General features: G+C 45.9%; 20 protein-coding genes, 5 long non-coding RNA genes and 1 pseudogene across 31 annotated transcripts in view; 8 read left to right on the forward strand and 18 right to left on the reverse strand.

The window, feature by feature from the left end:
* Positions 1–9,226: 9,226 nt before the first annotated feature.
* Positions 9,227–60,838, reverse strand: LOC117042194 (annotated as a pseudogene).
* On the reverse strand, positions 30,793–39,613 carry LOC117042201 (oocyte zinc finger protein XlCOF6-like). Its single transcript, XM_033141726.1, has 4 exons — positions 39,412–39,613; positions 39,120–39,246; positions 34,163–34,246; positions 30,793–33,469 (listed from the first exon to the last, which is right to left on the reverse strand). Exons 1-4 carry the CDS (start codon positions 39,484–39,486, stop codon positions 31,344–31,346), a joined length of 2,412 nt encoding a protein of 803 aa, XP_032997617.1. The 5' UTR covers positions 39,487–39,613; the 3' UTR covers positions 30,793–31,343.
* Positions 46,970–48,132, reverse strand: LOC117042239 (gastrula zinc finger protein XlCGF49.1-like). Its single transcript, XM_033141770.1, has one exon. It carries the CDS (start codon positions 48,130–48,132, stop codon positions 47,368–47,370), a length of 765 nt encoding a protein of 254 aa, XP_032997661.1. The 3' UTR covers positions 46,970–47,367.
* An 8,476-nt stretch (positions 60,839–69,314) lies between the features above and the next one.
* LOC117042247 lies at positions 69,315–101,137 on the reverse strand. Of its 2 annotated transcripts, none has more exons than XR_004426064.1 (3): positions 101,062–101,137; positions 71,675–71,752; positions 69,315–69,615 (listed from the first exon to the last, which is right to left on the reverse strand). It is a non-coding gene; the product is annotated as an uncharacterized LOC117042247 (long non-coding RNA). The 2 variants fall into 2 exon arrangements; XR_004426063.1 differs by lacking the exon at positions 101,062–101,137 and adding an exon at positions 72,979–73,037.
* A 3,304-nt stretch (positions 101,138–104,441) lies between these two features.
* On the reverse strand, positions 104,442–105,887 carry LOC117042229 (gastrula zinc finger protein XlCGF7.1-like). Its single transcript, XM_033141757.1, has one exon. It carries the CDS (start codon positions 105,649–105,651, stop codon positions 104,650–104,652), a length of 1,002 nt encoding a protein of 333 aa, XP_032997648.1. The 5' UTR covers positions 105,652–105,887; the 3' UTR covers positions 104,442–104,649.
* Positions 105,888–122,159: 16,272 nt separating this feature from the next.
* Positions 122,160–134,676, reverse strand: LOC117042240 (zinc finger protein 91-like). Its single transcript, XM_033141771.1, has 4 exons — positions 134,639–134,676; positions 133,728–133,850; positions 131,116–132,533; positions 122,160–123,526 (listed from the first exon to the last, which is right to left on the reverse strand). Exons 3-4 carry the CDS (start codon positions 132,383–132,385, stop codon positions 122,418–122,420), a joined length of 2,379 nt encoding a protein of 792 aa, XP_032997662.1. The 5' UTR covers positions 132,386–132,533; positions 133,728–133,850; positions 134,639–134,676; the 3' UTR covers positions 122,160–122,417.
* Positions 134,677–144,391: 9,715 nt separating this feature from the next.
* On the forward strand, positions 144,392–148,572 carry LOC117042214 (zinc finger protein 226-like). The gene is made up of 3 exons (XM_033141743.1): positions 144,392–144,463; positions 145,122–145,199; positions 146,431–148,572. Exons 1-3 carry the CDS (start codon positions 144,430–144,432, stop codon positions 147,912–147,914), a joined length of 1,596 nt encoding a protein of 531 aa, XP_032997634.1. The 5' UTR covers positions 144,392–144,429; the 3' UTR covers positions 147,915–148,572.
* A 2,354-nt stretch (positions 148,573–150,926) lies between these two features.
* LOC117042228 (gastrula zinc finger protein XlCGF17.1-like) lies at positions 150,927–156,385 on the reverse strand. 3 transcript variants are annotated; one of them, XM_033141755.1, is made up of 2 exons: positions 156,256–156,340; positions 150,927–152,588 (listed from the first exon to the last, which is right to left on the reverse strand). In XM_033141755.1, exon 2 carries the CDS (start codon positions 152,435–152,437, stop codon positions 151,418–151,420), a length of 1,020 nt encoding a protein of 339 aa, XP_032997646.1. In that variant the 5' UTR covers positions 152,438–152,588; positions 156,256–156,340; the 3' UTR covers positions 150,927–151,417. The 3 variants fall into 3 exon arrangements, 2 of the variants coding, with proteins under 2 accessions (XP_032997646.1, XP_032997647.1); XM_033141756.1 differs by lacking the exon at positions 156,256–156,340 and adding an exon at positions 156,113–156,180; XR_004426056.1 differs by lacking the exon at positions 150,927–152,588 and adding an exon at positions 154,803–154,933 and having other exon boundaries at positions 156,256–156,385.
* A 19,794-nt stretch (positions 156,386–176,179) lies between these two features.
* LOC117042215 (zinc finger protein 709-like) lies at positions 176,180–179,052 on the reverse strand. Its single transcript, XM_033141744.1, has one exon. It carries the CDS (start codon positions 178,994–178,996, stop codon positions 177,413–177,415), a length of 1,584 nt encoding a protein of 527 aa, XP_032997635.1. The 5' UTR covers positions 178,997–179,052; the 3' UTR covers positions 176,180–177,412.
* A 9,533-nt stretch (positions 179,053–188,585) lies between these two features.
* Positions 188,586–203,475, reverse strand: LOC117042241 (oocyte zinc finger protein XlCOF6-like). The gene is made up of 3 exons (XM_033141772.1): positions 203,443–203,475; positions 200,261–202,054; positions 188,586–189,825 (listed from the first exon to the last, which is right to left on the reverse strand). Exons 2-3 carry the CDS (start codon positions 201,900–201,902, stop codon positions 188,870–188,872), a joined length of 2,598 nt encoding a protein of 865 aa, XP_032997663.1. The 5' UTR covers positions 201,903–202,054; positions 203,443–203,475; the 3' UTR covers positions 188,586–188,869.
* A 19,168-nt stretch (positions 203,476–222,643) lies between these two features.
* Positions 222,644–225,766, forward strand: LOC117042996 (zinc finger protein with KRAB and SCAN domains 3-like). Its single transcript, XM_033142618.1, has 3 exons — positions 222,644–223,109; positions 224,740–224,907; positions 225,746–225,766. Exons 1-3 carry the CDS (start codon positions 222,693–222,695, stop codon positions 225,764–225,766), a joined length of 606 nt encoding a protein of 201 aa, XP_032998509.1. The 5' UTR covers positions 222,644–222,692.
* On the forward strand, positions 224,811–465,562 carry LOC117042197 (zinc finger protein 658B-like). Of its 2 annotated transcripts, XM_033141718.1 has the most exons (6): positions 224,811–224,869; positions 226,146–226,231; positions 227,724–227,850; positions 230,068–230,942; positions 447,864–447,870; positions 463,284–465,553. In XM_033141718.1, exons 2-6 carry the CDS (start codon positions 226,187–226,189, stop codon positions 464,825–464,827), a joined length of 2,598 nt encoding a protein of 865 aa, XP_032997609.1. In that variant the 5' UTR covers positions 224,811–224,869; positions 226,146–226,186; the 3' UTR covers positions 464,828–465,553. The 2 variants fall into 2 exon arrangements, with proteins under 2 accessions (XP_032997609.1, XP_032997610.1); XM_033141719.1 differs by lacking the exons at positions 224,811–224,869; positions 226,146–226,231; positions 227,724–227,850; positions 230,068–230,942; positions 447,864–447,870 and adding an exon at positions 459,194–459,258 and having other exon boundaries at positions 462,966–465,562.
* Positions 317,066–323,402, reverse strand: LOC117042997 (zinc finger protein 154-like). The gene is made up of 5 exons (XM_033142620.1): positions 322,728–323,402; positions 321,974–322,088; positions 321,753–321,826; positions 320,118–320,271; positions 317,066–318,778 (listed from the first exon to the last, which is right to left on the reverse strand). The coding sequence occupies exons 1-5, from the start codon at positions 323,208–323,210 to the stop codon at positions 317,574–317,576; spliced, it is 2,031 nt and encodes a 676-aa protein (XP_032998511.1). The 5' UTR covers positions 323,211–323,402; the 3' UTR covers positions 317,066–317,573.
* Positions 342,391–374,419, reverse strand: LOC117042191 (zinc finger protein 850-like). Its single transcript, XM_033141710.1, has 5 exons — positions 372,836–374,419; positions 357,988–358,903; positions 357,190–357,921; positions 344,209–344,922; positions 342,391–344,142 (listed from the first exon to the last, which is right to left on the reverse strand). Exons 1-5 carry the CDS (start codon positions 374,375–374,377, stop codon positions 342,893–342,895), a joined length of 5,154 nt encoding a protein of 1,717 aa, XP_032997601.1. The 5' UTR covers positions 374,378–374,419; the 3' UTR covers positions 342,391–342,892.
* LOC117042246 lies at positions 345,036–349,130 on the reverse strand. The gene is made up of 3 exons (XR_004426062.1): positions 349,008–349,130; positions 347,322–347,406; positions 345,036–345,305 (listed from the first exon to the last, which is right to left on the reverse strand). It is a non-coding gene; the product is annotated as an uncharacterized LOC117042246 (long non-coding RNA).
* On the reverse strand, positions 359,375–365,961 carry LOC117042244. Its single transcript, XR_004426060.1, has 3 exons — positions 365,914–365,961; positions 364,030–364,113; positions 359,375–359,588 (listed from the first exon to the last, which is right to left on the reverse strand). It is a non-coding gene; the product is annotated as an uncharacterized LOC117042244 (long non-coding RNA).
* LOC117042248 lies at positions 374,449–400,193 on the reverse strand. The gene is made up of 3 exons (XR_004426065.1): positions 399,982–400,193; positions 398,137–398,221; positions 374,449–374,696 (listed from the first exon to the last, which is right to left on the reverse strand). It is a non-coding gene; the product is annotated as an uncharacterized LOC117042248 (long non-coding RNA).
* On the reverse strand, positions 407,916–409,778 carry LOC117042223 (oocyte zinc finger protein XlCOF6-like; the record flags this gene model as incomplete). Its single annotated transcript, XM_033141750.1, has 1 exon — positions 407,916–409,778. A coding segment is annotated over one exon (1,863 nt), but the record flags the coding sequence as incomplete, so codon positions are not given.
* Positions 410,064–414,916, reverse strand: LOC117042243. Its single transcript, XR_004426059.1, has 3 exons — positions 414,842–414,916; positions 412,988–413,072; positions 410,064–410,220 (listed from the first exon to the last, which is right to left on the reverse strand). It is a non-coding gene; the product is annotated as an uncharacterized LOC117042243 (long non-coding RNA).
* Positions 433,080–442,900, reverse strand: LOC117042233 (H-2 class II histocompatibility antigen, E-S beta chain-like). Of its 2 annotated transcripts, XM_033141760.1 has the most exons (6): positions 442,777–442,900; positions 440,192–440,461; positions 436,696–436,977; positions 436,454–436,564; positions 433,956–433,979; positions 433,081–433,448 (listed from the first exon to the last, which is right to left on the reverse strand). In XM_033141760.1, exons 1-6 carry the CDS (start codon positions 442,880–442,882, stop codon positions 433,435–433,437), a joined length of 807 nt encoding a protein of 268 aa, XP_032997651.1. In that variant the 5' UTR covers positions 442,883–442,900; the 3' UTR covers positions 433,081–433,434. The 2 variants fall into 2 exon arrangements, with proteins under 2 accessions (XP_032997652.1, XP_032997651.1); XM_033141761.1 differs by lacking the exon at positions 433,956–433,979 and having other exon boundaries at positions 433,080–433,448.
* Positions 443,832–446,635, forward strand: LOC117042234 (HLA class II histocompatibility antigen, DR alpha chain-like). Its single transcript, XM_033141763.1, has 5 exons — positions 443,832–443,943; positions 445,229–445,486; positions 445,627–445,911; positions 446,255–446,396; positions 446,526–446,635. The coding sequence occupies exons 1-5, from the start codon at positions 443,847–443,849 to the stop codon at positions 446,527–446,529; spliced, it is 786 nt and encodes a 261-aa protein (XP_032997654.1). The 5' UTR covers positions 443,832–443,846; the 3' UTR covers positions 446,530–446,635.
* Positions 465,563–473,384: 7,822 nt separating the features above from the next.
* On the forward strand, positions 473,385–482,274 carry LOC117042209 (oocyte zinc finger protein XlCOF6-like). The gene is given in 3 exon segments (XM_033141738.1): positions 473,385–473,483; positions 479,827–481,764; positions 481,766–482,274. Coding segments are annotated over 2 exon segments (1,860 nt in total). The 5' UTR covers positions 473,385–473,483; positions 479,827–480,001; the 3' UTR covers positions 481,863–482,274.
* Positions 482,275–496,771: 14,497 nt separating this feature from the next.
* On the forward strand, positions 496,772–511,407 carry LOC117042597 (zinc finger protein 729-like; the record flags this gene model as incomplete). The annotated part of the gene is made up of 2 exons (XM_033142133.1): positions 496,772–498,088; positions 509,539–511,407. Coding segments are annotated over exons 1-2 (3,132 nt in total), but the record flags the coding sequence as incomplete, so codon positions are not given.
* Positions 511,408–540,081: 28,674 nt separating this feature from the next.
* Positions 540,082–558,728, forward strand: LOC117042196 (zinc finger protein 420-like). 2 transcript variants are annotated; one of them, XM_033141716.1, is made up of 4 exons: positions 540,082–541,661; positions 557,262–557,766; positions 557,852–558,033; positions 558,120–558,728. In XM_033141716.1, exons 1-4 carry the CDS (start codon positions 540,221–540,223, stop codon positions 558,677–558,679), a joined length of 2,688 nt encoding a protein of 895 aa, XP_032997607.1. In that variant the 5' UTR covers positions 540,082–540,220; the 3' UTR covers positions 558,680–558,728. The 2 variants fall into 2 exon arrangements, with proteins under 2 accessions (XP_032997607.1, XP_032997608.1); XM_033141717.1 differs by lacking the exon at positions 540,082–541,661 and adding an exon at positions 552,873–552,962 and having other exon boundaries at positions 557,013–558,728.
* A 7,312-nt stretch (positions 558,729–566,040) lies between these two features.
* Positions 566,041–569,108, forward strand: PFDN6 (prefoldin subunit 6). The gene is made up of 4 exons (XM_033141765.1): positions 566,041–566,184; positions 567,699–567,769; positions 567,853–567,977; positions 568,868–569,108. The coding sequence occupies exons 1-4, from the start codon at positions 566,121–566,123 to the stop codon at positions 568,986–568,988; spliced, it is 381 nt and encodes a 126-aa protein (XP_032997656.1). The 5' UTR covers positions 566,041–566,120; the 3' UTR covers positions 568,989–569,108.
* Positions 569,109–573,364: 4,256 nt separating this feature from the next.
* Positions 573,365–573,585, reverse strand: part of RGL2 (ral guanine nucleotide dissociation stimulator like 2) — a 12,394-nt gene continuing 12,173 nt past the window's right edge. Inside the window, 1 exon segment of the mRNA XM_033141754.1 lies at positions 573,365–573,585. This exon segment is cut by the window's right edge and continues 40 nt beyond it. Coding sequence (XP_032997645.1) covers positions 573,414–573,585 — 172 coding nt within the window. The 3' untranslated portion in view covers positions 573,365–573,413.

Consider the following 573,585-nt stretch of genomic DNA (forward strand, 5'->3'; position numbering starts at 1 on the left):
GGTGCTGGAGGAGACTCTTGAGAGTCCCATGGACTGCAAGAAGATCAAACCTATCCATTCTTAAAGAAATCAGCCCTGAGTGCTCACTGGAAGGACAGATCCTGAAGTTGAGGCTCCAGTACTTTGGCCACCTCATGAGAAGAGAAGACTCCCTGGAAGAGACCCTGATGTTGGGAAAGATCAAGGAGAAGGGGACGACAGAGGACGAGATGGTTGGACAGTGTTCTCGAAGCGACTAACATGAGTTTGGCCAAACTGCGAGAGGCAGTGAAGGATAGGCGTGGCCTGGTCCATGGGGTCACGAAGAGTCGGACACGACTGAACGACTGAACAACAACAACAACAACAACAACAACAACAAGCAGATTCATATTTCTCTTCTTCTTTAATACTTCAGCATGAATTTGATCTGTTCTTGAAGACGAACCATATCTTGGTACAATATATAGTCGTACATTCTCCTCTTGGCTCTAATAAAAACGTTCCAGTGGTCACATTAACAGTGCAGGAGAGGGTATTTTTGTGTTTAATGTGGTGCAACATGATTTTTGTGGTGCAGGTTGTGCCCCGGGCTATGATGTGTGATTTTCCGGTGACTTCTGGGTGGCCCAAAACAAAAAGGGTGCGGATCAATGAGGATCCGTGCTTCAGAACCAGGTTTTGGGGCCGTGGTATCACCACGAAACGGTGGATCCGTGTTTTTGTGGTGCAGGCTGTGCCTCTGGCTATGATGTGTGATTTGCCGGTGAGTCTGATGTGGCGCAGTGCAAAAGGGTGCGGATTCGTGAGGATCCGCGCTTCAGAACCCCGTTTTTGGGCCATGGTGCGGCCAGGAAGCGGTGGACCCGTGTTTTTTGTGGTGCAGGCTGTGCCCCTGGCTATGATGTGTGACTTGCCGGTGAGTTTGATGTGGCGCAGTGCAAAAGGGTGCGGATTCGTGAGGATCCGCTCTTCAGAACCCCGTTTTTGGGCCGTGGTGCGGCCAGGAAGCGGTGGACCCGTGTTTTTTGTGGTGCAGGCTGTGCCCCTGGCTATGATGTGTGACTTGCCGTTGAGTTTGATGTGGCGCAGTGCAAAAGGGTGCGGATTCGTGAGGATCCGCGCTTCAGAACCCTGTTTTTGGGCCGTGGTGTCTCCAGGAAGCGGTGGACCCGTGTTTTTTGTGGTGCAGGCTGTGCCCCTGGCTATGATGTGTGACTTGCCGGTGAGTTTGATGTGGCGCAGTGCAAAAAGGGTGCGGATTCGTGAGGATCCGCGCTTCAGAACCCCGTTTTTGGGCCGTGGTGTCACCAGGAAGCGGTGGACCCGTGTTTTTTGTGGTGCAGGCTGTGCCCCTGGCTATGTTGTGTGACTTGCCGGTGAGTTTGATGTGGCGCAGTGCAAAAGGGGTGCGGATTCGTGAGGATCCGCGCTTCAGAACCCCGTTTTTGGGCCGTGGTGTCGCCAGGAAGCGGTGGACCCGTGTTTTTTGTGGTGCAGGCTGTGCCTCTGGCTATGATGTGTGATTTGCCGGTGAGTTTGATGTGGCGCAGTGCCAAAAGGGTGCGGATTCGTGAGGATCCGCGCTTCAGAACCCCGTTTTTGGGCCGTGGTGTCGCCAGGAAGCGGTGGACCCGTGTTTTTTGTGGTGCAGGCTGTGCCCCTGGCTATGTTGTGTGACTTGCCGGTGAGTTTGATGTGGCGCAGTGCAAAAGGGGTGCGGATTCGTGAGGATCCGCGCTTCAGAACCCCGTTTTTGGGCCGTGGTGTCGCCAGGAAGCGGTGGACCCGTGTTTTTTGTGGTGCAGGCTGTGCCTCTGGCTATGATGTGTGATTTGCCGGTGAGTTTGATGTGGCGCAGTGCCAAAAGGGTGCGGATTCGTGAGGATCCGCGCTTCAGAACCCCGTTTTTGGGCCGTGGTGTCGCCAGGAAGCGGTGGACCCGTGTTTTTTGTGGTGCAGGCTGTGCCTCTGGCTATGATGTGTGATTTGCCGGTGAGTTTGATGTGGCGCAGTGCCAAAAGGGTGCGGATTCGTGAGGATCCGCGCTTCAGAACCCCGTTTTTGGGCCGTGGTGTCGCCAGGAAGCGGTGGACCCGTGTTTTTTGTGGTGCAGGCTGTGCCCCTGGCTATGATGTGTGACTTTCCGGTGAGTTTGATGTGGCGCAGTGCCAAAAGGGTGCGGATTCGTGAGGATCCGCGCTTCAGAACCCCGTTTTTGGGCCGTGGTGTCGCCAGGAAGCGGTGGACCCGTGTTTTTTGTGGTGCAGGCTGTGCCCCTGGCTATGTTGTGTGATTTGCCGGTGAGTTTGATGTGGCGCAGTGCAAAAGGGTGCGGATTCGTGAGGATCCGCGCTTCAGAACCCTGTTTTTGGGCCGTGGTGCGGCCAGGAAGCGGTGGACCCGTGTTTTTTGTGGTGCAGGCTGTGCCCCTGGCTATGATGTGTGACTTGCCGGTGAGTTTGATGTGGCGCAGTGCAAAAGGGTGCGGATTCGTGAGGATCCGCTCTTCAGAACCCCGTTTTTGGGCCGTGGTGCGGCCAGGAAGCGGTGGACCCGTGTTTTTTGTGGTGCAGGCTGTGCCCCTGGCTATGATGTGTGACTTGCCGTTGAGTTTGATGTGGCGCAGTGCAAAAGGGTGCGGATTCGTGAGGATCCGCGCTTCAGAACCCTGTTTTTGGGCCGTGGTGTCTCCAGGAAGCGGTGGACCCGTGTTTTTTGTGGTGCAGGCTGTGCCCCTGGCTATGATGTGTGACTTGCCGGTGAGTTTGATGTGGCGCAGTGCAAAAAGGGTGCGGATTCGTGAGGATCCGCGCTTCAGAACCCCGTTTTTGGGCCGTGGTGTCGCCAGGAAGCGGTGGACCCGTGTTTTTTGTGGTGCAGGCTGTGCCCCTGGCTATGTTGTGTGACTTGCCGGTGAGTTTGATGTGGCGCAGTGCAAAAGGGGTGCGGATTCGTGAGGATCCGCGCTTCAGAACCCCGTTTTTGGGCCGTGGTGTCGCCAAGAAGCGGTGGACCCGTGTTTTTTGTGGTGCAGGCTGTGCCTCTGGCTATGATGTGTGATTTGCCGGTGAGTTTGATGTGGCGCAGTGCCAAAAGGGTGCGGATTCGTGAGGATCCGCGCTTCTGAACCCCGTTTTTGGGCCGTGGTGTCGCCAGGAAGCGGTGGACCCGTGTTTTTTGTGGTGCAGGCTGTGCCTCTGGCTATGATGTGTGATTTGCCGGTGAGTTTGATGTGGCGCAGTGCAAAAGGGTGCGGATTCGTGAGGATCCGCACTTCAGAACCATGTTTTTGCGCCATTGCAGCCTCACGGAATAGTGGAAACGTGATTTTTTTGGTCCTGCCTATAGATTAGTATTTGGTGTAGAGTATCATGGTGGTTTTATTTTGTTTCAATATAAAAATCATATGAATTCATGTGGATCCATGCCTCAGATCTATATTTTTGTGGTGCAGAACCCCGTTTTTGGGCCGTGGTGTCGCCAGGAAGCGTTGGATCCGTGTTTTTTGTGGTGCAAGCTGTGCCCCTGGCTATGATGTGTGATTTGCCGGTGAGTTTGATGTGGCGCAGTGCAAAAAGGGTGCGGATCCATGAGGATCCGTGCTTCAGAACCCCGTTTTTGGGCCGTGGTGTCGCCAGGAAGCGGTGGACCCGTGTTTTTTGTGGTGCAGGCTGTGCCCCTGGCTATGTTGTGTCATTTGCCGTTGAGTTTGATGTGGCCCAGTGCAAAAAGGTTGAGGATCCGTGAGGATCCGCGCTTCAGAACCATGTTTTTGCGCCATTGCGGCCTCACGGAATAGTGGAAACGTGATTTTTTTGGTCCTGCCTATAGATTAGTATTTGGTGTAGAGTATCATGGTGGTTTTATTTTGTTTCAATATAAAAATCATATGAATTCATGTGGATCCATGCCTCGGATCTATGTTTTTGTGGTGCAGAACCCCGTTTTTGGGCCGTGGTGTCGCCAGGAAGCGTTGGATCCGTGTTTTTTGTGGTGCAGGCTGTGCCCCTGGCTTTGATGTGTGATTTGCCGGTGAGTTTGATGTGGCGCAGTGCAAAAAGGGTGCGGATCCGTGAGGATCCGTGCTTCAGAACCACGTTTTTGGGCCGTGGTGTCGCCAGGAAGCGGTGGACCCGTGTTTTTTGTGGTGCAGGCTGTGCCCCTGGACATTATGTGTGATTTGACGGTTAGTTAGGGGTGGCCCAATGCAAAAAGGGTGCGGATCCGTGAGGATCCGTGCTTCAAAACCAAGTTTTTGCACCATATTGTCGCGAGGAAGCCATGGATCCCAGATTTTTGTGGTGCAGGCTGTGCCCCTGGACATGATATGTGATTTGACGGTGAGTTTGGGGTGTCCCAATGCAGAAATCATGAGGATCCATGAGGATCCGTGTTTTTTAAACAAGTTTTTGCACCATTGTGGCCCCACAAAACAGTGGGTGCATGATTTTTTTGATGCTACATATAGACTGAGATGTGGTCTACAGTATCATGGTGGTTTTTTTTCATTTGAATGAAAAAATCATATGAATTCATGAGGATCCGTCTAGATCCGCCTTTTACCCTTTTCCGCTGCCACCCGTTTGAAGAGAGTAGGACTGACTTCTGAGTCAACATGCACAGGGTGGGGCTGCAAATCCCTTTGTAGTTAAGTTGCACTGGGGGGGCACCCTTTTGTTGTTTGTCTGAAGTGTCTTCGCCCCCCTCCTCTCCCCCCACCATGGGAGCCTCGCTTGATCTCTGCGCTTCAAATGCAAGCCCTCCTGGGGGAGGAGGACCCCACTTTGCAAAAGCATGGCCTGCATCCAGCCCCCCCTCCCCACTGATTCCCACAGAGAAAGGGCGGAGCCCCTCCCTGCTTTCCTCCCCCCCCCATCCTCCCGCCTCCTTTCCCAGCCGCCCTGTTTGTAGATTCAGGAAGAGGGAAAGCAAATCCTTCTCCCACCCCCAACTCCAAATAACCCCCCAATATGCGGCACCTCTTTCTCCTCTTCTCCAAGTCCGCTTCTCTTCCGGGAATGAGGATGGAGGCCCCTCCCCTCCAAATAGTCTTCCCCACCCCCACCCCCCCAAAAAAGAAAAATAAATTTCCTGCCTCTCTAGGAAGCGGAGCTCATTGACTCAGAGGGAGGGGGAGTGGCAGGAGATCCGCCTCCCCCTCCCTGCAAACAGAAATTCCCAGCCAGCAAACTCTATACAGTATTCCCACTTATTTAGTGATTAATTCATGGGTTCAATTCCTGGCAGCGCCAGGGAAAGACGACCCCCCCACTCCCCAATTTCTGAAAAAGCCTCTTCCTGGGAAATGTTTTAGAGCAGGAACTTAAGACAACCCTAAAGGCTGGTCCCTTGTCATTACATTGCTTTCCTCGCAAGAAGCGGGCCTCTTTTAATATGGGGACAGCAGTCACGAAATTAAATGACGCCTGCTTCTTGGGAGGAAAGCAATGACAAACCTAGACAGCATCTTAAAAAGCAGAGACATCACCTTGCCAACAAAGGTCCATACAGTTAAAGCTGTGGTTTTCCCAGTAGTGATGTATGGAAGTGAGATGTGGACCATAAAGAAGGCTAATCGCCGAAGAATTGATGCTTTTGAATTATGGTGCTGGAGGAGACTCTTGAGAGTCCCATGGACAGCAAAAAGATCAAACCTATCCATCCTTAAAGAAATCAGCCCTGAGTGCTCACTGGAAGGACAGATCCTGAAGTTGAGGATGAGATGCTGCGGGAGGCAGTGAAAGTGTGCTTGGCATGCTCTGGTCCATGGGGTCACAAGGAGTCGGACACGACTGAACGACAACAAGGCAGACAAAATTCAAGCATATATGTGAAAATTATAGTCTTGCCAGTCTGCAACATGAAAGTTGCCACAGAGGGGTGTGATAGATATTGTGGAGCATGACGCAGGTTGTAGAGGCTGGCAAGACTATAATTTTCACATCTATGCTTGGATATTGTCTGCCTTGGGACCTTGATCTGTTTTATGTGGACCTCGTGTTACATATTGACACATGTTGATGTCATACATTTGCAGTTGAATAGTTGTACCCATGTATTATTATGTTTGAGTTCTATATTATATCTGTTTATATGTAAAAATGATGGGAAATTGAGATTACTTTATCAGCCGGTTACGATCTTTTTGTGTTTGGTATAGTGTTGTTCATGACCTTGGTTCTTTTGGGTGTTAATCACCAAATATTTCTATGCACAATATATCTATAAATCAAAAGAATAGATGAGGGTTTCAAGATTGCCTTGGGCATATAAGTAGGTGCTTTCAGTCTTTCTGTGTCTTCATGGTTCCATTATTGCAATTATAACAGTCGGGGGGGGGGTTATGCTGCTGTGGCTACAATATTAATCTAACTCTGCTTCCAAAGCAACACCCCCAGTCTCAGCTCCACTTTGTGCAACTCTCCATCCCCAGAAACAAACATTCCCAACTCCCTCCAGCAAGCACCAAAACCAGCTCACTCTCAGTCCATCCTCATTCAGAAGCAACACTCCAGACTCACACACAGGGGAGCAGCAAGGTAAATTGGTACCCGGGGGCAAAAATGTTTTGTCAACCTCCCCCCCCCCGAGGCATAGCAAGTTCAGGTGGTACCCAGTGCGGAAAATTTTTTGTCACCTGCCCCACAGATTCCCACCCCCCTGCAAAAATGGTTTTACGTTATTTCATATTTTCTAACAAAGGAATAATAACAAGTAATAATAATATAAAACTTTTATTTATATCCCGCCCTCCCCGGCCGAAGTCGGGCTCAGGGTAGCTAACATCAGATACATAACATTGGTATAAAATCAAACAAAAATTAAATTACGTCCTAAAAACATCTCAGAATCAAATTAAAGTCTAATTAGATGGCTTTCCACAGGGTTAGGTTTGGGAACACTAAGTCCTCCACTTAACTGAATTTTCAGCCTTCACAACATAGGAAACAGCCAAGTAAACAGCTATTTTGGTGGAGGAGGGTCAAGATATTAACCGATATGCATGAAATTTCATATATAATCCCTAGTATAGTATGATAAGACCTTTGGAAATTTTGTTCCTTGATTATTTGTCAACCCTTCCATTATGGAACCTGGGTTGGACATCCCCCTACGCCCCCCTTTGCTACGTCCCTGCTCACACACTCCTCCTCCATTTAAACAGTATATTAAATATTATATTATGCTTACTATGGTGAAATGTTACCTTCATTACTTTAAATACATGTCTAGACAACATTACTGTTAGAGATTTCAGAGTTGCCTACGTGCAGAAATGGAGCTGTTATCTCTAAGCAATTAAGTAATTAACTAGTTGGCAGAAAGCCCAGATCTGCTCTCTCTCAGACCCTTAGCAATGACCTTGTGATTGGTCAGTGGAGTTCCTGATAAGACTCAGCTCTGTGTGAGAGCTGTGTGGTTAGGGTGTGTTAGGTGTTAGTGTGTGGTGTTAGGTTGATGAGAGAGAGAGAGACAGAGAGGAAAGATTTTATGTTTTGTTTCTTTTATTTTGTAAAGTCTGTACATAGTAACTTATGGATACTAGTTGCTTCAATCAATAAATACTGTATATAGTTATCCAGTGAGTTCCTGAGTTCCTGCGTTGAGCTGTCTAGTCAATTCCACAACAGCCAGAAGCTTCCAGAAAAGTCTGCGTCTAACTCTGCGGTGTCCAGGAATACGTTATACTCCTGACACTAAATCTTAAGAGGTTATGGAAGTTCCAGATTGTGGCTGGTGATTGGCGGAAGCTGGTGAAGCTGTGGACGCGTGGAACTGCGCAAGACAGACAACAGCTGCAGCGTGTCAATACTGTGGATTCCTGTGTTCTCTCTCGGAAGCTGTGAGTAGCTGGTTCCTGGGTTGTTAGGAAACATTGCTCTCAGATGGCTTCTCAACCGTTTCAGATGGCGTTTGAGTGTCTGAATGACCACAATTACTTGCTATGGTCTGAGCGTATGCAGGCTGTGTTACAGAGGGAGCATCTCTGGCAGGCAGTAAATAAGCCACCTGCAAAGCCTGATGAAGAAGAGCAGGACAGAGACCAAAGAGCAAGGGCCACCATAGTCTTGGGGCTGGAAGACTCTCAGTTACCGCATGTGAGAGGGATTAAGTCGGCAAAAGGCGTGTGGAAGGCGTTGAAAGACCTTCATGTGCGTGAAACATCATGTTCCAAACTGTTTCTTCACAAGGCGTTGTATAAAGCAATGTTGCAGCCTGGAGTTACAATGCAAGATCATTTGCACAGTTTGCAGATGAAGTTTGCAGCGCTTCAAGAAAGAGACTGTGTATTAGACCAGCAGGAGAAAGTGTCTATAATTTTAAGCTCTCTTCCTGAAAGCTGGGACAATCTAGTCATGACTTTTGAAGTGATGAAAGAAGAAGATTTGACTGTTAATTACATAACTGGGCGTTTGCTGGAAGAATGCCAGAAGCGGGAGGACAGGTCGTTAGTTACAGAGGCTTCGGCAAGCGGTCGGCTTGTAAAGAATGCAAGCAGCGTTCCAGAAGGGAAGCAACAACAACGTCAGTGTGCGGTGTCTGGTGAAGAGTCTGCTTATGCTGTGCGTTGCTGCTATCGCTGTGGGTCCACGCGGCATCTGAGAAAGGGGTGTCCGGAGGCGGCCAAGCAGCAGCAGCGACAGGAGCAGCAGCAAAGACAGAAGAAATTCTTCAAACGCACCAAGTCAGCACAACTTGTGACTGCCGTGGTTAAGTGTGCTGATGAGAAACAGACTGTCTGGGTGGTAGATTCAGGAGCGTCTCGACACATTGTAAATTCAGAGAATGTTTTTGTTTCTAAGGGCCAAACACAAAGCAGTCAGGTAGCTTTAGCTGATGGGAGAACTTCTGAGGTACATTCAGGGGGTTCTGTATATGTTCCTTGTCTGTGTGAGTACCTGGAGAATGTGCTGTATGTACCATCACTAAGAAGCAATTTAATGTCAGTTGATTGTTTGCTTAAAGCTGGGTTTAAAGTTCATTTTGAAAACAACAGCTGTATTATCAAAAAGAATGGTGAGATTCTTGGCACTGCTAAGCCAGAAGATGGTTTGTTTAAACTTAAAGCTGGTTCTTCAGTTGCAGCAGTGGTCAGTAATTCTCAACCTGTGTTAAGCAACAAAGCTATGCACAACAACTGTTTACATTTACTGCATAGGAAGCTAGGCCATGCTGGATGGAAAAGTGTTTTAAAAATGCCTGAGTTAGCTGATGGATGCAAGCTAGAGAGTTGCAATAAGTATTTGGACTGCAATATATGTAAGAAAGTCAAAATTTGCAGAGTTCCATTTCCCAGGAGTGATAGAGTGAGTGACTCACCACTACAGCTTGTTCATTTGGATGCAATTGGTCCATTTGCTGTAAGCAGGGGTGGAGCGCGTTTTTCTCTAACAATTGTGGACGATGCAACACGTTTTTCTTGGCCTATCCCATGAAACACAAGGGAGATGTATTTACCAAATTCAAAAGCTGGGTAGCATCAGTGGAGAGGTTTTTTTCTGTCAAGGTGAAAAGAATTCAGAGTGATCGAGGAGGTGAATTCATGTCTAATGCTTTCAGAGATTGGTTGCAGAAACGTGGTATTGGGCATGGGAAAAGTAATGTTTTTAGTCCACAGGAAAATGGTGTTGCGGAACGCAAGAATAGATCGTTGCAGGACATGATGCATTCAATGTTGGAGGATGCTGGGTTACCTATGTCTTATTGGGCTGAAAGTATGTTAACTTCGTGTTATATTCAGAATAGGCTGTTCCATCAGACAATTGGTACTACTCCTTATTTCAAATTGTTTGGAAAGAAACCTAAGATAGATCATCTACATGTTTTTGGTTCTAAAGCGTGGGTACAGATTCCAAAGCAAATGAGAAAGAAAGGGGAGCCTAAGTCTATGCAATTAATTTTTGTAGGCTACCAGGAGTTTTCAAAGGGTTACAGATTTGCTGAAGGTATTAATGGAATTGTGATATCTAGAAATGCCAAGTTAGAATTCATCAAGGGACTCACACGGGGGAGAAACCAATTTCCGGTGCTGCTTGGAAAGTCCCCACACCATAGACAGGGGGCTTGCTGAGAGGACGGCTCAGTTGGCGAACGGCTCGTGGGCCGGTAAAACGGCTTTCGTGGGCCGCATCCAGCCCATGGGTCGGAAGTTGCTGACCTCTGCTCTATCCACTTCCCGAGCACTTATATGGTTTCTCCCCTGTATGAGTTTCTCGATGTTTTGTAAACGTCCACTCTGAAGCTCTTTCCACACTCCATGCATTTAAATGGTTTCTCTCCTGTGTGAGTCTGATGGTGTGAATTCAGGTTTCCACTCCTACTGAAGCACTTTCCACACTCCATGCATTTAAATGGTTTCTCCGCTGTGTGAATCCATTGATGAATTCTAAGTTTCCCACTCTGACTGAAGCTCTTTCCACACTCCATACATTTAAATGGTTTCTCCCCTGTGCGAGTGTGTTGATGAATTCTAAGGTGTCCACTCTGACTGTAGCACTTTCCACATTCCATGCATTTAAATGGTTTAAATGGTTTCTCCCCCGTGTGAGTTCGTTGATGAATTCTAAGGTCTCCGCTACAAGTGAAGCTCTTTCCACATTCCATGCATTTAAATGGTTTCTTCCCCGTGTGAGTCCGTTGATGAATTGTAAGGTGTCCACTCTGACTGTAGCTCTTTCCACACTCCATTCATTTAAATGGTTTCTCCCCCGTGTGAGTCCGTTGATGAATTCTAAGGTCTCCACTATAAGTGAAGTGCTTTCCACATTCCATGCATTTAAATGGATTCTCACCTGTGTGAGTCCGTTGATGAATTCTAAGGTGTCCACTCTGAGTGAAGCTCTTTCCACACTCCATGCATTTAAATGGCTTCTCCCCCCAGTGAGTCCGTTGATGAATTCTAAGTGTTCCACTCTCAGTGAAGCTCTTTCCACACTCCATACATTTAAATGGTTTGTCCCCTGTGTGAGTACGTTGATGAATTCTAAGGTGTCCATTCTGACTGTAGCTCTTTCCACACTCCATGCATTTAAATGGTTTCTCCCCTGTGTGAGTTCGTTGATGAATTCTAAGCTGTCGACTCTGAGTGAAGCTCTTTCTACACTCCATGCATTTAAATGGCTTCTCCCCCGTGTGAGTCCGTTGATGAATTCTAAGGTATCCACTCTGACTGAAGCTCTTTCCACACTCCATACATTTAAATGGTTTCTCTCCTTTGTGAGCCCGTTGATGAATTCTAAGGTGTCCACTCTGAGTGAAGCTCTTTCCACACTCCATACATTTAAATGGTTTCTCTCCTTTGTGAGCCCGTTGATGAATTCTAAGGTGTCCACTCTGAGTGAAGCTCTTTCCACACTCCATGCATTTAAATGGCTTCTCCCCCCAGTGAGTCCGTTGATGAATTCTAAGTGTTCCACTCTCAGTGAAGCTCTTTCCACACTCCATACATTTAAATGGTTTGTCCCCTGTGTGAGTACGTTGATGAATTCTAAGGTGTCCATTCTGACTGTAGCTCTTTCCACACTCCATGCATTTAAATGGTTTCTCCCCTGTGTGAGTCCGTTGATGAATACTAAGTTTCCCACTAGTAGTGAAGCTCGTTCCACACTCCATGCATTTAAATGGTTTCTCCCCCCTGTGAGTCCGTTGATGAATTCTAAGTGTTCCACTCTCAGTGAAGCTCTTTCCACACTCCATGCATTTAAATGGTTTCTCCCCCGTATGAGTCCGTTGATGAATTCTAAGGTGCCCACTCTCAGTGAAGCTCTTTCCACACTCCATGCATTTAAATGGTTTCTCCCCCGTGTGAGTCCATTGATGAATTCTAAGTGTTCTACTCTCAGTGAAGCTATTTCCACACTCCATGCATTTAAAAGGTTTCTCCCCCGTGTGAGTCCGTTGATGAATTGTAAGTGTTCCACGGTGAATGAAGCTCTTTCCACACTCCATGCATTTAAATGGTTTCTCCCCCGTGTGAGTCCGTTGATGAATGCTAAGGTGTCCATTCTGACTGAAGCTCTTTCCACACTCCTTACATTTAAATGGTTTCTCACCTGTGTGAGTCCGTTGATGAATTCTAAGGTTTCCATTCTGACTGTAGCTCTTTCCACACTCCATGCATTTAAATGGTTTCTCCCCTGTGTGAGTCCGTTGATGAATACTAAGGTTCCCACTAGTAGTGAAGCTCGTTCCACACTCCATGCATTTAAATGGTTTCTCCCCCGTGTGAGTCCGTTGATGAATTCTAAGTGTTCCACTCTTAATGAAGCTCTTTCCACACTCCATGCATTTAAATGGTTTCTCCCCCGTGTGAGTCCGTTGATGAATTCTAAGGTGGCCACTCTCAGTGAAGCTCTTTCCACACCCAATGCATTTAAATGGTTTCTCCCCCGTGTGAGTCCGTTGATGAATTCTAAGTGTTCCACTGTCAATGAAGCTCTTTCCACACTCTATACATTTAAATGGTTTCTCCCCCGTGTGAGTCCGTTGATGAATTCTAAGGTGTCCACTCTGACTGTAGCTCTTTCCACACTCCATACATTTAAATCGTTTCTCCCCCGTGTGAGTCCGTTGATGAATTGTAAGTGTTCCACGGTGAATGAAGCTCTTTCCACACTCCATGCATTTAAATGGTTTCTCCCCCGTGTGAGTCCGTTGATGAATGCTAAGGTGTCCACTCTGACTGAAGCTCTTTCCACACTCCTTACATTTAAATGGTTTCTCCCCTGTGTGAGTCCGTTGATGAATTCTAAGGTGTCCATTCTGACTGTAGCTCTTTCCACACTCCATGCATTTAAATGGTTTCTCCCCTGTGTGAGTCCGTTGATGAATACTAAGGTTCCAACTAGTAGTGAAGCTCGTTCCACACTCCATGCATTTAAATGGTTTCTCCCCCGTGTGAGTCCGTTGATGAATTCTAAGTGTTCCACTGTTAATGAAGCTCTTTCCACACTCCATGCATTTAAATGGTTTCTCCCCCGTGTGAGTCCGTTGATGAATTCTAAGGTGCCCACTCTCAGTGAAGCTCTTTCCACACCCAATGCATTTAAATGGTTTCTCCCCCGTGTGAGTCCGTTGTTGAATTCTAAGGTTTCCATTCTGACTGTAGCTCTTTCCACACTCCATGCTTTCAAATGGTTTATCCTCTCTATTTTCACACTCCATGTATTTAAATGGTATCTTCATTATTCGTATTGAACATGGCCCACCAGAATTCTGACTGCCTTCTCCATTGACTTCTTTCAACCAGGGGAACGGGGAGAAAATCCTATTTGTTTTCTAGGAAGAGAACAGAGGAATATTACACACATCAATCATCTCATACATTCTCTCCCATCCTCCATATGCTCCAAATTTTTAGGAAAGGCAAATGAAATAATTGTAATGCAACATCAGCCTTTCATAACCCTTAATAATCGTTAATGAACCAACATTATCGCAGGATACGGTTGAACTGTGGGGTTTACTTTTTATAAAAAGTGGTTTCTCAGAGGAAAGGGAGCTGCTGTATGTCCCTGAACCTGCTCACTATTCATCAGGGTCCTAAGTCCATCATGAAGTTCTTCATCCTCTGCACAATAATCCTCGACCCCCTGCTGAGTGTGGGCACCTTGGATTTATAGTGTTAGGGTCTGGATACCAATCATAATCCCTGGGAAATTTCTCCAGAGCCCTTAAGATCCACCAACCCCCAAATAACACTGAGCCCTAGAGCAGCGGTGGCGAACCTATGGCACGCGTGCACAGTGGGCACACGGAGCCCTCACTGCTGGCACTCGCACTATCGGCACTGTGGTTTTGTTGTTTTTTACATTTGTGCTCCCGCTCCTCCCCATGCTACTGCAGGCATACGGAACTTATTTTTACTTTTTTTATTATTTGCTGGTAGCCAGCGATTGTGTTCTGCGATTGGTCTCTTTCCGATTGGGTGTAACAGCGTTCGTTATTTGACCCTCATGATTTTTTTCCCTGCACTTTTTCAGTGCTGTGTGGTAGTTCCCAGCTCCCCCCCCCCAACTCCAATCCTCCGCAGGCCTCACCTGCCTGGGCTAGGGGTGTACCTGGGCTAGGAGGGCACGCCAGGCCCAACCCAGCCTCACCCATTTGCCATGGTGACGTTGCTGGAGGGAAGGAGGGAAGAAGATGGGAGGACCACGCCAGGATCAGATCATGGGCAGGGCAGGCAGGCAGCAGTGGCTGTTGGGTTGGCTGGCTGGGGGGTGCACTCCCTCTCCTCCTGGCCGCCGCCGCTCACCTGGCCTCAGGGCTGCTCCATCCTCCTCATTGCAGGAGCCCGAGAGCGAGCGAGCCAGCTAGCCAGGGAGCACGCCTGGCGAGAGTAGGGAAGAGGGAGGGGAGGGAGACGGCAAGAACTGCAGCGACCCCCACCCCAAAAAAGGTCAAAAACATTCGACACTTTGTGATGAATAAGTGGATTTTCGTATGCAGTTTGGGCACTAGGTCTCTAAAAGGTTCACCACCACTGCCCTAGAGGAACCTTCTATGCTGAGGTGAGGCATTTCTGACCCTCCAGATGTGGTTGGGCGTAAAGTACCACCGGCCCAAGCAAGGATGGCCCATGGCCAGGGATTATGGGAGTCCAATCTAGTGGGACGCACTTTCCCCTTCTCCCCCCTCTTCTGAAAATGCTGAATATCTGTATTTCATTTCCTCCTTCTTCAATGATCTCCAACATCTTCCTGATGCACTCCAGCCAACTGCTCACATTCCCAAATCACCCTGCACCATTGACTTCCAGAGGCTGCTGTATTGAGTCTTAAACACTGGCAATGGGACAGCACCTTCCACTGGAGGAGAGGACAGAGGGTTAAATCAGGACTGGCCAAATGACACTCAGCTCAGTCCCCTCCTTGCTCCTCTCTGCATCTGCTGCCCAAGGGTGGAGCAGGCCCTGAGAACAGCCTTATCTCTGCCCCCAAAATACAGGAAACATGGCTAAAAAGACCTTGGAGTCTCACCGTGGAACAACAACAACAGGTTGTAAGTCAAAGCAAAATAAAAAAATAAGAAATTCCTTCAAGTAGCACCTTAGAGACCAACTAAGTTTGTTCTTCATATCAGTTTCGTGTGTATGCACACTTCTCCAAATACCATGCATGCACATGAAAGCTCATACCAAGAAGAAACTTAGTTTTTTTTATTTTGCTTTGACTATGGCAGACCAAACACAGCTACCTACCTGTAACTGGTTGTAAGTCAGTTTGGGCTGCCCTGGGCAATAGAAAGTGACTAATAGATTCAAAAATAAATAAAAACAACAATTGTAGTAATAATTACACAGGCTGGGAGGAAGGGAACCCCACACATTTCCATAACAATCTTCCCAATCCCTTCAATCCCACAGATTTAAGAGATCTGATATAGTGGCAATAATCCTGATGGAATGGAGAGAAGGAGTTGGGCACAGTTATCTCTGGGCAGGAACCCTTTCGATGCTTCTCCACAGAAACACAGGCATGTGAGTAAGACTGTAGATGACAAAAGCCTCAAAGGGCGGAAATAATAAAGTGGGCATCCTCCCTGTCCTCTTTCCCCCAATGGTTAGACTGGCTATAATAGCCCCCAGCGCCCCATGCAGCAGCTGATCTGGGACTTAAGGCAGGGCAGGGACTGAGCTTCAAGGGAGGAGAGGGTGGGTGGGTGGGTGGATCGGGCCTCCTGTTCAGGGATCCCCCTGCTCCACTCCTGAAGCAGATTCCTGGGCAGGAGGGAGAAGTCAAGGCAGGCAGCCCCCAAGTCTCTCTCTCTTTCTCCAAGATGGCTTCCCTCCCTCCCTCCCTCAGCCCCCCAACTTCCTCTGCCCTCCTCCCTTTGCCCAGAGGGGTCCCCCCCCCCGTGGCTGCCGCACCCTCCCAAGGGCTCCCACCTCTCCACCCGGAGGGGCCTCGCCAGGTGAGCAGGGAGGGGGCGAGGAGGGAGAGGGGGGGTCCCTATCCAGGCCTCTCTCGCCTCCTTTAACCCTTCCATGGCCTCCCTCTCTCCGGTTCTCCATACAAAGGGGACCCTCCAAGGCACAACTGGGCGCGGAGCCAGGATCGCGGCTCCCCAGGGATTCCTGCCAGGGGGAACCCGGGACTCGCGGAACTGGGGCCTGGGTTCAAGTCCAGCCCTTGGGGGAAGGCCTCCCATTTCATTCCCGCAAAAGCGCCGGGGGGGGGGGGGAGAGAAGGGCAGCTGAGCATCTCATGACTCTTCTATTCCGATCTCCTTTCCTGCAATACAAAGGGCTGGGGGGTCTCCAAGGACGCGCCCCCTCTGCGGGAGGGGCTCCTTTGTCCCAGCAGCGCCTGAATCAGCCCCTCCCCCGCTCGACTGACCCACAGAAAGAAGGGGGAAGGGGAGCACTCCCCTACTTCCTTTCATCCCCCCCCTCGCCCCAAATGCTGCCCTCCCTTCCCAGCTGCCCTGTTTACAGATTAAGGGTGGGAAAAGCGCATCCTTCTCTCTCTCTCTCTCCCCCCCCCCACATTATATAGATATATTTTGCACCTTTCTTCCCTCCTCCTCCTCCTCCGTAGACCCGCTCCTCTTCTGGGAATGTGGATGGAGGCCCCTCCCCCTCCAACCTTGGATCCCCCCTCCCAACTTTCCTGCCTCTCTAGGAAGCGGAGCTCACTGACCCTTGGGGAGGAATGAGTGACGCCTCCCTCCCAGAAGACACAAATCCTCCTCCTTCCAAATCAGTTATTCTGTTTCTTTCCTGAGAAGGTCCCAGGTTCGATCCCCGGAGACAGCAGGGAAAGAGACGCCCCCCCCCCTCCGACCTCCGGAAAAGTCCACCGGGGCACGAAGGTGTCACAGCTTACATTCCCCCCCCCCTTTTATCTCTTTTAATCCCTTGCTGGGAGGCGGGGGTCCGGTCATTTCCACACCCATTTCCCAATGTTGGGGGGGGGCAGGGCCGTGGGGTAAGGTGTCCCCGTTACAACAGCCCTGCAAAGTAGACCGGAGTTGTGGGGCTTGGAAGAGTGATTTACGACAACCTTAAAGGGTAGTCCACTGTCGTCATTACGGGTGCCTTTTGAAAATAGGGGCTGGTGTTTGAACTTGAGCTTGCTAATAATAATTTATTTATTATTTGTACCCCAGCCACTCTGGGGCGGGAGGGGCGCAGCTCAGTGGCAGAGCAGTTGTACCCCTTTTTTGGCTCCCAGCTATGAGAGGGAGACCCCCTCCTGACTCGAACCAGGATCCTGCAATTCAGGTCAGGTAGAGACGCCACTTGGGTGGGGGAGAGAAAGAGAGGGAGTTCATGGAAGGGTTAAAGGACGCGAGAGAGGCTTGGATAGAGACCCTCCTCTCTCTCCCCCCTCCCCGCCCCTCTTGGGAGGCCCCTGCACATGGGGTGGGTGGAGGAGGAAGTTGGGGGGCTGAGGGAAGAATGGAAGCAAGCAGGGAGGGGTGGGAAGCCCAGCAGGACTTTGGCAGCGGGGAGACAGAGAGAGAGACTTGGAGTTTTAGAGTGTCATCTACATCCTGGGGCTGCCTTGGCTTCTCCCTCCTGGCGAGGAATCTGCTACTCCTCCCATGTTCTTCGACAGAGGGATCCTTGAAAAGGGGTTGTCCACTTCCCCCACCCCCTACATGGTTCAGGTCAGCTGTTGCCTCGGAGATGCAGGACTTTGCATTATACCAAATCCAACCATTGGACCACCTGGGAGAGGAGAGGCTCCCATCTCTCAGGCTTCAGCTCTTATTTCCACTGCATGGTTGATCGAAGGTGATGATGGATGTACAGCAAGCCAGAAATAGGGGTGGAGGATGCTATAGAAATGCATTCAGGATTTATATATTGGTAAAAGGTAAAGGACCCCTGGGCGGTTAAGTCCAGCCGAATTTGACTATGGCATGTGGTGCTCATCTCCACTTTCGGGTCGAGGGAGCCAGGCAGCTTTCCAGCTCATGTGGACAACTTCCAGAAGAACTACACAAAATCTACAAGGAGACTCACAGTAATGAGCTCCAGTCCGAGTTCACACTTTACATCCACGGACTAGTGGGAGACTGGTAGTGTTGCTTTGGAAGCAAATTGGTAAAAATATGTCAGGATGCTGTCAGCGACTCCCAGCTGTTTCCCAGGAAAGTATAAAGACAAGGGCAGATTTCCTATTGTGCTTTTTTTATTATTCAGTATTCACAGAGAGGGGCTATAGAACCCAGCCTCTTGGAGAATGGCTTTTATTCACCCTGAAAGCTCACACACTCTCACACAATGTCTACTATGCCATGGATAACTGTCTAGATCAGCTCATTGAAATTGATTGACTGTCAAGTGACTCCAAGTTCCAGGCGAATAAGATCCTTTCCTGGAACTTTGCAGGATGGAAGGAAAAGGCCAGTGAAGTTTACTGGGAGCGGCTGCTGAGACCATATAACACCGGTCCTGAAAGACCTACATTGGCTCCCAGTACGTTTCCGAGCACAATTCAAAGAGTTGGTGCTGACCTTTGAACCCCTAAATGGCCTTGGCCTAGTATACCTGAAGAAGCGTCTCCACCCTCATTGTTCAGCCTTTAGACTCAGATCCAGCTCCGAGGGCCTTCTGGCAGTTCCCTCACTGCGAGAAGCAAAGTTACAGAGGACCAGGCAGAGGGCCTTCTCGGTAGTGGCACCTGCCCTGTGAAGAAATAAACAACTATCTGATGTTTAGAAGACATCATAAGGCATCCGCGTTTAGGGAAGTTTTTAATGTTTGATGTTTTTAATATTCTGTTGGGAGCCACCTATTATTATTATTATTGGTGTTATCGAGTCTTTTGATATCATATTGTTAGAGGAAAGGTGGGCTCATTATGAAATCTGTTTGGAGGGGTAGAAATCATTTTCCCTTTTAGTCCACAAATCCAACATCATGGGCCCGTTAGGGATTAACCTTTATTTGTGCAAGGGAGACTAAATTTAAAGTGAGTCCCCTCCAGACATGGGATAACATTGCCCAGGCATTTCTTTTGGGTTTTTAAGATTTAGTCCTAATCATACTTCATGCATTTATTCCTCCTCGCTCTAACAAGCAGAAACTATTGGGCTACTCAAACCAACTCACTTTATTTCTTGAGGAATTAGAACTGGAATCCTACACCATTGACTTGTTAATGGCAGGTGATTTTAATGCAAGAGTGGGCAAGGGCAATCTTGAACTTGTGAGGGAGCTAGGATCGGACACTGAGGACCCCTTGCCTAAACGTTTCTCTGACCCGTCATATTCTAAAGACTCCTATATAAATGACACTGGAGTCGGTCTTGCCAAACTGCACATGAGTTTTGGCAGAGTGATCTGGAATGGCTCATTGCCAGGCAACCCGGCCAGGGGAGTTGACATACGTTTTTGGAAGAGGAAATAGTGTGATGGATTAGATCCGAGGCTCCTCTGCACTGAGAAACCAAGTTGAAACCTTCTGTGTGGGGGAATGCATTGAGAGCGACCACCTTACTGGGAAGGTAACAAACTTGTACTAAATTTGGAGAAGTTAGAAATTATGGTCTTACATGGAGAGCTTTTATGTGGGTGATAAGTGGAGACACCATTCAGCTCGTTAAGTAGTTTAAATGCAGAGGCATTAATTTTGATTATAAGGCTGACTGGGCGACCCACACAGAACCACCATTAATGCTGCTGTTCTTATAACAGGGAATTGCACAAGATGACCCTTGGAGTCCCTTTCAACCCGACAGTTCTAGGATTCCAGAGCCAATCCTGCTTTCTAAACAGCACTGTCATGCTCTACACCTCCCAACTCTCCATTCCCAACTCTCTCTGCCAAAGAACAAATATCAACAGAGTCTCAGCACATGTTCACTCACGGGTCACATTCTGAGCATCCCTAACAGTACAATGTATCTTTCATTAAACTAATTATTATGAGACATTACCTTCATTGCTTTAATACATATATGTACAATGTTCCATACAAACACCATAACATCAAATACACTCCATGCATTGACAATTGATTTCTCCCTATATCAGTTTATTGATACGAGGGACAAAGTGAAATATGTGTTGAAAACAAAGCACACTCCATATGTCTAAATGGTTTCTCCCTTGTGAGACTCCAAAGATGTATATTAAAAACTCCATTATAATTCAAACATTTTCCACACTTCTTCCATTTAAACAGTTGCTTCTGTGAGATAGTTGATGTTTTATAAGAGATACACTCTTACTAAAGCACTTCCCACAATCCATACATTTATATGGTTTCTACACTGTGTGAGTTTGTAGATGTACATTAAGGTGTGAACCCCGACTGAAGTGCCTTCTACACTCCATACATTTAAATGGTTTCTCCCTGGTGTGACTTTGTTGGTGTACACTGAGTTTCCCACTACAAATGAAGCTCTTTCCACACTCCAAAAAAATTAATATGGTTTCTCCCCTGTATGAGTTCGTTGATGTACAGTAAGCTTTCCACTTTCACAAAAACTCTTTCCACACTCCAAACATTTAAATGGTTTCTCCCATGTGTGAGTTCGTTTATGTTTTGTAAGAGCTCCACTCTCAATGAAACACTTCCCACAATCCATACATTTAAATGGTTTCTCCCCTGTGTGAGTTCGTTGATGTCTTGTAAGAGCTCCACTCTCAATGAAACACTTCCCACACTCCATACATTCAAATGGTTTCTCCCCTGTATGAGTTTTTTTATGTCTTGTAAGTTTTCCACGTTCAATAAAACCCTTCCCACAATCCATACATTTAAATGGTTTCTCCCCAGTGTGACTTTGTTGGTGTACATTGAGTTTCCCACTACAAATGAAGCTCTTTCCACACTCAAAACATCTATATGGTTTCTCACCCGTGTGAGTTCGTTGATGTACAGTAAGATTTCCACTTTCACGAAAACTCTTTCCACACTCCAAACATTTAAATGGTTTCTCACTCGTGTGAGTTCGTTGATGTACAGTAAGTTTTCCACTTTCACGAAAACTCTTTCCACACTCTATACATTTAAATGGCTTCTCACCCGTGTGAGTTCGTTCATGTACAGCAAGTAATCCATTGTGAGTGAAGCTCTGCCCACACTCCATACATTTAAAGGGTTTCTCCCCTGTGTGAATTCGTAGATGTATAGTAAGTTGTGAACACCGACTGAAGCTCTTTCCACACTCCATACATTTAAATGGTTTCTCACCTGTGTGAGTTCGTTGATGTACAGTAAGTTTTCCATTTTCACTGAAGCTCTTTCCGCACTCCATACATTTAAAAGGTTTCTCCCCTGTGTGAGTTCGTAGGTGTATAGTAAGGTGTGAACATTGTCTGAAGCTCTTTCCACACTTCAAACATTTATATGGTTTCTCCCCTGTATGAGTTCGTTTATGTTTTGTAAGAGCTCCACTCTCAATGAAACACTTCCCACAATCCATACATTTAAATTGTTTCTCCCCTGTGTGAGTTCGTTGATGTCTTCTAAGAGCTCTACTCTCAATGAAACACTTCCCACAATCCATACATTCAAATGGTTTCTCACCTGTGGGAGTTCGTTGATGAATAGAAAGTATTCCATTGTGACTGAAGCTCTGTCCACACTCCATACATTTAAAGGGTTTCTCCCCTGTGTGAATTCGTTGATGTAGTGTCAGATTTGAAGCTTCACTGAAACCCTTCCCACAATGCTTACATTTAAATGGTTTCTTCCCGGTGTGACTTTGTTTGTGCGCAGTGAGTTTCCCATTGCAAATGAAGCTCTTTCCACACTCCAAGCATTTATATGGTTTCTCCCCTGTATGAGTTTGTTGATGTACAAGAAGAGTTGCACTCTCAATGAAACCTTTCCCACACTCAATACATTTAAATGTTTTCTCTCCTGTATGAGTTTGTTGATGTTTTGTCAGAGCTGCACTCTCAATGAAACCCTTCCCACACTCCATACATTTAAATGGTTTATCCCCTGTGTGAGTCCGTTGATGTATAATAAGGTGTGAACACCGCCTGAAGCTCTTTCCACACTCCATACATCTAAATGGTTTCTCCCCTGTGTGAATTTGTTGATGTAGAGTAAGCTTTCCTCTTTCACTGACGCTCTTTCCACACTCCTTGCATTTACAGAGTTTCTCTCCTGTGTTAGTTTGTAGATGTGTTCTAAGGTGTTCACTCACACTGAAGTACTTTACAGATGGCCCATCAAAATTCTGATTGCCTTCTCCATCACCTGGTTCAAAGTGGGACAGAAAGAGAATATTGTTAGGTATTCAAGGGACAAGAGAACTTAGTATCCTGTTCAAGAACACTTAGTATCCAGTTATACCTTCAACTCCCATGTAACCCTGAGCACCAAAAGAAACTTTCTATGCTGAGGTGAGGCCCTCCAGATGTGGTTGGACTCTAAGTACCATCAACCCAAGCAAAGATGGCCAATGATCAGGGATGATGGGTGTTGTAGTGCAGCAACATCTGGAGAGACACACTTTTCCCATCTTCCCCCTCATGTGAAATTGCTATGCCTCTGTATTCAGATTTCTCCTTCCTCCTTGATCTGTAATATCTCACTGATACATTCCAACCAACTGTTGTTGCTGTTGTTGTTTAGTCGTTTAGTCATGGACCAGAGCACGCCAGGCACTCCTCCAACCAACTGTACACGTTTTTATCCAAAAGGGCTCTAATTATATTCCTACACACTGAAATGAGACATACAAAATTACAATCTCACAGCAAAGTGGAAGTATGTACCTCTCAATTGGTCCAGGACAACATCCCTGTATGTTTCTGTTCCAAGCGACGAGATGAGTTCAGACTTGAGTGTCAGAGACTCTGCTATGCAGAAAAAGTAAAACAGAAGTGCTGTTTATGTCATATGTGACTGTAAAAATATTCAAAAGTATTAATCTTGTGATGTAAAGAGCAAATTATCTGGTGGCCCATTAAAAGCTAATAAATGACATGGCCCAGGAAGCCTCATGGCACCATTATTACCCAATGAATCCTCTTTGTATATTATACACAGGGTTGTTGTTTTTTGCGAATTCATACCATAGTAGCTCATGCCACCATTATTAACCTGTGAGTCTCTCTGTAGATTTTACATGGGTTTTAGGGGGAAATTCATACCACAATATAAGTTTATGAAGCGTTACCGACTGACAAAAGTACAGAGTTGTTATAAACTACAATCTTCAACATCAACTTCGCTGGACTGGTCATGTTGTTCGGATGCCTGATTATCGTCTTCCAAAGCAACTACTCTATTCCCAACTTAAGAATGGAAACAGAAATAGTGGTGGACAATAAAAGAGATTTAAAGACGCTTTCAAGGCAAATACAGTAAATAAAAATGAAGGATAAGCACAGAAAATTTGGCTCCAAAATTTGGCCTTTACCAAAGGTGTCATGGACTTTGAAGAAGCACAAACTCAGGACAAAAGGGAGAAGCAAGTTAAGAGGAAAGCACATTGGGGAAAACCTCACTGTGATTAACTCCCGCCTAGAAATCTATGTTTCCAATGTAGATTACGGATACACCGTTAAGACCGTGTTCATGGAAGACAATCTTTCTTGGCTATGAGGATTCGCCAAAGAAGACACAGCATGAATAAATGGCTCAAACAGCAGATTCCCACCTCCAACGTCTAACAGCCAAGAGGAATAAAAATGTCCCCTTACCTAGAGAGGCCACCATCTCATAATTCTCCTCCATGACTTCCTTGTGCAGAGCTCTTTGGCTTGGATCCAGCAGAGCCCACTCCTCCTCTGTGAAAAACACAGCCACATCCTCAAAGGTCAAGAGGGCCTGGAAGAAGAAGAAGAAGAAGACAGAGCTTCTCTTAGATCCGCATCATCCCCACTCAACACAGAGGGAGGCTGGGTTGTCCCATCTGTGCCTCTTCCCTCCTCCCTGCTCCCATTGCTCTTTCCCTACCTGAGGAAGCTGCCTGGCTCCTCTTTGCACTCCACCTCTAAGAAGAGACCGTTCAGAGGGGGTCTCAGAGGCCATTGCATTGCCAGTTGATAGGACGGAGGAGCAGGAGGCGTAAACTGGGCCACTTCTGGGACTTTCTCAGCTGTTGCAATGTACTTAAATGCAGAGAGCAGCTCTTTAAGGAGAACAATGGAGAAGATATTATAATAATATTATTATTAATATTGAAGATGTCTCAGACGGATTTATTTAGGGTGGGAGACATTTAAAGAGACAGCATATCTTTTACATATTACAAATACCAGTACTCTGGATACGTAATCTTCGGGTTGCGACAGCGGCAAATCTGGAAGTATTTCCCCGGTTTTCGCCCCTCGCACATGAGCAGAAGTGCTTTATCGCGCCGCACACGTGCGCAGAAGAGGTGCCTCTGGTTACGGATTTTTTGGGGTGCGCACGGACCCCTGGAATGAATTAAAACTGTAACCAGAGGGTCCACTGTACTCATAAATTCTAATTACAAAGGCAGGGAACTGAAAGGATGTAATCCTTTCTACAGGAACTTTATAATACTATAAGCTGCCTCAGTCTTTAGGGGACATTCAGCTTCGGTTTATAAAGTTCTAGGATCAAATCCAAAACTCTTAACGAAGCTTCGCAAAAAGCATTACGGTCAGTACCTCTGCAGACCTCGCTTTTCCCTTCCTCCAAACAGGCATCCAGGAAATCAGTTTTTGACCTTTTGATATATTTAAAATAAAGAAAATAAGGGAAACTCCTTTATTTGTCGTTGGAAGAAAGTCACATCTGTAGGGCACCAGGGTGCAGAAGCTCCATCCAAGTGGAGCAGATGGAAATATTTAGAGCACTCTATGCGCTAACATGGATTGTAGTTTAGGGGACAGAGATGAAGTTCTGTAGCTTATTTCCCCCTAGTCATTCATCTTAGGAACCTGTGTGTGTGTTTGTGTGTGTACCCTTTTATCTTCCCTACACTGTGAGGAAGGACAGGATGAGAAATAATCAGGGGGTCCAAACTTCCCACAGGGCATCTCTCCTGAGCATGGAGATATGAGACTGGGTCTCCCTGGTGTAAGCTCAGCACCCAAACTGCAGGGTGGGGAACCTCAGACCAAGGGGCTAGATTGGTCCTCAAGTCCTTTCTCTCTCTCTCTCTCTCTCTCAGGAATTTCCCCGGTGCCACACCCTCTTTCCAACGCTTCCCAGCTGCCTCCTGGGGGGCTTTCATGTGGCTGGAAAATATCCCTGGAAGGCAGGCAGCTCCTGGACAAAAAGTCAGCTGCATAGCTCCACCAACTCTGTCCTCTGGCCCTGCCCATTAATGGAAAGTGGCCCCTGTAAGGCTGCTCAGGAGCGAATGTGGCCCTCAGGCTGGATAATGGTATCCACCCCTGACCCAAACATTAAACTGGCTGTCATCCTCGCCCACTTTGCAGGGTTTGTTTGTGAGCATTGCCCAGGTGGTGGGCTTTAGATCACCTATAGAAGGGATGTCCAACAGGTCGATTGTGATTGGCTACTCAATCCCCTGGAGGTTCTGGTCGATCGTGGGCTCTTTTTCATTTGCAGTGGCATAAGAGCATCCAGTCCTGCCCCCTCGTCCCGTCCTCCCTTTGCACATGACCACTTGAACGGAAGACGGAGTTTTCGCTCAGCGTCAGATTTTTTCCTTAGTGATCTTTTGGTGAGCAAATTTTCCCCTTTTCCCTTTACGAAATGTCAGCATTTTTGTTGTTGTTGTTCAGTCGTGTCCAACTCTTCATGACCCCAGGGACCACAGCGTGCCAGGCATGTCTATCATTCACTGCCTCCCACACTTTGGCCAAACTCATGCTAGTTGCTTCGAGAAAAATGAAAGGCACAAATACAGGATGGGTGACACCTGGCTTGAGAACAGTACATGTGAAAAGGATCTAGGAGTCTTGGTAGACCATAAACTTGACATGAGTCAACAGTGTGATGCAGCAGCTAAAAAAGCCAATGCAATTCTGGGCAGCATCAATAGCAGTATAATAGCATCTAGATCAAGGGAAGTAATAGTACCACTGTATTCCGCTCTGGTCAGACCTCACCTGGAATACTGTGTCCAGTTTTGGGCACCACAGTTCAAGAAGGATACTGACAAGCTGGAACATGTCCAGAGGAGGGCAACCAAAATGGTCAAAGGCCTGGAGACGATGCCTTATGAGGAACGGCTTAGGGAGCTGGGTATGTTTAGCCTGGAGAAGAGAAGGTTAAGGGGTGATATGATAGCCATGTTCAAATATAGAAAAGGATGTCATATAGAGGAGGGAGAAAGGTTGTTTTCTGCTGCTCCAGAGAAGCGGACACGGAGCAATGGATTCAAACTACAAGAAAGAAGATTCCACCTAAACATTAGGAAGAACTTCCTGACAGTAAGAGCTGTTAGACAGTGGAAATTGCTGCCAAGGAGTGTGGTGGAGTCTCCTTCTTTGGAGGTCTTTAAGCAGAGGCTTGACAGCCATCTGTCAGGAATGCTTTGATGGTGTTTCCTGCTTGGCAGGGGGTTGGACTGGATGGCCCTTGTGGTCTCTTCCAACTCTATGATTCTATGAGAACACTGTCCAACCATCTCATACTCTGTCATCCCCTTCTCCTTGTGCCCTCCATCTTTCTGAGCATCAGGGTTTTTTTTTCTAGGGAGTCTTCTCTTCTCATGAGGTGGCCAAAGTACTGGAGCCTCAACTTCAGGATCTGTCCTTCCAGTGAGCACTCAGGGCTGATTTCTTTAAGGATGGATAAGTTTGATCTTTTTGCAGTCCATGGGAATCTCAAGAGTCTCCTCCAGCACCATAAAGTCAACATTTTACTCTCCTCAAAAGAGCTCAACCACTTAAGACGTGAATTGCGCAAAAACGGGACTTCCTCCAGTTTTGGGTCACAAAAGCAGCACAGCAAACCCCCCCCCAACTGCCCCCGTATGGGAAACCGAACCAGACTCTTTCCTTTGTCCCAAAGCAACCTCAGCCTAGGATTTCTGAAAGGGGAGCTGGGAGGGCCTCCCCCTTCCTTCTCACATCAGCCTCTTTCTTACTCAGGAAGCTCCGGAGGCCAATATCCCTGGACACTGTCCAGGGGCTTCAGCAGCTGATTTCGGAAGGGGGGCAGATCAGGGTCCTGGAGGAGCTCTGCCCTCCCCTCCCGCCCAGACCGGCTGCCTGCACAGGAGGCAGAGCCTGGGGGGAGCGGTGGGGGGGGGGGTCAGGAGGGGCCAGCAATGAGAAGGGAGATGGAAGCTGTTAAACAGTGAGGAGCATCACTAGGTGGAATGGGGCTGCCACCCGTTTGAAGAGAATAGGACTGACTTCTGCGTCAACATGCACAGGGTGGGGCTGCAAATACCTTTGTAGTTAGGTTGCACTGGGGGGGGGACCCTTTTCTGGTTCATCTCAAATGTCTTCGCCCCCTCCCCATGCCCCTACCATATGGGAGCCAGGCTTGATCTCTGCGCGTCAAAAAGGATCTTACATTGCATACCCTGTTGGGGGGGGGAGGACCCCACTTTGCAACAGGATGGCCTGCATCTAGCCCCCCCCCTATTCCCACAGTTAAAAGGACGGAGCCCCATCCTGCTTTCCATCCCCCCCCCCAAATCCTCCCGCCTCCTTTCCCAGCCGCCCTGTTTGTAGATTCAGGGAGAGGGGAAGCAAATCCTTTTCCCACCCCGCACCCCAAATAACCCCCCAATATACGGCACCTCTTTCTCCTCTTCTCCAAGTCCGCTTCTCTTCCGGGAATGGGGATGGAGACCCCTCCCCTCCAAATAATCTCCCCCCCCCCCAAAAAAAACCAAACTTCCTGCCTTTCTAGGAAGCGGAGCTCATTGACCCAGAGGGAGGGGGAGAGGGAGGAGATCCGCCCCCCCCCTCCCTGCAAACAGAAATGCTCTTCCTAGCCTGCAAGCTTTATATTCCCGTTTATTTAGGGAGAAATTCATGGGTTCAATTACCTGCAGCGGCAGCGAAAGACGACACCCCCACCCCCTATATTTCTAAAAGGCCTCCTCCTGGGAAGGGGTTTAGAGTAGTAACTTAAGACAATCCTAAAGGTGGTCAAGTGTCATTTCAATGCTTGCCTTTTGTAAAAAGCTGGAGCTGATGCAGAAAGGTAGGCTTTGTTATGGGGGGGGGGGTGCAGCTCAGTGGTAGAGCAGTTGCTTTGCATGCAGAAGGTTTTGGATTCCTATTTTCACGTTTGGTGGTCCAAGTCTTCTTGGGGAAAGTTTTTTTTTTTTTAATCAGACCTCCAATAAACAATCTATCCGTCCGAATTTGGCATTTGCCTTAATATAACAATATTTGACCCCATATTCTAGGCTTCAATCGAAAGTATTAATTTCCTTTCTGTTCACAGCAGCTAGACTGCAGTTATTGCCCAACGATGGGAGGAAACCTCTAAAATAACATTACTAGAGTGTTAGTTACAGGTAGGTAGCCGTGTTGGTCTGCCAGAGTCAAAACAAACAAACAAAAAATCCTTCCAGTAGCACCTTAGAGACCAACTAGGTTTGTTCTTGGTATGAGCTTTCGTGTGCGTGCACACTTCTTCAGTGTGGTTGGAGCGATCATTCTGTGGTATTATGGCAGTTATTTATACCCTGCCCATCTGGCTGGGTTTCCCAAGTCACTCTGGGCAGCTCCCAACAGAATATTAAAAAGACAATTAAAAAATCAAACATTTAAAAAAATTCCCTAAACAGGGCTGCCTTCAGATGTCTTCTAAAAGTCAGATAGTTGTTTATTTCCTTGACATCTGATGAGAAGGCATCCTACAAGTCAGGCGCCACCACCGAGAAGGTCCTCTTCCAATGAGGGAAATGCCAGAAGGCCCTTGGAGCTGGACCTCAGTGTCTGAGCTGAATGATGGGAGTAGCAACGCTCCTTCAGATATACTGGACTGAGGCCGTTTAGGACTTTAAAGGTCAGCACCAACACTTTGAATTGTGCTGCATAATGGGAGCCAATGTAGGTCTTACAGGGCTGGTGTTATATGGTCTCTCTGGCTACTCTCAGCAGGCATATCAGATGGAACTGGTAGACACCTGCCCTGGACACACAATTGACCTGTGCTTCCATGGACAGCTGTGAGTGCAAAATGACTCCTAGGCTGCACACCTAGTCCTTCAGGGGCATAGTTACCTCATTCAGGATCAAGGTATATTGATCATAGCAGCGATCAATCCAGCAGGCACGGGAACAGTTCTAATGAGTTCAATTAGTCTTTATTTACAAACGTAATTGCAGAGCGGTTCTCACATACAACCATTCCACCTCAAAGATGTCCTAATCTGAATCCTCACGACTCCGCCCCAACAAGATCGGCACCAACAACCCTTACGCCTGCATTTGTGTTTCCATTGTTCCTCAGGCTGATAGGGTTAATTGGCTCTGCTTCAGCCCTTCCCTTCCCACTGATACCAGAGTTCCAGGTCCAGAAGGGAAGGGGGGGTTGAAGCTGTGGGGTGTCAGCTAGGAAAGTTGAGTCTTCTGCCTCATCTGCACGCTCACTCTCCAACGTTGCCTTGTCTACTGGGTCCTGGGGAGCCAGGTTCCTTACACAGGAAGTCCTCCACACGTGCCCACCCTGTCCCACAAAAACAGTACTTCCATCTTGTCAAGATCCAACCTCAATATGTTAGCCGCCATCCATCCTGCAACCGCCTCCAGACACACAGGAACTTTACCACCTTCACTTGTTCTGATTTAAAGGAGAGGAAGAGCTGGTTATCATCCGGTGTCAGGAACATGGCCCCCCAAGATCGCAAGGCAAGAGTTCAAACTCAGAAATCAACTAAATAAACAAGGGTCAGACTCTTTCGGGACATGGCCCAGGAGGAAAGAGTGGAACCACTGTATAACAGTGCCCCGAGCTCCTCTAGACAGTCCAGAAGGATGTCATGGTTGATGGCATCAAAGGCTGCTGAGAGATCCAGAACGAGGAATGAGGAAATTGCTTTCACCTTTGTGCCTAGCCCACCAGAGACCATTGACCAGTGCGACCTACACAGTTTCAGTCCCATGATGAGGCCTGAATTGGAAGGGATCCAAATGGTCCACATCCTCCAGGCATGCCTGGAGTTGTTCAGCAACCACCCACTCAATCACCTTGCCCAAGAATGGAAGATTTGAGACTGGGCAATAGTTGGCCATATTGGCCAGGTCCAAAGATGTTTTTTTAAGAAGCGGTTTAATAAACGCCTCTTTCAGCGGGTCTGGAAAGGCTCCCTCACAGGGGGAAGCATTCACCACCTCGCAGAGCCCATCACCCAGCCATTCCCAGTTCACTTTAATGAGCCAGAATGGGCAAGGTTCAAGGAGACAGGTGTCCAAGCAGCCTGTCCACATCCTCGGAGGTGCATCATTGGAACTGATCCCACACAACTTGACTAGATAGACTCTAGCACCCTCCTGCCCAGGCCCTGATCCCATGGTGGAGTCTACCTCTTTCCAAATCTGAGTGACTTTTATCTGCAAAAAACTTTGCAAAATCATTGAGGTCCTTACCAGGCCACGATGGCGCAGGTGGTTCTGTTAAATTGCAAAACACCTGAGTCTCCTGCTGCTGTTGTCTGCAGATGCAGTAGAGGTGGTTATGAAGGTCCTCTTCACCGTCACTATAGCCTCTTGGTAGGCTCAACATTGAGCTCTAAACCATGTCCAGTCCACAGAGATTCCTCTCTCCACAGGGAAATGACTCTCCTGAAACCACTGGCAATGCCCGCATTTCCTTGTGCCACCTTCCCTCCCCATGTTGGTTGTTCCCCTCAGAACCTCTTTATTCCGGCGGCCACCAGGGATTTCATCCACCTAGTTGTTAAGGTAGCCATGAATGAGAAGGTATTGTAAAACAATGAATTTATAAAATATAAACAACACAGGACATAAGACGATGGTTTCAGTCATTTTGTGTTTTCATTGTTCCTTTATTGCAATTATAAAAATGGGCTTTATGCTGTTGTTCTTATAACAGGGAATTGGACTAGAAGACCCTTGGAGACAACTCTACAGTTCTAGGATTCTATAACTAATCCTGCTTCTTAAACACCACTTTCGTGTTCCACTTTTCACAACTCTCCATTCCCAACTCTCTCTGCCAAAGACCAAATATCAGCTGAGTCTCAGCACATGTTCACTCCAGGGTCATATTCTGCATATTCCTAACAGTACATTGTATCTTTCATTATTCTTACTATTATGATGCGTTACCTTCATTGCCTTAATATGTATATGTACAACTTTCCATACAAACACCAGAACATCAAATACACTCCATGTATTTACAATTTGTTTTTCCCTATATGTTTGCTGACATGAGGAACAAAGTGAACTTTGTGGGGAAAACTTGGCACACTCCATACAACTAAATGGGTTCTACCCTGTGAGAGTCGGTAGGTGTTTATTTAGAACTCCGTTATAAGTGAAACACTTTCCACACTCCTTCCATCTAAACAGCTGCTTCTCTGTGAGACCGTTGATGTTTTCTAAGAGTTCCATTCTCACTGAAGCACTTTCCACACTCCAAACATTTAAATGGCTTCTCTCCTGTGTGAGTTCGTTGGTGTCTTGTAAGAGCTCCACTCTCACTGAAGCACTTCCCACAATCCATACATTTAAATGGTTTCTCCCCAGTGTGACTTTGTTGGTGTACACCGAGTTTCCCACTACAAATGAAACTCTTTCCACACTCCAAACATTTATATGGTTTGTCCCCTGTATGAGTTCGTTGATGTAGAGTAAGGCTTCCACTCTCACTGAAGCACTTTCCACAAACCATACACTTATATGGTTTCTCCCCTGTGTGAGTTCGTAGATGTACAGTAAGTATTCCATTGTGACTGAAGCTCTGCCCACACTCTATACATTTAAAAGGTTTCTCCCCTGTGTGAGTTCGGAGATGTATAGTCAATTTCGAAGCTTCACTGAAGCACTTTCCACACTCGATACATTTATATGGTTTGACCCCTGTATGAATTCGTTGATGTCTTGTAAGTTTTCCACGACAACTGAAGCTCTTTCCACACTCCATACATTTATACGGTTTCTCCCCTGTATGAGTTCGGTGATGTACAGTAAGAATTCCTTTCCGACTGAAGCTCTTTCCACACTCCATACATTTAAATGGTTTCTCACCTGTGTGAGTTCGGAGATGTATGGTAAGTTGTGGACCTTCAGTGAAGCTTTTTCCACACTCAATACATTTATATGGTTTCTCTCCTGCATGAGTTCGTTGATGTACAGTAAGAATTCCATTCCGATTGAAGCTCTTGCCACACACCGTACACCTGAATGGTTTCTCCCCTGTGTGAATTCGTTGATGTACAGTAAGCTTTCCCCTATCCCTGAAGCTCTTTCCGCACTCCATACATTTAAATGGTTTCTCACCTGTGTGAGTTCGTAGATGTATATAAAGGTGTTCAGTCACATTGAAGCACTTTCCACACTCTAAGCACTTATATGGTTTCTCACCTGTGTGAATTCTTAGATGCACGCTCAGTTTTGAACCTTCACTGAAGCTCTTTCCACACTCCACACATTTAAATGGCTTCTCCCCTGTATGAGTTCGCTGGTGTACAGTAAGGCTTCCACTTTGACTAAAGTTCTTTCCACATACCATGCATCTAAATGGTTTCTCTGCTGTGTGAATTCGTTGATGTCTTGTAAGTTTTCCACTTGCACTGAAGCTCTTGCCACACTCAATACATTTAAATGGTTTTTCCCCTGTATGGGTTCGTTGATGTATAGTAAGGTGGGAACACTGACTAAAGCTCTTGCCACACTCCTTACATTTAAATGGTTTCTCCCCTGTGTGAGTTCGTAGATGGATAGTCAGCTGGGAACTTTCACTGAAGCTCTTTCCACATGCCATACATTTAAATGGTTTCTCCCCCGTGTGTGTTTGTTGATGTTTTGTAAGTGCTCCACTATCACTGAAACACTTTCCACAAACCATACATTTAAATGGTTTCTCTCCTGTGTGAATTTGTTGATGTCTTGTAAGTTTTCCGCTTTCACTGAAGCTCTTCCCACATTCCACACATTTATATGGTTTCTCCCCCGTGTGTGAACGTTGGTGTACACTAAGGCTTCCACTACAAATGAAACACTTTCCACACTCGATACATTTAAATGGTTTCTCACCTGTGTGAATTCGTTGATGTCTTGTAAGTGCTCCAGTTTCACTGAAGTTCTTTCCACACTCCAAACATTTATATGGTTTCTCCCCTGTGTGAGTTCGTTGATGTTTTGTACATGCTCCACTGTCACTGAAACTCTTTCCACACTCCATACATTTAAATGGTTTTTCCCCTGTATGAGTTCGTTGGTGTATAGGGAGTTTTCCACTACAACTGAAGCTCTTTCCACATTCCATACATTTATATGGTTTCTCCCCTGTGTGAATTCGTTGATGTACAGTAAGAATTCCATTCCGACTGAAGCTCTTTCCACACTCCATACATGTAAAGGGTTTCTTCGCTGTGTGAGTTTGTAGATTTGTGATAAGATGCTCACTCACACTGAAGCACTTCACAGATAGCCCTTCAGAATTCTGACTCCCGTCTCCATCGTCTGCTTGAGAGTAGGGGAGAATAAAATCTTGTTAGGATTTCAAGGAAGAGAACAAGAGAACTTAACACACAGTAAGACCAATCACCACCTTCTCTTTACACAACTGACCAGATTTTCAGGAAAGGAAATAATTCCTAACAATAGTTTCATAAACTGTTAGTATCTAGTACAACCTTCAGCTCCCAAGTAACTCTGAGCACAAAGGAACCTTCCATGCAGAGGTAGTAGCCAGATATGGTTAAACTCAAAGTACCATCAGCCCAAGCAGGCATGTCCAATGGCCAGTGGTGATAGGAGTTTCACCACTGCAAATGCAAATATGCATATGCAGTCCATTTTCTCCTTCCTCCATGATCTATACATTCCCTAACCTTGCACTATTTTCTTCCTGAAGCTGCTCTGTTGTGTTTCACTGTCAGAACCACCCACCATTTCAGTAGCTGTCATTTAGTTCTCAACTGATCTTCTCCCTCCGCCTTTGGAAATATTTATCTGAATCCAAGTGGCTGGGAATCATGAATGGGGAGAGAGCTTTGGTACTCAGGCCCTGTTGATGGGATTCTCCCTGGTTGGTCCTGTGTGAGAAGAGGATGCTGGACAAGATGGTCCCTCATTCTGATCCAGCAAGGCTCTTTTTATATTCACTGAAATGAAGCAAACAAACCTGTAGTGTCACAGCAAAGTGGAAGCACCTACCTCTCCATTTGTCCAGGACAACATCTCTGTATTTTTCTGTCTCGAGCAAGGAGATGAGCTCGGACTTGGGTATCAGAATCTCTCCTGTGTGGAATAAGTAAAAGAGACCTGCTATTTATGTCATAAGGGACCCAGGTGGCGCAGTGGGTTAAACCAAAGAGTCTAGGGCTTGCTGATCAGAAGGTTGGCAGTTTGAATCCCTGCAACGGGGTGAGCTCCCATTGCTCGGTCCCAGCTCCTGCCCACCTAGCAGTTCGAAAGCACGTCAAAGTGCAAATAGATAAATAAGGACCGCTCCAGCAGGAAGGTAAACGGCGTTTCTGTGCACTGCTCTGGTTCGCCAGAAGCGGCTTTGTCATGCTGGCCACATGACACAGAAGCTGTCTGCGGACCAACGCCGGCTCCCTCGGCCTATAGAGCGAGATGAGCGCCGCAACCCCAGAGTCAGACACGACTGGACCTAATGGTCAGGGGTCCCTTTACCTTAATTTATGTCATATGGAAAAATATTCAAAAAATAATCATCTTCTGGAGCAAAGAGAAGAAAATATCTGGTGGCCCATTAAAGGCTAATAAACATATTGTGGCCTAAACTTCTATGGGCTGCAGTCTGATGATGTGCACTGTGGACCAGGAAAACTCAAGACACCAGATCCTGCCCTACCTTCAATTTCCTCCTGCTGCTGCCTATTTATTCAATGTATATGTTACTTTTGGGAGTATGAGAACTCAACACAACTTATAATATTTTAGTCCAAAAACAAAACAAAAAACATACATAAAAACCAGCATTTAAAATACACATTTGGGGGGAGGACCCTGCTGGCCATGGAGTAAGCAGCAGAAACTGAGAGCTCCCAGAGAAAATATTTTAAAAGATGGATTTCTTACTCTGAAGAACAAGTATTATGAAGCAAAGAATACAGGTTAGTCCTTAAGAAACTTTTCAAGCAGGAATATAATCTGGAGTAGTGAAATAATAAACACTACTGCAGTGGTACCTCTTGTTTTCGAACGTAATCCGTTATGGAAGACCATTTGAGTTCTGGAGCCAGAAACCCAGCAGCTGACAGCTAGGCCTCAGGATCTTGCACTCAGTGGAAGCCGCACGGCATGTTTGACTTTTGAGGCGTGTTCAAAAACCAAAGCATTAACTTCTGGGTTTAAGGCATTCGAAAACCAAAATGTTAAGTCAACGGAGACGTTTGAAAACCGAGGTACCACATGGATAATGAAATAAGGATTTTAACCTTAAACATTAAAGGGCTGGGGTCAATTAGGAAAAAGAGGATAGAAACATTACTGAATAAAGATAAAGCAGATATAATATTTTTTTACAGGAAACTCATCAGATGAAAGAATTATGATGGCTAGGAAGTGGAAGGGTCAAGCATAATATAAAATGGAAGAATGGTATAGAGAGGTGTAGGATACAGCTATTAATGATAAATTAACATGTGCCATTAAGGTAAGATGAGGAATATGCAGGAAGAATGATTCTGAGGAGATATGGAGGGTGTGTGTAGAATTTGCAGTGTTAAAATGGAAAGGGGTCAAACTTGGATAATTACAATGGAATGGTCTCGGTGGTGGGGTGCACATTTTTATTCTTATTTATTTATGATTATTACTTTGTCAAAATAAAATGAAAAATAAATAAAAATATAAAACACATTTTTTAGCTTCCCCACTGTGCACCTTCCCACAGCTTTCTTGCCCCGGGGCTCCCTGTCCATGAGTTTCTCTACCTGGAGCCAACAAGCAAGGCCAATTCACATGACACTGTTGGGATGGAGTAGTTCTAAGACAGGTAATAATAATAATAATAATAATAATAATAATAATAATAATAATAATAATTTATTTATAACCCGCCCTTCCCCGCCAAACCGGGCTCAGGGCGGCTAACACCAATAAAATCACAAGAAAAACATAAAACAATTCATTAAATTGTTCATTAAATAAGGTAGAGGTATAGAGCCTCTCCGTTTTGTGAACATTTTTGGAGTTTTTTATTTTGCTACCGTAGCGGATCCAACCACTTATCACCAATTAATAGTGCGGCGGACTCACCCCGTTAACTGCCCCCCATTAAATATTGCGCACATACCTCACTGCATGCCAATTACACCGAGTTTTACCATTTACCATGGGTTATCGTGGGGGAGGGGGGCTTTTCTGAGGGAAAGCTTAGTGATTAGAGTCTCAGGCAGGAGTTGATCCAACAGACAGGAAAAGTTTCACTAAATAAAAAAAAGAGGTTGTGGAACCAAGTGGGTCAGGAGATGTGTTCTTTCGAGTAGAACTTATTACTAAAACTAGACGTAAAGATGTCACAAGCTTAAACACAATACTATAGGCACAGCTCTTCTTAAACTTCAGTTGCTAAAGAAATCAGTTGGTACACTTCAGGCAGGTGTTCTGGTTTCCAAAATAGGTGGCAAAATGCTTGGCTCATTTTCTGTTACTTGGTTATGAGAGGTGGTTCGGTTAAATAATACAACACAGCTTCCTTCACTGATCCATGCCCTGGTCCATGAGCAAGGGGGCACTTTCCCTCTCTAAGCAACCCCACACCTGAGGTAATTCCAAAATGGTGTAACAGACCCAGGGGGTCCCCTCCCCCCTTGAAGAACTGCCCCCTCCTGACTGGAAGGAGACCCAGGGGGAGCCTGAATTCCCCCAGGATCTGCTTCTCCTGCCTCAGAGTCAGCCCTCCCAGGACAAGACCTTCCCCAGACCCTCCACTGGCTCTCCCTATCCAAGCTGTAAGGGTCTTTCCTCTTGCTTAGGACAGTCTCCTCAGGGTGGGTGTTCAACTCAAATCAGAACCAGTTCTGCCTCAGACAAATCCTATCCTCCTCCCTAACTCCCACCCACAAAAAAAAAAAAATCCCTCTCCATCTTCTCTCGAATCAAACTCTCTCCCTCAGAAATGGCTGCTTTTATTTTCCCTCCAAAAGTGTTGTTGGCCAATCAGAGAGAGGCTCCATCCCTCTGGTGGAATTTCTGAGGGACTGAATGGTCAGACTCTGGTCCGGCTCTGCCGTCCATCACAACTGCCTTTTTTTTTCATTTTCATTTTTGCTCGAGCGGCATTTTAGACATACAGTACGGACAAAAGGGCGTGTGATTATTCCAGCACCCGCCTCGGTGGTAATACCAACGTAGCTATCTCTCATTCATTCCATCTGCAAGCTCAAAATACCATAATTTTTGCTCCATAAGACGCACTTTTTCCCTCACAAGAAGTAAGGGGAAATGTCTGTGCGTCTTATGGAGCGAATGGTGGTCCCTGGAGCCGAATTGCCCAGGGGCCAAAAGAGGATCATGCTTTTTATTTTACAAAGAGAAAAGGGGGTGTTGAAAGGACCCCGCTCAGCAGCTGATCAGCAAGAGATCGGGAGAGAGATAAGAGTCCCGGCTCCCTCTGCCCCCCCCCCTTGCCCAGGCCTCCGTTGCTGAATGTGCCTGCAGAGGGAGGCTGTTTGTTTCCCCAGCCACATGTAACTGGCTGATTAGATTATCTTTCTGCAAACTGTAGAAAGGGCTCCTTAAGAATCTGCAGAAATGTGAGTTGAACCCCATAAAAATGGGGCTTTTCCTCTTGCTTTTCCCCCTTTGCAAAAAAAAGCTTTGCTTTCCCCCCCTTTGCAAAAAAAAAGCTTTGCTTTCCCCCCTTTGTTAAAAAGCTGCACAAATCTGAGCTGATCCTCAAAAAATCAGGGCTTTCCCCCTTTCCTCCTCTAAAAACTAGGTGTGTCTTATGTTCAGGAGCATCTTATGGAGCGGAAAAATACGGTAAACACAAATGCGAAACAGGAGGCATGGAAATGGATAAAAAAGGGGAGAACTAGACGTGCCAATCAGGGCTGGTGCAGCTTCCTCTCTGTCTCTCTGTCTGTCTGCCTCTGTCTCTCTCTCTCACACACACACACACACACACAAACACACAGCAATGACTGCAGACTGTAGCAGCTGCAGCTAGGCAGGGTGCACAAGCCACCCGATTTCTCTTCCCCTTCTCCCCTCTTCTCAGCGGGTCCCCCTCCATCGAGGAGTGTCCCTCACATCTACAGAATTTCCTCAAGCAGCAACCCTGCCTTTTCCTCAAGCAATTTCAAGGAGGACGGGGTGTGGGCAGTGTGTGTTTGTGTGCGTGCGCGCGGACGGGATTCATGACTCTCTTGAGCCAGCCCTGCAGGGAGGGTGTCTACCTGAAAAGGCGGCGGAGGCAGTTGCTGTGCCCCCTACCCTTTTTCAGCGGCTTTAGCGAGAGAGGTGGGGCCATCTGTTGTGGGTGCTTTAGGGAAGTGTTTTCATATCTTTACAATGTTTTCTCAGATATTCAATAAATGTACTCCAATCTGATTGAACCTTTTTGTCTCTTTGATTTCTAATTCTCCCTGTCATTTTTGCTAATTCTAGATATTCTAATAATTTTATTCTCCAATCCTCAATTGTTGGTAGATCAGCTGATTTCCATTTTTGTGCCAGTAAAATTCTGGCTGAAGTGGTGGCATATAAGAATAGTCTTTGATCTTTCCTGGCAATTTCATTCCCTATTAACCCCAACAAAAAAGCTTCTGGTACCTTTGGGAACGCATATTGTAACATCTTTTTTAACTCATTATATATTGACTCCCAATAACTTTTAACCTTCTCACAAACCCACCACATATGGTAGATTTTATTTTTAATATTCTGTTGGGAGCCGCAGGGTATGTATAAATAAATAAATAAATAAATAAATTATTGGGGTTTCCTACAATTCTACAAGATGGAGGGAGGGGAGAGGAGGGTGGCAGCTCTCCCGCAGCCCTGAAGAATAGAGAGTATCTCACTCACATGGGATTTGGGGGGAAGGAGAGGAGGAGGCAGCAGTTGTCACTACACGGCATGAATAAATGGCACCTCCAACGTCTAGCAGCCAAGAGGAATAAAAACGTGCCCTTACCTAAAGAGGCCACCATCTCATAATTCTCCTCCATGACTTCCTTGTGCAGAGCTCTTTGGCCAGGATCCAGCAGAGCCCACTCCTCCTCTGTGAAAAACACAGCCACCTCCTCAAAGGTCAAGAGGGCCTGGAAGAAGAAGAAGAAGAAGAAGAAGAAGAAGAAGAAGAAGAAGAAGAAGCAGCAGCAGCAGCTTCTCTAAGGTCCCCATCATCCCCACTCAACACAAAGGGAGGCTGGGTTGTCCCATCTGTGCCTCTTGCCTCCTTCCTGCTCCCGTTGCTCTTTCGCTACCTGAGGAAGCTGCCTGGCTCCTCTTTCCACTCCACCTCTAAGAAGAGACCGTTCAGAGGGTGTCTCAGAGGCCATTGCGCTGCCTGTAGGCGATTTGGTGGAGGCGTAAACTGGGCCACTTCTGGGACTCTCTCAGCTGTTGTCACGATGTACTTCAAGGCAGGAACAATAGAGAAAGGCAGTTTTATTTAGGTTGGCAGACATTTACACAGATGGCAGACCTTTGTCTGGGGAACAATATTAAGTAGTGCTGGACAACTTCTGGAATTGGCAAAACGTGCATCAAACTACACATTTTTTAACAATCCTTGCATTAATTGCACATGTCTCCAGACCTTTAATTCAAGGTCACCCAGGAGCTGCGTAGCAAAGTGTGGCTCTCCCTGGTCTAAGCCCAGCACCCTAACTGTGGGCTGGGGAACCTCAGTAGCAGGGGCCAAATCCAGCCCTCGAGGCCTCAGCAATCTCCCAGGCCACACCCCCTTTTAAATCACTGCCCTGGATCCTCCTATTGCATGGCTGGAAAGGACCCTTGGAATGAATGTAGCTACTGGACAAAGGTCAAATTTGCACCCATAGCTCCACCCACTCTGATCTCTGGCCGCACCCATCAATAGAATGTGACCCCTGGACGACTGTTCAGGAGGAAATGTGGCCCTCTGGCTGGAGAACACACCCACACTAGTTACAACAGCTATATTTTACTGAGACTGACCCACCTTACAGGGCTGTTGTGCTTTCATCCCCCCCCCCCCATTACTAGGCCCTCCTGAGGTGAGGGTGGCAGCAAGAGAGGAGAAAGACTCTCAGGACCCCTCCACTGGGCCAATCCTGAAAGAGAAGCCAGACTGTGCTCCCCCCTCGAATCCATTTCTGTCCCCAGAAATTCCAGTTGGGGAGGGGACTTTTAATTCCTCTTCAGTCTCTGCCCTGAGGCTATTTGAAGGTCCCCTAAGAATCTAATCAGTTTCAAATCCTGACACCCTCCTTTGCTGAGTAGGAGGGAAACGGATCAGGTGCTTTTCCAGGCTCCAGGAAATCCAAAATGAGCCTCTTCACCCTAGTTTTAGCCCACCTTGCAGGGTTCCTGTGTGAGCATTGCCCGGGTGGTTGGCTTTAGATCAGCTACAGTATTATAAGGCCCTCCTGGCAACCTGGATGGGGACGAGGCCAGGCAGGAGTGAGGCTGGCAGCACCAGCAGAGAAAGCCCCTCAGCACCTCTGCGCTGGGCCAATCCTGCAAGACAGGCCAGATCTCCCACCCCTGGGTGCTTTGAATCTCCTTCCGACAAACTCCCAAGAGGATATCTGGAGAAGCCTCTTTTTGGAAAGAAACAGCATCAAAGTCTGCGCAGGGGGGAGAGATTAATCTCCTTCCCCCTCTTTCCTTCAATTGCAGCTGGGGAGATGGCATTTCTTTAATTCCTCCAGTCTTTGCCTTGAAGCTTTTTAAAGGGCTCCTGAGACCTTGATCAGTTTCAAATCAAATCCTGCCATCCATGGGCCCATTTCCCTTGCCAAGCAGGAGGAAAACTCAAGAGGTGCTTTTTCAAGCATCAGGAAATCGAAAATGCGCTTCTTCCCTAAGGTTTTGGGGCACAAAAGCAGCACAGCAAACCCTCCCCAACTGCACCCCCCCTCCAACATGGGAAACCCAACAAGGGTCTTTCCTTTGTGCCAAAGCAACCTCAGCCTGCCGGACTAGGATTTCTGAAAGGGGAGCTGGGGGGGCCTCCCCCTTCCCAAGAAGCAAATCCTTGTTTCCTTTTGCTTCCTTCTCACAATAGCCTATTTCTTACCAAGGAAGCTCCGGAGGCCGATTTCCCTTGACATTGTCCATCTCTCACCCCCCCACCCAACTCGAAATCTCCTCCCTCTCTCCCAATCCAGAGGCGACTCTGTTCTCCAGCTGATTGCACTCCCGGATCTCTGCCCCATTGAGGCAGGGGCTTCAGCAGCAGATTTCAGAGGGGGGCAAATCAGGGTCCTGGAGGAGCTCAGCCCACCCCTCCCGTCCAAACCGGCTCCCTGATGCAGGAGGCCAAGAGGGGGGGGCTGTGTTCCAGGCTGAGTGTGAAGAAATACATAAGAATGGGTTAAGTGGCCGGGTCTAAGATGTGGGGGCTTCACCTGGCGACTTTCAGTGCACAGGTGCCAACTCCCTGGGCACCCACCCAATTCCCCATAAAAGGGCCAGGCACCCACAAATTTCGGTGCCAGGGCAATGCACGATGCATGGCACCCACAGCCCCGGGGACCCATGGTCGTGGGGTGAAACTGGCACAACTGGTTCAGTGTGGCATAGGGGGCGGGGGGGTCAGGTGGCATAGGGGGTGGGGGGGGAGAGCCCTTCTCTGGTTCCTTTCAGGCAGCAAATGTCTCCCCCTCCCCCACAAGGAGGCTGGTTGATCCAAGAGGATCCTGCAATGCAAACCTTGTTTGGAGAAGGGGGGCCCTCCACCCCACCCCCAACCCCCCACCCCTTGCATCCAACTGCAGATTGCCACTCCTGGTTCCCAGAGGGAAAGGGGGGAGACCTTCCTTGCTTTCATCCCGCCCCCCCCCCCCGCTGCCCTGTTTGTAAATTCAAGGGGAGGCAAATCAAATTATTCTCTCTCCCTGCACCCCAAATCAACCCCCCCCCAAAATGTTGCACCTTTTTTCTCTCCTCTTTTGCAGGCCTCCTTCTCTTCCGGGATGTGCATGGAGACCCCACCCCTCCGACATTGCCTCTCCCCCCTCCCGCCCTCCTCCGTCACTTCCGGCCTCTCTAGGAAGCGAGTTCATTGACCCAGGGGGAGGGAGAAAGGACACCCCCCCCACCCCGCGCGCCGGTCTTGGATCCCAGTGTCCCTCAGCCTTTTTCCAACCATGGCCCCCTCCTGACCTTCTTTCCTTCCTTTGCCCCCCACCCGTGCTATTTAAACGTTTTGCTTGTACATAGACCATTTTAATTTATAGTTTTTATTTATAAATCACTGCGAAACACGGCCACTTTATGCTTTCTTTTCTTCACTTCTCACTTCCCTCTGTGCCCCCCCCCCAGTCTCGTGCCCTGGCCCCCCATTTAGACGATCTTCACCTGTGGCCCCCTTGGAATATCCATATGCCCCCCCCCTTTAGAAACGCTGCTCTAGTCTTTAACTACCTGGGAGTAAACCCCATTGAATTCGGTGGGACTGACTTCTGAGTAAGACTCTTGTGCAATCCTAAGGGTTTTTACTCAGAAGTCATTCCCACTGAGGGCTCACTGAAATCAGCCCTGAGTGCTCACTGGAAGGGCAGATCCTGAAGCTGAGGCTCCAGTACTTTGGCCACCTCATGAGAAGAGAAGACTCCCTGGAAAAGACCCTGAGGTTGGGGAAGATGGAGGGCACAAGGAGAAGGGGGCGACAGAGGACGAGATGGTTGGACAGTGTTCTCGAAGCTACATTCATGTGTTGTATCTTCTGTCTTGTTGTCATGTTTTTATTCTTCCAGTTAGTTCATCAGTATCAGCCTCTTGGCAACCATTAGTGTGCAAAGAATCCATTTTTATTGTCCTGTTGTCAGCTTCCATATAACACTGGTCCTAAAGGATCTTCACTGGTTCCCAGAATGTTTGCGAGCACATCAAAATGTTGGTGTTGGCCTAACCAGCCTTGGCCCAGTATTCCCAAAGGAGCGTCTCCATCCCCATCATCCAGACTGGACAATGAGGTCCTCCTCTGAGGGTCTTCTGGTGGTTCCCTCACTGTGAGAAGTTACAGGGTAGCAGGCAGAGGGTCTTCTTGGTAGTGGTGCCCTCCAATCAGATGTCAAAGAGATAAACAACTACAGTGGTACCTCTGGTTGCGAATGCCTCTGGTTGCACACGCTCCGGATTACAAGCTCCGCCACCCTGGAAGTAGCCACTCCTGGTTGCAAACTTTGCCCCAGGATGTGAGCAGAAATCGCACACATGCAGCAGGAAGTGCCATTAGCAAAAGCGTGCCTCATGTTACGAGCGGACCTCGGAATGGATTCTGTTAGTAACCAGAGGTACCACTGTACACAACTTTCCAAATACATAGTTCTGTATCAGGAAGCATTTAATAATTGATGTTTTGTGTGTTTTTATTATGTCAGAAGTTGTCCAGAGTATCTGGGGCAACCCAATCAGATTATTATTGTTAGTAGTAGTAGTAGTAGTAGTAGTGCTTGTCACAAAAGCAGTAGCCCTGGGGTAGCCACATGATGCTTAGGAGTCAAAATGGTCCAACCAGGGGATTCACTGGTACCTAAAGCATCTTTTCTTTCCAAAAGTGTTCCATTATTCCACCAGAGTTGTGTTTGTGCCACAGATGGAGAGGTAAGGGTTAACTTCACACACGTGGACCCCTCCCTGTGTCCTATCGGTTGGAAGGAAGTTTCTTGTTGGCTGTAATAGTAAAAGACCCTGATGTTGGGAAAGATGGAGGGCACAAGGAGAAGGGGACGACAGAGGATGAGATGGTTGGACAGTGTTCTCAAAGCTACTAACATGAGTTTGGCCAAACTGCGGGAGGCAGTGAAGGATAGGCGTGCCTGGCGTGCTCTGGTCCATGGGGTCACGAAGAGTCGGACACGACTGAACGACTGAACAACATTGAATCCTGATTGCAAATCTGGAGGGAGCCTCTCGCCTCTCTACCTTAAATGCCCTGAGGTGATTGCACCCTTATGGCAGTTCATGGATTTGTAGGAAGTTCTCCTGTGGTTTCTCCCCTCTGGGTGACAATTTGGGGAGAATTAGGCATGAGCTTCCAATGATGTATTTTATACACTCTCCTGTCACCTGCCACTTGCTTCTAGATGCTCTGGCAAAGCCCACACTGCCCTGTTGCCACCTTCCCACCTCATGCAAGATGCACAGCTGTCAGGAAAGCCCCCTCCCCACTGCGGCCGGCATTGCGGCAGGCATCGCAGGAGCTTTTAGAGTACACCTTGTTTACGAGCTCCTCCTCCCCCTCCCCCAGCGGGGAAGGAAAGGGGGAGACAGAAAGGCTATGCAAAGGCTTAGAAGGGGTTGGAGAGCCGGAACACCACCGGGAAAGCAGAGATAAAGGTCAAGTTCCCACGCTACGTGGTCGGTCACAGAGGGGGAGAAGGAGGGGCTTCAGGCTCCCGAAGTTGCTTTGTTGGAAGGGAAACCAAAAGAGTTCATTCCTGGACACTGATGAGTAGGGAAAGGACGTTTTGAGACTTTGCTTTGCTGTATATAGCTTGCACAATGAAGAACTTAGTTTTTAGAAGTTCTTTGCCTTGGACTGTTACTCATGAGCAACCACTAAGCGTCCTTACAACAGCTAAGAGCCGAGACTTTCTTCCTTATTCCACTAAACATCCCCTTTATTCCTGCTGCCACCAGAATTTTTTTCTGAACACTTTACTCTTCACATTGCATCATTATTAATGTATAAACTATAAAACATGTATGAGGGCTTCAGGATTACCAATGTTATGGATTACCAATGTTATGCAGAGAATGCCTTCAGCCTGTCTCTTATTTGTTGCTTTATTGCAATTAAAACAATGCGTGTCAGGCTGCTGTTCCTATAACACTAGTTTAACCAACTCTTTTTGCAAACCAACACCACGTGTCTCACACTCCCCATTTCACAACTATCCATTCCTAACTCCAAACATCAACTTTCCAACTCTCTCGACCAAAGACCGAAATTCAGCCGACTCTCAGCCGATACAAAGCAACTTATACTTTACTAAGTATTGTGAGATGTTACCTTCATTACTTTACTACATGAATGTACAACTTTACATTGAAACACCAGAATATCACATACACAGAATGCATTTAAATTTGATTTCTGCCTATAGGAACCTGTTCATCTCAAGGAAGAAGTGAACTCTTGAGGGAAAAAACTTTCTACTCTCCATACATCTAAATGATTTCTCCCCTATGAGTCTGTAAACATTTTGTATGTACATTATTAAACTGAAGCACTTAAGTTTCACATATGGCGGGGTCGCAAAAAAAGAAAGAATTTTTGGGATATGATATACGAGGAGTGGGAGAAAAAAAGTTTAAGCAAACCTTTATTTAAAAAACCCAGCAGCTTTCCCTTTGGGTATTTTAGGTTCTGATATCCTGAACGAAAAAAGAAATATTACTATAGGCCACAATGGCACCAAGAATATTAATAGCTAGAAATTGGAAAAGTGAAATAGTACCAACAAAAAAGGAGTGGCAGGATAAACTATTTGAAAATCTCGAGTTGGCAAAAATGACAGATGCAAATAGGAGACAGCCCAAACAAAAATTCCAAAAGGAATGGGAAACTTATAGATATTATCTAAAAAAGAGTGTCCCCAAATCAAAACCTGGATTAGCTTTATTTTTTTGCACACGACAGTTATGGATTATTAGTATAGTACAGTGGTACCTCTGGTTACATACTTAATTCGTTCCGGAGGTCCGTTCTTAACCTGAAGACCACTTTAGCTAATGGGATCTCCCACTGCCAGAGCACGATTTCTGTTCTTATCCTGAAGCAAAGTTCTTAACCAGAAGCGTTATTTCTGGGTAAGTGGAGTATGTAACCTGAAGCATATGTAACCTGAGGTACCACTGTATTGGATAACAGTCGAAATAAAGGAAGGATAAAAGGAGCATTTTAACAAATAGATAAAAAGGACCTGCTTACAGGATGACAGAATTTTTTAGAGAAGAAAAGAAATTGGGATGAAGAATATGGTGACATAAATCCATACGTAAGAATTTATGGTTGTATGTATGTATGTATTACTTTTCTTTTCCTATCTTGTTTTGGTTTGTTGTCATTTTATTATTTTGGTTTTCTATTGTGTGTGTTTGTCTATTAAGTAAGAAAATTAATTAAAAAGCATTAAAAATAAATAAACTGAAGCACGTTCTGCACTCCTTTCATTTAAATGTTATTCTCCCACTGAGATTTTTTGTAAAGTTTCCACAATGACTGAAGCTCTATTTAATGGCTTCTCCCCTGTGAGTCTGTTGATGTTTTCTAAAGCAAACAGTATGTGTGAGGGACTTTCCACACTCTATACATTTAAAAGGTTTCTCCCCTGTGTGAGTTCGCTGATGTATTTAGTGTTCCCTTCTGACTGAAGCTCATTCCACACTCCATACATTTAAAGGGTTTCTCCTGTGTGAGTTCATGGGTGCATTCTTAGTGCTCCCTTCTGACTGAAGTTATTTCCACACTCCATACACCTACATGGTTACTCCCTTGTGTGAGTCCGATGATGATTTCTAAGTGTTCCACTACAGATGAAGCTCTTTCCACATTCAATACATTTATATGGTTTCTCCCCTGTGTGAGTCTGTTGATGTTTTCTAAGTGTTCCACTCTCAGTGAAGCTCTTTCCACACTCCATACATTTATATGGGTTCTCCCCTGTGTGAATTCGCTGATGTTGTCTCAAGTTTCCACTGTGACTAAAGCACTTCCCACACTCCATACATCTAAATGGTTTCTCCCCTGTATGAGTTCGTTGATGTACAGTAAGGTGTCCATTATCACTGAAGCTCTGCCCACACTCCATACATTTATATGGTTTCTCCCCTGTATGAATTCGTAGATGTGTTGTAAGAGTTCCATTCCGACTGAAGCTCTGCCCACACTCTACACATTTAAATGGTTTCTCCCCTGTGTGAATTCGTTGATGTACAGTAGATTTCCACTTTCACTGAAGCTCTTCCCACACTCCATACATTTATATGGTTTTTCCCCTGTATGAAGTCCGTACATGTATGGTAAGTTTTCCATTTTCACTGAAGCTCTTCCCACACTCCATGCATTTAAATGGTTTCTCCCCTGTGTGTGTCTGTAGATGTGTTGTAAGACCTCCACTGTGACTGAAGCTCTTCCCACATTCCATACATTTAAATGGTTTCTCCCCTGTGTGAGTTCGTTGATGTCTAGTAAGGTGTGAACACTGTCTGAAGCTCCTCCACATTCAATACATTTTAAAGGGTTTCTCCCCTGTGTGATATCGTTTGTGTATAGTAAGGTGTGAGCACTGAAGGAAACACTTACCACACTCAAAACATTTAAATGGTTTCTCCCCGGTGTGACTTTGTTGATGCACAGTGAGTCTCGAACTACAAATGAAGCACATTCCACACTCCAAACATTTATATGGTTTCTTCCCTGTGTGAGTTCGTTGATGTCTTGTAAGAGTTCCATTCTCACTGAAGCACTTCCCACACTCCATACATTTAAATGGTTTCTCACCTGTGTGAATTCGTTGATGTACGCTAAGATTTCCGCTTTCACTGAAGCTCTTTCCACACTCCATACATTTAAATGGCTTTTCCCCTGTGTGAGTTCGTATATGTATCGTAAGTTTTCCATTTTCTGTGAAGCTCTTCCCACACTCCATACATTTAAATGGTTTCTCCCCTGTGTGAGTCTGTAAATGTCTTGTAAGATCTCCACTGTGACTGAAGCTCTTTCCACATTCCATACATTTAAATGGTTTCTCCCCTGTGTGAGTGCGTTGGTGTTTAGTAAGGTGTGAACATTGTCTGAAGCTTCTTCCACACTCAATACATTTAAATGGTTTCTCCCCTGTGTGAATTTGTTGGTGTTTTTTGAGGGATATACTGTGACTGAAGCTCTGCCCACACTCCGTACATTTAAAGGGTTTCTCCCCTGTATGAATTCGTAGATGTGTTGTAAGAGTTCCATTCCGACTGAAGCCTCTTCCGCACTCACACATTTAATGGTTTCTCCCTGTGTAGTTTGTAGATGTGTGCTAATGTGTTCATTCACCCTGAGTAATTTACAGATGGCCCCTGAAAATTCTGATTGCCTTCTCCATCACCTGGTTTAAAGTGGAGAAAAGAGAATATTGTTAGGTATCTAAGGGACAGAGAACTTAACACACAGCAAGACCTATCAGCACCTTCTCTAATTTTGACACCTTAAGCATCCCTCCCTTCCTATGTACTAAAGTTTTAGGAAAGGAAAGGAAATCTGAAAATACTCAAGAACCCTTAGTATCCAGTTCTACCTTCAAACTCTCATCTAACACTGAGCACCAAGAGAAACTTTCTATGCTGAGGTTTGGCATCTATGGCCCTGCAGATGTGGTTGGACTCTTAAGAAGCATCAACCCAAGTAAAGATGGCCAATGACTAGGGATGATAGGAGTTGTAATGCAGCAACATCTGGAGGGACACACTTTCTCCATCTTCCCCATCCTGCGAAAATACCATGCCTCTGTAATCAGTTTTCTCCTTCTTCCTTGATCTGTAATATCTCGCTGATACATTCCAACCAACTGTACAATCACCTAAACCTACACCAGGATGGTGGAAAAGATGGGCCCTCATTCTGATCCAAAACGGGCTCTTTTCATATTCTTACACACTGAAAGGAGACATAAAAAGTTACAGTTTCACAGCAAAGCTGGAAGTATCTACCTCTCAATTTGTCCAGGACAACATCCCTGTATTTTTCTGTTCCAAGCGAGGAGATGAACTCAGACTTCAGTATCAGAGTCTCTGCTATGTGGAATAAGTAAACCTAAGTGCTGTGTTAGTAGTAGTCAGGGGGATTTGATTTAAATCAAACTGATTAACTCACGATTTAAATCACTAGTCAGTAAGGCTCAGGGTGGATTTTAATTTAAAAGATATGATTTTAATAAAAAATTCAAATTAAATAAAAAATTTGAATTGAATAAAAAAATTCAAATTTAAAAATCTGATTTTTAAAATTTAAATCAGTTTTTATTTAAATCCACCCTGAGCCTTATGACTAGTGATTTAATCATGATTTAAATCAGTTTGATTTAAATAAATCCACCCTGGTAGTAGTAGTAGTAGTAGCAGTAGTAGTAGTAATATAATAATAAAACTTTTATTTGTATCCCGCCTTCCCCGGCCGAGACTGGGCTCAGGGCGGCTAACATCAAACATATAACATTGATATAAAATCAAACAATAATTATATTATGTCCTCAAAACAAGTCATGATCTAATTAAAAATCTGAATTAGATGGCTTTCCGCAGGCTTAGGGTTGGGAACAATAAATGCTCATCTGGCCCAACTGTGTACGCTGATCTTATATGGGCCTGTGAGGAATGCTGGGAGGCCTCTTTTGTACTACTTCTTATACAAAAAGAGAAGGGGAGTCAGGCTGAGCCCTGGTCAAAGGCCTGGCGGAACAACTCTGTCTTACAGGTCCTGCAGAAAGATGTCAAATCCCACAGGGCCCTGATCTCTTGTGGCAGTTTTCCACCAGACTGGGGCCAAGGCCAGCCTAATCTCCCTGAGGCCCGGGATCTCCAGAATATATTATTTGCAGACTGTAAGGTCCTCCGTGGGCATACCAGGAGAGGCAGTCCCATAGGTACGAGGGTCCTAGGCCGTATAGGCTTTAAAGGTTAAAACCAGCACCTTAAACCTGATCCTGTACTCCACGGGGAGCCAGTGCAGCTGGTATAGCACTGGATGAATGTGATCCCATGGTTGAAGACCCCGTTAAGTAGTCTTGCTGCAGTATTCTGCACCCGCTGAAGTTTCTGGGTCAGTTTCAAGTGCAGCCCCACGTAGACTGAGTACAATAATCAAGCCTGGAGGTGACCGTCGCATGGATCACAGTGGCGAGATCAGGGCAAGAGAGGTAAGGGACCAACTGCTTAGCTTGGCGGAGATGGAAAAACACCGCCTTTGTAGTAGCTGCAACCTGCGCTTCCATAGAAAGGGAAGCATCAAAAACTCTTGACAGAAGGCGTTGGCACTAATTGCACCCCTGCAAGAGATGGGAGTTGGTGGTAATACAGTGGTACCTCTGGTTACGACTTAATTCATTCCAGAGGTCCGTTCTCAACTCAAAACTGTTCTTAACCAGAAGCACTCTTTTGCTAAAGGGACGATTCCACTCGCATCCCAGGGCAAAGTTCGCAGTCAAGAGACCTACTTCCAGGTTAGCGGAGCTCGTAAGACGAAGCTTTCGAAAGAAGGACGGTTTGTAACCAGAGATATTACTTTATATGACTCTAAAAATATGCAAAAATATTATTCTTTTGAAGCAAAGACAATAAAGTATCTACTAACTAGCCCATTAAAAGCTAACAAATGATGTGGACCAGGAAATCTCATGCCACCATTATTAACCTGTGAGTCTCTGTGATTAACCTCACTGTGATTAACTCCCGCCCGGAAACCTATGTCCCCACTGTGGAAGGATGTATGGATCCAGAATTGAACTCAACAGTCACTTATGGACACACCGTTAAGAACGTGTTCATGGAAGGCTTGACTATGAGGATTCGCCAAAGAAGAAGACAAAACAGGAATAAATGGCTCAAACAGCAGATTCACACCTCCAACGTCTAACAGCCAAGAGGAATAAAAATGTGCCTTTACCTAGAGAGGCCACCATCTCATAATTCTCCACCATGACTTCCTTGTGCAGAGCTCTTTGGCCTGGATCCAGCAGAGCCCACTCCTCCTCCGTGAAAAACACAGCCACCTCCACAAAGGTCAAGAGGGCCTGGAAGAAGACAGAGCTTAGATCCCCACCATCCCCACTCAACACAGAAGGAAGCTGGGTTGTCCCATCTGTGCCTCTTCCCTCTTCCCTGCTCCTGTTGCTCTTTCACTACCTGAGGAAGCTGCCTGGCTCTTCTTTCCACTCCACCTCTAAGAAGAGACCATTCAGAGGTTGTCTTGGAGGACATTGCGCTGCCCATAGGTGATTCAGAGGAGGAAGAGGCGTGAACTGGGCCACTTCTGGGACTCTCTCAGCTGTTGACAAGATGCACTTCAATGCAGGGAGCAGCTCTTTAAGGAGAAAAATGCAGAAATTATTATTATTAATTGAATTTATATTCTGCCCTATACCCGGAGGTCTTGGCGGTTCATAGAAAGGCAGGTTTATTTAGGGTGGGAGACATTTACACAGATGGCATACCTTTTTACAAATTACCAGTAATAATAAATCAGTACTTATAAATTCTAATCACAAATGCAAAATCCAAACACAGACTATGAAACATATATGAAATAGTTAGTGGAAAACCAACTGAACTATGTACCCCAACTTTGGGATTGTTAATTATTTTTATAGATTAAAATGCTAATTAGAGATATCAGGAATTCATTCCTTGAGATGATCACAACAGAAACAGGAAGTATTTACTTTTGGTGCAAGTATTTGTGTCTGTCTGTCTGTCTCTCTGTGTATACACACACACACACACACAATATTTCTAAATAAAAGGAAGCAGGAACCAGCTTTCCTTTGGGTCCCTTCCAAATAGTGCAAGGCAGGGAACTAGAAGGACTTAATCTTTTCTACGGGAACTTTATAATACTATAAGCTGCCTCAGTCTTTAGGGGACATTCAGCTCCGGTTTGCAAAGTTCTAGGATCAACTCCCAAACTCTTAATGAAGCTTCGCAAAAAGCATTACGGTCAGTACCTCTGCTGACCTCGCTTTTCCTTTCCTCCAAACAGCCGCCGAGTAAACCAGATTCTGACCCTTTGATACATTTAGAATAAAGAAAATAAGGGAAACTCCTAAATTATGGGAAGAATTTGCAGTCAGAAGAAAAGCAACATCTGGAGGGCCCCAGGGTGCAGAGGTCCCATCCAAGTGGAGCAGATGGAAATATTTACAGCACTCTATGCGCTAACACGGGATGCAGGTGGCGTTGTGGTCTAAACCACTGAGCCTAGGGCTTGCTGATCGGAAGGTCAGCAGTTCGAATCCCCGCGATGGGGTGAGCTCCTGTTGCTCTCCTGCCCACCTAGCAGAGCCTGGGGGGGAGAGATGGGGGGCAGGAGGGGGGCAGCAGTGAGAAGGGAGATGGAAGCTGTTAAGCAGAGAGGAGCATCCCTAGGTGGAATGGGGCTGCCACCCCTTTGAACGGAGGTGGACTGATTCTGAGTCAACATGCACAGGGTGGGGCTGCAAATCCCTTTGTAGTTAGGTTGCACTGGGGGGGGGGGGCTTTTCTGGTTCATCTCAAGTGTCTTCGCCCCCTCCCCACCCCCCCACCCTGGGAGCCAGGCTTGATCTCTGCGCGTCAAAAAGGATCTTGCAATGCAAAACCTGCTGGGGGAGGAGGACCCCACGTTGCAACAGGATGTCCTGCATCCAGTTCAGTCCCCCTCCCCACTGATTCCCACAGGGAAAGGGTTGAGCCCCTCCTTGCTTTCCTGTCTCTCTCTCTCTTCCCCCCCCTCCTTTCCCAGCTGCCCTGTTTGTAGATTCAGGGAGAGGGAAAGCAAATCCTTCTCCCACCCCCATCCCCAAATAACCCCCCCAAATATGCGGCACCTCTTTCTCCTCTTCTCCAAGTCCGCTTCTCTTCCCGGAATGAGGATGGAGACCCCTCCCCTCCAAATAGTCTTCCCCCCCAAAAAAGAAAAACAAATTTCCTGCCTCTCTAGGAAGCGGATCTCATTGACCCAGAGGGAGGGGGAGAGGGAGGAGATCCGCCTCCCCCTCCCTGCGAACAGAAATTCCCTTTTACAGGTGGGTAGCCGTGTTGGTCTGCCACAGTCGAAACAAAATAGAAAATTCTTTCCAGTAGCACCTTAGAGACCAACTGAGTTTGTTCTTGGTATGAGCTTTCGTGTGCATGCACACTGAAAGCACACTGTGTATCTGAAGAAGGTTGTAAGGTTGTGATGCACCATCTTCTTGGTCATACTTCCCCCTGTGTGGCTACCCATCTCTAGGAAGGTTAGAAAACGTTGAATAGGGCAGTGTTTTTCAACCTTTTTGGGCAAAGGCACACTTGTTTCATGAAAAAAATCACGAGGCACACCACCATTAGAAAATGTTAAAAAAATTAACTCTGTGCCTATATTGACTATATATAAAGTAATTCTCTTGAATAGGAATCAAATAAACACAAAGAAAGAAAGTTTTTATAATTACTCTATTATGAAATAGTAAGTAAACAGAAATTCTTCTCTCCGCTGCTGCGCACACTGTGCTTTGGCGGGAAGGAAGTCGGAAGATGATGTCAAAAAACCCACATACCCCCCATACCCAGGACACAGTCGGTGCCCGCAAAAGAAAAAAGATTTTTTATGGAAAATTCCAAGAAAATACACGTCCTTAATAGTCTTAAGCCAATTTCAGGCTATGTTCACTTCACTTGCCAAACTGCACTCCCACTGAACCACAAAAGGAGGGCTGCAACCATCATAAACGCAAGTTTCCAGCATCCATGCTGGCAGCTTATGGAGGGGGCGGGGAAGGGCCCACGTCAAAGCGACGGCAAGGAGGAAAATAATACTATTATACCGACACCCTGTATCAACGCAAAAGATTTCGCCTAGTTTTTCTGTCAATCTAATTGGATGTTATAGCCGAGATACTCAAAGCAATTAATTAAAAAAAAACTGCATAGGAAGCGCACTTCACATACTTCGGGGCACAAAAGTTTAAGCAGGCGCGTGTAGAAGGAGAAAGGGGGAGGCCACCGCTCCTTTATTAGAGGCTCCTGGAAAGCGCGCCAACGAGCAGGCAGCCGGCAGAGGAAGAGCAAGCAGCGGCAACTGCCCTTCGCGCCCTCCGGCGCCGCTTCTCCGCCCTCGCACCGCCCTCCCTCCGCCGACGGCTCCGCCAAACGCACCGCCGCGGTGCCGCCCTCGCGGCTTCTTCCCTCGACCAGTCTGCCCATCTCATCGCTGCCGAAGGCGAGCGAAGCAGCCCTGGGCGCCGCCATCTTTGGCGCCGCCTCCATTTTGCCCGCGCAGCGTCAGTAGCGCGAAGGGCGGGAAAACAAACCCCGCCAGGTCCGGCCACAAGCCCCGTCTGCCGTTACCCAAGGGGAGTCCCTCCTAGGCGCCGCGAATTTAGCTAAGCGGGGCCTCGAAAAGAGCCAAAGAGAGGCGTCACTGCGGTCTCTTCTCCACCCGCGCCACTCACCTCCACCGTAATGGCCATACCGCGACATCTTCACCCGAGTAGGGGGGGAAATCCCAACCGTCTCCACGGCACACTAGGCAACATCTCGCGGCACACTAGTGTGCCGCGGAACAGTGGTTGAAAAACACTGGAATAGGGAGCCCATCATTTGGTGAGACTACCTTACAATAACAGAAATCATCAAATATTGTTTTAGAAAGAGCGGGTGTGACACCTGATCCTCTACTTCCAATTTATTTTATATGGTTTGCTAGAAAAGGATCAAATTTTGCAGTAAGTAAGTAATGAACCAAATATTTCCTCATCTCTCTGAAAGGTAAACCACGCTCTGCCAGAGTTATTACGACTGCCACAACTCATTCAAGAACATGTTTCCAGTTTTATGTATCTGTTCTGCTAGTTGATAGTCAATTGTTGAGCCATGTTTGCTTCTTGTAAGATATGCTTCTGAAGCTGTTCTATGGTCTTCAGAGATTTCATGACTTTGAACTAAATAGGTGTTGCGCCAATCAGAAAATCTATCTGACGATAATGGTGTGGAAGAATTTGAAGAGAGTTTGCACACAAAACAGTATACACGACCAGTTTCTGGTAAATAGACTAACATTCTCTGAAGTATTTTTCACCATTAGCCCGTTTGGGATAGAACAAGCTCTTGAACAATATCTGTCTTGGTTTGCAAAAGACCTCTTTGACTTTTCAAATGAACCACCTGAGTGCTGACACTCTGGCGGACCTTTTTCTACCCAGTATGCAATGTCATCTTTGCTTAAATCACCCCATAGCCCATCATTCTGTTTGTATTTTGATGTTGAATCTTCTGTGCTTATACTACTCTCTGGTTAGTCTGAGTATTTCTTGCTGCAGTCATTGAAGCAGATTCTATAGAACTAGATGAACCAGGTTCTGCATCAGGAATGGGACAAATATCACATGGCTGACTTGCTGTGGTATAGGCTTTGGGTTGATCAGGCTCCTTATCTGTCTTTCCCTTCAACAAAGTGCAAGGATCATGGCAATGAAAATAATGAATAGGGTTGGGGCAACGTGTGGATCCAGAATTGGTCTCCACAGTCATGTACAGACTCATTGTTAAAACGGTGGTTATGGAAGACAATTTTACTCGGCTACAAGTGATTGCCGAAGAAGTATCTGTCTTTGTAAAGAAGCTATCTAATTTTGGTAATTTGCTAAGCTCTTCTTCAGCTTTCTGCTTCTCTTTCCTCTTTTGAGCTCCAGTTTTGTAACATCTGGTTGACATTTTAAAAAATGGAAGTAAAATATTTAATATAATTATAATATTTATATATAGTATTTTAGTAGCAAGTGGGGATAACAGGGAACTGTACTAGTAAATAATAATAGGTCTACTAAATAGTAGTAGTAGTAATAATAATAATAATAATATAATAATAATAATAATAATAATAATAATAATTTACTTATACCCCTCCCATCTGGCTGGTTTTCCCCAGCCACTCTGGGAGGCTTCCAACTGAATATTAAAAAAAATATAGCATCAAACATTAAAAACTTCCCTAAACAGGGCAGCCTTCAATTGTCTTTTAAAAGTAAAATAGTTGCTTATTGCCTTGACATCTGCCTGGAGGGAGTTCCACAGCACAGGCGCCACTACCAAGAAAGTCCTCTGCCTGGTTCCCTGTAACCTCACTTCTCACAGGGAGGGAACCACCAGAAGGCCCTCGGCGCTGGACCTCAGTGAGGTGGAGACGCTCCTTCAAGTATACAGGACCGAGGCCGTTTAGGGCTTTAAAGGTCAGCACCAACACTTTGAATAGTGCTCGGAAACTATTGTACTGGGAGACAATGAAGATCTTTCAGGACTGGTGTTATATGGTCTCGGCGGCCACTCCCAGTCACCAGTCTAGCTGCCGCCTTCTGGATTAATTGCAGTTTCCAAGTCACCTTCAAAGATAGCCCCAAGTAGCGCATTGCAGTAGTCCAAGCGGGAGATAACTAGAGCATAGGGGTCTCAGCTTGCGTACCAGATGGAGCTGGTAGACAGCCGCCCTGGACAAAGAATTAACCTGCACCTCCATGGACAGCTGTGAGTCCAAAATGACTCCCAGGGCCACCTGGTCCTTCAGGGGCACAGTTACCCCATTCAGGATCAGGGAGTCCTCCACACCAGCCCTCCCCATCCCCCAAGAACAGTACTTCTGTCTTGTCAGGATTCAACCTCAATCTGTTAGCCGCCATCCATCCTCCAACCGCCTCCAGACACTCACACAGGACCTTCACCACCTTCATGGTTCTGATTTAAGAGAGAGGTAGAGCTGGATATCATCTGCATATTGATGGACCCAGCCCAAACCCCTGATGATCTCTCCTAGCGGCTGCATGTAGATATTGAAAAGCATGGGGGAGAGGACGGAACCCTGAGGCACCCCACAAGTGAGAGCCCAGGGGTCTGAACACTCATCCCCCACCACCACTTTCTGGACACGGCCCAGGAGAAAGGAGTGGAACCACTGTATAACAGTGCCCCCAGCTCCCAGCCCCTCAATAAATAAAAGATGAATATTTTTCTAAAGTAATTTTGTAATGAGATCAAAATAAATAAATTATATATTACATGAAATCAATCAGTAGGCATAAGACTCATACCCTTAGTCTATGCTGCCTGATCATCAGTCTACAAGCACTCTTTAATATTAGATAACAGGTACAACAGCTTGACCTACAATCAACTGTGCTGCACTGCAATCTGCATGCTAAATGTTGCCATGCAACCAGTCCATGCAGAATGTAGGCACCCTATATATAGAAATGAGCAAACCAGTGATTTTAGGGAGCAGGCCATCAGGTGCCTACACAACACAAAACACTGTTGCTGTATGTAGGTTTTATTTTATTTGTTTTTTATCTTATATTTTGGAAATGTACATCCATTTTTTTTCTTCACATTTTTTGGGATGGCCTCAAGATTGGGGCCATAAGCTATAGCTTGTTTAGCTTATACGTAAATCCGGCACTGTCTGTGAGATGGTTGATGTTTTCTAAGAGTTACACTCTTACTGAAACAGCTTCGACAATCCATACATTTAAATGATTCCTCGCTTGTGTGAGTTCGTTGATGTGTTGCAAGAGCTCCACTCTCACTGAAACTCTTCCCACGATCAATACATTTAAACGATCCATTCATGTACAATAGGTATTCCATTGTGACTGAAGCTCTGTCCATACACTACATCCAAAGGGTTTCTCTCATGTGAGTTTGTAGATGTATGGTCAGATTCGAAGGTTCACTGAAGTTCTTTCCACACTCCAAACATTCATACGGTTTCTCCCATGTCTTGTAAGTTGTCCACCTTCACTGAAACCCTTTCCACAATCCATACATTTAAATGGTTTTTCCGGTGTGACTATGTTGGTGCACAGTGAGTTTCCAACTACAAATGAAGCTCTTTCCGCACTCCAAACATTTAAATGGTTTTCCCCTGTATGAGATCGTTTATGTCTTGAAAGAGCTCCACTCTGACTGAAGCACCCCACAATACAAACAACTATGGTTTCTCCCCTGTGTGAGTTCGTTGATGTTTTGTAAGAGCTCCACTCTCAATGAAACCCTTCCCACACTCCATACATTTAAATGGTTTCTCACCCGTGTGAGTTCGTTCATGTACAGTAAGTATTCCATTGTAACTGAAGCTCTGTCCACAATCCTTACATTTAAATGGTTTCTCCCCTGTGTGAGTTCGTAGGTGCGTTGTAAGAGCTCCACATGAATGAAACCCTTCCCACACTCCATACATTATACGGTTTCTCCCCTATATGAGTTCGTTGATGTATTGTAAGTTTTGCACCTTCACTGAAACCCTTCCCACAATCCTTACATTTAAATGGTTTCTCCCTGGTGTGACTCTGTTGGTGCTCAGTGAGTTTCCAACTACAAATGAAGCTCTTTCCGCACTCCATACATTTAAATGGTTTCTCACCCGTGTGAGTTCGTTGATGTACAGTAAGTTTTCCATTTTCACTGAAGCTCTTTCCGCACTCCATACATTTAAATGGTTTCTCTCCTGTGTGCGTTCGTTGATGTTTTGTAAGAGCTCCTCTCTCAATGAAACCCTTCCCACAATCCATACACTTAAATGGTTTCCCCTGTGTGAGTTCGTTGATGTTTCGCAAGAGATCCATTCTCACTGAAGCTCTTTCCACACTCCAAACATTTAAATGGTTTCTCTCCTGTGTGAGTTCGTTGATGTCTTGAAAGAGTTCCATTCTTACTGAAGCTCTTTCCACACTCCATACATCTAAATGGTTTCTCCCTGTGTGAATTTGTTGATGCATGGCAAGTATTCCAATTTCACTGAAACACTTCCCACACTCCATACATTTAAATGGTTTCTCTCCTGTGTTAGTTTGTAGATGTGTGCTAAGGTGTTCACTCACAATGCAGTATTTTACAGATGGCCCCTCAAAATTCTGATTGCCTTCTCCATCACCTGGTTTAAAGTGGGAGAGAAAGAGAATATTGTTAGGTATTCAAGGAGAAACAAAAAACTTACCACACAGCAAGACCAATCAGCACCTTCTCCTCTTTTAACACCTCCAGCATTCCTCCCTCTCCTATGTACCAAATTTATAGGAAAGGAAAGTAATTCTGAAAATAGGCTCAAGAACCCTTAGTGTCCAGTTCTACCTTCAACTTCCATGTAACACTGAGCAGCACAAGAACCTTCTAAGCTGAGATGAGGCATCTATGACCCTTCAGATGTGGTTGGACTCTGAGTACCATCAACCCAAGCAAAGATAGTCAATGACCAGGGATGATGGGAGTTGTAGTGCAGCAACATCCAGAGGGAGACACTTTCCCCTCCTATGAAAATGCTGCCTCTGTATTCAGTTTTCTCCTTCCTCCATGATCTGTAATTTCTTACTGATACATTCCAACCAACTGTACACATCACCTAACCTGCACCAGGATGCTGGAAGAGATGGGCCCTTGTTTTGATCCAAAGGACTCTTTTCATATTCCTACACACTGAAAGAAGACATACAAAGGTACAGTCTCAGAGCAAAGTGGAAGTATGTACCTCTCAATTGGTCCAGGACAACATCCCTGTTTTTCTGTTCCAAGTGAGGAGATAAGCTCAGACTTGAGTATCAGACCCTCTGCTATGTGGAATAAGTAAAATGTGCTGTTTATGTATATGTGTCTATAAAAATACAATATTAATATTTTGAAGCAAAGACTGCAAAGTATCTGGTGGACCATTAAAAGTTAATAAATGATGTGGACCAGGAAACCTCATGCCACCATTATTACCCTGTGAGTGTAGATTTTACATAGGGTTTTTTTGGGTGTGGGGGGTTCATACAACAATATCAGCTTATGAAGTTACCTACTGACAAAAGTACAGCGTTGCTATAAACTACAATCTTCAACATCAACTTTGCTGGATGCTCATGTTGTCGGATGCCTGATTATCGTCTTCCAAAGCAACTACTCTATTCCCAATTTAAGAATGGAAAGTGAAATACTGGTGGACAATAAAGAGATTTAAAGACTCTTCAGGGCAAATATATAAAAATGAAGTATAAGCACAGAAAATTGGGCCCCAATTGGAGAATAGCCTTTACCAAAGGCGTCATGGACTTTGAAGAAGCACAACTCAGGACAAAAGGGAGAAGCAAGCTAAGAGGAAAGTACGTTTGGCAAACCTCACTGTGATTAACTGCCGCCTAGAAATCTATGTTCCCAATGTAGAAGGAGGTCTGGATCCAGAATTGGACTCCACAGTCACTTACGGACACACCGTTAAGACCGTGTTCATGGAAGACAATCTTACTTGGCTATGAGGATTCACCAAGTAAGAAGATATGACACGAATAAATGGCTCAAACAGCAGATTGACTCTTTCAATGTCTAACAGCCAGGAGGAATAAAAATGTGCCCTTACCAGAGAGGCCACCATCTCATAATTCTCCTCCATGACTTCCTTGTGCAGAGCTCTTTGGCCGGGATCCAGCAGAGCCCACTCCTCCTCGTGAAAACACAGCACCTCCTCAAAGGTCAAGAGGGCTGGAAGAAGACAGAAGAAGAAGAAGAAGAAGAAGAAGAGAAGAAGAAGAAGAAGAAGAAGAAGAGAAGAAGAAGAAGAAGAAGAAGAAAAAGAAGAAGAAGAAAGAGAAGAAGAAGAAGAAAAGAAGAAGAAGAAGAAGAAGAAGAAGAAAACAGAGCTTCTCTTAGATGCCCATCATCCCGACTCAACACAGAGGGAAGCTGGGTTGTCCCATCTGTGCCTCTTCCCTCCTCCCTGCTCCCGTTGTCCTTTCGCTACCTGAGGAAGCTGCCTGGCTCCTCTTTCCACTCCACTGATAAGAAGAGACTGTTCAGAGGGTGTCTTGCAGGCCATTGTGTTGCCAGTTGATTGGATGGAGGAGCAGGTGGTGTAAATTGGGCCACTTCTGGGACTCTCTCAGCTGCTGCCACGATGCACTTCAATGCAGGGAGCAGCTCTTTAAGGAGAACAATGCATAAATTATTATTATTATTATTATTATTATTATTATTAATTGAATTTATATACCGCCCTGTTCTCAGGGCAGTTCACAGAAAGGCGGAATAATTTAGGGTGGGAGACATTTACACAGATAGCATACCTTTAACAAATTACAAATATCAATACTTATAAACTAATAAAATTCTAATTACAAATGCGAATTTCAAACACTTATTATGAAAAAATATATGAAATAGTTAGTGAAAACCATCGCCCCGCTGTGAGGCATGAAGGCCGCTCCCTGAAAGGCCCTTTCCACCTGGTCTAGGGGGCGAGGCCCAAACACACCAGCCCTGCCCATCAATGGAAAGTGGCCCCTGGGAGGCTGCTTAGGAACAAATGTGGCCCTCAGGCTTGACAACTGTCTCCTCCTCTGTTCCAAACACTAAACTGGCTGTAATGCTGGCCCACCTTGCAGGGTTTTTGTGTGAGCACTGCCCAAGTGGTAGACTTTAGAAGACCTATACAGTGTTATAAGGCCCTCCTGGCAACCTGGATGGGGACGAGGCCAGGCAGGAGTGAGGCTGGCAGCACCGGCAGAGAAAGTCCCTCAGCACCTCTGCGCTGGGCCAATCCTGCAAGACAGGCCAGATCTCCCACCCCTAGGTGCTTTGAATCTCCTTTCCGACAAACTCCCAAGAGGATATCTGGAGAAGCCTCTTTTTGGAAAGAAACAGCATCAAATTCTGCACTGGTGGAGGGGATTAATCTCCTCCCCCCCCAACTTTCCCCATGTCCAGCTGGAGCATTTATTTAATTCCTGCCTTGAAGCTTTTTAAAGGGCTCCTCACATCAGCCTCTTTCTTACTCAGGAAGCTCCGGAGGCCAATTTCCCTTGACACTGTCCATCTCTCACCCCCCACCCAACCCGAAATCTCCTCCCTCTCTCCAAATCCAGAGAAGACTCTTTCTCCAGCTGATTGCCCTCCTGATCTCTGCCCCACTGAGGCAGGCGCTTCAGCAGCAGATTTCGGAGGTGGGGTAGATCAGGGTCCTGGAGGAGCTCATCCCTCCCCTGTCATCCGAACCTGATGCTGGAGGCCGGGGGGGGGGTGTTCCATGCTGAGTGTGAATAAATACGTAAGGATAGGTTAGGAGGCTAGGTCTAAGATCGGGGTGGGGACATCACCTGGCGACTTTCAGTGCATAGGTGCCAATCCCTGGGTCCCTAAGCAACCACCCAATTCCCCATGAAGAGGCCGGGCACCCACAAATTTCAGTGCCAGGGCAGCGATCCCTGCATGGCACCCAAAGCCCCGGGGACCCATGATCGTGGGGTGAAACTGGCACACCTGACTCAGTGTCATGGTCAGGTTGCATGGGGGTGGGGTGGGGGAGCGCCCTTCTCTGGTTCGTCTCAGGCAGCAAAATGTCTCCCCCCACCCATCCCGAGGCTGGTTTATCTCTACGCTTCAAAAGGGATCTTGCAATGCAAAACCTGTTGGGGGAGGGGGACCCCACTTTGCAGCAGGGTGGCCTTTATCACGCCTCCCCCACTGATTCCCACAGGGAAAGGGAAAGGCCCCTCCTTGCTTTCCTTTCTCTCTCCCCCCCCACAAATCCTCCCGCCTCCTTTCCCAGCTGCCCTGTTTGTAGATTCAGGGGGGGAGGGAAAGCAAATCCTTCTCCCACCCCCATCCCCAAATAACCCCCAATATGCAGCACCTCTTTCTTCTCTTCTCCAAGTACGCTTCTCCTCCGGGAATGAGGATGGAGACCCCTCCCCTCCAAATTGCACCCCACTTTTTGCAGCCGATTGCAGATTACCACTCCTGATTCCCAGAGGGAAAAGGGGGGAGACCTTCCTTGCTCTCATCCGCCCCTAACCTTTCCCCCCTCGCCCCTTTGTAGATTCAGGGGGAGGAAAAGCAAATTCTTCTCCCTCCCTGCACCCCAAATCTCCCCTTCCCCTGAAATGTTGCACTTTTTTCCTTCTTTTGCAGGCCTCCTTCTCTTCCGGGGATGCGCATGGAGACCCCACCCCTCCGACATTGCCTCTACCCCCTCCCGCCCTCCTCCGTCACTTCCTGCCTCTCTAGGAAGCCAGTTCATTGACCCAGGGGGAGGGGGAGGGACAAGAGATTGCCCCCTGCTCTCTCTGCAAACAGAGACTTAGAAATATAGCGGGAAGGGGTTCTCGCCCCCCCTAGGATCATGGAGCCCAGTGTCCCTCAGTCAGCCTTTTCCCGACCATGACCCCCTCCCGACCTTATTTCCTTCCTGTGCGCCCCCCCCCCCGCCGGTAGAAATGTAGCTATCTAAATGTTTCGCTTGTAAATTTATAGTTTTTATTTATAAATACAGTGCGAAGCACGGGCACTTCTCTGCTTTCTTTTCTTCACTTCTCACTTCCCTCTGTGGCTCCCGAATCTCGTGCTGTGGCCCCCCATTTACACGATGTTCACCTGTCGTCATGTACTGATATCACAACAGGAATATCCATATGCCCCCCCCCTTAGAAACGCTGTTCTAGTCTTTAACTACCTGGGAGTAAAACCTATTGAATTCGGTGGGACTGACTTGAGTAAAACTCTTGTGCAATCCTAAGGATTTTTACTCAGAAGTCATTTAATTATATTATTATTATTATTATTATTATTAGTACCCCGCCCATCTAGCTGGATTTCCCCAGCCACTCTGGGCGGCTTCCAACAAAAATCAGATACAAAAATATCACACATTAAAAACTTACCTAAAAAGGGCTGCCTTCAGGTATTTTCTGAATGTCAGGTAGTTGTTTATCTCCTTGACCTGTGATGGGAGGGTGTTCCACAGGGCGGGTGCCACTACCGAGAAGGCCCTCTGCCTGGTTCCCTGTAGCTTTGCTACTCGCAGTGAGGGAACCGCCAGAAGGCCCTTGGCGTTGAACCTCAGTGTCCGGGCTGAACGATGGGGGTGGAAACGCTCCTTCAGGTATACAGGACAGAGGCTGTTTATTTGAATTGTGCTTGGAAACGTACTGGGAAGCAATGTAGATCTCACAGGGGTGGTGGTCCTGGAGTAGGCTGGCAGACTACCTATTGGGAACTACTGCTTTAGCGCTCTGACTTGAGGAGCCTGACCAAACCTTTCCCCACATTGTACACCCCTGTATGGTTTTCCCCATGGGTGTCATTTTGGGGGAAATTAGCAATGAGTTTGCAGTGAAGCATTTTGCACACTTGCCACATTTGATTTGAGATGCTCCCACACTCCCCTGTGCCACCTTCTCATGTCGTGCAAAACATGTAGAGAGAGGTCTTTTCTGGCTCTCCCACTAAACACCCACTTTATTCCTGCTACCATCATAGATAATGTCTTAGCCCTCCCCATAGCCAAAAATAGCAATTTACTTATAATAACACTATAAGGGTTTCAAGATTACCTATCCTAATACATACATGGTTACTAATAAAGGTAAAGGTACCCCTGACCATTAGGTTCAGTCATGGATGACTCTAGGGTTGCGGTGCTCATCTTGCTTTACCGGCCGAGGGAGCCAGCATACAGCTTCCGGGTCATGTGGCCAGCATGACAAAGCCACTTCTGGCGAACCAGAGCAGCGCACGGAAACACCGTTTACCTTCCCGCCGGAGTGTTACCTATTCATCTACTTGCACTTGACGTGCTTTCAAAATGCTAGGTGGGCAGGAGCTGGGACTGAACAATGGGAGCTCACCCCATTGCGGGGATTCGAACCGCCAACCTTCCGATCGGCAAGCCCTAGGCTATGTGCTTTAGACCACATTGCAACTAATAACCCACTACATTTTGTATGAACTCATTCCCAATATCAGTATATATGTCCAGACACAGTCTGTATCTGCAGTCCGTTCATGTGTTGCATCTTCTATCATGTCCTGTTTTTATTCTTCCAGTTACAGGTGGGTAGCCGTGTTGGTCTGCCATGTTGTTGTTGTTCAGTCGTTCAGTCGTGTCCGACTCTTCGTGACCCCATGGACCAGAGCACGCCAGGCACGCCTATCCTTCACTGCCTCTCGCAGTTTGGCCAAACTCATGTTAGTAGCTTCGAGAGCACTGAGCACTGGTCTGCCATAGTCAAAACAAAATCGAAAATTCTTTCTAGTAGCACCTTAGAGACCAACTGAGTTTGTTCCTGGTATGAGCTTCGTGTGCATGCACACTTCTTCAGATACACTTCTGTTTCAGTGTATCTGAAGAAGTGTGCATGCACACGAAAGCTCATACCAGGAACAAACTCAGTTGGTCTCTAAGGTGCTACTAGAAAGAATTTTCGATTTTATTCTTCCAGTTAGTTCATCAGTATCAGCCTCTTGGCAACCATTAGGGTGGAAAATACGGTAATCCTTTTTTCTTGTCCTGTTGTCAACTTTCATTTTCAATTTTGGGGGATTGTTCAGCTGTGATTCTTAAATCATAGGCATTGACACTGTTGTTTGGAGTGCATGGTTGTGAATTTTCCTCGATCTTTTAGTTTCATCTGATTTTTAACCGCTTTGAGGGTTTTTGCAATCATGCAGTGTTATGAAATAAACAAACAATCTAAATATAATTGTTATTCTATTTGCCTTGCATCCAAGAAAAAGGTCCCAAGTTCACACACACCCTGGCATCTGGGAGAGACCCCTGATCTGAAATCCCAGGTTGCTGCTGCCAGTCGGTAAAGACATTCCTGGCCTAGATCAACCAATTACCTGACTCCCTAGAAGGCAGCTTCCTGTGCATTGGGGCTGCTGTTCTGTACTTTCCAGGAAAAAAATGGTTGGACTTTTGAGGCCTATCACAGCATATTAATCCCAAATCAAGGTGCTGCAGTGGCTCCTGTGTGGGACCTAGGCCACCTTGGGCCACCTGCTGTGTCTCAGCCTAGCCTACGTCACAAGATGGTTGATGTGCAAATAAAAAGGGAGCTGGAGAAGCGTCCAGGTCACCTCTACTTCCTTGGAGGAATGGCAAGATATGAATGCAGTTTAACAAAAGGCTAAAGCAAAGTTGAGGCTCCAGTACTTTGGCCACCTCATGAGAAGAGAAGACTCCCTAGAAAAGACCCTGATGTTGGGAAAGATGGAGGGCACAAGGAGAAGGGGACGACAGAGGATGAGATGGTTGGACAGTGTTCTCGAAGCTACTAACATGAGTCTGACCAAACTGCGGGAGGCAGTGGAAGACAGCAGTGCCTGGCATGCTCTGGTCCATGGGGTCACGAAGAGTCGGACATAACTGAACGACTGAACAACAAAAGCAAATTTTAAAAGTCCCACCCAGCTGCTCACTGCCAGGAGAGCTCTGAAACGGTGGTTTTGGAGTTTAATTTGGCCCTGCTCCTGGATGGAGCCCAGAGCCAGGATGCCCAGGTTCTCACAGTGCCCAGGAAAACATTTGCACAGTAAAGCTAGTGTGCCAACCTTGAGGTGTCTGATTTGGTCACAGTGACATACACCTTAGGGACTGTCTCCCGCTTGGATTACTGTAAAATGCTCTATGTGGGGCTGCCTTCGGAAAGTGCTCAGAAACGTCTGACTGGCTCTAGGAGCTGCAGTCAGTTTGCTTAGCAGGCTGGTTATGTATCCCCTTGTAGGAACCTACCCAGGTTCTGAGATGGTTTGGGGAAGCCTTTCTGCTGGTCCTGCCACCCTCACAAAGGCGCTTGGTGGGAACGTAGGAGAGGACAAGACAGAAGCACTTTTTATGGGGGGCAGGGTGTGTGGGGTACTTCCTGGTCCTGAATGGGGTAACTGTGCCTCTGAAGGACCAGGTGTGCAGCCTGGGAGTCATTTTGGACTCACAGCTGTCCATGGAGGGGCAGGTCAATTCTCTGTCCAGGGCAGCTGTCCACCAGTTCCACCTGGTATGCCGACTCACAGTGGTCCCTGTTCTGGTTACCTCCCGCTTGGGCTGCTGCAATGCACTCTACGTGGGGCTACCTTTGAAGGTGGCTTGTAAACTACAACTAATCCAGAATTATTTGCAACCCTCTCAGCCCAAAATCACTTACCATCAGCACTCCAGAATCAAACCCTCCCTACAGGACACTTTAAGATTGTGAGAAGTTACCTTAATTAAATACTTAGAATCATAGAATCATAGAGTTGGAAGAGACCCCAAGGGCCATCCAGTCCAACCCCCTGCCAAGCAGGAAACACCATCAAAGCATTCCTGACAGATGGCTGTCAAGCCTCCGCTTCAAGACCTCCAAAGGAGGAGACTCCACCACACTCCTTGGCAGCAAATTCCACTGTCCAACAGCTCTTACTGTCAGGAAGTTCTTCCTAATGTTTAGGTGGAATCTTCTTTCTTTGTAGTTTGAATCCATTGCCCCGTGTCCGCTTCTCTGTGCATAAAATTTACAAACAAACACCAGAACCCCACATATATACCTCATGAATTTAACACTGATTTCTCCGTAACTGAGTTCCTTGATGTGAAGGAAAGAGTGAACCCTGAGGAAAACTCTTTCTATGCTGCATGCATTTAAATGGTTTATCCCCTGGGAGAGTCCATTTATGTTTCCTGTAGGCTGCCCAGAGTGACTTGGGAAACCCAGCCAGATAGACTGGGTAATTAATAGTAATAAATAATAATAAATAATAATAATAATAATAATAATAATTCCTAAGCACACTATAATAAGTGAAGGACTTTCCACACTCCTTTCATTTAAACGGCTTTGCCTCTACCATTCTATGACTCCATTAAATATCTGGAAGGTTGTCAAATGGAAGAGGGAGCAAGCTTGTTTTCTCCTGCTCCGGACAGTAGAACTTGCACCCATGGCTTGAATATACAAGAAAGGAGATACTGACTAAATATCAGAAGGAATTTTCTAGCAGTAAGAACAGCACGGGCACTTTAGTTGAGATTCCTGTACTGCAGGGAGTTGCACTAGATAAACCTGTGGGGACCCTTCCAACTCAATAATTTGAAGATTCTATTTAAATGCTTTTCCCCAGGAGAGTTCGTGCACACAATGACTGGAGGAGTTTGTAAATAATACTCGTGCTTCAACTGTTGCCAGCCTGACAAGTCAAGATTTATTTTCAACGAATTGCGTAAGGCAGATATTTTTCTCACAAACAGCTAACCAGATACTGTGGTCAATGGCATTAAAAGCCACTGAGAAATCCAGCAGAACCAGGAAACAGCTTTTACCTCTGTCCTGAACCCGCCAGAGATAATCAACCAGCGCCACTAGGGCAGTCTCAATCCAATGACAGGACCTGAAACCCAATTGGGACAAATGCAGTCCAAAGGGTCCATATCCTCCAAATGTGCCTGGATTTATTCTGCAACCAAACATACATTTAAATGGTTTTTCCTGTGTGAGTTTGCTGATGTCTTCTAAGCATTCCACTATTAGTGAAGCTCTTCCCACAATCCATGCATTTAAAAGTTTTCTCCCTGTGTGAATTTCTAGATGTACATTAAGGCTTCCACTCTGACTGAAGCACTTTCCACACTCCATACATTTATATGGTTTCTCTCCTGTGTGAGTTTGTAGATGTTCATTAAAGTTTCCACTCAGACTGAAGCATTTTCCACACTCAAAACATTTATATGGTTTATCTCCTGTATGATTATATTGATGCATTCTTAGCGATTCTCTATGACGGAAGCATGTTCCACACTCCATGCATTTAAATGGTTTTTCTCCTGTGTGAATTCGTAGATGTATGGTAAGTTTTGCCCTTTCACAGAAAGTCTTTCCACACGCCGTACATTTAAATGACTTTTCCCCTGTGTGAGTTAGGTTATGTCTTCTAAGGTTTCCACTACGATTGAAGCTCTTTCCACACTCTATACATTTAAATGGATTCTGCCCTGTGTGAGTTCGTTGATGGTTTCTGAGGTCTCCACTCTGACTGAAGCTCTTTCCACACTCCATACATTTAAAAGGTCTTGACCCTGTGTGAGTTCGCTGATGTCTTTTAAGTCCTCCCCTCTCACTGAAGCCCTTTCCGCACTCCATACATCTGTATGGTTTCTCACCAGTGTGAGTGCGATGATGTGCATTAAGGTGCTTACTCAAAAGGAAGCTCTTTCCGCACTCCATACATTTAAATGGTTTCTCACCAGTGTGAGTTTGATGATGTGCATTAAGGTGGTTACTCAAAAGGAAGCTCTTTCTGCACTCCATACATTTAAATGGTTTCTCACCATGTGAGTTTGATGATGTTTCTAAGATCTCCACTATGACTGAAGCTCTTTCCACACTCCATACATTTATATGGTTTCTCACCTGTGTGAGTTTGATGATGTGCATTAAGGTGGTTACTCAAAAGGAAGCTCTTTCCGTACTCCATACATTTAAATGGTTTCTCACCCCTGCGAGTTTGCTCATGTATACAGAGGACTCCACTTTTTTTGAAGCATTTCCCACACTCAAAACCTTTATCTGATTTTTCTCCTGTATGAGTACATTGATGCATTTTCATCGAATCTCTACGACCAAAGCATTTTCCACACTCCATGCATTTAAATGGTTTCTCCCCGTGTGAATTCTCTGATGTCTTCTAAGGGCTCCACTCTGACTGAAGCTCTTTCCACACTCCATACATTTAAATGGTTTCTCCCCAGTGTGAGTTCCTTGATGTTGTGCAGGCGTTCCACTCTCACTGACATCCTTTCCACAATCCATACCTTTAAATGGTGTCTCCACTATTTCAGTTCCTTGATGTGAACTAAGGGTGTTCATTGACTGAATCACATTGTTATCCCACAAATTTAAATGATTTTTTCGTGACTCCTAATGAAAGTACAGATTGCTCTGTCTGTCTTCTCTATTGCTTGCTTTGGAATAGGCAGAAAGGAAATCCTGTAAAGATGAAACAAAAGGATATAGCCACATTTTTTAGGAAATGAAATAATGTCAGATAATAGCATTGTATCAACTTTTTATAAGAATAGAATAGAATAGAATAGAATAGAATAGAATAGAATCTTTATTGTCATTGTCCCCTAGCGGGAAACAACGAAATTCCTCAGTTGCTATATCAACTCAAATAAGGCTCTCCACATAATTTAAAAAATACCGATAAACACAATACGATACAGGACAATATAACAAATAAAATAAGATGACTTCAGAGTCCAGAGTTTCCATTTAGGGCTTAAGAAACTGTTCTTAAGATGGTTCGTTCTTGCCTTCATTGTTCTGTATTTCCATCCCGATGGCAGAAGCTCAAATAACAGGTGACCTGGGTGCGATGGGTCTCTTGATATATCTAATGCCTTTCTGTGGCACCTGATGGTATAGATACGTTCTAGGGTAATTAATCAATTATTCCAGCTACAGCTAACCTCTGGTATGGTTACAGGTGGGTAGACGTGTTGGTCTGCCATAGTCAATACAAATAAAATAAAAAATTCCTTCCAGTAGCACCTTAAGAGACCAACTAAGTTTGTTCTTGGTATGAGCTTTGTGTGTATGTGAAGAAGTGTGCATGCACACGAAAGCTCATACAAATAACAAACTTAGTTGGTCTCTAAGGTGCTACTGAAAGGAATTTTTTATTTTGTTTTGTTTTAATCAATTATTGTTAATAGTGTAGCTTGATCTTAGATACAGTGGTTCTCTAAAACTGTCTATTTAAATAAAGAGCTTCCTCACAGGAAAGGAGCTGCTCTCTCTCCATGAAAATGCCCTTTATTTCTCAAGTTCAGAATTCCTAATGACTTTTTTTGTCCTAATCCCTTAAATCTGGGGTGGCCAACTCCCAAGAGACTGCGATCTACTCGCAGAGTTTAAAAAAAATGGCAGTGATCCACCCCCCTTTTTGGGGTTCAGGTCAAAGTTGTTGAGCTTTTTTAAGGGGAGCCAGTGATCTACCACAGATGTCCGGTGATCTACCAGTAGATCACAATCTACCTGTTGGACATGCCTACTTTAAATGTTTGGTTGCAAGTTTCTTTGGGTTGCCCTGGTAAGGTAAAGTCAACTAATAAAGTCAATTAATCATAACAATGGACTGCAACAGACATGTCCAACCGGTCAACCAGGATCAACCAATAGATCATTCAAGTGATACTGGTCAATTGTGGGATTAAGCAAAGTGGGGAAGGAATGTCAACCCCCCCCCCGTTCCTGGGGCTGGGTCGCTCCGCCATTGCAGCAGCAGCAGCAGGGAAGGCTGGGCAGGGTGGCAAGAGCAAGGAATGTCCCCTGACCTGGTCTTCCGGTGGTACCAGTGGCAGGGAGGAAGGAGGGAGGGCAGGGCGATACGTGTCAGCTGTGAAGCTCACTTTAATGGAGAGGAGAGAGAAAGGGCTGGCTTCAGCGGGAGAGAGCTGCTTAAGGGGGAGGGAGGCTGGCTTGGGAGGGGGGAGAGACGACTGGCTCTCCAGAGAGAGAAATTTTGCCTCCCTTTAATTCCCCCCACTGAAACTCCCACCTACCACATCTAGTTAGCCACCTCCTTCCACCAATGCACCCCACTCCTCATTCCTCCAGTGACAATGGGTAGCTCAGTGCCAGTTTTTTTATATTGGGAGTAGACCGCAGTCTGTTGGGAGTTGGACGTGCCTGGACTACAGGAACCCCAGAATTTCAGCAGCAATCTTCCCGATCCCTTTAATCCCACAGACATGAGAACTGATACAGTGGTTAATACTGGAAATCTGGTGGAATGGAGAGAAGGAGTGGGACGCAGTTATCTCTGCGTAAAGGTAAAGAAAAAAGAAGGTATCTCTGCATACAACCTGCATAGCAATGGGCAGGGAAGGGCAGACTGGAGGCAATGTCTCTCCGCAGAAACATAGGCAAATGGGTGAAATTGAATGTGACAAGCCAAAAGTGGGTCATCCTCTCGATCCAGCAGGGCTTTTGATACGTTTTTACGTAGTGAAATGTCTCACTGCATACTCAAAGGGCTTACCTCTCAATTTCCCCTTCACGTTTCTGTATTCTTCTGTTTCAAGCAAGATGTGCTTAGACTTGTGAATCAGAGTCTCTCCTGTGTGGAACAAGTTAAAGAGAGGTGCTGTTTAGATCAAATGTGACTGTCAAAGTATTCAGAAACATTCATCTTTTGAAGAAAAGACAACAAGCACCTGGGGGCCCATTGGAGGCTAATAAACGTATAACGGCCTTTGTGGACAGAGGCGAATGCTGCAGATTGTGGACCAGGAAAGCTCATGCCACCATTAACCTGGGAGTTTCTTTGTAGGTTTTGCCTAGTTGCTTTGGAATTTGCACCACAATATCAGCTCACGAAATGTTACGGACAAAATTACAGCATTGCTATAAACTATAATCCCACCCACTCCCGTTCTCACACACAGTGTTTGTGCAATTCGGCAATCTCACACAGCGCGCCTGTAATACTGGCAATCCTTGCCCTACATATGGACCTGTATGTGTGTAAAGCCTCCAGTCACAGGCACTGTCTATCCTGATAATGGGTCTTTGCCCTTGAAGCACCCAAGACTGGGAAGATGCATGCATTTACAGTCTATGGGTGCTGATGGATTGTATCTCATCTTGTAAATCCCTCTGACATCGCCTAAACCAAAAAAAGGTATAGAAAGGCTCTCCTTATGTAAATTATATACAAATCCTGAAAGAATTTCCATAGCACCTCCAGCCATTTATTTTTTAATAGTGGACCACATTATCACTGGCAATTAGCCATGCTGAAAGCCTGGGAGAGGCAAACTGATTTCTGGCCCTTGGTGGAAGAGGATTCCAGAAGCAAAGACCCGCTCTGGGCAACCCTCTCTCCTTCCTCTCCGGAACTTCCTGCCCTTTCCTCTCCTCTCCAGCTGGACCAATGGACTGGCTTGGTGCAACGCAGAAGCAGCCGAGTCCCGCTTCCGTAGCCCCCAGCAGCAGCTGGCCTGGGGCATGGGGGAAGGAGAGTCCAGCTTCCAGGAAGGAGGGGTGGGTGGGGAATTGGACCCCCCCTCCCATTTTCAGGGATCCCTCTCTCCAAGGCAGGTTTCTGGGCAGGAGGGAAAAGCCAATTCAGCCCCTCCGGAGATTCCCCTGCCAGCGCCCAAGTGGGAGACCTTCCTTCCAATGGGCAGCGTCTCTTTCTCTCTCGGCACCCCTTGCCAATGCTAGTCGGGGCTTTCCTCCCCCAGGGGGGCTTCCCTTCCTCCCTCAGCCCCCCCCCCAGTTCCTCTGCCCCCCCGTCCCTGAGTCTCTCCTGCGCCCAGAGACCCCCTTGGCACAGCTCACCTCTCGCCCTGCGCGAAAAATTTCCCTCGAGCGCACCGACCTCTCCATCCAGAGGGGCCTCCCAAGACGAGCAGGGAGGGGGGGAGGAGGTAAGAGACGGAAGTGGGGGAGGGAGGGGGTCTCTTTCCAGGCCTCTCTAGGCCTCTCTCGCTTCTGTAACCCCTTCCATAGACTCTCCTTCTCTCCAAGCAAAAGAGGTGCGCCTCGGCACACGCGCGCAGCCAGGAGCGCCCCGAGGGATTCCCCCCAGGGGGAAACGGGGGACGCGTCCCGAGGGGCGCTTGTTAGGGGGCCTCCTTTGAACCCCCAGCCCTGTTTGGTGATGGGGGCCCTCATAGGGATGGCCTTGGTGGGCATCTCAGTTCCATTCCCGCAAAGGCGCTCAAGGGGTGCAGGGCAGCTGAGCATAGATTGGCCGACCAGATGGGCAAGATGATTATAATAATGATAACAACAATAATTTTATTGTTTGTATGCCGCCGCCCACATGAATGGGTTTCCCCAGTCACTCTGGGTGGCTCCCAACCAAAAATAGTAAAAAGACATTACAACATCAGACACTAAAAACTTCCCTAAACAATACCTTCCAAAAGTTGTAATTCTTTATATCCTTGAGATCTGAAGGGAGGGTGCCACTACCAAGAAGGCCCTGTACCCGGTTCCCTGTAACTTCGCTTCTTGCAGTGAGGGAACCGCCAGAAGACCCTTGGAGGAGGACCTCTGTGTCCGGGCTAATCGATGGGTGGGGGTGACGTTTAGGCCTTTAAAGGTCAGCAGCAACATTTTGAATTCTACTCATACTGGGACCCAATTTACCTCTTTTAGTACTGGTGTTATATGGTCCCAGTGGCCACTCCCACTCACCAGTCTTGGGCCGCATTCTGGAATAGTTATAGTTTCCGAGTCGCCTTCAAAGGTAGCCCCACATAGAGAACATGATAATAAATCAGTAAATTGCAGGAGAGAATAGGAAGGTCATTAAAGCAGAAGATAGCAGGGAGGTGAGATTTAACTCCTGACATCAGAACCCTTGTTGTTTACTAGGGTTTGGGGATCAAAGAGAGAAAGGAATTCATCCTGAGATTAACACAGGGATGCAAAGGTAACATTTGATTTGCTCTAGTGGCAAGACACGAAATTAGAAGACGCCTGCTTCTTGGGAGAAAAGCAATGACAAACCTAGACAGCATCTTAAAAGCAAAGACATCACCTTGCCAACAAAGGTCCGTATAGTTAAAGCTATGGTTTTCCCAGTAGTAATGTACGGAAGTGAGAGCTGGACCATCAAGAAGGCTGATCGCGAAGAATTGATGCTTTGAATTATGGTGCTGGAGGAGACTCTTGAGAGTCCCCTGGACTGCAAGAAGATCAAACCTATCCATTCTCAAGGAAATCGGCCCTGAGTGCTCACTAGAAGGACAGATCCTGAAGTTGAGGCTCCAGTACTTTGGCCACCTCATGAGAAGAGAAGACTCCCTGGAAAAGACCCTGATGTTGGAAAGATGGAGGGCACAAGGAGAAGGGGACGACAAAGGATGAGATGGTTGGACAGTATTCTCGAAGCTACTAACATGAGTTTGGCCAAACTGCGGGAGGCGGTGAAGGATAGGCGTGCCTGGCGTGCTCTGGTCCATGGGGTCACGAAGAGTCGGACACGACTGAACGACCCTGAACAACAACAACAACAAGTGGCAAGACACTTGCTCTCTGGTAAATGTGACCTGCCAAGTCAGAGAAATGGAGAAGAAAAAACCAGATGGATGGTTAAATGTCACCGTTTTTCTTTTTCTTTGTTTGTGAAGGAAATAAAGGAAAATTTAAATGAAAACCAGATGCAGGGAATGTAGAATTGCACAACATGTAGACACATGTAGAATTGGATCAGAAATCATATTGCTAACTAGACCAGCAGGGAACACATTCACTCGACTGGACCACACTACGGGTCTAGAAATGCACTTGTTCTACCCTCAAAATGTCCAGCCACGTATGATTCTCATAGTAATTTACATGAATGCAACAACTTTCTTGATGTCCCTATATTGGGAAAGAAATAAGAGAAAATTCATATTCCTGAGATAGGTCTTGGAAGCACCAAGAGGAAAAGGAGAGGGAATACATTTTGTACCAATAACCTAACAATTAATAAACCATATATGATCATAAATTCTAACTAAGCAAAAATAGAAGACCTTAACAATCTTAAATAAACAAAGATCAGCAATATCAAAATGAAATTAGACTACCTTATATCAGGAAAATCTTGAATAAGAAATAAACACACAACAGCAAAATGAAATAAAATTATAAAGTACAAACACAATGTTTAAAAAGGTCATAATCAATAAATTGATGCATAATATGAATCACAGCAATCAATTGAACAATGATAAATTCTGATCAGTTGTAACTAAAAGAAAGTCTTTGACTAAAAGTCTTTTGGTTAAAAGTTTTTTTTTTTTTTTGCCAAAAGTCTTTTATACCTCCCCCATACCCTAAAAATTGATTATCCTATATGATTCTGGAAACCATAAGTATGCATGCCATCCAAACCTATTATCATGACCTTCTAAATCGAAAATATCTACACTCAGTCCCAAATCCAGCAGATAGAGGATGGCACTCTAGGCTTGATTGGTTACAGCTGGAGATGCAAATAAAGGGAGGAAGTTACAGGCTGCAATTCCCCTGCAGGAGGAAGAACACCCATAACACTGTGAGATATACTGTGCTGGAAAGATGAACGTAAATAGTTTACATATACAGTGGTGCCTCGCTAGCCGAAAATAATTCGTTCTGCGAGTGTCTTCGTCTAGCGATTTTTTCGTCTAGCAAAGCACCAAGGCAAGTAGCGGTTTTCGCGCGATGGAAATTTTTTTTTTCCATCTTGCGAGGCAGCCCCATTGACAATTTCGTCTTGCGGGGCAGCCTTCCAGTAGCGAATGCCTTTTGTCTAGCAAGTTTTTCGTCTAGCGAGGCATTCGTCTAGCGGGGCACCACTGTAGTTGTAACTGAAATGCTTGTGAACCAGTCAAGAAATAAAGAAGCTCTTGAATGAGTATTTGAACGTGTCTCTTGTTCTTGGCGTCTGCCGTCAGGAATAAACTCTGCTACAAGCTGTTTAAAGTGGTTTTATTGAGAAGCCACCACACAAGCAGTAAAGCGCAGTAGAAGTGTGTGGGCGGTAACCTCTAATACTAAATCTATAATACAAACACTAGAACTCCACCTAAAACACCTGCACTTACCACGGAATTTCTCCCCTACGAGAGTACATGGATGTTTTGTGAGCACTCCATTATAAGTGAAACACTTTCCATACTCCCATTTAAGTGGTTTCTCCTGTTTGTTTTTGTTGGTACTTTGTAAGGCTTCCACTACGAAATAAGCTCCTTCCACGATCAATATATTTTATTTTATTTAAAAAATATTTTTATTAAGTTTTATAGAAACAACAAACAACAAAAACAAACGAATACAAAACGATACAATAAAGACAAACCTATAATAAAAACTAAAAAGAATTATTTATGTCACTTATTGCTCTCCTTTACATTGTATATTGACTTCCTCTCGTCTCCCCTTCCTGCGTTCCTTGTCTATCATCTATAGCAGGGGTGGCCAACTCCCAGAGAGTGTGATCTACTTTCAGAATTAAAATCTGGCAGTGATCTACCCCTGTTTTGGGGGGTTCAGCTCAAAGTTGTTGAGCTTTTTTGGGATGAGGAATGCCCCATTTTTAAGGGGTTTGGCTCAAACCTGTTGAGCTTTTTTAGAGAGGAGAGGCAGGTAACCTTTTTTGGGGGCTGCCCCAATACTTTTCTTACAGGGGACAACAGAAACTTAAACTTTTAGAGATTTTTGGAGAGGGTTGCATAAAAGCACTCCCAAATCTGTCCGCCGCACAAACTCCTTTACCCACTCCTTTTACCTACCTATCAAGATTTCTTAAAAAATACATGCCTTTGTCCATTGTTAGTGTGACGTCCGCGTCACCAAACTGTTTGATATCAGGCGAGTACTGTGTCAGGGCCAGCTTCAGGGAATCCTTCAGGTTTGAACGTTGCTTACTCTTCATCATTTTTAAATATGAAAATGCAGATTCACACAAATAAGTAGAACCAAAACATGAGTGTAAATTTCACTGCATCTTCTCAAATTTGGAAATTTCTGTCTAGGCACAAATTTCCAAAATAATGATTCTTCTGCACGGGCCCTCAGAAAAATGTCATTTTTCAGAGTTAATATCTCATTTTCAAGAGATGTTTTGCACAATGAGTAATTTGTACTGATAATGACTACAATTTTTTAAATGTCCAAATCAGATATGAATGGAAATGACATGTACTCTACAATTAATTTATTTTTTTGGGAAGTCGCCAAATTTTTTTTCTAACTCCAGAATAACAGAATCAATTTTGGCCACATACCATATTTTTCGCTCCATAAGGTGCACCTGACCGTAAGACGCAACTAGTTTTCAGAGGAGGAAAACAAGAAAAAATATTCTGAATCAAATGTTGTACTAACTAAACTATTTAATAAACTACCAGTATATCAGAATAATATTTCAACAATGTAAAGTGAACAGCAGTCAACAGTGGCATTAAGAACCACCATCACTGTCATTAACAAATGAGGAGAGACTTATCCCCTAGTAAGGGGCGGCAGACAGTGGAAATATATGAGCTTCCCACATCGAGTCCCTTAGCTCTAAGGACAGTATGGTTTGGACCTACACAATTATTTAATAAAGGCAAAAGAAGTGGGACGTTCTTCTTTTTGTTCATTACAGAGAGCTCTGGGGGCTTTCATATGAGGGAGGAATGAGGGAGAAATCTGATTCAATTTCCATTTAAAGTCAAACCTACCTACCAGTAATTCACACCATCCCCAAATGTTCATCTTGCTGCTGCTGCTGCCGCCTCCTCCTCCTGAGTAGTAATAAATGCTACCGTACTTTCACAGAGGGAAGACTGGGGAGTGGGGTGGGGGAGAGAGATGCTGCCTGCATGGATGGAAGACTGGGGTGGGGGAAGGAGATGCTGCCTGCATGGATGGAAGACTGGGGTGGGGGAGGGAGATGCTGCCTGCATGGATGGAAGACTGGGGAGTAGGGTGGGGGAGGGAGATGCTGCCTGCATGGATGGAAGACTGGGTGGGGGAGGGAGATGCTGCCTGCATGGATGGAAGACTGGGGTGGGGGAGGGAGATGCTGCCTGCATGGATGGAAGACTGGGGTGGGGGAGGGAGATGCTGCCTGCATGGATGGAAGACTGGGGTGGGGGAGGAGATGCTGCCTGCACGGATGGAAGACTGGGGAGTAGGGTGGGGGAGGGAGATGCTGCCTGCACGGATGGAAGACTGGGGTAGGGGAGGGAGATGCTGCCTGCATGGATGGAAGACTGGGGTGGGGGAGGGAGATGCTGCCTGCATGGATGGAAGACTGGGGTGGGGGAGGGAGATGCTGCCTGCATGGATGGAAGACTGGGGTGGGGAGGGAGATGCTGCCTGCATGGATGGAAGACTGGGGTGGGGGAGGGAGATGCTGCCTGCACGGATGGAAGACTGGGGAGTAGGGTGGGGGAGGGAGATGCTGCCTGCATGGATGGAAGACTGGGGTGGGGGAGGGAGATGCTGCCTGCATGGATGGAAGACTGGGGTGGGGAGGGAGATGCTGCCTGCATGGATGGAAGACTGGGGTGGGGGAGGGAGATGCTGCCTGCACGGATGGAAGACTGGGGAGTAGGGTGGGGGAGGGAGATGCTGCCTGCATGGATGGAAGACTGGGGTAGGGGAGGGAGATGCTGCCTGCATGGATGGAAGACTGGGGTGGGGGAGGGAGATGCTGCCTGCATGGATGGAAGACTGGGGGGGGGGGAGGGAGATGCTGCCTGCATGGATGGAAGACTGGGGTGGGGGAGGGAGATGCTGCCTGCATGGATGGAAGACTGGGGTGGGGGAGGGAGATGCTGCCTGCATGGATGGAAGACTGGGGTGGGGGAGGGAGATGCTGCCTGCACGGATGGAAGACTGGGGTTGGGGGAGGGAGATGCTGCCTGCATGGATGGAAGACTGGGGTGGGGGAGGGAGATGCTGCCTGCACGGATGGAGACTGGGGGCTAGCCATCTGGCAGGCGTGCAGGGAAAGGGGAGGCTGCTGGCTTTGTGGCTGGCTTTAAAGCAGCAAAGGGACAGGAGCCGTTTACGTGGGTAAGAACTCTTGCCTTTGCCGGCAAGAGGGAGGCGGGACCATCCTGCGTAACACTCACACACTCACACACAGAGTGTCCAGCTCCGTTTCGGGAGAGGAAGGAGCTCTCCCTCTAATTGCCCATTGTTATTGAGAATTTGGAGTGGGAGAAAGATAAGAGTTGGAGAGCTTTTTTATTGGGGGAGAGCTTTATTCCCCTTTTAGCCTGCCGATCACTAAGGAACCCAAGATCTACCCGCGATCGACCAGGAACTTCCTCGCGATCGACAGGTAGATCGCGATCGACCTGTTGGCCGCTCCTGATCTATAGTAATTTCTTTACATCTTAAAAACCTTATTTTACTATATATCTAATCACTAGTCTTATCTATTATCTTAACTCATTTTCTCACAATTCCCAAACACTTAATCAAACTCTAAATCTAGTCTAACTTATCTTCCAAGTTATATCTAATTTTCAATAATACAATTAATTTTTTAAATACAATTTAAATTTCTTCCACTCTTCTTCCACCGCATTGTCCCTCTGGTCACGAAGTTTCCCGGTCTTCTCAGCATACTCTATATAGTCCATCATTTTCATCTGCCATTCTTCAATCGTTGGTATTTCTTCTGTTTTCCAGTTTTTAGCTATCAAAATTCTAGCTGCAGTTGTGGCATACATAAATAAAGTTCTATCACACTTTGAAATTTCCTGGCTTAGGATGCCCAGTAAAAAGGCTTCTGGTTTCTTTTAAATGTGTTTTCAACACCTTTTTCATTTCATTATAAATCTTTTCCCATATAAATCTTTGGGCACGTCCACCACATATGGAAGAAAGTTCCTTCTGTTTGTTTGCATTTCCAGCACTTTGCATTTCCATTACTTTGCCCATGATAATTTTTTGCCAATTTAACCGGTGTCAAGTACCACCTATACATCATCTTCATGATATTCTCTCTAAGCATATTACATGCTGAAAATTTTATATCAGTTTTCTACAATTTTTCCCAATCCTCCAACATGGTGTTATGCCCCACATCCTTCGCCCAATCTATCATTGTTTGATTTTACCATTTCATCTTTTGTATGCCACTCAAGCAATAAATTATACATTCTGGATAATTTTAGTCTTTGGCTCTAACAATTCCATGTCCAACTTGGATTTTTCTGACTGAAAACCAATTTTTTTATCTAACTTAAATAGCTCATTAATCTGATAATATTGTAACCAATCCGTAACACATCCTTTCAATTGTTCATATGATTTCAATTTTAAATGTTCTCCTTCTTGTATCAAAATGTCACTATATTTTGGCCATTGTCTATCCATATTTGCTCTTTTGTGGGCTTTTGCTTCTAACAGTGACAACCATCTGGGTGTTTTCTTTTCTAACAAATCTTTATACTTCATCCATACCTTGAACAGAGACTTCCTAATTATATGCATTTTAAAACCTTTATGGGCCTTAATCTTATCATATCAAAGATATGCATGCCAACCAAATACATTATCATGGCCTTTCAAATCTAATACATCTGTATTTTCTAACATAAACCAATCTTTCAACCCACAACATGATCAATACATTTTAAAGGTTTCTTCCCAAGTGAGCCCGTTGATGCTTTGTAAGGCCTCCACTCTGGCAGAAGCTCTTTCCACACTCTGTGCATTTAAATGGTTTCTCACCCGTGTGAGTTTGATGATGCATATTAAGGTCTCTGCTCTCACTGAAGCTCTTTCCACACTCCATGCATTTATATGGTTTCTCCCTTGTGTGAATTTGTTGATGTCTTCTAAGTGTTCTACTCTTAGTGTAGCTCTTTCCACACTCCATGCATTTAAATGGTTTCTCACGCATGTGAATTTGATGATGTCTATTAAGGTGTCCACTGTAACTGAAGCTCTTTCCACACTCCATACATTAAATGGTTTCTCCCCTGTGTGAGTTTCATGATGTGTATTAAGGTCTCTGCTCTCAATGAAGCTCCTTCCACACTCCATGCATTTAAAAGGTTTTTTCCCCTGTGTGAGTTCGTAGATGTCTTCTAAGTGCTTCACACCAACTGAAACTCTTTCCACACTCGGTACAGTTATATGGTTTCGCCTCTTCGTGAGTTCGTTGATGTCTTCTAAGTTTGCTATTATAAGGAAACTCTTCCCACACTCTCTACATTTAAATGGTTTCTCCCCTGTGTGAGTCCTTTGATGGCTTATTAGCTTTCCGCTATCAATGAAGCTCTTTCCACACTCTCTACATTTTAAAGGGTTTCTCCCCTGTGTGTGTTCGCTGATGTCTTTTCAAGTTTCCACTCTGATCTGAAGCTCTTTCCACACTCTGTACAATTAAATGGCTTCTCCCTGTGTGAGTCCGTTGATGATTATAAGCACTCTACTCTGACAGAAGCTTTTTTCCACACTCCATACATTAAATGGTTTCTCCCCTGTGTGAGTTTGCTGGTGACTTCTTAGGCTCCTACTATGAGGGAAGCTTTTCCCACACTCTATACATATAATTGTTTTTCCTCTGTGTGAGTCTGTTGATGTTTTAGAAGCCGCCGACTCCCACTGAAATTCCTTACGGACTCCATACGTTCCAAATGTTTGTCCACTGTGTGCGTTCGTTGATATGCGTTCACTGACTGTAGTACATTCTACATTCCACACCTTTAAATCGTTTCTTTGTTATTCCCAATGACATTTCAAGTGGTCCCCCAAAATTCTGATTGCCTTCTCCACCGTCTGCTTTGGAGTGGGGGGAAATTAAATCCTGTAAGTAAGAGAACAAAGGAATATAACACACATCCAATGCAATCGGCACCTTCTCTTCTTTTAAAATCTCCTGCATTCTTTCCTCTGCTCTCTATCTTCCATTTTTTGTGGGAAATGAAATAATGATATTAGATTGTGCAGGGCTTCCAGTTCCGCCCTGTCTTAATGGAGGCAGACCCCACAACAGTGGGAGATCATTGGCGAAGGAAAAACAAGGATGATTGAGGGTAATTATCCTTGCAAATCCCCCCTCCCCGAGACAGGGGGAAATGGGCTTCACTCATAGTCCATCTTATAGCATCGCTTTTGCTCCAGCATGGAATGTGGGGGGCAGGCAGGCACTGAGTGCAAAAGCAATTTGCCTGCCGAAACTCCAATGCCGCCATTAAGAAGCAGAGGTTCTCCTGTTAATTAGAGCATAATTGGACTAGAGTACAGGTACGTCCTCGAAGAGATGAGATCATAAACTGCAGAATAAACCAACTGCAAGGATTAAGGTCTGAAGTTGAGATAAGCATTCATTCAGTGCAAAGACGTTGGGGGGGGGTAGGGGAACCTATGGTTATTAAAAAATTTATTGTCTACATTTATGATTTGGCAACCCTCCTCTGAATGTTAGTCAAATTATATTTGTATAATTTGGATGGAAGAGATTGGATTATAAATATGGAATATAACATCAAACAGAGCTGTGTGTGTAAAAAAAGAAAAGGGGAGGGAAGCTTTATTTTGCAAAGAGTTTACGATGGAACTTAAGAGTTGACTCTTCCCCATCCTTTATTATTTACAGAGTGAACTGAATAATGATAAGAGGACTTGGAATTTAATTGGAAGTATAATTGGTCATATACCTTCAGTTGGAAGGAAGGATGGAAGGAGTCTGTTAACTGCCAAGGAACTGATAAGGTTCATTACTGAGTCATTTACAGTTCGACAGATTGCTCTTCTTCCCTGATGAGAGGGGAAATGGTGAAAACTTACTGGTAGCCAGTGTAGTCGGACCAGTATTGGTGTAATATGCTCAGACAGTCTTGCTCGGTGAGCAACCTGGCCTCTGAATTCTACACCAGCTGAAGTTTCTGAACCCTCTTTAGAGGCAGCCCTACATATAATGCATTGCAGTTATCTAATCTTGAGGTGACCACAGCAATTATATTTATTAAATTTATTAATCACACTTCATCTGAATATCACGGAGCAATTATAATGGCGTATAACTCCCCATCAGTCCCCTGAGCAGTAATGGGTAGGGAATGTGCCGCCTTATCTCATAGTAAGGACACAGGAATAATAATAATAATAATAATAATAATAATAATAATAATAATAATAATAATAATAATAATAATAATCTATATAAATATAAATGTTCTCATTGCGTGTTTGTCCGAAGCACCCTTGCTGTGTAACCGCTGGATCAAATCGCAACAAATTAGGACACAGCGTTCCATTACGATGGCAAAAGGATCTGGCATAATAAAAATTCAAAAAAAACCACGCCTGATATACCTAAAATAAAGAAGAAACACAAAAAAATTGGCGAGCCTATTAGAAGTCACCAGCAACAGCACTGACGTCACAACCAGCAACCAATAGAAAGGTGCCACCCAACTCCCGAGGCGACAACTTACAGCCGCTGCCTCAAATGACTGCCTGCCATTTGCGGCCTAACTTTCAGCGGCCTAACTTTCAGACGCTACTTGAAAGGGGGGGGGCAAAAGAGGGTAATTGAAAATGGGGGGGAGAAGGGGCAGACGGACGTTGAACGGGGGGAATGGAAAAGAGGGTAATTGAAAACGGGAGGGCGGAAAAGAGTCTCCGTTGTTGTGTGTCCTGGCTGAGGGGGGAAAACAGAAGACGGATGGCCATTGGTCAGCGATGGTCTAGTTGAGATTACTGCCTTGCCCCAGGGGTTTGGCTAGATGACCCTCAGGGGTTCCTTCCAATCTACAATTCTCTGGTGCAGGTTTGTGCAGGGTTTTAGGTACAAGTTGGATGCAAGGGGTGCATAGGATTGCAGCCCATCTTATTCACCGTCGGCTCGGGAATAAGTCCCACTGAACATGAGACTAGATTGCTGCTGTGCAGTCCTGTTTCTTAAATAAATGTCTTCCTTTTCAGATAATACAGAGCATGGTGAAATCACAATAAATAAAACCTCCCTTCAGCAGTTTCAAACACTACTACAGGTTCCACATAATATCTGTACTGCATTGTTTATTGTGGCAGCACCTGCACTTTGGAACTCCCCGCCTATTGCAACAAAGCACGTGCCTTTGCTAGACTCTTTTCGGGCACCTGCTAAAAGCATTCTTTTTGAGGCAAGCATACCTAGATGCTCAGGAAGTTGAAGTAATTTTAATCTTAATATTTTACCTTTTGTATGTTTTAAAGCAGGATTGTTAATTTTTCTTGATTTTACTGCTGTGGTGTTTTTAGTTTTGTTTTGTTTTGGTAAAACACTTTGCAGGTTCTTTAAAATAAATGTTATTAAATAAATAAACAATAAATGTAAATAAAACAACACAAGCCATAACAATAGTCCATCCTGTAGATTTAAGTATCTCTCTATAGTTGCCTACTTGTTATCAGAGGCCCAGTATCCACATCCCTTTGTAAAAAATATTTAAAAAAAGTAAAACCATTTTTGCAGGCAAACAAACAAACAACAAACACAACAATGAGGGGGTGACAATAAATTTTCCGCTGACCTTCCTACACCTCTGATGGGGGTTTGTAGAGGAGCATGGGGATTGCTGGGTGTCCCGGGGGCAGTGGTGGAGGAAGCCTCTGTGCTGCCTGGGGTGGCGGCGCAGAGGCACCCCCCCCCGGGGGGCGGGGCACGACACGTGCGTCATGATGTCACGACACGTGTGGATGCCGCTGGAAGAGGGGTAAAGGTAAAGGGACCCCTGACCATCAAGTCCAGTCGTGTCCGACTCTGGGGTTGCGGTGCTCATCTCGCTCTATAGGCCAAGGGAGCCGACGTTTGTCCGCAGACAGCTTCTGGGTCATGTGGCCAGCATGACAAAGCCGCTTCTGGCGAACCAGAGCAGCGTACAGAAACACCGTTTACCTTCCCGCCGGAGCAGTACCTATTTATCTATTTGCACTTTGGCGTGCTTTCGAAATGCTAGGTGGGCAGGAGCTGGGACCGAGCAACGGGAGCTCACCCCGTGGCAGGGATTCGAACTGCCGACCTTCTGAATCAGCAAGCCCTAGGCTCTGTGGTTAACCCCACAGCGCCACCTGGGTCCCCCAGGTAAAGGTAAAGGTAAAGGTAGAGGGGTAAAGGGAAGCAAAGCAGGCATGTTCAAGTGCCTGCTTTGCTTCCCCTTGTTCCACCTTCCAGGGGCTTTCCCCCCCCCCCCCCGGCAAGTTGCTCTTAGTCAGGGATCAGCAAACTTTTTCAGCAAACTTGTCCCTCAGACCTTGTGGGGGCCGGACTATATTCTTTTGGAGGGGGGGCTAGGAAAGAAACGAGAGGGGAAATTGGACCCCCCACACACACACTGATTTTCAGGAATCCTCCTCTAGGCCAACTTCAAGGAGTGGCAGATTCCTGGGCAGGACTGAGAAGCCAAGGCAGCCCGTCCAGAAACCCCTTCTCTCTTTCTTTCTCTTCCCCCCCCCCAATCATTGGCTTGGCTTCTGTTACGGAAATTACCGGGTCGAGAAGGCTCAGCTCCCGGTCCTACGGAGGAAGCCCGTGGTTCGCTGCGGAAGGCAATGGAGACCAGCCGGAGATTGGAGCAAAAGCAAAGGAGTTTATTGCGCAACAAGGTTCAGGAGGATCCGAACCCCGAACAAAGGGTGTCACGGACTTTTAAAACTTCCCGCCATTGCCCAGAATACACAGCGAAATACATCATAGAAACGTCAGAGATGGGGAGGGGAGAGAGGAGGTTACAGTAAAATTTACATAGGGGAAAAACAAGTTTTGCATATCAGGAAGGATGGCAGGAAACGGTGAATGGATCTAGGGTGGGTGTAATACACATTGAAGGTTTCTTCTGAGTCAGGACAATAGAAAGCTCCTAGGAGGATGTCTGCTGCCATGGTAGCTGATGGATGGGTGCTTGACTGGATTATCGGGAGGGGTGTATCTCCTCCTGCGGGACGTGACTCGCTGCTTAGGGGATTATGAAAGCCACTGAGTGGAGAGTCCAAAAATTATGCAGTATCGAAATAATATACTTCTGATGATCGGAGGATGGCGGGGACCGAGGGGTTAGAAAGGTTATTTTACAAGGAGCAAATAGACACCCGAACCAGGCAAATCGGACACTGCGTTCAGGAGTTGTGGATTTTTTACAATAATAAATATTTCGAGCTGTCAAAATTGGGCCACCCAGCGTCTAAATTGTCCATTTGATACATTGTTGCAAGTTATAATTAATAGTTTCCCCAACTGGTTACATTTTGGTTTCGATTCCATTGTTCTCCCAGCAGGGAGCCTGTCAAAACCCACTTAGTGTTCAGTCAAGCGTGAAGGTGATGATTGAATCATAGTAGCTGCGCTGAACGTTCCATTTTGCAGGCTGAGCCGAATGCATGCTCCTGATTGGCCGGCTTGCCGTTCATTGAGAAAATGGACGATACGAGGAGCGCTTGACAGGAGCTTCTCGGAGGGTTTTCGGGGCGCAGATCGGAACATTTTGGGGTATGCCCTTTATCGCGAGGGCTTGTGTGGTGCTTGTGCGACTTATGTGAAGGGGTACCCGCTCATCGTCGGGGGGGGAAAGGAAGAAAAGAGGCTCCCAGGTCCCGCACTCGGCAGCGTGGGAGTCCGGCGAGGAGGCTGCGCAGTGGGGGAAGGTGGCGGCTGGAAATTTTCCTTAACAGTCCCGCACTCGGAGATAAGATTTGTATCGGGTTCGAAGAACCACAAATCCTTTTCTCCGCACCTAACTTTCGAGACTTGGTACTCACCTTCCCCACGCGCCTCGGCTGGTCGTATTCAGGGAGAGCGGGCCGGTCATGGTTAGATGCCAACATCGGGTGCAGGCACGGTGGGTTGTCAAAAGCCAGCTGATCGGAGAGTATGATGAGCTGTCACACGGCTGTCAAAGTAGCAGGTAGTCACACTGGCGAGCTGTCAAAGGTGGCCAACGAGGAGACAGGATGTGCTGTCAAATAGCTGTCAAACAGCTGTCAAACGGTAAGCAGGTAGACCAAGGCAAGCTGTCAAAGTGGTGAGTCCGAAAATGTGGTGAACTGTCAAAAGGCTGTCAAACGGCAAGCAGTCAGAATAGGGCAAGCTGTCAAAGCGGTAAGTCCGAAAATGTGGAGAACTGTCAAAAAGCTGTCAAAAGCTGTCAATAGCGGCAAGTCCAAAACACGGAGAGCTGTCAAACAATTGTCAAAAGCTGTCAATAGCGGCAAGTCCAAAAACACGGAGAGCTGTCAAACAGCTGTCAAAAGCTGTCAATAGCGGCAAGTCCAAAAACACGGAGAGCTGTCAAACAGCTGTCAATAGCTGTCAATAGCGGCAAGTCCAAAAACACAAGCAGGAACGATGCCTGAAGACTTGGGAACGGTGACACAGGGACTGGGGCGCGGTAGACAGGATCTGGGGTACAACGAACAGGAACTGGGGTACGATGAACAGGAACTGGGGTGCGACGAGCAGGAACTGGGGTGCGACGAGCAGGAACTGGGGTGCGACGAACAGGACTGGGGTGCGACGAACAGGAACTGGGGTGCGACGAGCAGGAACTGGGGTACGACGACCAGGAACTGGGGTGCGATGCTGGGGTGCGGTGAACAGGAACTGGGGTGCAATGCTGGGTGCGTTGCTAGGGTGCGTTGCTGGGGTGCGTTGCTGGGGTGCGACGAACAGGAACTGGGGTACGACGACCAGGAACTGGGGTGCGATGCTGGGGTGCGGTGAACAGGAACTGGGGTGCGATGGGCTGTACCCCCGGGTATACGAGGGGTGGGAATTGAGCGCAGTCCAAAGGGGAAGGGCTTCAAGGTCCTGTTGGGGCTCTCCTTATGTTCTCAAGTTGGAAGGAGGGGCTGAACGAATTGCGGGTTAGTTTGAGCTGGCAGAGGGGCACGGAAAGGATTTGGAGGGTACGACCCTGCGGTTGGTTGGGCCACCGAGACCTGGGTGCCTTGGGTTGGCCAATTCCCTTGGGGATGAGGTGGCACCATTTGCTGGTTCTCATACTCTGGGCCCAAGGGGGGTGCGAAGGAAAGGTGGAGTAGGTGAGTTTCCTCTGGGGAATGGGTAAGAGTTGGTTTCAACCCATGGGCTCCCCGGGTATAAATATGGGCAGTTTCGTCTTAGGTGCCCTGGTTGAAAACACAGATGACAAAGGCCAGTGGATGGGCCCCAGGGTCGTGGCATGGATGGGCTTGCATTCAATCCTCCCCCTCTTTCTCGCCCCCTGCCTCCTCCCTGGCCGGGAAACCCTGGAGCTGGGAAGCAAGGGGTTTCCATACTGAGGGCAAGCACTCCCTCTTCCTCTGTCCTGGTGTCCGTCCTTTTCTTTTCGTCTCGATTGTTAAAGACGGATTTTGCAATTGATAATATCTCACTAAAGGTTTTCCCGTCGTAACCCACTAGGAGATTCAAAGTTTTCCTATGTCTGGTGTTGCTTGGTCCTTAAAGAAACCCTTTACTATTATCTCGTGGTGAGGATTTTCAGGGTCTATTCCACCCCACGTTTTTATGGCCGCCACCAACCGAGAATAATAGTCCGAAGGGTGTTCATTGGGTCCCTGTATTACAGTCTGGACCCTTGTCCAATTTATGGTGCGCTGTCCTGAAGCCTGATACCATCTAGGATGGCCCTTTTAAACAAGTTCAGGCACCAGATACCATTTGGGGTATTATAGTCCCAGGCAGGGTTGGGTTCGTTCCGGAGGTCTCTAGGTGTTAAAGCCTCCACCCCTTGAGGTCTCCCTTCCTGGTAATTATCTTGATTTAGAGCTTCCTCAGCCTACTCAGGATATCAGCTTTCTCGGCCTCATTAAATAGAGCGTTTAGGAGCACATGGACGGTCAGTCCAAGAGGGATGATGTGAGGAGAAGATGGTGGATATTTGCCTATGGCATTTGTCAGGATCGTCTCTTAGAGAGGGCATCGTGTTAGCCCAGTTAATCAGATCGGCAGTACGGAAGGGTTGATGGGCATAGATCATACGTGGGGCCCCATCCGGGACCGTCGGTGGTATGGGGAAAGCCCTCAGTGGCATCTGGAAGGAGGTCGCCTGGTGACTGTTTCCCCCATTGCCCTTGGTCTTTGCTTTGACGGACTGTCGGTGAACGGATGGGGGGTAGGCGCTATGGTCGCTGACAGGAGATGGAGTGGAGTCGGGATGCATAAGCACGCCGGGCCAACACTACAGTCCCTTCCTGGCCGGCGGGGTGAACCAATGCCTGGCCATCCTGAGCCCTCGCTTGGTTATTGGGACTGGCATAGTTTTCAAGTCCCCGGGGCTGATTCTGCGTCAGGATTTTATTCTGGGCTGAAGGAGCAGTTGGGGCTGGCCCGGGACGATTATAAGAACGTGCCGGGGCCTGATCCATGGAGTCCTCATTCAAAGGTTCCTCATAGGGGGGTGGCGCATGACCTTCCTTCGGTTTCTTAAGATCTTTTCTAGTGGTTTCAATCGTGGGCATCTGGAGCGACAGGGACGGCTTTAGAGTCTTAAGGACTTGATTCACAGTCTCGAAGCCTTCAGATAATCAAGCTGACGAGGCTTTTCTTCCAGTAAGAGCTTCCTTAATGTATTTAGTTGATCCTGATGGAAGGATCCCTCCGGTGGCCAGCGGAGTTCAGATGGTACTCTTTCAGTAAAAGACGGCCAGGAATTCCTACAAAGATCTTGCAACTTCTGTCTAGACAAAGTCTCATGGTCCGGAACTATCTTCCAATGATCCATGACAAGCATGAGGGGAGAGTCGGGTTCCGGCTGGGTAAAAGAAGGCTTCCGTGAAGCCTTCTTTCCCAGTGGAAGTGCGACCCTGCTTCGAAGCCTTGGCACCCATTGTTCCTTGGGGTTTTAAGAGGAACCTGGGTTTTGGAAAGGAGGGATGGGAAAGGTATCTTAGTAAGTCGGGTTTTCTTGCTAAGGGAGTGGGACAGGGGGGTTTCTTAACATAAGCAAAATACAGTACACGACGTTCCAATAATCTAGCCTGGTCCCTTGCGTTCACTAGTTCGGCTAGCGGGGCGGCTGACCAGGGGGATCTACTATAAACTACCTCTTCCTTTCCTTTTTCTGGAGCTCCCTTTTCCTCTTCCTTTCTCTTCCGTTTCTTCTCATCTATTCCTATTTCTCAACCCCCATTTCCACCCATTACAGGGTACCCCCACCTGGCAACCTCCTGCCTATCGTTAACAGCTAAGGAAGGGAACCCTACTGGACGCCTGCCACTGCAGTGCCAGATCGGGCAGCCCTTTAAATAGAGTTAAACGGTCCGGAGAAAAACCTCCCTTGCGTTCGGAAGCGGGCTCACGCACGACCAGCGTGTTTTACATGGCCCGACGGGGCGGCTGAGGTTTAGGATAGTGCAGAGAAGTCCTTTGCCCCTGGCAGCTGGCAAAGTAGAAAAAGAGCCCAGTCCCTTGCGTTCGTTAGAACCAGCTAACGGGGCGGCTGACTGGGTATTGGAGAAAAAGAGATAGAGCTCAGGACTCCCCTTTCGAGTTGAGCAGCAGTCCACGGGACAGACTGAGAGACAGGCAAGAAATGATAGGCAAGAGAGCAGTAGATTGCGGGTTGCCAGGCTTACCTCCCCCTCCCCCCCAATCACCAGTGCACTGGATTTATACTTACGCGTCTTCCACCGCGATCCGCTGGATCGTTGGAGACGAAGCCGGCTGAACTTTGCCTTTGCTCCCCGGTTGGCTCCCCTTGAGACCTGCAATTACCGCCCGGAGGTATGGCCAGGGATCCGTCGAGTCTCCACGGGAGAAAAGGGTCCCGTTGCCGGCTGAAGGCTCGGTGGGGGTCCCCAGCCACCACGGGAGAACGCAGGTCCCGGGTTTCGGCACCAAGACTGTTACGGAAATTACCGGGTCGAGAAGGCTCAGCTCCCGGTCCTACGGAGGAAGCCCGTGGTTCGCTGCGGAGGCAATGGAGACCAGCCGGAGATTGGAGCAAAAGCAAAGGAGTTTATTGCGCAACAAGGTTCAGGAGGATCCGAACCCCGAACAAAGGGTGTCACGGACTTTTAAAACTTCCCGCCATTGCCCAGAATACACAGCGAAATACATCATAGAACGTCAGAGATGGGGAGGGGAGAGAGGAGGTTACAGTAAAATTTACATAGGGGAAAAAACAAGTTTTGCATATCAGGAAGGATGGCAGGAACCGGTGAATGGATCTAGGGTGGGTGTAATACACATTGAAGGTTTCTTCTGCGTCAGGACAATAGAAGCTCCTAGGAGGATGTCTGCTGCCATGGTAGCTGATGGATGGGTGCTTGACTGGATTATCGGGAGGGGTGTATCTCCTCCTGCGGACGTGACTCGCTGCTTAGGGATTATGAAAGCCACTGAGTGGAGAGTCCAAAAATTATGCAGTATCGAAATAATATACTTCTGATGATCGGAGGATGGCGGGGACCGAGGGGTTAGAAAGGTTATTTTACAAGGAGCAAATAGACACCCGAACCAGGCAAATCGGACACTGCGTTCAGGAGTTGTGGATTTTTACAATAATAAATATTCGAGCTGTCAAAATTGGGCCACCCAGCGTCTAAATTGTCCATTTGATACATTGTTGCAAGTTATAATTAATAGTTTCCCCAACTGGTTACATTTTGGTTTCGATTCCATTGTTCTCCCAGCAGGGAGCCTGTCAAAACCCACTTAGTGTTCAGTCAAGCGTGAAGGTGATGATTGAATCATAGTAGCTGCGCTGAACGTTCCATTTTGCAGGCTGAGCCGAATGCATGCTCCTGATTGGCCGGCTTGCCGTTCATTGAGAAAATGGACGATACGAGGAGCGCTTGACAGGAGGCTTCTCGGAGGGTTTTCGGGGCGCAGATCGGAACATTTTGGGGATGCCCTTTATCGCGAGGGCTTGTGTGGTGCTTGTGCGACTTATGTGAAGGGGTACCCGCTCATCGTCGGGGGGGGGGAAAGGAAGAAAAGAGGCTCCCAGGTCCCGCACTCGGCAGCGTGGGAGTCCGGCGAGGAGGTCTGCGCAGTGGGGGAAGGTGGCGGCTGGAAATTTTCCTTAACACTTCTCAGCCCAGGGATGCTCCCATTCACCCCTCAAGTCCCCAACTCTTCTCCAGAGTCTCCCCTATACCCAACGCCCCACCCCCTGGCACGGCTCGCCCCTTGCCCTGCTTGAGGGTGGGGGCCCTGGGGGGGGGGCTTTCAAAGGAGACGGTGCAAGGGAAACCCTGCAGGGTTTGCAGCTGCATTGTATGGACCCGAGCCCCTCCATATGGGTCCCAAGACGAGAGCTTTATGGGGAGGGGGGCTCTGCCCCTTTCTCTCCGCCCTAGTCCCAGGACAGGGGATTTTCGGGGTGGGGGGAAACAGAGAGGGGTCTCTATGTCCTTTTCCTCTCCCTCCCTCTTCCCCCCCCGAATCTTTACCTCTTTCTCCACTCTCGCACGTCCCTCCTTCGCTATTTCCCCTTTCGGAAATCTCTCGCTTCTCAAGGGCTCCTTCTGCCCCACTTTCTCCTCCCCCTTCCTGGAGGAGCCCCTTCCTGCATTTGCAAGGGAGCCGGTAGAGACGGCCATGCCTTCAGCTTCCTCCTCTTTGTGACAGGTAGGTAGCCGTGTTGGTTCTGCCATAGTCAAAACAAAATAAAAAATAAAAAAATTCCTTCCAGTTGCACCTTAGAGACCAACTAAGTTAGTTCTTGGTATGAGCTTTCGTGTGCATGCACACTTCTCTGTGCATGCACACAGCCATCTGTCAGGAATGCTTTGATGGTGTTTCCTGCTTGGCAGGGGTTGGACTGGATGGCCCTTGTGGTCTCTTCCAACTCTAGGATTCTATGATTCTATGATTCTCCTCTTTGTGAGTGATCGCCAAAGAAGACGACGACTTTCACAACAGGAAATGTCTTTCCTCCAGACTGCTGTGCCTGCACTTTCGACCCCTTACTTCATGCTTGCAGGCAATCTTTGCCAGCAGAGACTACTTGTGCGTTTATGATTGCATGTGGGGGTTGTACTGTGTCGAGGGCAGCTGTCTACCAGCTCCACCTGGTACGCAGGCTGAGACCCTCCCTGCCCACAGACTGTCTCGCCAGAGTGGTGCATGCTCTGGTTATCTCCTGCTCGGACTACAGCCATGCAGTCTACGTGGAGCTACCTTTGAAGGTGACCCGGAAACTACAACTAATCCAGAATGTGGCAGCTAGACTGGTGACTGGGAGTGGCCGCCGGGACCACATAACACCAGTCTGGAAAGACCTACATTGGCTCCCAGTACATTTCCCAGCACTATTCAAAGTGTGGTGTTGACCTTTTAAAGCCCTAAACGGCCTCTGCCCTGTATCTGATGGAGCGTCTCCACCCCCATCATCCAGCCTGGACAACGAGGTCCTCATCTGAGGGTCTTCTGGCGGTTGCCTCACTGAGAGAGGTTACAACAACTATCTGACTTTTAGAAGACACCTGAAGGCAGCCCTGTTTAGGGAAGTTTTTAATGTATGGTGTTTTCTGTTGGGAGTGGCTGGGGAAATCCAGCCAGATGGGTGGGGTATTATATTATTATTATTATTATTATTATTATTATTATTATTATTATTATTATTATTATTATCATCATTATCATTATTATTATATCATCATCATCACCTCTGTAGTGGGTGGCGCAAGGTCCCCCTAGTGATCAGGGTTTTCCAGGTCCAACACAGGAGGCACTGCAGCACCTTGACTTGGGCATTAATGCATTAACTGCTCTCTCCCAACCCCTCCAGCAAAACAGGAACAAGCAGAATGTAGAAGGGTCACCTTCTTCCACTGCCGTTTTTTCAGGGGTCTCTTTCGCCGCCGCTGCAGCCTTCTCACTAAATAAACGAGATTACGTCGAAAGTGGCAAATTGGAGGAGAGGGGGGTCTCTATGCACATCCCCAGAAGAGAAGCAGGCCAGCTTTCCTCTCCCAGGGATACACAGGACCGCACACACCCATCTCGCATTTTTGCTTCTCTTGAGTATAATCACATGACCTCTAAGATTGAGAACATCATTAAATGCCACTGGCATATTTTAAGAGACATTCCTGGGTGTGATATACCTCCTGTATTTGCCAAACGACGGACTAGATCCTTTAAAGATACCTTAGTACACACAGATCTTAAACTCACTTCAACACAAGTTCTTTCCAATCCTCCCCCGCGGTTTTTATAAATGTGGACATTGTGTTTCATGTAGGTTTGCGTTACAGGTTAAGGAGTTCACTAACCTGGAGGGCTTTAAATTTACAGTACAGTCCTTTGCCACATGTGCCACGTCTAAGGTGGTTATGTCATGAGATGCCCCTGTGGTCTGTTGTATGTGGGTTGTACACTTAGACCCATTAAAGTTAGAATTTCGGAACATCGTTCCAGAATAAGAAACAATGTACAGTAACTGATGCTCCTTTGGTTGCACATTTCATTGAAGCATCCCATATGGATGAGGATTTGTAGGAGAAAATTCTCTTACAAAAGGAAACCAGATTATCTTTTTATTAAACACATTATTAAACACCTTCGGGTCTCAATACGGATTTGGGTCTTAAGAAATGACTGGTATTATTAGTAGCCTTGCAGTATTGGGGTTTCATTTCTTGGTGTCATCACTTTAAGAATGATGTAAGTTAGAAATTAAAAGAGACAAGATCGCTATTTATGTACGCCATTACAGCAGCTAGAATTCTTGTAGCTAGGAAGTGGAAGAATGAATTAGTACCGACAATCACTGAATGGCAGATGCTTATGTTAGACTATTTACAGCTGGCGAAATTGACGGGAGAGTTAAGAGGAGAAATGAACAGAAAACCTTTGGAGATGTAAAATATTTAAAGAATACGTAAGAATATATTGTAATAACAAGGCGATATTAGCAGAACTAGAGTGATACTTGTAATTAAAATAAATACTAAACAATACTGAAGATAGATGGAAGAGAAATAAAGATTAAAAACTGTGCGGGGAAAACAAGGATGAAACGAAAGTACATTAAGAAAGATTGGAAGACCTGTATCTGAGAAGTTTGGTTATGTAAACCAATTTTATTCTCCCCCCCCCCCTTAAATTTTATTTGCTTTCTGTACCTTTTTATTTTATATATTTTTTTCTACTTACTTTTCTTATTTGTACTTATTTGTACTGTAAGTCTTTTTAAATGTGTAAAATAAAATCAATAAAGATTTTTTTTTTTAAGAAAAAAGAATGGTGTAACTGTTGGCTAATTGTATACGCCTGGATGGTTTTTTGTATAAATCACTGCTTGCAATACTAGCGCATTACACAGTTCTTGGAATACCGTTGTAGTACAAGATTAGAAAGCTGTGTTTGGTATGCATAAGCATCTTGTAAATACTATATGTTTATGACTTGAAGTCTATTATTTCCAATGCAATAAGATTATAGCATTTCACTTATGTATATTATTCAGATCCGTTATGTTGATGAAATAGAAAGGCACAACAGAAAGAGTATTGTGAAGGGGTTTTGCAAACTTTGATATACTTGCGGTATTCCTTGTTACAATCTCTTGGTGGTATGTATTAATAATATTGAAATATATTACTTTTTCGACTCACTTATGTATAAGAATAGATTTTCAACCGCATCATTTCATATCATTTAGGTCTCAAGCTGCTGAAGAAGCCGAAAGGCGAAACAGGTTGATTTTATTATGGAAAACCTTGTTCTGCTTACAGCACCTTATGCACTTCTTATTTCATTTTATCGGATCCATATGCATTGGATTCCTCTTTGTACATTTGTTATAACTCTTTATATGTATTTATGTGACAGAGTTGTTGAGTGTCACTGTATTTTACTATATTGTTCACCCCGGTGTGGAAATAAAATTAGATATTACACGCAATATTCTCAGCAGGTTACATTTATTGTGGTTTATGCTTGCGCTGTACATAACCTAGGTTTGTTGTTGGATTGTTGGATTTATTCTGCAAAAATACATTTAAATTGTTTTTTCCCCGTGTGAGTTTGCTGATGTCTTCTATGCGTTCCACTTCTACTGAGATTTTTCCACAATCCATGCATTTAAAAGTTTTCTCCCTTGTGTGAATTTCTAGATGTGCATTAAGGCTTCGACTCTGAACAAAGCACTTTCCACACTCCATACATTTATATGGTTTCTCTCCTGTGTGAGTTTGTAGATGTACATTAAGGCTTCCACTCTGACTGAAGCACTTTCCACACTCAGAACATTTATACGGTTTCTCTCCTGTATGAGTTTGTAGATGTGCATTAAGGTTTCCACTCCGACTGAAGCACTTTCCACACTCCATACATTTAAAAGGTTTCTCCCCGTGTGAGTATATGATGCATTCTTAGCGATCCTTTATGACGGAAGCATGTTCCACATCCAGCATTTAAATGGTTTTTCCCCCGTGTGAATTCGTAGGTGTATGGCAAGTTTTGTCCTTCCACGGAAGGTCTTTCCACACTCCGTGCATTTAAACGGCTTTTCCCCTGTGTGTATTCGATTATGTCTTCTAAGAGTTCCTCTCTCTCTGAAGCTCTTTCCAACTTTATGCATTTAACTGGTTGTTCCCCTGTGTGAATTCGCTGATGGATTTTAAGGGTTCCGCTATCACTGAAGCCTCTTTCCACACTCCATACATTTAAATGGTTTCTCCCCTGTGTGAGTTCGCTGATGGATCTTAGCATTCCACTATGGCTGAAGCTCTTTCCACACTCCATACATTTAAATGGTTTCTCCCCTGTGTGAGTTGGTTATGTCTTCTAAGGTTTCACTACGATTGAAGCTCTTTCCACACTCCATGCATTTAAATGTTTTCTCTCCTGTGTGAATTTTATTATGTCTTCTAAGGTCTCCACTTTGTCTAAAGCTCTTTCCACACTCTATGCATTTAAATGGTTTCTCTCCTGTGTGAGTTTGCTGATGTATTCTAAGGGCTCCACTCTGACTGAAGCTCTTTCCACACCCCATACATTAAATGGTTTAGTCCCTTTGTGAGTTCCTTGGTGTTTTGTAGGAGTTCCGCTCCCACTGAAGTCCTTTCCACAATCCATGCCTTTAAATGGTGTCTCCACTGTTTCACTTCATGATGTGAAGTAAGGGTTTTCACTAACTGAATCTCATTTTACATTCCACCAATTTAAATGGTTTGTTCGTGATTCCTAATGAAAGTATAGATTGTTGTGTCTTCTCTATTGCTTACTTTGGAGTAGGGGCAAAGGAAATCCTGTGAAGAAGAGAACAGAGGAATATAACACACATCAAGTGCCCTTAGTACCTTCTCTTACTTTGGACCATCTCAGACTTTTCCCCTTCTATGTTACTTTCTTTTTTTTAGGAAATGGAATAATGTCAGATAACAGTAACGCACCATCAGCTTTTAATAATCAATTATCAACTACTGTATCTACTCTGGTATTGCCAATTTAAATACAGCAGGTACCTTGGTTGTCAAACTTAATCCGTTCTGGAAGTTCCAAAACCAAAGCGTTCCAAAACCAAGGCCCAATTTTCCCATAGAAAGTAATGCAAAATGGATGAATACACTCAACTGGAGGGACGAGGAACGGCGTGGGGTTTGTGTGGGGAAGGAGGCAGCTACCTGGATGCAGGAGAGGGGAGTTTAAGGGGGGAGGAAAGGGAGGCAGAATTTCTTCCACCCCCATGCCCAGCACTCTCCCTTCCCTGCGTGTTTTCTGTCATTTCCCACACTCCCCATTCTCACTGGAAAGTCCCAGGTCTTCTGTCTCCACTTTGGGCAGCATAACAAGGTGGCTGAGCATCACCGGCACAGTGGCACTGGAGTGCGGAGAGGAGGTGGCTGCTGCTCTCAACTGCGCTCCTAGCTGCTGGAAACTGAGCCAGGTGGGATGGAGAGTTCATTGCAAGCGCCCGATCCCCGCTCAAGAATGCGCTGCCTGCACTGCCTTGCCTGAACCTCCCTTGGAGTCAGGCTTGGGACTGGAGGAGGGAAGGAAGGCGAGGGGGCGGGAAGGTCAACCTGCCCAGCATGGTTCTCCCACCCCCAACAAGACCTAGAATCATAGAATCATAGAGTTGGAAGAGACCACAAGGGCCATCCAGTCCAACCCTCTGCCAAGCAGGAAACACCATCAAAGCATTCCTGACAGATGGCTGTCAAGCCTCCGCTTAAAGACCTCCAAAGAAGGAGACTCCACCACACTCCTTGGCAGCAAATTCCACTGTCGGACAGCTCTTACTGTCAGGAAGTTCTTCCTAATGTTTAGGTGGGATCTTCTTTCTTGTAGTTTGAATCCATTGCTCCGTGTCCACTTCTCTGGAGCAGCAGAAAACAACCTTTCACCCTCCTCTATATGAGATCCTTTGATATATTTGAACATGGCTATCATATCACCCTTAACATTCTCATCTCCATCTCTGTGTGATGGGGGAGAGTCGCCAACTTCAAAGTCTCCCTCCTCCGGAGTCACTTCCATTCTGAGGAGCGCCCAGTGGACCGGCCCCCTGCTGAAAAATTTTGCTGACCCCTGTCCTAATTCCTTAATGTTTGGTTGCAGAAGACTCTTTGGGTTGCCCGGGTAAGATAAAGCGAATAACAAATTCAATTAATCATAATAATGGACTACATTACAGGAACCCTTGAATTTCAGTAGCAATCTTCCCGATCCCTTAAATCCCACAGACATGAGAATTGATATAGTGGTTAATACTGGAAATCTGGTGGAATGGAGAGAAGGAGTAGGACGCAGTTATATCTGCGTAAAGGTAAAGAAAAAAGAAGGTATTTCTGCATACAACCTGCATAGCAATGGGCAGGGGAGGGCAGACTGGAGGCAATGTCTCTCCACAGAAACATGGGCAAATGGGTGAAATTGCAGACGACTAGCCAAAAGTGGGTCATTCTCTCGATCCAGCAGGGCTTTTGATAGGTTTTTACATAGTGAAATGTCTCACTGCATACTCAAAGGGTTTACCTCTCAATTTCCCCATCACGTTTCTGTATTTTTCTTTTTCTAGCGAGATGTGCTTAGACTTGTGAATCAGAGTTCTCCTGTGTGGAACAAGTAAAATAGAAGTGCTGTTTAGGTCATATGTGGCTGTCAAATTATTCAGAAACATTCATCTTTTGAAGAAAAGACAACAAAGCACCTGGGGGCCCATTGGAGGCTAATAAACGTATAACGGCCTTTGTGGACAGAGGCGAATGCTGCAGATTGTGGACCAGGAAAGCTCACGCCACCATTAACCTGTGAGTTTCTTTGTAGGTTTTGCATAGTTGTTTTGGAATTCACAGCACAATATCAGCTCACGAAACGTTACAGACAAAATTGCAGCATTGCTATATACTATGATCCCACTCACTCCCTTTCTCTCACACACAGTGTTTGTAGATAAGGCAATCTCACACACCTTGGTCTGCATATGCACATGTCTGTGTGTAAAGCCTCCAGTCACAGGCATTGTCTATCCTGATAATGGGTCTTTGCCCTTGAAGAACCCTAGACTGGGAAGGTGCATGCATTTACTGTCTATGGGTGCTGATGGATTTGTGTCTCAGCTTGTAACTCCCTCTGACCCCGCCTAAAGGCTGTCCATATATAATTATAAACAAATCTTGAAATAATTTCCATAGCAGCTCCAGCCAAGTTTTTTTGAGTAGTAGACCACATTAACACCGTCAATTAATCGGAACCAGGCAGAGGGCCTTCTGGGTAGTGGCACCCGCCCTGTGGAATGCCCTCCCACCAGATGTCAAAGAGAAAACCAGCTGTACTAGACTTTTAGGAGAAGAAGAAGAAGAAGAAGAAGAGTTTGGATTTGATATCCCGCTTTTCACTACCCGAAGGAGTCTCAAAGCGGCTAACATTCTCCTTTCCCTTCCTCCCCCACAAAACACTCTGTGAGGTGAGTGGGGCTGAGAGACTTCAGAGAAGTGTGACTGGCCCAAGGTCACCCAGCAGCTGCATGTGGAGGAGGGGAGACGCGAACCTGGTTCACCAGATTACAAGTCTACCGCTCTTAACCACTACACCACACTGGCTCTTTGAAAGCAGCCCTGTTTAGGGAAGATTTTAATGTTTAATAGATTATTGTATTTTAACGTTCTGTTGGAAGCTGCCCAGAGTGGCTGGGGAAACCCAGCCGGATTGTCGGGGTATAAATAAATCATCATCATCATCACCACCACCATGCAGCAGAACTGATGCTTAGATCTGAAGCCTGGGAGAGGCAAACTGTCTATGGGTGCTAATGAATTGTGTCTCAGCTTGTAAATTCCTCTGACATCGCCTAAACCAAAAAAGGTATAGAAAGGCTCTCCTTATGTAAATTATATACAAATCCTGAAAGAATTTCCATAGCACCTCCAGCCATTTTTTTTAATAGTGGACCACATTATCACTAGCAATTAACCATGCAATGGATTTGACACTTAAAACTGAAAGCCTGGGAGAAGCAAACTGGTTTCTGGCCCTTGGTGGAAGAGGATTCCAGAAGCAAAGACCCGCTCTGGACAACCCTCTCTCCTTCCTCTCCGGAACTTCCTGCCCTTTCCTCTCCTCTCCTCTCCAGCTGGACCAATGGACTGGCTTGGTGCAACGCAGGAGCATCAGAGTCCCGCTTCCGGAGCCCCCAGCAGCAGCTGGCCTGGGGCATGGGGGAAGGAGAGTCCAGCTTCCAGGAAGGAGGGGGGTGGGGAATTGGACCCCCCCTCCCATTTTCAGGGATCCCTCTCTCCAAGGCAGGTTTCTGGGCAGGAGGGAAAAGCCAATTCAGCCCTTCCGGAGATTACCCCGCCAGCGCCCAGGTGGGAGACCTCCCTTCCAATGGGCAGCGTCTCTTTCTGTCTCGGCACCCCCTGGCAATGCTGGTCGGGGCTTTCCTCCCCCAGGGGGGCTTCCCTTCCTCCCTCAGCCCCCCCCCAAGTTCCTCTGCCCCCTCCGTCCCTGAGTCTCTCCTGCGCCCAGAGACCCCCTTGGCTCACCTCTCGCCCTGCGCGCAAAATTTCCCTCGAGCGCACCGACCTCTCCATCCAGAGGAGCCTCCCAAGACGAGCAAGGAGGGGGGGGGAGGTAAGAGACGGAAGTGGGTGAGGGAGGGGTCTCTTTCCAGGCCTCTCTAGGCCTCTCAGCTCTCTCGGTTCTGTAACCCCTTCCATGGACTCTCCTTCTCTCCAAGCAAAAGAGGTGCGCCTCGGCACACGCGCGCACCCGAGGGATTCCCCCCAGGGCGAAACGGGGGGGAGCGAGTTCCGAGGGGCCCTAGTTTGCGGGCCTCGGTTGAACCCCCAGCCCTGTTTGGTGTTGGGGGCCCTTATAGGCATGGCCTTGGTGGGCATCTCAATTCCATTCCCACAAAGGTGCTCAAGGGGTGCAGGGCAGCTGAGCATAGATTGGCCGACCAGATGGGCAAGATGGTTATAATAATGATAACAACAATAATTTTATTGTTTGTATGCCGCCGCCCACATGAATGGGTTTCCCCAGTCACTCTGGGTGGCTCCCAACCAAAAATAGTAAAAAGACATTACAACAGTGGAATTTGCTGCCAAGGAGTGTGGTGGAGTCTCCTTCTTTGTAGGTCTTTAAGCGGAGGCTTGACAGCCATCTGTCAGGAATGCTTTGATGGTGTTTCCTGCTTGGCAGGGGGTTGGACTGGATGGCCCTTGGGGTCTCTTCCAACTCTATGATTCTACTTGGAAACGTACTGGGACCCAATTCACCTCTTTTACAAACGGTGTTACATGGTCTCGGTGGCCACTCCCACTCACCAGTCTTGGGCCGCATTCTGGATTAGTTGTAGTTTCCGAGTCACCTTCAAAGGTAGCCCCACATAGAGCGCATTGCAGTAGTCCAAGTGTGAGGTAAGCAGAGCATGCACCACTCTGAAAAGGCAGCCTGCAGGCAGGTAGGGTCTCAGCCAACATGCCATGATAAAATGATAAATTATATTATTATTATATTATTATTATTTATTATTAATTAAATGTTTTGAAGACATCTGAAAGCAGTCCTGCATAGGGAAGCTTTTAAAGGTTTAATGTTTTATTATGTATTCATAAGTGGCTTGGTATAAATAAATTGTTGTCGTTATGCCTTCAAGGATAAAAAGAATAATAATAATAATAATTTTTATTTGTACCCCGCCCATCTGGCTGAGCTTCCCCAGCCACTCTGGGGGCTCCCAAACGAATGTTAAAACAATACAGCGTTAGGTATTAAAAACATCCCTTAACAGGGCTGCCTTCAGATGTCTCTTAAAAATAGTCAAAACAAAATAAAAATTTCTTTCCAGTAGCACCTTAGAGACCAACTAAGTTTGTTCTTGGTATGAGCTTTCGTGTGCATGCACACTTCTTCAGATACACTGAAACAGAAGTCACCAGATCCTTAAATATAGTGAGGGAGTAGGGAGGGGTATTACTCAGAGGGTGGTGGGAATGGGTGATAGGCTGATAGGTGTGGAAAACCTTAAAAATAGGATAGCTGCTTATTTCTTTGACATCTGATAGAAGAATGTTCCACAGGGTGGGCGCCACTACCCAAAAGGCCTCTGTCTGTGATTCTTCAAAGGAGATGGTGCAATGCAGACCCTGCAGTTCTGGGTTCCATACTTGGCAGCTTAGATTGCGGTCATCCAGGTCCCTGCCAATGGGTAGCAGCAGAGGCGCTTTTTTTGAGGGGGGGGTGAGTCCCTTTGTCTTTTTCTTCCCCTCCTCCCTCTGACCACCACCTTCCCACATGCAGGGTCTTATTTTTGTCCTCCCTTGTCACCCTCCTCCCTTGTTTACTTTTCCAATTCCCTTTATTGCAATTTATACATGTGGGCAGAATGTCCGCTGTCACCCCTCCTCTCCTTTCCAACACCGCCCACCCCACTTCCTTTTTTTTATTTTATTAAACAACAAAATCATACACATAGCTCAACATAACACATGACAATTTCAAAACACACAAAAAAGAAAAAACACACACACTGACCCATACATAATTTAACAATACTAAAAAAATAATCCTAAAAAGAGGATCAAAGACAAACAAAAAGGGAGTAAAGAAGGAATGGAAAGAGAAGGGGAGGGGAGGCAGAAGAGAAGGGAAGGAAAAAGGGGGAGAGAAAATAGAAGAAGAAATAAGAAATCTACATTAAAATTACAACTTACGACATTAATACAATATACAAATACATAAGTTTGACTTCCATTTGCACTCTTTGTTCCTTTATCTTAACCCTTTTTTCACACAGTTCTTGTTACATCCAATTTAGTCTTATATTTCTTTCTAGTGATATATTGATATTCCGTACATACACAGATTTCACCTTCCTATTGCTAAGAAATTTTGATGTTGTTGTACTGGTTTAAATAATCTGTAAAAACTTCCCATTCCTTTTGTGCCTTTTGATTGAATTGACCTCTCATTCTTCCCGTCATTACTGCTAGCTGCATATATTCTGTCATTAAAGCTTGCCAATCATATATTGTGGGGTTACTCTCACCCTTCCAATTGCTTGCTAAGAGAATTCTGGCCGCTGTGAGGGCATACATTGTTAATTATCTTTTCTCTGTCTTGATTTCTGGTGGTAATATTCCCAGAAGGAAGGTTTCTGGCTTTTTCTTAATAGAGATTTTCAAAAGCCTTTTTAATTCATTATGAACCTTTCCCCAGTATTCCTTAACTATATCACATTCCCAACACATGTGGAAGTCCTGTTGCCCAGTCGCCCAGGAAACATCTGATTTAGGGGGAACACTTCAGGTTTGTTTTGGACCACGGGGGCCCATAGAGCTGCGAGTGGAAGAGCAGCCCCTGCCTTTGTTGCACGGGGGAGGAATATTTTTGTAGAAATTTCAGCTTTTCTTAACACAGGCAAAATGGTACTGTTGGCAGTGTTTACAAACTGTTTTTTATAAATGCTGTGATTCAAGGACTGGGAAAATATAAGCATTTTCCCGTGACCTGCTTCCCAGGGGGAAGCAATGTTAAAAAGCGTGGGGAGAGGACGGAGCCCTGAGACACCCCCTAAGTGAGCGTCCACGGATCCAAACGCTCATCCCCCAACACCCCTTTCTGGAGACGGCACAGGAGGAACGGAACCACTGCAGAACAATGCCCCTAACTCCCAACCCTCCTAGACCGTCCAGGAGGATGTGTCAGGATATGTTTGTTGGTCAATTCAATTCGCTCTCTCTTGACTGCTGAGAGGTCAAGCTGAGAGGCGAAAGGTGTGGGGACTTTGTGTGGATGATGACTGGAGGAGTTTGTAAATAATACTCGTGGCTCAACTGTTGCCAACCTGACCAGTAAAGGTTTATTCTCAACGAATTGGGTAAGGTATATTTTTATCAGAAATAGTTAGCAGGATACCATGGTCAATGGCATTAAAAGCCACAGAGAGATGCAGCAGAACCAGGAAACAGCTTTTACCTCTGTCCCTCACCCAGAGATAATCAACCAGTGCCAACAAGGTGGTTTCAGTCCGATGGCAGGGCCTGAAACCCAACTGGAACAAATGCAGTCCAAATGGTGGATATCCTCCAGATTTGCCTGGATTTATTCTGCAAACAAACATACATTTAAATTGTTTTTCCCGTGTGAGTTTGCTGATGTCTTCTAAGCGTTCCACTTCTACTGAAGCTCTTACCACAATCCATGCATTTAAAAGTTTTCTCCCTTGTGTGAATTTCTAGATGTACATTAAGGCTTCCACTCTGACTGAAGCACTTTCCACACTCCATGCATTTAAAAGGTTTCTCCCCTGTGTGAGTTTGTAGATGTACATTAAGGCTTCCACTCTGACTGAAGCATTTTCCACACTCAAAACATTTATATGGTTTATCTCCTGTATGAGTATATTGATGCATTTTCAGCGATTCTTTCTGTCTGTAGCATTTACCACACTCAAAACATTTATATAGTTTATCTCCTGTATGAGTATATTGATGCAGTCTTAGCGAATGTCTATGACGGAAGCATGTTCCACACTCCATGCATTCAAATGGTTTTTCCCCTGTGTGAGTTCGTAGATGTATGGCAAGTTTTGCCTTTTCACGGAAAGTCTTTCCACACGCCATACATTTAAATGATTTCACACCTGTGTGAATTCGCTTATGTCTTCTAAGGTTTCCACTACAAGTGAAGCTCTTTTCACACACCATGCATTTAAATGGCTTCTCTTCTGTGTGAGTTCGTTGATGGTCTGTAAGGTTTCTACTATCAATGAAGCACTTTCCACATTCTATGCATTTAAATGGCTTCTCCCCAGTGTGAGTTCGCTGATGTCTCTTAAAATTTCCACTCTGACTGAAGGTCTTTCCGCACTCCATACAACTAAATGGTTTCTCCCCGGTGTGAGTTCTGTGGTGTGTATTAAGGTGTTTACTCATAAGGAAGCTCTTTCCACACTCCATGCATTTAAATGGTTTCTCTCCTGTGTGAGTTCGCTGATGGTCTCTTAGCGTTCTGCTATCGCTGAAGCTCTTTCCACACTCCATACATTTAAATGGTTTCTCCCCTGTGTGAGTTCCTTGATGTTTTGAAGGAATTCCACTACCATGGAAGTCCTTTCCACAATCCATGCCTTTAAATGGCGTCTCCACTGTTTTCAGTTCATTGTTGTGAACTCACTGTGCTCACAGACTGAATCACATTGTACATTACACATATTTATATGCTTTCTTCATTCCTAATGAAATCTCTGATGGCTCATCCAAATTCTGACTGACTTCTCCATCACCTGGTTGGGAGTTGGGAGAAAGGACATCCTGTTAAGAGTTTCAAGAAAGGGAACAAAGCAATAGCACCTTCTCTTGTGTTAACATTTGCTTAACATTTCATGCATGCTCCCTTCTCCTGTGTTCCATTTTTTTTTAAAAAGGAGACCCAGCCCCCCCATTATGCAGGAATCATTTGTCCCACATGGGTCTCCAACTCACAACCCTGAGATTAAGAGTCTCATGCTTTACTGACTGAGCTGAGTTTGAAAGCTTTACTTCCAGGAACTTGATTTAAATGTTGCAGAAAAAAATAAACGATACATTGCCTCAGGTATGCAGGCCTCTTCTTACCCACTGTGGTCTCATTATAAGGCCCTGCAGCATACATTTGCCAAAAACTAGCTTTTCCACAAAAAAAATTAATTCTTCCTAGGGTTTCCCCTGAGATATTGCTGATTTGGCCAAATTCTCTCACGGTGCCATTTTTACACCCTAAAACCAAGGACGTGTGAGGAATTTTCTTGATATATGGGAAGTCTAACTTTGTCCCTCTCTTTCCTGCTTGCTGCATCTTCCGCAACACCTGCAGAAATTTGTGTCTGCCTGCAAAACAACTCAACATTTTGAAATTCTATGCAAAGACGTGATTCAGCTCCAAGGAAGGAAGGGGGGGGGGGGTCACTTGGACCCACCCCCTTTTTCAGGGATTCATCTCTCCGTAAACATGGACCACAGTCAGATTCCTAGGCAGGAGGGAGAAGCCGAGGTAGACCCCTCCAGACAAGGGTGCCAACTTGAATAAAATATTTTGGGGGGAGATCTGCATAATTGATCACATGACACAGCGTGCATACACCATTTGAATGACAATGCCAATCAACTCGGGGAGGGAGCAGCCTCCTCAAATATTTTATATGGAGGGGCGAAGGGACCTCAGCTCTCCAACAGTACAGAAGATGGAGACGTCCCTCCGAAAGGCCACGTTTCCCGTTCTGTGTCTTCACCCCCACCCCCAGCAAGCTCGAGTGGACTATCTTGTTCTTGCCCCAGGGATGCTCCCCCCCCCCAGCATCCTCTGCCCTCCTCCCTCCCTCCCTGAAGCTCTCCTTCGCCCAGAAACCTCCTTGGCACAGCTCACCCCTCGCCCTGCGCGCCAAGTCTCTCCCGAGCGCGCCCACATCTCCATTACAGGAGCCTCGCATGGGGGGGGAGCAGGGGGGGTCTCTATCCAGGCGTCCCTCGCGTCCTTAACCCTTACGTGGACTCCCTCTATTCCGTCTATGCAGCTGAAAGGGACCCCAGCGCACCACGGACGCGCCTCGCAGCACGAGCGGAGCCCGGAGCGCCCCGAGAGATTCCTGCCGGGGGGGGGGGGACACCGGCCGACGCGTCGCGAGGGGTCCGGAACCCGCAGAGGGGCGTCAGGGTTGGGGTCCCGGTTCGACTTCCCTTTAGGGTGGTCGCAAGCAACAGCTCTCTCCCAACCCCTCCAGCAAACAGGAAGAAGGGGAATGCGGAAGGGTCACCTTTTTCCACCCCGTTTTTTCAGGGGTCTCTTTCGCCGCCGCTGCCGGGGATCGAACCTGCGGTCTTCTCACTAAATAACGAGGTTACATACAGCTTGCTTGCGGGCATGGATTTCCGCTTGGGTCTATCGAGCTGCGCTTCCTAGAGAGGCAGGAAGGGTTTTGGTGTTTTTTTGCAAGGGGGAGGGAGGGAAAGTGGCAAAGTTGGAGGGGAGGGGGTCTCCATGCACATCCCCAGAAGAGAAGCAGGCTTTGAAGGGGAGAAAGAGGCGTGGGAGGAGGGTGAAGGATTTGCTTTTCCTCCCCCTGAATCTACAAACAGGGCAGCTGGGGGGGGAGGATTTGGGGAGGGGAATGAGAGGCAAGTAGGATCCGTAGAGTGGGGGTGGTTAGGATCCAGGCAATCCGGCTGCAAAATAGGGCCCTCCTCCCCAACAGGGTTTGCATTGCAAGATCCTCTTTGAAGAAGAGAGATCAAGCCAACATCCCTAGGGGATAGGAGGGGGCGAGGTGGGGGGGGCTGCCTGAGACGAAACAGAACTGCAATTTCCGCCCTCCCTTCCCAGGTGGGCGGTGTTTGCGGCACCGGGCAGGATCACCTGGCCAGGTACCCCTTCCCCCCCCCCGGCTCAGGTCTGCTCTTGGCCTGCCTCCGGCCAGGACGGGACAAAAGGACAAAGGCCGGGGGCGGGGTCAAGGGCCAAGTAAAAGCGGCATAGCCGCCCAGATTTCCTCCCTTTTCAGTTTCTCTCCCGCAGGTAGGTTTGCAGCCCCATGCTGTGCAAGCTTACTCAGAAGTCAGTCCTACTCCATTCGAAGGGGTTGCAGCCCCCTCCCACCTAGTGATGCTCAGTTGCTCTGTTGAACAGCCTCCACCTCCCCTCTCACCACTGCCCCCTCTTGCCCCCCCGCCCCCGCCATTGCTCCTTCCAGGCTCTGTCTCATTGGGCTCCTGGTGGAGCCGGCTGCCCATTGCGGAGAGTCTGCTTTGGTGCAGGGGAAACAGCTGGAGAACAGAGACGCCATTCAATTTTGGAGAGGAGATCTTGAAGTAGGTGGGGGGGGGGGTGAGAGAGAGGGACAGTGTTAAGGGAAATCAGCCTCTGGGACTTCCTTAGTAAGAAAGAGGCTTATGTAAGAAGGAGGCAAAAGGAAACAATATTTGCTTATTGAGAAGGGGAAGCGAATTCCAGATGATGTCTACCTTTGCTTAATATTTCTTCCCCAGTCAAAAGTATGCCATCTACGTGAATGTCTAAATCTGTTTTCTCCATTGTTCACATCAAAGACCTGCTCCCTGCTTTGAAGGGCATCTTGGCAACAGGTGAGAGAGTCCCAGAAGTGGCAGCGCAATGGCCTCCAAGAAAGCCTCTGAAGGGTCTCTTCTTAGAGGTGGAGAGGAAAGAGGAGTCAGGCAGCTTCCTCAGGTAGGGAAAACAACAACCAAAATAATTTATTATTTATACCCCGCCACTCGGGGGGCTTCCAACAGAACATTAAAATGCAATAATCTATTAACATTAAAAGCTTCCCTAAACAGGACTGCCTTCAGATGTCTTCTAAATGACAGATAGTTGTTTATTTCCTTGACATCTGATGGGAGGGTATTCCACATAGCGGGCACCACTACTGAGAAGGCCCTGTGCCTGGTTCCCTGTAAGCTCAGTTCTTGCAGAAGGCCCTGGCGCTGGATCTCAGTGTCCGGGCAGAACGATGGGGGTGGAGACCCTCCTTCAGGTATACTGGACTGAAGCCATTTAGGGCTTTAAAGGTCAGCACCAACACTTTGAATTGTGCTCAGAAACGTGCTGGGAGCCAATGTAGGTCTTTCCAGACCGGTGTTATGTGGTCTCGGCGGCCACTCCCAGTCACCAGTCTAGCTGCTGCATTCTGGATTAGTTGTAGTTTCCGGGTCACCTTCAAAGGTAGCCCCACGTAGAGCGCATTGCAGTAGTCCAAGTGGGAGATAACCAGAGCATGTACCACTGGCGACACAGTCCGCGGGCAGGTAGGGTCTCAGCCTGCGTACTGGATGGAGCTGGTAGACAGCTGCCCCGGATACAGAATTAACCTGCGCCTCCATGGACAGCTGTGAGTCCAAAATGACTCCCAGGCTGCGCACCTGGTCCTTCAGGGGCACAGTTCCCCATTCAGGATCAGGGAGTCCTCCACACCTGCCCACCTCCTGTCCCCCCAAAACAGTACTTCTGTCTTGTCAGGATTCAACCTCGATGGGAAAGAGCAACGGGAGCAGGGAGGAGGGAAGAGGCACAGATGGGACCACCCAGCTTCCCTCTGTGTTGAGTCAGGATGATGGGAATCTAAGAGAAGCTCTGTTTTCTTCTTTTCTTCGTTTTTCTTCTTCTTCTTCTTCTTCTTCTCTTCTTCTTCTTCTTTCTTCCAGGCCCTCTTGACCTTTGAGGAGGTGGCTGTGTTTTCACAGAGGAGGAGTGGGCTCTGCTGGATCCGGGCCAAAGAGCTCTGCACAAGGAAGTCATGGAGGAGAATTATGAGATGGTGGCCTCTCTAGGTAAGGGAACATTTTTATCCCTCTTGGCTGCTAGGCATTGAAGGAGTGAATCGGCTGTTTGAGTCATTTATTCATGCCATGTAGGAACAAGCCTTTCAACATTCAGCATAAAGGAGTCGCTCCACCCCCTTCATCATTTCGGTTGTCCATTTCCAACCTCCTCCAACTTTATAGTATTCATTTAGAGGTAAGGCGCCCAGAACTGCACACAGTATTCCAAATGCAGTTGCCAAGAGATCTGGCTCTGCTTCAGTAAGGCTTAAAGTCAGAGAATTGGAAGGGACCCCGGGGTCATCTAGTCCAGGGACAGATGTTAAATTAACCAGCCTGTCACTTCCATTCCTTTTTCTAAAAAAATAAAATGAAAAATGGTTCCACTGGCTACTTTCCAATCCTCAGATATGTCCAAGGGACAAATTACAGTGGTACCTCAGGTTACAGACGCTTCAGGTTACAGACTCCGCTAACCCAGAAATAACGCTTCATGTTAAGAACTTTGCTTCAGGATAAAACAGAAATTGTGCTCTGGCAGCACAGCGGCAGCGGGAGGCCCCATTAGCTAAAGTAGTGCTTCAGGTTAAGAACAGTTTCAGGTTAAGAACGGACTCCGGAACAAATTACCGTATTTTCCGCTCCATAAGACACACTTTTTCCTCCTAAAAGTAAGGGGAAATATCTGTGCGTCTTATGGAGCAAATGGTGGTCCCTGGAGCTGAATTGCCCAGGGGCCAAAAGAGGATCATGCTTTTTATTTTACAAAGAGAAAAGGGGGTGTTGAAAGGACCCCGCTCAGCAGCTGATCAGCAAGAGATCGGGAGAGAGATAAGAGTCCAGGCTCCCTTTCAGCCCCGCCCTCCATTGTTGAATGTGCTGCAGAGGGAGGTTGTTTGTTTCTCCAGCGACATGTGACTGGCTGATTAGATTATCTGTCTGGAAACTGTAGAAAAGGCTCCCTTTCCTTTAGAAGCTGCAGAAATGTGAGTTGAACCCCAAAAAACGGGGCTTTCCTCTTTGCTTTTCCCCCTTTGCAAAAGGAGCTTTGCTTTCCCCCTTTGCAAAAAAAGCTGCAAAAATTTAGCTGATCCTAAAAAAACAGGGTTTTTCCCTTGCAAAAAAGCTGCAAAACTTTTAGCTGATCCTCAAAATCAGGGCTTTTCCCTTTGCAAAAAAAGCTGCAAAACTTTAGCTGATCCTCAAAAAAACAGGGCTTTTCCCTTTGCAAAAAAGCTGCAAAACGTTTAGCTGATCCTCAAAAAACAGGGCTTTTAGAAGAGGAAAACCAGAAAAATATTTTTTTCTTGTTTCCTCCTCTAAAAACAAGGTGTACCCTATGGTCTGGTGCACCCCATGGAGCAAAAAATACGGTAAGTTCTTAACCCGAGGTACCACTGTACATACCGAATATAAGCCGCACCTGCAAATGGCCACATCATTAAAATTCAAGGGGGAGGGAGAGAAAAAAAGACAATACCCAAATATAAACCGCTCCCTTATCCCAGATATTGTTTCCCCACATGTTCAGGGTATTACAGTCTGGTTCTTCCATTGCTCAGCTATCACTAATTGTGCCCACTAGTTCACTGCGACACAGGGTGGAACCAAAGTCTATGGGACAGATAATCGTGTATATGGGACAATTTTTTTGGCTAGCGAACACCACAAATCCAGAAGTGACTGTTCCGGTTCTTTGGAACATCCGCCGTGACTTCCAATTGACTGCAGGAGCTTCCTGCAGCCAATCAGAAGCAGCGCCTTTGTTTCCAAACATTGCGGATGTCGAATGGACTTCCGGAACGGATTCCGTTCGACTTCCGAGGTACGGCTGTATTTCCTTTTAGCTTACTCTGAGTAAGGCTCCTGAAAAAGGCTAACAACAGTGGTACCTCTAGTTACCTGAAGGAGCGTCTCCACCCCCATCGTTCGCCCGGACACTGAGATCCAGTGGCGAGGGCCTTCTGTCAGTTCCCTCACTGTGAGAAGCAAAGCTACAGGGAACCAGGCAGAGGGCCTTCTCGGTAGTGGTGCCCGCCCTGTGGAACGCCCTCCCATCAGAGGTCAAGGAGAAACAACTACCTGACATTCAGAAAATACCTGAAGGCAGCCCTGTTTAGGGAAGTTTTTAATCTGGATATTTTAAACCGGAGGTCCGTTGGCACACAATTTCCGTTCTCATCCTGGGGCAAAGTTCTCAACTCGAGGTAACTCTTCCAGGTTAGTGGAGTTAGTGGAGTTTGTAACATGAAGCGTTTGTAACCTGAGGCGTTTGTAACTCGAGGTACCACTGTAGTTTATTATTATTACGGTATTTCAACACACTTTTAAGAGTACCTGTTTCCCTGGAGTTTCTTACTTTAGTTTAAAATTTGTCAGTGACAAATTTTCAAGTGATGTATCTGGTCCGGATATGTGATCCCTTTTCATTGGATCATAGAATTGTAGAGTTGGAAGGGACCTCAAGGGTCATCTAACCCAACCCCCTGCAATACAAGAATCTCAACTCAAGTATTCATGACAGATGGCCACCATCCTCTGCTTAATAAAATCCAAGGAAGGAGAGTCCACAACCTCCAGAGAGTCTGTTCCATTGTCGAACAGCTTACCATCAGAAACCTCTTCCTGATTTTTTCTTCGGAATAATATTATTATTATTTTGTATCTTGGATTTGAGGTCAAAGGTATATGCATTGATTTGAAATGGCTTTATATTTTGTGGCCCAAAGTGACTAATATTGTCTGTCCCTGAAAGATCAGACCTCAACTCCTGTTGGGAAGAAAGACAAGATCCATTTCTCCAGAATCCCAAAGAAGGGGACGTATCAGCAGGTAGGTGCTTAGTTGAGACTGTAGGATATTCAGAAGCTAACCAGATTCAGCTAAGGAGGGAGAGAAGTAGGGAGACATGCTTGAAAATGGTAAATCAGAGAAGCTGAAAACTGGGCTTGGGACTGCAATGGGAGTCTGATTCTACCTTGCAATTTGAATGGCATTTTTTTTTCTGCCTCAAAAACAGGTAATGGGCAGAAGGAGAGAGAATGAGCCATCCATGGCGTCTGTAGAAAACATGGAGCATGAAGCACAGAAAGAGACCTTTGTAAATCAACAATCAACCGAAATGTGTAGGAAATATGGGAAGAACTGGAAAAGAACTCCCTACTACTCAGGACACTGGTGTCCATGTATCACGATCCACAGGAAGAATGCACAGGAAGTAGCAGTGTAGAGTGTGGAAAGAGCTTCAGTCAGGTGGGAAGTGGAAGCGTTAGTTACATCAAGGAACCCAAACAGGGGAGAAAATTTTAAATGCACGGAGTGTGGAAAGAGATTAAGCAGTGCTGGTAACCTTGTCAAGCATAAAAAAAACCCACACGGGGGAGAAACCGTTCAAATGCATGGAGTGTGGAAAGAGCTTTAGCCAGAGCGGAAACCTTATTGCACATCAGAGAACCCCACAGGGGAGAAGCCATTTAAATGTATGGTGTGTGGAAAGTGTTTCAGTCTCAATCACCATCTTATGTTACATCAAAGAACCCATACTGGGGGGAAACCACATACATCCATGGAGTGTGGAAAGAGCATCTGTTCAAGTAGTGTCCTTATTGCGCATCAAAGAACCCACACAGGGGGAAATCCATTTAAATCTATGTTGTGTGACAAGAGTTTCAGTCTCAATCACCATCTTGCTATTCATGAGAGATCCCACACTGGGGAGAAACCATTTGAATGTATGGTGTGTGGAAAGAGCTTCAGCCAGAGTGGAAACCTTACTGCACATCAAAGAACCCACACTGGGAGAAACCATTTGAATGTATGGTGTGGTAAGAGCTTCAGCCAGAGTGGAAACCTTACTGCACATCAAAGAACCCACACTGGAGAGAAACCATTTGAATGTATGGTGTGTGGAGGAGTTTTAGTCTCAATTCTTATCTTACTTTACATCAAAGAACCCACACTGGGGAGAAACCGTTTGAATGCATGGAGTGTGGAAGGGCTTCAGTTGTAGGAGTGGACTGACTGTGCATCAGAGAACCCACACTGGGAGAAGCCATTTTTTGTGCATGAAGTGTGGAAAGAGCTTCACTTGTAGAGTGCCCTTACAGTACATCAGAGAACCCACACTGGGGAGAAACCATTTTGTGCATGAAGTGTGGAAAGAGCTTCACTTGTAGGAGTGCACTTACAGTACATCAGAGAACCCACACTGGGGAGAACCATTTTTGTGCATGAAGTGTGGAAAGAGCTTCACTGTAGGAGTGTACTTACAGTACATCAGAGAACCCATACTGGGGAGAAACCGCTTGAATGCATGGAGTGTGGAAAGGGCTTCACTTGTAGGAGTGCACTTACAGTACATCAGAGAACCCACACTGGGGAGAAACCATTTCAATGTACGGTGTGTGGAAAGAGTTTTAGTCTCAGTTATTATCTTACTTTACATCAAAGAACTCACACTGGGGAGAAACCGTTTTGAATGCATGGAGTGTGGAAAGGGCTTCAGTTGTAGGAGTGGACTGACTGTGCATCAGAGAACCCACATTGGGGATAAACCGTTTGAATGCATGGAGTGTGGAAAGGGCTTCAGTTCTAGGAGTGGACTGACTGTGCATCAAAAAGCCCACAGGGGGGAAAAACCATTTCAATGCCTTGAGTGTGGAAAGAGCTTCTGTCGTAGGGATAAACTTACTTTACACCAAAGAACCCACACTGGGGAGAAACCATTTTTATGCATGGAGTGTGGAAAGGGCTTCAGTTGTAGGAATAACCTTACTTTACATCAAAGAACCCACACTGGGGAGAGACCATTTTTATGCCTTGAGTGTGGAAAGAGCTTCTGTCGTAGGAATAACCTTACTTTACATCAAGAACCCACACTGGGGAGAAACCATTTAAATGTATGGAGTGTGGAAAGAGCTTCAGCCAGAGTGGAAACCTTGCTACACATCAGAGAACCCACATAGCAGAGAATGGAGTATGAAAGAGCTGAAATGTACTATGATGTAGGTTTTGTTCCTGCTTGGTGAGAAAAAAAAAACTGTCAACAGTGAGTTCTAATGGAACCAAACTGCCCAAAGTACAATGTATGGCAACTATGTTTCATCTTAGAGTTACGCAAAGTAATCAATGCCCATTCACAGCCACCATAATTGATTGTAAGGGGAAAGAAGAAATTCCTAGCACCGCTATGTTAAGTGCCTGAGGTGGTATCCTCACTCTGCCTAATGTTTGAGGTCAGCCCTGTTTGCAATTTGGAATGGTACACAGATTCGATGTAAATCCAAGAGGTGGAGAAGGAGAGAAGAGAATGCGTATCCACATGGTCAGAGGTGTGGCTAAAGGCACGGTCACAAGTATCACAAGGCGACTACAAGCAACGACTGATTGACATGCATTTGATATGTGCATGACTGCACAGGCATGCTTCGTGATGAGCCGGAAGTGGCCAGAAAAGGGGGCAAGAATGGGAGGGGGCAGGCTTATGAGTGCTTCACCATCATACGCCATTTGGGAGTGGCCTGTATTTGGAGTCTTCTGGTGGCTTATGATGTCTAGTGGGAATGTGATATATTTGACTTTGACTGTACATATTGAAAAAGAGCCACATGCCACATGCCACTCCCCCCAAAGGGAAGGGGGTGCAGGACTTAAAAACCTGAGCTGTCCTAGCAACTTTATCCCCACCCCTTTTCATGACAGGGTCCATACTGCATCTTCCATACCAGCGGGAGATTGGCAATTAGCTGTATTACTCTGTATTACACACTGGAGAGCCAGTGTGGTGTAGTGGTTAAGAGCGGTAGACTCGTTATCTGGGGAACCGGGTTCGCGTCTCCACTCCTCCACATGCAGCTGCTGGGTGACCTTGGGCTAGTCACACTTCTCTGAAGTCTCTCAGCCCCACACACCTCACAGAGTGTTTGTTGTGGGGGAGGAAGGGAAAGGAGAATGTTAGCCGCTTTGAGACTCCTTCGGGTGATAAAGCGGGATATCAAATCCAAACTCTTCTTCTTCTTCTACTCATTAGTACACTAGAAATATATGCTTGTGAATAGGCTATGCTTAGTCGAGGTATAGAGCCACAGCAGTCTGCTTTCTTTTGAAATCTCTTTAACCTTGGGTCGTGGTGGTGTTTTGTTTTGTTTTGTTTTGGGGCTTTTGGGTGTCCTACCTTTTATTCTAAATAAAGTTCACAATCTAACCAGCTCTTCAGTCTGTCCTGTCTGTATCTGAAGAAGTGTGCATGCACACACAAGCTCATACCAAGAACAAACTTAGTTGGTCTCTATGGTGCTACTGGAAGGGACTTTTAAATTTTGTTTAATCCCTGTGATGGGCAGTGCAGGATGCTTGAAAAATGTCAGAAAGGATAAAATATAAACTACTAATAGATGCTAGAATCATAGAGTTGGAAGAGACCACAAGGGCCATCCAGTCCAACCCCCTGCCAAGCAGGAAAAGAGAGAGAGGCGATTTCGTCCTGCCAAATTTGAAACTTTATTATGAAGCATCCTGTATCTGCTAGATTCGGGACTGGATTACATTGAAGAATGTAGATATTTTAGATTTAGAAGGTCATGATAATAGGTTTGGATAGCATGCATTTTATGGTTTTCAGAATCATAAGACAATCAATTTTTAGGGTATGGGAGAGGTACAAAAATCTATTTGAGCAAAAAACACCTAGGTGGCTTTCCCTTTGGAGGCAATATCCCTGAAAAAAAAATTGAATAAGGGAAGAAATTGGCTGACATATAAAGATCTGTTAAGTTGAAAATCAGATTCCAAAAACAGCTTCTAGAAAGCAATATGAAAATACTGTCAAAAATGTCTAACTTGCTCCTGGAATGGCACACAAAAGATGAACAGGTTAAATCGGTAATGATACACTGGGCAAAGGATTTAGGACATAACATACACCTGGCAGATCGGAAGAAGCTTTGGAAAACAGATTTGAAGTTTACAGCATGTTGTATGCTGAAAGAAAATTATATGAAAATGATGTATTGGTGGCATTTGACTCCTACTAAGTTAACTAAAATGTATAGAACAAGTTCAAATATCTGCTGGAAGTGTAAGGAAAAGGAAGGAAACTTTTATCATGTGGTGGACGTATAAGGTAATAAAATCATTTTGGGAAATGGTATATAATGAATTGGGGGAAAAAAGTTTAAAATAACATTTGTTTAAAAAACAGAAGCTTTTTTAAAAGGAATTATAGGTACCGAGATCCCAAAAGAACAGAAAAGACTCTTTATGTACGTGAAAACTGCTGCACGGATGCTACTAGCCCAAAGATGGAAGGAAGAAAAAAATCCCAACCAGACTTTAAAGCACACTTGGAATGAATATTGTTATTAAGACCCATGTAAGGGAAGGGGGCAAGTCAGGAGATTCAGAGAATCTCAACAAATGATTATATAATATTTTAGTGATAAATTTATATTTGTAAAAACCAATAAAAAAGATTTACAACCCCCATCCCCCCAAAAAACAACAGATCTGAAGAGGGAAAGAACCCCCAAATATCTTCAAAACCTGTAGCACGTGGACCTGGCAATTTTGCCAGAGAACCCACTCTAAGATAAAGTTAAGGAATGGTGGTGACAAAAGGGGGATGGAGCTATAAGGAGACCCAAGTTCTTTCCAGCTGGAGCAAGAAGAGGCCCATTGACTTCTAAATCTAAGGGCTATTTATTCCTTCTTGGTCAAGACATGCAGAGGGAGAGAATCCTAGAATCCTAGAGTTGGAAGAGACCCCAAGGGCCATCCAGTCCAACCCCCTGCCAAGCAGGAAACACCATCAAAGCATTCCTGACAGATGGCTGTCAAGCCTCCGCTTAAAGACCTCCAAAGAAGGAGACTCCACCACACTCCTTGGCAGCAAATTCCACTGCCGAACAGCTATAACTGTCAGGGAAGTTCTTCCTAATGTTTAGGTGGAATCTTCTTTCTTGTAGTTTGAATCCATTGCCCCGTGTCCGCTTCTCTGGAGCAGCAGAAAACAACCTTTCTCCCTCCTCTATATGACATCCTTTTATATATTTGAACATGGCTATCATATCACCCCTTAACCTTCTCTTCGTCCAGGCTAAACATACCCAGCTCCCTAAGCCGTTCCTCATAAGGCATCGTTTCCAGGCCTTTGACCATTTTGGTTGCCCTCCTCTGGACACCTTCCAGCTTGTCAGTATCCTTCTTGAACTGTGGTGCCCAGAACCGGGACACAGTATTCCAGGTGAGGTCTGACCAGAGCAGATATAGTGGTACCATTACTTCCCTTGATCTAGATGCTATACTCCTATTGATGGTGCATTGGCTTTTTTAGCTGCTGCATCACAGGGGAGGGGGATCTAGAGATGAGCAGCTTCTACCACTTACATTATTTTGTTCCAGAGCTCCTTCCAATCTTCACCTTGCCCAGCTTGCAAATTAAGAATTTGAAAGAATATCCTCCTAGTGAGCCGTGATGGGAACTTTTTTGCCTTCAAATTCTCTGGATGGCCCCCATTCAAGAGTTGCCTAGATTGTACCTGGCAACTGAACTTCCATTTCTTGACTCCTTTGCGAGGCGTGAGGGGCTGAGCATATACCTGATGCAGACTTGCACCAAGGGCAAACAGAGGAGTTCAGGATGGAGCCTAATTGTCGTATTAAAGGTAAAAAGGACCCCTGACAGTTAAGTCCAGTCGCGAATGACTCTGGGGTTGCAGCACTCATCTCGCTTTACTGGCCGAGGGAGGCGGCGTTTGTCCACCCCACAGACAGTTTTTCCAGGTCATGTGGCCAGTATGACTGAGTCCGCTTCTGGCGCAACAGAACTCCGAAACCAGAGTAGTGTACGGAAATGCCATTTACCTTCCTGCCAGAGCGGTACCTATTTATCTACTTGCACTTTGACGTGCTTTCGAACTGCTAGGTTGGCAGGAGCAGGGACTGAGCAATGGGAGCTCACTTCGTAACGGGGATTCGAACTGCCAACCTTCTGATCAGCAAACCCAAGAGCAGGCGTCAGCAAACTTTTTCAGCAGGGGGCCGGTCCTCTGTCCCTCAGACCTTGTGGGGGGTCGGACTACAGTGGTACCTCGCAAGACGAAATTAATTCGCTCCACGAGTCCTTTCGTTTTGCGATAATTTCGTCTTGCAAAGCAAGTTTCCCATAGGAATACATTGAAATTTAATTAATGCGTTCCTATGGGCAAAAAAGGTCCATTAAAAAAAGTCCGGGGGAGCCGGAGGGAGGGAGGGAAGGAAGAAGAAGAAGAAGAAGAAGAAGAAGAAGAAGAGAAGAAGAAGAAGAAGGAGGAGTTTGGATTTGATATCCCGCTTTATCACTACCCGAAAGAGTCTCAAAGCGGCTAACATTCTCCTTTCCCTTCCTCCCCCACAACAAACACTCTGTGAGGTGAGTGGGGCTGAGAGACTTCAGAGAAGTGTGACTAGCCCAAGGTCACCCAGCAGCTGCATATGGAGGAGCGGAGACGCGAACCCGTTTCCCCAGATTACGAGTCTACCGCTCTGAACCACTACACCACACTGGCTGCGGAGTGACTCCCAGCTCCGCAAAAAAGAGAAAAGCGCCCCGACATCTGCGCCAAGGACTGAGCGAGGCATTTCCTCGGAAGCAAAGCCGCTTTACTAGAAAGTAAGCCCCTCTCTGCGTTTCAGCAAGCGGCAGCTTCTGCTCGCCTCACTGCCTCCTTCGGCGCGAGGAAAGCCTCTGCCGGGCTTCCCGGCACTGTCAGCTCTTCGCTCTGCTTCTCCCTCCTCAGCTGCCGCCGCATCCCCTCAGGCTGCATCCCCTCAGGTTCCCTCCGAGAGCCGCGCTTCGGCTTACAGTGGTACCGCACAAGACGAATGCCTCGTTTTGCGAGTCACGGCCATAGAAAATTTCGTTTTGCGAGTCACCTAAAAAAATCGCAAAACCCTTTCGTCTAGCGAGTTTTTCGTCTTGCAAGGCATTTGTCTTGCGAGGTGCCACTGTATATTTTTTTTGGGGGGGGGGAATGGACGAATTCCTATGCCCCACAAGTAACCCAGAGATGCATTTTTAATAAAAGCACACATTCTACTCATGTAAAAACACGCTGATTCCCAGACCATCCGCGGGCTGGATATAGAAGCCAATTGGGCCAGATCTGGCCCCTGGGCCTTAGTTTGCCTACCCATGCCCAAAAGGCTCGGTGGTTTAGACCACAGTGCCACTGTTAGCATTTTCACCCCTCCCATTCTGAGAATGATTCAGTGTGGAGAGAAAAGGGGGGAGGAACTGTTCTTTGATCTTGTGTTTCTAACTCTAATTGAGTGTATCTCTGCTGTAGATAAGGTGGCTGAGTGAGGACTTCTAACTCACGCAGTCTGTATATGCTGTAAATACGATTTAGCTTGTAGAAATAAAAGAATGATTACTTCTAAAACCATCGGAGCAGAACTGCATCTGTTTATTGTTGCTGAGTTGGTGCTCATAGCTAACAGTTATGAGTCCAGGTTTCTGGCTTATGCAGAAGGTGTTCCAGTGGTGTGGGGACTCAAGACGTGGACAGATATACCTAGCATAAATCCACAGTATCAACCACCTGTCGTATTAAGTCATGCCAATCCTTTATACCCATGCCATGGGCTGCATCCACACAGATATAAAACACACAAGGGGGGGGTGGGACACAATGAAAGTTCTGGGCACCACAGTTCAAGAAGGATACTGACAAGCTGGAAAGTGTGTTTAGCCTGGAGAAGAGAAGGTTAAAGGGTGATATGATAGCCATGTTCAAATATATAAAAGGATGTCATATAGAGGAGGGAGAAAGGTTGTTTTCTGCTGCTCCAGAGAAGCGGACACGGGGCAATGGATTCAAACTACAAGAAAGAAGATTCCACCTAAACATTAGGAAGAACTTCCTGACAGTAAGAGCTGTTGGACAGTGGAATTCGCTGCCAAGGAGTGTGGTGGAGTCTCCTTCTTTGGAGGTCTTGAAGCGGAGGCTTGACAGCCATCTGTCAGGAATGCTTGGATGGTGTTTCCTGCTTGGCAGGGGGTTGGACCTGGATGGCCCTTGTGGTCTCTTCCAACTCTATGATTGTATGAAAAGCTCCCATGCAATTTAACATTGACTTTGGGTTTCTGCTCTACAGTGCAATCTGGTTTCATATTTCTATAACACATTTATAACGTTATTATTGACCATTATATCCGAGTCCATGCCTTGGAGAAATAAACCAAAGGATGAGTTCAGCTTGAAACATCATTTTTACATCAAATGTTACACTCAATACTGTAAGATACAACGTTCCTTTCTTTAAACACATTTACACAACTTTACATATTGTTACAAAAATCGGGTGCCTGCTCCTCTCTCTGCCGAGTGTTGGCAACAGCCCACAGGGTCTGTTTTCCTTTGAAGAATGGAAGACACGGCAGAGACTGTTGTGACTTTAAGAAATGAGGTTTTATTGACCTATTTACACCTTCAATCTGCTTTGAGGGAGTCCAGATCTTACAGCATGGTCCTCTGGACCAATGGATCCCAGCTGTTCTTACTGGTTCTTCTTCCTGGCAACCCCTGCTCCCAGACTCCCTTTCCCTGTCACCTCAAAAACACAGTTACCTGGGCAATCTTTAGAACAGAGATGTCCAAATGTGATTGACAGGTGGACCATCGGTGCGTTACATGTCAATTGCAGGATGACAGAAAGTGATCATTAAATGTAACAGAGCCCCAACCCCATTGGTATATTCCTCCCGCGCATGATCCACTGCTTACACTCTCTGCCGTTGCAGCGTTACCTCCAGCGTTTTTTGCCCCCCAAAAGCTACAAGTCTTGCAACTCGCCCCCCAAAAAAGTCTCCCCCCCAAAGAAGCTCAACAACTTTGTCCTCCCCCCCTTCCCACCACCCACCCCATGCATGCTCCCCCTCCCTCCAATGACAATGAGTAGATTACTGCCAGTTTTTTTTAATACTGGGAGTAGATCGCAGTCTCTTGGGAGTTGGAGGTGCCTGCTTTAGAACATCTGAATCCTCCGTCTGAAAGAGTCCTCTCTGGTGGTCCAACAACTCACTTTGTCACGTTAACAGGTTTCCTCTTCACTAAGCCAGACAGGAAATCCCTGTCTAGCACAGCTCTGCAGCTTCGATTTTAAACCATATTCCAATCAGTTAAACCCCTGGCATTTATTCCTTTCTAGGGTTTAGTGGGGTCCCCCTCCAAAATCTATTATACAAGCACCAGAACTCCACATAAACCTCCTGCACTTACAGTTGAATTTCTTCCCTACTGTGGACGTTTTCTGAGCACCCCATTATAAGTGAAGCACGTCCCATACTCCTTCTATTGAAGCTGTTTCTCGAGTTTGTTTTCGTTGGTACTTTGTAAGGCTTCCACTCTGAAATAAGCTCTTTCCACCATCAATACATTTACAGGTTCCTTCCCAAGTGAGCTCGATGATGCTTTGTAAGGTCTCCACTCTGGCAAGAAGCTCTTTCCACACTCGATGCATTTAAATGGTTTCTCACCTGTGTGAGTTTGTTGATGTATATTCAGGTCTACACTGTGAATGGAGCTGTTTCCGCACTCCAAACATTAAAATAGTTTCTCACCAGTGTGAGCTCGATGGTGTATTTTAAGGGTTTCACTCTTATGAAAGCTCTTTCCGCACTCCAAACATTTAAATGGTTTCTCACCAGTGTGAGTTCGATGGTGTATTTTAAGGTTTTCATTCTTAGTGAAGCTCTTTCCGCACTCCAAACATTTAAATGGTTTCTCACCAGTGTGAGTTCGATGGTGTATTTTAAGGGTATCACTCTTATGAAAGCTCTTTCCGCACTCCAAACATTTAAATGGTTTCTCACCAGTGTGAGTTCGATGGTGTATTTTAAGGGTATCACTCTTATGAAAGCTCTTTCCGCACTCCAAACATTTAAATGGTTTCTCACCAGTGTGAGTTCGATGGTGTATTTTAAGGGTTTCATTCTTAGTGAAGCTCTTTCCACACTCCAAACATTTAAATGGTTTCTCACCAGTGTGAGTTTGACTATGTGAATTAAGTTTTATACTTGTACTGAAGCTCTTTCCACACTCCATGCATTTATATGGTTTCTCCCCAGTGTGAGTTCGTTGGTGTATTTTAAGGGAATCACTATGACTGAAGCTCTTTTCACACTCCATACATTTAAATGGTTTCTCCCCTGTGTGAGTTCGTTGATGTCTTGTAAGGTTGCTACTATGACTGAAGCTCTTTGGACACTCCATACATTTGTATGGTTTCTCGCCCGTGTGAGTTCGGTGATGTATATTCAAGTCTACACTGTGAATGAAGCTCTTTCCACACTCCATGCATTTATATGGTTTCTCACCTGTGTGAGTTCGATGATGTTTTCTAAGATTTCCACTATGACTGAAGCTCTTTCCACACTCCATACATTTGTATGGTTTCTCGCTCGTGTGAGTTCGGTGATGTATATTCAGGTGTACACTGTGAATGAAGCTCTTTTCACACTCCATACATTTAAATGGTTTCTCCCCTGTGTGAGTTCGTTGATGTCTTGTAAGGTTGCTACTATGACTGAAGCTCTTTGGACACTCCATACATTTGTATGGTTTCTCGCCCGTGTGAGTTCGGTGATGTATATTCAAGTCTACACTGTGAATGAAGCTCTTTCCACACTCCATGCATTTATATGGTTTCTCACCTGTGTGAGTTCGATGATGTTTTCTAAGATTTTCACTATGACTGAAGCTCTTTCCACACTCCATACATTTGTATGGTTTCTCGCTTGTGTGAGTTTGGTGATGTATATTCAGGTCTACACTGTGAATGAAGCTCTTTCCACACTCCATACATTTGTATGGTTTCTCCCCTGTGTGAATTCGCTGGTGACTTCTTAGGCTCCTACTATGAGGGAAGCTTTTCCCACACTCTATACATATAAATTGTTTTTCCTCTGTGTGAATCTGTTGATGTTTTAGAAGCCGCTGATTCTCACTCAAATTCTTTACGTACTCCATACCTTCCAATTGTTTCTCCACTGTGTGCATTTGTTAATATGCATTCACTGACTGTAGTACATTCTACATTCCACACCTTTAAATCGTTTCTTTTTATTCCCCATGAAATTTCAAGTGGTCCCCCAAAATTCTGATTGTCTTCTCCACCATCTGCTTTGGAGTGGGAGGAAAGTAAATCCTGCAAGGAAAATAACAAAGGAATATAACAGTCAGGACACAGGAATACTCTACCCAGGCCTCTCTCACTATCCTTCCTTCTTTGGAGTGGGTGGCCACTGGCCAAGGACTCCTGGCTCCCCACCCCAAGGGAGAGGCCCAACTGTGTTTCAACAGGGAAGATCTGCAACACTGGAAAAGGTGTATATTAAAGGTGCAGATGCCTGCTTGTGGGGAAGAAGGGAAAGAAGAGGACTTCAGAGAGAGGAGGCGGAACTAGGGATGTTTCACCAAGATTCAAAAGGTGAATGCAAAGAAGAAGCCAGGCTTCAAATGGGGGCCAGTGTACCTGGCTCCCTTTCCGATTCAGAACCTGAGAGACACTCCCTTCTGGAATATCCCCAGGCCATCTTCTGGAATAAGCCAGACATCTTTGGGGATATTATACAGTCTTTCATTTAGTGTGCGAACCTTGGATTTATATAGTTCTTCGAGTACAGATTTCAGTCACAATCCCTGATTCAGTCATTATACACCTTTAGGAACCAGGCAAAAACGTTCCTTTTTAAACGAAGCCTTTGGTTGATCTCATTGACATCCAACACACGTTTAGAATGTGGCTGGTTTTTTTAGGGGGTGTTATTGGGTCACTGATTTTGGTTTGATTTTATATGTTGTGGTCTTGCTGTGAACCGCCCTGAGGCCTCCAGGTATAGGGCGATTTATAAGTTGGAATAATAATAATAATAATAATAATAATAATACTGTAATAATAATAATACTTTTGAAGACCCTTTGGTATCCATTTCCACCTTGAACTCCCAAGTAACACTGAGCTCTGCTGAGGTTTCTCTGAAAATACTAAATATCTGCATTCCGTTTTCTCCTTCCTCTGTGATATTTAACATCTTCCTGGTGCATTCATCTACGTCAGCTCTCTCTCTATTTTTTTATATATATTTTTTGTTTCCCTTGTCATTTATTACTCTCCCCTTTGCCTCCAAAGAGGTAGGTTAGGCAGAGAGCTCAGGGCTGAGGGGGGAATATAACCCCCTGCCTCCCAGGTCCTTGTCAGGCACTCATTCTTCTCAGGCTGGGCTCATTTATTGAATTCACAAGAGGCTCCAACTGCTGTGTACTAGAAGCCTCCTAAAGCAATCTTAGAAGTATTGTTATTACTCTTATATTTATCTAGTTCCCCACCTTTTTATCCTGACACGGACTCCTCCGTCACCTCTCCTCTCCCGGTGGACCAATGGCCTGACTTGGAATAACAGTAGATCACACCAGTGTCTGGAGCTCCTACCATTGGATGCAGCAGCTTCCCTGGAACAAAATGGGGTGGGGTGGGGAGGGAAGGGGATTCAGCATCCAGGGAGTATCAAAGGAAGACAGGGGCAGGTGGGGGTCACAGGGTGGCATGGGGGTTGCTGGGCATTTCGGGCGCTGCAGGGGGGCGGGTGCCACTGCCCATCCCAGCTAAGGAAGTTTGGCGGAAGTTCCCAAAAAATGCCCCGCCCCAGCTACTTGCGGGGGTTGCTACGCCACTGCTTCCTGGAAAGAAGCGGGAGGGGAAATTGGACGGACACCCCCCCCCCACAGATTTTCAGGAATCCTTCTCTAGGTCAGCTTCAATGAGTGGCAGGTTCCTGGGCAGGACTGAGAAGCCAAGGCAGCCCCTCCGGAAATCCCTCCACCAGCGCCCCAGATGGAGGCATCCCCGAAAAAGGCCACGTCTCTCTTTCTCTCTCCCCCCCCCTCCAATTATCGGCTTGGCTTCTCAGCCAAAGGGATGCTCCCATTCACCCCTCAGGCCCCCCCCCCGACATCCTCTGCCCCCTTTCTTCCCCGGAGTCTCCCCTATACCCAAAGCCCCACCCCCCCCCAGGCACGGCTCGCCCCTTGCCCTGCTTCAGGGTGGGGGTCCTTGGGGGGGGGGTCTTCAAAGGAGACGGTGCAAAGGAAAACCCTGCAGGCGTTGGGACCCCGCTTTGCAGCTTCATTGCATGGATCGAGCCCCTAGGACAAGAACTTTATGGGAGGGGGGGGACTCTGCCCCTTTCTCTCCGCCCCCATCGCTCCCTCCCCGCCCTTGTCCCAGGACAGGGAAACAGAGAGGGGTCTCTATGTCCTCCCCCCCAATCTTTACCTCTATCTCCTCTCCTCTCTCGCCATCCGCGTCCCTCCTTCTCTATTTCCTCCTTTTCAAAATCTCTCGGTCCTGGGGGGGGGGGGCTCCTTCTGCCCCACATCCTCCTCCCCCTTCCTGGGAGGAGCCCCTTCCTGCATTCGCAAGGGTGAAGGACGTGAAGGCCATGCTTTCGGCTTCCTCCTCTTTGGGCTCCCTTGCGTGGTTGCCCAACTGCACGCCCACCCCATTGACCAGGGTGGGATGGGGGGGGGCCTTGCAGGAGGAGGAGCGCCGGATCAAGACCCTTTGGGCCCTGAAGGGGAACACAAACAGACCCCAAACTCTGCAGACAGCATTTTCCAGCCGCTGCTTTGACCACCGAGCAGGGAGGGGAGAGGTGCTCTAGGGCTGAAATCCTCCTTGCAGGATTCCCAAAAGGGGCATCTGGTTTCCCGCTGGGAGGGCAGGATTCGGGACGAGATGGGAGCCCTGGCCTGATCCAGCTGCAGGGACCTTCTTGTGTTCTGTGTGTGCGCATGTGTGGGCGTGTTTGTGTGTATCCACTTTCAGTAAGAATCCCTGGGCCTTTTCTGCAAAGAGGACGAATCAGGTGTGCATCCATCCACCTCCCTTCATGGGGTGATATTACAGAATAATAGAATCCTAGAGTTGGAAGAGACCCCAAGGGCCATCCAGTCCAACCCCCTGCCAAGCAGGAAACACCATCAAAGCATTCCTGACAGATGGCTGTCAAGCCTCCGCTTAAAGACCTCCAAAGAAGGAGACTCCACCACACTCCTTGGCAGCAAATTCCACTGCCAAACAGCTATAACTGTCAGGAAGTTCTTCCTAATGTTTAGGTGGAATCTTCTTTCTTGTAGTTTGAATCCATTGCCCCGTGTCCGCTTCTCTGGAGCAGCAGAAAACAACCTTTCTCCCTCCTCTATGTGACATCCTTTTATATATTTGAACATGGCTATCATATCACCCCTTAACCTTCTCTTGTCCAGGCTAAACATACCCAGCTCCCTAAGCCGTTCCTCATAAGGCATCGTTTCCAGGCCTTGGACCATTTTGGTTGCCCTCCTCTGGACACGTTCCAGCTTGTCAGTATCCGTCTTGAACTGTGGTGCCCAGAACTGGACACAGTATTCCAGGTGAGGTCTGACCAGAGCGGAATACAGTGGTACTATTACTTCCCTTGATCTAGATGCTGTTATTCCTATTGATGCAGCCCAGAATTGCATTGGCTTTTTTAGCTGCTGCATCACAAGTTTGTGGTCTACCAAGACTCCTAGATCCTTTTCACATGTACTGCTCTCAAGCCAGGTGTCACCCATCCTGTATTTGTGCCTTTCATTTTTTTATTTTTTATTTTGGCCCAAGTGTAGTACTTTGCATTTCTCCCTGTTAAAATTCATCTTGTTTGCTTTGGCCCAGTTCTCTAATCTGTTCAGGTCATTTTGAAGTGTGATCCTGTCCTCAGGGGTATTAGCCACCCCTCCCAATTTGGTGCCATCTGCAAACTTGATCAAGCCCATCATCCAAGTCATTGGATGTGTCTGTGTGTCTCTCTTTCCCCATCTGTCCAGCAGCTTCCCTGTCTGCTCTCTCCCCCCTCCCTCCAATCCTTGCATTGCATTACCCTTCCTCCAAAGAAGAAGAAGAAGAAGAAGAAGAAAAAGAAGAAGAAGAAGAAGAAGAAGAGAGGGTGGCAGGAGGTGGGAACGGGTAGGGCATTTGGTCTGGTGAAGCCACATCCTTTTCCCAAGGGGAGAAGCCCTGAGGCGGGGAGGGTCCGTATCCAGCAACCTCTCTCATTCCCTCTGTAGTAGCAATGGCTCCTCTGCTGGACCTGGGAGACCAGAGTTGGAGCCCAATCACCGGGTGACCCTTGGGCCAGTCGCTGCATCTCGGCCTCCCTCACAGGGTGGCTGTTCTGAGGGGCGAACTTCCTGGGAGAAGCCCCCTTCCAGCGGTCGCGTGGCAACCGGATATGACGGCGCTGCCTTTGGCTTCCTCCTCTTTGAGGAAATTCCAAAATACAACAACAACAACAACCCCGTTTTCCGGGAGGGGGAGGGGAAACTCTCTTGTCCCTCCCCTCTGACTCTGGGTCAATGAGTTGCGCTTCCTAGAGAGGCAGGAAGTTTTTTTGGGGGGGCGGGAATAGAGGTATTGTTGGAGGGGAGGGGTCACCATGCATATTAACAGAAAAGAAAGAGGGCTTGCAGAAGAGGAGAAAGAGGTGCAGTATATTTTTTGTTGGGGGTGGGGGGGGTATTGAGGAGAAGGATTTGCTTCCCCTCCCCTTGAGTTTACAAGCAGGGCAGCAGGGAGAGGGGTTTTTTGGGGGGGGGGCGGAATGAGAGAAAAACAGGGAAGGTCTGTAGGGGGTGGGAGGGGGGCTGCAAAGTGGGGTCCCCCCCACAAAGTTTGCATTGCAATATATTCTTTGGGGTGGTGAAAACAAAGACCCTTCGGTGCCTGAGAACCAGAAAAGGGCTCCCCCCCCATGCAACCTAAATCGGATACTGAACAGTCACAAGGTGACAAGCAGACACCCCCCCCAAAAGGTATTTTAGACTCAGCCTCTTAATCCACCCCCTCCCTCCCACCACTCCTTGGAGTCTCATGGTCGAGCTCGCTGGGGTGGGGGGAGCGGAGAAAGTCTGCTTTGCTGCAGTGGAAGCTGCCTTGCATGGGGGGGGGGGAATTGGGTCTTCTCCCTTTCAGAAATCATAGATGGGGGGCTGGGAGACTGGGAAGAAGAACTACCTTTTGGAATGGGAAATGAAAGAAGAACAAGTCAAGGCAGTTATGGTGAAATGGGCACAGGATTTTGGGTACAACATATATATGGATCAATGGGATAGATTGTGGAGGGTAGATATTAAATGCACAGCATGCTATAACCTCAGGGAAAACACCATGAAGATGTTATATAGATGGCATCACACCCCCTTGAAACTCGTGAAAATGTATAAAGGAGGCTCACCGATTTGTTGGAGATATAAAAAAGATGTGGGGTCATACTACCATTGGGGAATTCTGGGATAATCTCTATAACAAATTTAAGAAACTACGTATTTAAACTCACCTTTTAAAAAACCCAGAGATCTTTCTTTTAGGCCATGAGAAATTAAAAAAGACATAAGACCACTGTTCATGTATGCCACCATAGCAGCAGGAATCCTTGTGGCAAGGAAGTGGAAAAAACGAAACAATACCAGCAAACAGCAATTACAGACTGGCAGATACTCATGTTCGAATATTTACAATGAGCAAAACTGATGGGAAGAGTTAGAGGAGTATTGAAGCAGAAAATTTTGGGGAGAATGGAGAATATTTAAGGAATATATAAGATCATATTGTACTAATCATGCCATATTAGCAGAAGTTTTTATTTTTATTTTGTAAATAAAAACACAAAACAAATACTGTTTTTTGGAGTAGACGGGAACGATATTAAAGAATGTAAAACCGTGCAAAAAAAATGACAGTATAAACAGTATAATGAGAATGATGGGAAGACTCATTTTGTCAGAAGTCTTTTTTATTCAAGTGTTTATTAGGCAGATTACACTTTTTATGTACATAGATCCACTTTTTCTTTTTTTGTACTTTTACTTTTCTTTTTTCTTTAATTTTCTTTTTGTAGTATGAGATTGTAAATTCTTTGTATATATGTGTAATTTAAATTAATAAAGATAATTCTAAAATAAAATAAAAAACAACAACACAGTTACCTGGGCAACCTTTAGACCAGAGATGTCCAACCAGTCAACTGAGATTGACAGGTGGACTGCCAGTGTGTCACAAGTCGATTGTGGGATGACAGAAAGTGATCATTAAATGTAACAGAGCGCCACCCCCGTTGGTATATTCCTCTGCCGTTGCAGCGTTAACTCCAGCGTTTTTTGCCCCCCCAAAGCTGCACTAGTCTTGAAACTTGCCCCCCAAATCCTCCCCCAAAGAAGCTTAACAATTCTGCCCCCCCCAAAAAAATCAACAACTCTGCCACCCCCTTCCACCCATCCACCCCATGCATGTTCCCCCTCCCTCCAATGACAATGAGTAGATTACTACCAGTTTTTTAATACTGGGAGTAGATCGCAGTGTCTTGGGAGTTGGAAGTGCCTGCTTTAGAAAATCTGAATCCTCCGTCTGAAAGAGTCCTCTCTGGTGGTCCAACAACTCACTTTGTCATGTTAACAGGTTTCCTCTTCACTAAGCAAGCCAGGAATTCCCTGTCTAGCACAGCTCTGCAGCTTTTAAACTATATTCCAATCAGTCAAACCCCTGGCATTTATTCCTTTCTGGCGTTTAGTGGGGTCCCCCTCTAAAATCTATTATACAAGCACCAGAACTCCACATAAACCTCCTGCACTTACAGTTGAATTTCTCCCCTACGTGGACTTTTTCTGAGCACCCCATTATAAGTGAAGCACGTCCCATACTCCTTCTATTGAAGCTGTTTCTCGAGTTTGTTTTCGTTGGTACTTTGTAAGGCTTCCACTCTGAAATAAGCTCTTTCCACCATCAATACATTTACAGGTTCCTTCCCAAGTGAGCTCGATGATGCTTTGTAAGGTCTCCACTCTGGCAAGAAGCTCTTTCCACACTCGATGCATTTAAATGGTTTCTCACCTGTGTGAGTTTGTTGATGTATATTCAGGTCTACACTGTGAATGGAGCTGTTTCCGCACTCCAAACATTAAAATAGTTTCTCACCAGTGTGAGCTCGATGGTGTATTTTAAGGGTTTCACTCTTATGAAAGCTCTTTCCGCACTCCAAACATTTAAATGGTTTCTCACCAGTGTGAGTTCGATGGTGTATTTTAAGGTTTTCATTCTTAGTGAAGCTCTTTCCGCACTCCAAACATTTAAATGGTTTCTCACCAGTGTGAGTTCGATGGTGTATTTTAAGGGTATCACTCTTATGAAAGCTCTTTCCGCACTCCAAACATTTAAATGGTTTCTCACCAGTGTGAGTTCGATGGTGTATTTTAAGGTTTTCATTCTTAGTGAAGCTCTTTCCGCATTCCAAACATTTAAATGGTTTCTCACCAGTGTGAGTTCGACCATGTGAATTAAGTTTTATACTTGTACTGAAGCTCTTTCCACACTCCATGCATTTATATGGTTTCTCCCCAGTGTGAGTTCGTTGATGTATTTTAAGGGAATTACTATGACTGAAGCTCTTTTCACACTCCATACATTTAAATGGTTTCTCCCCTGTGTGAGTTCGTTGATGTCTTGTAAGGTTGCTACTATGACTGAAGCTCTTTCCACACTCCATACATTTGTATGGTTTCTCGCTCGTGTGAGTTCGGTGATGTATATTCAGGTCTACACTGTGAATGAAGCTCTTTCCACACTCCATACATTTGTATGGTTTCTCCCCTGTGTGAGTTCGCTGGTGACTTCTTAGGCTCCTACTATGAGGGAAACTTTTCCCACACTCCATGCATTTAAATGGTTTCTCCCCTGTGTGAGTTCGTTGATGTCTTGTAAGGTTTCTACTATGACTGAAGCTCTTTGGACACTCCATACATTTGTATGGTTTCTCGCCCGTGTGAGTTCGGTGATGTATATTCAGGTCTACACTGTGAATGAAGCTCTTTTCACACTCCATACATTTAAATGGTTTCTCACCAGTGTGAGTTCGACTATGTGAATTAAGTTTTCTACTTGTACTGAAGCTCTTTCCACACTCCATGCATTTATATGGTTTCTCCCCAATGTGAGTTCGTTGATGTATTTTAAGGGAATCACTATGACTGAAGCTCTTTTCACACTCCAGACATTTAAATGGTTTCTCAGCAATGTGAGTTCGACTATGTGAATTAAGTTTTCTACTTGTACTGAAGCTCTTTCCACACTCCATGCATTTAAATGGTTTCTCCCCAGTGTGAGTTCGTTGATGTATTTTAAGGGATTCACTATGACTGTAGCTCTTTCCACACTCCATGCATTTAAATGGTTTCTCCCCTGTGTGAGTTCGTTGATGTCTTGTAAGGTTGCTACTATGACTGAAGCTCTTTCCACACTCCATACATTTGTATGGTTTCTCCCCTGTGTGAATTCGCTGGTGACTTCTTAGGCTCCTACTATGAGGGAAGCTTTTCCCACAGTCTATACATATAAATTGTTTTTCCTCTGTGTGAATCTGTTGATGTTTTAGAAGCCGCTGATTCTCACTCAAATTCTTTACGTACTCCATACCTTCCAATTGTTTCTCCACTGTGTGCATTCGTTAATATGCGTTCACTGACTGTAGTACATTCTACATTCCACACCTTTAAATCGTTGCTTTGTATTCCCCATGAAATTTCAAATTGTACCCCAAAATTCTGATTGTCTTCTCCACTGTCTGCTTTGGAGTGGGAGGAAAGTAAACCCTGTAAGGAAAATAACAAAGGAATATAATAGTCAGGACACAGGAATCCTCTACCCAGGCCTCTCTCACTATCCTTCCTTCTTTGGAGTGGGTGGCCACTGGCCAAGGACTCCTGGCTCCCCACCCCAAGGGAGAGACCCAACTGTGTTTCAACAGGGAAGATCTGCAACACTGGAAAAGGTGTATATTAAAGGTGCAGATGCCTGATTGTGGGGAAGAAGGGAAAGAAGAGGACTTCAGAGAGAGGAGGCGGAACTAGGGATGTTTCACCAAGAAGAGATTCAAAAGGTGAATGCAAAGAAGAAGCCAAGCTTCAAATGGGGGTCAGTGTACCTGGCTCCCTTTCCGATTCAGAACCTGAGAGACACTCCCTTCCGGAATATCCCCAGGCCATCTTCTGGAATAAGCCAGACATCTTTGGGGATATTATCCAGACTTTCATTTAATGTGCGAACCTTGGATTTATATAGTTCTTGGAGTACAGATTTCAGTCACAACCCCTGATTCAGTCATTATACACCTTTAGGAACCAGGCAAAAACGTTCCTTTTTTAACGAAGCCTTTGGTTGATCTCATTGACATCCAACACACGTTTAGAATGTGGCTGGTTTTTTTAGGGGGTGTTATTGGGTCACTGATTTTGGTTTGATTTTATATGTTGTGGTCTTGCTGTGAACCGCCCTGAGGCCTCCAGGTATAGGGCGATTTATAAGTTGGAATAATAATAATAATAATAATAATAATAATAATAATACTGTAATAATAATAATACTTTTGAAGACCCTTTGGTATCCATTTCCACCTTGAACTCCCAAGTAACACTGAGCTCTGCTGAGGTGTCTCTGAAAATACTAAATATCTGCATTCCGTTTTCTCCTTTCTGTGTGATATTTAACATCTTCCTGGTGCATTCATCTACGTCAGCTCTCTCTCTATTTTTTTTTTATATATATTTTTTGTTTCCCTTGTCATTTATTACTCTCCCCTTTGCCTCCAAAGAGGTAGGTTAGGCAGAGAGCTCCAGGGCTGAGGGGGGAATATAACCCCCTGCCTCCCAGGTCCTTGTCGGACACTCATTCTTCTCAGGCTGGGCTCATTTACTGAATTCACAAGAGGCTGCAACTGCTGTGACTAGAAGCCTCCTAAAGCAATCTTAGAAGTATTGTTATTACTCTTATATTTATCTGTTCCCCACCTTTTTATCCTGACACGGACTCCTCCGTCACCTCTCCTCTCCCGGTGGACCAATGGCCTGACTTGGAATAACAGTAGATCACACCAGTGTCTGGAGCTCCTACCATTGGATGCAGCAGCTTCCCTGGAACAAAATGGGGGGGGGGAGGGAAGGGGATTCAGCATCCAGGGAGTATCAAAGGAAGACAGGGGCAGGTGGGGGTCACAGGGTGGCATGGGGGTTGCTGGGCGTCTCGGGCGCTGCAGGGGGGCGGGTGCCACTGCCCATCCCAGCTAAGGAAGTTTGGCGAAGTTCCCAAAAAATGCCCTGCCCCGGCTGCTTTCTTCCTGGAAAGAAGCGGGAGGGGAAATTAGACGGACACCCCCCCCCCCACAGATTTTCAGGAATCCTTCTCTAGGTCAGCTTCAATGAGTGGCAGGTTCCTGGGCAGGACTGAGAAGCCAAGGCAGCCCCTCCGGAAATCCCTCCACCAGCGCCCCAGATGGAGGCATCCCCGAAAAAGGCCACATCTCTCGTTCTCTCTCCCCCCCCCTCCAATTATCGGCTTGGCTTCTCAGCCAAAGGGATGCTCCCATTCACCCCTCAGCCCCTCCCCCCAACATCCTCTGCCCCCTTTCTTCTCTAGAGTCTCCCCTATACCCAAAGCCCCACCCCCCAGGCACGACTCGCCCCTTGCCCTGCTTGAGGGTGGGGGCCCTTGGGGGGGGCTTCAAAGGAGACGGTGCAAGAAGGGAAACCCTGCAGGCGTTGGGACCCCGCTTTGCAGCCGCATTGCATGGATCGAGCCCCTCGGACAAGAGCTTTATGGGAAGGGGGGGGACTCTGCCCCTTTCTCTCCGCCCCCACCGCCCCCTCCCCAGGACAGGGAAACAGAGAGGGGTCTCTATGTCCTCCCCCGCCCCAATCTTTACCTCTTTCTCCTCTCTCGCCACCCGCGTTCCTCCTTCGCTATTTCCCCCCTTTCCGAAATCTCTCGCTCCTCCAGGGGCTCCTTCTGCCCCACATCCTCCTCCCCCTTCCTGGGAGGAGCCCCTTCCTGCTTTCGCAAGGGAGCCGGACGTGAAGGCCATGCTTTCGGCTTCCTCCTCTTTGGGCTCCCTTGCGTGGTTGCCCAACTTCACGCCCACCCATAGCTGTCAAGTCTCCCTTTTTTGTGGGAAACTCCCTTATTCCAAGCCGTTTCCCGCAGCTATCCCTTATTGTTGATATCCCTTAAATTTCCCTTATTTCTGGGAAGGAGAGTTGGGAGTCTGGGGACTCCTTGGGTCCCTGAATTTCTCAGCCCTGCCTGCCTACCTCACAGGACTGTTGTGGGGATTAAATGAGGACTAGGACCAGGGAGCTCCTTGGAGAAAAAGGTGGAATATAAATACCTAATAACAAACAGACAGACAGACATATATATAAAGAAGAAGATAAAACAGACAAATGTTTCTCGGCAACAGGTGCTCCGATTAAGCATTGCTGCCCCTCACTGGAGGCAGAGCAGAGCCAACCTGGCCAGAAGCCATCAGTGGTCCTCTCCTCCTGCATGAATTTGCCTAATCCTTTCCTAAAGCCATCCAGGTTGGTGGCCATCGCTGCTCCCTGTGGCAGGGAGTTCCAGAGGTTAACTGTGTGCTGCGTGAATAAGTGCTTTCTTTTCTCTGCCCTGATTTCTCTTTCCTGGGAGCTCTATCCTGGTGTAAATTAATTTGTAGCCCGGGGGGATTACAGCGGCGTGGACTGTGTCCCCGAGAACTGTAGACTGTCTCCAGGATGGGTGAGGGTGCTGATCCCTTATTTTCAAATCCGAAACTTGACAGCTATGCGCCCACCCCATTGACCAGGGTGGCATTGGGGGAGGGGGTTGCAGGAGGAGGAGGGCCGGATCAAGACCCTTTGGGCCCCGAAGGGGAACACAAACAGACCCCAAACTCTGCAGACAGCATTTTCCAGCCGCTGCCTTGACCACCGAGCAGGGAGGGGAGAGATGCTCTTGGGCTGAAATCCTCCTTGCAGGATTCCCAAAAGGGGCATCTGGTTTCCCGCTGGGAGGGCAAGATTCGGGGCGAGATGGGAGCCTTGGCCTGATCCAGCTGCAGGGACCTTCTTGTGTTCTGTGTGCGCGCGGGTGTGTGTGTGTTTGTGTGTATGCACCTTCAGTAAGAATCCCTGGGTCTTCTCTGCCACGAGGACGAATCAGGTGTGCATCCACCTCCCTTCATTTTTTGGGGGGTGTGTGTGTCTCTCTTTCCCCACCAGCAGCTTCCCTGTCTGCTCTCTCCCCCCTCCCCCCAATCCTTGCATTGCATTACCCCTCCCTCCAAACAACAACAACAACAACAACAGGTGGTGGTGGTGGCAGGAGGTGGGAACGGGTAGGGCATTTGGTCTGGTTAAGCCATATCCTTTTCCCAAGGGGAGAAGCCTTGAGGTGGGGAGGGTCGGTATCCAGCAACCTCTCTCATTCCCTCTGTTAGCAATGGCTCCTCTGCTGGACCTGGGAGACCAGAGTTGGAGCCCAATCACCGGGTGACCTAGGCTTGGGCCAGTCACTGCATCTCGGCCTACCTCACAGGGTGGTTGTTCTGAGGATTTAAAGGGAGTGGGAGAACCTCCCCTCGGAGGAAAGGGGAGCTAATATTTTTTTCTGCATCGCAGGGGATTGGACTAGTTGACCCCCTGGACTCCTTTATGAATACAGATAAACTCAGCAAAAAAGAAAAAAAGAAAAAAAGAAAAAAGGCCAACCCAGCTGTGTGCAAAACAAAACAAAAAATAAAAATAAAAATCCTTCCAGTAGCACCTTGGAGACCAACTAAGTTTCTGTAGCCTAACAATTCTTCTCGTTCAATTCTTAAAGACTAATCTTAGCATGAATTTTCAAATATTCTTTAAATTTCTTCCAATCTTTTTGTACCGCTTTCCAACTCTCAAGGTTGGCACCTGCTTTATTATGCCACAATTCTGTTCTGGAGCTCCTTCCATCTTCACCTCGCCCAGCTTGCAAATTAAGACCCCATTCGGGAGTTCCCTTGGTGGGAAACCGTGTTTGGTTGGGGGGGGGGGCTTCAAAGGAGAAGGTGCTGCAGGTGTTGGGTCTCCGCTTTGCAACAGCAAACTCTGTCCTTTTCTCCCTCCCACCCTCTCCCGGCATATTTACCTCTTTGTCCACCTGTCTCCCTCCTTCCCTCTCCAGATTGCCGGAAAAAATATCAACAACCTCAGATATGCTGATGATACTACCTTGATGGCAGAAAGTGAGGAAGAATTGAAGAACCTTTTAATGAGGGTGAAAGAAGAGAGCGCAAAATATGGTCTGAAGCTCAACATCAAAAAAACTAAGATCATGGCCACTGGTCCCATCACCTCCTGGCAAATAGAAGGGGAAGAAATGGAGGCAGTGAGAGTTTTCACTTTCTTGGGTTCCATGATCACTGCAGATGGTGACAGCAGTCACGAAATTAGAAGACGCCTGCTTCTTGGGAGAAAAGCAATGACAAACCTAGACAGCATCTTAAAAAGCAAAGACATCACCTTGCCAACAAAGGTCCGTATAGTTAAAGCTATGGTTTTCCCAGTAGTAATGTACGGAAGTGAGAGCTGGACCATAAAGAAGGCTGATCGCCGAAGAATTGATGCTTTTGAATTATGGTGCTGGAGGAGACTCTTGAGAGTCCCGTGGACGGCAAGAAGATCAAACCTATCCATTCTCAAAGAAATCAGCCCTGAGTGCTCACTAGAAGGACAGATCCTGAAGTTGAGGCTCCAGTACTTTGGCCACCTCATGAGCAGAGAAGAATCCCTAGAAAAGACCCTGATGTTGGGAAAGATGGAGAAGGGCACAAGGAGAAGGGGATGACAGAGGATGAGATGGTTGGACAGTGTTCTCGAAGCTACTAACATGAGTTTGGCCAAACTGCGAGAGGCAGTGAAGGATAGGCGTGCCTGGCGTGCTCTGGTCCATGGGGTCACGAAGAGTCGGACACGACTGAACGACTGAACAACAACAACAACTCCCTCCTTCCCTCTCCAGATATCCCCCTCCCACTTTTGAAAACTCCTGTTTTTCTGGAGGGGCGAACTTCCTGGGAGAAGCCCCCTTCCAGCGGTCACGTAGCAACCGGATATGACGGCGCTGCCTTTGGCTTCCTCCTCTTTGAGGAAATTCCAAAAAAACAACAACAACAACCCCGTTTTCCGGGAGGGGGAGGGGAAACTCTCTTCTCCCTCCCCTCTGACTCTGGGTCAATGAGCTGCGCTTCCTAGAGAGGCAGGAAGTTTTTTTTGGGGGGGGGGAAGAGAGGTATTGTTGGAGGGGAGGGGTCACCATGCATATTAACAGAAAAGAAAGAGGGCTTGCAGAAGAGGAGAAAGAGGTGCAGTATATTTTTTTTGTTGGGGGGTAGGGAGGTATTGAGGAGAAGGATTTGCTTCCCCTCCCCTTGAATTTACAAGCAGGGCAGCAGGGAGAGGGGGTTTTTTTTGGGGGGGGGGCGGAATGAGAGAAAAACAGGGAAGGTCTGTAGGGGGTGGGAGGGGGGTGGAAAGTGGGGTTCCCCCTCAACAAGGTTTGCATTGCAAGATATTCTTTGGGGTGGGGAAAACAAAGACCCTGAGAACCAGAAAAGGGCTCTCCCCCCCCCATTCAACCTGAATCGGATATTGAACAGTCACAAGGTGACAACCAGACACCCCCCACCCCCCAAAAAGGTATTTTAGACGCAGCCTCTTAATGTACCCCCTCCCTCCCACCACTCCTTGGAGTCTCATGGTCAAGCTCCCTGGGGTGGGGTGGGGGTGCGGAGAAAGTCTGCTTTGCTGCAGTGGAAGCTGCCTTGCATGGGTGGGAGGGGGGGGAAAGAGAAATTGTGGGGGGGGGGAGGGTTTTGCTGTGCTGTTTTTGTAGCCCCAGAGCTGGAGGACAGAGTCTCCTCTGGATTGGGAGAGAGAGAGGAGATTTCGAGTTTTGAGAGATTGACAATGTCAAGGGAAATCGGCCTCCGGAGCTTCCTGAGCATAGCTGTCAATTTTCTGATTTGAAAATAAGGGATCAGCACCCTCACCAGTCCTGGGGACAGTCTACAGGTTCTCAGGGACAGTCCACACCGCGGTAATCCCCCCTCCAGGCGACAAATTAATTTACACCAGGAAAGAGCTCCCATGAAAGAGAAAAGAAAGCACTTATTCACGCAGCACACGGTTAACCTCTGGAACTCCCTGCCACAGGGAGCAGCGATGGCCACCAACTTGGATGGCTTTAGAAAAAGGATTAGGCCAATTCATGCAGGAGGAGAGGACCATTGATGGCTTCTGGCCAGGTTGGCTCTGCTCTGCCTCCAGTGAGGGGCAGCAATGATTAATCTGAGCACCTGTTGCCAAGAAACATTCGTCTATTTCATCTTCTTCTTTATAGATCTGTCTGTCTGTCTGTTTGTTATTAGGTATTTATATTCCACCTTTTTCTCCAAGGAGCTCCCTGGTCCTAGTCCTCATTTAATCCCAACAACAGTCCTGTGAGGTAGGCAGGCAGGCAGGACTGAGAAAGGCAGGGACCCAAGGAGTCCCCGGACTCCAACTCTCCTTCCCGGAAATAAGGGAAATTTAAGGGATATCAACAATAAGGGATAGCTGCGGGAAATGGCTTGGAATAAGGGAGTTTCCCGCAAAAAAAGGGGAGACTTGACAGCTATGTTCCTGAGTAAGAAAGAGGAAGGAAGCAAAAGGAAAAAAAGAATTTGCTTCTTGGGAAGGGGGAGCCCCCTCCCACTCCCTTTCAGAAATCATAGATCATAGAATCCTAGAGTTGGAAGAGACCCCAAGGGCCCTCCAGTCCAACCCCCTGCCAAGCAGGAAACACCATCAAAGCATTCCTGACAGATGGCTGTCAAGCCTCCGCTTAAAGACCTCCAAAGAAGGAGACTCCACCACACTCCTTGGCAGCAAATTCCACTGTCAAACAGCTCTCACTGTCAGGAAGTTCTTCCTAATGTTCAGGTGGAATCTTCTTTCTTGTAGTTTGAATCCATTGCCCCGTGTCCGCTTCTCTGGAGCAGCAGAAAACAACCTTTCTCCCTCCTCTAGATGACATCCTTTTATATATTTGAACATGGCTATCATATCCCCCCTTAACCTTCTTTTCTCCAGGCTAAACATACCCAGCTCCCTAAGCCGTTCCTCATAAGGCATCGTTTCCAGGCCTTGGACCATTTTGGTTGCCCTCCTCTGGACACGTTCCAGCTTGTCAGTATCCTTCTTGAACTGTGGTGCCCAGAACTGGACACAGTATTCCAGGTGAGGTCTGACCAGAGCGGAATACAGTGGTACTATTACCTCCCTTGACCTAGATGCTATACTCCTATGGATGCAGCCCAAATTGCATTGGCTTTTTTAGCTGCTAAATGGGGGTGGGGGGGTGGGGGGCTGGGAGACTGGGAACAAGAATGGGCAAGTCGGTCTTAAGCACCTTCCAGGTGGTCTCAAGGCATGGGCTGGAGGCATTAAATAAATACCCCCTACATGCAGGAGTTGGTAAAGGGCAGCTGAGGGACAAGGAATTTGCTTTTAAAAAAAAAGCATGTTAATTACAGACAAATCTGTAAAATAAGCAGCATGTAAGAGCGGATGAACTGGAATATATCTGAGAGAGCGGGACACAAAACAGGTTTCTTTTGGAGGGGGGAAAGTGCATTAAATTAATTATAACTTGGCTTTGACATCTTAATAAATTTGAAAATGAGTTAAAATTAATTGGCAAAACACACACACACACACACACACACACACCCTCCTCGAAGAACTGGCCCAGCAGAGGGCTGGATGACGGTCTTTCCCTCTGTTGCTGCTGTTCACGTTCCAGACCGGCCTCCTCCTGTCTTGCCTTGAAAGCCTCCAGGTCAGCCAGGAGGACCAGTGCTCATAACAACAACCCTGTACGGTGGGCCAGCATGAGTAAAATGTGGTGCTTAAAGCATGGGGTGGGGTGGGGTGGGGTGTCCTTCAGCCAGGAGGCCACATTCCCTCCTGAGCAGCCTTCCAATTGATGGGTGGGGAATCGAGGGCTGGATTTTGTGGCATATGTCAATCAATTCAACATTCCGTGGGATGACTAACTGCCACCCGTGAATCTGTCCGTTGGGTCGGTTGGTCAGGTTAGTCTGCTGCCTGCTGGTTGTAGATGCATTGATGGAGTCTCTCGGTTTATATATCTTTTGTTTTGTAACCTAAACATGTACATGAATGAATCTGTCAGTAAATTAGTTTGTTTTGGTTATTAATCAGATTAAAGGGATTGACAAATCAAGAAAGGACGAAGGACTCAAACGAGTCGGCAATCCGTAACTCTGCAACTATATTATAATAAATGTTCCAATGAATTTGACCACTGGGTCTGGTGTTCCCCACCCCACAGTTAGTGTGCAGGGCTAAGACCAGAAATCTCCTCTGCAGTCACCGGAATGCCCCCCCCTTGAGTGCTGCTCCCTGCTTTCCCCCCTTTAAATTCTCCCTCCCCACCCCCGAAAAAGTTGAAAATAGCAAACATAAACTTAACTCCCCGTCAACACACACACACACACACAAATGTGTGTCCTTATGGGAGAACATTTTTCTAAAGTGTCGGGTGTGAATATAGTGGATGCCAAGGCAGTTGACGGTCTTTAGAGTAAGGGATGAAAAGTTACCCTGTCACAACGAAATCATCCCCAGTACTTCCTTTTTCCAGCAAATGCTTCAACTCCTTTTTGTCAGGTTGTGGTTTTTTTTGGTTTTTTGTTTGTTTGTTGTTGTTGTTCAGTCGTTCAGTCGTGTCCGCCTCTTCGTGACCCCATGGACCAGAGCACGCCAGGCACGCCTATCCTTCACTGCCTCCCGCAGTTTGGCCAAACTCACGCCAGTCGCTTCGAGAACACTGTCCAACCATCTCATCCTCTGTCGTCCTCTTCTCCTTGTGCCCTCCATCTTCCCCAACATCAGGGTCTTTCCCAGGGAGTCTTCTCTTCTCATGAGGTGGCCAAAGTACTGGAGCCTCAGCTTCAGGATCTGTCCTTCTAGTGAGTACTCAGGGCTGATTTCTTTGAGAATGGATAGGTTTGATCTTCTTGCAGTCCATGGGACTCTCAAGAGTCTCCTCCAGCACCATAATTCAAAAACATCAATTCTTTGGCGATCAGTCTTCTGTTTGTTTGTAGATGACCATAATTTTATTAGTCTAGATTTTCAAGATAGCCTACAAAAGAGAACAAGAATATAACACAGATCAAAAACATAAGAAGCAAAAGCAATTATCGTAGCAATAGAAAAATGCAAAAAGCAGTAGGTATAAAATCTGTGGGTTTTTTTTTTAGAAAGTTCAATAGTCCAGATTTTCTGTTTCCATTGTGATAATTGCAAGTGTTCCAGAGATTTCCCGTTTTGAGCAATGAATTGTTTAGCCCCTGCTGAAATGAGTTCTTTGTATTTCATATTAGCATTTTCATCTTTAAAAATAGTTAACAATTCCAAAGTTGGGATACGTAGGATTTTTTTTGTTTCGGGATCAAGCTTATTTCATAAACAGTTTCCCCCCAAAATGAAAGTCCTTTGTGGCATGCCTGCCACATGTTTCGTTGTTCCAACCCCCTTTCACTCTCTCCAGCAGAGACGGAATATAGCTTTGTTCTGGACAAAATGACGGGAAGAATCCGGGAACTGTGGGACCAGAAATTCATCAAAGACTGGTTAAAGTTTACAAACTATTTAAAAGACAATTTACAATTGACTATATGCTAATAGGATTTCAAGAAGTTTTGTAGTTAATGTGTAGAAATATTATTGTAAGTATGGTAGTTAAAGTAAGAAGGAATTTTATGATAATGTAAGCAATGGTCGATTAAAGAAGTATAATACCAAGATATGATTCCGAAAGCCATGTGGAGGGATTGAGGGAAGTCACGGCTTTGCAAGCCAAAGTGGAAAATGTATGAAAATGTTTGATTTAATTTTATATTGTAGTAGTATAGTGTAAAAAATAATAAAAATAATATTTAAAAAAAGGAATATAGCTTTGTTCATATAGCTACACCTCAGGGGTGCTAGAAGCAGCAGTGTAGGAGTTTAAAGGGGATTTCTTTTATGTGTCCATATACTGACTTCTTTTTTTTTTTTAAAGAATTTATTGGTTTTTCCATAACAAACAACACTCCAAACACCTTCACCAACATTAACCCCAACACTTACCCACCACTATGACTAAACACATACAAATACACCAACGATTTTTCTTCTTGTTCCAAAAAAAAAAAAAAAATTCTTGTTCAAATCATCATTATTGACTTCCCCTGCTTTCTCTCCTTCGGCTCCTATTCCAAGTTTTACTTTAATAACTTCATATCTCTGAAATTAAATTCATTTAAAAATTCAAAACTAAAGATTCTCCTTAAAATCTTGTTTTTTAGTTTACAATAATATTTCACTTCTTATCTTGGATAAAATCAAATCATATTGTAACTTCATATAGCTAATAACAAAACTTCATATCTTAACATATTATTCTTCCTCTCTAAACATATTGTTAACATATCTTAACATATTATTCTTCATATCTTAACATATCATTCTTAAAACAAATCTTATCTAACATCTTCTTTCCCTTAAACTGCTGCTAATAAAAGAAAAACAAAATATCTCTTTTATAGTCCAAAAACTTAAAAAAAGCTTGACACACCGGCTTCAGGATACCAATACAGTTCATCCTATCCCACTTCTAACCATTTTCCCTTTCCATCTTACATCGGAACCACTCCTCGAATTGTCCTCTTTTCTTATACATCCACAGATCCAGACACAGTTCACAGCGGTGTGGATTGCTGTGGACTTCAATGGGTTTGTTATCCCACAGTCTCTGCCAGCTGGCCTCTTCGATTACTGTCCCTAGGTCTGATCTCCAGGTATGTTCCACCAAGTTGGTTTCGCCTAAATGAATACCACCAACTGTTTCAATACATTTTTTGATAATACGTGTTTGGATTCTGCATTTGTATTTGCAATTAGAATTTCAGCCGAAGTTTAAAGAGGCATGTGCTGGGTTTGTTAGAAAAAATGTGTGATTTGATGCATGTTTAGCAAATTCCAGATGTTGTCTAGCTTTACTTAATATTCGTTCCCCAGTCAAATGTATGCCATGTGTGTAAATGTTTCCCACCCTAAATAAATCCGCCTTTCTGTGAACTTCTCTCAGACCTCCAGGTATAGGGCAGTATATAATTTCTAATAATAATAATAATTTCTGCATTATTCTCCTTAAAGAGCTGCTCCCTGCATTGAAGTGTATCGTGGCCACAGCTGAGAGAGTCCCAGAAGTGGCCCAGTTCACGCCTCCTCTTCCTCCTCCTCCATCCTTTCCACTGGCAACAAAATGGCCCCCGACACACCGTCTGAACAGTCTCTTCTTAAAGGTGGAGTGGAAAGAGGAGCCAGGCAGCTTCCTCAGGTAGGGAAAGAGCAACGGGAGCAGGGAGGAGGGAAGAGGCACAGGTGGGACAACCCAGCTTCCTTCTGTGTTGAGTGGAGATGATGGGGATTGAAGAGAAGCTCTGTTGTCTTCTTCTTCTTCTTCTTCTTCTTCTTCTTCTTCTTCTTCTTCTTCCAGGCCCTCTTGACCTTTGAGGAGGTGGCTGTGTTTTTCACGGAGGAGGAGTGGGCTCTGCTGGATCCGTGCCAAAGAGCTCTGCACAAGGAAGTCATGGAGGACAATTATGAGATGGTGGCCTCTTTAGGTAAGGGCACATTTTTATTCCTCTTGGCTGTTAGACGTTGAAGGTGTGAAACTTTAGGTCAAATCCTAGAATCATAGAGTTGGAAGAGACCCCAAGGGCCATCCAGTCCAACCCCCTGCCAAGCAGGAAACACCATCAAAGCATTCCTGACAGATGGCTGTCAAGCCTCTGCTTAAAGACCCTCCAAAGAAGGAGACTCCACCACACTCCTTGGCAGCAAATTCCACTGCCGAACAGCTCTTACTGTCAGGAAGTTCTTCCTAATGTTTAGGTGGAATCTTCTTTCTTGTAGTTTGAATCCATTGCCCCGTGTCCGCTTCTCTGGAGCAGCAGAAAACAACCTTTCTCCCTCCTCTATGTGACATCCTTTTATATATTTGAACATGGCTATCATATCACCTCTTAACCTTCTCTTCTCCCTAAGCCCAGCTCCCTAAGCCGTTCCTCCTAAGGCATCGTTTCCAGGCCTTTGACCATTTTGGTTGCCCTCCTCTGGTATTTGCAACTTTGCTTTCGCCTACTCGTGTGGTGCCTCTTTATAGGCTCTGGTTACGTAGTCCCTTCCTTCTCTTGTTTTTGAGGTTGTGGATACAGATTAATTTGAAACGGCTGGATATTTGCAGCCAAATGTAACCAATATTGTCTTTTTCCTTGGCAGAATCGGACCTAAGTGCCTGTTGGGAAGAAGGACAAGATCCATTTCTCCAGGATCCCAAAGGAGTGGAGATCTCAGAAGGTAGCTGCTTAGATGTGTTGTGGGACCCCTTTTCCTCCAGAAAGAGAGGGAGCACAAGCCTTCTGCCTTTATGTCCTGCTTCTGGGCTTCCTCTCACAGTATCTAGTTGGCTTCTGTAGGACTAAATAGACCAGGTGGGCAAATGCAGCCTTCAAACGCTCTCCAGCTGGCCCTTGGGGCTATCTTCTCCCTGGCCATCTCCCTCCCCAGACCATGACCCATTACCTGCCCTGCTTCACATCCTCCTTGAGTCCTTTTTTCCTGGCTGGGTTGTGTCCTTGAAATCTGCTAGCCTGACTGGAGGACAGAGGGTGAGTTTTGTAGTAACTCTGCTTCTCCCCGAAAGCGACATTGAATAGTAATATTTTTATTTATTTATTTATTTATACCCCTCCCATCCGGCTGGGTTTCCCCAACCACCCTGACTGGCTTCCAGTACATACAAAAACATCATAAAATGTTTTACATTTGTTGTTACACCCCATTCCGCCCCTGGTCCCCACAGAGCATGAACATGCACACCTGAAAGCTGCAAAAATTGACCATGTCTAGGAGACCTTTGGCCTGGTCCAGTAGGACTATTCTTCTAAGGACCAGAGATGTCCTTCAGGCTTGAGTTTCCCCTTCCTTTGTGCTGAGATATGCCTCAAATTAAAATATCCTCTGTGGTGCCACTGAGCTGAGGTTAATGTACTGTGAGATTCTCTTCACAAGCGCCCATGTGCCCTTCTGCTATCCCTCAGCAGGAGGGCTAAGATCTTGCCTTTCCCTGCTTTTTGGAAGGGAGCCATGGCAGTAGTAGCCGTAGGAGTGTCTGGGCATTTTGCACTCGGAATTTGCACTGCCTTCTTTGAAACCGTTTCCCAAACCAGACTTAATCGCTTGGGTGGAAGGAGAAGATCCAGTTGGATGGGACTCTGAGAAAGGGGAGAGATTGGCAGGGGGTTGGACTGGATGGCCCTTGTGGTCTCTTCCAACTCTATGATTCTATGAGATCAGCAGACACAACTGTGCTCAGTGACAGCATGTGGAAGGTGGAACAGGAAGGGACGCGTGGAGCTGTAGCATATTCTGAAGCTAACTTCAGATTCAGCTTTGCAGGAAGAGAAGGGACATGCTTGACAACAGTAAAATTGGAGAAGCAACGATCTGGACTCAATGCATAATGAGCATGTCGGCTTCTGCCATGCAGTGTGAATGATATTTTCATTTTCTCCATCTCCCTAAACAGGTGACAGGCAGAAGAGCAAGAATTATGGGGAGCCATTGATGGTGTCATCAGAACATGTGGAGCATGAAGCAGGGAAAAAGACATATGTGAAGCAACAGACGCCCCGAAAGCATGTAGGAAACATTTTGAAAAATGGGCAAAGGAAATCCTCTACTACACAGGACATTGATATCCATGTCACCCTGAATCCACAAGAAGAATGTACAGGGAGCAGCAGTGTGGAGTGTGGAAACAGCTTCAGTCAGAGTGGAAGTGTTAGTTTACATCAAAGAACCCAAACAGGGGAGAAAGCATTTCAATGCGCAGAGTGTGGAAAGAGCTTAAGCAGTGCTGGTAACCTTGTCAAACATAAAAAAACCCACACAGGGGAGAAACCGTTCAAATGCATGGAGTGTGGAAAGAGCTTCAGCCAGAGCGGAAACCTTATTGCACATCAAAGAACCCATACAGGGGAGAAACCATTTACATGTATGGTGTGTGGGAAGAGTTTCAGTCTCAATCACCATCTTACTTTACATCAAAGAACGCACACTGGGGAGAATCTGCATAAATGCATGGAGTGTGGAAAGAGCTTCTGCACCAGTAGTTTCCTTACTGCGCATCAGAGAACCCATACTGAGGAGAAACGATTTAAATCTATGGTGTGTGAAAATAGCTTCAGTCTTAATGACCGTTTTACTCTACATCAAAGGATCCCCAGTGGGGAGAAACCGCATAAATGCTTGGTGTGTGGAAAGAGCTTCAGTTGTAGGAGTAACCTTACTTTACATCAAAGAACCCACACTGGTGAGAAACCCTTTAAATGTATAGAGTGTGGAAAGAGCTTCAGCCAGAGCGGAAATCTTACTGCACATCAAAGAACCCACACAGCAGATAAACCATTTAAATGTATGGTATGTGGAAAGAGTTTCAGTTTCAATTACTCTCTCACTTTACATCAGAGAACCCACACCGGGGAGAAACCGTTCAAATGCATGGAATGTGGAAAGAGCTTTCGTGCAAGTAGTGTCTTAATTGTGCATCAGAGAACCCACACGGGGGAGAAGCCATTTAAATGTATAGAGTGTGGAAAGAGCTTCAGGCAGAGTGGAAGATTGACTGCACATCAGAGAACGCACACTGGGGAGAAACCATTTAAATGTATGGAGTGTGGAAAGAGCTTCAGCCAGAGTGGAAACCTTACCACACATCAAAGAACCCACAGAACAGAGAAACCATTTAAATGTATGGTGTGTGGAAAGAGTTTCAGTCTCAATTACTATCTTACTTTACATCAGAAAACCCACACCGGTGAAAAACTTTTTGACTGCATGGAGTGTGGAAAGAGCTTCAGTTGTAGGAGTGCTCTTACTGCACATCAAAGAACCCACACAGCGGGGAAACCATATGGATGCATGGTGTGTGGAAAGAGCTTCAGGCGTAGGAGTAACCTTACTTTACATCATAGAACCCATACTGGGCAGAAACCGTTTAAATGTATGTAATGTGGAATGAGCTTCAGCCAGGGTGGAAATCTTATTGCACATCGAAGAATGCACACAGCGTAGAAACCGGTGTGAATCCCAGAGGTGGAGAAGCAGAGAAGATAAAGCTTAGCCACTCAGAAAAGTAAATGGGCTCCCCATTCTGCCTAATATTTGGGCCGGCCTGGTTGTCATTTGGAGAGTGTTTCATTGTGAATACGAGATGTGGAGAAAGAGAGAAGGCAAAGTTTAGCCACTTGGTCAGAGGGTCAGTGAAAGGCATTGGTCTGCTGCCATCACCGTTTCCTTTCAGCAAAACAGAACTGCATCTTGCCTATCACCCGTCAAGTAGGGTGCTTCCTTGGGAAATGTAATACAACTGACTATGGCTTTCTGTGTAGAGAAAGAACCACGTGCCACTCCCTTCAAAGTGTGTGTGCGTGAAAAATTATGAAACCTGAGATACCCTAGCAGAGTGTCCCCCAGCTGCCTTTACCACCAGGAAACTGGTCATCCTCTGGGCTACTCATTAGTACACTAGAAATCGTATATTGTTTGTTGGTAGGCTATGATTAGTCCTTCTGCAAAGCGGCAGCACTCTGTTTTATTTTGTAATCTGTTTAAGCTGTTTACTTGCTATCCCCTTACCTTTCATTCAAAATAAAGTTTCACAATCTGACCAGCTCTTTGCTTTGTCCTATCACTGAAGCTTTTCTGAGTACCAGCTTTTAGTCTGCTCCGAGGAACAGTGAATATCAATTCTAGATTCAGGTAGGTAGCCGTGTTAGTCTGAGGCAATCAAAATGAAAAATTAGTCCATTAGCACCTTAGAGACCAACGTAAGATGAAAGATGATGTTGGTCTCTAAGGTGCTACTGGACTATATTTTAATTTTTTATTTCAACTGAATTATCGATGTAAATGATGCTCAGATTAAAACAGCTGTATGTGTAGCCTTCATGTTACAACTATTTCCTACTTTTCACATGTACAAATGACCTACAAATCATATTTCCTTTCATCAGAAAGAGAAATCGCCTTTTGGCCATTGTGGAAATAACCAATCATTTTGGATGCATATCATATAATTCTCTTCAAAGGAGAGATGGGCTGTATATATTGCCACCTTTGGGCCACTAACTCAGCCTTTTCTTGCTGAGAGAACCAGGCTTGCGACAAGGAAATTGGTCGTTCTTTCTCAACTCTGCAATTGGACAACTTGGAATTCTTTTGCATTGATTTCTTAGAATATATTTTTTATATGTGTGTACTTGCATTTTTATCTTCTGAACTGTCGTGAGATCTGTGGATGAACAGCAGTATACTACTACTACTACTACTACTACTACTACTACTAGCATTTTAAATAAATCTATTAACCAAGGTTATGTGACTGAAATCTTCACTGAAGCCTGTATATTCTGTGTGCTGATATGAAGAAGAAGAAGAGTTTGGATTTGATATCCTGCTTTTCACTACCCTAGGGAGTCTCAAAGCGGCTAACATTCTCCTTTCCCTTCCTCCCCCACAACAAACACTCTGTGAGGTGAGTGGGGCTGAGAGACTTCAGAGAAGTGTGACTAGCCCAAGGTCACCCAGCAGCTGCATGTGGAGGAGTGGAGACACGAACCCGGTTCCCCAGATTATAAGTCTACCACTCTTAACCACTACACCACACTGGCTCTCTATGGTGGGTGTAAACCCCCCCCCAAAAAAACCATTTCTGAAATAAAGTTGGTACTTTAACCAAACGATAAGGTGACACAGTGCTCTAAGTCACTTCTATCACTGACTATAGAATTGTAGAATTGGGAGGGATCCTGGTGGTCATCTAGTCCAACTCCATGCAATGCAGGAATCTTAACAAAAGCATCCCTGAGAGATGGCCCTCCAACCTCTGCTCAGAAACCTCCAACGAAGGAGAGGCCGCATGAGGGAGTCTGTTCCACTGTCAAACAGCTCTTACTGCCATAAAGTTTTTCCTGGTGTTTAGTCAGAATCTCCTTTCTTTTAACTTGGAAGTCATGGGTTCAAGTCCTACCCTCCATCTTCCAAAGGGCAGCCCTTTAGATATCTGAAGATGGCTCTCATATCTCCCCTCATTCTCCCCTTTTCTAAGCTAAACACACCCCACTCCCTCAACTGCTCCTCATAAGGCTGGGCTTCAAGATCTTTTAAAGTCTGCACATTTTCCAGCTTGTCAATATCCTCTTCAAATTGTGGCACCCAGAACTAGACACTGTGCTCCAGGTGTGGTCTGACAAAGGCAGAACAGACAGGGACTAGGACTTTCCTTGATCAGGATGCTAGACTTGTGTTGATGCATCCGAGAACACCATTAGCTTTTTTTGCTGCTGCATCACACTGTTGACTCACGTTAAGCTTGTGTACTAAGACCACTGGATCCTTTTCACGTGTGCAACTGGCAAGTTAAGATAGCCATGGGCAACTTACACCCTCCAGTAGCGATGCCTCATTGCCCTCCATATGGTTGCATCAGGAAGATTTTGGGCAGCATGTGACGACATTCTCAAACAAATATGTGCTCTATTTATTTATTTATTTATTTATTTATTTTATTTGCCCATAGATCTCAGGGTGGTTCACAACAGAATAATACAAGAAAAAAACCACACAAAATAAATCATAAAAATGAGCAATAAACACCCCGCTAACCAAAAACACTCCCTCCCCATATGCTTTCGAACTGCTAGGTGGGCAGGAGCTGGGACCGAGCAACGGGAGCTCACCCCGTGGCAGGGATTCGAACCGCCGACCTTCTGATCAGCAAGCCCTAGACTATGTGGTTTAACCCACAGCGCCACCTGGGTCCCTTTTTGGTAGCTTACTAGGAGTCAAATACCACAGGTACATCATTTTTATATAATTTTCTTTCAGCGTACAACATGCCGTGGATTTCAGATCTGTTTTCCACAATCTTTCCCAAAATGCAATCTGAATGGTATGCCTCTCTCCTTCCTTCCTTCCTTCCTTCCTTCCTTCCTTCCTTCCTTCCTTCCTTCCTTCCTCTCTCCTCAGCCCACCATCATTCACACCAGCAGATTCACACTCCCCCCACTATCTAACAATATATTACAAATTATTAAACTTATTGTTGTGAGACATTACTTTCATTGTTTTAACACATCTATGTATAGCTTTACATGGAAACACCAAATATATCAAATACACACCATGCTTCCACCACCGATTTCCCCCCATAGGAGTCCGTGATGTTATGGGAAGAGCAAAAATACTCCCCACACTCCATACAACTAAAAGGTTTCTCCCGCATGAGAGGGCAGCGGGTGTTTTGTAAGCATTCAGTTATAACTGAAGTGCTTTCAGCACTCCATCTGTTTAAACGCTTTCTCCTCTGTGAGTTTGATGGTTTGCAAGGCTTCCACTCTTAGTGAAGCTCTTTCCACGCTCCATACATTTAAATGGTTTCTCTCCTGTGTGAGTCTTGACAATGTTTTGTAAGAGCGTCACTCGCACTAAAGCACTTCCCGCACTCCAAACATTTATGTTTTCTCCCCCGTGTGAGTTTGTTGGTGTTTTGTTAGACTTCCTTTATCACTGAAGCTCCTTCCACACTCCATACATTTAAATGGTTTCTCCCCTGTGTGGCTTTGTTGATGTATTCTAAAATGCCCACTTTGACTGAAGCTCTTCCCACACTCCATACATTTAAATGGTTTCTCCCCTGTATGAGTTCGTAGGTGTATATCAAGATTTCCACTATAACTGAATCTCTTCCCACACTCCATACATTTAAATGGTTTCTCTCCTGTGTGGGTTACTTGATGTATTCTAAAATGTGCACTTTGACTGAAGCTCTTTCCACACTCTGTACATTTAAATGGTTTCTCCCCTGTGTGAGACCGTAGATGTAAATTAAGATTTCCACTATGAATGAAGCCTTTCCCACACTCCATACATGTAAATGGTTTTTCTCCCGTGTGCGTTCGCTGATGCGTTATGAGAGACCCACTGTGACAGAACCCCTTTCCACACTCCATACATACAAATGTCTTTTCTCCCGTGTGAGTTTGGATATGTGAATTAAGACTTCCACTATTAGTGAAGCACTTTTCACACTGTGTGCATTTAAACGGTTTCTCTCCTGTATGAGTTCGTTGATGTAAAGTAAGTTTTCCACTACAACTGAAGCATTTCCCACACTGTATGCACTTAAATGGTTTCTCCCCTGTGTGAATTCGTTGATGTACAGTAAGGTTTCCACTATTATTGAAGCACCTTCCACACTCCAAACATTTATATGGTTTCTCCCCTGTGTGAATTCGTTGGTGTTTTTTACAGGCTCCATTATTACTGAAGCTCTTTCCACACTCTGAACATTTATATGGTTTCTCACCCGTGTGAGTTCGACGATGTACAGTAAGGTGCGAACTATGATTGAAGATCTTTCCACACTCCATACATTGAAATGGTTTCTTCTCAGTTTGAGTTTGACATTTTGCAAGAGTTCCATTACCACTTAAGCTCTTTCCACACTCCATGCCTTTACACGGTTTCTCCATTGTATGAGTTCACTGATGTGATAACCGTGCAGACTGACTGAAGCGCATTCCACGTGTCTAAATATTTTCTTCATCTAAACATTTTATTGGTTTTCCCCAATGAAATTGCAGGTGGCCCCTCAGAATTCTGAATGCCTTCTCTGTTGCCTTTCTGGGAGTGAGAAGAAAAGAAATTCTTGTTAGTGTTTCAAGGAAGAGAAAAAGAGAACATAACACACAGTAAGCCCAATTAGCACCTTCTCTTATTTTAGCATCTCCTAGATCCTAACCCCTCCATGTCTCCCTGAGGAAGACTAATTAGGGAATATTCTGCATGACCTTCTGCCCGTGCTGTAATATAGGAATATCTTAGTGGAAATTCCCTGTCCAGGACACTCTCATTATCCTTTCTCCTTTGCGCTGGGTAGCCAAGGTCTCCCGGACGTACCATCTCTGCTCCAACAGGGAATATGTGTGGCACTGAAAATAGTTAATATTAAAGATCACTTGTAAGGATGAAATGAATGAATATTACTTTAGAGGGAGGAGGTTCAAACAAGAGATCATTTCCCCCTGGCACCATTTCTTAGCCCGGGCTGTGCTTCAGAACGTTTGGTACGCTCCATTCCAGAGTATCGCCAGGTCATCTTCTGGAATGTAAGCCATACATCTTTTGGGATATCATCCAGACATTCATTTAGTGTGGGCAATTTAGATTTTGTAGGGTATGGTATTTATAATAATCCCTGAAAACTGTCTCTTAGTATTCAGTTCTGCTTTCAACTCCCAAGTAACACTGAACACCAACAGGAACCTTCTATGGTAAAATGCAGCACCTCTGGCCCTCCAGATGTGGTTGGACTCCAAGTGCCAATGGCCAGGGAGGATGGGCGTTGTAGTCAACATCTGGAGGGCTGCACTTTCTCCATCTTTCCCCTTTAGCCAGACATGCTAAATATCTGTATTCCGTTTCCTCCTTCCTCCATGATCTGTAACATCTTCCTGATACTTCCCAACAAACCATACAAATTACCTAATCCTGCACCATTTGTTTCTTGAGTCTACTCTGTTGTGTCTACACTGTCAGAACAACCCACCATTTCAGTAACAGTCCTTCAGTTCCCAGCTACTAGCAATCTTCTCCTTCCACCTTCAAAGGTATTATTTGTCTGAATTGCAGCTGCTGGGAATCCCGAGAGGGGAGGGAGCTTTTGCACTCAGGCTCTGCTGGTGGGTTTCTCCTTGACTGGTCACTGTGAGAACAGGATTCTGGACAAGAAGGGCCATGATCCTGATCCAGCAGGGATCTTTCTATGTTCCTACACACTGAAATGAGACACACAGATCTACAGTCTCACAGCAAAGTGGAAGGACATAACTCTCAATTTGTCCAGGACAAAGTCTCTGCATTTTCCCGTTTCATGGGAGGAGTTGAGCTCAGACTTCTCTCTCAGAGTCTCTCCTACGTGGACTAAATAAAACACGAACTGCTATTCATTGTCCTGTTGTAAAACATTCATCTTTTGAAACACAGACAACGAATATCTAGTGGCCTGTTAAGAAGAAGAAGAAGAAGAAGAAGAAGAAGAGTTTGGATTTGATATCCCACTGTTCACTACCCGAAGGAGTCTCAAAGCGGCTAACATTCTCCTTTCCCTTCCTCCCCCACAACAAACACTCTGTGAGGTGAGTGGGGCTGAGAGACTTCAGGGAAAGTGTGACTTGCCCAAGGTCACCCAGCAGCTGCATGTGGAGGAGCGGAGACACGAACCCGGTTCCCCAGATTACGAGTCTACCGCTCTTAACCACTACACCACACTGGCTCTTATTTGTTAAAGGCAAATAAGCATATTATGGCTTATATTTTTGTAAACATTCAGATGATATGCACTGTGGAACACGAAAGCTCATGTGACCATTGACCAGTGAGTCTTTGTGAAGATATTTTGGTCTCGGTATCAAGGATGCACCACAAAATCTGCTCATGAAATGTTTCAGACTGAGAAAATTACAGGGTTGCTATAAACTGCAATCCCACCCACCAACTTTCTCACACACCTCAGCTGTGATACCGGCAATCCTTGGCCTGCATGCAAACCCTCCAGCAATGGGGATTGTCTATCATGACTTTGGGTCCTTTACCCTTGAAGCCCACCAGACTGGGAATGTGCATACATCTATTATCTTTTGATGCTGATGGATTGTATTGCAGGTTGTAACAGACTCTACCAATAACAAGAAGTAATAAAGCTTTCAATATATCAATGATCTATGAGTCCTGAAAGCATTTCCATAGCACCCTCTTCCCATATTTTTGGACTGCTGTACAACAGCATCAATGATCAGCCATGCATTGGAAAGTGAACACTGCTACTTACCATGATAGTTTCCTTCTCTGCAGGGAGGAAGGGGGTCCCGTGTCAGTTGTCAACACCCCCTCTCCCCTGGAAGGAAGTCAAACATTCAAGATGGGCAAGACGACCCCCTCGCCAGTTCAGTTTGTGCTTAAGCAGGTAACTGTATAGCAGGAAATAAACAACAGAACAGGAAGAAAAAGGAGGACAACTTCTTAGGATAAAGGGACTCAGAGGTCCCACAGTGGGACATATTCTGGGGAGCTTCCTAAAGGTCCCTGTCAGGTAGTCCAGGTAAAGAACAGAAAGAAGCCCTGGTAAGAAGAGAGGAAGAGTAAGAGAAAGGGGGTGGGACAGGAGGCCCCTGAGCATTAATGTGTGTGCGTGGGTTAAACCACAGCGCCTAGGGCTTGCCAATCAGAAGGTCGGCGGTTCGAATCCTCACGACGGAGTGAGCTCCCGTTGCTCTGTCCCTGCTCCTGCCCACCTAGCAGTTTGAAAGCACGTTGAAGTGCAAGTAGATAAATAGGTACCTCTCCGGCGGGAAGGTAAAGGCGTTTCCATGTGCTGCGCTCTGGTTCGGCAGAAGTGGCTTTTTCATGCTGGCCACATGACTTGGAATCTAAGCGAGATGAGCGCCGCAACCCCAGAGTCGGGCACAACTGGACCTAATGGTCAGGGGTCCCTTTACCTTTAACCCTTAGCTCTTGGTTCAATGGTTTCCTTGTTACAGAATGGAAAAATGCAATTGGTGGAGGAGCAGGTGGTGGTGGGGGAGGCAAATGCAAGAACAAAGGGAATTCTGTTCCCAAAATGCCGTTCCACCTACTGGCAATGCTGGGCTTGGCTCCCCCCCCACATGCTTCCATGGCTCCCTCAGCCCCCCAACTTCCCCTGCCCTCCTCTCTCCATCCCCGAAATACCCTTGTCGCAGCTCACCCCTCGCCCTGCGCCCCGAACAGCAGGTAAAACTCTCCATCCAGAGGGGCCTCGCAAGAGGAGCAGGGAGGGGGGGCGAGAGAACAAGGGAGGGGGGGTCTGTCTCCTGGTCTCCCTTGCTTCCTTGAACCCTTGCATGGACTCCCTTCTCTCCATCACTCCTGCCAAAAGGACCCGACAAGGGATCTCCTGCTAGATTTGGGACCTCAGCTCGGACCCCAGCAGGGCAGGTGAGCATCCCTCGGCCCTCAAAGAGATTGCGCAATGGAATCCCTGCGGGCGTTTCCTCTGTAGGGAAGACATCGTGCACCCCACACCGCGCTGCACACCCCATAGTGAATTTGAAAGTGGGGGGGGGTGATCTCTTCTTGGTGGGGGGTGGGATTCAAAGTGCAATGCAAACCTTGCAGGTGTTGAGTCCCCCACTTTGCAGCTGGGATGCATGGATCTGGGCCCCTGCGGAAGAGTCCCAGGAACGGCTCTTGTGGGGTGTGTGTGTCTTCTTTCCCTCTCCCCCTCACTTCCCCCCCCCCCTGCATCCTTTACCTCTTTGTCCTCTCCGGCCGCTTGCCTCCCTAAATCGTTAATCCAGTTTTCATTCCAGCAATAAATAAGTGGGGGGGCGGAGACGTCTTCCTCCACCGACACACCCCTCCTCCCTTTTCTAAAACCTCCCGCCTCTCCAGGGACTCCTATTGCCACCCGCCTTTGTCTTGATGAAACTTCCGACACTTTGAGTGGCGTGCCGACACTTCGGGTTCCCCTTTGAACGCGCGGGCCCATAGAACTATAGTTGCAGAGCAGCCCCCGCCTGCATTTCAGGATCTTGATGCGAGTCAGGCTTGTGCAAAATATGCATAGGGGAGGGGAGTAAACCTGTGCAACCTTTCCCCCAAAAAGGGGGTGGGGTTCTTTCCCTGTCCAGGATTGAACCTGGTTTCTCCTTTTGCATGCAAAGCATTGAATCTGAGACCTTCTGCATGCAAGAAGGATCTGGTGACTTCTGTTTCAGTGTATCTGAAGAAGTGTGCATGCACACGAAAGCTCATACCAAGAACAAACTCAGTTGGTCTCTAAGGTGCTACTGGAAAGAATTTTCTATTTTGTTTCTTCTGCATGCAAAGCAGCTGTTCTGCCACTGAGCTGCGCCGCCCTATATAACTTCATACACCCCCCTTTTTTTATAAAAAAGTGTGCATTATAACAACTCTGGACTACCCTTTAGGGTTGTCGTAAATTACTGCCGCTGCCCGGGATTGAACCTTGCACCTTCTTGCAAAATAAATGGGATGATAAGACCTTGTTTGCAGCGGGGAAGGGAATTTCAGCTCGCAATGCAGGGAGGGGGAAGAGTGGGAATCTCCTGCCACCCAACTCCTCCATCTGGGTCAACGAGCTCCGTTTCCTAGAGAGGCAGGATGTTTTGGAGGGGGGGGAGGCAGTCTGGGAGGGGTCTCCAACCATATTCCCGGAAGAGAAGCAGCCGCGGAGAGGAGGAGGAGGAGTGAAAGGTGCGGGTAGGATTTGCATCTGCAAACAGCGCAGCTGGGGGAGGAGGAGGGAAAGGGTTTCATGAGGGGGGGGGCGTGGGGAATGAGAGGAAAGCAGGGAATTGGCTCCCCCACCCCTTTCCCTCCGGGCTTGCCTTTTGCAAGATCTACGTACTTGGAAGCAGGCGAAGACATTTTGGTGCAATCTGACTGGGGCGCTGAAACAGTCGCCAGGTGACAGCTTACTCCCCCTCCCGCAGTGACCAACTTGCATAAAATACTATTTTTATATATAATATAATCGATCACAAATATTTCACTCGGGGTTTGCTCCTACGCTCTCAAACGATGTTTTGTGCATCTCTGCACACTGGGCAGCAGGTTTGGACCCCTTGCGCACGTTTGCTCGGAATTAAGCAAGTCGTGCTGAGCTCGGGGGGGATTGCAGCCCCCCCCATCCTGGCTAGCGATGCTCCGGCTTTGTCTTGCAACCCCCCACCTCCTGCCACCCCCTCATCACCCTATGACCCTTTCCTTCCTTCAGCCACTGCCCCTTCCAGGCTGCGGGGGAGGGGAGGAGATTGGTGGGGGGGCAGGGGGGCTGCTGTTGTGCAGTGGAAACAGCTTCACAGGAAGGGACATGGGGGGGGGGCGTTTGCTGTGCTGCTTTTGTAGCCCCAGAGCAGGAGAATACAGACACATTTGCGTTCCCAGAGAGGGAGGGGATTTTGAATGGGGAGGTGTGGGTTTTGTGGAATGGACAATGCCAGGGAAGATTTTTCATGTGTTTTGATTTGTTGGAAGCAGCCCAGAGTGGCTGGGGGAACCCAGTCAGATGGGTGGCATATAAATTTATTATTATTATTACTATTATTGGTTAGCCATGTTCAAATATATAAGGTAAAAGGATGTCATATAGAGGAGGGTGAAAGGTTGTTTTCTGCTGCTCCAGAGAAGCAGACACGGGGCAATGGATTCAAACTACAAGAAAGAAGATTCCACCTAAACATTAGGAAGAACTTCCTGACAGTAAGAGCTGTTCGACAGTGGGATTTGCTGCCAAGGAGTGTGGTGGAGTCTCCTTCTTTGGAGGTCTTGAAGCAGAGGCTTGACAGCCATCTGTCAGGAATGCTTTGATGGTGTTTCCTGCTTGGCAGGGGGTTGGACTGGATGGCCCTTGGGGTCTCTTCCAACTCTATGATTCTATGTGTTGGAAATATAAAGAAAAAGATTCTATGGTTTTTGGAGCTTCTTTAGCAAGAAAGAAGTGTGAGAAGGAGGCAAAATGAATCAATGATACTTTTGGAGGGGGAGTTGAGGGGGGAGGCAAATGGGGAGGGGTTGGTGCATTGCTCTTGTTGGGAGGACTCGGCGTGTGCCACTCTTGAAACCTTTGCAGAGCTTCCTCTCCACGAACTGCAGTTATTACTGCCAATTGCCTGCTTCCGGGGGGTCCCCTCTGGGACTCCTTTGGTCACTAGAAGAAAGGGCACTTTTCACTTGCTTGCGCCCTCAATGTCTGTCTCTCCTCTCTGCATATCATTCCTGAATTTGGGACACCTCTGGGTGTGTGTGTGTGTGAGAGAGAGAGAGAGAGAGAGAGCTTGGAAATGTTTGCATTTTTGCCTTGTGTGTATAATACCAATCTTGCTATATTATTTTCTATGTTCTACATCAAGGTAGAGGTGGGTTCGAAACTGTGCTCGGGAGGAATGCCCTGCAGCCTGTTTTGACCCCCTGGTGATTTCTCAGCCTGTTTAACCTCACTATGCTGGAATCTTAAACAGTTCCCATACCCCAATTCTCTTAGAGGAACCCCTGGAGGGCTATAAGTCGCTAATCTTCCTATCTCTGCCCCCTAAACTACAATCTGTGTTTGAGCTGAGATGGAGCCCCTGCACCCTGGTGCCCTCCAGATGTCAGCTTTCTTCCAACCAGAGAGTCTTGTCAATATTTTAGGGCTTTTCTTTATTTATAAATGTGTCAAAAGGCCAGAAAAGGGATTTCCTGGATGGCTGTTTTGGAGCAAACAATGAGTGAGTTCTGCAGAGGTACTGACCATAACGCTTTCTGTAAAGCCCGATTAGGTAGCTTATAGTATTAGAAAGTTCCTGTATGCCATCATTCCCATTCCCTGTCTCTCCCCTGCAGGTCCAGGGATGGCTTCTCTGGAGAGCTGCTTCCTGCTTTGAAGTGTGCTCTTCTCAGGCCTCCTCATTCTCCTTCTCTCCAACAGGCAGCCTGATAGCCACAGAGACACCTTCTGGAACATCTCTTCTTACAGGTGCGGTGGGGAAAGGTGCCAAGCAGCTCCCTCAGGTAAGGAAAGAGCATCGGGGGAGGGCAGGTAGGAGTTGGTTGGGTATTATTTATGATTAATGATTGAATTCATTAGTTGCTTTATCCTGCCCAGGGCCACCAAAAGCAACCGAGAACCAAGAAACCAAACAGACAGGGATGAGGGGGATCTAAGAGAAGTTGTCTTGGCTTCTTCCAGGATCTGGTGACCTTCCAGGCCCACTTGACATTTGAGGAGGTGGCTGTACATTTCACGGAGGAGGAGTGGGCTCTGCTGGATCCAGGCCAAAGAGCTCTGCACAAGGAAGTCATGGAGGAGAATGGCGAGATGGTGGCCTCTTTAGGTAAGGGCACATTTTTATTCCTCTTGGCTGTTAGATGTTGGAGGTGTCAAGCAGCTCTTTGTGCCATTTATTCATGCAGAGTAGGAATAAAGCTATGTTAAAGCTATATAGTTAAAGCTATGGTTTTCCCAGTAGTGATGTATGGAAGTGAGAGCTGGAGAATGCTGGCTGAATGCTGGAGAAAGAAGGCTGATCGCCGTAGAATTGATGCTTTTGAATTATGGTGCTGGAGGAGACTCTTGAGAGTCCCATGGACTGCAAGAAGATCAAACCTATCCATTCTGAAGGAAATCAGCCCTGAGTGCTCACTGGAAGGACAGATCCTGAAGCTGAGGCTCCAGTACTTTGGCGACCTCATGAGAAGAGAAGACTCCCTAGGAAAGACCCTGATGTTGGGAAAGATGGAGGGCACAAGGAGAAGGGGACGACAGAGGACGAGATGGTTGGACAGTGTTCTCGAAGCTACCGACATGATTCTGACCAATCTGCGGGAGGCAGTGGAAGACAGGAGTGCCTGGCGTGCTCTTGTCCATGGGGTCACGTACACGACTAAATGACTAAACAACAACAACAACACCAAAAGGAATAATTTAAGAAAAATAGCCCGCTTGGATCCCCATTTTTGCAGATGTAGCTTTGTTCTCCGAATAAGCATCTATATATTCACGCACATGCCCCTTGTGATAGTGGGGACCACAAGGCCCTCTCCTGCTCATGTTGCGTGTCTTTATATGATCTGGATATGGTAATCCCTCATCTTTGCCTTTGTGGATGTAGATACGGATTGATTTGAATTGACTGAGAGTTTTGTGGCCCAAAGTAGCTAATAATATCTCTTTCCTTGGCAGAATCAGAACTCAGTTCCTGTTGGGAAGAAGGACAAGATCCATTCCCCCAGGACCCCAAAGAAGGGGAGACCTCAGCAGGTAACAGTGATGGGGGGGGGGCTTTTGCTCCAGGAAGAGAGGGAGGAGAAGCCTGATGCCTTTATGTCCTGCTTCACATCCTCCTTGGGTGCTTTTTCCTGGCTGCTTTCTTTCCTTGAAATCTGATGGGAGGGGTGGCTAATACCCCAGAGGACAGGATCACACTTCAAAATGACCTTAACAGACTAGAGAACTGGGCCAAAGCAAACAAGATGAATTTTAACAGGGAGAAATGTAAAGTACTACACTTGGGCAAAAAAAATTAAAGGCACAAATACAGGATGGGTGACACCTGGCTTGAGAGCAGTACATGTGAAAAGGATCTAGGAGTCTTGGTAGACCATAAACTTGACATGAGTCAACAGTGTGATGCAGCAGCTAAAAAAGCCAATGCAATTCTGGGCTGCATCAATAGGAGTATAGCGTCTAGATCAAGGGAAGTAATAGTACCACTGTATTCCGCTCTGGTCAGACCTCACCTGGAATACTGTGTCCAGTTCTGCGCACCACAGTTCAAGAAGGATACTGACAAGTCAAAGGCCTGGAAACTATGCCTTATGAGGAACGGCTGGGTATGAGGGAGCTGGGTATGTTTAGCCTGGAGAAGAGATGGTTAAGGGGTGATATGATAGCCATGTTCAAATATATCAAAGGATGTCATATAGAGGAGGGTGAAAGGTTGTTTTCTGCTGCTCCAGAGAAGCGTACACGGAGCAATGGATTCAAACTACAAGAAAGAAGATTCCACCTAAACATTAGGAAGAACTTCCTGACAGTAAGAGCTGTTCAGCAGTGGAATTTGCTGCCAAGGAGTGTGGTGGAGTCTCCTTCTTTGGAGGTCTTTAAGCGGAGGCTTGACAGCCATCTGTCAGGAATGCTTTGATGGTGTTTCCTGCTTGGCAGGGGGTTGGACTGGATGGCCCTTGTGGTCTCTTCCAACTCTATGATTCTATGATTCTTGCTTGCCTGGGTAGACGACAGAGAGGAGGATGGCCTGATCCAGCAGGACTATTCTTCTAAAGAGCAGAGGTGTCCTCCAGGCTGAGTTTTCCCTTCCAATGTGCTGAGATATTCCCTCAAATTCAAAATATCCTCTGTGGTTCCCTTGAATTGAAGTCAATGTAATGTACAGTGAGATCCTCTTCCTGGGTGCCAGGTGGATTCTGCTGTGTCCACGTGTTCCCTCTGCTATCACCTCAGCAGGAGATTTAAGATCTTGCCTTTCCGTGCTTTTGGGAAGGGAACAATGGCAGTAGTAGCAATAGGATTGTCTGGGTATATTGTACAGTGGTACCTCGGTCCGTTCTTAACCTGAAGCACTACTTTAGCTAATGGGTCCTCCTGCTGCCGCTGCACCACCAGAGCACGATTTTTTGTTCTTATCCTAAAGCAAAGTTCTTAACTTCAGATTCAGCTGGAGAGAGAGGGAGGGGGACAAGCTTGAAAAAAGGTATAAGCAAAGAACTGAGATCAATGTGTATAATGAGGGTCTCTGGTTCTGCCTTGCAATTTGAATGATATCTTCTTTTTCTTGCACAAAACAGGAAATGGGCAGAAGAGCGAGAATCACAGAGAGCCATCTGTGGGGTCATCAGAAAACGTGGAGTGTGAAAAAGCAAAAGAGAAATTTGTAAATCAGCAATCACCCCAAAAGCATGTAGGAACCATGTTGAAAGATGGGGAAAGGAAATCCTCCACTCCTCAGGACATTGACGTCCATGTCAACCTGAATTCACATGAGGAATGCACAGGGATCAGCAGTGTGGAGTGTGGAAAGAGCTCCAGTCAGAGTGGAAGCTTCAGTTTACATCAGAGAACCCAAACAGGGGAGAAAGCGTTTCAATGCATTGAGTGTGGAAAGAGGTTAAGTAGTGCTGGTAACCTTGTTAAGCACAGGAAAACCCACACAGGGGAGAAGCCATTTAAATGCACGCAGTGTGGAAAGAGCTTCAGACAGAGTGGGAACCTGACCGCACATCAAAGAACCCACACAGGGGAGAAACCATTTACATGTATGGTGTGTGGGAAGAGTTTCACTCTCAATCACCATCTTACTTTACACCAAAGAACCCACACAGGGGAGAAACCACATACATGCATGGAGTGTGGAAAGAGCTTCTGCACCAGTAGTTTCCTTATTGTGCATCAAAGAAAGCACACTGGGGAGAAACCATTTAAATGTATGGAGTGTGGAAAGAGCTTCAGCCAGAGAGGAAACCTTACTAAACATCAAAGAACCCACACTGGAGAGAAACCATTTAAATCCATGGTGTTTGGAAATAGTTTAAGCCCCAATTGCCAGCTTACTTTGCATCAAGAAAACTACACAGAGGAGAAACCATTTAAATGCATGGAATGTGGAAAGAGCTTCAGTCGTAGGAGTAAACTTACCTTACACTTAAGAACCCACACGGGGGAGAAACCATTTAAATGTACAGAGTGTGGAAAGAGCTTCAGCCAGAGCGGAAACCTTACTGCACATGAAAGAACGCACACAGGGATGAAACCATGTAAATCTGTGGTGTTTGGAAAGAGTTTTGGACTCAGTCATCACCTTACTTTACACAAGGGAGCCCAAACTAGGGGAAAACGGCATAAGTGCATGGAGTGTGGAAAAAGCTTTCGTGCGAGTAGCATCCTTATTGTGCATCAAAGAACCCACACTGGGGAGAAGCCATTTAAATGTACAGAGTGCGGAAAGAGCTTTAGCCAAAGCGGAAGCCTTACTGCACATCAAAGAACCCACACAGCAGAGAAACCATTTAAATGTATGGTGTGTGGAAAGAGTTTCAGTTTCAATTACTACCTTACTTTACATCAAAGAATGCACAGTGGAGAGAAACCATTTAAATGTATGGAATGTGGAAAGAGCTTTCGTTGGAGAACTACACTTATTTTACATCAAAGAGCCCACACTGGAGAGAAACCATTTAAATGTATGGAGTGTGGAAAGAGCTTCAAACAGAGTGGAAGGCTTACCGCACATCAAATAACCCACACAACAGAGAAACCATTCAAATGTATGGTTTGTGGAAAGAGTTTCAGTGTCAATTACTACCTAACTTTACATCAAAAAGCCCACATTGGGGATAAACCATATAAGTGTATGGAGTGTGGAAAGAGCTTCAGCCGGAGTACTACACTTATTGTACATCAAAGAACGCACACTGGGGAGAAACCATTTAAATGTTTGCAGTGCGGAAAGAGTTTCAGCCGACGGAGTACACTTACTGTACATCAAAGAACACACACCAGGGAGAAGCCCTTTGAATGTATGTCGTTTGAAACCAGAAGCTTTATAGAACATCATAAAACAGACACTGGGGAGAAACCATTAGAATGTAGGGAATGTGGAAAGAATTTCCGTTGTAGAAGTGCCCTTACTTTACATCAAAGAACCCACACAGGGGAGAAACCATATGATTGCATGGAGTGTGGAAAGAGCTTTAGTCGTAGGAGTACACTTATTGTACATCAAAGAAGCCACACTGGGGAGAAACCATTTAAATGCCTCGAGTGTGGAAAAGCCTTCAGGCATAGCGGAAGCCTTACTGCACATCAAAGAATACACACCGGGGATAAACCTTTTAAGTGTATGGAGTGTGGAAAGAGCTTCAGTCGGAGGACTACACTTAATATACATCAGAGAGCCCACACTGGGGAGAAACCATTTAAATGCGTAGAGTGTGGGAAAAGCTTCAGTTGTAGGAGCGCACTTACTTTACATCAGAGAACCCACTCTGGAGAGAAACCATTAAAATGTGTGGAGTGTGGAAAGAACATTCAGCGGACTACAATTACCTTACATGAAAGAATGAACGTTGGGGAGAAACCATTAAGATGCATGGAGTGTCAAAGAGCTTCAGTGAGAGTGATGACTTGACTGCATCCGGGAACCAACACAGGGGAGAAGCCTTCCAAGTAAATGGAATATGAAAAGAGCTGCAGTGGGAGCAGCAAACTTAACTTCACACAAGATAATTCACACAGAGAGAAAAACAAATGAAATACATGGAATGTGAACAGCACTTTGTTACCGACGGAAGGCATCACTGCACAGGGAGGAACCAAAATAGGGAAGAAATTAGAGTGTAGAAACAAGCATCTTGTGGCACCCGAAAATGCATTATGATGTAAGGTTTCATCTTCCTTAAGAAAAAGAAGAAATTGCTAGCACTGCAACTTTTAATTGCCCAAGGCAGTCTCCCCTTTCTGCCTAATGTTCGGCCCGGCACCTACTTTATATCAAAGAACCCATACTGGCCAGAACCATTTAAATGTATGGAATGTGGAATGATCTTCAGCCAGAGTAGAAACTTTATTGCACATCAAAGAACGCACATGGTATAGAAACCGGTGTAAATCCCAGAGGTGGAGAAGCAGTGAAGACAAAGCTTAGCCACTAAGTAGAATACAGTGGGTTAACAACTTAATTCGTTCTGGAGGTCCGTTCTTAACCTGAAACCGTTCTTAACCTGAGGTACCACTTTAGCTAATGGGGCCTTCCACTGCCGCTGTGCCAGCGCCACGCAATTTCTGTTCTCATCCTGAAGCAAAGTTCTTAATCCGCGGTACTGTTTCTGGGTTAGCGGAGTCTGTAACCTGAAGCGTCTGTAACCCGAGGTACCACTGTATTAAATGGTCTCCCCATTCTGGGAAATGTGATTGGATCTCCATGTACAGAAAGAGCCACAGGCCAGTCCTCCCAAAGAGAGAGTGGCGCCAGACAGACCTTAAAATCTAAGCTACCCAATCAGCTTTCCCCTCAGCCCCCTCCATCACTGGGTCCACACTGCATCTTCCATACCAGCCAGAAAGTACACATTGGGCTACATTTTAGTACACTAGGAATACTATATTGTTCGTGGGTGGGCTGTGATTAGTCCAGGTGCAGAGCTGCACCGCTCTGCTTTATTTTGTAATCAGTTTAACCTGTTTTCTTGCTGGCACCCGATCTTTTTATTATAAATAAAGTTCACAATCTGACCACCTCTTCAGTTTGTCCTGTCACTGAACCTTTTCTTGAATGCAACATTTAGTTTCTTCAGAAGCACATAAAATATCAGCATAAAGGGTGTTTAGATCAAAACAGCTGCAGGTGAGGCATTCATATTAGAACTATTGCTTTCTTTTCCCATATACAGATGTCCTATGAATCAGATTTCCTTTGATCCGAAAGAGAATTTTTTGTCTCTGACAAATGTGGAGATAACCAAACATTTGGGATTCATATTACCAAATTCTCCTTAAAAGGGGAGATGGGCTACTCATTTTGCCATTTTGGTAACACCAACTCAGTCTCATAAAGGATGCTTACCATAAGGCACACTTTTTCCCTCCTAAAAAGTAAGGGGAAATCTCCAAGCGTCTTATTGTGCGAAGGCTCCCTGTCAAGCATGTGGGATGTAAACACAGAGCAGTCAAACACAACATTGCTAGAGTGGACATGAAGGTTTCTCAGTCCTCCAGCCTTAACTTCCTGTTTACCTGGACTGAGACAACTTCCTCTATGTAACTGGAGATGGGTGTGGTTTCACCTGGGGAGGTTTACACAAAGCCACAGGAAGCAGACCCTATCTTTCTCTTTTGCATCGTCTTTTGAACAAGCAACATCAGCCAAGAGAGCACAAAGAGGCTTTCCTCCCTTATGGAGTTAGCTTCTACATGTAAATACATTTATCTAAGCCTGCCTGCCTTTTTGAGACTGTATTATAACTCAGGATGCCTGTAAGTAAACTCATTTATATCTTATAAACAGTACTGTGTTGTGTCTTTACTTTTAAGAGGGAAGAAGGGAAATATACCAGGAATATATATTTCTTATAGAGGCTTTAGCAAGCCTATGCAACCATTTTCTGCTGTGTTTTAGAAAGGGAATGGAACTCTGCTAAGTTTGGAGCTTGTTAATACAAGCTGGGATGAGATATATAAAGTAATATATCATCATCCACACCCAGCCACCCGCCGCCCCTTCCCTGCTCCGTGAAGCAGCCCTGTTTAGGGAAGCTTTTAATGTCTGATGAATTATTGTATTTTAATATTGTGTTGGAAGCCGCCCAGAGTGGCTGGGGAGGCCCAGCCAGATGGGCGGGGTATAAATAAATTATCATCATCATCATCTCCGCCTGCCCCCGCCTCTGCCGCATTCAGTGAGAAGTGGGGGGGGGGCGGAGGGATGCTGCTGGTTCTTCCCCGCCAACCCCGTCCGCAAAAACAAGCCTGCTTTCACGAACGGGGTTGGTGGGGAGCGCGCTGGTGGTGGCGGGGGGGGGGAGGAAGATCAGCCCAGTAGTGTAGCGGTGCTACCGGGCTCCCCCTGCCTCCCCTGCCGGTGTTGGAAGGGGGTGGCGGAGGCAGGGGAAGCCCGGTAGTGATGCTGTAGCGATGCTACCAGGCTCTCCCTGCGTCCCCTGCCCCCTTTGCTGAACTGGTCCCTCTGCTGTCGCTGCTTCCTCCACTCCCCCTCCAGTGCCCCCCTCCCAGCCTTTCAGAGGAGGAAAACCAGAAAAAATTTTTTTCTTGTTTTCCTCTAAAAACGAGGTGCGCCCTATGGTTCTGTGTGCCCTATGAAGCAAAAAATATGGTAGTTGCATATTTTTCAGGTAGCTGCTGAATGTGTTGCCTTGTGTGATTTATGGGGTGTCACACCACCCTTAAAGCAGCTCGGAGACCGAGGAAGGCGTGCAGGACGTAATGGAGGAACAGGTCAGTAGAGTCTCCACCTACCTCTGCCCCACTCTCTTGTAGAACCAGGAGGAGCTTGAAAAGTGAAGAGCAGCTATGACTTCCATAGTTTCAGGCTTCATGTACGCAACCCATCAGGGGAGGAGGGGAGGGGCTCCACTGTTGCTGCATGGTGAGCTCCCATTCCTCTGTTCCAGCTCCTGCCAACCTGGCAGTTCGAAAGCATACCAGTGCCAGTAGATAAATAGGTACCACTGTGGCAGGAAGGTAAATGGTGTTTCAGTGTGCTCTGGCTTCCATCATGGAGTCCCATTGCACCAGAAGTGGTTTAGTCATGCTGGCCACATGACTCAGAAAAGCTGTCTGTGGGCAAACACTGGCTCCCTCAGCCTGAAAGGTGAGATGAGCACTGCACCCCATAGTTGATTTTGACTGGACTTAACCCTCCAGGGGACCTTTACTTTTTAGAAGAAGAGGAGGAAGAGTTTGGATTTGATACCCCGCTTTTCACTACCCGAAGGAGTCTCAAAGCGGCTAACATTCTCCTTTCCCTTCCTCCCCCACAACAAACACTTAGTGAGGTGAGTGGGGCTGAGAGACTTCAGAGAAGTGTGACTAGCCCAAGGTCACCCAGCAGCCTAGGACTGCAAGAAGCCAAGACAGTAGGAACCAATGGTTACTGGCTTTCCAAGGAGTGAAGATGAATCTAAATTGTAACGAACCTACCACTCACCTGTCTTGGCATAGCTCAGTTGGCAGAGCATGAGACTCCTAATCCTAATCTCAGGGTTGTGGGTTCAAGTCTCACAGTGGGCAAAAAGATTCCTGCATTGCAGAGGGTTGGGCTTGATGACCCTCGGGGGTCCCTTCCAACTCTGCAGTTCTATGATTAACCCCAGTCAATAATGTGGGGGACTCACCTGGTAACTGCCCCCTATTAAATATAGTGTGCACATCTCACAGTATGCCAACTACAAAAAAATTCTACAATTTACCAGTTTATCTTGTAGTGAGTGAATATCGTCTTGGGCAGAAGTTGAACAAACAACAAGCAGAGTTTTATTGACAAAAAGAAGTTTTTGAAAGAAAGTGGGTCAGGAAATGTGTTCTCCTGGGTAGAAGTCAACTTATTTACTTAAACTTTAAAATGTCTTAGGCTTAAACACAGTATTACAGTTACAGCTTCTCTTAAACTCTCTTCACACAAAAAAGTTGTTATACTTCAGTTTCTGTTACTCAGTTATGAGGCGTTTCAGTGAAATAATACAACACAGCTTCCTTCACTGATCAATGCCCTGGTCCATGAGCAAGGAGCAACCCCACTCCTGAGGTAATTCCAAAATGGCATGACAGACCAGGGGGGCCCCTCCCCTGCTTGTGACTGGCTTGGGGGGGTCTTCTCTCCCTACACGAACTGCTCCTCATGACTGCAAGGAGATCCCAGGGGAGCCTGAATTCCCCCAGGATCTACTTCTCCTGCCTCAGAGTCAGCCCTCCCAGGACACCCCATCTGTAGACCTTCCCCAGACCCTCAACCGGGTCTCCCTCTCCAAGGGTCTTTCCTTTCAGCATGGACAGTCTCCTCAGGGTGGGTGTTCAACTCAAATCAGAAACAGTTCTCCGTCAGGACTTCCGGTTTTGCCGCCACCGCGAACGAACGCGCTCCGCGAAAGCTGCAAGCTGGAGCGTTCGCCACGGAGTTTTTTGGGGTGCTGTGAGGGCTGCACGACCCCGAAAAGGCTTGAGGGGGTGACCCTCAGCCGAAGGATCCAGCGGCGCCAGAAGGGAACCCCGAATTCTTTTGCTTAGCGGCAAGAGAGCGGAGGGACTCGGCGCGAGGATTAAAACGACTTCTGGCGAAAAAGCCTCGGATTTCGGAGCGGAGAAAGAGCGGTAAAGCTTCCAACTTTATACCACCCCTAGATCACTACCTAATCGGCGTAATTTATAGACTGTAATAATAAATCCTGCCGATTAGAGACTGGATTTCGAAACTGAGGGGGGAAAGGGAGAAAACGGAAATTATCCTTAATGTAACTGACTTCACTACAGACAATTAAAGGCTCAATCGATAAAACGGACTAAATATAAGAGAAATACTGCGGTAAACCTCTCCTTTTTCCGATAAGTATAAGGCGAAAAGGAAAAAGAAAGAAAGGGAAATAAAGGAGAGTGAAAGCGAAAGGAGAGAAAGACGCTACTTTTGTGAGACCCAGCAATCTAATGCTGACAAAGGACGAGGAACTTTCTGGTCTTTAATAGGATCTAAAGAATTTTAAAAGAGACTCTCTGGTAAAAAATAAAGTATTATACCTACGAGAGGCAAAGATGGAGCAGCGTGGAGTCGCGATGGGAGGGGAAATGTGATGAGAGGAGGTAGAAGGAAGTGAGCAACAAAGAGGCAGAGAAAGACCTTAAAGCAGAAGCCCAGCAAAGAAAGGGAAACCTCCGAGAACAGCGACATCAGTGGCCACCAGTGGGACTGCAAGGAGAAAGAAATAGAAACAAAAAGGAAGATAAGACAGCGACACAAGTGGCAAGAGGAGTAACTGCAGGCTGTTAAAAACTGGTGAAAAGAAATAAATAAAAAGAAATTAAAGGAATAAAGAAATCACAGGAAAGAGGATTGTATAATGACAACAATTAAAAAATATAATACAAGAAGAAACTCAGGTACAGAACAGGATATGGAAATTAAAGAGCTGATCCTGAGTCTAAGAGGAGACATAAGAGGGGACATAGGAGAAATGAAGAAAGAATTTAATGACTTAAAAGTGGAAGTAAACAACAACATGAAAGGAATTGAAGAAAAGCTAGATCAAATGAACGGAAGAATAGAGAGCAACACCAAAGCAATTACAGAATTGAAGACGCAAGTATTGGAGTTGACAGAGGAAAACAAGGGACTGGTAAAGACAATACAGGACAATAAAAACAAAATACAGATTTTGGAGGAGACTGTAAAGAAAGCGTTTAAGGAAATTAAAGAGTGTAAAAAGGAGGGAGACAGGGCAAGGAAGGAAAGGGAGGAGTTTAAAATAACGCAGGAGGCAACTTGGGATGCTATGTCGATGTTACAAATGCAAGTTAAGGGGAATGTTCTCAGATTCAGGGGTGTCCCAGAAATACCAGAAGGAAACCTGCAAAAAATAATTATTAAAGAGATAGCAACATGGTTAGAAATGCAAGAGGAAGTAGTGACTGAGGGTATAGAAACGGTGTTCAGGGTCAACTCCAAGAAAGCGAAAGAAAACAAGTGGCCAGGAGACTGCCTGATCTCTTTTGAATCAAATAAGCTGAGAAACCAAATCTTACAAACTAGAAGGAGAAAGATTCTTAAGATAGAGGGAGGAAACATAATAGTGCTGAAGGAAGTTCCTCCTCGTTTATTGAGAAAAAGAGAGAGGTATCAACTTCTTACAAGAGCACTGAAGGCAAAGTCTATTGCCTTCAAGTGGGAATATCCTGAAGGGATATCCTTCAATTTCAAAGGGAAAAGGAGGAGGTTTGATACACCAGAAGATGCTGACCTCTTTTTTGAAAGGTACAGGAAGGAATTAGGAGGTGAGAGACTGCAAATAGGAAAAGAACCCAACCCAGAGACAACGCAAGAAGAAAGTAGCTCCGAAAGTGAATAGAGAGTTTTTAACATAACAGTGTGCAGTTCAATACAATAAAATGAATCTTAAAATATTATCATGGAATGTGAATGGTTTAAATAATAAGGTAAAAAGGAACAGAATAAGACACGTACTACTGAAACAAAAACTAGATATTATTTGCTTACAAGAAACCCACATAAAAAGAGACCACAAAAGAATATTAATAGACCCAAAACTAGGAGTTGAATTTATTGCAGCGGATGAGAAAAAGAAGAGAGGGGTAGTGATTTATGTAAGAACCAGCCTAGAGCCACAATTAATCTATGTTGATGAAGAGGGAAGAACGGTTATTCTCAAGATTAATTATAGAGGCGAGCCAATATATATTATAGGAATATATGCACCAAACGGGAAGAAAGTAGAATACTTTAAGAAGATTGAATCTAAATTGATGGAATTTGCCGAAGGGAAAATGGTGATGATGGGGGACCTAAATGGGGTAGCCAACCCGCAATTAGATAGAACGGGGAAAGGAGATGGGAAAAATCAAGGAAAATTGCCACATATATTTTTTAGAATGATGGAAAAATTAGACATGAAAGATAGCTGGAGATTTCAAAACGAAATAGAAAGAGAGTACACATATTTTTCGAGTGCAAAAACAACTGCAAGCAGAATAGATGCGATTTGGTTGTCAATAGAATTATTGAATAGAATTAAGGAAATTAAAATAGAACCAAGGATATTTTCAGACCACAACCCAATGCTACTTCAACTGAGACCAGAATGGTCAACAGGAATAAGAAGATGGAAATTAAATAACGATTTGTTATATGATGAAAAAATTTTAGAAGGTGCAAAAAAAGAATTGGTGGAATTTTTCAAATTAAACAATGATAAGCAAACTGAACAAGGAATAATATGGGACACAGGGAAAGCATTTATCAGAGGCTACTTCATAAAACAGAATATCAGGAAAAAAAGAGAAAAGAAAAAAGAAAAAAAAAGAATAATTGAGGACCTGAATAAAAAAGAAAAGGAATTATATAAGAGTCCAAAAAATGAAAAATTAAGAAAAGAGATAAATATGTTAAAAACAGAATATAAAACCAAAGTAGAACAGGAGATGGATTGGAATTTAAAAATTTGGAACCGAAATAAATTCGAATTTGCAAACAAACCAAGCAAATTCCTTGCTTGGCAATTGAAAAAAAGAAAAAATGAAAAAATGATAAACAGAATAAAGATTGGGGATAAATATATAAATAAACCACAGATGATAGTAGATAATTTTCTGAAGTATTATGAGGAATTATATAAGAAAAAGGAAGAAGACAGTAAAGAAATAAATAATTACTTAGAGAAACACAAATTAGAGACTATTATAGAGGAAAAAGCAAAAGAAATGGATACCCCAATTACAGTACAGGAGATCAGAAATGTAATGAAGAAATGTAAACCCGGGAAATCACCAGGACCCGACGGATTACCGATAGAATATTATAAAAAAATGGAAGAAATAATGATAAACCCATTAAAAGACTTAATGAATCAAATACTACTTAAAGGAAATATACCAGACTCATGGAAAGAGGCATATATTACACTTCTACCCAAGCAGGATGCGGACCTCGACCTAATGAAAAATTACAGACCGATCTCTCTCTTAAACAGTGACTATAAATTGTTTGCAGGGGTGATTGCAAATAGATTAAGAAATGTAATTAAAGATATTGTGCACCCCAACCAAGCAGGATTTATACCAGGCAGACAAATCTCAAATAATATAAGAAATATAATAGACCTTTTGGAATATTTAGAGTTTAAAATAGACAAAAAAGCAGCATTGCTGCTGCTGGATGCCGAAAAGGCGTTCGACAACGTCTCCTGGGATTTTATGAAAAGACACATGGAAAAAATCGGACTTAAAGAAAACATGAGGAGGGCTATAGAGGCAATTTATAACGAGCAAAGAGCGAGGTTAATTATAAATGGGAGCGTAACGGATAGCTTCCAAATATCCAAAGGAACCAGGCAAGGGTGTCCTCTTTCGCCCCTGCTGTTTATACTGGTATTAGAGGTCCTACTAAACAACATCAGAAAAGAAAGAAAACTAAAAGGAATCGTAGTGGGAAAGAATACCTATAAGGTGAGGGCATTCGCTGACGATCTAATAATTACGACGCAAGATCCGAAAGAGAATATCCCGATAGCATTAGACATAATTAAAGAATACGGAAAGGTGGCAGGACTTAAAATAAACTATCAAAAAACTACCCTGATGACTAAAAATTTGGACAAAATTGAAAAGGAAGAACTGCATCAATTAACGGGGCTGGAAATTAAAAATAAGGCTAAATATTTAGGAATAAATATAACACCCAAAAGTATCAATCTCTTTGATGACAATTATAAAAAAGCATGGAGAGAAGTAAAGGTAAATATGGAGACATGGAACAAACTAAACCTTTCATTGTGGGGAAGAATATTGGTAGCTAAGATGAGTATCCTCCCAAAAATGCTATTTCTATTTCAGGCGATACCAATATTGGGGGGCATGAAAGTCTTTAAAGAATGGAAAAAGGATTTAGCAAAGTTCATATGGAACGGGAAAAGACCTAGGATTAAGTACGAGCTGCTGACTGATAGGAAAGAAAGGGGAGGGTTTGCTATGCCAAACTTGGAGTTATACCATGCAGCCGCAGCACTAAACTGGATAAGGGATTGGATAACTCTAAAAGATTATGAACTATTAGATCTAGAGGGTGTGGAAAACAGATATGGTTGGCACTCCTACCTACTATATGAAAAGGTAAAAGTCCACAAGGGTTTTTTGAACCATCTAATACGGAAGTCACTGTATTTAATATGGATAAAATACAAAGGAATTTTGGAACCCAAAATCCCCTTGTGGACATCACCTATAGAGGTGATAACAATCAAAAAGACAAATATGGAGGGAGGGAGGGCCACTTATCGAATGTTATTGGAAGAAAAGGAGAACGAACTGTATTTGAAAAAATATGAAGAAATCAAAGAACACTTAAATGATTGGCTGCAATATTTTCAAATCTATCAAAGATTTACAATAGACAAAAAAAGTGGTCTGGCAAAAGAAAAATCAAGATTCGAGAAAGAGGTACTCCAAAGCAAGGGGAAGTATATCTCAAATATTTACAATATATTGTTAGAGTGGGACCTAAAAGAGGAGGAGGTAAAATCTGTTATGGTGAGGTGGGCCCAGGATTTCGGGTATAACATATTAATGGAGCAGTGGGAAAGATTGTGGCGGGAAGACATAAAGTTTACCGCCTGTTACAACTTAAGGGAACATACATTGAAAATGATGTATAGGTGGCATCTCACCCCGGAAAAAATAGCAAAGATGTACAGGAATGGATCCCCATTGTGTTGGAGGTGTGGAAATGAAATTGGGTCATATAAGCACATGTGGTGGACGTGTCTAGAAATAAACAACTATTGGAACCAGATTTATGAAGAACTGAAAAAATTGACAAAAATTAATTTTAAAAAAAGACCAGAAACATTCCTACTAAGTATTCTACCAGAGGAAATTAAAAAAGAGAAAAGAGTACTATGTATGTATGGTACCACAGCAGCAAGAATGCTAGTGGCTAGAAATTGGAAAAGTAAGATTATACCATCCATAGCCGATTGGCAAAATTTAATGATAGAATACTTACAGTTGGCCAAAACAACGGGCAAAATAAGAGGACAGACGATCCAGGAAGTTTGGAAGGAATGGAGGGTATTTAAAGAATATTTAACGGAGAGTGGTTTAACTGAAATCCTAAAAGCAGACCTTGATTGAACCTAAAAGATTAAGTGGAGAATACGAGAAGATAGTAAGAGTAAAAGAATAAGAATTATAGCTGTATGTTATGTTAAAGAATTTAATTAAGAAATACAAAAAGGATAATTGGAAGTTTTGAGACTGAGTGTTATGAAGTGTTGTATGATAGGTGAGAATAAGTGTGTACACTTGAAGGATGTTTGAAGTATGAATGTAATGTAATGTAAATATGTAATGTATGTGTGTTCATGGCTGAAGAATTTTTAGTTGTTATGATTTTAAACAATAAAGAGATTAAACATGAAAAAAAAGAAACAGTTCTCCGTCAGACAAATCCTATCCTCCGCCCCCCAACTCCCATTTCCAAAAAATCCCTCTCCATCTTCTCTCAAATCAAACCCTATCTACAGTAACTCTCTCCCTCAGAAACGGCTCGTTTTATTCTCCCTCCAAAATTGCTGTTGGCCAATCAGAGAGGCTCCATCCCTCTGGTAGAATTTCTGGGGGACTGAATGGCCAGACTCTGGTCCGGCTCTGCTGTCCGTCACACTTCTGCTGGACAACAACCAGTAGAGGTCAGCTGTAGGGAATTTCTGTCCCTGACCACAACCACCAGACCTACTAAAGGTCAATACTTTGTAAGGAAAACTTCAGGAATCTGGAATCTCCATGTATCTACATCACCTTTGGGTTTCACAATATAGCAGTTCTAAGAGCAGAGGTGGGAAAAACAGGAGTTTGCCTGTGAGAGGGGATTCCAGGAACCAGGAACCACTTCAGACAAGGCCTTTCCCAGGATGGAAAGAAAGTGAGGGAAATCTGACAAAATAAAATTTAAAATTTAAAAAATTCCTTCCAGTAGCACCTTAGAGACCAACTAAGTTTGTTCTTGGTATGAGCTTTCGTGTGCATGCACACTTCTTCTGATACACTTCAGTTAAGTGTGCATGCACACAAAAGCTCATACCAAGAACAAACTTAGTTGGTCTCTAAGGTGCTACTGGAAGGAATTTTTTGATTTTTTTTCTTTTGTTTTGACTACGGCAGACCAACACGGCTACCTACCTGTAACTGGAAATCTGACACTCCCTTATCCCTTTCAAAATAGTTTATTTCAGGCTTTAAGATATGGGGTAAGAATTTCCTTCCAAACCACCTCTCAACGGCTCATGGCCAGGTGAAGGAATGACACCTCAAAGAAAAATGAAGGCAAGAGATAGGAAAATTCAACGTCTGGAAGGGACTCAGTTTATTGAGATATAAGCTATTACAAATCGTCAGCGACTCCAAACCGTTCATTTTAGTACAACATTGAGAGGGGTTTTACAGAAAGGTACAGGCATTAGCTAATAGAAGTTATATATGTATGGGAAAGTCACAGGTCAGGGAGCTAAAATGGTTCTTCTGTCCGTTATTTTGGATATCCGGGTGTCTGACAACTAGGGAAGTAGAGTCTGTCACATAAATTTTCTATTTCTAAACTTTTTAAACAGTAGTTTGAAAGATAAGCAGGTGGGAGTCGGGGTTGAGAAGTCCACGTAGCCTAGAAACTATTAGAGCACTGATACCTATCTTCCGTCACAGAAAGGAAGATGAAGGTATGATAAATATACATATGTTCCATTCACTGTTAAGTTATATGACTTCTGTCATATGCTAAATGGGTTAACTAATTTCACAACAGACACACCAGTCCAGGCTCGACTTGACAGGTTGCAAGATGTGGGGGCAGATACAGAAGGCAGATCCAGCCCCACCCCAAAAAGAAAAATGGCTGCAGCAGCTGGTGTGGAACACTCTTTACCTCCAAGACTTTTTAATGGATCCTTCTCTAGGAGGACTTGGAGGAGCCACAGACTCTTGGGAAGGAGAGAGTAGCAAAGGATGCCCCAGAGCCCATCTGGAGAACTTATTGACAGCACCCAAAACAGAAACACCCACCAAAGGTCATGTTTCTCTCTCCCCACCACCTTTTTTCCGCCACGGTTGCTTTTATTCATCCAGAAAAGTGGGGTGGGGTGGGTCTCTTTCACAGCCCCTCTGGACATCCCTGGAACCCTTGCTTTCTTTATCCCTCTATTCCTGCTGCCACTGGAAATAATGTTTTATCTGAACATTGTGCCCTTCAGATAGCCAAGGATGAGGAAGGGTTGTAACACTTGAATACATGGGTACAAATTTACATGCAGACACCAGAACTTCACATATACTCTATGCATCTAACAGCTGATGTATATTAAGATCTGCACTCAAATTGAAGCTCTTTCCACACTCCCATGCATTTAAATGGTTTCTTCCCATGTGAGTTGACTATTGTTTTGCAAGTTTTTCACTCTGACTGAAGCTCTTTGCACACTCCATATATTTAAATGATTTCTCTCTGGTGTATGTCTGTTGATGTTTTCTATGTGCTCCACTATCAGTAAAGCTCTTTGCACACAAAATCCTCACATTTAAATGCTTTTTTAATGCTGTGAATGTTCTCTGTGTCTTTATAATGTCCACTTTGACCAAGGCTCTTTCCATATTCCATACATTTAAATGGTTATTCTCTGGTGTGAGTTTGCTGATGATTCTTAAGATGTACACTTCGATGGAAGCGCTTTCCACACTCCATACATTTAAATGGTTTCCCCTTTGTGTGAGTCCTTTGATGGCTTCTAAGGGTTCCACTATAACTGAAGCTCTTTCCACACTCCATACATTTAAATGGTTTCTCCCCTGTGTGAGTCCTTTGATGGCCTCTAAGGGATCGACTATGACCAAAGCTCTTTCCACACTCCATACATTTAAATGGTTTCTCTTTTGTGTGAGTCCGCAGATGGCATCTAAGGGATTCACTATGACCAAAGCTCTTTCCACACTCCATACATTTAAATGGTTTCTCCCCTGTGTGAGTTCTTTGGTGTCTTTTATAATTCCCACTTTGATTGAAGCTCTTTCCACACTCTATACAGTTATATGGGTTCTCCCCCGTGTGAGTTCTTTGGTGCAGTCTAAGGTGATGACTATGACTGAAGGTCTTCCCACACTCCACACATTTAAATGGTTTCTCCCCTGTATGAGTTCTTTGGTGTGTTTTATAATTTGCACTTTGACTGAAGCTCTTTCCACACTCTATACAGTTATATGGATTCTCCCCTGTGTGAGTTCTTCGGTGCAGTCTAAGGTTTTTGGTTGAAGGGAAGCTCTTTCCACACACTATACATTTATATGGTTTCTCCCCTGTGTGAGTTCGTTGATGTAGTCTAAGGGCTCCACTATGACCAAAGGTCTTTTCACACTCCATACATTTAAATGGTTTATCCCCTGTGTGAGTTCTTTGGTGTCTTTTATAATTTCCACTTTGACTGAAGCTCTTTCCACACTCTATACAGTTATATGGGTTCTCCCCTGTGTGAGTTCTTTGATGCAATCTAAGGTATCCACTTTGACTGAAGCTCTTTCCACACTCCATACACTGGAATGGTTTCTCCCCTGTGTGAGTTTTCTGGTGTAGTCTAAGGTTTCCACTTTGACTGAAGCTCTTTCCACATTCCATACATTTAAATGGTTTCTTCCCTGTGTGAGTTCGCTGATGTATTCGAAGAGGCCCACTTTGATAGAAACTCTTTCCACACTCCATACACTGGAATGGTTTCTCCCCTGTGTGAGTTTTCTGATGTGTTCTAAGGTTTGCACTTTGACTGAAGTTCTTTCCACATTCCATACATTTAAATGGTTTCTTCCCTGTGTGAGTTCGCTGGTGTATTCTAAGGGTATCTTTACGACCAAAGCTCTTTCCACATTCCATACATTTAAATGGTTTCTCCCCTGTGTGTGTTTTTTTATGTATTCTATAATTTCCAATTTGACTGAAGTTCTTTCCACACTCAACACATTTAAATGGTTTTTCCCTTGTGTGAGTTTTCTGATGCAGTTTAAGGTTTCCACTTTGACTGAAGCTCTTTCCACACTCCTTACATTGAAATGGTTTCTCCCCCTTGTGTATTCTTTGATGCATTCTAAGTGCTCCACGCTGACTGAAGCTCTTTCCGCATTCCATACATGGAAATGGTTTCTCCCCTGTGTGAGTTGGTTGATTTTTCGTAACAGTTTTGCTCGAGTTCAAGCTCTTTTTGCACTCCATAGCTTTAGATGGTTTCTCTTCTGTGTGAGTTCATTACAATAGTACCTCTGGTTAAGTACTTTATTTGTTCCAGAGGTCCGTTATTAATCTGAATATGTTCTTAACCTGAAGCACCACTTTAGCTAATGGGGCCTCCTGCTGCGCCGCCAGAGCACGATTTCTGTTCTTATCCAGAAGCAAAGTTCTTAACCTGAAGCATCATTTCTGAGTTAGCGGAGTTCTTAACCTGAAGCGTATGTAATCTGAAGCGTATGTAACCTGAGGTACCACTGTACTGAAAACTCGGTGTGTACACTGACAGAAGCATGTTATGTACATTTTAACTTTGTCTTCATTATTCTCAATGAAATTGCAGGTGTCTCCTCAGAATTCGGATCGCCTTCTCCTTTGGGGGGAAAAGAAAATCCTTTTAGGGTTTCAAGGAAGAGGGAAAAGGAACTTAACACAAAGTTAAATTAATGTTTCTCTTTCAAATGCTGCCAATAATAGTTAAATTTGACTGCTTTGATAACTGGAGAAGAGATATATTGCGATTCATATGGCAGAAAAAGCCACAAATAAAATTTTTGCTACTAACAGATAAAACCCAAAGAGGAGCTTTTGGCCTTCCAGATCGGAGATTATATTATGAAGCAGCTTGCTTTGAATGGTTAAAAGATTGATTACCTTGAACAACTCAGAAATCTTAGATCTGGAGGGCTGGAACAACCGCTACGGTTGGCATGCGTACTTGTTTTTACGAAAAAGTGACTGTCCATAAAGATTTTCTGAATCACATAGTCAGGAAGTCATTATATAAAGTATGGACAAAATATAGATGGCTTCTAGAATCAAAAATACCAAAATGGGTGTCACCTTCGGAGGTTCTAACAGTTAAAAAAAGGAATACAGAAATAACATGGCCCACATACCAACGACTAGTAAAGGGAAGGGATGGTGATATAAGATTAAAATTTTATGAAAAGGTTAGTAATCATTGTAACAGCTGGTTACAATATCACCAAATAGCACATAGATTTGATCAGGATAAAAAAAGGTTTCAAACAAAAAGTGTCAAAATTATAAAGCAAACTAATACAACCCAGAAAGAAGACCATCTCTAGGATGTATAATTTTCTGCTAGAGTGGGAACTGAAGAATGAAACTAAAGAAGTAATGATAAAATGGGCAAAGGATTTTGGTCATGCAATTGAAATGGAAAGGTGGGAAAGTCTGTGAAAGGTTGATATGAACTTCACGGCCTGTTCCACAATAAAAGAAAATATGATGAAGATGCTCTGTCGCTGCTACATTACCCCAGAAAACTAGCTAAGATCTATATAAAGCAATCAAACCTATGCTGGAGTTGTAAGAGGGAGGTGGGAACCTTTTACCACACATGGTGGGGATGTAAAATTATAAAACGATTCTGGAATGAGATATATGAGGAGTTAAAAAAATTATTTAAAATCTCATTTATTAAAAAACCAGAGTCATTTTTGTTAGGTTTAGTATCTAATGACATCCCCAGAGATAAGAAAAATGTATTCCTTTATGCGATGGCAGCTGCCAGATTACAGATAGCAAAAAAAATGGAAGGGGGAGAAAATCCCATCATTATCTGATTGGCAAAGTAAATTTTGCGAGTTTGTAGAAATGGCAAAATTGACAGCAAGTATTAGATGACATTCAAATCAGAAAATAATTAAGGAATGGGAAGGAACGAAGGAATACATGAAGAAATAATGCTCTGGAATTGATATATTAGTGGATAAGGTGTAAAACATGCAGAGGAAAATAAGAAAAGAATAATAAAATGAATTGGGTGATAAGTAAACAAAAATCAACACAACTAAAGGGTAGAAAGGAAAACATCGAGATCACGCATGGGTGAGGGGGAGTGGGGGGGAGGTGGGAAAGTGGGAACGTACAATTTTATTGATACAAATTTTCTAACTGTGTTGATATTAAAGGAAATAGAAATTAAAACCAACGGTGCTTATTTGAATCCCAACCAGGGTAACTTAAGCAAGGGATTAAGGTTAGAAAATGTAATTCAATTTTGAATTTGAGTGTGGTATTTTTGAAATGTGATGTTTGTATGTGATTTGTTTTTTTGTGACCTTGAAATAATAATAATAAAGGCACTTAACACAAAGTGAGCCTAATTAACACCACCGTCTTTTTTGAAAAGCATCTCCTAGATTTACCCTCTCCTCTCTATCTCTCCCTGGGGAAGTATGGCCCCGGAATGGGCCACCTGATCTCATGCCTGTTTTGTAATACAGAAGTATCCCAGTGGAAATTCTCTGTCCAGGAGTCTCTCACTTTCCTTTCTCCTTCGGGAAGGGTGGTTAAGCGAATATGTGTGACACGGAAAAAGCTGAATTTGTCAAGCCATTCAAAGGAAAATATCATTTGGAATTACCGGTATATACCAATTGTATGGAAACTGTGAAAAGTGGAAGAAAACTGGAAGTACAGAACTCTCATTTTCTCCAGGACAACGTCTCTGTATTTTTCAGTTTCAATGGAGATGAGCTCAGAGTGGTGTATCAGAGTCTCTCCTAAGTGGAATAAATAAAACAGAAGTGCTATTGATGTCCCTTGTGATTGTTAAAGTATTCAGAAATATTCATCTTTAGAAGCAAAGGCAAAAGTATCTGGCAGCCAATTAAAGTCCAATAAAGATATGATGACTCTTGTTCTTGTGGGCAGCAGTTGGATGATGTAGACAAGAAAGCTCATTTCACCATTAACCTGTGAGTCTCTGTAGATTTTGCAGGTTTACTTCAGAAACTGTACCAAGGACGTACCACAATTATTAGCACAAGAAAAGTTACAGCTAGACAAAATCACAGGATTCCTATAAACTATAATCCCACCCACTTACTCTCTTACAGTTTGTGTGATTGGCAAGTTGACACACCTTACTTGTAATACTGGCAATCCTCGTCCTGCAACCCAGTCAGATGGGCAGCATATAAATGAACTGTTATTGTTATTTGAATGCCTACATGTAAACCCTCCAGCAATGGGCATTGTCTATCATGATCTTGGGTCCTTTACCCATGAAGCCCACTAGACTGGGAAATTGCATACATCTATTATCTTCTGATGCTGGTGCACTGTATCACAGCTTGTAACTCACTCTACCAAAAAGAAGAAGTAATAAATATGATTTCAATATATCAATGATCTATGAATCCTGAAAGCATTTCCATAGCACCCTCTTCCCATATTTCTGGACTGCTGTACAACAGCATCAATGATCAGCCATGCATTGGAAAGTGAATACTGCTTCTTACCGTGATAAGTTCCTTCTCTGCAGGGAGGAAGGGGGTCCTGTGTCAGTTGTCAACACCCCCTCTCCCCTGGAAGGAAGTCAAACGTTCGAGATGGGCAAGACGACCCCCTTGCCAGTTCAGTTTGTGCTTAAGCAGGTAACTGTATAGCAAGAAGTAAACAACAGAACAGGAAGAAAAAGGAGGACAACTTCTTAGGATAAAGGAATTATTCAGTGGTCCCACAGTGGGGCATTTTACCCTGGGGAGCTCCTAACGGTCTCTGTAAGTGTCATCTATTGTACCCTATATTGATCCAGAGCAGATCTCCAATGTATAGTTAGCAGAGTAAAAACTTAAACACGTTGTGGGATTCCCAGAAAACAGACCAGAGGCATTTCTTTTTCATTCAGCAGAGCTTTACTGATACTGAAGGCAAATGAGCATAATGGTCACAAATCCAATACATTGAGTATTGACACTGTCCATAAGAAGTCCAGTTGCAGCAGACTTACCAGTAACTTAAACTTACAGTAACTTATAATATGACTAAACTTTAACACTAAGCATACAATGTCCAAACTGCGAGAGGCAGTGAAGGATAGGCGTGCCTGGCGTGCTCTGGTCCATGGGGTCACGAAGAGTCGGACACGACTGAAACGACTGAACAACAACAAGAACAACATACAATGTCCCAGGGCTACCCACTTTAAAGTTTGACCTCCTGCCAGTACAGAGGTGGACAAGGACCACCCACACGGAAACCCCTTCCTGCACTAACCTGAAACTCAAAGCCTGTGTGGAGGGGGGAGGTAGTTTCTGGTAACTTAAGGAAGGTCTTTCCTCCCAGGATCTTCCTACCTTTGCTCTTCTCCAATGGCTGGACTTGGTAGTCCTGCGTCTGGAGCCCCCTGCGTCTTCTCAGAGCATCTAAGGGGGAGGGGATTCGGCTACCCGGAAATAAGTGGGTGGGGAAATGGGACCCCCCCCCCCTTTTCAGGGATCTCTTCCTGTCCCTCTATCAGAGTTAGATTTCTTGGCAGGAAGGGAAAAGCTAAGGCAGCCCCTCCCGGGATTACCCTGCCAGAGCCCAAGATGGAGACATTTAAAAGGCCACGTGTCCCCTTCTCTCTGTTCGGCAAGGCCCCCTCCCCGGATACTTCCATTGATCCCTCAGCCCCCCAACTTTTCCTGCCTTCCTCCCTCCGCCCAGAAACGCCCCCCCCCTGGCACCGCTCCCCCCCAGCGCCCCCACCTCTCCTTCCGGAGGGGCCTCAGCAGGCGAGATGGGGGAGGGAGAGAAAAAAAGGGGGGGTCTCTATCCAGGCCTCTTTCTCGCCTTTTCAGCCTTCCCATTGATTCCTTCTCTCCCCCCAGGAAGAGGGGGGGCTTCAAAGCAGGATGCGTCCCGGAAACCCTGTTTGTCCCTTTCTCCCCCCCCCCCCGGTGTCCCCATTCCCCCCCCCCCCATCGCTGCATCTTTACCTCTTCGTCCTCTCTGCGCATCCGCCTCCCTTCCTCGCTCTCCTGAAGTCTTTTCCTGCAATGGAAAGAGCAGGGAGGGAGGAGTCAGTCCAGCGACGCCCCGCCCACTTTCTAAAGCTCCTCCTTTTTGCCCATAGAGCTACGGCGGGGAAGAGCAGCCCCTCCCTCCTATGCTCTGATGGGAACCCGCACTGAGGATTTGCATGGGAGGCGCTGCCTGGGTCCAGTGGGGGGGGGGGGCATCTCCTTTATGATTGAGAGGGGGGGCCAAGTTCTTCCCTATTCAGTTCTTCCTATACTGGATGCTCAGGGACCCTCCCAGTATGCAAACTACAAAAAGATCTCACCAATTTACTGCACTTCATCTTGTAGTGAGTGAATAGAGACTCAGGCAAAGGTTGAACAAACGACAAGGGAAATTTTATTACCAAAAAGAAGTTTGTGAAAGAAAGTGGGTCAGGAAATGCGCTTTCGTGATGTGTGCAGAAGTCAACTTATTTTCTTAAACTATAAGCTGCCTGAGGCTTAACCAGAGTGTTACTTAGCCTCTCTTTACTCAAGTACCAGCTGCTATACTTCAATTTCTGCTACTTAAGTTATGAGAGATGGTTCAGTTAAATAATACAACACAGCTTCCTTCCCCGATCAATGCCCTGGTTCACGAGGGGCACTTTTCCTCACGCCCCCCCACTCTCTAAGCACCCCTAATCCTGAGGTAATTCCAGTTTGGTCTAACAGACCCAGAAGAACCCCCCCCCCCCTTGTGACTGGCTTCAATGTCTTCTCTCCCTACACGAAGTAACCCCTCCTGACTGGAAGGAGACCCAGAGGGAGCCCGAATTCCCCTAGGATCTGCTTCTCCTACCTCAGAGTCAGCACTCTCAGGACACTCCTGTGGGAGCCAGCATGGTGTAGTGGTTAAAAGCAATAGACTTATAATCTGGTGAACCGGGTTCGCATCTCCTCTCCTCCACATGCAGCTGCTGGGTGACCTTGGGCTAGTCACACTTCTCTGAAGTCTCTCAGCCCCACTCACCTCACAGAGTGTTTGTTGTGGGGGAGGAAGGGAAAGGAGAATGTGAGCCGCTTTGAGACTCCTTCGGGTAGTGATAAAGCGGGATATCAAATCCAAACTCTTCTTCTTCTTCCCCAGACCCACAACCTCCTATCCAAGCTGGGAGGGTTTTTCCTTTCACTATGATCAGTCTCCTCAGGGTGCATGTTCAACTCATATTCAAACCAGTTCTCCCTCAGACAAATCCTATTCTCCCCCCCCACTCCCACAAAATCCCTCTCCATCTTCTCTCAAATCAAACTCTCTCCCTCAGAAATGGCTCCATTTATTTTCCCTCCAAAAGTGCTGTTGGCCAATCAGAGAGGTACCATCCCTCTGGGGGTATTTCTGAGGGACTGAATGGCCAGACTCTGGCTCTGCTGTCCATCACAGGTGTGCCAGACAACAAAGCAATACAGGTCAGCTGTAGGAAATTTCTGTCCCTAACCATAACCACCAGACCTACTAAAGGTAGGATTTGGGAATCCCAATGTATCTATATCACCTTGGATTTCATGACACTGCAGTTCTAAAAGCAGAGGTGGCAAAATCAGGAGTTTGCGTGTGGGAAGAAGAAAGTTTTGGGCTCCTTATGAAAGGGGATTCCAGGAACTAGGAGCCACTTCAGATAAGGCCTTTCCCAGGAAGGAAAGGGGTGAGGGAAATCCGAAACCCGCTTTTCCCTTTCGAAATAGTTTTATTCCAGGCTTTAAGATGTGGGGCAAGAACTACCTTCCAAACCACCCCTCAATGGCTCATGGCCAGGTGAAGGAATAACACCTCAAAGAAAAATGCAGCCAAGAGATAGGAAAATTCAACGTCTGTCAGGGACACCGTTTATTGAGAGATAACGTATTGCAATAGCTTCAGCGACTCCAAACTAGAGGTTCATTTTAGTACAACTTTGAGAGGGTTTTTTGAGAAAGGTACAGGCATTAGCTCAGAGAATATATACATGTAAGGGAAGGTCACAGGTCAGGGAGCTAAAACTGTTCTTCTGTCCGTTATTTTGGGTATCCTGGCATCTACTCGTCTTACAATTTACATTTCACTCACTTATTGTCCATATCCCTGACAACCAGACCTTTAGAAAGTCCTTAGCATACTATTACAATAGCTCCCAACGCCCGGGAAGAAGACTCAAGGGAAGTAGAGTCTGTCACATAAATTTTCTATTTCTAAACTTTTTAAACAGTAGTTTCAAAGATAAGCAGGTGGGAGTCGGGGTTGAGAAGTCCACGTAGCCTAGAAATTATTAGAGCACTAATACATATCTTCCGTTACAGAAAGGAAGATGAAGGTATTAAAAGGGACATATGTTCCATTCACTGTTAAGTTATATGACTTCTATCATATGTAAATGGGTTAACTAATTTTACAACAGACACACTCTTTCAGTCTCGACTTGAGAGGTTGCAAGATGGGGCAGATACAGAAGGCAGATCCAGGCCCCCCAAAGAGAAACATGGCTACAGCAGCTGGTGTGGAACACTCTTTCCCTCCAAGACTTTTTAATGGATCCTTCTCCAGGAGGACTTGGAGGAGCCAGAGACTCTTGGGAAGGAGAGAGTCTGGAGAAGTTATTGACAGCACCCAAAAGAGAAACACCCACCAAAGGCCATGTTTCTCTCTCCCCCCACCACCTTCTCTCCCCCACGGTTGCTTTTATTCATCCAGAAAAGTGGGGTGGGTGGGTGGGTTGGGTCTCTTTCACAGCCCCTCTGGACATCCCAGGAACACTTGCTTTCTTTATCCATCTATCCCTGCTGCCACTGGAAATAATGTTTTATCTGAACATTGTGCCCTTCAAAGAACCATTGACGAAGAAGGGTTGCAACACAATTAGTTTATCAATTATAAAAACTACAGAAGGGCTTTATGCACATTGCTTCACACTTTCTGTGTCTTCTGTGTTCATTTAGCGTATGCTCTTCAATCTGAGCAGGCTGAAAGCAAAGGGTAAGGTTACGATAACTTCCATCATAGAGCTTCAGTATGTTGATGTCAACGTGGTGTGTGCACGCTCAGAGGATGACCTCCAAACTATCCTAAATATCTTTGCAGAAGCTTAGGAATATCTTGGTCTGTCGCTCAACATCCCAAAAACCAAAGTGCTGCACCAGCATGTACAAAATAATCCCTCTGCAGCGCCACAAATCCAACTCAATAGTGTAATGTTGGAAAATGTCGATCACTTCTCCTATCTAGGCAGTTATTGTTCCACATGGGTCAACATTGATGCTGAAATCCAACATTGCCTGAGCTTGAAATGCAGAGTGTTTGAGAACCGGGACATTTACAGGGAAACCAAAATGCTTGTTTACAAACTTATTGTACTACCCACCTTACTCAAAACAAAATAACAAATAAAAAAATTCCTTCCAGTAGCACCTTAGACACCAACTAAGTTTGTTCTTGGTATGAGCTTTCGTGTGCATGCACACTTCTTCAGATACACTGAACGCACACGAAAGCTCATACCAAGAACAAACTTACCGTAGTTGGTCTCTAAGGTGCTACTGGAAGGAATTTTTATTTTTATTTTTTGTTTTGTTTTGACTATGGCAGACCAACACGGCTACCTACCTTACTGTATACTTGTGAAACATGGGCCACTTACAAACACCATCTCCAGCTTCTCGAAAGATTCCATCAACGGTGTCTCTGAAAAATCTTACACATCACTTGGGAAGACAGGCGAACTAATATCAGTGTACTGGAAGAAGCAAAGTTAACCAGTGTTGAAGCAATGATTCTTCAACATCAACTTCGTTGGGCTGGTCATGTTGTGCGGCCGCCTGATTATCGTCTTCCAAAGCAACTACTCTATTCCGAACTTAAAAATGGAAAGCGTAATGCTGGTGGTTAACAAAAGAATTTTAAAGACTATCTCAAGGCAAATCTAAAAAAGTGTAGTATAAACACCGGAAACATGGGCCTGCGAGCGCTCCAGTTGGAGAACAGCCTTTAACAAAGGTGTCATGGACTTTGAAGACACTCGGACTCAGAACGCAAGGGAGAAATGTGCTAAGAGGGAGGCACACTTGGCAAATGTCCCCACTGTGAAAGGACATGTGGATCCAGATTTGGCCTCCACAGTCACGTACAGACTCATTGTTAAAACCGTGTTTATGGAAGACAATCTTACTCGGCTACGAGTGATCGCCAAAGAATAAGAATTACAACCATGGGTGTTATACGGCTGTTCCTGTACAACCAATTTAACCATCGCTGCTTACAAAGCAACACGACTTTCACCCTTTTTTCCTCAAAGCTCTATTAGCAACCACAAAACCCCAACATTTCCAACTCTCTCAACTGAAGACTGAACTTCAGCTGACTCAAAGAGCATCAGCATTCCCACCAGAATTAGAGATTAACGCTCTCTGCAAACTGCAAACAGTTCATGACATATTATAATGCATTTACTATTGTGAGACATTTCCTTCATTACTTGAATACAGGGACATGGGTGGCGCTGTGGTCTAAACCAAAGGGCCTAGGGCTTGCCGATCAGAAGTCGGCGGTTCAAAACCCCGCGGCAGGGTGAGCTCCCATTGTTCGGCCCCGGCTCCTGCTCACCTAGCAGTTCGAAAGCACATCAAAGTGCAAGTAGATAAATAGGTACCGCTCTGGCAGGAAGGTAAACAGCATTTCCATGCACTGCTGATTCGCCAGAAGTGGCTGTCATGCTGGCCACATGACCCAGAAGCTGTACGCCGTCTCCCTCGGACAGTAAAGCAAATAGAGCGCCACAACCCCAGAGTGGTCCGTGACTGGACGTAATGGTCAGGGGTCCCTTTACCTTAACTTGAATACGTGGGTACAACATTACATGTAGACACCAGAACTTCACATATACACTATGCATCTAACAGCTGATATATATTAAGATCTACACTCAAATTGAAGCTCCTTCCACACTCCATGCATTTAAATGGTTTCTTCCCATGAGAGTTCACTATTGTTTTGCGAGGTTTTCACTATGACTAAAGATCTTTCCTCACTCCATATATTTAAATCCATATGCTCCACTATCAGTAAAGCTCTTTCCAAACACAATCCTCACATTTAAATGCTCTTTTTTCTGGGGTGAGTTCGCTGATGATTCTTAAGGAGTACACTTTGACGGAAGCACTTTCCACACTCCATACATTTAAATGGTTTCTTTGTGTGAGTTCGTTGATGGCTTCTAAGGGTTGCACTACGAGTGAAACTCTTTCCACACTCCATACATTTAAATGGTTTCTCCCCTGTGTGAGTTCTTTGGTGCCTTTTATAATTTCCACTTTGACTGAAACTCTTTCCACACTCCATACAGTTATATGGGTTCTCCCCTGTGTGAGTTCTTTGGTGCAGTTTAAGGTGTTGACTATTACTGAAGGTCTTTCCACACTCCATACATTTAAATGGTTTCTCCCCTGTGTGAGTTCTTTGGTGTAGTCTATAACTTCCACTTTGACTGAAGCTCTTTCCACACTCCATACATTTATATGGGTTCTCCCCTGTGTGAGTTCTTTGGTGAAGTCTAAGGTTTTTGGTTGAAGTGAAGCTTTTTCCACACTCCATACAGTTATATGGTTTCTCCCCTGTGTGAGTTCGTTGATGTATTCTAAGGACTCCACCATGACTAAAGGTCTTTCCACACTCCATACATTTAAATGGTTTCTCCCCTGTGTGAGTTCTTTGGTGTGTTTTAAAATTTCCACTTTGACTGAAGCTCTTTCCACACTCTATACAGTTATATGGGTTCTGCCCTGTGTGAGTTGCCTGATGTATTCGAAGGGACCCACTTTCATAGAAGCTCTTTCCACACTCCATACACTTGAATGGTTTCTCCCTTGTGTGAGTTTTCTGATGTAGTCTAAGGTTTCCATTTTGACTGAAACTCTTTCCACACTCCAAACATTTAAATGGTTTCTCCCCTGTGTGAATTCGTTGATGTATTGTAAGGTTATCACGGCGACCAAAGCTCTTTCCACATTCCATACATTTAAATGGTGTCTCCCCTGTGTGAGTTCGCTGATGTATTCTATAATTTCCACTTTGACTGAAGCTCTTTCCACAATCTACACATTTAAATGGTTTCTCCACAGTGTGAGTTTTCTGATGCAGTTTAAGGTTTCCACTTTGACTGAAGCTCTTTCCACACTCCTTACATTGAAATGGTTTCTCCCCCGTGTGTATTCTTTGATGCGTTCTAAGTTTTCCACGCTGACTGTAGCTCTTTCCGCACTCCATACATTGAAATGGTTTCTCCCCTGTGTCAGTTTGTTGATGTTTCTTAAGAGTTTCGCTCCAGTTCAAGCTGTTTTTGCACTCCATAGCTTTAGATGGTTTCTCTTCCATGCGAGTTCATTATTGTAATTCGGGTCGCCTTCTCCTTTGGGGGGAAATAAAATACTTTTAGGGTTTCAAGGAAGAGGGAGAAGGAACCTAACACAAAGTGAGTCTAATTAACACCACAGTCTTTTTTAAAAAGCATCTCCTACATTCTCCCCTCTCCTCTCTACAGCTCCCTGAGGAAGTATGGCCAGGGAATGCGCCACTTGATATCATGCCTGTTTTGTGATACAGAACTATCCCAGGAGAAAGTCTCTGTCCAGGACTCTCTCACTTTCCTTTCTCCATTTGGATGGGTGGCTAAGCGAATATGTGTGACTCTGAAAAAGCTGAATTCTAATGGTCAAGACTTTCAGAGGAAAATATCCTTATATACCAATTGTATGGAAGCTGTCAACTGGAGAACAAAATGGATTATGTTTCCTAAGGGTGGCCAAGAGTCTGATACTGATGAATTAGAGGAATAAAGATATGTTCCCCCTTAATCAATAATAATAATAATAATAATAATAATAATAATAATAATAATAATTTATTATTCCTCCCATGGCCATCTGGCTGGGTTACCCCAGCCACTCTGGGCACCTCCTAACAGAATTCTGAAAACACAATAAAACATCAAACATTTAAAACTTCCCTAAACAGGGCTGCCTTCAGATGGATTGATGATATGACAACAATCAGAAGGGATGGATGGCTTGCTTATAGACGTAGACTTTGTTTGGAGAAATATATTGACATGTGGAATGAGTTCATAGAGAATGTAGTACATTTCTAATGAACATATATATAGTAGGCGAATAATATTATGGTATTTTTTGCACATTTTTCTCTTCTCTCCCTTTTATCACTTAATTTCCTATAACTGAAATTATTTCAGTCAGTTACTTCCCAGCTACCAGCATTCTTCTCCATCCACCTTCAGAGGTATTATTCATGTGAATCCCAGGGCGTGGGAATCACGGGTGGGGAGGGAGCTTTTGCCCTCAGGCCCTGCTGGTGAGTTTCTCCTGGGTTGGTCACTGTGAGAACAGGATGCTGGAAAAGAGGGGCCCTCCTGTGTTGGGTACTGGCATAAAAACTAGGTCAGGTGTTCTCAGAAAACCACTAACTATGTTAATTATCTGTATGAGGAGAGTTTTTTGGAGTTGCCCACCACCTGCAAGGTACAAGAAATAAAGTCATTTGGCCAGCACAGTTTCCATGGAAATGGAAAAAGTGAAACTGAATTAAAGAGGAGAGTCTGTGCACCATGACTAGCTGATTCACACTTTCCATCTGGATTGTGGCTGTTTCAGGACTGAGATTTTCAAGCATTCAGATGTAATTTGACAATAGTAAACCATTCTACTTGAAGCCCGGAATGTCATGTGGATCTCTACCTCTCCTTCGTGCTTCAGTTTCCTGCGCTCTGAATGCTGCTGCCAGTGTGAACTTTGCTGAGAGGCCAGTTTGGGAAAATAATAATGGACCCAAGTAGTCAGCGAATTATGAGCGAAATAACCATATCCTTTCATATCCTACTAATCTGGAAGGGCTTTTTCTATGTTCCTACACACTGAAATGAGACACACAAAGATACAGTCTCACAGAAAAGTGGAAGTACAGACCTTCCAATTGGTCCAGGACAACGTCTCTGTATTTTTCTGTTTCAATGCAGATGAGCTCAGAGTGGTGTATCAGAGTCTCTCCTAAGTGGAATAAATAAAATAGAAGTGCTATTAATGTCCTATGTGATTGTTAAAGTATTCAGAAATATTCATCGTTAGAAGCAAAGCCAAAAGTGTCTGGCAGCCAATTGAAGTCCAATAAAGATATGATGACTCTTGTTCTTGTGGGCAGCAGTTGGATGATGTAGACAAGAAAGCTCATTTCACCATTAACCTGTGAGTCTCTGTAGATTTTGCAGGTTTACTTCAGAAACTGTACCAAGGACGTACCACAATTATTAGCACAAGAAAAGTTACAGCTGGACAAAATCACAGGATTCCTATAAACTATAATCCCACCCAATTACTCTCTTACAGTTTGTGTGATTGGCAAGTTGACACACCTTACTTGTAATACTGGCAATCCTCGTCCTGCAACCCAGTCAGATGGGCAGCATATAAATGAACTGTTATTGTTATTCAAATGCCTACACGTAAACCCTCCAGCAATGGGCATTGTCTATCATGATCTTGGGTCCTTTACCATTGAAACCGACCAGACTGGGAAATTGCATACATCTATTATCTTCTGATGCTGATGCACTGTTTCACAGCTTGTAACTCACTCTACCAAAAAGAAGAAGTAATAAATATGATTTCAATATATCAATGATCTATGAATCCTGAAAGCATTTCCATAGCACCGTCCACCCATATTTCTGGACTGCTGTACAACAGCATCAATGATCAGCTGTGCAGTGGAAAGTGAACACTGCTACTTCCTTCTCTGCAGGGAGGAAGGGGGTCCCGTGTCAGTTGTCAACACCCCTCTCCCCTGGAAGGAAGTCAAACGTTCGAGATGGGCAAGACGACCCCCTCGCCAGTTCAGTTTGTGCTTAAGCAGGCAACTGTATAGCAAGAAATAAACAACAGAACACGAAGAAAAAGGAAGACAACTTCTTAGGATAAAGGAATTATTCAGTGGTCCCACAGTGGGGCATTTTACCCTGGGGAGCTCCTAACGGTCTCTGTAAGTGTCATATATTCTACCCAATATTGATCCAGAGCAGATCTCCAATGTATAGTGTTATGTATTGGGTTTAACCCATGTTATGATTCTAACCAATCGTAGAAGGGTAGGTGGACGAAACTTCTAATGACAAGCACTGTCAACCGTCAACTGTCAACTGGCACTTCTTGCTGGGGCTTTCAGAGTGTGTTCTTCCTTAATATGGGAGTGAGCTGTTGAATAAACGAAGTTACATTCAGGGAAGTTCTGACTTTCCCTGAATATTTAATATATAGTTAGCTTTACTGCTACTGAAGGCAATTGAGCAGAACGGTCACAAATCCAATACACTGAGTATTGGCACTGTCCATAAGAAATCCAGTTGCAGCAGACTTAACTTAAACTTACAATAACTTATAATAAGACTAAAGCTTAACACTAAGCATATTATGTCCCAGGGCTACCCTCTTGAAAGTTTCACCTCCTGCCAGTACAGAGGTGGGCAAGGACCACCCACACGGAAACCCCCTCCCTGCACTAACACAAAGCCTGTGTGGAGGGGGGGGGGTAGTTTCCGGTAACTTAAGGAAGGCCTTTCCTCCCAGTATCTTCCTACCTTTTCTCTCCAATGGCTGGACTTGGTAGTCCTGCGTCTGGAGCCCCCAGAATCTTCTCAGAGCATCTAAGGGGGAGGGGATTCCGCTACCCGGAAATAAGTGGGTGGGGAAATGGGACCCCCCCCCCTTTTCAGGGATCTCTTCCAGTCCCTCCAGAGATTCCCCTGCCAGCGCCCAAGATGGAGACATCTCTTCCAAAAGGCCACGTGCCTCTCTCTCTCTCTGTTCGGCAGGGCTCCCCCCCCATGCTTCCATTGATCCTTTAGCCCCCCCCCCAACTTTTCCTGCCCTCCTCCCTCCGTCTCCCCTGCGCCCAGAACCCCCCCCTCCTTGGCACCGCTCACTCCCGAGCGCCCCCACCTCTCCATCCGGAGGGGCCTCACAAGGCGACATGGGGAGGGAGAGAAAGAGGGAAGGAAGGAGGGGGGGGTCTCTATCCAGGCCTCTCTCTCACCTTTTCAGCCTTCCATTGATTCCTTCTCTCCCCCCAGGAAGAGGGGGGGCTTCAAAGCAGGATGCGTCCCGGAAACCTTGTGTGTCCCTTTCTCCCCCCCCGTCCCCATTTCACCCCTACCCTCCCCCCCCCACCGCTGCATCTTTACCTCTTCCTCCTCTCTGCTGCCCATCCGCCTCCCTTCCTCGCTCTCCCGAAGTCTTTTCCTGCAATGGAAAGAGCAGGGAGGGAGGAGTCAGTCCAGCGACGCCCCGCCCACTTTCTAAAGCTCCTCCTTTTTGCCCATAGAGCTACGGCGGGGAAGAGCAGCCCCTCCCTGTGCTCTGATGGGAACCCGCACTGAGGATTTCCCCAGGACTTGCATGGGAGGCGCTGCCTGGGTCGAGTGGGGGGGGGATCTCCTTTATGATTGAGAAGGGGGGGGCAAGTTCTTCCCTATTCAGTTCTTCCTATACTGGATGCTCAGGGACCCTCCCAGTACGCAAACTACAAAAAGATCCAATTTTCCAGAGTTTATCTTGCAGTGAGGGAATAGAGACTCAGGCAGAAGTTGAACAAACGACAAGGGAATTTTTATTTACACAATGAAGTTTGTGAAAGAAAGAGGGTCAGAAAATGCGCTTTCGTGTGCAGAAGTCAACTTATTTTCTTAAACTATAAGCTGCCTGAGGCTTAACCAGAGTGTTACTTAGCCTCTCTTTACTCAAGTACCAGCTGCTATACTTCAGTTTCTGCTACTTAGTTATGAGAGGTGGTTCAGTTAAATAATACAACACAGCTTCCTTCCCCGATCAATGCCCTGGTCCATGAGGGGCACTTTTCCTCACGCCCCCTTCCACTCTCTAAGCAGCCCCATTCTTGAGGTAATTCCAAGTTGGTCTAACAGACCCAGGGGATCCCCCCCCCCTTGTGACTGGCTTGGGGGTCTACTCTCCCCACACAAACTGCTCCCCCCCCCCCGACTCGAAGGAGACCCAGGGGGAGCCTGAATTCCCCCAGGAACTGCTTCTCCTGCCTCAGAGTCAGCCCTCTTAGGACACTCCTGTGGGTAGACCTTTCCCAGACCCCCAACCTCCTAGCCAAGCTGGGAGGGTCTTTCCTCAGGGTGGGTGTTCAACTCAAATCAGAAACAGTTCTCCCTCGGACAAATCCTATCCCCCCCCCCCACTCCCACCTCCAAAAAACCCCCTCTCCATCTTCTCTCAAATCAAACTCTCTCCCTCAGAAATGGCTCCATTTATTTTCCCTCCAAAAGTGCTGTTGGCCAATCAGAGAGGCTCCGTCCCTCTGGTGGAATTTCTGAGGGACTGAATGGCCAGACTCTGGCTCTTCTGTCCATCACACATCTGCCAGACAATAAACCAGTAGAGTTCAGCCGTAGGAAATTTCTGTCCCTGACCACAACCACCAGACCTACTAAAGGTCAATACTTTCAGAGGAAAACCTCAGGATTTGGGAACCCCCACATATCTACATTGCCTTGGGTTTCACAATATAGCAGTTCTAAGAGCATGCTGTTAAGATGCTGCACTCAATATGCCAGCAAGTTTGGAAAACTCAGCAGTGGCCAGAGGATTGGAGAAGATCAGTCTACATCCCAATCCCAAAGAAGGGCAGTGCCAAAGAATGCTCCAACTACCGCACAATTGCACTCATTTCACACGCTAGCAAGGTTATGCTTAAAATTCTACAAGGCAGGCTTAAGCAGTATGTGGACCGAGAACTCCCAGAAGTGCAAGCTGGATTTCGAAGGGGCAGAGGAACCAGAGACCAAATTGCAAACATGCGCTGGATTATGGAGAAAGCCAGAGAGTTCCAGAAAAACATCTACTTCTGCTTCATTGATTATGCAAAAGCATTTGACTGTGTCGACCACAGCAAACTATGGCAAGTTCTTAAAGAAATGGGAGTGCCGGATCACCTCATTTGCCTCCTGAGAAATCTCTATGTGGGACAAGAAGCTACAGTTAGAACTGGATATGGAACAACTGATTGGTTCAAAATTGGGAAAGGAGTACGACAAGGCTGTATATTGTCTCCCTGCTTATTTAACTTATATGCAGAATACATCATGCGAAAGGCTGGACTGGATGAATCCCCAACCGGAATTAAGATTGCCGGAAAAAATATCAACAACCTCAGATATGCTGATGATACAACCTTGATGGCAGAAAGTGAGGAAGAATTAAAGAGCCTTTTAATGAGGGTGAAAGAGGAGAGCGCAAAATATGGTCTGAAGCTCAACATCAAAAAAACTAAGATCATGGCCACTGGTCCCATCACCTCCTGGCAAATAGAAGGGGAAGAAATGGAGGCAGTGAGAGATTTCACTTTCTTGGGTTCCATGATCACTGCAGATGGTGACAGCAGTCACGAAAACAGAAGACGCCTGCTTCTTGGGAGAAAAGCAATGACAAACCTAGACAGCATCTTAAAAAGCAAAGACATCACCTTGTCGACAAAGGTCCGTATAGATAAAGCTATGGTTTTCCCAGTAGTAATGTACGGAAGTGAGAGCTGGACCATCAAGAAGGCTGATCGCCGTAGAATTGATGCTTTTGAATTATGGTGCTGGAGGAGACTCTTGAGAGTCCCGTGGACTGCAAGAAGATCAAACCTATCCATTCTCAAAGAAATCAGCCCTGAGTACTCACTAGAAGGACAGATCCTGAAGTTGAGGCTCCAGTACTTTGGCCACCTCATGAGAAGAGAAGACTCCCTAGAAAAGACCCTGATGTTGGGAAAGATGGAGGGCACAAGGAGAAGGGGACGACAGAGGATGAGATGGTTGGACAGTGTTCTTGAAGCTACTAACATGAGTTTGGCCAAACTGCGAGAGGCAGTGAAGGATAGGCGTGCCTGGCGTACTCTGGTCCATGGGGTCACGAAGAGTCGGACACGACTGAACAACAACAACAACAACAAGAGCAGAGGTGGTAAAATCAGGAGCTCGCCTCTGTGAGGAAGAGTTTTGGGCTACTTTGTGAAAGTTCATTCCAGAAACTAGGAGCTGCTTTGGAGAAGGCATTTCACAGGAAGGAACGGGGTGAGGGAATATCTGACAGCCTCCTCATTTCACACGATCTTAACCTTGTGTCTGTAGCTGACTGTGAAGGCCAATTCTGGATCCACACATCCTTCCACAGTGGGGAACTGAGGCGTAGTTAGGGGGCAGGGGGCAATTCTGGATCCACACATCCTTCCACAGTGGGGAACTGAGGCGTGGTTAGGGGGCAGGGGGCACTGAGTGCCAAAAAGTGGAGGGTGGCACTTACCACACCTGAGATACCGTGTTTCCCCTAATATAAGACACCGTCTTATATTTCCCCCCTCAAAAAAACACAGTATGGCTGATTTCCAGGAGATGTCTTATTTTAACCGCTCCGCGTTGGTACGCTGCATAGCCACGCCTATCCAGGCCGTCTTATTTTCGGGGTATGGCTTCTATTTCACAAATGCGTAGAAATCCTGCTACTGCTTATTTTATGGCTATGTCTTATTTTAGGGGAAACAGGGTACAGATCGCTCCTGGGAGTGAAGCGGTGGCTTGGGCATAGGCAAGCTCCGCGCTGTCAGAAAAAGCAACCCAGGTCTGCAGGGTGCTGGAGCAGAACAGGCCTCAGGCACTGATATTCTCGTGTGCCTTGCCCTGCTCTGGGTCCCCCAGTGGCTAGCTACACCACAGGTAGGAGTTGGTTGCGATGAGGGTTTGCCATACATGTTTTCCTCTTAGCACACTTCCCTCTTTCATCATGAATTTGAGCGCTTTCCAAGTTCACGACACCTTTGCTAAAGGCTGTTCTCCAACTGGAGCACTCATAGGTCAGAGTTTCCCAAGTGTCGGTGTTTATACTAAATATTTTCAAAGGTTAATGTCCAAGGGAGGGAATAACACCTCAAAGAAAAACAGAACAGAGGGATAGAAAAGCTCAATGTCCGGAAGAGACTCAGTTTATTTTCAGATAAGCTGTTGCAATAGCATCAGCGATTCCAAACAACTTTGAGAGGGTTTTTCAGAAATGTACAAGCATTAGCTCATAGAAGTTATACATAAGAAGGAAGGTCACAGGTCAGGGAGCTGAAACTCTTTTTCTGCCCATTATCTTGGGTGTCCTGGTGTCTCGGAATTTTAGGATTATCGTTTCACACACTTTTTGTCCGTCTACCATTCCTTAGCATCCCATTCCCATAGCTTCCTACGCCTGGAAAACTCAAGGTGGGAACAGTTGGTCACATAAACGTGCTATTTCTAAAACAGTTGTTAGAATGATAAGGGGATGGGAGTGGGGAGTTCAGAAGTCCACATAGCATAGAAATTCTTACATTACATAGATTCCATCACAGAGAGTAGTTGCAGATATTACAAAAATACATAATTTCATTCAGTGCTAAATTATATGAAATCTATTGTTTGCTTGTTAAATGGGTTAAGTAACAGCCTCCAGCACAACATGATCCAAGGGGAAAGGGAGATTCGTGTCCACCACCATCGCGCTGCCTGCTTCAAGCTGCTACTTGAGTGGCTCTGACAGTGACGGTCTCAGATCTTCTGAGGCACAGACGTGCAGCCCAGCCACAGAGAGGAGGGCCTGGGTGCCGGGGCTCAAAGCTTTCTGTCTTTAATTCTTTTTTCCTGCTGCCACAAGAGACAATGTTTTATCTGAACACTGAGTCCTTCAAATAAGCAAGAATGAGGAGGAGTTGTAGCACAATCATCAATTACAAAAAGTATACAGGGGTTCCAACATTTACTTTATGTACATAAGAAGATTGCTTCACTCATTCTGTGTCTTATCATCATCATCAACCTTTTATTGGCATCAAACAAACAAACATACATACATACATACAAAACAGAAGCGGATTAATACTTTCACAGTTGCACAAACTATGTGTCTTATTTGTTCATTTAGTGTAATTACAACAATAGGTGTTATACGGTTGTCCGTTTACTACTAATTTAACCAACCATGCTTCCAAAGCATCACGACTTTCACCCTTGGGTAGCCGTGTTGGTCTGCCATAGTCGAAACAAACAAAAAAAGTCTTTCCAGTAGCACCTTAGAGACCAACTGAGTTTGTTCTTGGTATGAGCTTTCGTGTGCATGCACACTTCTTCAGATACACTGAAACAGAAGTCACCAGATCCTTAAATATAGTGAGGGAGTGGGGAGGGGTATTACTCAGAAGGTGGGAATGGGTGATCAGCTGATAGGTGTGGAAAACCTGTTGACAACTAATTGCAGCAGTTAAGAGTCGTCAACAGGTTTTCCACACCTATCAGCTGATCCCCCATTCCCACCACCCTTCTGAGTAATAAAAAGTAAGAAAAATTTTCTTTGATCCCCCCTGAAGCCGTAAATTTCCAGTAATCCCTCAGCGATTTCCCCCATTGTTTTAACTGTATAGTTTTCCCCAAATCAATTGTCAATTAATCATTGTCTCCTTCACCATTTCATCCTTGACTTCCCATTCAAGCAATAGATTGTACATTTTAGAAATAATTTTATTATTTTGTAATAAATGTATTTCCAAAAAAGAAGGTTCATCCAGGAAGCCTTTTTGTGTCCTGTCCTTATTAAACTTACTATTTATTTGATGGTATTGTATCTATCCCGTCAAATATTGTTTAATCTCTTCATATTTCTTCAGCCTGAGCTTCCCTTCTTTTCCCTCTAATAAGTCTTTATACTTCCCCCAGTTACCTTCCGAATTTGCCTTCTTCACTGTAATAATTTCAATGGGTGACAACCAATTGGGTGTTTTTGGTTCACGAAGATTTTTGTGCTTTTCCCAGACTCTCAAAAGGGATTTTTTAATAAAGGCTTTGTACCTTCACTTTATCTTCCCCCAAATAGGCATGCCATCCATGCATTTAAATGGTTTCTTCACATTCGAGTTCAGTAATCTTCTGAGAGGTTTTCACTCTAACTGAAGTTATTTTCATACTCCATAAATTTAAATAGTTTCTCCCCTGTGTGAATCCACTGATGTTTTCTAAACGCTCCACTATTAGGTAAGCTCTTAGCACACACAACCCACACATTTAATTTCCTCCTCCCATGAGTTTGTTTGCTGATGTCTTTTAAAATGTCCAAATTAACTGCAGCTCTTCCAACTCTCTATAAATGAGTTCATTGATGTATTTTAAAATGTCCACTGACTGAAGTGCTTTCCACACTCCATTCATTTAAATAGTTTCTAGCATGTGAGTACGCTGATGTCTTCTAAGGTTTCCACTTTGACCAAAGCTCTTTCCACACTCCAAACATTTAAATGGTTTCTCCCCTGTGTGTGTTCGCTGATGGTCTCTGAGATGCCCATTATTACGGAAGTTCTTTCCACACTCCATACATTTAAACGGTTTCTCCCCTGTATGAGTTTGCTGATGGCTTCTGAGGTTCCCATTATCAATGAAGTTCTTTCCACACTCCAAACATTTAAATGGCTTCTCCCCTGTGTGAGTTCGATGATGTTTTCGAAGGTCTCCACTCCAACTGAAGCTCTTTCCACACTCGAAACATTTATATGGTTTCTCCCCTGTATGAGTTCGCTGATGGGTTCTGAGGTACCCATTATCACTGAAGTTCTTTCCACACTCGAAACATTTATATGGTTTCTCCCCTGTATGAGTTCGCTGATGGGTTCTGAGGTACCCATTATCACTGAAGTTCTTTCCACACTCGAAACATTTATATGGTTTCTCCCCTGTATGAGTTTGCTGATGCATTTTAAAATTTCCACTTTGACTGAAGCTCTTTCCACATTCCATACATTCAAATGGTTTCTCCCCGGTATGAGTTCGCTGATGGGTTCTGAGGTTCCAATTATCACTGAAGCTCTTTCCACACTCCAAACATTTAAAGGGTTTCTCCCCTGTATGAGTTTGTTGATGTACTCTAAGGGTTACACTATAACAAAAACTCTTGCCACACTCCATACATTTAAATGGTTTCTTCCCTGTGTGAGTTCGATGGTGCATTTGAAGGGTTCCACTTTGACTGAAACTCTTTCCACATTCCATACATTTAAATGGTTTTTCCCCTGTGTGATGTCTTTGGTGTAGTCTAAGATTTTTGGTTGAAGTGAAGCTCTTTCCACACACTATACATTTATGAGGTTTCTCTCCTGTGTGAGTGTGCTGATGTATTCTATAATTCCCACTTTGACTGAAGCTCTTTCCACACTCCAAACATTTAAATGGTTTCTCGCCTGTGTGAGTTCGCTGATGGTCTCTGAGATTCCCATTATTACGGAAATTCTTTCCACACTCCATACATTTAAACGGTTTCTCCCCTGTATGAGTTTGCTGATGGCTTCTGAGGTTCCCAATATCAATGAAGTTCTTTCCACACTCCAAACATTTAAATGGCTTCTCCCCTGTGTGAGTTCGATGATGTTTTCGAAGGTCTCCACTCCAACTGAAGCTCTTTCCACACTCAAAACATTTATATGGTTTCTCCCCTGTATGAGTTCGCTGATGCATTTTAAAATATCCACTTTGACTGAAGCTCTTTCCACATTCCATACATTCAAATGGTTTTTCCCCTGTATGAGTTCGCTGATGGGTTCTGAGTTTCCCATTATCACTGAAGCTCTTTCCACATTCCATACATTCAAATGGTTTTTCCCCTGTATGAGTTCGCTGATGGGTTCTGAGTTTCCCATTATCACTGAAGCTCTTTCCACACTCCAAACATTTAAAGGGTTTCTCCCCTGTATGAGTTTGTTGATGCCTTCTGAGGTGCCCATTATCACTGAAGCTCTTTCCACACTCCAAACATTTAAAGGGTTTCTCCCCTGTATGAGTTCGTTGATGTAGTCTAAGCTTACCACATTCACTGAAGCTTTTTCCACACTCCAAACATTTAAATGGTTTCTCCCCTGTGTGAGTTCGTTGATGTCTTGTAAGGCTTCCCTTCGTACTGAAGCTCTTTCCACACTGCATACATTTAAATGACTTCTCTCCTGTGCGAGTTTGTTGATGTTTCATAGGAGTTTCACTCCAGTTCAAGCTCTTTCTGTACTCCATAGTTTCAAATGTTTTCTCAACTGCTTGAATCACTGCTGTTAACTAAGTGCATACACTGGCCGAAACATATGACACACATTTTAATGTTCTCTTCATTATTCCCAGTGAAATTGCAGGTGGCCTCTCAGAATTCTGAATGCCTTCTCTGTTGCCTGCTTGCGAGTGGAGAAAAAAATTCTGTTAGCGTTTCAAAGAAGAAGAAAAACGAACTTTTTCATTAAACATCTCCTAGATCTTCCCTCTGCTCTGTCTAGGACTCTCTCACTTTCCTTTCTCCTTTGGGGTGGGAGGCTAAAGGAATATGTGTGACAATGAAAAAGCTGAATTCTAATGGTGAAGACTTTCAGAGGAAAATATAAGGATTGCATGTGAGCTGTCAACTTGATAACAAAAGCAGATTATGGGTTTCCTAAATGTGCCCAAGAGACTGATATTGATGAACTGGAGGAATAAAGATAAGTTTCTCTTTAATTAATAATAGCTGTTTTTGTTTTTGTTGTTGTTATTTCTACCCTTGCCATCTGGAAAATTGACCACGCTTTTGGGTGTGTGTGCAGGGAGGCACCCCCCCAATCAAGCAAATAAATAAAAATACTTAACTAACTGAGCAATTGTGTCACAGACAATTCGGTTCCATCCCGCCCAACAAAAAGTGCGCCCCCTATAAATACTGCCTACTCCCATGCCCTCTGGAACCCCCCCCCCCCCCGTCAGCCAGCGCCCAGGATGGAGAAATCTCCCACACCAAAGGCCACCTCTGTCTCTTATCTGTCTCTCTCCCCACCTCCTGCCAATGCTCGGCTGTTCTTATCTTCCCAAAGTATGCTTCTATTCATTCCTCAGCCCCACCCCAAACATAAACCGTCCCCCTACTTCCCGGAGTCTCCCCTGCGCCCTTGGACCGGCTCCCCCCTTGCCCTGCGTGCCCAAGGTGTCCCCAGCGCGCCATCCTGTCCATCTGGAGAGGCGTGGCAAGAAGCGCAGGGAGGCGGGGGAGGGAGAAGAAGAAAATGGGGGCGGGGGTGTCTCTATCCAGCCCTCTGTCGCTTGCAAGGAGTAGACCCTCTCTCCATCTCTACCGCCAAAGGGGCCCCACGGGGAGCGGGGTGGAGCACGGATGCGCCTCTTACACACGCGGAGCCAGGAGCGCCCCAGTGATCCCTGCCCGGGAGAAAGCGGAATCCGCGGCGTCGGCGTCACGTCTGAGGCCTCGGTTCCAACACAGCCCTGCTTGGGTACGGGGGGGGGGGGCTCCCGCAAGGACCCCCCTAATGGTGAGCATCGCATTTCAATTCCGGCACAGGCTCCAGAAAGGGGGTGGGGTGCAGGGAACCAAAGCATCTCTCGCCCCCTCCCCAGGAATAAAACGCCTGTTTGGGGGGGGGGGGTGCGTGAAAGGAGATCGTGCAATGGGAACCCTGCAGGTGTTGGTCCCCCCCCCCCGCTTTGCAGCTATATTGCATAGATCCAGGCCCCTGTCGCTAGTTTTTTTTGGGGGGGGGGTTGTCTCTTTGCCGTCCCCCCTTTGCTGCAGCTTTACCTCTTTGTCTTCTCTTTCTCTGGCCACCCGCTTCCTTTGCTCGCTATTCCGATTGCCTTCCTTGCAATTTGAGCGTGGAGGGAGGGTGTGCCCTCCCCCTTTTAAGACCTCCCCCTGCTCCCTATTCGGATGGGAACCTGACGTGACGGTGCTGCCTTTTGCCTCTTCCTCTTTGGGCTCCATTGGGAAATTGCAATACGCGCCCCCCCCCACGCTCCATTTACAGTGGGGCAATTGCTGCAGGCCGATCGAGATTAAAATTGGGTGTTGGGTGGGTGGGGGGGAACTCCCCCCTGTGAAGCAGCTCCCCCCCCCCCCGCCTGCACTGAGGGTTTGCACATGATTGGAGTCGAAAATAGGGTTGGGGTCCTATTTCCACGCCGGAGATCGACCCCGGGACTTCCCTGTACATGCAAAGCAACGGCTCTGTCATTGAGCTGCCCCCCCCAAAGGAGCTGACTCTGACCCCTCCAGCAAAACTGGCAGAACAACGGCGGCCTATTTTGCGGGGCTGTTGCAGCGGGGACACTCCCCTTGGAAAATGGGTGTCACAGTGGCGCGATCCCCCCCCCCATTTTTTTTTTAAAACAAAGATAAATGTAAGCTTGTTTAACCTTCATGTCCAGGAGTAGCTTTTCCAGAGGTGGGGTCTGTGGGTCTCTTTGGCTGCTGCTACCGGGGATCGAACCCGCGACCTTCTCACAAAAGAAAGGGGATTTTTGTTTGCGGGGAGAGGGGGGGGATCTCCTGCCACTCCCCCCCTCCTCTCCCAGGGTCAATGAGCTCCGCTTCCTAGAGAGGCAGGAAGTTCGTGGTGGGGTTGTAGAGGCGAAATGGGAGGGGGGGGGGTCTCCCTGCACATTCCCAGGCAAGGAGGAGGTCTGGAGAGGAGAAAGAGGTGCTGCGTATTTTGGGGGTGTTTCGGGGTTGGTGGGGGAGGGAGATAGGGTTGCCAGGTCTGCTTCCAAAAAATAGTGGACAAGCGGGGAGGGGGGGGGGTTTAAATTATTTTCTTACAAACATTTTAACACGTATATTAAAATACCATTTCATCATAAAGCTTTTGAATAAAAAAATGTCCACTATTTTGTGGGGGAAAATAGTGAACATAATGTGAAAAAAGTGGACTGTCCACTCAAATCTAGCTAATGGCTCAAGTAGGGAAGTTTTTAAACTGTGATATTTTAAATGTATTTTAATGTTTGGTGGAAGCCACCCAGAGTGGCTGGGGAGACCCAGCCAGATGGGCGGGGTACAAATAAATTATTATTATTATTATTATTAGGGAGACCCAGCCAGATGGGCGGGGTACAAATAAATTATTATTATTATTATTATTATTATTATCATCATCATCATCATCATCATCATCATCAAATAGTGGACACCTGGCAACCCTAGAGGGGGAGGAGAGGGGAAAGATTGTTTTCCTTGCACCTGAATCTGCAAGCATCTGGGGGGGGGGGAGGAGAAAGGGAAAGGATTCCCTTTGCAAAGGAAAGTCTCCCCGCTCCCCCTTTTCCCTCTTGGGATCTGTAATCCGCCTCCCAAGTGGATCACGTTGCTTCGGGAAGCACCGCTGTGCAGAGCCCAGTCTCATGCATGCATGTTTACTCAGAAGTAAGTCCTACTCTGTCCGTCCTACCTATCAGCGCTCACGTTTACATCTGCAACCCCCTCCCCTCCACTCGCCCCCTCCCTCTGCTCCTTTGCTAAAGCCCCCTGGGGGGGGAGACAGCAGCGGGGAGGAAGGCTTTGGCGCAGTAGAAGCAGCCTCCTATATGGGCGGGGCGGGATGGGGGGGCTTGATTTTGAATAGGAGATGGGGCTGAGGAGCAGACAAAATGTTAAAGGAAATCGGCCTTAGACTGATAAGATTCGTAGAGTTTGGAAGGGACCCCCAAGACTCATCTAGTCCAACCCCCTGCAATGCAAGAATCTCAGCTAAAGCATCCAGGACTGATGGCCACCCAACCTCTGCTTAGAAACATCCGAGGAAAAGAAGGAGAGTCCACTACCTCCTGAGGGAGAGGGTTCCACTGTTGAACAGCTCTTATTGTCAGGAAGTTCTTCTTCCCGGTGTTTAGCGGCAATCTCCTTCATTGTAACTTGGTGCCCTTGGTTCGAGTCCTACCCTCCAGAGCAGGACAGAAACAAGCATGCACACCAGTGTGGTGTAGTGGTTGAGAGTGGTAGACTCATAATCTGGTGAACCGGGTTCGCTTCCCCGCTCCTCCACATGCAGCTGCTGGGTGACCTTGGGATAGTCACACTTCTCTGAAGTCTCTCAGCCCCACTCACCTCACAGAGTGTTTGTTGTGGGGGGTGGAAGGGAAAGGAGAATGTGAGCCGCTTTGAGACTCCTTCGGGTAGTGATAAAGCGGGATATCTAATCCAAACTCTTCTTCTTCTTCTACTCCTCCACATGACAGCCTTTAAGATATTGGACAATGGCTATCCTATCTCCTCTCAGTCTCCTCTCTTCCTGGCTAAACATAGCCAAGTCCTTCAACCATTCCTCAAAAGGCTTGGCTTCCAGACCCTTGATCATCTTGTCCTTAGCAAGAAAGAGGCTGCTATTGGAAAGAGTCAAAGGGAACCAAAATGTGGGTTTTTGGGGAAGGGGGGAAGTCCCCCAGCTCCCCTTTAAGAACTCGTAGATAAGGGGGGGGGGCTGCTGGGCTGTGGTTTCCTTGGAACAAAAGAAAGGGTCTTCCTGAGGTTGCTCATGTTGAGGGGGGGAGGCAAATAGGGAGGAGTCCCTGCTTCAAAACAGGGAAGGGGCAAATTTTGGATTTCCTGGAGCCTGAAAAAACACCAGGTCAGTCTCCCTCCTGCTAGGCAAGGAAAATGGGTGCATGGATGGCAGTATTCGAAATTGATTGGGATCTTTTAAAAGCCTCGTGGCAAAAGACCGGAGGGATTAAATAAATGCCCAATCCCCAGTTAGACTTTGGGGGGGGGGATTAAATATATTATCTCCCAGCTGATTTTGATGCCGTCTCCAAAAAGAGGCTTCTCTAGACATCCTCTGGGAAGTTTGTTGGGGGGAGAGGAAAGCTGGCGTGGGTGGGCATGGGGGAGGGATCTGGCCCCTATTGCAGGGCTGGCGCAGCAGAGGGGTCTCCTCTATTGCTGCCAGCATCATTGCCTTGGAAATATTCAGGTTGGCAGGAGGGCCTCGTAATGCTATAGGCTGAGCAAGATGCTCTCAGCAGCCCTCCAGGCCTTTTTTTTTTTTGGCATCCCTCAGCAACAAGCAAGTGGTGGGTCCTCTGCGTGCAGAAGACAGAGAAATGCTATTGGGTTACAGGAGAGAAGGCAGAACTTCTCGGCGCCTACTTTGCCTCTGTCTCCATCCCAAAGGAAAGTGATGCCCAACCTGGTGATAACAGAATAAGTGATGCAAAGAGGGAGCTGCAGGGTTCTAAAGGAGCTTGCGGATGTAATTTCAGAGCCTTTGTCTATTTATCTTTGAGCATTCTTGGAGAACAGGTGAGGTCCCTGCAGACTGGCTGTGGGGAAAGGTTGTCCCCATCTTCAAAGGAGGAAAAAAGGAAGACCCAGGTGACTACTGACCGGTGAGGTTGACATCGATACCAGGGAAGCTCCTAGAACAGATAATTCATAGAATCATAGAGTCATAGAGTTGGAAGAGACCACAAGGGCCATCCAGTCCAACCCCCTGCCAAGCAGGAAACCCCATCAAAGCATTCCTGACAGATGGCTGTCAAGCCTCCGCTTAAAGACCTCCAAAGAAGGAGACTCCACCACACTCCTTGGCAGCAAATTCCACTGTCCAACAGCTCTTGCTGTCAGGAAGTTCTTCCTAATGTTTAGGTGGAATCTTCTTTCTTGTAGTTTGAATCCATTGCTCCATGTCCGCTTCTCTGGAGCAGCAGAAAACAACCTTTCTCCCTCCTCTATATGACATCCTTTTATATATTTGAACATGGTTATCATATCACCCCTTAACCTTCTCTTCTCCAGGCTAAACATACCCAGCTCCCTAAGCTGTTCCTCATAAGGCATCGTTTCCAGGCCTTTGACCATTTTGGTTGCCCTCCTCTGGACACATTCCAGCTTGTCAGTATCCTTCTTGAACTGTGGTGCCCAGAACCGGACACAGTATTCCAGGTGAGGTCTGACCAGAGCGGAATACAGTGGTACTATTACCTCCCTTGATCTAGATGCTATACTCCTATTGATGCAGCCCAGAATTGCATTGGCTTTTTTAGCTGCTAATTCATATTATTATTTTTGCTTTTTGCCCATTTCTGACAGTCCTCTGCTGGCCCCTTGCTCACTAGAAGGAAAGGCACTTTTCACTTGCTTCCACCCACAATGCCCTCTTACCCTTCAGTCCCTCCTCCCTATATATTATTCCTGAATTCTGGACATCTCTGGGTGTGTGTGAGAGAGAGCTTGGAAATTTGCATTTCTGCATGTGTTTATAATATCAATCTTGCCAGGAAAAATACCGAACATTTACTACAAATAAGGAGAGAGGTGGGTTCAAGCCCGTGCTTGGGAGGGATGCCCTGTGGTCAGTTTTGACCAACTGGAAGTTTTCTTTTTCCCCTTTTCCCTTTATTGCAAATGTGTCAAAAGGTCAGAAAAGGGGTGGCCATTTTGGAGGAAACTAAAAGAGAGGTCTGCAAAGGGACGGAGAGGCTTCATAAAGTGCTTTTGGAATTGATCCTGAAATGTTACTGTCTTGAGTAGCTGCACAAAGCCAAGCTGAATGTCCCCTAAAAACTGAGACAGCTTATATAATATTACAAAGTTCCTGTATAAAGGAGGACATCCTTCCCATTCCTTCCTCTCTTTGGGAAGATAAAAGAGTTCACACACAAACGTACATTCCTTAGAGGAAAGGCCTGGGGCGCCATAGTTCATCTGCTTGTCTCCATTCCGCAAACTACAATCCCCTAAAAACTGAAGCAACTTTTAATATACTGATGTTCATGACATCCTTTCCTGTTCCCTGTCTTTCTCCTGCAGGCCCAGGAATGGCCCCACTTGAGAGCTGCTCCCTGCTTTGAAGTGCATCGTGGCAACACCTGAGAGACTCCCAGGAGTGTGCCAGTTTACGCCTCCGTTCCCTCTGTCCTCCACAGGCAGCGCAATGGCCTCAGAGGCACCAACGTTTGGACCGTCTCTTCTTAGGGGTGGGATGGAAAGAGGTGCCAGGCAGCTCCCTCAGGTAGGGTAAGAGCATCGGGTGTGGGGAAGAGAGGGGAGAAGAGGAAGAGAGGGGGGGGACAAACCAGCCTCCTTCTGTGTTGCGTGGGGGATTTTTATTATTTATGTTAGTGGATTTATCTTGCCCGGGGCAGTCCAAAGAGGCTTACGACCAACCAACGAAACAGACAGGGATGAGGGAGATCTAAGAGAAGTTATTTCTTCTTCTTCTTCTTCTTCTTCTTCTTCTTCTTCTTCTTCTTCTTCTTCTTCTTCTTCTTCTTCTTCTTCTTCTTCTTCTTCTTCTTCTTCTCCTCCTCCTCCTCCTCCTCCTCCTCCTCCTCCTCCTCCTCCACCTCTTTTATTCTTCTTTCTTCTTTCTTCTTCTGCTCCTCCTCCTCCTCCTTCTTCTTGCAGGCTGTGGTGACCTTTGAGGATGTTGCTGTCTTTTTCACAGAGGAGGAGTGGACTCTGCTGGATCCAGGCCAAAGAGCTCTGCACAAGGAAGTCATGGAGGAGAATTATGAGATGCTGGTCTCTCTAGGTAAGGGAACATTTTTATCCCTCTTGACTGTTAGATGTTGGAGGTGTCAACCAGCTCTTTGTGCCATTTATTCATGCGGAGTAGGAATAAATTAAGAAGAATAGCCTGCTTGGATCGCCCTTTCGGCAGATGTACTCTACGATATTTGCAGCTTGGCTCTCTGAAGCAGCATCCATATATTCATACGCACATCCCTTGTGGCAGTGGGAACCACAAGGCCCTCTCCTGCTCATGTTGCGTGTCTTCATAGGATCTGGATATGGTCATCCCTCCTCTTTCCCTTTGCGGTCATAGATACAGATTGATTTGATATGGCCAGGTGATTTGTGGCCTTCTCGGTAGTGGCACCTGCCCTGTGGATCTCCCTCCCATCAGAGGTCAAAGAGATAAACAACATCCAGACTTTTAGAAGACATCTGAAGGCTGCCCTGTTTAGGGAAGTTTTTAATGTTTGATGTTCTATCATGTTTTAAATATTCTGTTGGGGGCCACCCAGAGTGGCTGGGGAAGCCCAGTCAGATGGACGGGGTTTGTTGTTGTTCAGTCGTTCAGTCGTGTCCGACTCTTCGTGACCCCATGGACCAGAGCACGCCAGGCACGCCTATCATTCACTGCCTCCCGCAGTTTGGCCAAACTCATGTTAGTAGCTTCGAGAATACTGTCCAACCATCTCATCCTTTGTCGTCCCCTTCTCCTTGTGCCCTCCATCTTTCCCAACATCAGGGTCTTTTCCAGGGAGTCTTCTCTTCTCATGAGGTGGCCAAAGTACTGGAGCCTCAACTTCAGGATCTGTCCTTCTAGTGAGCACTCAGGGCCGATTTCCTTGAGAATGGATAGGTTTGATCTTCTTGCAGTCCATGGGACTCTCAAGAGTCTCCTCCAGCACCATAATTCAAAAGCATCAATTCTTCGGCAATCAGCCTTCTTGATGGTCCAGCTCTCACTTCCGTACATTACTACTGGGAAAACCATAGCTTTAACTATACGGACCTTTGTTGGCAAGGTGATGTCTTTGCTTTTTAAGATGCTGTCTAGGTTTGTCATTGCTTTTCTCCCAAGAAGCAGGCGTCTTCTAATTTCGTGACTGCTGTCACCATCTGCAGTGATCATGGAACCCAAGAAAGTAAAATCTCTCACTGCCTCCATTTCTTCCCCTTCTATTTGCCAGGAGGTGATGGGACCAGTGGCCATGATCTTAGTTTTTTTGATGTTGAGCTTCAGACCATATTTTGCGCTTTCCTCTTTCACCCTCATTAAAAGGTTCTTCAATTCCTCCTCACTTTCTGCCATCAAGGTTGTATCATCAGCATATCTGAGGTTGTTGATATTTTTTCCGGCAATCTTAATTCCGATTTGGGATTCATCCAGCCCAGCCTTTCGCATGATGAATTCTGCATATAAGTTAAATAAGCAGGGAGACAATATACAGCCTTGTCGTACTCCTTTCCCAATTTTGAACCAATCAGTTATTCCATATCCAGTTCTAACTGTAGCTTCTTGTCCCAAATAGAGATTTCTCAGGAGACAGATGAGGTGATCCGGCACTCCCATTTCTTTAAGAACTTTCCATAGTTTGCTGTGGTCGACACAGTCAAATGCTTTTGCGTAGTCAATGAAGCAGAAGTAGATGTTTTTCTGGAACTCTCTAGCTTTCTCCATAATCCAGCGCATGTTTGCAATTTGGTCTCTGGTTCCTCTGCCCCTTCGAAATCCAGCTTGCACTTCTGGGAGTTCTCGGTCCACGTACTGCTTAAGCCTGCCTTGTAGAATTTTAAGCATAACCTTGCTAGAGTGTGAAATGAGCATTCTTTGGCACTGCCCTTCTTTGGGATTGGGATGTAAACTGATCTTCTCCAATCCTCTGGCCACTGCTGAGTTTTCCAAACTTGTTGGCATATTGAGTGTAGCACCTTAACAGCATCATCTTTTAGGATTTTAAATAGTTCAGCTGGAATATCATCACTTCCACTGGCCTTGTTGTTAGCAAGGCTTTCTAAGGCCCATTTGACTTCACTCTCCAGGATGTCTGGCTCAAGGTCAGCAACCACACTACCTGGGGTGCATGAGACCTCTATATCTTTCTGGTATAGTTCCTCTGTGTATTCTTGCCACCTCTTCTTGATGTCTTCTGCTTCTGTTAGGTCCTTTCCACTTTTGTCCTTAATTGTGGTAATCTTTGTACGAAATGTTCCTTTCATATCTCCAATTTTCTTGAACAGATCTCTGGTTTTTCCCATTCTGTTATTTTCCTCTATTTCTTTGCATTGCTTGTTTAGAAAGGCCCTCTTGTCTCTCCTTGCTATTCTTTGGAAATCTGCATTCAATTTCCTGTATCTTTCACTATCTCCCTCGCATTTTGCTTGCCTTCTCTCCCCCGCTATTTTTAAGGCCTCATTGGACAGCCACTTTGCTTTCTTGCATTTCTTTTTCATTGGGATGGTTTTCGTTGCTGCCTCCTGTATAATGTTACGAGCCTCCATCCACAGTTCTTCAGGCACTCTATCCACCAAATCTAAGTCCTTAAATCTGTTTTTCACTTCAACTGTGTATTCATAAGGAATTTGATTTAGATTGTATCTTACTGGCCCAGTGGTTTTTCCTACTTTCTTCAGTTTAAGCTGGAATTTTGCTATAAGAAGCTGATGATCAGAGCCACAGTCAGCTCCAGGTCTTGTTTTTGCTGAGTGTATAGAGCTTCTCCATCTTTGGCTGCAGAGAATATAATCAATCTGATTTCGATGTCGCCCATCTGGTGATGTCCATGTGTAGAGTCGTCTCTTGTGTTCATCATCATCATCATCATCATTATCATCATCATCACTTTGCTTGGCAGAAACAGACCCCAGTTCCTGTTGGGAAGAAAGACAAGATCAATTTCTCCACGTCCCTAAAGAAGGGCAGATATCAGAAGGTAGGTGTTTAGCTGCATTTTGGGGTCCTTTTTTCCTCTGGAAAGAGAGAGAGCAGAAGCCTGTTGCCTTTATGTCCTGCTTCCTGTCAGCATCTAGTTGGCTCCTATAGGACTTTGGGACTAAATAGATGGGGGGCAGCCCATGGGACTCTTCCCCCCCCCCAGTCACCACTGTCCCCAGGCCATGACCCATGACCACCTCTGCTTCACATCCTCCTTGAGTCCTTTTTTCCTGCCTGGGTTGTGTCCTTGAAATCTGATCGTGTTTCTTGCTTGCCTGGGTGGAGGAAGGAGAAGGGTGTGTGTAGAAACTGCTCCTGTCCAAAGGTTGCATTCACATTCATTGTTAAACCCAGTTCTGCCTCTGTAGAAAGCTGGCTGCACAGGGTCCAACAGGGTTTTCTTCTAAAAAGCAGAGATCGCATCCAGGCTGCGGTTTAAATTTAAAATAGCCTCCACATTGCCTCTTGAGATTAATGTACAGTGAGATCCTCTTCACAAGTGCCAGGTGGTTTCTGCTGGGTCCATGTGCCCTTCTGTCCCTGAGATGGAGTGTTAAGATCTTGCCTTTCCCTTATTTTGGGAAGGGAGCCATGGCAGTAGTAGGGCTTGGCATGTCTGGGTATTTTGCACTCAGAATTAACTGGCTGCTTTGAAAACATTTCCCAAACCAGACTTCATCACTTGGGTGGAAGGAGACAATTTAATTGGATGGTGCCCTGAGAAAGGGGAGAAATAATCAGACACAGCAGTGTGGGGTGACAGCTTGTGTGAGGTGGAGCAGGAAGGGAATCATGGTGTCGTCTTGAGAAATTAACCTGATTCATCTGTGCAGGGAGATAAGTGGGGGACATGCTTGAAAATGTTAGAAGAGGCAGAGAACTGGGCTTGATCCTCAATGAAAGTCTCTGCTTCTACCTTGCAATTTGAATAACATTTTCTTTTTCTTCCACCACCCCCCCCCAAACAGGTAATGGGCAGAGGAGAGAGAATTATAAGAAGCCATCAGGAAATGTGAAGCATGAAGTAGGGAAAGAGACATTTGTAAATCAACTGTCACGCCAAAAGCATATAGGCAGAAACATTTCAAATAATGGGAAAAGGAAGTCTTCCACTACTCAGGATGTTGGTGTCCATGTAACCCTGAACTCGCAGGAGGAATGCACAGGAAGGAGCAGTGTGGAGTGTGGAAAGAGCTTCAGTCAGAGTGGAAGCGTCAGTTTACATCAAAGAACCCAAACGGGGGAGAAAGCGTTTCAATGCACGGAATGTGGAAAGAGATTAAGCAGTGCTGGTAACCTTATTAAGCATAAAAAAACCCACAGAGGAGACAAACCATTCAAATGCATGGAGTGTGGAAAGAGCTTCAGCCAGAGCGGAAACCTTATTGCCCACCAAAGAATCCACACTGGGGAAAAACCATTTAAATGTATGTTGTGTGGAAAGAGCTTCAGTCTCAATCACCATCTTACTTTACATCAAAGAACCCACACTGGGGAGAAACCGCATAAATGCATGGAGTGTGGAAAGAGCTTCTGTACAAGCAGTTTGCTTATCGCGCATCAAAGAACCCATACTGGGGAGAAACCATTTAAATGTATGATGTGTGGAAAGAGTTTCAGTCTCAATCACCATCTTACTTTACACCAAAGAGTCCACACTGGGGAGAATCTGCATAAATGCGTGGAGTGTGGAAAGAGCTTCAGTTATAGGAGTGCACTTTCTTTACATCAAAGAACCCACACTGGGGAGAAACCATTTAAATGTATGGAGTGTGGAAACAGCTTCAGACAGAGAAGAAGCCTTACTGCACATCAAGGAACCCACACTGGAGAGAAACCCTACGTATGCATGGAGTGTGGAAAGAGCTTCAGTTGTAGGAGTGCAATTACTGTGCATCAAAGGGCCCACACCGGGGAGAAACCATTTAAATGTATGGAGTGTGGAAAGAGCTTCAGTCGGAATGGAAGCCTTACGACACATCAAAGAACCCACACCGGGGAGAAGCCATTTGAATGCATGGAGTGTGGCAAGAGCTTCAACCGGAGGACTGCACTAACGGTACATCAAAGAGAGCACACTGGGGAGAAACCATATGAATGCATGGAATGTGGAAAGAGCTGTAGTTGTAGGAGTGAACTTACTTTACACGAAAGAACCCACACGAAGGAGAAACCGTATGAATGCATGGAGTGTGAAAAGAGTTTCAGTTGTGCGAGTGCACTTACCTTTCACCACAGAACCCACACTGGGGAGAAACCGTTTAACTGCATGGAGTGTGGAAAGAGCTTCAGATACAGCGGAAGTCTTACTGTACACCAAAGAGCCCACATTAGGGGAAACCATTAAAATGTGGAGAGTTTGGAAAGAGCTTCAGTGGGAGTGAAGACCTGACTGCATCTGAGAACTCACACGGAGGAGAACGCCTGTAAGTGATTGGATTATGAAGAACAGCAGTAAACGCAGCAAACTTGCTTAACAGAAGGGAGAAAGAAATCGAGATTCACTGAGTATAAACAGCACTTCACTAGAAATTAAGTATTTACCACACATGGAGGAACCGTAACAGGGAGGAAACTTGAGTGTAGTAGCAAGCATCTTGTGGCACCTGAAAATGCACGATGATAGGTTTGTTGCCTCTAAGAAAAATAAGAAATTCCTAACACTGCTATGCTAGTTGCCCAAGATAGTCTCCCAATTCTGCCTAATGTCTGGGCTATCTGGCATATTATTTTTAACGCAGTAAGTGGAGAAAGAAAGGAGGCAAAGTTTAGCCACTTGGTCAGAGGTGTGGTGAAAGGCATTGGTCTGCTGCTATCGCCCTTTCTTTAAGTGAAACTCTCATGTATCTCAGGTTTCACCCATCAGGTATTCAGAGTCCCCAAGTGGCTTAGAGTGTCTAGTTGGGAAATGTGATATAACTGACTGTGACTTTTTATTTATTTATTACATTAGACTCCCCACATAGGGAAAGAATCACAGGCCAGTCTTTCCAAAGGGATGGTGGTGCCGGACCTTGAAACCTGAGCAGCTTTATTTTGTAATCTGTTCAACCTCTTTTCTTGCTTTCCCCCTATCTTTTATTCTAAATAAAGTTTCGCGATCCGAACAGCTCTTCAGTTTGTCCCATTGCTGAAGCTCTTTGGGATACCATCTGCTCAGATGCACATCAAATATCAACGTAAATGATGCTTGGATTAAAACTGCCGTACGTGTGGCCCAAATCCTGGAACCCTCCCACCTACTTCCCAAAGCTGGGAAAGTGCTAACTTGGCTTTGGGAAGGAGGCAGGAGGACTCCAGGACCCTGACAGAGCCCTCACACCTCCTTTTTGGAGCCCAGCACCTCACTTTCCCCGCTTTTGGAAGTTGGTGTGAGGGCTGGTGGGGTGTCAAATGTTGCTGAGGACTGCAGAAAACAAAAGAATTGAGTGCTTCTTGACCTCCTCATGTGGCGGAGGAAGGGGGCCAGGGAAGTGACCCAGGAGAAGGAACCTGGGATTTATGGGGTGTAATGACACCCACAAGGTAGGAGCCAGGGGAAGAGGTAGAGTATGGGCAGGTAGAGGAAGGTGTTCAGGATCTGATGGAGGAAGAAGGGATGGGCCAGGCAAGGGATGGGTGAGTAGCTTTCCCAAAAGTCCTTCACATATTTTCTATGGAAAAAATGGCACCCAGACTTTTTTGAGGTGCTCACAAAAGGAAAATATTTAGGCACAAAATGCTCCTGGCGCCCTGCAAATTTCAAACCCTGGTCAGAGTGCTCACCTTACTTTACATCAGATAAACCACACTGGGGAGAAACGGTTTAAATGCATGTAGTGTGGAAAGAGCTTCAGATGGAGAGGTAACCTTACTATGCATCTCAGAACTGACACCCAGGATAAACCATTTGAATGTATGTAAGTCACCTTAAGGGACGCGGGTGGCGCTGTGGGTTAAACCACAAAGTCTAGGGCTTGCCGATCAGAAGGTCGGCGGTTCGAATCCCCGCGATGGGGGGAGCTCCCGTTGCTCGGTCCCTGCTCCTGCCCACCTAGCAGTTCTAAAGCACGTCAAAAGTGCAAGTAGATAAATAGGTACCACTCCGACGGGAAGGTAAACGCTGTTTCCGTGCTCTGCTCTGGTTCGCCAGAAGTGGCTTTGTCATGCTGCCTACATGACCCGGAAAGTGAGATGAGTGCCGCAACCCCAAAGTCGTCCACGACTGGACCTAACAGTCAGGGGTCCCTTTACCTTTACCTAAGTCACCTATAAGTTCCAGTGCAGGTAATGCACAAATCCAGTAATGAATAATAAGCAGTAATTCATAAAGGCTAATTGGCCAATTAAGCAAAAACACAAATCATAAAAAAGCAGGAACAAATGTTATTAGCTTATAAAAGAGTGAGCCCCCAAACACCACCAACTGAATCTGTACTTTGCTAAATTAAAAATTCTGTTTTTTCTTTTTCTTTTTTGTAGTAATTTTTATTAGAATTTGAAAAGGGTCTGAGAAGGAATAAAGGGGGAAAGGGAAGAGAAACAGAGGAAATAATGAGAGAAAGAGACGAGAAAGGGAAAGGAAAGAAAGAATAAAGAACTTGCAATTCTTTGTCTGTCAGCTATATTGTTGTTGTTTAGTTGTGTCCGACTCTTCGTGACCCCATGGACCAGAGCACACCAGGCACTCCTGTCTTCCACTGCCTCCCGCAGTTTGGCCAAACTCATGTTGGTAGCTTCGAGAACACTGTCCAACCATCTCATCCTCTGTCGTCCCCTTCTCCTTGTGCCCTCCATCTTTCCCAACATCAGGGTCTTTTCCAGGGAGTCTTCTCTTCTCATGAGGTGGCCAAAGTCTTGGAGCCTCAACTTCAGGATCTGCCCTTCCAGTGAGCTCTCAGGGCTGATTTCCTCAAGAATGGATAGGTTTGATCTTCTTGCAGTCCAAACATTATTCAACTCACCCATTCCAATTTAACACCTAACCAAACTACTTTATATAAACCAACATTATCAAGATTTTTTATTTTGGAGAGGGAGACATTTTTTAATGCACTTTAAAGGCACTGTGTGAGCACAGCCTGACCCCCCCTTCTCTCTACAGTGTTTTTTCACAAGCTGCTTCAGCTGAGATTCCTGCATTGCAGGGGGTTGGACTAGATGACCCTCGAGGTCCCTTCCAACTCTATGATGCCCCACAAGCTGGCTAAGTTAGTTTCTTGTTTCCTACATTGGTGGCTGCTCTGTCCCTTTCCCCCAGAGTCTGTCAGCTGCTAGAAAAGGATTTGTTGGGCCACGGATCATCAATTGTTGTATCATCCGTGCTGGAAACTCCATTGTGTTCTCTCTTTGTGCTGAGGGGATTCAAGGAGGTTCCCTCAAACCTTGGTCATCATGGAAGTTATTGAGTCAGTTTCCCTCAGAAACAAAAGAAAAAGAAAAGGTGTGTGTGTGAGAGAGAAGACTGGAGGGGAATCCTGGAGTTTCCAGAGATGTTTCTGTGGAGAAAAGGTGGGACACACTTTTCCTCAGAGCAGGCAGGGATCAATATATGATCAATCTGGGCAGAGAGATGGGAACCTCCCTCCATCTGTGGAGTTTCCCACTCTTTTTCCTGAAGGTGGCAAAATGTCTGGGTCAAACAACAACAACAACAGTTTCTGTGAAGAAAGCCCCCTCTCCCTGTCTCTCAACAACAACAACAACAACAACAACAACAACGGTTTCTGTGAGGAAAGCCCCCTCTCCCTGTCTCTCTGCCAGGGAGAGCCAGTGTGGTGTAATGGTTAAGAGTGGTAGACTCGTAATCTGGTGAACTGGGTTCGCGTCTCCGCTCCTCCACATGCAGCTGCTGGGTGACCTTGGGCTAGTCACACTTCTTTGAAGTCTCTCAGCCCCACTCACCTCACAGGGTGTTTGTTGTGGGGGAGGAAGGGAAAGGAGAATATTAGCCGCTTTGAGACTCCTTCAGGTAGTGATAAAGCGGGGTATGAAATCCAAACTCTTCTTCTTCTTCTCTCCTCAAGGCCTGAAAGCTCCGGCAAGTGTTGAGGACACAAGTTACCCTCTACTAGGGGGCCGCAGTGAGATGAACAGCTAAATACAAATCCCCTCAGCAGTTTCAGTTATGTGAAGATTCGAAGGCTTCCGGCCCTCTCCAGGGTTGTGCGTTGGAGCCCCACATTGGGTGAAAGATTGACTGAGGTTTGAGGGATTCTTCACCCCCACTTTTTTTTGTTTCTGGGGGAAACCGTCAATATAACCTCCGGGAGGTTCCCTCAAGCCTCGGTCGACATGGAGGTTATTTTGTCAGTTTCCCTCACAAACAAGCAAACAAACAAGCAAACACGAATTGGGTGATGAATCTGGTTGGCAATTCTGGAGAGCAGGACTGGACCAGATCATAGAATCATAGAGTTGGAAGAGACCACCAGGGCCATCCAGTCCAACCCCCTGCCAAGCAGGAAACACCATCAAAGCATTCCTGACAGATGGCTGTCAAGCCTTTGCTTAAAGACCTCCAAAGAAGGAGACTCCACCACACTCCTTGGCAGCAAATTCCACTGCCAAACAGCTCTCACTGTCAGGAAGTTCTTGCTAATGTTTAGGTGGAATCTTCTTTCTTGTAGTTTGAATCCATTGCACTTGGGCAAAAAAAAAAAATGAAATGCACGAATACAGGATGGGTGACACCTGGCTTGAGAGCAGTACATGTGAAAAGGATCTAGGAGTCTTGGTAGACCATCAACTTGACATGAGTCAACAGTGTGATGCAGCAGCTAAAAAAGCCAATGCAATTCTGGGCTGCATCAATAGGAGTATAGCATCTAGATCAAGGGAAGTAATAGCACCACTGTATTCCACTCTGGTCAGACCTCACCTGGAATACTGTGTCCAATTCTGGGCACCACAGTTCAAGAAGGATACTGACAAGCTGGAAGGTGTCCAGAGGAGGGCAACCAAAATGGTCAAAGGCCTGGAAACGATGCCTTATGCGGAACGGCTTAGGGAGCTGGGTATGTTTAGCCTGGAGAAGAGAAGGTTAAGGGGTGACGTGATAGCCATGTTCAAATATATCAAAGGATGTCATATAGAGGAGGGTGAAAGGTTGTTTTCTGCTGCTCCAGAGAAGCGGACAAGGAGCAATGGATTCAAACTACAAGAAAGAAGATTCCACCTAAACATTAGGAAGAACTTCCTGACAGTAAGAGCTGTTCAACAGTGGAATTTGCTGCCAAGGAGTGTGGTGGAGTCTCCTTCTTTGGAGGTCTTTAAGTGGAGGCTTGACAGCCATCAGTCAGGAATGCTTTGATGGTGTTTCCTGCTTGGCAGGGGGTTGGACTGGATGGCCCTTGGGGTCTCTTCCAAATCTTGGATTCTATGATTATAACTTCTGGGGGCTTCATGTCACAGGGCTGCTGTTTTATGGGAAAAGTGCGTTTCTGCAGGCGCGGCGGACCCCTTAGCGTGGAGGGGTGGCAGCAGGCAGAGGGAGAGGGGTGGGTGGGCTTCTGTATGCAAGACCCTGGAGAGAAGGAGAGCCCCGCGCCAGAGTGCAGGGGCGCCCCTATGCGCCCCCAGTCTCAAAGTCCTCTTGCAGGCCCGGCTGTTTCCCGGGCTTTTGCAAAGGTGTGGGGGGCGATGGGGAGGGAGGCCCTTTCTGTGTGGGTCCGCGGCGAGCAAGGGGTTAAAGCGAGCGAGGCTGGGTTCCTGGAGAGGCGTGCAAGGAGGAGGGGAGGGGGCACGGGAGGGAGGGAAGGAGGGGGGGGCGGGTGGCTGCGCCGCGCACAGAGCATCAAACGAGCCTGGGGGTTTTCCTCCTCTCCTCCCACCACCATCGGGACCCCCCAACCACCCACTCAGGTTGGCTCTTCCTCCAAGCTGAGGGTGGGAGTGGGGGGGCAGGTGAGTGGGTGGCAAATTCATTTGGGGGCGGGCTGCAAAGGTGGGGGTAGGGAGAAGAGGAAAATGCTCAGCGGCGGGTGGAGACAAAAGGAGGGGGGGTCACTAGACGTTTGGCTGGGGAGAAAGGGTGGGAGAGATCTTCTCCCCGCCCCCCCGTCCCACTCCATCTATTCCCTTCCTCCAAAAAAGAGGTGGGCTGCTCTGGCCAGCCCTCTCCCACCTCCTCATCAGAACAAAAGATTTGCACTGGAACCAGTATCAAACCAGTTTGCATTAGGAGGAGAGAAAAAGGTGTTGGGTTTTGGTTGGGGGGGAGCACAGCGTTTGGGGCCGGGGCTCAAGGGTAGGGAGGGGTAAGGGGTAAGGGGGCTCCCTCTTGCTGCTTGTGGGGTTGGCAAGCAGAAAGCTGGTTTTTAATCCTCCTTTGTCGCTGATTGGTCTTGTTTATTCACAGTTTGTTTTTTCTCTCTCTCTCCAAAGAGGCCCCATGCAGGCCCCCCCCCCCCGTCCCAAGCTTTGAACCTCTCAGCTGCCCCATGGGGTAGGTAGGTCAGGGTGTGGGATGGTGCCAGATTCATGAACCGAGTGGGTTCCGGGATTTGTAGTTTGGTGAGGGTGTAAACTACAGTTCCCATGAGTCTTTGTGGGGAAGAGCCAAGTGGTACCTGGATGGGTTTAAAAGAGGATTACTGTAGACGGATTCAAAGTGTAGAGGGCTACCGATCCCCCTTCACAATTGGAAGCAGCAGTGATTCTGAATGCCAGTCACGTTCTGTTCAGATGCTGCTTGCAGGTTTCTATCAGGCATTTGGTTGGCCACCATGAGAAAAGAACGCTGGACCTTTATAGGCCATTGGCCTGACCCAAAACGCTCTTAACCCTGGTCTCCCACCTCCACGCCCAACACGCTAAGCACCGCACCACACTGACTCTGCTACTTCTAGTCCCTTGAATTCATAGAATCATAGAATGGTAGAGTTGGAAGGTACCCTGAGGAAGGATACTGACAAGCTGGAAGGTGTCCAGAAGAGGGCAACCAAAATGGTCAAAGGCCTGGAAACGATGCCTTATGAGGAACGGCTTAGGGAGCTGGGTATGTTTAGCCTGGAGAACAGAAGGTTAAGGGGTGATATGATAGCCATGTTCAAATATATAAAAGGATGTAATATAGAGGAGGGTGAAAGGTTGTTTTCTGCTGCTCCAGAGAAGCGGACACGGAGCAATGGATTCAAACTACAAGAAAGAAGATTCCACCTAAACATTAGGAAGAACTTCCTGACAGTGAGAGCTGTTTTGACAGTGGAATTTGCTACCAAGGAGTGTGGTGGAGTCTCCTTCTGGATGACTGCCGTCTGTCAGGAATGCTTTGATGGTGTTTCCTGCTTGGCAGGGGGTTGGACTGGATGGCCCTGGTGGTCTCTTCCAACTCTAGGATTCTATGATTCATTTAGCCCAACCCGCTGCCATGCAGGAATCTCAGCTAAAGCATCCATGACGGATGGCCATCCAACCTCTGCTTAAAAACCTCCAGTGAAGGAGAGTCCACAGCTTCCTGAGGGAGACACAAGAAAAAAGCTTGCTCCTTCCTCCATTCATCAGCCCTTGAAAATGGCTATCATATCTCCTCTCAGTTTCCTCTTATCCAGACTAAACTTGCCCAGCTCCTTCAACCTTTCCTTATAAGGCCTGGTTTCCAGACCCTTGATCATCATGGTCGCCCTCCTCTGCACACCTTCCTGCTTGTCAACATCCTTTTTAAATTGTGGTGCCCAGAACTGGACATTGTACTCCAGGTGTCGTCTGACCAAGGCAGAATAGAGTGGTACTATGACTTCCCTTGATCTGGACCCTATACAGCCCAGAATAGCATTAAACTCCCCCCTCCCCCCACGCTGCATCACACTGTTGACTCGTGTTAAGCTTGAGGTCCACTAAGACCCCTAGATCCTTTTGACACGTACAGTATTACTAGAAAGCCAGGTGTCCCCAGTCTCATATTTGTGGAGCTGTTATTCTTGCCTAAGTGTAAGAACCTTGAATCCCGATTCCGCCTTCTTCAGTGATAGCTACCTCTCCCAATTGGATGACACCTGCAAATTTGACGAACTTCCCCTCAATTCCCTTGTCCAAGTCATTTGTAAAGACGTTGAACAACAACGGGCCCAGGACAGAACCCTGCGGTGCCCCCAATTGTCACTTTCCCCCAGGATGATGAGGAACCATAAATGAGTATATATATAAGGATCTGGTGACTTCTGTTTCAGTGTATCTGAAGAAGTGTGCATGCACACGAAAGCTCATACCAAGAACAAACTTAGTTGGACTCTGAGGTGCTACTGGAAGGAATTTTTTTATTCTTTATTTTGTCATAAATGAGTATTCTTTGGGTTCAGTCAGTCAACCAGCTACAAATCCATCTAACAGTTACCTCATCCAGCCTACGGTATATTTTACCAAATTCTCTGCAAGAATATCATGGGGGGGGGGCCTTTGTCTTGGCTGCTCATAAGTCTCTACCTTCTTTTACAGGTCCCAGCCGGGGTCACCCTTCGCTCCTTGCAAAGCATCTTTCCCTTAGGAGTGTGCAAGAGGGGGGCTTGCAAACTTTGCCGGACATCGACCCCCCCCCCTCTAACTCCAATAAAATTTCAGCAGCCTTTGGTCTGAGAACAAAATTGTCCGTGGAGCAAGGCAATCTTTGGATTCCTTCTAGGAACTTTGGGAGATGGAAAAGCCAGACTCAGCGGCTCCCTGGGGAGGAAAGGACCCCCACGTCACCCATACTGGGAGCACTGGGGAGGTCTGGGAAAGGAACGTGCAGCAGATCCTGGGTGAGGGCAATGCCAGCTCAGACGTCCAGCGCCAACACTTCCGGGCGTTTTGCTACCAGGAGGCCGAGGGGCCCCGCGAGGTCTGCAGCCGACTGCACCACCTTTACCGCCAGTGGCTGAAGCCAGAAAAGCACACCAAGGCGCAGATGCTGGACCTGGTGGTCTTGGAGCAGTTCCTGACTATCCTCCCCCCGGAGATGGAGAGCTGGGTGAGGGAGTGCGGAGCGGAGACCAGCTCCCAGGCGGTGGCCCTGGCAGAAGGCTTCCTCCTGAGCCAGGTGGAAGAGAAGAGGCAGGAAGAGAAGGAGCAGGTGAGAGCGCTTTCTTTAATTCTTTAATAATTCTTTAATAAAAAAGGATACTGATAATTTGGAACGTGTCCAGAGGAGGGCAACCAAAATGGTCAAAGGCCTGGAAATGATGCCTTATGAGGAACGGCTTAGGGAGCTGCGTATGTTTAGCCTGGAGAAGAGAAGGTTAAGGGGTGATATGATAGCCATGTTCAAATATATCAAAGGATGTCATCTAGAGGAGGGAGAAAGGTTGTTTTCTGCTGCTCCAGAGAAGCGGACACAGGGCAATGGATTCAAACTACAAGAAAGAAGATTCCACCTAAACATTAGGAAGAACTTCCTGACAGTAAGAGCTGTGGGACAGTGGAATTTGCTGCCAAGGAGTGTGGTGGAGTCTCCTTCTTTGGAGGTCTTTAAGCGGAGGCTTGACAGCCATCTGTAAGGAATGCTTTGATGGTGTTTCCTGCTTGGCAGGGGGTTGGACTGGATGGCCCTTGGGGTCTCTTCCAACTCTAGGATTCTATGATTCTATGAGAGTTGGGAAGGAGTCAGAGACCAACCCCCTGGAATTCCTCCCCCCGTCCACCCTATTAATTTGTTAAAATAAAAGAAAGCAAAGTTTAATAACAGAGGCCAAATAAAATAAAGCAAAAGCGGAACAGGTATCTAGAACTAATGAGATAGGAGCAAAATTCAGTAAATTAATGTCACAAGTAGCACAAATGGATTTACCTTATCCTGCATGTTATTGCTCCAGTACATTTACCATATATTAAAAGACTCATTTTCTCTATAAAGGCATACTGTTTTCTGTCCTTTCTGGTTTTTGCCGCATACGTTAGCTTAACCATGCATACTGTGTTCCTGATTTTCATTATCCCATTCTGTCATGGACGGTCTTCTCATTCCCCTACCCCACCCATATTTGACAATAATAATAATAATTCTGGAAGCAGTTAAGAGGTGTTGCATTCATTCCCTGGTCTGTATTGGTTGTTTGTTTGGGTAAAAGTATAGCAAGTTATTACTTGAGTTTTCTTTGCCGTATCTTCCTAGAATTTTCTGATTTGGGGACATGCCCAGAGAGTTTATTCCATATCCCAGCTTTTGTGGCTTTACACCTCCACAAGCAACATTGGTTATTCTGTATATCCAGGTAAGATGTGTTGGTGTTAGGTAAAATAACTAAATAAATAAATAACCAGCTGGGTTTCCCCAGCCACTCTGGGCAGCTCCCAACAGAATATTCAAAACAAGATGAAACATCAAACATTAAAAATTTCCCTGAACAGGGTTGCCTTCAGGTGTCTTCTAAAAGTCAGATAGTTGTTTATTTCCTTGACATCTGATGGGAGGGCATTCCACGGGGCCACTACCAAGAACGTCCTCTGCTTGACTCCCTGTAATTTTGCTTCTCGCAGTGAGGGAACCGCCAGAAGGCCCTCGGACCTCTATATCCGGGCTGAACACCACTGTTCCAGTGGAACAGAAGCTTGTAAAATATTTATTTTAGGGTCACGCTACCTGTTTGCTGAAGAACTCTATGCCAAAACCGATTCCAACGGTCCGATGGAAGTTCCCGTCCAAATCCCTCTTCCTAATCCGTTTTCTCCATTCCCCACCTGAGGACCCCCAAATTTTGTTTCAGGTTCAAGGGACGAGAAAAGGGGCTAATTCTTCCACCAAAATAGAGAAGGTCCCGCCAGCCACCAGGAGGAGGCAGCTGTTCCGAGGAGCCATTCCGGGGGCCGCCGGAGGGGATGCTTCTACCTTGCTGGGTAAGGAGGAATTGGGAGCACATTTGGGCTTGATCTCGGTCTCTCGAGGGGGTTGCCTGATCAGACCTCACCTGGAATACTGTGTCCAGTTCTGGGCACCACAGTTCAAGAAGGATACTGACAAGCCGGAACGTGTCCAGAGGAGGGCAACCAAAATGGTCCAAGGCCTGGAAACGATGCTGCCTTATGAGGAACGGCTTAGGGAGCTGGGTATGTTTAGCGAAGGTTAAGGGGTGATAGGATAGCCATGTTCAAATATATAAAAGGATGTCACATAGAGGAGGGAGAAAGGTTGTTTTCTGCTGCTCCAGAGAAGCGGACACGGGGCAATGGATTCAAACGACAAGAAAGAAGATTCCACCTAAACATTAGGAAGAACTTTCTGACAGTGAGAGCTGTTGGACAGTGGAATTTGCTGCCAAGGAGTATGGCGGAGTCTCCTTCTTTGGAGGTCTTTAAGCGGAGGCTTGACAACCATCTGTCAGGAATGCTTTGATGGTGTTTCCTGCTTGGCAGGGGGTTGGACTGGATGGCACTTGTGGTCTCTTCCAACTCTATGATTCTATGATTCTAAAATAAAAACTGACAAATCTCCGTGACCGGATGCACCCAAGAGTTCTCAAAGAACTCAAATGTAAAATTGCTGATCTAACAAAAATATGTAAGTTGTGCCTCTGCTCAGCCTTCATATCTGAGGACTGGAAAGTAGCCTCAAGACTTAAAAACCCTATAAATCTCTTTGAGAGTGTCCCGAAGCAAATAGATCTCTTAAGTACCTCAATGGCCCACAAATAAGCCGCACCTTTAAATTTCAAAGGGGGGGGAGAAAAAAGACAACACCCGAATATAAACCGCTCCCTTCAAATTGGGTAACAGGCTGAAAATCGCTGCAGTTAGTTGAATTGTAACTCCGAGCCAATTTAAGCCATTGATCTTGCAAGCATGCAGAAGTTACCGTACCATCGCTAAAATCACAAATCGCTATTCAGTTGTACAGTTCCGCAGGCACTCGAGCTCGCAAATTGGCAATAAAACATTTTTTGTTGTTGTTCCATTTTACCGTGTGTCTGTTTCAGCAGCGATATCGTAAAAGCCCATTTTAGTAAGGTCACGAATATAGCCCGCACTGTAACTTTTCACGGTCGGAATTTGAAACAGAAAGAAAGTGTGGCTTATATTAGGGCCAATACAGTACTTAAGCCCCAGGCATTTTAGGACTGAGAACCAGCATCTCGCCTCCTTCCCACTTCCTTCCTTCCTTTCTCTTCCCTCACAGGCAACCAGGCTCCACTGGCGCATGGTCCCAGCCCTTCCTTAATGTGTGACGGAGGGGAAATGGTTGCTGCGCAGTTGCCCGGACAGGTAGGAGCGAAAGAACTGGGGAAATGAGGAAGAAGGGTCAACCTGGGTGCCTCCATCAACTGCACACGTCTGTGGTCCTGAAAGGATATGTCGCTTGACTCCTTTCAAAGGTTGTTCCAAAGCTGGGAAGGACCTGAGCATCCCTGAGGGAGCTCTGGATCTTGCAGGGAGAGCCTCCACCCCTTTCAAAGGTTTATCATAGAATTGTGGAGCTGGAAGGGGACCAAAGGGTCATCTAGTCCAGTCCCCTGTAACATCATCACCTGGAATACTGTGTCCAGTTCTGGGCACCACAGTTCAAGAAGGATACTGACAAGCTGGAAGGTGTCCAGAGGAGGGCAACCAAAATGGTCAAAGGCCTGGAAACAATGCCTTATGAGGAACGGCTTAGGGAGCTGGGTTTGTTTAGCCTGGAGAAGAGAAGGTTAAGGGTTGATATGATAGCCATGTTCAAATATATAAAAGGATGTCATATAGAGGAGGGTGAAAGGTTGTTTTCTGATGCTCCAGAGAAGCGGACACGGAGCAATGCATTCAAACTACAAGAAAGAAGATTCCACCTAAACATTAGGAAGAACTTCCTGACAGTGAGAGCTGTTCGGCAGTGGAATTTGCTACCAAGGAGTGTGGTGGAGTCTCCTTCTTTGGAGGTCTTTAAACGGAGGCTTGACAGCCATCTGTCAGGAATGCTTTGATGGTGTTTCCTGCTTGGCAGGGGGTTGGACTAGATGGCCCTTGTGGTCTCTTCCAACTCTATGATTCTATGATTCTATTCTATGATTCTATGATCATCATCTATTATTATTTATAGCCCGTCCATCTGGCTGGGTTTCCCCAGCCACTCTGGGCAGCTCACAACAGAATATTAAAATCACGATAAAATATCAAACATTAAAAACTTGCCTAAACAGGGCTGCCTTCAAATGTCTTCTGAAAGTCAGATAGTTGTTTATTTCCTTGACATCTGATGGGAGGGGGTTCCACAGGGCGGGCGCCACTACCAAGAAGGCCCTCTGCCTGGTTCCCTGTAATCTCACTTCTCGCAGTGAGGGAACTGCCAGAAGGCTCTCGGAGCTGGACCTCAGTGTCCGGGCAGAATGATGGGGGTGGAGACGCTCCTTTGGGTATACTGGACCGAGGCCGTTTAGGGCTTGAAAGGTCAGCACCAGCACTTTGAATTGTGCTCGGAAACGTACTGGGAGCCAATGTAGGTCTTTCAAGACCGGTGTTATGTGGTCTCGGCGGCCGCTCCCAGTCACCAGTCTAGCTGCCGCATTCTGGATTGGTTGTAGTTTCTGGGTCACCTTCAAAGGTAGCCCCACGTAGAGCGCATTGCAGTAGCCCAAGCGGGAGATAACTGGAGCCTTCACTACTCTGGTGAGACAGTCAGCGGGCAGTTAGGGGCACAGGCTGCGTACTTAGGGATCACAGCTCTCTCTTTTTAATTGTTCCATTAGTTGCCATGAGCATTTTCTTTTCCTCTTCTTTCCAGGGCCCAGTGACCTTTGAGGAGGTGGCCGTGTACTTCACAGAGGAGGAGTGGGCTCTGCTGCATCCAGACCAAAGATCCCTGCAGTGGGAAGTCATGGTGGAGAATTATGGGAACTTGGTCTCTCTGGGTAACGCTCACCTTTTCGTCTGTTAACAGAAGCTATGCAGTGATAGGTCACAGTGGTCAGGCTATCCTGGTCAAGAAACGGCTGTAGCAATCTTATTCATTGAAGTTGGTGCAAGGCACTCTTAGCCACTGGGCCTCGGGTGATGAGTGGGGGTACAATGCCATCCAAAAGCAGGCAATGGACCAGTTATGCAGACTTAAGAACGTAAGAAGACCCTGCTGGAGCAGGCTGGAAGCCCATTGAGTCCAGCGTCCTGTTCTCATAGGCCAACCAGATGCCTATTATGGGAAACCTGCAAGCAGGACACCCAGCACAAGGGCAACTTTCCCCTCCCGCGGTTTCCAGTAACTAGTACTCAGAAGTATTGCTACCTCTGATGGGAGCCAGAACATATCCATCATGGCTAGTAGCCATCGATACCTGGAGCTCTCCTCCATGGCATTGTCCAACCCTCTTTCAAAGCCATCTAGGTTGGAGGCCGTATAGTTAAAGCTATGGTCCGTATAGTTAAAGCTATGGTTTTCCCAGTAGTAATGTACGGAAGTGAGAGCTGGACCATAAAGAAGGCTGATCGGCGAAGAATGGATGCTTTTGAATTATGGTGCTGGAGGAGACTCTTGAGAGTCCCATGGACTGCAAGAAGATCAAACCTATCCATTCTCAAAGAAATCAGCCCTGAGTGCTCACTAGAAGGACAGATCCTGAAGTTGAGGCTCCAGTACTTTGGCCACCTCATGAGAAGAGAAGACTACCTGGAAAAGACCCTGATGTTGGGAAAGATGGAGGGCACAAGGAGAAGGGGACGACAGAGGATGAGATGGTTGGACAGTGTTCTTGAAGCTACTAACATGAGTTTGGCCAAACTGCGGGAGGCAGTGAAGGATAGGCGTGCCTGGCGTGCTCTGGTCCATGGGGTCACGAAGAGTTGGACACGACTGAACGACTGAACAACAACAACAAGGTTGGAGGCCATCACTGTCTCCTGTGTGGAGTTAGGCCCATAGTTTAATTGTGGGTTAGGCCCATATGAACCAGCCTGGGCCCTGCGATCATCATCCTCCGGAGGCGTTTCTTCGTGTACCATCTCCACGTGAGGTCCGGAGGGTGGCAAAATGAGAACGGGGCCTTCTCTGCACTCACTCCCTGTTGCAGAATGCTCTCCTCGGGGAGGCTTGCCTGGCACCTTCATTATGTGCCTTTAGGCGCCAGGCGAAAAACATTTCTCTCCATTCATAGAATCATAGAATCCTAGAGTTGGAAGAGACCCCAAGGGCCATCCAGTCCAACCCCCTGCCAAGCAGGAAACACCATCAAAGCATTCCTGACAGATGGCTGTCAAGCCTCCGCTTCAAGACCTCCAAAGAAGGAGACTCCACCACACTCCTTGGCAGCAAATTCCACTGTCCAACAGCTCTTACTGCCAGGAAGTTCTTCCTAATGTTTAGGTGGAATCTTCTTTCTTGTAGTTTGAATCCATTGCCCCGTGTCCGCTTCTCTGGAGCAGCAGAAAACAACCTTTCTTCCTCCCTCCTCAAGTGTTTGGCTGATTAACATGCTATGACTTTTAAATTCTGTGTTCTCATTTTGTATTTTTCTGTTGTGAACCACTCCGGTATCTATCGATAAAGGGCAGTATGCAAATTTAATTTGCCCACAGTGTTCTAAGAGTGGAAGAAAAGCTTTTCTCTATCCACTTTCTCCATATGTGCTTCTCCCATATCTCCTCTTATTCACCTTCTCTCTAAACTAAAAAGTCCCACGTGCTGTAACATTCCCTTAAAGGGAAGTCGCTGCATCCCCTTGCCCTTTCCTGAAACTTTTCCAGCTCTGCAATATCCTTTTCGAGGCAACCAGAACTGCACACAATACTTCAAATGCAGCCACACCACAGTTTTGTATAAAAACGTTATGATATAATTGTGATATACAGTGGTAACTTGGTTCTCAAATTTAATCTGTTCGGGGAGTCCGTCAGCTCCTGGAACAGTTCGGAATCCAAGGTGCAGCTTCCAATTGGCTGCAGGAGCTTCCTGCAGCCAACCGGAAGCTGCGGAAGTTGTGTCGGACTATCGGCTTCCAAAGAACGTTCTGGGTTTGCGACGTTCGGGAGCCGATTTGTTCGACAACTAAGCCGTTCAACTACCAAGGTGCCACTGTAGAAGTGAGTTTGGCTTTTGCTTGGTGGCGTGAGGTTCATTTCCCTCTTTCTCCCTTCAGGTGAAGCAATGGAGAGTGGGATTGTTGCCAAACAGCAGAGAAGTGACTTGGAGCCGCGAGAACCGGTTTGCGAGGCGGAGGGTGTCTCGCTTGAAGGAGCCAACTTCCATGAAGCCCCGACGCAAGAAAAACGTTGGGATGGGAACGAAAGGCAGGCACTCCCTCCCTTGTCCGCGGAAAGCATGGCGAGCAAGCCCAGCGTCCGAAGACACCAGAGGATCAGCAACCGGGAGACCCTCCTGGAATGCTCCGAGTGCGGAAAGGTCTTCAACCGGCGCTACAGCCTCACCAGGCACCAGAGAGTCCACACGGGCGAGAAGTGGTGGATCTGCTCGGTTTGCGGAAAGAGCTTCAGCCAGAGGTACCACCTCACCAGGCACCAGCGAGTCCACACAGGGGAGGAGTGGTGGATCTGCACGGTGTGCGGGAAGAGCTTCCGGTGCAGCAACAGCCGCCTGAGGCACCAGAGGATCCACACGGGCGAAAAGCCGTTTGAGTGCTCCGAGTGCGGGAGGCGCTTCAGCGAGAGCTCCACGCTGTACAAGCACCAGAGGGTCCACACCGGGGAGAAGCCGTACAAATGCCTGGACTGCGGGAAGAGCTTCCGCCAGAAGATCAACCTCACCCGGCACCGGACGGTCCACACGGGGGAGAGGCCGTACCCGTGCGCCGAGTGCGGGAAGAGCTTCAGTCAGAGGGTGAGCCTGACTCTGCACCGCACGATCCACACTGGGGAGAAGCCCTACAAGTGCTCGGAGTGCGGGAAGGGCTTCAGTCAGCGGATCAACCTCACCTCGCACCAGAGGACCCACACGGGGGAAAAACCATACCAGTGCTCGGAGTGCGGGAAAAGCTTCAGCCGAAGCAACAGCCTTGCTTATCACTTGAAGCACCACATAAATGTTCAGTGCGTCGGACTTGTGCCGGAAGAGAAACCATAGATCAGTGATAATTTTTGAAACGGGAGAAACTCTGGGGAATTTTTTAGAAATGTTCAGAACTTGAGATGGTGCATTGGTCCTACCATTTAAATGACTTGTGTCTCTGGTGGTCATAGACTCTTAGAGTTGGAAAGATGACCCAAGGGGCATCTAGTCCAACCCTCTGCCGTGCAGGAATCACAGCAAAAGGATCCCTCCAGTGAAGGAGAGTCTACCACAGGAGTCAGCAAACTTTTTCAGCAGGGGGCCGGTCCACTGTCCCTCAGACCTTGTGGGGGGCCGGACTATATTTTGAAGAAAAAAAAAGAACAAATTCTTATGCCCCACAAATAACCCAGAGATGCATTTTAAATAAAAGGACGCATTCTACTCATGTAAAAACACGCTGGTTCCCAGACAGTCCGCGGGCCGGATTTAGAAGGTGATTGGGCCGCATCCGGCCCCCGGGCCTTAGTTTGGGGATCCCTGGTCTACCACCTTCCGAGAAGAAATGTATGATTAATTAGATTAGCTTTCCTAGTCTATCAGACCTAACAGGCAGAGGTGACCGGGCCAATGAACCCAACCAGCATGCAAACCGTCCTCTAGATAATGTACGGGGTTGAGAAATCAGCTGCCCTCACAGGCTTCGTGTTGTCTGGCATTTCACCTTAACATAAAAACATAAGGAGAGTCTTCTGGATCAGGCCAATGGACCATCTAGTCCAGCATCCTGTTCTCACAGGTACCCATAGAAAACCCGCAAGCACAACATCAACTCTCCCCTCCTGTGGTTCCCAGGAAATGGTATTCGGAAGCATTGCTGCCTCCAGCTGTGCAGGCAGAGCAGAGCCATCCATAGCCCGCTCCTCCTTCAAGAATTTGTCTAATCCTCTTTCAAATCCATCCAAGTTGGTGGCCATTCCTGCCTCCTGTGGCAGGGACTTCCATAGTTTAACTGTGCGCTGCATGAGGAAGTTCGTTTATCCTCTTACCGGGTTGTGTCTCGGTGTCAAGGTGGGTCCCAACAGTGGCACTAGCACCATACAAAATTAAGAAATGGACCCTGCTTCGGTCCAAGGTGTGATCCCTTCCTGTTTGCCTCCTCGATCCCCTTTCTTACCTGCTTTGCCACACGGGGGCATTTATTTTGCCGTTGTTTTTCATTTACGTTGCTTTGTCATAACACCAAGGAAGTGGATACCTTTGGGGGCAGAGGTGTAGGGAGTCCTGGCCAAGCAGAGGTTTGCTCAGGAGTCTTTGGTGGGGGACATTTTCACAAAACCGAGCTACACAATGGCAGCTGGATCATCCCCCTGTATCTACCGTATTTTTCGCTCCATAGGACGCACTGGACCATAGGGCGCACCTCATTTTCAGAGGAGGAAACAAGAAAAAAATTTTTTTCTGGTTTTCCTCCTCTAAAAACCCTGTTGTTGTTTTTTGAGGATCAGCTAAAAGTTTTGCAGCTGTTTTTTGCAAAGGGGGAAAAGCAAAGCTCCTTTTGCAAAGGGGGAAAAGCAAAGAGGAAAAGCCCCATTTTTATGGGGTTCAACTCACATTTCTGAAAAATCTTAAGGAAAGGGAGCCGTTTCTACTGTTTCCAGACAGATAATCTAATCAGCCAGTCCCTTGTCACTGGGGAAACAAACAACCTCCCTCTGCAAGCACATTCAACAAAGGAGGGCAGGGCTGAAAGGGAGCTGGGACTCTTATCTCTCTCCCGACCTCTTGCTGATCAGCTGCTGAGCGGGGTCCTTTCAACACTCCCTTTTCTCTTTGTAAAATAAAAAGCACAATCTGCTTTTGGCCCCTGGGCAATTCAGCTCCAGGGACCACCATTCGCTCCATAAGACGCACAGGTATTTCCCCTTACTTTTTAGGAGGAAAAAAGTGTGTCTTATGGAGCGAAAAATACGGTACTTGCTGGACTCTTCAAAGAATTGTTTTAATAGCAGAAGCCATGCTGGCTCTTCTACAGCAAGACTTGTTCTTCTATAAGTTTGGTGGTTCTATGTTTATTAATGCTTCCCATCAGTTTACCCAGAGCAGCTGTTAAGCCTGCAATTTCTCGGATCCCTACATTGCTTCCTATTGAGGCACCTCCTGTAGTTTCCTGTGGAAATCTCATGTCTTTTCATGCCACAAATGCATTCCCTCCCCTCCCCACCCCCAATAATAAAACACGGCCTCGAAGGGGCTCTGCATCTATAGGATCCTCATAGCATGGGGCCTTGTGAAGTAAAACTGGCACCATCACATGCAATTTTTTGGGGAGGGGAATGGATCAGCTGGCTTGAGGGAACACCAAAATTTGCAGCTAAGGACACAATTAAATTTCCAAACAGTAACAATTTTGTTGTTGTTGTTCAGTCGTTCAGTCGTGTCCGACTCTTCGTGACCCCATGGACCAGAGCACGCCAGGCACGCCTATCCTTCACTGCCTCCCGCAGTTTGGCCAAACTCATGCCAGTCGCTTCGAGAACACTGTCCAACCATCTCATCCTCTGTCGTCCCCTTCTCCTTGTGCCCTCCATCTTTCCCAACATCAGGGTCTTTTCCAGGGAGTCTTCCCTTCTCATGAGGTGGCCAAAGTACTGGACCCTCAACTTCAGCATCTGTCCTTCCAGTGAGCACTCAGGGCTGATTTCTTTATGGATGGATAAGTTTGATCTTCTTGCAGTCCATGGGACTCTCAAGAGTCTCCTCCAGCACCATAATTCAAAAGCATCAATTCTTCGGCGATCAGCCTTCTTGATGGTCCAGCTCTCACTTCCGTACATTACTACTAACAATTTACTGCACATTTATTCAGACGCCAGTTAAAACCCCTTAGGTTCAGTGATACCAGCTTTTCAAAGCCGTCAGTCATTTATACCTCCAGTGCCCCACCACCACTCCCTTGCCCATAACCCCACTCTCCTCTTTGGGAAATGCACAACACACCATTTGGGGCCAGGGATAGCAGTGGGGTTGGGAGGACCTGAAACAGCCAAATTTCGGACCTGCGATTCGATGCTGAACGTTGGAGCAGAAGGGATAGGGAATGGAGTGACCTGGGAAAGGGCAGGATTTCGTGGCTGGCTGGACCTTGTGGCTAGGAGGAACCCCGGAAGTCCTGAGAAGGCAGCCAAGAACACCTCAGGTAACTGGCAAAGCTCAAAGGCTTTTGGGTTCATGTGCCATCAGACCCGGCAGATCTTCCGCTTCAAAACCTGGCACTTCCACCAGTTGCTACATGTGCATCCTTTTGGTTAATTTCTTGGAGATGGAGCAAAACACTCAGAATCGGTCCCTGTGCATGTTCCATCGCGTAAGGATGTCAAAGCTTTTGTGTAGAGCGTGATGAGAATATTTAGAAAACCGAGGACACTTGATCACTATTATTTTTACATGGGGTGGGCAGGCTATTCAAAAACACCTGACCTCTTCTACGTGGAAGGGAAGTGCTCTCTGTCATTTTTGGCATACTGTGGACCCTGCTGGAAAACTTGCCGTCTTGTCTTCCTGTGATGCTTTTCTCATTTACTGGATTTCTACTCTTAATTAAAACTGCTTGCCTTCTCCTAACTGAGAAACCCGTGTAAGTGTTAGAGCTTGCCTATATCTATCGATCTAATACCCTAACCTGAGCGGGTGTCATGGTGTTTTTTTTTGTAGGTTGGGTTAATAAAGCCTTCAAATACATCACACCTATTTCCTCGGTAGGGTTTTATTTCCTCCCCATTCATAGTCTCCCAAATGAATCTCCTGATTCCACAGAGGAACGCCAGCAGACCGAGGATTTAAGTGGAAAAGTGGGCCTTTATTTATACAAGCACAGCCTCCTTAAGGATCAGTCACAGAGGCTGGCCCAAGACATTTTGGCACCTGAGGAGAACCACAAAATGGTGTCCCCCTGCCAGGGAAGACGGGGTGAGTGAGTGAGGATCTACGTCGGAAACAAGGGGGGAACGAAGATCTACATTGGGAACGAGGGGGAGGGAGACCAGCTGCCCCTCCTGTTCACCAAGAGGCAGCATGGGCAGGGACGCCACGGAAGGAGCAGATCTGGGTTCGAAGGGGCAATGCCTCGCCTGTTGTTGCCACTGTGGCAGGAGCAGCAGGCGGTGCATTCCTTGGAGGCTAGATCTGCTGCCCCTGTGGACCCTGCCACTTGAAGCGGTTGCAGCCCCTTGCCACATAGGTGGGCCGGCCCTGGGAGAGAGAACGGGAATGTTGGTGGTGAATAGGAGTATAGCATCTAGATCAAGGGAAGTAATAGTACCACTGTATTCCGCTCTGGTCAGACCTCACCTGGAGTACTGTGTCCAGTTCTGGGCACCCCAGTTCAAGAAGGATACTGACAAGCTGGAACGTGTCCAGAGGAGGGCAACCAAAATGGTCCAAGGCCTGGAAACGATGCCTTATAAGGAATGGCTTAGGGAGCTGGGTATGTTTAGCCTGGAGAAGAGAAGGTTGAGGGGTGATCTGATAGCCATGTTCAAATATATAAAAGGATGTCATCTAGAGGAGGGTGAAAGGTTGTTTTCTGCTGCTCCAGAGAAGCAGACACGGGGCAATGGATTCAAACTACAAGAAAGAAGATTCCACCTGAACATTAGGAAGAACTTCCTGACAGTAAGAGCTGTTCGACAGTGGAATTTGCTGCCAAGGAGTGTGGTGGAGTCTCCTTCTTTGGAGGTCTTTAAGCGGAGGCTTGACAGCCATCTGTCAGGAATGCTTTGATGGTGTTTCCTGCTTGGCAGGGGGTTGGACTGGATGGCCCTTGGGGTCTCTTCCAACTCTAGGATTCTATGATTCTATGATTCTATGAATGATGATTGGCTGGGAGTTTGAAAGTGAAGGTTGAATGGGAGTGAGGAGGGAGTTGAGGGCCAGAGCTTGGCGGCTGGTGCCTGGAGTTGGGAGGACCTTCGTGTCATGCGAAAGCTCTGGACTCTCTCTCTCTGCCTTGACTCAGGTGTGTAAATAGATGTGTAAATCACAGAATCGTAGAGGTGGAAGGAGACCCCAAGCGTCATCTGGTCCAGCCCCTACAATGCAGGAACCGCAGCTCAAGCATCCATGACTGACGGCCATTCAACCTCTCCTTGAAAACTTCCAAGGAAGGAGAGTCCACACCCTCCCTGCAAAGGAGACCATTCCACTGTCAAGCTGATCTTAACTGTTAAAAAAAGGGAACTGTTGTAGAGCTTTTCTACTACTATTAAAAAAAAGTTCAGACCAAACTCTCTCGCGCACAAACACATGGCCGATGTCAGACGTAGAGTTGCATCTGCTGTCCCTCACAAACATGTTTTTCTCCAGCTCTGTCGCTTCCCCTCAAACCAAACGTCTCCAGGATGTTGCAGAGATGAGCTTTCTCCCCATTGTAATTACGGAAATCATGGTGATTTTCTATAGCCGAATCCCAAGAGAGATTTCTGGATGTTGACCAGGCATCGGAATCAAGGCCAACATGAGGTTGCTCATTGCATCATTCCTGGGGGAAGAATATCTGTGTTGGAGGCAGAGTGAGTCAAGATTTAGAGCAGGTGTAATTGGGGAAGATGTCTGTGTGATCTTTAAAACCCCTGAAGTCATCAGTGACCTCTAGCTCTATGGGTGATGCCACTACAGCTTTGATCTTGCATGAGATTCCCCTTGCACAAGCTCACAGGAGAGGTGCAGGAGCTACAGCCAGAATGGTATCCCTGCTGCTGCTGCTACTTCTGCTGCTCCTATTGATGCCTCACGGGGTGCTTGGAAACCCTGAGGCAAAATGCCCCCTGAATCTGATCAGGGAAGAAAAGGGAGCACAGAATTACTTCCGGCCTGGAGACTTCCTCGTTAGTGGGGTCATCTCTCCAAAACAATTTTTTGATCAACTTCCATACGTCTTTTCTCGGCCCCCATTAACTAGGTTTGATGAGTAAGTAACTGTATTCTGATGTCTCTTATGCTTCTTTACACACAGAGAGAGAGAGGAGAGAGGAGAGAGAGAGAGAAAAAACATGTCCAGAGGAGGGCAACCAAAATGGTCAAAGGCCTGGAAACAATGCCTTATGAGGAACGGCTTAGGGAGCTGGGTATGTTTAGCCTGGAGAAGAGAAGGTTAAGGGGTGATATGATAGCCATGTTCAAATATAGAAAAGGATGTCATATAGAGGAGGGAGAAAGGTTGTTTTCTGCTGCTGCAGAGAAGCGGACACGGGGCAATGGATTCGAACTACAAGAAAGAAGATTCCACCTAAACATTAGGAAGAACTTCCTGACAGTAAGAGCTGTCCGGCAGTGGAATTTGCTGCCAAGGAGTGTGGTGGAGTCTCCTTCTTTGGAGGTCTTTAAGCGGAAGCTTGACAGCCATCCCTGCTGTGTTGCTTGCTCAGAGGAATCTGATCAGGGATGAAAAGGATGCATTGAGGCGAGGGAAGAAGATGCCAGGACTGGATGTGGTGGTGGTGGTGGTGGGGATAGACTTGTAGGGTGAGCTCTCCATTTCAGCAACTGGGCATCTATGCAAGAAGACAAAGAGACCCCCGAAGCAACTTCAACCTTGGCAACAAGGACCCTTCATTTCACGAACCTTCAAAAAAGAATGTCTTCATTCAGTTTTGTTTTTGGAAAGCTGTGTGTCCCTCTCTATTTTTATTCGTGTGCACCTCACCATTTTTATTCGGAAGCAGGAAATGGATTTTCACCTTGAAACAATGATATGACTCTTCTCACCCCTCACTACAAACATACAAGCTGCTCTTTGGTGATCATATGGTTATTTTCATTAAATGGTGAAGAGCAGTTTCACATTGTTTTTATTAATCTGTTTATTGCAGCGTGTCTGGTAGAAGCTACTGGCACATCTTATCCTTCCTGTTCACCATCCAAGAAATCAACGGTGACCCCAGGATCTTACCGAACACCACCCTGGGCTACAACCTCTATGAGAATTTTTTCGATGCAAGGATGACTTCTGATGTCATGCTAGACCTGCTTTCGGGTGGGGAAAGCAACATCCCAAACTATACCTGTGGAAAAGGGAATAATAACCTGCTGGCTGTTCTTGAAGGGGCCAATTCTGTAATCTCAAAACAGATATCGACCATGTCAGGCATCTACAAAATTCCACAGGTATGAAGGACAGTATAAAATCCCACTTTTTCTCCAGGGGAGTCAAGTTTCTTATCATGAAACCAAAACAAATCACTAATCTCTCCTTTCTCTCACTAGATCAGTCATGGCTTTAATGCTCAGGCTATGGATGATAAATCCCAGTTCCCTTTTGTCTACCGGATGCTCCCCAAAGAAGATACTCAGTCCCAGGGGATTGTCAAGCTGCTCCTGCATTTTGGATGGACGTGGGTTGGCCTCTTTGCTCCAGAAAATGAGAATGGAGAAAGGTTTGTGGGTGCCCTGACATCTCAGATGATCCACCATGGAATCTGTGTTGCCTTCACACATAGGCTAGCAGAAAGCAATCCATATCGATCAGTTGTGCCAAATATGCCAGTTATGATATGGAGACAAATCAATGTATTTGTTTACTATGAGAACACTTACACGGGATGGGCACCAATCATGGCCCTACAACAAAGATTCCACAAAGAAGCTGAGGCAAGAGTTTGGATCACAACAGATTTTCAGGACATCAACTATAATTTGCTTTTGGCTTCAGAGTTTTTCCAGCCCATCCATGGTTCCTTCTCCTTTGTAATGAAGACCCAAAAAAGAACCACACATGACTACTATACACCATCTTCATATCTCCTTTATTGGTTTTGGAGAAAAGCATTTTACTGCATATATTCGAAGCATACCTTGTCTGTGAAAGGTCGGACAAAATGCACCGAGAAGGAGAAGCTGGAGACTCTGCCCCAGGAGGAGCTGGAGAGATCCCTGTCCCAAGACAGCTACAGCACTTACTTCCATGTCCAAGCCTTGGCGCACACTTTACATGCTGCATGTTCATCGAGATCAAAACGGATGCCAAGGATGAGTGGAACAGACAGTTTGGGGTGTCAGAGTCTACAGCCATGGCAGGTATTTCCTTACACCTTTTTCCAAACTTCAATCCATCTTCCTGACTGTGGAATAAAATCTAGTAGCAGGACAAATAATTTGTCCTTTCCTGAGGCAAATCCAATTGATGAGGTTCTTGTGCAGATCGATATTTCTGCCCACCATGGGTATATCAGAAGAAGACCCTCCGACATTCCGATTGTTACTCCCTTGTGCTCTGAGAGAGACCCAGTCATCTTAGCTGAAATTGGTGTGTCCTCATCTCCTCCTCTGTCTCTGCTGGCCTTCAGTGAGCAGCTGCAACACAGACAGAGCAGGAACACAAGCCTTCTGGTCACACACAGGTCTTCCCCACAATGCTGAGATATATACTCATTGATCTTCTTCTGTTTTAATGTTTATATACTGCCCTTGGGTGTGTGTGTGTACACTGGTTGGTTTATAATATATCAACAGAACAGAATAATAAAAAGTGCTGAAAGTTTCAAAACAATACCAACCGTGTATAGTATAAAACAGAAGACAAGAAGAATAGCCATAGCAGGGACCCTTTCCACGTACTGGAAATGCTTATTGAAAGCAAAGATATTAAATAATAGGAACTTTCTAACTTTGTGTCCATGTGCAGAAATTAGCACCAGGGGTGTAACCAGGCAGCGATTATCAGAATTGGCACTGTTTCTATTCTTCTCCAATGTTTCATTCCACTAAGATGTACCAGTACACTGGGATGGAATGACTGGCTCTCAAATTACTGCTAAAAATTCAGTGACAAATCACCCCATATGTTCATTAGCATAAGTCAGGCATAGGCAAACTCGGCCCTCCAGATGTTTTGAAACTACGGTTCCTATCATCCCTGACCACTGGTCCTGTTAGCTAGAGATGATGGGAGTTGTAGTCCCAAAACATCTGGAGGGCCGAGTATGCCTATCCCTGGCGTAAGCGTTGTTCCTGCATTCACGGCTCTTGCCCCCAAGAGCTCTAAGAGCCCTGGCCAGCTAGTCATTACTGCCCAGAGTGGCTGGGGCAACCCAATCAAATGGGTGGGTACAAATATCATCATCAACATCATCCTCTATGTCAGTGGTTCCCACTGGAGGTCCCTGTAACCCACCCAGGGAGTCTGTGGCACAATTCACATAACAAAAACACTCTGCCCGCCTGTGACTCCCAGCAACTTTCATTGCAGCTTCACCCCTTCTTAAGAGCAATCCAGTTTTCTAATACCTCCATGGGTGGAATGCATTTGGATGAGAATGGGGAGCTGCCAGGCAACTATGACATTGTCAACTGGGTGATGTTTCCCAACGAGTCTCGTGCCAGAGTGAAAGTTGGGAGCATCGAGAGAGAGACATACGCTGACACAAAGTTCACTATCAACCCGGATGCTATTTTGTGGCCCCAGAGGTTTAATCAGGTGGGGGAAACATATTATGTATGGTATCTGTTGATATACATTAATTTGTGGAATAATTCACAGAGAACTTGGACTACACTCCTTTGCCCAATGCAGGATGGGAGCTGGCATCCAAGGGGGTCCCCCTCATACCGTGAGCCCTGTATCCATGAAGTGGACATGGAATATCCACATTACATTTTGAAATCTGGAAATTTGAGGTTGACAGTGACACCATGTATAGGAATAGAAAAGAGGAACAATGAATGTTGAAGCAAGCAAGGAAACACACCAAATAAGGGTTTGAGGAACGTGCCAGAAGTCCTGGCAGGGCTAGTGGTCCATGAGATGCTGTTGAGTCCATTCCAAATTCTATCAACCACTTCCATAGACAGAGATTGTCCCCTTGATGCACTTTCCTCTTTTTGTGTTTAGACTGTGCCTTGCTCCAGATGCACCGATAGCTGTCACCCTGGATATTTCAAGGTGATCCAAGAAGGAGAGCCGGTTTGCTGCTATGTTTGTTCCCCGTGTGCAGAAGGGACCATCTCCACTCGGGAAGGTGGGTGAGGGCGTTCCTGGGTGAAGATTCACTAAGAGACTTTTTCAGTTGAGATCCAAGAGCAATTTCTAAACAAGAATCTAGGGCTGGATCTAGACATATTAAAAAAAGTTTCATGAAAACCTGTTGTGAACATCGTAATGGGAAATCACTCTACAGTGTCATCTGGTGTCACAGGGTTATAACGCTTTTTAAATGCTTTTTTAAAAAAACTAAAACAAAACACTGTAGCTGAGTCCCCTTCAGAGTTTGTAACCATCTCCTACAAAGCAAAATACCTTAACTGCCAAAGGTGAAGGTACATAAATTTGTCTTCACCAGGCAAAGAGAGTGGGACAATGAAGACAGCAGAGACACCTCTGCAGGGAGGTCATTGCCTCTCAACCTTGCCTACATCCCAAGGAGATGAAGAGTGAGAAAAATCTTGTGTGACAACTCCATGTCCTTGGAGGAAAGGAGGGATGCAACAGTGGAAATTAAATATACAGTGGTACCTCCGGTTGCGCATGGGATCCATTCTGGAACTCTGGTTGGATCCCGAGGAATTCACAACTGGAGGTGCCTGTTCTGTGCATGCGCACGGCACGGTGAGTGCTTCTGCGCATGTGCGCGGCATGGTAGAGTGCTTCTGTGCATGTGTGCATGGCGAAACACGGAAATATATTTCCAGGTTTGCCACGTGTGTAACCTGAAGGATACGCAACCAAAGGAATGCGGATCCAGAGGTACCACTGTATACACAAATAAAACTAAATCTTCCACATTGTTATTTCCTAACCTCCAGAAGACCATCACCCCCCCAAAAAAGTATTAGAAGCTACATGAATATGGATGCAAGGATTACTAAAGCGACTCTTTTTCTCATTCTCAGATGCAACGCACTGCACCAAATGTTCAGAAGATCAGCATCCAAACAAGGACCAAGTTCAATGTATTCCCAAGATTATCAACTTCCTAGACTACAAAGAGTATTGGGGGATCCTCTTGGCTTCCCTTGCTGTCTTCTTATCCTTAACCGCAGGCTTTGTGTTGGCCATCTTCATTAAATACAAAGAAACTCCCATAGTCAAAGCCAACAACAGGGACCTCTCCTACACCCTCCTCATTTCCCTCCTTCTCTCATTTTTGTCCTCCTTCCTATTCATTGGACGACCAAGGAAAGTGACCTGCCTTCTCCGACAGACCACCTTCAGCCTCATCTTCTCAGTTGCTGTCTCTTCTGTCTTGGCAAAAACCATCACTGTAGTGCTGGCCTTCCTGGCCACTAAGCCAGGGAACAGGGTGAAGAGATGGCTGGGGAAGAGCTTGGCCCACTCCATTGTCATTTCCTGCTCCAGTGTGCAAGTTCTCATCTGTACCATCTGGCTGGGGATGTCTCCTCCATTCCCAGACTTTGACCTGAGCTCCCAGCTTGGAGAGATCATTGTCCAATGCAATGAAGGCTCTGTTGCCATGTTTTACACTGCCCTTGGTTACATGGGCTTCCTGGCTGCCATCTGCTTCACAGTGGCTTTCCTGGCCAGGAAGTTGCCTGGGGCCTTCAATGAAGCCAAGCTGATCACCTTCAGCATGCTGGTCTTCTGCAGTGTTTGGGTGTCCTTTGTTCCCACTTACCTGAGCACCAAGGGGAAATACATGGTTGCCGTGCAGGTATTCTCCATCTTGGCTTCCAGTGCTGGGCTTCTGGGCTGCATCTTCATGCCTAAGTGCTACATTATTTTACTGAGGCCTAATCTGAACATGAAGGAGTATCTGACTAAAGACAACATTGGATCTGTAATAGGGCGAAACTCTAATAAATAGTTTGAAGGAGTCCCCTGCAGAATTGAACTCTCTTGTTCAGGTGTTGGAAGGCGACAGAGTATCTGCTTCCTCTGTCACCTTCTCCACCATATATTTAATTAGGCTTGATTTGGGGCTAGATCCAGGGGGGTATGCCCCGAATTGGCCTGGAATGGGTGGAGTAGGAGCTGTGTGCTACCTCTTAGTACAAGTGAAACACTTACTATAAAATACTAATAAATACTTCATACAGCAGAATCTGGACCAGAACCATGGCTTCCTGTTGGGACAAAACCCATTTCTGGATAGGATCCATTCTACAAAACTGTTATGGTGCAGAAATATGGGGATTTCTAAAATAAAAGAAATAAAGAAAAAAGAATCTGGAAATACCCTGGAATAAATATAGTTGTGTTAATTTTTTTATTAGGGATCAGATCTCCCTCCACCATTGCAGAGGCAATCAGATGTAATGATATAACCCACAGAGTTACAACTAGTAGAGAGAGGGAGAAATTGATCTCTGCAATGACCATAATTTGCAGGGAAAACCTGAAAGAAACCCTTGGAGATGTCATGACTCTGCTTGATTAATTAAGTGGGATGTTGGGATAAAATTAATCTAACAAAATCAAAAAGTATGGTATTGAAGGTTGACAGAAGTCCAAACCAGATGGCAGTAGCACGTACACCTCATTAAAGGAAGCCAATTACTCTGTGCTATGTACTGTAGATATTTATAAACAAGAGGGGTGGGCCATGTACTGTGACCCTCCAGATATTGTGGGAAGACAACTCCCATCGGCCCTGACCATTGGCCATGCTAGCTACTGGGACCTGTAAAAACAAAATCTGGAGGGCACCATGTTCATGACCCCTGTTCTCAAATGGTAAAGGCCAGTCGAAACCCAACTTTCCCTTTGCTAGCCATTTCCCAGAGTGGCTGAGGCAACCCAGTCAGATGGGCTGAGTACAAACAATAAACTATGGTTATTATTATATCATTGAGTTTGCACACACTTTGTTTTTCTCCAGCCACACAGCTGTGCATTGAGTCAGATGGAGGATGCTGCAAGGGGCTTGTTTATTCCCCCTATAACTATCAAAGTCATTGTCATTTATTCATGTTCTTGCCAAAGCACAAAGGGCCGTTAACCTCCCACGACGCTTGCCATTGAGCCTAGCAACATAAACATCACAATCAAGAGCAATAGTAAGTTGCTTTCATGTGTCAAATACCGGTACTCAGATGCCCCTGAGAGCCTGTCAATGTTTGAAGGGGAGGAGAATCTTTCAGTGATATTTTCCATCATGCACTTTAGATCTGAAAGCCCAGCTGGACTCCAACTAGCTGAATTGTTGTTGTTGTTGTTCAGTCGTTCAGTCGTGTCCGACTCTTCGTGACCCCATGGACCAGAGCACGCCAGGCACGCCTATCCTTCACTGCCTCTCGCAGTTTGGCCAAACTCAGTAGTTTGATGCACCTGGATCCACCTGGAGTAGGAACTGGCAAGCCACTCCAGTATCCCTGCCAAGAAAACTCCATGGACAAAGACTAGCTGAATGAGCAGCCCCAATAAAGTTCTGACCTATAGGTCTCTACACACCAAAATAAACTTTGGACTATCCTACCGGTAGAATCATAGAATAATAGAGTTGGAAGAGACCCCAAGGGCCATCCAGTCCAACCCCCTGCCAAGCAGGAAACACCATCAAAGCATTCCCGACAGATGGCTGTCAAGCCTCCGCTTCAAGACCTCCAAAGAAGGAGACTCCACCACACTCCTTGGCAGCAAATTCCACTGTCCAACAGCTCTTACTGTCAGGAAGTTCCTCCTAATGTTTAGGTGGGATCTTCTTTCTTGTAGTTTGAATCCATTGCCCTGTGTCTGCTTCTCTGGAGCAGCAGAAAACAACCTTTCTCCCTCCTCTATATGACATCCTTTTATATATTTGAACATGGCTATCATATCACCCCTCAACCTTCTCTTCTCCAGGCTAAACATACCCAGCTCCCTAAGCCGTTCCTCATAAGGCATCGTTTCCAGGCCTTGGACCATTTTGGTTTCCCTCTCCTGTTTAATATATATTTATGACTATCTGAATAATTTCGACACCAACATTTTTTCTAATCAAATCCATGGTGTTTTTGTAACTTTCTTTAATAAAAAAGGCATGTTGGGGACTTCCTGAACACTGATGCAGCACCTAATCCAGGTAGAATCACATACAATGTGATAAAACAAAAGCATGTGCAGTGCACAGATTATTCTGTCAACCCCCAGCAGAAATTCCTAACATAAAGGTCACAATTGGGGTTCAATGTGCTTGGATTGCTTCCAAGTAGCAAATGGATTTTCACCTTGCAATGAAGATATGCCTTTTCTCCCTCATCACAAACCCAGAGGCCTATATCTGGGGATCAAACCATACACGGCCCCAGTCCAGTATAACTGAAGGAGAGTTTCCTCCTCCATCATTCAACCCAGACACTGAGGTCGCGCTCCCAGGACCTTCTGGCAGCAGCTAGACTGGTGACTCGGAGTTGCCACCAAGACAATATAACACTGGTCCTGAAATACCTACATTGGCTCCCAGTATGCTTCCGAGCATGGTTTTCCCAGTAGTAATGTACGGAAGTGAGAGCTGGACCATAAAGAAGGCTGATCGCCGTAGAATTGATGCTTTTGAATTATGGTGCTGGAGGAGACTCTTGAGAGTCCCATGGACTGCAAGAAGATCAAACCTATCCATTCTGAAGGAAATCAGCCCTGAGTGCTCAATGGAAGGACAGATCCTGAAGTTGAGGCTCCAGTACTTTGGCCACCTCATGAGAAGAGAAGACTCTAGAAAAGACCCTGATGTTGGGAAAGATGGAGGGCACAAGGAGAAGAGGACGACAGAGGATGAGATGGCTGGACAGTGTTCTCGAAGCTACTAACATGAGTTTGGCCAAACTGCGGGAGGCAGTGAAGGATAGGGGTGCCTGGCGTGCTCTGGTCCATGGGGTCACGAAGAGTCGGACATGACTGAACGACTGAACAACAACAACAAATGCTTCCGAGCACAATTCAAAGTGTTGGTGCTGACCTTTAAAGCTCTAAACGGCCTTGGCTCGGTATACCTGAAGGAGCATCTCCACCCCCATCGTTCACCCCGGACACTGAGGTCCAGCTCCAAGAACCTTCTGGTGGTTCCCTCCCTGTGGGAAGTGAGGTTACAGGGAACCAGGCAGAGGGCTTTCTTGACGGTGGCACCCTCCCTGTGGAATGCCCTCCCTTCAGATGTCAAGGACATAAAGAACTACACAACTTTTAGGAGACGTTTGGGGGATGGGATTTCTGTCCCACATATTTACAGCCGTCTTCCCTGGACTTTCTAAGATTATTTCGATTGCCTATGTGGAAGATTCCACATAGGGTCTTCTGCAGGGAATGTAGAATTCAATGGGTGGGGGACCATGAAGGTGTTTGGAGTGTGAAAAAAGATTAAGCTAGACCCTGAAGTTGAGGCTCCAGTACTTTGGCCACCTCATGAGAAGAGAAGACTCCCTGGAAAAGACCCTGATGTTGGGAAAGATGGAGGGCACAAGGAGAAGGGGACGACAGAGGACGAGATGGTGGGACAGTGTTCTCGAAGCTACTAACATGAGTTTGGCCAAACTGCGAGAGGCAGTGAAGGATAGGCGTGCCTGGCGTGCTCTGGTCCATGGGGTCACGAAGAGTCGGACACGACTGAATGATTGAACAACAACAAGCCTTCCTTCCGACTGAAGAATACACACAGGGAAGAGAAAATAATACAAATAGCAGCTAATCCTCACTGTCCTTTAGTAAGGCAATAAGCTTATAAAATACAGCTAACAGCCAAATAATGTATAAACCTTTGCTGCAAAGATACTAAGGATGCTGTCTGCCATTTGAGTTACTTCTCAAAAAGTGTTTCAGGGAAGCGACAGGCACAGGCAAAGATTGTAGAATAATAAAGAGCTTGGAGCATGCGAGGGCAGACTGATGCATTTTTTGTTTTTCAGTAGAGACAAACCACTGAGCTTGCCAATCAGAAGGTCGGCGGTTTGAATCCCCGCAACTGAGTGAGCTCCAGTTGCTCGGTCCCAGCTCCTGCCAACCTAGCAGTTCGAAAGCACACCAGTGCAAGTAGATAAATAGGTACTAGGACAATCAGGACTTTAAGGAAGAATGGGAATTTTTTACAAACTATTTGAAAAAACAACAAAGAGTAAGTCATTGGCAGGTTTTGAATAAACGTACATAATTTTTTTATTAGTAGAATTTGAACAATAAGGGAATGATATGTACAATTGTGTAACATGCAGAAACAATATGGATAAACAAATCAGATAAGGAAGCTGAGGGAAGTCCGGGGAGGCTGGGAGGGAGGGGAGGGGGAGAAGGGGGTAAAATGTAATTGGTTGTAGTATTGACAAAACGTATTGATTTGAATTTTTCTTAATAAATAATCATTTTAAAAAGTTACTGCTGCAGTGGGAAGGTAAATGGAGTTTCCGTGCGCTGCTCTGGTTTCGCCAGAAGCGGTTTAGTCGTGCTGGCCACATGACACAGAAAAACTGTCTGCGGACAAACGCCGGCTCCCTCGGCCTATAGAGTGAGATGAGCGCTGCAACCCCAGAGTCATTCGTGACTGGACTTAATTGTCAGGGGTCCTTTACCTGAACTCCTTGGAGAAAAACTAGAACTCAGCACCGCCTGCTGAAAACAATGGATGATGCTTTGAATACAAACCAAAAGAAGGACAAATAATTTCACACTCTATATGACGTATGGGAGTTTGAAATAAGTAATTATTGTGCTGTGGAAAAAGAAGCGAAATAGAAAGCCACAGGCCTTGGATCCCATCCAAATATGAATATAAATACAGGGGTGGTTTTTGTCCTAACAGGAAGCCATGGTTCTGGTTCAGATTCTGTTGTAAGAAGTGTTTTCTAGTAAGTATTTTACTTACTACTAAGAAGTAGCGCACAGCTCCTCCTCCACCCAACCCAGGCCAATTTGGGGCATACCTCCCTGGATCTAGCCCCAAATTAAGCCCAATTAAATATATGGTTCAGAAGGTGACAGGGGAAGGAGATACTCCGTCGCCTTCCAACACCTGAACAAGAGACTTGACAGGGGAAGGAAACAACAACAACAACAACAACAACAATTTGTACCCCATCCATTTGGCTCGGTTTCCCCAGACACTCTGGGCAGCTTCCAACAAATGCGCTGTTTTGCTTCCACACCTGAACAAGAGAGTTCAATTCTGCATGGTGCTGTTTCAAACTCTTTACAGTGGTATCTTGGTTCTCAAACTTATTCCATTCTGGAAGTCTGTTCCAAAACCAAAGCACACTTTCCCATAGAAAGTAATGCAAATGGATTAATTCATTCCAGACTTTTAAAAACAACCCCTAAAACAGCAATTTAACATGAATTTTACAATCTAAAAAGACCATTGATTCATAAAATGAAAGCTATAAACAATGTACTGCAGTCACACAATCAATCAATCAATCAGTAGCTGAACTGGGTTCCACATAGTCGCCAAAAAAAGAAAAAAGAGCTACAAAAACAAAAATGCAAAATAAATAACAAAAACAGACAGACCTCAGTGTAACTCTCAAAACAGAACTGTGGCACTCAAAACGGAAGTGTGGTACTCAAATCTGAAGCATAAGACTCAAAACGGAGCACGTTCAGCTTCCAAAAAAAGTTTGCAAACTGGAACATTTACTTCGGGTTCGTAGTGTTTGGGTTCCAAGTTGTCTTGAGTACTAAGGCGTTTGAGAACCAAACGTGTTAGACTTCCGCCCTATTACAGATCCGATGTTGGCTTTAGTGTTTTGTAGTCAGATGCTCCTTCATGTTCAGATCAGGCCTCAGTAAAATAATGTAGCACTTTGGGATGAAGAAGCATCCCAGGAGCCCAGCACTGGAGGCCAGGATAGAGAAGACCTGCACGGCTACCATATATTTCCCCTTGGTGCTCAGGTAGGTTGGAACAAAGGACACCCAAACACTGCAGAAGACCAGCATGCTGAAGGTGATCAGCTTGGCTTCATTGAAGGCCCCAGGCAGATTCCTGGCAAGGAATGCCACCGTGAAGCAGATGGCAGCCAGGAAGCCCATGTAGCCAAGGGCAATGTAAAACATGGCAACAGAGCCTTCGTTGCATTGCAAGATGATCTCTCCAGGTTGGGAGCTCATGTCAGAGTCTGGGAATGGAGGAGAGATCCCTAGCCAGGTGGTACATATGAGAACTTGCACACTGGAGCAGGTAATGACAATGGAGTGGGACAAACTCTTCCCCAGCCATCTCCTCACCTTGTTCCCTGGCTTTGTGGCCAGGAAGGCCAGCACCACAGTGATGGTTTTTGCCAAGACTGAAGAGACAGCAATTGAGAAGATGATGCAGAAGGCTGTCTGTCGGAGGCGGCAGGTCACTTTCCTTGGCCTCCCAATGAAGAGGAAGGAGGACAAAAAACAGAGCAGGAGGGAGAAGAGGAGGATGTAGGAGAGGTCCCTGTTGTTGGCTTTGACTATTGGAGTTTCTTTGTATTTAATGAAGACTGCCAACACAAAGCCTGCGGTTAAGGATAAGAAGAGAGCAAGGGAAGCCAAGAGGATCCCCCAATACTCTTTGTAGTCTAGGAAGTTGATAATCTTGGGAATACATTGAACTTGGTCCTTGTTTGGATGCTGATCTTCTGAACATTTGGTGCAGTGCGTTGCATCTGAGAATGAGAAAAAGAGTTGCTTTAGTATTCCTTGCATCCATAATCATGTAGCTTCTAATACTTTCTTGGGGGGTGATGGTCTTCTGGAGGTTAGGAAATAACAATGTGAAAGATTTAGTTTTATTTGCGTATACATTGGTACCTCTGGATCCACATTCCTCTGGTTGCGTATCCTTCAGGTTACGCACACGGCAAACCTGGAAATATTTTCCCGTGTTTCACCATGCACACATGCACAGAAGCACTCACCGTGCTGTGCGCATGCACAGAACAGGCACCTCCAGTTGTGAATTCCTCGGGATCCAACCAGAGCTCCGGAATGGATCCCATGCGCAACCGGAGGTACCACTGTATATTTAATTTCCACTGTTGCATCCCTCCTTTCCTCCAAGGACATAGAGTTGTCACACAAGATTTTTCCTCACTTTTTTTTTTTTAAAAAATAAGAATTTATTGGATTTTAATAATAAGCATACACAAAATACAAATACAAACACTACAAAAACTACAAAACAACATACACACAAACAAAACACTTATTTATCCATCCTTATCCTTTTTATAATCCTAAATTTGGGACTTCCTCACGTCCTCACTTCTGCGTTCATTTCTATTCTTCTTTAGTAACTTTGTAACCTTGTAAAATCTTCTTTCTTACACCTAATCTTAATCTTACAATTATAATCAACATATCTTAAATCTTATTCTTATTGAACAAAACATCAAATTCCACATCTCAACTTCTTTTATCCTCTCTTAACTTAGCTTTCTAATACTGTAGCCTATATTCCTTCTGATTCCAATTTCAAATATTAATAAATCACATCTTATCTAATACCTAAATGTTTCTTCCAGTCTCATACACCGTTTTCCCTCTGGTTTCGGAGTTCCGTGGTCAGCCTTTATAATATCCCCTTTAAGTATTCATCCCTTACCCCACCCCCTCCTGTCCATCGCAACCCTTCCCATTACCTTTCCCATCCCCCACAAGCCCCCCCCCAATTCACCCTTTCCAGCTTCTTCTTCTCCTCTATTATTTCCTTCATGCTCAGTTTTAAACTTAGTATTCCTCGTTGTAGCTTCTCCTCCTCCAGATTGTAGCTTTCTTCTTGGTAAGTAGTTGCTCTGACATCATCATAAAGTATCTCTCCTCCACTCTCAGCTACATATTGCATTTTCCATGGTTGTTGTTCTTGAACCCTTGGGCTCTCACCCCCAGGGTTCACTGTACTGTCCAAGCTATGGGCTCCCAGTCTCTCACACCAAGGGAGCCTTTCCTGTTTTCCAACTTGTGTCTCCTCCTCTTCAGAAAATTCCTCTGGATCTACATCCTTTCCATCCTTTCCATCGAGTGGGTTTAAAAAACAGTTCGCTAAAGTAGTTCCAATCTGGGTGAACTTGTCTATAACTCTCTCCTGAAGCAATTGACATTCTAACAATAGCCTTTGCTGAAATGGTGTCAGTGTTGAGTCTAGCATTCTTTAAGCTTCAAGGACACCGTGGGATTTGAATAAGCAGGAAGTGGTGAGGTCTCAGTAATTTTCCAACTGTGCAATCCAGTCCACAGCCGCCATTCCCCGCCTGACCCAGACTCGTTGGCCAGGAGTTAATGGTATCTTTCATTTCAGTTTGTAATCCACAAGAAGAAATAAATCAAACTCTCAGTCTACCCCCCAAGCAGGGTTTTCTAAAGTATACAAAATCAGCTCTCCACTTAAAATAAACAGATCTTTCACAGCTACAGTTTTTAGGTGTTACTTTAAACTTGTCGCTGTCAGAGAGAGACGGACTTCCTCTTTTGATCTCTCTCTGTAAGCCGAATTTCAATAGAATTTGCAAATCAATTGTTTTCAGTACTTACAGAGTCCTTCTTTTGTAATCCAAGTTAGGGAAAAGCAAAGCGCTCATTCTGTCAGCTGCCGCTGCTTCGTGTCTTCCAGGCAATTGATAGGTCTTCAGAGCCGTGCCAGAGCCCCACTCGCTTGAGCAGACCTTACTAGGTCTCCTCAAGAGCAGGGAAAGCACTTCTGGCTCCCGCTAGACCCCAAGTCCTCAGGACGCTCTTCCTGAGGTTTAAACAGCACGGGTGTGGTTGCTCCTAACCTGAAAACACCGGACCCCCCTCGGAGCTGAGAGAGGTCCCGACTGAACGGAATGGCGTTCCACCGGAAGTCCGATTTTTCTCACTTTTCATCCCCTTGGGATGTAGGCAAAGTTGAGAGGCAATGACCTCCCTGCAGAGGTGTCTCTGCTGTCTTCATTGTCCCGCTCTCTTTGCCTGGTGAAGACAAATTTCTGTACCTTCACCTTTGGCAATTAAGGTGTTTTGTTTTGTGGGAAATGATTACAAACTCTGAAACCAAACTAGGGGCTCAGCTACAATGGATTTTTTTTTTTTAAAAAAGGAATTAAAATCCGTTATAACACTGTGACACCAGATGACACTGTAGAATGATTTCCCATTATGATGTTCACAACAGGTTTTCCTGAAACGTTTTTTTAATATGTCTAGATCCAGCCCTAGATTCTTGTTTAGAAATTGCTCTTGGATCTCAACTGAAAAAGTCTCTTAGTGAATCTTCGCCCATGAACACCCTCACCCACCTTCCCGAGTGGAGATGGTCCCTTCTGCACACGGGGAACAAACATAGCAGCAAACCGGCTCTCCTTCTTGGATCACCTTGAAATATCCAGGGTGACAGCTATCGGTGCATCTGGAGCAAGGCACAGTCTAAACACAAAAAGAGGAAAGTGCATCAAGGGGACAATCTCTGTCTATGGAAGTGGTTGATAGAATTTGGAATGGACCCAACAGCATCTCATGGACCACTAGCCCTGCCAGGACTTCTGGCACGTTCCTCAAAACCTTATTTGGTGTGTTTCCTTGCTTGCTTCAACATTCATTGTTCCTCTTTTCTATTCCTATACATGGTGTCACTGTCAACCTCAAATTTCCAGATTTCAAAATGTAATGTGGATATTCCATGTCCACTTCATGGATACAGGGCTCACGGTATGAGGGGGACGCCCTTGGATGCCAGCTCCCATCCTGCATTGGGCAAAGGAGTGTAGTCCAAGTTCTGTGTGAATTATTCCACAAATTAATGTATATCAACAGATACCATACAGAATATGTTTTCCCCACCTGGTTAAACCTCTGGGGCCACAAAATAGCATCCGGGTTGATAGTGAACTTTGTGTCAGCGGATGTCTCCATCTCGATACTCCCAACTTTCACTCTGGCACGAGACTCGTTGGGATACATCACCCAGTTGACAATGTCATAGTTGCCTGGCAGCTCACCATTCTCATCCAATTGCATTCCGCCCATGGAGGTATTAGAAAACTGGATTGCTCTTAAGAAGGGGTGAAGCTGCAATGAAAGTGGCTGGGAGTCACAGGCAGGCAGAGTGTTTTTGTTATGTGAATGGTGCCACAGACTCCCTGGGTGGGTTACAGGGACCCTCAGTGGGAACCACTGACATAGAGGATGATGTTGATGATGATATTTGTACCCACCCATTTGATTGGGTTGCCCCAGGCACTCTGGGCAGTAATGACCAGCTGGCCAGAGCTCTTAGAGCTCTTGGGGACAAGAGCCGTGAATGCAGAAACAACGCTTACGCCAGGGATAGGCAAACTCGGCCCTCCAGATGTTTTGGGACTACAACTCCCATCATCCCTAGCTAACAGGACCAGTGGTCAGGGATGATAGGAATTGTAGTTCCAAAACATCTGGAAGGCCGAGTTTGCCTGTGCCTGGCTTATGCTAATGAACATATGGGGTGATTTGTTACTGAATTTTTAGCAGCAATTTGAGATCTAGTCATTCCATCCCAGTGTACATCTTAGTGGAAACAACATATTGTAGAAGAACAGAAACAGTGCCAATTCTGATAATCACTGCCTGGTTACACCCCTGGTGCTAATTTCTGCACATGGACAGAAAGTTAGAAAGTTCCTATTATTTAATATCTTTGCTTTCAATAAGCATTTACAGTACGTGGAAAATGTCCCTGCTATGGCTATTCTTCTTGTCTTTTGTTTTATACTATACACAGTTGGTTGGTATTGTTTTGAAACTTTCAGCACTTTTTATTATTCTGTTCTGTTGATATGTTATAAACCAACCAGTGTACTCAACAACCTCAGATATGCTGATGATACTACCTTGATGGCAGTGAGGAGGAATTAAAGAACCTTTTAATCAGGGTGAAAGAGGAGAGCGCAAAATATGGTCTGAAGCTCAACATCAAAAAAACTAAGATCATGGCCACTGGTCCCATCACGTCCTGGCAAATAGAAGGGGAAGAAATGGAGGCAGTGAGAGATTTCACTTTCCTGGGCTCCATGATCACTGCAGATGGTGACAGCAGTCACGAAATTAGAAGACGCCTGCTTCTTGGGAGAAAAGCAATGACAAACCTAGACAGCATCTTAAAAAGTAGAGACATCACCTTGCCAACAAAGGTCCGTATAGTTAAAGCTATGGTTTTCCCAGTAGTAATGTACGGAAGTGAGAGCTGGACCATAAAGAAGGCTGATCGCCGAAGAATTGATGCTTTTGAATTATGGTGCTGGAGGAGACTCTTGAGAGTCCCATGGACTGCAAGAAGATCAAACCTATCCATTCTCAAAGAAATCAGCCCTGAGTGCTCACTAGAAGGACAGATCCTGAAGTTGAGGCTCCAGTACTTTGGCCACCTCATGAGAAGAGAAGACTCTCTAGAAAAGACCCTGATGTTGGGAAAGATGGAGGGCGCAAGGAGAAGGGGACGGCAGAGGATGAGATGGTTGGACAGTGTTCTCGAAGCTACTAACATGAGTTTGGTCAAACTGGGAGAGGCAGTGAAGGATAGGCTTGCCTGGCGTGCTCTGGTCCATGGGGTCACAAAGAGTCGGACACGACTGAACGACTGAACAACAACAACAACAACAACAACAACAACAACAACAAACCAGTGTACACACACACACACACACACACACACAGGCAGTATATAAACATTAAAATAGAAGAAGCTCAATGAGTGTATACCTCAGCATCGTGGGGAAGACCTGTGTGACCAGAAGGCTTGTGTTCCTGCTCTGTCTGTGTTGCAGCTGCTCACTGAAGGCCAGCAGAGACAGAGGAGGAGATGAGGACACACCAATTTCAGCTAAGATGACTGGGTCTCTAACAGAGCACTAAGGAGTAACCGTAGGAAAGTGGGAGGGTCTTCTTATGAAATCCCCATGGTGGGCAGAAATATTGATCTGCACAAGAACCTCATCAATTGAATTTGCCTCAGGAAAGGACAAATTCTTTGTCCCTGTACTAGATGTTATTTCACAGTTGGGAGGATGGATTGAAGTTTGCAAAAAGGTGAAAGGAAATACCTGCCATGGCTGTAGACTTTGACACCCCAAACTGTCTGTTCCACTCATCCTTGGCATCCGTTTTGATCTTGATGAACATGCAGCATGTAAAGTGTGCGCCAAGGCTTGGACATGGAAGTAAGTGCTGTAGCTGTCTTGGGACAGGGATCTCTCCAGCTCCTCCTGGGGCAGAGTCTCCAGCTCATCCTTCTCGGTGCATTTTGTCCGACCTTTCACAGACAAGGTATGCTTTGAATATAAGCAATAAAATGCTTTTCTCCAAAACCAATAAAGGTGATATGAAGATGGTGCATAGTAATCACATTTGATTGTTTTTTTGGTGTTCATTACAAAGGAGAAGGAACCATGGATGTTCTCGAAATCCTTTGGAGCTGAATGCAAATTTATGTTGATGTCCTGAAAATGTGTTGTGATCCAAACTCTTGCCCCAGCTTTTCCCATGATTATATTTTGTAGTGCCATGATTGGTGCCCATCCCGTGTAAGTGTTCTCATAGTAAATAGATACATTGACTTGTCTCCATATCATAACTGGCACATTTGGCTTGAGTGATCGATATGGATTGCTTTCTGCTAGCCTATGTGTGAAGGCGACACAGATTCCACTGTGAATCATCTGAGATGTCAGGGCACCCACAAACCTTTCTCCATTCTCATTGTCCGAAGCATAGAGGCCAACCCACGTCCATCCAAAATACAGGAGCAGCTTGACAATCCCCTGGGACTGAATATCTTCTTTGGGGAGCATCCGGTAGACAAAAGGGAACTGGGATTTATCATCCATAGCCTGAGCATTAAAGCCATGACTGATCTAGTGAGAGAAAGGAGTGATTAGTGATTTATTTTGGTTTCAAGATAAGAATCTTGACTCCCCTGGAGAAAAAGTGGGATTTTATACTGTCCTTCATACCTGTGGAATTTTGTAGATGCCTGACATGGTCGATATCTGTTTTGAGATTACAGAATTGGCCCCTTCAAGAACAGCCAGCAGGTTATTATTCCCTTTTCCACAGGTATAGTTTGGGATGTTGCTTTCCCCACCCGAAAGCAGGTCTAGCATGACATCAGAAGTCATCCTTGCATCGAAAAAGTTCTCATAGAGGTTGTAGCCCAGGGTGGTGTTGGGTAAGATCCTGGGGTCACCGTTGATTTCTTGGATGGTGAACAGGAAAGACAAGATGTGCCAGTAGAGTCTACCTGACACGCTGCAATAAACAGATTAATAAAAACAATGTGAAACTGCTCTTCACCATTTAATGAAAATAACTATATGATCACCAAAGAGCAGCTTGTATGTTTGTAGTGAGGGGTGAGAAGAGTCATATTGTTTCAAGGTGAAAATCCATTTTCTGCTTCAGAATTCTCTCTCTCTCTCTCCCTCCCTCCCTCACCCCCTGTGTGTTTGTGTGTAGAAGCATAAGAGACATCAGAATACAGAAAATAAAAAATCCTTCCAGTAGCACCTTACAGACCAACTAAGTTTGTTCTTGGTATGAGCTTTCGTGAAAAAGTGTGCATGCACACGAAAGCTCATACCAAGAACAAACTTAGTTGGTCTGTAAGGTGCTACTGGAAGGAATTTTTCAATTTTCAATTTTTTGTTTTGACTATGGCAGACCAACACGGCTACCTACCTGTAATCAGAGTACAGTTACTTACTCATCAAACCTAGTTAATGGGGGCCGAGAAAAGACGTATGGAAGTTGATCAAAAAATTGTTTTGGAGAGATGACCCCACTAACGAGGAAGTCTCCAGGCCGGAAGTAATTCTGTGCTCCCTTTTCTTCCCTGATCAGATTCAGGGGGCATTTTGTCTCTGGGTTTCCAAGGACCCCGTGAGGCATCAATAGGAGCAGCAGAAGTAGCAGCAGGGATACCATTCTGCCTGTAGCTCCTGCACCTCTCCTGTGAGCTTATGCAAGGGGAATCTCATGCAAGACCAAAGCTGTAGTGGTGTCACCCTTAGAGGTAGTGGCCACTGATGACTTCAGGGCTTTTAAAGATCACACAGACATCTTCCCCAATTACACCTGCTCTATATCTTGACTCACTCTGCCTCCGACACAGATATTCTTCCCCCAGGAATGATGCAATGAGCAACCTCATGTTGGCCTTGATTCCGATGCCTGGTTAACATCCAGAAATCTCTCTTGGGCTTTGGCTATAGAAAATCACCATGATTTCCGTAATTACAATGGGGAGAAAGCTCATCTCTGCAACATCCTGGAGATGTGTGGTTTGAGGGGAAGCGACAGAGCTGGAGAAAAACATGTTTGTGAGGGACAGCAGATGCAACTCTACGTCTGACATCGGCCATGTGTTTGTTTGTGTGTGAGAGAGAGTTTAGCTTGAACTTTTGTGACAATAGTATTAGAAAAGCCCTACAAATGGACTGCAAGAAGACCAAACCTATCCATCCTTAAAGAAATCAGCCAGAAGGACAGATCCTGAAGTTGAGGCTCCAGTACTTTGGCCAACTCATGAGAAGAGAAGACTCCCTATAAAAGAACCTGATGTGGGGAAAGATGGAGGGCACAAGGAGAAGGGGACGACAGAGGATGAGATAGTGGGACAGTATTCTCGAAGCTACTAACATGAGTTTGGCCAAACTGCGGGAGGCAGTGAAGGATAGGCGTGCCTGGGGTGCTCTGGTCCATGGGGTCACGAAGAGTCGGACACGACTGAACGACTGAACAACAACAACAACAAATGGGTCAGTCCATACAGCCAGTGGACAAATGGACTGTGGCCATCCAACCTTTTCTTTAAAACCTCAAATGAAGGAGAGTCTGTAGTAGTCAAATACCAGAGAATCATACCATATAAGGTTTCGACTTACTGAGCATGCTCAGAAGGTTGTGGTTGGTAATAGCCGTGCAATAAAATTCTAGCAGATCATGAGGAGGCTCCTTTGCTTAAACTGGTAGTCAGTACACATGCTTTCCACTGTGGTAACTTTAGAGCAATCACATGGGTTAGTGCAGGGGTCCCCAAACTAAGGCCCGGGGGCCAGGAATCAGAGTAGTGTTGTGTATTGATTCAAGGGTTATCATATCTGTATGACTTTTGTCTGTATTCACATTAGGGGAAAGTAACTGCCCTCCTGTTCCAGAAGGAACAGCTACTATTGGTTCATTCAAGTTGCTTTATTTGGATCCTCAGTCTTATTGGTTCCCACCAAAAGTCATGCTTTGTGATTGCTTGAGATTGTTCCCTCCAAAATGTATCCTTTCTAGCCAGTCTTCTCTCCCTATAAATGTAGCTTCCCTCTCCTCAGTTCCCCAGTCTTCTTTGCCTGAATAAAGAGTGTTACATGAAGAAGCTGTATCCTGCCTGCTATGTCAGAGAGCTGAAATCACTTGCTGAATCACTATCCCCACTCTACAACAAGTAGCATGTGTCCTTTTATTTAAAATACATCTCTGGGTTATTTGTGGGGCCTGCCTGGTGTTTTTACATGAGTAGAATGTGTGCTTTTATTTAAAACGGATCTCTGGGTTATTTGTGGGGCATAGGAATTCGTTCATTCCCCCCCCCCCCAAATATAGTCCGGCCTCCCACAAGGTCTGAGGGACAGTGGACTGGCCCCCTGCTGAAAAGGTTTGCTGACCCCTGGGTTAGTGCCTTTTAATGAAAATGGGGTGAGGGAAACCCAGTATTTGGATTGGATAGGAAATTTAAACTTAATGGAATTTGTGGAATGTGCTTTATCGAGGTATAAAATGATATGGGACGGGGCCAGAGAATATGGGAAGAAAGCTCTCCCACACATTTCTGTACAGAAATAAAATAAAATAAAATAGCGGGAGAAAACTAGCTGGCTCCATCTTCCATGTGACAGCTCTTTAGATATTTAAATTAAATGTAATGAAAATCATGGCTGAATAGAAACCATCCCCCTCCCATCTGACTGGGTTGCCTCAGTCACTCTCGGAAACTTCTGATAAATGGCTAGCAAAGGGAAAGTTGGGTTTGGGCTGGCCTTTACCAGTCCAAACAGGGGTCATCAACATGGTGCCCTCCAGATTTTGTTTGATTACAATTCCCAGCATGGCCAATGGACAGGGCCGATGGGAGTTGTCTTCCCACAATATCTGGAGGGTCACAGCACATGGGCCACCCCTCTTGTTTATTAACATCTACATAACACAGAGTAACTGGCTTCCTTTAATGGGGTCTAGGTGCTACTGCTGTCTCGTCTAGTCTTCTGTCAACATTCAATCCCAGTGTGGTGTAGTGGTTAAGGGCGGTAGACTCGTAATCTGGTGAACTGGGTTGCATCTCCCCTCCTCCACATGCAGCTGCTGGGTGACCTTGGGCTAGTCACACTTCTTTGAAGTCTCTCAGCCCCACTCACCTCACAGAGTGTTTGTTGTGGGGGAGGAAGGGAAAGGAGACTGTTAGCTGCTTTGATACCCCTTTGGGTAGTGATAAAGTGGGATATCAAATCCAAACTCCTCCTCTTCTTCTTCTTCTTCTTCTTCTTCTTCTTCTTCTTCTTCTTCTTCTTCTTCTTCTTCTTCTTCTTCTTCTTCTTGATTTTGTTAGTTTAATTTTATATCCCAACATCTTGCTAAATTAATCAGGCAGGGTCATGACATTTCCAAAGGTTTCTTTTAGGGTTTCCCCACAAATAATGCTACATGGCCCGTGTAGAGATTAATTTTATTTTCTTCTTTACTAGTTGTAACTCTGTGGGTTATATCATTAGATCTTATTACCCCTGCTAATGGAAACACAACAAAGGGAATAAAGGACAGCCTTGTCAGGTGCCTCTGCAAAATCTGAATGAGTCAGAATTTGTCCTGTTCTCTGAAATATAGACTTTAGGATTCAAATATATGAACTTGATCCCTGACTAGTCCAATATAACCCAATACAGGATATATAAAGCCCCATTCTAAACGATCAAAGGCTGTCTCTGCATCAAGAAATAATATGCCATATGGTGGTTTCACTTTATTGGTAACAAAAATGAAAAGTAACACCCTACATATGTTTGAAGAGAGTTTATGCACCTAATAAATCCAGTTTGATCTTCTATAATATATTTATTACTGTATTTAATGTATTTGCTAGAATTGTGGTACAAAGTACTGATTCAGCAGTGCTGTAGAACAGTGTGACCGGACCTTTCTAGGTGTTCTGCAGAGTTCAGGGAGCATTATAAGAGACTGGAGCTTATCAGAAACAAATTGGGTAAGACATGATATTTTGTTTTGTTTTTTAAATAAAAAGTCTTCAATTTCTCATTAAAAAATTGAATTCATTTGTGATCCCAACAGACTTTGTTATCCTCATTGGTCATTAATTGTTGAACAAAATTATCATATTGGTGTTAGCAGATAGCACACACACACACACACACACACACACACACACACACACAGGCCAGTACGGCAGGGAAAGGTCTTCCAGGACTCAGATCCATGAGACAATTGAGGAATAGAAAGGGTAGAGTGACTAAAGTCAGAAGTAAGTGATGCTGAAAGGTAAAATATCAACTGAATAAAGTGGATGTGGAGTCATACTGAGAGGGAGTTTTAACAACTGAACTCCTGAGCTCCCTAGAAAAACTCAAAAATTCAGCATCACCTGTTGAAAATTATGGACAATGCTTTTAATACAGACCAAAGGAAAGATGAATAATCTCTCTCTATCTCTCTAAATCTGTCTCTCTCTCTTTAGCTTTTTGCCGTCAGGTACTCCTTTGTGTTCAGTTCAGGCTTCAGTATAATAATGTAGCACTTGGGCATGAAGATGCATCCCAGAAGCCCAGCACTGGAGGCCAACATAGAGAAGACCTGCACGGCTACCATGTATTTCCCCTTTGTGCTCAGGTAGGTGGGCACAAATGACACCCAAACACTGCAGAAGACCAGCATGCTGAAGGTGATCAGCTTGGCTTCATTGAAGGCCCCAGGCAGATTCCTGGCCAGGAATGCCACCGTGAAGCAGATGGCAGCCAGGAAGCCCATGTAGCCGAGGGCAGAATAAAACAGGGCAACAGACCCTTCATTGCATTGCAAGATAATCTCTCCAGGTTGGGAGCTCATGTCAGAGTCTGGGAATGGAGGAGAAACTCCGAGCCAGGTGATGCAGATGACAACTTGGACACTGGAACAGGAAATGACAATGGAGTTGGCCAGACTCTTCCCCAGCCATTTCCTCACCCTGTTCCCTGGCTTGGTGGCCAGGAAAGCCAACACTACAGTGATGGTTTTTGCCAACACAGAAGAGACGGCAGTTGAAAAGACAATGCTGAAGACCATTTGTCGGAGAAGACAGGTGACTTTCTGTGGCCGGAAAGAGGAAAGAGGAAAGAGGACAAAAAGCAGAGCAGGAGGGAGAAGAGGAGGATGTAGGAGAGGTCCCTGTTATTGGCTTTGACTATGGGAGTTTCATTGTATTTCATGAATATTCCCAGAACAAAGCCTGTGGTTGAGGAGAAGAGTAGGGCAAAGGAAGCCAGGAATTTCCCCAAATATTCTTCATAGGACAAGAAGGTGATTGCTTTGGGGACACATTGACCTCGCTCCTTGTTCGGATGCTGATCTTCTGGACATTTGGTGCATTCATTGGCATCTGCACAGAGAAAAAGAGACTTCAGAATGCCAACGTTAGTCATATACCTACAGCAGTCTGAATGCTGTTACCACTGTGGGAAATTGTTGGCACATGGGAGAGATCAAGAAAGAACACGGTGTTCACTGGTAGAGAAGTTTCAACCCATGGCTTCTTTCCACTGATGTCGTGTCCTACCTTCCTGAGTGGAGATTGTCCCTTCTGAGCAGGGAGCGCAGTCATAGCAGCACGGAGGCTTCCCTTCCTGGATCTTCTTAGCATATCCAGGGCAACAGCTCTTTGTGCATCTTGCATGAGGCGTGGCCTGGAAATAAATAGAAGGAGGAGCATCGAGGCTTTAGGAAATGGATTGTTGAGTTTTGGAAGGATTATCATTATTGTTGTTGTTTATACCCCACCCATCTGGCTCGGTTTCCCCAGACACTCTGGGCGGTTTCCAGCACATATAAAAAGATAATAAAACATGAAACAGGAAAAGGCATCTTTACTTCCTATGACCCAAAGTGAGCTCAGGCCCAATTAGGAATGATTTTTATTTTTTTTATGTCGAACAGCAGTGTTTTCACTTCAGGAAGCCTTCCCAGCTGGATGAATATATATTTATTACAACTGTTCAATTGGTAATTCATTTTGTAAGCCTCTTATTCATTGTCAGATTTTATTTAAGAGTGAGATCTATTAAGCTCCATGGGATTTAGCTCCATATATACTGTTCAAAAAAACAGTTGGAGTGTAGCAGAAATCATAGCTATTAAAAAGGCATGTAGCATTTCTCCTACCTTCTTACACAGTGTGGGCCATGCTATTGTTTCTGGGCTAATGGTGAACTTTAGATTTGAGGACTTCTGTCTCTCTATGCTCCCAATTTTCACACTAGCATGAGAATTATTAGGAAACAGCACCCAATTTACGATATCAAAGTCAATGGACAGGGCCCCATTCTCATCAAAGTACTGTGCATCAGCTGAAGTATTGGAAGAGAGGTGGACTTCCTTCAAGAATGAATGAATCTAGGAAACAGGGAAAACCACAATGAATGGCATCCATTAGAAAAGATTGGTTATGATTTTGAGACATTATGTAAAGAATGGTCATAATTTATTTAGTAAAGGTGGAACACAAAGGTCTAAGAAGGATGGAGTCATCTTTCTACTACAGGATCCTGTTTTCTATAGCATCAATCTTAAAGAAAAAGATATAAAGAAGGCTATCAGGTTAAAAAGAGAAAAGGTAAAGGACCCCTGGACAGTTAAGTCCAATCGAATTTGATTTTGGGTGTGGTGCTCATCTCCGCTTTCAGGCTGAGGGAACTGGCATTTGTCAGCAGACAGCTTTCCAAGTTATGTGCCCAGCTTGAGTAAACCACTTCTGGTGCACAGAGGACCTTAACAAGTCCCACTGCAGTGTTACTTATTTATCTACTTGCACTTGTAAGCTTTCAGACTGCTAGATTGGCAGGAGCTGGGACAGAGCAACAGGAGCTCACCCCATTGTGCAGATTTGAACTGCCAACCTTGAGCTCGACAGGAGATTCAGCAGTCTAGACCACAAGATGTCTATACAGTGGCATCAGGACCCTGGTAGTCACAGATTATAAAGAACTTTGGAGGTGAAAATCATTGGTTGGATATTCCTTCCATTTATCACATGGATACATGGCTGATGTCCCAGTTTTTCCAGGACACTTGTACGGTATGTCATGTTCCTATCATGATGATCCCAGAGTTGGAAAATAAATCACAATCTTCAAAAGCAAGAGGCAATACCTGCCATGGTTGTAGACTTTGAAGCTCCATCTTGTCTCCTCCACGCACCACCAACCTCTTCTTTGATCTGGATGAATAGGCTGCATTCAAGGCCTGAGCCACAACTTGGACACTGTAGTAAGTGATATAACTGTCTTGGGAGTGGATTCCTTCGATCTCCTCCTGGGGCAGCAGCATCTGATTCTCCTTCTCCCTGCATCTTTCCCAACTCCTCACAGATAAGGCATGCTTTGAATATGAACATACAAACGCTTTCTGCCAAGAAGCAGAAGCTTTTGGCTCATAGTAGTCCCTTTTTGCCCCCTTTTTGGTCTTCATTACAAAGGACAAAGAACCATGGGCATATCGGAAGGCTTCAGTCTCATAAAACAAGATGTTGTCTTGAACACCTGTGGTGATCCAGACTTTCCCCCCGGTTTGTGTCCTTTCAAAGAAAGATTGTACCTCTATGATGACATAAAATCCATACTGAGAGTCTGCATAGTAAACAAATACATTGACTTGTCTCCACATGGTAGGTAGTTCAAGAGAGAACCACAAGGAAGTTTTCCGTTTTACTCTTTCAGTGAAGGCAACACAAATTTCCCTTTTGCTCATCAGAGGTGTCAAGGTACTCAGGAACTTTTCTCCATTGTCATTGTCTGAAGCAAAGAGGCCGACCCATGTCCATCTGAAGTGCAGGAGGAGTTGGACCACACCATCGTACAGAGCTTCTTCATTTGGGACCATCCAGTTGACAAAAGGGGACTGTTTTTTATCATGAAGAACGAAGCCAGAACTGAGCTGGTGAGATAAGGGAAGGAGACCGATGCTTTGCTTTTCAGGGCAAATTTAATTATCAACATCAACCTTATTTGAAATAAACTTTTAATTTTATTTTAGCAATGTATTCCACTTAACTGCAGCGGTCCCTAAGCAGTTAAGACAGAGTTGATAGCGAAAAAAACCAAGAAGATACATCTATTAAACCAAACTTCAATTAAAATGCCTGCAAGAATAATAATAATAATAATAAATCTTCATCAGGCCGCATAAGGTCAATATTAATAAAGATATTATGCTACCTCATCTCTAACTCTTTCATCTGGCAAGACTTAGTTGTCCGAACATAATATTTTGTTAGATCGAGTTTCTGCATGTTGTATCTTTATCAATATTGGGGCACGATCAGCATAAGTCATTGGGTGGATTTCAGTTTCAATCATTTTTGCTACTGGGAATGAAATAATTGGTGAAAATCTCTATGGATATATGAATTGCGGATGTGAGAATAGAAAGTGAGGTCTCTATAAGTAGGATGGTAGAATCATAGAATCATAGAGTTGGAAGAGACCACAAGGGCCATCCAGTCCAACCCCCTGCCAAGCAGGAAACACTGTAAAGCCATTTTCTTCCACTGATGTTTTACCGTGTTTTTAATATTCTGTTTGGAGCCGCTCAGAGTTGCTGTTTTGAAACCCAGCCAGATGGGTGGGGTATAAATAATAAAATTGTTGTTGTTGTTGTTGTTGTTGTTGTTGTTATTTTAAAGGTACTGGCTAGGTTGCCTTGCTTCAGATCATAGATGAAATGATACCATTGAAGTCACCTCCAAGTATTACTACACCTTTAGCATGGCTTTTTATTACATTGGGGGGATGGTTATTGTTTTGTAAATGCATGTTGAAGAAGATCTATATTGAAGCATTGTACATTTAACATTAAGTTCCTTTCTTACTATCATTTTGCTCAATTTATTTAATAAAATAGTTATATTATCCACAGCATAACTTGTTGTTTCATGAAATGGCAGGCGTGAGGTGTGCCTGACTTGAAGCCCATTCTTACTTGTGGGATTTTGTAGATGCTCAAAACGCTGGAAATGTGCATGGAGATGTCGGATTCACCCCGTTCAAGAACAGCCAGTAACGTTTTCTGCCTTCCACACGTGTAGTTTGGAATATTGATTTTCCCACCAGCAAGCAGATCTGTCAGGGCATCAGAAGTGGTTCTTCCGTCAAAATGGGTCTCATAGATGCTGTAGCCCAGGGTGATGTTGGGTAGGAGCCTGGGGTTATGATTGACATCCTGAACGGCCAGCAAGAAGCTAAGAATTTGCAATTCCCTCTTATTTACAAAACTGCAAAAAGAATTATGTCATATATTCATGTTGGATTCAGTGAAATTGAGAGTCACATTCTTTTTTGTAGAAATCAGAGCAAATGGGAAAGGAGCACAGTAAGTAGGGTAGAGTGGCGGCAATGTCCACAGTATCTTTGCAGGAGAGGAGAATGGAGAAAAAACCAGGACACAAATCAGCCGCCTGAACCCAGCTCCAGCTCCAGCGGCAGTGGTGCCAACAGTATTTGATTCTGTGAACTGGCCCGAGATCTTAGGATGAATGGCAGTATATAAATTAATAGAATAAATGAATAAATAAATAAAAACTTGCACCTAAAAATGAGGAGGGTGGTTGTGCATGTGACATCACATGCATGACGTGTGACATCGCATGACGTTTGGGGAAGAGCCAGGGAACGGAGCCAAACACAGTTGCCGATGGCTCATCATTTCTCATGCTTCACACTTCCAGTCAGAGATGTCTCTGAATAATGCTAAACTGTGCAAACAATGCTAAGCTGTGCGTACAAAAATCATGGCTAATTGGCTAAATATTGTATCTGCTACCTTATTTTACTCCTAATCTTGAAGAGGCTTAATTAGAATCATAGAATCATAGAGTTGGAAGAGACCACAAGGGCCATCCAGTCCAACCCTCCGCCAAGCAGGAAACACCGTCAAAGCATTCCTGACAGATGGCTGAGCAACATAAATACCAGAACTACTGAGTAAGACGGAGCCCCTTGAACTGCGCATGAAATGGCCCATCCGAAAATGAAGGGGACGGGGAGGGTGGAACATATTTGAATCCCACTGCCTTAATATAGTTTATGGAGACTTGTAAAGTGATGCAGCAAGATTTGGCTGTGATAATACACGGTACTGCACGAGCTATGGAGGAACTTTCTCAGGTGCACAAAAAAATGGAACGCTTTGAACAGTGAACACTTTGAACACATGAAACAATTCCAAAGGCAAGTCAAAACATGTAGACATATAGATTTACTGGTACCAAAACTCCATTGATTTTATGAAGAGATATTTGATAAGGGTATCCTATCCACTGTATTTAATCAAGCTGATATTCTGGACTTCTCCATGACCCTTCCCTTTCTCCAGGGAGGTGGGACTGATTCGGATGGTCCACCCCCGCCATTTAATGGATCCAAATGGTTTCCAAAGAGTGGCAGGGGATGCTTTATCCCATGTTGATGGCCTTTCAGCTGATTTCCTGGTGGCCCCCTAGAATGAGGAGTTAACCAGGGCTATCGACTGGTTGGAGGCCACAAGGAGAAGGGGACAACAGAGGATGAGTCTGGCCAAACTGCGGGAGGCAGTGGAGGATAGGGGTGCCTGGTGTGCTCTGGTCCATGGGGTCACGAAGAGTCGGACACGACTGAATGACTGAACAACAACAACATTGATTGTCTAGCTCTGAAGTGCCCTCTCCGATTGCATGGAGTGTGGGACAGCCCCATGGTTTCCCCCAGAGCTGAGGGTGATTAAACAATGGCTGAGACGGCTAGAGCACCAGTGGTGGAAAACTGAAAAACCTGAAAACTGAAAAAAAACTGGAAACTGGAAAAGAAAAACCCTGAAAACTGAAAAACAGAAAAATTCTGAATCGGACCCAGGTTAGAGCTCAATGTGGAGTCTACCAAGTGGTGGGGGGGGGTGGTGAAGAGGACCTTGTTCATCACCTCTGTTGCTTCAGCAGAAAACAGCAGCAGGAGACACTTTCAGGGAGTTTGCAATCTAATGGAACCACCTCCACCATCAGGGTTTTTTGCAGATAGTTGCTCAGATTCGGAAAGAGGTAGACTCCACGGTGGGAGCAGGGCTGGGGTGGGAGAATGTTAGAGTCCTCTCTAGTCAACATAAAGGTAAAGGGACCGTTGACCATTAGGTCCAGTTGTGTCTGACTCTGGGGTTGCGGTGCTTATCTCACTTTACTGGCCGAGGGAGCCGGCGTACAGCTTCCGGGTCATGTGGCCAGCATGACAAAGCCGCTTCTGGCGAACCAGAGCAGCACACGGAAATGCCATTTATCTTCCCGCCGGAGTGGTACCTATTTATCTACTTGCACTTTGACGTGCTTTCTAACTGCTTGGTGGGCAGGAGCTGGGACTGAGCAAAGGGAGCTCCCCCCGTCGCGGGGATTCGAACTGCCAACCTTCTGATCGGCAAGCCCTAGGCTCTGTGGTTTAACCCCCAGCGCCACCCATGTCCCTCTAGTCAACATACATGCGATCAATTTTCAGAGGCAAATATTCTATTCAGTTATTGGCAACAGGAGAGCGAAAATGGATTCCATGTGCCCTAATGGTTGCCAAAAGACTGGTGAATTTGAAGAATTCCCCTTAATCAATGGCTTGACAACATGACAACACTGGCAACATATGAACAGACAGCTTATAGACACAGACTTTCTTTGTATAAATGCAATGCTATCTGGAATGTGTTTACACAGAACATATTTGGTTATTGTATGGTAATGTAACAGCATTTTTCCTCTTTTTTCATTAATACTCACTTTTTTCTTCATTCCCCCCCTCACCCTATCTTTTTTATAAATCAAATGCTTCTAATATTTTTTTAAATAAAATCTCTGACACTCAGCAGCTTTTCATGGCTTAGAATCCTCCACCCCATGAGGGAAGGGAAGATTGGGGAACTCTGGTTCTGTAGTGAGACTACCTAAAGGGAACATATATAATCTCACCTTTGCCTTATTCTGGATCATTACATATCATTATATGCTTATAATTTGTATTCTGTGTAACCATTCATGCATTAGGATTTCTGTGGATTACAGCTGAGTTAGCAGAACAAAATATATCTAACTAAGCAAACTGATGTCATGTAGTCCCATTGTCTTAAAAAGCAAAGACATCACCTCGCTGACCAAGGTCCGTATAGTTAAAGCTATGGTTTTCCCAGTGGTAATGTACGGAAGTGAGAGCTGGACCATCAAGAAGGCTGATCGCCGAAGAATTGATGCTTTTGAATTATGGTGCTGGAGGAGACACTTAAGAGTCCCATGGACTGCAAGAAGATCAAACCTATCCATGCTCAAGGAAATCGGCCCTGAGTGCTCACTAGAAGGACAGATCCTGAAGTTGAGGGTCCAGTACTTTGGCCACCTCATGAGAAGAGAAGACTCCCTGGAAAAGACCCTGATGTTGGGAAAGATGGAGGGCACAAGGAGAAGGGGACGACAGAGGATGAGATGGTTGGACAGTGTTCTCGAAGCTACTAACATGAGTTTGGCCAAACTGCGGGAGGCAGTGAAGGATAGGCGTGCCTGGCGTGCTCTGGTCCATGGGGTCACGAAGAGTCGGACACGACTGAACGACTGAACAACAACAACAGTCCCATGGTCTCATAGTCACAAGATAGTCATAAGGCTTAGATAATAGGAATGCCTAATATGGTAAATGTAACTAAAAATTAAGAAAAGAGAAGTAATCTTTAAAATGACAAAAGGAAGGGCGATGTCAACGCTTATTGGTTTAATTTTCAATGCAAGATATGAATATGTAATGTTTGAAGAAATCTATAAAACCTCTGGACCCCATTGACTCGGCATCCAGATTTTTGGAGGTGACTCACTGGACCTTATTGCTCTGCAATAAAACGCTTACTCTCAATTTCTCCTAAATCCTGTGTTTGGCAATTATTTTAAGAACTAAGGTTCCCATTTACGTACATCAGTTCCACTTTGTCCAGTGGTCAGTAGCTACCACTGTATCTAAGGTCTTCTCCGGGCATTATATATCTCACAAACATTGCTTCCCATAAAAGGGCCGGCGTCTTTGGAATCAAAGCATGAGAAGAGCACCTGCCTAAGCATAGTAGAGAGTACAGTTTTCACTTGCATAGATTGCTTTGTGCCTATCATTGCACCCAGGTATAAAGGACAAGCCAACATTCAACATTCACTTTTCTGAGTGAGGGAACCAATTTCTCGTTCATCTCCAGGTGAGGGTAGTGGCTCAGTCCTGGGACACTAATTCATAAACTTCTAGAGGATTTTATTGGGTTGAGAGTGGGAGAACTCCACAGTTTTCATGCCAATAAATACTCCAAGGTTCCATGAGAGACAATGAAAGAATGGATTTCATTTGGCTAACTACAGGAAACCTGAAATAGCCACACCCCATAGACCTCCAGGACCCCATCAACCTCCAGCAGAGACCAACCCTAGCTTCAGTCACTTTCATCTCAGAAGGGCTGACCTAGGTGCACCAAGAGAACTGCAGTGTAGCACAAACACATCAATGCATTACTCACGCAGAAACCCAGTTCAAGGGGGTTTTATGGAAGCTGAAGGGGTAACGCTCTCCGATGATTTTTGCAGATACGAATGCACTAATGAGATGATTTCCTGGCCTGCAAAAATTCACAACGTAATTGACATCCCTGGTTAGATTCAGTGAGCATTTGGCCTTTTGCTGCATCCCGTAGGTTACAAGAGGGAGCAACAGGAGCAGTGTTATCATTCTGAATCCACCTGCTACACTTTCCTTCTGACTCCACAGCCAGCTAATCAGAAGAAGCCTAAACTCTTGCAAAGACATGTCCCGCTCTGGCTTCAGAGACGAAGAGGAAAGGATATAGCTCAGTGGTAGAGCATTAGTTTGCACCCAAAACAATGCCAGGTTCAACTTCTTCTAACTGTTCCAGGTAGGTCTGAGGATGTCCTCTACTTGGAGAGCTTCCAGTCAGTAGATAGTACTAAGCTAGAAGGCAGCTTCCTATGTTCTGATTAAACTACACAATGACTTATCTCCTACACCATTTCACATGACCTCTATCTTGAGTGCAAGGACTCTGTGGAACACAAAATATTTTATATATCAAACTTTTCAGGCATGGTGGAGTAAATAAATTCCTGCTGCTCTTGATTGTTCCCAAAGGCAGTATTTGAAGGGTGTGCAAGGGGGTAAGAATAGATCACTGTGGTTCTCATAATTGTAAGGGGGGAAAGGTCTCCTCTAGGAGCAGGTGCGGAGCAGGAGAAAAACATGTTGACTCAAGAGACTGACAAGGTTCAAGGAGGGAGAAAGTTGAGTTTGGCTGAACATGATTGACATCAGAAGGGCCCTTAAACTGGATCAGGTGAAGGGCCCATAAAGTCCAGCATCTTCTTCTCAAAATGGACAACCAGTTGCCTCAGAGGGAAGCCCACAAGGAAGGGGTCATTGCAACAGCCCTTTCCCTACATGCGATGCCCAACAACTGGCACTCAGAGTCTTCCTGCCTCAAACAGTGGAGGGAGGACATATTCTTTAGGGCTAGTAGCTGTTTATAGCCTTAGCCACCACCATGATGTGGCCTAAATCTCTATTTTTATTTTAAACAAAATTCACATACTACTTTATTGTAGATAGAGGTTTACAAAAAATAACCCAAGAAAAATAATAAAGTTACGGGGAAAAGACAAAGATAAAAACAGATATATTTAGAAATCCAAGATATTGTTCAGTAAAAAGTTAAGTTAAAGATAGATTAAAGAACTTTTCAACTTCAATGTCTTTTCAATGTCTGAATAGTCTTCTCTCAATAAAAAATGTTTTCCCAGGCACCCAAGTGTTGGCCTAAGAGTGATTTCAGTGGATGGAGTGGAAGTGACTGTGTCTTGTGCCAAAGTGAAGCATTGGGACAGACACAAGGTGAGATCAGGTCAGCCTGTCTCTCTAACCAAGCTTTTTCATTTCCCCAAATGTTTTGAATGTTTACCATTCTAGATCAGGGGTCACTAACATGGTGTCCTCCAGATTTTGTTTGATTATACCTCCCAGCCGCCACCTGGAAACCCCTGCCTCTGCTAAGCGTAAACGGTGCTGATACCCTCAATCTCTACAGCAAGTGATCTGAACTTGACAAGGAACTGATGTCAATGCACCCCTCTTCCTGTCCAGTTGAGAAAACAAGGCCCAGAGTGTGGCCTGTCACATGCGTTGGGGTGGTGATATGTTGGGACAGCCCCATGGTCATGGTGGCAGCCCAGAACCAGTTGCCTCGGCATGGGTGCTGAAGTCCCCCAAACCAACAGTCTGGGAGTCCTCTACCCACCTCTGAGACCAGCTCTGTCAGCTGAGGCGGGGAGACTGCCAGGCAGTGAGGTTGGTGATAAACCAGCACAGTCCCTAATCTATCCATACTGGCCAATGCCAGGAAAGAGAGAGGTAGAGAGAGGGAGAGGGAGAGGGAGAGAAAAGAAGAAGAAGAAGAAGAAGAAGAAGAAGAAGAAGAAGAAGAAGAAGAAGAAGAAGAAGAAGAAGAAGAAGAAGAAGAAGAAAACATAAAAAAGAATAGAATAGAAAAAGAGAAAAAAATAAGATTCAAAAATAAAGAACTTCCAATTCTTCAGCTGTCCGCTATATAAAAACAATATTCACTTTGTCCAATTCACAACGACACCCCACAAAGCCACTTTCTATAAACAAACATTATCTTCAACCCTAAAATCCAGATGTCATTATTTCATTATGTTTTTTCATCTCTTTAGACCCAGCAATTCCCTCTCTCTGACCCTCAGGTCTGCCCAGACCTCCTCATCCACAATCAAACCATAGAAGCAACAAACAAAACACCTACGCGAATTAAAGTCAGTCAATCCTTAAACAAGATCCCAATCCAAAATTCTGTTCAGCAGCCTCAGCTTTTGTAGCTAGAGTCAGTTAGGACCCCTCCCTCCTCAGGCCATTTGGAAAAGGGCCTGTAAGGCAGGGAACGGGTCTTCCAGGACTCAGAGCCATGAGACAGTTGAAGAATATAAAGGCCAGAGTAACTAATGTGAGAAGGGAGCAATGCTGAAAGGTAAAATGTGTACTGAGCAGAGTGGATGTAGAGTCATATTGAGAGGAAAATGGCAATTTTGAACAACTGAACTCCTGCGCTCCTTGGAGAAAAACAAAAACTCAGCATCACCTGTTGTAACTGATTGACAATGCTATTAATACAGACCAAAGGAAAGATGGATAATCAATCTCTCTCTCTGTTTGGTTTTTTTGCTGTCAGGTACTCCTTCGTGTTCAGTTTAGGCTTCAGTATAATAATGTAGCACTTGGGTATGAAGATACAGCCAAGAAGTCCAGCACTGGAGGCCAACATAGAGAAGACCTGCACGGCTACCATGTATTTCCCCTTGGTGCTCAGGTAGGTGGGAACAAAGGACACCCAAACACTGCAGAAAACCAGCATGCTGAAGGTGATCAGCTTGGCTTCATTGAAGGCCCCAGGCAGATTCCTGGCCAGGAAAGCCACCGTGAAGCAGATGGCAGCCAGGAAGCCCATGTAGACAAGGGCAGCGTAAAACATAGCAACAGAGCCTTCGTTGCATCGCAAGATGATCTCTCCAGGTTGGGAGCTCATGTCGGAGTCTGGGAATGGAGGAGAAACTCCCAGCCAGGTGATGCAGATGACAACTTGGACAGTAGAACAAGAAATGACAATGGAGTTGGCCAGACTTTTCCCCAGCCATTTCCTCAGCTTGTTCCCAGGCTTGGTGGCCAAGAAGGCCAACACTACAGTGATGGTTTTTGCCAACACAGAAGAGATGGCAGATGAGAAGACAATGCTGAAGACCATTTGTCGGAGAAGACAGGTGACTTTCCTTGGCCGGCTGATGAAGAGGAAAGAGGACAAAAAGCAGAGCAGGAGGGAGAAGAGGAGGATGTAGGAGAGGTCCCTGTTGTTGGCTTTGACTAGGGGTGTTTCATTGTATTTCATGAATATTCCCAGAACAAAGCCTGTGGTTGAGGAGAAGAGTAGGGCAAAGGAAGCCAGGAGTTTGCCCAAATAATCTTCATAGGACAAGAAGTTGATTGCTTTGGGGACACATTGACCTTGCTCCTTGTTCGGATGCTGATCTTCTGGACATTTGGTGCATTCATTGGCATCTGCACAGAGAAAAAGAGACATCATTATCCTAACATTAGTCATACACCTAAGGTAAAGGTAAAGTGACTCCTGACCATTAGGTCCAGCCGTTTCCGACTCTGGGGTTGCGGCGCACATCTCGTGTTACTGGCTGAAGGAGCCGGTGTACAGCTTCCGGGTCATGTGGCCAGCATGACAAAGCCATGTGCGAACCAGAGCAGCGCACGAAAACGCTGTTTACCTTCCCGCCGGAGCGGTACCTATTTATCTACTTGCACTTTGATGTGCTTTCAAACTGCTAGGTGGGCAGGAGCAGAGACCGAGCAACGGGAGCTCACCCTGTCGTGGGGATTCGAGCCACTGACCTTCTGATCAGCAAGCCCTAGGCTCTGTGGTTTAACCCACAGCGCCACCCGCGTCCCCAGTCATACACCTAGAGCAGTCTGAATGCTGTTACAATTGTGGCGCATGGTTGGCATACAGGAGAGATCAAGAAAGAACACTGTGTTCACTGGTAGAGAAGTTTCAACCCATGGCTTCTTTCCACTGATGTTGTGTCCTACCTTCCTGAGTGGAGATTGTCCCTTCTGAGCAGGGAGCGCAGTCATAGCAGCACGGAGGCTTCCCTTCCTGGATCTTCTTAGCATATCCAGGGCAACAGCTCTTTGTGCATCTTGCATGAGGCGTGACCTGGAAATAAATAGAAGGAGGAGCATCGAGCCATTAGGAAATGGATTGTTGAGTTTTGGAAGTATCCCTGGACTAACACTAACACTAACAATAAAATAATATCTATATCCCACCCATCTGGCTTGGTTACCCCAGCCATTCTGGGCAGCTTCCCGCACAGATAAAAATATAATAAAGCGTGAAACATTAAAACCATATTTACTTCCAATGGCCCAAAGTGAGATCATGCCCAATTAGGATTGATTTCTTTTTTGCTTTTTGTAGAGCAGCATGGCTGTGAAATCTCTTTAGTGTTTCTGCTTCTTCCCTTTAACATTGATATACTGCACTTTTCTATACATACAGACAATTCAGGCGGCATGAAATATATGAGGAACAAGAGCCTACTGGCAATGCTAGGATCAAAATAAGAACAAACATGAGAATTGAACCAGCCATCATGAAAAAACTCCTACAAAATGAGGCACTAAACAACTCCTGACACAGTTGCCATCACATCTGCTATGTGTTTGTGCAGTTGTGAAATAAGGCTTGACTGACTGATTTCTGCTTTGATTCAAAGGCTAAATTGCATTGTTGAGGTTGGCATGAAGGCTGCACCTAGTGCAAAAATTGGCACCCAGTTTGCTCGTGAGGCCCCACCCATCTGGCTTGGTTTCCCCAGACACTGGGCAGTTTCTAGCACTAAAACATGAAACATGAAAAGGCATCTTTACTTCCTATGACCCAAAGTGAGCTCAGGCCCAATTAGGAATGATTTCTTTTTTGCTTTATGTAGAACACCATGAAAACTCTTAAGTGTTTTCACTTTAGGAAGCTTTCCCAGCTGGATGATACAGCTGTTCATTTTGTAATTCATTTTGTAAGCCTCTTATTCATTGTCAGATTTTATACATGCTTATTCAACAGTGAGATCCATTAAGCTCATTGCTATTTAGCTCCAAGGAAGTTTCCATGACTGCAACAAAAGCTTCATATAATGTTCAACAAGCTGTTAGAATGTAGAATATACCATAGATATTAAAAAGGCATGTAACATTTCTCCTACCTTCTTACACCGTGTGGGCCATACTATTGCTTCTGGGCTAATGGTGAACTTTAGATTTGAGGACTTCTGTCTCTCTATGCTCCCAATTTTCACACTAGCATGAGAATTATTAGGAAACAGCACCCAATTCACAATATCAAAGTCAATGGCCAGTGCCCCATTCTCATCCAAGTACTGTCCATCAGCTGAAGTATTAGAAGACAGATGGACTTCTTTCAAGAATGAATGAAGCTAGAACAACAGAGAAAACCACGTTGGATGGCACATATTGATTATAAAGACATTTGGAGGTGGAAATCATTGGTTGGATATTCATTCACTTTTCATATGGGGACATGGCTGCTGTGCACACATGAGAAGAAAATGAGCTGTCCCGTTTTTGCAAGACACCCGTAGAGTATGCTGTGTCCCTATTATGATGATTCCAGAGTTGGAAAATAAATCACAATCTTCAAAAGTGAGAGGCTATTTCTGTAATCTAACCCCCCACTCTTTAACCCATATCGAATTCTATCCTTTCTTCCCCACCCTTCACACTTTATGTCAGTGCAACTTAATAGGTTTGATAGAAAATACAAGATGAGAGACACAGGGCAACTCAGATGGGTTGGCATGGAATCATCCTATAAAGTAGATAAGCAAGATGGTTAGCTTAAAAGAAATTACATTAAATGTGAGGGGGTTGGGAAACCCTATCAAAAGAAAACACATCATCTCGTATGTGAACACCATTAAACCACACATTCCTTTCCTATAGGAAAAACACAATACACCGAAAGGAAGCAAACTCCTGAGTGATCCCTGCTTGAGCCAACAATGGATTGCACCTGGTTCAGGAAAGGCCCGTAGAGTAGCCATAATGCTCAGTAGAGACCTGAACTTCAAAGCCACGACAGTGCTAAAAGACAAAAGACGCAGATTCATTTTCGCTAAAGGGACACTAGATGGCAAAACTAAACTGACAATTGGCTCCATATATGCCCCAAACTCAAAACAACTCGAGTTCATCCAGAAAACTCTAAACAAGATCCTCTCCTTCTCCAACATAATTTTTTTTTTTTTTTGTTTTGACTATGGCAGACCAACACGGCTACCTACCTGTAACTGGAACAAATAAACTGATTAAAGGGAGTCTCACAAAAACTCCCCAAAACTACTTGAAAGAAAATGATGTAGACAATATAACAAATAAACTGAAACTGACCCGGGGACAAATAGAAGAAGACACCTCCACCCCAGTATGGTTCCCCTTTATCACACACATAGCCCAACAAGAGAACAACAAAAATCACACCCGCCCCACCAACCTACAAAACAAAATCTCACTACAGCCAACCAACCACAACCAACCACGCCCTAAGCCACGCCCAACCTCTCTCACCACCAAGGAAATTCAACAAGCAAATAGTAAGAGAACCTATACAAGTAACGCTGACACAAAACCCCACACATACATGAAGTAGAATAGAAGCATAACCACCTGACCTTACCCCACTCACCATTCCTCCTCCCCCTCATTTCTTCCTAACCTAACCCTGTATGTAACACTAATGTCTCACACCAAATGAAACCAACCTGTACAAGCGCAACTTGAAAAAAAGACAATGCATGTATTTTTGTAAACTAAGAAATCATATATATATATATATATATATATATATATATATATATATATAATCTCGAAAGACCATACCTGCCATGGCTGTAGACTTTGAAGCTCCATCTTGTCTCCTCCACGTACCATCAACCTCGATTTTGATTTGGATGAATAGGCTGCATTGAAGGCTTGAGCCACAACTTGGACACTGTAGTAAGTGATATAACTGTCTTGGGAGTGGATTCCTTCAATCTCCTCCTGGGGCAGCAGCATCTGATTCTCCTTCTCCATGCATCTTTCCCAACTCCTCACAGATAAGGCATGCTTTGAATATGAACATACAAATGCTTTCCACCAAGAAGCAGAAGCTCTTGGCTCATAGTAGTCCTTTTTTGCCCCTTTTCGGGTCTTCATTACAAAGGACAAAGAACCATGGGCATATCGGAAGGCTTCCGTCTCATAAAACAAGATGGTGTTCTGAAGATTACCTGTGGTGATCCAGACTTTCCCCCCAGTTTGTGTCCTTTCAAAGAAAGATTGTACCTCTATGATGACAAAAAATCCATACTGAGTATCTGTATAGTAAACAAATACATTTACTTGTCTCCACATGGCAGATGGTTCATGAGGAAACCACAATGAAGTTTTCCGTTTTACTCTTTCAGTGAAGGCAACACAAATTTCCTTTTTGCTCATCAGAGGTGTCAAGGTGCTCAGGAACCTTTCTCCATTGTCATTATCTGAAGCAAAAAGGCCAACCCATGTCCATCTGAAGTGCAGGAGGAGTTCAACCACCCCATCGTACTGAGCTTCTTCATTTGGGACCATCGAGTTGACAAAAGGAGATTGTTTTTTATCATGAAGAATGAAGCCAGAACTGAGCTGGTGAGATAAGGGAAAGAGACCGATGCTTTGCTTTTCAGGATGAAGATCAGATGACAAATTTAATTATCCACCTCAACCTTATTTGAAATAAATATTTTTATTTTATTTTAGCAATGTACATACCACTTAACTGCTTAGCAATGTGTAAACCACTTACTTTGGCCACCTCATGAGAAGGGAAGACTCCCTGGAAAAGACCCTGATGTTGGGAAAGATGGAGGGCACAAGGAGAAGGGGACGACAGAGGATGAGATGGTTGGACAGTGTTCTCGAAGCTACTAACATGAGTTTGGCCAAACTGCGAGAGGCAGTGAAGGATAGGCGTGCCTGGAGTGCTCTGGTCCATGGGGTCACCAAGAGTCGGACACAACTGAACGACTGAACAACAACAACAACAAACCGCTTAAAAGCTGAGCAATTACAGAGGACCATATCTCAGCATCTTCATTTAGCAAAGGGGGTGTTCTATATGATTTCAGCTGGTTTAGGTCCATTTGTTAGGAATGTTGATGGATCTGGACCAAACAATCTGCTACCCGAAGCGTGATAATGTAGTGGTGTGGTCCAGAACTCAGAAGAAAAAGAAGAAGAGTTTGGATTTGATATCCCGCTTTTCACTACCCAAAGGGGTATCAAAGCAGCTAACAGTCTCCTTTCCCTTCCTCCCCCACAACAAACACTCTGTGTGGTGAGTGGGGCTGAGAGACTTCAGAGAAGTGTGACTAGCCCAAGGTCACCCAGCAGCTGCATGTGGAGGAGAGGAGACGCGAACCCGGTTCCCCAGATAACGAGTCTACCGCTCTTAACCACTACACCACACTGGCTCTCAGGAACAGAACTTGCTGAACAGTAACTTGTTTTGTAGTAGCTTTTATTATATACAACAGAGTAACATACAACTTTGTACAAGTTACTATATACATAGACTTCAACTCTCTCACACTAACTCCAACATTGAACTGCTGTGTCATGCAGCTTATAAGGCAAACATTCACATATACCCTTGTTTAACTTGGCTTCACTTCAAAGCTGCAGTTTCTCTCAGACCTCAACAAGGAATAGATATAATTATAGTTTCTGAACGCTAGGAGGTTTTTTTGAGGGGTGGAAGATTTGTAGATCCTTGTTGTATTAACTTGTTATCAGTGGAAAGTTTATAAAGGGGCATAATCAGGATAAGTCATTGGGTGGATTTCAGTTGTTGTTTTTATATAAATTTTTATTTAAAAAGTTTTAAATCCACACCAGTTGTCAACAATACAACCAAATACATTTTTCCCCATTTCCTGCTCCCCTCCCCCTCCCTCTCCTCCCCCTTCCAGGACTTCCCCCAGCTTCCTTAACTGTTTTGTTAGTTCATATTGTTTCTGCATATAAATTGGATATAAATTGTGTGAGAAGCACAACCGGAACTTTAAGGAACAATGGGAACTTTTTTTCAAATTATTTGAAAAAACAACAAAGAGACTAAGAATCACTGGCAGGATTTGAATATACATACACAAATTTTATTACTAGAACATGAATCTGAACAACAGGGTGGATTTCAGTTTTAGTCATCTTTGCTACTGGGCATGAAGCAATTAGAGAAAATCTCTATGGAAATATGAATTGTGCACATGAGAATAGAATACATATCTATTGAGCTATTTTCTTCCATTATTCTGTAGAGGTCTTGGCTAGATTTCCTTTTTTTTTTTTTAGATATGTCAATCATAGATGAAATCATACCATTGAAGTCACCTCCAAGTATTATTTCACCTTTAGCGTGGCTTTTTATTACACTATTTGTAGATATGACTGGGAAAAAGATCGGTTATTTATTGGTGCGTAAATGCACATTGAAGAATATTTATATTGAAGCAGTTGTACATTTAGCATTATGTCCCTTTATTACTATCATTTTGCTCAATTTATTTAATAAAATCGTTATAGTATCCTCAGCATAATTTGTTGTTTCATGAGATGGGAAAGCCCGTTCTTACTTGTGGGATTTTGTAGATGCTCAAAACGCTGGCAATGTGCATGGAGATGTCGGATTCACCCCGTTCAAGAACAGACAGTAACGTTTTCTGCCTTCCACAGGCGTAGTTTGGAATATTGATTTTCCCACCAGCAAGCAGATCTGCCAGGGCATCAGAAGTGGTTCTTCCATCAAAATGGGTCTCATAGATGCTGTAGCCCAGGGTAATGTTCGGTAGGAGCCTGGGGTTATGATTGACATCCTGAACGGCCAGCAAGAAGCTAAGAATTTGCCATCCCCTCTTATTCACAAAACTGCAAAAAGAATTATGTCATATATTCATGTTGGATTCAGTGAAATTGAGAGTCACATTCTCTTTTGTAGAAATCAAAGCAAATGGGAAAGGAGCACAGTAAGTAGGGTAGAGTGTGGCAATGTCCACAGTATCTTTGCAGGAGAGGAGAATGGAGAAAACATCAGGACACAAATCAGCTGCCTGAACCCAGGCAGGTCAGTTCTGTGTCCAGTGCAGCTGTTTACCATCTCCATCTGATACGCAGGATGAAATCATACCTGCCTTCAGACTGTCTCACTAGAGTTGTGCATGCTTTGGTTATCTCCCGCTTGGACTACTGCAAGACGCTCTACATGGAGCTACCTTTGAAGGTGGCTCAGAAACTGCAGCTAATCCAGAATGTGACAAAAGAGGCTTCTCAAACATTGATAGAGTCATTAAATTTTATCCTTTGGGGAAGAGTGAACGCCTCTCTCAAAATAAATATTATCCCCAGATTTATTTATATTCTGAGAAAACTTCCATTATCCAAAACAAACATTATCTTCAATCCTGAAATCCAGGTGTCATTATTTCATCCCCCCCCCCTCACAAATAGGTCCACAGTATTTTTGCAGGAGAGGAGAATGGAGAAAAAAATCAAGAGACAAATCTGCCCCCTGAACCTGTTGAGAATTCCATTCCACCCTTTGCTGCAGGTATGTGGATTGTTGCATGTCCCATGACTGTTTGCATTCCAGCACAGATTGCTGGTGGGAGCGGAACTTCCGCTCTGTATTGCTTTTGTTTTCACTCTCTCCGAGAAGAACGGCAAGGAGAGAAGCCATGTTTTCTTTGTCCTGATTTATGCATAATAAATGCGTAGCTTAGTATCGTGTCCACCCCTCAAGCCTCATCTGTTGTGCAGTTTACACTGCTGAGTAATGTGTGCTCAAGCCTGCCCTGCAGCTTGAGTCACAGACGCACGTTGGGGAGGATGACTGATTGATCTCCCCAGCGGCAAGGCTGAGAGGGGAGATGCTCCAGCTGGGGGCCAAGCCAGCTGGCTTTTCACCCCCCAGTTCTGGCAGAACCTACCACCAGGTCCAGCGGCAGAAGCACTTACGAGAAACGAATCCCCTTAATCAGTGACTTGACAACATGACAACACTGGCAACAAATGAACGCACAGTTTATAGACACTTACTTTCTTTGTCTAAATACAATGGTATCTGGAATGTGTTTACACAGAATATATTAAGTTATTGTAAATTATATGTGTATTAGGATAGTATGAGTATCCACACCAGTATATTTATGTATGGTAATGTAACAGTATTTTTTCTCTTTTTTCATTCTTACTCACTATTTTCTTCATTTTTTTCCTTACTCTATCTTTTTATAAATCAAATGCTTCTATTTTTTTTTTTAAAATAAAATATCTCACAATCAGCAGCCTTCCACATGGGCAAGCTGGGCTCTGCTTTGTCCAGTGGTAAGTAGCTACCACTGTATCTAAGGCCTTCTCCGGGCATTATGTATCTCACAAACATTGCTTCCCACAAAATGGTTGGCATGTTTGGAATCAAAGCATGAGGAGAGCACCTGCCTAAGAATAGTGGAGAGTTACAGTTTTCAGTTGCATAGATTGCTATGCGCCTGAGGGAAATAATTGTGCATTGAAAATTGTGTGCCCCATCTATCATTGCACCAAGCTATAAAGGACCAATTTCTTGTTCATCTCCAGGTGAGGGTAGTGGCTCAGTCCTGGGGCACTAATTCGTAAACTTCTAGAAAATGTTATTGGGTTGAGAGTGGGAGAACTCCACAGTTTTCATGCCAAGAAATGCTCCAAAGTTCCATGAGATACAATGAGAGAATGAATTTTATAAGAAAACCTGCAGCAGGCACACCCCATAAACCTCCATAGACCTCTAGGAGCCCATAGACCTCCAGGACAGACACACCCTAACTTCAGTCACATTCATCACAGAGGGGCAGACATGGTGCATCGAGAGTACTCCAGTGTAGCAGAAACACACCAATACATTACTCACGCAATAACCCAGTTAAAGGGGGTGCTGTTGAAGGTGAAGGGCAAATGGTCTCCAATGAATCGTGAAGATACAATTCCACTAATGAGATGATTTCCCGGCTTGTAAAAATTCACAACGTGATTTGAATCCCTGATCAGATTCAGTGGGCATTTCGCCTTCTGCTGCATCCCGGAGGTTACAAGAGGGAGCAACAAGAGCAGTTCTATCATTCTGAATCCACCTGATAAGCTTCCCTTCTGACTGTTCTTCTCAACTCCACAGCCAGCTAATGAGAAGAAGAATAAACTCCTGCAAAGGCATTTCCAGCTCTGGCTACAAAGACAAAGAGGAAAGGATATAGCTGAGTGGCAGAGCATTTTTTGCACCCAAAACAATGCCAGGTTCAACCTCTCCTAACAGTTCCAGGTAGGGCTGAGGATGTCCTCTACTTGGAGAGCTGCTACCACTCAGTAGATAGTACTAAGCTTGAAGGCAGCTTCCTATGTTCTGATTAAGCTTCACAAGGACTTATCTCCTACACCATGTCACCTGACCTCTATATTGACTGCAAGGACTCTGTGGCACACAAAATATTTTACACTTCAAACTTTTCAGGCATGGTGCAGTAAATAACCTCCTGCTGCTCTTGATTATAAGGTTTGTATTATTGTTCCCAAAGGCAGCATTTGAAGGGTGTGCAAGGCGGATAAGAATTGATGACTGTGTTTCTGATAATTATAAGGGGAAGAAAGGTCTCCTCTAGGAGCAGGAGAAAAACATGTTGACTCAAGAGACTGACAAGGTTCAAGGAGGGAGAAAGTTGAGTTTGGCTGAACATGACTGACATCAGAAGAGCCCTGAAACTGGATCAGGTGAAGGGCCCATAAAGTCCAGCATCTTCTTCTCAAAATGGACAACCAGTTGCCTCAAAGGGAAGCCCACAAGGAAGGGGTCAATGCAGCAGCCCTTTCCCTACATGTGATGCCCAACAACTCGCACTTAGAGGCATCCTGCCGCCAGCAGTGGTGGGAGGACATATGTGGGAATGTTTAGGAGTGTGGATGATGATATATTACGTACTTCATATATCTCATCCCAGCTTGAATTAACAAGCTCCAAACTTAGCAGAGTTACATTCCCTTTTAAAACACAGCAGATGCGCTTGCATAAGCTTGCTAAAGCCTCTATAAGAAATATATATTCCTGGTATATTCCCCTTCTTCCCTCTTAAAAGTAAAGACACAACACAGTACTGTTTATAAGATATAAAAGAGTTTACTTACAGGCGCCCTGAGATACAGTACAGTCTCAGAAAGGCAGACAGGCTTAGATAAATGTATTTACATGTAGAAGCTAACTCCATAAAGAAGCAGGCTTCACTAGGCCTCTCTTGGCTGGAAGCCAAGAGGGCATGCTGTCTCTGAGATGCTCTTCCTTGAAGAAGCGAATCCAAAAGAGAAAGATGGGGTCTGGTTGCTGTGGTTTTGTGTAAACCTCCCCAGGTGAAACCACACCCATCTCAAGTTACATGGAGGAAGTTGTCTAAGTCCAGGCAAACAGGAAGTTAAGGCTGGAGGACTGAGACACCTTCATGTCCACTCTAGCAATGTTGTGTTTGACTGCTCTGTGTTTACATCTCACAACATATTCATAAGGACTAGTTTCTGTTCATAGCCTTAGCCACCTCCATGACTTGAACTAAACCTCTATTTTTATTTGAAATAAAATTCACATGCCACCTTCACAGAGGTTTACAAACTTAAATAATTAAATAAAAAACAGTTAAGCTAAAGATGGATAAATGGCAAGCAAAGGGGAAGCTGGGTTTGGCCTGGCCTTTAGCATTTTTAGAACAGGAGCCACCAATGTGCTGCGCTTCAGATTTTGTTTAGGATTGAAATGTATTAACAAATGAAAATGATGTACAGATGGTATTTAACTCTGGTTAAACTGGCTAAAATGTATCGTATTTCTGATAATAAGTGCTGGAAATGTAAAGAGAAAGAAGAGACCTTCTACCACATGTGGTGGACCTGCCCTAAGGTAAAAGACTTCTGGGGGGTGGGAATTATAACAAAATTTAGAAATTGTTGAAAAATACATTTACTAAAAAACCAGAAGCCTTTTTGCTTGGGATAGTGGGTCAGGAAATTCCAAGGAAAATATTACTTTTTTCTGTATGCCACAACAGCTGTCAGAATTTTATTGGCCAAGAATTGGAAGACTCAAGAGATACCAACAATAGATGAATGGCAAGTGAAGGTTATGGACTTTATGGAACTCGCCGAAATGACTGGGAGACTACATGACCAGAAGGAGGAGACGGTGGAAGAAGGCTGGAAGAAATTTAAATTATATCTTAAAAAATATTGTAATATAGAGTAATTTGATACCTTAGAAAAGAAATTTAAGACTAAAAGGATAAAATTAGGATTTCAAGTTAAGAAATAAGATAAAGTGTAAGAAATAATGGAGAATTGAGAAAGATGCTTAGATAATGAATGATGTTTAATAAATTTGGTCAATAAACTGCTAAAGATGTATTATAAGGAAATTTAGCAGAAAGGGAATGAAGGAAGTCATCATACAATGTTAATAGAAGATGGAATATACAAAAAATATTTTTTTCTTTAATGTTTTTTAGTGTTTGTGCTAGGGTTGTTTGATTTTTATGCTTTTTGTGTCGAATATTGGTATTTTGTATTTTGTACTAGTGTTTGTATTGTATTTTGTATGTTTTATAAAATGATTTAAAAAGACTAAAAAGAAAAAAGAAATGTATAACTTGATCCATGTCATAGATCCCCCATATAATCCAATACAGGCTATAAAAAGCCCCATTCTAAACTATCAAAGGCTTCCTCTGCATCAAAAAATAATATGCCATGTGGTTGTTTCACTTTATTGGTAACATGAATGAAATGTAGCACCTTACATATGTTTCAAGAGAGTTTATGTCCCATAATAAATCCAGTTTGATCTTCTGCTATATATATATTTATGTATTACTATATTTAATCTATTTGCTAGAATTTTGAAACAAAGTCCTATTCTAGCCATTTGCCATGTTTTAGGAAAAACAGGACTTAGCATAATTTTATTTAATGTCACTTTCAAAGATTACTCTAATTCATTCAATAATTTTTCATATTACTTGGTTGTGAAACTATCCAGTCAGGGGGCTTCATTGTATTTTAACACATTAACCATTCTGCAGAGTTTAGGGAGCGTTATAGGAGATTGGAGCTTATCAGAACCAGATTGGGTTAGACATTGTATTTTTATTATTTTTAGATATAAAAAGGCTTCAATGGCATCTTTTTGTGACAATCAGATGTATGTGATTTCTTTTTTAATCAGTTCATTTGTGATTCCATCAGATCTTGTTATCCTGTTTGGTCTTTAATTGTTGAAAGTATATAAGTGTGTGTTTGTGTAAAAATGTGCTAACAATTTGCCAGCTTTGCTCCCTTTTTCAAATAAACACAGTCTTACAGCCTTAGCTTTTTCTATCTTTTTGAGCAAATATTAAGAGATTGCTATCTAAGTAGCTCTGATTTTCTATAATTTTTTCAAGAGCAGGTAGTTTTAGGTTTTTAACAATTTCTGATTTTTCAATTTCAACCTCATCATTCAGTGCTCTCTCCCTTGGTGTTTTTTCTTCTTCTTTCAAATATGAAGCTTTTGAACTATTTGACCTCTCATTATTGCCTTTGAAGTCTCCCATATAGAATGTTTATCAACTCTACAGAATTGTCCTGTGTGACATCTTCATTTCGTAATATAAAATTTGTTGTTGTCGTCCATGGGTTGTCCTTTCTATAATAATCGGAGCATAGAATGAAAACTCTCTTTTTTCAGCCTTGTCTCAGCTAATTCTTTATTAGTTAAAATCATAAACACATATACATATATATCATATGCATTTTACATCTTTTAGTAGAAATGTTCATAAGCATAACTACTATCCGAATATACCACTCACTTAAACTTCCAATTATCCTCAATTGCATTTTGTATTATTATATTAGTATACTGTACAGTTATATATTTCATTTGTTACTCAAATTTTTCTTCTGCTTATTTCTTTTTGCTCATTTAAAGGTTCAGTCAATATCTGCCATTAGGATTCCGTTTATATCATTACTCACTAAGTATTCTTTGAATATCCTCCATTCTTTCCACACTGTTTGATTGATTTGTCCTCTTATTTTTCCAGTTGTCTTAGCTAATTGTAAATATTCTAACATTAAATTTTGCCAATCTGTTATGGTCGGTAAGATTTTATTCTTCCAATTTCTTGCTATTACGATTCTTGCTGCTGTTATTCCGTACATACATAATACTCTTTTTGTTTTCTTGATTTCTTCAGGCAAAATACTTAATAAAAACATTTCTGGTCTTTTTTTAAATGTACATTATATCAGTTTTTTGAGTTCTTCGTATATATCATTCCAGTAATTACATATAACAGGACATGTCCACCACATATGTTTATATGACCCATTTTCTTTATTACACCTCCAACACAAAGGGGATCTATTTCTATACATTTTTGCCAATTTTTCAGGTGTTTGGTGCCACCTATACATCATTTTTAAGGTATTTTCTCTAAGATTGTAGCAGGCTGTAAATTTTATATCCTCCTGCCACAATCTTTCCCACTGATCCATTAATATGTTATAGCCTAGATCTAGGCTAGAGCATAGAATGAAAACTCAGCATCACCTATTGAAAATGATTGACGATACCTTGAATACAGACAAATGGAAGGACAAATGATTTCACACAGAGATTCTCTATATATATATTTAGTTTAGTCTTTTGCTGTCAGGTGCTCCTTCTTGTTCAGATCAGGTCTTAGTAAAATAATGTAGCACTTAGGGATGAAGATGCAGCCCAGAAGCCCAGCACTGGAGGCCAAGATGGAGAAAACCTGCACGGCTACCATATACTTCCCCTTTGTGCTCAGGTAGGTGGGCACAAATGACACCCAAACACTGCAGAAGACCAGCATGCTGAAGGTGATCAGCTTGGCTTCATTGAAGGCCCCAGGCAGCTTCCTGGCTAGGAAAGCCACCGTGAAGCAGATGGCAGCCAGGAAGCCCATGTAGCCGAGGGCAATGTAAAACATGGCCACAGACCCTTCGTTGCACTTCAGGATGATCTCTCCAGGCTGGGAGCTCATGTCAGAGTCTGGGAACGGGGGTGAGATGCCCAACCAAATGGTACAAATGAGAACTTGGACAGTGGAACAGGAAATGACAATGGAGTTGGCTAGACTCTTCCCCAGCCATTTCCTCACCCTATTCTCTGGCTTGGTGGCCAGGAAGGCCAGAACCACAGTGATGGTTTTTGCTAAGAGAGAAGAGACAGCAGATGAGAAGATGATGCTAAAAGCTGTTTGTCGGAGAAGGCAGGTTGTTTTCCTTGGCTTACCAATGAAGAGGAAGGAGGACAAAAAGGAGAAGAGGAGGGAGACGAGGAGGATGTAAGAAAGGTCCCTGTTGTTGGCTTTGACTATGGGAGTTTCATTGTATTTCATGAATATTCCCAAAATAAAGCCTGTGGCTGAGGATAAGAGTAGGCTAAAGGTAGCCAGGAGGGTCCCCAAATACCCTTCATAGGCCAGGAAGGTGATAATCTTTGGAACGCATTGATCTTGGTCCTTGTTTGGATGTTCATCTTCCAGACATTTGGTGCAGCGGCTTGCATCTGAGGAAGAGAAAACTGAAACTGTGACCTCTTTCCAGAGGTGCATCTGGAGTCTTCATCGTACATCTTTCTCTGCATGCTGAAGACACATCTCTTAACCTTGGGCTTTCACAGGTAAAGTATTTTATTTTGTGGGAGGTGATTCAAAACAAAACCAAAGCAGGAACCCTGTTTAGTGACCCAGAGTGGCTGGGGCAACCCAGTTAGATGGGATACATGTAATAAGTTGATGCTGATGCTGAAATAGCTCCCAGCCCCTCCCAGAGTTTGTCTCTGAATGAATCTCTGCCATCTGCCCTTGATAAGGAGTCGCTCACCTTTTCGAGTGGAGATTGTCCCTTCTGCACATGGGGAACAAGCATAGCAGCAAACTGGCTCTCCTTCCTGAACCGCCTTGGCATATCCAGGACGACAGCTTTCGGTACACCTGGAGGGAGGCACGGCCTAATTGGTAATACAAGAAGGTGCAGTGAGGGGGAAGTGTTAGGTGTGTACTGTATCTAGAATTGGTTCCTAGAGTTTGGAAAGGACCCTGGTACTGAATCCTGCTGAACTCTAGGGCAATCCCCACTGAGCTCCACTGAACCCCAAGGCAATTTCCTTTGATGCATACTATTTTGGTGTGTTTGTTTGCTTGCTTCTACATTTATTATTCTTCTTTTGTATGTCTTAGGGCTCATCCACACTTCCACTTCTCCTATGTTTTCTTCTGCTTGTCCTGTTCCTCCTAGGCATGGGTCTGAGAAGCTTTTCATTTGCCTTTCCCTGAGAAAATGTGCTGTTTACCACTGAGAATCAGAGCAAAGTCAATTCTCAGAAAACCCGACTGGCGTTGGTTGCGATTCAGCGGTAAACAGTGGGTTCTTAAATGAAAAAAACTCTCGTAACTGTGCCTAGCAAAAGTGTGGAGGAGCACCTACTATGCTCAAGATACAGGACAAAAAGCACAAAATCCAAATCCAAGAATAACAGCAACTACGAAACAAAACTTGGGTGATGAACAGCTATCTCAATGGGATGCACTTTTGTGGATTGATTCTTATCATGTATTTTACCCCTTATTTAGGGGGTGGGCTAACATTTCATAGTTCTGTAGGGCGGGGGGGTTACATTATGGGCAATTTAACATAGTGGGACAGCCACTGAGAATGGAAACCAAACATTGTTCCTACTCAAAAGCAGTGGCCACTCAGTTGCTGAAGGATCTGTCCAGTGTCCTGAAAAGGAGGATGGTCAAGATAGCAGAGCTGAGCCAGGCTGGTGAGGGAACCTTCTGAGGTGCTGGGGCCAATGGCTAACTGCTGTTGCTGTCAACTCTGAATGGATAAGAAGCTCACTGTATGAACGGGAGACCCCTTTGGTACTGCTCTCATGTTGTACACTATTCTGTAAGTCTTGCTCCCTGGTAAGTGTTTAAAAGTTTGCAATCAAGTCCCATTCAGTGGCGTAGCAAGGTGGGGAAGGTTGAGGGCGGGGCGCCCCTAGTTCCACCCTGGAGGGGGGGCGACACTCGGCGTGCCCCCCACCCCACGACGCCCAAGCCGAGCCCCACCGCTCAGTAAAAGGTGCATGCTGATGCCTTGCCTGGGGTTTGCTGGTGCCGCCGCTCCACAGTACTGCGTACGACACATGCGGCGCGATGCTGCACATGCCCGCCACAGAGCAGCGCATGCCGCCAGCAAACCCCGAGCAAGTCACAGAACGAGGCAGCCTCGCCCCGCAGCCTGTTTGGGGCCCCAATCAAGCCATGGAGTGAGGCCACCCTGCCCCGCGGCCCGTCTGGCGGCGGCGTGCGCTCTTCTGCAGCGCGCATGCACAGCATCATGATGCATACGGGTACACTGCGCATGTGCACCACAGAGTGAAACCATCCCCCCCCCCCGGTTTTTCGCCCCGGGCGGCCAAGCGGCTTCCTCCGTCAGTAGTCCCATTTGCAGTTCTCAATGAATTACTACATCTTAACAGGTAAGAATGTACGGAAGTGAGAGCTGGACCATAAAGAAGGCTGATCGCCGAAGAATTGATGCTTTTGAATTATGGTGCTGGAGGAGACTCTTGAGAGTCCCGTGGACTGCAAAAAGATCAAACCTATCCATTCTCAAAGAAATCAGCCCTGAGTGCTCACTAGAAGGACAGATCCTGAAGTTGAGGCTCCAGTACTTTGGCCACCTCATGAGAAGAGAAGACTCCCTAGAAAAGACCCTGATGTTGGGAAAGATGGAGGGCACAAGGAGAAGGGGACAACAGAGGATGAGATGGTTGGACAGTGTCCTCGAAGCTACTAACATGAGTTTGGCCAAACTGCAAGAGGCAGTGAAGGATAGGCGTGCCTGGCGTGCTCTGGTCCATGGGGTCACGAAGAGTCGGACACAACTGAACGACTGAACAACAACAGCAACAACAGGTGCCACATAGAATAAAGTATCCCCTACCTTGTTAAACCGTTGGGGCCACACAATAGCTTCGGGGTCAATCTTGAACTTTATGTCAGCGGGTGTCTCTCTCTCTATACTTCCAACTTTCACTCTGGCATTAGACTCGTTGGGAAACATCACCCAGTTCACAATATCGTAATTGCTGGGCAGCTCCCCATTCTCGTTCAAATACAGTTCGCCCATTGAGGTATTAGAAAACCGGATTGCTCTCAAGAAAGGGTGAAGCTGGAATGACAAGGGAAGCACCAGGATATAGAAAGCATATTAGACCTCTCAGCCCTGCTCCCTTTGAGCTCCCATGAAGTTTGGCAAGTGTAAAACTCAGCTAGTGTATATTGTCAGGGTTGAGCCAGATGAGGAGGAGTGGTGGCAAGCCCCCCCCCCCCGGGGAAAGACCAGAACAGGAGGAGGAAGAAGTCGAGCCAGAATCAGGCCCTTGTGAGGAGAGAAACTGGCAGGGCCCCTCCCCTCTCAGCTGTAGAGCGTAGAGCTGAGAGACGCAGGGAACAATTGGAGGCAGGTGCAACTCGCAAGAGACATGGTTACAGGCCGGCTACTTAAGAAAGGCCGGCTGCTCCTTTCGCTAGCACCTGCAACTGCTGTGCTGAGTGTGTGGTTGTTCTGGCTTGTTCCTGACTCCTGGCTTTTCCCTGACTGACTTGGCTGGTTCCTGACTTGGACTGTTTCCGACTTCGGCTTCTCCTGACCCCGTACTGATACCTGACTTCAGCTGGCTTCTGACCCGGACTGTTCGACCTCGGCTTATCTGACTGACTGCTGCACTTCAGCACGCCAACTTGTTGGCACCCTAACATATATGCCCTAATGAGTATCTGGGTTTTTAGTGCTCTTGGGGACAAGAATAGCGAATGTGGCACCAACAGCTATGTTACTCAATTTTTAGAAAACAATTTAAGAGCAACATACAGAAGCAGCCAAACAGAAGTAGCGCTGATTGCAACAATCAAAGGATGAAACAGAAATTTCTGCCTCCTTACACCCCTAGTCATACAGACATTGTCATACAGACATTAATTTAGAAGCATTTCCAATAATTTAGCAATATCTGTGCTTCCTGGAAAAACATTTTTGTTTCGACAACTTTTCCCCACATGATGAAAAGCTCTCTGTCCTAGACGGCCTTCTTGTATTGTGTTTTATTCTATCCACACAGTTGTTATGCATTGTTTCTAAAGCAAACCACCCCGTGGTCTTTTGATAAAGAGCAGTATATAAGCATTTAAACAGAAAGAACTCAATATAAACTGAGTACATTTCAGCATTGTGGGGCCTGTATTCTAGCTGCTCGCTGAGGCTAAGCAGAGACAAAGCCGGAGCTGAGGAGAGTCCAACTTCAGCTAAAAGTGCCGGATCTCACTTAGAGCACCAAGGAGGAACCACAGGGAGTTGGTAGGCTGTTCTTCTGACATACCCATAGTGGGCAGAAAGATTGGCCTCCACTAGATGGTTGGACAGTGTTTTTGAAGCTACCAGCATGCATATGTCCAAACTGTGGGAGGCAGTGGAAGACAGGAGTGCCTGGCATGCTCTGGTCCATGGGGTCATGAAGAATCATAGAATCAAAGAGTTGGAAGAGACCCCAAGTGCCATCCAGTCCAACCCCCTGCCAAGCAGGAAACACCATCAAAGCATTCCTGACAGATGGCTGTCAAGCCTCTGCTTAAAGACCTCCAAAGAAGGAGACTCCACCACACTCCTTGGCAGCAAATTCCACTGTCCAACAGCTCTTACTGTCAGGAAGTTCTTCCTAATGTTTAGGTGGAATCTTCTTTCTTGTAGCTTGAATCCATTGAGTCGGACACGATTAAACGACTAAACAACAAGATGCCTTACCAACTGCATTTGCCTTACAAATGGACGTTTCCCTCCCCTCACTACCGAATGTTGGAAAATGTTTCTGTTTCATTTTGCAATTTAATAATAAAGAACTGCTACAAACATCTTGACTGCCCTTTCATTGCTCACCTGTTAGAGCATTCAAAGTATCACGGATGAAAGCTAAAATGCATTGTCACATTGTACGAATAGCATACATAAATAAATTCGCATCTCCAAAGGCCACCGTGAGGCTGTGTGGGAGTCCTTGCCTGCTCTTCCTGTCTCGTGTAAGATACAAGCAGTCGCCATGCTGTGTAGAAAGGAAGAGGAGCATTCCCTTCCCTTGGCTGTGTGGATTTGGCATGTTAGTTTTTCTGCTAGTGCTACTGACCAGAAGCTTTGGTAAAGGTAAAGGTAAAGGTACCCCTGACCATTAGGTCCAGTCGCGGACGACTCTGGGGTTGCGGTGCTCATCTCGCTTTATAGGCCGAGGGAGCCGCCGTTTGTCTGCAGACAGCTTCCGGGTCATGTGGCCAGCAGGACTAAGCTGCTTCTGGCGAACCAGAGCAGCGCACGGAAACACCGTTTACCTTTCCGCCGGAGCGGTACCTATTTATCTACTTGCACTTTGATGGTGCTTTCGAACTGCTAGGTGGGCAGGAGCTGGGACCGAGCAACGGGAGCTCACCCCGTCGTGGGGATTCGAACTGCCGACCTTCTGATCAGCAAGCCCTAGGCTCAGTGGTTTAGACCACAGCGCCACCCGCGTCCTTTGGCACCATGCTTCAATTTTTAGGCTTTTAGCCATTCACCAGCATCTGGAAATCTCTAGATGGGCGGCCACTAGCAGAAACAGCAGCGTATCTTTATATACAATGATAAAGTTAGTGCCAAAACAAAATAGAAAATTCTTTCCAGTAGCACCTTAGAGACCAACTGAGTTTATTCTTGGTATGAGCTTTCGTGTGCATGCACACTTCTTCAGAAGTTAGTGCCCTTCATTATCCCCACAAGTGCCAATGCTGGAGACACCACTAAGTTAGATTCTATGGTTTGGAAAGTGCACTGCAGTTTGCAAAGAGGGAAAGGAAATACCTGCCATGGCTTTAGCCTTTGATGTCCCAACCTGTCTCCCTCATCCCCCATCAGCATCCGTTTTGATCTCGACGAACATGCGGCGTGTAAAGTGTGAGCCACGGCTTGGACGTGGAAGTAAGTGATGTAGCTGTCTTGGGATAGGGCCCTCTCCAGCTCCTCCCTGGGCAGAGTCTTCAGCTGCTGCTGCTCCCTTTCTGTGCACCTTATCCGACCTTTCACGGACAAGGTGTGCTTTGAATATGAGCATCGATATGCTTCATCCCAAAACTGATGAAGGAGATGGGAATAGGGCACATAGTAGTCGTGTGTGGTCCTTTTGGGGGTCTTAATTATAAAGGAGAAAGAACCATGGATGTACCGACAACTTGTGCCACGCAATACCACGTTGATGTCCTGGAAGCCTGTTGTGATCCAGACCCTTGCTCCAACTTGTCCCTCAATCCTTTTTTGTAGTGCGATGATTGTCACCCATCCCATGCGAGTGTTTTCATAGTAAACAAACACACTGACTTGTCTCCATATGGCAAAGGGTACCCCGGATACGAACCCTTCATAGCGGATACCTTCTGTTAGTCTTTTTGTGAAGGCGACACAGATTCCACTGCGGATCATCAGAGGTGTGAGGGCATTCATGAACCTCTCTCCGTTCTCGTTGTCTGGAGCAAAGAGGCCAATCCACGTCCATCCAAAATGCAGGAGCAGCTTGACAATCCCCAGGTACTGGGTATCCTCTTTGGGGAGCAACCGGTAGACAAAAGGGAACTGGGATTTGTCCTCCATAGCCTGAGCATTAAAGCCGTAACTGATCTAGTGAGGAAAGGAAGAGATTCGTGCTTTGCTTTGGTCTCAGGATAAGAACCAGACATTTATTAACCTGAAATGATTAATATTGGACAAACTGGTGCTGGTCTGAAACATCAAGGGGTGGAATCCCAGGTGGGCAGAGGCTGAGTTCTGGAGAAAGAGCCCTGGATCCAATCTGCAGCATTTTAACTTACTTTTGGGTGCCCTGCCTTGATTTCCCCGGAAAGTGGGATTTTACGCCTCTGAATTTCTACTCTGTCCCTCCATGTGGCCCCACCCCCCACACCATACCTGTGGTACTTTGTAGGTGCTTGACATGGTTGAAATGTGTTTGGAAATCACAGAATTGGCCCCTTCAAGAACAGCCAGCAGGTTATCATTCCCTTTTCCACAGGTATAGTTTGGGATGTTGCTTTCCCCACCCGAAAGCAGGTCTAGCATGGCATCGGAAGTTATCCTTGCACTGAATAGGCTCTCATAGAGGTTGTAGCCCAGGGTGATGTTGGGTAAGAGCCTGGCGTCACCGTTGATCTCCTGGATGGTGAACAAGACAGACAAGATGTGCCAGTACACCCTAGCTGACACACTGCAATAAAGAAGTGCTTTTTAAAAAAATGGGAAACTGCTATTTAACATTCAGTGACTATAAAGTTGTTTTGATTCCCCCACATAATGGCCTGTACGTCTGCCGTGAGAACTGAGAAAAGCCATATCCTTGTTGCAAGATAAAAAAACCCATTTGCCACTTAACAATAAAAGTAGGGAAATGAACACTCCATCACAGAAGGGAAAGAAACACACAGCCTTCAAAAAACAGAAGTTAATTAAGACATACATTATTTTTTTAAGGATTCATGAAATAGAAGGACAATAAAGAGCCACCATACAAGAAAGAAGATTCCACCTATACATTAGGAAGAACTTCCTGACAGTAAGAGCTGTCCGACAGTGGAATTTGCTGCCAAGGAGTGTGGTGGAGTCTCCTTCTTTGGAGGTCTTTAAGCGGAGGCTTGACAGCCATCTGTCAGGAATGCTTGGATGGTGTTTCCTGCTTGGCAGGGGGTTGGACTGGATGGCTCTTGGGGTCTCTTCCAACTCTAGGATTCTAGGATTCTAGTGGCAGCCACTCCCTAAGCAAGGGGGCTTTTACTTTGGTGGAAATAACTCAGGAATCCCCCAGTTATCCCCTTGTATGTGATCCTACCTAGATTAGGAGTTGCTTCAGGGTTCATGAAGTCCCCAATGGTTCTTCAAAAGGCAACCGAGGGGGCAAGTAAGGAGAGAGTTTTTCCAAGGATGATCGCAGCAGGGCAGGGGACTAAAAAACTGAGGTAATTATCCCTGGTAATTAGGAGCATCTAGAGCAGGCATGTCCAACAGGTAGATCGTGATCTACTGGTAGATCACTAGATGTCTGTGGTAGATCACTGGTAGATCACTGGTTCCCCCCAAAGAAGCTGAACAACTGTGTCCCCCCTAAAAAAAAGCTCAACATTTTACCTCCTCCCTGAAAAAACTCAACAACTTTGACCTGAACCCCCCAAAAACGGGTCTTCCTCCTTCCTATATAAAGCTCAACAACTTTGACCTGAACCCCAAAAAAGGGGGTAGATCACTGCCAGTTTTTAACTCTGTGAGTAGATCACGGTCTCTTGGGAGCTGGCCACCCCTGATCTAGAGTAAGGTTACCAGACATCCCCGTTTCCCGGGGGCAGTCCCTGGATTTACAAAAGAGTCCCCATACAAAATCCATGGAAGTTGAAAAGTGTCCCTGGATTCATTGAAAAAAATCTGGTGACCTTAATCTAGAGTGTAGTTGAGGAAGCATCAAAACAACTTTACTTATGAACGAAGCCTAGTAGGTTGAAGTTGTTGTTGTTCAAAAAAACTGAATAGTTATTTCTCAAATTTTGGAGATTTGACACTGGTAATGAGGAGGTTCTATGACTCCCTGGCTTGATTTAAAAATAAATAAATTATTATTCATTTTGGCTCTTCTGCCGAAAATGTCTTCCAGAGCAGGTTTAAAATGTCACTGTTATGAGGGCCCCGTCCTCAGTCTTATTGCCGAAAAAGGCACGACACAAAAGCAAAAGGTCTCAGGAGGCAGGATGGAAACCTAGGAGGGATTTTTGCATGAGTTGCTGGGCCAGGGAAGAAACCTATGTGCACACACACACACACACAGAGAGAGGGGGGGGAGGGAGGGGGGGAGGGAGGGAGGGAGGGAGGGAGGAGAGAGAGAGAGAGAGAGAGAGAGAGAGAGAGAGAGAGAGAGAGAGAGAGAGAGAAAGTTCTGACATCTGTTTGCCTGTAGGAAATTGCTTGAATTGAGTGACCCCCTCTCATCAATGCATCATTTTGCTGAACAGATTGACTTACATCCTTCAACAGGCAACACTGCATCATAGCAGATAGAACATCTTCCCAGGGATAACAAAGGGAACTAGAAATTAGGGCAGGTATCTTGGAAACCTGTTCCCCCACTGCAATTGTTGCTGGTCTCCAACGCCCTTGAGCCCCCAGCCAGCATGGCCAATGGCCCAGGACGATAGCCCAGCAACATTTGGGTGGTCCTCAGCCTTGATCCAGGGACAATTTCTGTTGTAAATTGGAGAAGCATAGCTTCCATCAGCATATAATGACTTACTGGTCAAAGCTGGTTAGCGGGAGCCGAGAAAAGTTGTGTAAGTTTTGCTTAAAAGGATATTGTGGAGATATGATCCCACTAATGAGGAAGTCTCCAGGCCGGAAGTGACTCCACGCTTCTTTTTCTATGATCAGGTTCAAGGGGCATTTTGCCTTCAGCTTCCCACACACTCCGTGGGGTATCAATAGCAGAACCAGCAGAACCAGCAAGGATACCATCCTGGCTCTGCCTCCTGCACCAGTCTCTCCTCCAGAGCCAGCTAATCAGAAGATGGAGAGAACTCTTGCAAGGCCAAACCCACAGCGGCTTCACCCCTACAGGTACATTCAGCTTCCAGCAGGCACACCCCTCCCTTTCACCTGCTCTGTGTCTTCTCAGTTTGTGTCTCACACAGGAGATACGTTGTGCACCAACTCCCCACCCTCCCCCTGGAAGAACGCAAAGGATAACCTCACACTGGCCTTTATTCCAATATCTAGGCGATCTCCAGAAATCTCTCTCGAGCTTTGGCAAGAGTAAATCACTGTGATTTTGATGTAATTATAATTAGGAGGAAAGCTCATCCTCACAACATCCTGAAAATCATTGTGCACCTTGAGTGGCAGGTGCAGCACTGGAGGAAAATATGTTTGCGAGGGATTACAGATGCGGCTCCAAATTGGACATCGGTTGTGTGTGAGAGTGTGTTTTGCCCGAACTTTGGTGACAAGAGCATTAGAAAAGCAGTACACCGGGGTCAGTCCAAACAGCCAGTGGAGGGTGGTCCATATGGGCAAGGGGGGCACTGCCCAACCAACCTGTCTGCCTCCACCCATTTTCCTGCCTCCTTTCTTACAAACAGCCCAGGTGATGGTCCTATCAGCTCCCACCTCCTCCTTAGTCTCTGTGTTGCCCTTGCAGAATTCAGCGAGGAAGAGAACAAAACCAGAATTGGTTGGTTCTGTCTGTTCCTGGCTCTGGTTCCAGTTGTTATATGCTCTGGCGCCATCTACTGTTGGGCTCCCTGCCTTCTGCCCTACCAGTCACAATGGAGTCAGAGTAGGACCTTGGAGTGTTCTACTAACATGAGTTTGGCCAAACTGCGAGAGGCAGTGAAGGATAGGCGTGCCTGGCGTGCTCTGGTCCATGGGGTCACGAAGAGTCGGACATGACTGAACGACTGAACAACAACAACAACAAGGACCTTGGAGGGAGGGCAAGATCATAGAATCATAGAGTTGGAAGAGACCACAAGGGCCATCCAGTCCAACCCCCTGCCAAGCAGGAAACACCATCAAAGCATTCCTGACAGATGGCTGTCAAGCCTCTGCTTAAAGACCTCCAAAGAAGGAGACTCCACCACACTCCTTGGTAGCAAATTCCACTGTCCAACAGCTCTTACTGTCAGGAAGTTCTTCCTCATGTTTAGGTGGAATCTTCTTTCTTGTTGTTTGAATCCATTGCCCCGTGTCCGCTTCCCTGGAGCAGCAGAAAACAACCTTTCTCCCTCCTCTATATGACATCATTTTATATATTTGAACATGGCTATCCTATCCCCCCTTAACCTTCTCTTCTCCGGGCTAAACATACCCAGCTCCCTAAGCCGTTCCTCATAAGGCATCGTTTCCAGGCCTTGGACCATTTTGGTTGCCCTCCTCTGGACACGTTCCAGCTTGTCAGTATCCTTCTTGAACTGTGGTGCCCAGAACTGGACACAGTATTCCAGGTGAGGTCTGACCAGAGCAGAATATAGTGGTACTATTACCTCCCTTGATCTAGATGCTATACTCCTATTGATGCAGCCCAGAATTGCATTGGCTTTTTTAGCTGCTGCTTCACACTGTTGACTCATGTCAAGTTTGTGGTCTACCAAGACTCCTAGATCCTTTTCACATGTACTGCTCTCAAGAGATGGGAAAGGGATTCTTCTCTTTCCTTCACACCCTGGACCATCTGCCTTTGAGTTGGCTAGGAAGCATGCTGGGTGGTAGAGGCAGGCAGAGGCATGTCACGTGGTGAATGGTACACCTGCCTGGTACACCAAAGCCACGTTTCTTGGGGAAGTTGGGAAGGTAGTGCCAAGTAGCCATTTTTGCCCTGTGTGGAAGGGTCAAAGCTCAGCACCTACTTTTGCATGTGAAAGGTCCCAGGCTCAATCCCTGGTGTCTGGGAGAGAGCTAGGCTTGATGGGCCAATGGCCTGACTAAATATAAGACAGTTTCATACATGATGGTGCTGCTGTTCTGCGTTTTATAGAAAATCTGAGGTCTTAAAAAGTGTATTAATCCAAACTTGTGCAATGGTTAATATGTTGCACTAGGGCTTGGGAGAAGAGGACTTAAATCTCCATGCTGGGGATTTAAGGGCCAGACACTATGCCTTAGTCTAACTTACCTCAAAGGGATGTTCTTGTTGTGAGGATAAGGTGGGAGGAGGGGAAGCATATAGGTCACCTCGAGTTCCTTAGAGCAGGCACGTCCAACAGGTAGATCGTGATCTACCGGTAGATCACTGGATGTCTGTGGTAGATCACTGGCTCCCCCAAAGAAGCTCAACAACTTTGTCTCCCCTAAGAAAAGCTGATTTTTTTTTGCCCTGCACCACCCAAAAACAGGGATTTCCTTCTCCCTAAAAAAAGCTCACCAACAACTTTGACCTGAATGCTTACAAAACAGGGCTTTCCTCCTCCCCAAAAAAGCTCAACAACTTTGACCTGAACCCCACAAAAAAGGGGTAGATCACTGCCAGTTTTTAACTCTGTAAGTAGATCACAGTCTCTTAGGAGTTGGCCACCCCTGCCTTAGAGGAATTGGTGTTTCCTGCTTGGCAGGGGGTTGGACTGGATGGCTCTTGTGGTCTCTTCCAACTCTTTGATTCTATGAAAGGGAATATAGGTGCAGCCAGGAGAGATCCCAGCCACAAACTGGCAACTGAATAAGTTGAACTGCTCAGGACCGCTACTTTAAATGGCTCAGGAGGACCGCAACACCTCAAGGACCGCCTCTCTCCATATGGACCTACCTGGACCTGGAGATCACCCTCTGAGGCCCTTCTTTGTGTGTCTCCTCCACGAGAGCTCTGGGGGGGTGACAACACAAGAACGGGCCTTCTCTGCAGTGGCTCCCCGTTTGTCGGATGCTCCATTATACACCTTTAGGCACCAGGCAAAAAACATTCCTCTTCAAGGTCTTTGGCTGATTGACATCTGATACCCTTTTAAATGTGTTGTGGGAGAGGGGATTGCTGGCTTGCTGTGGTTGTCATTTCTACTATGTGTTCTGTGGTTGAACCCCCCTGGGTCACAGAAGAATCCAGAGCCCAGAAGGAATCATGGAGAGAAACAGGTGGGCTGTGACTGCAGCACTCAACACCCTGACTCATGGGGGTCCAGAGATTTTTGGGACTGGAGGCACTGTTGTTGTTGTTGTTCAGTCGTTCAGTCGTGTCCGACTCTTCGTGACCCCATGGACCAGAGCACGCCAGGCACGCCTATCCTCCACTGCCTCCCACAGTTTGGCCAAACTCATGTTAGTAGCTTTGAGAACACTGTCCAACCATCTCATCCTCTGTCGTCCCCTTCTCCTTGTGCCCTCCATCTTTCCCAACATCAGGGTCTTTTCCAGGGAGTCTTCTCTTCTCATGAGGTGGCCAAAGTACATATATTTAGGAATGACAGAAACTGTTGCGGGCAGCATTAGACACACATTTCACTGGTGGTGCTCAGAACACTCCCTCCCACAAAAGACTACACATACAACACGTATTTACATCCGAAACACAAAGAATCAATTCCCAGCACCTTTAACAAACTGCCAGGATTTAGGGAGGTAGAGAAAGACACTTAAAAAGACACTTCCATCAGATGTCAAGGAAATAAGCAGCTATCTTATTTTTAAAAGACACCTGAAGGCAGCCCTGTTTAGGGAAGTTTTTAATATTTAATGCTGTATTGTTTTTAACACTCGATTGGGAGCCGCCCAGAGTGGTTGGGGAAACTCAGCCAGATGGGCGGGGCACAAATATTGTTGTTGTTGTTGTTTGTTATGTGTATGCAGTCACACACACTACAAATAAGACACAGGCAACACCCTTCCAAAATGGGCAAAATCCCCCAACCACCCAAACTATCCCCCCCCCGTGGGCTGGGCAGGGGTAAAAAGGTAAAGGTAAAGAGACCCCTGACCATCAGGTCCAGTCGCGGACGACTCTGGGGTTGCGGCTCTCATCTCGCTCTATAGGCCAAGGGAACTGACGTTTGTCCGCAGACAGCTTCCGGGTCATGTGGCCAGCATGACTAAGCCGCTTCTGGCAAACCAGAGCAGCACACGGAAATGCCGTTTACCTTCCCACTGGAGCAGTCCCTATTTATCTACTTGCACTTTGATGTGCTTTCGAACTGCTAGGTGGGCAGGAGCTGGGACCGAGCAACGGGAGCTCACCCTGTGGCAGGGATTCGAACCGCCGACCTTCTGATCAGCAAGCCCTAGGCTCTGTGGTTTAACCCACAGCACCACCTGGCAGCAACTACAGGTGAGTGAGACAGGAGATCTCCCCGGGTTGAAAGCGCCCCAAGCCCTTCACCTGGTTGGCCTCTCAGTGGTTCAGCTGGGCCTGACTCTGGGGTGCATGAGCTACTATTGAATTGCACCCACCACAGATTGTTGTGGGGCCTGAGGAGGCTGCGGAGGTTGCCTTTGGCTGCTGCCTGCCTGTGGCATCACAAAAGAAAAGGCAAGTGAGTGGATAGAGAGGTGGGCTGGAGAGGGCAGAGGAGGGAGGGAGGAGGGAGGGAGGGAGGAGGAGGAGGGAGGAGGGAGGAGGGAGGAGGGAGGGAGGGAGGAGGGAGGAGGGAGGAGGGGGTTGCTCTATTGGGCCGCTGCCATGCCTGGGCAAGGGAAAAGCAAAGGAAGAGTTTCAGAATTCTATGATCATTTGATAAAAAGCCCAGCTAGGTGATTTGTCCAGCTTAAAATCAGTGTGGGAATATGATTTAATAACAAATACTGAAGATTCCACCAGAAAAGGGCTGTGGTTGGCAAGTAAATCTGTGTTGGCAAATATTAGAAAACTCTCACACGAAATGCGGCACAGATGGTATGGGACATATACAGCCCAACTAGTACATACTACATCAGCTGTAATAAGCCCTATGTGTTGCCATAGTTGTAATACTAAAGGAACTACTTTCATCTATGGTGGAAGTGACCACACATTCAAACATTCTGGTCCCTGATTCACACAGAACTATTAGCAATACTAAATAATAATAATAATAATAATAATAATAATAATAATAATAATTTATTTGCACCCCGCCCATCTGGCCACTCTGGGCGACATAGAAACTTTGCTCCGGAACGTTCTTTTTTTTTAACATCGTTTCAAGGTACAAATAAAGATTTAACGTCCAAACAATTTATCACTTTCTTAATATTTGCAGCTTAGATGAACTTTTGTACAGCACCGGAAGGAACTCGACAACTTGAATATATAAATGTGGTACAAGAATGCATAGAATAATGCAATTGGGGGGTGGGGGTGGGATTTACATCAAATTTAAGACTAGTTCAAGGTAAAGCACAGCCACGGGACTTCTTTTCCGTGTGGTGTGGTGTGGTGGGGCTTCATGTAATATGCTAATGACAAAAAAATCTATGTGATTTAATGCCACAAGTGAACAGAAATGTCCGGTTGTCATAAAAATCCTCTTAGGTTATTGTTTTGCTTAGCAAAAGGTTTGGTCCTTTCCTCTCTCTTCTCTTTTCTTCTACCTTATTCCTACCCTCATTTCCCTCATTTTCCAGCAGTGTATGTTTTATCAGGTCACAGCAAACAATATGAAACGACATACATTATATTTATCAGCAATGAAAAATATGTCTTTTGTATTTAGTTGAATATTTTTTTGGGGGGGAAATATATGGGAAGCTAATTTTTAAAACCCTTAAAAAAAGCACCCCTTTTGGCCCTACCTGTTTTCCTCCAATGTATATAAATGGGGTCATATTTAGCTAACTTTTACTCAGAGTAGACCCATTAAAATGGATGGACCTAAGATAGTTACGGTCATTAGTGACTATGAGTCTTCTTAGAGTAAAAACTAGTTGAATACAACCCATGGTTTGTGCTAACTGAACATTTTCTGCAGACAATGATTGAAGTCCTGTTAGGTTCTCCTTATCCCAATCCTTAACAAGATGATTGTATTCAAGGAGATGGTGGAGGGCAAAACAAACTCAAGGAAACTCAAGGGCACCACAGTTCAAGGAGGATACTGACAAGCTGGAATGTGTCCAGAGGAGGGCAACCAAAATGGTCAAAGGCCTGGAAATGATGCCTTATGAGGAACAGCTTAGGGAGCTGGGTATGTTTAGGCTGGAGAAGTGAAGGTTAAGGGGTGATATGATAGCCATGTTCAAATATATCAAAGGATGTCATATAGAGGAGGGTGAAAGGTTGTTTTCTGCTGCTCCAGAGAAGCGGACACGGGCAATGCATTCAAACTACAAGAAAGAAGATTCCACCTAAACATTAGGAAGAACTTCCTGACAGTGAGAGCTGTTTGTCAGTGGAATTTGCTGCCAAGGAGTGTGGTGGAGTCTCCTTCTTTGGAGGTCTTGAAGCGGAGGCTTAACAGCATCTGCCAGGAATGCTTTGATGGTGTTTCCTGCTTGGCAGGGGGTTGGACTGGATGGCCCTTGGGGTCTCTTCCAACTCTAGGATTCTATGATTCTATGAAATGGAAGGTTGCGAATCAGTTCTGTCTGCAGGTTCAGTTTCCATTTCTTCTCCATTCACCTCGATGACCACAATCTCTTCCTTGATGGCAACTGCCTTTTCGGGAGGAACATAACCAGATGTGGAAGGCAAGGCTTCGAGATCAGAAGTGCTGTCTCTTGGTCCGCTATGAAAAGGATTGTGGGCTGTGGGCTGCTTTGCCTCCCTCTGGTTTTTGTCATGGAGAAACGTATAGGGCTCCATTAATTCATCGAGCATCAATTCTCCGTTTAGAGAACATCCGAAGTTGTTGACATATTCCCCAGTCACGGACAGTAAGCCACCTTGCAGCGCCAACATTTGAGCTTTCAGGCCAATAACTTTCTGTTCCGTTCCCTTGCCCTCACCCTCTTCCCTCTTCCCGTCAAAACGCTGCTCATCTAGCTGAATCAGCTCCTCGTTTGTAAGCCGTTTCGTGCGAGACGCAAGCACCTCTCGCACGTCCTCCTCATCCACACCCTCAAAGCCAGCCTGTGCTGCCAGGTCCACAATAGTCTTATGCGCAGCGGGCAATTCCTTTGCCAGCGCTCTGTGATCACGAACATACTTGGGGCATAAGCTTTTCCAGGCAGCGTTTAGAGTCTCTTTCGTAACCATCGACCAAGCTGTAGCAATGAAATCCACAGCCTTTCTTATGTTGAATTCTTTCCAAATGTCCACGAGGCTTCTGTTGCTGTCTTCGGCACTCTTCGCGATTATGTGTTTCATGACAAGCTGGAGATAGTAAGCCTTGAATTGCCGGTGACTCCTTGGTCCATAGGCTGCAACGACGAAGTCGTGTTGGCAGGCAGAAACATAACACGGACATTGTCGGAATAATCATGGCTGCTGACAGGGTGGCCAGGGGCGTTGTCCAACAGGAGAAGCACTTTGTTGTCCAGGTTGTTCTCCCGGCAATAGTCAGATGCAAAAGGAGAAAAGTAGCTCCGGATATAGTCGCTGAAAACTTCGCGAGTGACCCACGCCTTTCTGTTGGAACGCCACAAAATGGGCAAAGTTGATTTGGGGGTCCCCTTCAGTGCCCTGGGATTCTCCGAGTGGTACACAAGCAGGGGTTTTAGCTTCACGTCACCCTCTAGATTACCCCCCAGCAGCAGCGTCAGGCGATCCTTCGAAACCTTGGGTCCCGGCACCTTCCCCTCCTGGATGGAAATGCATGTCCGAGACGGCATGCGCTTCCAAAACAGCCCCGTTTCGTCCATGTTGAAGATCTGCTTCGGGTGGTACCCGCCTTCCTCGATGATTTCCTGGAAATGCGTGGGGTAGGTTGATGCGGCTGCAGTGTCGGCAGGAGCTGCTTCTCCCCTCAGCTTAACGTTGTGAAGGTATGCCCTCCTCTTGAATCTGTCAAACCACCCCTTGCTCGCCTTGAACCCCATGCCTACGGCACTCCCATCTCCCTTCTCTGCCTTCTTCCTCTTCAGATCCTCAAACAAGGACAGCGCTTTCTCCTGAATAAGGAGGAAGGACAACGGGGCGCCCCGATCGCCGTGGCAGTCAATCCACTGAACCAGCAGCCTCTCCAGAGTTTCGTAAATTTCCGCTCGCCCTGTGGTCACCTTGGTTAACTTTTCGCTCTGCAGATTTTCAGCACTTGCTTTTATTCTCTCGCGGTTGTTGAATATGGTGCGGACTGTAGACTTCGACAAGCCCATGGCTAAAGAAATGTCTTTGTTTCGTTCCCCCCGCTCCGCACGCTCCACCACCTCCAGCTTGACCTTCAGTGTGTGGGCTGTTCTAGCCCTCCTGCTCCTTGCCATGATGGCCAATTTTTTCTCGGCTTTCTTCCTTTCTTTCGAGGACTTCCCAGTACACCTGAAGCACTTTCCGCACATCGCACATTTATCTGGTTTCTCTTTTGTGTGAGTTCCTAGAGGTTTAGTAAGTGATCTGCTATCGCCAAGGCTCTTTCCGCACTCGGCACATATATATGGCTTCCACCCTGAATGCATTCTTTCATTACTAAAATTCCCACTGGTGCAGAAGGTCTTTCCACAAGCTATGCATTTATACGGTTTCTCCCCCATGTGGATTATTTCATGTGTAGCAAGGTCTCCTCTATTTCCGAAGCTCTTTCCACACTCAGCACATGTGTACGGTTTCTCCCCGGTCTGGATATTTATATTATTTTGACAATGTTGCTTATTCGGACTGACGATTTCGGGTCCCCTTTGGTTTCCAAATGTCTCTTTCCACATTTCGTACTCTGCAGATGACTGCACAAAATTCTCGCTGGGCTGACCACCTTCTGCTTGGGAAACAAAAGGAAAAGGAAATCCTGTTAGGATGACAAGGCAGAAGCCAACGACCTCATCAGGGACAAGCCCGATTAGCTGTTCTGCATGCAAGGCCCACCCCCAAAACCCCCTTACAGGCACCAGATCACCTTCAGATCTTTCTGTATAGGGACAGAAGGTCTCAGTAGGGATTCTGAGCCCTTTTCAAAAGGACAATGTTAGAATCATGGAAGGAAGAATGCATTCAATGCACAGATCCTGAAAATAGGAAGGTGCCTTATACTGAGTGGGCACATTGGTCCACAACCAGCAGCTCTCTAGGGTTTCAGGCAGCAGACCCACCCAGCCTACCTGGAGGTGCTGGGGATCAAACCTGGGACTTTCCGTCTGGAAAGCAGAAGCTCTATCCTTGAGCTATGGCCCTTCCCCAGATTCTGTTGGTGCTAGTCCTGATGAGCTTCAGACACCTTCTGAAGGCACAGGAACACAAAAAAGCTGCCTCCGTCTCTTGGTCCACCTAGCTCAGACCAGGATCTCTCCCAGGTCTACCTAGAGATGCCATTGAGGATTGGGGGGACCCCCCTCCCCAAAATCTAGGAGGTGCAATCATATCAGAGAAGGCAGAGAGGGGGAGGAACTTCCCGTTGGTGCTCAGGATGTTGCTGGGGAAGTGGAAGGGAGGAGTCAGACTAGACAACTGTGGAGAGATGTGTGTTTTGTGCTTGCAACGTGATGCTGTAATAAAAGGAATATCAACTGCTCGTTGATTCTTATCTGTGAAGTTACCGAAGGGAGAGGAAGAAGAAGAAGAGGAGGAGGAGTTTGGATTTGATATCCCGCTTTATCACTACCCGAAGGAGTCTCAAAGCGGCTAACATTCTCCTTTCCCTTCCTCCCCCACAACAAACACTCTGTGAGGTGAGTGGGGCTGAGAGACTTCAGAGAAGTGTGACTAGCCCAAGGTCACCCAGCAGCTGCATGTGGAGGAGCGGGGACGCAAACCCGGTTCACCAGATTACGAGTCTACCGCTCTTAACCACTACACCACACTGGCTCTCTCCACGCCTGACACCCTGCAAGTTTGTGTTTAGTTTGAGTTGGATGTGAAGCAGGACTAGTTCAGTACCGTGGGAGCAGCAGTATAGAAGCCATTCTTGTCGTTGTAATAAAGAAACAAATAAACGAAGACGAGCTATACACTGTAGAGGGGCTCCAAGGGTCATGTTGTAAAACACCTTATTTACAACTAAAAAGCCCCTGAGAGGCGGCCACCCAACCGCTGTTTAAAAGCCTCCAAAGAACGAGAGTCCACCACCTCACCTCATCTTCAAACATTCCTTATGCTTGGCTATGCTAGGGCTGGAGAATTCCCAAAAAAAATGTTATCTGTGGCAGAAATAAAGGGGGTTAACGAAACAGGCATGGTTTCACATGCTCATGGCTTCACAGGTGGTGAAGGGTTTTTTTTGTGTAGTGCCAAATCATCTCAGAGTGAGGGGTGTGTGTGTGGACCCTCCCCCACTATTACCCTACACAGGTTTGCCCCAAACACCAGAAGGGAGCAGAGAGTAACCCTTACCCAGAGAGCTCAGATTCCCACAAATCTCCTCCATGACTTCCCAGTGCAGAGCTCTCTGGCCCAGATCCAACAGTGCCCACTCCTCCTCCGTGAAATGCACGGCCACCTCCTCAAAGATCACTGGGCTCTGAAAGAAGAAAGAAGAACGTATTTGCACACAGGTGACAGCATTTGGACACAAAGGCTTCCTATTGGGCAGGTGTGGAAGGACCAAAAGGGGAACCCAGAGACACCCAATCTCTCGAACCGTTCTCCTCTTACCTGATCCAGGGGCTTGGTAAGAACCGCTTCTGCTCCATCCCAAAGAGGAGAAGGGCTGGAAGGACGCTCCAGGGTCATTTCGCCGCCTGGGAGGGACACAAAAACGATGGGATGATTGTTGACCCCGTTAGCTGCCCATCCGAGGCCCTGGACCTTAGTAGCAAAGGCCCCAAATGGCCATTGCTAGCCTTCTTCTGAAGATTACACAGATTTGAGAGACAATGAAGTGACGTCTGCAAGACGCAAGCCTGGGCAGTGTGTGTAGTGGTCCAAACGAAAGCACAGCAAGACTTTGGGCACCAGCTTGGCTGCAGGAGTTGCCGGAAGGAGGCGGACAAGGCACTGTCCAACCATCCTAGGGGCTCCCCCCAGGAGGATCTGCTCTACAAGAAACCAAAGCCATGGAAGAAACACAACAACAACAACCCTCCCTCCTCACATCACAGCTTTGCTTCCATTCAAAGCGATGGATTGGAGCTAAATAAGTTTTTGTTTGTTTGTTTTTAAGCTCCAGTCCATCTCCTTGAGTGGAAGCTTTTGTAGATGAGCACGTCTTCATGAACTGTGGGAGGAGACGGGAGTCAAATGTTTCTGCCCTGGCCCCCAGTTCCAGGGGAACACGGAGAGCAATTGGCACATCTGAGAGATTCAAGATCACCTGTGGACCCTCACCTGGCGAGGCAGCTCCTCCGTCACCCTCCAGCACAATCCACCTGAACTGTGGCCTCTGCATGGGGCCCAGGGTGTCCTCCTCTGCCTTGAGAGGAGCTCTCGCCACTTCTCTCCACCCCTCCACCTGAAAGAAGAAGAAGGGCGAGGCATCAGAAGAGGAAGGAGGCAGGTAAAGGGAGGGCAAAAGGTGTGGATTTCAGAATCCTACGGATCATGCCATCCACCTCTCAGGGAATGGACTGAAGAGGAGGAGGAATGGTGGAGATCACCCACCCCTTCTCCTGTAGCTTCCAGAGAAGATGGCAGCATTGAATTGCAGCAGGGTTTCGAGGAGGATCGCAGCACAGAGGCAGACGAACAAACGAGTTGGGAGGTGATAGGAGAAGTGGGAGGGGTGGCAGAGCCAGCTGACACGTTGTCACTGGACAACATCCCTATCCCCTAGAACTCGGCGTTCGTTAAGAGCGCAAGAACAAAGGTCGCAGAAACAGTTGAGCACGGCAGTCATCGTAGAAACAGATGCTGTTGCTAGAAAGGGAGGGAGGAGCTCAGTGTGAGCAATGCCATTATTGAGGAATGACTGAATTTCTTTGTCTCTCACTATGATGACTGAATAAACTCTTTTTGTTTCCTCCCTTCTTCTAGCTGCCATCGGGGGAGGGAGAGAAGAAGAAGAAGAAGAGTTTGGATTTGATATCCCGCTTTATCACTACCCGAAGGAGTCTCAAAGCGGCTCACATTCTCCTTTCCCTTCCTCCCCCACAACAAACACTCTGTGAGGTGAGTGGGGCTGAGAGACTTCAGAGAAGTGGGACTAGCCCAAGGTCACCCAGCAGCTGCATGTGGAGGAGTGGAGACGCGAACCAGGTTCACCAGATTACGAGTCCACCGCTCTTAACCACTACACCACACTGGATATCTTGAGAGAATTCCTCAAGCCTGACACCACTTTTTGGCCCTGCAAGGATTAAACAACTCTCACCTGTTTCTCCTCTCCCTGCTTCTTCCTCTCCGCCTGGCTCAGGATGAGACCTTCCGCCAGGGCCACCGCCTGGGAACTGGTCTGGGCTCCGCACTCCCTGACCCAGCTCTCCATCTCCGGGGGGAGGACAGCCAGGAACTGCTCCAGGACCACCAGGTCCAGCATCTGGGCCTTCGTGTGCCTTTCCGGCTTCAGCCACCGACGGCAGAGACTGTGGAGTCGGCTGCAAACCTCTCGGGGACCCTCAGCCTCCCGGTAGCCAAACTCCCTGAAGCGCTGGCGCTTAGCGTCTGGGTTGCCATTGTCCTCATCGAGGGTCTTCTGTTGTGCCCTTTCCCAGAAGTCCCCACTGCTCCCAGTTTGGGTTAAATGGGGTCCTTTTCCTGCCTCAAGTCCAGCTAAGCCTTGTTCTTCCATCTTTGTTCTCTGCAGCAGATGAGCTTCCAAGAAGACTTGAAGAACAAGAACATTCATAAGTTGTCATTTGCCCAAACGCCCCAGCTTAGCACATACATCATTGGAACCGTATTTAACGACCGCATAAAGGGAATACAGGCATGAATCAACAAAGTTGTAAAATTCAACACCTATCCTCTGTGCTATTTATTATCTACGTGAAACCACTGAGTGGGGTCATCCGGAGGTTTGGAGTACGCTGTGAGCAGTATGCTGATTTCACCGACGTCTCGCCTTGGTATTGGGACTGGAAGAGAGCCAACAAACCAAACTTCAATCCAGAAAAGATCGAGGCATTGTTAGTGGGTGATACTTGAACCGGATGTGTGGGAGGTTACCTGCTCTTGATGGGGTTACCCTCCCTCTGAAGGAGCAGGTTGGTAGTTTGGGGGGGTCTTCCTGGATCCTTTGCTGTCGCTCGAGGCTCAGGTGGCCTCAGTGGCCTTGGAGTGCCTTCCATCATCTTTGGCTGGTGGCCCAGCTATCTGGACAGGGATAGCCTAACTACTGTTGTCTATGCTCTGGTAACCTCAAGGTTAGATTACTGCAATGCGTTATATGTAGGGCTGCCTCTGAAGGCGGTTTGGAAACTTCAGCTGGTGCAAAATTCAGCGTCCAGCTTGCTCACCGGAGCAAGACGGTTTGAGTTTATTACACCGATCCTGGTCCGACTGCACTGGCTACCGGTTAGTTTCCAGGCCCAATTCCAAGTGCAGGTTTTGACTTACAAAGCCTTAAATGGCTCGGGAGTACAGTGGCGGAGGAAGGCTCCGCGCTATCCGGGGCGGCAAAAGGAAACGCCCGGGGGGGGGCATTGTGACGTCATGACGGAGTGCCGCCGCCGCTTCCGCAGCCCCCTTTTAAGCCGCAGAGCGAAAAGGTGGCTTGTGGGGCTGCCGAACGCGATCGGTGGGGAGCTACCGATCACGCACGGCAGCCCCATGAGCCACCTTTTCACTCTGCGGCTCAAAAGGAGGCCGTGGAAGCGGCGGTCTGATGGCGGAGTGCGCCTGCGCGAAATGTCGCGCAGGCGCACTCCGTCGTTGGGCCGTGCGCTGCCGCTCCCAGGGTGACAGAGGGAGCGGCAGCGCGTGGGAGTGGCGGGAGGGGCCGCTGCTTGTCACCCCACCCTCCCCTGTCACCCAGGGCGTACCGCCCCCACCGCCCCGCCCCCCACCGACGCCCCTGCGGGAGTACAATGCCTCAAGGACCGACTCTCCTCCTGTGAACTGGCCTGGACACTAATATAACCACCTGAGGCCCTTCTTCATGTGCCTCCTCCTCGAGAGGTCCAGAGGGTGGCAACACGAGAAAGGGCCTTTTCTGCAGTGGCTCCCCATCTGTGGAATGCTCTCCTCAAGGAGGTTCGGCTGGTGCCTTCACTATACATATTTAGGCACCAGGCAAAACTTTTCTCTACGACCAGGCTTTGGGCTCATTAACACTCTGTTAATGGACCTGTTCTGTTCTCTCTCTCTCTCTCTCTCTCTCTCTCTCTCTCTCTATATATATATATATATACACACACTGTATTTTTCGCTCCATAAGACACACTTTTTTCCTCCTAAAAAGTAAGGGGAAATATCTGTGCGTCTTATGGAGCGAATGGTGTTCCCTGGAGCTGAATTGCCCAGGGGCCAAAAGAGGATCATGCTTTTTATTTTACAGACAGAAAAAGGGGGTGTTGAAAGGACCCCGCTCAGCAGCTGATCAGCAAGAGATCGGGAGAGAGATAAGAGTCCCGTCTCCCTTTCAGCCCCGCCCTCCATTGTTGAATGTGCTGCAGAGGGAGGTTGTTTGTTTCCCCAGCAACATGTGACTGGCTGATTAGATTATTTGTCTGGAAACTGTAGAGAAGGCTCCCTTTCCTTTAGAAACTGCAGAAATGTGAGTTGAACCCCATAAAAATGGGGCTTTTCCTCTTTGCTTTTCCCCCTTTGCAAAAAAAGCTGCAAAACTTTTAGCTGATTCTAAAAAAAAAAAAAAAACAGGGCTTTTCCCTTTGCAAAAAAGCTGCAAAACTTTTAGCTGATCCTCAAAATAACAGGGCTTTTAGAAGAGGAAAACCAGAAAAATATTTTTTTTTCTTGTTTCCTCCTCTAAAAACGAGGTGCGCCCTATGGTCCGGTGTGCCCTATGGAGCGAAAAATACGGTATATATGGGGTTGTGTTTTATGCCCTGAGATCTTTGGATAAAGCGTGGTATACAATTGTTATTGTAATTAATACCTACAGACATCAGTAAACAGTTAACTGGAAAATGAAAGAGGCAGACAATTCAGTTCCTGAAGAGCTCAGAGCGCTTGGTGTTGTGAAGTACTGTACAGTATTTGGATTTTTAAAGCAGAAATAAGGGAAGGCAGAATAGCAGGTGGGGGGCGTGATTCAGTGGAGAAGCCTGCAAGGGCTTGGGAGCACAGGATCGAGAGTGATAGGCAGAATTCTATCAGCAAAACTAACGCCATATCTGAAGAAGTGTGCATGCACACGAAAGCTCATACCAAGAACAAACTTAGTTGGTCTCTAAGGTGCTACTGGAAGGAATTTATTTTATTTTGTTTTGTTTTGACTATGGCAGACCAACACGGCTACCTACCTGTAATGCCATATAAAACTCTCATCTTGCAGAACTTGTACCCATAACTCTGAAAGTGTGGGGAGGGGGTCACAAAACATATCAGTAAGGGAAAGAAAAGATAGGTAAATCTGCTTAATCTTTGCCACAGGCTCACATTGTTTTGCTTAAGGGAAAGAGCGAACTCACATAAAAATTGAGATTTACAGCCCGTCTAAAAAAGAGAGATGAAAACAGATTAAAGGATGAAGCCGGCTTGGTCTTCTTCTTAAACTGAGTTATTTTGAGCCCGGTCATATTGGAGACTATCGAAAAGACACCTGCACTAATGCTTTGAGTATCTGTATAAATGCTTCGAATATTTTTATATGCTTTTGACCTTGCTTGCCTTTCTTTAGCCTCCATTCACTGTTCAGATCTTTGCATCCAAACCCCACCTCCCTTTTACATGCAGCCCTCCCTGGCCCCCGGGACGCCCCTCCAGGCAGCCCAAGTTGTGGGGAAGCGGGATGGGGAGAGAGCAGCTGTCACTCACCTCATCCAGGGATGCCAGCCCTGGGAAGATCTGTTCTTTCTTTCCCACATGCAAAGCGGAGAGAGGAGAAGAATTGAATCTTGCAAAGCTCAGCTGCTCCTCTCCTCCTCCTCCTCCTCCTCCCCCCACGGCTGCCTCTCTAGGCATCCGGCCTCCCTTTTCTCAGTGGCTTTCCCCCCCTTTTTTTTGCAAAGGGAATGCACGCCCTCCAAGGGTTAAAATCAATTGCTCGCAGCCCTAGAGAGATCCCTGGGAATAGTCACTTCCTCCTCCCACATCTTGGTGGGAAAGGGAGAGAGGGGGTGCGATTTTCAGGAAATCCTGCAGTGCTTGTAGGGGTTTCTCAAGGCAAATAATAATAATAATAATAATTTATTATTTGTACCCCGCCCATTTGGCTGGGCTTCCCCAGCCACTCTGGGCGGCTCCCAAACAAATGTTAAAACAATACAGCGTTAGATATTAAAAAACGTCCCTAAACAGGGCTGCCTTCAGATGCCTCTTAAAAATAGGATAGCTGCTTATTTCTTTGACATCTGATGGAAGGGCGTTCCACAGGGCGGGCGCCACTACCGAAAAGGCAAAGGGAAAAAGCAAAGGGAGATAATGGAATCAGTTGCGTGGGACCCCCAGGGGTCATCCAGCCCAGCCCCCTGTGATGCAGAGATCACACAGCTAGATCATACATGACAGGCGACCCAGCCAACCTCTGCTTAAAAGTCTCCTGTGAAGGACAGGGCAGCCATGTGGGAGGCTGGAGCCTAGGAAGCTGCCTTATGCTGAGTAGTCCTATTGCCTGCACTGACCGGCAGCAGCAGCTCTCCCAAGATTTCAGATGACGGGTGCTGAAGGTCCTGGGCGCGTAAAGTCCTGAGCAGGCTCTGTCTGCCCAGTACGCAAGTGAAGCAAGCAGAAGGGGGCTCTGCCATCCTAAAATGAGTATACGGTGTGGACATGGCTGCGGTCAGAAATCAAAGAGAGGGAGGAAGAGTTCAGCCCTGGCAAGGGAGCAGAGAGGGAGGTGGAAGGAGGGCTCTTGGTTGTGAATGGTAGAGTTGGAAGGGACACCCGAGGGTCATCTAGTCCAACCCCCTGCAATGCAGGTGTCACCGTTAAAGAACCCCAGACAGATGGACAGCCAACTCTGTTTTTTAGGGTTGCCAGGTCTGCTTCCAAAAAATAGCGGACAAGCGGGGGTGGGGGTGGTTAAATTAAATTAAATTATACATTTTCTTACAAACATTTTAACACGTATTAAAATACCATTTCATCATAAAGCTTTTGAATAAAAAAATTGCCCACTATTTTGTGGGGGGGAAAGAGTGAACATAATGTGAAAAAAGTGGACTGTCCACTCAAATAGTGGACACCTGGCAACCCTAACTCTGTTCTTAAAAAACCTCTAATGAAGGAGAGTCCACCGCCTTCCGAAGGAGTCTGTTCCACCCTTGAACAGCTCTTACTGGCAGAAAGCTCCTCCTGACGTTTCGGTGGCATCTCCTTTCTTGTAACTTGTATATCTGTAGTTTGCGGGGGATGGAGAACAGCCCTTGGAACAGTTTTGCCCTTCTGCCAAGTCGCAGGAATCAGGTGCAGCCCACGGTGCCATTTTCATAGAATCAAATATTCGGGGAGTTAGAAGGGGACACAAAGCGGTCATCTAGTCCAGACCCCCAGCAGGGCCGGGATCACAGCTAATTTTGGATCCTGAACTCGACCAAGTTCTGGTCAGACCTCACCTGGAATACTGTGTCCAGTTCTGGGCACCACAGTTCAAGAAGGATACTAGCAAAATATATGCAAAGCATCTTTATAATAAGCTAGTTGATTGGATAACCTGATGGAGCTATTCTTCCCGAAGAGCAAGCAGGAACTAGGTAAGGCAGATCCACTATAGATCATTGCTTTGTACTAGCCCATTTTACAGATAAGTATGTTAAGAAACCAGGTGGTGCGCTATATACAGCTTTAATTGATCTGAAAGCTGCATTCGATTCTATCTCTGGAGTAAAACTGTGGGATAAGTTGAACTCTTCAAGTATAGATAAAAGATTATTGTCATTGATTAGTTACAGGTAGGTAGCCGTGTTGGTCTGCCATAGTCAAAACAAAATAAAATAAAAAATTCCTTCCAGTAGCACCTTAGAGACCAACTAAGTTTGTTCTTGGTATGAGCTTTCGTGTGCACGAAAGCTCATACCAAGAACAAACTTAGTTGGTCTCTAAGGTGCTACTGGAAGGAATTTTTTATTTTATTTTGTCATTGATTAAACGTCTATATAAAAACACTGTGCTGAAAGCTCTACAAATGAGCAGCTCACAGGATCTGTACCAGCCACAAAGGGAGTTAAGCAAGGTTGTATCCTAGCTTCTGCACTGTTTTATTTATGTATAAATGATATTGTCCAGAGTTTAACATCCCCAGAGTATCATGCCTAGAAATTGGCCACAAAAGCCATCTCTATAGAAGGTGCGGTACTTCTATCCCAAACAAAAGTAGGCCTAAAAAGATGGGATGAGGGCATTCTCAGGATACTGCCAAAGAGAACAGCTGGCTGTGAACTGCAAGAAAGCTAAAGTTTCAAGAAATGATAGGGCCCATAGATGATATAGGGATAATCAGTTGATCGGCAGTCACGTTGATGCTGATTGGTCTGGGACGGAATGTGACAAGACTCTGATTGGCCAGCAAAGAAAAGGGAGTTGACTGACAGCTGGCAGAAATAGTGGCAGTTGGGAATGTCAGTTGGTGAGGGAAGGTGTGAGGCAAAGAGCTGAGAGGAAGCTGAGGGCTGGATATGAAGCTGCCATTGGGGCCAGGAAAGCCTTAACTTAAAGATTTCAAAAAAAGCAGGTTTTTCAGAGATTGGCTAAGCTGGCCAAGCAGCCAGAAGTACAACCGGAGGAGCTTTGGGGGGCGGTCAGAGGCAGGAGCATCAGCTTGGCCCGGGGCTGTAGTTGCCATGCAACGTTCATGGCCCTGGCAACGAAATTTGTGGGTGCCCAGCCCCTTCATGGGGAATTTTGTAGGTGATCGCGCACCCAGGGAGTTGGCACCTATGGCCAGAGGCTGATTGTCCCCAGTAGCTAAACTGGGTTGTGAGCATATATGGCCAAGATGGAGGTTTAGGGTCTTTGGCCTGAGGTAAATTTGCCTTTTAGAGGATGGTGTCAGCAACTGCCATTGAGTCGAGGCCACAGAAACTGTCACTGAGCACATCAAAAGCCGCCATGTCAGTATCAGTATCCTCCTGATGGCATTAACGTGCCTTTAAAAAACAGTCTTAGTGAATGGTTCATTCTCGCCAGTGTTAGTTGGGTGTAATAGATTTGGCCACCGTGAGGAAAAGGATGCTGGACCAGATGGGCCACTGGCCTGATCCAGCAGGGTTTATTAAAAGGTGGGAAACCTTTGTGTGGTGATAGTTGAGAGGACAGTTTTCCACACAGAAAAAGAAGAGGAGTTTGGATTTGATATCCCACTTTATCACTACCCGAAGGAGTCTCAAAGTGGCTCACGTTCTCCTTTCCCTTCCTCCCCCACAACAAACACTCACCTCACAGAGTGTTTGTTGTGGGGGAGGAAGGGAAAGGAGAACGTGAGCCACTTTGAGACTCCTTCGGGTAGTGATAAAGTGGGGCTGAGAGACTTCAGAGAAGTGGGACTAGCCCAAGGTCACCCAGCAGCTGCATGTGGAAGAGCGGGGAATCGAACCCGGTTCACCACATTACGAGTCTACCACTCTTAACCACTACACCACACTGGCTCTCTGGGTGGTCATTGGAAGGCCTTGTGGGCTGTAGGCCCCTGAAGTTTGTCCCCATATGCCAGACCTGACTGCAACACAGAGCCAGTGAAGTAATTCTTCCTCAGAATGTGGAGTTTGAGACCTTTCACATTATGAAGGGCCCTTCTAGATGGACACCCCCCCCCCTGTGAGTGAGGGAGATGTTGTCAAAAAAAACCACACCTCTTTACCCATTCTAGTCAATTCTCACAAATAATTTCACCAAGTCTTCCTGGGACTTTGGAGAGCTTGGAGGACTCCCTCAGAAGGTGGTGGACTCTTCTTCCTCGGAGGTTTTTAAATGGAGGTTAGATAGCCACCTGTCAGAGATTCTTCAATCCCTGCATTACAGGGGGTTGGACTAGATGTGCCCTATGTACTCTATGAGGGACGCAGGTGGCGCTGTGGGTTAAACCACAGAGCCTAGGGCTTGCCAATCAGAAGGTCGGCGGTTCGAATCCCCACAACGGGGTGAGCTCTCGTTGCTCGGTCCCTGCTCCTGCCCACCTAGCAGTTTGAAAGCACGTCAAAAGTGCAAGTAGATAAATAGGTACCGCTCCGGCGGGAAGGTAAATGGCGTTTCCGTGCACTGCTCTGGTTCACCAGAAGCGGCTTAGTCATGCTGGCCACATGACCCGGAAGCTGTACACCGGCTCCCTCAGCCAGTAAAGCCAGATGAGCGCCGCAACCCCAGAGTTGTCCGCGACTGGACCTAACGTTCAGGGGTCCCTTTACCTATGTACTCTATGATTCCATGGATTGTAGGCCACCCTGTCTGGTGTAGCCTAGGCCAGGGTTGGATTTGCCTATAGCCTCCCATTTTTGGCATTATCGATGGCTGTAGCATCAAACCCACATCCTGCAACCTTCTGTTTGATGTACATCTGTACTCAGGCACTGCTTCCAGTGTCTGGAAAGCGGGAATGGATATGGAACGTCCAGACATCCCACAAGAATCAAACCCAAACAAGGAAGCAGCGACTCTAAAATTAGCTAAACGTGTTTTAATGTGCGTTGACTACAAAAGGCAGGGCACAGTCGGAATCCCAGGCCAATGGAGAGAAATAGTTTTCATCAAATGTATATATATATTAATCATAATCATATTTTTTAATTAAAAAAAAACTAAGGCACAGGGGAAATAGAAGGAAGCTTCATGCAAACCGGTCAAGAAATAATAACAGGGCCCAGTAAGGCGTAAAAACATGCATTATAGCAGCCTCCCTCAGAGGTTTTTGGACTGCAATGGCCGTACTAGTGTGCAGCTGATGGGTGCTGTAGTCCAAAATCACTTGAAGGATGCCATAGGCTATAATATACCCAAGTAAATAAATGTGGGGCCTACTCTTTTTTTTCTAGAAGGGAGGGTGACAGCTACCAGCATCAGTCTGTGTCTGCATTGATGTTTGGTTTGTTTAAGAAAGTCTGCATATTTATATAACTTGCTCCTTTTCCACACCCTAAATATTTATTTGGGGGAACTAGGAGGAGCCTCTGCTATGTGGATTCATCAATGACTAACAAGGGGTGATTCAGCAGCATCTCAGGGGTGACGTACTGGCTTTGCTGGGTGAATTCTCTGATAGGCCGCAAGACCGACACCCCCTCCGAAGGCATTTCAACGTTCCAGGAAATTATGGGGTTCCCCGCCCCGACATGAATCCTCTGGTGCCTGTTTAGATCGGCTTTCCTATAGAACCTCTTCCCGCATTCCAGGCACTGGTACGGCTTCTCCCCCGTGTGGATTCTCTGATGGGAAGTGAGGTCCGTGTGCTGGCGAAAGTACTTCCCGCACTCCAGGCACTGGTAAGGTTTCTCCCCGGTGTGGATGCTCTGGTGGCAAGTCAGGTTCTTCTTCTGACTGAAGCTCTTCCCGCACTCCAGGCACTTGTACCGCTTCTCCCCAGTGTGGATTCTTTGGTGGGTGAGGAGGTTGGATTTGTCGTAGAAGCTCTTCCCGCAGTGCGAGCACATGAAGGGCCTCTCCCCTGTGTGGATTCTCTGGTGGGATGTGTAGCTCGTGATCTGGCTGAAGCTCTTCCCGCACACCAGGCATTTGTATGGCTTCTCCCCGGTGTGGACTCTTTGGTGCCTGGTGAGGTGCGGCTTGTCGTAGAAGCCCTTCCCGCAGTACGAGCAGACGTAGGGCTTCTCCCCTGTGTGGATCCTCTGGTGAGAGGTGAGGCCAAAGCTCTGGTGGAAGCTCTTTCCACACACCAAGCACTGATACGGCTTCTCCCCCGTGTGGATTCTTTGGTGGATAGCGAGGCTCGATTTGTCGTAGAAGCCCTTTCCGCACTCGGCGCATTTGTACGGCCTCTCCCCCGTGTGGATTCTTTGATGCGACGCAAGGTTTGCGCGCTGGGTGAAGCTCTTGCCGCATTCCGGGCATTTGAACGGCTTCTCTCCTGTGTGGATTCGCCAGTGAACGTTAAGGTCCGATTTGTGACTGAACCCTTTCCCGCACACCGGGCAGACGTTCCTCTTTGCACCTTTCTGCTTTTCTTGCTGAATAGGAACTTTGGGGAAGCTGCTGCCCTGCCAAGTAACTGATTCGTCCATCCACACCTCCAGCTGATTCCCCTCCTGATTTTTTGGCCCTTCATGATTTCTGATTTCTTCTTCTGTCTCTTGATACTTGCTCCTTTCCGACGAGTCTCCGGGTGGTCCCTCCTCATCCTTGCTGGGCCACCCATCACCTTCTGGAATAAAGGAGAGGAGCCTGGTTAGAAAGGGCAGAAAGCTTTCCATAAAACCAAATCCACTCTCATAGAGAAGAGGCTGCACATATGTGGTTTACTCAAGGCACATCAAGTTTATCCCTACCAATGGATTCAAGGTACAGTGGTACCTCGCAAGACGAATGCCTTGCTAGACGAAAAACTCGCTAGACGAAAGGCATTCGCTAACGAAAGGGTGACTCGCAAGACGAATTTCCCTATGGGCGCAACGCGCAAGACGAAAATTTTTCACTTTTCCCCCCGTCAAACCAGGCTTCCCCCGTCCATGCTTCGCAAGACAAAATTTTCGCTAGACGACGGCACTCGCAGAACGAATTAATTTCGTCTTGCGAGGCACCACTGTACTAGAAAGGAGATTCCGGCTAAACCTCAGGAAGAACTTTCTGACAGGAGGAGTGGTTTGACTGTGGAACGGTTTCCCTCAGGAGGTGGTGGGCTCTCCTTCCTTGGAGGTTCTTAAGTAGAAGTTGGATGGCCATCTGTCATGGTCCTCATGGATGCTTTGGCTGAGATTCCTGCACTGCTGGGGGTTGGACTAGATGACCCTTGTGGTCCTTTCCAACATTCAAGCTTCCTCAAGTGAATCCTGGGAACCGCAGTTTATCAAGGGTGCTGGCAACTGTAACTCTGTCAGAATGGAACAACTGTTCTCAGGATTCGAGGGAAGTCATGTGCTTTGAATGTGTGTTTTTAATGCACATTTTCAGTGGATCTGCCCTTAGAGGTGTTGTGTATAATTCAACAGAAGTGGGTTCCTAGACTGTGCTCCCTTCTTTATTATTTAATAAAGTTATCTCTTTAAACTGAAGTTATTGCTTTAATAAAATGATAAGTACATCTTCACGCAACACATAGATGAACTATGGAGCTTGTTCCCGCAGGAGGCAGTGATGCCCATCAACATGGATGGCTTTATGGAGGTAAAGGCTATCAATGGCTACTTGCCATGATGCCGCTTCTTCTAAGGACTAGTTGCTGGAAACAGCAGAGGGCGAGAGAGAGCGCTCTTGGACTCAGGTCCTGCTTATGAGGTTCCCACAGGCATCTTGTTGGCCACTGCTAGAACAAGATGCTGAACTAGATGGACCATTGGCCAGATCCAGCAGCCTTTCCTTATGTTCTTCCCCAGCTACTTAAACTCAGAGCAAAGATTGATCCTTTAAGTGAATTCTTAATTCACCATTTTAACTAATGATTTGAATCTTCCTTGAACCGCATTTCTTGTACACAGATTATAGACTTATGCACTTAAGGCAATATAGAAACTGCTAAAGTAAAATAATAATATGAAATCCTTTACCCAGCAAGGCCACGTTCCGGGAATTCTCCAGCATGACTTCTCTGTACAATGTTCTTTGGCCTGGATCCAGCAGAGACCACTCATCCTCGGTGAAACACACAGCCACCTCCTCAAAGGACAGGGGACCCTGGAAGAAGAGGAGGAGGAGGAGGAGGAGGAGGAGGAGGAGGAGGAGGAGAAAGAAGAACATGGTGTTCCCCTGTTAACAGGCAAGTCAAAGGAGAATGGTTGTTCTTCACTCCCAAATGCAGAGAGAGATGTTTGATGTGTGCAGGGGAAGGTAATTTCCCTGCAGGGGTGATTTAATATAATACAGTGGTGCCCCACTAGACGAAATTAATTCGTTCTATGAGTGTCTTCGTAGAGCGAATTTTTCGTCTAGCGAAGCGGCAATGGCGTGGGGAGGTTTCCGCGGCGAGAAAAAAAAATTTCGTCTTGCGAGGCAGCCCCATTGACTTTTTCGTCTTGCGGGGCTGCCTTCCGCTAGAGAATGCCATTTGTCTAGCGAGTTTTTCGTCTAGCGAGGCATTCGTCTAGCGGGGCACCACTGTATTTTAAAAAGTATTCTGCTTTTCCAACAATAAATGCTGGTGTCAAAGCAGTTCATTAATAATAATAATAATTTATTTATACCCCATCTGGCTGGGTTTCCCCAGTCACACTGGGTGGCTCCCAACAAAATAATAAAAACATGATAAAACATCAAACATTAAAAACTCCCCTAAACAGGGTTGCCTTCAGATGTCAGATAACAACAGCACTTAAAATTAGCAAACATTCCAGTGACAATAAGCAAAAACACATTAGCATATAAATAAAGCAAAAATGAGAAAATGAATAGAGATTTTAGCTTCTGTTTGGTGGACATGTCTGGAGCAAAGTAGGTTCTCTGGGTCTGTGACATTTATTCCTGTTTTAGATATGGTCTGAAGCTCAACATCAAAAAACCTAAGATCATGGCCACTGGTCCCATCACCTCCTGGCAAATAGAAGGGGAAGAAATGGAGGCAGTGAGAGATTTTACTTTCTTGGGCTCCATGATCACTGCAGATGGTGACAGCAGTCATGAAATTAGAAGACGCCTGCTTCTTGGGAGGAAAGCAATGACAAACCTAGACAGCATCTTCAAAAGCAGAGACATCACCTTGCCGACAAAGGTCCGTATAGTTAAAGCTATGGTTTTCCCAGTAGTAATGTATGGAAGTGAGAGCTGGACCATAAAGAAGGCTGATCACTGAAGAATCCCATGGACTGCAAAAAGATCAAACTGTTTAGGGAAGTTTTTAATGTTTGATGTTTTATCGTGTCTTTAATGTTCTGTTGGGAGCTGCCCAGAGTGGCTGGGGAAACCCAGCCAGATGGGCAGGGTATAAATATTATTATTATTATTATTATTATTATTATTATTATTACTACTACTACTACTACTACTACTACTGCTACTACTCCCCTTCAGGTTGGTGAAGGCTGGCGTCTCCTCACTCAAGTCCCTTTCTCCAGCTCTCACCTGGGCAGGTAAAGATGGCCACTCCTCTAATAAGTCCCACATAGACACGGACATGGACACACACAGAGTTTTGGTATCAATCAGTCTCTCCCTGCCTTGCAAATATTTTTCAATGATCCTTTCCTTACCTGAGCCAGCTGCACAGGTTCTGCTCTGCCGTTAAGAGACATTTCAGGGGGTGGCGGTGATGTCATCCCGTTCCCTGTGAAGAGGTGGTGGAGACAGAATGTGGAAAGCAGTAGTATGTCAGCGAACTGTGGGTGAATTCCAGGCCCCCACAAGAGGAGAAGGGGAGGTGGACTTTCTCCTGGGAACTTGGCACCCCCACCAAGAAAGGATCCTCCCTTACCCAGTAACATGTTCCACGGACGATCCTCTTGGTTGATTCCCCCAAAGAACAGGATCTGACAGGTACTGGGCAGGCCAAACTCTGCCTTGGGGGAATCGACGATCACTTCCAGCACCTGAAACAGACGTAAGGAGAGCCAGCAGTGGTGTAGTGGTTGAGAGCGGTAGACTCGTAATCTGGGGAACCAGGTTCGCGTCTCCGCTCCTCCACATGCAGCTGCTGGGTGACCTTGGGCTAGTCACACTTCTTTGAAGTCTCTCAGCCCCACTCACCTCACAGAGTGTTTGTTGTGGGGGAGGAAGGGAAAGGAGAATGTTAGCCGCTTTGACACTCCTTCGGGTAGTGAAAAGCGGGATATCAAATCCAAACTCTTCTTCATGCAGGGAAATGGGGAGGAGTTGAGAGAAACAATACCGACCAAGGGACTGATTCACGCCTCCCTCCCCTAAGTCTCTGCAAAACCCTGCTGAAATCAATGGAGCAGGCAGAATGTCTGGGCCTTCCCATCCCACCCAGCGCATTGTGGATCCATGGTGGCCATGCTCTGCCCTCCGCAGTTGCAGCCAGCAGGGCTTCTGAAAACCAGCTGCTGGAAACCTCAGAGGAGGAGGGGGCTCTTGTGCCTGTGTCCCGCTTGCAGGTTTGCCACAGGCAAAGTCAGATGGCCTTGTCTGACCAGCGGAACAATCGGCCTCTAGAGCACCCTAGAACAATCCCAGCTCCCTAGAACTATCAGTGTGTTCAACTTTCTCACCTGATCCTCTTCTTGCTTTCTGTCTTCCTCCTGACTCAGGAGGAAACCTTCGGCCAGGGCCACCGCTTGGGAACTGGTCTCTGGCCCACACTCCCTGACCCAGCTCTCCATCTCCGGGGGGAGGACAGCCAGCAGCTGCTCCAGGATCACCAGGTCCAGCATCTGAGCCTTGGTGTGCCTTTCTGGCTTCAGCCACTGACGGCAGAGACGGTGGAGTCGGCTGCAGACCACGCGGGGGCCCTCGGCCTCCTGGTAGCGGAAATGCCTGAAGCGCCGGCAGAGTGTGTTTGAACTTACTGCTTCTTTATCCAGGATCTTCTGCCCTCTTCTTTTTTGGAATTCCCCAGAGTTCTCAGCCAAAAATGAGCCAGGGCCTTTTCCTGGTCCCTCCCTTGCTGGGCCTGGAAGACCCATTTTACCTCTGAGATCCATCTTAGCTCTGTTCCAGACCAAAAAATCCTCTTGCTGCAAAGTTCCTTCCATTCCCAAAAGACAAAGGTTGCGTGAAGAGGCCCTTGATTAGTCTCAAAAGACCTAAAAGGGTGCAGTCCTATATGCGGACACCTGGGAGTGGATTCCTGTTGAAATCAGCGGGGCTTACTTCTGAGTAGACATGTGCAGGAAATGCACTGCTGGTCTACAGCCAAGCAGGTGAATTTGAGGCAAAACAGGAGGCTTTCAGCAGTCAGTCCAAGATTCTCCCTTTGGAAAAGAAAATAAGAATGAGAGATTGTGTCATGTATCGATGTACTATTGTATTCCCTCACTCATAAATATTCCCTCTGCATTGCAGGGGGTTGGAACAGATGACCCTTGGGGTCCCTTCCAACTCTACAGTTCTATGATTAGAACGTGGCCACCGTGGCTGGTAGCCATTGACAATCCTTTCTAGAAGTTCCGCAGTTTAACTCTGTGCTGTGTGAAAAAGGGCTTCCTTTTATCTGTCCCGAATCTCCCGAGAAGAGTTTGGATTTGATATCACGCTTTATCACCACCCTAAGGAGTCCCAATGTGGCTAACATTCTCCTTTCCCTTCCTCCCTGACAACAAAGACAGAGAAACCAGTAGGAGAACACTTCAATCTCCCAGGACATTCTATAAAAGATCTCAAAGTAGCTGTCTTAATACAAAGAAATTTCAGAAATAGACTGGAAAGAGAAGTGGCTGAATTGCAACTAATCACCAAACTTAAAACCATGGAGAAACCTGGTCTGAACAAAGACATTGGATTCTTATCTCATTATACATAACAAAGCTATCTTTAGCCATCTCACCCCTTGCCTTTCCCTGCAACAGAGTCGTCAACAGGTTTTCCACACCTATCAGCTGATCACCCATTCCCACCACCCTTCTGAGTAATACCCCTCCCCACTCCCTCACTATATTTACGGATCTGGTGACTTCTGTTTCAGTGTATCTGAAGAAGTGTGCATGCACACGAAAGCTCATACCAAGAACAAACTCAGTTGGTCTCTAAGGTGCTACTGGAAATAATTTTCTATTTTGTTTCAACAAACACTCTGTGACTAGCCCAAGATCACCCAGCAGCTGCATGTGGGGGAGCGGAGACCCGAACCCGGTTCACCAGATTACAAGTCTACCGTTCTTAACCACTACACCACACTGGCTCCCTAACATTCACCTCCATTGGATGTCCACAGGTTCTAGTGTTATGAGAGAGGAAGAACTCGTTTTCTCCTTTTCCACTTTCTCATCGGTTTATAAACTTCTATCACGTCTCCTCTGACTCACCTTTTCTCCAAACTAAAAAGTCCCAAAGGCTGCAACCTTCCCTTATGTCGCTCCATCCCCTTGAACATTTGCACTGCCCTTTTCTGAACCTTTCCCAACTCTGCGATATCCTTTGGAGGCGAGGTGTGACCAGAACCATACAAAGGATTACAAACACGGTTGCACCATAGGAGGAATTAAAGAACCTTTTAATGAGGGTGAAAGAGGAGAGCGCAAAATATGGTCTGAAGCTCAACATCAAAAAACCTAAGATCATGGCCACTGGTCCCATCACCTCCTGGCAAATAGAAGGGGAAGAAATGGAGGCAGTGAGAGATTTCACTTTCTTGGGTTCCATGATCACTGCAGATGGCGACAGCAGTCACGAAATTAGAAGACGCCTGCTTCTTGGGAGAAAAGCAATGACAAACCTAGACAGCATCTTAAAAAGCAGAGACATCACCTTGCCAACAAAGGTCTGTATAGTTAAAGCTATGGTTTTCCCAGTAGTAATGTACGGAAGTGAGAGCTGGACCATAAAGAAGGCTGATGGGCGAAGAATTGATGCTTTTGAATTATGGTGCTGGAGGAGACTCTTGAGAGTCCCATGGACTGCAAGAAGATCAAACCTATCCATTCTTAAAGAAATCAGCCCTGAGTACTCACTAGATTCTAGAAGGACAGATCCTGAAGTTGAGGCTCCAGTACTTTGGCCACCTCATGAGAAGAGAAGAATCCCTAGAAAAGACCCTGATGTTGGGAAAGATGGAGGGCACAAGGAGAAGGGGACGACAGAGGATGAGATGGTTGGACAGTGTTCTTGAAGCTACTAACATGAGTTTGGCCAAACTGCGAGAGGCAGTGAAGGATAGGGGTGCCTGGCGTGCTCTGGTCCATGGGGTCACGAAGAGTCGGACACGACTGAACGACTGAACAACAACAACAACAACAAAGGTTCCAGTCCTCATTGATCTGGGATAATTTAAACAGGATCACAGGAAGCAACACTTCATGCCAAAGCAAACTGTGGTCCTTTCCCCAAAATACTATGTCCCAGTGCTCATGGTTCTCAGTAAAAGGAGAATTTAAGCAGGAAAATAGGGACACACTTATACAGTACTTAGTCAGACCAGTTGAATTGCTCCGCCAGTGAGCTAGAGCAAACCCCCCCCCCACACACACACCCTGCTGCCGTCGCAAGATAAGGTTCTAGTCCTCCTGGTTCTCCAATAAAGGGATGGTTTAAGTAAGAGCTGTTTGAGAGAGGAACGGTCTAACTCTCTTTCGCCCGCATGCCAGGGATTCTTCGCCTGGGTGTCCTGCGGGGGGGGTTGGGCTGGATGACCCCTGGGGGTCCCTTCCAGCTCTGTGGAAGGTTTAAACGCGCAAAGGAAGAGAGGCGCCCTGCAAAGCGGGTCCTTCCCCCAAAATGCTTCCACCCCCCTTCCAAAAAAAAAAACCCTCACATCGCAAACTCACCAGAAACCTCCCACCTCTTCCTTCCTCTCTCTGCCTCTGTCTCTCTCTCTTTGAGTTGGGGAGGGGGGAGGGCAGGGGAGTGAAGGGATGAAGGAAGTGACGTAACCTTATCTCATTTCCTCCTCTTATTCTCCCCCAACCCCTCCCCCCCCGAAGCCTCTCTAGGACTTTGCATCACGTGGCTTTAACCCTTGCAGGGGCGACCAGCAAAGTGGCGCCTGTGCAAATTACCCTTTTATCTTATTTTGTGCTTCTGCTGGTAGCTTTTCTTTTTTTTTGTGCGGAGGTGCAAGCCAAGGGTTCCTAAAACATTTCCACCGCCCTGGGTGCCCCGATTGCCTTATTCAGGATAGCGGTTTGCAAGAGAATAATAGCACAAGGGAATTTAACAGCAGCAGCAGCAATTAATTGCACATTTATCCGAAACCCAATTTAAATGATTTCGTTCAATTCAACAAAACTGATGAACTACCACTGTTCAGAAGTGGAAGGTGACATCACAGGAGACTGATAGTGGGATATAGTGGGGTAAGGTCTGGGGTATGCCATATACAGAAAAGGCTTGCAGGGCATGGAATTCTCACACTGGAGAGCCAGTGTGGTGTAGTGGTGAAGAGCGGTAGACTCATAATCTGGTGAACCGGGTTCGCATCTCCTCTCCTCCACATGCAGCTGCTGGGTGACCTTGGCCTAGTCACACTTCTTTGAAGTCTCTCAGCCCCACTCACCTCACAGAGTGTTTGTTGTGCGGGAGGAAGGGAAAGGAGAATGTTAGCTGCTTTGAGACTCCTTCAGGTAGTGATAAAGCGGGATATCAAATCCAAATTCTTCTTCTTCTTCTTCCTCTTCTTCCTCTTCTTCTTCCTCTTCTTCTTCTTCTTCTTCTTCTTCTTCTTCTTCTGCAAGTTTAGGAGACATCTCATTTAATATAGTACAGTGGTGCCCCGCTAGACGAATGCCTCGCTAGACGAAAGGCATTCGCTAGCGGAAGGCTGTCTCGCAAGACGGGAAAAAATTCCGATTCCCCCCCCCCGTCAAACTGCTCTTCCCCCGTTGGTGCTTCGCAAGACTAAATTTTCGCTATACGACAGCACTCGCAGAACGAATTAATTTCGTCTTGCGGGGCACCACTGTAACAGGGCACAGCTGCCACACACCTAGAAAGAAGTCTCGGTAGATGCATGGAATATATGATAACAGTGTCACTTATATTATTTATGCTCGACATTTTGCCATGGATGTAGCCGGGGGTGGGTGGGGAGGCACAGGGGTGTAGGAAGTGGGCGGAGGAGGGGACAGTCTGCCCTGGGTGCCACTCTGGGTGGGGGGCCTGAAAAGCTGGCCCCTGCCTCCCCCCAGCTGTAGAGCGGCACTGAGCACTTAGGGTAAAAAAAAAGCAATATAAAACAACTGTTGTTGAGACATTTCATTCTGAATCTGCTAGACAGAGCCAGAGAGAGCCCAGGGCCTCCATTCACACTGTCCAGGGAGAGGCCAACGACAATGATTTATTTGTGTGCCTACTCAAAGTTAGGCCCTAGTCAGACGGGTGAATGAGTTGCCACAACTATGACATGGTGCACTTGAAATGCCGGGGGGGGGGGCTGTTGAGGAGATCTATTTTAAAAACAACTGTACCAAATGGAATTATTGTGAGATAGGAAATATTGGGGGGGGGGGTTTCAAAATTTGTCTCCCTTCAGGCTCCATATTACCAAAGTCTATTCCTCCTTGGGGTGCCACAGTGGGCAGCCTTGGCAGAGCAGAAAAATCCTTGCCAGCTCAACCAATGAAAAAGCGCCCTGTAATAATAATAATAATAATAATAATAATAATAATAATAATAATTTTATTTGTACCCCGCCCATCGGCTGGGTTTCCCCAGCCACTCTGGGCGGCTTCCAACAAAGATTAAAATGTCACACATTAAAAACTTCCCTAAACAGGGCTGCCTTCAGATGTTTTCTAAATGTCAGGTAGTTGTTTCATCTTTGACATCTGGTGGGAGGGCGTTCCACAGGGCGAGTGCCACTACCGAGAAGGCCCTCTGCCTGGTTCCCCGTAACTTCGCTTCTCGTAGTGAGGGAACCACCAGAAGGCCCTCAGTGCTGGACGTCAGTGTCCAGGCTGAACGATGGGGGTGGAGACGCTCCTTCAGGTATACTCGGCCGAGGCTGTTTAAGGGTTTTAAAGCTCAGCACCAACACTTTGAATTGTGCTCAAAAACATACTGGGGGCCAGGGTAGGTCTTTCAAGACTGCTGTTGTTATGTGGTCTTGGCCGCTCCAAGTCACCAGTCAAGCTGCTGCATTCTGGATTAGTTGTAGTTTCCAGGTCACCTTCAAAGGTAGCCCCACGTAGAGCGCATTGCAGTAGTCCAAGCGGGAGATAACTAGAGCATGCAGCAGTCTGGCAAGACAGTCCGATAAACAGACTGTTGCAGAGTGAAACATTCTCATAGAGGAGCAAGAACAGGACAGAAAGTTAATTTGGGTATTGTAGGGGTGGATTTTGTGTGTGTGAACTAGAATCATAGAATCATAGAGTTGGAAGAGACCACAAGGGCCATCCAGTCCAACCCCCTGCCAAGCAGGAAACACCATCAAAGCATTCCTGACAGATGGCTGTCAAGTCTCCACTTAAAGACCTCCAAAGAAGGAGACTCCACCACACTCCTTGGCAGCAAATTCCACTGTCCAACAGCTCTCACTGTCAGGAAGTTCTTCCTAATGTTTAGGTGGAATCTTCTTTCTTGTAGTTTGAATCCATTGCCCCGTGTCCGCTTCTCTGGAGCAGCAGAAAACAACCTTTCTCCCTCCTCTATATGACATCCTTTTATATATTTGAACATGGCTATCATATCACCCCTTAACCTTCTCTTACCCAAGAGGTTGCTAGGACTTCCCCTCTGGCTTCCGTGGGGATCTCCTCAGTCACCAGGTCCAGTGCCCAAGGTGTGCAGAGGGAACAGGGTGCTGGTTAGAGAGCCGTCCCCTTTTTGGGGTGGGTGGGATTCCCAGGTTTAACCAATATGTGTATTGGTGGGTGCAGGGATGACCCCCACCAGCTGTCGTTCTTCTGCTGTGGTGGGAAGGTAAATGGCATTTCCGTGCACTCTGGCTTCCATCACGGTTTAGGCATCCTGGCCACATGACCTGGAAAGCTGTCTGTGGATAAACACCGGCTCCCTCGGCCTGAAAGCAGAGATGAGTTCTGCACCCCATCGTCAGATTCAAATGGACTTAACCGTCCAGGGATCCATTACCTTTTACCTCCACTAAAAACCCATGAGGGAACTCACACTACTTCTAGGGAAGTGGCCAGAGCTCTCAGCTTTCCACCAGTCAAACATGATTATCATGAACCTGTTACAAGAGAGCGCTAGTGAGATGGACCCCTGCCCAATATTCTTGTTTTATTTATTAGACAATTAATTTATGAAATATAAACAATCTAAGAGGGCTTCAAGATTACTCTCTGTATATAAGATGCTCTGAGTCTTCCATGTTCCTTTATTGCAGTTGTGACAATGGGAGTAACGCAGCTGTTCCGATCATACTAATCTAACCAGCCCTGCTTCCAACTTTCTCTACCAAAGACCAACAATCATCTGACTCTCATCCCATCCCACTCACCACCAGCACTCCAGATTCACACTCTCCCCCTTCCTAACGTTACATTGCATCTTATATTATACCTGCTATTGTAAGATGTTATCTACATGTTTTAATTACAGGTGGGTAGCCGTGTTGGTCTGCCATAGTCAAAACAAAATAAAAAATTCTTTCCAGTAGCACCTTAGAGACCAACTAAGTTTCTTCTTGGTATGAGCTTTCGTGTACATGCACACTTCTTCAGATACTTCTTCAGATACACTGAAGAAGTGTGCATGCACACGAAAGCTCATACCAAGAACAAACTTAGTTGGTCTCTAAGGTGCTACTGGAAATATTTTTTTATTTTGTTTTTACATGTTTTAAATATGCTGTAAGCTGCCCAGATTGGCTGGGGGAACCCAGGCAGATGGGCAGGGAATAAATACAACGGCCTCGGTCCTGTATACCTGAAGGAGCGTCTCCACCCCCATCATTCAGCCCGGACACTGAGATCCAGCGCCGAGGGCCTTCTGGCGGTTCCCTCACTGCGAGAAGCAAAACTCCAGGGAACCAGGCAGAGGGCCTTCTCGGTAGTGGCGCCCGCCCTGTGGAACGCCCTCCCGTCAGAAGTCAAGGGAATAAACAACTACCTGACATTCAGAAAACACCTAAAGGCAGCCCTGTTTAGGGAAGTTTTTAATTTGTGACTCTGTATTGTATTTTGATATTTGTTGGAGGCCGCCCAGAGTGGCTGGGGAGACCCGGCCAGATGGGCGGGGTATAAATAATAAATTATTATTATTATTATTATTACAACAACAACAACAGCAACAGCAACAGCAACAGCAACACAACAACAACGACAACAACAACAACATATGTACATACATGTTTATATACAATTACCAGAACATTACATAGACTTCTATGCATTTAGCATTTGTTTCCCCCCTAATTAGGTTCAATGATGTGAAGAAGAGTGAACTCTTAAGGGAAACATGTTTTACACTCAAAGACATGATTTCTCCCCTGTGTGAGTCCGCTGGTGTTTTCTAAGTGTCCCACTGAGTCCATTGATATATTCACAGTGTTCCATCAACAGTTAAGATTTGTCCACACTCTGTATTTAAAGGGTTTTATCCCTGTGTGGATGGTTTCTTCACCATGTGAGTTTGTTTATGTTGTCTAAGGCTTCTTTTCTGACTGAAGGTCTTTCCATATTCCATACATTTAAATGGTTCCCTGCCTGTGTGAGTTTGTTGATGTTCTCCAAGATTTCCCGTATCAAGGAAGATCTTTCCACATTTCAAAGGTTTTTCCCTTGTGTGAGTCCTTTGGTGTTGTCTGAATGTTGAACTAAACGCAAAGCTTTTCCCACAATCCATGCATTTAAATGGTTTATCCCCGGTGTGAGTCCGTTGATGTTCTCTAAGGTTTCCCTTCTGACTAAAGCTCTTTCCACAATCCATACATTTAAATGGTTTCTCCCCTGTGTGAGTCCGCTGGTGTTTTCTAAGTGTCCCACTTTCAATGAAACTCTTCCCGCACTCCATACATTTAAATGGTTTCTCCCCTGTGTGAATCTGTTGATGTTTTCTAAGTGTCCCACTTTCACCGAAGCTCTTTCCACATTCCATGCATTTAAAGGGTTTCTCCCCTGTGTGAGTTCGTTGGTGTTGTCTTAGGTTTCCATTCTGACTGAAGCTCTTTCCACACTCCAAACATTTAAATGGTTTAAGCCCTGTGTGAATTCGTTTATGTTTTCTTAGATTTCCACTATAAGTGAACTGCTTTCCACACTCCATGCATTTAAATGGTTTCTTCCCTATGTGAGTCTGTTGATCTGCGGTAAGGAGGCCCTGAAGAATTCTGACTTTCTTCTCCATCACCTGCTTTTGAGTGCAGGTTAATAGAATCCTGTAGGTGTTTTAAGGAACAGAACAAAGGAATGTGACACACATGAAGTACAATTCACATATTATCTTATTTCAACATCTTATACTCCCCCCCCCCCGCATCCTCCCTATGTTCCACATGTTTAGGAAATGAAAATGAGATTAATGTTAAATAATAGTAATTCATCATCAACCTTTCATAATCCTTATGAAAACAGCATGATCTTAGAAAATTGTTTGCTGCGGAGTAGCCTTTTAAAGGAAAGTAGTTTCTCACAGGAAAGGGAGCCGCTCTCTGTCCATGAATCTGCCCTCTATTTCTCAGCTTCAGAGTTCCTAATGCAATTTTTCATCCTCTGCCTTGCAGGAATGCTTTGATGGTGTTTCCTGCTTGGCAGGGGGTTGGACTGGATGGCCCTTGTGGTCTCTTCCAACTCTATGATTCTATGATAATCCTCCATCTCCTGGGTCACATTTTAACCCCTTTGACCTCTAGATGTTTATTAACATCTGCACAGTCCCTTTCACCTGAGGAGGTCCATAGTAACCATCTTGGGAGACCCAGGTCTGAGTCTTTTCTAGGGACTGTGGTATGGGTCTGTCAGAGAAATAGTGGTAAGCATTGGTGCTTGGGGACGGCTGAATGAGTGCTCAGGAAGGAAAATGTTCTTGGATCTGGACCTCCCTTTGTCAGCCTTGCATTGCATGGGAAGAGCTGGAGATGCAGAAGGAAAACAGGTTTCAATTTAGGGAATCTGAAATTGAAACACCCACCCCAATTATTGTTCAGAATTATGATGTGCCACCTGATCTCATGTTCATCTTGTGACACTGGAATATCCCAGTGGAAATTCTCTACACAGGCCTCTCTCACTTTCCTTTGGAGTAGGTGGTCAAGGATTCCTGGACGTACCACTGGGGAATGTGTATGGCACTGGAAAAGCTCGATATTAAATGTCAATATACAGCGTGAGTCTTTTAAAAGAGGCCCTGTGGAACATGTGTACTCTGTATCCACGGGGCCTCTTTTAAAGGACTCACCCTGTATAACTGTACTTAATGGAAACTTCAACCTTATGGTGGAGTCTCCTTCTTTGGAGGTCTTTAAGCAGAGGCTTGACAGCCACCTGTCAGGAATGCTTTGATGGTGTTTCCTGCTTGGCAGGAGGTTGGACTGGATGGCCCTTGGGGTCTCTTCCAACTCTATGATTCTATGATTCTATATAGGATTGATTCATTCATGGGATGAAGCTGTTAGTGTTATTTCTGGAGGCACAAATTTATTTCTAATCTACAGGTACTTCTGGTTACGTACTTAATTCGTTCCGGAGGTCCGTTCTAAACCTGAAACTGTTCTTAACCTGAAACACCACTTTAGCTAATGGGGCCTCCCGCTGCCACTGCGCTGCCAGAGCACGATTTCTGTTCTTATCCTGAAGCAAAGTTCTTAACCTGAAGCGTTATTTCTGGGTTAGCGGAGTATGTAACCTGAAGCGTATGTAACCTGAAGTGTATGTAACCCAAGGTACCACTGTATTTTAAATACAAGTAGGTAGCCGTGTTGTTCTGCCGTAGTGGAAACAAAATTTAAAAATTCCTTCCAGTAGCACCTTAGAGACCAGCTAGGTTTGTTATTGGTGTGAGCTTTCGTGTGCATGCACACTTCTTCAGGTTCTTCAGATACGTATCTGAAGACGTGCAAGCTCATACCAATAACAAACTTAGTTGGTCAGTAAGGTGCTACTGGAAGGAATTTTTTTATTCTATTTTAAATACATTGATAGTATTATGCCATGGGTTGTTGTGGGAGGGGTAGTACCTCTTGTGGGGGACATATAGTAGTAGTAGTAGTAGTAGTACCGGTAGTAATAATAATAATATTTTATTTATACCCCGCCCTTCAAACCGTGCTCAGGGTGGCTAACACCAATAAAATCACAACAAAACCATAAAACAATTCATTTAAATACAGATTAAGATACAATTTAAAATTTAATCTAAACTGCAGCTTCATTTTTAAGTAGCCCACCAACCACACCAAAAGAATGAAACATCAGGGTTAAACTGAAACTCTCTTCTCCTCTCCAAGGTAGACTCGGTATAATGAAGCCCACAGCATGCAATGCAGTAGCTTGCAGGGATCAGTGGGGAGAGGATTGAGCTTCCGGGAAGGAAAGGGTGGGGAAATCGGTGGAACCCCCCTCCCCTTATCAGGCATCTCTCTCTGGTCGACTTGAAAGAGTGTGAGATTCCTGGGTAGGAGGGAGAAGCCAAGGCAGACCTACCAGAGACATCTCTCCAAAAGGAAGTCTCTCTCTCTCTCTCTCTCTCTCCCTCTCCCTCCCTCTCTGCTCGGCTGGGCTTCTATTCCCCAGAGATGCTGCTATTCCTCCCTCAGGCCCCCAGTTTCCTCTGCCCACCTCCCTCCGCCCACAGTCTCCCCTGCTCTCAGAAACACCCCCCTTGGCACCGCTCACCCCTCGCCCTCTGCGCCGGATCTCTCCCGGGCGGGCGCACCAACCTGTCCATCCGAAGGGGCCTCCCAAGACGGGCAGGGAGAGGGGAGAGGGGTCTCTATCCAGGCCTATTTCACTTCCTTAGTTTAACCCTTGCGTGCACTCCGTCGCTCCATCAAGGCGCAGGAGCACCTAGAGGGATTCCTGCCAGGGGGGAACGGCAGTCCTGGGATCAAATCCAAGACTGCTTGGGGATAGGGGTCTTGGTCGGGACCCCTTTGGTGGGCATTACGTTTCCGTTCCAGCAAAGGAGCCCAAGGGGTGCAGGGCTGCCGAGCATCGCTTGAGCCCCCGGGAAAAAGAGACGTGTGTGGAGAGGAGGGCGCTGCAAAGGAGGTGGCAGCTGGATTGCATGGATCGGGGGGCCTTGAGCATCGGGGGCGGGGCTCCAGAGGAGATTGAACGCTGCGGCCCCAGGGGCTTTTTTGCGGGCTGGGGTGAAATTTGGCTTTATTTCACCCGAGTCAAAGACCCTGTTTGGGACATTTGCGTCCACACAAAAACATCCTCAATGGCGCCCTTCTGGGAGATTCATCAGGTGTGGAAAAACAACACCCGGCTAGCCCCACCCCCATAGCTATGGCTCTCTCTGTTTCCGGGAGGGGTCTCTGTCTTTTTCTCTCCCCTCCCCCACCCCCACCCCCATTGCCCACTCTCTCCACGCAGCCTCTTTACCTCTTTGTCCTCTCTGGACTTCCTCCTCCCTAGCTCGCTGTTCCGGTTTTCTTCCCCGCAATATAAAGCGGAGTATATGGGAGGTGGGGGTTAGTCAACCAACACGCCTCCTCCCCTTCAGAAAACCTCCCACTTTTCAAGGGGTCTTTTGGGCCACCTGGAAACTTCCGACCTATAGACACTTCGGGTTCCTTGTCGAACGCGCGGGTCTCTAGAGCTATGTTAGCAGAGCAGCCCTTGCCTGTATTCGGATGGAAACAGGAAGTGATGGTGCTGCCTTTGGCCTCCTGGTCTTGAAGCTCAGTCGGGAAATTGCCCCATACTCCCCCCACCAAGCTGCCTCTCCAACAACAGAGATGCCTTCAGATGCCTTCTAAACGTCAGATAGTTGCTTGTTTCTTTGATATATGATGGGAAAGGCGTTCCACAGAGCTGGCGCCACTACCGAGAAGACCCTCTGCCTGGTTCCCTGTAACTTCGCTTATCATAGTGAGGTAACCGCCAGAAGGCCCTCAGTGCTGGACCTCAGTGTCCAGGCAGAACGATGGGGGTGGAGATGCTCCTTCAGGTATACCGGGCTTTAAAGGTCAGCACCAACACTTTGAATTGTGCTCGAAAACATAATGGGAGCCAGTGTACGTCTTTCAAGACTGGTGTTGTTATGTGGCCTTGGCGGCTGCTCCCAATCACCAGTCTGGCTGCCGCATTCTGGATTAGTTGTAGTTTTCAGGTCACCTTCAAATGTAGCCCCACATAGAGTGCATTGCAGTAGTCGAAGCGGGAGATAACCAGAGCATGCACCACTTGTTCCTTTATTGCAATTATAACAATGGGAGTTATGCGACTCTTCGTGTATTAACCAACTGTACTTCGTGTATTAACCAACTGTATTTGTAAGATCCAAATAACATGCAACATAATACACAAGAACAAATATTAAAATATTTAAAGTAAAGAAAGGAAAAGGAAAAAAGAGAAAATTATACTTTTCTTACAATTACCTAACATTACCTTATTGAATGACTTACCCCGATCCCCCCATCTGAATTTCATCTATCTAATCATCTTAAACAGTTTCTATATACTAACTTCTTTACCATTTTTAAAAAAATCTCTATTCTACCTACTTCACAAAAATATTACAAAAAACCTATAACTAAATCCTCAGGCAAACTAAATACTATAATATTTTTTCAAATACAATTAATTTTTTCCCAATATTCCTCCACCGTGTCTTCTCCCTGATCGCGGTGTCTTCCAGTCAGCTCAGCAAGTTCCATAAAGTCCATCATCTTCATTTGCCATTCATCTATTGTTGGTACCTTTTGGTTCTTCAAGCTCTTTGCCAGTAATAATCTTGCAGCGGTTGTGGCATACAAAAAGAATGTTACGTCCTTTTTAGGGAGTTCCCCTCCTACAATTCCAAATAAAAAGGCTTCTGGTTTCTTAATAAAGTGTTTTTCAACACTTTTTCATCTCATTATAAATCTTCTCCCAGAAGTCTTTTTCCTTGGGGCACGTCCACCACATGTGGTAAAAGGTTCCTTCCTTTTCTTTACATTTCCAACATTTATAATCAGATGTACGATACATTTTTGCAAGTTCGTGTCTGCACTCCTCCACATGCAGCTGCTGGGTGACCTTGGGCTAGTCACACTTCTTTGTTTTTTTTTTTTTTATAAGAATTTATTGACCTTTTTCTTATAACAACATATACCCACACCCACACCTACAATTAAACAAATACAAAACAAATACATTGATAAAACAAATACAAACAGTGTCAAGTTTTCTTGTTGCATCTTTTCTTTAAAAAGAAAATTTCTATTTCCATATCTTGACCATTGACTTCCCCTGCCCTTTCTCCTTCGAGTTCATATCCTTAATCTATTTTATAACCATTTCTCCTGAAATTCAAATTCAATTATATAGTTACACACAATTATATATTCAACATTTAACTAACAATGCATCATCGTAGTAATATCTCATCATAATTCTTCTTCCATTGAAATCTTCACCAATCATTTATATCATATCTATCTCTTCTATCCTTTAAACTGCTGCTAATAACATAGTAACTCAAAATATCTCCTTTCATATTCAAACAAAAAATAAAACAGAAAGATTGTTGACAGTATTCACCCTCCGATTTCAAAATTCCATGACAGGCTACTTCAAATTTTACTTAGTGTTTCACCCCACACCCCCTCTGTCCATTATTCTTCTCCTGGTGGCATCAACACTGAATTTCCCTGTGGCTTCCCTCTCCAAGCGTCCACAGATCCAGGCACAGTCCAAAACTCTCCTTGCCACGAGCTCCAGGATGTCCATCTCGTCGTCTCTCAGCTTCTCCGGTTCTTTGTAGCATTCCTTTTCTTCTTGTAAAAACCATAATTCTCTGTCCCTGGCCCCCGAGCTCACACCTCGGGGACTGGATATAACAAATCTTACCGTCGCCTTGGGACTGCCACCCCCAAGAGGCGAGTTTCTTCTCCGAAGTAGCTCACTCATTTCTCTCCATCTTCCCAGACATCCTCTCAGCTCTTTGGCAAGACTTTCTTCCAAAGTGTTAAAAGTTTTAAAAGCCTCCTCTGTGGGCAATTGGTTCTCTTTCAGACCCCCACACAAGACTTTGACTTTCCTGTACAGCAGTTCCACCTTCAAAGCAGTGAGCCTCTGTTCGTCCGTTAGTCCAGAGTTCAGTACCAGTTCAAGGACGAAGCCCAGCATACTGGTAGAGGGGGAGGAAGTGGGTATCAAATTTCTACTCCTGCCTCTCTGTTCATCGCCATTTTCCTAAACTGGAGCGCAGATACCGCAACTTTAAATGGAGATATTTTCCACTAATTTACTTCCCAAGAAAAAAGTTTGCCAGTCTCATGTATCAATTTTAAGCACATTGTAGCAGTCCTGTAGCAGCAGTTGCTCAAATTGGTTAGCTTCTTTAACTCGAAGGGAAGAAGGCAGGCTGCCTTTCTCCTTCCCCCCGGATCGTTCCAAAAGCTCGATTTCTGGTCAAATTAGTTACTCACGACCACCGGGTTCCTTTGGCTCCATTCTTCAAAGGTAGAACTAAGACGCTCACCGCGGGCTTTGTCGCCGCATTTGCATCCCGGTTGGGGCATATCCCCGTAAGCCCGGCTCCGTTGTCCCTTCACCCCCACTCCCCCTTTACAGGGGGGGCAAGGGAAGGGTTCGGAGCCTCCGTGGGCGCAGCCGGGGAGCCCAGGGTGCGGGACGCTCTTCCCGCACCCCAACCGGAGCCCCGCTTTGCGGTTGCGGGGCTCCTAACCCCCGGGATGGATCGGGCGCCTCGCAGCCGAAGCAGCCCCGACCACCCGCTATGGGTCTCTCAGCCCCACTCACCTCACAGAGTGTTTGTTGTGGGGGAGGAAGGGAAAGGAGAATGTTAGCCGCTTTGAGACTCCTTCGGGTAGTAAAAAGCGGGATATCAAATCCAAACTCTTCTTCTTCTTCTTCTTATATACCATCCGCACATCATTTTCATTATATTTTCTCTCAAAGCAGTACATGCAGTAAACTTAATTCCTTTTTTCCCACAATTTCTCCCAATCTTCAAACATAATATTGTGCCCCACATTCTTAGCCCATCCAATCATTACCGATTTCACTTGTTCATCTTTCGTATGCCATTCCAACGGTAAATTATATATCTTAAAAAGATTTTTACTTCTCATGTCCAGCAATTCCAATTCCAATCTGGATTTTTCTGACTGAAAACCAGTATTTTTATTATCAGCCTTGAATATTTCAGCCTTGAATATTAATCTAGTGATTTTGCAACCAGTCATTTAATTTATCTTAAAGTTGTTCACAATACTTTCATTTAAATTTATTGTCATCTTCCGTTAAGAGATCACTATATTTCAACCACTTGGTTTCCATGTTTAATTTTTTATGGGAGTTAGCCTCTAATTGTGAAATCTACATAGGTGTTTTTCTTTCTAGTAAACCTTTATATCTAATCCAAACATTAAACAATTATTTTCTGATTATATGGTTTTAAAAACCACTATGGGTCAATAGCGTATTATACCATAAATAAGCATGCCACCCAAATACATTATCAAATCCTTCCAAATCTAACAGATCAGTGTTTTCCAACATAAACCATTCTTTCAACCAACAAAAAACAGCCGCTTCATAATAAAATTTTTAGATCTGGCAGGGAGAAGCCACCTATTTCTTTCATATCTGTTAAATGTTTATACTTTATTCTTGGTTTCTTCCCCTGCCAGATACATTTGGATAATACTTTTTGCCATTCTTTGAAGCATTTCATGTTATCTATGATGGGTAACACTTGAAATAAAAACAGCATTTGGGGCAAAACATTCATCTTTACAGCAGATATTTGGCCCGAAAATGATAACTTCAAATTTGAGCATATAGCCTATCCAAATCCCTCTTGATTTCATTCCGTAACTTAGCATAATTATCTTTGTAAAGATTCAATTTTTTGTAGTCAAATTCACACCAAGGTATTTCACCTTTTTAGCAAATTTCAAACCAGTATTCTCTTCTATCCTGGCGATCTCCTCAGCAGCTAGATTTTTACCTAACACTTTGGTTTTACACTTATTCAGTTTAAAACCTGCAAATTGTCCAAATTCCTGTATCAATTCCAGTGCTCTACTTGCACTGGATTCTGCATTCTGTAATGTCAGCACTATATCATCAGCAAAGGCTTTTAATTTAAATTGCTTTGACCCAACAACAATACCTTTAACTTCTCCATTTTTTCTTATCATATTCAGCAACACGTCCAGGACTAAAATAAATAAAAGTGGGGAGACCTTCTCTATTCTTAATTCCTCTGATACCATATTATTTACTATAATCTTTGTCTTCTGCTACAAATAGATTACATTTATAGCATTTAAAAAGTTCTCAATATTATACAAATTTGTCTTCATAAAACTCCAAGAAATATTGTCAAAGGCTATCTCTGCATCAATAAACACCACAATAGCTTTACAATCCTTCTTTTGCTCTAACAGTTCTAAAATATCAAGAACATTTCTAACATTATCTTTCATATGTCTACTAGGAGAAATCCTGCCTGGTCTTTATTGATATACTCATTTAAAACCATCTTCAGCCTTCTTGCCAAGATATTAGCAAAGATTTTATAATCCACATTAAGTAAGGAGATTGGTCTGTAATTTTTAACTTGAGCTCCAACTGCATCTGGTTTAGGGATCAGAGTAATAAAGTCCTCTTTCCAGGTCTGCAGTGCTTGGCCTCCCCTCAATATATTGTTGCAAACTTCCATCAAAGTTTGGGCTAGCCAGTCCTTCATCATTTTATAGTATTTGGCTGTTAATCCATCCGGGCCTGGAGCTTTACCAATTGTCCTCCTTTTCTCTTTTATACAAATGCCAATAATATTTCTGGAATTTTTTTCTAAACTCTGCTGGGTTCTCAATGGTTTTTCCTTCATTCACAATATGAGTTATTGTATTTTGATTCTGCCTCTTTTTCAACTGTCACACAAGCCATTTCCCACATTTATTTGCAGAGTCAAAAGATCTTTGTTTCATCATTTTAACTTTCCATTCTTATCTCTTGATTTATAATATGAGAAAATTGTATTTGCAAGGCTTTAATTTCTTTTTGAATCTGATGATTATTTGGATTACTTCTTACCTTTTTCTCTTTTTCCTTCAACTGAAGCAATATGTTTTCCTTTTTGTCTTTCTGGATCTTATTCCTAATTGAATTTTGCTGAATTAGAAATCCTCTCATGACTGCTTTGTTTGCGTCCCAAACAACCCTCAATTCAATGTTGTTGTTCATATTAGTGTCAAAATAGTCTCTTGGGGCCTTCTGGGCCTTCTTAACAGTCTGTTTGTTCCTAAAGAAAGCATCATTCATTCTCCATCTGAAAGAACCCTGCAGAGACATCTTTCATTCCACAGAACCAGATTGTGATCTGAACATATCCTTGGGAAGATACCTGCCTTGTTCACCCTTGGGACCAAGTCTTTGGTTATCCAGATATAGTCTGGACAACTAAACGATGGATTTGCATCTGAGAAAAACGTAAAATCCTTTTCCAATGTGTTCTTCCATCTCCAGATATCCAATAAATCAAAATTGTCCACCAACTCAAAAAAGACTTTTGGCAATCTTCCTTCATTTGAAATCTTCTGCCTTTGTGTTCTATCCATCAAGGTGGAGACCACTCCATTTAAGTCTCCCAGTAGCACTATTTTATAGTCCAAATAATCCAACAGTCTTGTTTCCAGGTTTTGATAAAACCCCACATTACCATCATTTGGCGCATAGATTCCAACAATTAAGAGTTTTTCACCCTGTGCTGTAATTTCAACAGCAATAAACCTAAGTTTCTCTTTAACATATATCACACTCTCTCTTCTGAAGAGATAAACTCTAAGCCTAACCATTTGTTTTGTAGAATTTTCCTGTGATTTCTAGCAACATGCATTTCTTGTAGACAAATTACATCCAAATTCTGCTTCAATAAAACATACTGTACTTGATTCCTTTTAGCACGTATATTTAAACCATTTAAAGTCCAAGAAAGTACTTTCAAAGCCATTTTGAACTAAAGTTTTGGAAAGAAAAAAGGTGTAAGATTACTCTGCTGTTCCTGTTGGTTTTGGCTTAGTTTCAAAGTCTTTTGTATGTTTATCAAGGAAACTCCACATCTCTCCAGGTGTCCTGATTCTTTGTTTTCTCTCCTTGTATGTAAAGGAGATTCCTGGGGGGAATTCCCATTGAAAAGGAATCTGCTTCTGTCTCAAATGATGAGTAGGATCCAAATAGTGGAGTATATAAGCCAAAAAAACGCTTGGGGATCTCCTTATACAATATTACCGGTTGCTCTTGAATCTTAAGATTTTTCCTGTAGTGGTGGCCCAGGATCTCATCTCTCTGTTCTTTAGTTTTTAAAACTATTAAACAACCATTTGGTACATTACTATCCTTATTCCTTCTAGCTCCATATCTAAAAGCCTTCAAAATCCAAGGGTTGAGTTCTTCCCCATCCAGATCCCACCAGGAAGCCAAGTCCTGCATCAACCAGTCCTTTAGATTGCCATTTTCTCCTTCTGGTACCACTCTTAGTCTCAAATGTGTCTCCTTTTCTTTCATCTGCAAAAATGCAATTGAATCTTGAGCAGCCTCCTGTGTACTTTCCAAATCCAGCAATCAGGTATCTGCTTTAGTTTCTGCTTCCTCCAGGACCTCCCCCCTGGCACCCAAACTTAAAATGTCTGATTTTACTTGTTTCACTTCTTGTCTAAGTTCCCCAAACAATTTTTTGAAATCATCCATCTGAGTCTTAATGGTGTCGACTACTTAGAATCATAGAATCATACAGTTGGAAGAGATCACAAGGGTCATCCAGTCCAGAACTTCTCTGTTCATTTTTATTTCCTGTTTTAATTCAACTGTCATCTGTTGAATTAATTCAACAATGGGCTCTTGGCCTTTGGATGGTTTTCTTTCTGTTATTTTTCCCACTTCTTGTTTCAGCCATATTTCAAGGTCAGCCTCTACAGAGGCTCACCTTTATCACACAGGAAATCCCCAAGTCAACAGAAGCTAATGATGTAAACAAAAGTTCCAAAGTTCACCCACAATTTGAAACAACAGTCACAATCCTATCAAGAAAAGGCAATATATCACATGTGTTGTTTTTCCAGGATTCAGACTCTTGTAGATACTAAATATCTTCAGACTGAAAAAATAAAGTAACCTTTTCCCAATTTGGCTACTATATAACAAGGAAGTCTAGCCTTGCTGACTGGGTGGTCTGCTTTCCGGAGAAGAGCTGCTTTTAATTCACAGTCCTTTTTACGCAGGATCAAAATATATACAGTTCATTCACCCCCTTTTCCCTACCTAAGGGGGGGGGATCCAGCCTGTACATGCCTTCATGAAGACTTCAATAAAGATCAAAGTCCATGGCTTCCGCCTAGATTCTGCTGCTTCCAAGCTGTTTCAGCGGCAAAGGACTGACCTCCGAATTTTTAAAATCCCTTGCTATAGTCAATTCTTTCAAATTGAAATACAAATATTTCTACTCACAGTTCTTTAAATGGCTTTTCTTATTTGGGAGAATTGATCGCTGTTTGCCACAGGAATTGAAGCTTCACGCCATGAAGTTAGCGGTAAATCCACAGCATTCCTCACATTTGAAGGAATTCTGACCCATGTGAGTTCATAAATGGATTATAAGGTTTCCATTCTTACTGAAGCTCTTTCCACACTCGATACATTTAAATGGTTTCACTCGTGTGAGTTCGTTGATGTATTCTAAGGATTTCACTTCGACTGAAGCTCTTCCCACACACCATACATTCAAATGGTTTTTCCCCTGTGTGAATTCGATGATGTCTTCTAAGTGCCCTACTTTCAGTGAAGCTCTTTCCACACTCCATACATTCAAATGGTTTTTTCCCTGTGTGATCTTGATGATGTCTTCTAAGTTTCCTACCTTCAGTGAAGCTCTTTCCACACTCAATACATTTAAATGGCTTCTCCCCTGTGTGAGTTCGTTGATGAATTCTAAGGTGAACGCTCTGACTGAAGCTCTTTCCACACTCCATACACTTAAAGGGTTTCTGCCCTGTGTGAGTTCGTTGATGTATTCTAAGGATTTCACTTCGACCGAAGCTCTTCCCACATTCCATACATTCAAATGGTTTTTCCCCTGTGTGAGTTTGATGATGTCGTTGAAGTTTCCCACTTTCCGTGAAGCTCTTCCCACACTCCATACATTTAAATGGCTTCTCACCTCTGTGAGTTTGTTGATGTTGTCTATAGTGTCCATTTTGACTGAAGCTCTTTCCACACTCCATACACTTAAAGGGTTTCTCCCCTGTGTGAGATCGTTGATGTATTCTAAGGCTTTCACTTCGACCGAAGCTCTTCCCACACTCCATACATTCAAATGGTTTTTCCCCTGTGTGAGTTCGTAGATGTCTTCTAAGTGCCCCACTTTCAGTGTAACTCTTTCCACACGCTATACATTTAAATGGTTTCTTCCCTTTGTGAGTTCGCTGGTGGCTTCTAAGGGTTCCACTAAGACTGAAGCTCTTTCCACACTCCATACATTTAAAGGGTTTCTCCCCTGTGTGAGTTTGCTTATGTAGTCTAAGGGTTCCACTTCGACTGAAGCTCTTTCCACATTCCATACATTTAAATGGTTTCTCCCCTGTGTGAGTTCGCTGATGTAGTCTAAGGGTTTCACTTCGACTGAAGCTCTTTCCACATTCCACACATTTAAATGGTTTCTCCCCTCTGTGAGTTTGTTGATGTTTTGTAAGGTTTCCATTCTGACTGAAGCTCTTTCCACACTCCATACATTTAAATGGTTTCTCCCCTGTGTGAGTTCGATTATGTAGTCGAAGTGTCCCACTATCACTGAAGCTCTTTCCACACTCCACACATTTAAAGGGTTTCTCCCCTGTATGAGTTCGCTGATGTAGTTTAAGGGTGTCACTTCGACTAAAGCTCATTCCACACTCTATACATTCAAATGCTTTTTCACCTGTGTGAGTTTGTTGATGTCGTCTATATTCTCCGCTTTGACTGAAGCTCTTTCCACACTCTGTACATTTAAACGGTTTTTCCCCTGTGTGAGTTCGCTGGTGGCTTCTAAGTGCCCCACTATTAATGTAACTCTTTCCACACTCCATACATTTAAAGGGTTTCTCCCCTGTGTGAGTTCGGTGGTGTAGTCTAAGTTTCCCACTTTCACTGAATCGCTTTCCACACTCCATACATCTGAATGGTTTCTCCCCTGTGTGAGTTCTTTGGTGCAGTTTAAAGGTTCCCCTTCGATTGAAGGTTTTCCCACACTGTATACATTTAAATGGTTTCTCCCCTGTGTGAGTTCGATGATGAATTCTAAGATGAACACTCTGACTGAAGCTCTTTCCACACTCGATACATTTAAAGGGTTTTTCCCCTGTGTGAGTTCGCTGATGTATTCTGAGTTCTCCATTCGAACTAAAGCTCTTCCCACACTCCATACATTTAAAGGGTTTTTCCCCTGTGTGAGTTCGCTGGTGTATTCTAAGTGTTTCACTTCGACTGAAGCTCTTTCCACACTCTATGCATTGAAATGGTTTCTCCCCTGTGTGAGTTCGTTGATGTTTTCTATAGTGACCACTTTGACTGAAGCTCTTTCCACACTCCATACATTTAAATGGTTTCTCCCCTGTGTGAGTTCGCTGATGTGTTCTAAGTGTTTCACTTCGACTGAAGCTCTTTCCACACTCTATGCATTGAAATGGTTTCTCCCCTGTGTGAGTTCGTTGATGTTTTCTATAGTGACCACTTCGACTGAAACTCTTTCCACACTCCATACATTTAAAGGATTTCTCCATTTCGTGAGTCTGTTGATGTTGTGTAAGGTTTCCATTCTGACTTAAGCTCTTTCCACACTCCATACCTTTAAATGGTTTCTCCCCTGTGTGAGTCTGTAGGTGTACATTAAGGTTTGAATTGACGCTATCTGGTTCAGTTAATTAATGTGAAAGAATTGTGCTCATTGACTGGAGCACATTCCACAATCTACACATTTAAATGGTTTCTTTCGTTATTCCTTTTGAAATTACAGGTGGCCCCCCAGAATTCTTGCCTGTCTTCTCCACCGTCTGCTTCAGAGTGCAGGGAGACAAAATCCTGTTGGGATTTCAAGGGAGAGAACAAAGGAATATGACACACATCAAGTTCAATTAGCACTCATCCCAATTACTATTTATAATTATTACAGTATGTGCCACCTGATCTTGTGCCCATTTTCTGGCACAGGATTACCCTAGTGTAAATTCTCTGCCCAAGCCTCTCTCCCTGTCCTATCCCCCATTTGCGTCGCTGACCAGAGACTCTTGGACGTACCACCTTTATTTCAATGGGGAATATGTGTCACAATTAAGAAGCTTGATATTAACCATCAATATATAACTGTACTTAATGGAAACTTTAGCCTTGGATATGTAGCACTGATTCATTCATGACATGAAGCTGTGACTTTTACTGCTGCATGTCAGGGAGACACCACCACCGCTGGTGCTGAGGAAGGTGGTGGAAGGGGCTGGAGAGAGCAGAGAGCCCCAGTACCACCTTCTGCCGCCCATACTCAGGAGAGTGTTGGATGACCCACTGGGTTATAGAGAGCCCCAGCAACTCCTAAGCAGTAGCAATTCCTCCAGTGAGAGAAAGAACTCAACTTCCAGCGAGGCGAGGCGGGGACAGAGCAGCCAGGTGGGGAGAGGGCTTGGGGATGCTACTGAGATCCCACGCTCCCCTCGCCAAGCCATCTCAGAGGGAGGCACGCCATTTCCATTGCCCCAATTGCACAGAGGTGTCAAGCCAAAGAGGGGAGGAGGTGACCCTGGGTGCTGAAATTCTTATGTTGGGGACGTAGCTGGAAGGGGTCACTCCCTGATTCAATTCAATTTATTTTATTTACTGCATTAGCCATATGACCATAGCACGTAGTAAAAGACCAGTCAGTTGCCTGGCGCGGTTATACAGGGAATACTACAGATTCAGTTAAAACATTAGATGTAAAATCTGTTGGATAATACAGGTAAAATAAAGGTAAAATGAAGAACAATAGCAGGGCATGTTGACAGTGTCCATGTCAAGAAGATACATGGGACTAAGGCTAGGGCAAGTTAGCCAAAAAGGTGGTCCTGAGTTTCAGGGCCTGTAATGTATAGATGGCCACTCCATGTGAAATCAAGGGGTTGGCATCCACCAGTAGAAATTCCATGCGGTCCACGTCCCTGGCGATAGTCGGCGGCATTAGAGGGACAAGCCTGGGTCTTATTGAGACATATAATGGGCAGTAGAGGAAACAGTGAATAAAGTCCTCTATCTTTCCTTTGTTGCATGGGCAGAGTCGAAGATCCAAAAGAGTATTGGAAAATATACCCTGTAAGAAAGCTGTGGGGATGGCATGAAATCGAGCCAGTGTATAGGCCCTTCTTAGCGAAGGGTTTATCAGATCACTCAGATAGTGGGCCAGCGATCCAACCACCTTCACGCGAGGGAACCACGTGGAAATTCTGGCCACAATAGATAGTTCTTGATCAAGGGAAGCATAGTTGGTAGGATCTTGGGGATCTCCTTTTTTGTGAATTGGAATGATTATACTCTGTTTCCAGTTTGTCGGTATCGTGAGGGAAGAATTTATGGCAGTGAATATAGGGGCCAATATAGTTGCCCACCAGTGTTGATTTGATAGGAATATTTCAGGGGATACTCTGAAAAAGCTAAATACCTGTATTCTGTTTCCTCCTACCTCCGTGATGTGTAACATCTTCCTGATACACTCCTGGAAACTACACACATTCCCTAATCCTGCACCATTTACTTCCTGAGGAGGCTCCATCGTGTCCACCTTGTCAGAACCACCCACGATTTCAATAGCAGTCCTTCGATTCCCATCTATTAGTTTCCCCTCCCCTACGAAGGAATTATTCATCTGAATCCCTGGGGCTGGGAATCCTGAGTGGGGAGACAGCTGCTATTGGCCCTGCTGGGGGTTTTCTTCTTGGCTGATTCTTGTGAGAAGAGGATGCTGGACAAGGTGGGCCCTGATCCTAATCCAGCAGGACTTCTCTTAAGTTCTCACAAACTGAAAACAGGATCTACAAAGATACAGTCTCCTAGTGAAGAGGAAGGACATACCTCTCAATTGGTCCAGGACAAAGTCTCTGTATTTTTCTGTTTCAGGCGAGGAGTTGAGCTCAAGACTTGCAGATCAGAGTCTCTCCTGTACGGAATAATGAAAATGGAAGCGACATTTATGTCACTGTAAAAGCATTCAAAAATATTCATCTGTTGAAGAAAATATCTGGTGTTCCGTTAAGGGCTAATAAAATTATTATGGTCTCAGCATTTGTGGGTTGCAGGCTGAGGATGTGGACTCTGGACCAGGAATACTCGCATCTCCAGTATCCTGCAAGTCTCTCTGTAGATTTTGCGTAGTTATTTTGGAATTCTCACTCGCATACTGTGTGTAATTTTGGCAAGCTCACACCCTTTGCCTGTAACAGTGGCAATGCCTGGCCTGCAGATGCACAGCCCTGGGTGTAGAACCTCCAGCCACAGGTATTGTCTATCATGGAAATGACCCAGACTGGGACAGCTCATGGATCTTTGGATGCTAATAGATTCACTCACTCTGATATTGCCTACAAAAAATAAAAGTAATAGAAATGCCTTCAGGATATACTTATAGATAAACCCTGAAAGCTTTTCTATAGCATCCTTTCCCCATATTCCTGGATTGGTGTACATCATCATCATCAATTAACCATGCAGTGGAATGGGAGCCTGAGGGAGAGGAAAAGGTCTCTGGCTACTTCCTGGGAGGGGGTTCCAGAAGAAGGCCTCCTCCTCCCTCCTCCCTCTCAGGACCTTCCAGATTTTTCTCTCTTCTCCTCTCCAAGGTGGACTTGGTATAATGCAGCCCAGAGCATGAAATGCAGTACCTTGCAAGGATCAGCGGGAGAGGATGGAGCTTCCAGGAAGGAAAGGTATAATGCTGCCCAGAGCATGAAATGCAGTACCTTGCAAGGATCAGCGGGAGAGGATGGAGCTTCTGGGCAGGAGGCAGAAGCCAAGGCAGACCCACCACCAGAGATTCCTCCTCCAGCACCCAAGGGTGGAGACATCTCTCCAAAAGGAAGTCTCTCTCTCTCCCTCCCCCCCCCCCTCTGCTCGGCTGGGTTTCTATCCCCCAGGGATGCCGCCATTCCTCCCTCTGGCCCCCCGTTTCCTTGCCCACCTCCCTCCGTCCCACAGTCTCCCCTGCTCTCATACCCCCCTTGGCACCGCTCACCCCTCGCCCTCTGCGCCGGATCTCTCCCGGGCGGGCGCACCAAGCTCTCCATCCGAAGGGGCCTCCCAAGACGAGCGGGGAAGGGGGAGGGGGAGAGGGGGGGTCTCTATCCAGGCCTATTTCACTTCCTTTAACCCTTTCGTGGACTCCGTCTCTCCATCAAGGCACAGGGGTTCCTGCCAACAGGAAAAGGCTTTGGGGTGCAGGGCAGTTGAGCATCGCTTGAGCCCCCAGGAAAAAGAGACGTGTGTGGAGGGGAGGGCGCTGCAAAGGAGGTGGCAGCTGGATTGCATGGATCGGGGGGCCTTGAGCATCGGGGGGGGGGGCTCCAAAGGAGATTGAACGCTGCCGGTGTTGGGCCCCAGGGGCTTTTTTGCGGGCTGGTTTAAATTTGGCTTTATGGAAAAACAACACCCGGCTAGCCCCACCCCCATAGCTATGGCTCTGTTTCCGGGAGGGGTCTCTGTCTTTTTCTCCCCACCTCCCCCACCCCACCCCCATTGGCCACATTCTCCACGCAGCCTCTTTACCTCTTTGTCCTCTCTGGACCTCCTCCTCCTCCCTTGCTCGCTGTTCCGGTTTTCTTCCCCGCAATATAAAGCGGAGTATATGGGAGGTGGGGGTAAGTCAACCAACACCCCTCCTCCCCTTCGGAAAACCTCCCACATTTCTAGGGGTCTTTTTGGCCACCTGGAAACTTCCGACCTATAGACACTTCGGGTTCCTTGTGGAACGCGCGCGTCTCTAGAGCTACGTTCGCAGAGCAGCCCTTGCCTGTATTCGGATGGAAGCAGGAAGTGATGGCGCTGCCTTTGGCCTCCTGTTCTTGAGGCTCCCTCCGGAATTTGCCCCATACCAAACCCCCAGCTGCCTCTCCAACAGAATATTAAAAATACATTAAAAGATCAATCATTAAAGCAGGGCCGTCTTAAGTACAGAGATGCCTTCAGATGTCTTCTAAACGTCAGACAGTTGATTAATTCTTTGATATATGATGGGAAGGGCGTTCCACAGAGCGGGAGCCACTACCGAGAAGGCCCTCTGCCTGGTTCCCTGTAACTTCGCTTATCATAGTGAGGTAAGCGCCAGAAGGCCCTCAGTGCTGGACCACAGTGTCCAGGCAGAAGGATGGGGGTGGAGACCTCCTTCAGGTATACTGGGCTGAGGCCTTTCAGGCAGGGGCGTAGCAAGGGGGGGCAGGGGGACCTGCCCTGGGCAGCGCCCTGCTCGGGGTGACGCTTTGGGCAGTGGCTCCGCCCCCAGGCTTTATTATTTTTTTAAAGGCTATTTTCAGCGCTGCCAGCGTGGAGACGCAGGGGCGGCCAGTGAGGTGGGGTGTCACTCCCCTCGCTGGCCGCCCCTGTGGCTCCTCTCCTGTAGCGCCGAAAATAGCCCCCACCCTCCAGCGGCTTTTCCCACTGCTGGCTGGCTTGTAAAGGGCAGCCAAGGGGCTAGAAACCCCCCTGCGTTTAGGGCTGTAAAGGTCAGCACCAACATTTTGAATTGTGCTCGAAAACATACTGGGAGCCAGTGTACATCTTTCAAGACTGTGGCGCTGTGGGTTAAACCACAGAGCCTAGGGCTTGCTGATCAAAAGGTTGGCGGTTAAAATGCCCACGACGGGGTGAGCTCCCATTGCTCTGTCCCAGCTCCTGCCCACCTAGCAGTTCGAAAGCACGTCAAAGTGCAAGTAGATAAATAGGTACCGCTCCGGCGGGAAGGTAAACGGCGTTTCCGTGCGCTGCTCTGGTTCACCAGAAGCAGCTTAGTCATGCTGGCCACATGACCCAGAAGCTATACGCTGGCTCCCTCAGCCAGTATCGCGAGATGAGCGCCGCAACCCGAGAGTCGGACACGACTGGACCTCATGATCAGGGGTCCCTTTACCTTTACCTTGTTGTGGGATGCAATTGTAGTAGTATCAGGTTAACACAGGGTTAAACCTGGAAAGGATATGACGTCCCACAACTGGATATGTACTTCTGTTGAACTGATGCTTTTGTCTGAATCATACTTTTGGTTTTCGCTTTCTGTGAGCACCATGCAAGAAGAGTGTGCTCCAGGCTGACCTGCATATAGTTTGTAATAAAGTAGTTTGTAGATGAAAGACTACAGACTCCGGAAGCCTTATTATCAGGGACTAAGCTGTGTTGCTCTGCTAAGAAGTATGAAACATATGCACAGGAGGAAACGCACGGACCCAAATCGTGTGTTAACGACAGAATGTTGGCCCGCTACCGCTAATATAAGTCAAGAGTAATCCATTGGAACTGTCAAATGCAACATTCCTTGTTTCCCTAGAGTGGGCGCACGCAGGGGGATGTTACGCCAGTCAGTTTCCCTGGTCTGGAACATACTCCCCCTGGGAGATGGGCACAGCCCTGGCTAACTCCATGAAAGAGCCAAATCATGCAGCCATGTACTCTCTCTCGCTTGCAGCTCTCTAGCCATTCTGTTATCTTAATGTAATTTGGCTGTCTGCTGGCTCTCAGCCAGCAGCACATGAGCTTAGTCTCCACGTGAGATGAACTCACAGATTGTTATGTAACTACTAAGTAAAGCCGGCCTTTCAGGGATAAGATTGTGAACGGAAATGTGAGAAAAATTCTTGTTACATTTTAAGGAGAGACTCTTGTGTCTTTATTCCTTTAAAATTGGATAGAAGGGGACCCTAGGAATAATCCAGTGAAGCATTTAACACACACCTGTTCCACCGTTCCCCCCCCCCCCGAAGCACATTGCTTCCAGAGGCTCTGGCAGAGCCCCCTCTCTGCTCTGTGGGAGAAATAAAACTGGCTCCTAAAGCTTAAAGCCCTAGGAGCCTTTAACATAAATTCTGAGCCCATTGGTGAAGTAGCAAAAAGTTTATTTAAAGAAAAGCATCCTTGCATTTATTTTTTTAAAAAAATAATTTTTATTTATTTTGTAAGATACAAAAAACATGCAACATAATACACAAAAACAATCAAATATTAAAATATTTAAAGGGAAAAAAGGAAAAGGAAAAAAGAGAAAATTATATTTTTCTTAACTTTACCTTATTGAATGACTTACCCTGATCCCCCCATCTGAATTTCATCTATCTAATAAACAGTTTCTATATACTAACTTCTTTACCAATATTTTTAAAAACATCTCTATTCTACCAACTTCCTTAAAATATTACGAAAAGCCGATAACTAATTCCTCTGGCAAACTAAATACTACAATATTTTTTCATTTTTTTCCAATCTTCCTCCACCGTCTCTTCTCCCTGATCGCAGAGTCTTCCAGTCAGCTCGGCAGGTTCCATAAAGTCCATGATCTTCATTTGCCATTCATCTATAGTTGGTATCTCTTGGTTCTTCCAGCTCTTTGCCAGTAATAATCTTGCAGCGGTTGTGGCATACAAAAAGAATGTTATGTCCTTTTTAGGGATTTTCCCCTCCTACAATTCCAAATAAAAAGTCTTCTGGTTTCTTAATAAAAGTGTTTTTCAACACTTTTTTATCTCATTATAAATCTTCTCCCAGAAGTCTTTTACCTTGGGGCACGTCCACCACATGTGGTAAAAGGTTCCTTCCTTTTCTTTACATTTCCAACATTTATTATCAGATGTACGATACATATTTGCATGTTTTACAGATCTTATATACTATCTACACATCATTTTCATTATATTTTCTCTCAAAGCAGTACATGCAGTAAGCTTAATTCCTTTTTTCCACAATTTCTCCCAATCTTCAAACGTAATAGTGTGCCCCACATCCTTAGCCCATCCAATCATTACCGATTTCACTTTTTCATCTTTCGTATGCCATTCCAACAGTAAATTATACATCTTAGAAAGATTTTTACTTCTCGTGTCCCGCAATTCCAATTCCAATCTGGATTTTTCTGACTGAAGACCAGTATTTTTATTATCAGCCTTGAATATTTCATTAATCTAGTGATATTGCAACCAGTCATTTAATTTATCTTAAAGTTGTTCACAATGCTTTAATTTAAATTTATTGTCATCTTCCGTTAAGAGATCACTATATTTCAACCACTTGGTTTCCATGTTTAATTTTTTATGGGCCTTAGCCTCTAATTGTGAAATCTACATAGGTGTTTTTCTTTCTAGTAAACCTTTATATCTAATCCAAACATTAAACAATCATTTTCTGATTATATGGTTTTTAAAACCACTATGGGCCTTTATCTTATAACACCATAAATAAGCATGCCACCCAAATACATTATCAAATCCTTCCAAATCTAACAGATCAGTGTTTTCCAACATAAACCATTCTTTCAACCAACAAAAAATAGCCACTTCATAATAAATTTTTACATCTGGCAGGGAGAAGCCACCTTTCTTTCACACCTGTTAAATGTTTATACTTTATTCTTGGTTTCTTCCCCTGCCAGAAAAATTTAGATAATACTTTTTGCTATTCTTTGAAGCATTTCATGTTATCTATGATGGGTAACACTTGAAATAAAAACAGCATTTTTGGCAAAACATTCATCTTTGCAGCAGATATTTGGCCCGAAAATAATAACTTCAAATTTGACCATATATCCAAATCCCTCTTGATTTCATTCCGTAACTTAGCATAATTATCTTTATAAAGATTCAAATTTTTTGTAGTCAAATTCACACCAAGGTATTTCACCTTTTTAGCAAATTTCAAACCAGTATTCTCTTCTATCCTGGCAATCTCCTCGGCAGCAAGATTTTTACCTACCGTGTTTCTCCTAAAATAAGACACCGTCTTATATTTTTTTTCACTCAACAAAACACAGTATGGCTTATTTTCAGGGGATGTCTTATTTTAACCGTGTCGCATCGGTACGCTGCATAGCCACGCCTCTCCAGGCTGTTTTAATGGGAGGTGCCGCGTCATTATGGCTTATTTTCGGGGTATGGCTTATTTTTGGGGAACGGCTTATATTTCACAAATGCATAGAAATCCTGCTATGTCTTATTTTAGGAGAAACAGGGTAGCACTTTGGTTTTACTCTTATTCAGTTTAAAACCTGCAAATTGTCCAAATTCCTGTATCAATTCCAGTGCTCTACTTGCACTGGATTCTGCATTCTGTAATGTCAGCACTATATCATCAGCAAAGGCTTTTAATTAAATAGCTTCGACCCAACCTCAATACCTTTAACTTCTCCATTTTTTCTTATCATATTCAGCAACACCTCCAGGACTAAAATAAATAAAAGAGGGGAGAGTGGGCAACCTTGCCTGGTTGTCTTCTCTATTCTTAATTCCTCTGATACCACATTATTTACTATAATCCTTGCCTTCTTCTCCAAATAGATTACATTTATAGCATTTTAAAAGTTCTGGCCGACCTCCATGCTATACAAATTTGTCTTCATATAACTCCAAGAAATATTGTCAAAGGCTATCTCTGCATCAATAAACACCACGATAGCTTTACAATCCTTCTTTTGCTCTAACAGTTCTAAAATATCAAGAACATTTCTAACATTATCTTTCATATGACTACTAGGAGAAATCCTGCCTGGTCTTTATTAATATACTCATTTAAAATCATCTTCAGCCTTCTTGCCAAGATATTAGGTTTGATTTTATAATCCACATTAAGTAAGGAGATTGGTCTGTAATTTTTAACTTGAGCTCGATCTGCATCTGGTTTAGGGATCAGAGTAATAAAGTCCTCTTTCCAGGTCTGCAGTGCTTGGCCTCCCCTCAATATATTGTTGCAAACCTCCATCAAAGTTTGGGCTAGCCAGTCCTTCATCGTTTTATAGTATTTGGCTGTTAATCCATCCGGGCCTGGAGCTTTACCAATTGTCCTCCTTTTCTCTTTTATACAAATGCCAATAATATTTCTGGATTTTTTTTCTAAACTCTGCTGGGTTCTGAATGGTTTTTCCTTCATTCACAATATGAGTTATTGTATTTTGATTCTGCCTCTTTTTCAACTGCCACACAAGCCATTTCCCACATTTATTTGCAGATTCAAAAGATCTTTGTTTCATCATTTTAACTTTCCATTCTTATCTCTTGATTTATAATCTGAGAAAATTGTATTTGCAAGGCTTTAATTTCTTTTTGAATCTGATGATTATTTGGATTACTTCTTACCTTTTTCTCTTTTTCCTTCAACTGAAGCAATATGTTTTCCTTTTTGTCTTTCTGGATCTTATTCCTAATTGAATTTTGCTGAATTAGAAATCCTCTCATGACTGCTTTGTTTGCATCCCAAACAACCCTCAATTCAATGTTGTTGTTCATATTAGTGTCAAAATAGTCTCTTGGGGTCTTCTGGGCCTTCTTAACAGTCTGTTTGTTCCTAAAGAAAGCATCATTCATTCTCCATCTGAAAGAACCCTGCAGAGACATCTTTCATTCCACAGAACCAGATTGTGATCTGAACATATCCTAGGGAAGATACCTGCCTTGTTCACCCTTGGGACCAAGTCTTTGGTTATCCAGATATAGTCTGGACAACTAAACGATTGATTTGCATCTGAGAAAAACGTAAAATCCTTTTCCAATGTGTTCTTCCATCTCCAGATATCCAATAAATCAAAATTGTCCACCAACTCAAAAAAGACTTTTGGCAATCTTCCTTCATTTGAAATCTTCTGCCTTTGTGTTCTATCCATCAAGGTGGAGACCACTCCATTTAAGTCTCCCAGTAGCACTATTTTATAGTCCAAATAATCCAACAGTCTTGTTTCCAGGTTTTTATGAAACCCCACATTACCATCATTTGGCGCATAGATTCCAACAATTAAGAGTTTTTCGCCCTGTGCTGTAATTTCAACAGCAATAAATCTAAGTTTCTCTTTAACATATATCACACCTCTCTTCTTAACTGTATCTGAAGAGATAAACTCTAAGCCTAACCGTTTGTTTTGTAGAATTTTCCTGTGATTTCTAGCAACATGCATTTCTTGTAGACAAATTACATCCAAATTCTGCTTCAATAAAACATACTATACTTGATTCCTTTTAGCACATATATTTAAACCATTTAAAGTCCAAGAAAGTACTTTCAAAGCCATTTTGAACTAAAGTTTTGGAAAGAAAAAAGGTGTATGTTTACTCTGCTGTTCCTGTTGGTTTTGGCTTAGTTTCAAAGTCTTTTGTAAGTTTATCAAGGAAACTCCACATCTCTCCAGGTGTCCTGATTCTTTGTTTTCTCTCCTTGTATGTAAAGGAGATTCCTGGGGGGAATTCCCATTGAAAAGGAATCTGCTTCTGTCTCAAATGATGAGTAGGATCCAAATAGTGGAGTCTATAATCCAAAAAAACGCTTGGGGATCTCCTTATACAATATTACCAGTTGCTCTTGAATCTTAAGATTTTTCCTGTAGTGGTGGCCCAGGATCTCATCTCTCTGTTCTTTAGTTTTTAAAACTATTAAACAACCATTTGGTACATTACTATCCCTTTTCCTTCTAGCTCCATATCTAAAAGCCTTCAAAATCCAAGGGTTGAGTTCTTCCCCATCCAGATCCCACCAGGAAGCCAAGTCCTGCATCAACCAGTCCTTTAGATTGCCACTTTCTCCTTCTGGTACCACTCTTAGTCTCAAATGTGTCTCCTTTTCTTTCATCTGCAAAAATGCAATTGAATCTTGAGCAGCCTCCTGTGTACTTTCCAAATCCAGCAATCAGGTATCTGCTTTAGTTTCTGCTTCCTCCAGAACCTCCCCCCTGGCACCCAAACTTAAAATGTCTGATTTTACTTGTTTCACTTCTTGTCTAAGTTCCCCAAACAATTTTTTGAAATCATCCATCTGAGTCTTAATGGTGTCGACTACTTAGAATCATAGAATCATAGAGTTGGAAGAGATCACAAGGGTCATCCAGTCCAGAACTTCTCTGTTCGTTTTTATTTCCTGTTTTAATTCAACTGTCATCTGTTGAATTAATTCAACAATGGGCTCTTGGCCTTTGGATGGTTTTCTTTCTGTTATTTTTCCCACTTCTTGTTTCAGCCATATTTCAAGGTCAGCCTCTACAGAGGCTCACCTTTATCACACAGGAAATGCCCAAGTCAACAGAAGCTAATGATGTAAACAAAAGTTCCAAAGTTCACCCACAATTTGAAACAACAGTCACAATCCTATCAAGAAAAGGCAATATATCACATGTTTTGTTTTTCCAGGATTCAGACTCTTGTAGATACTAAATATCTTCAGACTGAAAAAAGAAAGTAACCTTTTCCCAATTTGGCTACTATATAACAAGGAAGTCTAGCCTTGCTGACTGGGTGGTCTGCTTTCCAGAGAAGAGCTGCTTTTAATTCACAGTCCTTTTTACGCAGGATCAAAATATATACAGTTCATTCACCCCCTTTTCCCTACCTAAGGGGGGGCGATCCAGCCTGTACATGCCTTCAGGAAGACTTCAATAAAGATCAAAGTCCATGGCTTCCGCCTAGATTCTGCTGCTTCCAAGCTGTTTCAGCGGCAAAGGACTGACCTCCGAATTTTTAAAATCCCTTCCTATAGTCAATTCTTTCAAATTGAAATACAAATATTTCTACTCACAGTTCTTTAAATGGCTTTTCTTATTTGGGAGAATTGATCGCTGTTTGCCACAGGAATTGAAGCTTCACGCCATGAAGTTAGCGGTAAATCCACAGCATTCCTCACATTTGAAGGGATTCTGACCCATGTGAGTTCATAAATGGATTATAAGGTTTCCATTCTTACTGAAGCTCTTTCCACACTCGATACATTTAAATGGTTTCACTCGTGTGAGTTCGTTGATGTATTCTAAGGATTTCACTTCGACTGAAGCTCTTCCCACACACCATACATTCAAATGGTTTTTCCCCTGTGTGAATTCGATGATGTCTTCTAAGTGCCCCACTTTCAGTGAAGCTCTTTCCACACTCCATACATTCAAATGGTTTTTTCCCTGTGTGATCTTGATGATGTCTTCTAAGTTTCCTACCTTCAGTGAAGCTCTTTCCACACTCAATACATTTAAATGGCTTCTCCCCTGTGTGAGTTCGTTGATGAATTCTAAGGTGAACGCTCTGACTGAAGCTCTTTCCACACTCCATACACTTAAAGGGTTTCTGCCCTGTGTGAGTTTGTTGATGTATTCTAAGGATATCACTTCGACCGAAGCTCTTCCCACACTCCATACATTCAAATGGTTTTTCCTCTGTGTGAGTTTGATGATGTCGTTGAAGTGTCCCACTTTCAGTGAAGCTCTTCCCACACTCCATGCATTTAAATGGCTTCTCCCCTCTGTGAGTTTGTTGATGTTGTCTATAGTGTCCACTTTGACTGAAGCTCTTTCCACACTCCATACACTTAAAGGGTTTCTGCCCTGTGTGAGTTCGTTGATGTATTCTAAAGCTTTCACTTCGACCGAAGCTCTTCCCACACTCCATACATTCAAATGGTTTTTCCCCTGTGTGAGTTCGTAGGTGTCTTCTAAGTGCCCCACTTTCAGTGTAACTCTTTCCACAAGCTAAACATTTAAAGGGTTTCTCCCCTGTATGAGTTTGTTGATGTTTTGTAAGGTTTCCATTCTGACTGAAGCTCTTTCCACACTCCATACATTTAAATTGTTTCTCCCCTGTGTGAGTTTGTTGATGTTTTGTAAGGTTTCCATTCTGACTGAAGCTCTTTCCACACTCCATACATTTAAATGGTTTCTCCCCTGTGTGAATTCGATTATGTAGTCGAAGTGTCCCACTATAACTGAAGCTCTTTCCACACTCCACACATTTAAAGGGTTTCTCCCCTGTGTGAGTTTGCTGGTGCCTTCTAAGGGTTTCATTTTGACTGAAGCTCTTTCCACACTCCATACATTTAAAGGGTTTCTCCCCTGTGTGAGTTCGCTGGTGCCTTCTAAGGGTTTCATTTTGACTGAAGCTCTTTCCACACTCCATACATTTAAATGGTTTCTCCCCTGTGTGAGTTCGATTATGTAGTCGAAGTGTCCCACTATCACTGAAGCTCTTTCCACACTCCACACATTTAAAGGGTTTCTCCCCTGTATGAGTTCGCTGATGTAGTTTAAGGGTGTCACTTCGACTGAAGCTCATTCCACACTCTATACATTCAAATGCTTTTTCACCTGAGTGAGTTTGTTGATGTCCTCTATATTCTCCGCTTCGACTGAAGCTCTTTCCACACTCTGTACATTTAAATGGTTTTTCCCCTGTGTGAGTTCGCTGGTGGCTTCTAAGTGCCCCACTATTAATGTAACTCTTTCCACACTCCATACATTTAAAGGGTTTCTCCCCTGTGTGAGTTCGGTGGTGTAGTCGAAGTTTCCCACTTTCACTGAATCGCTTTCCACACTCCATACATCTGAATGGTTTCTCCCCCGTGTGAGTTCTTTGGTGCAGTTTAAGGTTTCCCCTTTGATTGAAGGTTTTCCCACACTCTATACATTTAAATGGTTTCTCCCCTGTGTGAGTTCGATGATGTTGTTGAAGTTTCCCGCTGACACGGAAACTCTTTCCACACTCCATACATTTAAAGGGTTTTTCCCCTGTGTGAGTTCGCTGATGTATTCTGAGTTCTCCATTCGAACTAAAGCTCTTCCCACACTCCATACATTTAAATGGTTTCTCCCCTGTGTGAGTTCGCTGGTGTATTCTAAGGGTTTCACTTCGACTGAAGCTCTTTCCACACTCTATGCATTCAAATGGTTTTTCCCCTGTGTGAGTTCGTTGATGTTTTCTATAGTTACCACTTTGACTGAAGCTCTTTCCACACTCCATACATTTAAATGGTTTCTCCCCTGTGTGAGTTCGCTGATGTGTTCTGAGGGATTCACTTCGACTGAAACTCTTTCCACACTCCATACATTTAAAGGATTTCTCCCTTTTGTGAGTTTGTTGATGTTGTGTAAGGTTTCCATTCTGACTTAAGCTCTTTCCACACTCCATACCTTTAAATGGTTTCTCCCCTGTGTGAGTCTGTAGGTGTATATTAAGGTTTCAATTGACGCTATCTGGTTCAGTTAATTAATGTGAAAGAATTGTGCTCATTGACTGGAGCACATTCCACACTCTACACATTTAAATGGTTTCTTTCGTTATTCCTTTTGAAATTACAGGTGGCCCCCCAGAATTCTTGCCTGTCTTCTCCACCGTCTGCTTCAGAGTGCAGGGAGACAAAATCCTGTTGGGATTTCAAGGGAGAGAACAAAGGAATATGACACACATCAAGTTCAATTACCACTCATCCCAATTACTATTTATAATTATTAAAGTATGTGCCACCGGATCTCGTGCCCATTTTCTGGCACAGGAGTACCCTAGTGTAAATTCTCTGCCCAAGCCTCTCTCCCTGTCCTATCCCCCATTTGCGTCGCTGACCAGAGACTCTTGGACGTACCACCTCTATTTCAATGGGGAATATGTGTCACAATTAAGAAGCTCGATATTAACCATCAATATATAACTGTACTTAATGGAAACTTTAGCCTTGGATATGTAGCACTGATTCATTCATGAGATGAAGCTGTTACTTTTTATGCTGCATGTCAGGGAGACACCACTACCGCTGGTGCTGAGGAAGGTGGTGGAAGGGGCTGGAGAGAGCAGAGAGCCGCAGTGCCACCTTCTGCCGCCCATACTCAGGAGAGTGTCGGATGACCCACTGGGTTATAGAGAGCCCCAGCAACTCCTGAGCAGTAGCAGTTCCTCCAGTGGGGGAAAGAGCTCAACTTCCAGCGAGGAGAGGCGGGGACAGAGCAGCCCGGTGGGGAGAGGGCTTGGGGATGCTACTGAGATCCCGCGCTCCCCTCGCCAAGCCGTCTCAGAGGGAGGCACGCCATTTCCATTGCCCCAATTGCGCAGAGGTGTCAAATGCAAAGAGGGGAGGAGGTGACTCAGGGTGCCAAAATTCTTATGTTGGGGACGTAGCTGGAAGGGGCCACTCCCAGATTCTGCCAGTGACTGAGTCAATTCAATTCAGTTTATTTTATTTACTGCATTATCCATGTGGCCATAGCACATAGCAAAAGACCAGTCAGTTGCCTGGCGCGGTTATTCAGGGAATACTACAGATTCAGTTAAAACATTAGATGTAAAATCTGTTGGATAATACCGGTAAAATGAAGAACAATAGCAGGGCATGTCGACAGTGTCCATGTCAAGAAAATACATGGGGCTGAGGCTAGGGCAAGTTAGCCAAAAAGGTGGACCTGAGTTTCAGGGCCTGTAATGTATAGATGGCCACTCCACGTGAAATCAAGGGGTTGGCATCCGCCAGTAGAAATTCCATGCGGTCCACGTCCCTGGCGATAGTCCGTGGGATTAGAGGGACAAGCCTGGGTCTTATTGAGACATATAATGGGCAGTAGAGGAAAAAGTGAATAAAGTCCTCTGTCTTTCCTTTGTTGCATGGGCAGAGCCGAAGATCCGAAGGAGTATTGGAAAATACGCCCTGTAAGAATGCTGTGGGGATGGCATGAAATCGAGCTAATGTAAAGGCCCTTCTTAGCGAAGGGTTTATCAGATCACTCAGATAGTGGGCCAGAGATCTAACTACCTTCACACGGGGAAACCACGTGGAAAGTCTGGCCGCAATAGATAGTTCTTGATCAAGGGCAGCGTCCCTGGCAAGAATCCAGTCGCAAATTTTGTCTTTGTCCCATGAGGATAGGGCAGCGAAGTCTGGAAGGGAGTAGCGATCGCAGATGCTCTCCATGCCCCTTGACCAGGTGCGGCTGCCGGTAAAGGCTAAGAAGGCTTGTTTAGCTAATAGAAAATTTGGAGTTTCAGCAAGCGATTTGTAGAAGGTGATTATCCTGATATGGGCTCTTGCTACGATGGATGGTAGACCCAGTTCCATTCTCAGTTGGGCCGCCATTGTCCCATTAGGGAGGCCCCAGATCTTTCTTGCCAAAAGGTTTTGCAGAGACTCCAGTCGTTGGAGGATATTCAGGTTCCACCCCCATATTTCCACCCCATAAAGCAACATTGGGGGGATTTTACTAAGGTAGATCTTTCTGATTGGCACCACCAGCTGCCCACCTTTTGCGAAGAAGAATTTCACTAAGGCACCCACGGATCAGCGAGCGGCCAGGATGGTCGTGTTTAAATGGGCTGTCCAGGATGATCTGTGGTGGAAAGTAATGCCCAAGTATTGAAAGACCGAGCATTGGTCAATGGTGTGGCCTGCAACATTCCATGATGGATTTGGTTTTATCGTGCCGAAGGGGATAATTTCTGTTTTAGAAAAAATAATTTTTAGGAAGTTTTCTTCGCAAAATTGCATGAGCCCTCTCATCATGTTGTTGAGTCCCAACTTCGTTAGCGAAAGGACTGCCATGTCGTCAGCGTATAATAAGATGGGTATTTTTGCTTGTTGCAAAGACGGGGCAGGTTGGTTAGAGGCTTTAATAGCTGTTATTATATCGTTTATATAAAAATTAAAGAGAAAAGGAGCCAAAAGGCAGCCTTGTTTGACACCTCTAGCTAGTGGAAAGGGACGGGAGAGAGCGCCCAGGGGTCCACATTTCACTCTGGCAGTTATATCCAAGTGAATTTCCATTAGCAGCCATAAGAGCCTTTTGTCTGTGTTGGTTGTAGTTAGCTTCTGCCAAAGTCTGGTTCTGTTCATGGAATCGAAGGCAGAGGATAAATCGACAAAGGCAACATATAGCTTGGAATTGAACTTTGTTTGGTATTTGTCAATCAGAGTTTGGAGGACTAGACAGTGGCCTGAAGTATTGTGGCCTTTCTGAAAGCCAGCTTGTTCTGGGTGGAGTAGGCCGATGTCATCCGCCCAGTTGGTCAACTTCTCGAGAAGAAATCTGGCGTAGATCTTGTAGGTTATATCTAGTAGGCTGATAGGCCTGTAGTTGGTAGGATCTTGGGGATCTCCTTTTTTGTAAATTGGAATGATTATACTCTGTTTCCAGTTTGTCGGTATCGTGAGGGAGGAATTTATGGCAGTGAATATAGGGGCCAATATAATTGCCCACCAGTGTTGATTTGATAGGAATACTTCAGGGGATCACATATCTTTCCCAGGTGATTTGCCTCCCTTTAACAAGCCAATCAGCTGAAAGCATTTCTCTGGGGGGACTGGGTCCCACAATGGAAGGGCGGATCTGCTAGCTGTGGAAAGGGTTATAGATGGATTAGGGAAGGGAGCAGAATAAAGATGGGAGAAGTGCTTATACCAGCTGGCTTCCACGATATTGTTACACGGGACGGCGGAGGTGGTTAGCCCCATTTTAATAATTTGCCAGAATTTCTTATCATCTCGACGTGTGGTGGCAACATCCAGTTCTATCCGGCATGCTTTTGCGAAGAGTAGTTTCTTGTATCTAAGAAGCTGTTTATAATGTGTACAGAGTTGGGCAACCACCTCAATTTTGCTCTTGGTAGAGCCCAATTTCAAAGCTGCCTGGAGATGTCGAAGGTTGGTTCTGCATTGCCTGCATTCTTGGTCGAACCAGGAGGGAGACCCAGGGGTCATGGACGTGCCGGGGGGGGGGGTTAGTTAATATCGGAAGGAGAGATGCAGCAATTTGCTGATATATTGATAGAGAGTGGTGGATCTCGTTTGAGCTTATGAGATGGGCTTTTAAGGCCAATATTGCAGAGGAATTGAGGTGTCTCGAGACACATTGTGTCTCGAGGCAGATGGATGTCAACAAGAGGGGATGGAAGGAAGGAATCTGACTTTAGAGGGAGGAAGTGCAATCACAAATGTTTCCACCAGAAGAGAGAGTGGGGGGGGGGCATCTTTAGATGACATTTATGATCCCTGCCTCCATTTCTCAGCCTGAATTGTAACTCAGAATCTTGATTGAAACTCATTTCAGAACCTTCAGATCTATCCCCTGAACATCTTCTGGAATGTGAACCAGACATCTTTGAGGGTACCATCAAGACCTTCGTTTAGTGTTGGCACCTTGGATTTGGAGTCTAGGTATCAATCATAATCCCTGAAAATGTGTCTCAGTAACCCTTGGTATCCACACCCACCTTGACCTCCCAAGTGATACTGAGCCCCTAGAGGAACCATCCATGCTGAGGTGGGGCACCTCTGGCCCTCCAGATGTGGTTGGACTCTTAGTACCGTCAGCCCAAACAAGGATGGCCAACGACCAAGGATGATAGGGGTTGTACTGGAACAACATCTGGAGGGACACACTTTCTCCATCCTCCTCCTCCTCTGAAAAAGCTAAATATCTGTATTCTGTTTCCTCCTTCCTCCGTGATGTGTAACATCGTCCTGATACACTCCTACCAACTACACACATTCCCTAATCCTGCACCATTTACTTCCTGAGGAGGCTCCATCGTGTCCACCTTGTCAGAACCACCCACCATTTCAGTAGCAGTCCTTCGATTCCCATCTATTAGTTTCCCTCTCCCCTACGAAGGAATTATTCATCTGAATCCCTGGGGCTGGGAATCCTGAGTGGGGAGACAGCTGCTAATGGCCCTGCTGGGGGTTTTCTTCTTGGCTGATTCTTGTGAGAAGAGGATGCTGGACAAGGTGGGCCCTGATCCTAATCCAGCAGGACTTCTCTTAAGTTCTCACAAACTGAAACGAGACCTACAAAGATACAGTCTCCTAGTGAAGAGGAAGGACATACCTCTCAATTGGTCCAGGACAAAGTCTCTGTATTTTTCTGTTTCAAGCGAGGAGTTGAGCTCAGACTTGCAGATCAGAGTCTCTCCTGTACGGAATAAGGAAAATGGAAGCGACATTTATGTCACTGTAAAAGCATTCCAAAATATTCATCTTTTGAAGAAACTATCTGGTGTCCCGTTAAGGGCTAATAAAATTATTATGGTCTCTGCATTTGTGGGTTGCAGGCTGAGGATGTGGACTCTGGACCAGGAATACTCGCATCTCCAGTATCCTGCAAGTCTCTCTGTAGATTTTGCGTAGTTATTTTTGGAATTCTCACTCGCATACTGTGTGTAATTTTGGCAAGCTCACACCCTTTGCCTGTAATAGTGGCAATTCCTGGCCTGCAGGTGCACAGCCCTGGGTGTAGAACCTCCAGCCACAGGTATTGTCTATCATGGAAATGCCCCAGACTGGGACAGCTCATGGATCTTTGGATGCTAATAGATTCACTCACTCTGACATAGCCTACAAAAAGTAAAAGTAATAGAAATGCCTTCAGGATATACTTATAGATAAACCCTGAAAGCTTTTCTATAGCATCCTTTCCCAAAATTCCTGGATTGGTGTACATCATCATCATCATCAATTAACCATGCAGTGGAATGGGAGCCTGAGAGAGAGGATAAGGTCTCTGGCTACTTCCTGGGAGGGGGTTCCAGAAGAAGGCCTCCTCCTCCCTCCTCCCTCTCAGGACCTTCCAGATTTTTCTCTCTTCTCCTCTCCAAGGTGGACTTGGTATAATGCAGCCCAGAGCATGGGGAGAGGATGGAGCTTCCAGGAAGGAAAGGGTGGGGGGATCAGATTCCTTGGCAGGAGGCAGAAGCCAAGGCAGACCCACCACCAGAGATTCCTCCTCCAGCGCCCAAGGGTGGAGACATCTCTCCAAAAGGAATCTCTCTCTCTCCCTCTCCCTCCCTCCCTCTCTGCTCGGCTGGGTTTCTATCCCCCAGGGATGCCGCCATTCCTCCCTCAGGCCCCCAGTTTCCTCTGCCCACCTCCCTCCGTCCCACAGTTTCCCCTGCTCTCAGAAACACCCCCCTTGGCACCGCTCACCCCTCGCCCTCTGCGCCGAATCTCTCCCGGGCGCACCAAGCTCTCCATCCGCAGGGGCCTCCCAAGACGAGGAGGGAGGGGGGAGAGGGAGAGGGGGGGTCTCTATCCAGGCCCATTTCACTTCCTTTAACCCTTTCGTGGACTCCGTCTCTCCATCAAGGCACAGGGGTTCCTGCCAACAGGAAAAGACATAGGGCGGCGGCGGCGGCAGGGGGGTGTCAATGCAACCTTGCTTGGGGATAGGAGGTCCTCGTGGGACCCCCTTGGTGGGCATCACGTTTCCGTTCCCGCCAAGGCCGAGCATCGCTTGACCCCCCAGGAAAAAGAGACGTGTGTGGAGGGGAGGGCGCTGCAAAGGAGGTGGCAGCTGGATTGCATGGATCGGGGGCCTTGAGCATCTCTTGGACCCCCAGGAAAAAGAAACATGGGTGGTGATGGGGGGGGCTCCAAAGGAGATCGTGACACGCAATCCCTGCCGGTGTTGGGCCCCCACTTCGCAGCTGGATTGCGGGGATCGGAGCCCCTGCTTATGAGGCCCAGGAGAGGGGCTTTTTTTGCGGGCAGGGGTGAAACTTGGCTTTATTTCACCCGAGTCAAAGACCAACTTTGAGACATTTGCATCCACACAAAAACATCCTCAATGGCGCCCTTCTGGGAGATTCATCAGGTGTGGAAAAACAACACCCGGCTAGCCCCACCCTCATAGCTATGGCTCTGTTTCTGGGAGGGGTCTCTGCGTTTTTCTCCCGATCTCCCCCCCTTGCCCACTTTCTCCACGCAGCCTCTTTACCTCTTTGTCCTCTCTGGACCTTCGCCTCCCTTGCTCGCTGTTACGGTTTTCTTCCCTGCAATATAAAGCGGAGTATATCGGAGGTGGGGGTTAATCGACTAACACGCCTCCTCCCCTTCAGAAAACCTCCCACTTTTCAAGGGGTCTTTTCGGCCGCCTGGAAACTTCCGACCTATAGACACTTCGGGTTCCGTGTCGAACGCGCGCGTCTCTAGAGCTACGTTCGCAGAGCAGCCCCTGCCTGTGTTGGGGTGGAAGCAGGAAGTGATGGCGCTGCCTTTGGCCTCCTGGTCGGGAAATTGCCCCATACTCCCCCCACCAAGCTGCCTCTCCAACAACAGAGATGCCTTCAGATGCCTTCTAAACGTCAGATAGTTGCTTGTTTCTTTGATATATGATGGGAAGGGCGTTCCACAGAGCTGGCGCTACTACCAAGAAGACCCTCTGCCTGGTTCCCTGTAACTTCGCTTCTCATAGTGAGGGAACCACCAGAAGGCGCTCAGTGCTGGGCCTCAGTGTCCAGGCAGAACGATGGGGGTGGAGATGCTCCTTCAGGTATACCGGGCTTTAAAGGTCAGCACCAACACTTTGAATTGTGCTCGAAAACATAATGGGAGCCAGTGTACGTCTTTCAAGACTGGTGTTGTTATGTGGCCTTGGCGGCTGCTCCCAATCACCAGTCTGGCTGCCGCATTCTGGATTAGTTGTAGTTTTCAGGTCACCTTCAAATGTAGCCCCACATAGAGTGCATTGCAGTAGTCGAAGCGGGAGATAACCAGAGCATGCACCACTTGTTCCTTTATTGCAATTATAACAATGGGAGTTATGCGACTCTTCGTGTATTAACCAACTGTACTTCGTGTATTAACCAACTGTATTTGTAAGATCCAAATAACATGCAACATAATACACAAGAACAAATATTAAAATATTTAAAGTAAAGAAAGGAAAAGGAAAAAAGAGAAAATTATGTTTTTCTTACAATTACCTAACATTACCTTATTGAATGACTCCCCCCGATCCCCCCATCTGAATTTCATCTATCTAATCATCTTAAACAGTTTCTATATACTAACTTCTTTACATTTTTTTTTAAATCTCTATTCTACCTACTTCACAAAAATATTACAAAAAAACCTGTAACTAAATCCTCAGGCAAACTAAATACTATAATATTTTTTCAAATACAATTAATTTTTCCCCAATATTCCTCCACCGCGTCTTCTCCCTGATCACGGTGTCTTCCAGTCAGCTCGGCAAGTTCCATAAAGTCCATCATCTTCATTTGCCATTCATCTATAGTTGGTATCTCTTGGTTCTTCCAGCTCTTTGCCAGTAATAATCTTGCAGCGGTTGTGGCATATAAAAAGAATGTTACGTACTTTTTAGGGATTTCCCCTCCTACAATTCCAAATAAAAAGGCTTCTGGTTTCTTAATAAAGTGTTTTTCAACACTTTTTTCATCTCATTATAAATTTTCTCCCAGAAGTCTTTTTCCTTGGGGCACGTCCACCACATGTGGTAAAAGGTTCCTTACTTTTCTTTACATTTCCAACATTTATAATCAGATGTACGATACATTTTTGCAAGTTTTGCAGGTCTTATATACCATCTACACATCATTTTCATTATATTTTCTCTCAAAGCAGTACATGCAGTAAACTTAATTCCATTTTTCCCACAATTTCTCCCAATCTTCAAACATAATATTGTGCCCCACATCCTTAACCCATCCAATCATTACCGATTTCACTTGTTCATCTTTCGTATGCCATTCCAACAGTAAATTATATATCTTAGAAAGATTTTTACTTCTCATGTCCAGCAATTCCAATTCCAATCTGGATTTTTCTGACTGAAAACCAGTATTTTTATTATCAGCCTTGAATATTTCATTAATCTAGTGATATTGCAACCAGTCATTTAATTTATCTTAAAGTTGTTCACAATACTTTAATTTAAATTTATTGTCATCTTCCGTTAAGAGATCACTATATTTCAACCACTTGGTTTCCATGTTTAATTTTTTATGGGCCTTAGCCTCTAATTGTGAAATCTACATAGGTGTTTTTCTTTCTAGTAAACCTTTATATCTAATCCAAACATTAAACAATTATTTTCTGATTATATGGTTTTAAAAACCACTATGGGTCAATATCTTATTATACCATAAATAAGCATGCCATCCAAATACATTATCAAATCCTTCCAAATCTAACAGATCAGTGTTTTCCAACATAAACCATTCTTTCAACCAACAAAAAACAGCTGCTTCATAATAAAATTTTTAGATCTGGCAGGGAGAAGCCACCTATTTCTTTCATATCTGTTAAATGTTTATACTTTATTCTTGGTTTCTTCCCCATTTGGATAATACTTTTTGCCATTCTTTGAAGCATTTCATGTTATCTATGATGGGTAACACTTGAAATAAAAACAGCATTTGGGGCAAAACATTCATCTTTACAGCAGATATTTGGCCCGAAAATGATAACCTCAAATTTGACCATATATCCAAATCCCTCTTGATTTCATTCTGTAACTTAGCATAATAATCTTTGTAAAGATTCAATTTTTTGTAGTCAAATTCACACCAAGGTATTTCACCTTTTTAGCAAATTTCAAACCAGTATTCTCTTCTATCCTGGCGATCTCCTCAGCAGCTAGATTTTTACCTAACACTTTGGTTTTACACTTATTCAGTTTAAAACCTGCAAATTGTCCAAATTCCTGTATCAATTCCAGTGCTCTACTTGCACTGGATTCTGCATTCTGTAATGTCAGCACTATATCATCAGCAAAGGCTTTTAATTTAAATTGCTTTGACCCAACAACAATACCTTTAACTTCTCCATTTTTTCTTATCATATTCAGCAACACGTCCAGGACTAAAATAAATAAAAGTGGGGAGACCTTCTCTATTCTTAATTCCTCTGATACCATATTATTTACTATAATCTTTGTCTTCTGCTCCAAATAGATTACATTTATAGCATTTAAAAAGTTCTCAATATTATACAAATTTGTCTTCATAAAACTCCAAGAAATATTGTCAAAGGCTATCTCTGCATCAATAAACACCACAATAGCTTTACAATCCTTCTTTTGCTCTAACAGTTCTAAAATATCAAGAACATTTCTAACATTATCTTTCATATGTCTACTAGGAGAAATCCTGCCTGGTCTTTATTGATATACTCATTTAAAACCATCTTCAGCCTTCTTGCCAAGATATTAGCGAAGATTTTATAATCCACATTAAGTAAGGAGATTGGTCTGTAATTTTTAACTTGAGCTCCAACTGCATCTGGTTTAGGGATCAGAGTAATAAAGTCCTCTTTCCAGGTCTGCAGTGCTTGGCCTCCCCTCAATATATTGTTGCAAACTTCCATCAAAGTTTGGGCTAGCCAGTCCTTCATCGTTTTATAGTATTTGGCTGTTAATCCATCCGGGCCTGGAGCTTTACCAATTGTCCTCCTTTTCTCTTTTATACAAATGCCAATAATATTTCTGGAATTTTTTTCTAAACTCTGCTGGGTTCTCAATGGTTTTTCCTTCATTCACAATATGAGTTATTGTATTTTGATTCTGCCTCTTTTTCAACTGCCACACAAGCCATTTCCCACATTTATTTGCAGAGTCAAAAGATATTTGTTTCATCATTTTAACTTTCCATTCTTATCTCTTGATTTATAATCTGAGAAAATTGTATTTGCAAGGCTTTAATTTCTTTTTGAATCTGATGATTATTTGGATTACTTCTTACCTTTTTCTCTTTTTCCTTCAACTGAAGCAATATGTTTTCCTTTTTGTCTTTCTGGATCTTATTCCTAATTGAATTTTGCTGAATTAGAAATCCTCTCATGACTGCTTTGTTTGCGTCCCAAACAACCCTCAATTCAATGTTGTTGTTCATATTAGTGTCAAAATAGTCTCTTGGGGTCTTCTGGGCCTTCTTAACAGTCTGTTTGTTCCTAAAGAAAGCATCATTCATTCTCCATCTGAAAGAACCCTGCAGAGACATCTTTCATTCCACAGAACCAGATTGTGATCTGAACATATCCTTGGGAAGATACCTGCCTTGTTCACCCTTGGGACCAAGTCTTTGGTTATCCAGATATAGTCTGGACAACTAAACGATTGATTTGCATCTGAGAAAAACGTAAAATCCTTTTCCAATGTGTTCTTCCATCTCCAGATATCCAATAAATCAAAATTGTCCACCAACTCAAAAAAGACTTTTGGCAATCTTCCTTCATTTGAAATCTTCTGCCTTTGCGTTCTATCCATCAAGGTGGAGACCACTCCATTTAAGTCTCCCAGTAGCACTATTTTATAGTCCAAATAATCCAACAGTCTTGTTTCCAGGTTTTTATGAAACCCCACATTACCATCATTTGGCGCATAGATTCCAACAATTAAGAGTTTTTCACCCTGTGCTGTAATTTCAACAGCAATAAACCTAAGTTTCTCTTTAACATATATCACACTCTCTCTTCTGAACAGATAAACTCTAAGCCTAACCATTTGTTTTGTAGAATTTTCCTGTGATTTCTAGCAACATGCATTTCTTGTAGACAAATTACATCCAAATTCTGCTTCAATAAAACATGCTGTACTTGATTCCTTTTAGCACGTATATTTAAACCATTTACAGTCCAAGAAAGTACTTTCAAAGCCATTTTGAACTAAAGTTTTGGAAAGAAAAAAGGTGTAAGTTTACTCTGCTGTTCCTGTTGGTTTTGGCTTAGTTTCAAAGTCTTTTGTATGTTTATCAAGGAAACTCCACATCTCTCCAGGTGTCCTGATTCTTTGTTTTCTCTCCTTGTATGTAAAGGAGATTCCTGGGGGGAATTCCCATTGAAAAGGAATCTGCTTCTGTCTCAAATGATGAGTAGGATCCAAATAGTGGAGTCTATAATCCAAAAAAAACGCTTGGGGATCTCCTTATACAATATTACCGGTTGCTCTTGAATCTTAAGATTTTTCCTGTAGTGGTGGCCCAGGATCTCATCTCTCTGTTCTTTAGTTTTTAAAACTATTAAACAACCATTTGGTACATTACTATCCCTTTTCCTTCTAGCTCCATATATAAAAGCCTTCAAAATCCAAGGGTTGAGTTCTTCCCCATCCAGATCCCACCAGGAAGCCAAGTCCTGCATCAACCAGTCCTTTAGATTGCCACTTTCTCCTTCTGGTACCACTCTTAGTCTCAAATGTGTCTCCTTTTCTTTCATCTGCAAAAATGCAATTGAATCTTGAGCAGCCTCCTGTGTACTTTCCAAATCCAGCAATCAGGTATCTGCTTTAGTTTCTGCTTCCTCCAGGACCTCCCCCCTGGCACCCAAACTTAAAATGTCTGATTTTACTTGTTTCACTTCTTGTCTAAGTTCCCCAAACAATTTTTTGAAATCATCCATCTGAGTCTTAATGGTGTCGACTACTTAGAATCATAGAATCATAGAGTTGGAAGAGATCACAAGGGTCATCCAGTCCAGAACTTCTCTGTTCGTTTTTATTTCCTGTTTTAATTCAACTGTCATCTGTTGAATTAATTCAACAATGGGCTCTTGGCCTTTGGATGGTTTTCTTTCTGTTATTTTTCCCACTTCTTGTTTCAGCCATATTTCAAGGTCAGCCTCTACAGAGGCTCACCTTTATCACACAGGAAATGCCCAAGTCAACAGAAGCTAATGATGTAAACAAAAGTTCCAAAGTTCACCCACAATTTGAAACAACAGTCACAATCCTATCAAGAAAAGGCAATATATCACATGTGTTGTTTTTCCAGGATTCAGACTCTTGTAGATACTAAATATCTTCAGACTGAAAAAAGAAAGTAACCTTTTCCCAATTTGGCTACTATATAACAAGGAAGTCTAGCCTTGCTGACTGGGTGGTCTGCTTTCCAGAGAAGAGCTGCTTTTAATTCACAGTCCTTTTTACGCAGGATCAAAATATATACAGTTCATTCACCCCCTTTTCCCTACCTAAGGGGGGGGGGCAATCCAGCCTGTACATGCCTTCAGGAAGACTTCAATAAAGATCAAAGTCCATGGCTTCCGCCTAGATTCTGCTGCTTCCAAGCTGTTTCAGCGGCAAAGGACTGACCTCCGAATTTTTAAAATCCCTTCCTATAGTCAATTCTTTCAAATTGAAATACAAATATTTCTACTCACAGTTCTTTAAATGGCTTTTCTTATTTGGGAGAATTGATCGCTGTTTGCCACAGGAATTGAAGCTTCACGCCATGAAGTTAGCGGTAAATCCACAGCATTCCTCACATTTGAAGGGATTCTGACCCATGTGAGTTCATAAATGGATTATAAGGTTTCCATTCTTACTGAAGCTCTTTCCACACTCGATACATTTAAATGGTTTCACTCGTGTGAGTTCGTTGATGTATTCTAAGGATTTCACTTCGACTGAAGCTCTTCCCACACACCATACATTCAAATGGTTTTTCCCCTGTGTGAATTCGATGATGTCTTCTAAGTGCCCCACTTTCAGTGAAGCTCTTTCCACACTCCATACATTCAAATGGTTTTTTCCCTGTGTGATCTTGATGATGTCTTCTAAGTTTCCTACCTTCAGTGAAGCTCTTTCCACACTCAATACATTTAAATGGCTTCTCCCCTGTGTGAGTTCGTTGATGAATTCTAAGGTGAACGCTCTGACTGAAGCTCTTTCCACACTCCATACACTTAAAGGGTTTCTGCCCTGTGTGAGTTTGTTGATGTATTCTAAGGATATCACTTCGACCGAAGCTCTTCCCACACTCCATACATTCAAATGGTTTTTCCTCTGTGTGAGTTTGATGATGTCGTTGAAGTGTCCCACTTTCAGTGAAGCTCTTCCCACACTCCATGCATTTAAATGGCTTCTCCCCTCTGTGAGTTTGTTGATGTTGTCTATAGTGTCCACTTTGACTGAAGCTCTTTCCACACTCCATACACTTAAAGGGTTTCTGCCCTGTGTGAGTTCGTTGATGTATTCTAAAGCTTTCACTTCGACCGAAGCTCTTCCCACACTCCATACATTCAAATGGTTTTTCCCCTGTGTGAGTTCGTAGGTGTCTTCTAAGTGCCCCACTTTCAGTGTAACTCTTTCCACAAGCTAAACATTTAAAGGGTTTCTCCCCTGTATGAGTTTGTTGATGTTTTGTAAGGTTTCCATTCTGACTGAAGCTCTTTCCACACTCCATACATTTAAATTGTTTCTCCCCTGTGTGAGTTTGTTGATGTTTTGTAAGGTTTCCATTCTGACTGAAGCTCTTTCCACACTCCATACATTTAAATGGTTTCTCCCCTGTGTGAATTCGATTATGTAGTCGAAGTGTCCCACTATAACTGAAGCTCTTTCCACACTCCACACATTTAAAGGGTTTCTCCCCTGTGTGAGTTTGCTGGTGCCTTCTAAGGGTTTCATTTTGACTGAAGCTCTTTCCACACTCCATACATTTAAAGGGTTTCTCCCCTGTGTGAGTTCGCTGGTGCCTTCTAAGGGTTTCATTTTGACTGAAGCTCTTTGCACACTCCATACATTTAAATGGTTTCTCCCCTGTGTGAGTTCGATTATGTAGTCGAAGTGTCCCACTATCACTGAAGCTCTTTCCACACTCCACACATTTAAAGGGTTTCTCCCCTGTATGAGTTCGCTGATGTAGTTTAAGGGTGTCACTTCGACTGAAGCTCATTCCACACTCTATACATTCAAATGCTTTTTCACCTGTGTGAGTTTGTTGATGTCCTCTATATTCTCCGCTTCGACTGAAGCTCTTTCCACACTCTGTACATTTAAATGGTTTTTCCCCTGTGTGAGTTCGCTGGTGGCTTCTAAGTGCCCCACTATTAATGTAACTCTTTCCACACTCCATACATTTAAAGGGTTTCTCCCCTGTGTGAGTTCGGTGGTGTAGTCGAAGTTTCCCACTTTCACTGAATCGCTTTCCACACTCCATACATCTGAATGGTTTCTCCCCCGTGTGAGTTCTTTGGTGCAGTTTAAGGTTTCCCCTTTGATTGAAGGTTTTCCCACACTCTATACATTTAAATGGTTTCTCCCCTGTGTGAGTTCGATGATGTTGTTGAAGTTTCCCGCTGACACGGAAACTCTTTCCACACTCCATACATTTAAAGGGTTTTTCCCCTGTGTGAGTTCGCTGATGTATTCTGAGTTCTCCATTCGAACTAAAGCTCTTCCCACACTCCATACATTTAAATGGTTTCTCCCCTGTGTGAGTTCGCTGGTGTATTCTAAGGGTTTCACCTCGACTGAAGCTCTTTCCACACTCTATGCATTCAAATGGTTTTTCCCCTGTGTGAGTTCGTTGATGTTTTCTATAGTTACCACTTTGACTGAAGCTCTTTCCACACTCCATACATTTAAATGGTTTCTCCCCTGTGTGAGTTCGCTGATGTGTTCTGAGGGATTCACTTCGACTGAAACTCTTTCCACACTCCATACATTTAAAGGATTTCTCCCTTTCGTGAGTTTGTTGATGTTGTGTAAGGTTTCCATTCTGACTTAAGCTCTTTCCACACTCCATACCTTTAAATGGTTTCTCCCCTGTGTGAGTCTGTAGGTGTATATTAAGGTTTCAATTGACGCTATCTGGTTCAGTTAATTAATGTGAAAGAATTGTGCTCATTGACTGGAGCACATTCCACACTCTACACATTTAAATGGTTTCTTTCGTTATTCCTTTTGAAATTACAGGTGGCCCCCCAGAATTCTTGCCTGTCTTCTCCACCGTCTGCTTCAGAGTGCAGGGAGACAAAATCCTGTTGGGATTTCAAGGGAGAGAACAAAGGAATATGACACACATCAAGTTCAATTAGCACTCATCCCAATTACTATTTATAATTATTAAAGTATGTGCCACCGGATCTCGTGCCCATTTTCTGGCACAGGAGTACCCTAGTGTAAATTCTCTGCCCAAGCCTCTCTCCCTGTCCTATCCCCCATTTGCGTCGCTGACCAGAGACTCTTGGACGTACCACCTCTATTTCAATGGGGAATATGTGTCACAATTAAGAAGCTCGATATTAACCATCAATATATAACTGTACTTAATGGAAACTTTAGCCTTGGATATGTAGCACTGATTCATTCATGAGATGAAGCTGTTACTTTTTATGCTGCATGTCAGGGAGACACCACTACCGCTGGTGCTGAGGAAGGTGGTGGAAGGGGCTGGAGAGAGCAGAGAGCCCCAGTGCCACCTTCTGCCGCCCATACTCAGGAGAGTGTCGGATGACCCACTGGGTTATAGAGAGCCCCAGCAACTCCTGAGCAGTAGCAGTTCCTCCAGTGGGGGAAAGAACTCAACTTCCAGCGAGGAGAGGCGGGGACAGAGCAGCCCGGTGGGGAGAGGGCTTGGGGATGCTACTGAGATCCTGCGCTCCCCTCGCCAAGCAGTCTCAGAGGGAGGCACGCCATTTCCGTTGCCCCAATTGCACAGAGGTGTCAAATGCAAAGAGGGGAGGAGGCGACTCAGGGTGCCAAAATTCTTATGTTGGGGACGTAGCTGGAAGGGGCCACTCCCAGAAATAAAGTTGAACATGTTTTGAACAAACAAAAACTAGATGTCATATGCTTACAAGAAACCCACATTGCCAAAAAACATAGAAGAATATTAATAAATAAAAGACTGGGTTTGGATTTTGTGTCGGCAGATAAAAAGAAAAAGCGAGGGGTGGTTTTTTATATAAAACAGAAGTTAGAACCTAAGCTGGTGTATAAAGATGAAGAAGGGAGAGTGGTAATTGTACAAATAACATGGCAAGGTGAGAAAATACAATTGGTGGGGATATATGCCCCGAATAACAAAAAAGCTAAATTTTATAAAAAGTTGGAGGAAATATTGCTTGAATTTGCGGATCAAAAACAAATTCTAATGGGTGATATGAATGGGGTTGTAAACCCGGCACTGGACAGATCTTCAAGAAGCTCAGGTTCAGAAGGCAAATTGCCAAAGACTTTCTTTACACTAACAGAGAACCTAAATCTGATAGATGCATGGAGAGCTAAGCACCCGATAACAAAACAATACACCTATTTTTCGGAGCCCAATAAAAGTTCAGGGAGAATAGATCACATCTGGGTTACTAAGGGATTGTTATCTAAGGTGAACAAAATAGAGATTCAGCCGAGAATATTATCTGACCATAATGCTGTATATATGGAATTAAAAGGAGAAGGTGCCAAAACCAGGTGGAGAATGAATGAGAGTTTACTTAATGATGGCAAAGTAGTAGAAAAAGCAAAGAAGGTATTAAATGATTACTTTGAACTGAATATGAATAAAGGAACAGACCTGAACATGGTGTGAGAGGCTTCATGATCTCTCAAGACATTGGTAAAAGGAAAGAAAGAGAGAAGAAGAAAGAAGAAATCTTAAAAGAATTGGAAGATAAAGAAAGGCAATTAACTTTAAAACCAGGAAATCAAGATCTGAAGCAAAATATTAAGGGGCTGAAAAACCAATTTGAAATATTAATTAATCAGGAAATTGAGTGGAAATTAAAATGGTTAAGACAAAAGAATTTTGAGCATGCCAACAAAACGGGGAAAGTATTGGCATGGCAATTGAAAAAAAGACAAGAACAGAGTATAATAAATAAAATCAAAAGGAATGAGGAAATAATTGAGAACCCAAAAGAAATCAAAAATATATTTCAGGAATTTTATAAGAATCTTTATCAGAAAGAACAAGAGAAGGAAGAAGAGATGGATTATTATTTAGAAGAGAATAAACCAAAAAAAAATTCAAAAGAGGATCAAGAACAATTAAATGCATTGATAACAGAAGAAGAACTCAAATGTGCAATACAAAAATTAAAAGGAGGGAAAGCCCCAGGCCCCGATGGCTTATCGACGAGATATTACAAGGAATTGGCACCTCAGTTAGTACCAAGGATGTTGGAGGTGATGAATGGGATTCTGATCAATGGGAAAGTCCCAAACTCATGGAAGGAGGCCTTTATCTCATTAATCCCTAAACAAGGCACAGATTTATTAAATGTTAAAAACTATCGGCCGATTTCATTATTGAATTTAGATTATAAATTGTTTACAAACATATTGGCGGACAGATTGAAAAAAGTTTTAAACAAAATAATCCATAAAGACCAAGCAGGGTTCCTCCCAGGTCGGCAGATGAAAAACAATATCAGAACAATTGTAGATCTAATTGAGTACTTGGATTTGAAAATACAGAAAAGAGCAGCCTTAATCTTTATAGATGCCGAAAAGGCTTTCGACAACGTATCGTGGCAATTCATGATGAAGGTTCTAAAAAAGTTGGAGGTGGGAACAAAATTCCTAAATGGGATCATGGCTATTTACAAGGAACAAGTGGCAAAATTAGTGGTCAATAGTACATTAACAGACGAATTTACAATTACAAAAGGAACAAGACAGGGATGCCCAATATCGCCGCTTCTTTTTATTGTCGTGCTAGAAGTTTTGGCAAACAAATTAAGAGATACAAAAGATATTAAAGGAGTTAAGATTGGCAAAAGAGAATTCAAAATAAAGGCCTTCGCGGATGATTTAGTTATGACGTTAGAGGAACCGATGCAGAGTTTGGGAGAAATGTTGAAAGTAATAGAGGAGTTTGGGAAACTAGCAGGGTTTAAGCTAAACAAAGAAAAAACAAAAATGCTGGTCAAAAATCTAAATAAGAACGAAATTGAGGAATTACAGGAAAAATATGGCATTATGGTGGTAAAAAAGGTTAAATATCTAGGAATTTGGCTGTCACCTAAAAATATTAATCTGTTTAGTGATAATTATGATTCGACATGGAAAGAAATCAAAAGAGATTTAGAAATTTGGAATAAACTAAATTTATCTCTGTGGGGAAGGATTGCAAGTGTGAAAATGAGTGTCCTGCCGAAAGTCCTATTTCTTTTTCAAATGTTACCTGTGATAAAAGGTACAAGTCAGCTAAAGGAATGGCAGAGAAATCTGTCAAAATTTATCTGGCAAGGCAAACGTCCAAGAATCAAACATAAATTACTAATAGATAAAAAAGAGAGAGGAGGATTTGGATTGCCAGATTTAAAAATTTATTACGAAGCATCATGCATGACCTGGTTGAAAGAGTGGATGATCTTAAAGGATAGAGAGATACTGGATTTGGAAGGCTTTAACAACAGGTACGGATGGCATGCATACCTCTGGCAGGACAAGGTGAAAGTACATAGGGAATTTTTGACACATGTATTTAGAAAGCCCTTGTATGAGGTGTGGCAAAGACACAAAGAACTGGTAGAAAGAAGGACACCTAGATGGTTATCACCCACGGAGATATTAACAATAAAGAAAACCAATACAGAGGAAGAAAATTGGCTAACATATGAGGATTTGTTGATTGAATCAGAAAAAGGTTGGAAAATTAAAGCTTATGATCAGGTGGCAGATAAATTGACTGGGTGGATCCAATATCACCAGGTGTGTGGTCTATTTAATGAAGACAAAAGAAAACGTAATTTTGATAATAAGAAATCGAAATTTCAAGTGGAAATTTTAGAAAGCAATGAGAAAATATTATCCAAGATGTATAATTACTTATTAGAATGGCACACAAAAGATGAAGAGATTAAAGATGTTATGATAAAATGGGCGATAGATGTCGGGCACAATATCCAAATCGAAATGTGGGAAAAATTATGGAAAGAACACATGAAATTTACTGCCTGTATAATCTTAAAGGAAAACATTATGAAAATGATGTACCGATGGTACTTAACCCCAGTAAAATTAGCAAAAATATATAAGAAATATGATAAGAAATGTTGGAGGTGTGAAGTGAAAGACGGTGAGTTTTTCCATATGTGGTGGACATGTGAAAAAATTAAACCTTATTGGGAAGCAATTTATAATGAACTAAAATTTTTTTTAAAATATACGTTTACGAAAAAACCAGAAGCCTTCCTGATTGGTTTAGTTGGAGAAGAAATTGAAAAAAAAAGATCAAAGATTCTTCTTATATGCCACCACAGCAGCGAGGATATTAATAGCGCAAAATTGGAAATTAAAAGAGGTACCAACTGTAAATGAATGGAAAAGGAAATTAATGGAATATTCTGAATTGGTGAAACTGACTGGGAAAATAAGAGAGCAAAGTGACCAAAGGTTTCAATTGGAATGGGGTAAATTTTTGGATTATATAGGAGACTGTAAAGATATGTAAGCACTTACAGGATTGACAGATTTCTTGTAACAGGACAGAAATGTATAACAAAAAATGATAACAATATGATAACAAAACATGTGGGAATGAAGAGAAAGCGAGGGAATAGCTGGAACATTAAAAAAACCAGAGAAGAGAAGGAGGGAAGTCAGGAAAACTCGGCGGAGTTTGTGTAATAATTGTGAAACTTTATTTGATGAACGTACATGTATTTTGTTTGTTGATGGAAAATAAAAACATATTTGCAAAAAAAAAAAAAAAAAGGAAGGGGCCACTCCCAGATTCTGCCAGTGACTGAGTCAATTCAATTCAGTTTATTTTATTTACTGCATTATCCATGTGGCCATAGCACATAGCAAAAGACCAGTCAGTTGCCTGGCGCGGTTATTCAGGGAATACTACAGATTCAGTTAAAACATTAGATGTAAAATCTGTTGGATAATATAGGTAAAATAAAGGTAAAATGAAGAACAATAGCAGGGCACGTCGACAGTGTCCATGTCAAGAAGATACATGGGACTAAGGCTAGGGCAAGTTAGCCAAAAAGGTGGACCTGAGTTTCAGGGCCTGTAATGTATAGATGGCCACTCCACATGAAATCAAGGGGTTGGCATCCGCCAGTAGAAATTCCATGCGGTCCACGTCCCTGGCGATAGTCCGCGGGATTAGAGGGACAAGCCTGGGTCTTATTGAGACATATAATGGGCAGTAGAGGGAAAAGTGAATAATGTCCTCTATCTTTCCTTTGTTGCATGGGCAGAGCCGAAGATCCGAAGGAGTATTGGAAAATACGCCCTGTAAGAATGCTGTGGGGATGGCATGAAATCGAGCTAATGTAAAGGCCCTTCTTAGCGAAGGGTTTATCAGATCACTCAGATAGTGGGCCAGAGATCTAACTACCTTCACACGGGGAAACCACGGGGAAAGTCTGGCCGCAATAGATAGTTCTTGATCAAGGGCAGCGTCCCTGGCAAGAATCCAGTCGCAAATTTTGTCTTTGTCCCATGAGGATAGGGCAGCGAAGTCTGGAAGGGAGTAGCAATCGCAGATGCTCTCCATGCCCCTTGACCAGGTGCGGCTGCCGGTAAAGGCTAAGAAGGCTTGTTTAGCTAATAGAAAATCTGGAGTTTCAGCAAGCGATTTGTAGAAGGTGATTATCCTGATATGGGCTCTTGCTACGATGGATGGTAGACCCAGTTCCATTCTCAGTTGGGCCGCCATTGTCCCATTAGGAAGGCCCCAGATCTTTCTTGCCAAAAGGTTTTGCAGAGACTCCAGTCGTTGGAGGATATTCAGGTTCCACCCCCATATTTCCACCCCATAAAGCAACATTGGGGGGATTTTACTAAGGTAGATCTTTCTGATTGGCACCACCAGCTGCCCACCTTTTGCGAAGAAGAATTTCACCAAGGCACCCACGGATCAGCGAGCGGCCAGGATGGTCGTGTTTAAATGGGCTGTCCAGGATGATCTGTGGTGGAAAGTAATGCCCAAGTATTTAAAGACCGAGCATTGGTCAATGGTGTGGCCTGCAACATTCCATGATGGATTTGGTTTTATCGTGCCGAAGGGGATAATTTCTGTTTTAGAAAAAATAATTTTTAGGAAGTTTTCTTCGCAAAATTGCATGAGCCCTCTCATCATGCTGTTGAGTCCCAACTTAGTTAGCGAGAGGATTGCCATGTCGTCAGCGTATAATAAGATGGGTATTTTTGCTTGTGGCAGGGACGGGGCAGGTTGGTTAGAGGCTTTAATAGCTGTTATTATATCGTTTATATAAAAATTAAAGAGAAAAGGAGCCAAAAGGTAGCCTTGTTTGACGCCTCTAGCTAGTGGAAAGGGACGGGAGAGAGTGCCCAGGGGTCCAAATTTCACTCTGGCAGTTATATCCGAGTGAATTTCCATTAGCAGCCATAAGAGCCTTTTGTCTGTGTTGGTTGTACTTAGCTTCTGCCAAAGTTTGGTTCTGTTCATGGAATCGAAGGCAGAGGATAAATCGACAAAGGCAACATATAGCTTGGAATTGAACTTTGTTTGGTATTTGTCAATCAGAGTTTGGAGGACTAGACAGTGGCCTGAAGTATTGTGGCCTTTCCGAAAGCCAGCTTGTTCTGGGTGGAGTAGGCCGATTTCATCCGCCCAGTTGGTCAACTTCTCGAGAAGAAATCTGGCATAGATCTTGTAGGTTATATCTAGTAGGCTGATAGGCCTGTAGTTGGTAGGATCTTGGGGATCTCCTTTTTTGTAAATTGGAATGGTTATACTCTGTTTCCAGTTTGTCGGTATCGTGAGGGAGGAATTTATGGCAGTGAATATAGGGGCCAATATAGTTGCCCACCAGTGTTGATTTGATAGGAATACTTCAGGGGATCACATATCTTTCCCAGGTGATTTGCTTCCCTTTAACAAGCCAATCAGCTGAAAGCATTTCTCTGGGGAGACTGGGTCCCACAATGGAAGGGCGGATCTGCTAGCTGTGGAAAGGGTTACAGATGGATTAGGGAAGGGAGCAGAATAAAGATGGGAGAAGTGCTTATACCAGCTGGCTTCCACGATATTGTTACATGGGACGGCGGAGGTCCCATTTTAATAATTTGCCAGAACTTCTTATCATCTCGGCGTGTGGTGGCAGCATCCAGTTCTATCCAGCATGCTTTTGTGAAGCGTAGTTTCTTGTATCTAAGAAGCTGTTTATAATGTGTACGGAGTTCGGCAACCACCTCAATTTTGCTCTTGGTAGAGCCCAATTTCAAAGCTGCCTGGAGATTTCGAAGGTTGGTTCTGCATTGCCTGCATTCTTGGTCGAACCAGGAGGGAGACCGAGGGGTCATGGACGTGCCGGGGGGGGGGGTTTAGTTAATATCGGAAGGAGAGATGCAGCAATTTGCTGATATATTGATAGAGAGTGGTGAATCTTGTTTGAGCTTATGAGATGGGCTTTTAAGGCCAATATTGCAGAGGAATTGAGGTGTCTCGAGACACATTGTGTCTGTAGGCAGATGGATGTTAACAAGAGGGGATGGAAGGAAGGAATCTGACTTTAGAGGGAGGAAGTGCAATCACAAATGTTTCCACCAGAAGAGAGAGTGGGGGGGGGGGGACCATATTTAGATGACATTTATGATCCCTGCCTCATCATCGATTAACCATGCAGTGGAATGGGAGCCTGAGAGAGAGGAAAAGGTCTCTGGCTACTTCCTGGGAGGGGGTTCCAGAAGAAGGCCTCCTCGTCCCTCCTCCCTCTCAGGGCCTTCCAGATTTTTCTCTCTTCTCCTCTCCAAGGTGGACTTGGTATAATGCAGCCCAGAGCATGGGGAGAGGATGCAGCTTCCAGGAAGGAAAGGGGGTGAGAATCAGTGGACCCCCCCCCTAAATCAGGCATCTCCCTCTGGTCGCCTTGAAAGAGTGCCAGATTCCTGGGCAGGAGGAGGGAGAAGCCAAGGCAGACCCACCACCAGAGATTCCTCCTCCAGCGCCCAAGGGTGGAGACATCTCTCCAAAAGGAAGTCTCTCTCTCTCTCTCCCTCTCCCTCCCTCTCTGCTCGGCTGGGCTTCTATCCCCCAGGGATGCCGCCATTCCTCCCTCAGGCCCCCAGTTTCCTCTGCCCACCTCCCTCCGTCCCACAGTCTCCCCTGCGGCCAGAGAACCCCCTTGGCACCGCTCACCCCTCGCCCTCTGCGCCGGATCTCTCCCGGGCGCACCAACCTCTCCATCCGAAGGGGCCGCCCAAGACGAGCAGGGAGGGGGGAGAGAGAGGGAGGAGGGTCTCTATCCAGGCCTATTTCACTTCCTTTAACCCTTTCGTGGACTCCGTCTCTCCATCAAGGCACAGGGGTTCCTGCCAGCAGGAAAAGACAGAGGGCGGCGGCGGGGGGGGGGGGGTTCAAATCCAACCTTGCTTGGGAATAGGAGGTCCTCGTGGGACCCCTTTGGTGGGCATCACGTTTCCGTTCCCGCCAAGGCGCCAAAGGGGTGCAGGGCTGCCGAGCATCGCTTGAGCCCCCGGGAAAAAGAGACGTGTGTGGAGAGGAGGGCGCTGCAAAGGAGGTGGCAGCTGGATTGCATGGATCGGGGGCCTTGAGCATCGGGGGCGGGGCTCCAAAGGAGATTGAACGCTGCGGCCCCAGGGGCTTTTTTGCGGGCTGGGGTGAAACTTGGCTTTATTTCACCCGAGTCAAAGACCCTGTTTGGGACATTTGCGTCCACACAAAAACATCCTCAATGGCGCCCTTCTGGGAGATTCATCAGGCTAGCCCCACCCCCATAGCTATGGCTCTGTTTCCGGGAGGGGTCTCTGTCTTTTTCTCTCCCCCTCCCCCCCACCCCCCTTGCCCACTTTCTCCACGCAGCCTCTTTACCTCTTTGTCCTCTCTGGACCTCCTCCTCCCTTGCTCGCTGTTCCGGTTTTCTTCCCCGCAATATAAAGCGGAGTATATGGGAGGTGGGGGTAAGTCAACCAACACCCCTCCTCCCCTTCGGAAAACCTCCCACTTTTCAAGGGGTCTTTTCGGCCGCCTTGAAACTTCCGACCTATAGACACTTCGGGTTCCTTGTCGAACGCACGCGTCTCTAGAGCTACGTTCGCAGAGCAGCCCCTGCCTGTGTTCGGGTGGAAATGAGGAATTGCCTCATACTTCCACCCAGCTGACTCTCCAACAACAGAGATGCCTTCAGATGTCTTCTAAAAGTCAGATAGTTGTTTATTTCTTTGATATATGATGGGAGGGCGTTCCACAGAGCGGGAGCCACTACCGAGAAGACCCTCTGCCTGGTTCCCTGTAACCGCTTCCAGAGCCGTCTCAAGGGGATCTGCCGCCCTGGCGCGGCTATCCCTCCGGCGCCCCCGCCATGCCGCCTCTCCGCCGCCTCCCTCCCGCGCTTGCCGCCCCTTGGGAGGGGGGTGGGCGAGTGGGGGATGAGGGGCGTGGCGCTGGAGCGGCGCGGGGCTCTGCGCGCCCTTCCAGCGCTTCCGGGATGCGAGGCGAGGGCGGCCGGCTCGCGCACCTGCGCGCAGCCGGGCAATTCGCGCTCCGCGCGCAGCCGGACAGCTTGCGCTGCATCGGGCGGGCGGGCGGCTGCGCGCAGAGCGCGAGCTGGCCGGCTGCGCTGCGCCATCCGGCTGAGCGCGGGAGCGCGAACCGGCTGCCCTCGCCTCCCGTCCCGGAAGCGCTGGAAGGGCGCGCAGAGCTGTGCTCCTGTGCTCTGCTGGGCAGCCAGAGGGCGTGGCGTGGCCGGCCAGCTCCCTTGCCGGGAGTCAGAGGGCGCTGCCGGCAGGCGCTGCCAGCGGGGCTGGAGGACGGAGGCGCCCTCCAGGCCATTGCGCCCTGGTGCGCCGCGCCACCAGCCCCAATGGATGAGACGGCTCTGTTCGCTTCTCATAGTGATGGAAGCACCAGAAGGCGCTCAGTGCTGGACCTCAGTGTCCAGGCAGAACGATGGGGGTGGAGACGCTCCTTTAGGTATACCGGGCCGAGGCCTTTTAGGCAGGGGCGTAGCAAGGGGGGTGGGGGGACCTGCCCCGGGCAGCGCCCTGCTGGGGGTGACGCTTTGGGCAGTGGCCCCACCCCCAGGCTTTATTTTTTTTAAAAAGGATATTTTCAGCGCTGCCAGCGTGGAGACGCAGGGGCGGCCAGTGAGGTGGGGTGTCACTCCCCTCGTTGGCCGCCCCTGTGGCTCCGCCCCTGTAGCGCCGAAAATAGCCCCCACCCTCCAGCGGCTTTTCCCACCGCTGGCTGGCTTGCAAAGGGCAGCCAAGGGGCTAGAAACCCCCCTGCGTTTAGGGCTATAAAGGTCAGCACCAACACTTTGAATTGTGCTCGAAAACATACTGGGAGCCAGTGTACGTCTTTCAAGACTGTGGCGCTGTGGGTTAAACCACAGAGCCTAGGGCTTGCTGATCAGAAGGTTGGCGGTTCAAATCCTGGTGACGGGGTGAGCTCCCATTGCTCTGTCCCAGCTCCTGCCCACCTAGCAGTTCGAAAGCACGTCAAAGTGCAAGTAGATAAATAGGTACCGCTCCGGCGGGAAGGTAAACGGCGTTTCCGTGCGCTGCTCTGGTTCACCAGAAGCAGCTTAGTCATGCTGGCCACATGACCCGGGAGCTGTACGCTGGCTCCCTCAGCCAGTATCACGAGATGAGCGCCGCAACCAGAGAGTTGGACATGACTGGACCTAATGGTCAGAGGTCCCTTTACCTTTATCTTGTTGTGGGATGTAATCCATTGGAACATTCCTTGCTTCCCTAGTGGACAAACGCAGGGGGATGTTACTCCAGTCAGTGTAACGTCCTGTTTCGCTGGTCTGGAACATCCTCCCCCTGGGAGATGGGCACAGCCCTGGCTAACTCCATAAAAGAGCCAAATCATGCAGCCATGTACTCTCTCTCGCTTGCAGCTCTCTAGCCATTTTGTTATCTTAATGTAATTTGACTGTCTGCTGGCTCTCAGCCAGCAGCATATGAGCTTAGTCTCCACGTGAGATGAACTCACAGATTGTTATGTAACTACTAAGTAAAGCTGTCCTTTCAGGGATCAGATTGTGAACTGAAATGTGAGAAAAATTCTTGTTACATTTTAAGGAAAGACTCTTGTGTCTTTATTCCTTTAAAAGGGATAGAAGGGGACTCTAGGAATAATCCAGTGAAGCATTTAATGCACACCTGTTCCACCGTTCCCCCCCCCCCCGAAGCACATTGCTTCCAGAGGCTCTGGCAGAGCCCCCTCTATGCTCTGTGAGAGAAATAAAACTGGCTCCTAAATCTTAACGCCCTACGAGCCTTTAACATAAATTCTGAGCTCATTGGTGAAGTAGCAAAAGGTTTATTTAAAGAAAAGCATCGTTGCAAGCATGGGTAACCCATTCAGGCACACCCAGGTCAGAAGAACACAGGGTGCAAAAGTCCCTGCTTTGTCCTCCAATTCCCAGGACCCCACCCCCATCCCTTATTGCCCTTATTTGGTCAAAGCCCCGCCCCCAGCATTTACCTATTGACATAAGCAGAACACCGAAAGTTGTCCTAGTTATGAGTGGTAACCGCTATGGGTTCCAATTGCAAGCATAAGCGAGTTTCATATCTTATAAAACTACCGTATATACCTGCGCATAAGCCGACTTTTTCAGCCCATTTTTTGGGCTGAAAAAGTCGCCCTCGGCTTATGCGCAAGTGAGGCAGGCGGTGGGGAAGGAAAAGCAGAGAGAAAGACCCTCCCACCCCACCAGGAAATGTGCAGGACGGGGGCATCTTCTCCGATCCCGTCCTGTGCGTTTGCAGCTGTCTGCGAAGTGGTTGGGTAGGAAAAGCGGAGAGAAAGAGTTTCTCTCCGCTTCCCTCCCCCCACCAGGAAATGCGCAGGATGGAGATCTGAGACTCCTCTTCTCCGATCCCATCCCGTGCGTTTGCAGCTGTCTGCGAGGTCCTAGTGCCTCCAGACACAAGCTGGAAGGGTAAAGACGCCTCTGCCTCCACTCACCAGCAGAAAGGCACAGAATGGAGGATCGGAGAAGCACTGCACAATGCTTCCCCCTCTGTCAGTTGGGGGGGGGGAGAGAAGTGGAGAGAAGCTCTTTCCTGCAAAAGGCACAGGACAGGATCAGAGAAGCTGGGGGCACTGGCTTGCCAAGGGTTAAAAAGGATTGAGTGGGATTCCTAGAGAGGTCAGGAAATACCAAGCCCACCTACAAAAGGAGGAGGGGGCCTTTGTCTCTCTCTTCTGCACGTGCTGCATCCCTGGCACCTCCTGAATCCAGTGAGTCTCTGCTCATCTTGCAAAGCGTCCATTGGGGAGAAGAGGGGGTCCCTGGGATGAAGGGGAGGGTGCAGGGAGGACCCCCAAGTCAAGGAACAGAGGCTCTTGCCCCCCTCCTCTCTGCAAAGCCCAGGAGGAGGCAAGGTCACAGGAGCTCTGCAACTCTTATCTTCCTTTGGATCCATTCACAGCTTGGCTGTTTGGGAAGGGAGGGTTCTTTGGGGAGGGAAGAAAAGGGCCTGAAAATAAACCCCCTCACACTCAGGAATCAGTCCCATTTATTGATAGAGGTTGTAGGGGGATGGAAATATTGGACATAAAATACACCAAAGAAATAAAAAGGAAAGCCTAACTGTTGGAAGAGGGGAGGGGGCAAATAAAAGAAAGCGCTTATTCCTGTGGTGCAGAGTCAAGCCTATGGAACTCCTTGCCCCTGTTTTTCTTTGAAATAAATATTCAAAAACATTTAATCTACTGATGTCTCAATTAATGTAATTTTATTTATTTTTATTTTTGAAATTTACCAGTAGTTGCTGCATTTCCCACCCTCGGCTTATGCTCAAGTCAATAAGTTTTCCCAGTTTTTTGTGGTCAAATTAGGTGCCTCGGCTTATATTTGCGTCGGCTTATACTCGCGTATATACGGTAAAAGGGCAAACCACATTTAGACTACGGCTTTGTTCCAGTCATGGGTGCAAGCAGGCTTCGTATTTGGGTCCCAGCTACAAGCTAGATGATGCCAACAGAGATAATGTTTTATAGAATGTTTGTAAGTGATACCAATAAAGATTTTGATACTGATAATGTTTTATTTCAACACTTCACCCTTGACGTAGCCAAAAATGAGCAAGTGTGGTAACACATTGACTACCATCTGTATGTAAGGAGATGCTTTCAGATTTCTGTGTCTTCATTGTACCTTTATTGCAATTATAAAAATGGGAGTTATCCGACTCTTCGTATATAAACCAACTGTACATCCAAAGCAACACAACAAGTCTCACACTCCACTTTTCACAACTCCCACATCCCAATTTCAAGCATGAACATTTTCAATCTCTCCAAAAACCATGTGACTCTCAGCCCATCATTATTCACCACCAGCTCTCCAGATGCACACTCCCCTCCCTAACATTGCATTGCGTCTTGTCTTCTACTGTTTTAAGACATTACCTGCATTACTTTCCGCACTCCTTGCATTTATTTGTTTTTAAAAAATAATTTTTATTCATTTTGTAAGATACAAAAAACATGCACCATAATACACAAGAACAATCAAATATTAAAATATCTTTACCAATATTTTTTTAAACATCTCTATTCTATCTACTTCCTAAAAATATTACAAAAAGTGTATAACTGATTCCTCAGGCAAACTAAATACTAAATATTTGTTCAAATACAATTTAATTTTTCCCCAATATTCCTCCACCGTGTCTTCTCCCTGATCGCGGAGTCTTCCAGTCAGCTCGGCAAGTTCCATAAACTCCATGATCTTCATTTGCCATTCATCTATTGTTGGTATCTCTTGGTTCTTCCAGCTCTTTGCAAGTAATAATCTTGCAGCGTTTGTGGCATACAAAAAGAATGTTATGTCCTATTTAGGGATTTCCCCTCCGACAATTCCAAATAAAAAGGCTTCTGGTTTCTTAATAAAAGTGTTTTTCAACACTTTTTTCATCTCATTATAAATCTTCTCCCAGAAGTCTTTTACCTTGGGGCACGTCCACCACATGTGATAAAAGGTTCCTTCCTTTTCTTTACATTTCCACATTTATTATCAGATGTACGATACATATTTGCAAGTTTTACAGGTCTTATATACCATTTATAAATCATTTTCATTATATTTTCTCTGAAAGCAGTACATGCAGTAAGCTTAATTCCTTTTTTTCCACAATTTCTCCCAATCTTCAAACATAATATTGTGCCCCACATCCTTAGCCCATCCAATCATTACCGATTTCACTTGTTCATCTTTCGTATGCCATTCCAACAATAAATTATACATCTTAGAAAGATTTTTACTTCTCGTGTCCAGCAATTCCAATTCCAATCTGGATTTTTCTAACTGAAAACCAGTATTTTTATTATCAGCCTTGAATATTTCATTAATCTAGTGATATTGCAACCAGTCATTTAATTTATCTTAAAGTTGTTCACATTACTTTAATTTAAATTTATTGTCATCTTCCGTTAAGAGATCACTATATTTCAACCACTTGGTTTCCATGTTTAATTTTTTATGGGCCTTAATCTCTAATTGAGAAATCTACATAGGTGTTTTTCTTTCTAGTAAACCTTTATATCTAATCCAAACATTAAACAATGATTTTCTGATTATATAGTTTTTAAAACCACTATGGGCCTTTATCTTATAACACCATAAATAAGCATGCCACCCAAATACATTATCAAATCCTTCCAAATCTAACAGATCAGTGTTTTCCAACATAAACCATTATTTCAACCAACAAAAAACAGCCGCTTCATAACAAATTTTTAGATCTGGCAGGGAGAAACCACCTTTCTTTCACATCTGTTAAAAGTTTATACTCTATTCTTGGTTTCTTCCCCTGCCAGATAAATTTAGATAATTCTTTTTGCCATTCTTTGAAGCATTTCATGTTATCTATGATGGGTAACACTTGTAATAAAAACAGCACTTTTGGCAAAACATTTATCTTTACAGCAGATATTTGGCCCGAAAATGATAACTTCAAATTTGACCATATATCCAAATCCCTCTTGATTTCATTCCGTAACTTAGCATAATTGTCTTTATAAAGATTCAATTTTTTTTGTAGTCAAATTCACACCAAGGTATTTCACCTTTTTAGCAAATTTCAAACCAGTATTCTCTTCTATCCTGGCAATCTCCTCGGCAGCAAGACTTTTACCTAGCACTTTGGTTTTACTCTTATTCTGTTTAAAACCTGCAAATTGCCCAAATTCCTGTATCAATTCCAGTGCTCTACTTGCACTGGATTCTGCATTCTGTAATGTCAGCACTATATCATCAGCAAAGGCTTTTAATTAAATAGCTTCGACCCAACCTCAATACCTTTAACTTCTCCATTTTTTCTTATCATATTCAGCAACACCTCCAGGACTACATTAAGTAATCCACATTAAGTAAGGAGATTGGTATGTAATTTTTAACTTGAGCTCGATCTGTATCTGGTTTAGGGTTCAGAGTAATAAAGGCCTCTTTCCAGGTCTCCAGTGCTTGGCCTCCCCTCAATATATTGTTGCAAACCTCCATCAAAGGTTGGGCTAACCAGTCCTTCATTGCTTTATAGTATTTGGCTGTTAATTGATCCGGGCCTGGAGCTTTACCAGTTTCATTTGGGTAAAATTTCATGTCTCGAGATTGAATCGTTAAGTAGAACCTATTTCTCTGTGAGGATTTTGTGCTGCCCTTTTAGTTCGGGAAATTGTTTTATCTTTTCATTGTCCTCCTTTTCTCTTTTATACAAATGCCTATAATATTTCTGGAATTATTTTCTAATCACTACTGCGTTCTCAATGTTTCCTCCTTCATTCACAATATGAGTTATTGTATTTTGATACTGCCTCTTTTTCAACTGCCACACAAGCCATTTCCCACATTTATTTGCAGATTCAAAAGATCTTTGTTTCATCATTTTAACTTTCCACTCTTATCTCTTGATTTATAATCTGAGAAAATTGTATTTGCAAGGCTTTAATTTCTTTTTGAATCTGTTATTTCTTTGGATTACTTCTTAGCTTTTTCTCTTTTACCTTCAACTGAATCAAGATTTTTCCCTTTTTTTCTTTCTGGATCTTATTCCTAATAGAATTTTGTTGAATTAGAAATCCTCTCATGACCGTTTGCTTGCGTCCCAAACGACCCTCAATTCAATGTTGTTTTTCATAATAGTGTTAAAATAGTCTCTTGGGGTCTTCTGGGCCTTCTTAACAGTCTGTTTGTTCCTAAATAAAGCATCATTCATTCTCCATCTGAATGAACCCTGCAGAGACATCTTTAATTCCAACAGAACTGGATTGTGATCTGAACATATCCTTGGGAAGATACCTGCCTTGTTCACCCTTGGGACCAAGTCTTTGGTTATCCAGATATAGTCCTGACAACTAAACAATTGATTTGCATCTGAGAACAACATAAAATCCGTTTCCAATGGGTTCTTCAGTCTCCAAATATCCACTAAATCAAACTTTTCCACCAACTCAAAATAGACTTTTGCCAGTCTTCCTTCATTTGAAATTGACTGCCTTTGTGTTCGATCCATCAAGGTGGAGACCACTCCATGTAAGTCTCCCAGTAGCACTATTTTATAGTCCAAATAATCCAACAGTCTTGTTTCCAGTCTTGTTTCAATTAAGAGTTTTCGCCCTGTGCTGTAATTTCAACAGCAATAAATCTAAGTTTCTCTTTAACATATATCACACCTCTCTTCTTAACTGTATCTGAAGAGATAAACTCTAAGCCTAACCATTTGTTTTGTAGAATTTTCCTGTGATTTCTAGTAACATGTGTTTCTTGTAGACAAATTACATCCAAATTCTGCTTCAATAAAACATGCTGTACTTGATTCCTTTTAGCACGTATATTTAAACCATTTACAGTCCAAGAAAGTACTTTCAAAGCCATTTTGAACTGAAGTTTTGGAAAGAAAAAAGGTGTAAGTTTACTCTGCTGTTCCTGTTGGTTTTGGCTTAGTTTCAAAGTCTTTCGTATGTTTATCAAGGAAACTCCTCATCTCTCCAGGTGTCCTGATTCTTTGTTTTCTCTCCTTGTATGTAAAGGAGATTCCTGGGGGGAATTCCAATTGAAAAGGAATCTGCTTCTGTCTCAAATGACGAGTAAGATCCAAATAGTGGAGTCTAGAATGCTTGGGGATCTCCTTGTACAATTTTACCGGTTGCTCTTGAATCTTAAGATTATTCCTGTAGTGGTGGCCCAGGATCTCATCTCTCTGTTCTTTAGTTTGAAAAACTATTAAACAATCATTTGGCACATTACTATCCTTTTTCCTTCTAGCTCCATATCTAAAAGCCTTCAAAATCCAAGGGTCGAGTTCTTCCTTATCCAGATCCCACCAGGAAGCCGATTCCTGCATCAATCAGTCCTTTAGATTGCTGTTTTCTCCTTTTGGTACCACTCTTAGTCTCAAATGTGTCTCGTTTTCTTTCATCTGCAAAAATGCAATTGAGTCTTGAGCAGCCTTCTGTGTACTTTCCAAATCCAGCAATCTGGTATCTGCTTTAGTTTCTGCTTCCTCCAGGACCTCCCCCCTGGGACCCACACTTAAAATGTCTGATTTTACTTGTTTCACTTCTTGTCTAAGTTCCCCAAACAATTTTTTGAAATCATCCATCTGCGTCTTAATGGTGTCCACTACTTAGAATCATAGAATCATAGAGTTGGAAGAGATCACGAGGGTCATCCACTCCGGACCTTCTCTGTTCATTTTTATTTCCTGTTTTAATTCAAATGTCATCTGTTGAATTAATTCAACAATGGGCTCTTGGCTTTTAGATGACTTTCTTTCTGCTATTTTTTCCACTTCTTGTTTCAGCCATATTTCAAGGTCAGCCTCTACAAAGGCTCGCCTTTATCACACAGGAAATGTCCAAGTCAACAGAAGCTAATGATGTAAACAAAAGTTCCAAAGTTCACTTACAAATTGAAACAACAGAGCACTCCCAGAAAGAATAGTTTTTTAAAAAGGAAAATTGTCCCCCAACAGTCACAATCCTATCAAGAAAAGGCAATATAGCAAATGTGCTGTTTTTCCAGGATTCAGACTCTTGCAGATACTAAATATCTCCAGACTGAAAAAAGAAAGTAACTTTTTCCCAATTTGGCTACTATATAACAAGGAAGTCAAGCCTTGCTGACTGGGTGGTCCACTTTCCGGAGAAGAGCTGCTTTTAATTCACAGTCCTTTTTACGCAGGATCAAAATATATACAGTTCATTCACCCCCTTTTCCCTACCTAGGGGGGGGGAATCCAGCCTGTACATGCCTTCAGGAAGACTTCAATAAAGATCAAAGTCCATGGCTTCCGCCGAGATTCTGCTGCTTCCGAGCTGTTTCAGTGGCAAAGGACTGACCTCCGTGAGCCAGTTTGGTGTAGTGGTTAAGAGCAGCCAGTTTGGTGTAGTGGTTAAGAGCAGCAGACTCGTAATCTGGGGAACCGGGTTCGTGTCTGCACTCCTCCACATGCAGCTGCTGGGTGACCTTGGGCTAGTCACACTTCTCTGAAGTCTCTCAGCCCCACTCACCTCACAGAGTGTTTGTTGTGGGGGAGGAAGGGAAAGGAGAATGTTAGCCGCTTTGAGACTCCTTCGGGTAGTGAAAGGCGGGATATCAAATCCAAACTCTTCTTCTTCTTCTTCTTCTCCGTGTTTTTAAAATCCCTTGCTTTAGCCAATTCTTTCAAATTGAAATCCAAATATTTCTACTCACAGTTCTTTAAATGGCTTTTCTTATTTGGGAGAACTGATCGCTGTTTGCCACAGGAATTGAAGCTTCGTGCCATGAAGTTAGCAGTAAATCCACAGCACTCCTTACATTTGAAGGGTTTCTGACCCATGTGAGTTCATAAAAGTGGTTTCACCCTGTGTGAGTTTGTTGGTGTTTTTTAAAGTTTCCACTTTGACTGAAGCTCTTTCCACACTCCATACACTTAAAGGATTTCTGCCCTGTATGAGTTCGCTGGTGGCTTCTAAGTGCCTCACTACTAATGTAACTCTTTCCACACTCCATACATTTAAATGGCTTCTCCCCTGTGTGAGTTCGTTGATGTAGTCTATAGTGTCCACTTTGACTGAAGCTCTTCCCACACTCCATACACTTAAAGGGTTTCTGCCCTGTGTGAGTTCGATGATGTATTCTGAGGATTTCACTTCGACCGAAGCTCTTCCCACACTCCATACATTCAAATGGTTTTTCCCCTGTGTGAGTTCGTAGATGTCTTTTAATTGTCTGACTATCAGTGAAGCTCTGTCCACACTGCATACATTTAAATGGTTTCTCCCCTTTGTGAGTTCGCTGGTGGCGTCTAAGGGTTCCACTAAAACTGAAGCTCTTTCCACACTCCATACAGTTAAAGGGTTTCTCCCCTGTGTGAGTTCTTTGGTGCTGTTTAAGGTTTCCACTTTGATTGAATGTTTTCCCACACTGCACACATTTAAATGGTTTCTCCCCTGTATGAGTAAGTTGATGTAGTCGAAGTGTCCTTCTTCTAATGAAGCTCTTTCCACATTCCACACATTTAAATGGTTTCTCCCCTGTGTGAGTTCGATTATGTTGTCGAAGTTCCCCACTATCACTGAAGCTCTTTCCACACTCCACACATTTAAAGGGTTTCTCCCCTGTGTGAGTTCGATTATGTAGTCGAAGTTTCCCACTATCACTGAAGCTCTTTCCACACTCCACACATTTAAAGGGTTTCTCCCCTGTGTGAGTTCGCTGATGTAGTTTAAGGGTGTCACTTCGACTGAAGCTCATTCCACACTCTATACATTCAAATGCTTTTTCACCTGTGTGAGTTTGTTGATGTCGTCTATATGCTCCGCTTCGACTGAAGCTCTTTCCACACTCTATACATTTAAATGGTTTTTCCCCTGTGTGAGTTCGCTGGTGGCTTCTAAGTGCCCCAGTATTAATGTAACTCTTTCCACACTCCATACATTTAAAGGGTTTCTCCCCTGTGTGAGTTCGGTGGTGTAGTCGAAGTTTCCCACTTTCACGGAATCGCTTTCCACACTCCATACATCTGAATGGTTTCTCCCCCGTGTGAGTTCTTTGGTGCAGTTTAAGGTTTTCCCTTTTATGGAAGGTTTTCCCACACTCTATACACTTAAATGGTTTCTCCCCTGTGTGAGTTCGATGATGTAGCTGAAGTTTCCCGCTTACAGGGAAGCTCTTTCCACACTCCATACATTTAAAGGGTTTTTCCCCTGTGTGAGTTCGCTGATGTATTCTGAGTCCTCCATTCGAAATAAAGCTCTTCCCACACTCAATACATTTAAATGGTTTCTCCCCTGTGTGAGTTCGTTGATGTAGTCTATAGTGTCCACTTTGACTGAAGCTCTTTCCACACTCCATACATTTAAATGGTTTCTTCCCTGTGTGAGTTTGCTGATGTGTTCTGAGGGTTTCACTTCGACTGAAACTCTTTCCACACTCCATACATTTAAAGGATTTCTCCCTTTCGTGAGTTTCTTGATGTTGTGTAAGGTTCCCATTCGGACTTAAGCTCTTTCCACACTCCATACCTTTAAATGGTTTCTCCCCTGTGTGAGTCTGTAGGTGTACATTAAGGTTTGAATTGACGTTATCTGGTTCAGTTAATTAATGTGAAAGAATTGTGCTCATTGACTGAAGCACATTCCACACTCTACACATTTAAATGGTTTCTTTCGTTATTCCTTTTGAAATTACAGGTGGCCTCCCAGAATTCTTGCCTGCCTTCTCTACCGTCTGCTTCAGAGTGCAGGGAGACAAAATCCTGTTGGGATTTCAAGGGAGAGAACAAAGGAATATGACACACATCAAGTTCAATTAGCACTCATCCCAATTACTATTTATAATTATTACAGTATGTGCCACCTGATCTCGTGCCCATTTTCTGGCACAGGAGTACCCTAGTGTAAATTCTCTGCCCAAGCCTCTCTCCCTGTCCTATCCCCCATTTGCATCAATGACCAGAGACTCTTGGACGTACCACCTCTATTTCAATGGGCAATATGTGTCACACTTAAGCAGCTCGATATTAACCATCAATATATAACTGTACTTAATGGAAACTTTAGCCTTGGATATGTAGCACTGATTCATTCATGAGATGAAGCTGTTACTTTTTATGCTGCATGTCAGGGAGACACCGCCGCCGCTGGTGCTGTGGAAGGTGGTGGAAGGGGCTGGAGAGAGCAGAGAGCCGCAGTGCCACCTTCTGCCGCCCATACTCAGGAGAGTGTCGGATGACCCACTGGGTTATAGAGAGCCCCAGCAACTCCTCAGCAGTAGCAATTCCTCCAGTGGGGGAAAGAGCTCAACTTCCAGCGAGGAGAGGCGGGGACAGAGCAGCCCGGTGGGGAGAGGGCTTGGGGATGCTACTGAGATCCTGCGCTCAACTCGCCAAGCAGTCTCAGAGGGAGGCACGCCATTTCCATTGCCCCAATTGCACAGAGGTGTCAAATGCAAAGAGGGGAGGAGGCGACTCAGGGTGCCGAAATTCTTATGTTGGGGACGTAGCTGGAAGGGGCCACTCCCAGATTCTGCCAGTGACTGAGTCAATTCAATTCAATTTATTTTATTTACTGCATTATCCATGTGGCCATAGCACATAGCAAAAGACCAGTCAGTTGCCTGGCACGGTTATACAGGGAATACTGCAGATTCAGTTAAAACATTAGATGTAAAATCTGTTGGATAATACAGGTAAAATAAAGGTAAAATGAAGAACAATAGCAGGGCATGTTGACAGTGTCCATGTCAAGAAGATACATGGGACTAAGGCTAGGGCAAGTTAGCCAAAAAGGTGGACCTGAGTTTCAGGGCCTGTAATGTATAGATGGCCACTCCACGTGAAATCAAGGGGTTGGCATCCGCCAGTAGAAATTCCATGCGGTCCACGTCCCTGGCGATAGTCCGCGGGATTAGAGGGACAAGCCTGGGTCTTATTGAGACATATAATGGGCAGTAGAGGAAAAAGTGAATAAAGTCCTCTGTCTTTCCTTTGTTGCATGGGCAGAGCCGAAGATCCAAAGGAGTATTGGAAAATATACCCTGTAAGAATGCTGTGGGGATGGCATGAAATCGAGCCAGTGTAAAGGCCCTTCTTAGCGAAGGGTTTATCAGATCACTCAGATAGTGGGCCAGAGATCTAACTGCCTTCACGCAGGGAAACCACGTGGAAAGTCTGGCCACAATAGATAGTTCTTGATCAAGGGCAGCGTAGTTGGTAGGATCTTGGGGATCTCCTTTTTTGTAAATTGAAATGATTATACTCTGTTTCCAGTTTGTTGGTATTGTAAGGGAGGAATTTATGGCAGTCAACATAGGGGCCAATATAGTTGCCCACCAGTGTTGATTTCGTTGGTTCTGCATTGCCTGCATTCTTGGTCGAACCAGGAGGGAGACCGAGGGGTCATGGACGTGCCGGGGGGGGGTTAGTTAATATCGGAAGGAGAGATGCAGCAATTTGCTGATATATTGATAGAGAGTGGTGAATCTCGTTTGAGCTTATGAGATGGGCTTTTGAGGCCAATATTGCAGAGAAATTGAGGTGTCTCAAGACACATTGTGTCTCGAGGCAGATGGATGAAACAAGAGGGGATGGAAGGAAGGAATCTGACTTTAGAGGGAGGAAGTGCAATCACAAATGTTTCCACCAGAAGAGAGTGGGCGGGGGGGGGACGACCATATTTAGATGACATTTATGATCCCTGCCTCTATTTCTCAGCCTGAATTGTAACTCAGAATCTTGATTGTAACTCATTTCAGAACCTTCAGATCTATCCCCTGAACATCTTCTGGAATGTGAACCAGACATCTTTGAGGGTACCATCAAGACCTTCGTTTAGTGTTGGCACCTTGGATTTGGAGTCTAGGTATCAATCATAATCCATGAAAACGTGTCTCAGTAACCCTTGGTATCCACACCCACCTTGACCTCCCAAGTGATACTGAGCCCCTAGAGGAACCATCTATGCTGAGGTGGGGCACCTCTGGCCCTCCAGATGTGGTTGGACTCTTAGTACCGTCAGCCCAAACAAGGATGGCCAACGACCAAGGATGATAGGGGTTGTACTGGAACAACATCTGGAGGGACACACTTTCTCCATCCTCCTCTGAAAAAGCTAAATATCTGTATTCTGTTTCCTCCTTCCTCCATGATGTGTAACATCGTCCTGATACACTCCTACCAACTACACACATTCCCTAATCCTGCACCATTTACTTCCTGAGGAGGCTCCATCGTGTCCACCTTGTCAGAACCACCCACCATTTCAGTAGCAGTCCTTCGATTCTCATCTATTAGTTTCCCTCTCCCCTACGAAGGAATTATTCATCTGAATCCCCGGGGCTGGGAATCCTGAGTGGGGAGACAGCTGCTAATGGCCCTGCTGGGGGTTTTCTTCTTGGCTGATTCTTGTGAGAAGAGGATGCTGGACAAAGTGGGCCCTGATCCTAATCCAGCAATATTTCTCTTAAGTTCTCACAAACTGAAAACAGGATCTACAAAGATACAGTCTCCTAGTGAAGAGGAAGGACATACCTCTCAATTGGTCCAGGACAAAGTCTCTGTATTTTTCTGTTTCAGGCGAGGAGTTGAGCTCAAGACTTGCAGATCAGAGTCTCTCCTGTACGGAATAAGGAAAATGGAAGCGACATTTATGTCACTGTAAAAGCATTCCAAAATATTCATCTTTTGAAGAAACTATCTGGTGTCCCGTTAAGGGCTAATAAAAGTATTATGGTCTCTGCATTTGTGGGTTGCAGGCTGAGGATGTGGACTCTGGACCAGGAATACCCGCATCTCCCGTATCCTGCAAGTCTCTCTGTAGATTTTGCGTAGTTTTTTTTTGAATTCTCACTTGCATACTGTGTGTAATTTTGGCAAGCTCACACCCTTTGCCTGCAACAGTGGCAATTCCTGGCCTGCAGGTGCACAGCCCTGGGTGTAGAACCTCCAGCCACAGGTATTGTCTATCATGGAAATGCCCCAGACTGGGACAGCTCATGGATCTTTGGATGCTAATAGATTCACTCACTCTGATATTGCCTACAAAAAATAAAAGTAACAGAAATGCCTTCAGGATATACTTATAGATAAACCCTGAAAGCTTTTCTATAGCATCCTTTCCCCATATTCCTGGATAGGTGTACATCATCATCATCAATTAACCATGCAGTGGAATGGGAGCCTGAGAGAGAGGAAAAGGTCTCTGGCTACTTCCTGGGAGGGGGTTCCAGAAGAAGGCCTCCTCCTCCCTCCTCCCTCTCAGGGCCTTCCACCTTTTTCTCTCTTCTCCTCTCCAAGGTGGACTTGGTATAATGCAGCCCAGAGAATTGGGAGAGGATGGAGCTTCCAGGAAGGAAAGGGTGGGGGGATCAGATTCCTGGGCAGGAGGGAGATGCCAAAGCAGACCCACCCCCAGAGATTCCTCCTCCAGCGCCCAAGGGTGGAGACATCTCTCCAAAAGGAAGTCTCTCTCTCTCTCTCTCCCCCTCTCCCTCCCTCTCTGCTCGGCTGGGCTTCTATCCCCCAGGGATGCCGCCATTCCTCCCTCAGGCCCCCAGTTTCCTCTGCCCACCTCCCTCCGTCCCACAGTCTCCCCTGTTCTCATACCCCCCCCCGCCCTCTGCGCCGGATCTCTCCCGGGCGGGCGCACCAAGCTCTCCATCCGAAGGGGCCGCCCAAGACGAGGGAGGAGGGGGGAGGGGAGAGGGGGTCTCTATCCAGGCCCATTTCACTTCCTTTAACCCTTTCGTGGACTCCGTCTCTCCATCAAGCCGCAGGGGTTCCTGCCAACAGGAAAAGGCTTGGGGATAGGAGGTCCTCCTCGTCGGGACCCCCTTGGGGGGCATCACGTTTAATTAAGGCAATTGCACACAGGGGGTGCAGGGCAGTTGAGCATCGCTTGAGCCCCCAGGAAAAAGAGACGTGTGTGGAGGGGAGGGCGCTGCAAAGGAGGTGGCAGCTGGGTTGCATGGATCGGGGGCCTTGAGCATCTCTTGGACCCCCAGGACGTGGTGGGGGGGGGGCTCCAAAGGAGATCGTGCCACGCAATCCCTGCCGCTGTTGGGCCCCCACTTCGCAGCTGGATTGCGGGGATCGGGGCCCCTGCTTATAGAGGCCCAGGAGAGGGGCTTTTTTTGCGGGCAGGGGTGAAACTTGGCTTTATTTCACCCGAGTCAAAGACCCTGTTTGGGACATTTGCATCCACACAAAAACATCCTCAATGGCGCCCTTCTGGGAGATTCATCAGGTGTGGAGAAACAACACCCGGCAAGCCCCACCCCATATCTATGGCTCTGTTTCCGGGAGGGGTCTCTGTCTTTTTCTCTCCCCCTCCCACCCCCACCCCCATTGCCCACTTTCTCCACGCAGCCTCTTTACCTCTTTGTCCTCTCTGGACCTCCTCCTCCTCCCTTGCTCGCTGTTCCGGTTTTCTTCCCCGCAATATAAAGCGGAGTATATCGGAGGTGGGGGTTAATCAACCAACACCCCTCTTCCCCTTCGGAAAACCTCCCACTTTTAAAGGGGTCTTTTTGGCCACCTGGAAACTTCCGACCTATAGACACTTCGGGTTCCTTGTCGAACGCGCGCGTCTCTAGAGCTACGTTCGCAGAGCAGCCCTTCCCAGTGTTCGGATGGAAACAGGAAGTGATGGCGCTGCCTTTGGCCTCCTGGTCTTGAAGCTCTCCCCCCACCAAGCTGCCTCTCCAACAACAGAGATGCCTTCAGATGTCTTATAAACGTCAGTTGTTTATTTCTTTGATATATGATGGGAAGGGCGTTCCACAGAGCTGGCGCCACTACCTAGAAGGCCCTCTGCCTGGTTCCCTGTAACTTCGCTTCTCATAGTGATGAAAGCACCAGAAGGCGCTCAGTCCTGGACCTCAGTGTCCAGGCTGAACGATGGGGGTGGAGACGCTCCTTTAGGTATACCGGGGCGAAGCCTTTCAGGCAGGGGCGTAGCAAGGGGGGGCAGTGGGACCTGCCCCGGGCAGCGCCCTGCTGGGGGTGACGCTTTGGGCTGTGGCCCCGCCCCCAGGCTTTATTTTTTTTTAAAGGATATTTTCAGCACTGCCGGCGTGGAGACGCAGGGGCGGCCAGTGAGGTGGGGTGTCACTCCCCTCGCTGGCCGCCCCTGTGGCTCCGCCCTTGTAGCGCCGAAAATAGCCCCCACCCTCCAGCGGCTTTTCCCACCGCTGGCTGGCTTGCAAAGGGCAGCCAAGGGGCTAGAAACCCCCCTGCGTTTAGGGCTATAAAGGTCAGCACCAATACTTTGAATTGTGCTCGAAAACATACTGGGAGCAAGTGTACGTCTTTCAAGACTGTGGCGCTGTGGGTTAAACCACAGAGCCTAGGGCTTGCTGATCAGAAGGTTGGCAGTTCAAATCCTGGTGACGGGGTGAGCTCCCATTGCTCTGTCCCAGCTCCTGCCCACCTTGCAGTTCGAAAGCACGTCAAAGTGCAAGTAGATAAATAGCTCCAGCGGGAAGGTAAACGGCGTTTCCGTGCGCTGCTCTGGTTCACCAGAAGCAGCTTAGTCATGCTGGCCACATGACCCGGGAGCTGTACGCTGGCTCCCTCAGCCAGTATTGCGAGATGAGCGCCGTAACCCGAGAGTCGGACACGACTGGACCTAATGGTCAGGGGTCCCTTTACCTTTACCTTGTTGTGGGATGTAATCCATTGGAACTGTCAAATGCAACATTCCTCGTTTCCCTAGAGTGGGCACACGCAGGGGGATGTTAGTCCAGTCAGTTTCGCTGGTCTGGAACATCCTCCCACTGGGAGATGGGCACGGCCCTGGCTAACTCCATAAAAGAGCCAAATCATGCAGCCATTTTCTCTCTCTCGCTTGCTGCTCTCTAGCCATTCTGTTATCTTAATGTAATTTGGCTGTCTGCTGGCTCTCAGCCAGCAGCACATGAGCTTAGTCTCCACGTGAGATGAACTCACAGATTGTTATGTAACTACTAAGTAAAGCCGGCCTTTCAGGGATAAGATTGTGAACGGAAATGTGAGAAAAATTCTTGTTACATTTTAAGGAAAGACTCTTGTGTCTTTATTCCTTTAAAAGGGATAGAAGGGGACCCTAGGAATAATCCAGTGAAGCATTTAACGCACACCTGTTCCACCGTTCCCCCCCCCCGAAGCACATTGCCTCCAGAGGCTCTGGCAGAGCCCACTCTCTGCTCTGTGAGAGAAATAAAACACTGGCTCCTAAAGCTTAAAGCCCTAGGAGCCTTTAACATAAATTCTGAGCCCATTGGTGAAGTAGCAAAAAGTTTATTTAAAGAAAAGCATCCTTGCATTTATTTATTTTAAAAAATAATTTTTATTTATTTTGTAAGATACAAAAAACATGCAACATAATACACAAAAACAATCAAATATTAAAATATTTAAAGGGAAAAAAGGAAAAGGAAAAAAGAGAAAATTATATTTTTCTTAACTTTACCTTATTGAATGACTTACCCTGATCCCCCCATCTGAATTTCATCTATCTAATAAACAGTTTCTATATACTAACTTCTTTACCAATATTTTTAAAAACATCTCTATTCTACCAACTTCCTTAAAATATTACGAAAAGCCGATAACTATTTCCTCTGGCAAACTAAATACTACAATATTTTTTCATTTTTTCCCAATCTTCCTCCACCGTCTCTTCTCCCTGATCGCAGAGTCTTCCAGTCAGCTCGGCAAGTTCCATAAAGTCCATGATCTTCATTTGCCATTCATCTATAGTTGGTATCTCTTGGTTCTTCCAGCTCTTTGCCAGTAATAATCTTGCAGCGGTTGTGGCATACAAAAAGAATGTTATGTCCTTTTTAGGGATTTTCCCCTCCTACAATTCCAAATAAAAAGTCTTCTGGTTTCTTAATAAAAGTGTTTTTCAACACTTTTTTCATCTCATTATAAATCTTCTCCCAGAAGCCTTTTACCTTGGGGCACGTCCACCACATGTGGTAAAAGGTTCCTTCCTTTTCTTTACATTTCCAAAATTTATTATCAGATGTACGATACATATTTGCATGTTTTACAGGTCTTATATACTATCTACACATCATTTTCATTATATTTTCTCTCAAAGCAGTACATGCAGTAAGCTTAATTCCTTTTTTCCACAATTTCTCCCAATCTTCAAACGTAATAGTGTGCCCCACATCCTTAGCCCATCCAATCATTACCGATTTCACTTTTTCATCTTTCGTATGCCATTCCAACAGTAAATTATACATCTTAGAAAGATTTTTACTTCTCGTGTCCCGCAATTCCAATTCCAATCTGGATTTTTCTGACTGAAAACCAGTATTTTTATTATCAGCCTTGAATATTTCATTAATCTAGTGATATTGCAACCAGTCATTTAATTTATCTTAAAGTTGTTCACAATGCTTTAATTTAAATTTATTGTCATCTTCCGTTAAGAGATCACTATATTTCAACCACTTGGTTTCCATGTTTAATTTTTTATGGGCCTTAGCCTCTAATTGTGAAATCTACATAGGTGTTTTTCTTTCTAGTAAACCTTTATATCTAATCCAAACATTAAACAATCATTTTCTGATTATATGGTTTTTAAAACCACTATGGGCCTTTATCTTATAACACCATAAATAAGCATGCCACCCAAATACATTATCAAATCCTTCCAAATCTAACAGATCAGTGTTTTCCAACATAAACCATTCTTTCAACCAACAAAAAATAGCCACTTCATAATAAATTTTTACATCTGGCAGGGAGAAGCCACCTTTCTTTCACATCTGTTAAATGTTTATACTTTATTCTTGGTTTCTTCCCCTGCCAGAAAAATTTAGATAATACTTTTTGCTATTCTTTGAAGCATTTCATGTTATCTATGATGGGTAACACTTGAAATAAAAACAGCATTTTTGGCAAAACATTCATCTTTGCAGCAGATATTTGGCCCGAAAATAATAACTTCAAATTTGACCATATATCGAATTCCCTCTTGATTTCATTCCGTAACTTAGCATAATTATCTTTATAAAGATTCAAATTCTTTGTAGTCAAATTCACACCAAGGTATTTCACCTTTTTAGCAAATTTCAAACCAGTATTCTCTTCTATCCTGGCAATCTCCTCGGCAGCAAGATTTTTACCTAGCACTTTGGTTTTACTCTTATTCAGTTTAAAACCTGCAAATTGTCCAAATTCCTGTATCAATTCCAGTGCTCTACTTGCACTGGATTCTGCATTCTGTAATGTCAGCACTATATCATCAGCAAAGGCTTTTAATTAAATAGCTTCGACCCAACCTCAATACTTTTAACTTCTCCATTTTTTCTTATCATATTCAGGAACACCTCCAGGACTAAAATAAATAAAAGAGGGGAGAGTGGGCAACCTTGCCTGGTTGTCTTCTCTATTCTTAATTCCTCTGATACCACATTATTTACTATAATCCTTGCCTTCTTCTCCAAATAGATTACATTTATAGCATTTTAAAAGTTCTGGCCGACCTCCATGCTATACAAATTTGTCTTCATAAAACTCCAAGAAATATTGTCAAAGGCTATCTCTGCATCAGTAAATATAATGATAGCTTTACAATCCTGCTCTACTTGCACTGGATTCTGCATTCTGTAATGTCAGCACTATATCATAAGCAAAGGCTTTTAATTTAAATTGCTTTGACCCAACAACAATACCTTTAATTTCTCCATTTTTTCTTATCATATTCAGCAACACGTCCAGGACTAAAATAAATAAAAGTGGGGAGACCTTCTCTATTCTTAATTCCTCTGATACCATATTATTTACTATAATCTTTGCCTTCTGCTCCAAATAGATTACATTTATAGCATTTAAAAGGTTCTCCATATTATACAAATTTGTCTTCATATAACTCCAAGAAATATTGTCAAAGGCTATCTCTGCATCAGTAAACACCACGATAGCTTTACAATCCTTCTTTTGCTCTAACAGTTCTAAAATATCAAGAACATTTCTAACATTATCTTTCATATGTCTACTAGGAGAAATCCTGCCTGGTCTTTATTAATATACTCATTTAAAATCATCTTCAGCCTTCTTGCCAAGATATTAGCGAAGATTTTATAATCCACATTAAGTAAGGAGATTGGTCTGTAATTTTTAACTTGAGCTCGATCTGCATCTGGTTTAGGGATCAGAGTAATAAAGTCCTCTTTCCAGGTCTGCAGTGCTTGGCCTCCCCTCAATATATTGTTGCAAACCTCCATCAAAGTTTGGGCTAGCCAGTCCTTCATCGTTTTATAGTATTTGGCTGTTAATCCATCCGGGCCTGGAGCTTTACCAATTGTCCTCCTTTTCTCTTTTATACAAATGCCAATAATATTTCTGGAATTTTTTTCTAAACTCTGCTGGGTTCTCAATGGTTTTTCCTTCATTCACAATATGAGTTATTGTATTTTGATTCTGCCTCTTTTTCAACTGCCACACAAGCCATTTCCCACATTTATTTGCAGATTCAAAAGATCTTTGTTTCATCATTTTAACTTTCCATTCTTATCTCTTGATTTATAATCTGAGAAAATTGTATTTGCAAGGCTTTAATTTCTTTTTGAATCTGATGATTATTTGGATTACTTCTTACCTTTTTCTCTTTTTCCTTCAACTGAAGCAATATGTTTTCCTTTTTGTCTTTCTGGATCTTATTCCTAATTGAATTTTGCTGAATTAGAAATCCTCTCATGACTGCTTTGTTTGCATCCCAAACAACCCTCAATTCAATGTTGTTGTTCATATTAGTGTCAAAATAGTCTCTTGGGGCCTTCTGGGCCTTCTTAACAGTCTGTTTGTTCCTAAAGAAAGCATCATTCATTCTCCATCTGAAAGAACCCTGCAGAGACATCTTTCATTCCACAGAACCAGATTGTGATCTGAACATATCCTTGGGAAGATACCTGCCTTGTTCACCCTTGGGACCAAGTCTTTGGTTATCCAGATATAGTCTGGACAACTAAACGATTGATTTGCATCTGAGAAAAACGTAAAATCCTTTTCCAATGTGTTCTTCCATCTCCAGATATCCAATAAATCAAAATTGTCCACCAACTCAAAAAAGACTTTTGGCAATCTTCCTTCATTTGAAATCTTCTGCCTTTGTGTTCTATCCATCAAGGTGGAGACCACTCCATTTAAGTCTCCCAGTAGCACTATTTTATAGTCCAAATAATCCAACAGTCTTGTTTCCAGGTTTTTATGAAACCCCACATTACCATCATTTGGCGCATAGATTCCAACAATTAAGAGTTTTTCACCCTGTGCTGTAATTTCAACAGCAATAAACCTAAGTTTCTCTTTAACATATATCACACTCTCTCTTCTGAACAGATAAACTCTAAGCCTAACCATTTGTTTTGTAGAATTTTCCTGTGATTTCTAGCAACATGCATTTCTTGTAGACAAATTACATCCAAATTCTGCTCCAATAAAACATACTGTACTTGATTCCTTTTAGCACGTATATTTAAACCATTTACAGTCCAAGAAAGTACTTTCAAAGCCATTTTGAACTAAAGTTTTGGAAAGAAAAAAGGTGTAAGTTTACTCTGCTGTTCCTGTTGGTTTTGGCTTAGTTTCAAAGTCTTTTGTATGTTTATCAAGGAAACTCCACATCTCTCCAGGTGTCCTGATTCTTTGTTTTCTCTCCTTGTATGTAAAGGAGATTCCTGGGGGGAATTCCCATTGAAAAGGAATCTGCTTCTGTCTCAAATGATGAGTAGGATCCAAATAGTGGAGTCTATAATCCAAAAAAACGCTTGGGGATCTCCTTATACAATATTACCGGTTGCTCTTGAATCTTAAGATTTTTCCTGTAGTGGTGGCCCAGGATCTCATCTCTCTGTTCTTTAGTTTTTAAAACTATTAAACAACCATTTGGTACATTACTATCCTTTTTCCTTCTAGCTCCATATCTAAAAGCCTTCAAAATCCAAGGGTTGAGTTCTTCCCCATCCAGATCCCACCAGGAAGCCAAGTCCTGCATCAACCAGTCCTTTAGATTGCCATTTTCTCCTTCTGGTACCACTCTTAGTCTCAAATGTGTCTCCTTTTCTTTCATCTGCAAAAATGCAATTGAATCTTGAGCAGCCTCCTGTGTACTTTCCAAATCCAGCAATCAGGTATCTGCTTTAGTTTCTGCTTCCTCCAGGACCTCCCCCCTGGCACCCAAACTTAAAATGTCTGATTTTACTTGTTTCACTTCTTGTCTAAGTTCCCCAAACAATTTTTTGAAATCATCCATCTGAGTCTTAATGGTGTCGACTACTTAGAATCATAGAATCATACAGTTGGAAGAGATCACAAGGGTCATCCAGTCCAGAACTTCTCTGTTCATTTTTATTTCCTGTTTTAATTCAACTGTCATCTGTTGAATTAATTCAACAATGGGCTCTTGGCCTTTGGATGGTTTTCTTTCTGTTATTTTTCCCACTTCTTGTTTCAGCCATATTTCAAGGTCAGCCTCTACAGAGGCTCACCTTTATCACACAGGAAATCCCCAAGTCAACAGAAGCTAATGATGTAAACAAAAGTTCCAAAGTTCACCCACAATTTGAAACAACAGTCGCAATCCTATCAAGAAAAGGCAATATATCACATGTGTTGTTTTTCCAGGATTCAGACTCTTGTAGATACTAAATATCTTCAGACTGAAAAAAGAAAGTAACCTTTTCCCAATTTGGCTACTATATAACAAGGAAGTCTAGCCTTGCTGACTGGGTGGTCTGCTTTCCAGAGAAGAGCTGCTTTTAATTCACAGTCCTTTTTACGCAGGATCAAAATATATACAGTTCATTCACCCCCTTTTCCCTACCTAAGGGGGGGGGGGGCGATCCAGCCTGTACATGCTTTCAGGAAGACTTCAATAAAGATCAAAGTCCATGGCTTCCGCCTAGATTCTGCTGCTTCCAAGCTGTTTCAGCGGCAAAGGACTGACCTCTGAATTTTTAAAATCCCTTGCTATAGTCAATTCTTTCAAATTGAAATACAAATATTTCTACTCACAGTTCTTTAAATGGCTTTTCTTATTTGGGAGAATTGATCGCTGTTTGCCACAGGAATTGAAGCTTCACGCCATGAAGTTAGCGGTAAATCCACAGCATTCCTCACATTTGAAGGGATTCTGACCCATGTGAGTTCATAAATGGATTATAAGGTTTCCATTCTTACTGAAGCTCTTTCCACACTCGATACATTTAAATGGTTTCACTCGTGTGAGTTCGTTGATGTATTCTAAGGATTTCACTTCGACTGAAGCTCTTCCCACACACCATACATTCAAATGGTTTTTCCCCTGTGTGAATTCGATGATGTCTTCTAAGTGCCCCACTTTCAGTGAAGCTCTTTCCACACTCCATACATTCAAATGGTTTTTTCCCTGTGTGATCTTGATGATGTCTTCTAAGTTTCCTACCTTCAGTGAAGCTCTTTCCACACTCAATACATTTAAATGGCTTCTCCCCTGTGTGAGTTCGTTGATGAATTCTAAGGTGAACGCTCTGACTGAAGCTCTTTCCACACTCCATACACTTAAAGGGTTTCTGCCCTGTGTGAGTTTGTTGATGTATTCTAAGGATATCACTTCGACCGAAGCTCTTCCCACACTCCATACATTCAAATGGTTTTTCCTCTGTGTGAGTTTGATGATGTCGTTGAAGTGTCCCACTTTCAGTGAAGCTCTTCCCACACTCCATGCATTTAAATGGCTTCTCCCCTCTGTGAGTTTGTTGATGTTGTCTATAGTGTCCACTTTGACTGAAGCTCTTTCCACACTCCATACACTTAAAGGGTTTCTGCCCTGTGTGAGTTCGTTGATGTATTCTAAAGCTTTCACTGCGACTGAAGCTCTTCCCACACTCCATACATTCAAATGGTTTTTCCCCTGTGTGAGTTCGTAGGTGTCTTCTAAGTGCCCCACTTTCAGTGTAACTCTTTCCACAAGCTAAACATTTAAAGGGTTTCTCCCCTGTATGAGTTTGTTGATGTTTTGTAAGGTTTCCATTCTGACTGAAGCTCTTTCCACACTCCATACATTTAAATGGTTTCTCCCCTGTGTGAGTTTGTTGATGTTTTGTAAGGTTTCCATTCTGACTGAAGCTCTTTCCACACTCCATACATTTAAATGGTTTCTCCCCTGTGTGAATTCGATTATGTAGTCGAAGTGTCCCACTATAACTGAAGCTCTTTCCACACTCCACACATTTAAAGGGTTTCTCCCCTGTGTGAGTTTGCTGGTGCCTTCTAAGGGTTTCATTTTGACTGAAGCTCTTTCCACACTCCATACATTTAAAGGGTTTCTCCCCTGTGTGAGTTCGCTGGTGCCTTCTAAGGGTTTCATTTTGACTGAAGCTCTTTCCACACTCCATACATTTAAATGGTTTCTCCCCTGTGTGAGTTCGATTATGTAGTCGAAGTGTCCCACTATCACTGAAGCTCTTTCCACACTCCACACATTTAAAGGGTTTCTCCCCTGTATGAGTTCGCTGATGTAGTTTAAGGGTGTCACTTTGACTGAAGCTCATTCCACACTCTATACATTCAAATGCTTTTTCACCTGTGTGAGTTTGTTGATGTCCTCTATATTCTCCGCTTCGACTGAAGCTCTTTCCACACTCTGTACATTTAAATGGTTTTTCCCCTGTGTGAGTTCGCTGGTGGCTTCTAAGTGCCCCACTATTAATGTAACTCTTTCCACACTCCATACATTTAAAGGGTTTCTCCCCTGTGTGAGTTCGGTGGTGTAGTCGAAGTTTCCCACTTTCACTGAATCCCTTTCCACACTCCTTACATCTGAATGGTTTCTCCCCCGTGTGAGTTCTTTGGTGCAGTTTAAGGTTTCCCCTTTGATTGAAGGTTTTCCCACACTCTATACATTTAAATGGTTTCTCCCCTGTGTGAGTTCGATGATGTTGTTGAAGTTTCCCGCTGACACGGAAACTCTTTCCACACTCCATACATTTAAAGGGTTTTTCCCCTGTGTGAGTTCGCTGATGTATTCTGAGTTCTCCATTCGAACTAAAGCTCTTCCCACACTCCATACATTTAAATGGTTTCTCCCCTGTGTGAGTTCGCTGGTGTATTCCAAGGGTTTCACTTCGACTGAAGCTCTTTCCACACTCTATGCATTCAAATGGTTTTTCCCCTGTGTGAGTTCGTTGATGTTTTCTATAGTTACCACTTTGACTGAAGCTCTTTCCACACTCCATACATTTAAATGGTTTCTCCCCTGTGTGAGTTCGCTGATGTGTTCTGAGGGATTCACTTCGACTGAAACTCTTTCCACACTCCATACATTTAAAGGATTTCTCCCTTTCGTGAGTTTGTTGATGTTGTGTAAGGTTTCCATTCTGACTTAAGCTCTTTCCACACTCCATACCTTTAAATGGTTTCTCCCCTGTGTGAGTCTGTAGGTGTATATGAAGGTTTCAATTGACGCTATCTGGTTCAGATAATTAATGTGAAAGAATTGTGCTCATTGACTGGAACACATTCCACACTCTACACATTTAAATGGTTTCTTTCGTTATTCCTTTTGAAATTACAGGTGGCCCCCCAGAATTCTTGCCTGTCTTCTCCACCGTCTGCTTCAGAGTGCAGGGAGACAAAATCCTGTTGGGATTTCAAGGGAGAGAACAAAGGAATATGTCACACATCAAGTTCAATTAGCACTCATCCCAATTACTATTTATAATTATTAAAGTATGTGCCACTGGATCTCGTTCCCATTTTCTGGCACAGGAGTACCCTAGTGTAAATTCTCTGCCCAAGCCTCTCTCCCTGTCCTATCCCCCATTTGCATCAATGACCAGAGACTCTTGGACGTACCACCTCTATTTCAATGGGCAATATGTGTCAAACTTAAGCAGCTCGATATTAACCATCAATATATAACTGTACTTAATGGAAACTTTAGCCTTGGATATGTAGCACTGATTCATTCATGAGATGAAGCTGTTACTTTTACTGCTGCATGTCAGGGAGACACCGCCGCCGCTGGTGCTGTGGAAGGTGGTGGAAGGGGCTGGAGAGAGCAGAGAGCCGCAGTGCCACCTTCTGCCGCCCATACTCAGGAGAGTGTCGGATGACCCACTGGGTTATAGAGAGCCCCAGCAACTCCTCAGCAGTAGCAATTCCTCCAGTGTGGGAAAGAGCTCAACTTCCAGCGAGGAGAGGCGGGGACAGAGCAGCCCAGTGGGGAGAGGGCTTGCGGATGCTACTGAGATCCTGCGCTCCCCTCGCCAAGCAGTCTCAGAGGGAGGCACGCCATTTCCATTGCCCCAATTGCACAGAGGTGTCAAATGCAAAGAGGGGAGGAGGCGACTCAGGGTGCCGAAATTCTTATGTTGGGGACGTAGCTGGAAGGGGCCACTCCCAGATTCTGCCAGTGATTGAGTCAATTGAATTCAATTTATTTTATTTACTGCATTATCCATGTGGCCATAGCACATAGCAAAAGACCAGTCAGTTGCCTGGCGCGGTTATTCAGGGAATACTACAGATTCAGTTAAAACATTAGATGTAAAATCTGTTGGATAATACTGGTAAAATGAAGAACAATAGCAGGGCATGTCGACAGTGTCCATGTCAAGAAGATACATGGGACTGAGGCTAGGGCAAGTTAGCCAAAAAGGTGGTCCTGAGTTCCAGGGCCTGTAATGTATAGATGGCCACTCCACGTGAAATCAAGGGGTTGGCATCCACCAGTAGAAATTCCATGCGGTCCACGTCCCTGGCGATAGTCCGCGGGATTAGAGGGACAAGCCTGGGTCTTATTGAGACATATAATGGGCAGTAGAGGAAAAAGTGAATAAAGTCCTCTATCTTTCCTTTGTTGAATGGGCAGAGCCGAAGATCCGAAGGAGTATTGGAAAATACGCCCTGTAAGAATGCTGTGGGGATGGCATGAAATCGAGCTAATGTAAAGGCCCTTCTTAGCGAAGGGTTTATCAGATCACTCAGATAGTGGGCCAGAGATCTAACTGCCTTCACGCAGGGAAACCACGTGGAAAGTCTGGCCACAATAGATAGTTCTTGATCAAGGGCAGCGTAGTTGGTAGGATCTTGGGGATCTCCTTTTTTGTAAATTGAAATGATTATACTCTGTTTCCAGTTTGTTGGTATTGTGAGGGAGGAATTTATGGCAGTCAACATAGGGGCCAATATAGTTGCCCACCAGTGTTGATTTCGTTGGTTCTGCATTGCCTGCATTCTTGGTCGAACCAGGAGGGAGACCGAGGGGTCATGGACGTGCCGGGGGGGGGGGTTAGTTAATATCGGAAGGAGAGATGCAGCAATTTGCTGATATATTGATAGAGAGTGGTGAATCTCGTTTGAGCTTATGAGATGGGCTTTTGAGGCCAATATTGCAGAGAAATTGAGGTGTCTCAAGACACATTGTGTCTCGAGGCAGATGGATGAAACAAGAGGGGATGGAAGGAAGGAATCTGACTTTAGAGGGAGGAAGTGCAATCACAAATGTTTCCACCAGAAGAGAGTGGGCGGGGAGGACGACCATATTTAGATGACATTTATGATCCCTGCCTCTATTTCTCAGCCTGAATTGTAACTCAGAATCTTGATTGTAACTCATTTCAGAACCTTCAGATCTATCCCCTGAACATCTTCTGGAATGTGAACCAGACATCTTTGAGGGTACCATCAAGACCTTCGTTTAGTGTTGGCACCTTGGATTTGGAGTCTAGGTATCAATCATAATCCATGAAAACGTGTCTCAGTAACCCTTGGTATCCACACCCACCTTGACCTCCCAAGTGATACTGAGCCCCTAGAGGAACCATCTATGCTGAGGTGGGGCACCTGTGGCCCTCCAGATGTGGTTGGACTCTTAGTACCGTCAGCCCAAACAAGGATGGCCAACGACCAAGGATGATAGGGGTTGTACTGGAAAAACATCTGGAGGGACACACTTTCTCCATCCTCCTCCTCCTCTGAAAAAGCTAAATATCTGTATTCTGTTTCCTCCTTCCTCCATGATGTGTAACATCGTCCTGATACACTCCTACCAACTACACACATTCCCTAATCCTGCACCATTTACTTCCTGAGGAGGCTCCATCGTGTCCACCTTGTCAGAACCACCCACCATTTCAGTAGCAGTCCTTCGATTCCCATCTATTAGTTTCCCTCTCCCCTACGAAGGAATTATTCATCTGAATCCCTGGGGCTGGGAATCCTGAGTGGGGAGACAGCTGCTATTGGCCCTGCTGGGGGTTTTCTTCTTGGCTGATTCTTGTGAGAAGAGGATGCTGGACAAGGTGGGCCCTGATCCTAATCCAGCAGGACTTCTCTTAAGTTCTCACAAACTGAAAACAGGATCTACAAAGATACAGTCTCCTAGTGAAGAGGAAGGACATACCTCTCAATTGGTCCAGGACAAAGTCTCTGTATTTTTCTGTTTCAAGTGAGGAGTTGAGCTCAAGACTTGCAGATCAGAGTCTCTCCTGTACGGAATAAGGAAAATGGAAGCGACATTTATGTCACTGTAAAAGCATTCCAAAATATTCATCTTTTGAAGAAACTATCTGGTGTCCCGTTAAGGGCTAATAAAAGTATTTGTGGGTTGCAGGCTGAGGATGTGGACTCTGGACCAGGAATACCCACACCTCCAGTATCCTGCAAGTGTCTCTGCAGATTTTGCGTAGTTATTTTGGAATTCTCACTCGCATACTGTGTGTAATTTTGGCAAGCTCACACCCTTTGCCTGTAATAGTGGCAATTCCTGGCCTGCAGGTGCACAGCCCTGGGTGTAGAACCTCCAGCCACAGGTATTGTCTATCATGGAAATGACCCAGACTGGGACAGCTCATGGATCTTTGGATGCTAATAGATTCACTCACTCTGACATTGCCTACAAAAAGTAAAAGTAATAGAAATACCTTCACGATATACTTATAGATAAACCCCGAATGCCTTTCTATAGCATCCTTCCCCCATATTCCTGGATAGGTGTACATCATCATCATCGATTAACCATGCAGTGGAATGGGAGCCTGAGAGAGAGGATAAGGTCTCTGGCTACTTCCTGGGAGGGGGTTCCAGAAGAAGGCCTCCTCCTCCCTCCTCCCTCTCAGGGCCTTCCAGATTTTTCTCTCTTCTCCTCTCCAAGGTGGACTTGGTATAATGCAGCCCAGAGCATGGGGAGAGGATGCAGCTTCCAGGAAGGAAAGGGGGTGAGAATCAGTGGAAACCCCCCCTCTAAATCAGGCATCTCCCTCTGGTCGCCTTGAAAGAGTGCCAGATTCCTGGGCAGGAGGGAGAAGCCAAGGCAGACCCACCACCAGAGATTCCTCCTCCAGCGCCCAAGGAAGGAGACATCTCTCCAAAAGGAAGTCTCTCTCTCTCTCTCTCCCTCTCACTCCCTCTCTGCTCGGCTGGGCTTCTATCCCCCAGGAATGCCGCCATTCCTCCCTCAGGCCCCCAGTTTCCTCTGCCCACCTCCCTCCGCCCCACACTCTCCCCTGCTCTCAGAAACCCCACTTGGCACCGCTCACCCCTCGCCCTCTGCGCCGGGCGCACCAACCTCTCCATCCGCAGGGGCCTCCCAAGACGAGGGGGGAGGGGGGAGAGGGAGAGGGAGAGGGGTCTCTATCCAGGCCTATTTCACTTCCTTTAACCCTTTCGTGGACTCCGTCTATCCATCAAGCCGCAGGGGTTCCTGCCAACAGGAAAAGGCTTGGGGATAGGAGGTCCTCCTCGTCGGGACGCCCTTGGTGGGCATCACGTTAAATTAAGGCAATTGCACACAGGGGGTGCAGGGCAGTTGAGCATCGCTTGAGCCCCCAGGAAAAAGAGACGTGTGTGGAGGGGAGGGCGCTGCAAAGGAGGTGGCAGCTGGATTGCATGGATCGGGGGCCTTGAGCATCTCCTGGACCCCCAGGAAAAAGAAACATGGGTGGTGATGGGGGGGGCTCCAAAGGAGATCGTGACACGCAAACCCTGCCGGTGTTGGGCCCCCACTTCGCAGCTGGATTGCGTGGATCGGAGCCCCTGCTTATGAGGCCCAGGAGAGGGGATTTTTTTGCGGGGTGGGGTTAAATTTGGGCTTTATTTCACCCGGGTCAAAGACCCACTTTGAGACATTTGCGTCCACACAAAGACACCTGGCTAGCCCCACCCCCATAGCTATGGCTCTGTTTCCGGGAGGGGTCTCTCCGTTTTTCTCCCCACCTCCCCCCCCCCATTGCCCACTTTCTCCACGCAGCCTCTTTACCTCTTTGTCCTCTCTGGACCTCCTCCTCCCTTGCTCGCTGTTCCGGTTTTCTTCCCCGCAATATAAAGCGGAGTATATGGGAGGTGGGGGGTTAGTCAACCAACACCCCTCTTCCCCTTCGGAAAACCTCCCACTTTTCAAGGGGTCTTTTCGGCCGCCTTGAAACTTCCGACCTATAGACACTTCGGGTTCCTTGTCGAACGCGAGTGTCTCTAGAGCTACGTTTTCAGAGCAGCCCTTGCCTGTGTTCGGGTGGAAGCAGGAAGTGATGGCGCTGCCTTTGGCCTCCTGTTCTTGAGGCTCCCTCCGGAATTTGCCCCATACCAAACTCCCAGCTGCCTCTCCAACAGAATATTAAAAATACATTAAAGCAGGGCCGTCTTAAGTACAGAGATGCCTTCAGGTGTCTTCTAAACGTCAGACAGTTGATTAATTCTTTGATATATGATGGGAAGGGCGTTCCACAGAGCGGGAGCCACTACCGAGAAGGCCCTCTGCCTGCTTCCCTGTAACTTCGCTTCTCATAGTGATGGAAGCACCAGAAGGCGCTCAGTGCTGGACCTCAGTGTCCAGGCAGAAGGATGGGGGTGGAGACGCTCCTTCAGGTATACCGGGCTGAGGCCTTTTAGGCAGGGGCGTAGCAAGGGGGTGGGGCGGGGCGGGGCGGGCTGCCGCGGGCAGCGCCCTGCTGGGAGTGACACTTTGGGCGGTGGCCCCACCCCCGGGCTTTTTTTTTTTAAGGCTATTTTCGGTGCTGCCGGGGTGGAGACGCAGGGGCGGCCAGTGAGGCGGGGTGTCACTCCCCTCGCTGGCCGTCCCTGTGGCCCCGCCCCTGTAGCGCCGAAAATAGCCCCCACCCTCCAGCAGCTTTTCCCACCGCTGGCTGGCTTGCAGAGCCGGGGCATGGAGAGGGACGGACCAGTGAGGAGGGGTGACACCCCTCTTCACTGGCCCGCCCCTCTCCCTGCCCCGACTTGCGCTCCCCCGAGAGGGCCCAGGGGGCGGCTTCGGGAGTCTCTGCGGGCTGCAGAGACACCCAAAGCCCCCGCCCGGCATCCCCTGGGGCCGGGCGTCGTGGTGTGTGCATGCGTCATGACCTCTTGGGTGCCTCTTGGCTTCCTGCCCCAGGCAGCCAAGGGGCTAGAAACGCTGGAAAAGTTTGCTGACCCCTGGTTTTATACATGGAAAAGTACAGTAAATACAAGGAGCCTCAGAAAGAGGGGGAAGGAAGTCACGTTTCGAAATGTTAAAATGACTGTAAAATTATTGAAATGTATAAACCTGGAAATTGTAATATATATATATAATTCTGTGACTGAGGAGGGGGGGCTGAAGCAGCTTCTCTTTGAGTAGGTTTTTTTTAATATAAAATCTTTATTTTATTTCCAAATAGTTTACAAAATTTTACCAATTTTACAAATTCACATTACAAGCAATAAAGGAAACAATTTACATTGCAAACAATAAAAGAAAAGAAAAAAAGAGGAAATTACAGAAAAAGAAAAAAGTAAGAAACCAAAGAAAGAGGTAACAATAAAAGACAAAAAATGTAAATTATTGTTAAAGTTACAATAATCAACTTCCATTGCTGCATTTTTCTACCTACACTTATCTGAACATTTTTGCCATTCTTTCCTTCAACATCAAAATTCCCATAAATCAACTTTAATCGCTATTCTAGACACAACCAAAACCTTTGAGTAGGTTTTGCTTTGCTCTCTGCTGACCTCAGTCTCCTGGATCGTGGCCAGCTCCCCTCTTCCATTTCCCTGAATGCTGAGAGGTGCTCAGGCATGGGGAAGCGAAACTCCCCCCAGCGCCTCTCTACAGTGTCTCTCCCCCCCCCCCACTGCCAATGGGGGCAGAGAGAAGTGGGGTGATGGGGGGAACACAAGCTCTGGGCTCAGAGGGACCAGAGGAGAGGAGTTTCTCCCCTTGCCAGGATGGTAGTTGAAGACACAGAGTTTCAGCATATTGAATATACGAAACTACAGGTCCGTATAAGCTATGGTTTTCCCAGTAGTAATGTACGGAAGTGAGAGCTGGACCATAAAGAAGACTGATCGCCGAAGAATTGATGCTTTTGAATTGTGGTGCTGGAGGAGACTCTTGAGAGTCCCATGGACTGCAAGAAGATCAAACCTATCCATTCTCAAGGAAATCAGCCCTGAGTGCTCACTGGAAGGACAGATCCTGAAGCTGAGGCTCCAGTACTTGGGTCACCTCATGAGAAGAGAAGACTCCCTTGAAAAGACCCTGATGTTGGGGAAGATGGAGGGCACAAGGAGAAGGGGACGACAGAGGATGAGATGGTTGGACAGTGTTCTCGAAGCAACTAGCATGAGTTTGGCCAAACTGCGGGAGGCAGTGGAGGATAGGCGTGCCTGCCGTGCTCTGGTCCACGGGGTCAGGAAGAGTCGGACACGACTGAACAACAACAACAACAGGGGGAGTTGCTCTCTCCTGCTCAAGGGGAATCATCTCCCCTCCCGCACCCCCCAACTTCTCCTGACACCTTGGTGAACATGCTGCTGTGCTCTGCTGAGTTTGGCTTGGCGTGACCAACATGGAATGAGTGCCAACAGCTGCATCAGCCCTGGATTTCAGCCTGGTGGCAGCAGAACTCTTCTTCTTCTTATTTCCCAGGCCCAACCTGCTATTATCAAATGCCAGCTTCGGAGTCCGATTCGTGCTTCCGGCTGGATGGGAGAGTGTGTCTCTGGGCAAATGCAGAATATGCTCATGCCTTTGGGGGTTAGGGGCAGAGACCAGCGCAGGCCCCGGGATTTCATCCGTCCCAATGCCTTTCACTTTTATGAATTGTGAGCAGCATTGCAGGGGGTTGGACTGGATGACCCTTGGGTCCCTTCCAACTCTACGATTCTATGATTCCTGAGCCTGAGTCCTCTTGCCTTGCTGAGCTCAGGAAGAATCTGCCGGCAACTGGTGATGCTGGCCTCGCTCCGTTAGCGGATTGGGCAGGAATTTATTTGGAGGTGGGGAAGGCTGCTGTTCTCAGAAAAGCACTGCTGTTCCTGGAAATGGCTGGTGGTGGCTGGGAGAGGAGCCCAGCGATAAGGTAATTCTGAAAAGAGGGAAAAGGAGCTTGTTTGTTTGCTCAGAGAACTTCCACTTTCACCCAAAGGAGGTCTAGCTGAAATCGATTAAAATGCACACACAACTCTGCTGTTTTCCTCTCCCCCCCCCCCCGCTAGATTTGTGCATTATCTGTTGCTGAACAGCCTAATGATAGATAACACAATAAAAACAATCTCTGAGCAGAATCCCATTTTTGTTGATTTGATTTTAATTCCAGTACCTTAACCTGGTCTCCCTGTCCGCATTGCCTGCAACTGAGTAGCATCCGTGAGCATGCACAAAGTGCATTTACTTCACTGTAAATAGAGTCACACAAGGCTTTCAGGCCGCTGAGACTTCTTTCTTTCTTTCTTTCTTTCTTTCTTTCTTTCTTTCTTTCTTTCTTTCTTTCTTTCTTTGTCTTTCTTTTAAAGGTAGCAGGAGCAGGCTGATCATGCGTGCAGGATTCGGCCTGGTATTGAACCCGATTCAGTTATAAAAATGTGACGTTCAGTTAATTTCTAAAATGTATAACCTTTCATTAGATGGGCAAACGAAAGATGAACAGGTCAAATTGGTTATGGGCGAAGGATTTGGGTTATGATATTGAATCGGCAACATGGGAGAGACTATGGACAACAGGATTAAAATGTACAGCTTGTTACACTTTGAAGGAGAACCAAATGAAAATGATGTATCCTTGGTATTTCACTCCTAGTAAATTAGCTAAAAAGTATAAAAGGGTAAAGGTACCCCTGACCATTAGGTCCAGTTGCGGACGACTCTGGGGTTGCAGCGCTCATCTCACTCTATAGGCTGAGGGAGCCGGTGTTTGTCCGCAGACAGCTTCTGGGTCATGTGGCCAGCATGACTAAACCACTTCTGGCAAACCAAAGCAGTTCACGGAAACGGCGTTTACCTTCCCACCGGAGCGGTACCTATTTATCTACTTGCACTTTGACGTGCTTTCAAACTACTAGGTTGGCAGGAGCAGGGACCGAGCAATGGGAGCTCACCCCGTCACGGGGATTCGAACCGCCGACCTTCTGATCGGCAAGCCCTAGGTTGGAAATGAAAGAGAAAGAGGGTACTTTTTATCACATGTGGTGGTCATGTAAGGTGATAAAAGACTTCTGGGAAATGATAGATAATAAATTGAAGAAGAAAAATGTTGAAAATACAGTATCTTTTCCTAAGAAACCAGAAGCAAAATGGCAAAAAGTTACAGGAAGAATTAGAAACCAGGAAAAGGTGGTCTGTAATAAAGAATGGGGAAAGTTTATAATCTATTTTGAGGGGGGGGGAACTATTGTAAACGATTACACACATTGGTAGGATTGACAGAAAACTTGTAGCAAAAAATAGAACTATGAATTGATAAAGGATTTATAAGAATAGAGTTATGAAAGAGCTGCAGCGGTGGAAATCATTATATTAAAATCTGCAATGGGGGGTGGGAGGGAAGTCAAAGGGGACTGTATGTTTACGTTTTTATTTCGCTTGTGTATGCAAAATAGAAAACACACAAAAGATATTCAAAAAATTAAAATATGACATGAGAATAAGGAAAATGGCAACATGGCACATTAGCCTGCTGTTGTTATGCCGATCAGTAAATGTGCAGGGCGTTAGTGGTTCTTGGGCTGGCGGCAAAACAGTTCTATTGCTGCCGGTGGCCTGGCCTGGCTATTCTGCCTCCCCCCCCCCCCCCGCTGTGTTTTTCCTTTGAATTGGGTAGCAGCAGGGCAGGGGACTTTCCTGGAGCTGAGCTTTGATCTGAGCCAATGACAGGCTCCAAAGCTGGCTGGTCATCGGTTGCTAGGCAGGGGAGGTTTCCGCTTTTGCAAAAACCAAGACTTGGTTTTCCCCTTTGACTGTATCCCACGCAGCTGAAGGGTAGAAAGAGGCTTTTCTCTGGGCAAAGGCCGGGTGGGGTGGGGCAGGAGTGGGGCAAGAAAAAGCTTCAAGACAGCCTTGCCAGGGCAACCAGGCTAGATGGGCAGCATGTGAATAATAAAATTATTGTTTCAATTATTATAGCATAGATTAGGCCAACCAGCCCACCGCCCCACTTTTTCTGCTGGGTTGGGACCCTGGCCTTCTGCCCCAAAGTATTGCTCTGGGGGCAGCCCTACCCTGCCCCCATTAACAGGTTCTCCATTGTCTCGCTGTATTCATTAACTCTCACCAATTGGGTCCCCGTCCATTTGAGATCTAGAAGAATGTTTGTTCTTTCGGTGAAAGGTAACCTGCAATAAGATGACAATTCCCCTGTTCGTGCTCAAGCCTTGGCACCAGAAAGGACACCTCTCGCAAACCCATCAGGGAGCTCTTATTTGTTCAGTCGTTCAGTCGTGTCCGACTCTTTGTGACCCCATGGACCAGAGCACGCCAGGCACGCCTATCCTTCACTGCCTCCCGCAGTTTGGCCAAACTCATGCCAGTCGCTTCGAGAACACTGTCCAACCATCTCATCCTCTGCCGTCCCCTTCTCCTTGTGCCCTCCATCTTTCCCAACATCAGGGTCTTTTCCAGGGAGTCTTCTCTTCTCATGAGGTGGCCAAAGTACTGGAGCCTCAACTTCAGGATCTGTCCTTCTAGTGAGCACTCAGGGCCGATTTCCTTGAGAATGGATAGGTTTGATCTTCTTGCAGTCCATGGGACTCTCAAGAGTCTCCTCCAGCACCATAATTCAAAAGCATCAGTTCTTCGGCGATCAGCCTTCTTGATGGTCCAGCTCTCACTTCCGTACATTACTACTGTTGGACATGTTAGACGCTTCTAATAGCTGGATCCAGCAAGTGTTAAACTGTAAGCCAGGCTAGCTTCCGGATGAGACGATCACCTGGCTGGTGGGCCATTAAGGGAACAAAGGAAAGGGGCTCTCTGTGAGATGGCAAGTGGGTGGTACCCTCTCCGCTCCCTCAACTTGCAGATAGTGAGAAGGACAAATGGCAGAGTTTAGAGTTGAGTTGCAGTGGTGTGAGCCAGAGGCGAAAGCAGCAAGCTTGAGAGAAAGATCAAGGTTTGATTTCTGTTTGAATCCAAGGCTGCAGCTATGGGAGAAACAAGACACTTTTGAGATGTTAATTCTATGAACTCCTGCATCACAGGCTCAGGTTGTATATACTGGTGAAACTCGAAAAATTAGAATATCATGGAAAGGTTCATTTCTTTCTGTAATTCAACTTAAAAGGTGAAACTAATATGTGAGATAGACTCATGACACGCAAAGCGAGATATGTGTCAAGCCTTTATTTGTTATAATTGTGATGATTATGGCGTACAGCTGATGAGAACCCCAAATTAACAATCCCAACTTTGGGGTTTTCATCAGCTGAACACCAAAATCATCACAATTATAACAAATAAAGGCTTGACATATCTCGCTTTGCATGTCATGAGTCTATCTCATATATTAAACTCCAGTAGCTAATGAAAACAATTGCTTACATAAATGAACTTTTCCACAATATTCTAATTTTTCGAGTTTCGTGTGTGTGTGTGTGTGTGTGTGTGTGTGTAAATAAACCATATATCATAAAGACGCTACAGTCTCCCCTGTGCCTCATTCCCAAAAGGAAACGTGAACTCTGGGTAAGTGGATGGAACCCCGGGAATCTTGCATCACTCAGAGATTGAGGGGTGGGGAGTGAAATATGGGAAATGCTTCATTTAAAAAAAACATATACTGCAAGTTGAAAGAGTTTTCTGTCCTCCTTCGGGATACAGAACCCCCCCTTCCCCTGCCAAATCTTGGCCTTTCCCCTAAGATGAAATATTTGGGTTTTGGTTAAGAGCTCCCACCATGCCGACAAAGGTCCGTATAGTTCAAGCTATGGTTTTCCCAGTAGTAATGTACGGAAGTGAGAGCTGGACCATCAAGAAGGCTGATCGCCGAAGAATTGATGCTTTTGAATTATGGTGCTGGAGGAGACTCTTGAGAGTCCCATGGACTGCAAGAAGATCAAACCTATCCATTCTCAAAGAAATCAGCCCTGAGTGCTCACTAGAAGGACAGATCCTGAAGTTGAGGCTCCAGTACTTTGGCCACCTCATGAGAAGAGAAGACTCCCTAGAAAAGACACGACTGAACGACTAAACAACAACAACATGTGCAACACATAAAAATAGTGACGAAATAGGGAGAGGATGGAGTGCTGGTCAAATCTCGGCAGCCGGAAGGTATAAGATTGCACAGCAGGCTGGGCCTTGTCTGTTGGCCACTGTAATGTCCCTGAACAAGCCTTGGCACCAGAAAGGACGCTTCTCAAAAACTCCACTCTCAGGTATCATTTAACATCTGGAGACTTACAGGTCAGGAGGAAGAGCTGAACAACTGTTTTTCAACTAACTAACATTAATTCTTTTTTTTAACGAGGCAAAAATAGGAGCAAAATAGCAAAAATAGCAGATACCATAAAAGAGTGAATACTTCCTTGGGGTGTGTGGGATAATAATAATAATAATAATAATAATAATAATAATAATAATAATAATAATAATAATAATAATAATAATAATAATTTATTATTTGTACCCCGCCCATCTGGCTGGGTCTCCCCAGCCACTCTGGGCGGCTTCCACCAAACATTAAAATACATTTAAAATATCACAGTTTAAAAACTTCCCTAAACAGGGCTGCCTTCAGGAATTTTCTGAATGTCAGGTAGTTGTTTATTCCCTTGACTTCTGACGGGAGGGCGTTCCACAGGGCGGGTGCCACTACCGAGAAGGGATATGTTCTAGACCACTGAGATGGAAACCCACTAGTGGATTATGGCCTGATCCAAGGTTAGTCACAATAGGAGCACAACAACAACAACGAAGTTGAGGGAGCTGGGCATGTTTAGCCTGGAGAAGAGGAGACGGAGAAGAGATATGAGAGCCATCTTCAACCATTGGAATGTCTGTCCCATGGAATCATAGAATCCTAGAGTTGGAAGAGACCCCAAGGGCAATCCAGTCCAACCCCCTGCCAAGCAGGAAACACCATCAAAGTATTCCTGACAGATGGCTGTCAAGCCTCCGCTTAAAGAGCTCCAAAGAAGGAGACTCCACCACACTCCTTGGTAGCAAATCCCACTGCCGAACAGCTCTTACTGTCAGGAAGTTCTTCCTAATGTTTAGGTGGAATCTTCTTTCTTGTAGTTTGGATCCATTGCCCCGTGTCCGCTTCTCTGGAGCAGCAGAAAACAACCTTTCTCCCTCCTCTATATGACATCCTTTGATATATTTGAACATGGCTATCATATCACCCCTTAATGGAAGGTGGAGCAAGCTTGTTTTCTCCTGCTTTTGAGGGTAGGACCCAAACCAATGGATCCAAACCTCAATCAAATGGCGCTGGAACAGATTCCTTAGGAAGGTGGTGGCCTCTCCTTGCTTGGAGGTTTTTAAGCAGAGGTTGGATGGCCATCTGCTAGGCATTCTTTTGTTGCAATACCTGAAATGCATGGCATTGGACTAGTCACTAGATGACCCTTGTGTTCCCTTCCAAGTCTATGATTCTATGAGTGGCTAAAAGAAAATCCTGTGAATGGGAGGGAGAGCGTCCATGGAAACACCCCCCCCCCACTTTGAATAAAGGGCTCAGTGCCCCATTCCTCCAGTAGGGTGTGTCTTTCTTTCCCCCTCTCCTCACTTGTTATGCTTGCCTTCAGCTCTGGAATTTTCAAAGGCATCCTTCCTCAGTGATTAGGAACATTATAGGAACAATCTCTGTGTTCTATTGCAGGGTCAGACAATTGGTCCTTTAGCTCAGTACTAATGGTGACAGTGAAAGCACTGAGGACATTTACCTGTCTTGGAAAATCAGAAGAGCTGGACTGATGGATCAAGACAAGGGCTTATTTAATCCAGCAGGTCTCCTCTCATAATAATAATAATAATAATAATAATAATAATAATAATAATTTATTTGTACCCCGCCCATCTGGCTGGGTCTCCCCAGCCACTCTGGGCAGCTTCCAACAAATATTAAAATACATAAAATGGCTCTCCCAGATGTGTGGGGTGAGTGTGTCACTTCGAAAAAACCAAGCTAGTCAGGAAGCTATACCGAATCAAAAGATTGACCCAACAAATTCAGTGCTGTCTGCACTGACTGGCAGTGACTCCCCAGGGTTAATAATAATAATAATAATAATAATAATAATAATAATAATAATAATAATAATAATAATAATAATAATAATAATTTATTTATAGCCCGCCCATCTGGCTGGGTTTCCCCAGCCACTCTGGGCAGCTCCCAACAGAATATAAAAAACATGCTAAAACATCAAACATTAAAAACTTCCCTATAACAGGGCTGCCTACAGATGTCTTCTAAAAGTAGTTGTTTATTTCCTTGACATCTGATGGTATGGCGTTTCACAGAGAGGGTGCCGCCACCAAGAAGTCCCTCTGCCTGGTTCCCTGTAACCTCACTTCTCACAGCGAGGGAACCGCCAGAAGGCCCTCAGGGGAGGACCTCAGTGTCCGGGCTGAACGATGGGGGGTCTAAACCTGGGATCTTCTGCCAAGCAGATGCAATCCTTTGTGCTAATCCTTTCTGCTTGGGTTGGGGGTGAGGGTCCTTCCCTGTGAGAAGCAGAAATGGCTCCTCTGTGAGGAGGTTTTGCTGCGCTCACTGTTGACCTCAGCCTCCTGGATGGTGGCCAGCTTCCCTCTTTCATTTCCCTGAATGCTGAGCTGTGCTTGATTCATGGGGAAGCGTCCCCTTGGCTGCCAGCGGGGGCTGAAGGAAGGAGGGGGTGGGGGACAAACGCTCTGCGCCTAGAGGTCCTGCTTCTGTTGCCAGGGAGTGTGACCAGTGGAGGTGAGGGGGGAGGGAAGAGGAGGAAGAGAAGTTTCTCCCCTTGCTTAAGTAGCTTAAGAGAGTCTCCTGTACAGAGCCCCCCCCTTTGCACCCACACACCCCTCCGTCTGTTTACCCAACAAGATTCCTCCTTCCCAGCCTCTGGCAGGATCTGCACGTACACCAAAATTACTTTGGCACTCCCTGCAATAAGAAATCTAGCACAGCAGGGAGAAATGCACGCCAATCTGTTGCCAGGACACTTTTTTCTTTTCCTTCACATGAAGGGTGATGCTTGACAGCCACCTGTCAGGAATGCTTTGATGGTGTTTCCTGCTTGGCAGGGGGTTGGACTGGATGGCCCTTGTGGTCTCCTCCAACTCTATGATTCTATGATTCCATGATTCTATAAGGGGGGCATTAAAAATATGATGCAGCATCTGCACTGGTATATTCTGTTCTCCCATTTCAGGTCTCTGCCTCCTCATCTTCCTCCTCATCATCACCCTCATCCATCCCTGTGGGTGCCAGTGGAGTTGAGTGGGAATTCAGTTTGGAAACGCAAGCGGACTCAGTGGGAAACTGGGGCATGTGATGTGACAATCGGTCCAAAGCACAGGATTGGGCTGGCTGTCAGCCCCCAGGGTGTGTGAGATGAGAGGGGGGGAGCTGTTCTCTCCTGCTAAAGGGGAACCGTCGCCTCCCTCCCAGTCTCTCCTGGCACCTCGACGAAAACGTTGTCCTGCTTTTTTTTGGGGGGGGGGGTTGGCATGGCCGGAAAACAAAACTGTCACCTGCCCCGGTTTTCAGCCCAGGCTGGGGGGACTCCATCGCTCCAAAGTGCAGGAATGTTAATTCAAGAGGACCCCTTTTTAAAAACTTCCCAGACCCGATTTCCAGTTTCTTGCTATTATCAAAACCTTGTGGTCTGTCTCGGGAGACATCGGAGGAGGGCACCTGTGGGGGTGAAGTCAAACCCTTAGAGAGTTACAGCACCTGCTTCCCCACCTTTGGGCTGGCTGGACAGGACAGCGCCTCTGAGCACATGCAGAGTATTCCTACGCCTTTGTGCTTAAGGACAGAAACCAATATACAGCCCAGGAGAGCCAGTGTGGTGTAGTGGTTAAGAGCGGTAGACTCGTAATCTGGGGAACCGGGTTCGCGTCTCCACTCCTCCACATGCAGCTGCTGGGTGACCTTGGGCTAGTCACACTTCTCTGAAGTCTCTCAGCCCCACTCAGCTCACAGAGTGTTTGTTGTGGGGGAGGAAGGGAAAGGAGATTGTTAGCCGCTTTGAGATTCCTTCGGGTAGTGATAAAGCGGGATATCAAATCCAAACTCTTCTTCTTCTTCTCTTCAGGCTTCCCTTCCCTTTCAGAAATGATGAACAGCAAGCTTAGGCTGAGTCCTCAGATCTTGCCGTGCTCAGGCAGAGCCCGCTGGTCACTCTGAGAGAGGATTTGACAATAATGCTTCTGGGGAGGCAAGAGGAGGGGATTATTGACTATGCGAGCCCCAAAATGTGGGGTCCCCTCCAAACCTGTGCCAATGTTTTGCGGTCGTTTTTCATTGGGGGGGGGGGAGCAGCGCTCTTCCTGGAACGGGGTGGTAGGTGGCTGAGAAGGAAAGCAAAAGAAATTCTGCGAAGAGTTAAAATGGAGGTTGTTTGTTTAGGGAACTTTCACTTCCACCAAAAGGTTCAGAGGGAGTCTGGTCCACGGAGATTTAAAAAAATACCGAAACTCCCCCGCCTTCCCCTCCTCACACGCCCACCCCATGCATTTTCTGCTGTATAAGGATAGCTATAGCACGATCCACATCATCAAAGGAACGGCTTAGGGAGCTGGGTATGTTTAGCCTGGAGAAGAGAAGGTTAAGGGGTGATATGATAGCCATGTTCAAATATATCAAAGGATGTCATATAGAGGAGGGAGAAAGGTTGTTTTCTGCTGCTCCAGAGAAGCGGACACGGGTCAATGGATTCAAACTACAAGAAAGAAGATTCCACCTAAACATTAGGAAGAACTTCCTGACAGTGAGAACTGTTCGGCAGTGGAATTTGCTGCCAAGGAGTGTGGTGGAGTCTCCTTCTTTGGAGGTCTTTAAGCGGAGGCTTGACAGCCTCTGTCAGGAATGCTTTGATGGTGTTTCCTGCTTGGCAGGGGGTTGGACTGGGTGGCCCTTGGGGTCTCTTCCAACTCTAGGATTCTAGGATTCTATGAAAGGTTGAGCAACATTCTGTGTTTAATTCCAGTGCCAAAATCTGACATTCCCAACACCTCCTGGTGCCCCGGTTGCTAACAAACACACGCAGAATCCCCATTTCCCTCGGAGGTCCCTGGATGTGGTCCGAATGAGGCACATAAGCACATATACGGAGAGCCCTAAAGCTGGATCAGGCCGAAGGGGGACGCCCCCCACTCAAGTCCAGCATAGTCTATTTTCACAATGGCTGATCAGGTGCCCCAAATTGGAAGACACCTGGGCCGTTAGCAGGAGGAGCTGAGCAGAACAGCAGCATCAACTCTCCCCACCTGAAACTCCCAGGAACTGGTATTCTTCAGAGGCCTTTATTGCATCAGACAGCGGTGGGGTAAGGAGGGATAGAAATTTAATATAAATGTGGAAAAGAATAGAAATTTTATTTATTTATTTATTTATTTATTCATTCATTCATTCATTCATTCCATTTATACACCACTCTTTAAAGATTCCGGGGCGGGAAACGAGTCATGAGATAGACGGTGGAATAGGAATGTGTGTGGAAAGGAGTAACCTTCCCACCGGAGCGGTACCTATTTATCTACTTGCACTTTGACGTGCTTTCGAACTGCTAGGTGGGCAGGAGCTGGCACCGAGCAACGGGAGCTCACCCCGTCGCGGGGATTTGAACCGCCGACCTTCTGATCAGCAAGCCCTAGGCTCTGTGGTTTAACCCACAGCGCCACCCGCTTCCCTAAAAAGGTCGCCTAGTGCTGACATAAAGAAGACTGATCGAGGAAGAATTGATGCTTTTGAATTCTGGTGCTGGAGGAGACTCTTGAGACTCCCATGGACTTCAAAAAGATCAAACTTATCAATCCTTAAAGAAATCAGCCCTGAGTGCTCACTGGAAGGGCAGATCCTGAAGCTGAGGCTCCAGTACTTTGGCCACCTCATGAGAAGAGAAGACTCCCTAGAAAAGACCCTGATGTTGGGAAAGATGGAGGGACAAGGAGAAGGGGACGACAGAGGACGAGATGGTTGGACAGTGTTCTCGAAGCTACTAACATGAGTTTGGCCAAACTGCGGGAGGCAGTGAAGGATAGGCGTGCCTGGCGTGCTCTGGTCCATGGGGTCACGAAGAGTCGGACACGACTGAACGACTGAACAACAACAACAACAACAACAGTGCTGACATTAAACCTCACTATGGACAGACACTCCGAGGCACTGGGCACGACAATTAGTTGTCTGTTCATTTCACCTATGTTCATTTCAGCCTAGGATTCAGGAAGCTAAACTGCAGGGTTTTCTTTTTTTCTTTTTTATGTACCACAGAAATAAATAAGGCAGCTGACCAAACTGCAAAACTGTGTCAATCTATAATTAATTATATGAAAGCAACAGAAGGCCTAATTTGATTTACGCAGTTGCTGTGGTCTGCTGTGGTTGTTAGAGCTCTCAACAGTGTGGTGTAGTGGTTAAGAGCGGGAGACTCGTTATGTGGGGAACCGGGTTCGCATCTCCGCTCCTCCACATGCAGCTGCTGGGTGACCTTGGGCTAGTCACACTTCTCTCTGAAGTCTCTCAGCCCCACTCTCCTCACAGAGTGTTTGTTGTGGGGGAGGAAGGGAAAGGAGAATGTGAGCCGCTTTGAGACTCCTTCGGGTAGTCATAAAGCGAGATATCAAATCCAAACTCTTCTCTTCTTCTTCTTCTTCAACCAGCTGCCGCGAGTGTGTGGGCAGCGGCAGTGGGGGGTGGAGGTGGGGCAACCACAGCAAGAATTTCATGGGTGCCCTGGCCCCCAGGACCCCCAGGAAATTGCGCCAATGCTTGTGGGTGGACCTGATTCAATTACTGAAATAATAAGGGAGAATAAGGATATTGGCGTCCTGGTAAATTAATCCGCTCTGGTTATACAGCTCAGCACATTCCCAAATGCGTATGTGCATGCGAAGTTTGTTTTTCCCTACTGAAGCCAAAACTCTCGGTTGGGCAAGTGGCGAAGGAAGTCTGTTGTTGTTGTTGCTGCTGCTCGCAATGCCTTGCTTGCTTTCTGCCCCCCCCCCCCCCGCTGCACATGCTGAAGCACGTGCTGGGGATTTCCAGACCTGCCCTGGCGACTTTCCCTGCAGCTGAGCTTTGATCCCTGCCAATCACAGGCTCCATGGCTGCCTGGTCATCAGTTGCCAGGTAGGGAAGGTGTCACTTTTGCAAAAACCCAACCCTTGTCGCTGTCCTCGCTAAACAGCTCAGGCTGCTACAAGAGAGGAGAAGAAGCCTTTCTCTGGGCAAATGGAGGCGGCGGGTGCGAAACAGGCTTGGAAAGATTGGGTCTCCCTCTCTCTCTCTCTCTCTCTCTCACACACACACACACACAGAGAGAGAAAGAGATCACTTTCCCTCAACTTCACAGTGGGATCAGATGTTAAACAGGGTTGTGTTATTGCCCCAACTCTATTCATTATTTTCATTGCCGTGATCCTACACTTTGTCAAAGGGAAACTCCCCACCGCAGTAGAAATCATATATCGAACAGATGGAAAGCTCTTCAATCTGAGCAGGCTGAAAGCAAAGAGTAAGGTTACCGGTTACAGGTAGGTAGCCGTGTTGGTCTGCCATAGTCAAAAGAAAACAAAATAAAAAATTCCTTCCAGTAGCACCTTAGAGACCAACTAAGTATGTTCTTGGTATGAGCTTTCGTGTGCACACGAAAGCTCATACCAAGAACATACTTAGTTGGTCTCTAAGGTGCTACTGGATGGAATTTTTTATTTTATTTTGTTTTGAGTAAGGTTACCGTAACTTCCATCATAGAGCTTCAGTATGCTGATGACAACGTAGTGTGCGCACGCTCAGAGGATGACCTCCAAACCATCCTAAACACCTTTGCAGAAGCTTACGAAAAGCTTGGCCTGTCGCTCAGCATCCAAAAAACCAAAGTGCTGCACCAACAAGTACAAAATAGCCCCTCTGCTGTGCCACAAATCCAACTCAATGATGTGACATTGGAAAATGCCAATCACTTCTACCTAGGCACTTATCTTTCCACAAGGGCCGACATTGATGCCGAAATCCAGCATCGCCTGAGCTCTGCTATTGCAGCTTTCTCCCGATTGAAGTGCAGAATGTTTGAGGGACCGGGACATTCACAGGGAAACCCAAATGCTTGTTTACAAAGCCTTACTATATGCTTGTGAAACATGGTCATAGCCGAGAGTTTAGACTAAATGTGATCCACCTGGAGAAGGAACTGGCAAACCACTCCAGTATTTTGCCAAGAAAACTCCATGGACATAAAGAAGATTTGAGAAGAAAGTGAGAGTTTCCAAGGCATGCTCTGGTTCATGGGGTCACGAAGAGTCGGGCATGACTAAGACGACTAAACAACAACAACAAAGAAACACAGACGGTGATGTATCGAATACCCGAGAGCTTTTATTACTACAGTGGAATGCAAGTAACTGAGCAAAGCACCCTGCAAAAATGGGAGATGGATTCTTCTTTTTGGGGCAGAGGATGAATTGTCAGTCTTTGTTGCAACTCTGGCTGTTGGAGGTGTGGGGGGTTTGTGAGGCGAGGGTGTTCTTGAGCCCTGAAGGCAGGGCAGGAAGCCACTCTCAGCCCTCCAGAATCAACCATGCCAGCAGCCCTTGAGACTCAGGAGGAAGAGCTGCACCCCTGGTCGTCAGAGGGTGAGAACAGTGGCGGATCTTGGGGTCTCTGTTTCAGCTATGCCAAAATTCTGTGCCCCCCTGGCTCTCACGCTCCACTGTAAATCATAGTGGTTGCAACCCAGGCAGCTCCTACCAAGGCTTTGTGCCCAGTGTGACCAAACCAGTTGTGGTCTCCTCATTCTGCCTCTGGTGGGGACAGTTTTCACCGGGGAGCTTTGGCCACCCACATCTGCCCTGGGACCCCGTGCAGCCCCTCCCTGCTGAGAGGAGGGAGAGAAAATTAACCCTTCCTGGGCGCAGTCACCGTAAGGGTCTGCATTCTGCACCTTATATTGCCTACACAATTTGGCATCCTAAATCGTTTGATCTCCCATCAGAGAAATTCGTACACTTCTCTCTCATGCAAAGAAGAAGAAGAAGAGTTTGGATTTGATATCCCGCTTTTCACTACCCGAAGGAGTCTCAAAGCGGCTCACATTCTCCTTTCCCTTCCTCCCCCACAAGAAACACTCTGTGAGCTGAGTGGGGCTGAGAGACTTCAGAGAAGTGCGACTAGCCCAAGGTCACCCAGCAGCTGCATGTGGAAGAGCGGAGACACGAACCCGGTTCCCCAGATTACGAGTCTACTGCTCTTAACCGCTACACCACACTAGCTCAGGCTACCAAATGTAGAAAACACACTTACTAAAATGTGGAAATGGGCAGATTTTTTTTCTTCCAGGATGGACAAGTGAGGCACTCTGTGAATATTGACCTTTAATTGAAGGAAAACAGTTCAAAGACAACAGAGGGAGGTTGAGGACAATCTTTATTGCCGCAGCTCAGAGCAAATCATCCCAAGGCTTGAAATCGTTATCATCACAAAATAGCTGAATCTTTACATAGCAATTAAGAAATTATCTGTAGAGATAAAAGGCACCAGGGCAAAAGTGGGAGAGGGGCTGTCCCTGGAAACTGGACTCATCCTCCATATTGCGGAGTGTGTGATAATAGGGGGTATGCATTTAATATATTGTTATAGCTGGGGGGGGCTAGCACCCCTAAATTCCTGGAACCAGTAATGGGTTGAATCAAAGTCTCTGAATCTCCAGATCTAGCAGGGATTCAAAAGCTGGAACAATGATAATGGCTGCTAAGAATGAGCCATGAAGAATGTGGGTGGAGCCCCACCCTGAGGTCGGATTCAGTGAGCAGAGGCAAGAGTTTTGAGCTTTGGGGTTTTCTTTTGCTGTGGGCCTGATCACAGGGGAAAAGGTTTCACTCTGTAAGCAGCAAGCTGGAGGGAGAGACTCGGAACTATGGCTGGGGTCTGTTTGAATCCAAGGCTGCATGAGCTGTCGGAGAAGAAGGGACCTCTTGGGGTTCTGATGCTGTGAGCCCCTCCATCATATAGGCTCAGGTTGTATATATATGTGTGTCAATAAGCCATATAACCTAAGGACACCACAGTCTTCGCTGCCTCATTTCCTGGACCCCTGGAATCTCACACCACTCGAAGATTGGGGTGGCATGTGTCAATATACAACACCCTTTTAGAATGTGGTTTTTTGGGGAGGAGGTTTATTAGGTTATTACTTTTGGTTTGATTTTATATGTTGTGGTCTTGTTGTGAACCGCCCTGAGATCTCTGGGTATAAGGCGGTGTATAAACTCAATAAATAAATAATAATAATTATTATTATTCCCGCTTGGATCACGAGGAACTTGTTGGGTCTAATTTGCAACAACGGGAAACGGGTCTTTTGACTCCTATTTTCTCCAGAAGGTAGGTCCTTCCAAGATGGGGCTTACTGAAATTGAGTCAAAGTTTACGAGGAGGAAAACTTACGGGAAAATTCTGTGAGTTCCAGATCCTATCATGTGCCTTTCCAGGAAAGCAAGCCTTGCTGGTTTGACTGCACTTTCAGTATCACACACAGACGGGCAGCTGCTTGGAGTGTAGAAGGTTCAGTCCCCGGCACCTTCAGGAAGGGCTAGAAAGACTCACCCTCTGAAACATCAATTGAGCCACTGCCAGTCAGTGTGGGCATATGGGACCAGCCCTAGTGGAAAGGCTGCTGAGCCAGATGGACTCGGTCTAAGGCAGTTTCCAGTGACCCAGTGTTCTCAGGGGAGGGGCAGCTCATGCAGGGGGCAGCAGGGGAGGGAGCCATCTTAATCCACAGCAAGAAGAGCAACGAAGGAAGTGGGTGTGGGGAACCTTCTCCAGCACAAGGGCCACATTCTCTTCTGGAGAACCTTCTGGGGGCCACATGCCAAGGATGGCCAGGAGCAAAGCATCAAATGGCAGCTCGCCCTCCCCTCTCCATCCTCCGTCAAGGCAAGCAAGAAACAATATTGGAATAGAAGGACAAATCCCAGCCAGGCAAAGTCTCTGAAGGAAGGGGCAACGCAAGGCTGGGGAGAGTCCCAGGGGCCACATGAAGAGGTTTGAGAGGCCACATGTGACCTGTCCCCAATCCAGCTCTCAGGCTCCCCCTCAGGGCTTGAAGGACCAGTCCTTGCAGTGTTAGGAGATTCGTGGTTGTTTTCAGGGACAGCTCAGGCTCCTTCAGGGAGATTCAAAGCACAAATTCTCTAGCAGAGAGGTGCAAAGAAGTAAAATCAGGTTGCCTTAACTTGCAATAAACAAGCAGAGAGGGAAACACAAAAAGAAACTTTCCCCAAATGAGAAACAGAGGTATTGGGGGGGGGCACACTGTTGTTCTTGATCTGTGACTCTTTCCATCCACCTTCCAAGGAGGTTTCCACCCTCTGAGCATGGACAGAGGGCAACTGGCAGGGAGAACAGAGCTTCTCCACATCCCAGGATCCTGATGGAGCAGCCAAGTCTAACTGATGAGTCCTGCAGGCAGAGGAGAGAGAAACAAGCCCATCACTGTGGAGTGAGGAATGGGGAAAAAGGGGTAGAAGAATCCCTGGCAAGATTGGGGGGGACACTCCATAGAGAGACCATCAGATATTGTGAACTACAATTCCCATCGCCACCAGTTATGGGACTGGCAGGGGGGTCACTGAGGAGGGAAGGAGGCAGCGAGAGGGAGACTTGGCTGGCTTTGACAGTGGAGAAGAGGAGACCAAGGAGATCTGCCTTGCTCAGATATTTGGAACCACGGACCCTGGACAAAATGTGGCCCCCAGACCAAACGCCAGCCCTGGTCTCTTCCCTTGGTCTCTGCTAAGGAACTTTGCTTGACTGGCTCCCAGGTGGGACATTCCCCTGAAGAGCCACTAACAAACACATGAACAAAGCAAGACCCACTAACAAAGCAAGCCATGGGGGGGCACACCAAGTAGCCAGGAGAAGGGGGTTGGGGGAGGAGGAGGATGGAAGAGCAGAGAGGAAAGTTACCTGCAGGCTGAGGAACAGTTCGCCCTGGGAGAGAGAAAAATAGAAGATTCAGTCAGCACCAGATATCCCATGAAATAGTTTCTTTGGGAACGCCCCCCACCCCCAGATCAAGATAACACACTCAAGGCACAGCTAGGAAACCCCCCCCCCACACCCTCATACTGTTTTATGGAGTATGAGGGGTGAAAGAACAAAATAAAAACTTTTCAAAAGGGAATTAAATGTTTTGCAGTAAGTAATTGTATGTTTTGCAGCAAGTTCCAGTGTCTCTTATCTGTTTAGTATGGTATGTGAGTATGGTCTCGGACCGTAATAAATCCAATTCAATATGCGTCCTTGGTCTGCTCAAAGGCTTCAGAGCCAGAGCTGTTTTTGAATTTCTCCCTCATATGTTGCATAGGGGGGAGAGAAGGCAAGCAAAATGCGAGGGAGATCGTGAAAGATACAGGAAATTGAATGCAGATTTCCAAAGAATAGCAAGGAGAGACAAGAGGGCCTTTCTAAATGAACAATGCAAAGAAATAGAGGAAAATAACAGAATGGGGAAAAACAGAGATCTGTTCAAGAAAATTGGAGATATGAAAGGAACATTTCGTACAAAGATTACCACAATTAAGGACAAAAGTGGAAAGGACCTAACAGAAGCAGAAGACATCAAGAAGAGGTGGCAAGAATACACAGATGAACTATACCAGAAAGATATGGAGGTCTCATACACCCCAGGTAGTGTGGTTGCTGACCTTGAGCCAGACATCCTGGAGAGGGAAGTCAAATGGGCCTTAGAAAGCCTTGCTAACAACAAGGCCAGTGGAAGTGATGATATTCCAGCTGAACTATTTAAAATCCTAAAAGATGATGCTGTTAAGGTGCTACACTCAATATGCCAACAAGTTTGGAAAACTCAGCAGTGGCCAGAGGATTGGAGAAGATCAGTTTACATCCCAATCCCAAAGAAGGGCAGTGCCAAAGAATGCTCTAACTACCGCACAATTGCACTCATTTCACACGCTAGCAAGGTTATGCTTAAAATTCTACAAGGCAGGCTTAAGCAGTACGTGGACCGAGAACTCCCAGAAGTGCAAGCTGGATTTCGAAGGGGCAGAGGAACCAGAGACCAAATTGCAAACATGCGCTGGATTATGGAGAAAGCTAGAGAGTTCCAGAAAAACATCTACTTCTGCTTCATTGACTACACAAAAGCATTTGACTGTGTCGACCACAGCAAACTATGGCAAGTTCTTAAAGAAATGGGAGTGCCTGATCACCTCATCCGTCTCCTGAGAAATCTGTATGTGGGACAAGAAGCTACAGTTAGAACTGGATATGGAATAACTGATTGGTTCAAAATTGGGAAAGGAGTACGACAAGGCTGTATATTGTCTCCCTGCTTATTTAACTTATATGCAGAATTCATCATGCGAAAGGCTGGGCTGGATGAATCCCAAACCGGAATTAAGATTGCCGGAAAAAATATCAACAACCTCAGATATGCTGATGATACAACCTTGATGGCAGAAAGTGAGGAGGAATTGAAGAACCTTTTAATGAGGGTGAAAGAGGAAAGCGCAAAATATGGTCTGAAGCTCAACATCAAAAAAACTAAGATCATGGCCACTGGTCCCATCACCTCCTGGCAAATAGAAGGGGAAGAAATGGAGGCAGTGAGAGATTTCACTTTCTTGGGTTCCATGATCACTGCAGATGGTGACAGCAGTCACGAAATTAGAAGACGCCTGCTTCTTGGGAGAAAAGCAATGACAAACCTAGACAGCATCTTAAAAAGCAAAGACATCACCTTGCCGACAAAGGTCCGTATAGTTAAAGCTATGGTTTTCCCAGTAGTAATGTACGGAAGTGAGAGCTGGACCATCAAGAAGGCTGATCGCCGAAGAATTGATGCTTTTGAATTATGGTGCTGGAGGAGACTCTTGAGAGTCCCATGGACTGCAAGAAGATCAAACCTATCCATTCTAAAGGAAATCGGCCCTGAGTGCTCACTAGAAGGACAGATCCTGAAGTTGAGGCTCCTGTACTTTGGCCACCTCATGAGAAGGGAAGACTCCCTGGAAAAGACCCTGATGCTGGGAAAGATGGAGGGCACAAGGAGAAGGGGACGACAGAGGATGAGATGGTTGGACAGTATTCTCGAAGCTACTAACATGAGTTTGGCCAAACTGCGGGAGGCAGTGAAGGATAGGCGTGCTTGGCGTGCTCTGGTCCATGGGGTCACGAAGAGTCGGACACGACTGAACGACTGAACAACAACAACACAACAACAACAAATGTTGCATAGGAGGTTTAGGTCTTAATCTACAGATTTAAACCTCAAACCAACTCCATACTAGCTGAGGCTCCATTTGAGACACCAAGATGGACCTCCTAGGAGTGGAGAAGGCCCAAAACCCTCTCCAGAGCCTCTGCCTAAGAAGAGGAGGGGAGCCTGGAGCCCAATCCAACCCCCCCAACCCTCCCCTCTCCCCCTGGCACCCCATCCTCACCTTTCTTGTTCTTCAGGTAAAGGGCGAGTCCCGTGGCCCCAAAGACCAGCCCCAGCACAATCCCCACAATCCCCGTCCACATCTTGCTCCTGGCAGAGTCCGACTGGGGCTCTGAAGAAAGAAAAAGCCTTGAGTGAGGAAAGGCAGGCCTGGGCTTGACCCATCTAGTCCCCCAGGAATGTCCCCCCACTCCCTTGGGCAAGAGATGGGGAAGGTGGGTCAGGGCTGGGAAGGCGTCCTACCCCATTGCACCGTGACGGGGCCTTCGAAGCTGGCGTGCTCCACCTGGCAGGTGTAGACGTCTCCACGTTCCGGCTTTGTCTCCAGCATCACCTCAATATGGAAGGTCCAGTCCCCGTTCCGGATGAGGTCCGTGGTCCACACTTTGGGCTCCTCCTTCCCGTTCCTGAACCACTTGATCTCGATCCCCGCAGGGAAGAAGCGGTTCACATTGCAAATCAGCAGAGTGTTGTGTGGTGAAGATTCATCGTTGTCTGTGGGGGTGATCTTCACCTTGGGCTGGACTGGGGGAGGGAGGCAAGGGAGATTGGGGAGGAAGGCCAGAAATTTAGGCAGGGAGGGACCTAGAGCAGGGGTCCCCAAAGTAAGGCCCGTGGGCCGGGTACGGCCCGCGCAAGCCAATTATGCAGCCCCCGCCGACCCCCGCCACCTGCTCTTAACGGCATGGCTGCCCATCTCCGGTTTGGCGCAGCACCGGAAATAGCTTGTGCGCGTGTGCAAGTGTCATTTCCGGCGCACTTCCAGTTCTGCAGAGGCCCATGCGCATGCGCACAAGCTATTTCCGGCGCCACGCCAGAAATGCACTGGAAAAAGGGAGTGTGCGCACATGGGCACGCGCTCCTCCGTCCTCTGGCCCGCCGTGCGATTGGCACAGGAGGAAGCGGCCCTAGGCCGGGTAAGTTTGCTGACCCCTGACCTAGAGGATTCGAGGGAGGGAGGAGAGGGGAACGAGACAGTCCAGGGCTGTAGTTAACTGGACTAGCCAGGGTCTTAGGCCTGAGTGAAGCGGGGGGGGGCTTCCTCCAACCACAGCCCCCCTTCCCCTTTCCCCCTGTCTGGTCTGTTTTTGGAACTGTGTGTGAAAGAGAAAAAGTTTGCTCTCCAAAGAAAGTTGAAAAGGGAATGTTTCTTTCTTTCTCTTTTGCTTCCCTCAATGCCTCAGAGATAAATTAAAAGTGGTGCTTGTATGTTCTCGTTCTCTCTCTCTCTCTGTCTCTCTGTCTCTCTCTCTCTGTGTGTGTGTGTGTGTGTTTGGAGCTAAAGGACAACATACATGTTTACATGTGAATACATAAGGACGGCACTGCCGCACACAATCAGCTACAAAAACTGAGTCCTCTTTATACTGAAAACAAAATACCTGCAATGAAAGAAATGTGATGCTGACACACAAAGCACTTCGTATTTATCCCTTCCTGTACAGTGGTACTTTGGGTTACAGACACCTCAGGTTACAGACACTTTTATTTTATTATTTAGAGCCTTAATCTGCAAGCCTTCACTACTCAGAAGTCCCAATGAATTCAATGGAGCTTACTCCCAGGTAACTGTGTCAAGATTCTGCAGTCTTATACAGTGGTACCTCCGGTTACGAACGTAATTCGTTCCAGAGGTCCGTTCTTAACCCAAAACCATTCTTAACTTGAGGATATGCCTTTGCTAATGGGGCCTCCTGCTTCCGATAGCATCCCAGGGCAAAGTTCGCTACCAGGAACACCTACTTCCGGGTTAGTGGAGCCTGTTACATTATTCTTATTATATACCAGGGGTCTCAAACTCAAATTCATCGGGGGCCGCATCAGCAGTTTGGTCACCCTCAAAAGGCCGGTTGTATCTGTAGGACTATGTGTCCACTCTTTATTATCATAAATTATTGTCACTGCCGGCGGCGGCTACACGGGCCACATGACGAGGTCTGGCGGGCTGGATTCGGCCCGCGGGCCATGTGTTTGACACCCGTGTTATATACAGTCATTATATTTCTTACAATTCCTGGGAATCTCAGGAGTTTTTTCCTTTTTTCCTAGCAAACAGGATGCTATTCAGAAATCACTGTACAGTATCCTTTACTTACAGTACAATGGTCTACTCAGTGTTTTCCAAACTTGGGTTGCCAACTGTTTTTGGACTATAATTCCGATCCTCCCTGACCACTGGTCCTGCTCGCTAGGGAGGATGGAAGTTGCACAAAAACAGCTGAGGTTCTTGTGCCTTTTAGTTCTGCGTGGCAGGCAGAAATTCAACAGGTGAAGCCCTTTTTCTCCTATGGAAATGCAATTATTGGGAAAGTTTCACCTGTTCACATTGGGAAAGCTTCACCTGTCAGACATTTTTGTGTGTTGTGTGTGTGTGAGAGAGAGAGAAAGAGAGACTGCCATTTATTTTTGGGCCCTTCACTCCAATTGAAAAACAGCACATCAATTTGTGCATGATATAGAGCAGATGTTATGCAAATCCATACACATACAACCTGCCCAGCACCAAGTGATTATAGTAATTTTTATTTCAATATGTTTTTGACTTAGGGATGATCCCTGGAGAACGGGGGATGGGGGAGCTGGAGGGGTGCCTGGCAGCTGAAAATAGTAATGAGTTGGTAGGAGGGAAATGGACTCTGTTTATAATAATTATTATTTAATCCTTCATGTATTTGATTTGGAGATGGTGGGGTTAATTTCTTACCATATTCCCCAAAGTTAAAATCCGGACAAAGTTGGGGTTTTTTGGAGGGAACATATCCCACCCAAAATTAAGTTTTTAGGCTTTTTTGGGATTGTAATAGCATTTTAAAAATCGCCCGACTTGCCATACATCCAGATTTTTCCAGACATTTTGCTGATTCGGACCATTTTGCACCATTTAAACACCCCAATTCCCCAGGCATGTCTGGGAAAACCCAGACATATGGCAGCCCTACCTGAATCCATGTCAGGTGTGTAAGAAACATGCTAAGTTGTCACAATTAATAATCATGTATTTTAAAAATGTTCATGGTTTCTGTTTGAAATGCTCTCTTTCTCCTCCCCATGAAAGGCTGCCTATGCCCCCCTTGCAACCCCCACTCTAATGTAGTCCAGTGCTGGACTGTGTCCTGGGTTCAAATCCCCCTCACTGGGTGTCCCTGGCCAGCCCCTGCCCCTCAGCCTGGCCTCCCTCACAGGATTGTTGTGGGGATGGAATGAGCAGAGGGAGAACCACGGACAGACCACCATCTCCAGCTCCTGGGGGGAAATGGTGGGAATGCACAGGCAGGAAATGAAATAAATACTGCAATTTTGTGTTGTAAGCCGCCCTAAGACCTACAGGTATAGGGCGGGATACAATTTTAACTAATAATAATAAAAAATACATAAATACATAAATAAACTAAGGCAGACATTGCGATAGACGAAATGGTTTATGGTGCTTCCAGTGAGCACAGAAACTCCCCTGCCTCTGCCTCTGGAGTGGGGCACCAGGAAACGCCCCCCCTTCCTCTCTGAAAAGCGGGAGGGGAGGGGGCCCGGGGAGGGGCAGCAGCCACAGGGGCCGCTGTCAACTTTTCCCCTTTCTTGCGAGGAATCCTATTTGGAATAAGGGAATTTCCCTTTAAAAAAGGGGAAAGTTGACAGCTATGGGAGGAGGGGAAGTCCTGTGTCCACCCCACGGCCCCCATTTTGGGTTCTTCCGGGGGGCCCGTTTCCCATGACGACCCCCCCTCCCCGATTCCGGACTCACCGCGCCGGGCCTGGGAGAAGGGCTCGAGGACCCCGTAGTTGTGCCGGCAGAAGCGATCCACCTCGGCCCTCTCGCTCTGTAGGTAGTCCTTGTCCTGGTTCCATTGCTTGGCGATGAGCTCCCCCAGTTCAGCCACCGCCACGAACTTCCCTAAGTCGCTATCGAAGTAAGTGAGCTCCTGCCGGCCGAAGAAGTACCTATCTAGGTAGCGGATCCGCTGCGTCCCGTTGGAGAAGTGGCACTCGGACTTCGCCTGGTGCAGGAAATGCTCTGCGGGGGGGGGGGGAGAATGAAAAGGGGGGTGGAGACTTCCAGTTCCCGGTTGCCTTAAGAGGAACAGCTCCCCCCCCCAATAGCCAGCTGGCGGGCAGGAGAGAGATGGTCTGTCTCTCTCGCATTTTCCCTCTCTCTCTCTCGTGTCACGTGATCCCATGGCGGGGAGGGGGGCGGAGGCTGAGCAGGGAGGACCCCCGCCTCACCTCCCCCCAAAGGAAAGAGAGATAGAGCGGCAGGAAGGCCGTTGTGGAGAGGGAGCCACAACCTCCAAGACCCTGGACCCCAAAGACGTAGCCAGGATTAGGGGGGGGGGGGAGAACCGAGCTATCTGCTAATTAAATTAATTAATTAATTTAGGGGGGGCTGCTGCTCCCCGCCCCCGATGGCAACGCCCATGCTTATCTCCAGTAACCCTCCCTCCCCTAGTTTATTGCCCGGCAACTGAAAGAGGAAATGTTGGGGGGTGGGAGAGAGACCAGGAAAAGGGTGAGGTGCCGAGGAGGGAGGGAGACGCTTCTCTGCTCTGAACCGGGCTTCACTGCAACCCCCCCCCCCACGAGACTCTCCCTCTGCTGGGGACCCAGTTTCACTTTCGCTTTCCCTGCCAGAGCGCAGGAAGTGACGCCTGTTTACGCAAGAGGCCATTTCAGCACCCTGAAGACCCCAAGGCAGGGTGGGCAGTGGGCAATGGGAGAGGGGACCTGACACGAGGGGGGGGGAGAAGTTCGGGGTCCCCAGAGCAGGGAGGCCTTTGCCCCAGTTTCGCTCCTAATTTCATGGCCGCAGCCAAGGGGGCAGCTGCCCCTCCACAATAAACATTAATAAAAATACATAGCAAACTGAGATTCTCCCCCTCCTGACAAAAGGCCTGCCCCTCCCTAACAAAAATCCTGACTACGCCCATGCCTGGGTTTCTTACTGTCCTGCAGGAAGACTATTCAATGTGTTAATACTGTAGTTTTATTTTTAAATAATCAATTGATTCTTATTTGTAAGCTGCTGGGTAGAATTTTACTGCTGAAAGGTAGGATATAATTAATAGCAATAAATAAATGTTCTCTCCTTCCCAATCCAAGAAGCCTGAGCTGCTCTTTTTCAGTGGAAGAAGCAAAGATCACCCGTGGGGAAACAATGATTCTTCAACATCAATTTCGCTGAATTAAACCATGTTGTACGGATGCCTGATTATTGTCTTTCAAAGCAACTACTCAGGGTTCAGTCCTCTCCCCCATGCTTTTTAATATCTATATGAAGCCCCTGGGAGAGATCATCAGGGGGTTTGGGCTGGGTGTTCATCAGTATGCAGAATCCAGAATGTGGCGGCTAGGAACCACATAACACTGGTCCTGAGAGATCTAAATTGGCTCCCAGTACTTTTCTGATAGGCGTGCCTGGCGTGCTCTGGTCCATGGGGTCACGAAGAGTCAGACACCACTGAACGACTGAACAACAACACTTTTCTGAGCACAATTCAAAGTGTTGGTGCTGACCTTTAAAGCCCTAAACGGCCTCGGTCCTGTATACCTGAAGGAGCGTCTCCACCCCCATCATTCAGCCCGGACACTGAGATCCAGCGCCGAGGGCCTTCTGGCGGTTCCCTCCCTGGGAGAAGCAAAGCTACAAGGAACCAGGCAGAGGGCCTTCTCGGTAGTGGCACCCGCCCTGTGGAACACCCTTCCATCAGAACAACAACTATCTGACGTTTAGAAAATACCTGAAGGCAGCCCTGTTTAGGGAAATTTTAATCTGTGATATTTTAATGTATTTAAATATTTGTTGGAAGCTGCCCAGAGTGGCTGGGGAAACCCAGCCAGATGGGTGGGGCACAAATAATAAATCATTATTATTATTATTATTATTATTATTATTCCAAACTTAAAAATGGAAAGCATAATGCTGGTGGTCAACAAAAGAGATTTAAAGACTCTCTTAAGGCAAATCTAACAAAATGTAATATAAACACCGACCATTGGGAAACACTTGCCTGCGAGTGCTATGAATGGAGAACAGCATTTACCAAAGGCGTCATGGACTTTGAAGACCCTCGAACTCAGGACGCAAAGGAGAAACGCGCTAAGAGGAAGGCACGCTTGGCAAATCCACACCGTGATCAACTCCCGCCAGGGAACCAATGTCCCCACTGTGGAAGGACGCGTGGATCCAGAATTGGACCCAACAGTCACTTACGGAATGACTGTCAAGATCATGGAAGACCATCTACGAGGGATCGCCAAACGAGCCCCACTGATGGGGGTCCCGCTAAGCGGAGTTTCCTCTTCCTTCTCCCCCATTGCAGAATCTTTGCTCACCTGGAGGCTCCTCCACGCCCAGCCCCTCCGAAGCGGAGACCACCAGCGCCCCCATCCCCAGCAGGAGCCCCCAAAAGGCCAAATGCGCAGCACCGGAGCCCCCCATCCTTCTCTCTTCTTCGCCCCCTGAAGACTCCGAAATGGGACTTTCTCCGCTCTGCCCCGGGGGAAACTCCTGCACAAGCCCCGCCCACTCCACCTCCCCGCCCCGCGAGCGTCCAATCCGCCTCCGAGCTGATGTAGCGTCATCAGTCGCCAGGCAGGGAACTCCTGGAAAGAGCATTATCGAGGTCTCTCTCTGCTCTCGGTAGATCTGCAAGTTCCTCTCTGCCTTCTCAGCTTCTTCTATCGTCGCGTGGAAATAAATATCTTTCCGGAAGCCCCCCCGGAAAAAGGGGGGACGGGCTATAAACGTTAACAACAATCTGTCAGTTCCATCCAAAAGTTTACTCGGGAAGCAAAAAAGAAAATTTCAGACTCAGGCTTCAAAACAGCGAGATGCGCAAAACTTTCGTTCCTTCCTGTATCCGGAAAAAGTAATGATGGGGGGGCTCCCCCCTTATCTCACCAGCCTGCATCCCGAGGAGACTTGGCAGCCCCCCAATAAGGAGACCCCCTCCCCCCGATGAAAGTCCCCTCCAGCCCCCAGCTCCCCTTTGCAAGAAACATCCCTGGCGCTGGTGTCTGAGGAGCCCAATGCACGGGGGGGGGGGAGACAGAGAGGAGCCCCGGCAGCCCATTCCCTGGAGGAGACCCCTCCCCTCTGGGGCAGATCCAGTGCCCCCCCCCCCAAATTAGCTGCCCTTTTCCTGCTGCTCTTTTCGCTCCGTCTCTGGCTGAGGCTCCTGCCTGGGGATGGTTTACCTGGAGACAGGCTGGTCATCGCCAGGGCGCTTTTTCATTGGCCAAGCTAGAAGGGACTTTTCTGCTCCACCAAAGCCACCCCCTGGCCACCCCCGCCCCACAGCCACTTGGAGGACGAGCATCCAGGAGGAGGAAGGGGCAAGGGACACTTTGGCTTGAATCGCCCCTTTTGGTGGTCGCCCCTCGGGCCCAGAAGAGCTGCAGAGATGGACCCTAGAGGAGGAAGAGGAGGAGGAGGAAGAGCCCTTTGCTGCCTCTGGGCAACCCTCCTCCTCGCCCCACCAAGGGCCGGAGCCCTGAAAGGTCAGGGGGGCGAGGGAGAGGGGGGGGAGATGCCTGGGGAGGGGTCCCGGGAGGTAGGTTAGGGGTCCCTTGAAAGAAGCCCGGGGTTAGGGGAGAAATATTGCGCCCCTGGGCGTTGCTTGTGGGCAAAGGTGGAGGGGTGTCTTTGGCTACAGGAATTAGTAGCCCCCTCCCCCAGACAGGTGCAAATGCTTCACCCGGGAACACAGAGGGATTGGGGGAAGGAAGGAAAGTGGACGCCCCCCCCCAACACGAAAAGTGCCGAGAGCTGCTTGGAAAGTGAGGGTGACGGGCAAGGAGGATTTGTCCCTCAAGTAAGATGGTTTAGTTTTGGGTTGTTTTTTTAATGAGAGTGGAAAACGGGGTGAAAACAGCATTCCCCCCCCCCTTACAACTAGCTTAAAAGATCGGAGTCTATGCCCCTAGCCTTTTCTGTTACAAGGAGGGAACTGGAAATAAAACAAGAATTATTATTCCTCTCTGTGGGCTCGGCTGCCACAGAGACCTGCCTGGTCCGGAAACCCCCAACGGTGGACTCGCCCCCAAAAGGCATCAGCCCCCCCCCATCCCGTTGCCCCCGAATATAGAGTGGTGTCTCTCCTGGCACAAAAGGAGCCAGAATCTCTGGCGGACCCTAAAAACCTCCGAGTAGAACTTGCTTTCCTCGGCTGCCCCTCCTCCATATCTCCACTTGCCTGACAAAGGCACTTACTCCCGAGAAGACGCGATTTAGTTTGATTGAGTGAACTCCACAAGGATGCCGCTTCAGGAAAGGAAAGAGGAACATGGCAAATGGCTCCGTGTCCAACAGTTTTATCTCCTTTAAAAATATGCCCAAAGCTTTAATTCGTGGCATGAGGCAAATCGGGGGGGGGGGGTGACTGTGGGTGATCCACGCTTGAGAGAGGAACTCCATTTATTACTGGTTTCACTTTTGGGCAAGGAGCAAAGTGGAGAGCTCCTCTATGTTATCTACACAACAAACCTGCAAGGTCAGCTAGGCACATGGGGACATGAATTGGTCTCTTTGAATAATTATTCCTACTTTCTATTTTCCAGAGTTACCCCAAACACAAATGCACCCCAGAATCGCCTTTTAAGGCTCTTATGGCTCGGAAATGAGGGGATTCTAAAATTGACATGTGTGTATGTTTGGGAGCAGATGAAGCCCCCCCTGTCTTCTTAGAGAGCCTTCCTGGTGGTGGCCCCATTCCTAGCAATAGGGCAGGTTCTCCCTCCTCCTGCTGCGGGGTCCTAAAGCCCCCCCTCTCTCCCACCCCTGCAGTGGAGGACACCCTGGTGGAGCTGGACTTCTTCCAGGAGAGCTTCCCTTCGGAGAAGAAGTCCGGGGAGTTCCTGCTGGAGTTTGACAACGAGGAGATCCTGCACGTGGACTGGGAGAAGAAGCAGAACGTCTGGAGGCTGCCGGACTTCCAGCGCTTCACCAGCTTCGAGGTGCAGGGCGCCCTGGCCAACATCGCCGTCATGAAGAACAACATGGAGGTGCTCATGAAGCGAAGCAACCGCACCCGGGCTCTGAACGGTAGGACACGCGAGGGGGGAAGGGGAGGGAGCTGGGGGGCAGGCAGGGTGATCAGCCTAACAGCTGATTGCTATGCTTCCAATTTATAGACTGCTTAAAATGGGTTCTAATCCCATTTCTTTCTGCATCTCCTTCCTCAGTTGCTCCTTCGGCCACTGTGTACCCAGAAAACGCCGTGGAACTGGGGGACCCCAACGTCCTCATCTGCTTCGTGGACAGGTTCTCCCCCCCAGTGCTGAACGTCACCTGGCTGAAGAACCAGGAGGTGGTCTCCGAGGGCGTGGAGGAGACAGACTTCTACCCCAGCGTGGACAACACTTTCCGCAAGTTCTCCTACCTCCCCTTCGTCCCTCAGCAGGGAGACATCTACGTCTGCCAAGTGGAACACTGGGGCATCCCAGAGGGAAAGATGGAGAAGATCTGGGGTAAGCACCGGGCCAGGATTCGGGCTTTTCTCTGGGACTTGAACTCAGAAACCCAGATTCTTAACTTATAAGAAACACGTTCTGATGATCAGAGTAATTTATGCAAGTGAAGTAAACTTGCAATTTTGATTAATTTATTCTGATCTTGCTAACCGTGGGACACAAAAAGGAGCTCAGATGCCTTTTGGGGGTTCCTTGAGTTAGTTTTTCTCAGTTTAACTTAGAAGTGTGTATTAAGGGCTGTGGGGCAGGTGTGTCAGGACTCCTGGGTTCTTTCTTCTGCTGAACACACACAGAGAAACAGAGTCCCTCCTCACCCCTCTCCTCTCTCTCTCCATCCCAGTTTCCAAGGCGCCCTCTCCCATCCCGGAGACGATGGAGAACGTGCTGTGTGCCCTGGGCTTGGCCTTTGGCCTCCTGGGCATCATCGCGGGCACCATCCTTTTCTTCAAGGCCATGAGGATGAACGATCGCAGGGGCTTCATGTGAGTCGAACCCGTTTCCCTTCATGGGCTCAGAGAAAAAGGCAATGGGTGGGGTGGGCCTCATCCTGCCCAGAAGGTGCTCAGCCTCAATACTCCCAGCTCACCAGCTCCCTTCTCCTTCCTTTTCAGATAATGGGGGATTCCTTTCCTGACAGCCTCTTCCTCTCAGCTCAGCTCCTTTGCCAAGAGTCTCTTCTGCTATGAATCCGCCGGAAGGAGTTTCTACCTCCGTGTGCAGATTATCCTTAGAAGCTTTTCAGATAAGATGTTTAACTTTCGGGAACAATTATGAAAGGCAAAGATGCTTAGGCAGACTTAAATTACTTTTCGGGCTGCAGAACCGTTTCATTGAACTGATTGGCTAAAGCGCGCCTTGATGCAAATACGCCTGTTCGTTGATTGAATGTATCGCTCCGTGTATAGCAATGGGAAAACGAAGCCTTTATTTACGCGTTTGGGAGGGGGTTTTCTACGGGAGGTTGTGCGGTGCTTGTGCAACGTTGTGGCTGGACAAAGGGGCCGCTGTCCAGGAGGGTTCCCTAGAAGTCATCACTTCGATCTCTCGTGCGTTTACTCAAAAGGAGACTTCGTTTAGGTGCCCCCCCGTCCCGTCCCGTAACAGTTTCCCTCTTAACAAAGGTACTCACATTAAATGTCTTGCCATGGTTCAATAGTTAAAGTTCCTTCTATACAGGTTCTGAAACTCCATGGTGCCTTAGCTTCTGTCTAGTAATCGTGCATTTCATAGAATCATAGAATTGTAGAGTTAGAAGGGATCCCAAGGGTCATCTAGTCCAACCCCCTGCGTTGCAGGAATCTCAGCTAAATTATCAATGACAGAGGGGCATCTAACCTCTGCTTGTGGTTTGGCTATAAATCCTCCCACAAACTCCATGGTTGAGTTAGGATAGTGCTGCAGATCCTCCCACAAACTCCATGGTTGAGTCAGGATAGTGTTTTGTAGGGGCTTCCTGCTTTGCCTCGCCTTGCATCTGCATGGCTCAAGGAGACTCCCTTCCAACAGAGTGTCAGGCATATTAATTCATATCTCCACCCCACTTACCAAAAACAATTCACCTCCCTCTCCATTTTTTGGGAGAGAGCTTTACGCATTTCCGTGCATTGCACTGCAGGAATACACCCCTCAGGTTTTTTGTTAATCACAAAGAGAATTCATTCAGCTTGTTGGGGAAGTTTAGTTGCAAAGAGACCCCAAACATCTTTCTCATCCACATAAAGGAGGGTTGTATCTGTCAGCGTGGAGGAAAAGATCCCTTCTTCTTCTGAAAAACTTTTCCAATGGCTTCTATGCAACCCAATTGCTGTTTTTTATACCCATATTTCCAAAAGCAATGAATAAATCTTACAGTTTGTTTATTTGTTTCTAGTGCTGTTTTCTCTGCCTAGAAGTTCTGAATATATTTATTATTTCAAAGCGAAAAGGTGAACCGTTGAGGAAATGGGTAGCATTGTCATCAGAGTGGCTACACTGACCCCTTGTGTCTCTAGGGCCAAATTCTGGAAGAGAAAAGAAGACCAAGCGAACCAGCTGGAGCACAGGGACCCTTATCAGTCTGATAAACCAACTCTTCTGAGTCACAGGGTCTGCTGTGGGTTGTGTGAGGCACCAAACCATTATCCCACAAGACCCATGGATCCCCACTCTGTGGGAACAGAGAAGAGAGTCAGAACAGCTCATCCCCCTGTCCTAAAATGCCTCACCAGAGCAAAGCCCCTGCTCTTCCTGAGACTGGAGGGAGTGATTGATTGGGGGGGGGGGGGAAGAGGAAGAAAATGTGCAGAGACCCCCCCCCCTGCATGTCTTCTGCCAGGGGGAACAACCTGCTGGGGATGGGTGTGTTTCTGGACATGCAAGGTCAGGATGCGCCCCAGTCAGCCTGGCCAGACGTCCATCAAGAGTTGCCTGTGTTGCCGGGATCATGCCCTTAAATCCCAGAGAAGGCTTCACTCTTTTCTGGTACCTTTATCTGGTGTTTTCCCTCCTCTCCCCATCTTGCCCCTATTTTTATGTGCCTCATTAAAATAAATTAATGCAAGTTGTACGAGTTGTTCAGCTCTTTCTCTCCCCCTTGTAAGATTCTCCAGAAGGTAAATGACACCACAGAGTGGGGTTTGGGAGAGGCGCTCTTCCTGGTTCCCGGCCTTGAGCAGGAACATCACAGAGGCCAACAGACAAGGCCCAGCTTGCTGCTCAATCTCATATCTTCTTATGGATCTCAAATGGGTGGGATCCAAATTAGGGGGGAGCCAATTAATGCAGCAAGACAAAAGGCAGAGTTTGGCAGAGGGGCAGGGCAGGAGTGCCGTCAGGGCAAGACTTGGGGGCAGAAGGCCAGGGCCCCAGTCGGCAGAAGGAGCTGAAGGCCCCTCAAGGCTGCAGGTCTGACTTTCCACATCTGGTAACATGTGCTACCAGTTCCACTGTAAGGAGGGTAAGAGTCGGAGTCTAGCAGAAGGGGCCCCTGAGCAGTGATCCTTCAGTATGGCAACATTTCTCAAATTTCATGTGGGATAGGTCTGGTCTGATGCAAGTGAACCGGGGCCGCCACAGCAGGTGGGCTGATCCACAATAGTCAGAAGTTGGAGAAGGGCTGATCCGAAGGGAAAAGCTTTGAGAGAAAGTGGGGTGCGAGTGGCCTGATCTTTGGAAGCTGTCTACTTCCCCCTTTTTCCCTCTTGCCTATCAAAGGCTCCTTCTCCCCTTCTGCAGCCTAGGATACAGTCAGAGAACAGCAAGTGCTGCACTCTTAATGGGTTTTGCAAGAGCAATGCGTTTCCTCCCCAGCAACTAATGACCAGGCAGCGTCAGGACCTGTGATTGGCTCTGATCAAGCCTCCCCTCCAGGAAAGTCCCCAGCAGGACAACGCCAAAGTCGCCCCCCCTCCCACAGCAGCAGCAACAGCAACTATACTTAACCCCCCCCCCCGTTTTTTTGCTTCAACGCAGAAGTGAAGATTGTGACATTCGGGTTCTCTCGAAACAGGAACTTTTTAAACAAGTAATTAGTTCGTTGGAGTAGCTCTGGCTTGAAGGCCTGCCTCAAAGAATTACGGGGGGGGGGGCGAGTTAAGAGGCTATCTTCTCCCCGCTGTCAATAATCATCCCATGTAAACTAGACTTGTGAAATCCAACACTGTAATTTCTATTTTGTAGCTTAAATGCAAAACTGCAAATGGCAGGCTCTTCATGTTCCAACAAACAGCAGCGTTTGCAAGCTGTGAGCTTGTGACAGCCTCTGCGTTTTGAAGCTTGCTTCAAAGAGGAAGGGGACACTCTAGTTCTCACACTCAGTGCCCCCCCCCACCTAAAAGGTGCTTTTGAACCTTTACATGCAAGCGCAAGTGGACTTGAATGAGCAGCAAGAATTCTCTGCACCTCTATGGCTATGAAAAAGGGCCGAACACGTTACAATCTGAAAGTCAACCAACAGGCTCCTTCTTCCTCTTCTCTGAGTTTCCATCACGCTCCCTTCCAGCCCCCCCAAGCACCCTTTTTCCAGGAGGGGCCCTTCTTGTTTGAGAGAACAGCAACCCCCTTGGCACTCCCGCCTCCCCAATTCTTGCCCAAGCCACTCTGCGTCCAGCATCACCGGCCCCTGACTTGCCCTGGCGGCTCCTTCTCCCTCCCCTGTCAGAGGCAGCGAATGCTGTGCCCCAGCTGCTGGAAGAGTGGGGCTGCTGTTGAGAAGCCCCTCCTGGACACAGCAAAGGGAATTGTGGAGTTGGAAGGAACCCCAAGGGTCATCTAGTCCAACCCCCTGCAGTGCAGGACTTGATCCAGCTGAGCTCCTCTTAGGTTCTGAGGTCTCTAATTGTTGTTGTTGTTCAGTCGTTCAGTCGTGCCCGACTCTTCGTGACCCCATGGACCAGAGCACGCCAGGCACTCCTATCCTTCACTGCCTCCCGCAGTTTGGCCAAACTCATGTTAGTAGCTTCGAGAACACTGTCCAACCATCTCACCCTCGGTCGTCCCCTTCTCCTTGTGCCCTCCATCTTTCCCAACATCAGGGTCTTTTCTAGGGATGAAAGCTTGCCTGAGCCCCATGCTGGTCTCTGCCTTTAACCTCCTAGGTGTAAGTGCGCTCTGCATGTGCTCAGAGGCACTATCCCACCAGGAATAAGCCACACACTTCAAGGCTCTGATTCCAAGCCAGCTTCTGATAAGAAGAAGAAGAAGAAGAAGAAGAAGAAGAAGAAGAAGAAGAAGAAGAAGAAGAAGAAGAAGAAGAAGAAGAAGAAGAAGAAGAAAGAAAGAAAGAAGTCAGGTCCCTGAAATAATAAAAAAAGGGATCCTCTTGGATTAGCATTCCACACCCTGCAACATTTCTCCAATGAAACTAGGAATGTCCTAAGGAAAAGCAGGACAATCTGGGATCAAATCAGAAACCAGGAAGGCTTCTGTAAATCAAGGACTGTCCCTGGAAAATAGGGTCTGCCATTCCTGCCCTTTGGAGTGATAGCCAGAGGGAACAGTTCCCTCCCTGATCTCACCCCCCCCCCCCGGCTGAGTCCTGGGTCAAGTTATGCTTCCTGGGTCAGCTGCCACCCCCCCATCCCACCCCATATCCTGAGAAGTCGGACATTTGCATTTGGAACTGAATTTCCACTCGGCTCCTGTCACAAAGGATGTATGAGGTGAGGATGAAGAGGGAGAGTCCTGAAGTAGCAGAAAGGACTGTTCCACTGTAGCTGCAGCATCATGTTTTTACTGCCTCCCTGCAAGCAGGAAACTGGGGCAATGGCTTGGCCTGCAGCCTTTCTCCCTGCTGTGCTACATTTCTGCTTGCAGGAAGTGCCAATATAATTTGGGTGTACATGCAGCTTCTGCCTGAGGCTGGGAAGGAGGCCTCTTGGTGGAAGAACAGACCAAAAAGAGGGAGGGGGGCAAAGGGAGTCCCTGGACAGCAGGGGCAGGATCCAGGCAGTCTGCTCTTTGGTGACAGAAGCAGGACTTCTGGGCCCATAGCAGCACATGTCTCCCTCCCCCACCTCTCCTTCCTTCTGCCCCCTGATTTCTGGCAGCAGAGGAGACGCTGCAGAAAGGCGCTGGGGGGAGTTTCGCTTCCCCACGCATGGAGGCATGGGGCACACAGGGAAATGAAAGAGGGAAGCTGGCCACGATCCAGGAGACTGAGGTCAACAAAACCTCCTCATAGAGAACTAACTTCCAGCTCCCCTCCTACAGCATAGCCCCCCGCCCCCCGCAGCCCAGCAGCAATGGCTTAAAAAGAATTGCCAATTCTTTTTAAGAATTGCCCACTCTCTCCCACACAAGTTCTTACCGATTGTCACTCCTGACAGTAGAGAAGAGAAACAGAGCAGCCCACCCCCCCTCCTGCGTCAGTGGGTCAAAATGGGTCATCTCTTCCTAAGGCAGGAGGAGACCAGCATGGCTCCTCAAGGCTATGGGGCACAGTATAGTATCAGGGCATAGTAGTGTCAGATACTATGTATAAAGCATTTTCATAAAATTTTATTTCAATGCCTAACACAATGTGAATTTTACATTCGATTTCCTCAGTTTTCCCCATGCTTCCATCTCTAGACCAATGAACACTTGTCTATAATTTGCCATTCTAAGAGCATCTTCGAAATGAATTATTCTGTTCTCTAGTACTGTATTTTTCGCTCCATAAGACACACTTTTTCCCTCCTAAAAAGTAAGAGGAAATGTCTGTGCGTCTTATGGAGCGAATGCATGGTCCCTGGCGCCAAATTGCCTAGGGGCCAAAAGCAATTTATTTATTTTTTACAAAGAGAGAAGGAGACACGTCACCTGAAAGCAAAGCAAAACCTACTGAAAAAGAAGCCTCTTCAGCTTCTATTCCGTGCCACAACCCCGCCCCCCCGCCCCGCCCCACAGTGGCCTAACCAGAACCACCATTTTTAGGACCGAAGCCCTTGGGAATGGCGGAGCTGAATGGAAGTGGGTGGGGAAGCCCCACAAGCCCCCCTAGTAGAGGAACAGTAGCACTGACCCCATACTCAAAGCTTCTGAGAACAGGAAGGAATTCCGCCCGCCTTGTCCCATGCAGCTGGGCTCACTTGCCGGAGCCAACTGGAGGGCTTGTCTCCACAGGCAACTGGGTGCACAGTTGCACTGCAGAGGGCTCCTCAGGTGTGGGGAACTTTTGCAGGGGTGTGTGTGTGTGACATGGCCTGTTTCTCCTCACAGCTCTCCCACCTAAAGAGTGCCCTTTTTGCTCCAGGTAAAGTGCTGCTATATTTGGTGTTGAAAGGGTGGGGAGTGGCGGGAGAGATCTTTGTGCCCAAGGTCTCTGCCACCCCCTCACCCCCAGGGGTTTAGCCTGTGTCTCTGGACTGCACCACTTCAGCCTGCAAGGAAGACCCTGTTGTGCCCTTGTATGTATGTATACTCAAGAACAGTTCCCACCAACCAACATTACATCATTCCACCACTGCCCACAAGAGGGCGATCCTTCCTCTACACCAGTGTTTTTCAACCCTTTTTTTGGGCAAAGGCACACTTGTTTCATGAAAAAAATCACGAGGCACACCACCATTGGAAAATGTTAAAAAAATTAACTCTGTGCCTATATTGACTATATATAAAGTAATTTTCCCACGGCACACCAGGCAACATCTCGCGGCGCACTAGTGTGCCGCGGAACAGTGGTTGAAAAACACTGCTCTACACATAGTAGAATCCTAGAATTGTAGAGTTGGAAGGGGCCACAAGGGTCATCTAGTCCAACCCCCTGCAGTGCAGGAATATTTTGCCCAAAGTGGGGCTCAAACCCACGACCCTGAGATTCAGAGACTCATGCTCTACCGACTGAGCTCTAAAAGGGAGTTTCAGTTCAAGCAGAGACCAGGATAATTAGGGTTGCCATATTTCAGAAAGTAACACCAGGATACTCCCAAAACTGTAGAGCTTGTTTGTTTGTTTGTTTGTTTGTTTTAGACAAGGCCCCAAAACGCCCATGAGTTATCAATTGACTTGTCTTAAATCCAGGACTAAGTGCCATCTTTTGGAAATCCGCCCCCCCCCCCCCGGACATCAATTCCACCTTGGAAATCTCAGCAAAATCCAGACGTATGGCAGCCCCACAATAATATACCTATTTATACCTTCAGATAAAATGAAAAAAGAGCGGTTTTTCTTTATGCCAGCCCCAAATTAGACCAGAGGTTGGCAAACTAAGGCCCATGGGCCATATCCGGCCCACCGGGCTCATTAATCCGGCCTGCGAATCTTGCGGACCCTACTGCCTGCTCGGTCAGTCCCCGGGCTAAACAGGCGCAGCGCGGAGGCCTCGCCGCCCGGAGACTGAATTCTGCAATGCGGGCGCGGCTCCTGCAGCCAATCGGAAGCCACTGGCGCCTCTGGGTGCCGCCCCTTCCCACTGAGGCGGCTGAGCGGGAGGAAGCGGCCAAGTGGGAAGGAAGCGGCAGTGGCACAGAGGCTGCCTCTGCCACCCAGGCCAGCGGCATGGGCTCTGCGCTCCACCGAGGCAGAGGACGCCGACGCTGCCGAAGACGAGGCAGCTGCGGCAAGAGTGGCATCGCCGGGGAAAAAATAACTGGGTACTGAACTAAATGGTGCAAAAGAAGAACTTACACCCCAGTTAACTGTGGCCCATTAAAGTATGCTTCCTGCAGAGTTAAAGAATAAACGCAACAGAAAAATTAACTTGACTAAAGCAGGCACCGGGGGTGGGGGGGTGGGGAGGAAGGCTTTCTCAAACTAGAGTTTAATTTACATAAACAAAGTAAAAAAACTCTCCGTCAGTTTCTAGCCTTTTTCAGAAACTCTATTACACTAGTTACAGGTAGGTAGCCGTGTTGGTCTGCCATAGTCGAAACAAAATAAAAAATTATTTCCAGTAGCACCTTAGAGACCAACTGAGTTTGTTCTTGGTATGAGCTTTCGTGTGCATGCACGCTTCTTCAGATACTAAATCAACTGTACTTTATCTAAGAACTTTCACTCCCATACTCCCAACATTATTTTTTTTAAAAAAATAATAATATTTATTGAACATTTTAAACACAAAATACATACAAAAAATACACATACCTACAATTACATAAAAATTAACAAAAACAAACATAATAGCATACATATATATCTTATTCCTAATATTTCTTCCTCACATTGCACTGGACTTCCTCCTGTCTCCTCTTCCTGCGTTCCTTGTCTATCCTCTTTAGTAACTGCTAAACATCTTACCAAATCATACCATACACCCAGCCTTCAAACCCCCACCAACTCCCAAGGCTAGGAGCACTAAACGCTTTGCAACAGAGCCTTATATACTCAGAGTAACGCCCACGCTTCAGCCAATTGAGAACAAAACACCGGCACCTGTAACTTCTATTTCTTAAACAAACAGTACTGACATCAGACCGGCTTAGGTATAATTTTAAACCCAACGGGGGGGGCTTTTGGGGGGTGGTTTTGGGAGGGGGTGGGTCTGGCCCCCCACAAGGTCTGAGGGGCAGTGGACTGGCCCCCTCCTGAAAAAGTTTGCTGACCCCTGATTAGACCCATAGCAGATATTCAAGGAAAAGTGAGGGAAGAATTCTTGGTTTGGAAGTGATGTTGCCAGGAAGGAAGAACAGTCCTGGTGGTATGTACTTCCACTTGGCTCTGAGAATGTATCTTTGTAGGTCTCGTTTCAGGTTGTGGGAACATAAGAAAGTGCTGATGGATCAGGACCAGGGCCCAACTTGTCCAGCATCCTCTTCTCACAAAGACCAGCCAAGGAGAAACTCCCCCCCCCCAGCAGGGCCTGAGTGCCAAAGCTCTCCCCCATCTCAGGATTCCCAGCCCCTGGTATTCAGAGAAATAATACCAAAATTGTCTGGATGATATTTCAAAAGATTTCTGGTTTATATTCCAGAAGATGTACAGAATGGAATGGTGGCTAAGATTCTGAGTCACAATCCAGGTGAAGAAATTGAGACAGGAAAAACGAACCTGATTTGGGTTTTTTCTTTACACCTACGGTACCTTTTAAATCTTTCCTGGTGGAAACATCTCTGGTTCTACTTCCTCTCTCTAAAGTCATTTTCCTTTCATTCCCACAATCAAGGTTGTTGTTGTTGTTCATCGTTCAGTCGTGTCCGACTCTTCGTGACCCCATGGACCAGAGCACGCCAGGCACGCCTATCCTTCACTGCCTCTCGCAGTTTGGCCAAACTCATGTTAGTAGCTTCGAGAACACTGTCCTGTGGAAGAGGAAACTGTTTGTTTATTCTCCTGTCATGCAGAAGGCTGGACAGTGAAGCCAAGTGAGCCACTTATTTGCCTAAAGGGAAGGTAGTTGAGAACCACAGGGCGTCGTTGGGGAGGGGCGGTGGGGGCGGTACGCCCCCAGTGACAGAATAACAAGCGGCGGGTGGGGGTGACAAGCAGCGGCCCCTCCCGCCACTCCCACACGCCGCCGCTCCCTCTGTCACCCCGGGAGTGGCAGCGCTGCATGGACGGGGTGCTGGCTGAGCGAGCACCCCGTCTGTGCAGCGCTGCTCCTCCCAGGGTGACCGGTGGTGCGTGGGGAGTGGGGGGAGGGGCCGCCGCATGTCACCCCCACGCACCGCCGCTCGCTCCGTCGCCGTGGGAGCAGCAGCACACGGACGGGGTGCTTCCCGCCGCTTTTTTCGGTGGGGGGGCCGACCAGCGAGGGGGGTGTCAAATTTGTCACCCCCTCCTCGCTGGCCACCCCCCCCCCCGCTGAAAAAAAACCGGTGGGGGGCAGGGAAAGGAAGCAGAACAGGCGCCGGCTCTGCTTCTTTTTCGCCTTTCCGCTGCTTTTTTCGGCGAGGGGGGTCGATCAGCGAGGGGGGGTGTCACGCTTGTCACACCCTCCTCGCTGGCCACCACCCCCCGCCAAAAAAAATCCTCGGAAAGGGGGAAATCCCCCTTTCTGCATCCACGTGCGTCGTGACGTCATGATGACGTCGCGACGCACGCGTCGTGCCCCTCCCCCAGGGGGGTGCCTCTGCGCTGCCGCCGCCCCCAGCAGCGCAGAGGCTAGCTACGCCACTGTCTACGAATACTGATGTATTGCAAAGCCCAGCCTTCTTGTAGTCTTTTCTTAGCCTTTCAGGATGGACTACACCCATCTGGCTGCCTTATTTGTTTCAGTAGGTGGCGCTGCATAGCTTTTACCCTATAGGGCAGTGACCTACTTAGCTGGCAGTAACATACTTAACCTATTATGGTGCTGGAGGAGACTCTTGAGACTGCAAAAAGATCAGACTTATCCATCCTTAAAGAAATCAGCCCTGAGTGCTCATTGGAAGGACAGATCCTGAAGTTGAGGCTCCAGTACTTTGGCCACCTCATGAGAAGAGAAGACTCCCTAGAAAAGACCCTGATGTTGGGAAAGATGGAGGGCACAAGGAGAAGGGGACGACAGAGGACGATATGGTTGGACAGTGTTCTCGAAGCTACTAACATGATTTTGGCCAAACTGCAAGAGGCAGTGAAGGATAGGCGTGCCTGGCGTGCTCTGGTCCATGGGGTCACGAAGAGTCGGACACGACTGAACGACTGAAAAACAACAACCACCTACTTAGCAGCTGCTGTTGCTATGGCTACTACTTCCTTAGCCTTGTGGTTTGGCCTTGTGGTTAGCTACTTCCTTAGCCGTTAGCTCTAGCAGGCAATAACAACAGGTGCGGAGGAGTGCTGAGTTTTCGACGTACATGGCCTAGTTTTCTGCGTACGTGACTTGCTAGCTTTGCCCTCATGGCTTGGATCACTCTGGTCCAGTGCCTCAAGCACTTATTCTGCCGACCCCAAGCCTGGTCACTAGTTCTCTGACAGACCCCATACCACAGTCCCTGGAAAAGATTCAGACCTGGGTCTCCCAAAACGGTTGATATGGACCTCCTGAGGCAAGTGCTTAATAAATATCTACAGCAGGGGTCAGCAAACCTTTTCAACTGTTGTAGGAACCCCCCCCCCAACACGTTCCATAAGCACAACCCTATACACTTTCTTCTTAGCCACCCCAGTAACCCTTTTAATTAAACAGCCTCTCCCTGTAGATAAGGGGTTAGGCTCGGAAACCCCGCTTTCCTTTTGGAAGCCGATTTCGTCCATTGAATAAAGACCAAGCCTACTGGCTGCTGTTTGCTCTAAACTTTGGTAGTGGTCTTCAGTTTGTCCAAGAAAGCCCTCGGATTCCTCCGTTAACACAGCCATGGGCCCGTCCACTGTCCCTGCCAGCAGAGCACAGTGCGCATGATTAATATTATTACTTCATTGCTGCTGTTGCTGTTATGAACCAGCTGGATGCAGAGGAGAGGTGGGAGGCAGCAGCCGGGGAACCTTGAGGGGCAGAAGGGTCAGAGCCAGGGGGCTGGTGGTGGGACGGCAATGAGGGGTCAGAGGGAGAAGAGGAGCAGACTGGGAGGAAGGAAGCCACTCATTTATGGCTGAAATATCACATTTACCACTAAGCCCTGAGCTGGAAAGATGTTGTTGTTGTTGTTGTTCAGTCGTTCAGTCGTGTCCGACTCTTCGTGACCCCATGGACCAGAGCACGCCAGGCACGCCTATCCTTCACTGCCTCTCGCAGTTTGGCCAAACTCATGTTAGTAGCTTCGAGAACACTGTCCAACCATCTCATCCTCTGTCGTCCCCTTCTCCTTGTGCCCTCCATCTTTCCCAACATCAGGGTCTTTTCTAGGGAGTCTTCTCTTCTCATGAGGTGGCCAAAGTACTGGAGCCTCAACTTCAGGAGCTGGAAAGATACAGAGAGCAAAAGAGCAGCCATGTCTGACCCCAGTCAGCCTCTGGACTCCTCCAGTCCCCTAGCAGGGGATTCTTCTCGATCCTCCCCCCCCCCTCCAATGAAACTGGTTTCAACAGTATTGACAGCTAGCTATCCAGGGATCTGTGTATGAATGAAATCAGTCTGTGTGACGAAGGATTCTGCAGTCCAGGAATCCGCCCCCCTTTCAAAGGATATCTCAGTCCCCCGCAGAAAGTCCTCCGGAGCATGAAGGGGGCAGAGTATCATATTCATCTCTCCAGTTACACGTGGGTAGCCGTGTTGGTCTGCCATAGTCGAAACAAAATAGAAAATTATTTCCAGTAGCACCTTAGAGACCAACTGAGTTTGTTCTTGGTATGAGCTTCCGTGTGCATGCACACTTCTTCAGATGCACTGAAACTGAAGTCACCAGACCAAACTATATATATTTAATATCTGGTGTATCTGAAGAAGTGTGCATGCACACGAAAGCTCATACCAAGAACAAACTCAGTTGGTCTCTAAGGTGCTACTGGAAAGAATATTCATCTCTGTCCTCATTGGGTTGACAGGTCCGTCATTACTGCACTCATTTTACCCCGGCGAGGGAATCCAGTGGGTAGTTTTTTTAAAGGGGGGGGGACTGGTGTTTGAAGCTGAGCTTTGCTAGGGGGGCGGGCGGGCATAGATCAGCGGTGGAGCCGTTGCTCTGCATGCAGAAGGCGGTCCCAGGTTCAGTATTTTGCATGCAGAAGGAGGTCCCAGGTTCAGTCCCCGGCACAGAAGGAGACCCCCCCCTCCCTAAAAAAAAAAAAACTATGGTGGTTGAAGCTTTCAAAACTTCCCTCCCCTCCCCTCTGGAGTCACCCTCCCTGCCGCCCCCACTGAGACTCCCCACTTCCCATCCCAACACAGGAAGGGGCTGCTCTATTACTGTAGCTCTAGGGGCAAGCGCCCCCCCGAAAAGGAACCGGAAGTGACGCTGCTAAATGTGCCCGACGTTTCCAGGAAAAGACTGGAGGGGCGTCAGTGGAGAACCACCCCCCCCGCCCTTTCTGTTGCACACTAGGAAAGCGGAATAATCTGGAGCCAGGGAGGCGGAGGACCAGGAGGTAAAGAGGGAGAGTGGGGAAATGGGGAGGGGCGGGATAAGAGGGGGAGGGGAGGACAAAGAGAGGACCCCCCCCCAAAGAAAGTGCCCTCCCTGGTGTCCACCGACAGGGACCCTGATCCATGCGATCCAGCTGCCAAGTGGGGACCCGACACCTGCAGGGTTTCCCTTACAAGATCTCCTTGGCAGCAGCATCACCAAACTCCCGTCTCTCTTTCCTGGGGGGCCGAGAGACGCTCAGGTGCCCTGCACCCCCTTGGGCGCCTTGGCGGGAAGGGAAATCCCTATGGGAGGGGGGGTCTTCATGAAGACCCCCATACCCCAAGTAGGCCTGGGGGTTGAGTTGAGGCCCCCCATTCACCTGGTTTCCCCCTGGCAAGAATCCCTGGGGTCGTGGGGCACCTGGCTGGGTCACTTTTGACTGGGGAAACTGAGAGAGGGAGTCCATGGAAGGGTTAATGGAAGGGGGAGGAGCCTCGACAGAGACCCCTCCCCTTCCAGCACCACTTATTCCCCTGTCTCCTTGCTGGCGGTCGTCGGACAGTCCCACATTATCTGTATTCACAAATGACTCATATCCATACTTTGGATTGTCCTGAATACCACCATTTGGTAACCGAACCCAAACCCAAAAGTCCTTTTGGGGTGCATCTTGGTTTGCCTACTGATTGTGCATGCACACGAAAGCTCATACCAAGAACAAACTTAGTTGGTCTTTAAGGTGCTACTGGAATGAATTTTTTATTTTATTTTGTTTTGATGAAACTGAGTGTGTGATGATTGATAATATTGTCATTTATCTATACGCCTCTGTATAGTTCCATCCTTATTTCGGACATTGTGGTAGATTGCAATGTTTAGCTGGTGATAACATGACAACCTTTACCTGGTGATATAGTGAGGTTTGTTGTTGTTCAGTAGTTCAGTCATGTCCGACTCTTCGTGACCCCATGGACCAGAGCACGCCAGGCACGCCTATCCTTCACTGCCTCTCGCAGTCTGGCCAAACTCATGTTAGTAGCTTCGAGAACACTGTCCAACCATTTCGGCCTCTGTCATCCCCTTCTCCTTGTGCCCTCCATCTTTCCCAGCTTCAGGATCTGATCTTCCAGTGAGCACTCAGGCCTGATTTCCTTCAGAATTGATAGGTTTTATCTTCTTGCAGTCCATGGGACTCTCAAGAGTCTCCTCCAGCACCATAATTCAAAAGCATCAATTCTTCGGTGATCAGCCTTCTTTATGGTCCAGCTCTCACTTCCATACATCACTTCTGGGAAAACCATAGCTTTAACTACATGGACCTTTATTGGCAAGGTGATGTCTCTGCTTTTTAAGATGCTGTCTAGGTTTGTCATTGCTTTTCTCCCAAGGAGCAGGTGTCTTTTAATTTCGTGACTGCTGTCACCATCTGCAGTGATCATCATATCTGAGGTTGTTGATATTTTTTCGGGCAATCTTAATTCCGGCTTAGGATTCATCCAGTCCAGCCTTTCGCATGATGAATTCTGCATATAAGTTAAATAAGCAGGGAGACAATATACAGCCTTGTTCTACTCCTTTCCCAATTTTGAACCCATTAGTTATTCCATATCCAGTTCTAACTGTAGCTTCTTGTCCCACATAGACAAGATTTATCAGGAGACAGATGAAGTGATCAGGCACTCCCATTTCTTTAAGAACTTGCCATAGTTTGCTGTGGTCGACGCAGTCAAATGCCTTTGCGTAGTCAATGAAGGAGAAGTAGATGTTTTTCTGGAACTGTCTAGCTTTCTCCATAATCCAGCGCATGTTTGCAATTTGGTCTCTGGTTCCTCTGCCCCTTCGAAATCCAGCTTGCACTTCAGGGAGTTCTCAGTCCACATACTGCTTAGGCCTGCCTTGTAGAATTTTAAGCATAACGTTGCTGGTGTGTGAAATGAGAGCAATTGTGCGGTAGTTGGAGCATACTTTGCCACTGCCCTTCTTTGGGATTGGGATGTAGACTGATCTTCTCCAATCCTCTGGCCACTGCTGAGTTTTCCAAACTTGCTGGCATATTGAGTGTAGCACCTTAACAGCATCATCTTTTAAAGTTTTAAATAGTTCAGCTGGAATATCATCACTTCCACTGGCCTTGTTGTTAGCAGTGCTTTCTAAGGCCCATTTGACTTCACTCTCCAGGATGTCTGGCTCAAGGTCAGCAACCACACTACCTGGGGTGTATGAGACCTCCATATCTTTCTGGTATAATTCCTCTGTGTATTCTTGCCACCTCTTCTTGATGTCTTCTGCTTTGTCCATGGAGTTTTCTTGGCAGGGATACTGGAGTGGCTTGCGGGTTTCTCCTCCAGGTGGATCACGTTTGGTTCAAACTCTCCGCTATGACCTGTCCATCTTGACCTGTCCATAGCTTCCCTGAGTTGTTCAAGCCCCTTCGCCACGACAAGGCAGTGATCCATGAAGGGGATTGTGATGTTTAGCTGGTGATAAACCACAAGTGATATTGTGAGTTTTGGTGATGATAACATTACGAAATATGGCTGGTGAGTTATTGTGTTGTTTAAAACTAGATATATTCTGGCCCGTACAAACGTGATTCTCAATATATTGCCAGCTCAAATATTAGGAAATAGTTATCACAATGTTAACTTCAAGCTGGTCTTTAATGATATATCAATATATTGGCCAGCTTTATTTCTGACCTATATTTCTGGACACTGTATCATTGCTGATTTTACCTGTTTTTGTTTCCCAATCCAATAGTGTCTCGAACATTTTGAAAATCACTTTCTCTTTGCTCTCAATAATATTTCTTTCAAATTTTGAACTTTCAGTCAAAAAACCTCTGCTTATCTTGTTTAATTAAGATTATTTGATGCCACTGCACCTCTCACCTCATTCTGTTTATTCAGTTTTATTTCTTCTTGTGAAAAGTCCAAAAGATCTCTGTAAGTAGATTCTTATATTTAGCCCATACTGTAAAAAGGATTTTCCTAATAATCTGATTCATAGAGCTCTTTCAGTATTACCCACTACTTAACCAGCAGAGGCATGTTGCCTCACAGTAAAAACGTAAATCTGGCAGCTAGAATCGACCTCTCTCCTAATTATTCGATATAATTTTATATTTAATTATTGGTTTATTGTCCTGCAAGAAAAACCTAAAATGTGTCCTGGAACTTTCCAAAACTTTCAGTTATTTCTGGAAAAAATGAACACTCGCCCGCCCCAACAAGGCTGACAGATGGAGGTCTAGATCCAAAAACATTCTCCTACCTGAGCACTCCTTCAGCTGACCGCAAGCACCAAGCCTTCTTCCTCGTTCTCTGACAGGCTCACACAACAGTCCCTAAAAATGACTCAAACCAGGCTCTTCCAAAATGGTCAATATGGACCTCCTGAGGCCCAACAGACTGTGCAGGTGATTAATAAAAACATAGAGGTTGAATGAGGAAAAATATGGCCCGGGGTGGAGGATGAGTATGCAGAGGATGAAATATGTCATTAGAAACTATGAACCAGACAAATAGAAGACATGTTCTTCGAAATTACTGCATTGCAGGGGGTTGGAGTAGATGGCTCCCAGGGTCATTTTCAACTCTCCAATTCTATGATTCTATGACATGGGGAGCACATGGGAGATTGTATAAGATGTTAAAATAGGAAAAAGTGCTAACAGAAATTTCTGTGTTTCATATTCCTTTGTTCTCTTCCATGAAATCGGAACAGGACTTTATTTTCCATGCGCTCCGAAGGCAGTGGTGGAGAGGACAGTCAGAATTCTGGGAGACATCTGAAGTTTCATAAAGATTAGCAAAGAAACCATTGAAATGCATGGAATGTGGCATGTGATTTAGTTGATGAACACACAAATGTCAAATCAATGAACTCAGACAGTAGAGAAACCATTTCAGGCTATGGAGCGAGGAAAAAGGTTCACTGTTAGTGGAACACCTAGAAAACATCAACAGACTCATACAGGGAAGAAACAATTTAAATGTATGGAGTGTGGAGAGAACTTCAACTGGAGTTCGAAGCTTCGTTCACATGAACGAACTCACACAGGTGAGAAACCATTTAAATGCATGGAGTGTGGAAAGAGTTTCAGTCAGAGTCAACACCTTAGAAGACATCAACGGACTCACACAGGTGAGAAACCATTTGAATGCATGGAGTGCGGAAAGAGCTTCAGTGACAGTGGAACACTTAAAAAACATCAACAGACTCACACAGGGGAGAAACCATATAAATGTATGGAGTGTGGAAAGAGCTACAGTCAAAGTGGAACACTTAGAATCCATCAACGGACTCACACAGGGGAGAAACCATTTAATTGTATGGAGTGCGGAAACAGCTTCAGTAGTAGTGGAAGCCTTAGAATCCATCAACGGACTCACACAGGGGAGAAACCATATAAATGTATGGAGTGTGGAAAGAACTTCAACCGGTGTTCACATCTTCGTGTACATCAACGAACTCACATAGGAGAGAAACCATTTGAATGCATGGAGTGCGGAAAGAGCTTCAGTGACAGTGGAACACTTACAAAACATCAACGGACTCACACAGGGGAGAAACCATATAAATGTACAGAGTGCGAGAAGAGCTTCAGTACAAGTGGAAGCCTTAGAATCCATCAACAGACTCACACAGGGGAGAAACCATTTAATTGTATGGAGTGTGGAAAGAGTTTCCGTTTCCGTGGAACACTTAGAAATCATAAACTGATTCACACAGGGGAGAAACCGTATAAATGCATGGAGTGTGGAAAAAGCTTCAATAGAAGTGGAACACTTACAAAACATCAACGGACTCACACAGGGGAGAAACCATTTAATTGCATGGAGTGCGGAAAGAGCTTCAGTGAGAGTGGAAAACTTAGAATTCATCAACAGATTCACACAGGGGAGAAACTGTTTGGATGCATGAAGTGCGGAAAGAGCTTCAGTGACAGTAGAAAACTTAGAATTCATCAACAGATTCACACAGGGGAGAAACTATTTGAATGTATGGAGTGCGGAAAGAGCTTCAACCGGTGTTCAAGCCTTCGTGTACATCAACGGACTCACTCAGGGGAGAAACCATTTAATTGCATGGAGTGTGGTAAGAGCTTCAGTGACAGTGGAACACTTAGAAAACATCATCAAATTCACACAGGGGAAAAACCATATAAATGTATGGAGTGTGGAAAGAGTTTCACTTTTAGTGGAGCAGCAAGAAGACATCAACGGACTCACACAGGGGAGAAACCATTGAAATGCATGGAATGTGGAAAGAGTTTTATTGATAGTAGAGCACTTAGAATCCATCATCGAAGTCACACAGGGGAAAAACCATTTGAATGCATGGAGTGTGGAAAGAGCTTCAGTGACAGTTCACACCTTCGTTCACATGAACGAACTCACACAGGCGAGAAACCATATAAATGCATGGAGTGTGGAAAGTGCTTCAGTCAGAGTTCACACCTTAGGACACATCAATTGACCCACACAGGAGAGAAGCCATTCAAATGTATGGAGTGCGGAAAAAGCTTCAGTGAGAGTGGAGCACTTAGAAAACATCAACGGATTCACATACGAAAAACCATTTAAATGCATGAAGTGCGGAAAAAGCTTCAGTGACAGTTCACACCTTCGTTCACAGGAATGAACTCACACAGGGGACAAACCATTTGAATGTATGGAGTGTGGAAAGAGCTTCAGAAGAAGTGGAAAGCTTAATTTACATCATTTTTTCAAAAACCTTGGAACCAGGTTCTTGGACTATTTGGATTGCTAGGTGATTTAAATGGAGTTGTCTCCACTTAAATGGATAGAACACAGAGACAAAAGGTTTCAAATGGTGGAAGACTACCCAAAACTTTCTTTGAACTGGTGGACAATATGGATCTATTGTATATTTGGAGATTAAAATATCCAACAGAAAAAGACTTCACGTGTTTTTCTGAACCAAATCAATCCCTTAGCTGCCTCGACTGCATCTGGATTACAAAAGACCTTGTTCCAAAGGCGATAAAAGCAGAGATCCTTCCAAAGACTTGTTCAGATCACAATGCTGTTTTTCTGGAATTAAAATTAACTCTGCAGGGTCTTTTAGATGGAGAATGAATGATGTGTTATTCAGAAATGAGCAGATAGTGAATAAGGTCCAAAAGACTTTAATGGATTACTTTGATTTAAATATTAATACAGCAACAGTCTTGAGGGTCGTTTGGGATGCAAGTAAAGCAGTCATGAGAGGTTTCCTAATCCAACAAAATTCAATTTGGAAGAAAGTACAGCATGAGGGACGCGGGTGGCGCTGTGGGTTAAACCACTGAGCCAAGGGCTGGCTGATCAGAAGGTCGGCGGTTCGGATCCCCGTGGCGGGGTGAGCTCCTGTTGCTCAGTCCCAGCTCCTGTCCACCTAGCAGTTCGAAAGCACGTCAAAGTGCAAGTAGATAAATAGGTACCACTCCAGTGGGAAGGTAAACGGCATTTCCGTGCGCTGCTCTGGTTCACCAGAAGTGTCTTAGTCATGCTGGCCACATGACCTGGAAGCTGTATGGCGGCTATCTCGGCCAGTAATGCAAGATGAGCACTGCAACCCCAGAGTCGGACATGACTGGACCTAATGGTCAGGGGTCCCTTTACCCTTACCTTACAGAATGAGAAAAAAGAAAACATTCTGTCAAAATTGAAGGAGAAAGAGAAAAAATTAAAGCCTATCATAAAAAATCAACAGATTCAAAAAGAGATTAAAGATTTGCAATTTCAGTATTCACAAATTATCAGTCAGGAGATAGAATGGAAGATTAAGTTAATGAAACAAAGGACTTTTGAATCTGCAAATGTGGTAAATTGCTAGCATGGCAATTGAAGAAGAGACAGAAGGAGAATACAGTTACATATATAACAGTTGATGGGAAATGTATTGAGAACCCTGCATAGATTAGAAATAAATTTCAGAAATACTATAAGCAGCTATATGAAGGAAAAGGAAGACAGAGCATTTTCTGAACTTTAATGGATTGCAGAAGATTCCTATAGAGAAAAAGACCCTACCCAATGACTTGGTTACAGATTATCTTTGTTAGGCCGAATTTCTGCCGTGAAAATGAATTTATTGCCAAATATGCTGTTTTTATTTCAACTATTGCCTATTATTGACAATGTGAAATGTTTCAAGGAATGGCAAAAGGTATTGTCCAAATTTATCTGGCACCGGGGGGGGGGGAGGAAACAAATAATTAAGTTTAAATTACTGACAGATAGTAAAGAAAGAGGTGGCTTCTCCATGCCAGATTTAAAGTTATACTTTGAGACAGCATCATATTTGCTAGATTTGGAAGGTTATGATAATGTGTTTGGTTGGCATGCTTATTTATGGTATGACAAGATAACAGCACATAAAGGTTTTAAAAATCATGTAATTAAAAAGTAATTGTTTAATGTTTGGATGAGATATAAGGTTTTATGAAGGAGATACAAGCAAGGAAAACACCTCCATGGATCTCTCCATTAGAGGCCAAGGCACGGAAAAAGTTAACTATGGAGACTAAGTGGTTGAAATATAGTGATTTGTTGCTGCAAGAAGGAAACAAGTTTAAATTAAAGCCTTATGAACAACTTAAAGACAAGTTAAACGATTGGTTACAGTACCATCAGATTAACGAAATGTTTAAAGTTGATAATAAGACAGGTTTTCAAATTGACAAATCCAGATTGGAAACGGAATTGTTGGAATCAAAGAGTAAAAATCTTTCTAGAATGTATAATTTATTGCTGGAATGGCACACGAAAAATGAACAAGTGAAATCGGTGATGATTGATTGGGCTAAAGATGTGGGGCACAATATTCTGTTGGAGGTTATGGAAAAAAGGTTATAGGTTTACTGCATGTGCAGCGTTGAGAGAAAATATGATGAAAATGATGTATAGATGGTATTTAACCCTGGTAAAACTTGCAAAAATGTATCATACATCAAATAACAAATGTTGGAAGTGTAAAGAGAAAGAAGGAACCTTTTATCATATGTGGTGGATGTGTCCCAAGATAAGGGACTTCTGGGAAAGGATTTATAATGAAATGAAAAAAGTGTTGAAAAACACTTTTATTAAGCCAGAAGCCTTTCTATTGGGAATCATAGGGGAAGAAATTCCCAAAAAAGATATTACTTTCTTTCTGTATGCCACAACAGCAGCAAGAATACTAATTGCCAAGAATTGGAGAAATCAAGAAATGCCTATGGTAGAAGAATACAGGAAATAAAGTAGAAAGGTTGCAAGGACTCAGGCCAGGACAGTAATAAACAATGGTTTTCTCTATTTTTGTTGTTGAAAGTATAAAACAAATTCCAGTTACAATGATTGTTAACTCCAGAGGACAAGGCCCTGTTTTGTTTATTCTTCATCAGCTATCGTTTCTTAGTTTTATGGTCAAAGTGTACCGAGTGGAGAAATCAAGAGATGCCTACATAGAAGAATGGCAAATGAAGATGATGGACTTTATGGAATTTGCTGATCTGACAGCGAGATTATGCGACCAAGGAAAGGAATCAGTGCAGGAAGATTAGAAGCAATTTAGATGTTATTTGAAAAAATATTGTTGTATTTAAATTCTAGATACCCTAGTGAAGTAGTTATAGGCTTTCAGTAAGGAAATTACTTTATAAAATAGAAAGATAGAAAGAAATATTAGAAGGTGATTGCATATGAAATTGCCAACGAAGATTGACAATGAAACCCAGAAGAAGGAGATCGAGGGAAGTCACTTTTAAGATGTGAGAGGAAGTATGTTAGGAATATATAAGAAAAAATTGTTATGTGTTTCTTTTTGTATTTGTTATATTATGTTTGCATTTCTTTTTGAAAGATGAATAAAAAAAAATTTTTTTAAAGAGAAAATCCTTCTAAATGTATGGTGTGTGAAAAGAGCTTCATTGACCGTGGAACACTTAAAAAGCCTCAACTGACTCATACAGGCAGGGCCGGCGCGTCCATTAAGGCCAACTAGGCAATTGCCTAGAGCGCCAAAATGGAGGGGGCGCTGGCCAGCCTGCCCCCCCCACCAGACCCGTCTCTACTATTTGGTTTAGTGGCGCCATGTAATACAGGACGCTCCCAGCGCACGCCCAGCAGCGGTGTCCAGGAACAGCTGTGCCTGCGCCGCCCGCTGCTCCTGTTCGGGGCGGCGAGCGAGGTGCTGCAGCCTGGAGGCAGCCGGCTCCAGGCGCCCAGCCGCGGCGCGTCATGCCCTCCCAGCCAATCCAGCCAGCCAATCCAAGAGGAGGCAGAGAAGCCCAGGCGGGCGGCGGAGGAGGAGTGCATGAGGGGAGCGTTGCCATTAAGAAAAGCAACGCTGGGGCGCGAGGGGAGAAGAAGCCACATGGGGGGGTGAGGGGCTAGATTCCCTCAGGAGAAGCGGGTGGGGGCATCCCAAAAGCCTCCCGTCCCGCTCCACCCTGCACCCAGGCCAAGATAGTTGCCTCCGAAGATTCCCAGTCCCTGGCAGTTTGTTAATCAATAATGGTTCTCTGTTGCTAAACCCTTTGTTATTTTTGCATAAGAAAATTAACACAAGGGACCCTCCCTACATACCCTAATCATAGGCAGCAGCAGGAGGAGGAGGAGGCAGGAGTTGGCAGAGAAAGAGCCCGCGGAGCATGCTCCGGGGTCTGCGAAAGAGAGGGTGAGAGAGGGACAGGGAAGGTGAATGAGGATGGCTGCTCTGCCAGTCCTCCGCAGCCTCGGCCACTCTCCCTCCGCTCGCTGTCCTCCATCGCTCCCGTCCCACCATCCATCCGCACGCTGACACTGCACTCTGGCTGCCGTCCCTTCCATTGTCTGCTCCCCGAGGCCCCTGCCATCCTCACTCCTTCTTCCTCACCATCCATGTACGCTTCTCCACTCTCCTCTCCTTCCTTCCCCCCATCCTCCCGTAATGACCGGCATTGCCACTGCATCCCTCTGCCATTATCTCTTTCTGTCACTCTCACTCCATCCCTTCCATCCTTACACACAGCCTTCCCTCCTTCTACCCCCCATCTCTTCCCCCCCCACTCTCCTGCCCTCTGCATCCCCTTCTCTTTTTCAGTTCCCTCCATAGCCTTCTGCCACCATCGTTTTTTGACCCCTGTGGACCATCACCGCAGTCCTTCACTGCAGGCTTCATGCCATCACCCCTGGCGCTCCATTATCATCTCCAAGTGCCTGTCCATGCAGATCTGCCCTCAGTATCTCCAAGTCCTAGGATACCCATTCATCTCTGGCCTCCCTCCCTCACCTCTTTTCTGCCCTCCATTCATTCTCATCCTTCATTCATTTCTTCTCTGTCACAGCCTCACATCCTTCCCTCCTACCCCTTTGCATTCTTCTGCTGACTTCGTCTTCCTCATCAACCCACTTCCTCTTCTCCTTTCTTCCTTCTTCATGGTCTCCTCTCCTTCCCCGCTTCTATGTGTTGCCACAATTCCCTTCTCTACTCTCTTATCGCTGTCCTTCTTTCCTTGGGAACTTCTGCCTTTCCCCCCTCCATCCTCTGCTTAGCCTAGGGTCACTTCACACACACTTTTCCTGCACGGAGACTTGTCTCCTTCTCCCTCATTGCCCAGAAAGCAGACAGTGCCTAGTTTGCCCCTTTACCACATTAAGTTTGGAAGCAGTTCTGCAATCTCCACACTCAAAGTGTAACGGTGGCAAAATAGATGCTCGCCAGAGCTTCACGTGTAGAAGAAATGTCACTTCTTCTCATTCAGGGGCCTCTTCTGTCCCCTCTCCCCATCTCTTTCACCACGAAAACTACCCACCCAACCTTAGCAGCCTGCTCACTTTTATATCGACTCGTTCCACCCCTCTACCACCCTTCCTTCCCTCTCTCTCTTTCTTCTCTCAATTGCCTCCTGCCCCATCTTCCCAGGACTCCCCTCTTTTTGCTTCTCCTTCACTTTGCCCCCTTTCTTCAATGTCCCCTTCCTCTCAAACAGAGACTCAATCCACTGCTTCTGCACTGTCCTTCCACTGCCATTGACCGCTTCCCAATTCATCTCTCCCTCTCTTGGCCACCAGCCAGTTTTCCTTTTCCACTGACCCCTCCTCCCTCCCTCCCTCCCACCCTCCTTCCTTGCCATCTCCTTCAGTTCCCACTCCCAGCCCTCTCCCCATACTGCTCCACCTGCTGTGCTACCATCTTCCACCCTTGCGTTTACACTAATGAACCAATTCCTTTTTCTCTTCCAGGTAGCAACCTCTCTGCCCAATGGCTCCCCACTCTTGCCCCACCTGACTCTGGTTCTCTCTCAGCCCCTCCTCCTATCTTCTGCCAGATCCTTCCTCCCGGCTTCCCTTGCTGACTTCACTACAGACCCTAATGGTGATCTTTCTGAAGCTGTGGGGCTGGGTAGCCTCTGTGCTCTCCTCCACCTTTAGGACCCCTTCAGTCTTCTCCTTGCCCCCACTTTCTCCCATATGACTTTTGACCCCAGTGCACCCATACTTTTCTTGTGGGCTCCCCCCCAAAAAAATCTCCTCTCTCCCTCCTAGCTGTGGTTGCTCTCCTATACTCCCTTTGGTGGGTCACCCCAGTTTCCCCTGTATCCCATGGTATCCCTTGAAATTTCAGTGCCCCACTGTACAAAAGGCCTGCAGGACTTTGGAGCAGTCATTGACACACAATGAAAACAAAGATATCGATGCTGAAGATCTGTGCTGTGAACTTCAAGCAGTTGTTTGAAGGCTTCTAGAGTCTATGCCACCACAAAAAGTTCTTCTCTTCATACTACAACACAAAATCCAGAATAGTGTGCCTAATGTTTTTGTTTCTCTTAGGATCCTTCTCACACTTCCAGTGTCAGTGGCAAGTGGTGAACGCAGTTTTTTCAAAACTCAAACTTATAAAAACACACATACGCTCAACCATGCTCCAAAAGAGACTAGTTGGTTTGGCAACTATATCAATTGAACGTGCTGAAGCATCAGCACTTGACCTGAAGGAACTGTTAACAAAATTTGCAATGGAAAAGGCACGTAAAATAAGATTTTGATTTGCTTGAAATTGAAACATTAAAGAGACTTAAATTTCAGCATCACATTTAATATTTTTCAAAGTGATTTCTGTGCTAAAACTGTGTTCTGTTTGAGAAAATAAATCAGAAATTGTTTTATGACTTGTTTTCACAATTAAAAAAAAAGTAACTATTTCAAATTCTGTGCTTTTCATTCTTCCTATAATCTGTGTTTGAAATATGATTGGCCGGGGGGGGGGGCAGAAGGTGATCTCGCCTAGGGCGCAAAAAACCCTAGCACCAGCCCTGCATACAGGGGAAAGCCATTTAAATGTATAGAGTGAGGAAAGAGCTACAGTGGAACACCTAGAAACCATCAACGGATTCACACAGGGGAGGCGCCATTTAAATGTATAGACTCAGATGTCTTCTAAAAGTTGTGTAATTCTTTATCTCCTTGACATCTGAAGGGAGAGTGTTCCACAGGGTGTGCGCCATTGCCAAGAAGGCCCTCTGCCTAGTTCCCTGTAAGTTCGCTTCTCTCAGGGAGGGAACCAGTACAAGACCCTCAGAGCTGGACCTCATTATAGGAACAGCTGCATAACTCCCATTCTGAGAACTGCAGTAAGGGAACAATGAAGACACAGAAAGACCCAAAGCATCTTGTTACATGCACAAGGTTATATTGCAAATCTCATATATTCTTCATATTTTATAAATTATTTGTGTGGCAACACCTCATTCTTGCCTACGTGAAGTGTCCAGATAAAATGTTATCTCTGCGCAACTTGCATGAGGACGGAAGATGGCACAGTGGAGAGGAGGCAGGGCCTGAACATCTTGTGAAGAAGAGTTTGGATTTGATATCCCGCTTTTTACTACCCGAAGGAGTCTCAAAGCGGCTAACATTCTCCTTTCCCTTCCTCCCCCACAACAAACACTCTGTGAGGTGAGTGGGGCTGAGAGACTTCAGAGAAGTGTGACTAGCCCAAGGTCACCCAGCAGCTGCATGTGGAGGAGAGGAGACGCGAACTCGGTTCCCCAGATTACGAGTCTGCCGCTCTTAACCACTACACCACACTGGCTCTGAAGGAATGTGCCGGGGGGGGGGGGTGACACAGGTGTGCTTAAAATGCTTCATTGTGAACTCGAATATCTAATTAACCCCCCAAGTAAACAGACACAGGGAACTGCGGATGAGTGTAATGTGAAAAGGCAGGTCCCAAACTTAAGAGTGCTAAGGAACAACTTCCTCCAAATGCACAAGCTGTCCAGAGGCAGGATCCACCTCTGGGCACAGAGGGTGGACAGCCTCCCTCCACCTTTGCAAGTGGGTTTAAGATGTACCTAAGATTACAGGATATGGAACAACTGATTGGTTCAAAATTGGGAAAGGAGTATGACAAGGCTGTATATTGTCTCCCTGCTTATTTAACAGTGAGAGATTTTACTTTCTTGGGTTCCATGATCCAGCAGTCCTATGACCAGCCCCATTTCCGAAAGGTCTGGCGGGGTTCCCGTTGCAACACCCCTGCGAGGTAGGCTCTGTTGTCCTTCCGTTTTTTCTGGGGGAGGGTTCCTTAGGGGGGGTCTCACATTCATAGCTTGGCAGGGAGAAGGAGACCCCCCCCCATGGCACAGCCTCGCCCCCTCCCCTCTTTTTATACTCCCCCCCATCGCCCCCCACGCGAGAGGGACGTGGATAGAGACCCCTCTCTCTGCTCCTCTCCGTAGGGAGAGAAGGGCGAGGGGGGAGCCTGTGGGGAGGGAGGGGGCAGAGGAAAAGAAGCAGCGCCCCTTCCGTCTCAGGCAGACACGCGTCTCTTCCCACCCCTCAGAGGCTGGGTCCACCTCTGGGCTCTCCCCACCAACCCAGATCACCCCCCAAATATGATGCACCTCCCGCAGCCATCTCCACCCTCTGCTGTGGGGAGGAGGAAGGAGGGGGGGGCCATGTCCCGACGGAGCTCCAAGACCAGGAGGCCAAAGGTAGCCCCGTCCCGTTCGCTTCCCATCCCAACACAGGAAGGGGCTGCTCTGTGGCCGTAGCTCTAGGGATGCACGTGTACGAAAAGGAACCGGAAGTGTCGCTGCGAAATGTGCCGGAGGTTTCCAGCCCGGAAGGGGAGGAGCAGAAGGGAAGTTTCGGGGAGGACGGGAGGGGCGTCAGTTTACACACACACACACCCCGCGCGCCCTTTCTATTGCACATAAGGAAAGCGGAATAATCTCGAGCCAGGCGGGCGGAGGACCAAGAGGTAAAGAGGGTGAGTGGGAAAAGAGTTGGGGGGATAAGAGGGGGAGGACAGGACAGAGAGACCCCCCCCCGAAGAAAGCCCCCTCCCTGGTGTCCATCGATAAGTGTCCGGATCTATGCGATCCAGCTGCCAAGTGGGGACCCGACACCTGCAGGGTTTCCCTTGCAAGATCTCCTTGGCAGCAGCATCACCAGACTCCAGTTTCTCTTTCCTGGGGGGACGAGAGACGCTCAGCTGCCCTGCACCCCCTTGGCCGCCTTGGCGGGAAGGGAAATCCCTATGGGAGGGGGGGGGGTCTTCATGAGGACAACCATCCCCAAGTAGGCCTGGGGGTTGAGCTGAGGCCCCCCATTCACCTGGTTTCCCCCTGGCAAGAATCCCTGGGGTCGTGGGGCACCTGGCTGGGTCACTTTTGGCTGGAGAAACTGAGAGAGGGAGTCCATGGAAGGGTTAATGGAAGGGGGAGGAGCCTCGACAGAGACCCCTCCATTTCCAGCACCACTTATTCCCCAGTCTCCTTGCTGGCAGTCGGACAGTCCCACATTATCTGTATTCACAAACGACTCATATCCGTAGTTTGGATTGTCCTGAATACCACCATTTGGTAACCAAACCCAAACCCAAAAGTCCTTTTTGGGTGCATCTTGGCATAATGGATAATATTGTGTTATGGAAAAATCCCAGGTGTGGAACTGCCCAGCCACCTGGCCCTTAGGGATAAGCCCACTGGTTTCTGCGGAGTTAAATAAAAGAAGTCCAGCCACTGGAGCAAGGACAAGACAGGGTTTATTGCGCAATAGGTTACAGTCAAACTGCCCACCCAGAACCGTGTTACAAGAACTTTTAAAACTCCTATCATATCCCAGAATACAGTTTGGAAACATCATTACTACATCATCACTACATCACGAAAGGGAAGGGTCATACATGATTGGCATATAGGAAAAACAGGAAAAACAAGACAAGCATATGGGGAAAACAGAGCAATATCAGGGAGATAGCCCTGAGAAGTGTGAATGGGTGTTAAGTACTGGCAAGGATATCTTGAGCACTGGGAGAGAACAATGGGATTCCAGCTGAGGGATATTAGCCCAGTGGCTTCCTGAAGCACCCAGAGATTACCTGCTGAGGCATTTCCCTGTGTAGTGGTCTCTCGCCTACTGGATCATGGCAGAGAGATGGGTCCCCTTAAGGGCATCACTCCATACCCCAAATGAGTTTACTCAGGAGGAGACTTTGCTTAGGTGACCCCCCCCCCCATAATTTCCGTAACAATACCAACATTTGGTAGCCAAACCCAAAACCGAAAGTGCTGCTGGGATGCCTCTTGGCTTGCCTGCTGATGAAACTGAGTGTGTGATGATTGATGATTGATTGTCACTGTACCACATGTTTACAGTGAGATTAAACGAGCCTCCCTCCCCGCACGATCTCTCAGTCCTTGTTACGCTCTATGTGCTGTCCTACGACCACCCACCCCGAATGTCAGCTGCAATGTTGCTGTCTTCCATTCAGCAGCCACACGTCCCTCGGGTAGAAATTGTTCTTTAACCTGTTGGTACGGCTTATCATGCCCAAGGGCAGGAGATCAAAAAGGTGCTGGTCAGGGTGTGAGTAATCCCTGAGAATGACAGCCCATGATGTCATGTGCTGTCTTCACCGCCCTCTGTAGGGACTTTCTGTCCATGGCTGTCAAACCAGCGTACCACACCGTAATACAGTACAGTACGAGAGAACACTTTCTATCGTGGACCAAGAGAACGAAATCATCAGTTGTTGTCTCACATTGTTCTTTCGCAAGACCTTAAGAAAATGGAGTCTCTTGTTGGGCCTTCCTGACCACCTGGGCTGTATTGACTTCACTAAGATGGACTGCCAGGAATTTAAAGGAAGAGATGCTCTCCACACAGCCCCCCCCCCAGATGTACAACGGGGCTAGCTCCCCTTCAGTGGCGGAGCTTCATGCTCTGGCACTGGGGGGCGGGAAGCAGGTGGGGCAGGGCTGGCGCGCGTTCCGGGGGCGGGGCGCACCACCCACAGGGATGTGGTGTGCGTTCTGGGGCAGGACGCGCAGCACGGGTGGGGGAACAGCCGAGATTGAACCCTACAGGGATCCTGCTGCCCGGGATGCCCCGCCCCCTACGCCCTGCCCTTCCTACGCCAGTGCTCCCCTCTCTTATTCCGAAAGTCCAACACCATCTCCTTTGTCTTGCCAATGTTTAGGTGCAGATTGTTCTCTGAGCACCATGAGGTTACCTTTTGAACCTCCCCCCTGTACGCAGATTCGTCTCCACCTGTAATGAAACCCATTATGGTAGTGTCATCAGCACACTTAATAATTGCAGTAGATGGGTCAGATGAAATGCAATCATATGTGTACAACAAATACAGGTATGGACTTAGCACGCATCCCTGTGGAGTGCCAGTGCTGAGCTTCAGGGAGGTAGATGTAGCAGGTCTAATCCTCACTGTTTGTGTCCGGTCTCTCAGAAAGTCTTTAATCCAATCACAGTTGTTAGAAGAAAGGTCCAGGTCCCTTAACTTTCCAATGAGAATGTCAGGAAGGATGGTATTGAAAACTGAGCTATAATCAATTAACAGCATCCTGACAATAATAATATTGATAATATTGTCATTTATCCGTTTTAGACCTCGTAAGTAGTAGCAGTTGTCAGGACATTGTCCTGTTTGACTCTATAAAGCTCCATCCTTATTTCAGACATTGTGGTAGATTGCAATGTTTAGCTACTGATAACACTGCAATGTTTAGCAAGTGATATTGTGAGTTTTCCTGATGATTACATTACAATGTTTAGCTGGTGATAACATTGTAGTGTTCAGGTGGTGAGTTATCGCAATGTTGAAAACAAGATATTGCCTAGCCCATACACACATGGTGATTTGCAATATGTTGCCAGTTAAAATATTAGGAAACAGTTAACATGATGTTAACTTCAAGCTGGTCCTGGACAATATACACTAGTGGCCAAAATTGTGGAAAGCTTTTGGAAAAGTGTATTTATGAGATTTGATGGCTCATAACACCACTTTTTAAAAAAGAATACCATAAAATTATATACCAACGGAAAGATAATTTAATGAATAATGTAATGCAATAACTTTTATGAAGGATTATTTATTACAATAGCAGTCATATAAAAAAATTCTCACCATGTCAGTTAATACTTAGTTGGGTAACCTTACAACGCCTTTCGAACCAAGATTTTTTCAGTTCTGCAGCTGTAATAATGCGAAACCAAGATTGAATTATTGCCTCTATTAATTGGGTTTTATTGCTGAGTTGCTTCTGACTAACAAGTTTCTTTAGTCGGCTCCATAGATTTTCAATTGGGTTAAGGTCCGGGCTATTCCCAGGCTGTCCCAAGCAGTGGAATATGATTATCTTGAAACCACCTTTTGCACACAGCAGCAAATGACATGGAGCTGAATCCTGTTGAAATATAAATGCTTCATTAGCTGGAAAAAGATCACATGCAGAACACTTCAGTTTGGGCTCCAGTATTTGATTTACATATTTTGGGGCATTTACATTCCCATTAATGACACAAATTTTGCCCACACCTTTTGTGCTGTCATGCAACCCTAGATCATAACACACTCTGGGGGTTTCGCGGTAGGTGTAATTTAAGTACGCCTATCAGCCAATCACCCACCTATCAGCCAATCAATCACCCATTCCCACCACCCTTCTGAGTAATACCCCTCCTCACTCTCTCACTATATATAAGGGTCTGATGACTTCTGTTTCAGTGTATCTGAAGAAGTGTGCATGCACACGAAAGCTCATACCAAGAACAAACTTAGTTGCTCTCTAAGGTGCTACTTGAAGGAATTTCTTATTTTTTATTTTGTTATTTTGTTTTGACTATGGCAGACCAAAACGGCTACCTACCTGTAACTTTAAGTAGGGTGTTAATCTTCTCGTGATTCTTTTCCCCATCTATTTCATATCATTACTACCAAGCAAGTAGATTTTGGTCTCATTGCTCCAAATAACACTGTCCCATTGTTCCACTGTCCCGTTAGCATGGTTTTTAGCCCAGTTTAATCTTTTCCATTTTTGTTTGAGAGATAACAAGGTGCCCCATGATATTCTTCTAAAGAAGCTGGTAAAATGCGGGCTAGACAATGCTACCATTCAGTGGATTTGTAACTGGCTGACTGACCGAACCCAAAGGGTGCTCATGAATGGCTCCTCTTAATCCTGGAGAGAAGTGACTAGTGGGGTGCCACAGGGTTTAGTCTTGGGCCCAGTCTTATTCAACATCTTTATCAATTACAGGTGGGTAATTCTTCACAGCATCTTTATCAATGACTTGGATGATGGGCTTGAGGGCATCCTGATCAAGTTTGCAGATGACACCAAATTGGGAGGGGTGGCTAATACCCCAGAGGACAGGATCACACTACAAAATGACCTTAACAGATTAGAAAACTGAGCCAAAGCAAACAAGATGAATTTTAACAGGGATAAATGTAAAGTACTACACTTGGGCAAAAAAAATGAAAGGCACAAATACAGGATGGGTGACACCTGGCTTGAGAGCAGTACATGTGAAAAGGATCTAGGAGTCTTGGTAGACCATAAATTTGACATGAGTCAACAGTGTGATGCAGCAGCTAAAAAAGCCAATGCAATTTTGGGCTGTATCAATAGGAGTATAGCATCTAGATCAAGGGAAGTAATAGTACCACTATATTCTGCTCTGGTCAGACCTCACCTGGAATACTGTGTCCAGTTCTGGGCACCCCAGTTCAAGAAGGATACTGACAAGCTGGAATGTGTCCAGAAGAGGGCAACCAAAATGGTCAAAGCCCTGGAAACGATGCCTTATGAGGAACGGCTTAGGGAGCTGGGTATGTTTAGCCTGGAGAAGAGAAGGTTAAGGGGTGATATGATAGCCATGTTCAAATATATAAAAGGATGTCATATAGAGGAGGGAGAAAGGTTGTTTTCTGCTGCTCCAGAGAAGCGGACACGGGGCAATGGATTCAAACTACAAGAAAGAAGATTCCACCTAAACATTAGGAAGAACTTCCTGACAGTGAGAGCTGTTCGGCAGTGGAATTTGCTGCCAAGGAGTGTGGTGGAGTCTCCTTCTTTGGAGGTCTTTAAGCAGAGGCTTGACAGCCATCTGTCAGGAATGCTTTGATGGTGTTTCCTGCTTGGCAGGGGGTTGGACTGGATGGCCCTTGCGGTCTCTTCCAACTCTAGGATTCTGAGAATATAGATAATTGAACAAATTTTATTCCATTACATTCTTCATTACATTATCTCTCTACTGATATATAATTTTATGGCATTACACAAAAAAGGGGTGTTATGAGCCATCAAACTTCAGAAATACACTTTTTCCAAATGTTTCCACAATTTTGGCCACTAGTGTATTAATATATCACCGAGCTCTAGTTATGACCTATATTTCTGGCCCAGTGTATCATTGCTGATTTTACCAGTTTGTGATTTTACCACGTGGCCTGGAGGCGGTGGGGGTGTCGACTACAGTGGTTTATAGAAGGAGGAGGAGTAAGGAGAGGTTGGTGATGATGGAGGAGGAGGAGGGGGTGGGTGGCCTGTGGTGGTTAAATGAGATGACGTCTGTGGGTTTTTTTAATGGTGAAAAGTATGCTATCTGTACCATGTAAGTACACAGAAACACTCCCATATGGCCATGGAGCGCTGTGTCCAAATTTCAACTGAATCAGTCAAGCGATTATGGAGAAAGGTGATCAGTCACAAACATCCACCTTTTGCATTTATATATATATAGATTATTGGTTTCTTCCCCTGCCAGATAAACCTAAAATATATTCTGGAACTTTCAAGAACACTCACTTGCCCCAACAAGGCTGACATATGGAGGTCTAAATTCAAGAACATTCTCCTACCTGAGCACTCCTTCAGCTTACTGAAAGCACCATGCCTTGTCACTAGTCCTCTGACAGGCCCATACCACAGTCCCTAAAAACACTCAGGCCTGGGTCTCCCAGAATGGTCAATATGAACCACCTGAGGCCCAATGGACTGTGCAGGTGATTAATAAACATGTAGAGGTTGGATACGGAAAAATATGGCCCAGGGGTGGAGGATTAGTATGCAGAGAATGAAATATGTCATTAGAAACTATGAACCAAAGAGGTAGAAGGCATGTTCTTGGACATTACTGCATTGCAGTAGGTTAGACTAGATGGCCCCAGGGTCCCTTCCAACTCTCCAGTTCTATGATTCTATGACGGGAAAGGACATGGGAGAATGTGCAAGATGTTAAAATAGGAGAAGTGCTTAATGAACTTTATGTCTTTCATATTCCTTTCTTCTCTTCCTTCAAAGACGAACAGGACTTTATTTTCCACTCACTCCGAAGCAAGCGGTGGAGAAGACAGTCAGAGTTATGGGAGACATCTGATGTTTCATAAAGATTAAGAACGAAACCACTTAATTGCATGGAATGCAGTAAGTGACTCAGTCAATGAACACACAAGCTTCACATCAATGAACTCAAAGAATGGAGAAACCATTTCAAGCTATGGAGCGTGGAAAAAGCTTCAATGATAGTGGGACACCTAGAAAACATCAACAGACTAACACAGGGAAGAAACCATTTGAATGTATGGAGTGTGGAAAAGGCTTCATTGGTAGCAAAACACTTAGAAGACATCAACGAACTCACACAAGGGAGAAACCATTTCAATGTATAGTGTGTAGAAAGAGCTTCAGTAACAGTTCAGACCGTCGTTCTCATGAACAAACTCACACAGGGAAGAAACCATTTAAATGTACGGAGTGTGGAAAGAGCTTCAGACAGAGTTCAAACCTTTATACACATCACTTGACTCACACAGGGGAGAAACCATTTAAATGTATGGAGTGTGGAAATAGCTTCAGACAGATGTCATACCTTCACGCACATCAACGTACTCACACAGGGGAGAAACCATTTAAATGTATGGAGTGTGGAAAGAGCTTCAGGCGGTGTACAGAGCTTGACATACATCAAAGGACCCACACAGGGGAGAAACCATTTAAATGTACGGAGTGTGGAAAATGCTTCAGCCAGTCGGCACACCTTCATGTACATCAACGAACGCACACAGGAGAGAAACCATTTAAATGCATGGAGTGTGAAAAGAGCTTCAGGGACAGTTCACACCTGCGTTCACATAAACGAACTCACACAGGGGAGAAACCATTTGAATGCATAGAGTGTGGAAAGAGCTTCAGCTTTAGTGGATCACTTAGAAAACACCAACAGATTCACACAGGGGAAAAACCATTTGAATGCATGGAGTGTGGAAAGTCCTTCAGTGCGAGTTCATACCTTCGTACACATGAACGATCTCACACAGCAGAAAAACCATTTAAATGCACGGAGTGTGGAAAGTGCTTCAGTCAGAGTTCAAACCTTAGGACACATCAATTGACCCACACAGGAGAGAAGCCATTCAAATGTATGGAGTGTGGAAAGAGCTTTGCGCAGAGTGCAGTCCTTGGTAGACATCAACGGACTCACACAGGAGAGAAGCCATTCAAATGTATGGAGTGTGGAAAGAGCTTCACTCAGGGTGGAGTACTTAGAATTCATCAACGGATTCACAGAGGGGAGAAACCATTTGAATGTATGGAGTGTGGAAAGAGCTTCAGTGACAATGGAACACTTAGAAAACATCAACGGATTCACACAGGGGAGAAACCATATAAATGTATGAAATGTGGAAAGAGCTTCATTGACAGTGGAAGCCTTAGAGGACATAGACGGATTCACACAGGGGAGAAACCATATAAATGTATGGAGTGTGGAAAGAGCTACAGTCAAAGTGGAACACTTAGAATTCATCAGCGGACTCACACAGGGGAGAAACCATTTGAATGTTTGGAGTGTGGAAAGAGCTTCAGTGACAGTGGAGCACTTAGAAAACATCAACGGATTCACACAGGCGAGAAACCATTTAAATGCATGGAGTGTGGAAAGAGCTTCAGTGAGAGTGGGAAACTTCGACTACACCACCGAACTCACACAGGGGAGAAACCATTTGAATGCATGGAGTGTGGAAAGAGCTTCAGTGACAGTGGAGCACTTAGAAAACATCAACGGATTCACACAGGCGAGAAACCATTTCAATGCATGGAGTGTGGAAAAAGCTTCACTGACAGTGGAGCTCTTGGAAAACATCAACGAATTCACACAGGCGAGAAACGATTTCATTGCATGGAGTGTGGAAAAAGCTTCCGTCACAGTGGAACACTTAAAAAACATCAACGGATTCACATGGGAAAAACCATTTCAATGCATGGAGTGCAGAAAGAGCTTCAGTGACAGTTCACACCTTCGTTCACATGAACGAACTCACCCAGGGGAGAAACCATGAACAATGCGTTATTCAGGAATGAGCAAATAGTGAAGAAGGTCCAAAAGACTTTAATGGATTACTTTGATTTAAATATGAATACAGCAACAGTCTTGAGGGTCGTTTGGGGCGCTTGTAAAGCAGTCATGACAGCAAGATTACGTGACCCAGGAGAGGAATCGGTGCAGGAAGATTGGAAGCAATTTAGATGTTATTTGAAAAATTTTTGTATTTAAATTCTAGATATGTTAGTGAAGTAGTTATAGGCTTTCAGTAAGGAAAAGACTGTATAAAATGGAAAGAAATATTAGAAGGTGATTGTATATGAAATTGCCAACGAAGATTGACAATGAAATCCAGAAGGAGATTGAGGGAAGTCGCTTTTAAGAGGTGAGAGGAAGTATGTTAGTAATATATAAGATTTTTTTGTTTTGTTTTTGTATTTGTGTTTGTTGTATTATGTTTGCATTTCTTTTTGAAAAATGAATAAAAATATTTAAAAAGAGAGAGAATCCATTTAAATATATGGTGTGTGAAAAGAGCTTCATTGACACTTAGAAAGCCTCAAGTGACTCATACAGGGGAAAGCCATTTAAATGTATAGAGTGAGGAAAGAGCTTCAGTGACTGTGGAACACTTAGAAACCATCAATGGATTCACACAGGGGAGATGCCATTTAAATGTATAGACTCAGATGTCTTCTAAAAGTTGTGTAATTTTTTATCTCCTTGACATCTGAAGGGAAGGCGTTCCACAGGGTGTACGCCATTGCCAAAAAGGTCCTCTGCCTGGTTCCCCCGTAAATTCTATTGGTTACGGATGTTGAGCGGTATTGGCTTAGGCATTGGACCCTATCAGCTATATCTGACCCCAACCCGTGTGTTGGGAGTCAGTGAAGGGTTAACCACCAGTAAGGAACCCCAGTGATACACATCTCCCAGAATTCCCCCTGTGATCACCGTAAGGGGCGTGCCTTAGGCCCTCTTCTCCCTGGGCTTTGGACAGGGCCACGCCCCCCAGAAACCTTTACCGGAATACCCTTCAATTGAGGGGCAGTTGATGACGCTGCCTCCCCTCCCCCCTTCAAATTGAAATTTCCAATGCCTAACCGCCACTCGAGCCTAAAGGGCTTGCCGCCAATACCCTCACACCCGCAACCAATTCTTAATACCTTATTATATCTGCCAACCACGCATCATTTCCCGCATTCGAAAGGTGCACACCGTCATCACGATATAGGGCGACCTCAGAGCGCCTTATTCCCGGGTGACTGATCACTTGGCCCCCCCCCCCATCATCACCACCTTGCGCACCACAGCAGACTCCAAAAGCCTCCTTGCATTGTTCAGCGATTTTGGACAATGCCCGTCACGCCACACGCGCCTCTGCAGCAATCATTTCACTCCTCCATCGCTTCCTGAGCAAAAACAATGTTATCCCAAGGGCCCTTTGCCCCAGGAATGCGGCCTTGATGACACGGGGTGGGGTGGGGGCCAAGGCAAATAAAATATTGGGTGGTGGGCAGGTAAGCCCCACCCCACATAATCGATCACGTGACACGACACTCGCGCACGCACCATTTGAACGACAAATCCCCGTTAACTTTGGGGGAGAGCCCCTATTAATATTTTATTGGATGCGTGGGGTATAAATAATAAATTATTATTATTATTATTATTATTATTATTATTATTATTTTATAGCGGGTGCCGAAGATACCTGGCCCTTGGGATTTGGCTCCTATGATGAACCCCACCCCCCCCACCCGTTGCAACACCCCTGCGAGGTAGGCTCTGTTGTCATCCCCGTTTTTTCTGGGGGAGGGTTCCTTATGGGGGCGCATTCAGAGCTTGGCAGGGAGAAGGAGACCCCCCATGGCACAGTTTTGCCCCATCTTCTCTCATGGAGGACCTTGCAAGTCAAACCTGGTGGAGGAGGGACCCCCACACTTGGCTTCCCTGGAACAGCCCCTCCCCCACTCTCCAGATCCACAGAGGGAGGAGCTGCCCTTCCCTACTTCTCATTCATCCTCTCCCCTCCCAACCTCTTTGTAGATTGAAAAGCACATCCTCCTCTCCCTGCAAACCCAGATTACCTAGAATCCTAGAGTTGGAAGAGACCCCAAGGGCCATCCAGTCCAACCCCCTGCCAATCAGGAAACACCATCAAAGCATTCCTAACAGATGGCTGTCAAGCCTCTGCTTAAAGACCTCTAAAGAAGGAGACTTCACCACACTCCCTAGAAAAGACCCTGATGTTGGGAAAGATGGAGGGCACAAGGAGAAGGGGACGACAGAGGATGAGATGGTTGGACAGTGTTCTCGAAGCTACTAACATGAGTTTGGCCAAACTGTGAGAGGCAGTGAAGGATAGGCGTGCCTGGCGTGCTCTGGTCCATGGGGTCACGAAGAGTCGGACACGACTGAACGACTGAACAACAACAACAACCACCACACTCCTTGGCAGCAAATACCACTGTCAAACAGCTCTTACTGTCAGGAAGTTCTTCCTAATGTTTAGGTGGAATCTTCTTTCTTGTAGTTTGAATCCATTGCTCCATGTCCACTTCTCTGGAGCAGCAGAAAACAACCTTTCTCCCTCCTCTATATGACATCGTTTGATATATTTGAACATGGCTATCCCGCAGGGGGTAGGAGGGGTTGCAGGTACCAGGGGAGTATCCTTCTGGGCCCATTCTCATTCCTTGCCCCCATGGGGCAACCCCAGAGCTATTGCTTTTTCTGGGGATTGAAGAAGGTGGCGCTTTTCCATAGTCACAGAAGTTACCGGTATTCTTCAGGCATGCTGCTAGGGAGTCTTCCTGCCAGCAGACACCAGGGCGCATGGACCTGCTGGATGAAGAGGAGAGGTGGGAGGCAGCGGCGGAAGTGAAGCACATGAAGGGGGAACTTCTTACAGATGACAAACAAACGCATGAATTTGGAGAAATAGAAAGTAAGTTTTTATTGCCGACAGCAATAAGGTCCAGGGAGTAACTTCCAAAGGTCTGGACCCTGAATAATTGTGCCCAGGGTTTATATAGGTCACCTCAGATATTACATATTCACTTACATATTCATATGTTCTATCAAAATTAAGCCAATAAGCGTAACGCAGCACCCCAGGACCCCTCCCTTGCCCTTTGTCCTCATAGAATGGAACACTTCAGCTTTTTTGTAAGGACTCGGTGTCCCTGTAAATGTTACCCCAGTTAGTTTTGTAGCAATCGTCACGGGCTCACAGGGTAACGTTAACCACGTTGCAAGGGGGGGTTAAGGATTTTACACCCAAAATCCCCCCCCAAAAAAATTGGTAAAGCTGCCACCACCCTTTTTGCAATTCACTGCCAGTCCCCAGGCACATGAGAAAAGGGATAAATCCTGGCCCTTCCGGACTGCGCAGTCCCGTCTAATATATTTAATGTAGTCACGGGCAAACATCCAACCGGTAGGGTCGAGCAGTAAAGCACTAGTTTAGCTTTGCAGTCAAGAGGAACAAAACACAGACAAAATGTCCTTTCAAAGGTTTATTTTTTAAAAAGAACTTTAACTAAGCAACAGTTACACAGTTCTCAAGAAAAAAGGTTACAAGAATATAAAATAAAAACATAATTCAGAATAACTGACTAAACACTCACAAACCCAGGACTTTAAAAGCAGGGCCGTCTCATCCATAGGGGCTGGTGGCGCGGTGCACCAGGGCGCAGGGCCCCCCAGGGGTGCCCCCGCGAGCCCGCCGGCATACCGGGCTCCCCCTCCCCAGCCCACCCCACCCCCACGGGCTGGCGGGCGGGCCCTCGCGCACCGGCGGGCGGGCTGCAAGCCGGCCGCCCTCGCCTCCCGGAGCCCCAGCTGGAGCGGCGCGGGGCTTTGCGCGCCCTTCCAGCACTCCAGCTGGGGCTCCGGGAGGTGAGGGCGGCCGGCTTGCAGCCCGCCCACTCGCCGGATTGCAGCCCTCCCGCCCGCCGGTGCGCAAGCGCCCGTCCGCCCGCCCCTCATCCCTCGCTGCCGGCGCGCAAGCGCACGCTCCAACACCACGCCCCTCATCTCCCGCTCGCCCACCCCCCCTCCCGAGGGGCGGCAGGCGGAGAGGCAGCAGGCCGGGGCCGAAGGATCGCTGCACCACGGCGGCCGAACCCTCTAAGACGGCCCTCTAAGCAAGCCCCCATTAGCATGTAAATCAAATGAACTCACTCCCCACACCACTTGGCAGAAGGCCATAAACCCATAAAGTAACATTCCACTTCAAGGTAACTCCCAGCACATTCCCAAAATGCTGGGTACTCTAATCACTTTCCCCACATACACTTCGAAAGAACCAAGGATTTTAGAACATGATTTCTAAGATCCACTACAACATCCTTAGGTGGTTGTTATGGCTTAGCAAGCGAAATAAATCTCCCTTTGGCAGACCTAGCAAAAACACCCATGTCCCCAGACATCTTGAGTGCCCAGCACCCAGCTCAGACATCCTGTTTCACCCAACATCCTGTTTTCGCAAAACACCTTGAGCGTATGAGGCATTATGATATGATGGGTGTCTTCCCTGGCCATTCTGCACAGCTAGATATGTTTTGTGAAGGAAAACAAAGGGAGAGGAGGGGGGTCACCTAAACGAAGTCTCCTCCCAGGTAAACCTGCGGGCACGGAGTGATGCCTTCAAAGGACCCCTCCCAAATGGAATCCCCCTTCCTCGCACCACACAGAATCCCAAAGAATAACCCCAAATAAAGAAGAAAATTCTTTCCAGTAGCACCTTAGAGACCAACTGAGTTTGTTCTTGGTATGAGCTTTCGTGTGCATGCACACTTCTTCAGATACCACACGAAAGCTCATACCAGGAACAAACTCAGTTGGTCTCTAAGGTGCTACTGGAAAGAATTTTCTATTTTGTTTCGACTATGGCAGACCAGCACGGCTACCCACCTGTAACCCAAATAAAGACTTGTTTAATCAACCTATGGTGGATTAAGTTTCAAATCTTCCCTCCCTCTCCTCTGGAGTCACCCTCCCTGCCGCCCCACTGAGACTCTCCGTGGGGAATGATGAAGGGGGCCATGTCCCCATGGAGCCCCAAGAGCAGGAGGCCAAAGGCAGCGCCGTCCCGACCTCTTCCCATCCCAACACAGGAAGGGGCTGCTCTACAACTGTAGCTCTAGGGGCAAGCGCCCCCCCCCCGAAAAGGAACCGGAAGTGACGCTCCTAAAGGTGCCCGACGTTTCCAGGAAAAGACAGGAGGGGCGTCAGTGGAGAACCACCCCCCCCCGCCCTTTCTGTTGCACACAAGGAAAGCGGAATAATCTTGAGCCAGGGAGGCGGAGGACCAAGAGGTAAAGAGGGAGAGTGGGAAAATGGGGAGGGGGCGGGATAAGAGGGGGAGGGGAGGACAAAGAGAGGACCCCCCCCAAAGAAAGTGCCCTCCCTGGTGCCCACCGACAGGGTTTCCACTCTCGAACAGCTCTCACTGTCAGGAAGTTCTTCCTAATGTTTAGGTGGAATCTTCTTTCTTGTAGTTTGAATCCATTGCCCCGTGTCTGCTTCTCTGGAGCAGCAAAAAAAAAAACCATTCTCCCTCCTCTATATGACATCCTTTTATATATTTGAATATGGCTATCATATCACCCCATAACCTTCTCTTCTCCAGGCTAAACATACCCAGCTCCCTAAGCCGTTCCTCATAAGGCATCGTTTCCAGGGCTTTGACCATTTTGGTTACCCTCCTCTGGACTTTTTCCAGCTAGTCAGTATCCTTCTTGAACTGTGGTGCCCAGAACTGGACACAGTATTCCAGGTGAGGTCTGACCACAGCAGAATACAGTGGTACTATTACTTCCCTTGATCTAGATGCTATACTCCTATTGATGCAGCCCAGAATTGCATTGGCTTTTTTAGCTGCTGCATCACACTGTTGACTCATGTCAAGTTTGTGGTCTACCAAGACTCCTAGATCCTTTTCACATGTACTGCTCTCAAGCCAGGTACATATGTAGACAGGCTACATCCACAGCATTCCCTTCATCTACCAGGCTTGTAATTCTGCCAAAAAATGAGATCAGATTGATTTGACATGACTTATTTTTCAGAAACCCATGCTGACTTTTAGTGATCACAGCGTTCCTTTCTAGGTGCTCACAGACCGTTTGCTTAATGATCTGCTCTAGAATCTTTCCTGGTATTGATGTCAGGCTGACTGGGCAGTAATTGTTTGGGTCTTCTCTTTCTCCCTTTTTGAAAATAGGGACAACATTTGCCCTCCTCCAGTCTGCTGGCACTTCCCCTGTTCTCCAGGAATTCTCAGAGATTTCTGCCAGTGGTTCTGAAATCACCTCTGTCAGTTCTTTTAATACTCTTGGGTGTAGTTCGTCTGGCTCTGGAGTTGCTGGGTTGCTTCTGACTAACAAGTTTATTTAGTCGGCTCTATAGATTTTTGATTGGGTTATGGTCCGGGCTATTCCCAGGCAGTCCCAAGCAGTGGAATATGATTATCTTGAAACCACCTTTTGCACACAGCAGCAACATGACATGGAGCTAAATCCTGTTGAAATATAAATGCTTCATTAGCTGGGAAAAGATCACGTGCAGAACACTTCAGTTTGGGCTCCAGTGTTTGATTTACATTTTGGGGGGCATTTACATTCCCATTAATGACGCAAATTCTGCCCACACCTTTTGTGCTGTCATGCAACCCTAGATCATAACACTATCTGGGGGTTTCGCGGTAGGTGTAATTTAAGTTGGATGTTAATCTCCTCTGATTCTTCTCCTCACATATTTCATATCATCACTACCAAGCAAGGAGATTTTGGTCTCATTGCTCCAAATAACACTGTCCCATTGTTCCGCTATCCCGTTAACATGGTTTTTAGCCCAGTTTAATCTTTTCCAATTTTGTTTGAGAGATAACAATGGCTTTTTATTTGGAATTCTAGCATTTAGATCAAATTCCTGCAGTCTACACTGAACAGTCCTTGCACTCCACTTCACATTACATTGCACCATGTAACTGTATGCACCCAGATGATTTTCTTCTGTCATGTAGGCACAGTCTCTCAATTCTTCTATCTTCACTTGCTGTTGTGCACCTTTGCCTGCCTTTACAAGTCTGATATTGTAGTGACTGAGTCTCCTTATACCTCTTAAACAATTTAGAAATGCCATCTGTGATTAAATTTCCACCAAATTTTCTTCTGATTTCTTCATAACTGTAGCCGTTGTTCACCTAATAGTAGCATTTTACATCGCTTTCTCCCCTTCATGGATCACTGCCTTGTCGTGGCGAAGGGGCTTGAATTACTCAGGCAAGCTATGGACAGGTCAAGATGGACAGGTCATAGCGGAGAGTTTGGACCAAACGTGATCCACCTGGAGAAGGAACTGGCAAGCCGCTCCAGTATCCCTGCCAAGAAAACTCCATGGACAAAGACAACAGGCATATAAAAGATATGACGCTGGAAGATGAGCCCCTCAGGTCGGAAGGCGTCCAACTTGCTACTGGGGAAGAGCGGAGGACAAGTACAAGTAGATCCAGAGCTGATGAAGCGGCTGGGCCAAAGCCGAAAGGACGCTCAGTTGTGGATATGCCTGGAAGCGAAAGGAAAGTCCAATGCTGTAAAGAAAAGTATTGCATAGGAACCTGGAATGTAAGAACCATGAACCTTGGTAAGCTGGATGTGGTAAAAAATGAGATGGCAAGAATAAACATTGACATCCTAGGCATCAGTGAACTAAAATGGACAGGAATGGGCGAATTCAGTTCGGATGACTATCATATCTACTACTGTGGGCAGGAATCCCGTAAAAGAAATGGAGTGGCCCTCATAGTCAACAAAAGAGTGGCGAAAGCTGTACTGGGATGCAACTTCAAAAATGATAGAATGATCTCGATATGAATCCAAGGCAGTCCTTTTAACATCACAGTAATCCAAGTTTATGCACCAACTACCAGTGCTGAAGAAACCGAAATTGATCAATTCTATGAAGACTTACAACACCTTATAGAAATGACACCAAAGAAGGATGTTCTTCTCATTATAGGGGATTGGAATGCTAAAGTAGGAAGTCAAGAGATAAAAGGAACAACTGGCAAGTTTGGCCTTGGAGATCAAAATGAAGCAGGGCAAAGGCTAATAGAGTTCTGTCAAGAGAACAAGCTGGTCATCACAAACACTCTTTTCCAACAACACAAGAGACGACTCTACACATGGACATCACCAGATGGGCAACATCGAAATCAGATTGATTATATTCTCTGCAGCCAAAGATGGAGAAGCTCTATACACTCAGCAAAAACAAGACCTGGAGCTGACTGTGGCTCAGATCATCAGCTCCTTATAGCAAAATTCCAGCTTAAACTGAAGAAAGTAGGAAAAACCACTGGGCCAGTAAGATTCAATCTAAATCAAATTCCTTATGAATACACAGTTGAAGTGAAGAACAGGTTCAAGGATTTAGATTTGGTGGATAGAGTACCTGAAGAACTGTGGATGGAGGCTTGTAACATTATACAGGAGACAGCAACGAAAACCATCCCAATGAAAAAGAAATGCAAGAAAGCAAAGTGGCTGACCAATGAGGCCTTACAAATAGCGGGGGAGAGAAGACAAGCAAAATGCGAAGGAGATCGTGAAAGATACAGGAAATTGAATGCAGATTTCCAAACAATAGCAAGGAGAGACAAGAGGGCCTTTCTAAACGAGCAATGCAAAGAAATAGAGGAAAATAACAGAATGGGAAAAACCAGAGATTTATTCAAGAAAATTGGAGATATGAAAGGAACATTTCGTACAAAGATTACCACAATTAAGGACAAAAGTGGAAAGGACCTAACAGAAGCAGAAGACATCAAGAAGAGGTGGCAAGAATACACAGAGGAATTATACCAGAAAGATATGGAGGTCTCATACACCCCAGGAAATGTGGTTGCTGACCTTGAGCCAGACATCCTGGAGAGTGAAGTCAAATGGGCCTTAGAAAGCCTTGCTAACAACAAGGCCAGTGGAAGTGATGATATTCCAGCTGAACTATTTAAAATTTTAAAAGAGGATGCTGTTAAGGTGCTGCACTCAATATGCCAGCAAGTTTGGAAAACTCAGCAGTGGCCAGAGGATTGGAGAAGATCAGTCTACATCCCAATCCCAAAGAAGGGCAGTGCCAAAGAATGCTCCAACTACCGCACAATTGCACTCATTTCACACGCTAGCAAGGTTATGCTTAAAATTCTACAAGGCAGGCTTAAGCAGTATGTGGACCGAGAACTCCCAGAAGTGCAAGCTGGATTTCGAAGGGGCAGAGGAACCAGAGACCAAATTGCAAACATGCGCTGGATTATGGAGAAAGCCAGAGAGTTCCAGAAAAACATCTACTTCTGCTTCATTGATTATGCAAAAGCATTTGACTGTGTCGACCACAGCAAACTATGGCAAGTTCTTAAAGAAATGGGAGTGCCGGATCACCTCATTTGCCTCCTGAGAAATCTGTATGTGGGACAAGAAGCTACAGTTAGAACTGGATATGGAACAACTGATTGGTTCAAAATTGGGAAAGGAGTACGACAAGGCTGTATATTGTCTCCCTGCTTATTTAACTTATATGCAGAATACATCATGCGAAAGGCTGGACTGGATGAATCCCCAACCGGAAAAAATATCAACAACCTCAGATATGCTGATGATACTACCTTGATGGCAGAAAGTGAGGAAGAATTGAAGAACCTTTTAATGAGGGTGAAAGAAGAGAGCGCAAAATATGGTCTGAAGCTCAACATCAAAAAAACTAAGATCATGGCCACTGGTCCCATCACCTCCTGGCAAATAGAAGGGGAAGAAATGGAGGCAGTGAGAGATTTCACTTTCTTGGGTTCCATGATCACTGCAGATGGTGACAGCAGTCACGAAATCAGAAGACGCCTGCTTCTTGGGAGAAAAGCAATGACAAACCTAGACAGCATCTTAAAAAGCAAAGACATCACCTTGCCGACAAAGGTCCGTATAGTTAAAGCTATGGTTTTCCCAGTAGTAATGTACGGAAGTGAGAGCTGGACCATAAAGAAGGCTGATCGCCGTAGAATTGATGCTTTTGAATTATGGTGCTGGAGGAGACTCTTGAGAGTCCCGTGGACTGCAAGAAGATCAAACCTATCCATTCTCAAAGAAATCAGCCCTGAGTACTCACTAGAAGGACAGATCCTGAAGTTGAGGCTCCAGTACTTTGGCCACCTCATGAGAAGAGAAGAATCCCTAGAAAAGACCCTGATGTTGGGAAAGATGGAGGGCACAAGGAGAAGGGGACGACAGAGGATGAGATGGTTGGACAGTGTTCTCGAAGCTACTAACATGAGTTTGGCCAAACTGCGGGAGGCAGTGAAGGATAGGCGTGCCTGGCGTGCTCTGGTCCATGGGGTCACGAAGAGTCGGACACGACTGAACGACTGAACAACAACAACAACATCGCTTTCTGGGTGACCAGTCAACTGTTTGTGACATTTCTTTAATTTTATTATGTTTTACAAGCTCTCTAAATGAAAAAAACACAAAAAACCCAACCAACTTGTTAGCAATCACATAACTCACTGACAAATGCTGTCCTCTCAGCTCCAGTACATAACATCAATAGCTGAAACCTACTGTGACCTGATTGGCTCATTGTCTATACAAAATGACACCTGATTGGCTCTCTAAACCCTCATGCTCATTGGCTACATTCAGATGAAGGAAAGCTACTGCCCATCAACCTAATCAAGTTCTACTTCCTTTTTCTGGTTATTTAGCTATAGCTTTTGATACAATACAGATAATTGAACAAACTTTGTTGCATTGTCCTTCATAATTCAATAATTTATTTATTCAATCTACTTCTTTATCTTCTTGGGCCGAGGCTTCTTCCTTCCGTAGGGGCTGGCTGGTCTTGGCCTGGCGTCCAGTCTTGCATACCGGGACAAAGTCTTTTGCTCAAACAGTCCATCAAGTCCTGTACATCTCAATATCATAGCTTCAGTTTTTTAAAAAACAACATTTCCCACATTTTCTTCACATCTTTATATGTTATCCCCCAGGCCTTTTTGATGATTTTACATTATCTCTTATAGCCTCTTATACCTTTTGCCATTTCCAATTTCGAGTGAGGGGGGCCAATTCTCTCCCCCTTTCCCAGCTTCCTTTATAGAGTTTAATTCCAAAACACAAAGTCCTTTCCCACCACCATGTGAATTATTTTTAGCTTTATCAGTACGTTGTCAAGGTCATTTCACCAAACACACTAGTAGAGGAAGCCTATTTTTCCAACCTAATCCTTCTACCACATTGCTCACAAATATCAGTTTTTAACAATTATATATTCAAATCATTCACATCAAAATAGTTTTAAGGTCCAATATGATAATATTGAATAGATTTCAGTTGCTAATAACTTTCCACAACCATAAGCGGAATGTTTTAGAAAGTGGTTTTAGGGCTCACTTCCTTTTCCTATCTCTCAACACAGCATCATAGCCACTTTTAAAATCTCCTGACGTTGGCAATCAGTGAAGAAAATCCAATATAATAAATCAATGTTCTTAAAATTATTTTAAATCTAGTTTAGTCAATGTTCCTCTTCTTTTTGTCTTGATTTTTTGACCAGCAAATGCCTTTTTCGTAAGTACACAGTTGTAAATCCGTTATTTTGGACGTCTTTAGAGTCTGATAAATCCAAAAGTACTTTCCCAGAGATAAAATAGTTTCCAGAGAGTCAATCTTATCTTTCTTCTAGAAAACAATTATAATATTCTTCCATCAAGCTTGACAGCCATCTGTCAGGAATGCTTTGATGGTGTTTCCTGCTTGGCAGGGGGTTGGACTGGATGGCCCTTGTGGTCTCTTCCAACTCTATGATTCTAACTAGCAATGTATTCTTTCTCAGATTTATCCTCCATTTTAAGACAAGTTCGATCTCACCATCAGATAAGGTCAGGCTCAGATTAAGTTCAAGTTCTTTTTAAAAGGTCTTGAGATTGGTATAAGCAAAGGCTATGTGTATTCTTTTGGTTCTAATTATTCATTAGTTGACTAACCTTACAAAATAAATTTCATCCACACTTCACTTGCAGATATTTTGTGGCCATAGCACCATTAATGGGAGCAGACTTCCTTTTTTCATTCCCATTTTCTTGCTGAATTAATCAATTTAGTCAATTCCTTGATATTTCCTCACCTTCCAATCTGCACAATGTCTTGAACGGTGACCGCTTTTAGCTGGATTCAGAGGCTTTGCTTCCATAGAGCTGTGCTGGTGCCTAGCTCACCGGCTCCTTCGGATCCCCCCATTCCTTTCGGGACGGAGGCAGAGATCAGTAGATCTGCAGCGCCGTCAGTGAGTCTGCAGGACCCCAAGACCCCCCCAATGCTCCTCTTGGGGTTTTGGGGGGGAGGCGTGTCACCCTTGCTCTCTTCCCCTCACTTCATGAAGCCGAATCTGACAGAGCCATCAGATTCTCAGTCCACCCACCATGTTGCGGAGACCCGGAAGTGTTGTTTCCCATTCCAAAAGTATCTCGTACATTTTGGAAATCACTTTCTCTTTACTCTCAATAAAGTGCAAACTTTGAGTCAAAAAGCCTCTCCTTTTATCTTGTATAAACAAGATCATCTGATGGTATTGACACCAGTCCACCCCTGCACCTCCTACCTCATCCTGTTTATTCAGTTTTATTTTTTCTTCCGAAAAGTCCAAAAGATCTCTGTAAGTTACCCATTGTTCTTCCATATTGCATCTTTTAAAAGTTATTGCTTCTGTGGGTGAAAGCCAAAGAAGTGTATTTCGTTCCAGCAGATTCTTATATTTATCCCATACTCTAAAACGGTTTTTCATAATAACATGATTCATAAAGCTCTTGTGTGTTTTAGTTTTATCATAACTTAACATATTCTGATGAGCTTCTAAATCCAATAGCTTAGTGTCTTTCAATATTACCCAAACCTTTTAGCCAGCAGAGACATGTTGCCTCATAGTACCAACGTAAAACTGGCAGCAAGAATCCACCTCCTAAGCATCCATTATAATTTTATATTAAATTAGCAGTACCCGGCCACACGTTGCTGTGGCTGTTGCAGAATAAAAGTAGGGGTTTGTTAAGTCTAGAGGGTATTGTGGCAAGGCGGGGTGGTGCATAGTTTTGGAGATGTTGGGGGGTGAGTGTAAGATGGAGGCGGTCAGGGATACTGTGGACTTATTTATGTGGGGGTGGGGTAATGGGGAAGTTTGAACGGTGGGAAGTTGTGGAGGATGCATCTGACATCTTCCGTCTTACCTTGAAATTTCTGTGTGGAATAGAAGTGGTGGTGGGGATGGTGGTGTCTCTGGTTGGTGGGAGGTGAGGAGAGGTGAGGTCCAGCAGGGATGTGGTGTTTGGCCCGTGTGTCATGGTGTTGGGAGTTGTCGTCGGGTGCAGGGCCTGGCCTACCTCTCATACCATCTGAGGCGGTAGGTTCTGGACACAGCCTGTCTTGGTGTCGAAGGCAGCTTTTGGAGCCGTCCTGGCTCTCGAGGCGGGGGCGAAGGTGTCGGAGGCAGATTTTGGGAGCGGGGACATGGCTTTGGGGGCAAACTGGCTCTGGAGGCGGAGGCGGCGGAGTCCACTTTTACACGTGGCCTGGCTCTGGAGGAGGCGGTGCAGGCTGGAGGCGGTGGGGATGGTGACTACCGTGGTTTGTAGGAGGAGGAGGAGTAAGGGGAGGTTGGTGGTGATGGAGGAGGAGGAGGGGGTGGGTGGCCTGTGGTGGTGAAATGAGATGACAACAGTGGTTTTTTTAATGGTGAAAAGTGTGCTATCTGTACAGTGTAAGTACGCAGAAACACTCCCATATGGCCATGGAACGTTGTGTCCAAATTTCAACGGAATCGGTCAAGCGGTTACGGAGAAAGGAGATCAGTCACAAACATCCACCTTTTACATTTATATATATATAGCTTATTGGTTTCTTCCCCTGCCAGATAAACCTAAAATATATTCTGGAACTTTCAAGAACTTTCAGTTAGTTCTGGAAAGAATGAACACTCACTTGCCCCAACAAGGCTGACATATGGAGGTCTAAATTCAAGAACATTCTCCTACCTGAGCACTCCTTCAGCTGCCTGAAAGCACCAAGCCTTGTCGCTAGTCCTCTGACATGCCCATACCACAGTCCCGAAAAACACTCAGTCCTGGGTCTCCCAGAATGGTCAATATGAACCACGTGAGGCCCAATGGACTGTGCAGGTGATTAATGGTGATTAATAAACATGTAGAGGTTGGATAAGAAGAAATATGTCCCAGGGATGGAGGATTAGTATGCAGAGAATGAAATATGTCATTAGAAACTATGAATCAGACAGGTAGAAGGCATGTTCTTGGACATTACTGCATTGCAGTAGGTTGGACTAGATAGCCCCAGGGTCCCTTCCAACTCTCCAGTTCTATGATTCTATGACGGGGAGGACATGGGAAAATGTGCAAGATGTTAAAATAGGAGAAGTGCTTAATGAACTTTATGTGTTTCATATTCCTTTGTTCTCTTCCTTCAAAGACGAACAGGACTTTATTTTCCACTCACTCTGAAGGAAGCGGTGGAGAAGACAGTCAGAATTCTGGGAGACATCTGATGTTTCATAAAGATTAACAAAGAAACCACTTAATTGCATGTAATGCAGTAAGTGACTCAGTCAATGAACACACAAACTTCACATCAATGAACTCAAAGAGTGGAGAAACCATTTCAAGCTATGGAGCGTGGAAAAAGCTTCAATGATAGTGGGACACCTAGAAAACATCAACAGACTAACACAGGGAAGAAACCATTTAAATGTTTGGAGTGTGGAAAAAGCTTCATTGGTAGCAGAACACTTAGAAAACATCAACGAACTCACACAAGGGAGAAACCATTTCAATGTATAGTGTGTAGAAAGAGCTTCAGTAACAGTTCAGACCGTCGTTCACATGAACAAACTCACACAGGGGAGAAACCATTTAAATGTATGGAGTGTGGAAAGAGCTTCAGACAAAGTTCAAACCTTTATTCACATCAACGTACTCACACAGGGGAGAAACCATTTAAATGTATGGAGTGTGGAAAGAGCTTCAGGCGGTGTACAGAGCTTGACAGACATCAAAGGACCCACACAGGGGAGAAACCATTTAAATGTATGGAGTGTGGAAAATGCTTCAGCCAGTCGGCACACCTTCATGTACATCAACAAACTCACACAGGAGAGAAACCATTTAAATGCATGGAGTGTGAAAAGAGCTTCAGGGACAGTTCACACCTTCGTTCACATGAACGAACTCATATAGGGGAGAAACCATTTGAATGCATAGAGTGTGGAAAGAGCTTCAGGTTTAGTGCAGCACTTAGAAAACACCAACGGATTCACACAGGGGAAAAACCATTTGAATGCATGGAGTGTGGAAAGTCCTTCAATGCGAGTTCACACCTTCGTAAACATAAACGATCTCACACAGCAGAAAAACCATATAAATGCATGGAGTGTGGAAAGTGCTTCAATCAGAGTTCAAACCTTAGGACACATCAATTGACTCACACAGGAGAGAAGCCATTCAAATGTATGGAGTGTGGAAAGAGCTTTGCGCGGAGTGCAGGCCTTGGTATACATCAACGGATTCACACAGGAGAGAAGCCATTCAAATGTATGGAGTGTGGAAAGAGCTTCAATCAGGGTGGAGGACTTAGAATTCATCAACGGATTCACAGAGGGGAGAAACCATTTGAATGTATGGAGTGTGGAAAGAGCTTCAGTGACAGTGGAACACTTAGAAAACATCAACGGATTCACACAGGGGAGAAACCATATAAATGTATGAAGTGTGGAAAGAGCTTCCGTGACAGTGGAAGCCTTAGAGGACATAGCCGGATTCACACAGGGGAGAAACCATTTGAATGTATGGAGTGTGGAAAGAGCTACAGTCAAAGTGGAACACTTAGAATTCATCAGCGGACTCACACAGGGGAGAAACCATTTAAATGCATGGAGTGTGGAAAGAGCTTCAGTGAGAGTGGGCAACTTCGACTACACCAACGAACTCACACAGGGGAGAAACCATTTAAATGCATGGAGTGTGGAAAGAGCTTCACTCACAGTGGAGCACTTAGAAAACATCAACGGATTCACACAGGGGAGAAACCATTTGAATGCATGGAGTGTGGAAAGAGCTTCAGTGAGAGTGGAGCACTTAGAAAACATCAACGGATTCACATGGGAAAAACTATTTCAATGCATGGAGTGCAGAAAGAGCTTCAGTGACAGTTCACACCTTCGTTCACATGAACGAACTCACTTGGGGAGAAACCATTTGAATGTATGGAGTGTGGAAAGAGCTTCAGAAGAAGTGGAATGCTTAATTTACATCATTTTTTTGAAAAACCTTGGAACCAGGCAACAAGGTTCTTGGACTATTTGTACTACAAAATTATAATGGAGTCGTCTCCAATTAAATGGATAGAACACTGTGACAAAAGTTTTCAAATGATGGAAGACTACCCAAAACTTTCTTTGAACTGGTGGACAATTTGGATCTGTTGGATATTTGGAGTTTAAAATATCCAAAAGAATAAGACTTCACATGTTTTTCTGAACCGAATCAATCCCTTTGCTGTCTGGACTACATCTGGATTACAAAAGACCTTTTTCCAAAGGCGATAAAAGCAGAGATACTTCCAAAGACTTGTTCAGATCACAATGCTTTTTTCTGGAATTGAAACTAACCCTGCAGGGGTCTTTTAGGTGGAGAATGAACAATGTGTTATTCAGGAATGAGCAAATAGTGAAGAAGGCCCAAAAGACTTTAATGGATTACTTTGATTTAAATATGAATACAGCAACAGACTTGAGGGTCATTTGGGGCGCTTGTAAAGCAGTCATGACAGCGAGATTACGTGACCCAGGAGAGGAATCTGTGCAGGAAGATTGGAAGCAATTTACATGTTATTTGGTAAAATATTGTATCTAAATTCTAGATACCGTAGTGAAGTAGTTATAGGCTTTCGGTAAGGAAATGACTTTATAAAATAGAAAGATAGAAAGAAATATTAGAAGGTGATTGTATATGAAATTGCCAACGAAGACTGACAATGAAATCCAGAAGAAGATTGAGGGAAGTCGCTTTGAAGAGGTGAGAGGAATTATGTTACTAAAATATAATATTTTTTTGTATTTGTGTTTGTTGTATTATGTTTGCATTTCTTTTTGGAAAATGAGCAAAAATATTTAAAAAGAGAGAGGGATAATCCATTTAAATGTATGGTGTGTGAAAAGAGCTTCATTGACCATGGAACACTTAGAAAACATCAACGAATTCACACAGGGGAGACGCCATTTAAATGTATAGACTCAGATGTCTTCTAAAAGTTGTGTAATTCTTTATCTCCTTGACATCTGAAGGGAGGGCGTTCCACAGGTTGTGCGCCATTGCCAAAACGGTCCTCTGCTTGGTTCCCTGTAACTTCGCTTCTCGCATGGAGGGAACCAGTACAAGACCCTCGGAGCTGGACCTCATATAGGAACAGCTGCATAACTCCCATTCTTAGAACTGCAATAAAGGAACAATGAAGACACAGTTACAGGTAGGTAGCCATGTTGGTCTGCCATACAGAGTTGGTTAGAGACCAACTAAGTTGGTTCTTGGTATGAGCTTTCGTGTGCATGCACACTTCTTCAGATACACTGAAACGGAAGTCACCAGATCCTTAAATATAGTGAGGGAGTGGGGAGGGGTATTACTCAGAAGGATGGTGGGAATGGGTGATCAGAGACGTGGCTGAATTGCAACTACTGGTAATCACCAAACTTAAAACCATGGAGAAACCTGGTCTGAACAAAGGCATTGGATTCTTATTTCATTATACATGACAAAGCTATCTTTAGCCATCTCACCCCTTGCCTTCCCCTGTAAGACCAAATTGCAGTCATTAACAGTAGTCTACATGTTTTCTACACCTATCAGCTGATCACCCATTCCCACCATCCTTCTGAGTAATTCCCCTCCCCACTCCCTCACTATATTTAAGGATCTGGTGACTTCTGTTTCAGTGTAAATGAAGACACAGAAAGACTCAAAGCATCTTGTTACATGCACAAGGTTATATTGCAAACCTCATATATTCTTCATATTTTGTGAATTAATTGTGTCGCAACACCTCCTCAAAAAACCTTGGTTACGTACAATATTAGCACAAACCACAACAAACGTAACCTGCCGAGTATCATAAATATAAAATCTTATTTTATGTCATAACCATCGAACGGGCTATGAAATTCAATTAAATGCTAAACAAGGATTACAATATAAAATATATACAGGTCTGCTTCACATGTGTAGAAAGGGGCCCAAATAATCAATGCATGGAGGAATGATAATAATTCATAAAGTTCAGTAATGTTCCATGCATAGGGATACTAGACACGAGCAAAATACATGGGATGCAATAGTTCCATGAGATATACAAGGAGGAACAAGGATTTCCCGAATATATTCTCCCTGTTTTGCCCTTCAGCTTCTTCAGCAGTATGGAATCTAAATAATACAAAATAATGCAAAGCCGTTATCTTACACATATTGCATGAAACAATCTTAAAAATGCAATATACCCAAATAAATTATACATACCAAACACGATATTATGACAATGTACATCACAGGTATTCCAAAATGTTGCAAAATGTTGTGATACAGTAAGGAATACTCTTCCTGTTGCACCCTCTACTTCTTCAACAGTATGGAAACTAAATGAAGGGCCGTAATCTTAACCATATTACATATAACAATCTATAATCGATTTGAACATATCATATTCTGTTTCTTAACAATCTAAGAAACAGAATATGATATGTTCAAATCAATTATACATACGCAACACAATGCTATGGCAGTATACATCACAGGTATTCCAAAAGGCCGCAATGAGTAACAATAAGGAATCTATAAGAACAAACGTTGTGCTGGTGCAAGGTGATAACCATTAGCAAAGAGCTCCTTAAAGTGATTTCAACCATACAATGCAACAAGTAACTAGAAGAACAATTTTAGTGCTATTCATATATTGAGTTAATTAATAATTCATAAGAAGCAACAGAGATCTAAATCAGTGTTGAGTCCTGAGGGTTGTAATCTATTTAATAAATAGATCTGGAACGTGTCCAGAGGAGGGCAACCAAAATGGTCAAAGGCCTGGAAACAATGCCTTATGAGGAACAGCTTAGGGAGCTGGGTATGTTTAGCCTGGAGAAGAGAAGGTTAAGGGGTGATATCATAGCCATGTTCAAATATATCAAAGGATGTCATATAGAGGAGGGAGCGGACACGGGGCAATGGATTCAAACTACAAGAAAGAAGATTCCACCTAAACATTAGGAAGAACTTCCTGACAGTGAGAGCTGTTCGACAGTGGAATTTGCTGCCAAGGAGTGTGGTGGAGTCTCCTTCTTTGGAGGTCTTTAAGGAGAGGCTTGACAGCCACCTGTCAGGTGATGGTGATTCCTGTGATGGTGTTTCCTGCTTGGCAGGGGGTTGGACTGGATGGCCCTTGTGGTCTCTTCCAACTCTGTGATTCTATGAAATATGCAGCAAAAAAGCCTCAGATCTTTATAAAATCAATAGTTTTATGGATTCTCTTCATTCCAGAGTCATTTTGCAGCTTTGGTCAAGGCCTTTCAAAGGCCTCGGTTCCAGCCATGGTTCCAGGGCAGGAAGCAACACTAACACAGTAAAGGTCACCTCCATTATTTCCAACGCGGCAGAGCACATATGCACAGGAAGGTACCCCACTGGTCTATCGGGTGATTTGGAAAATCACTGGGCAAATACCTTCCTACAGACCTTAATTTGTGACAGACTATGCACCGTTGTCTTCTCCTAGTAGGTGCTCAAGATTTTCCTCTCAATCTTGTTTCCTCTTAATCTTGTTTACCCCTATGCTAATCATGTACGATCCTCCCCTTTCCGCCCCTTTAGCGACGTTTTGCTTATGTAGCAGTGATGTAGTGATGGTGTTTTCCGAACTGCATCTTGGGGTGTGGGGGGAAGTTTTAAAAGGTCTTGCCACGCTGCTCCCGTTGTTCAGTTTTGACTGTAACCTGTTGCGCAGTAAAGTTCATTTAGCTCTTTGCTCTTGCTGCTGGCTGGCCTCCTTCCGTGACTCGGTTGGAACCCAGGGGCTTCACCCGAAGGGCCAGGTGGCTGAGCAACCTCGCATCTGGGATTTTTCCGTAACAGTTTGTTCTGCTAATCTAGCTCCAAGGCATAGCAAAATAGCCAGTAACATGATCGATGCATGGGAAATCACACAAAGTGCAAATTGCAGGTATAATATCAAATAAAGCATACAGGATAGGATACAGGTAGAATTATATACCTATTTCAAAACAAAATAGAAAATTCTTTCCAGTAGCACCTTAGAGACCAACTGAGTTTGTTCTTGGTATGAGCTTTCGTGTGCATGCACACTTCTTCAGATACCTGCATGCACACACGAAAGCTCATACCAAGAACAAACTCAGTTGGTCTCTAAGGTGCTACTGGAAAGAATTTTCTATTTTGTTTCGACTATGGCGGACCAACACGGCTACCCACCTGTAACTATACCTATTTCAGGTAGCCCTGCCACAGAAGGGTCAGAGCCAGGGGGCTGGTGGTGGGACGGCGATGAGGGGTCAGAGGGAGAAGAGGAGCAGGCTGGGGGGGAAGCCACTCATTTACGGATGAAATATCACATTTACCACTAAGCCCTGAGCTGGAAAGATACAGATCAGAAGAGCAGCCATGTCGGACCCCCGTCTGCCTCTGGACTCCTCCCGTCCCCTAGCAGGAGATTCTTCTTGAGCCTCCCCTCCATGAAACTGGTTTCACAAGTATTGACAGCTAGCTATCCAGGGATCTGTGCATGAATGAATGCAGTCTGTGACGATGGAGTCTGCAGTCCAGGAATTCCCCCTTTCAAAGGATATCTCAGCCCCCCATAAAATGTCTTCCAGGGGATGAAGGGGGCAGAGTTTCATATTCATCTCTGTTCTTCCCATTGGGTTGGCAGGTCCGTCATTACTGCACTCATTTTAACGGGGGGGGGGGGGCCCTGGTGTTTGAAGCTGGTCTTTACTGGGGGGGGCGTAGCTCAGCGGTGGAGCCGTTGCTCTGCATGCAGAAGGACCCAGGTTCAGTATTTTGCATGCAGAAGGCGGTCCCAGGTTCAGTCCCCGGCACAGAAGACGACGACCCCCCCCTCCCTAAAAAAAACTATGGTGGTTGAAGCTTTCAAATCTTCCCTCCCTCTCCTCTGGAGTCACCCTCCCTGCCGCCCCACTGAGACTCTCCGTTGGAATGATGAAGGGGGCCATGTCCCCATGGAGCCCCAAGAGCAGGAGGCCAAAGGCAGCGCCATCCCGATCTCTACCCATCCCAACACAGGAAGGGGCTGCTCTATGATCGTCGCTCTAGGGGCAAGTGCATCCGAAAAGGAACCGGAAGTGACGCTCCTAAATTTTCTCGGCGTTTCCGGGAAAAGACAGGAGGAGTGGCGGAAACCCCCCTCCCCGCCCTTTCTGTTGTACACAAGGAAAGCGGAATAATCTGGAGAGAGGTAGGCGGAGGACCAAGAGGGAGACTGGGAAAAGGGGGGGGGAATGAGAGGGGGAGGGGAGGGCAAAGAGACCCCCCCCAAGGAAGCCCCCTCCCTGGCGCCCATTGACAGGGGCCCTGATCCATGCGACCCAGGTGGGAAGTGGGGACCCGACACCTGCAGGGTTTCCCTTGCAATATCTCCTGGGCAGCAGCATCACCAAACTCCCGTCTCTCTTTCCTGGGGGGCCGAGAGATGCTCAGCTGCCCTGCACCCCCTTGGGAAGGGAAATGAGGACCCCCCCCCATCCCCAAGCAGGCCTGGGGGTTGAGCCGAGGCCCCCCTTCCGCCCGGTTTCCCCCTGGCAGGAATCCCTGGGGTCGTGGGGCGCCTGGGTGGGGAAACAGAGAGAGGGAGTCCATGGAAGGGTTAAAGGAAGGTTTGGTTGGGGTGTTGGTGGTTGGATTATCATCAATTGTATGGAGTGTTTCAACAAGATAAAAAGACAGGATTCTCCAAAGAGCCAACAAGGTTAGAGACAGAGTTAATAAACAATAATTATGAAATAATTTCGAAAAGTTACCAGCTTCTACTTGAATGGGAGGTTATGGAGGAGACAGTAATCTATGGTGAGATGGGCACAAGATATTGGAAGACCGGTAATGATGAATGAGTGGGAACACCTGTGCAGGGTTAATATGAACTTTACGACTTCTTCAAATATAAAAGAAAATATGATAAAAATCCAACATAGATGGTATTTAACACCTTTAAGACTGTCAAAAATTTATAAAGGATCTGTTAGTGCGTGCTGGAGATGTGTTGAGAACAATGGAGATCTGTTCCATATGTGGTGGATATGCCAGAAAATAAAAACGTTTTGGGGCTTCATAGAATCCTAGAATTGGAAGAGACCACAAGGGCCATCCAGTCCAACCCCCTGCCAAGCAGGAAACACCATCAAAGCATTCCTGACAGATGGCTGTCTAGCCTCCGCTTAAAGACCTCCAAAGAAGGAGACTCCACCACACTCCTTGGTAGCAAATTCCAACTCTCACTGTCAGGAAGTTCTTCCTAATGTTTAGGTGGAATCTTCTTTCTTGTATTTACAGAGTCCGCTAACCTGGAATTTCTGGTTAAGAACTTTACCTCAGGATGAGAATGGAAATCGCGCAGCGGCAGCGGGAGGCCCCATTAGCTAAAGTGGTACCTCAGGTTAAGAACGGTTTCAGGTTAAGAACGGACCTCCGGAACGAATTAAGTTCTTAACCCGAGGTACCACTGTAATTCTTTCTCTCCTTGACATCTGATATTGGGGGTGTGTTCAACAGGGTGGGTACCACTACTGAGGGAACTGCCAGAAGACCCTTGGAAGTGGACCTCAGTGTCCGGGCTAAATGTTGGGGGTATATTTTCTTTTCCATGTGTTCCCCCCATCTGCCACTTTGGCGATCCAAACCTCCCAATTATGTGGCCCCTCTTCCTCCTCCTCTCCCCTCTAACCGTGCCTCTCCCTTTAAAACAGGCACCCTTAAACTAAGGCTCTTAGCCGCACTGCGCGGTTGCCCACTTTCGGGGCAACGGAGCATCGGAAAACGCTTGTGTGAATGCGAAAGCGTGATTTCTGGCGCACGTCTTGGTTGGAGGAGGCCTGTGCGCATGCGCACAAGCTAGTTCTGGTGATCCAGAAGTGGCCGGAAATTATGCTGGCGCATGCGCACAAGCGGTTTACGACGCTCCGGCTGTGGCAGAACATGATGACATGGAAGGCTGCCAGAATTCGCGTGTGTGCGCGCATATGGGCACGCGTTCCCACGCACTCCAGCCCGCTGCGCAATCTGCACTGGATGCACCAGCCTGAGGCTAGGTAAGTTTGGAGACCCCTGCTTTTTAAAAAAGCGGAGCTCATTGACCCAGGGAGAGGAATGAATGGCAAAAAGGGATTCTTCCCCCACCCCTCCTCCCAGAAAACATAATTTTCCTTCCCTCCAAACAAGCTCTATAATTCAGTTTATTTCCTGAAAAGGTCTCAGTTTCCATCCCCGGCAGCGGCACGGAAAAGACCCCCCATCTCTGAAAAGACTCCTCCTCGGGGCATGAAGGTCACACAACTTGACACCCCCGCCCCTCTGGAGTAACCCACTTACTGCCCCCATTTCAACTCTCCTCCATGGGGTGCAGACCCCTGCAGAACTTGCACCAGGACCCCCACAATGCAAGTCATGCGCAAATCTCCAGCGACTCCCCCAGTAAATAGTGTGTGTGTGTGTCCCAGATGGATCCCCAAGGAGCAAGAGGGGAAAGGCACCTCCGTCACGTCCGCATCGCACAGGCGGGGGAAGGGGGGCGCTGCTCTAAGGCCGTAGCTCTATGGGCACACGTAATGTCTCCGGGTCGGAGGGACGATAGACGGGAGGGGGGAGGGGCGACAGTGGACAACGCCCTCCCTTTGTATTGCAGAAAAGGAAACCGGAGTGATATCAGCAAGGGAGGCAGAGGCCAAGAGAGGACACAGAGGTAACATGGGGCAGAGACTCCTGTCCTGGGACCCATCGACAAGGCCCCACATTCATGCAAGACACCTGCAGGGTCTGCGCTGCACCATTACCAAACTCCCGTTCCTCTTTCCTGGGGGCCGAGTGATGCTCAGCTGCCCTGCACCCCCTTGGGCGCCTTGGCAGGAAGGGAAAGCCCACCAAGGGGGTCCTAATGGAAATTTCTACTAATGGAAATCTCTACTAGGGGGTCCTAGTGAGGACCCCCATCCCCAAGCAGGACTGGGTTTGAGCCAAGCCCCCAGATCCGCTGCCCCTCGTGACACGCCCCCTCTGGGCGCAGGAGACAGGGGTCAGAGGAAGTTGGGGGGCTGAGGAAGGAATGGAAGCATTATCCCTGTTTTGGGCAGGTCCCAAAGTAGATCTCTGTCCTCTAGAAAACTCTTATATTCCCGATTAAAGCTATCTAAGGCTGTATACACACTCCATGAATTCTGGGAGCTGTAGCTTACCCCGAAAGAGCTATAATTCCCAGCACCCTTAACAAACTGCAGCTTCCTGGGTGCTGCTCTTTCTAGGTGCTTTAAATGTATGGGGTGCACTCAGCCTAAGCCTAGACTCCACTTTATTTTTGGGGGGGTGGGGTCTGGAAGATTCCCTCCCTCCAGTTTCCTTCCAAAAATTAGAATGCATAGGGTTTTTTTTCTTAATTTTAGAACAGTTTTCCCCAGTGATTGCTGCTGTGGGTTTTCTGTTTCAGCATTAATCTTGCACTGACCGCTTTGTAGACATGGCTGTTTGAACAAGCTGGGCTCTCTCCTTCTTGCAAAGCAAATTGCGAAACATCTGCAAATGAGCAAAGCTAGCATTGTTCCAGGGTTTAATTGCATTAAACAGGCTGATCTGCCAGAGAAAGGGAATCAGTGCCCCCCCCAAAAGCTCAAAAACTCTGTGCAACCTTTGCTAAAAAAGCTCAACAACTTTAAGGTACCACCTGTAAAAAAAACAACAGTGGGGGGTGTAACACCTCTGGGTGGGTTGCCAACGTGAATAAAATATTGGGTGGGGGGCAGGTAGGTCCCAAGCCACCTAATCCATCATGTTACATGACATGGGGGGGCAGGGGGAGGTCAAATAGGTATAAATTTGATGTTTAGACGACTGTAAAATTGTTGTTAAATTTAAATTTAAAAACATCTGGGTGAAAAGGTAATATTGTCATTTATCTGTTTTAGACCCCTAAGTAGTAGCAGTTGCAACTCCCCTTCCCCCCCTAAACTTCCTGCCTCTCTAGGAAGCGGAGCTCACCGGGGGAGGAGGGAAAAGGTGCGCTCTCTCTCTCTCTCTATATATATATATATATGGGGGGAAGAGATTTTGGGTTGTGGGAAGGGGGAGAAGGATGCGTTTTACTCCCCCTGAATCAGCCGGGAAGGATTTGGGGCAAGGAGGGATGAAAGGAAAGTAGGGAAATGCTCCCCCTCCCCCTTCCTTCTGTGGAAGGGCTGAGACTTGAACCCAGGCCCCTCTGCGAGGAAACGAAATATAGATATTCAGCGTTTTCAGAGGAGGAGGAAGATGGGGAAAGTGCGTCCCAACAGATATTGCTGCAATAACACTCCCATCATAACTGGCCATGGGTCATCCTTGCTTGGGTAGGTGGTACTTTGTGTTCAACCACATCTGGAGGGCCAGAGATGCCTCAGCTCAGCATAGAAGGTTCCTCTTGGGGTTCTGTGTTACTTGGGAGTTGGTGGAACTGGATCTTAAGGGTTCTTGAGACCCTAACACTATAAATCCAAGGTGTCCACACACAGCAGCGTAGAAAGCCCTGTCGGCACCTATGGAAGAGCTTTTAAAAGCAAATTGTACGCTCCCAAAGTTGATTTCTTAGGAACGTTCAGTTGATCCGCCGATCTGCAGCACCAGAGTGCCCCTCCCCCTGGCCTGCCTTCCTCCGCTGCTCCCTACACAAAAGGAATGTCTGGATGAAATCCCAAAAGATGTCTGGCTCCCATTCCAAAGAGGTCTAGTTGATATTCTAGAAAATAAGTGTGGCTAAGATTCTGAGTCACAATCGTGGCTGAGAAATACAGCTAGGGAATATGAAACTGATTTGAAGCTTGGTTTCTTCTTTACATTCAGCTGGAAACATCACTGGTTTCACTTCCTTTCTCCAGAGTCATCCTCTTTCTTTTCTTCCCACAATCAGTGTTATTCACCTTTTTAATTGTCACACATATTTTTATCTTGTGATCTTCAGATGAAGAGAGGTATACAAATTTAATAAATACTTCCTAGTTAGAGGAGAGATAGTATATCCAGAAGCCCTAGGCCACCCAAAGCAAAGGAGGAAGAACAGTGAGAGAGGCCTGGACAGGAAATCTCCACCAAGATAGGCCATTGTCAGGAGGTGGGTGCGAGACCCGGTGGCATATAATTGTAACAAATAATAATTGGGGTGGGCATTTTAATCTGGCCTTCCCAGCAGTCAGGCTCCAGCTTCTTTCCTTCTGCATCTCCAGCTCTCTCCATGTTATTTCTCTTAAGATTTAGTGTCAGGAAATAACGTAGTCCTGGACACAGCAGAGTGAACCGCAGGTTTTCTGGAAGCTTCTGGCTGTAGAGCATTGACTGGACAGCACAACGCAGGAACTCAGCAAACTCACTTGGATAACTATATATAGTATTACTATGTACAGACTTTACAAATAAAAGAAACAAAACATAAAACCTCTCCTCTCTGTCTCTCTCTCTCTCAACCTTCAGTAACCAAACTACAAACACCACACCACTAACAACCACAACCAGCTCTCACACAGAGCTCATTCTTTAGGAACTCATTGACCCATCACAGGTCATTGCTAAGGGTCTGGAGAGAGCGCAGATCTTGGCTTTCAGCCAACTGGTAATTGCTACAGAGGTGATAAGCTGACTTTCTGCACGTAGGCACTTTGAAATCTCTAACAATTTCAAGGATGAGAGATGGAGTTCCAACCCCAAGAACATTCTCCTACCTGAGCACTCCTCCAGCCAACCACAAACACCAAGCCTTGTCACTAGACTTTATGGATCCCCAAAAATGGTCAGTATGGACCTCCTGAGGCCAAAAGGACTGTGCCAGTGCTTAATAAACATCTAGATGTCGAATGGTACAAAATGTGGCCCAAGGGGTGGAGGATTATAGTGCAGAGGATGAAAAACTTCATTATGAACTTATGACCCTGATGAATAGTGGGCAGGTTCATGGACATAGAGTAGCTCCCTTTCCTGTGAGAAACCACTTTATTAAAAAAGGAAATCCCACAATGCAACAATATTCTAAGATAATGCTGGTTCATTAACGAGAGTTATGAAAGGCTGATGATGTATTGCCATTATTTAACATTATTTCATTTGCCTTTCCTAAAAATTTGGAATATATGGAGGACAAGAGAGAATGTACGAGATGTTAAAATAAGAGCAGGTGCTGATTGATGTGTGTAATATTTCTTTGTTCTCTTCCTAGAAAACAAATAGGATTCCCTCCCCCCCTTTGCCCTCCTAAGCAGACAATGGAGAAGGCAGTCAGAATTCTGGAGGGCCATGCTCAATGGGAATAATGAAGAAACCATTTAAATTCATGTAGTGTGGAAAGAGAAAGAAGAAACAATTAGAAAGTATGGAGGGTGGAAAGAGCTTCACGGACAGTGGAACAATTACAAAACATCAACGGACTCACACAGGAGAGAAACCATTTAAATGTATTGAGTGTGGAAAGAGCTTCAGTCAGAATGATAAACTTAGAATTCATCAACGGAGTCACACAGGGGAGAAACCATTTAAATGTATTGAGTGTGGAAAGAGCTTCAGTCAGAGTGGAGAACTTAGAATTCATCAACGGACTCACACAGGTGAGAAACCATTTAAATGCATGGAGTGTGGAAAGAGTTTCTGTGAGAGTGGAAAACTTAGAATTCATCAACGGACTCACACAGGGGAGAAACCATTTAAATGCATGGAGTGTGGAAAGAGCTTCAGTCAGAGTGAACACCTTAGAACACATCAACGGACTCACACAGGTGAGAAACCATTTAAATGCATGGAGTGTGGAAAGAGCTTCCGTGACAGTGGAACAATTACAAAACATCAACGGACTCACACAGGAGAGAAACCATTTAAATGTATAGAGTGTGGAAAGAGCTTCAGTGGAAGTGGAGGCCTTAGAACACACCAACGGAGTCACACGGGGGAGAAACCATTTCAGTGCATGGAGTGTGGAAAGAGCTTCAGTGACAGTGGAAACCTTAGAATTCATCAACGGACTCACACAGGGGAGAAACCATTTGAGTGTATGGAGTGTGGAAAGAGCTTCAGTCAGAGTGAACACCTTAGAACACATCAACGGACTCACACAGGTGAGAAACCATTTAAATGCATGGAGTGTGGAAAGAGCTTCCGTGACAGTGGAACAATTACAAAACATCAACGGACTCACACAGGAGAGAAACCATTTAAATGCATGGAGTGTGGAAAGAGCTTCAGTCAGAGTGGAGACCTTAGAATTCATCAACGGACTCACACAGGTGAGAAACCATTTAAATGCATGGAGTGTGGAAAGAGTTTCTGTCAGAGTGAACACCTTAGAAGACATCAACGGAGTCACACAGGTGAGAAACCATTTAAATGCATGGAGTGTGGAAAGAGCTTCAGTGACAGTGGAATACTTAGAATTCATCAGCGGAGTCATACAGGGGAGAAACCATTTCAATGTATAGAGTGTGGAAAGAGCTTCAGTGGAAGTGGAGGCCTTAGAACACACCAACGGAGTCACACGGGGGAGAAACCATTTCAGTGCATGGAGTGTGGAAAGAGCTTCAGTAGGAGTTCACACCTTTATATTCATCAACGATCTCACACAGGGGAGAAGCCATTTAAATGCATGGAGTGTGGAAAGAGCTTCAGTCAGAGTGAAAACCTTAGAACACATCAACAGACTCACACAGGTGAGAAACCATTTAAATGCATGGAGTGTGGAAAGAGCTTCCGTGACAGTGGAACAATTACAAAACATCAACGGACTCACACAGGTGAGAAACCATTTAAATGCATGGAGTGTGGAAAGAGCTTCAGTGACAGTGGAAACCTTAGAATTCATCAACGGACTCACACAGGGGAGAAACCATTTGAGTGTATGGAGTGTGGAAAGAGCTTCACTAATAGTGGAAACCTTAGAACACACCAACGAACTCACACGGGGGAGAAACCATTTACATGTATTGAATGTGGAAAGTGCTTCAGTGACAGTGGAAAACTCAGAAACCACCAACAGACTCACACAGGAGAGAAACCATTTAAATGCATGGAGTGTGGAAAGAGCTTCAGTGACAGTGGAAAACTTAGAAACCACCAACAGACTCACACAGGAGAGAAACCATTTCAATGCATGGAGTGTGGAAGGAGCTTCAGTACAAGTGGAATTCTTACAAAACATCAACAAATTCATACGGAACAAAATAAAAAACAAAAAATTCCTTCCAGTATTACCTTAGACACCAACTAAGTTTGTTCTTGATTGGTCTCTAAGGTGCTACTGGAAGCAATTTTTTTTATTTTGTTTTGACTATGGCAGACCAACACGCCTGTAACTGAAACTCATACAGGGGAGAAACCATATACTGTATTTTTCAGTCCATAAGGCACTCCGGACCACAAGACGCACCTGTTTTCTAAAGGGGAAAAACCAGGGGAAAATATTTTCCTGGCTTTCCTCCTCTAAAAAGCAGGGGGAGCTGGAGGGGGAGCCCCTTCTCCCTTCACAGCGGCTCATCCCTGCTTGCTTTGAAGGGACATAGGGACGAGGGGAGAACGCTCCGTTTCTCCCCTCGTCCCCACGTCCCTTTAAAGCAAGAAGGGATGAGCCTGCTTTTGGCATCGGTGTGTGGGGTGGTGGAGAAAGCAGCAGCATCCCCGCTGTTTTCTCCACCACTCCGCACCTTGCACCGATCCCAAAAGCAGGCATCACAGCTGCCTCCTCCCGCCGAACGCAGTGGGGGATGGGGGGGAGGAAGCAGGAAGCGAAGGGAATCTTGCTGGATTGTGCCAGCAGCTGGCACGACCCAGCAACATCCCCTTCGCCTCCCGCTGCCTCCCCCATCCCCCGCCGCGTTTGGCGGGAGGAGGCAACGTAGATGTTGCTGGATTGTGCCCAGCACCTCCGTTCGCCGAAAGAAGTACTGGCACGATCCAGCAACATCGCTGCTGCCTCCTCCCGCCGAACGCGGCGAGGGGTTGGGGGGAGGCCGCGGGAGCGAAGCCTTCACTCCGTAAGGCGCACGGAGTTTCCCTTTTAAGGAGGGGAAAAGTGCGCCTTATGGAGCATAAAATACGGTAAGTGCTAGGGAAGTGGATAGACGTTCAGTTGTAGTGGAAGTCTTACAAACCATCAAAAGACTCTCGGGTTAGAGCTGTAAGAGTGGATACTCTACAGGTCGTCAATTAACTCGAAGAAGAGAAATGGTTTAAATAGAGGGAGAGTGGTTATTATAGAACGATTTTTAGAGTCTAGAACCTGTTTCTCTCTGAGTTGACACTTTCTTTCACATCAATAACAGGAAATCAATCTTAAATGCATGCAGTGTATGTGAGCCTTTGATGTTTGTATGTAACGTCTAGACATGTATTTAAAGTAATAAAGATAACATTTCACAGTAGTAAGCATAATATAATATTTAAGGTACTGTTAGATAGGGAGGGGGAGTGTGTGAGTCTGGAGTGTTGCTTCTGAATGAGGATGGACTGAGAGTGAGCTCGTTTTGGTGTTTGGTGGAGGGAGTTGGAAATGTTTGTATCTGGGAATGGAGAGTTGCACAAAGTGATTAATATTGTAGGAACAACAGCATAACTCCCACTGTTCTAATTGCAATAATGGAACCATGAGGACACAGAAAGACTGAAAGCACCTACTTATATGCCCAAGGTAATCTGGAGACCCTCATCTATTCTTTTGATTTATCATAGAATCCTAGAGTTGGAAGAGACCCCAAGGGCCATCCAGTCCAACCCCCTGCCAAGCAGGAAACACCATCAAAGCATTCCTGACAGATGGCTGTCAAGCCTCCGCTTAAAGACCTCCAAAGAAGGAGACTCCATCACACTGCTTGGCAGCAAATTCCACTGTCGAACAGCTTTTACTGTCAGGGAGTTCTTCCTAATGTTTAGGTGGAATCTTCTTTCTTGTAGTTTGAATCCATTGCCCCGTGTCTGCTTCTCTGGAGCAGCAGAAAACAACCTTTCTCCCTCCTCTATATGACCTCCTTATATATATTTGAACATAACTATCATATCACCCCTTAACCTTCTCTTCTCCAGGCTAAACATACCCAGCTCCCTAAGCCGTTCCTTATAAGTCCTCGTTCGGCAGCAGCAACCTCCTCCGACTTCGCCTCTTGCATGCCATTGCAGGCAGCGGTGGCTCCTGAGACGCTGCGTAGGGTGGGTGGGGAAGGAAGGTTCCCGCGCTCTGCTCCACCACCAGCCGGGCTTCCCGCTGCCCGCTCGGCCTCCAGGGGACTGCTTTAGCGGGAGGTCGGGGGGGTGGAGAGGCAAGAAGCGGTTTCTCCGCTTTAGCGGAGAAGCCGCTGCTTGCCCGCCCCGCCCCCTGCCAAAGCCTGCTTTAGCGGGAGGTCGGGGGGGGACATATGTTCTAGCGCCCGTTATTTTAACGGGCTGAAACCACTAGTATTATATAATCTATATATATAAAACGCAAGTGTCTCTGCGTCCAGTCCCTGTGTCTCTGGGTTTGCGCTACTGAGCATGTGCCCCAGGGACACGGATTGGATGGAGAGACATCGGGCCGGGAGCGGCGGCGGCGGCAGTTGAAGCGGGGCAGTTGATTCAGAACGCCGGCACTGCAGAGGACGAGGGGAGGCCAAGGAGGGAGGCCACGGTGCTGCTGCTCTACCTGGCCGTGGAAGAGCAGGAGACGCCGCTGCCGCGCTCCTGGAGCCTGAAGGACAACTTCATTTGCATTAGCTTCTCACAGAACAACCTGCGCGTCCACTACAAAGGTGAGAGGAATGGAGGGAGGCTGAGGCCGCCGCAATCTCCAGGCCCCCCCTCTGCCTCCTCCTCCGAAAGGCAGGCTGAAAAGCCTGGGGGGGGAGCTGAAAAGCCGGGCCGGTGGGGGGGCGGCCTTCTGTTGCTAGGGCCGCGGAGTTGGTTAGCAACGGCGAGGAGAGGCTGCAGGGCGCGCGCCCAGTCGTTAGGCAGCCGGGTTTAAAAAAAAAAGGAACAAAATCCACAGCACCCTCCCCTCTGTCTCTTCCTCTAAAAGGCCACTCCGTTCATTCCTGGCCGGAGTGGGTGTGCCACTGGAGCCAAAGGTGCACAGAGCAGGCTTCTTAACCCTTTCCTTACTGTTGCTGTTGCCATCATGGACTGGCTGGATGCAGAGGAGGAGGGGGAGACCTTTTCGCTCTCTTAAATCTTCCACCATTCCTGCTTCATTGGATTCTATGAGTTCTAGTTTTATGAAGGGAATGGGGCTTTCCCCTCCTTCCTCGTCTTCTCTCCAAAGTAAAAGGTCCCAAAAACTGAACTGTGCACAGTACTCCAAATGTTCTCACACCATAGATCTGCACGATTCCATTAGGATAGTGGCAGGTAATGAAAAATGGTTCTTTCATTAGATTGAGAAGCAATACAAGTGCAAGTGAGTGAGAAGTTTTACAGATTTTTTTCTGGTTACAGGTGGGTAGCCGTGTTGGTCTGCCATAGTCAAAACAAAATCGAAAATTCTTTCCAGTAGCACCTTAGAGACCAACTGAGTTTGTTCCTGCATGCACACGAAAGCTCATACCAGGAACAAACTCAGATTTTTTTTTGAACAGCAAGAAAAATATATGTTACCATCTCAAGCTACCTGGGGGTCACTTTGCAATTTCAACGCTCCTCAGGTGGCACTTTCTACCCCCAGGTAGCTTGAGATGCAAACTCCTAACTGCTATGATAAAAATCTAGATATTATATACAGGCTGTTCTCATGTTTTATGGCCAGACAGGCTTAGCTAGGTCACTCTTCATCTGAGGCTTTTACTGAGCAGTGCATTTGTCAATAGATAACACATCAAAGACTGTTTACAAGGGATAGAGATAGAGTAATAAAACATGGGAATGCAGAGCCAAGAACTCCCTATCAGATCACTATCTCCTTGAAATACAATAATCTTCCGCAATTAATTCATACAGTATATTTCCAATCCCTTCCCTAAACATCCCCAGCGTGGGATTTGCAGTTTACCAAGCCACTGCACACGGGGTCAACATCTTCCCTGAGTTTCCTAATATGACCCCAAGGTCTCGCTCCTGGTCCCTCACCTCCTCCCCATCAGCCTCTATGTGAAATTAATTTTTTTTTGGCCCAACATGCACCTGTTTAATCTTGTTGACAATGAACTGGAACCCTGCCAGAACAAATGAATGGTGCCAACATGGGTTTAATGACAAAGGGATATGTAAATATTTATTATTATTATTAGTATTATTATTATTACTAGTACTACTACTACCACACCCATATATTACTTCCAGCATAATATAAAAGATAAGAAAATGTCAAACACAAATAAATTCCCTGAACAGGGCTGCCTTCAGAGGTCTTCCAAAAGTTATGTACAGTGGTACCTTGGGTTATAAACATTTCAGGTTACAAACTCCGCTAACCCGGAAGTAGTACCTCGGGTTGAGAACTTTACCTCAGGATGAGAACAGAAATCACATGGTAGCAGCGGGAGGCCCCATTAGCTAAAGTGGTACCTCGGGTTAAGAACGGTTTCAGGTTAAGAATGGACCTCCGGAACGAATTAAGTTCTTAACATGGGGTCACAAAGAGTCGGACACGACTGAACAACAACAACCACTGTAATTTCTCTTTGACATCTGATTGAGGGGGTGTGTGTTCCACCGGGAGGGTGCCACTACTGAGAAGGCCCTCTGCCTGGTTCCCTGTAACTCTGAGTGAACTGGCAGAAGACCCTCAGAAGTGGACCTCAGTGATGATGGGTTTTTTTTTTCTTTTCCTTGTGTCGGATGGATGTTGAAACAAGGTGTGATTGACAAGGGCATCATGTAATCTTTGTTCTAGGCATCTTCTTCTTTGCTCTCCTTAGAGATTGAGACGTTTGTTGCAACAAATAAATGACTTTTTTCCTCTCCAGGAAGCGGAGCTCACTGACCCAGGGGGAGGAATGAGTGGCAAAAAGGGATTCTCCCTCTACCCCCAATCCCAGAAAACATAATTTTCCTCCCCTACAAACAAGCTCTATAATTTCCATTTCTTTCCTGAAAATATATTCCAAAGTTGAATTCTGTATCTCTCAGAGACACACAGAGACACAACAGGGACCCTCTTGTGAGGGGAGCAGAAAGGATGGCTCTCAGAGAAAGGAGTGGCAAGGGGGGGTCTCTCTCTCCCTCACAACCCCATTGCATTCCTCTCATGGTGGAAGGGGACCCCACCCTCTCACCACCTGCCTCAGACCGAGGAAGAAGGGACAACGAAAAGGATTATATATATTTTATATAATTAGATCTTTCAAAAGTTATGTACAGTGGTAACTCGGGTTATAAACACTTCGGGTTACAAACACTTCAGGTTACAGACTCCGCTAACCCGGAAGTAGTACCTCATGTTGGGAACTTTACCTCAGGATGAGAACAGAAACCATGCAGCTGCAGTGGGAGGCCCCATTAGCTAAAGTGGTACTTGAGGTTAAGAATGGACCTCCGTAACAAATCTTAACCCGAGGTACCACTGTAATTCTTTCTCTCTTTGACATCTGATGGGGGGGGGTGTTATTCCACAGGGAGCGTGCCACTACTGAAAAGGCCCTCTGCCCGGTTCCCTGTAACTGAGGGACCTGCCAGAAGACCCCTCGGAAGTGGACCTCAGTGATGGGGGGATATTTTCTTTTCCTTGTGTTAGATGGATGTTGAAACAAGGTGTGATTGACAGGGGCATGTCCGGGTCACAGATTTCTGCCCAACACCCCTCCTCTTCTGTTCTGTGACATAACTGATGTTTTGATGACACTGTGAGAAATGTGTTGTGGGGACTTTTTTAAACTCATGTAATCTTTGTTCTGGGCATTTTCTTTTTTGCTCTCCTTAGAGATTGAGACGTTTGTTGCAACAAATAAATGATCAGGCCTTCTGGCCGCTGATTTGCTTCCTCATTGCTTGGCTGCAGTCTCGCGTTTTCTGATCAGTCCAGCATCCTCAGGGCTAGACTCCAGCGAATTGTTCCTTTCACCTGGATGGAGTTGGGGAGCTGTCAAAACCAAACCCCATTTTCTCCCCATAATACAGAAGTCAGAATCCAGCCTGCTGCTGGATGTGCCCCAATCCATAAAACAGTGTTGGAGAGGCTACATCTAAGACCCCGCCTTTCCTTTTTGGAGGGGAGAAGATAGTTGTCCCCAGGTGACTGCTCAGTGTCCCAGTAAGGCTCCTTTGGGGGGGGGGAAGCCCTCTTCTCTGGTTCCTCTCAGGCTCCAAATGTCTTTGGCTCCCCCCTCCCTCAAGGCTGCCTCTATCTGTGAACTTCAAAGAGGATATTGCAAGGCAAACATTGGGAGGAGTCCCCCCCATCAGCCCTTCTCCCACTCTTCTGAGCCCTTATTTCTCTACCTTCCTCTCACTCCCCAGCCCCCCCATCTGCCCCATTTGTAGATGGGAGGGGAGGAGAAGCACCCTCTTCTCTTCCCTCCCCAAACCTCCCAATTATGTGACTCCTCTTCCTCCTCCTCTCCAGGCCTATTTTCTTCCGAAAATGAGATGGAGAGCCTTTACCTCTAACCCCCCCCAAAAAAAGTACAAGAACTTATTTCCTCCCTAGGAAGCAGAGCTCATTGACCCAAGGGGAGGAATGAGTGGCAAAAAGGGATCCTTCCTGTACCCCCCCCGTCCCAGAAAACATAATTTTCCTTCCCTCCAAACAAGCTCTATAATTCCATTTCACCCCCGGCAGCGGCACAGAAAAGACCCCCCACTCCCGGAAAAGACTCCTCTTCCCAAAGGGAGAGGTTTAGAGGTCCCCTCCTTTCAATATCAAAAGAAATCTCATTTATAATTTGATTCAAATTTAATTTTACAATTTTGTCTACATCTGATGAAATCATTATACCCAAGTATTTAGTAAAGTCTTTGCACATCTGAAATTGATGATTTCTATACAATGTAGCCCTTGGCCCTATTGGTAAAATCTCTGATTTTGTCCAATTTATGGAATATCCCGATATTCTACCAAAGGTTTTTTCCCCTCCATAATTTTTGGAATTGTATCTTCTGGTTTTGTAATAAACAAAAGGATATCGTCCGCAAATAATACAATTTTGTAATTATATTTTTTGTCCTTCACACCCTTGATATGCTCATCCTGAATTATTACTCTTGTTAATGGTTCCAGGCAGAGATTAAATAATAACGGTGAAAGAGGACATCCTTGTCTCGTTCCTTGATTTAAACAAATCAAATTCAAAATTCTTCCATTTGTAACAATCCAGGCAAGGGTCAGATATTGAAAGGCGGGAAGTTGGTCTGGCGGCCGTTGGAGAAGGGGCAGGAAAAGTCATTTCCCTCAGAGCCACTGAAGGAAAGAAGCAGCGGGGGGGAGGGGCTCTTCCTCTCTTCTCCCTCAGAGACACAACAGGGACCCTCTTGTGAGGGGAGCAGAAAGGAGGGCTCTCAGAGAAAGGGGTGGCAGGGGAGGTCTCTCTCTCTCCCTCACAACCCCATTGCATTCCTCTCATGGTGGAAGGGGATCCCACCCTCTCACTGCCTGCCTCAGACCGAGGAAGAAGGAACAATGAAAAGGATTACAGGTGGGTAGCCGTGTTGGTCTGCCATAGTCGAAACAAAATAGAAAAATCTTTCCAGTAGCACCTTAGAGACCAACTGAGTTTGTGTGCATGCACATTTTGTATCATTAGATCTTCCCAATCATTTCTCTCCTCCATCCTGTTAGGGAAAATTCCAGCCGCCACCTTCCCCCACCGTGCAGCCTCCTCGCGGGACTCCCGCGCTGCCAAATGCGGGACCTGGAAGCCTCTTTTCTTCTCTTTGCCCCCCCCCCGACGATGAGCGGGTACCCCTTCACCACACAAGTCGCACAAGCACCACATAAAACCCTCGCGATAAAGGGTTTCCCCTAAATGTCCCGATCTGCGCCCCCAAGCCTCAATCTGCCTTCGGAGAAGCGCTCCTGTCAAAACAGCGCTCCGTACGCGCTCCATTTTCTCAATGAACGGCAAACCCACCAATCAGGAGCATGCATTCAGCTCAGCCTGCAAAATGGAACGTTCAGCTCAGCTACTATGATTCAATCATCACCTTCACGCTTCAGTGCACGCTAAGTGGGTTTTGACAGGCTCCCTGCTGGGAGAACAATGGAATCGAAACCAAAATGTAACCAGTTGGGGAAACTATTAATTATAACTTGCAACAATGTATCAAATGGACAATTTAGACGCTGGGTGGCCCGTTTTTTGACAGCTCGAAATGTTTATTATTGTAAAAATCCACAACTCCTGAACGCAGTGTCCGATTTGCCTGGTTCAAGTGTCTATCTGCTCCTTATAAAATAACCTTTCTAACCCCTCGGTTCCCGCCATCCTCCGATCATCGGAAGTATAGTATTTCGATATTGCACTATTTTTGGACTCTCAACTCAGCAGCTTTCATAATCCCTTAGGCGGCGAGTCACGTCCTCATCCAGCTGCAGGAGGAAATGCACCCCTCCCGATAATCCAGTCAAGCACCCGTCCATCAGTTACCATGGCAGCAGACATCCTCCTAGGAGCGTTCTATTGTCCTGACGCAGAGGAAACCTTCAATGTGTATTACACCCACCCTAGATCCATTCACCGGTTCCTGCCATCCTTCCTGATATGCAAAACTTGTTTTTCCCCTATGTAAATTTTACTGTAACCTCCTCTCTCCCCTCCCCATCTCTGACGTTTCTGTGATGTATTTCGCTGTGTATTCTGGGCTATCGCGGGAACTTTTAAAAGTCCAGGACACCCTTTGTTCGGGGTTCGGATCCTCCTGAACCTTGTTGCGCAATAAACTCCTTTGCTTTTGCTCCAATCTCCGGCTGGTCTCCATTGCCTCCGCAGCGAACCACGGGCTTCCTCCGTAGGACCGGGAGCTGAGCCTTCTCGACCCGGTAATTTCCGTAACAGTCTTGGTGCCGAAACCCGGGACCTGCGTTCTCCCGTGGTGGCCGGGGACCCCATCGAGTCTTCAGCCGGCATCGGGACCCTCTTCTCCCGTGGAGACCCATCGGATCCCTGGCCATCCTCCGGGCGGTAATTGCAGGTCTCAAGGGGAGCCAACCGGGGAGCAAAGGCAAAGTTCAGCCGGCTTCGTCTCCAACGATCCAGCGGATCGCGGTGGAAGACGCGTAAGTATAAATCCAGTGCACTGGTGATTGGGGGGAGGGGGGAGGTAAGCCTGGCAACCGCAATCTACTGCTCTCTTGCCTATCATTTCTTGCCTGTCTCTCAGTCTGTCCCGTGGACTGCTGCTCAACTCGAAAGGGGAGTCCTGAGCTCTATCTCTTTTTCTCCAAATACCCAGTCAGCCGCCCCATTAGCTGGTCTAACGAACGCAAGGGACTGGGCTCTTTTTCTACTTTGCCAGCTGCCAAGGGGCAAAGGACTTCTCTGCACTATCCTAAACCTCAGCCGCCCCGGTCGGGCCATGTAAAACACGCTAGTCGTGCGTGAGCCCGCTTCCGAACGCAAGGGAGGTTTTTCCGGACCGTTTAACTCTATCTAAAGGGCTGCCCGATCTGGCACTGCAGTGGCAGGCGTCCAGTAGGGCTCCCTTCCTTAGCTGTCAACGATAGGCAGGAGGTTGCCAGGTGAGGGTACCCTGTAATGGGTGGAAATGGGGGTTGAGAAGTAGGAATAGATGAGAAGAAACGGAAGAGAAAGGAAGAGGAAAAGGGAGCTCCAGGAAAAAGGAAAGGAAGAGGTAGTTTAGAGTAGATCCCCCTGGTCAGCCGCCCCGCTAGCCGAACTAGTGAACGCAAGGGACCAGGCTAGATTATTGGAACGTCGTGTACTGTACTTTGCTTATGTTAAGAAACCCCCCTGTCCCACTCCCTTAGTGAGAAACCCCGACTTACAAAGATACCTTTCCCGTCCCTCCTTTCCCAAAAAAACCCCAGGTTCCTCTTAAACCCCAAGGAACGATGCGTGCCAAGGCTTCAAAGCATGGTCGTCCTTCCACTGGGAAGAAGGTTTCTCGAAAGCCTTCTTTTACCCAGCCGGAACCCGACTCTCCCCTCGCGATTGTCATGAAGCATTGGAAGATAATTCCGGACCATGAGATTTTGTCTAGACAGAAGCTACAAGATCTTTGTAGGAATTCCTGGCCGTCTTTTACTGAAAGAGTGCCATCAGAACTCCGCTGGCCACCGGAGGGATCCTTCCATCAGGATCAACTAAAAACCTTAAAGAAGCTCTTATTGGAGGAAAAGCCTCGTCAGCTTGATTATCTGGAGACTTTCGAGGCTGTATCCCAAGTCCTTATGACTCTAAACTCGTCCCCAACGCTCCAGATGCCCGTGATTAAACCTCCTAGAAAGAATCCTAAGAGACCAAACGAAGGTCCTGCGCCACCCCCCTATGAGGATCAGGCCATGGCACAGGGACCTGAACAGGATGCTAGTCCCAATAGCCAAGCAGTGGCTCAAGGTGACAAATTACTGGTTCATCCCGCCGGCCAGGAAGGGATTCTAGCGGTGCCCGATGTGTTTATGAGTCCTGACTCTACTCCAACTCCTGTCAGAGACCATGGCACCTGTCCCCCATCCATTCTCCGGCAGTCCGTCCAGGCAAAGGCCAAAGGCAAAGGGGGAAACGACCACCAAGCAACCTCCTTCCAGATGCCACTGAGGGCTTTTCCTATACCACCGACAGACCCAGATGGGGCCCCACGTATGATCTATACCCATCAACCCTTCCGTACGGCCGATCTGATCAACTGGGCTAACACGATGCCCTCCTTGAGAGATGACCCTGACAAGTGCCACCGGCAAATTGCTACCATTTTCTCTTCCCATCACCCTTCTTGGACTGATGTCCACGTACTCTTAAATGCCCTATTCAATGAGGCTGAAAAGGCTGACATCCTCAGTAAGGCTGAAGAAGCCCTAAATCAGGAGAACTACCAGGAAGGGAGACCTCAAGGGGTGGGGGCCCTGACACCTAGAGATCTCCGTATTGAACCCAACCCTGCCTGGGACTACAATACCCCTAATGGCATCTGGTGCCTGAACTTGTTTAAAAGGGCCATCCTAGATGGCATCAAGGCTTCAGGGCAGCGCTCAATAAACTGGACTAAGGTTCAGACTGTGATACAAGGGCCCAACGAACATCCGTCGGATTATTATTCCCGGTTGGTGGCGGCTATTAAAACATGGGGCGGAATAGACCCCGAGAATCCGCACCATGATATAATAGTAAAAGGCTTCTTCAAAGACCAGGCATCGCCAGATATAAGGAAAGCCTTAAATCTCCTAGTTGGCTACGATGGGAAAACTTTTAGCGAAATACTGTCCATCGCCAAGTCCGTCTTTAACAACCGGGACGAAAAGAAAAGGATGGACACCAGGGCAGGGGAGGAGGCAGTGCTTGCCCTCAGTATGGAAACCCCTTACTTCCCAGCTCCAGGGTTCCCGGCCAGGGGAGGAGGCAGGGGGCGAGGAAGAGGGGAAGGATTGAATGCAAGCCCATCCATGCCACGACCCTGGGGCCCATCCACTGGCCTTTGTCACCTGTGTTTTCAACCAGGGCACCTAAGACGAAACTGCCCATATTTATACCCGGGGAGCCCATGGGTTGAAACCAACTCCTACCCATTCCCCGGAGGAAACTCACCATACTCCACCTTTCCTTCGCACCCCCCTTGGGCCCAGGGTTATGAGAACCAGCAAATGGTGCCACCTCATCCCCAAGGGAATTGGCCACCCCAAGGCACCCAGGTCTCGGTGGCCCAACCAACCGCAGAGTCACACCCTCCAAATCCTTTCCGTGCCCCTCTGCCAGCTCAAACTGACCCGCAATTCGTTCAAGCCCCTCCTTCCGACTTGAGAACATAAGGAGAGCCCCAACAGGACCTTGAAGCCCTTCCCCTTTGGACTGCGCTCAATTCCCACCCCTCGTATACCCGGGGGTACAGCCCACCGTACCCCAGCACCGCACCCCAGCATCGCACCCCAGTTCCTGTTCCTCGTACCCCAGCACCGCACCCCAGCATCGCACCCCAGTTCCTGTTCCTCGTACCCAGCACCGCACCCCAGCATCGCACCCCAGTTCCTGTTCCTCGTACCCCAGCACCGCACCCCAGCATCGCACCCCAGTTCCTGTTCCTCGTACCCCAGCATCGCGCCCCAGCATCGTACCCCAGTTCCTGATCACCGCACCCCAGCATCGCACCCCAGTTCCTGTTCGTCGCACCCCAGCATCGCACCCCAGCATCGCACCCCAGTTCCTGTCCATCGCACCCCAGTTCCTGCTTCACCATTCCCGAGTCCCCGTACATCGCTCCCACCGACCATTTTCGGACTTGCCGCTATTGACAGCTCTTGACAGCTGTTTGACAGTTCTCCACATTTTCGGACCTACCGCTTTGACAGCTTGCCCTATTCTGACTGCTTGCCGTTTGACAGCCTTTTGACAGTTCTCCACATTTTCGGACTTACCGCTTTGACAGCTTGCCCTATTCTGACTGCTTGCCGTTTGACAGCTTTTTGACAGTTCTCCACATTTTCGGACTTACCGCTTTGACTGCTTGCCGTTTGACAGCTTTTGACAGTTCTCCACATTTTCGGACTTACCGCTTTGACAGCTTGCCCTATTCTGACTGCTTGCCGTTTGACAGCTTTTGACAGTTCTCCACATTTTCGGACTCACCGCTTTGACAGCTTGCCTTATTCTGACTGCTTGCCGTTTGACAGCTTTTGACAGTTCTCCACATTTTTGGACTTACTACTTTGACAGCTTGCCTTGGTCTACCTGCTTGCCGTTTGACAGCTGTTTGACAGCTATTTGACAGCACACCCTGTCTCCCGTTGGCCACCTTTGACAGCTCGCCGGTGTGACTACCTGCCACTTTGACAGCCGTGTGACAGCTCATCATACTCTCCGATCAGCTGGCTTTTGACAGCCCACCATGCCTGCACCCGATGTTGGCATCCAACCATGACCGGCCCGCTCTCCCTGAAATACGACCAGCCGAGGCGCGTGGGGAAGGTGAGTACCAAGTCTCGAAGGTGTAGGTGTGGAGAAAAGGATTTGTGGTTCTGCGAACCAGATACAAATCTTATCTCCAAATGCGGGACTGTTAGGGAAAATTCCAGCCGCCACCTTCCCCCACCGTGCAGCCTCCTCGCGGGACTCCCGCGCTGCCAAATGCGGGACCTGGAAGCCTCTTTTCTTCTCTTTGCCCCCCCCCGACGATGAGCGGGTACCCCTTCACCACACAAGTCGCACAAGCACCACATAAAACCCTCGCGATAAAGGGTTTCCCCTAAATGTCCCGATCTGCGCCCCCAAGCCTCAATCTGCCTTCGGAGAAGCGCTCCTGTCAAAACAGCGCTCCGTACGCGCTCCATTTTCTCAATGAACGGCAAACCCACCAATCAGGAGCATGCATTCAGCTCAGCCTGCAAAATGGAACGTTCAGCTCAGCTACTATGATTCAATCATCACCTTCACGCTTCAGTGCACGCTAAGTGGGTTTTGACAGGCTCCCTGCTGGGAGAACAATGGAATCGAAACCAAAATGTAACCAGTTGGGGAAACTATTAATTATAACTTGCAACAATGTATCAAATGGACAATTTAGACGCTGGGTGGCCCGTTTTTTGACAGCTCGAAATGTTTATTATTGTAAAAATCCACAACTCCTGAACGCAGTGTCCGATTTGCCTGGTTCAAGTGTCTATCTGCTCCTTATAAAATAACCTTTCTAACCCCTCGGTTCCCGCCATCCTCCGATCATCGGAAGTATAGTATTTCGATATTGCACTATTTTTGGACTCTCAACTCAGCAGCTTTCATAATCCCTTAGGCGGCGAGTCACGTCCTCATCCAGCTGCAGGAGGAAATGCACCCCTCCCGATAATCCAGTCAAGCACCCGTCCATCAGTTACCATGGCAGCAGACATCCTCCTAGGAGCGTTCTATTGTCCTGACGCAGAGGAAACCTTCAATGTGTATTACACCCACCCTAGATCCATTCACCGGTTCCTGCCATCCTTCCTGATATGCAAAACTTGTTTTTCCCCTATGTAAATTTTACTGTAACCTCCTCTCTCCCCTCCCCATCTCTGACGTTTCTGTGATGTATTTCGCTGTGTATTCTGGGCTATCGCGGGAACTTTTAAAAGTCCAGGACACCCTTTGTTCGGGGTTCGGATCCTCCTGAACCTTGTTGCGCAATAAACTCCTTTGCTTTTGCTCCAATCTCCGGCTGGTCTCCATTGCCTCCGCAGCGAACCACGGGCTTCCTCCGTAGGACCGGGAGCTGAGCCTTCTCGACCCGGTAATTTCCGTAACAATCCTTTCCTGAGCAAAAATAATGTTATCCCAAGGGCCCTTGATGACACGGGGTGGGTGGGTGGGGGGGGGCCAAGGCAAATAAAATATTGGGTGGGGGGCACCCAGCCCCAACCCACATAATCAATAACGTGACACGACACTCGCACACACACACACCATTTGAACAACAACATCCCCTTTAACTTTGGAGGAGAGCCCCTCTAATTTTTTATGGGGGGTGCCAGAGATCCCTGGCCCTTAGGATTTGGCTCCTATGATCAGCCCCACCCCCACCCCCCTTTGCAACACCCCCGCGAGGTAGGCTCTGTTGTCGTTCCTGTTTTACTGGGGGAGGGTTCCTTATGGGGGTCTCACATTCAGAGCTTGGCAGAGAGAAGGAGACCCCCCCCATGGCACAGCCTCGCCCCCTCCCCTCTTTTTATACTCCCCCCCCCATATCGCCCCCCTCCCACGCGAGAGGGACGTGCACTCTCTGCTCATCTCCGGAGGGAGAGAAGGGCGAGGGGGGAGAGAGAAGGAGGCGCCCCTTCTGTCTCAGGCAGACACGTGTCTCTTCTCCCCATGGAGCCCCAAAGGCAGCGCCGTGTCCCGTTCGCTTCCCATCCCAACACAGGAATAGGCTGCTCTACCACAGTAGCTCTAGGGATGCACGTATCCGGAAATGAACCGGAAGTGTCGCTGAGAAATGCGCCGCCCAAAGGGGGAGATTCGGGATACGGAGGAGGAGGAAACCCCCCCCCCGAAAAAAACACCCCTTTCTGTTGCACACAAGGAAAACGGGAATAATCTGGGGCGAGGTAGGTGGAGGACCAAGAGGGAGAGAGGGAAAGGGGGGAGGAATGAGAGGGGGAGGGGAGGGCAAAGAGACCCCCCCCGAAGAAAGCCCCCTCCCTGGCGCCCACCGACAGGGGCCCTGATCCATGCGACCCAGGTGGGAAGTGGGGACCCGACACCTGCAGGGTTTCCCTTGCAAGATCTCCTGGGCAGCAGCATCACCAGACTCCCGTCTCTCTTTCTTGGGGGGCCGAGAGATGCTCAGCTGCCCTGCACCCCCTTGGCCAATTATTGGGAATGGAATGCCCACCAAGGGGGTCCTAGTGAGGACCCCCATCCCCAAGCAGGCCTGGGGGTTGAGCTGAGGGCCCCCATTCGCCCGGTTTCCCCCTGGCAGGAATCCCTGGGGTCTTGGGGCGCCTGGCTGGGTCCCGTTTGGCTGGGGAAGGGTTAATGGAAGGGAGAGGAGCCTCGACAGAGACCCCTCCCCTTCCAGCACCACTTACTCACCCCCATCAGCTCCCCTTCCCTGCTGACAGTCCCAGATTATTTGTGATATTGTGAGTTTTCGTGATGATGACATGTTCAGGTGGTGAGTTATTGCGATGTTGAAAACAAGATATCGCCTTGCCCATACACACATGGTGATTCGCAATATGTTGCCAGTTAAAATATTAGGAAACAGTTAACATGATGTTAACTTCAAGCTGGTCCTGGACAATATACACCAATATAAAAAAAATCCTTCCAGTAGCACCTTAGAGACCAACTGAGTTTGTTCTTGGTATGAGCTTTCGTATCTGAAGAAGTGTGCATGCACACGAAAGCTCATACCAAGAACAAACTCAGTTGGTCTCTAAGGTGCTACTGGAAAGAATTTTCTATTTTGTTTCGACTATGGCAGACCAACACGGCTACCCACCTGTAAATAATAGACACCAAGATTGTGGAAAGCTTTTGGAAAAGTGTATTTCCAAGGTTTGATGGCTCATAACACCACTTTTTAAAAAAGAATACCATGAAATTATATAATAATAATAATAATAATAATAATAATAATAATAATAATAATAATAATAATATTTTATTTATACCCCGCCCTTCCCAGCCAAAAACTGGGCTCAGGGCGGGTAACACTAATTAAAATTACAGCAAAACATAAAAACAATCAACTTAAAATACAAATTTAAAAATTCAAAATTAAAACCGCAGTCTCATTTTCAAATAGCCCACCAATAAAAGAATGAAGCATAAGTATCAAACAGAAACCAACCCAAAGGCCAGGTGGAACAGCTCCGTCTTGCAGGCCCTGCAGAAAGATGCCGAATCCCGCAGGGCCCTGGTCTCTTGTGATAGATTGTTCCACCAAGTCGGGGCCAATACTGAGAAAGCCCTGGCCCCAGTTGAGGCCAACCTAGCATCTTTGTTGCTCGGGACCTCCAAAAGATTATTATATGAGGCCCTTAAGGTCCTACACGGGACATACCAGGAGAGGCGGTCCCTTAGGTACGAGGGTCCTAAGCCTCATAGGGCTATAAAGGTCAAAACCAGCACCTTAAACCTGACCCTGTACTCCACCGGGAGGAGCCTGGCCGCGGCATTCTGCACCCGCTGGAGTTTCTGGGTCAGCTTTAGGGGCAGCCCTGCGTAGAGCGAGTTACAATAATCAAGTCTGGAGGTGACCGTCGCATGGATCACTGTGGCCAGATCAGGGCGAGAGAGGTAGGGGGCCAACTGCTTAATACGGCGGAGATGGAAAAATGCCACCTTTGCTGTGGCTGCAACCTGCGCCTCCATGGAAAGAGAGGCGTCGAAGGTTACACCCCAACTCCTGACAGAAGGCGCTGACACTAATTGGGCCCCATCAAGAGATGGGGTTTGGCCTCCCAACCCCATGTCGTCCCAACCCAGCCAGAGGACCTCTGTCTTCGAAGGATTTAACTTCAACCGGCTCCCACGCATCCATGCAGCCACAGCCTCCAAGCACCTGGTCAGTGTGTCCGGGACCGAGTCAGGGCGGCCATCCATCAACAGATAAAGCTGGGTGTCATCAGCATATTGATGACAGCCCAGCCCGAAACTCTGGACAATCTGGGCAAGAGGGCGCATAAAGATATTAAAAAGCATCGGGGAAAGGATTGTGCCCTGCGGAACTCCACACACCAAGGACTGTCGCAGCGACAGCTCCCTCCCTAGCGCCACTCTTTGTCCCCGACCTGAGATAAAGAGGCACAGCAATTGTTGGACTGTGCCTTGAATCCCCACGTCTGCAAGGCGGTGGTCCAAAAGATCGTGGTCGACCATATTGAAGGCTGCTGACAAATCTAAAAGAATCAACAGGTCCGAACCACCTCGATCCAGCTGTCTACGTAGCTGTCTACGGAGACAAAGCTGTCTCGGTCCCATAGCTAGGGCGGAAGCCAGACTGAAATGGATCCAGAGCCAATGTTTCATCCAGAAATCCGCTAAGCTGTTCAGCAACTGCTCTCTCAATTACCTTACCCAGGTACGGAAGATTCGAAACTGGGCGGTAATTGGATAGATCTAAAGCGGGGGTCGGGAACGCGCGGCTCCGGAGCCGCATGTGGCTCTTTTAGAGCTTTGCCGCGGCTCCGGGGCGGGGAAATGGTGGGGGGCGCTGCGCCTGTGGCCCGCCTGCGCCCCCCTGCCTGGCTTTTGGGATCGGCAGCAGGGCGCGGAGTGGTGGAGAAAGCAGCATCCCGGCTGCTTTCTCCACTCTGCACCCTCCCGCCGATCTCAAAAGCAGGCTTTTGGGATCGGCAGCAGGGCGCGGGGTGGAGAAAGCAGTGGGGACGCACCTTTCTCCACCCCTCGCCCTGTGTGCCGATCCCAAAATGGGATCCGCGGCTGGGCGCAGGGTGGAGAGAGCTGCATCCCCGGCTGCTTTCTCCACTCTGCGCCCTCCCGCCGATCTCAAAAGCAGGCTTTTGGGATCGGCGGCTGGGCGCGGGGTGGTGGAGACAGCAGCCGGGATGCTGCTTTCTCCACCACCCCACGCCCTGTGCTCATCCCGCTTGCTTTGAAGGGAGCTGGGGACAGGGGTGAAAGCTCACCCCTCCTCCCCAGCTCCATTCAAAGCAAGCGGGGATGAGCCGTTGTGAAGGGGTGCATGGTGCCCCTTCAGAGCGGCTTATCCCCGTTTTTTTAAAGGGAGCCTGGGAGAAGGGGTGAGCGTTCACCCCTTGCCCCCAGCTCCCTTCACAGCAAGCGGGGATGAGCTGTTCTGAAGGGGTGCATGGCTTCTCCTCCGAAGCTGCAGCCAGAGCGCTCCGCTTTTCCATCGGGGGAGGGAGGAAGAGGAAAGAGCAGCCCGGGCTGCTCTTTCTCCTCTGAAGCTGCAGCCAGAGCGCTCTGCTTTTCCGTGGGGGGGGGGAGAGCAAAGAGCAGAACAGGGCGTCAGCGAGGGGCAGAGGGCTGCCCCAACCCCAATACGCAGGCAGAGAAAGTGGTGGTGGGGGATGAGTATTCAGACCCCTGGGCTCTCACTTGTGGGGTGCCTCAGGGTTCTGTCCTCTCCCCCATGCTTTTTAATATCTATATGAAGCCGCTGGGAGAGATCATCAGGGGGTTTGGGTTGGGTGTTCATCTCTTTTAAATCAGAACCAGTGAAGGCTGTGAAGGTCCTGTGTGAGTGCCTGGAGGCTGTTGGAGGATGGATGGCGGCTAACAGATTGAGGTTGAATCCTGACAAGACAGAAGTACTGTTTTTGGGGGACAGGAGGCGGGCGGGTGTGGGGGACTCCCTGGTCCTGAATGGGTTAACTGTGCCCCTGAAGGACCAGGTGCGCAGCCTGGGAGTCATTTTGGACTCTCAGCTGTCCATGGAAGCGCAGGTTAATTCTGTGTCCAGGGCGGCTGTCTACCAGCTCCATCTGGTACGCAGGCTGAGACCCTACCTGCCCGTAGACTGTCTTGTCAGAGTGGTGCATGCTCTGGTTATCTCCCGCTTGGACTACTGCAATGCGCTCTACGTGGGGCTACCTTTGAAGGTGACCCGGAAACTGCAATTAATCCAGAATGCGGCAGCTAGACTGGTGACTGGGAGTGGCCGCCGGGACCACATAACACCGGTTCTGAGAGATCTGCATTGGCTCCCAGTACGTTTCCGAGCACAATTCAAAGTGTTGGTGTTGACCTTTAAAGCCCTAAACGGCCTCGGTCCTGTATACCTGAAGGAACGTCTCCACCCCCACCGTTCTGCCCGGACACTGAGATCCAGCGCCGAGGGCCTTCTGTCGGTTCCCTCATTGCAAGAAGCAAAACTACAGGGAACCAGGCAGAGGGCCTTCTCGGTAGTGGCGCCCGCCCTGTGGAACGCCCTCCCGTCAGAAGTCAAGGGAATAAACAACTACCTGACATTCAGAAAACACCTAAAGGCAGCCCTGTTTAGGGAAGTTTTTAATTTGTGACTCTGTATTGTATTTTGATATTTGTTGGAGGCCGCCCAGAGTGGCTGGGGAGACCCGGCCAGATGGGCGGGGTATAAATATTAAAAAAAAAAAAAAAGAGCCCTTGAGCTTCTCTTCAACATCCCTTTACTGGCCCACACACACACACAAAAAACAGCCTCTGGCTTGATTCAACACACACACACACAGCCCTTGACTTGATTGAACATACACACACAGCACAACTCTTGAGTTTATTCAACACCCCCGCCCCTTTGATTCAACACCCCCGTACACACACGCACACACCTTGACTTGATTCAACACACATACACACCCCCTGAGTTTATTCAACACCCCCTTTATTTGATTCAAAACAAACACACACACCCCTACATGCACACCTTGACTTCATTCAACATTCTTTAAGAGCGGACGAACCACTCCCTCCTTCAGTTCCCGTGGGAAAGATAATTTAATGAAGAATGTAATGCAATAACTTTTATGAAGAATTATTTATGACAATAGCGGTCGTAGAGAAGAAATGTGAAACATACAGAATTTTTTTCCACCATGTCAGTTAATACTTAGTTGGGTAACCTTTAGCTTTAATGCCTTCCCATGGAGTGAACCTAGTTTTTTTTAGTTTTTTTTAGTTCTGCAGGTGTAATAATGTGAAACCAAGATTGAATTATTGCCTCTACTAATTGGGTTTTATTGCTGGGTTGCTTCTGACTAACAAGTTTCTTTAGTCGGCTCCATAGATTTTTGATTGGGTTAAGGTCCGGGCTATTCCCAGGCAGTCCCAAGCAGTGGAATATGATTATCTTGAAACCACCTTTTGCACAGAGCAGCAACATGACATGGAGCGAACCCTAGATCATAACACTATCTGGAGGTTTCGCGGTAGGTGTAATTTAAGTAGGATGTTAATCTCTGATTCTTCTTCTCGCATATTTCATACCATCACTACCAAGCAAGGAGATTTTGGTCTCATTCCTCCAAATAACACTGTCCCATTGTTCCGCTGTCCTGTTAACATGAGTTTTAGCCCAGTTTAATCATTTCAATTTTTGTTTGAGAGATAACAATGGCGTTTTCTTTGAAATTCTAGCATGTAGACCATATTCCTGCAGTCTGCACTGAACAGTCCTATCTTCACTTGCTGTTGTGCACCTTTACCTGCCTTTACAAGTCTGATTTTGTAGTGACTGAGTCTCCTTATACCTCTTAAACAATTTAGAAATGCTACCTTTGATTAAATTTCCACCAAATTTTCTTCTAATTTCTTCATATCAGTAGCCGTTGTTCACTTAATAGTAGCATTTTACATCGCTTTCTAGGTGACCAGTCAACTCTTTGCGCCATTTCTTTAATTTTATTACGTTTTGCAAGCTCTCTTAATGAAAAATAAACAAAAAACCCAACCAACTTGTTAGCAATCACATAACACACTGACAAATGCTGTCCTCTCAGCTCCAGTACATAACATCAATAGCTGAAACCTACTGTGAACTAGAATCATAGAGTTGGAAGAGACCCCAAGGGCCATCCAGTCCAACCCCCTGCCAAGCAGGAAACACCATCAAAACATTCCTGACAGATGGCTGTCAAGCCTCCGCTTCAAGACCTCCAAAGAAGGAAACTCCACCACACTCCTTGGCAGCAAATTCCACTGCCGAACAGCTCTTACTGTCAGGAAGTTCTTCCTAATGTTTAGGTGGAATCTTCTTTCTTGCAGTTTGAATCCATTGCCCCGTGTCCGCTTCTCTGGAGCAGCAGAAAACAACCTTTCTCCCTCCTCTGTATGACATCCTTTTATATATTTGAACATGGCTATCATATCACCCCTTAACCTTCTCTTCTCCAGGCTAAACATACACAGCTCCCTAAGCCGTTCCTCATAAGGCATCGTTTCCAGGCCTTGGACCATTTTGCTTGCCCTCCTCTGGACACGTTCCAGCTTGTCAGTATCCTTCTTGAACTGTGGTGCCCAGAACTGGACACAGTATTCCAGGTGAGGTCTGACCAGAGCAGAATACATTGGTACTATTACTTCCCTTGATCTAGACGCTATACTCCTATTGATGCAGCCCAGAATTGCATTGGCTTTTTTAGCTGCTGCATCACACTGTTGACTCATGTCAAGTTTGTGGTCTACCAAGACTCCTAGATCCTTTGCACATGTACTGCTCTCAAGCCAGGTGTCACCCACCCTGTATTTGTGCCTTTCATTTTTTTTGCCCAAGTGTATTACTTTACATTTTTTTTTTCTTGTTGAACTTTACATTTTTTCTTGTTGAAATTCATCTTGTTTGCTTTGGCCCAGTTCTCTAATCTGTTAAGGTTGAAAATATGTGACAGATGATAATTATAATAAAGAAGCATATATCCGTGGATACAGGTGGCAAAGGAAAACAGAAGAAGAACAGGGGGAAGCAGAAGGGGGGAAGTGGGTTTTTTTTTCTTTTTTTTCTTTTTTTTCTTTTTCTTTTTTTATACCAAACTGTACAAGTTCTCTATAGGATATTAGCATAAGAGTATTTTTTATGTGTGAGAGATATAATTTTTGTATATATATGTAATTCTGAAATGCTGTACAAATTTTGTTTAAAGAAGCATTACGAAAAAATTTAATAAAATTCATGTGCCAAAAAAAAAGGTCATTTTGAAGTGTGATCCTGTCCTCTGGGGTATTAGCCACCCCTCCCAATTTGGTGTCATCTGCAAACTTGATCAGGATGCCCTCAAGCCCATCATCCAAGTCATTGATGAAGATGTTGAATAAGACTGGGCCCAAGACCGAACCCTGTGGCACCCCACCAGTCACTTCTCTCCAGGATGAAGAGGAGCCATTAATGAGCACCCTTTGGGTTTGGCCAGTCAGCCAGTTACACATCCATCAGATTCTCAGTCCACCCACCATGTTGCGGAGACCCGGAAGTATTGTTTCCCATTGCAATAGTATCTCGTTCATTTTGGAAATTACTTTTTACTCTCAATAATATCTCTTTCAAAGTGCAAACTTTGAGTCAAAAACCTCTCCTTTTATCTTGTCTAAATAAGATTATTTGATGGTATTGAAACCAATTCGCCACCGCATCTCTCACCTCATCCTGTTTATTCAGTTTTATTTCTTTTCCCGAAAACTCCAAAAGATCTCTATAAGTTGCCCATTGTCCTTCCATTTTGCATTTTTACAAAGCTTTTGCTTCTGTGGGTGGGGGACACTGGCATTCTCGCTGAACGCGGCAGAGGCGCGGGGAGGCGGAGGAGATGCTGCTGGTCGTTCCCTGCCGCCTCCCTTCGCAAAAACAAGCTTGCTTTTGCGAAGGGAGGCGGGGAAGAACCAGCAGGGTCTCCTCCGCCCGCCCGCCCCCGCCCCCCCCCCCGCTTCTCGCCACTTGCCTGACAGGGAGCCTTCACTCCATAAGACGCACCAACATTTCCCCTTATATTTTAGGAGGCGAAAGTGCGTCTTATGGTTCGAAAAACATGGTAAGTTTGTTCTGGGTATAAGCTTCCACGTGCATGCACACTTCATCAGATTGGAGAATTTTCTACCTGAATTTTGGAAAACACTTTCTCTTTCCTCTCAATATTATCTTTTTCAAACTGTGAACTTTCAGTCAAAAAACCTCTCTATTTATCTTGTCTAGAGAAGACTATTTGATGGTATTGAAAGCAATTCGCCACCGCACCTCCCACCTCATCCTGTTTATCCAGTTTTATTTCTTCTGAAAAGTCCAAATGTTGCCCATTGTTTCTTCCGTATTGCATTTTTTAAAAAAAGCTGTTGCTTTTGTGGGTGAAGGCCAAAGAGGTGTCTTTCTTTCCAGCAGAATCTTATATTTATCCAATACTGTAAGAAGGATTTTCCTAATAATCTGATTCATAAAGCTCTAGTATGTTTTAGTTGTATTATAGCATAAATAAGCATAACAAACAAACATATTCTCATGACCTTCTAGATCCAATACCTTAGTGTCTTTCAGTATTACCCACTACTTGCAGAGGCATGTTGCCTCACATTAAAAACATAAATCTGGCAGCTAGAATCCCCCTCTCTCCTAATTATCCATTATAATTTTATATTTAATTATTGGTTTCTTGCCCTCCAAACAAGCTCTATATTTCCATTTCTTTCCTGAAAATATGTTCCAAGGTTGAATTGTCTTTTACGACCACTGGGTGGTGACCCCACTGGGTGCAGTAGGGGGGTGGACAGGGCAGCTGAGCATCTCTTGACTCAAGAGTTTGTTGTTGTTGTTGTTCAATCGTTCAGTCGTGTCCGACTCTTCGTGACCCCATGGACCAGAGCACGCCAGGCACGCCTATCCTTCACTGCCTCTCGCAGTTTGGCCAAACTCATGTTAGTAGCTTCAAGAACACTGTCCAACCATCTCATCCTCTGTCGTCCCCTTCTCCTTGTGCCCTCCATCTTTCCCAACATCAGGGTCTTTTCTAGGGATTCTTCTCTTCTCATGAGGTGGCCAAAGTACTGGAGCCTCAACTTCAGGATCTGTCCTTCTAGTGAGTACTCAGGGCTGATTTCTTTGAGAATGGATAGGTTTGATCTTCTTGCAGTCCATGGGACTCTCAAGAGTCTCCTCCAGCACCATAATTCAAAAGCATCAATTCTACGGCGATCAGCCTTCTTTATGGTCCAGCTCTCACTTCCGTACATTACTACTGGGAAAACCATAGCTTTAACTATACGGACCTTTGTCGGCAAGGTGATGTCTTTGCTTTTTAAGATGCTGTCTAGGTTTGTCATTGCTTTTCTCCCAAGAAGCAGGCGTCTTCTAATTTCGTGACTGCTGTCACCATCTGCAGTGATCATGGAACCCAAGAAAGTGAAATCTCTCACTGCCTCCATTTCTTCCCCTTCTATTTGCCAGGAGGTGATGGGACCAGTGGCCATGATCTTAGTTTTTTTGATGTTGAGCTTCAGACCATATTTTGCGCTCTCTTCTTTCACCCTCATTAAAAGGTTTTTCAATTCTTCCTCACTTTCTGCCATCAAGGTAGTATCATCAGCATATCTGAGGTTGTTGATATTTTTTCCGAGTTTGGTGCGTTGCAAAGGAGATCTTGCAATGCAAATCCTGCAAATGGAGGGTCTCCGATCTACAGCGGATTGCATTGATTGGGGCCTCTGCAGATAGCGCCCAGAAAGTGAGTTGTTCTCGTTGGGGGGGTCTCTGCCCCCTTTCTCTCCCCACCCATCACCCCCTTCCCACCCCCATGCAACTCTACCTCTTTGTCCTCTCTGTCCCTCCGCTTCCATTGCTTGCTATTCTATTCTGATTTCCTTTCCTGCAATACAAAGGGCTGGGGGCTCTCCAAGGATGCGCCCCCTCTGCGGGAGGGGCTCCTTTATCCCAGCAGCGCCTGAATCAGCCCCTCCCCCACTCGACTGATCCAGAGAAAGAAGGGGGAGGGGGAGCATGCCCATACTTACTTTCCTTTCACCCCCCACTCGCCCAAAAACCTGCCCTCCCTTCCCAGCTGCCCTGTTTGCAGATTCAGGGGGAGGAACAGCGCATATTTCTCCCGCTCCCCACAACCCCAAATCCCCCCCCAAAATGTTTTGCACATTTCTTCCCTCCTCCTCTGCATACCTGCTCCTCTTCCGGGAATGTGGATGGAGGCCCCTCCCCCTCCAACCTTGGCTCCCCCCTTCCTGCCTCTCTAGGAAGCGGAGCTCACTGACCCAGGGGGAGGAATGAGTGACGCCTCCCTCCTTCCAAACCAGCTCCGTTATCCTGTTTCTTTCCTGAGAAGGTCCCGGGTTCGATCCCCGGAGACGGCAGGGAAAGAGACCCCCCCCCCCCCAAAAAAAGTCCTCTGGGGCACGAAGGTTACATTCCCCCTTCATCTCTTTTAATCCATTGCCGGGAGAGGGGGGATCTGGCCAGTTTTACACCCAATTCCCAACGTGGGGGAGGCAGGGCTGTGGCGGAGGGTGTCCCCATTACAACAGCCCTGCAGAGTAGACCGGAATTGTTATGCGCGTTTGGGGCTTGGAACAGGAACTTCCGACAACCCTAATTGAAAGGTTAAAAGCATACATTCCTACCATCAAGCAACATATACTGGGCTCCCAGAGCCATAATAAGGGACGGGGGCTTCTTTTTCCAGTTGTATTTTTAAAGATAAATTTTTATTGTTTTCTTTATTTAACATCTCTCGACAATTCATTGTCTTTTTTAATAATCATTTTTATTGGTTTTACAAACATAAAATATATAATACATTTCATTACATATTCTTCTTCTAATATTCTGGCTTTTTACAGCCATGACTTCCCTCAATCCTTCCATATGGTTTCCAAAGCTATCTCCTTTTTTATACTTCTTAGGTCTATCATTGTTTTAATATTCATATTTAACGCAATCACTGTATACTTCGTATGCAGTCCTATTAACGCATTCAATTGAGTGTTATCTTTCAAATAGTTCGTAAATTTATTCCAGTCTTTGATGAATTTCTGGTCCCGCTGTTCTCGGATTCTTCCTGTCATTTTGTCCAATTCCACGTACTCCATTAGTTTCATTGTCCATTTCTCCTTCGTCGGTGTTTCTTCTTGTTTCCATTTTTGTGCTATTAGGATTCTGGCCGCAGTCACTGCATACTGGAAAAGTTTTAAGTCTTTATAATTTCTGTACCTGTAATGCCTAATAAAAAAAAGCCTCTGGTTTTTTAACAAAAGTGTATTTTAACATTTTCTTCAATTCGTTATATATTTCATCCCAGAAATTTTTCACCTTCTTACACTCCCACCACATGTGATAAAAAGTACCAACGTTTTCCTTGCATTTCCAACACTTATTATCACCTTTATACATTTTTGCCAATTTAACTGGAGTGATATACCATCTATACATCATCTTTAAAGCATTCTCTTTCAAAGCATTACATGCAGTAAATTTCATCCCTTCATTCCACAGTCTTTCCCAGTCTTCAATCATAATATTATAACCCAGATCCTTTGCCCAGTGAATCATCACCGACTTCACCTCTTCATCCTTCAATTCCCATTCCAGCAATATTTTATACATTTTAGACAATGTTTTATAATTATTATTCAAGATTTCAATTTCAAATTTAGATTTGACATTAAATCCATTCTTTTTCATATCATTTTTAAACATTTCATTTATCTGGTAATAGTGCAACCAATCATTGACATATTCTTTCACTTCTTCATATAGTTTTAGGCTCAAAACTTCCAATGGTGATAAGCACCAAGGAGTTTTCCTTTCCAATAGGTTTTTCTATCTGTCCCAAACTTCATAAAGAGATTTCCTGAAAATGTGGTTTCCAAATACTTTATGGACCTTAGCTTTTTCATGCCACAAATAGGTGTGCCAACCGAATCTGTTATCGTGTCCTTCCAAATCTAGTAAATCTGTTTTCTTCAGCAATATCCACTCCTTTAACCAACAGAGACAGGCTGCTTCGTAATATAATTTCAAGTCTGGCAGGATCAACAATTCATTGTCAAACAATAACATGCATTAGCTCCACCGAGCTTTTGACTTCCCTCCCTCCAACAGGTAATTTATTTCACGTCCCAACACGCCATTTATAGCTTTAACTGTAGTCCACATTGCAGGATTTATTTTTGCAATTGTCATTTAAATAAACAGTAAAATTACTCCAGTCTGTTTGGAATTTCGAGTCATCCTGGTCTCAGATCCTGCAGGTCAGTTTGACCATTTCCACATATTCCATCATCTTCGTCTGCCACTCCGAAATAGTAGGAGTCTCTTGTAACTTCCATTTTTGGGCCAACAAAGTTCTCACTGCTGCAGTGGCGTACATAAATAGTCTTTGGTCTAACTGCAATTTCCTTTCCCATCAAACCTAGCAGAAATGCTTGAGGTTTTTTAGGGAAGGTATACCTCAACATCTTTTAAAATTCATTATAGATCAACTCCCAAAATACTTTCACTTTGTCACAAGTCCACCACATATGATAAACGTCACTGTCTGAATCTTTACGTTTCCAGCATGCTTTGTCCCTGATTCTATACATTTTAGCTAATTTCACAGGTGTCAAATGCCATCTGTACACTACCTTCATTACATTCTCTTTTAAAGCCATGCATGCTGTAAATTTTAGATTTTCATTCCATAATTTTATCCACGAATCAAACTCAATATTATACCCAAAATCTAATGCCCATTTTATCATGACTTCTTTCACTTCCTCATCTTTCATAAACCAATCTAATAACAAATTATACATTTTAGACAAAACTTTTGAATTCTTACTTTCAAAAGGATCTGGCATAATAAAAATTCAAAAAACCCAAACCTGATATACCTAAAATAGAGAATAAACGCCCAAAAAATTGTTACACATATCAAACATCACCAGCAAAACACCGCCCTCTTTACTCTTAATGATATCTCTTTCGAAGTGCAAACTTTGAGTCAAAAACCTCTCCTTTTATCTTGTCTAAATAAGATTATTTGATGGTATTGAAACCAATCTGCCACCGCACCTCCCACCTCATCCTGTTTATTCAGTTTTATTTCTTTTCCCGAAAACTGCCCATTGTCCTTCCTTATTGCATTTTTAAAAAGCTGTTGCTTCTGTGGGTGGGTGGGTGGGTGGGGGGAAGGTGTATTTCTTTCCAGCAGAATCTTATATTTATCCAATACTGTAAAAAGGATTTTCCTAATGATTCATAAAGCTCTAGTATGTTTTAGTTGTATTAAAGCATAAATAAGCGTAACAGACAAACATATTCTCATGACCTTCTAGATCCAATAGCTTAGTGTCTTTCAGTATTACCCACTACTTGCAGAGGCATGTTGCCTGACTGTATAAAAGTAAATCTGGAAGTTGGAATCCACCTCTCTCCTAATTATCCATTATAATTTTATATTTAATTATTGGTTTTTTGTCCTGGCAGATAATCCTAAAATGTGTTCTGGAACTTTCCAAAACTTTCAGTTAGTTCTGGAAAGAATCAACACTCACTCGTCCCAACAAGGCTGACAGATGGAGGTCTAGATCCAAGGACATTTTCCTATCTGAGCACTCCTTCAGCTGACCGCAAGCACCAAGGCTCGTCGCTAGTACTCTGACAGGCCCATACAACAGTCCCTAAAAAAGACTCAAACCAGGCTCTCCCAAAATGGTCAATATGGACCTCCTGAGGCCCAACAGACTGCGGGTGATTAATAAACATATAGAGGTTGAATGAGGAAAAGTTAGGCCCGGGGGTGGAGGATTAGTATGCAGAGGATGAAATATGTCATTAGAAACTATGAAACAGACAAGTAGGAGACATGTTCTACGACATTACTGCATTGCAGGGGGTTGGAGTAGACAGCTCCCGGGGTCATTTTCAACTCTCCAGTTCTATGATTCTATGACAGGGGGAGCACATGGGAGAATGTATGAGATGTTAAAATAGGAGAAAGGGCTAACAGAAATTTGGGTTTCATATTTCATTGTTTTCTTCCTTGAAATCCGAACAGGACTTTATTTTCCATGTGCTCTGAAGGCAGCAGTGGAGAAGACAGTCAGAAATCTGGGGGACACCTGAAGTTTCATTCAGTTGATGAACACACAAATGTCAAATTAATGAACTCAGACAGGAATCTTCGTGTACATCAACGACCTCAAACAGGAGAGAAACCATTTGAATGCATGGAATGCGGAAGGATCTTCAGTGACAGTGGATCACTTAGACAACATCAACAGACTCACACAGGGGAGAAACCATATAAATGTATGGAGTGTGAGAAGAGCTTCAGTAAAAGTGGAAGCCTTAGCATCCATCTACGGACTCACACAGGGGAGAAACCATTTGAATGTATGGAGTGCGGAAAAAGCTTCACTACTAGAAGAAACCTTAGAATTCATCAACGGATTCACACAGGGGAGAAACCATTTGAATGCATAGAATGTGGAAAGAGCTTCAGGGAAAGTTCGCACCTTCGTTCACATGAACAAACTCACACAGGATTGAAACCATTTGCATGCATGGAGTGTGGAAAGAGCTTCAGACAGAGTACAAAGCTTGATATACATCAAAGGACCCACACAGGAGAGAAACCATTTATATGTATGGAGTGTGGAAAGAGCTTCAGCCAGTTGGCACACCTTCATGTACATCAACGAACTCACACAGGGGAGAAACCATTTGAATGCATGGAGTGTGAAAAGAGCTTCAGGACCAGTTCACAGCTTCATTTACATGAACGAACTCACACAGGAGAGAAAACATTTGAATGCATAGAGTGTGGAAAGAGCTTCAGGTTAAGTGAAACACTTAGAAGACATCAACGGATGCACACAGGGGAGAAACCATTTAAATGCATGGAGTGTGGAAAGAGCTTCAGTAGGAGTTCACACCTTTATATTCATCAACGATCTCACACAGGGGAGAAGCCATTTAAATGCATGGAGTGTGGAAATTGCTTTAGTCAGAGTTCAACCCTTAGGACACATCAACGGACTCACACAGGAGAGAAGCCATTCAAATGTATGGAGTGTGGAAAGAGCTTTGCGCATAGTGCAGTCCTTGGTAGACACCAACGGACTCACACAGGGGAGAAACCATTTGAATGCATGGAGTGTGGAAAGAGCTTCAGTGGCAGTGGACACCTTAGAATTCATCAACGGATTCACACAGGGGAGAAACCATATAAATGTATGGAGTGTGGAAAGAGCTTCAGTAGGAGTTCACACCTTGATATACATCAACGATCTCACACAGCAGAAAAACCATTTAAATGCATGGATTGTGGAAAGAGCTTCACTACTAGTGGAAACCTTAGAATTCATCAACGGATTCACACAGGGGAGAAACCATTTAAATGCATGGAGTGTGGAAAGAGCTTCACTCAGAGTGCACAACTTCGTCAACATCACCAGAATCACACAGGGGAGAAACCATATAAATGTATGGAGTGTGGAAAGAGCTTCAGTGACAGTAGAACACTTAGAAAACATCAACGGATTCACACGGGAGAAACCATATAAATGTATGAAGTGTGGAAAGAGCTTCAGTGACAGTGGAGCACTTAGAGGACATAAACGGATTCACACAGGGGAGAAACCATATAAATGTATGGAGTGCGAGAAGAGCTTCAGTAGGAGTGGAAGCCTTAGAATTCATCAGCAGACTCACACAGGGGAGAAACAATTTAAATGTATGGAATGTGGAAAGAGCTTCAGTGAGAGTAGAGCACTTAAAAACACCAACGGATTCACATGGGAAAAACCATTTAATTGCATGAAGTGCAGAAAGAGCTTCTGTGACAGTTCACACCTTCGTTCATATGAATGAACTCACACAGGGGAGAAACCATTTGAATGTATGGAGTGTGGAAAGCTTCAGAAGACGAAAGCTTAATTTACATCATTTTTTCAAAAACCTTGGAATAAGGCTCTTGGACCATTTGGATTACAAAATTTTATTGCTGGGCGATTTAAATGGAGTGGTCTCCACTTAAATGGATAGAACATTTCAAATGGTTTCAAATGACGGAAGACTACCCAAAACCTTCTTTGAACTTGTGCACAATTTGGATCTGTTGGATATTTGGAGATTAAAATATCCAACAGAACAAGACTTCATATATTTTGCTGAACCGAATCAATCCCTTAGCCACCTGGACTACATCTGGATTACAAAAGACCTTTTTCCAAAGGCGATAAAAGCAGAGATACTTTCAAAGACTTTTTTAGATCACAATGCTGTTTTTCTGGAATTGAAATTAACCCTGCAGGGTCTTTTAGATGGAGAATGAACGATGTGTTATTCAGGAATGAGCAAATAATGAAGAAGATCCAAAAGTAATGGATTATTTTGATTTAAATATGAATACAGCAACAGTCTTGAGGGTCATTTGGGACGCATGTAAAGCAGTTGTGAGATTAAAGCTTTGCAATTTCAGTATTCACAAATTATCAATCAGGAGATAGGATGCATGATCACAAGTGAAAAATTATCGACCAATCTCCTTATTGAATGTGGATTACAAAATATTTGTAATTTGTATTCTTGCAAGCAGGTTGAAGTTAGTGTTGTCAGACTTAATAATCAAAGACCAGGCAGGCTTTCTACCTTGAAGACATATGAAAGATAATGTTAGGAATGTTATTGACATTTTAGAAATGCTAGAATCTAAAAAGAATTGTAAAGCTATGTTAATGTTCATTGATGCTGAGAAAGCTTTTGATAATGTTTCTTGGAGTTTTATGAATATGCAAAATATGGAGGTCGGCCAAAATTTCTTAAATGGCATCAAAGTGATCTATTCCAATCAAAAAGCTAAAATTGTTGTTAATAATGTGGTTTCAGATGAATTTAGCATTCAAAAGGTACCAGGAAAGGGTGCCCCCTTGCTTTTTATCTCAGTTCTAGAGGTACTCCTTAATATTTTAAGAAAGAATAAACAGGTTAAAGGTATTGTTGTAGGGTCGAAACAGTATAAGTTAAAAGCCTTTGAGGACATTTTAGTGCTGACACTTCAGGATCCAGAAACCAGAGCCAAACTACAGCATTTTCTGACATTTAATGGATTGCAGAAGATTCCTATAGAGAAAAAGACCCTACTCAATCACTTGGTTACAAATTATCTTTGTTAAGCCAAATTTCTGCAGTGAAAATGAATTTATTGCCAAAAATGCTGTTTCTATTTCAAGTATTGCCTATTATTGACAATGTGAAATGTTTTAAGGAATTGCAAAAGGGGGCGGAGTTATGTGGGCTATATAAGCCCCTCCCGGGGAAGGAAGGGGGTTCTTTGGTTCTTTAGTCTTGTCTTTAGTCTTTTGGGCCTGTCTTTAGGCTTGTCGTTTGTCTTTACCTAGGGGGCTTGTTGTGGGTATTGAGAGGTTGGAAGAAGGGTGGCAAGGGAAGGAGTAGGAACAGCGGTGGGAGAAATCATTGGGCACTGTTGTTAACAAGAACACAACCAAGAAAGTACTGTTTATTCAGAAACCACATGCTTATGTACCAAACTTCAAATAAAACAGTTTTGTTCCAATATTCTCCTTGACTGAACTGAGTGAAGTAAATACCAGACAGACTGGTTGGTGGCAGCGGTTAATTAATAAAGTGGTGAGTGCAGGTATCAACGGACCGTTAAACGTCTGGGGGACCTGTGCAGGTTGAGCGAACCGCCACAAGTGGTGGTGCAGCGGTGGGATCAAAAAGTCCAGTGACTGGAAAGAGAGGAGCAATACACCTGGAAGGGGGAGAGGATAAATCTGGAAAGGATATTATCCCGTCCTAGGGTGTAATTGTGGAGACTCTTGATCACCGTGAAGCTGAGAAAGAATTAAGAACTGGTTATCTCAAAAGTTATTCTGGCAGAAAGGTTTAAGCTGTGGTCGGGGGAAAGTACGCTGGAAAAGGTTAGAGAAAGAACCTTAGGCGTGACTTTGAGACCATAGTCTTGGAGAACCTAGCCCAGAAAACAGACAGAGAAAAACTTTCTTTTCTTTAATAGACTGTTCGAACTCCTATTTTTAAGAAAATGCCACCCAAAAAGACTAAGAACCCGGTGAGGGAATCACCTATAGAAAGTGCTGAAGAGGAAAATGGGGACCTGCAAGGGGAACCAGGCCCTATTGAAACCCCACCTGCAGGAGAGAGTCCTAAAATCTCTGAGGGTTTTGAAAAGTGGAAACTAGAGCAGGAATATAAATTGAGAGAGATGGAACTGAAATTAAAAGCTGAGCAGGAAAAAGAAAAATTAAAAGCTGAGCAGGAAAAATAAAAAATAAAAGCTGAGCAGGAAAAAGAAAAATTAAAGGCTGAGCAGGAAAAATTGAGGGCTGAGCAGGAATTAGAAAAATCTAAATCTGAGAAAGAGGAGCGAATGAGGGGAAAACAAATGCAGTTTCAATTGGAGATGAAGAGATTGGAAGTGACTGCAATAGAAAAGCAGAATAACAGTAACAATACCAAGGGGCAAACACCTGTGAAAATAGAGTTAACACGTTTCCCAGAATATAAAGAAAGATACCCCACAAGCATTGCAGCAGCTCCACGGTTAGGAGATGAAATTAATGAAATCCGAGACTATGTGTATGATGGACCCAGATATGGGGGGAGGAATTGGGAGAACAATAAAAATAAAACTGAACAAAATCGAGGAAAATTTACCTCAGACTCCAATAAGGGAAATTACTCCTCAGAGAAGGGGCCCAATGAAAAGACACCCCTACAATCCGGGAGTGCTGAGGGAAAAGTTAATAAACCCAACAAGACAGATCTTCCTGAAATCTTTTGCTGGAAATGTGGGCAGAGGGGACATCGGAGGGATGATTGTTGGCAAGAAAAAGAGAAAATAAATAGTCCCACAACTACAAAGAAAACATTTTGTGTCTAGGCTGTAGAGCAGGGTCCAACTGATTCGGTTGTCATGGCAACCAACTGGAATACAGTTGAGCAGGGGCCTAAGGAGGTAGCTGAGGCCAAGGTGCTACATTGTAATACAATCCAACATGATGGACACCTATTACAAAGTGCTGGAGAAAACATTTGGGTAGAGGGGAAGGATACGGGGTGACAAATCACAATCCTTCACCCCGATATAGTAAAATCGGAGGCCAACATTCCCAGGAAGACTATAAGAATAAAGGGAATTTTCAAACATCCTGAGGTACTACCGATGGCAAAAGTTAATATTGGATATAAGAGTTGGTCAGGACAGTGGGAAGTAGCGATCTCTGAAGAGATTCCCACCGCAGTTCTTATTGGTTGGGATTTAGTAGAACATGTGCGAAGTGCTTTTATAGTCACTAGAGCACAAGGGAAGTTATTGTTGCCCAGGCCTGAACAAAGTGATACAGTTGCTGTAACAACTAAGGAAGAAGAGCAGCTGGGGGGAAGGGTGTCTATGGAAACAAGAGACGCTTCCTTATTTCCCCTGACTAATAGTCAAGCCTCAAGCTTTGTGGAAAAACAAAAGGAGGATTTAGAATTAAAACCCTATTTTGAGGCGGCAGAGGTAAATCAAAGCTTAACTCCTGAGAGCCCAGAACAATTTAAGTTCGACCAAGGCTTATTATATAGAGAAGTTCTTATCAACCCAGCAAGGGGTAGTGGTGAGATACAGCAACAATTGGTGGTTCCAACTGAATATAGGGGCAAGATCCTGCAAAACGCACACAGCAGTGTGTTTAGTGCACCCATGGGGATTAATAGCACAAAATACCTGACATTCAGAATGGACGATGAAATCCGTAGTGTCCAACTGAATGTCTCAAAGCCAGTCAAGTCACTAAACCATGAACCCAATCTAGACTACAGTAGTCACGTTGTTGAAAAAGCCCGTGAAATTGGTAAAGGAGGGTATACCTGCAGTGTGTCCAGTGACCTATCTGTGAGATCAGTTAGAACAACTAGTCGTATTTATGCTAAACCATTCCGCAGTTGGAAATATAGAAAGAAAAACGTCCTGGAAGTTATAGCTGGCATGGTGTCCCATCAACTTTCTATGAAAGTGAAAGTGTTTCCTACACTAGAGATTGTGTGGTGGGAAGATGGGTACCCTGCTGCTTATGCAACACAAATAAATGTCCAAGATAAACGTGGTTACACAGCGTTAATGTGGCCACCACAGCAAAGACATAAAAAAGTAGTCTTCAAATTGCTCAAAGTGGGAACTGTTAAATCAATACAGACCAAAGATGGACTGACAGCAAGGGAGATTGCTATGAGCAATAAGCAATCAGAGCTTTTTAGCCTACTTTCATTAAGTGTTCACGCTTGTATAGAAAGCTTCAGCAAGCTGACTAAAAAAGAAGCTATCCATAAACTTATGAAAACAGTTCCCAGTACATTTAAAAGCCAGACAACCAGTTCTTATGCAGCTGTTGAGGACATGGAGATGTGTGTACAAGGCCTCGAGCTTGAACCCTTAACAGAGATCCTGAAGGAGGGAGAAGTTGATCCCAGAGAGCATTTGACCCTGAGAAACAAGGATTCTACACAGATTAGAATCCACAATCGTTACAGATGCATCGAGTGCAGGGATCGGAGTTGGACTGTGTAATCTGGCAGAGGAAGACAGCTTGCATCCCATCATGTATGGCAGAGAAAAGACTGGTGCCAGAGAAAGATTCTTCTTATGGCAGTTAAGGACAATAAGGAGTGTGAAAGGATCCTGAACATCATCGCAGATGCCTTATCACGAAGCCCCGAAGACAAAGGTTAAAATGGACAGTTACGACTTTTCTTGCAATTAACTAAAGGCCTAATGTTGCATGAACTATTGTATATAAGAAAAAAACACACACAATTTTTATGCCGGTATGATATGAGAGGTTAAGGTTAATAAGCATAGAAAAATGTTTGTTTAAATTAAGGTGCCATGCAGTTTGATCAGGAGGTCACTTGGCAAAGTGTACCCTCCTGAATCAAACTTTCTAAAGGGGGGAGGTATGTGGCGATCACCCAAACGTAGGATTGGCACAGAAGGAGTTAAAAGGAAATACCAGTAAGAACCTTTAGGGGGCGGAGTTATGTGGGCTATATAAACCCCTCCCGGGGAAGGAAGGGGGTTCTTTGGTTCTTTAGTCTTGTCTTTAGTCTTTTGGGCTTGTCTTTAGGCTTGTCGTTTGTCTTTACCTAGGGGGCTTGTTGTGGGTATTGAGAGGTTGGAAGAAGGGTGGCAAGGGAAGGAGTAGGAACAGGGGTGGGAGAAATCATTGGGCACTGTTGTTAACAAGAACACAACCAAGAAAGTACTGTTTATTCAGAAACCACATGCTTATGTACCAAACTTCAAATAAAACAGTTTTGTTCCAATATTCTCCTTGACTGAACTGAGTGAAGTAAATACCAGACAGACTGGTTGGTGGCAGCGGTTAATTAATAAAGTGGTGAGTGCAGGTATCAATGGACCGTTAAACGTCTGGGGGGCCTGCGCAGGTTGAGCGAACCGCCACAGTATTGTCCAAATTTATCTGGCAGGGGGAGGAAACTAAGAACTAAGTTTAAATTACTGACAGATAGTAAAGAAAGAGCTGGCTTCTCCATGCCAGATTTAAAGTTATACTTTGAGACAGCAGCATTTTGCTGGCTCAGAGACTGGTTTATGTTGGAAAATACCGATTTGCTAGATTTGGAAGGTTATGATGATGTGTTTGGTTGGCATGCTTATTTACGGTATGACAAGATAATGGCACATAAAGGTTTTTTAAATCATGTAATTAAAAAGTAATTGTTTAATGTTTGGATGAGATATAAGGATTTGTTAGCAAGGAAAACACCTAGATGGATCTCTCCATTAGAGGCCAAGGCACGGAAAAAGTTAAATATGGAGACTAAGTGGTTGAAATAGAGTGATTTGTTGCTGCAAGAAGGAAACAAGTTTAAATTAAAGCCTTATGAACAACTTAAAGACAAGTTAAATGATTGGTTACAGTATCATCAGACTAATGAAATGTTTAAAGTTGATAATAAGACAGGTTTTCAAATTGACAAATCCAGATTGGAAACAGAATTGTTGGAATCAAAGAGTAAAAATCGTTCTAGAATGTATAATTTATTGCTGGAATGGCACACAAAAGATGAACAAGTGAAATGGGTGATGATTGATTGGGCTAAAGATGTGGGGCACAATATTATGTTGGAGGACTGGGAGAGGTTATGGGGAAAATGTTATAAATTTACTGCATTGAGAGAATATATGATGAAAATGATGTATAGATGGCATTTAACTCTGGTAAAACTTGCAAAAAATGTATTATACATCAGATAACAAATGTTGGAAGTGCAAAGAGAAAGAAGGAACCTTTTATCATATGTGGTGGACGTGTCCCAAGATAAAGGACTTCTGGGAAAGGATTTATAATGAAATGAAAAAAGTGTTGAAAAACACTTTTATTAAGAAGCCAGAAGCCTTTCTATTGGGAATTATAGGGGAAGAAATTCCAAAAAAAGATATTACTTTCTTTCTGTATGCCACAACAGCAGCAAGAATACTAATTGCCACGAATTGGAGAAATCAAGAGATGCCTACGGTAGAAGAATGGCAAATGAAGATGATGTACTTTATGGAATTTGCCAATCTGACAGCGAGATTATGCGACGAAGGAGAGGATTTGGTGCAGGAAGATTGGAAGAAATTTAGGTGTTATTTGAAAAAATATTGTTGTATTTTAATTCTAGATACCCTAGTGAAGTATGGAATATCCTGATTAATATCCTCACCTCGCACCAAAATGATCTCCTCATTGGGCAGTTAACCAATGTATGTACTAAGTTCGCCTTTTTACTCCCACATCTCCAGCAGTTGTCTGCACTTTCTTATGGTATAGTTTTGCTGGAGTCCAGTGGAAAGTTGAGTATTATTTTCTTTTGAATAAGTCTTAATCTTAGATCCATAGGGGCTATTTTTGTTGATTTTATACTTGACTCCCATATATCATTTGTTATCTGTACCCCTAACTCTTCACTCCATCTTTGTCTATTATATTCTAAATCATATTTCATCCTGTTGAGTAGTGTTTTTACTAGTGCAAGTGTAGAGTTTTTTGTTTCTGTTGCAGAGATTAAATCTTGTAGCAGCATGGGTGTTTCCGATGCTGCTATAGCGTCAGGGCCAAACTGCCTTTCCAACATATGTTCCAGTTTGATGTATTGCCATTGTGTTTCACTGGTTTTGCAAAGTCTTATATTCCTCAAATTTATGATTTTCATCAATTAATTGATTCAATGTCAACATACCTTTTTTCATCCAATTTTGCCAAATTATTACTTGATTTCCATTTTTTAATTTTGGGCTGGCCCATATTGTTAATTTCTCGTGCTGATAGGGGCCATCCTTATTTATATTTATATTCATCCAAATTTTTATAGGTGCTTTAATAGTCTCCAAGATAATAGGATATTTCATAAAATTGGATCCGAGTTTAGTCCACCCTACAAGAGGTTCAAAGAAACTATATTCAAGAGTAGCCCAATTGGGATTCCTACTCGCTCTCCAATAATTAGTCTTACTCAGCAGGTAAGCCTGATGATAGGATTCCAGATCTGGGAGCCTTCCTTGGTTGGAAGCTGCATTTTATGTAGTGATATTTTTGGTGGATTTCTACCCCACAGACACGATCTAAACAGTTTACCGTATTTTTTGCTCCATAAGACGCACTTTTTTCCTCCTAAAAAGTAAGGGGAAATGCCTGTGCGTCTTATGGAGCGAATGGTGGTCCCTGGAGCTGAATTGCCCAGGGGCCAAAAGAGGATCATGCTTTTTATTTTACAAAGAGAAAAGGGAGTGTTGAAAGGACCCCGCTCAGCAGCTGATCAGCAAGAGATCGGGAGAGAGATAAGAGTCCCGGCTCCCTTTCAGCCCCGCCCTCCTTTGTTGAATGTGCTGCAGAGGGAGGTTGTTTGTTTCCCCAGGACATGTGACTGGCTGATTAGATTATCTGTCTGGAAACTGTAGAAATGGCTCCCTTTCCTTAAGATTTTTCAGAAATGTGAGTTAAACCTCATAAAAATGGGGCTTTTCCTCTTTGCTTTTCCCCCTTTGCAAAAGGAGCTTTGCTTTTCCCCCTTTGCAAAAAAAGCTGCAAAACCTAGCTGATCCTCGGGGGAAAAAACCCAGGGCTTTTCCCTTTGCAAAAAAAGCTGCAAAGGTTTTAGCTGATCCTCAAAAAAGCCAGGGCTTTTCCCTTTGCAAAAAAGCTGCAAAACTTTTAGCTGATCCTCAAAAACAAAACAAAACACAAAAAAGGGCTTTTAGAGGAGGAAAACCAGAAAAATATTTTTTCCCTTGTTTCCTCCTCTAAAAATGAGGTGCGCCCTATGGTCCGGTGCGTTCTATGGAGCGAAAAATACGGTATTTATTTTTTGGAAGTATAATTTGAGAATATAAAGTCTTTGCGCATCTGAAATTGATGGTTTCTATACAATGTAGCCCTTGGCCCTATTGGTAAAATCTATTTATGCAATATCCTGAAATTTGGCCAACGGTTTTTTCCTCTCCATAATTTTTGGAATTGTATCTTCTGGTTTTGTAATAAATAAAAGGATATTGTCTGCAAATAATACAATTTTGTAATTATCTTTGTTGTGCTTTACACCCTTGATATGCTCATCCTGAATTATTGCTCTTGTTAATGGTTCCAGGCAGAGATTCAATAATAACGGACTCATTTCCCTCAGACCCACTGAGGGAAAGAAGCGGGGGGGAGGGGCTCCTCCTCTCTTCTCCCTCAGAGACACACAGAGACACAACAGAGTCCCTCTTGTGAGGGGAGCGGAGAAAGGGGTGGCAGGGGGTCTCTCTCTCTCTCTCTCTCCCTCACAACCCCATTGCATTGCTCTCATGGTGGAAGAGGATCCCACCCTCTCACTGCCTGCCTCAGACCGAGGAACAACGATTGTTATTGATATATATAATTTTATATTTTTAGACCTTCCCAATCCATTCTCTCCTCCATCCCTTCCTGAGCAAAAACAATATTATCCCAAGGGCCCTTTGCGCCAGGAAGGCGGCCTTGATGACACGGGGTGGGGGGGCCATAGCGGATAAAATATTGGGTAGGAGGCAGGTAAGGCCCACCCTACATAATCGAACATGTGACACAACACTCACACACACACCATTTGAAAGACAAGTCCCCTCTAACTTTGGGGGAGAGCCCCTCTAATATATTATGGGGGGGTGCCAGAGGTCCCTGGCCCTTGGGATTTGGCTCCTATGACCAGCCCCATTTCCCCCGTTGCAACACCCCTGCGAGGTACGCTCTGTTGTCGTTCCCGTTATTCCTGGGGAGGGTTCCTTATGGGTGGGCAGCTGTTATGGAAATTATGGGGGGGTCACCTAAGCAAATTCTCCTCCTGAGTAAACTCATTTGGGGAATGGAGTGATGCCCTTAAGGGGACCCATCTCTCTGTAACACGATCCAGTAGGCGAGAGACCACGTGCACAGGGAATTGCCTCAGCAGTTAATCTCTGGGTGCTTCAGGAAGCCACTGGGCTAATATCCCTCAGGTGGAATCCCATTGTTCTCTCCCAGATAAGTGCTCAAGGTATCCTTGCCAATACTTAACACCCATTCACATTTGCTCAGGGCTATCTCCCTGATATTACTCCATTTCCCCCATAAATTAATCTTGTTTTTCCTATACGTTAATCATGTATAACCCTCCCCTTTCGGGATGTAGTAATGATGTATCCAAACTGTATTCTGGGATATGATAGGAGTTTTAAAAGTTCTTGTAACACTGTTCTGGTTGTGCAGTTTGACTGTAACCTATTGCGCAATAAACCCTGTCTTGTCCTTGCTCCAGTGGCTGGACTTCTTTTATTTAACTCCGCAGAAACCAGTGGGCTTATCCCCAAGGGCCAGGTGGCTGGGCAGTTCCACACCTGGGATTTTTTCCGTAACAGCAGTTGAGGGGGTCTCACATTCAGAGCTTGGCAGGGAGAAGGAGACCCCTCCCTAATGGCACATCCCCACCCCTTTCAATCTTTTTCTACTCCCCCCATCACCCCCCCCCCCACGCGAGAGGGACGTGGATAGAGACCCCTCTCTCTGCTCGTCTCCGTAGGGAGAGAAGGGCGAGGGGGGAGCCTGTGGGGAGGGAGGGGGAGAGGGAAGGAAGCAGCGCCCCTTCTGTCTCAGGCAGACACGTGTCTCTTCCCACCCCAGAGGCTGGCTCTATCTCTGGGCTTCACACGGAAGACCTTGAAAGGCAAACCTGGGCGTGGGGGGTGAGGGATCCCCCACTTGCCTTCCATCCCCTCCCCCACTCTCCTGATCCACAGGGGGAGGGGCAGCCCTTCCCTACTTCTCATTCATCCTCTCCCCCCCCCCCCAACGTCCCTGTTTGTACATTGAAAAGTCACGTCCTTCTCTCCCCACAAACCCAGATCACCCCCAAATATGATGCACCTCGGGCAGCCATCTCCACCCTCTGCTGTGGGGAGGAGGAAGGAGGGGGGCGATGTCCCCATGGAGCCCCAAAAGCAGGAGGCCAAAGGCAGCGCCCCGTCCCTTTCGTTTCCCATCCCAACACAGGGAGAGGCTGCTCTGCAAACGTAGCTCTAGGGGCAAGCGCATCCCAAAAGGAACCGGAAGTGTCGCTGCGAAATGTGCCGGAAGTTTCCAGTCCGGAAGGGGGCTCAAAAGGGAAGTTTCGGGGAGGGGAGGAGGGGCTCCAGTGCAGACCCCCCCCTCCAGCCCTTTCTATTGCACATAAGGAAATCGGAATAATCTCGAGCCAAGGAGGCGGAGGACCAGAGAGGACCAAGAGGTAAAGAGGGAGAGTGGGAAAATAGAGGGGGCGGGATAAGGGGGGGAGGGGAGGGCAAAGAGACCCCCCCCCAAAGAAAGTGCCCTCCCTGGTGTCCACCAACAGGGGCCCTGATCCATGTGATCCAGCTGCCAAGTGGGGACCCAACACCTGCAGGGTTTGCCTTGCAAGATCTCATTGGCAGCAGCATCACCAAACTCCCGTTTCTCTTTCCTGGGGGGCCGAGAGACGCTCAGGTGCCCTGCACCCCCTTGGACGAATTCTCCCAGTTTCCCCCTGGCAGAAATCCCTGGGGTCTTGGGGAGCCTGGGTGGGTCACTTTTGGCAGGGGAAAGGGAAAGAGGGAGTCCATGGAAGGGTTAAAGGATGGGAGAGGAGCCAAGACAGAGACCCCTCCCCTTCCAGCACCACTTACTCACCCCCATCACCCCCACTTCCCTGCTGACAGTCCCAGATTATCTGTATTCACTATGACTCATAGAATCATTGTTGTTCAGTCGTGTCCGACTCTTTGTGACCCCATGGACCAGAGCACGCCAGGCACATTTATCTTTCACTGCCTCCCGCAGTTTGGCCAAACTCATGTTAGTAGCTTCGAGAACAATGTCCAACCATCTCATCCTCTGTCGTCCCCTTCTCCTTGTGCCCTCCATCTTTCCCAACATCAGGGTCTTTTCCAGGGAGTCTTCTCTTCTCATGAGGTGGCCAAAGTACTGGAGCCTCAGCTTCAGGATCTGTCCTTCTAGTGAGCACTCAGGGCTGATTTCTTTGAGAATGGATAGGTTTGATCTTCTTGCAGTCCATGGGACTCTCAAGAGTCTCCTCCAGCACCATAATTCAAAATCATCAATTCTTCGGCGATCATTCTTCTTTATGGTCCAGCTCTCACTTCCATACATTACTACTGGGAAAACCATAGCTTTAACTATATGGACTTTTGTCAGCACTTTTATAGAATCATAGAATCATAGAGTTGGAAGAGACCACAAGGACCATCTAGTCCAAACCCCTGCCAAGCAGGAAACACCATCAAAGCATTCCTGACAGATAGGTGTCAAGCTCCTGCTTAAAGACCTCCAAAGAAGGAGATTCCACCACACTCCTTGGCAAAAAATTCCACTGTGGAACAGCTCTTACTGTCAGGAAGTTCTTCCTATGTCCACTTCTCTGGAGCAGCAGAAAACAACCTTTCTCCCTCCTCTATATGACATCCTTTTAGATATTTGAACATGGCTATCCTATCACCCCTCAACCTTCTCTTCTCCAGGCTAAACATACCCAGCTCCCTAAGCCGTTCCTCATAAGGCATCGTTTCCAGGCTTTGGACCATTTTCGTTGCCCTCCTCTGGACATGTTCCAGCTTGTCAGTATCCTTCTTGAACTGTGGTGCCCAGAACTGGACACAGTATTCCAGGTGAGGTCTGACCAGAGCAGAATATAGTGGTACTATTACTTCCCTTGATCTAGACGCTATACTCCTATTGATGCAGCCCAGAATTGCATTGGCTTTTTTAGCTGCTGCATCACACTGTTGACTCATTTCAAGTTGATGGTCTACCAAGACTCCTAGATCCTTTTCATATGTACTGCTCTCAAGCCAGGTGTCACCCATCCTGTATTTGTGCCTTTCATTTTTTTTGCCCAAGTGTAGTACTTTGCATTTCTCCCTGTTAAAAGTCATCTTGTTTGCTTTGGCCCAGTTCTCTAATCTGTTAAGGTCATTTTGAAGTGTGATGCTGTCCTCTGGGGTATTAGCCACCCCTCCCAATTTGGTGTCATCTGCAAACTTGATCAGGATGCCCTCAAGCCCATCATCCAAGTCATTGATAAAGATGTTGAATAAGACTGGGCCCAAGACAGAACCCTGTGGCACCCCACTAGTCACTTCTCTCCAGGATGAAGAGGAGCCATTCATGAGCATCCTTTGGGTTCAGTTAGTCAGCCAGTTACAAATCCACTGAATGGTAGCATTGTCTAGCCCACATTTTACCAGCTTCTTTACAAGAATATTATGGGGCACCTTGCCAAAGGCCTCGCTAAAATCAAGATAGGCTAAATCCACAGCATTCCCTTCATCTACCAGGCTTGTAATTCTGTCATAAAATGAGATCAGATTGGTCTGACATGACTTATTTTTCAGAAACCCATGCTGACTTTTAGTGATCACAGTGTTCCTTTCCATGGAGTGAACCAAGATTTTTCTAAAGAGTTCCGTAGAGTTGCGCTGGTGCCTAGATCACTGGCTGATTCAGCTCCCCCCCCCCAATTCCTTTCGGGACGGAGGAAGAGATCAGTAGATCCGCAGCGCCGTTAGTGAGTCTGCAGGACCCCAAGACACCCCAATGCTCCTCTTGGGGTTTTGGGGGGAGGCGCTTCACCCTTGCGCTCTTCTGCTCACTCTATGAAGCCGAATCTGACGGAGCCATCAGATTCTCAGTCCACCCACCATGTTGCGGAGACCCGGAAGTGTTGTTTCCTATTCCAAAAGTATCTCGTACATTTTGGAAATCACTTTCTCTTTATTCTCAACAAAGTGCAAAGCCTCTCCTTTTATCTTGTATAAACAAGATCATCTGCTGGTATTGACACCAGTCCACCACTGCACCTCCTACCTCATCCTGTTTATTCAGTTTTATTTTTTCTTCTGAAAAGTCCAAAAGATCTCTGTAAGTTGCCCATTGTTCTTCCATATTGCATCTTTTAAAAGTTATTCCTTCTGTGGGTGAAAGCCAAAGAAGTGTATTTCGTTCCAGCAGATTCTTATATTTATCCCATACTCTAAAACGGTTTTTCCTAATAACATGATTCATAAAGCTCTTGTGTGTTTTAGTTTTATCATACCATAACATATTCTGATGAGCTTCTAAATCCAATAGCTTAGTGTCTTTCAATATTACCCAAACCTTTTAGCCAGCAGAGACATGTTGCCTCATAGTACCAACATAGAATCATAGAATCATAGAAACATAGAATCATAGAGTTGGAAGAGACCCCAAGGGCCATCCAGTCCAACCCCCTGCCAAGCAGGAAACCCCATCAAAGCATTCCTGACAGATGGCTGTCAAGCCTCCGCTTAAAGACCTCCAAAGAAGGAGACTCCACCACACTCCTTGGCAGCAAATTCCACTGTCCAACAGCTCTTACTGTCAGGAAGTTCTTCCTAATGTTTAGGTGGAATCTTCTTTCTTGTAGTTTGAATCCATTGCCCCGTGTCCGCTTCTCTGGGGCAGCAGAAAACAACCTTTCACCCTCCTCTATATGACATCCTTTGATATATTTGAACATGGCTATCATATCCCCCCTTAACCTTCTCTTCTCCAGGCTAAACATACCCAGCTCCCTAAGCCATTCCTCATAAGGCATCGTTTCCAGGCCTTTGACCATTTTGGTTGCCCTCCTCTGGACCACATAAAACTGGCAGCGAGAATCCACCTCACTCCTAAGTATCTGTTATAATTTTATATTAAATTATTGGTTTCTTCCCCTGCTAGATAAAGCTAAAATATATTCTGGAACTTTCAAAAACTTTCAGTTAGTTCTGGAAAGAATGAACACTCACTGGCCCCGACAAGGCTGACATATGGAGGTCTAAATTCAATAACATTTCCTACCTGACTACTCCTTCAGCTCACTGCAAGCACCAAGCCTTGTCACTATTCCTCTGACAGGCCCATACCACAGTCCATAAAAACACTCAGGCCTGGGTCTCCCAAAATGGTCAATATGAACTTCCTGAGATCCAACAGACTGTGCAGGTGATTAATAAAAATATAGAGGTTGAATGAGGAAAGGTTAGGCCCGGGGGTGGAGGATTAGTATGCAGAGGATGAATTATGTCATTAGAAACTATGAACCAGACAAGTAGAAGACATGTTCTTGGACATTACAGCATTGCAGGGGTTGGACTAGATGGCCCTATGGTCCCTTCCAACGCTCTAGTTCTATGATAGGGGGAGGACATGGGAGAATGTGGAAGATGTTAAAATAGAAGTGCTTAATGAACTTTATGTGTTTCATATTCCTTTGTTCTCTTCCTTGAAACACGAACAGGACTTTATTTTCCACAATCAATGAACACACAAACTTCACTTCAATAAACTCAAAGAGTGGAGAAACCACTTCAGACTATGGAGCGTGGAAAAAGCTTCAATGATAGTGGGACACCTAGAAAACATCAACAGACTAACACAGGGAAGAAACCATTTAAATGTATGCAGTGTGGAAAGAGCTTCATTGGTAGCAGAACACTTAGAAAACATCAACGATCTCACACAAGCGAGAAACCATTTCAATGTATAGTGTGTAGAAAGAGCTTCAGTAACAGTTCAGACCGTCGTTCACATGAACAAACTCACACAGGGAAGAAACCATTTAAATGTACGGAGTGTGGAAAGAGCTTCAGCCAGTCGTCACACCTTCACGTACATCAACGAACTCACACAGGGGAGAAACCATTTAAATGTACGGAGTGTGGAAAGAGCTTCAGCCAGTTGTCAAACCTACAAGTACATCAACGAACTCACACAGGGGAGAAACCATTTAAATGTATGGAGTGTGAAAAAAGCTTCAAGCGGTGTACAGAGCTTGACATACATCAAAGGACCCACACAGGAGAGAAACCATTTAAATGTATGGAGTGTGGAAAGAGCTTCAGTCAGTCATCACACCTTCAAGTACATCAACGAACTCACACAGGGGAGAAACCATTTAAATGCATGGAGTGTGGAAAGAGCTTCAGTGACGTTTCACACCTTCGTTCACATGAACGAACTCACACAGGAGAGAAACTATTTGAATGCATAGAGTGTGGAAAGAGCTTCAGGTTTAGTGGAGGACTTAGAGTACATCAACGAACTCACACTGGGGAGAAACCATTTAAATGCATGGAGTGTGGAAAGACCTTCAGTAGGAGTTCACACCTTGATATACATCAACGATCTCACACAGCAGAAAAACCATATAAATGCATGGAGTGTGGAAAGTGCTTCAGTCAGAGTTCAAACCTTAGGACACATCAGCGGACTCACACAGGAGAGAAGCCATTCAAATGTATGGAGTGTGGAAAGAGCTTCGCTCAGAGTACACACCTTGGTACACATCAACGGATTCACAGAGGGGAGAAACCATTTGAATGCATGGAGTGTGGAAAGCGCTTTCGTCAGAGTGGAGACCTTAGAATTCATCAACGGATTCACAGAGGGGAGAAACCATTTGAATGTGTGGAGTGTGGAAAGAGCTTCAGTGACAGTGGAACACTTAGAAAACATCAACGGATTCACACAGGGGAGAAACCATATAAATGTATGAAGTGTGGAAAGAGCTTCCGTGACAGTGGAAGCCTTAGAGGACATAGACGGATTCACACAGGGGAGAAACCATTTGAATGTATGGAGTGTGGAAAGAGCTACAGTCAAAGTGGAACACTTAGAATTCATCAGCGGACTCACACAGGGGAGAAACCATTTAAATGCATGGAGTGTGGAAAGAGCTTCAGTGAGAGTGGGCAACTTCGACTACACCAACGAACTCACACAGGGGAGAAACCATTTAAGTGCATGGAATGTGGAAAAAGCTTCACTCAGAGTTCAAACCTTAGGACACATCAGTGGATTCACAAAAGGGAGAAACCATTTAAATGTATGGAGTGTGGAAAGAGCTTCAGTGACAGTGGAGCACTTAGAAAACATCAATGGACTCATACAGGAAAAAACATCTGAATGTATGGAGTGTGGAAAGGTCTTCACTTATAGTGGAACACTTAGAAAGCATCAACACATTCACACGGGGGGGGGGAACTATTTAAATGCATGGAGTGTGGAAAGATCTTCAGTGAGTATTCAAACCGTTTTTCACATCACTAGACTTCCATAGGAGAGAAACCATATAAAGGTATGGAGTGTGGAAAGGGTTTCAGTCAGGGGTTCCCACCTTGATGTACATCAACAGACTCACACAGGGGGGGAAACAGTTGAAATATATGGAGTGTGGAAAGTACTTCTGTCAGAGTGGAGTTCTTACAAAACATCAGCAAACTCACATGAAAAACCATATAAATGTCAGGAAAGTGGATAGATATTCAGTTGTAGTGGAAGTCTTACAAACCTATAGACTCACAGGGGTAAAAGCTGTACTTTGGTTTCTTTTGGCTTTCACAAGGTGCTGCACCAACAAGCACAGAACAATTCTCTGCAGCGCCGCAAATCCAACTGAATGGTGTAACATTGGAAAGTGTTGGTCGCTTTTCTTACTTGGGTAGTTACCTTTTCACAAGGGCCAACATTGATGCTGAAATCCAGCATCGCCTGAGCTCTGTGAGTGCAGCTTTCTCCTGATTGAAGTGCAGAGTGTTTGGGGACCAGGACATTGGCAGGGAAACCAAAATGCTTGTTTACAAAGCCTTACTATATGCTTGTTAAACATGGACCACTTATAAACGCCATCTCCAACTCCTCAAAAGATTCCATCAACGGCGTCTCCAAAATAAATACACTAATGGCAGTGTACTAGAATAAGCAATGATTTGTTGTTGTTCAGTCGTTCAGTCGTGTCCGACTCTTCGTGACCCCATTGACCGGAGCACGCCAGGCACCCCTATCCTCCACTGCCTCTCGCAGTTTGGCCAGACTCATGTTAGTTGCTTCGAGAACACTGTCCAACCACCTCGTCCTCTGTCGTCCCCTTCTCCTTGTGCCCCCCCATCTTTCCCAACATCAGGGTCTTTCCCAGGGAGTCTTCTCATGAGGTGGCCAAAGTACAAATACAGGAGTGTTTGTGAAGTTTTGTTGTTTGTGGGTTGTATAGACATGTCTTTTAAGGTAACATCTCACAGTATAGTAAGTATAATATAAGATGTAATGTAATGTTGGATAGGGAGGGGGAGAGTGTGAATCTGGAGTGGTGGTGGGTGATGATGAGCTGAGAGGAAGCTGGTTTTTGGTTTTGGGAAAGAGAGTTGGAAATGTTTGGAGTTGGGAATGGAGAGTTGCGAAAGTGGAGTATGAGACTGGTGGTGATGATTTGGAAGCAGAGTTGTATTATTATTATTATTATTATTACTCAGCCCATCTTACAGCATGTCTGAAAACATGGGGAAATGTCAAGTATCAAAAACCTCCCCATACAGGGCTACCTTCAGATGTCTTTTAAAAGTTGTGTAATTCTTTATCTCCTTGACATCTGAAGGGAGGGTGTTCCACAGGGCGGGTGCTACTACCCAGAAGGCCCTCTGCCTGGTTCCCTGTGACTTCGCTTCTCGCAGGGAGGGAACCAACAGGGGACCCTCGGAGCTGGACCTCATTATAGGAACAGCTGCATAACTCCCATTGTTAGAACTGCAATAAAGGAACAATGAAGACACAGAAAGACTCAAAGCATCTTGTTACATGCACAAGGTTATATTGCAAACCTCAACGCCTCCTCATTCTTGGTTATGAGAACAGTGAAGTGTTCAGATAAAGCATTATCTCTGGTGACAGGAGAAACAAAATGGGTGTTTAGTAGCATAGCCAGGAAGGACTCAGCTCCTAGCTAACACATCTTGCATAGTGAGAGAAGGTTACACAGCAAAGAGTGCCAGAGCATCTCAAAACAGCGGGGGTGAGAGGTGGTGGTGAAGAAGAAGAAGAAGAAGAGAAGAGTTTGGATTTGATATCCTGCTTTATCACTACCCGAAGGAGTCTCAAAGCGGCTAACATTCTCCTTTCCCTTCCTCCCCCACAACAAACACTCTGTTAGGTGAGTGGGGCTGAGAGACTTCAGAGAAGTGTGACTAGCCCAAGGTCACCCCGCAGCTGCATGTGGAGGAGCGGAGACGCGAATTCGGTTCCCCAGATTACAAGTCTACCACTCTCAACCACTACACCACACTGGTGACACGTTGTTGTTCAGTCGTTCAGTCGTGTCCGACTCTTCGTGACCCCATGGACCAGAGCACGCCAGGCACGCCTATCCTTCACTGCCTCGCGCAGTTTGGCCAAACTCATGTTAGTAGCTTCGAGAACACTGTCCAACCATCTCATCCTCTGTCGTCCCCTTCTCCTTGTGCCCTCCATCTTTCCCAACATCAGGGTCTTTTCTAGGGAGTCTTCTCTTCTCATGAGGTGGCCAAAGTACTGGAGCCTCAACTTCAGGATCTGTCCTTCTAGTGAGCACTCAGGGCTGATTTCTTTGAGAATGGATAGGTTTGATCTTCTTGCAGTCCATGGGACTCTCAAGAGTCTCCTCCAGCACCATAATTCACTGGTGACACAAGTGTGTGTAAAAGCCTTCACAGTAAGATAGAATATCTAATTATCCCCACAAATAACAAACACGGGGAAAACCATAGAGTGCTAAGGGACAATTTAAAGCTCTGGGCAGTGAGGGTGGAAAGCCTCCCTCCACCTTTGCAATTGGACTTGAAGATTACAGCCAACAGGAAGCATTCTTTGGACATAATAGGGGCACAGGGCGGTATTTTTAGTAGGGAGGGTCCATGTGCAAGGACAGAGTTAACCCTTACCTCCCCGCCTGTCACACAAATAGGGCAAATACCTCCCTCATAATGCAGCTGAATAATGGAAGACTTTTTTTGAAGTCTACTTCCAACAGGGGAAGGGACCCAGGTGGTGCCGTGGGTTAAACCACAGAGCCTAGGGCTTGCTGATCAGAGGGTCCCTGCGACGGGGTGAGCTCCCGTTGCTCGGTCCCAGCTCCTGCCAACCTAGCAGTTCGAAAGCACGTCAAAGTGCAAGTAGATAAATAGGTACTTCCCCAGCGGGAAGGTAAACGGCATTTCCGTGTGCCGCTCTGGTTCGACAGAAGCGGCTTTGTCATGCTGGCCACATGACCCGGAAGCTGTACGCCGGCTCCCTCGGGAGATGAGCACCGCAACCCCAGAGTTGTCCGCGACTGGTCCTAACGGTCAGGCGTCCCTTTACCTTTACCTCCAACAGGGGAAAGTAGGAGCTCCAGGGAAGGTTCTTGGTGGGCCCATTTTCACTCATATTCCCCATTTGGCAACCCCACAGCTCCTGCTTCTTCTGGGGTTTGGAGAAGATTGGGCTTTTCCATAATCCCACAAGTCATTTTGCTAGGGAATCTTCCTGCCAGCAGACTGCACTGCGTATTATTATTATTATTATTATTATTATTATTATTATTATTTATATCACACCTTATTCCCTGATATGACATAAGGCAAATAGGAAACCCATCATACGGGTGCCACCCAAACCCAAAACCGTAAATGTTGAATAGCATGGAAGACAGAACAGACCCCTGACGGACCACGCCGGACAAAGGCCAACATATGGAACATGAGTCACCCAGTGCCACCTCCTGGGTTCGCCCCTCCACGAAGGAATGGAGCCACTGTAACACAGGGCTCCCATTCCCATCCCTGCAATGCAGCCCAGAAGGAGACCGTGGCTGGTGGTATTGAAAGCCACCAAGAAGTCCAGCAGAGCAAACAGGGACACACGCCCACTGTCCATTTTCCAGCGTAAGTCATCCACCAAGGTGGCTAAAGCTATCATAGAGTTCAAAGGGACCCCAAGGGTCATCTGGTTGAACCCCCTGCAATGCAGAAATCTCCACAAACATCCATGACAGATAGGCATCCAGATATCTCTGTCCCATAACCAGGCCTGGGACCAGATGCAATAATCCTTCCCCAGGCCTGTTGTGGTGTTGTATGTATGTATTTGCCATCACCTCCTGGCAAATAGAAGGGGAAGAAATGGAGGCAGTGAGAGATTTCACTTTCTTGGGTTCCATGATCACTGCAGATGGTGACAGCAGTCACGAAATTAGAAGACGCCTGCTTCTTGGGAGGAAAGCAATGAGAAACCTAGACAGCATCTTAAAAAGCAAAGACATCACCATGCCGACAAAGGTCCGTATAGTTAAAGCTATGGTTTTCCCAGTAGTAATGTACGGAAGTGAGAGCTGGACCATAAAGAAGGCTGATCGCCGTAGAATTGATGCTTTTGAATTATGGTGCTGGAGGAGACTCTTGAGAGTCCCATGGACTGCAAGAAGATCAAACCTATCCATTCTCAAGGAAATCGGCCCTGAGTGCTCACTAGAAGGACAGATCCTGAAGTTAAGGCTTAAGTACTTTGGCCACCTCATGAGAAGAGAAGACTCCCTGGAAAAGACCCTGATGTTGGGAAAGATGGAGGGCACAAGGAGAAGGGGACGACAGAGCATGAGATGGTTGGACAGTGTTCTCGAAGCTACTAACATGAGTTTGGCCAAACTGCGGGAGGCAGTGAAGGATAGGCGTGCCTGGCGTGCTCTGGTCCATGGGGTCACGAAGAGTCGGACACGACTGAACAACAATGTATGTGATAAGGCGACACTCAACTCCCTCCAACCAACACTACCTTATTCCTCCAGTGACCATGAGAGGGCTGCCTTTCCCTTACACAGGTAGAATCCTAGAATTGTGCAGTTGAAACTAAACTAGACTTTTGCTACTCTCCCTTTTGTATTGGGGGACAATCTGGCCCCACACAAAAGAGTCAATGGAAGTGCATCAAAGAGGGCAACATTTGGAAACCCCCTCCCCCCCCCGGTTGCAAATCGCTCTGGGTCCTTTGGCCTCCCAGTAGCAGAACTGCTGGCTCTGCACATTGGAGCAGAGTAGGACTTACTTCTGAGTAAGCATGTATTGGATGGGGCTGTATAGCCGTGGTTCCAAAAGCAATGAGATCAGTTTGTGGGTCTTACGGAAATTAATGACATGCCCTTATAAATGCACGGGGAGAAGTGCATTCACACATACAAGGGTTCACAAAGCACCCCCAATCCCTGCATGTAACTGCAGGTGATGCAATAGGAAACTCCAAAAGTTCCCCAAGGGTCATCTAATCCAACCCCCAGCACTGCAGGAATATTCAGCTGTCCTTTACGGGGATTGAACCCACAACCTTGGCAGGATGAGCACCACGCTCTAACCAACGGAGGTATAGCAGCCTCAAATCAAAGCTTGATTTCAGTTCCGGCTGATGTCCCTCCTGAGGGTGTTCTTTCCTGCAGCAGGATCTTAATCCTGGCCACTTAATTAGGAGGAAACCTTGATTTCTGAGTCCAAGTGGCAGGTTATGCTGTGGATCTCTTAAATACCTGCTCAGACAGGAGGCAATGTGGGTCCCCAAAATTTACACACACACACACACACACACACACACACATGTAGCTACAGCCCATTTATTTATTTAGCATTATTAAATTTGGACGCTGCCCCGTCCTCCAAGATCCCAGGGCGGCTCACAGCATGAAAACACATAATAGAAACAGAAAAACGAGGAAAAAAGGGAAAAACCAATAACAAAAGCGCGCAAACACGTTTACACGTGGGCCAGCCAGACACGTGGGTCTTATTCACACGATGCATTTTTTTCTCCACCCAACCCTTCCCCACCAAAAACTAAAATAAAATAAAAGATCCCCTCCTGGGAACTCTTAGTTTGTCAAGGGCTCCCGGGAACTGGAGCTCCGCTGGGGACAAACTACACTTCCCGGGATCCTTTGCGGCGGGGAAGTGTTCGAAGTCCCCGGGAAGACGTTCCCGTCCTGTTTTTAAGCTGAGGGCGGAAGTGACGCGCCCAAAGGCGCTGGCGGCCCCTTCTGCGCCTGTGTGGGAAGGAGAGAGAGACCGCGAGGGATCCTGGGTGACGCGGAAGTGCTGCGGGCGGAAGTTCCTTGGGGTTAGAGGTCGGGAGGAGGAGGAGGAGCTTTAGCGGAACGTGAGTTGGGGAGGGGGCAGGTTTTGGGGGGGGGCACCAAGGTTTTTTGGGGGGCACCAAGAGACGGGTAGGTGGGTGTGGGCACCAAGGGGCGAGGAGAGGGCGCCATGGGTGCTGTGGGGGGGCTCATTGGGGGAGGGGCTTGGTGGGGAGGGGGCGCCATGGGTGCTGGGGGGGGCTCAGTGGGGGAGGGGCTTGGTGGGGAGGGGGCGCCATGGGTGCTGGGGGGGGGCCTCAGTGGGGGAGGGGCTTGGTGGGGAGGGGGCGCCATGGGTGCTGGGGGGGGCCTCAGTGGGGGAGGGGCTTGGTGGGGAGGGGGCGCCATGGGTGCTGGGGGGGCTCAATGGGGGAGGGGCTTGGTGGGGAGAGGGCTCGGGGGGGGATCCATTGGAGGAGGCGGGGGCAAAGGGGAGCTGGGTGGGGAGGGAACCTGCGGTGTGGCTGCCCCACTCCCCCCCCCGTTTCCACACACCCAGAGGGGAGATGGGGAGGGGGCCAGAAGATGCCCCTGGGAGGGGAAAATGCAGAGAGTTGGGGCGGCCCCCTGGGGTGACCCATAGGCAGAGGGCAGCTTCCTGGGTTCAATCCTCCCCCAGGGGCTTTTGTTCTGAGGATAGAGGACCCCCCCCCTCCCAGGAGCTGGTGGCGAGGGGCTGCTCCAAATTGGAGCCCTGAGGGGGGACGTAAGCAGAGCCCTTGTGACAGCTGGACCTGCCCTGTATTTTCTCCTCCTCAGAAAAAATACAAAACCGTGAATATCACTGGAAGAACAGCATAAACATGAAACTAAGCTGACAATATCTTAATGCAAAGGGCATTTATAAATATTTCATCAGAGGCAAACCTATATATGCTTTAAATCATAAAGTGCAAGTACAAAGTGCAATTGCAAAGTGCAAAAATACAAAGTGCCATATAATGTTCAGTATAATGATGAAGATGGTATAGCAAATGTCTATCAGACGCGTAGGTCCATCCTCACAATGTTGGGGAAGGTTATTCAGAGTCCCTCCAACATGTGGGTGTGTTCTCCCGACGGGTGGCTTCATCATTATACTGAACATTATATGGCACTTTGTATTTTTGCACTTTGCAATTGCACTTTGTACTTGCACTTTATGATTTAAAGCATATATAGGTTTGCCTCTGATGAAATATTTATAAATGCCCTTTGCATTAAGATATTGTCAGTTTAGTTTCATGTTTATGCTATTCTTCCAGTGATATTCACAGTTTTGTATTTTTTCTGAGGTACAGATACTGTGACTGACTGTTGTTGTTTCCACTCTGTATTTTCTCCTAGCTGCAACTTCCCGGGGGTCTCTTGGCTTTTCTGTAAGCAAAGCTGTACTGGCAATTGCTTGCTTTTTCTGCAGAGAGTTGCCATCCCCACCACTGCTCCTGAGCCGCGTGAGAGAAGGAGGTGATGGCTGAAGCCCTGCAGAAGAAGCTCCAGGGAGAGCTGGAGAAATACCAGCAGCTACAGAAAGGTAACTTCCACCACCACCTCCCATTATGTATATCAGGCATGCCCAACAGGTAGATTGTGATCTACCAGTAGATCGCCGGACGTCTGTGGTAGATCACTGGCTCCCCTAAAAAAAAGCTCAGTTTTTTTGCCCTGCACCCCCCAAAAACAGGGCTTTCCTCCTCCCCAAAAAAGCTCAACAACTGCCAGTTTTTAATTCTGTAAGTAGATCACAGTCTCTTAGGAGTTGGCCACCCCTGATGTATATAATACACACACAGAGACACAGAAAGAGAGAGAGAGAGAGAGAGCGCTATTCATAAGAAAGTATCAGAGCGCCTTAGAATAGTTGTACATGAAACAGTTTTAAAAGTTGAAATCAGACAGCAGAAAAGCTCTCACCAGGCGTTTGAAAGTTGGCCGATCTCCAGTGGCAGGGATTTCCGCAGGACGGGGCCGATAACTCTAAAGGCTCGGATTCTCCTTGTTGCCAAATGGGCCTCACCAACTTGGGGAACGAACGGCGACGCTCCTGCAGGTGACCTGAGTGATGAAGCTGGGAAATTGCGGTTCAGGCGGTCTCTGAAGCACCCTGGACCCAAATTGCCCAGGGCTTTGTAAATTAAGGCAAGGATTTTGAACCTGGCTCAGGAAGTGAGTCAGAAGAGCACCTCGGAATCCCATTTCCCTGCTCCAGAACGTTATAGCAGCACCTCTTAGTTCTGGGCTTGCCTTTAAAAAATGTGGGAGTCTTTCACTTCATTTCTTATATGTGCGCTCTAGACACCTGTCACGCCTCGACCTCCCACCAAGAAGTAGCTGGGCCCACTTAAAAGTTAAGTTCTTGGAGGTTTTGAAGCACAAGTTGGGCAGCCATCTCTCATGGATGCTTTAGTTGAGATTCCTGCATTGCAGGGGGTTGGACTAGATGACCCTTGGGGGTCGCTTCCAGCACTATGCTTCTGGGTTGGATTTCATTCATTCCTGTGGACTGCCGGTCTATGTTGGTTCTAATATTTTTCCATGTGTGTTTTACACTTTTAACTGTGTGGATTTCCTTTTATTGTTTGTTTTACTGCAGGGAACTCTTCTTCCCCACTTTATTATTATTATTATTATTATTATTATTATTATTATTATTAAAGCTTTTACAAAGTACAGAAAAAAGGAAAAAATATCCAAAAATTTAAAACACAAATGACATTCCATATTTATCTTATTATGACTCCCTTCCCCCTCCTTCTTTGGTTCCTTATATTTTATATTATTTCCTGCATTTCCCAATTAAGTGAAATTGTTATTTACAATCTCTTCTACATACATAAGTGTTTGTATGTGCGTGTAAAATTTATACCGCACGTTATTTATATTAAACCTGCTAACATCTTTATTTGTTTACAGTAATTTTGCAAACGCTCTATCAATGATTTCCATTCTGTCTTACAAACTTGGATCTTCTTCTTATTCCGGCGAGCTTCGCCCTTTCTGCATATCTGTGCATCCATTTCTGTTCCCATTATTCTCGCACGCTTCCAGATATCAGCAAGTCCATGACGGCCCGGCAGAAGCTGGAGGCTCAGCTGACCGAGAACAACGTGGTGAAGGAGGTGAGGCCCTCCCCCCTTCCGGCCTTTGCAGAAGCTGCTCCTTGAGCCGCCTCCCTCCCTGCTGACCTTTCCTTCCTCTGCAGGAGCTGGACCTGTTGGATTCGTCCAACACCGTCTACAAGCTGATTGGGCCCGTTTTGGTGAAGCAGGACACAGACGAGGCCAAAGCCACAGTCGCGAAACGGCTGGACTACATCGCAGGGGAGATGTGAGTGCTGCCTCCATCCGGCGGGGAGGCTCTGCTACTGCGGTTTTTCTCATATATATGTGTGTGTGTGTGTATTTTATTGGGATTATTCTAGTAAAGGCAAGGAGAAAAATGGGAAGAGAATAGAGGAAATTGTGTGCACTTGAAAACGTGGGCAGCATTAAGATAAATTCAACAGTGTAAATAAGTTTTGCTGGATGCGATAATGGAAAACTGAATTGTTTATGTAAAATGTGCAGGGATTTGTGTTATGCAAAATGAACCATGGAAAGAGAAGGGAAGTCATTGATATTTTAAGGCTGTTTAAATGAATACAGTGGACGCTCGGGTTGTGAACATGATCCGTGTGGGAGGCGCGTTTGTATCCCACAGCGAGCACAACCCGAGGTATGACTGTATTCTAAATTGTTAAATAGAATATATATATATATATATATATATATATATATATATATATATATATATACACACACACACACACACACACACACACACACACACACACACACACAGTGGTGCCCCGCTAGATGAAAAACTCGCTAGATGAAGGCAGCCCTGTTTAGGGAAGTTTTTAATCTGTGATATTCTAATGTATTTTAATATTTGTTGGAAGCCGCCCAGAGTGGCTGGGGAATCCCAGCCAGATTGGCGGGGTGCAAATAATAAATGATTATATTATTATAGTCCATGTTCCAGCTCTGCTGTCCAGAGGGGTCACTTCTCTGAACATAAGTTACTGAGATTCCTTGAAGTGTAGTGTTGGGAGGGCTCCCCAGGTGTCATCTAGCCCAACCCACTTGCAATGCGGGGCTCGCGGTGTTCTCGGCCTCCCCGGGGCTGGTGAAGCCACAAGCGCTGACCCCCGCCTCCGCTGTGTCATGTCGTTTCAGCAAGCGCTACGAGGGCCAGATGCAGGATTACGAGAAGAAGTCGGACCAGCAGCGGGAGACCCTGGCGCGGCTGCAGCAGGAGTTCCAGAAAGCCCAGGCCAAGGGGGCCGTCAAGGCCTGAGGGGAGCCTGGGGGGGTGTTGCTGGACTTTGGGGGGAGGGATGGGGACACCTGCTACCGCGGCTCAGGCCGTTGTGAGGCCTGCTCCGCTGGGCAGAAATAAAAGCTAGGACCAAGTCTCACAACTCTCTCTCGGCTGATGCCTTCCTCTTTCGCACTCAGACCTCGCCATGGGGAGGGGGAAGCCCCTGGAAAGGAGACCACCCCCCTCAACACAAGAGGGTGAGAGGACACACAAAATCCGCCCCTGTGGCCTGGCATCTGTAGGGCGTCTCGACCCCCGCTGCTGCCTCCCGGGGAGCTCTCTCTAGGGTCAGGCTGCAGCAGCTTCGAAGGGTGGCTGGGCTGGGATCCCTGAACGGTAGAGTTGAAAGGGACCCCCAGGGCAATCTAGTCCAGCCCCCTGCCAAGGCAGGAGCAGAGCACATTCTTCCGATGAGACCCTCCTTCGGCCGACAGCCACCAACTTCCGCAGGGGCTGCCAAGCGGATGCAGAAAAACCGAGAAGGGTGGGATTTCTTGCCAACTCTGTGTGTACCGCCTCCTGCTGCACTGGCAGAGCTTTCTAGGGAGCAGGGACATTCGGTTCGCTCTCTAGGGAAAGGATGGAAATGTAGAGATCGGTGGGACCTCGGGGGGTCATCCAGTCCAACCCCCTGCTAAGGGAGGAATCTCAGCTAAAGAATCCCTGATGGATGACCATCCAACCTCTGCTTAAAAACCTCCAAGGGAGGAGATCCCAGCAGACATTCCACTGTGGAACAGCTCTTCCTGTCTGAAAGTTTAGACAGAATCCTCTTTTTATTGTAACCCGAAGCCATGTGTTCGAGTCCTCCCCTCCAGAGCAAGCTTGCTCCCTCTTCCATGTTGACAGCCTTTGAGATATCTGAAGAGGCTATCATATCTCGCATCTCCAGGCTTGGAGAAATCCTGCCCCTCCTCGGGTCTCTAGGGCCAGGCTGCAGCTGCTCTGACCTCCTGCCTGCTTCTCTGGGGCTGGCAAAGAGCCCTGTGTTCCTCCCTACGTCAAGTTCACATCCCCACCAGGGACAGGTGCCTGGGAATGTTTCCAACGTTGCTGCTTTAGGCAAGAGGAGGTGAGAGGGACCTAGAAGCTGGCAGAGGAGATCCTTGGAACATCTCCAGGAGGCCAAAAAGGAGGCCAGGCTGGCCCCCACCACTTGGTTGTAAACAGAACCTCTGAGCACTTTGCAAAGACAGCCCAAATATTGCCATTTTGTTTTAGGGCACTCTTCACGTCCTCAGAGGTACTCCCATCTCAGCCTGGGTCCCCAGGCTAGGGGTGAGCCCTCCCCTTCTCCCCCACACAAAGCTTTTCATACCACAAAGCTGCTTTTTATAATAATATTTTATAGGAAGTTTCAGTGTCCCTGATGGAGCCGAGTGCAAATGTTTTTAACATTCAAAACGTGTTTTTATTATTTTTCCTCCAAAGAAAGAGGGAAAAAAAGTTAATAGGCAGCAGGTAGAAAGTGCTTGTTGCCCGTGGGCAGCTGTGAGACGGCCCCTGCCTTCCCCCAGCGGCGTCAAGGGGCAGGCAGCAGCCCAACGGGTGCAGCTCAGCCCACAGAACGTTACGGAAGGTGTCAAAAGGCTCCCGTGAAGAAGGCATTTCTTGTGCTGAAACTTAAATAGTAGAAAAATATATTGCGGATTCTGCAGAGTTTCAAATATGTTGATGTGGAAGGAGAGGAATTGCCTCCAAACAGTACACGAAAGACGAGAGCCAATTTGCAAGCTGTTTAGGAAAGTATATAAAATGTTAGCTGCGGGAAGAGAATGAGCAGGAGAGGAAAAGGTGGGGGAACACCCATCTTTCGATGGTTAGGGAAACAACCTTCCTCAAGCCGAGATCGCCTCGGGCGTTTTGGACTACAACTCCCCATTGGGTGCTGGTGGGAACTGTAGTCCAAAAGTCCTGTAATCTCAGAACTCTGGCATTGGGAGGGGACACCCAGGGTCATCTAGTCCAACCCTGTGCAATTCAGGAACCAGCATTCAATAATAACTGACAGAAGCCCACCCAACCTCCAATGAATCACAAAATTCAAGTGTTGGAAGGGACCCTCAAGGGCCATCTAGCCGAACCCCCTGCAATGCAGGAATCTCAGCAAAAGCATCCATGACAGATGGCCATCCAACCTCGGTTTAAAGGAGAAGGCGGTTCAGAAGGATGTTACTCGGAACCTCCTTTCTCGTAACTTAGAATCATAGAATCCTAGAGTTGAAAGAGACCACCCAGTCCAACCCCCTGCCAAGCAGGAAACACCATCAAAGCATTCCTGACAGATGGCTGTCAAGCCTCTGCTTAAAGACCTCCAAAGAAGGAGACTCCACCACACTCCTTGGCAGCAAATTCCACTGTCAAACAGCTCTCACTGTCAGGAAGTTCTTCCTAATGTTTAGCTGGAATCTTCTTTCTTGTAGTTTGAATCCATTGCCCCGTGTCCGCTTCTCTGGAGCAGCAGAAAACAACCTTTCTCCCTCCTCTAGATGACATCCTTTGATATATTTGAACATGGCTATCATGTCACCCCTTAACCTTCTCTTCTCCAGGCTAAACATACCCAGCTCCCTAAGCCGTTCCTCATAAGGCATCGTTTCCAGGCCTTGGACCATTTTGGTTGCCCTCCTCTGGACACATTCCAGCTTGTCAGTATCCTTCTTGAACTGTGGTGCCCAGAACTGGACACAGTATTCCAGGTGAGGTCTGACCAGAGCAGAATATAGTGGTACTATTACTTCCCTTGATCTAGATGCCATACTCCTATTGATGCAGCCCAGAATTGCATTGGCTTTTTTAGCTGCTGCATCACACTGTTGACTCATGTCAAGTTTGTGGTCTACCAAGACTCCTAGATCCTTTTCACATGTACTGCTCTCAAGCCAGGTGTCACCCATCCTGTATTTGTGCCTTTCATTTTTTTTGCCCAAGTGTAGTACTTTACATTTATCCCTGTTAAAATTCATCTTGTTTGCTTTGGCCCAGTTGTCTAATCTTGAAGCCATCGGTTGGGGTTGATGGGAAACTTAGTGCAAAACCCCTGGAGGAGATCCCAACCTGAGGGTGGCTGGAGCGGAATTTGCAAAGTGACTGTCCTTGTAAAAACGGCCACGAAAAGCCATGCAGCTAACTGAAGTCACCGTCTTCCCACCAGCATCAGGATTCACAGGTGACATTTCCCCCTCACTTTAGGAAGGGCAAATTTGGCCGTGGGTCAGGCCGAACCTTTCCCCACAGCCTCGCAACATAGCGCCGTCTCTTTAAAAAAATTAGTGTTAATTTGCACTCAGCGCAGGTTGTGCCAAGTGCATCTCAGAGTGACACACACCCTCCCTGAGATAATGGGGCAGCTGAGGTTAGCAGAGGAGGCAGTTTGCATCTGGGATCTGTGAGAAACAGCCTCCGACACGCACAGAATCGCTCCATTTTCCCACCGGTCCAAAAAGGAGGATCTGTGCAGCAGCCGTCAACAGGGCAATCCGCCAAGCCCTCCCTCCCCGCAGCAGGAAGCGAAGTGCCTCAGGGCCACTTGGCAACCCTTCCCATGGATAGTTAAGGCACTTGGGGCAGGCCGGGGGGGGTGGGGATGGGAGGAGCCCAGACCGAGAGGAGAAGGCGCCCACGGTAAAGAAACAGGAAGCCGGTGGCGACGGCAACAGGAAGTACACAAAGCAGATGGAAACTCTTCCAAGCGCGATACAACATCCGTGTCTTCGACAACACAGCCTTTCCCCCTGAGCTAGAGGGGAGGGATTTCACTAGAAGCGCAGAGTTCAAAGGCACCTGAGGCTCATCCAGTCCAACCCCAGCAGTCCAAGGTGGGACTCGAACCTGCAAACCTTATCAGCCCCATGCTCTACCCAACTGAGCTGTAAACGGCATGATGAAGGAAAGGAAAGGTGCTGGCACTGGAAACCGGACAACGGACTCAGAAACGGAACATCAGGGGGGTCCCCCAGGGGTCATCTAGTCCAGCCCCCTGATGGCGGAATCATAGCTAAAGGATCCCAGGTGGCCATGCAAGCTGTGCTTAAAAAATGAGGGCAACTCTGCCACCTCCGGTTCCACCATCAAAAGGGAAGTTCTTCCTAACATTTAGCCGGAATCTCTTTCCTTGTCGTTTGCATCCGTCGGATTGGGTCCTGCCCTCTGGTTTCCCTTTCCCCGGGTCTGAGCAGTTAAGGGCATCGAGTTCCTCAAAGACTCTGGAAAACCAGGGTTCTCCGCCAGCCAGGACGGGCCGCGAGGCCTGACAATGCAGCTCTGCCAAACGTTTTGCCACTTCTGACACCGCGTTGCCCTCTGGCAACCCTATGCTGTCCGCAGTCTCAAGGGCAGCGTGGGCTGCCAGCCCTGAGCGAGTGGAAACGGAGGCACGGCTCCGTCGTCCTGCCACCCAACTCAAAAGAGGGCCCTGGCTATCTTCCGACCGGTGGCCTTGATCTTCGGGAAGGTGGCGCTGATCTCCACCCCCTTGGGTGGCGTCGGCTTGGGCTTGGGCTTGGGCGGTGGAGGGGGCGGCTTCTCCCGCGGGCGCTTGGGTCGCAGCATGAAGTCCAGGCAGCTGCTGCTC

Source organism: Lacerta agilis, chromosome 2, assembly GCF_009819535.1.
Source record: "Lacerta agilis isolate rLacAgi1 chromosome 2, rLacAgi1.pri, whole genome shotgun sequence".
NCBI classification, from domain to species: Eukaryota; Metazoa; Chordata; class Lepidosauria; order Squamata; family Lacertidae; genus Lacerta; species Lacerta agilis.

Bases quoted from the DNA above. Each gene is read 5' to 3' on its own strand.
- LOC117042201 (XM_033141726.1), bottom strand. From the start codon at position 39,486: ATGGCCTCTGAGACACCCTCTGAACGGTCTCTTCTTAGAGGTGGAGTG. The intron at 34,247-39,119 runs GTAAGGGCACGT...TATTCCACACAG, and splicing joins TGAGATGGTGGCCTCTTTAG to GAGAGATTCTGATACCCAAG. The intron at 33,470-34,162 runs GTAGGTGCTTCC...CCTACTCTCAAG, and splicing joins TGTCCTGGACAAATGGAGAG to CAGACGATGGAGACGGGAGT.
- LOC117042239 (XM_033141770.1), bottom strand. From the start codon at position 48,132: ATGTGTGAGTGCGGAAGAGGCTTCAGTCGGAATGGAACTCTTACAACA.
- LOC117042229 (XM_033141757.1), bottom strand. From the start codon at position 105,651: ATGGATTGTGGAAAGGACTTCCATGGTAGTGGAATTCCTTCAAAACAT.
- LOC117042240 (XM_033141771.1), bottom strand. From the start codon at position 132,385: ATGCACACAGTGGAGAAACAATTGGAAGGTATGGAGTACGTAAAGAAT. The intron at 123,527-131,115 runs GTGAGAAACCAT...GAACTCACACAG, and splicing joins ACACCATCGAACTCACACTG to GTGAGAAACCATATAAATGC.
- LOC117042214 (XM_033141743.1), top strand. From the start codon at position 144,430: ATGGAGGACAATTATGAGATGGTGGCCTCTTTAG. The intron at 144,464-145,121 runs GTAAGGGCACAT...TTTCCTTGGCAG, and splicing joins TGAGATGGTGGCCTCTTTAG to AATCGGACCTAAGTGCCTGT. The intron at 145,200-146,430 runs GTAGCTGCTTAG...CTCCCTAAACAG, and splicing joins AGGAGTGGAGATCTCAGAAG to GTGACAGGCAGAAGAGCAAG.
- LOC117042228 (XM_033141755.1), bottom strand. From the start codon at position 152,437: ATGGAGAAACCGTGTAAAGGCATGGAGTGTGGAAAGAGCTTAAGTGGT.
- LOC117042215 (XM_033141744.1), bottom strand. From the start codon at position 178,996: ATGGAGTGCAAAAAGAGCTTGAACTCGAGCAAAACTGTTACGAAAAAT.
- LOC117042241 (XM_033141772.1), bottom strand. From the start codon at position 201,902: ATGGAGTACAGAAAGAGCTTGAACTGGAGTGAAACTCCTATGAAACAT. The intron at 189,826-200,260 runs ATCAGCAAACTC...ATTATAGAATAC, and splicing joins TAATGGGAACCTCAGAAGCC to ATCAGCGAACTCACACAGGG.
- LOC117042996 (XM_033142618.1), top strand. From the start codon at position 222,693: ATGGAAAAGCCAGACTCAGCGGCTCCCTGGGGAGGAAAGGACCCCCAC. The intron at 223,110-224,739 runs GTGAGAGCGCTT...ATTTTGTTTCAG, and splicing joins GGCAGGAAGAGAAGGAGCAG to GTTCAAGGGACGAGAAAAGG. The intron at 224,908-225,745 runs GTCTCTCGAGGG...ATTGGGTAACAG, and splicing joins CACATTTGGGCTTGATCTCG to GCTGAAAATCGCTGCAGTTA.
- LOC117042197 (XM_033141718.1), top strand. From the start codon at position 226,187: ATGTGTGACGGAGGGGAAATGGTTGCTGCGCAGTTGCCCGGACAG. The intron at 226,232-227,723 runs GTAGGAGCGAAA...TCTTCTTTCCAG, and splicing joins CTGCGCAGTTGCCCGGACAG to GGCCCAGTGACCTTTGAGGA. The intron at 227,851-230,067 runs GTAACGCTCACC...TTCTCCCTTCAG, and splicing joins TGGGAACTTGGTCTCTCTGG to GTGAAGCAATGGAGAGTGGG.
- LOC117042997 (XM_033142620.1), bottom strand. From the start codon at position 323,210: ATGGAAGGAACTTTGCAGCAAGAGGATTTTTTGGTCTGGAACAGAGCT. The intron at 322,089-322,727 runs GTGAGAAAGTTG...CGTCTGTTTCAG, and splicing joins GAAAGCAAGAAGAGGATCAG to GTGCTGGAAGTGATCGTCGA. The intron at 321,827-321,973 runs GTAAGGGAGGAT...ACCTCTTCACAG, and splicing joins TCCGTGGAACATGTTACTGG to GGAACGGGATGACATCACCG.
- LOC117042191 (XM_033141710.1), bottom strand. From the start codon at position 374,377: ATGGAGTGTGGAAAGAGTTTCAGTCGAAGTGAATCCCTCAGAACACAT. The intron at 358,904-372,835 runs GGACACTATAGA...TTCCGTGTCAGC, and splicing joins GAAAGAGCTTCAGTCAAAGT to GGGAAACTTCAACAACATCA. The intron at 344,143-344,208 runs GTCAAAGCGGAG...TTGAATGTATAG, and splicing joins AGAGTGTGGAAAGAGCTTCA to AGTGTGGAATGAGCTTTAGT.
- LOC117042233 (XM_033141760.1), bottom strand. From the start codon at position 442,882: ATGGGGGGCTCCGGTGCTGCGCATTTGGCCTTTTGGGGGCTCCTGCTG. The intron at 436,978-440,191 runs GTGAGTCCGGAA...TCCCTCCCCCAG, and splicing joins CTTCTCCCAGGCCCGGCGCG to TCCAGCCCAAGGTGAAGATC. The intron at 436,565-436,695 runs GTAGGACGCCTT...TTCTTTCTTCAG, and splicing joins CCCCGTCACGGTGCAATGGG to AGCCCCAGTCGGACTCTGCC.
- LOC117042234 (XM_033141763.1), top strand. From the start codon at position 443,847: ATGGACCCTAGAGGAGGAAGAGGAGGAGGAGGAAGAGCCCTTTGCTGC. The intron at 443,944-445,228 runs GTCAGGGGGGCG...CCACCCCTGCAG, and splicing joins AAGGGCCGGAGCCCTGAAAG to TGGAGGACACCCTGGTGGAG. The intron at 445,487-445,626 runs GTAGGACACGCG...CTCCTTCCTCAG, and splicing joins CCGCACCCGGGCTCTGAACG to TTGCTCCTTCGGCCACTGTG.
- LOC117042196 (XM_033141716.1), top strand. From the start codon at position 540,221: ATGTGCTCTGAAGGCAGCAGTGGAGAAGACAGTCAGAAATCTGGGGGA. The intron at 541,662-557,261 runs GTGACAGTAGAA...TTCAATGTATAG, and splicing joins GGAGTGTGGAAAGAGCTTCA to TGTGTAGAAAGAGCTTCAGT. The intron at 558,034-558,119 runs CGCTCAGAGTAC...GAAAGCGCTTTC, and splicing joins ATGGAGTGTGGAAAGAGCTT to GTCAGAGTGGAGACCTTAGA.
- PFDN6 (XM_033141765.1), top strand. From the start codon at position 566,121: ATGGCTGAAGCCCTGCAGAAGAAGCTCCAGGGAGAGCTGGAGAAATAC. The intron at 566,185-567,698 runs GTAACTTCCACC...GCACGCTTCCAG, and splicing joins ATACCAGCAGCTACAGAAAG to ATATCAGCAAGTCCATGACG. The intron at 567,978-568,867 runs GTGAGTGCTGCC...ATGTCGTTTCAG, and splicing joins GACTACATCGCAGGGGAGAT to CAAGCGCTACGAGGGCCAGA.